The 557023-nt window shown below is 40.5% G+C and overlaps 8 protein-coding genes and 1 long non-coding RNA gene across 23 annotated transcripts; 5 read left to right on the top strand and 4 right to left on the bottom strand.

Annotated features, from left to right (window-relative positions):
• The first annotated feature begins 153618 nt into the window (after nucleotides 1-153618).
• LOC140252140 (uncharacterized) lies at nucleotides 153619-183170 on the top strand. Its single transcript, XR_011903548.1, has 3 exons — nucleotides 153619-153761; nucleotides 182208-182347; nucleotides 182426-183170. It is a non-coding gene; the product is annotated as an uncharacterized lncRNA (long non-coding RNA).
• Nucleotides 183171-186141: 2971 nt separating this feature from the next.
• On the bottom strand, nucleotides 186142-348655 carry FBXW7 (F-box and WD repeat domain containing 7). Of its 2 annotated transcripts, XM_072335694.1 has the most exons (12): nucleotides 348542-348655; nucleotides 281703-282260; nucleotides 215936-216018; nucleotides 212746-212887; nucleotides 206187-206321; nucleotides 201605-201728; nucleotides 199676-199812; nucleotides 197917-198030; nucleotides 194522-194703; nucleotides 193226-193451; nucleotides 189227-189437; nucleotides 186142-188250 (listed from the first exon to the last, which is right to left on the bottom strand). In XM_072335694.1, the coding sequence occupies exons 2-12, from the start codon at nucleotides 282189-282191 to the stop codon at nucleotides 187982-187984; spliced, it is 2112 nt and encodes a 703-aa protein (XP_072191795.1). In that variant the 5' UTR covers nucleotides 282192-282260; nucleotides 348542-348655; the 3' UTR covers nucleotides 186142-187981. The 2 variants fall into 2 exon arrangements, with proteins under 2 accessions (XP_072191795.1, XP_072191796.1); XM_072335695.1 differs by lacking the exons at nucleotides 281703-282260; nucleotides 348542-348655 and adding an exon at nucleotides 218200-218456.
• Nucleotides 348656-364433: 15778 nt separating this feature from the next.
• TMEM154 (transmembrane protein 154) lies at nucleotides 364434-376525 on the bottom strand. Its single transcript, XM_072335941.1, has 6 exons — nucleotides 376378-376525; nucleotides 371520-371846; nucleotides 370460-370487; nucleotides 369616-369701; nucleotides 368468-368528; nucleotides 364434-366322 (listed from the first exon to the last, which is right to left on the bottom strand). The coding sequence occupies exons 1-6, from the start codon at nucleotides 376445-376447 to the stop codon at nucleotides 366307-366309; spliced, it is 588 nt and encodes a 195-aa protein (XP_072192042.1). The 5' UTR covers nucleotides 376448-376525; the 3' UTR covers nucleotides 364434-366306.
• An 11249-nt stretch (nucleotides 376526-387774) lies between these two features.
• Nucleotides 387775-427260, top strand: ARFIP1 (ARF interacting protein 1). 6 transcript variants are annotated; one of them, XM_072336320.1, is made up of 10 exons: nucleotides 387809-387930; nucleotides 391776-391855; nucleotides 394501-394602; nucleotides 403016-403130; nucleotides 405753-405824; nucleotides 407322-407431; nucleotides 412126-412347; nucleotides 415701-415858; nucleotides 419020-419194; nucleotides 425678-427260. In XM_072336320.1, exons 2-10 carry the CDS (start codon nucleotides 391778-391780, stop codon nucleotides 425831-425833), a joined length of 1188 nt encoding a protein of 395 aa, XP_072192421.1. In that variant the 5' UTR covers nucleotides 387809-387930; nucleotides 391776-391777; the 3' UTR covers nucleotides 425834-427260. The 6 variants fall into 6 exon arrangements, with proteins under 6 accessions (XP_072192425.1, XP_072192423.1, XP_072192421.1 ...); XM_072336319.1 differs by having other exon boundaries at nucleotides 405753-405848; XM_072336324.1 differs by lacking the exon at nucleotides 391776-391855 and having other exon boundaries at nucleotides 387775-387930; nucleotides 405753-405848.
• Nucleotides 427261-430264: 3004 nt separating this feature from the next.
• Nucleotides 430265-462884, top strand: FHDC1 (FH2 domain containing 1). Of its 2 annotated transcripts, none has more exons than XM_072336348.1 (12): nucleotides 430265-430356; nucleotides 433286-433829; nucleotides 439308-439369; nucleotides 439958-440060; nucleotides 448289-448374; nucleotides 448460-448560; nucleotides 451177-451247; nucleotides 451352-451459; nucleotides 452336-452406; nucleotides 454665-454782; nucleotides 456577-456741; nucleotides 458844-462884. In XM_072336348.1, the coding sequence occupies exons 2-12, from the start codon at nucleotides 433389-433391 to the stop codon at nucleotides 460887-460889; spliced, it is 3372 nt and encodes a 1123-aa protein (XP_072192449.1). In that variant the 5' UTR covers nucleotides 430265-430356; nucleotides 433286-433388; the 3' UTR covers nucleotides 460890-462884. The 2 variants fall into 2 exon arrangements, with proteins under 2 accessions (XP_072192449.1, XP_072192450.1); XM_072336349.1 differs by lacking the exon at nucleotides 430265-430356 and adding an exon at nucleotides 430508-430635.
• A 38862-nt stretch (nucleotides 462885-501746) lies between these two features.
• On the bottom strand, nucleotides 501747-507590 carry C4H4orf33 (chromosome 4 C4orf33 homolog). Of its 4 annotated transcripts, none has more exons than XM_072334375.1 (6): nucleotides 507517-507590; nucleotides 505256-505445; nucleotides 504682-504742; nucleotides 504438-504489; nucleotides 504143-504342; nucleotides 501747-502538 (listed from the first exon to the last, which is right to left on the bottom strand). In XM_072334375.1, exons 2-6 carry the CDS (start codon nucleotides 505434-505436, stop codon nucleotides 502439-502441), a joined length of 594 nt encoding a protein of 197 aa, XP_072190476.1. In that variant the 5' UTR covers nucleotides 505437-505445; nucleotides 507517-507590; the 3' UTR covers nucleotides 501747-502438. The 4 variants fall into 4 exon arrangements, with proteins under 4 accessions (XP_072190476.1, XP_072190475.1, XP_072190473.1 ...); XM_072334374.1 differs by having other exon boundaries at nucleotides 507357-507555; XM_072334372.1 differs by lacking the exon at nucleotides 507517-507590 and adding an exon at nucleotides 505811-505966 and having other exon boundaries at nucleotides 502313-502538.
• Nucleotides 507591-507592: 2 nt separating this feature from the next.
• On the top strand, nucleotides 507593-528512 carry SCLT1 (sodium channel and clathrin linker 1). 2 transcript variants are annotated; one of them, XM_072334366.1, is made up of 22 exons: nucleotides 507593-507853; nucleotides 508379-508440; nucleotides 508792-508844; nucleotides 509257-509326; nucleotides 509478-509533; nucleotides 509914-510046; nucleotides 510819-510941; nucleotides 513232-513297; nucleotides 513739-513806; nucleotides 514840-514930; nucleotides 515123-515214; nucleotides 515377-515554; nucleotides 518341-518439; nucleotides 520106-520177; nucleotides 521208-521282; nucleotides 521788-521933; nucleotides 523571-523763; nucleotides 525103-525299; nucleotides 525791-525869; nucleotides 526921-527016; nucleotides 527592-527689; nucleotides 527788-528512. In XM_072334366.1, exons 1-21 carry the CDS (start codon nucleotides 507844-507846, stop codon nucleotides 527652-527654), a joined length of 2022 nt encoding a protein of 673 aa, XP_072190467.1. In that variant the 5' UTR covers nucleotides 507593-507843; the 3' UTR covers nucleotides 527655-527689; nucleotides 527788-528512. The 2 variants fall into 2 exon arrangements, with proteins under 2 accessions (XP_072190467.1, XP_072190466.1); XM_072334365.1 differs by lacking the exons at nucleotides 514840-514930; nucleotides 515123-515214 and having other exon boundaries at nucleotides 507594-507853.
• Nucleotides 510781-541223, bottom strand: CDKL2 (cyclin dependent kinase like 2). Of its 4 annotated transcripts, none has more exons than XM_072334368.1 (12): nucleotides 540745-541057; nucleotides 537083-537277; nucleotides 536151-536329; nucleotides 535239-535351; nucleotides 534790-534929; nucleotides 533852-533940; nucleotides 533216-533342; nucleotides 532063-532337; nucleotides 531003-531093; nucleotides 530199-530310; nucleotides 529975-530081; nucleotides 510781-511536 (listed from the first exon to the last, which is right to left on the bottom strand). In XM_072334368.1, the coding sequence occupies exons 1-12, from the start codon at nucleotides 540910-540912 to the stop codon at nucleotides 511495-511497; spliced, it is 1638 nt and encodes a 545-aa protein (XP_072190469.1). In that variant the 5' UTR covers nucleotides 540913-541057; the 3' UTR covers nucleotides 510781-511494. The 4 variants fall into 4 exon arrangements, with proteins under 4 accessions (XP_072190469.1, XP_072190470.1, XP_072190468.1 ...); XM_072334369.1 differs by lacking the exon at nucleotides 510781-511536 and adding an exon at nucleotides 527234-527408 and having other exon boundaries at nucleotides 540745-541046; XM_072334367.1 differs by lacking the exon at nucleotides 510781-511536 and adding an exon at nucleotides 528700-528974 and having other exon boundaries at nucleotides 540745-541046.
• Nucleotides 541224-545494: 4271 nt separating this feature from the next.
• Nucleotides 545495-556784, top strand: SH2D4A (SH2 domain containing 4A). The gene is made up of 9 exons (XM_072334376.1): nucleotides 545495-545783; nucleotides 546576-546735; nucleotides 547385-547544; nucleotides 549997-550062; nucleotides 550439-550577; nucleotides 553079-553295; nucleotides 554259-554389; nucleotides 554846-555066; nucleotides 556584-556784. The coding sequence occupies exons 1-9, from the start codon at nucleotides 545609-545611 to the stop codon at nucleotides 556674-556676; spliced, it is 1362 nt and encodes a 453-aa protein (XP_072190477.1). The 5' UTR covers nucleotides 545495-545608; the 3' UTR covers nucleotides 556677-556784.
• Nucleotides 556785-557023: the final 239 nt, after the last annotated feature.

Here is a 557023-nt window from a genome sequence, read left to right as displayed (position 1 = left end):
GTAAGAGATAACTACATATCACTTGCTGATAACATCAATTTCCATTTCATTTCTGCCCTCAAATTGTATTCATGTGTTTATGCTAAAGCTTGATTCATTTGTTTCTGAAATTAGAGTGCTGTTAAAAAGGTTGGATGATGCTGAGGGCCATGACAAAAACTAGCAGAAAGAAATTGGAGTTTAGAGGAAATGTTTTCCTAGCATCTTTGTTACAGATAGCTTCTATTCTTCATCAAACTAAGGCTGGGAAATAGTGTTAAATCCTACAGTGGTAAGCAGTAAGTGCTGAAGTTTATATATAATAATTTATTCTCAAGAAACTTGTATTTAAAAATGTATTTAAGTGTTTTTTGCAATGCTTCATTTCATTTAATTTTTCACCTTTACGTCAATAAGCTTAGGGGCCAATGCTCTCTCTATGGAGTTATTATTTTTACGCTTTGCTAATAATGCACTGACCATTCAAGTAGCCAGGAATTTAAATAAATTCTGAAAAGAAAAAAAATTCTCTTGCACACAATAGAAAACAAATTTGGATTTTTCTTTCTCTTGCTGTTTTTTTTTATAAAAATGTTATTTGGGTGTGATTTGTACCATTGCTGGTAATGCAGATATACTATTGAGCAACAATTAATCCAGACAGGTGCTGAAGTTATTTTGTGTCTACCTTAGCTTGATGGTCCTTAGTTCACCTGCATAAGTATTTTTAGTGGTGCATAGTTCTTACTGAATAAAAGCACATGTAGGAAGGAAAAAACAAAGACTGAAAGAATATTCAGATATGTAAGTTGCCTTTTCGGACTGAGACTGACATGTTCAGGAAGGGTTGCCTTTGCTCTGTATGCAATTTCCTTCTTGGAAATGCTGTTATAGCTCTTGGTTCCAATGCCTTTGTGTTCTGATGCCCTGTGCATTCATGAGCATGCATGGAACATCATAAATTTCACTGAAGCAGTTTTGCTCACCATCATATCAGACTTCAGGACACATATGGCCTATTTTTATTCACAGAGGGTGTATGAATGAAGGCCAGTCTGTGGCAGCATTCTTATTACAGTAAGGATTTGCTGTTCTTGCCTTTGGCATTGGGGCATGTTATTTTCCTGGATTGCTGGTTTGTTTGTTCATCTTTCTCTTGTGCTATCAGTAATGAATGCTGGTGAGATATGTGACCAGTGGTCTGCTGCCTGGCTTGGCTGTGTTTGTTTTTTGTAGAGTTTTCTTTCTTTGTGAAAGGTTGGGAAGACAGGTTCTGTTGTTGTTATTTTATTTATTAACCATTCATTAAATTTAGTATTCAGTAAATAGTCTAGTAGATGGGATTTAAGGCTTAGATTTTTTTCAGTCAGTCCTTATACTTCTAGGCTAATGTCTCAAGCTCACATCCTTTTTGATAAAACACTAGTATCATGTTATTCTTCAGTAACCAATGTGAAATAAGCTACTTGTTATAGTGTCTATAATAGATGTGTTGGGTTATTGGCTATCACTGCAGCTGGCACGTAGAATAGTCATGAAAAGAATAGAAAATGGAATTCCTATACTTTCACTGGTGAACTGCTTTAATGCAGTGTTCAGTTCTGCTCTAGCTGTGTATATAAACATGTCTTACATGGTTCTTAATCTCTCCCTGTCCTAAATTCAGTGATAATTACAATGGAACTACTGTATTTGAAATGCACAGGGTGTACGGTTTTGAGACTTTGAATGTTGGGCTATTTGCTGTAGCTTGTCAGCAACCCATAAGGCTAGAGGAAGGCAGGAATTCTCTCTAGGTATGGTACAGTCTATGGGACTGTGGTGGGCCCATATCTGTTACATTTGTTGTAGGACTGTTTATGCACACTTAGAGTGTATTTATAGTCCTTGCTTTTTTCCATTCTAAGTCACAGTATAACACCTGCATAAACTATTGCTTGGTGCTTTGGAGAATAAAGTAAGCACAGTTGTTTGTCTGAATGAGAAACTGATATTTCAGAATTAGGACTTTGTTATGCAGTGTAGTGGACTGATTTTGCCAGACCCTCAGAATTAAACAGAGGCAATGCTTTAAACAAGTAAATTTTAGGATTAATTTACCTCGACCATTTTGAAATTGCAGTGGGCAGTATCAGCAAACTTGCGAAAACGTTTGACTCGAGCCAGCTGCCTAGATGGATGAAGTTCATTGTTCTGACTGTTGTATCAGTTTGAGGGAAAGTGCTGATCTTTGTTTCTTTGTTTGGTGTAGAAAAGGAACCTGTTGTTTGAAAAGTTGCTTTGTTTTGCTAGGAGGCAAGTTGGATCTGAAAGATGCTACAGTTTATGCCTCTCAGAATTTCATGACAGTATGGAAGCAGTTATGTTGCTCCTGAGCTGTCAGTAGCTCAGTCTTCTGCTTTGATTAGATCCATGACTAAAAAAATATGACCATAATCTACTGACAGGCTTGAAGGAAACCATAATAAGACTGATAACAATGTGTCAGTTAAGGCAGTAAAATATAATAGCCTCTTAACTATGGTAGACTAAAAATCTGTTCAAACTTACAACTGGTAACTAAAGCCTTTTAAAAACTGCTGTCTACTCTGGTCTTAATAATGCTTATTATGCTGTCAGGAGAAAGAACTAAAATATGCACCTGTTTATGTGAGAGTTCTAGATGTTGACTGTTTTACTGCAGGCATACAGAGTAGTTACAAATAGAGGGCCTTGGGTCTTTGAGTGCAAACATGAATCTGGGCTAGAAGCAAGCACAGAGTGGCTTTGAAATGCTGCAAAATGACAGTTCAGATGTGCTAAGTCCTTTAAGTGGCAACTTCACAGAATACTAGATACCTACAGAGGAAGATGTACTATCTACTTCAGTCTCTACTCCTATTTTCTGTTGTCACCTACAGAGTTTTCAGGGTAAATCAGTGCAAGGTTTTGTAGACCTTATGCAGCTGGAGTTTCTACTTTTTTTTTTGTAATTTCAAGGTATTTCAGATGGTGATATTTTGCCTGATTGTTTAGATTTGGTGGGACAAAGTTCAGTGTTGACTGTAAGGATTGTGACTTTAGCAGTCTGCACATTGGACACAAAGGGTAGCCTGGGGAATATATTCCTTTTAGGTGTCTTTAAAACATAGGTTTGCCATGTGCTTTTCATGGTATCCTGTTGGAACCTCTGAAGTAACAAACTATTGTCATCACAGCTTGTTAGACCATCTGCCAAAATGCTGTGTTATCTTCCTACTCTTTCTAGCGTTCTCTTCAATGAAGTACAGAAGAGTGTAGCTCTTTTATAACTTACAAGGAGCAGTTGCTTTAGGCCCATGTCTATCTTGGTGGCAGTCTTTTCTCAACAGTTGTCCCTCAGCTCAGCAGCCCAACCTGTGTTCAGCATATCTAATTGTTCTTCCAGCCTGTGTTTCATCTTCCAGAACCCCTATTAGCAACCAGCATTCTCCCCTTTTTTATCTATCTATTATTTAATCATAGAAGGCAATCAAAGTGTGACTTACCTTTAACTTAGGTTCAGGGCTGGCTTTTTTCTGATTATTGTTTTGTGCATGTTTGGAAATTGATTCAAAAATGATAAGTGCTGTGGTTTATAGGAGGCATTGTCTTCCTCCCTCTTGACTTCCTTAAAGACTTCCTTAGAGCCTCACCTCTGTGCTTGGGGAGATCATGGAGCAGATTCTCCTGGTTACCATATTAAAGCACAGTCCAACTGTGTTCTGGACTGCATTAAAAAAGGGGCGGCCAGCAGGAAGAGCAGGTGATTGTCCCCCTCTGCTTAACTCTTTTGAGGCCCCATCTGGAGTACTGTGTGGAGCCCCCAGTACAGAAAGGATGTACAGCTCTTAGAACAGTGGGTCCAAAGGTGGGCCACTAAGATGTTCAGAGGGCTGGAACACTTCTCCTATGAGGAAAGGTTGAGGGAACTGGGCTTGTTTAGCTTGCAAAAGAAAAGTCTTTGGGGAGACTTATTGTGGCCTTCCAGTACTTCAAGTAAGCGTGTAAACAGGAGGGGGAATGGCTTTTTACAAGGGTGGCTAGTGATACAACAAGGAGGAATGATTTTAAACTGAGACAGGGGAGGTTTAAGTTAGGTATTGGGAGGAAGTTTTTCACACAGAGGGTGGTGATGCACTGGAACAGGTTGCCCAAGGAGGTTGTGGATGCCCCATCCCTGGAGGCATTCAAGGCCAGGCTGGATGTGGCTCTGGGCAGCCTGGTCTGGTGGTTGGCAACTCTGCTTTATAGCGGGGGGGTTGAAACTAGATGATCATTGTGGTCCTTTTCAACCCAGGCCATTCTATGACCAATGTAAGACTCAGCTGGTTTCTAGACATAAATAACCTGAACACCATATGTGTATGGTATTTAAATATGAATGACAGTAGCGATATTAGTCTCAGGTTAGCTGTAACTTTAAGTCCTTTCAGGGTCTAGGCCACATCTAGCTTTGGGGATGTGAAAACATCCGGCCTCCGTAAGTACTTTTAACCTGTCATTCCTCTGTTGCTGACTACAACATCCTTCTTTGAATATTCTGAGATTATTTTTGTTGTTCTTGTCTCTTGATGTTTACTTCTTATGCTCATCCATGTGATGAGTATCATCACTCTTTTAGAAGAATTGAAAACTGTCAAAAGACTGAAGTTATTAGCAGTTTGGTAAAACTTTGAAGTTGTCATTTACTTTAACATAAAAGACAGTTTTCCAGGAGGGTTTAACGTAGTTTCTCGTCTGTGGGAAAGGAGAGGGCTTGTGAAACTCTTTTGGTGAATATCTTAAAAGTTGAGAAGTGTAAGTCATAGTGGTTGTCTGGTTTTATGTGGATCAAAAGATATCTTGATATTTTTGGCATTTCTATTCAACCCTGCAGTTTGTAGAAGAAATGAGAGAAGTGATGACTGATGGTAGTAAATGAAATAGGTTTGCGCTTACCCTACAAGACCTCACTATTTCTTTTTAGTAGAGAAATCAATCCATAGTAAACTTAGCGTAAAGCCCAGATAAGGATCTTGAATGTAGGAGGCACTACTTTCCAAGCAGCCCTCATATTTTATTATGTTGGCCCATGATATTAGAGGTTGGTGTTTGTGGTATGGCAGTAGAGGCTGAACCTTCCCACCAGTGTTCCATTACACTTTCTTTGCCATGTGACTGATAACAGCAAAAGGGCAGTCTACCAAATTGGTGCCTGGCATGGAAATGCATATGAAGCCATGGTGTGTTACTGAATTCTTGCACAAAGAGAATATTGCACCCACTGACACTGATCAGCACTTGCTGGACAGTGATTGAGAAGGCACAGTGGATGTGAGCACAGTGATGAGGTTGGTGGTGGTGTGTTTCGGCAGCAGTGCAGCAATAGCAGCTGTGAAACAGTGAGTCACCTCTGTTGGCACAGTCATTTTTACCATCATGGCATGCAGGCATTTGTTCATTACTGGTGAGAATGCCTAATGAATGGTGGTAACTGTTGAAAAATTGCTTTGTAGCTGAGAATTTGCTCTATTGAATAGTCTGATTGTGCTCTATCTGTTGTACTTTCCATGGGAATAAATAGGAGGCATTACTTTCAGTGACCTATCTGGGAAGCAGGCAAACGATGCTGTCTTTTTCCTTTTGTTATTCTTTATTAATGCCTTTACAAAACACAGCTGAAATATTGACAAGCCATGTGTGTTATCTGTAGTCCTTGGTTTGGTGAGATTCCTGCATTTTTCTCTGGGTGGTTGCTAGGTTCTCTAGTCAGCCAAGATTTATCAGTCTGTTACTTGAAGTTTGACCTTCTGTTTGACCAATGTCACTTCTTTCCTTGGCTCTGACAACTAGCTCCATCTACCCTGTCACATTATATGTAAGATGTTTGTCTCTTGTTTTCAAAGTTCTTATTCTCTCTCACCTGTCTCATCTCTGGCAATATTTTAATTTTTATTCCTACCTTCAGTTCCCCATTGCTGTCACCTCACTTAAGCTTTTAATGCTTCTCTTTTGTGCTATGATTTATCTGATGTGCAGGCCTCAGGCTGCAAATTGTCCTCCTTCAAAACCCTTCTGAAACATTGGTGACAACAGAAGCTTACCAACAGGGAAGCTGTATTGCAGCAGCTGTGTTGCACTGAAATAACTGTTCTTCATACTGTCCATTATTATCCCTTTTTCTTTCCTCTCTTGTCTCTTTCCTAAGCGGTAATCACATTTTGTGGTTGCATGGGTGTTTTTTCCCACATCTCTTCATCTTTTTCTTTGTTTTTATAGTGCTTAACAGGATGGCTTGAGTTGTGCAGATACCATAGCAACATGAACAATGAGAGAGTTGATATTTATGGCTTTCTTTTCCATCCTTTAAAAAACTTGTTTGCATACTGTTTGCAGGCCTCCCAAATATTGGAGGCTGTGAGAAGCTAATGCTATCTGGGGGTATGTAGTGGGTTGTTTTTTGTGTGGGTTTTATTTTTGTTTGGTTTTTCCCTCTCAGCAATCCTCTAGCTGTAAACTCATGGTTGTAGCGGAGAGGAATAGGTGCATAACTTTCCTCCCTAGTCTCACTGGGAACTTTGCTAAAACCTTGTCTTCAAATGAGGCAAATTGCTGGAAGGACTTAGTACGCACTTTTCACAACTCATGCACAGAAGGAGACAATCATGCATGTCACTTGCATTCCATTCATTCTGGGGGCTTTCATTTACAGGGCACAGTGTGGAATCATAGATTCACTTGGGTTGGAAGAGATCTTAAAGATCGAGTCCAACCATGACCCAACCATACTAACTACCCTCCACTAAATCATGTTTCTGAGCGCCATCCAGAGTTGGTGGATGTGTTTAAAACCACCTCCCAGGGGAACCTATTCCAGTGCTTAACAGCCCTCTCTGTAAATAAGTTTTTCCTCATATCCAGCCTAAACCTCCCCTGGTGCAACCTGAAGCCATTTCCCCTTGTCCTGTCACTAGTGAGAAGAGACCAACCTCAGCCCAGAAAGGTTTTGGGTTTTTGACCTCTGCTCTGTTTGCACGAGGCCTGGCCAGCTGGTAATATGTAAGGTGGTATTCCTAGTCTGCACGAACCCAAGTACCAGAAACAGCTAGTCAGTTTGACCGCTACCTGTTAAGTCCAACATTCTGCATCACAATCTGTAGACAAGAGGAAGCACAAGTGTGTGTTGCAGATACAGATGTGCCACTTAGTGGATCCCCTTGAAATGGAGCACTTCTGGAAAGCAAATGCTGATTAGTCTCATGCTCTTCTTGAATCTCAGCACATTAGATGTGTGTTTATCAGATATTTCGGTTTCATGGCCATGCATTATGAAAGTGCAAATCTATTTGTAGAGCCTTCTTAGATTTTGAATTGGTTTCTATTCCCTCATATGCTGTTCTTTAAATGGGAACGTTTGTGAATAAATGATAGATTTTTCTCAAAGCCTGGGATCATTCAAGTCTTATGTTAAGTAGTTCTTATTTTTTAGCTGGATAGATTGCTGGTGGAGAAAGTAGACTCTTAATATTCTCTCAGTGTTCTTCTACCTCTACTGTGTGTGTTGGCTGCTGCTTTAGATTCTGAATCCATTGGAGCCCTGATGGAGTCTCTGAAAATCATCCCCTGGACTGTGGGCGTGATTGTGATTCAAATGAGCTAATGGTAGTAATAAGATGACTTGATGTATTCTGACTGTATGGAATCCAGCAGACAATAGCTTGATATGCTTCCTATTTTTTTGACTTTTCTCTGAGGAAATTGAATGTTTCAATCTGTAGCAGGATACGTTTTACTATCGGTCTGTGTGAGCAGTATTTCACATGCAGTATCAAAGCATAATATGAACAAATTGTGACGTTGCCACTGTTATGTGGCTTGCAGACTTTGTGCTTTTATGAGCGCTTTTTCCCTCTCCCCTTTCTCCATTCTCTTTCCACCCACCAAGTATTTTCTTCTGTACAGGAGTGATTTCTCTGACTCCTGGTGATTTCTTTTGGATCCAAGCACTGAAATAAACTTCAGTTTTATTTTTTAGACTGTGAGTTTACCTGGGTCTTTTGCACTCAGTGTAGAGTATAGCCTTCAGTGAATGTATTTATGTGTTGAAATAAATGTAAAATAAAATATTGACAATAAAATTAAAAATGTGAATCTTACTTTGGTTGGAATGTGCCATGTCATTATTAATTTCTAGGTTTAATATTTAGCTCACTTAGGGTTGTGTGTGTTTTTTGTTTGTTTGTTTGTTTTTTAAGCAGATGTGAAATACTGTGTATTAGCCCCAAGAAATGTGTACTGCTATCACTGGAACTTTTCTCTGCTTTAAGCTTCTGGTTTGTTCCCCAGACCACCTGGCTGCATCTGTGCTCTTGGAATGGCTTTTCACTGAGCTTTCTGTTACTGCAGTCACAGAACCTCCCTGCATCCTAGCACTCTTGACTCTGCCGTTAGCTACATCTTGGAAAAGCAATAGAAATGTCTTTATCTGTCCTTAAATCCCCTGAAATCAGAAGTCCAAACTGACTTGTCTTATGTTTCAACTGCATTAGATTATTCAAAAACAGGCTAGGAAGGCAGTCTTACAAACAAAATGCAACCTAAGAGAAAAAGATGATAAATTCTTTCCGCTTCCCAATAATATGCCTGTCACAGCAGACACTCTGACTTCATTTTTGAAAGCATATCATAGATGTCTCTGCCTTCTTTTTTGGTTGTTTCTGGAGACAAATGTTGTCAGACATTACTGAAGCTCAGAATTTCCCTTTAATTAATTAAACTTGTTTATTTAGTATTTTCCAGAGGTGTTTGCTTTCAAAGGATATTTGTATATGTCATTGTATCCCTCTGGATTTGTTCGATTTTTTAATTTATCTTATGTGTATAAGCAAAGTTGAAAGTACGTGATATGATGGTTTGCAGTTTGGTCCACAGAGATTTAATTGTGAAATTAGGAATTACTGTAAATGCAGCTCTGTGCCAATTTGTTACTTTATTTCCTCTGCCATTATACTTGTGGAGTGCATGGATAACTGATTTTTTTTGTATTCCTATTGCCTCCTTTATTAGCATTTAGTGGGAGAGGTGGAACACCATAGATTTGATGTTAGCTTAATGATGTTATACTGGGGGGAAGACTGACTCTTTATTTATAGTTTTTATTTACTGGTATTTACTACTAGCCCAGGATACAGAATGTAGAAAAACTTCTGGAATGTGTTCCTGCCGTATTAGGTTGTCTGCCTTTGTGACAGTCTGCCTGTCAGTAACATCATCAACCTGTGCTACGTACCATAGGTTGCGTGTAGCTTGTATGGGGTTTCATGCAGGCAAGTCAATCTTGCTGACTTTTTTTTTTTTTTAAGCTATATCTGCAGTGCCCTTGTAAAATAGTTACATTACTTCAGTGTTTGGTGAATGGTGTATGTTACTGCAAATTGGAATGGCATTCCATACATGTGTGGTGGCAGCTGGAACATGCCACAGCTTTACAGAGGTAAGGTAGTCTGGCATGTACCCTAGAGGAAAAAAAGCTTCAAATCCAAGTGCATTCTAAGGTCATTAATGTGTCACTGGCAGCATTATAGTTAGAGGGAGGCACTTAGTTAACATTAATTGCTCATGGCTCACTGTGTGGCTCAAGGATTTACTGAAAAGCACCTTGTGAAAAATACAGTTTTGAAGGAAATGCATCTTCTCTCATGCACTTAAGCTCAATTTACATATGTTTTTCCATGCATGAGGAAATAACTTTTATTTGCATAACATTTGTGGAATTATAGAGGTATTTAAGTTCAAGGCGTGGCAGGAGAAAGAAACATGGACAAGAGCCAGTTCTCCAGTGTACGTTGTATTTTAGAGGCTTTTTGATAGGAGAGTAGAATGTATTTTGTGCAGAAGAGCAGGTTTATCAAGACTCTGATCTCTTCCTTTCTTAACTCTCCTTCCTCCTTTGTTCCACTCCTTTTTTCAGCTCATTTTTGTAAGGGAGCTTTTTTTTCTCAGACTGCATTTCTTTTTTTTCCTCTTCTTGCAGCTTTTTGGCTACAAAGAGGAAAAAGTGACAGGTTTGAAGTAAAGGTAATGATGGGTAATGGTTTATATTTCTCTGCCAGTACAATCAGAGAAAGGCATTCAAAGCACTTTCATATGATAGCTCTAGTACAAAATAAGATAAGCAGGTTAAGATGAGAATTAATGGTGTAAAGGAAGAATTTTCCTGTTTATTATGAGACTAAAAGATAGTCTAGGATTAGAAATTTGCTTTCTAACACTTAGTGGCCTCTTAATATCTCATCTGATTGTTTTTGGTTTGTTTGTTTGTTTTTTACAGCCCTTTTGCAGTTTTTCTTTTAAATAATCACTTAAAGACAGTAACCTAATAACCCCGTGTATGCTCATATGAAATGTGTATAGAATAAGCAGTTAAAATAACCTTGTCCTCTTCCTCATAGGACCTCACAATGACACCTTGCTTAGCTGAGTGGGTGTGCTTTACTGAATTTTTCCACTGCTGAAGCTTCCCAAAGGCCCTGATGGATTCTATGCTGTTTTGTCAGTATTTCCTGCTATGAGCAGTAGCTTTACATGTATTTGTTTTATTGTAACTTTTAAGTTATGATTCTACTTGGCATCTTCTAAATTGTGTGGGCCTATGAATATGTGGGCTTTTACGTAGCTACTTCCTTGATCTGATTCTTTGCTGTTTCCATTTGTATTAATTTTTTCAACAACACGGTGCTTAAAACAGTGGATTGATTTTTATGTGCCATCCTGATCTATTATATATGTGATTAATGCTTCTGGTTGTGAATTTTCCATGTTTAAACAAAAATTCAATATCTGTTTTTCTAAAGGAAATCTGCATTAAGGAGGGGTTTTTTTGCTTTGGAACAAAATTAGAAGCTCTGTCTAGAAGAGCTGATGGTGATGTGATTAGAGTTGTCTGAAGAGTCCAAAATCCTGAGGCCTTGGTGTGCCTAATTTAGATGAGGGTCTTGCTTTTTGGCCTCACATGAAGACCCAACAGTTGATGTGACTGAGAAGTCTCTTTTTGAGATATTGACTATTAATTGGGTAGACTAGGCTTTTTGGCTTTATCTAGGATTTTTTTTTGTTTTTCCTTTCTTTTTTTTTTTTTTCTTTTTTTTTTTTCGAACTTCAAAAGGCTGTAGTTTTATCCTACTGTACTTGATCTTCAAAGAACTTTCCTGACTTTAGATTTGATACTATGTGATGCCAAACACATTCTGTAAGGTGTTGAGTGCTTCTACTTATTCTTGTGTTTTCACACTAGTTGGTCTTGCTACCTAATTAAACCAGTTCCTTCCAGGATCTCTAGAGTATAAAATTAGTTCACATACAATATACCTTGTAGAATCTAATAAACATCTTTTACCATTTATTATGTCATTTATTTCTTAATATGTTACCATAACCTTCTTCTTTCTGGGTTTGTTAATTTTTTTTTTTTAAATGCAAGTTGGAACAGTTTAACTTTTCCTCCCATAAATTATACTGTTTCTTAATCATGCTATATGATTGTTCTATTTAGTACATATTCCCAGACCAATTATTTTACATTTTTCTACACTGAACTACATTTGCCATCTGCTGGCCTCGTTACCTAAATTATCTAAATCCTTTGGAATTTGATTCTGCTATTCCTCATTATTTGCTCTGACTCTAACTTTAGTATCATTTTAAAACCTGGAGATCTCACTGTGATTGCTATTCTGTAAATTGGTGGCATAAGTAATGATCTGACAAATACAATTAAGTATATGTAATTCTTTTAAGTTTTAAGGTAAATTTTACACTCAAACTGCATTAGGTCACTCTCCGTTTGGTCTTCGAGCTGTATGTTAAAATTTGATTTTTGCAGAGCACTACAATGTATTGCAAGGTACTGAATGCCTTCAATTTCTGTTGGCTCTGTTTTATCTGTAAGAGGCTTATGAACCATTTCAGTTTCCCAAAACATCATGAGGAGAAGGAGTATTTCTTTTGAGGACGCTGAGGCAGAAAAATGTGGCACAGCAAAGGATGTCAAAGAAAGCAGTATCACAAGTAAAGCTCCTGTCTTTGGCTTGATTTGCCAGTCAAAATTATCTGCTATAGGATTGACAATGAAATCTTATGTTTTCCCTCTGACTTGCCAATATTCATGGGAAAGACATGTGCCAGCTATCAGTTTAAAGAATATAAATGTCAAGTAGGTTAACTTCATACTGATGAATGTGTAGTTTTATCCATAGTTCATTATTGATTTGATTTTTGAAAATTAACTTTGTGATAGGTCTCACTGCACTCGACAGTCTTGCAAATTAAATTAACTGAGGACACCTTTTATGGTGTTAAGATATCTTACGAGTTAAGTAATTAATTTTCTAATACACCCTCAAAATTTGCTACTAATCGACAGCTGTGCTTGCAGGAAGGAACACCTCACAAAGCAAACAAAACAAAGGGGGTGGAAAAAACATTGATCCTTAACCCAGAAACTGACTTAAGACTTCCATTTAAAAAAAAAAAAAAAAAAAAAAAAAGTCAAAATCCAAAATTATAGAATCATAGGAAGACTTGTGTTGCAAGGGATCTTCATGGATAATTGAACTACCCCCCACTCAGGGAGGCACACCTCCATTTAGTAATCAGTAAATCAGGCTGTCCAGGGCTCCACAATAATTTGAATATTGCACCTGTAAGAAGCCTTTTTGACAAGTGTTGTGTTCTGTGTGGAATGTGCTTTCAGCCTGGTTCACTGAGAAGAGCAGTTGCCTCCATCCTTACCTTGGCAATGCTGATAAAAGGTGCAAGTATTAGCACATCTTCGTATCGATAGAACTTAACCTGGACTCCCTGAGGACTGTAGGTTCTGCCTAAACATTCTTTTCTGGAAAAGCTGAATTATTTTTATACCAACTCACTGATGGACTTCAACACTGTAGTTTCTGTGCCAAATTGAATGACTACGTTTCTCCTGCTGATTCCTTATGGTTTTCTTGTATATTATGTGTGCATGTGTGTATTTATGGGAGAGTGTGGTGAGTACATGAATACATATCAACATGCAAATACCATGTTCAAAATTGGTTTTGATCGGCTTGCTTACATAATGGTAAGGGGAACTACAAGTATCTTGCTTATTCTTTTGAAGACTTGCAACAAAGTAGCTGTAAATGTCAGTTTAAATTAAGCTGATATGTCTGACTATACTAGAATAACTTGCTTCTCCCTCTTTCTTGTGTTCACTACTGATGGGTGCTGCTGGTTTTTGTTTGTTTGTTTTTTGTTTTTGTTTTTTTTTTTTTTAAAAGAGGTAAGAACAAGGGAAATCCACTTAGGAAAGTGCTTTTGGTTGCCTAGATTTAATAAATGATGGGCTTAAGGCAGAGGCCATTGTCACATAGATCTAAATACACCTTTTAGTTTTTATATATAATTTAGACAAGTTTAGGGTGGTTATAGAGTCACAGAATTGCTCAGGTTGAAAAAGACCTTAAAGATCATCAAGTATAACTGCAAGATAGCCAAACTACCCTAGCTCTACCAACGCTCTGCTGAATCATGTCCCTGAGCACCACATCCAAACAGTTTTTAAACACGTTCAGGGATGGTGATCGAACACCTGACGTTTTCTACTGTGGCATTAGTTGTTTGCTTCTTCCCGTTTCTTACCATGGAAAATCTTTTAAACTTGCTACCCAGTGTATCACAGCTCTTCATAAACTGTGAGGTTGAACAGCAGAAGAGTTAGCTGTTCTTACTAGATGTTACTGTTAAAAGGATGTCTCAAGTACAGTTTTTCTCATTTAAGCAGAAAGCGCTAACATGCAATAGAAGTGCCGCTATAAATGTTTACCCTCATCTTTCTGTTAATGTAGGAAGGTTCTGAAGTTCTATCATTTTAGCAGTGTTGGTTTCCTTATCATTAGCAATGTGTATGGGGAAGCTACCTTCTGTGTAGACTGATGCCCAATGAAAGTTCTTCTAGTCCTAAATCAAAGGACTGTATGCTCTACAGTTTTACTGTGCACTGAAGTACAGGGAAGTATCTGGGGCAACTAGAGTTCAAGGTTCACAATCTGGTTTCATTTCTCCTCTTCTAAGCTGTGTGGTATTCCATACCCCTCCACATCTGCCTTTTTAGTACAAGAGCAATCTGTAGTTTCTGGGGAAACCTGTAGGCACACTGTTACTGTTTTGATAGATGAAGAAAATGCAGCCTAGGTTGGGCTTCACAACTGTCTTTTGATGAACTTTAAGAGATAAAATAGCTTAGTTGAAGGAAAACTTCTACTTTATTTCAGGTTGAGCTTATTCAAATATGGTGTTCTATTTTTTTTTAATGATGGGTGTGTAGGATGATACATTCACTGGATCTTCTCATTGTCTAAAATTCAGTAATATTCTATACATCAGGAAATAAGAAATGGAAAAAGAGGTAATTGAGGAACAAGTTACATAATATATATTTTCTGCATAGGAATCACAGAGAACTTAAAAGGCTTTTATTTGATGGAAATTTCAGTTTCATTCTGAATAAAAGTTTTTGTCATGTTTTATGATATGTAGTCAGTTGAGGGACTCTTAAACTGATTTTATTGTAAAAGCAGTTTTGCGTAAAGTCAGTAATTATACCATGTGTGAAGTCTGGTTTTTGTTTTGGACTTTGTTTTTCTAAATCCTTTTTGCTGCCTAGAACAAAAATAAAGGAAAAGACATTAAACATGTGTAGGAGTTTATTTTCAGTACCATTTTCCTTGTAAATAATAATGTTATTGTTAAACAATGTTTGTTATGCATGACAGCTCTCATGCAGTGTAAGTTTTGTTACAAACTCAAATTTAATGTAGCAGATAGTGTGAGCTTCCAAACTGTCTTATTACAGTTTTGTTTGCTTGTTTTAGATAAAACAACAGGAAAAACAACCAAGACAGCCTCAGGTGCTGTATATGAGGTCAGCTGGGGACACTGTACTCTAGAATACCTGGTGAACTGAAGAAGTGGGACTTACAAGGTGTTCGGCATCTATCTTTGAGTGATGCTGGTTATGGGAAGTGACATTCTGGTTGTTTCCCAATGGGAGCTGAAAGCTGTGATGTTTCACAAGAATAGCTCCCTCCCCTTTCTAAATGCATTTGTTTTCTTGTCTCCCAACAGTAACATTAACTTTTTATAGAGTAATTGTGCTATATGTATGTAAACTCTTGGCCCTAGGGAAATTGAAGCTGGCATTTCAGAGGGAGGACAAGGCATTATAAACTCCTGACTCCCCCACTGCCCAGAGCTATTGCAGCTGAGGTCATCCAGTTAATCAAGCAGTAAGAGCACATCACAACTGAGACAAACAAATCAAGCAAAGGAAGTATCTGATACGAGACAAAACCACTGTAGAAATTAATTTATTTTCTTAAGGCTTCTTTAATTTCATTAACAGTGTTGCTCATTTGTTTTACTTTTTCTTCCTTCAGAAGGCTTCTGTGATTTCTTTATGTGCCTTCCACTGCCAGGAGTAACTGTGTACATTCAGATGGCCATTTTATGTATGATTTTTCTTTGTCAGATCAAAAGACAAACAGATGACATGGACACAGATTAAATGGAAGGGTCTTAGTCTTTTGTACGGGAATTAATTTTAAAAAGAGATATTTGTCTTGAGGACATGCATTTCTTCCTAACAAAGCAAGACCGTTCTTATAATAAAAGGGTTAGATGGGATTTGATTCTATAGCTTGATGTGTGGAAGGTGGGAATCTTTGCTGCTTTTTCCACGTTAGTGAGGTTTCTGGCTAGTTCTTGATAAGGAAATAGATTGCTAGGTCAGCAATTTTCTGCTACTTGTGGCTCTCATCTCTGTGAGATGCTTCAGCATTCATTTCCATTGCTCTGGTGAAGAGCTGTATCTGGCTAGTCTTGCTTAAAATTTACCTCTGAAGGAGCAGAACATTTGGACAGGACTTCTGGTGTTATGATCATGTGTGCACTCACAGGATGAGGTTGATTTTCTTTTTTAAATTTTTATGTAGCATTACTTGAAACTATTTTTTTTTTTAAATACTTTTAGAAGTTTCCAATTACAGTGCAAGTAAATGTTTATTTGCCTGTCTTTTTTATGCTGCTTGAAGTAGAACCAATGACCAGAGTTGCTGTCATGTTTCTCCCATAGCAACTTAGTAATGTTCCATTCAGAGCAGTTAGGGGCAAGTATCTGAGTAGATCAAGTTCTTGCCCTTCTTAATCTTGCTATTACTTTCAAAGTAATGAGTTGGTCACTTCACTGCTACATGCTTTCTCAAGGAAGCTGAGTGAGAGATGTAAAGGAAACCTGCATGTTATGCGAGGGGAAAAAAATAATTGGTAGCATTTTCCACTCCTTCTTTCATAATAGAAGGAAGAACAACTCATCCAATGGTTTCTCAGTACATATTAAAAAAAAAATAATAATAAAGTTGTTACAAGGTTGTGGAAAAGGTTATTTTGTGAACAGCAAGTTGATAAAAGGCCAAAAAACAAGGGTTTGCATCTGTGCCTCTTAGGAAGAAAGAGTTGAGAGAGGGGATCCAAAGGAATCACCATTAGTGACACAGAGCAGGAGGTAATCTTTTAAAAATGGAGTGCAAATGATGCTAAGCCTATTTCATAAGTCAAATGCATGTGCTAAAGGTAAAGAGCCTCCACAAGGGCCTGACAAAGTTGGGGGAGAGGAGGAGGCAGATGAATTTTCAGAATAAGTGGAAGTAATTATTTAAGTTCAAACATTCTCAACTATACAAAACAAACAAACAAAAACCAACAAAAAACCAACCAAACTCAAACCAAGCAATTTCAGCAGAGGGTGAATATTGTGGAGTCAGTTGAGAGATTTGATATTTATTTTTTGCTGAGTGTGCAAAGTAGAATCCAAAGAACCAGAAAAATATAGGGCACTATAACAAGATAGAGACCAGCATATTGGCATGATATAAAGCCCTGTTGTTTTCTTTTTTTTTTTTTTTACACAGCAGGCAGTTAACTTCTGCAACATTTCATAAGGTGCTTAGGCAAGTAAAAAAAAATCATCAGGATTGAAAGGATTAAATGATGTACAGCAAGTCAATAAATAGTCCTGTATCCGCATGCACTCCTAATAAAACACTTTCTGATGCTGGAGGAATATTAGAGGAATGGACTGTAGACAGTGGCAGGCTTGCTTGTTCTTTCTAAATAACATTCCCTAGTATTGCTCTCACAGACAAAATCCTGGGCTCGATCAACTGATGCAGTAATACAAAGGCACAGCAAGAACAGTGGTGCTACTGAGAGATGGAGTGGCTGAGTGCAAATGAGTGTCTGGAGAGCACAAATACTGGATTTGAGAAGCTGGTGGGGAATGAGACTGGACTGTTTTGCAAGTTTTGGTGTAGGAAGGAAGAGCAAAAAGGTGAGCTAAAGATCAACGTAATTAAATGCAAGGTTTTGCACTTGGATCAAAGTAATCCCAGATGCGTATACAAGCTGGTAGGAAAAATTCCTTGAGAGCAGTCCTGTGGAGAAGGACCTGGGGCACCTGGTGGATGAGAAACCGAATGTGAGCCAGTAGTGTGCTTTTGCAGTTTGGAAGGCCAATGGTACCCTGGATGCTATCAGAAGATGGATGGCCAGGAGGGGCAAGGAAGTCCCTCTCTACTCTGCCCTTGTGAGGACCCAGCTGGAGTGCTGCATCCAGATCTGGGATCCTCAGTCTGGGAAAGATGTGCAACTGTTGGAGATGGTCCAGAGGAATGCCATGACAATGATCAGAAGAGTGGAGCTCCTTGCCTATGAGGACAGCCTGAGGGAGCTGGGCTTCTTCAGCCAGAAGAAGAGAAGACTGCAAGGAGACCTCATTGCTGCCTTCCAGTATTTAAGAAGGGATTATAACAAGGAGGGGAATTAACTTTTTATAAGAGTAGACAGCAATAGGACAAGGGGAATGGTTTTAAGCACAAGGGGAAAAGGTTTGGATTAGATGTTATGGGGAAGTTCCTTACAGAGAGAGTGGTGAGGTACTGGAACAGTCTGCTCAGAGAGGCTGCAGATGCTCTGTCCCTGGAGGTGTTCGAGACTGGGTTGGATGGGGCCCTGGGCAGCCTGGTCTAGTACCAGATCTGGAGTTTGGAACCTGGTCTTCCTTGAGGTCCTTTTCACCCAAGCCATTCTATGATTCTGCATGTAGCAGAAGTTGTCCCTGTGTCAAATTCACCCTCCTCAGTAAGCTATACACATAATGAAAAATGCTGGTGCAAAGAATGTGAAGAATGAGGTCCAAAACAGAGAAGGAACAAAATTGTGATGTGGTAGATCTCTAAACAAATTTGCCACTTTTGATATTTCTAGTTGGGAGTACCTTGATTGGCTTTCTTCTTCAAGGCAAGTAATCTTTAGGATCGAATTGCTACTCCTAAGATGTTAGGACTAACATATTATCCGGATGTTTACTGTAGCTTAAAAACATTATTTGTAAGCTCCACTAACTGACAGTTACTGTGTTGTCTGACTAATACAAAGGTGAGGAAATGTGTTATGGGCTCAATTTAATTGGTCTCCCTTGATCTTGTGTGCTTCTTGTCTTATTGTAAATTAGACATGGGACTACAGGATGTTGCTTCTCTTGAAGACCAGAGAGAAACAAGAGCCCAGAGTGGTATATATTTTCTGTGGGTGAGAGCTATTTTGGTCCTCATGGAAATGGTATAAGCAGCAGCTTCTCACTCTGAGCTTCTATAGCTTGACAGGTAGAAAGAAGATCATTAATAATATTTCAAATTCTACCTCACCATATCAGCAGTTCTGAATGGTTGATTTATCTGCTTCCCGAGAGTAGACATTCTTGGAAAAGGAGGTTATACCCATAGAGGCACGCAGAAGACTCCTGTGGGGTCACTAACCTGCAGGCACCATTGCTCAAAGCGAGCAGCTCTGCAGCTCATGTCTTTCTGACCTACCTCTGCAAATGAAGAGTGAGAGTTCATGACACGATCTGTTGCTAGTATTTTCATCTGAACACATGAAGATCTCTGACTTTCTGAAGTTTCTAAGGTGAAAGGCAAGTGAGGAAACCTTGAGCCATTATTTCAAAGAGCAGACAGAACAAAACTGTACATGATGTTCTCTGCAGGACCTTAAATTTGGATGAGCCTGAGTTTCTCACTTGAGTTCTATCAGAGATCGTTGTGGTCATGGTAATATTTTCTAGATGTAGTCTCAATCCAGTGCTCAACACCAGCGCTGGGAATGAGGGAAAGGAGGGTTAGTTCTGAGATCTTGAACTGCGTTCCTCTTATATGTTGGAGGACTTTTGACTTTGCGTTTCAGGCCATAGATTCTCCAGGCCTCCTGGAACAGCACTGGAGAAGAGCTAGAACATGTCTGAGTTTTCACATATCTACAGTATTAAACGCAGTATACCCAGATGCCTAGGAAGGAGATGGATTTTATCATTTTCCAGTGGGTTTAAAACTCCCATGTACTGTACTGTAGCATCTGGGGGCTGCTAAGCAAAGTAGCAGTTGTCACTCTGTTTCCGTTGTAGAGTCTAGCTTTGATTGAATCTAGGTGGTTCAGTGGCTAAAGTCTTAAGACTCTGTCCTTGCACTTCTACCAGTTTTTTTATTTGTGGAGCTTTGTTGGGGTTAATATTGCAGAGGGAGTTTAAAAAAAGAAAAGAAACGTGAAGGTATTAAAGCATAAGTATGGGGATGTTCTATCTGTACCTTCCTTACATGTGGATTTTAACTCTCACAGAAATATGAGATGCTAATAATGAGTCCTATCTTTAAAAAATTACCTAAAATTATATTTTCACTTCATATGTTTGTCTTTTTAATCTGTTTTTTGAGGAAGCTGTGAAGAATTAAATGTTCTTCTCCCTCCTTTCTCTAGCTTACTAAATAGGCTATGGAGAAGATGATGGTATTCTGTGCATTTCTTCAGTACAGCATGGGGCCCACGCTGTACGGTGTGGAGTATTCCTTTTGGAGCAGAGGAGGGAATCTGGAAAAGCTCCTGCAAGGGCAAAGAAAATTAGATCTGCTAAAAGTAGGAGGCTGTGTACGTGGGATTTTTCTTAGCTTTTTTTTTTTTTTTTTTTTTTTTCTTCTGCTAATAGTAGATTCTGTGGGTGTACAACTGCTGACAGCCACATATAAACACTGCTGCAGAATTCTGCTATCCTGCTACAAATTTTGGGCCTGTTGTGCTGTAATTTAGAGCTTCTGTGTTTGTATATCCAATTATAGATCTTATTTTGGTGTTGAACTTTCAGCAGGTGGCTGTAGTAGACACGGATCTGGCTGATTTTTATATATGGAATCATTAAAAGCAAACAGCAGAGACAAAGCTTGGTTGTAAACTGATTGTGATTTATTCCCTTTTTCTTATTAAAGTGAAAAAGCATGCAAATCGTTACAGGCTTGTAATCCTCTGAGCAGAGATTTTTAAATGATATGGAAAGTATTAGTGTTCCACACTTACACTAACATTGCAGATATGCAAGAAATGATAAACAAGAGTTAATTGCATTGTAAGTGTACATAATCTCATGAACTGTTCCTCACTGAAGTCATAATTAACTGTCTGCATGCACAGAACTGTCCAGTGATGTTTCCTAGCAGCACTTATCATCAAGGATTTGGCACTAGGTTAAAATGGTTTACACAGAGCCAGTTAGAAATTGTAATTTTCATCAAACAGTACAGTAGTTTTGTCTGTTCTGATTAAGAACCAAATTTGTTTTCTAGCTTAAGATGTAGTGACAAGTGTCAAAGGAAATTTTTCATTGAATGAGGTATTGAGTCATCAGTACTACTTGTTAGAAACAGATGAAAATCGCAGTCCTAATGTAGCAAAAACAAGATAGGTGTTATTGTTGTGTCCATAATGTGGGATTCTGACAAGTAAATTTGAAAGCTGCTTAATTAGAGTGGTTTGATCTCTTTTTCTGCTCTACCTTTGGGAAAAAGGGAAAAAAAAAGTAAAATAATAATTAAAAAAAAAAGGATCTCCAGTTGTGCATTGCATCTTCCTTTAGCTAAGTAGTCAACAGAATAGAAATAAATTATATTAAACTTTCTAATGCCACATGCTAATTTAGACATGGAATGGAAACTATTATGTAAGTAGTTCAAAGGTAATCTCTCTAGTGATTGTATAAAATTTAGACTTTAACATGAGGATGCTTGTGAAATGCCTTCAGATATCAGCCCACATTACAATCTGCTGTTTTGTTTTGAATGAATGTGTCGTGACTTGAAGTTTAAGTGGTAACTACAGATAAGATTGAACAAAGTACTTTAATGATATCCTTTTTCAAGCTAGCTGCTGGAAATACTTTCATTTAATTTGCTGAAGTCCATTGAGGATATAATTTTATTTTGCTTTACATAAAATTAACAAACTTGTGATGTTCAAAAGCCGGTGCCAAAATCTTAATTGAAACAGACATTTTTTTAACAATCTTAAGCATGTTGCTAGGAAAAGGAGCATCCTGTCTGAAGTAATTTTATCTTTGATCTTTAAATACTGAGACAAATTCAGTTGGAATACTTTGCATGCGCTTCAATTGTTTAAAGTATTTTCTGTGCTACTCTTCTAATATATTATACTGTAATACCATTGTTTTAGAAGAGTGCCCTTGCTAGGTTTTGTCCCAGAGTATTTATTCTCTGTAGAGGGGTGGAGCTGCTTTTTGTTGGTTGTCTACAATTTCAGTAAATCAGATTTGGAATATTTTTCTGTCAGCAGTAGTAAGATCAGTTCTGCTTGAATAACTTAACCTTTATGAAATGCCTGTCTAGCTTCTGGTCTGTAGGAGTGCAAAAGTCTTATGCAGTGCAATTGGTGTGGTTTTACCATGCAGAAATGGACTGTGTAGGAGGACAGGAACTGAAAGATAAAATCCAGAGAGATCAAAAGAAGGATATACATATCATTGTTAATAAGAACTTAGATCTGAAATAGCATCTTTTTGATCCTGCAAAGGGCTGGAGGAAAGCATTGAATTGAGATGGGGAGGTACAGGCTAGCTGAGCTGTCACTGCATTTGTTCTGTTCCTTTCTCTGCCACCCATTGTGGTAGGTGGATGTCAAGAACAAAACACATTTGGACTTGCTCTGCTTCTCAATGCAGGCCATTTATGAGCTTGTTCTGGGGTAAAATTAGTGCCACCTCTCATGCAGCCTTTTGAGGATATGGTGAAAGGGTTTGTACATCTCTATACTCATTCTTGTGAACATGTTCAGAAAGGGAACATGTCCATTCTGGTTTTCTCTGCTGACATTGCTACTTACGTAAGTTGGGCTGAGAAGGAGATTTGTAGCTCTCAGACAAATTTGGTGGTTTTCACTGTTCATACAGAAGTGCCACTACAATTAAATAAATACGTAGGATTTTTGTGTGTGGTAATCAGGTTAAACTCTTTGAAGGGAACTACATCTAAGAAGATGCTGCATTGCTCTAAGTCTGTACAAGCAGTGATATTTCCCAAGTTCATTTTCATTTGATCCTTCATACTGCGCTTCAAATTATTTTTGAAATGAAGAATAAGGATCCACAGCTTTGCACTCCTTACTAGTTCAGCTTCTATGTGCTGTTGCTTCCAAATAACCTGATGGAGTTGACACGTGAACCTAGTTGGCAAGGATGCTAGTGTAGCTATTTCTTGACTATGATACTAAACAGTGAAAGCTGGACATGTAGCAGTAACCTCTGAAAAAAGAATTACCTTGATGAAGCTCCCCCCATGAAAACCCCAGAAGATGGAAACCCTACCTGATAATGTCTTCTGTCAGACTTAAAGCAGGATGAGTGCATGAAAACAGTATGAAAAACCTGTACGGAGCAGATTGCAGTGAGAAAGCATAGGTTCACACCAGGAATGAAGAGTGGCAGGGCTGCTGCTGGCTCCCTAATGGAAGCTGACAGTACAAACCTATCGATGTGAGTGCAGAATTTGTATGTGTTTTGAATATGCATACATTACTGTTAAATGAGGAGTGAGAGGCAGCAGGTAATATTTTGAGGAGTTTGGGGTTTATGTCAAATTGTCTGCAGTGAGGGTCAAACATATTTACTCCTTTTTATAGCTGTGAGAGTTTTAAGTACTGTAATTATTACATGTGTTCTGAATTGGGGGGAGAGGGGGGAAGTGGGATTAGGAAAATAACTTCAGGCAAACAACAAATAGAAAGTAATTTTAAAGGCTTTTTTTTTTTTTTTTTAACATTTTCATAATTTTGAAGACATTCTAGCTGATGAGAGAGCCAGTCTGATCCCTTCATGCTGTCCTGTGTGAAGGCAGGAAAGCCTTAGTTTCATGCTGTGAGCTCAGTACTGAATGAACATTTCCCTCATTGCTCCAGCCTGGGATGGTCTCAGTCAGCACAGAGTAGTGAGAGAGCTGCCCCTGTTGGGGCTGTGAAGCAGTGAGAAATGGCTCTTGTCACTTAGACTGTAGATGGCATGTGGCTGAATTTTGTAGATTTCCCTTGTAGATTGCATGCCAAATCTCAAGAACTCATTATATTGATAGTGTAGGCTAAGGCAAAGAGCATCAACTAAAACCAATAGCTTCATTCTCCAGTTTTCTTCCATCTGGTGAACTGTTTTGTGCAGTAACAGACTTTGATCAATTATGTCCTTATATGTAATGTATGTAGTTCTATTTCTAGCTATACTGTATTCCAGAAGTGTTTCTTCTAGAACTATAGCATACTGGCTTTGGCTTTAAAATTACATCTATTCCTATTTTAAATTGTAGAACTGAGGTTCATTTTAATAAGCTATCATATCTACGCCAACTGATATTCAAGTGCATATTGAAGTTTATCAAGAATATCTTGTTTGCAGCATAGGAAATTGAGCTCTGTCTTTCTATCACTTATGTGCAATCAAATTTTTGACTGCACTGACATTTTAGCCATCTTGTATAATGTGTTCTTTGCTGAATTTTCCACGAGTCATTCTCCACCAGGGTAGTATATCTATGTGTTAAGTTCGGTACATGGGGGCAGGAGTGCAAGCAGCAATTGTCTTCAAAATATGCTATTGGACAACATTGATTTTGTATTTGGGTGTAGTGGGTGTGCTCACCTGGAAATCCAGCTAGGTTTCTAATTACTCGTGAGAAGGCTGATTCTTATGCTAACAAATGTGTTTAGGTACTAAGGTCTTATGCATGTTTTATGCATCCTGTGAACAAAACAAAAAATACATCTACAGGAAATAATGAACTTTCCAGTAAGTAAATTGTGTGTAGTTTGCTAGACCCTATGATTATGTTATTTTTTCAGTTTATGGAAGGCAGAAGTAAACAATAGATTTGTAGTTTGTTTGTCTGCTTGTTTTAAACCAGCTGTACACTTCAAGATTCTGCAGGGCAAGATGAAACAAATGATATGGTTTGGAAACCGTATGGAACCAGGTTGTGCTTGCCTGGCTGGAATCCCGAGCTCCACTTTATTTGGCCTCTGGTTTGCTGTTGAATGACCTCCAGGAGTTTCAGACTTCTGCTGAGGTTTTTTACATTTCACGTAGCCTTTCCAAATAAATATTTCTTGAGGTCTGTGCTGACACAGCTTCTTAGGAATGCTCGTCTACCATAGCTACTCTGGCTGTGAGACTGCACTGGTAGGCCAGTGCCCTGGTTTGTCTCCATTTCAGATGGTCTAGATTTCATTGGTGGATATGTGGAAACTGCTTTATTAGGAGGGGTCAGCTCAACTTAGCATCAAGTTAAAGGGAGGCAAAGTAGTGTTTCCTAAAACAACACCAAAGTTACTGTTCTTGATCATAGAAGTTCAAAGTTATTTGTTCTGAGTACCCAAATAGAGTCCTTTCAGAAAGAGGGTGATGGAGCACTCATGTTTCTCTCTGAAATTCATGAAGAATATCTTCCATTCCATCTTCTGCATTTTTCTTCTCATGATTCCTTTGATCCTTGTTGCAGGGAGTGTTCCTGGTTTTGGAAGTTAATGTCCAGTTGTGCATGTGTGGGAAGAGGGGAATGTTTAATTCATTGCCAAGATATGCTTTTATGAGTGGGAGAGTTTCATTCTGTTTCTAAGAACTGATTGCACATCACATCAAAAAGGACATATGAATGTCCTCAGTAATTGTAATATAATAATTTTGACTCAGTCATTTGTCTTAGAAGTACTAACCAAGAAAAGCAGGAAAAACTGAAGCATGTGCCTTAATTATCACAACATAGCAAAATAGTCTTACATTCTTTCTTTATGATCTATGCTGAGGAAATTTTGACAAGAAATAACAGCAGTCTAGCCTACCAGTGCAGGGTTAGTTGTGCAGTGGTTTTTAAAAAGAAATCCTTAAGAGGTAGTCTCTTCCAAATTGAACTTTAACACAAATTTGAAACTAGAAAAACTTGATAATAGCTGGGAATTTGTAATTTCTTGCTCATACTTTGCATTTTGGGAATGGGCTTGGGTTTGGCTCTACTCACATTACACTACAAAAACCTTGCTGTTTACTGAATTAGAGCTGTGCTTATGCATACTTCTTATAAGTATTTTGTTGCCACAACTTCATCTGGAAGTAATCCAGAGAGACAGTATCATAGGTAGCTGGACTGCTGGAGAAAAGGGAGTGATTTAAGGAGAAGATAAGGGAGCTAACTTAAATGCAAGGCTAAGAAGATAGGGGAAGAACAATCAAACAGAAGCACAGGTGCTATCAGGAGAGATGTTTTTGTTAAAAGGTTCCACGTGTGTAGCTTTTATTCTTGTTTTCAGATGGCTTATGGGTTGTTTTGCAGTGCAGATTTGAAAATATGGCACTTCTAATTTTGGCATTCTTTGTGTTCATGGAACTTATTATCTTACTGACATCTGTACTTCCCGTGTAATACAGCAAATATGATTTAGTATGCTTATAGTATTGGAATGTGAACAGGATAAGTTTCAATTTTACTTTTAAATGATGCTTTTGTTTCTAAAAGTAATGATTTTCACGTGAAAATAAGTACAGCTCAGGGTGAGAAGTTTCTTCCAGTACACCCATTTGATCTCATGCTCTACTGTTCTATAAGGAAGCTATTCTGTTGATTTCATGGGACGTAGAATCTCTCTTATGCTAAAATGTGTATATTATAATGGCTACAAGTGTGATGGCAGTACTGGCAGCAGATTGCAGAAATTATTGCATACTGAAGCTTAATGCAGGCATGGTACCTGTATTGAGCTAAGTCAGTTCAACAAGTCAAGGTCTTTATAAGTTATAGCAAAGGAAATAAAAGTGAGAATGAACATCTGAGTCTATCATTTGCACAGCAAGTAAATTTCCATAAGGAAAACCGTATTTTGAGGAAAAGAAGGGATTATAGGTTGTTAGAAAGAATTTTAGATGGGAGAATTGCTCTCATATTCATTAAATTCAGCAATAAAAACATTCCCCGACATTAGCTGTTTTAATTTCACTTCATGCAATCAAACTGGATTTTGCTTGATACTAATGGTACAGCTTCAATAGCTGGACAGATAACTATTTGTCCAGCCAAATGTAATCTCATCTGTGGTGTTGCCATCTGCTACTATAAATGGGACAGCCATTGTTAGTGTCTTTTGCCAGATGTGGTTTAAATCTGCTTCATTCTCTGGTAATAAAGTGGTTTTGCAGACAAGTGAAGGTGCGTCACACTTAGCTGGTACCAATGAGATGGAGTTTGCAAGGTGCTGCTGTTGGAAAGAAGCTGTAGGAGATGATAACTAGACAATGTGAATTCTGTATATTCATAGAGGAATTATATTTTTGCCTATCAGGATCATAAGTGCTTGTAAAAATTAATTTTAGTGCAGAAACATTTAAAATAACTGAATGGACTTAACTGCTTTTCAAATATTCATTCTCAATATTTGTTGGTGTTTTATCCCTCAACCACAATTATATAAATGCACATGTTTGGAAGTAAAGGAAAAATAATACGTCATAAAAAATTGTGGAATATTCACTGGAAAAGAATTAAATGAATTCTGCATATAGGAATTTTGTATGTTCCAATTTGACTTTTTTATAATTATTATTTCTATAACATATTCAATATGACATTAAAATAATGCTTAATTTTAACTATCTTTAGAGAAAAAACTAACATTTATGATATTAAATAGTGTAACTTTCTGATTAAAAACATAGATTTGACTGACAGTAGACAAACAGTCTCTAGGGGAAAAAAAAACCCTTCTTTTGTGTTCTTATTTTTTTTCCTTCCTTCTCTCAATTTGATTGATATGGAATAACATTGGTTTTCTTTATTTTCACCGCTGTGACTTGCTGGAAGCTCCGCTGTAAGGAGAAAGAAGTTGAAGTTGAATGTTAGGCTGTTTTAGGGTTATGTTATTGTTGGTATAGGATAATATCACAGACTGAGGCATATCCCACATGACACCTGGATTTCTCTCCTTTCTTCCTCAGGAGGATTCTTTCTAGCCCAAAGTTGCATTTGTCTCAGAGAGGCCCTCATTCAGTAAGCACTTCATTGGATTTCCAGGATAATGTGAATTGTCACAGTAGTGTCAGTGCCTTTCCTTCCCTTTTCACCTCTTAATTGCAGCCTTCAAGTGAGAGGTTGGCTAATATCCTATCACTGTAGTTGAAGCACTGTGATTTCTCTTCAGCTAGACTTAAGTGTAGAGAATAGCTTTCTTGTTTAGCCTTCTGTGATAATGAAAGTGATAGGCACACATCTTACTCTTTTCTACTTAGAACAACTGTCTTACATCTATTTTATTTAATTTGCCCCTCATCATTGTAGACTAGTAGCTTAAAAACAGGGACATGCATCTGAATAAAGCAGAATGCTGTATACAGAAAATGTAGATAATGTCACTCTCGTCGTTTCTGTAGTGAGTAGGACTTTCTCTGCAGAGGTTTCAGGAATCTATTAGAAAGAGTAAAGATTGACAGAAGAGAAGGAAACTTGACTGTACAGCTTGAATTTAGAAAGGAGACAGATTTTGCATTATCTGCAGTGAGTGCACAACACTGGGTATCAGATCATAAATTAACAGTAGATTAATCATTAGCACATTGGTTTATTTCCCTAATTAGACACATCTTTATTCCTTTTCTTAGGGAAAATGCAAAGCGATACTGTGAGTTCTAAACAAATTATGTCCATGTAAATAAAATTATAACTCACCCTTCACTCATTTTCTCCCAGGGATTCTGAAATCATAAGTCTTTTCTAAATATGCAACTTTCAAAGAATATTGACGATAATAATTCAATTAAACTAATTGCAAGTTCATCTCTGTTCCATTCATTATGTGGGTAAGTTATAAAACTGCTTGCTTAGTACATGTTGTCTTAATCCCAGTTGTCATCCTGTCTAGTAGTTTGTGGTAGTCTTCTCTGGATAGTCTTCCTTTTAGCTGTTGTTCTGTATATAGTTGGGCACTCTTCAGAAGCTTTTTTTGTATGTATGTACACCTGACCACTATTTCTACCCAGTAGATACTTAGCTTCAGCTTATAAATAAATGCTTGGCCCTTTAGAATAATGATGCAGTGTCTTATGAAAGGTGCTGAATGACTTAACTCTTTATTTAACTGAGGACACAGGAATAGGCCTACATAACCCATTTCAAACTTTCTGAAGATTTACTTTCCTTTGTTTTAATAAAATTTATTTCAATCTAAGAACTGAGCCCCTGGAAAACTACAATGCAGTGAGGGTTTACTATCCATGTTATGATTCTTGTCATTGTAAATGCAAGAATCAGTATATCTAAATTTGAAGAAACACAACTCTGGTGATATGAATTGCAGCTTCAAATGCTGTTTTCTCAAGTAATATGACTTCCCATACAGTAGTTATAATAGACAATGTAAATACAGGGGAAATGATTGTGGGATTTTCTGGTACCAGCAATTATTAATAGAATACTGAGGAATTTGCATTAGTCAGTGCAGTGTTAATGATGTTTCTTTTGGGAGGGACAGTGCATGCTCTTAGTAGCAGTCATCTTCAGCTGTCATCATTTGAACTTAGCAGGCACAGCACTACAAAGTGAAGGCAACAGTGCTTCTGATTTAGGAGATAACAGTATAGGGCTGTCCTGGAGTATCATATTAAACTTTCCTGTAGTGATTTGTGGTACAGAAGAGAGAGGTTTGTTATACCAAAAGGTACAAAAAGTACATTGGTTTGAATAGAGCTGTGGAAAAATAAATCCATTACGTGGACCAAAAAATGCTTTTTATGGTCTGGGAGGGAAAAATAATCTCTGGGAAAATTAGTTTTTCCACAGTATTTGAGATGTTACTAGCAGGTTGGTCTATGCGCTCAAGTTGTGTGTATATATACACACAGCCAGTGCTTTCCAGAAGGTGAATCTTCAGATTTCACAAGGTTAAAGAGCTGTACATGTGAAAGAATGAGTAGCATTCACTTGTTCACTTTGGTAGCAGCAGGTACCATTGTCTCGAAGAGGGGTAGCTTAGAGAGTTTAAGGGTCTGGAAATGGACTGTGACTATCCTTATTTTCAGGTTTCTCAAGTAAATTTAGTCCTAGAAGTAGTCATACATTAACTTGTTAGGAGAGGTAAAATATTTATTTCACTGACCAGTGTGGAATGGATTAATGATGCCAGTCCATTTTTCTTTCATGATTTTCTTTTCTTTTTCATGATTTTCTTCATTTCTTGGTGAAGAAGCATTTGCATTATAAAAACTTATCATCTGAACTGCACTACTTTCTGTCTTGTTTTTAGTTAGCCTCAGTAGAATTACCACGAATAGATTGAACACGGGCTGATGCATCTGGTTACGTCCTGAATGCAACCCATATAGACTAGGGTTCAGAAATGTTGTGTCACTCTGGATGGCAACAATTGTACTGTCTTGCTGCTGAACAAAGTATTTCAGAATTACCAGTGAATCTTATACAAGTCATTGAACGTAACTTTAAGTACTGAATGTAATTGTAAAAAGTTGACTAGTAGTGTGTTGCGCAGCTTACCAACTTTTCAGTTCCAGGTATTTTCAGTTCATGAAAGTACTACTAAATGTAAAAATAAGGAATTAGAGGTATTCAGCTTGCAGCAGTGTGTGTCTTTGGCATACTATGTTAGGGTAAGCAGAACTCTCTTTAATTGAAGCCTATTAGCACATTCATGGAAAAGCCAAGTGTTCTGTTTCTTCTAATTCTTTCAGTCATCAACAACATAGGCATCTGAAAAGTTTTGCTGGCTAAAGAACTGGTGTTGCCTGATGTCAAACTTCTGGAACCTGAGCTTGGAAATGTTTTGGAGGCTGCCCAGTCTATCCACTGTGTCTTTTGCTACTGTGTACCAAAGGTTAATGATGCTCTGGTGGATTCTATGCAGCTCATTTCTCCTCACATGGGTGGCTCATTCTGCTCTCTTTGAAAGTTGTATATTCATTCTTTTCAATCTCTGTAACACTTACGGTGGGTCTTAATGTGATTTAAAAAGAAAAAGGATTAACCAAACCATATAAATTTAAAGGATTTGGATAACACTTGAAAAAGGCAGTATCAGTAATGGAAAATAGTTGATCTGTCTGTAGTTCCACATATATATACTCAAAGAGCTTAGAGAATGAGGTGTCCTAACTTTGTATGACATTAATTTTCTTTTTAACTCCTTTTCACCCAAGACCAGATAAAGAAGGCATTCCAGTATGTGACCTGGAATTACTTCTTTCTTTGCCTGGTTCTTTTATGTCTACACCTGATAATGATTGGAAGGAGCTGCTATTTCTGACAACAGCAGTGAAGTATGTTTTACTTATGTTCTACTGAATAAAGAGAAGGCCATGCAAAGGGCTATCTTGCATTTGAAGATTTAGTGTGTTTGTAAGGACAATATTTCTATTGAGATGTTGCGCTGCAATTCAGGAGATTTGTTTTAGTCCCTGAATGACAGAATTATTGTGTGAATTTTGTCTGTCATGATTTTTCTTGGGGTAAATGACAAAGGAGGACAGTTGCTCATTTTGCTGACATCCAGGTTCCCGGGGGACTGTTGAAATATTAGCTAATATTTAGAAGAACTCTCAGGCACTACAGAAAAATAAGCATAGGTATCTTTTGGAACTCCGATTCTTCCTGTGGCTGTGAAAGTCATCAGTGTTTTTAAAAATCTGTGATGTACCTTCTAATTTCTGTCTCTGATAAACATTTTAGAGTTGTACAACACTGGAATGATAAATATTAAATGCTATAAATATTTGTATAAGGGATGATGATTTGAAGTTGATAACTGTCACATCTTTATTGCCCTTGTGCTTAGCTGTCTTAATTGTGGTGGTGTGGCTTCAGGCTGAATACTCAGATGGAGTTATTCTAGCCTTTGGTTCCTGCATGAAGTCAGCCCTTCCAGTAGGGTTTGTCTTCACAAATATCAAAGTAATTTTAGTGGTAAATTTCAATACTTATAGCACTGAAATATAGGGGCCTGAGATGTTGCAGGCAGAGAAGATTTCTTTGGCTCAAAGATCAAAAGTCTTGGGCTCAAAAGCAAACGACATGCAGAGCCATAAGCACCATTGGCTAGGACAGTATATTCCAGAGAGTACTGAGATCCTGAGAATTAACCTTTTCTATCTGTCTTGCCCATTGAATAATAAATGAGCTGGGTTGAAAAGGATCATATAATGATCATCTAGTTTCAACCCCCCACCATATGCAGGGCCACCAACCACTAGACCAGGCTGCCCAGAGCCACAGCCAGCCTGGCCTTGAGTGCCCCCAAGGGTAGTGCATCCACAACCTCCCTGGACAGCCTGTTCCAATGTGCCACCACCTTCTGTATGAAAAACTTTATCCTAATCTCTAACCTGAACCTCCCCTGTCTTAGTTTAAGACCATTCCCCCTTGTCCTATCACTATCCACCCTTGTAAACAGCCGTTCCCGCGCCTGTTTATATGCTCCCTTCAAGTACTGGAAAACCACAATGAGGTCTCCCTGGAGTCTTCTACAAGCTAAACAAGCCCAGTTCTCTCAACCTTAATGGGTGTTGGGGGTTGACAGCTCCTCCCCTGCTTCTTGCTTCGTGCTCACAGGTAGCACAGTGATCAGACTAAAGAACTTAAAGCTAGCATGACAAAATAGGATTATGAAAATTAGCAATTAGAAAAAGTTGTATGCATCCCAAATTACAAAAGCTACAGATTGTTTTAAAGATAAATGCAGTACTAAATTTGTGTATAATTAAAAAAAGAATAATCAGAAGAACTTTTTCAACTGACAATCTTTAAGAACCTCTTAAACAAAATTCATCATTTCAGTTACTATGAATATTAGTGGAAAAACTTACTTCTACTACAGAGGGGTGCAAGTCTGGCTCTACTTCAGTTACAAAACATGGCAGATTTTTTTTTCTAATTGCCAAAGATTTTCAATAATACAATAGCCATGCATGAACACTCTCCCTTATTTAGTACTATCTCAGATAAAACTCTTGTAGGAATATCCTGTGCTACTTTAGACATAATCCTCCTTGAAATACATATAAGAATTCAGCTCTCATGCTAAGGAAAATGTGTTAATATATAGCTGAGGTACCAGGAATACTAATGATGTTGATTTCTATTTTTCAATTTGGGAGTGCTAGAAGGCAAGTCAACTGAAAAGAACAAAAGATTATCTGGGTTCAAAACAAGCAAATAAAAACATTGGAAATTCAATTAATCCCCTGCCAATTTGTTTGAATAATGCCTAAACTCAGTTAACTTTGACTCTAGAATTTTGAAAGATCTTTCAACTGTTGATGTAATTGAATTTAAGCAATTGAATTTTAAATTACAACTGTTTTTAGTGTATGTAATTGGTAGAATTTGGAAATATAAACCATAGTGGAGAGAGGAAAAAGAGAAACAAACAAAAAACAAGAACATGGATAGTTTTTTGTTGTTGTTGTTGTTTGTTTGTTTGTTTTTCTCCTTTTAATGCAAAACTTGTGGAAAAGTCTATTTTGAATGCTGACATACAGTTCAGATGTGCCTTAAATCATTTTATAGAATCACAGGGTTGGAAAGGACCTACAAGATCATGATCATGTAGTCCAACTGTCCTCCCAATTCCATAGCTACAACAAATCACTAAACCATATCTCGTAGCAAAGGATCATAGTGTGGAGACTTTGTTAGGGCTACAGCTGAATGCTTGTAGAGCTCCATGTACTGCAATATGTATTACTGCTGTGATTTAAATGGAGTATTGAGGCAAGTGTGCTCTGAGGGACAGTATTCTGCTAGCAATGCTATCATTGCAGAGGATGAGGGAAAGAAGTATCACACACACTTGAAAGGTTATCCTTACCTCCTTGACAGAGCCGAAGTTCTGATCTCAGAAGGGGAGAGCCTGCTATGCCACAGAAAGTATTGACAATAGCATACAGTAATAATGATGGTAACAGCTTACCATGGGTGTAATCAATTAAGAAAATAAAAAAAAAAAAAGCCTTAGCACTGCGTCTTAGTTTCCAACAGTGGAAACCTGAGGTAACTTGACCAGCTTCTGTACCTTGCAGCAGAGCTCTGCTGTGACTCTGGATCTCTTGGAAGGAAAAAAATAGGCAGAAGCAGAATATTAGAGAACATAATTGGGATGTAGAAGCAGCTATCCTGGAAGGCTTATTGTCATTAGCAATTGTTTTTTTTTGTTTTGTTTTGTTTTTTTCTGAGAAGTATGCTTCCTCCAGACCATTATTTTTAATATCACCCATCAGTGTTAAGTAGGACCGTTCTTGCCAAAAATCTCTAAACCTTTTCTTAACCTGCTTATAGCTATTTAAAAAGCGTCCTCTGCCAATTGATGAATTCTGTATTGTATGAAAATAAAAAACTTGTTTGGTTTAAGGGTCAGTCTTATGATTTTCTAATTTGTGTGCTATGGGAAATAGTGAGAGATCTTTTCCTAGTTAGTTTTCTATTCTTTTCCTAGTTCTACGTGACTTCATCATGTTCTGTTGGGTTGCCTCTTTTTAGGCAGGGCAACCTTAGTCTCTATTCAGTCTGTACTCATGTAAGAACTATCTTGTCTCTCTCCTAACCTACCCTAGCTCCTCTGTGTGTTTTGCAAAGTGTGCTTTCATTTCATCCCATTTCCACTTCATTCATAAATGTTAAATAGCCTAGGTCCCACAATCAGAGTTCTAGAAGATTCTAGTTAGTTCTATTCAATATGAAAGCTGACAGTTTTTACCTGAAAGTGATTTTCTGCCTTTAAGTAGTTATTCATCCACATAAAGATCTTTCTATATACTTCATCAAGCTTAATTGCTTCAAGTTCTGTTTATAAGAGCACTTTTCATAAGATTTTTGCAGTAGTTCAGTGTACTGTACCAGGCAGATCACTATCAGACATTTGCGCTCAGTGATACAATTGAAAAAGACAAACCAACATATGCAAATAATTCTTGCTTCTTCTGTGGATGCTAATTTTCACAAAGATATATTTGTGGGACTAGCAAACTCGTCAGTATCAAAGTCACAACATGCTGATTTTACTGTTGCCTTTTCTAGGCACTGAAATGGGTAGCATTTTTCAGAAAGATGAAAATGATAGCTTTGAATACCACAAGACCATTATATTAATTCCTCTATTATTATTTCTTTTTCCCATATCCTTTAGACATAGGCTTAGTACCTGAGCACAGTCCCCAGATTCTGAGTAAGGCATATGGATACAAACTCTGTTGTATGAAATCTAGCTTTAGTGGTGGAGGATCAGGAGCTATTGTATTGAACAAAGTGGAAGTTGTTAGTATGTAAGGAAAAGCTATTCTTTCTTGCATAGTGTAAATTCCATGCTGCAAGTCAGTATGTGACATTACTGTTCTAGACCACCAGTGATATGTATGAGTCAACATCTGCCACAGTCATCTACACACTGTGCAAAATATTCTCTCCTGCAATGATTTTCACAGTGGTTGTAAGGGAGAGAATTCTGGACTGGACGCTCAGGGGTGCTTGCAAAGAGAAAAAAAGAAAAAAGAAATTATTAGTACTGCAATGTAATTTATATCCTGCTATTGCACAGGGATGTAAGAAAAATGGTGTGCCCACTCCATCTATTTTTTTCTTCTTTTTTTTTTTTTTTTTCCTCACATGACTTCTATGAGCCCTTATTGAGTAAATAAGGACAGTCCCAAAAATAAAGCTTTACAAAGTGTGATTTTAGTGGTTTCAAATTCTGGCTGGAATTTTGACAGAATGTTTTATTTGCAGGGTCTCTGTGAGTGGATGGTTGTGAATGAATACTAATCCAGAAATTAGTTCTGCTGCTACCTAAAATGTTTCCTTAGAAGACTACTGAGGTACCAATGTATGATGCAAACTAGATCAGTGGCGGTATGGGTGCCAAGCTGTGAGTCAGATACCTTAAGTGGTTGCCCATGAGGCTTTCTGGAAAGTTCCGGGGTTTTCACAGTGGTTCAGAATTCAAGTTACATCACATCTGTGCAAGATTTCTAATACAAGAGAATAAGATGGGATTGGTGATTTTTTTTTTTTTTAATTATTTTTGTAGGAAGGACACAGAAGAAATAGACATACAAGGTCCTGTAAAAGACAGAAATATGGAGTCTTGTTTTGTAGTTTTTTATCCCCTCAAGTGTTCCAAGTCTTGTGCTCAGAAATAGAATAATGAGCTCAATCTTATGTCTTGCTAGAAAGAAAATGGTTATAATATTGGGGGTAATTTTGCTTAGCTGACTGTAAAAGTATCTGAAATTAAATCCTACATTCTTGCTTTTCTATCATCTCCGAAGTGAGAGTAGTTTACTTAGTCAGTCAAGGCTAACTACAGAAAGGGAACAGATTGCAGTTCATAGAAGTACTACCTTCTTTTTATCTGATTTGCTGTTCAAAGTAGGATGGTTGTTTAGAACAAATAGCATATTCCTAGTCTAACAGCGTTCATTAGTTTGCAAATGATTTTTGTATTCCAGAACTTATTTAATTAATTGAAACTTACACCTATTAGTTCTCTTTTAGAGTGATATATTTGTATTAAAATGTCTGTCAATTGTTGTGTGTATGAGTGTTTTTTCTTAATGGTCAGCTTGTGATAGTTAATTGCTCTATAGACGTAGGAACAGTCATAAAAGCAATGTGACTGTATCTAAATACACATATCTTTGATGTCTAGAGTTAGTATGCTTGTAAGATGTCTATGGTACAAAGGAGACTGCTAATCCATGTTCATTCATGAGGCCTAAGGGAGTATGCGGGTTTCTGTGTGGAACATTTCTTCCATTTACTTTTAAGTTGTCTGCATACTTGTGTGCAGCTTAGAGTTCATCAATGTTTGTTGTTATTTTATTATTGTTTTTAATTATGATATACGGTTGCACAATGACTTCTAGATTTTGAAGCTCTTTAAAAGGAAATTATAAATACTGACTCATGTTTTTACATACCTCAGTTTTTCATGTCCTATTTCACATCCCTTGAAAGGATCCAGTTTTCAGAAAGCCCTGACTTTTCTCTGAAAATCATGTTGGACTAACATCGGGTTGCCCCAGCATCCACCATTTTGTAACTGTTGTGAAATATCTGCATTTTATTCTAGGATATTTTAAAATTAATTGGGAGACAAATCACAAAAGTTGTATGTGAATCCAGATTTCAGAGAAACCTAACTTAAGGTTTTTGTTGAGTCTTCTCTTTTGTATTTAACTATTTAATGTCTCACACAGCAAGTTTGAGGAGAATCTATAAGGGACTCATTTTGTAACAAAGCAAATGGACTCCAAGGTGTGCTGACTCCCTGAATCCTTGTTTGTTTTACGGGAAGCTGGAGGATATTTAGCATCCTGCTGGAGATTCATCATTTTCCTATTCAATTAGACTCTATGCTATAGAAGAGAATGTGAGAGATTTAAAAAAGAAAAAAAAGAAAAAAAGTCCATTCATAAAAATGAGAGCAGATGCTGCAGAAAGAGCCTTAGTTGCCCGATATTTCTGAAAGAGGCATTTATTATCAAAGGTAATTCATGATGTCCTACGCTGTATTCATCCTCTTTAAGATAAGATGATTTCCATTTCACAAGAATTAATGCTTTGGCATATGAGAAGCAGTTTTTATTAAAAATCTCATTATGGTGTTATGAAGAATAGGTAATTCCAGAAAGATCAGAAGCTGGTGGTAAGTGTACATCTCTAATGAATTCTATTCAGTTTCCAAAAACATAGCAACTTATATGTCTTAAGTTATAAGCCACTACATTTATTTTTTTATTTTTTTTATTTTTAGTGTAATGGTCTCAGTAGACATTTAAAAATATTAATGGGAATGGAAGAATTATGCAAGGGAAGAGGAAATGATATGAGAAGCTGACAAACTGTGATATGAGTGTACAGGTAGCATTTTATTTCTTAAGAGTCTTTTAAATCCTAGTAGGAATGAGCAGCCAGTGCCTACCAACTTCCCATTTCTCCCTTTAAAATCAGGTAGTTAGCTGTCTTGAGCTTGGAATTCTGTGTGGGCTTATGATACAGAGTTGGGGGTATAGAACCTTTCATAAAATGCTGATAAACATTTACGAAGAGCCAGATGACTTCTAGCATTTTCCCTGAGAGGGAAAATATCCCAGTCCTCCCAGATTTCACCAGAAACTATGGAATTCACTGGAAGAATAAATAAAGTAGGTGTGCATGACACAGAAGGTTAACAGCTAAGTAACTGGAAATTTTTCATGGTGTCAGACCTTTATCTGTTAGTTCTGGGGGAAACCATATATCAAGGGCTAACCTTTTGGTCTTCAAAAGGGGGTCCTTTCAGAATCAAGAAATTTAGAGAAGTCCATTCTGTCTGTCAGCTCTCAGTCCATTTCTGACAGATCCTAAGAGGAAAAGAGAGGTAGTCAGAAACATTATTAAGCCTCTCAGTGTTCAAATGGGAGTGTTTTCCCAAGGCCATAATTCTCTGAGGAGTGGCAGTTCCCTAGCACCTGACCAGTGTTTTACAGTATTTTCATGTAATAATAATGTTCCTTTCTTTGAGTGAACCATTTACTCTGCAGCCTGACCACAGTATCAGAGATCCATGAAAGAATTACAGAGCACTTATATAAATAGTTTTATGAATCCAGCTCTAGCTATCTTACACACCTCCACATTTACTGTAACAAGAAATACATACCTTAGACTTGAAAATTGCTTGCAAGGTGCTGGGGTAACAGAATAAACAAAGATTTAAAAATAAAAAATAATAATAATGAAAGTTGTATGCTGCTCTGGTAAGTGTGAGGCACCTTACATTTGAAAATGAGACTCTTGGGACTGGATTCTCCTCTGATTTAGATCAGCACAGCCTCGTCAATTGACATGAATTTACACAAGTTCTGTAAAAATCTGAATCTAATGAGATATGGTGTAGAATTCAGGCTTAACTTTGAGAAAAGCAGAGGACCTGCAGGTTGTCTGGACGAGTTTGATGCTTTTCTAGATTTGGTCTTTGGCCAGGCATGCTCTGCTGCAACACTGTGACCATTCTGGAAAATGTAACTAGCTCTTAAATAAGTAGGAGATAATCTAGTTTGCCTTTTGGACACTAATTCTGAATGGATACATATAAACTGCAGTTTTCAATTTCCTGTTAGTACTGAAGATTCTTCTTTGAAATCAAGGGTGACAATATGTTCTCAAAATTACTCTCCCTCTGCAGAAGGAAAGCGTTAGTAGCTCTCATAGGATTTTGTTCAGTAGATGTGGCTATAGGCTATCTCATAAATTCTCCAAAATCTCTAAAATATTTGTGTGTTGTGGCTCTTCCAAATACAGAATACCTGGCATGATTCATAATACTCAGAAGCATCACAGAGAGCGCAACTAATGTGTGAGTGTGTGCCTAGTCATCCAGCACCATATGACTCTCGCATGTATTTAAGGGAGTTTTGTATATTGAGTAATATACATCATAGGATTGTAGCAACATTCAGATTTGGAGATCAAATGATCCAACTTCCTGCTCAAAGCAGGGCCAATGGAAGTGTTAGATCAGACTGCCAAAGGTCTTGTTCAGTCAAGTTTCAGGTATCTCCATGAGTGGAGGTTTCTTGCAATGCGATCTAGGGTCTTAGGGACTTCTTGCTGGTATCCCCTCTTGAGCTGAGGATAGTTGTTATCTTCAATTTAAACTTAAGTATTGTAGGACATCCAGCTGCTGCTGTCTGTACTGGCGCTGTCTGATCTCTGGTTTCAGGGGTTTTGCTCTTACAATAGTTTATTTTTGGATTTAGTAAGGAATTTTCGAGACTCTGTTTTTGTTCATTTTTGTTTATAGTTGGTGTGGAGAGATTGAGGGGGAAAAAGAAATAACTGGCACAAATTACAGGATAAATAAAGCAGAGGTGTGATTTGAGGACAGACTTGTTGTGAATCTTCTTGGACTTGAGAAATCTCAGCTGAGCAACAGGATGTTGCAACTTAATTTGTTAAAACCTGCCTCTGCAAGTAAAGAAAATAGAATATTGTATATGCTGTTTGAGTTTGTGTCAGTGTTTCATCAGCTTGTGTGTTGTTAAGCCCTTTTGTGCTGCAAATCAGTTGTGCATTCTTTTGGATTTCATGAACTGACCACAAACTCCTGGGCACACTCTGCAGGCTCACCTTGCATTTGTTTCTGGAAATTCCTTTGAGGATGTTTACCTGATATGGTGCTCTGTGCTGCTCATGTTTTGAACTTTGTATGCTACCATCTGCCACCATACTTGCTTGTAGTCACTAACAGTTTCTTTTGCATGAGTAGGTCTTCCTTACGCTGGCCACAGGTTAATGCAAATAGAGATTCTGGCAGATTCTTCCACGCCTGTCATTGAAGGGTATCAGTCTGTCGATCCAAAATTAAGGTTAAGTTCTAACAAATTCTCTCACAAGAAATTGTTGACAACCCAGGCTGGGATCCAAGGTTCTTGTAAAATCTAAAGCTGTGCAAGTTTTGAATAGATTTGATGCTTTGATGAGAACATTCCAAGCACTTCTGAATATGCCCACACTTTGTATATTTGACACAAAAAAGTTTCTATCTAAACAGTCTTTTCTAAGTCTTAACTAAGCTTGGAAGAGTAACGAGAATTTTTACTGCTGTTACTGTCCTTTTCTTTTTGCAGAAGCAAAACAATTTTCCTTATTAACAGAACATTAATGGTACTCTTATTTTAAAGGGGGAGGCTGGGGGAAGGAAATGTTTGTGAAAGTAGAGAAGAGTATTGCTGATGCTTTTGTTTTCCTCCTAATTGCATACGGAGGGGAAATTCTGCATTAGCGTGAAAATATGTTCCTTTTCACTGCACACTCTTCCTGGTATTTGTGGAGAAATAAAGAGTATTGTTAATACAGTGAAAGCTACATATTATTCTGTGTAGTGGAGGTGTTTCCTAGTTGCCACACATGACAGAAAACTTAGCATTATGTCTCTAAGCAGCTGTTGCAGCCTCTTACAGTTTCTCCATGCCAACCTTCAGCTTTCCATGTGAGAGAGACTGAACAATTTTCATTCTCAGAAAAAAACTGCAGTAAAGATTTTTCATTGTTTAATACTTTAGGCAGAGTGCTGTAGTTAGAAACCTTCACACAGCATATCAAACCTACCTTTCTGAAACCAGGGTATTTAAGAATAAAAGGATGTTCCTTCAAACATCTGACAGTCCCGGTGATGCACCGCTGTGGCCTGCTAACTGGATGTTCTATGGGTTCTGGAGATTTCCTTTCTGTTTCTTTGATATTGCAATCAGTGTACCATTCTTGGATCAATGCATTTTAAAAGGATGCCTAAAACTATTAAGAAACGTTATGAGGAAAAGCTCTCTTGGGGTGAAGAAGAGAATCTGCTCTTCATTTGTAGTCTTCATTTCCCAGTCTTTGCCTCCTTTTTAGGATGTGCTCTGTCTATGTCTTTAAAGCAGATGGTTACTTTGACAGTGAGCTTTTAAGGCATCAGAAATACTCATTACAAACCAGTGGCTTTGCAGCTGTTTCTATGAGCGTTGCGTCCTATACTGAACGTGACATTTTATCCAAAGGTTGTGCATCCACAACCTGCCTGGGCAATCTGTTCCAGTGCGTCACCACCCTCTGTGTGAAAAACTTCCTCCTAATCTCTAACCTAAACCTCCCCTGTCTCAGTTTAAGACCATTTCCTGTTGTCCTATCACTATCCACCCTTGTAAACAGTCATTCCCCCTCCTGTTTATATGCTCCCTTCAAGTACTGGAAGACCACAATGATGTCTCCCTGGAGTCTTCTCTTCCACAAGCTAAACAAGCCCAGATTCCTCAAACTTTCCTCATAGGAGAAGTTCTACAGCCCTCTGATGGGGCCTCACAAAAGCTGAGCAAAGGGGGACAATCACCTCCCTCACCCTGCTGGCCACCCCTTTTTTAATGCAGCCCAGAACACAGTTGGCTTTCTGGACTGCAAGCACACGCTGCTGACGAGTATTCAACTTCTTGTCCACCAGGACCCCCAAGTCCTTTTTCCACAGGGCCACTCTCAAGGGGTTCTTCATCTGGGATAAACACCTGGGGTTGCTCTGACCCAAGTGCAGCACCTTGCACTTGGCTTTGTTGAACCCCATTAGGTTCACATGGGCCCACTTCTCACTGAAGGTGTCCCTGCAGCCTCTGGCTACTGAAACCTCACCGGGTAAAGTCCATACAGGAATGCAGGTTGACTGAGTGCAGGAGAATGCAAGGTTTCTTATACACCCCTGCAGTATTCCAACAAGGCTGCATTTATGATGTCCTGAGTGTGAGGCTCAAACCAGCACAGCTCCCTGCATACTGCAGTAGGATAGAGTAGACTCAACTTGTTAAAATCCACAAAGGTTCCTGTGTGTGCAGGAGCAAGAGGAGGGGAGGAGTATTTCATAGGTGAAGAACATGAATCTGGAAGCATTTTAGAAGTCCGCTTGAGCCCGATTTTGAAGTATGCCTTTTCTGTTTAGTGTTTGGTGAAGTCATTTTTGAGGTAAGGTGGCAAAACCTTGTTTGAACAAACCTTGGTGGAACAACTTTTTCCTTAAAGGTTTCCTATTTTAAAAGCCCTCTAACAGAATCATCTAAAATTTAGATGGAAAATAGTCTCCAGGATGGTCACAGCACTGTTAATGTAACATCCAAACTTAACACAGCAAGCAGAGATTGAATATGGAGAATATTTTTCGATTTTGGTTCTTCTATATTGCTTGGTTGACTCCTTTTATTTTTATTATAACAATTATTATTATTCATTCATGTTTGCTGTCAGGAGCTTTCTGACCAACTGTGTCACAGGAAGGAAAACGTTTTTTGTTTTCCTAGAAAAATTAGGGGGATAACACCTGGTGAGTTTGAAAGAGAAAAAGCTTCTGACTGCAAAGGTCACATGAATTAACAGAAGGACCCTGGGAGCTGTCAGGAAACTTTCAAGGCAGGGCTTGACTAGGCAACAAATCTGATTGTGCTCCTTTCTGATTCTGGAGGAATCAGAACATGCCTGTCATGAGCCCTAGGGGAATTTTGCCTTTGAGTGTGTTTCTCCTTGCCCTAATGCTTCCGTGATGCAAATTAAGATATATAATTGCAATCTCCAACGGTGACAGGATTCCTATGTTTTTGCTTTAATGAAGCTACATGAGAGCTATTTGGCAATATTAGGACTCATTTAAAAAACTGCATTGATGATTAAGTGGCAAATACCACTATATCATTGGGAAATGTCAGCAATAGCTGCTGTTTCTATTGCCTTTAGCACATTCATCAAAGGGATAACAAATATACTTTTTAGAATTTTAATGGAAAAATTGTAGTGCGGTCATGTGGCTTTAAAATTCAAAGGTCTATAAATAATAAATTATTTCAGTGATGGTTACCGTTTCCCTATCTCTAGGGGAAAAAAAAAATAGCTTCTATATGTTGTAGTTTGTTGCTAACAGCATACTTTAATATTTATGAACTGCTAGTATTCTATAAACAGAAATTTGGTCGTTGTCACTGTAATGGTTTGTTATTTATATGCTTCTAAATTTTATAGAAGAATACTATCAGTGTATTGAATGTGAACAAACCAGAAGGATCCTCTTTTACTATTTCACTGAGCACAGACAAGTGAGAGCCATGGCAGTGCCAGCAAGCTATGGCCTGCTTGTGAGCCTTGGCTCAAGAGAGATCAGAGGGATGGGGCTGGCATGTGAGAGCTCAGCCTGCAGCCAGAGTGCATGCTAAAGAAGCAAGGCTTTCTATTCCTGTTTGATTTCTTGCCTCAGAATAAAGAGAGCCATTGTGGCAATAACTAGATTACTTGACTGGGAGATGGATCTTGCTATAGTTGTGGTGCCCCATTTTTTAAGAGGAGTTAACGGGATTTGAATTTTGTGTATACTGCGGGGCATTTTGAGAGGTCTTTGGACATGCTATAAAAAGGCTTTGATTCACTTTCTCTCAAACTCAGTTTATTTGGACACTTCAACATTAATATATATAAACATTTGCGATTTTCTAAACCACTTTAAAACATTTTCAATCTAAGAATGTTGCAGGCATGTGCATTTTCTCCTCAAATTTCAGTTCACCTCTGAGACTTAAGATTTATTTGATGCAACAAAATGGCAACTTAGAGGTGTAAAGTGAACCTTTCACATTTATTGAGGGAGTATTTTAAGCTGTCTCAAGGTGTTTTTGCTGTATTTTGTTGAATTACCAAAGGACTTCTGGGAGTTCTTTGTTGTCAGTGGTAGCTGTGTATATGCCTTTCTGGAACATACCTGAGTCATAAGTATGTATGTTTTCTATATGAAGATCACTTTACTCCAGAAGCGTCCAGCTTAATGTTTTAATCACGTTTGCCTCTGGACAAATGGCTAAATAAGTGTCTCTGTTCTTCCTGTTGATGAAGGAATATGGATTGTCACTTTTAAAGTACAAAATATTGACATGAACTATCTGTGTTGTTACTGAATCTCTATCCTCTTTCTCTCCATCTGTCTAAATGTATCTCTTTGGCTGCCACCTGGGAGGGTGTTTTTACAAAATGTGAGTAATTTGGTAAGACCTTCTGAGCTATGTTCAACAAGACTTGATTTTCAGATGTTTGGCTTGGGGAGCAGATTTCAGGGCATAAAATGAGGTCCTGAAGTCACCTAATAATGGTGCAAAGAGGAACAAGGCCTTTCTCAAAGGTAAAGCAAAGAAACTCACATGCTGCCTAAGGAGCCATCTAGAGAAAAGAATAGAAACAGCTGTGTGGCTCCTATCTTTGTCTTAATCTCCACTTTCCTAAGGATCCTGCCAGCAGCTCCAAGAACATTTTACTGTTATCTACAAACTAGAGTAATATTTTATGAATGGGTACCTCACAGTCACTTGGTCTTGCTTTATTGAAAAGAGTTGAGAAGGGCTGGCATCCTTTGATTTATATATATATATATTTTTTTTTTCTTTCTTTTTCTTTTTTTTTTTTTTTTTTTAACAGAAATTGAAAATCTGCACATAGATACCTGGCTCTATTTTTAGCTACCTGAAAAGCTTTGTACTTCTGGCACTGAATACTAGTCTTCAAAAAGTGAACGTTTCTGTGCAATATAGACAAATAAATGAGGGTTCACTATCCTAAAAGGTGGATATTTAAAAAAGAAGGCCATTCAAAGCTGTTAAAGTAATAGACTTGATTTTCATTTTTTGCTTTATTTCTGTGTTTAATAAAAATATATTTGACATAAAAATCTCTAAGGAATATCCTGCGCTGGGCAAACTGGTTTCTCTCTGAGAATGAGTGAAATGTTCATCTCTTTTCTCCATAGCTTCATGACCTTCATCCTTTTTGTAAATCAGCTTTCACCCTAGTTTACAGTGCATTGGAGTGTAAATAAATTGAATTATGATGCACTGAGTCCACTCCAGTGTATTTTGAATATTCTGTGATTCATACCAAAATATGATTTCCAAGGCTTTAGCCATTAAGACAATGTCTGGTAAAGCATTGTGGATCTTGCAGGGCATGTGTTTTTAAATGTTGATTTCCTTATACATTCAGTAATTCTTCTTCCAAATGCTTCCCTATACTAGAGACAGAAAAAATAGCCCAGAACAAGACAGGTGGAAAAAAATCAGCTTCACTGTAAGAAATATATCTGCAGTGAAAATTTGGTTCATCGTTAGTTAAACCAGTGAGACTGCATCTATGTAAAGCATGATCTTGTTGTGTGATTTGTACTTAGTACTTTATTTTGGTGCAGCTTTCCTCTTTTTTAAATGCAAGCTCCTACTACACTGTGGATATCACATACACTGTTCCCAGTTCATTCAGGCTGAAACTGCTATTCAAAGGCTTTCAGATTTTGCATGAGCATCAGTGGGAGTCAAATATAGAGACAGTTGTTGCTCAGAAGCTGAAGTTTCTCACAATATTTCCATTCTTATGACTTATTTCCTAAAGAGAAGATTTGGGGAATGTCAGGCATTCAGTGTGCTCTGAGAGACAATTGCTACCAGAGGTGTTAAGGCAGACTGTGAGGCAGTGGTAGGAGTTTTAGTATTATTAGCAATAAACACTGCAGTCAGCTTTAATGGAATTAATTATTTGAATGATATTTTCTCCTCATCTAGTACAGAATCCAGATCATAGTTGTGTATGGGGTTCCACTTGGTCACAGCTTTGATGGTAGTAATTGAGTGGTTCTTAATCCTTTTGTTGAGCAGTGACTATAATGCTTTCAAGTGAAGGTGACTTTCCTCTATTAGCATGAAGAATTGTCCACATGTCATTATGTGATCTCTTGTATTTTGTACTTGGCTCTGTAAGAAGAAATTAGGTCTGGCTGAAATGTGTCACAGAGTTATCTAGATCAATCTATGTCTGTGATGGGGGCAGTAGGCCAATGGGCCCTCCCGCCCCCAAAAACATGGAAAGGGAAAAGGGGTAGGGAGATGGGCTCAAGTAAACAAACAGCAGCAGCAAGGATCTAAGGAGGAAAACTTATTTTTACTAACTATGATATCAGAATGTAAGATGACATAAAATAATACAATCTAATTGAAATTGAGGCTAATACATCAAATAAAATAAGAGATGTAATGTATCAGGATCTAAGATACAAAGAGCAGTTCCTAGGATCTTGTCAGGGCTTCTGCATTCACCCTCTTCTGTGGGCTGGAGCTATACCTCTTATGGGCAGCAGCAAGTCTGGGGTACCTCCTATGGCATGACAAGCCAGAGGATACTCCATTTCTGGGATATGTTTTCACATGGGAAAGAGTGATGGTTTTTCTTATAATCAAAATAAATGTTTTAATAATAACATTTTTCCAGAGAATTTAATTCTTAAATTATCTTTCAGAATTAATAAAAATATTGTATTCCTGAATACTTATATGTAAATCTTTTGTTCTCTGTGTTAAAACAAAGCATGAAACAAAGTATTTCCCCTTTTCTCTTTGTATTAAAAAAGACGCACAAGTCAATTACAACTTCTAACAATTTAGCTTCTCACTAGCGACGTTTTCTGATAGCAGAATGTTCAGCTGGATAACATCCAATCAGTCAAGTAACATCATCTGTTTAAGTATCCCAGCCGATAATGGAGAGTCCCCAGACTGAATTCTCTAGAGGCGGACATTCTAGCATTTCTTTTCTACAGTAATTGAAATGATCAGTAGAAATTGAAGTTTTCTTTCATTTTCTTTCTTTCTTTTTTTTTTTTCTTTTTTCTTTCTTTCTTTTTTTTTTTTCTTATGAAAAAGAGATGAATCCCCATATCAGCTTTCACTTCCAGCCTATGAAGCTGAGTTTTGCCAGGTGGGCAGAAAGCTAACTAGTTTCATTCTGGTTATTTTATTTTAATTTATTTTATTTATAACAACAGGAATGCAGTGTTTCATAGTCACAGCATTACTATCATTTCAGCTAGTAGCCTACTACTGAACAGCCATTGAAAACTTTTTTTTTTTTTTTTTCCCTAATATTTGAGAGAGGAAAAAGCGGGAGTTACCATTGAGAGGAAAAACCAATACTGAACTTCCTGGATCTTAAGGGAGTTAATTCAAACTTTTCAAAAATTCTGTTTTGTAATGGCAGTATGGGCCTTTCTATCAATCCTCTTTAAAGCTGGATGGGGACAGACTGCACCATCAGCTTTGCCAGAGGCCCTTAACTAGCCTTGATCTTTATTGCCAGAGGCTCTTAACTATACTTGATCTTTATTTGACAGATAAATGGCTCATACCTTGGTTCTTAATGCTTTGTTTCAGACTTTGAGAGAAGGTGGGAAAGTACAGCATGCTCTCTACTTTGACTAGCATACTTAAGAGATAGCTTTGATCTGATGAGAATATGTAGTGTCAAATCTCTGAAGGACCTTAATAAAGAGAGCTGACATGACTGTGTGTGTATAGTCCTAAATTTCAGAGTCCCAGTAAAAAAGGACTCTGTAATGACACTGAGCAATGCTGACAGCAGGGCTGACCCACCTCTTTAGCCTGGCAACACTGGACCTGCGAAAAATGGCTCTTCTCTGTTTCTACATGTGCAAGATGTCTCAGTTTTGGCCTGATCCAATCCGCTGACCCTGTATGTGATTTGCATCAGTCAAGTAGTTAGAATTACTGATGACTGATCTTATTGACTTAGACAATGGACTGGAAAGAGGATTTTGTCGTTTTTTTTGTTGATTTTTTGTTTTGCTTTGCTTTGTTTATTTTTATTTTTTTTCTAAGTGTCTTTCTTTAGCTTCTGATGGGAAAAGCGCACCTGGCACACCTTCTGACACTCTTCTTTGTTTACATGTAACCTGTTCTGGTGATCCCAAGTGTTTGTTCATAAAGGGCAAATAAATATTATAGCTCATTTTCCATAATAAAATGCCTTTTAAAATATGGAAATTCCTTTCAGCTCAACTTAATGCATCTGTCAGTGTCTGGCTGAGAAGGCTGGAGTTGGATGTAAGATTTCCTCGAGGAGCAGTGACTTCTTTGAGTTTACTGATCCTGTAATTCTTGCAGGTTTGTTGTTACTTGCTCTGTATAGCTGTAACGGAGTTTAAATGTTAGTCACAGAAACAATGCTGTCTAGTTGATGGTTTGTTTTCTACCAGATCCTGTTGATTTTCTTTCTTTTTCCTTTTTTCTTTTTCTTTTTTATTGTGTTTATTTTCTTAAAGGCTCAGCTTCTTCAGAAAGCTGCTGCCAATGATCATGTAAAAGGGGAAGAGGGGAGACTGCAGAGAAAAGCAAGGCTTCACGAATGGCAAAGCTTAAGATCTCCTCTTAAACCCGAGTCATGGTTGACATTATTTAATAGAGCATCTTTTAGCTTTAATGAAAGGCTGCAACATTTGCTTTGCATTGGAGACAGTTCTCTTCCTTTAAGATAGTACTGAGAAATAAATCCTGAAAATCTATTAAAATTGTAGTTGGCTGAAAATACTGATTTAATAACTATTTTTTACTTAATGTTAGACATTGTGTGTTCTAATGTGCCAGCTATTGTTGCCTGTGAAACTGTGATGTCTTATTTAGGGGTACTGTCAGGAAACCTTTTCACTTTATAAGAAATAACATTTGTTTTTGTAAAGTTGGTTTGTTGTAAAAACAAACAAACATATACAACAAACAAAGCCCTCAGCTGAATAAGCTTTGTTTTAGTGGTAATTCAGTGGTACAGAAGGAGTACTGTATTTTTGAGATACGAATCTTTTAGAGCTACCTGAAAGGGTCCTATATTGTAGGCTTTTGCTGATGTAGTGGTAAAGCATGGAAGAGCCTGGGATTGTTTGATTGTTTTTGTGCTTTGTACAGTGGTAAAAGAGAGAGACTGCTTTTGAATGTGTTGGAGTCAGTTGTGGATCAGTAGTACTAAGATGTTGAAGGTTCGGACTGTTCTATCCCATCTCAGGACTTCATAGGAAGAATTTACTTGCTTCCATTTACACACCCTTGAGTGATTATCCTTTATATTTTAAGGCTTTGCTTCACTGTCTTTTCCAGCTGTGAACAATGTTACTATTAATTCTTTTCAAAGACATAGGCTTGTATTTCCCTATGAAACTTCTGAGTCTGAAGGCCAAGGGTTTCCTTTTTAATTAAATGTTCTTACATGTGGTTTGTAGAACTGAAATGGCAAAAAACCTTAAGGTCCACATAACATGTTCAATGTACGTCTAACAGCTGTTCATAGATGAGAGTGATGACAAGCATGTTGTGATTTATGGCCAAAGCTGCACAAAACCTGAATCAATCACTTTTCCTTCTATGTGTTTACAGAGAGATTTCTAGTCTGGCTTCTGCACACTGAATTAAACTTGTTTGTTTGCTTGTTTTGTTCTGGCCTACCATTTAGGCGTTATTTACTGCTTGCTGAAACAGTTTGAGAGAGAGAGAAAAAGGTATTATGGGACATTCCTGTGCATTCTCTCAGTATTTTCTGATGTAGATTCCAGTAGCAGAACCTTCTGTTCATCAGAAGTTATAAGCTATAGCTTTGGGAACAAGATTATGGCCATTCATGATCTCTCTATCTGATATGCTCCATGATACAGTGGAAAATAAAAACCCTATTAAGAATCCTTTGGTAATTTGATTCTGCTGCACCTGTGTGTGTGTGTGTGTGATTTAATTTATTCATTTATTTATTTTTAACATCACATAAGTATCTGAAATATTTGAATAAGTGACCTAGTCATTTGTCATTGTCTTTTTTACTGGGAAGATGCTTAGCTTCTAGTTTGATCATGCAGTCAAAACAATATATATATGTGTATATATATATATATTTGAAATGTTAAATTCAGTGATATTAGAAAGTATTCCTAAATGAGAGTGTTACACTTGAGATGAAACTTCAATTTCTAGGAAAATCCTTGAGCTTCCAAGAAAGAGTTTTCTCCTCTGAAGTCTGTTCAGCTTTTCTCTGTGAAACTGCTAGTGTCAAGCCTTTGAAAATAGGTCTTAAAGATCTCTAGATGGGATATAAATAGAAATGTCTGAAAAGCCTTTGATTAATAGAGAAAGCAGATTTAAGTTGGAATTTAGGTGTGCATCTTGTGTTGCTATCCTAGTTTGGTATTTGATATTGCTATACTTGTTTGGTATTTGGTATTGCTATACTAATGCCAAGCCATTGGTGATAACTGTGTTAGTGTAAACACTTAATTTAGGCAAGGAGAGATTTCCAGCTAGGATTATTTTACACTTAAAATTGAGTAAATTTAACTACTTTAATCAGAAGTTATAAGCAATTAATTAATTGATGATCATTTACCATTTCTGCCTTCATGTTAATCTGCATACACCCAAAAATGAAGGTTTTAAAATAAATGAGTGTGCAAGTGTACTTGCTACAAGGAATGTATAATGGCATCCTGAGAAGAGTTGAGCAAAGTATTGCCCAGCTGCTCAAGACTGGTGAGCCTTCCCCTTTGCTCAGCAATGATGAGGCTGCATCTTTAGTACAGTGTCCAGTTCTCAGCTCCCCAGTACAAGGGAGAGACCTAGGCTTGCTGGAAAGAGCCCAACCAAGGGCTGCCAAAATGATGAAGAATCTGGAACACCTCTCCTGTGAGGAGAGGCTGAGAAAGCCGTTCAGACAAGAGAAACCTCAGGTAGGATCTTGTATACATAAATGTCTGGAGGGAGGATGCAACAAGGACGGAACTAGGTTCTTTTCAGTAGTGCTCAGTGCCAAGACAAGAGGCAGTAGGCACCAGCTGGAACACAGGAAATGTGAACACCGGGCAGCACTTCCATGCAGTGCAGGTGATGGAGCACCGGTGCAGGCTGCCCAGATTGCCAGAGAGGTTGTGAAGTGTCATCCTTAAAAATTTCCAAAAGCCACCTGGATGTGGGCCTGTGCAGCTGCTCCAGATGGCTCTGCTGGAGCTGGGGCTGGGCCTGATGGACCCAGAGGACCCTGCTAATGTCACCATATCTGTGATTCAGTGATACAAGTTGTAGTTACAGGCTAAAGAATTCAATTTTATGTCTAAGCATCACTAGTCTAAATCTCTTCACTCTTTATCAGGACTTTTAAAATTTCCTGAGTACATTTTTGCTTTGTTTTTAATGTCTTACAGTTCTCAGTTCTTAGCTTCTCATTCCCTCTACAAATTGTCATAAACTGCCAATGCATACCACCCCTCTTCTGAGCCTAACCAAATGTTTGTCAAGGTTTAAAAGCTAACCTAATAGATACCCTAACTTGTTTACATTACGTCAGGGCCGCTCCTGGATCCTGCTCCTGTTCTGACCTGAACCAGAAGATGAGAGTAAGCTGTACAGGGAGATTCAAAAGACCCTGGTTAGTCTTTTTGCTGCTAGTGTTAACTTGGGCACTTTAAAGCTTACATGAGCCTGAGGTACATGGCAAAATGGAAATTACCCTACTAGAAGAATAAGATCAAATAATTTGAACTAAAGGTTTTCTTCATCTGAGATTGCTGAAAAGGTCATATGGGAGAGCTAGTTGAGTTTTAAAAGCTTTCTTTTCATGAATCCCAGATGTTTTGAATGTTATAGTCACATTTAGATCAGTCCCCAGGTTTCTCTGAGTGCTCAGCTTAGGAGAAAGTGTTTCCTTTTGAGATGGAGTTGATGTCAATATTTTGAGGATAGTGCTGCTGTCTGTAACAGGCTTGCTACTAAGCATCTAGCTGGCAGACCATCCCTTCTGCCTCATCATAAGTAGCTCTTTTTTAATGGAATGTAGTTAATATCCTTTTCCTAAGTGTTCTAAAACTTTCTGTACAGCAAAGCTTTTCTGTAGAAGGCTTCATGTGCTGACAATTATAAAAAGGACTAGTGTACATAGAATAATTTTATTTTTGTTGAATGGTTGTTTGCTAAAAAATATAGTTTGGAGTTGTTTCAACAGTGTATTTGACCTGGTTTTGTCAAATTTTTCACATTTTTCTGTAAGAGAGGAAGAAGTGAGGTTTCCATTGCCAGTGTTAGGTAGTGTTCTCCATGTACTCCCCCCTCACTGACACTGGGACTGAACTTGGTTGTGACTGTGGAAGTAAGTCAGAAGCAGGAGTGGTACAAGCATCAGTTTTACAGCCTGTGCTAGTTGTGGAGATAAAGCACATGACTGATTGATATGTGTCCTGATCATGTCTGATTGCATGATTTTACTCCCTTTTTATATTCACTTCTTTCCTCTTTTTTTTTTTTTTTTTTTTTTTTTTTTTTTTTTTTCTCCTCACATTTTTTTTTTCCCCCTTTAACACAGTCATCCCCACCAAAATAAACATGTATGCTTTCCCATCTGCCCCTGGTTTTACTAGCTTCACACCTTATTTTGGACATCATTACTCAAATATCTCAAACACCATAGTCTACCAACAGTTCTATTAAGCAAATTGTTCTCTTTTGTTATTGTATAATATTGTATAATATTTCTTACTCGTGGTATTTCTGGAGTTAGTTTTGTGTTAGTGTATCCTTGGGTCAGTATTACAACTGTGATGAAGGCAGGCATTCCTCAACAGCCTAAGTGGACAGTCTCTGAAGAAAGCTCCTAGTGAGAGTGCTGTCCTTTGAATATCTGGCAGGTATAGCATGCAGTGAGAGAAGCTGTTCTGTTTCTTTATCTGTCGTAATCTGTTTGTATTTGTATCTCTCACTGCTGTGGAAAGTGCCCTGTCCCCAGACAGTAAGGTATTTAGAGCCAGTGGGGGCAGCCAGGTTGTTATTCACAGAAGCCAGTGCTCAGTGGAACCCAGCTGGAATCTCCAACAATGAAATGTATGAATAACTGCTTTATATCTTTTCCTACACTGCCTATGAAAAGGAAAATCCATTATATGCACAATCCTAGGTGTCTGTTGCCCACAGTAATTTTCTACTGCTAGAAAGATTCTCCCTACAAAAGAAGAAATTCTAGAGGACAAGATATCAGGGGCTACAAGTTACAAAAATTCAAAGCAGCTGGAATAAACCCAAGAATTTGGACCTAAAATATTTGGTGTTTGTGTAATATTTGGTAATTTATAAGTTCATAACTGCTGAGATCTGAAAATGGAGACAGCAAGAATTTGAATGTGTTTTAGGAGAGTGCAGAAGCGGCAAAATACTGTGCAAAGAAATGCACAAAGATGAGCATCCATCCATCTTTATCTTGAGTGACAAAAGTGTCAACCAGGCTGTAAGTCAATCTCTGTGTTTAGTTCTGGCTTAATACATATATTCAAAGATAATCCGTTCTAGCATAGATAAAGGTGAATCTATCTGTCATTAATCCAAATTACTTTATTCATAGAAGCATACCTTCAGCATGGAAACAGGGAAATGTGAATGCCAATCTCAAACTGTGGTGAATGCAGTTGGGATAATTCACCTATTCCTTTCTAAAAGCATCTGTAATCAGCATTAAGATGAAGGCTGTTCCAGAAGGCAGTTAAGTGCTACCTCAAGCGTTTGGGATTACTCCCTAAACTCTTAACTAGCTAAGCCCTTGAGGGTAAATGCTTTCCAAATGGCCTCTTGCTCACTTCTGGTCTTTCTACTTCCAAGTTTCATGGTTAGCACTGTTAAAAGTGATAGTCATCAGCACAGTGGAACCTTGAATAGACATTCATTATTGGTTAAAAATTTATTTGAACCTAAATTTTTCAAAGTTTTGGACTATTTATGGTTTTTAGATTCTCTCCTTCTAGAATGTTGATAACAAAATGAACACTTTTATTCTTTCTCTTGTAATTTCATAGTGATTAAGGTAAAGCACCCACTTTTTGTCCAGCCCATTTATGCCAAAGAAATTGTGCCAAAATTATAGGAAACAGAAGCTTCTAGATCCTCTTTTAGCTTTGAGGCAAAATAATTAAGACTCCAACTTTCACATTAATTACATTAAGAAACTGTAGGAACTATTGAAATATGAGGAAAAGATTAATGCTGTGGGCACTTCCCTTAGAGTTGATAAGCAAGACAGAACATCGTGAGCACTGGTTTTTCACCAGGTTGGCAGCACTAAAATTCTTGGTACCCCCTAATTTTCTCTGAACACTTAAGGGATAATTAATTCCTTATAAACGCATTTCATCCTGAAATCTTTTGGCATCAATGTAAGAATGTTCCACTGATAAACAAAAAAAAATTCTTATTAATTAATGTTGTTCCCATCTGGAGGCGTGACTCTTTGACCATTTTCAAACTGTAATGTAAAATACGGTTGTTAATGTGGTTTGTTCTGGTCTAATTTTCTTACCTCTTCCAATCTGTTGAAAGTTCTTAGGTAATTCGTGTCTAGAATTTCTCATCAGAAGTTGGCAGTGCATCTTTGCATCTGTGGAATCCGGATAGTGATGATTTTTATTGGTTCTTAAGCTTTCTTCCTCAAAAGTGTATTTCTTGGGAAGTGGTCACAGTGTTGTATGTGTACAATGCAATATGTGTATTTCTTGACAAGTGGTTCCTTGTCTCATAAAGTGATTGTGGTAGCAATGGTAATGGGAGGATGGTTGGACTAGATGATCTTGTAGGTCCTTTCCAACCTTGTGATTCTATGATTGTAAACATTTTCTGTACCCTCTGTCCATTGTTTTGGGTTGTGTCTGCCATTGGTAGGTACCTCAAGTACTTGAGTCAGTTCCACAGAGAATATAAAATATAAAAAACAACAAGGTAAAACAACAAGGTATAAAAAATGAACACAGTAAAATAGTAGTTCAATCATGTAAAGTGGTTTGAAGAAAAGTAAGCAAAACACAGTAAGAACAACAACAAGAAAACAGGAAAAAAAACCACCCCACCAACCAACCAACAATTAAAAAAAGAAAACACCAAAAAACATTTTCTTCCCCAAGCCCAAAATAAACTAATTAGTTTACTGTAATTACTTGGTGCATTGAAAGTTTTTGAGTGCCAAATTATATCCCACTTCAGGCTTACACTGTAACCTAGTTGGAATTTGAGTAAACCATCAATGCTTGAGTTCTCATCTTGAGAGCTCTCATCCTTCCTTTGCAAGAATCTTTACCGCATGCTTTTAGCTAAGGTTCCTTGCGTGTGTAAATCATGATACAACTAAACACTGACATTTCCTTCTGCTGTATGTTGTTGTTCTTGCAATACAAGTGCTAGAGGAATGAAGACTTTTGCTGTTGTCTTGGCTTTCAGCCACTGCAGAACTTCAGAAGATTTTGTCTCACTAAGCTTTTTTTTTTTTTTTTTTTAAGTCATGTCAAAACAGAAGTACATTTTGAGGGCTGCTACTCTTTGAACTGTTCAAGGATCCTATCAGATGTCATTAGAGACAGGAAGAGAGTTCTTTATTTTCTACTTTCCTCCATTTATGATCCCTTAGATAATAAAGATTTGAGTCTGATACAGAGAGTGAGTGACTCATGACTCTCTCCTCTTTCTAAGCCTTTTAAAAAGAGATATATGGAAGAAAAAACTGAATGATGCTTCTGAGAAAGTTTTACAACTGAAATTATTAATTCCTTGAAAACTGACTCTTTATTGTCTTAATAGAACCAACCAATCTTCTTGCATCCTTTTTCTGATCCCCTGTCCCAGCTGATTTCTATCACAAGCAAGTTATTTGTCTCTTCAGAACCCTTCAGGACTCTCCTCTTTGCTGTGTACTGTGTGGGGTTCAGTCTTGAGGCATCCATTGACTAGTGCTACTCATGCTTTTCTGCTGTTCCCTGAGCTATCTCTGATGCTTGGAATATGCTTCCTGTAATTATCCACAAAGCTGCCTCTCATTATCACACTTAAAATCCTGTCTTAAGTTCTCTGTCAGGATGCTCATCAAAAAAAGTAGTGTTTTCATAGTCAACTGAGAGCACTGCTTATTAAATTGATTAGATTCAGAAACTGGGATTCAAAGTTTGCCATTGTTTTAAAAATCAGCTTATTTCCCAGCCAAGACTTGTGCTCGTCTATGGAAAGCTGTTTTAGTTTAGAATTAGGTAACTATGAAATCACCACTAATGAAACTGTTCTGCTGGCCTCATGTGTTTTAGATTGGCTTGACATACGATGCACCAGATTTGTATTTCTCTGATAATGATCTCTGTATGGGAGATTGGTAATCACAGCCTGAACCTCTGATTAATCAGCTGAGGCAAGTATGGGGTCAGCTGTGGGAGCACAGGTGAGAGTGATGTAGCTGTGCTCCCGGAAGGGGTGGAGCTTGACTCCATCCCCTCTGAGACCTCATTTAAGGGCTGACTCCCACTGGAGCAGTATCTCTTGGAGATCGCTCACCAGGGAGGACTGCCTCAGCTGCTTCGGTCAAGGCACCACCGTTGGTGAGTTTTCCCTTTACTCATTCACTTATATACCTTCTGTACATTTTGTTTCCATCTGTACATTTAAAACCAATACATTTGGCGAGCCAGCCAGGAGCCTGCGAATATCGGAAAAAAAAAAAAAATGTCTTTCCTGTGGAATGTGTTTAGTTGGTTCAAGGGGGAGAAGATCACCCCCTTAGGGAAAATCCTCCCTGGACAAATACCAGGGTTTGAGGCATCCCCATATTTTCAATTAGCGACGATTATCGAACAATGGGGGCCCTTACGGGTAACGGGCAATATGTCCCCTTACCATCTAACTGAATACTTTCAGGGGTTGCAAAAAGATATTTTGACAACCAAAGAAAGGCAAATGGCTGCATCCATGGCTGCTTGGCCTTTATTGAATGCTTTAAATCAGGCAGAGGTTAAATCAGATAAGATTGAACATGAAAATCAATTATTAAAAGCCCGCATTGAAAAATTGGAGGGCGAAATTAATCTATTAACGGGGAAAAATTCATCATTTTTTTCAAACACCCCCCAAATTAGATACATTACAATGGATGATAGTAAGGATCCTGAAACATCGGATCAAACTAAGGTCACTAAATCTGACCTAGAAGAGCCACTTAAGACGGACTTATTAGAAGTCCGTCCTATGGTAACCCAAAAAACAAAAAAAGTCCAGGAGCGACCAGCAGGGGTGCCTCCTGATCAATGGACCCCTGCTGACTCCTATTTACACGTAACAGCACGTCCATATACGCCCACCGAACTTATGGATCTAGTACAGCGCTTCAGGCAAAGACCAAGGGAAAGTGTCCCAGCCTGGCTGTTACGATTATGGGACTCGGGAGCAGAAAGTGTAATAGTTAACGGCTCCGAGGTATCTAAACTAGCAACCATAACAGTCCATCCTGCCCTGAGGCAGAGATTGTACTCAGGGTCCCAGTTCCCTGAAGAGAATCATTCGATCGTAGATTGGATAATGGCTGCCTGCCGTATGGTATGGTCAAATAAAACAGACATGCCAATACATACAGGAATGTGGTCTTCTATGGAAGACCTACAAAATTATATCCGGGAACTAGGCATGCGAGAGGCTGTCTATGAAGATGTATCTGTTAGTCCGGACATGGTGAAGTTTTCCGCGGGAATGAGGGACCTAATCTTACAACAGGCTCCCTCACATATGTATGGAACATTGGTTTCTATATTGAATCCTCTAGTGGCCGCAGAGGCAGCAGTCCAACATGCTGCCCAATTGGTAGCGGACCTGGGGGAAACGGAGCGCCTAAGAACCAAGCGCAATATTAGAGTAATTGAAGATCCTGAAGTTTTTCCAATAGCCCGAGCCAGGAGATCGGCTCCACGAACCCCTCGGGCGGGACCCATTAGGGTGTCCCGAAAACAAATGTTTAATGATCTACTCCGAGCAGGTGTTCAATTTGCTAAAATTGATGGGCAGCCCAATCACGTTCTGCTTCAGTTGTGGAAACAGCTGAAGGATGAACAAAAATTTCAAAACCGCCCCAAAAGACCGGGGATAAGGCTTATAGAACGACGACCAACAACAGTTTGGAATCTAGAAGACTTTATCGTGCCAAATAGGAAAAAGAGGCCACCTCAGGTGCCTCGGGTCACAGTACCAGAGGCATCAGAGGTAAAAGACCTGAATCTGGCCCAGTTTATGGCGTGATGAGGGACGTCAGTCACCCTAGGGCCTCTAGACGGGACCGGAGGCCCTATGTGGAATTGACAATATATTGGTCCCGAGAAAATGTGCAGAAGGTTATGGCCCTCGTTGATACGGGGGCGGAAACATCTATAATTTATGGAGATCCAACAAAATTCAGAGGGAACAAAGTAATGATTGGAGGCTTTGGGGGACAGACCGTTCCAGTCACCCAAACGTGGGTAAAATTGGGGGTCGGGCGCCTCCCACCACGGGAGTACAAGGTATCTATTGCCCCAATTCCGGAGTACATATTGGGAATTGATATCTTGTGGGGTCTGGCTCTCCACACAACAGTGGGAGAGTTCCGGTTGCGGCAGAGATGCATTAGTATCCGGGCAATTCAGACAATATTGAGAGGCCATGCAAAACATGAGCCTATTTGTCTGCCCAAGCCACGTCGGATTACTAATGTAAAACAGTACAGACTCCCAGGTGGGCAGGATGAAATAACAAAAACAGTGCAGGAATTAGAAAGAGTGGGTATTATAAGGCCTGCACATAGCCCGTACAACTCCCCAATATGGCCAGTGCGAAAATCGGATGGAACATGGAGGATGACAGTGGATTACAGGGAATTAAACAAGGTCACGCCGCCCGTTCATGCAGCCGTACCCAATATTGCCTCCCTAATGGACACACTAAGTAGAGAAATTAAAACGTATCACTGTGTCCTAGACTTAGCGAATGCATTCTTCAGTATTCCGATTAGTGAAGAATCACAAGACCAGTTTGCATTCACATGGGAAGGCAGGCAGTGGACTTTTCAGGTTCTGCCGCAAGGGTACGTGCATTCACCTACTTTTTGTCATAATTTGGTGGCGCGTGATCTGGCTAAGTGGCAGAAGCCACATAATGTAAATTTATATCATTATATTGATGACCTCCTGTTAACATCCGATTCATTAGAGGCGGTGAGACAAGCAGCAGATTTATTGATAGCTTATCTGCAAAAGAGAGGGTGGGCTATAAACCCACAGAAGGTGCAAGGTCCGGGGTTATCTGTAAAATTCCTGGGAGTAATTTGGTCCGGAAAAACCAAAGTACTACCCAGTGCAGTAGTGGATAAAGTCCAAGCGTTCCCAGTCCCTACAACATCGAAACAGCTACAAGAGTTCTTAGGTATATTAGGGTATTGGCGCTCCTTTATACCTCACTTAGCTCAGTTGTTGAGGCCATTGTATAAGCTTACCAAGAAGGGTCAATCGTGGAACTGGGGGAAGGTAGAACAAGATGCTTTCCAACAGGCAAAGCTGGCAGTTAAACAAGCCCAGGCATTGGGTATATTTGATCCGACCCTCCCAGCTGAACTAGACGTTCATGTTACCCAGGATGGTTTTGGCTGGGGCCTGTGGCAACGCCAGAGTTCTGTTCGAACCCCCATTGGATTCTGGTCTCAGGTTTGGCACGGAGCAGAAGAAAGATACAGCATGATTGAAAAACAGTTATTGGCTGCCTATTCAGCGTTACAAGCGGTAGAGCCAATAACGCAAACAGCAGAGGTTATAGTTAAAACTACATTACCGATCCAGGGGTGGGTAAGAGATCTAACTCACCTTCCTAAGACAGGGGTGGCCCAAGCACAGACGGTAGCACGATGGGTCGCCTATCTAAGTCAAAGAAGCAGCTTGTCTTCGTCTCCACTCAAGGAGGAATTACAGAAGATCTTAGGCCCAGTGACATATCGCAGTGATACGCCGAAAGAACCAATGGTCGCTCCACCAGAGAAGAGCCCTGTTCAGGAAGGAAGATATCCTATTCCTGAAGATGCCTGGTATACGGATGGGTCCAGCAGAGGCAACCCGAGCAAGTGGCGAGCTATAGCATACCATCCCTCTACTGAGACAATCTGGTTTGATGAGGGGGATGGTCAGAGCAGCCAATGGGCAGAATTACGAGCCGTGTGGATGGTTATAACTAAAGAACCTGGTGATGGCATCCTGAACATCTGTACGGATAGCTGGGCCGTGTACCGGGGGCTTACTCTGTGGATTACGCAGTGGGCTACCCAGGAATGGACTATCCACGCCCGACCGATCTGGGGGAAAGACATGTGGGTAGACATTTGGAATACAGTCAAACACAGGACGGTATGTGTCTACCATGTCTCTGGTCATCAACCCCTGCAGTCACCAGGAAACGATGAAGCGGACACACTGGCCCGAGTTCGATGGATTGGGAATTCACAATCCGAAAATATTGCCCGATGGTTACATCAGAAGCTACGGCATGCTGGACAAAAGATAATGTGGGCAGCTGCTAAAGCATGGGGGCTGCCTGTACAGTTATCTGATATCGTCCAAGCATGTCAGGACTGTGACGCTTGCTCGAAGATGAGACCAAGACCGTTGCCTGAAACAACATCCCACATTGCTAGAGGATATAGTCCTCTTCAGAGATGGCAGGTTGATTACATTGGGCCCCTCCCTCGGTCTGAGGGGGCGAGATATGCCCTGACCTGCGTTGATACTGTAAGTGGACTGCTGCAAGCCTATCCCGTACCAAAGGCAAATCAAGCATATACAATTAAGGCACTCACTAAACTAATGTCTGCATATGGGACACCTCAAGTCATCGAGAGCGACCAAGGGACTCACTTTACTGGAGCGATGATACAGCGCTGGGCAGAAGAGAACAACATTGAATGGCGATTCCATCTGCCATATAATCCAACAGGGGCAGGCCTTATTGAACGCTACAATGGTATTCTTAAGGCTGCCCTGAAGACAGACTCCCAGTCCCTGCAGGGGTGGACAAAAAGATTATACGAAACCCTGCGGGACTTGAACGAAAGACCTCGGGATGGCAGACCCAGTGCTCTGAAAATGTTACACACTATATGGGCCTCCCCTCTTAGGATTCAAATTACAGGTGCTGATAATGAGGTAAAACCGCAGGTTGGTAATGACAATAATCTTCTGCTCCCTGCCCCTGAGAATCTAAAACCAGGAATCCATAAGATAAATTGGCCCTGGAAGGTGCAAGTAGGACCTAAGTGGTGTGGCCTACTTGCACCTTGGGGGAGACTATTGGAGGTGGGAGGTTCAGTTACCCCCTCGGTGATAGGTACATGGCCTACTGACATTGTGGTCAATACTCCGGTCTTTATTGCTAAAGGGACACCCATCATGTCCCTATGGCAGATCAGGACTCCTCCTCTGGTGCCAGATATAGTTATACAGCCACAGATATCTGGCCAGAGGGTATGGTATCGGAGGCCGGGACATAATCCGGTGCGAGCAGAAGTATTGACCCAAGACAAGAATACGGCCTGTATCTTGCCCTGGAGGGCAGACCTTCCTCTCCTGGTACCCTTGAAACATCTGTATTACTCTCCCTAAGATTCTAAGCCTCTAGGACCATCAGAGAACAATTTGTGTGGACTGATGAAACGCAAATGGACCTGCACCTCGAGATGGCTTGTCTCCAGTAACATCTATCAAGCACTGGCCCACGGAAGATCGTGAATACCCATCCAATCATCATTTGAATAACATCAGCATTCGGTGCGACGGGAAATTGTATCAGCGTCGCGTTGGGTCTCTGTGATAAGGGAAAACTCACCTAATCATTGGTTCACGCTGTGAAGGGGTGGAGTGTATGGGAGATTGGTAATCACAGCCTGAACCTCTGATTAATCAGCTGAGGCAAGTATGGGGTCAGCTGTGGGAGCACAGGTGAGAGTGATGTAGCTGTGCTCCCGGAAGGGGTGGAGCTTGACTCCATCCCCTCTGAGACCTCATTTAAGGGCTGACTCCCACTGGAGCAGTATCTCTTGGAGATCGCTCACCAGGGAGGACTGCCTCAGCTGCTTCGGTCAAGGCACCACCGTTGGTGAGTTTTCCCTTTACTCATTCACTTATATACCTTCTGTACATTTTGTTTCCATCTGTACATTTAAAACCAATACAGATCTCTTTAGGAGGCATTACCTTCAGAGCAGTTCTTGTATGAAATAGTTCCTCTTAGAAGCAAGCTATATTGCATGTGTGAAATGTTTCTGAAAGATCACAGACCATTGTTGATCCACAATAGAAGCAAGCAGGATAGGAAAAAAAATGTTGCAGAAGTGCTTTCTTTCATAGCTAAGGCTTATTCTTGCTTTCTGTATGATTATAAGTGCAAATTGATACCAGTATGTCTGAAGTATCTTAGAACAGGTTTTCACCCCTGCCTGTAATGCGCATCTTTCAGCACAGGACTTAATATATTTGAGTTGGTGAGAACTTGAATGCCCAATCTGGATTAGATCACAAATCTTTTGAACTACATCACCTGCTCAGGATAACTGATGCAAACTACCCAGCAGCACGAGGCTGCTACTGTTTTATTACACTTCTAGTAAATTAGTTTGTGCACCTTTCTTGGAATTTGGCTGAAATTTGGATGTGAATTTAAGCCATTATATTTCTGAATGGAAAAGCCAACACAGAAATTTATCATTTAAAAAAAGGCACAAAACAAAATCGCAAGCTATTTTGCATTCAGGTCTTTAGCTAGTTCCTATTAATTTTTAGGTAATTCTGAATCTCTGCATAATACAAATTCTGCATTAAATTTCTGCATTAATTTGTGGAGGGCAGTTAAGAACTCGGAGATGTAGACAGTCACCTGAATGCTCAGCAAGTAAGTAAAAAACTTGCGTTTTCTTCAAAATCATGAAGTTAATGTGTTTTGATTCCTGCATTTCCCTTCAATTTCACATTTGCTGTTCTAGTGTGTTAACGTTCTTGTGCCAAAGTCTTAGACTTCTGGTAATGAAGTGCAAAGTAATGTAAAGCTAGCTTGCTAAAGACTGTCTTTTCAACCTCCCTGCATTAGAAACAGCTATGGGAAAATTCCTAAGCACAGAAGTTCCAGCTAACTTAAATACCAGGACCAGTAATTTTGTCTTTAGGCTGTAGTAAACAGGATATATGATATGATTCTGTGCAACAGTATCCTTAGCTATTTAGCCAAAACAGCTAAACACCAGTGCAGCATTCAGTATTTGGATAATATTTCATTAACTTAAAAGTGAATAGGACAGCTAAATATATGGTGAACTGAACTGCCAATTACAACAGATTAATTTAATTTTTATATGTTACCAACTAGCATCATAATTTTTATATGTTACCAACTAGCATCATAAATTAATTCTTTGTGTTTATCTGTCACCATAAAAAATGTCATTAGTCCTTAAAGCATACAACCATTGTAATTTTGGAGGGTGGGGATTTGTTTGTCTTTAATTTGCTAAACCTTCTCCTTGCTAATATTACATCTAAGAAAATGAAAAAGAAGTTTACCTTTTGTGTCTCCTGAAATGTAAGGACTCCAGTTTTCTGTTAGCTAGACTATTGAAAACTTCAGAAATTGTTAGTTTATATGGCCAAATGGTTTCAGTGCTGAAATGTTGGGGTTTGGCATGTGTTAGATGCTGATTGGCATGATCGTGTGTTTGTGCAACACAGCAAATTCTTAAGGTGCAGTGTTTATTAAATGATAGTTTAGCTGAGTTTCTACAGTACTTAGGGAGCCTGTAGAACTAAAGTAGCTATTATATTTATTTGGTTGTTCAGTAGAAGTTTTTCTGGTGTGTGTTCACTATCCTGCCCCCAGGCTTTCATTGCTTTGAAAACAAACAAACAAACAAAAAAAAAAAAACATGAACAACTGAGTATTTACAAAGCTCACCACAAAGCTCACCAGGACTGCTGCTTAATGCAATCAGATTTCCAGATGACAGCTAGCCCTACTTGTTATTATGATTAACATACCTTAACTTCCAAATCTAAGGCTGAGTGAGTAGGTCTGGCAGTGAACAGAAGACACTTACTATGTCTTGAGAGATAATAAGCCTAGAAACCCACAAAAACATAGTCAGAATGGGGCCATGTTTTACGTACCAGCAGAGGTGTTTTTCTTTGGCCCCTTAGGATGTGAGCCATTGCTTTGAGTAGTACTCCAGAGGTGGTAGAGGGACCTTTGCTTCCTGAGTGCTGCAGCGTGAGACCCAGCAGCAATAGGTGTATGAGGGAGTGGGTGTTCAATACCTGTGGACTCCAGAGGTGCCCATTAGTTGCGGCTCCCTGGTCTGGTTAAATCTTGACCTGTAAATAGCTGAGAATTTCCAGAGTACAGTTATGTAACATCCTACTTTTTCTATAGTAGGTGATGTGTCATCTGGCACAGCCTCAGAGTTTATATGCTGTGTGGTAAAGAAAGCAGCAAAATAGTGGGAAAAGTTTGTAAGGGGGTATGCTGCAAGGAATTCCCACAGCAAGTGACTCAGCAAACTCCTGCAGTAGAACTGATAATCTCCTAACATTTTGTTAGAGATCCCATGTGTATTTTTAGGGGAGAGTTTAGCAGAACTGCAGGCTGATGTAACTGGCAGGAGCTTAAGAGAGAAGCACAGATGAAGACAGTGTGATACAAACCCACCTGCAGCTAACCTTATACAAGTTTGTCCCTAGCAATTCCACTTCCCACCAGGCCAGGAGGAGGGAATGCATCACATCTTGGCTCTGGTTGAAATTTGTAAGCGTTCCTTTGGCTGCATGCTGAAGGAACCCATATGTCTGCATAAAAACAATTAGAAGGGAAAAAGAGTAACAATGTTAAGCTTCACAATAAAGTACAATGAAGAACCCTTGGTTGAAGTTAAGAGAGATCAGTTTTGCATTAGCAATTGGGAAGCGCATTTTAACATGAAGGGCAGTTGGATAGGAGCAGAATGCATCCACCTGTATACTATAGTAAACCCAGCAGACATGAAAATATAACAGTGTGGGAAGTATTATCTGGACTCCCTGACATTTGACTCTAAGACTGTATTAGGTAATCCAAAAGATTCCTTCCTTAGCATAGCTGTCTCTTTTATGAAGAAATAGCAGCTTCAGAGTTATGTCTTAATTTAAATGAATTTTCTGTACATGACTACATCTTAAAGCTCATTAGTAGATACAGTTTTGGTAAGGTATTTCAGAAGAGAATATGACAAAAAACATGTATTTTTTAAAGTATAAGTAGCTCTTTTATTTTAGTAAGGAAGTGACTAAGTTCGGTCAGAAGGCAGTCTATACTAAATGGGTGCCACTGCTTGAATTTCATTATGTTTAAAACATATCTAACCACCCCAATGTCTGCTTTGCCTATGTGTGGAGAATATTAAAACACTCTAAGGGTATGAATCGAGTCAGAATAATGAAAGCATGTTAAAGAAGCCCCCTGTATTCTTACCACAGCACTAATAACTTTTTAGAACTGCTTGATAAAAGTGGAGTGGATTTGATACACATCAGCTAATGTCGCTTTTCATCTCTTTTACATCCTTTGGATCTAAGATTTCTTAATAATCACATAAATTTAGCAGAAAAGAGGGTAACTTGCATTTGGAGAGATTTAATTTTTGTCTTCCTCAAAGGGAGAAAGCCAAGGGGTAATATTTAATGGTATTTCTTGACTTAAAGAAATGTTTGCTTTTTACTAAAAGATCTTCTAGCCCAGAGCAAATCGTAACCGTAAGCAGAAACGACAAGTGGTACAGGTCAGTAAGAAAACTTCAGGCATTTTCTTTTAGTAGTGTAATGGTCTACTCCTGTTATTGAAACAAAATGTGATTTTTTTAGAAATAGAACAGGGTCAGGATTTACAAGGAAAAATAATTGTTGGTTGGTGTTTATTTTAATATCATATATTAAGAAGTGTATTTTTAATTGTTTTCTCTCATCAAAGAAGCACACATTTCAAGATGAAATATTGAAATTTGAAAACCAAAGTTGTTGTGAAATGCATTCTGTTACACATTGCTTCTGACTGCTAGAGACTTTAGGAACCACTTGTCTAGCTTCAGTCTTTCATTATATTTTTTCCATCTTTGTGGCCTCTGAATGGTAAAGTGTAGCTGCTAATGTCTTTATACTTCAAAATGGAAGTGCACGTTATTATTTTATGTAAGAGAAGAGCAAAGCCAAGACTGAAATGCCTAGCATGTCCAAAATGAGGTAATCTTAGTAAGGTCTGTGTCAAACATTAACTATCCCTGTAAAAAAAGGGGAGATCTACAACAGGCTGCAATAGGACTACAAAGCTTCCCTATGTAAGAGAAGCAGATCAATTGTAGTTTTTGGGTTGTTTTCTGTTGTTGTTGTAAGTATGAGAGCATTGGGAGGAAGGATAAGCTCTTATTTTCCTTCTGTTTCAGAAGGTCATTATTTCTATATTGTATGTGTGAGTTGTGTAGGGCTGTGATGCTCTCTGTTATACAAATCAAGTGTTCTGCTTATCATATTGAAAATTTGCTTATCAGATAGTAGGTGAGTGCAGTGCATCGTGTTATAGCAGGTACTTCTGGCTGGCATTACCATCCTGAATTCTTGAACCACTTAATACGATGATGTCTAATTGAGCCAGTAATGTTTTTGCTTTTATGATGTCTCTCAGAATAAATCACGAGTAAAGAAACTTAGTAGCTGTATAGTTTTTCTAGATTTGGAGTGGTGACATGTAGCTGTAAATAAACTAAGGTGTTTGGTTGCTTCTGTTCAAGGTAACAATGAGCTCTTTCTCCTTTCTTCTTAAAAATCAGTCTAAGACTTTTATACAAGGATAACAAAGCAGAAAACAGCGAGAACCAAGCTAAGTGTTCCAGTGCACACATGCATTTGTTTGCCTGACGGAGCTACTTGAAACAAAATGGTCATGAAATACTTTCCAGGTTATGAGCGTTCTTTGGTATTCAAGGTTTAACATACTGAGGATGAAAAACCCAGCCTTACACACGCTGAGTGATGATTGTTTGCTGGGGCTGATTATAATAATACTCTTCCATAATAAATGCCAGTGTCAGTATTCTCATCCCACCTACCTTTTCATTTTGAGTCATGATGAATTTTCCCATCTTATTTTCCTGTGCCGGTTGACAGATTTGGGGGCAGATTTAATTAGACTTGCACAGGCTGTTTGAACTCTTCTAAAATGTCTGGTGGTTAATGTTGCAGTACCTTTTGATATTTTAACTGGTGACAAGGGTCACAGGTTGGATTCATATCCAAAGATTTTAATACCCTTTTTTTTAAAGGGTTGCTCTGTGCATAACCTGTGACCCTTTTAACACTCTCTTCATTCTCATTATCTCTCTTCAATAAATTCTGCTCTTTCCTATTACTGGTTTTTTTACTTATTCACACCTTTCAGGGAACTGAGGAAAAGAATATGGTTGTTGTTGTTTTTAATTATTTTATTGTGTATGAGGAAGAAAGTGAGCTGTTTTCCTTTCCTTACGTTTTGTAAAACTAAACATTCTGGGTTAGAACAATAACATAAAAAAAATTCCTCTGCTCAAGAGGAGATCGCTAATAAAATCTGAAAGTTTTTGGTATGCTTCTAATGGGTTATGTCTCAGGTATGAAACAGGATACTGTTGCAGTGTAAGACTTGGATAGACCACAGCCACATAGACAGGCTGTGTGGCTCAGTAAATTGTCCTTGTTTCTTTCCCATGACGATGACCTGCACCGTTCTGTTGCCTCCCAGCTCAGTCTTTCTTATGTTGGCTCCCCTTCTGGAACAGTGCCTAGGGGGGCTGTGGTTCTTACGGCCTTTAAGAATCCTCAGAACTCATCTGGACCCCTGCCTGAGCAACCTGCTCTAACTGAACAGCTTGGAGAGTGTGGTTGGACTAGATGATCTGAATAGGTCCCTTCAAACCTAAACCAGACTGTGCTTCTGTGAACACAAGTGCAAGCAATAATAAGCCTGAGTTCTGGGAGACAATCTTTGGGTTAAAATGACATAGGGCTTTATGGCAGAATAGGTCAGAATGTTTCTTTGAACAACAAGTTTCATCTCTATTTCACTCTTTATACAGTCAATTTGGTAGCCAGTCATTTCTTTTATCCTTCATCCCTTATGTCTTTTCTGCATTCTGATTTTTGTGCCAGAATAAAAAAAAAGACTACTGTGAAAAAAATAGTCCTGGAAAGGAACACCTGCAGTATAAGAAGGTAAAAAAGTGAATGGGGGAAGGGGAAAGTCTGGCACATCTGTTCCCAAGAGCTTTTTCTCACCTTGAGCAGAGCTAATAATAAATATGACAGGCACATTAAAGTATTATTTGTCTTTTGATTTTAATGTAAGGTTAAATGTATCTAAATGCAAATGTTTTTTATCCAAAGACTTTTATGTTTCAGGATAATTCACTGAACTGTGAATTACAGGTTTTAAGACTCTGAATCTTAGGCAAAAAGCAGAAAATCTCCTAATAGACTGTTTCATTTGTACGTCCTGGATCATTTTGTTCAGTGAGTATCACCTCTTTTTAAAGAATGGGAAAACAGAAGCAAACAAATTCAAAGAGGTTGCCTAAATTCTCAGCAGATGTGAAAAGAAGAGCCAAAACCAGAAAAATTATTTCCTACTTCCATTGTGGCTTTTTCCATTTGATGAAAAGGTTTTTCTGGACATTATCATACTTCTTTTCCGAAGTAAACTTGAATTCTCTCTGCCCACATGTGCAAAACTCCAAGAGCTAATATTTCTCCTACGGTTCAGAGCTTCTAACATAAAATAATTTTTTGTTTCTGTGCTTTCATTGCTTGGGACCAAACCACCTTTTTGCTACGGCAATTTAAAGGTGAGTGTTCATAGGAGCTCTTGTGCTGAGGGAAGGTAGAAGGAAGAATCTGTCTGAATTGGAGCTGGGATGATGATGGATTTTTAATCCATTAGATAATTTTGAAATCAATTTCACTTATCTAGGGACTTAAATGAGACCTTTACTGAATTATCCTTTGGCCAATGTTTATATTTTAAGCTTTTCCTTAATAAAACTTGAAGAAAAATTCAAACTAAGTCAATCAGAATAATAAAGACCGCATTTAGAAAATGTTGTTAGAAACAGTTGGGCTTTTATGGCTTTTAAGGTGTTTTTCTCCCTAAAGAATTTGATGACATTGAGATTAAACTGGAAAATGCTTCAGTGTTTCTAAATATTTCCTGGGATGTATTATTATTTTTTTCCTGCTCCCCACACCTTTCCTTGCAAGCTTCTGAAAAACAAGTTCACACAATTTTATTTTACTTACTGGCAAGATTCCTGACGGACTTCAAAAAATTTCACTCCTGCTGCTTTGCCTACTCCTTTACTGTAGATTTTGTCTTCTAGAGAGTGGCTGTGACATCAAGAACAAGCCCCTTACGCTCATCTGTGGAGGTGAAAGAATGTGACTTTTTTTTTTTTTTTTTTCATTCCTTATCTGCCTTTTGGAGCAGGACATGCTTGGCTTCTGCCTTGCCCCTTCTGTGGTTGACTTCTTTCTACCACCTGTCTTTCTCTTTGAGGAACAAGAATGTTGATGCCAATGGTATGACAGTTGTATACTACAAACACAAGAAATTTCTGTGAAGAGGGGAAGTGTCAGTAGCAGTAGCATTGTTTTTCTACAGAGTGAAGAGCTTGTGACTCTCATGTTTTGGAGTCCTGTTTAGAGCAGGCTGGCAGATTTCCCTTTTCTCTCTGCAGGTTATGTCAGCCTCCTGTTCCTTTTGCAGAAGATGGGAACAGTATTGATTTACTGCTCCAAGTGTCTGGGTGTGATTTATGACAACGAACATACTGCACTGTGTTCAGGATGGTTTTTGATATCCTAGGCAAGACAAACGTATGCAGGGATTGAGCAGTTTCAATGAATACTCTTTGTATTCACCCAAAATCTGCTCCTTCAACTTATTCAGAACTGGTAGGGCTCAAACAGATATGAAAATCTAACAATATCGGAATACTGCCTTTCTTAAAAATACAGAAAAGGAAGTTCTAAGCTTTTTCCTGCTTGTTTCTTCCTGTGCTCTCTCTTTTGTGCAGCTTTGTGTGTCTTCCTATGGCAAGTTCCATTTTCACTTCCACCTGGACTTTTCTCTTAATTGGAACACAGCTTTGAAAACTGTTGTTTGAATGGTGTCTGTAACAAGTAGCTGAAGATGGAGGAGGGGGAAGGAAATATTTCTTCCTTTGCTTTCTGAGAGTAATCTCATATTGTGCTGCATAGTGTACATAGAACTCTACAGCCTGAGAGCCTGATGCAGCAAAGAGTACTGCTGTTTTTTGGCAAGAGTGCTGTTCCACTTGGTGTCCACCAGGACTCCTTTTCTGTAGAGCTGCCTCCCATCTGGGTGACCCCCCGCACAGGTTGTACTGGGGTTGTTCACCCCAAGGTGCAGACTTTTGCTATTTCTTGATGAACTTCTTAATGAAACTCTTGTCAGCCCACATCTCCAACCTGTCAAGGACTGTGTGAATGGCAGCATGGCTCACTGGCGAATCAGCCACTCCTCCCAGTTTTACGTCATCTGCAAGTTTATTGAGAGTGCACTTTACTCCATTGTCCACGTAAATCCTACCAACGCTGATACTCGAGCTTTCTTATTTCACCTCTTTCTTTCCTGTATTTCCCACTTCCAGTATTGAATTAGTATTCAAAACCTTACTAGACATTAGTCTGCATGTGCCAAGACCATAAATTAAAATCTGTGGGATAGCATTTTGTCTAATCATGCTTTTTTAAGGCTGATGCTGACAGGGTATGGGATTAGATGGGTAAAAAAAAAAAAAAAAGGGTACAGCATGTTCAGACTAAACATATGTTATGCATTATATCACATTGTCTTAGACCATCTTCAGGCTCTCCCAATAGCTTTAAATAGAACATAAGTGGAAATTATTGCCACCACTCCTTGGCAAACTGTGGTGTGAGAAGTTTGTATATACCCCCACCCTTGGTACTTGTGCATTTTGTTTCTTTTTTCATTTTCATTCGTGTATCAGATGCCTCCTTGTATAAGCCCTGAAAGGAACTATCTTTTTTTTTCTAATTGTACTCACCAGTTGATCTGGAGTAGTAATAATGAAATAGCATTTAATGTGTAACTGGTGTCATAAAGTGAAACCTTTTATCTAATGAGAAAATTTCAATTAAAACACCTCTAAAAGACTGTCTTGATAACTCGAAAATCAAATCTGTAATCTTGCATCCTGACAGTAAATGTCAGTTTTGTTTATGCACTAATTCAGGCAAATGGTAAGTCTTAAGGTATAAAAAATAAAGACAAAAAAGAAAAAGTTCCTAAAGAAATATCATGTCTTTGCAGCATGATCAAAAATATATGATAATATTTCATAGAGTACTGTAGCTGAATACTGAGGCAGTATGATGTTCACCATTGGTGTTCATGCCTTAAGAGTTACAAGATTAAAATGTACCAGATGTCATAAGAAGGACTTACCATGGTTATGTGATAAAAACAAAAAAACGTAGTCATTTGGGTAGTTTGTTTGATTATTTTATTGTATCACATAATACTAGAGTAAAAGTATGGGGAACAAAGATAGCTATCGTTGTTGAACCAGAAGAAGAGGGACAAATGGAGGAAGTAGTTATATAAGAGTATTTAGAAACACTCTCACTTTTCCAGAGATAAAATTAGAAGTGCCAGACAGTCCAATTTTTAACTCTGCTTGTCAACATTCTATGAGGACCACATTTCAAAGGGTCATTTTAATCAAAATGAAAGACAGATCCTATTAGGGCAGCTTTGCTGACAAATAATTAAGATGAATTACCAGCATACACTTGTCCCAGATGCCTTGTTGATGTCAGTTGGTAGGAGGCATGGGAGGGCTTTATAGTCTATGCTTTGCTCTTTAAAAGCCATTTACAACTTAAGTTAGCCATTCTAACTACATGAATATAGTTTAATCCTGAAACTGGCACTAGAAATTATTTTCATATATTCCTGATGCTTCTACATTAAGACAGTTTATATGTAAAAATTAATAGGATCTAGAAGTGTAGATTAGTGTTTCATTATGTGAAACAATTGACTAATTTTGCAAGAACAGACACATTTTCTGTTTGGATCTGGCAGTTGTGTAAACATATAATTTCTAACTTGGCCCCACTGCTAGGCTTTTATTATACTTAACAAAAATAGATCTGTGTTGAACTATTCTTTTGGGCAGTGGCTAGTGGAACTTCTGTCTTGCCCACAAAGACTTTGATGTTTAATGAGTATGCATACTTTTTTGCTCCCCCTAGCCACACAATTCAAGTTTACATAGACTTATATTTTTTTTCAGAAGTCAATGAGTTTTGTAAGAAACTTTGGAAGTTGGGATATTTGGCAGGTAGTAGATGACAAGCTTGCCACTTTCAGATATGATCGCTCTACTGCCATGCCTGACTAAATATTTCATTTCATCTCCACTTAGGAAGAGGGAAAATGGCTGTCTGTGTTGAGAAGGCTTTGGTGTTTCAACTGTTTTACATTTGCCCCTAGCACATACCTTTAGAGATTTATTCAGTAGATAAAATATGAGTTGGCACAAGAGATCTGTACATTAGAAGAAGACTTCAGAGTATTGTGTATGTTTGGGTTTGGTTTTTTTCCCTCCCTGAAAATAGTACAGAATGAGAGCAAATATTTCTGTCATGAATAAAGAGCACAGGATTCTCTTCCATGTTATGGTATGTGAAATGTCAATACTTTTCTCTCTTAAATATGGAGAAATGCAAAGTTTATTAAATTGAAACAGTTGCTAAAAGTGATCGTGAGGTATGATTTATTTCTAAATGTGATGCAGTAGAATTTTTAGGAGTATGTGAAGGAAAGAAATTCTGCGTGGGAGGCATGCTATACAGTGTCATCATCTTTATATTGTGTTTTTCGTTTGCAGATGATTTTTTCAGTGGTACCCCAAGGTCTGTCTGTTAATTTACTGAAAATATTGCTGCATCCCTTGGTATTAATGCTGGTTGATTCTTGCGCTATGCCTTCAAAGCAGGACATGAAGTCTGGCTGCAAGAGCACAGGAGTCTCTGATGCTCTTGGTTTGGAACCAGGGGGGTAGGACTCACCTTTGTTGTTAGTACTTATGTGGTCATATGCCTGCAGAACATGGGTCAAGGGAAGAAGTCAACAGATAAGACCCTCCCTTGAAGCACTTTGCTTACATCTTTCATCTTTTTTCTTTATATGTCTAATTTTCCGCCTAAATAAAAAAAAATAAAAAATTTTGAAAAGGAAAAAAAAAAAAAGTAACGTGGTCTGTCAGGAACTGCTCAGTTGTTTCTGGTAACTCCAACACTATGCTAATCATAACTCTGGCACGGTGTTCCTCCATCTGTGTGGAAGCACAGGATGGGAGGAGGTGGTAGTGATGATGCTAGCGTTAGTGCTACAACATTCACCGTAAGCAAAATTCCTTTGACATACCATAGTGTGTTGTTACTGAGATTAATGTGTACTCTCCAAGGTACAAGCATTGTTAGTGTGTCCTGATGCAAGAAGTGAATGAATGACAGGCAGTATTTTTCTTCCCATTCCTTACCACGGTACCTGACCTCCACTGGGCCTGCTGTTGCTGTACTTTCCATATTTCTGAAAGATTTTCTGAGCTTTTTTTTTTTTTTCCTACAGAATGCAAACTTTTGCCCTTCATAAAGACATGTTGGGGACCATGCTTTTAAAAGCAGAAGCTTTTTAGCTTGTGTTACATTGCCTGTTTCCATCACAGTTGGGGTCCTATTTTTTATTGCTGCTTTGGTGATCACCCTTGGAGAAATTGAAAAACAACAGCAGATAGGAATAAGTAACACAAAGGGTAATAAATTCGGTTACATTGTCTTGTTTCATGGTAAACAGAACTTGACCGTTTTGTGCCCCCTTGTTCAGTGAGGCTGAGTAAAGGACCTTTCTTAAGTTATATGGAAAGGAAATATGCCACGGACAAAGGAGATGGTGGAGTAAGCATTCAGCGTGGTAAGAGATGCTTATACTGCAGTTGAGATGGAATGGAACACAAAGACCAAACATTTGATGATGTGAAAGGCTATGTATGAAGTGCTATTACTGTCACGATGATGACTGAATGCATGTTGAAATTACCTTCACAGGAATAGCAACAGATGGTCTCTGTATCTTCCCCTCCTACTCATCCAAAGCTCTCAAGGCTGCATTCCTAATGAAGCAAAAGCAGGCATCCCACACCCATGCCGGGAGGAATTACTTGTGCTTGCAAACTCTGCTTCAAATTAAATGTTATGGGCATGTGCCCTGTAGTGTCAGGTAGTAAGGAACTGAAAATAGTGATTAATTCAGTTATAATTCTGTCCATCTACCGTAATGCCCTTTACTCAAATTCCGATACTGCAAACAAAAATCTCATTAAGCGCTAATAATGATATTCATAGTTCTTAACTCTTTATGGCACATTATTGTCAATAATTACATACATCCTTAAGCTGGAATCTTTATTTATTAAAAATACATTCTCTTTTATGGACTCCGGTTACTTGAATGTGGAGTGCAAGTAAATTAGGCTGTAGCAGGCAATGCAGCTATAGTTACTACTTCTTCCATTATTGCAAGTTATTATAAGCTTGTATGATTGAAACTGCTGTAGATAAGCATGCAATAATATTTTCACTGTCACCATGATCACTGACTGAGATAAGAGCTTGAAGTTCTATTTTCGTGCAGGATAGAGAAAAACAAGGAGGGGAAAATGGGGGGGAAAGGGCTTCATGTTGTGCAATGATATGCAAGAAAAAAAAATCCATGCTGAAAGCAGGCCCACACATACGTCAATGATGACACACGGTGCTGAGAGGATTTAGTGTTAAAGGGACGCCTGTTAATTTTATTTGCAGCAGAGAAGAGAAAGCATGCCCGCTCAAGATACTTGTTGTATCATTTTTAAATCAAGGCCATCTTTTTCTCGGTGGTAAACGTGAAATGTTTTTAAAGGCCAGACTTAGCATAAAATCCATTGGTTGCCATGGATACCACTTACCACACAGGCCTGCACTCGGTGCTCGACTCTGTGATTTTCTCTATTCAAAGGTTCGGCATTGTCAAAAAGCAAATTAGTTTTCCAGTTGTTTATCGTGAAGTTCATTATGAGAAAGGTAATAAATAATAAGGTATTTTATTCATGTGTGGATAGGTGCCATATGCGAATTAACCAGGGTGCTATTCCTTAAATTTGCTATTTTAAAGTCATTAGAGCAAAATTGGCTATTGTTAAGAAATAAAACAGATTTTGATCGTTCTGCGTATATGAATATGAAGCAAAGCAGGTAGTTGCAAGCCTGATCCCAGCAAAATTACCTGGCAATAAGGCTTTTCACACCTACACAGCACTTAGTAACAAAGCTGTGAAGAAGAAAAGATTAAGCCCTGATAGAGACGAACTTTCTACCTGAGGTGCATGCATTGCTTCTCCCTTTGTCAAAGGAAAGGTGGGTTCAGGACCCAGTGCTCTCTGAATTATTCATGCTGTCTTTTGCATCTCACATCTTTAGGGCTCAGCGCTGGTAGGAGTTGTTATTAGCAGTACCACGAACCTAACGGAGCAATAGCTCCGTGAAAACCTGTTCAGCTGCTACTCCTGAAGTTTTTTCCTAATTACAGCAAATCGTTGTGCTGCAGGGCCTAGCCCACTCACCCCACAGCGAATGCACCAAAGGAGGTGGCACAAGCCCTTCCTTTGGAATGAATCTGAAGCTGAGGCTAGTCAACACCTCCCCAGAGCTGTGTGAGAGTGACAATTTATAAAAGTATCAAGGGAAGCCTTTCACATTGCCGAAGGGTGTTTCAAAGACAAATTGGTGTCAGCAAGTTCTTCCTCACTTTTTTTTTTTTTTTTTTTTCTCTTAACATTTTAGTCTAATTTCCAATTACTTGAGGAATATGAGAGTACATTACCTTCAGCATTTAAGATTTGCTCCTGTCACCTCCTTGGTACACGTTGAGTTCTATTGAGCCAAATTATGAGCTGCTGGAAGTGGTGCAACTTCCCTGGCTTCTGGGAAATTGTAGTGCTGCTTCCAGACTGTGGTCTCACTCCCACTGCGGGCCAGCAGGACTGTAGCAGCACACTAAGAGCACGTCTCAGCCTTAACTCTGGGGTTTTGTATGGAGTTTCTGTGTTAACCTATTCATCTGGATTTTATGTAATGGGTAGTTTTTCTGTAATGGAGGCTTTCTGTAGAGTTTTTGCTATGACTGCTAGAAAAATGAAAGGATATCGGAGACCATAAATTGGTGATTTATGGTGTTCTTTTTTAGAAATTCTAGGTCTCTGGGTAATGTAGTAAAGTTTGCTTATTTGCAAACCTAATTTGTTGCCAGACATTTGTGTTATTTAGAGGATTTCACTTTCATAGTCAAATCACTCTTCTTCTAGATACCAACTCAAGCTCTGATAATTAACATGTTGCAAACATGCAATTAAGGCAAATCAGATTAAAACACATAAGAAAAATGAAAGCATAATTTAATTCCAGCCATTGTCAGCCTCTTGAAGAATTATTATGCAGTTGGCCTCCTCCTGTGCAGCTCTGTTTTAGCAGAGTGTACACTGTTTCGCACTGCATGCAAAGTAACTAAAAAAGAAGTGAGTCTTTAAAAAGGAATGCTCCAGTTTAAACAAGCCGATGGGGGCTACTTAGGCAAAACTATCTGGTGACACTGCGTTTATGGTAATAGAGATAGCTGACTCAAAACAGTGCAGAAAAAGCATGCTTGATAAGCCTACATTGAAAACCGTCCTATTATTATTAATAATAGAATACTTCTCCCCCTTAGAATAAGCTTTTCATTTTTCTTTGTAGTCAGGTTTTTGCCTGAGTTCTCCTGTTAACATCTTGCCTGTGTTTTTCTTTGGATCCCTCTGGCTTCTCCAGACAACTCAGTAGGGATCTGCTTTTCCTTCTGTGTTCTGCCAGAGTTCATTAGGGTGTCATAGACACCCTAATGAATAAAGCAGGATTTTCTACCTACCATATAGAATGGAATAATATTGTCTTTAATCAAAAGTAAGTGTACTAGGAAGCTATTCCTATCTGCTTCAGCTCTCCTTCTCTACTTCTAAAGCAGTGTGACAGGGGACAGTACTATACAAGGCATTGTTTCCAGAACTAGTTTTTCAATTGAATGAAGCATTCTGCAAAGGCACCGTATGTACAGCATGAAAGAAATAATCCCTCTGCTCACAGAACAGGGAGAGGCCATTCAGGATTCCCATACAAAATTGCTAACCTTCCAACGTGACCTGAATCAGATAATAGATTTATTTTTTTCCCATTTATATCAGGCATGCTGTTAAAACTTTTATGGGAATATTCATAGATTCTCATAGAGAGCAATTTGTTTCATGCCCATTTTCTGAAGTTCTCAATCTCGCTGCTTAAGCTGAGAGATTTCTGGGAAAAAGTGTGGGCTTGGTTAAGTAACTATTAACTGTAGTCTCAGAACTGCTTGATTCTGCAGAGCATCAGTGTTGTGATAACAAAGTGGCAGACATCTCAGGGAGTGGCAGGGTGATTTTTTTTCACTACACTTTTAAAAAGTGCAAAGTTGAGTTTGGAAGTTTCAGTTGGCTTTTACCGTGTCCATGCTTTGTAAACCTCTATTGAAACTGAACATTTTTCCCTGTGTAAACACTAAGCGAAGATTTTGTGATTTCCTGTCTTATTTGGAGTGCATACAATTTAAAATTAATCCTCCTGCTCATCTGTAAAAAAAAGGGTTATGAACAATATGATACTATTTTTAGACAAACCTATCTGTATCTAGCTATTAGTTCAGTGCAGTACTTGGGCCTGGGTTTGTACTGAATTCTGCTTGTACCTATTAACAAAAAAAGTGACGTGATGGTTGGGGAAAAGCGTACACATCAAAAATAAATGATGTTTTTTCAACTTTATATATAATATTATCTATAAATATATATATGCCACCATAAATGACATTTCTCACTTATAGTTCCATAATTTGAGTGGGTTTCAATCAGGGAAGATGCTGTATATGCACAAATTTAAGGTATTTCTAGAAAGTAGTCTTCAAACAACTTTCATTTATCCTAAAATGCAAAGTCTTAAATTGCAGTGAGAAAGAATGAGTCTGTAGAGCTTTGTTCTGCTATTATGGATCTCACTACTGATTTCTTCTATGAGAAATTGTAGTCAGAGAGAGGAAAAGGTTGAGAAATGGGCATTGGAAATTTAATGACAGGAAAAATCCTCAAAGATTTATTTGATGGAAAAGTAATATACCAAACCAAGTAGCTGAACTATTCAGCCCAAACTCAAAATAACAAATAACAGAAACTATTCTTTTATCCTCTACTAGATACTCAATTTATTTGGTCCATTTGATCTTCTCTGTCTTAGCATAGCACTTGCTAAACTATCTGTCTAATAACTTCAAATGTAGCTTTAGATAGCTTACTTATTAGTAGAGAGTATTCTGATATGACAATCATTCCTTAATCTACTTGTCATGGTTAATTAGGAAGGCAGAATAAATTGTAGTATCCTTGAGACTCTGTAGTCAACCTGGCACCTTCGTGCCACCATGCAAACGTTTTAATTATGTGACATTTTCAATTAAAACTGCTTACAGATACAGACGTTTACCTGACCCAGTATTGAGCAAGCATTCACATTGCTGGTATACTGTATCATCTATCTGGATAAGACTAATTTAAGAAAACATGCATGTAACAGAAATACTACTACAGAAGATCCTCTGTGGTTAACTGGTTTCCTGCGTGGTGGGTTGTTTGTTTTTTTTTCTTAAAAGGAAGTATTGTGTTCTTCTTTATCATCCCCTCATAGTGACCTTGTGTGTATTAGATTTGGAAAAAGACAGTGTTCATAGTCAGCTTCTTAAATACCGTGCATATGTCTTTCTTACAACACAAATCTAAGTGGGGACTTCGCTAATGAGATAGCAGTACGCTAAATCTTTGCTTGTTCCTCTCGTCTGTGATATTTCTGAGAATCCTTACTGTCAGGACCTTTCTGTCTCTAGTTATCTCAGTGTTTAAATTAACTGTCAAAGGTTGTATGGAAAATGCTGACTGATGCTCTTCGGTGTGCAACCTGGATTGTGTGGGCCTTCTGACTAATATAATATTAATTGGGGACTAATGGTAAGCATTTATGAATGCGCATGAAAATGGGAAGAGGGGTGTTAGGATGGAGATTGAAATACCCAGAGTTATTTCAGAGTTTTCTGTAATATTTTTTTACTATTCTGAGTTGGATTTTGAATCTGAATTTATATCCAATCCTTGGTAACTGCAGTTTGAGCATCAAATATCATTGGCATTTAGGATTAGTTTGTAGAGCAGGTAGGAAAAGAGCCAAAGCTTCAAGGCAGCGAGAGAGGATGGGGATAAAGCTGAGAGAAGCAGGCAAGTTGCCAGCTGTAATTTTTTAAGAACACAAACCTGATCATATGAATTTAAAATTCCTCTTGCAATATTCATTGTTTTCTGTGTAGTCACTCTTTTGCTGTCTTTTTTCTCTCTGTGCTTTGGGATGTGCTGAAGGAATTATCTCCTCAAACTACCAGCCATTAGTGATTTTGTGAGACTCAGAAGTCCCTATCAGTACTGCACCCAAACTTCTAAATAACAAAACATGTTACCTCCCTTGTTGGAGACTGAGAGGGATTGTGTCTTGTCTAGTTAAAAGTGGAAAGCACTTTTCCTGCATTTGGCATCTCCAATACTTTAAATTTTCATCTTCATTAAAAAAAAATATTAATTTTCATCTCAAACTTCCTGGGCAAGGAAGTCTTTTGAAATAGCTTATGAATCATACAAGCTTTACATGCAAAAATCTCGCAATATCTAGTCACCTCTGATCCTGTAGAGCAAAATGATGATTTAATTTATCGAGTATGAAAGTCAAAATATAACTAATCTTTTTCTGTTGTTGTTCTGGAGAGCAGTGGGATACTGAGCCAGGGATTAACTGTCTGCTGTTTTTCTTGTTTCAAGACATCTCTGGATAGATGTTTACTTATTTTTAAATACACAATTTGACTTAATAAATTGAAAAAATGGATGTATGTAATGAAAACAATTTAAAGTGAAAACAGAAGTTGAAGTTTATCAAGAGCACTGAAAAGAGATAGGATAAATTTACTAGCTTCTGTGAGCTGTAATTATTGAAATTCTTTTGCAGCATTTCAAGAGCTATTGCTTATCGTTGATCTGAATTCATACTGTCCCTGATCTCACGGTGCCAAGTAGAGTGAAGAAGGATTGAGATAGATTTACTTTTATCTCCATGTTCACCTGAAGTACGGGACAAGGAAGTACTGAATGTTCATTTGAACATTTACATTAAAATGTACATAAATTTACATTAAAACTGTGGCTACTCAAGAAAGTGACTATGTAGCAACCAGCTGGAATTCAGCTGTGGCGGATGCTCTGCAACAAAGATGGCTGTATTCTGTCCAGAATCCAAAATGCTGTACAGTAGAAGTACACGTTTTCTATTCAAAGCGGATTTTTTTTTTTTCATTTGTATGTCTTGTATTCTTATTTTAATCTAACAGAAATACTTACTTTAGTTTGTATCAGATGTCTAAGCAACTCACTGATTATGGTAATTTTTCCCTGAGAAATTAGTTTATAAGCTTTGTTTTGCATGATGACAGATTGAAAAATCATTCGGATTTGAAATCGCTAATTAATATGACATAATAAATAAAAAGATGCATTGTTTCAGATAGATGTCACCTTTGTTGACAACATATACTACCTCCTTTGTGCCACTGTGTTTGTAGGTTGAGTACTGTATGACCTTGAATGTTGCAGGCTGAAGTGCTGCTGTCTGCAGTATGGAAGAACTGATGCTAGCAAGCACCAAAGTGATTTAATTTCTTTTAATACTTTAAATGAATTATAAAATTACTTTTCTTTCCAGACTGACAAGACAGATTCCAGAGGATAGGCACCGTCCTCTCCCTAATTCTGCAGTCCTTTTGTTTTGGAACAGTTGTCTGTCTATTGAAGTGCATGCTACTTTGCAGAAACTACACACTGAATAAATCCTTTTTTGTAGTAGAGCCAGCTGATTTGTAATGCTGTCTTTTCATACTCATTTCAAATGACTGTTAGGAAAGGGCTCTGCACACCTCCATCTCTGCCATATTCCTTCAGCAGTACTCAACATATCGTTGCTGCTCTGGTGCAGACTTGGGAAGTCAGTTCTGTGTCACAGAAATAAATTAGATACTGCTATTGACTTCAGAGAAGTTTGTTTTATAACCTTGAACATTACAGTGTCTACAGCTGAGAGCTCTAATAACCATTTCTGCTTCTAAAAGTTTTCATCAGTTCTTTCCACAACAACAAGCAATGCAGAGGAAGGCTCTGCATTTGGATGAGCGTGTAGACATGGTTGTACTTGTCTCCACTTAAACATGAGTATGAGGGCAGAGAAATATTTTTCTAATCACAAGTAAGTGTAAATCCTCCCAATGATATTGTTGCTCTCTTAGAAAGTGTATCTTAATTACTGTGCCAGAGAAACCTCAATGATTTTAAAGAAAATGAAGCCTAGCAAATACTCTGCTTACCTCTACAAAGTATGAGAAAAAGAAGACTAAATGATGATTTCACTGTATCAGGAGATGTGATTGTACAGCTAAACCTTAAAATAGCAGCTAATCTAACTCTAGAAGGAGACAGAAACCAATTGATCAGTGTACTGCTTTTAAAAGTAAGTGTTTGAGTTATGAGTAACCATCTGTGTAAGCATAGGTACAGGTTGCTGTTTTAGTGCAGAGTGTGTGTTTGGATGTAGGTCCCATACTGGCAATGGAATAAGCACACTCTTTGCAAGGTAATGGGTCTGCAGAAGGGGAGAGCTAGCCTGGCATCAACAAGAAAGATTTAGTTTCTGCAGAAATGCTGGCTTCTACTAGACAATGTAATCAATGAAAGGATTTAGGAGCAAGATCATATGGAGCTCTTTTGAGCACAGAAAAAGAACATTTATCTGCATTTATGTCCTTTGCTGCAGTTCACATTTTCAGCTGGCTCAGTGTCAATAGCAGCTTTTGATTCTGTTACCTTTATGCAAGGAGAAATCATACCTCGATGACAGATGATACTTGTGGATTTTTCTTTGTCTTTTTTTCACATGCAGTCAGTCAGCAGTGTATTAGCAGATTATTCTCCTGCAATATTGAAAGATACAGGGCAAATGTAACACAGGTAGTTGAGCAGTAGGTATACATTCAATTTACAACCAGCACTGAGTAGTTTATCTAAATTACTTATGACGTTAAGTGGAGGCGAACAAATGCATGGAATGAGCTCAATGTAAGAAAAAAAACCTGCTCTATTTTAATGGCATGGGTACAGTGGAACATGTCAGACTGCTAACCAGTTGTCACATAGTTCTGTCAAAAAGTGGTGCAATTTCAGAAATTGCTTTTAATGGGGAGATGTTTGGTGTTCTCTGGTTTAGTGGGCTAGTCATTCCTTACAGATACTTGGACTAAGTAGATTAGCATGGAAAACATTTTATTCAAATGATATTTTTACTATCACCTATAGATATTGATTCTTTCTACTTTCATGGCCCTCAACTCAAGTCCTTATTGAGGAACTTGAGGGCAAATTAGGCCAAAGCACACACTTGCCGTTCCAGTCATTTCCATTTTTATAATTCAAATACAGATGATTTCTGAAAAAATCAGATCATAGAATCATAGAATTGCTCAGGTTGGAAAAGACCTTAAAGGTCATTGAGTCCAACCACAACCTGACCATACAACCCCAGCTCTAACAACCATCCTCTAAATCATGTCCCTGAGCACCAAATCTAAATGGTTTTTAAACACATTCAGGTCTGGTGACTCAACCAGCTCCCTAGGGAGCTTATCCCAATGCTTAACAACCTTTTCTGTCAATAAGTTTTTCCTGATATCCGATCTGAAACTGCAGCTTCAGGCCATTTCCCCTCATCCTGTTACCTGTCACCAGTGAGAAGTGACCAACCTCTCTTGCTGTAAGCACCTTTCAGGTATTGGAAGAGAGCAATAAGGTCTCCCCTCAGCCTTCTCTTCCCCAGACTAAATAGCCCCAGTTCCTTCAGTCTTTCCTCATAGGGCATTTTCTCCAAGCCCTTCAAAAGCCTTGTTGCCCTTCTTTGGATCTGCTCCAGCACCTCAATGTCCTTTCTGTACTGAGGTGCCCAAAACTGAACACAGTACTTGAGGTGAAGCCTCACCAGTGCCGAGTACAATGGCAGGATTACTTCCCTAGACCTGCTGATACATTTCTGATACAATCCAGGATGCCATTGGCTTTCTTGGGAAGAGTTTGTCTACAATGGATACTGCACCAAGCAAAGGAATTGTGGTGTTCACCTAGTTTCATACAACTGTTCGTGGATGTCACTGCCTGGTGATCTTTCTATGTGCTGTCTGAAATTAAGTCTTGACATATACCAGGGAAACATATAGATAGTCATTTTAATAGTTAAATTCAGATTGCCGTATTGTCACTGATAGTTAAAATGTTGAATCTGTGCAACTTTTTTAGATTACTTGAGGAGAATTGAGTTTGTGGCAGACTTGTGAACATACTTGATGTGATTGGTCCTGTGTTTTGATCCTGAAGAACAAATTTTCACTCCTTTTCTCTCTCTCCCTTACTCCTCATGAAAAAAGAAGTGTGTTATGAAAGAGACCAAGGAAAAGATCATGTGGAATCGTTCTTTGTCCCATTTAGTGGAGCAGAGCTACTGTATCCTTTGTGCTCTGCCATTGTCAAAGGCTAATCCCCTCTCCATAAAAAGCGATCATCTCATTTCTACTATCAGGTAGTAAGGGTTTGTTATGGGGAAAGGAAATAGAAAAAAGTGACCACATGGATTTCCTCCCTTTGTTGTGAAAACTACTGAGTACTTCAAGAGGAGAGCTCAGTCTTTCTGTCTACAGCAATTAATTTGCTTCAGATATTAAATGATATGTGAGAAATTGACAGCTTTTTTAGAATAACAGTGATATGTAAGAAGTGTCTGCTCTCAGACTGGCAGAAGTATAGAGTCTTCCACTGATCATCATAGCAATAAGAATTTTTGTAGTATAGTGGCATGCAGAAGGAGTGTGCTGGCTTGTGATGTGCTTGAGAACTACCCCAAGAATGAAATCTTCAGTGCTGGTTACATGTACTTGCTCAGTGTGATTTTTAACGATCTTTGCTTTCACACATTTCTGCAACAGTGTGAGAATATTCTAGTGGCAGGGATTTTAAAAAGGTTTTTGAAAAAAGAAAAACAACAAAAACCAACAACAACAAGAAAAAAAGAAGCAACTTCAGTATGTCTTAGGAACTTATTTCAAACTGTAAATAACTGTGTCCTTTTGTAGGCATGTATCATGTTGCTTATCCCAATTCTGGGAACAAAACTTCCTATAAATTGTAATCTGTGCCTTTTTTTTTTTTTTTCTTTTTCCTTCTGAATTTGCTTCTCATAGAGTGAGGCAATCATCTTAAGGAAGGCATCTGTGTAATTTTGGTAATGTCTTTATGCTAAGAACAATGCTGGACAGCTTCTATGTATTTCCCTAACGTGCACTGAGAATGCTGCATCCTTTATTCATTTTCAGTGCTGTTTCTCAGACTTCAGCTTCTTCCAACAATGACTGGCTTCATTGCTGATTCATATGGAGATGCGGCAGTCTACTTTGTGATGATGATTTGGAATTGAACTAAAATACAGACCAGACAGAGTTTCCCGTAAGAAAAATAAATAAAACATCTCCCTTTCCAGGCAGTGTAAAAAAAAAAAAATAATAATAATACTAATAATAAAAAATCGATGTAACTCTCTATAAAGTTATCCTAAGGTCCATTCAAGGGAGCAGTTTTGTTTAAAATGCCTAGAATGCATCTCCATTGCCCATGTGATCTGTTCTCAGGTGAAGCTTTGCTTTCCAATGGAAGTCCTAAGCTTAAAGACAGGTCAGGAAATAATTTGTACTCCAGTTCGGTTTGTTAGCATTTGCAGTGTTCATAATCTTACCACAGAACCCAAAAACAAAGGTACAACGTAGGCTTACTGAGTGGCTGTGGGATATGCATGAAGTCCAGATTTCTCTTTTGAAGCTGGAAGCTTCCCCTGCTGGCCCTTACTGAACATGTTTTCCCTTGATCCTGTTTCTGCTCCATATCCAAGCACTAAGTCTAAGAAACCACTGTGGAGAGAATCCAGAGAAATTTGGATGAGTAGCTTTTACCTTTCAATCCTTTTAAAGGTGTTTGAACTTTCTCTTTGATTTGCATAGGATTTGAGAATGGTAGAATTGATCCAGTTCCTGGAGTCACTGTGAAGGCAGTCTGTCAATACACATGATAAAATACAGATTATTCGTGCCTTCATCATTTCCTAGACCTCACACAGGAACTGTGACCCGGTGTACGTATACCTTAAATGAATGCAGAACTGCATTGTCTGCAGAGTTTGGCATGAGACGACTTTAATGTTTTCCACATATGTGTCCTCAGTAATATAGTTTTTCCCTTGTTTTCCAGTGATACCTCTTAGTTTCTAAGGTGCCCACTGCACAGATTACTGGGTAAGTTTATGGATTTACTTTGGTTTCCATGCTGAATCTGTTGGATCATTCTGGACTATATTCAAAAGACACCTGCAAAGACTTTTACCATCTGAACTTCTTAAGTCCCTCTGTTGTTGTGACAGTTTGTCTCCCATAGTGTCTAGATTTTTTCACTTGTAACGATAAACAACTTCAGTTCAAGGCTTCAGCTGGTTCCCTTTGTCAGGTTGAGAGCACTGACGACATGCTTAACCCAGACATTTGTCTATTGTATTTGAAAACTGTTCTGGTAAATTAAATACCAGTAATGCTTCCACCTTTGGCTAAACCAATGTGTTGTAATGTTTCTGCTAACCAGAGTGGTTCTAAGAAGTCTTTTGGGTTAGCTGCACTCTGGCTTTTCTTGTTTATGTTAAACGTAGGACATGACTGTAGTTTTGAGAGCTTGCTTGTTATAGTTTGGCTTTATCAGGCTTGAGATGTCTCTGGCTTGATGGGTGCAGAGAAGTGTGACCAGGGAGAGAAGCATGTAGAGAGTGGTAGTGATCCCCACAAATAAGGCAGGCAGCAGCTGTTGGTCTGGGTTTGTGGGGGGGGAGGTGGCTGTTGTGTGTTGCTGCTTGAATCTGGTTTAATTGTTTAACCCAGTTATGATTGAAACAGTAAACTGGAGCTTTCAGCAATTTGATTCTGGTAAATTATAAAGTTCATTCATGGGTTTTGTTGTGAAACTACCCTTTCATTGTCTGGCTTTCTTCTTGGATGTTGCCAACTGGAAAGAAAAAAAATGCTTTTTGGCAGTTACTACCTTGGCATTAATGGATTATAAGGATATGGTGGCCTCAGTGAAATGAGAGATACTGTTTATTATTGTACAGAGAGTCAGATATTTTGCTACGTTCTTTGTGAACAGACTAACTGAATCCAAGCTGATTTTTTCAAAGAGAATAGAATGATAAATGGGATTAGAGGGATTGAGGGAACCTGTGTAAAGCTAGCCATTGGCAGTTGAGGCTGTGCAGGGAGAAACTTTATCTGTCCTTTAAAATTCTATACCCTTGAAATGGATGGGACTTACTTCATCCACTGGCCTTGGTAGTACAAATGTTGTAATCCTCCATGTGTTCCTGTGATTTCTTGGATTTGAGCAACACTGTCTTCTGAATCCTTTTTGGTTGCCAGCAAGAAGTCAGAATTAAGGACCTGCCCATTCATTGCACTTATCTCCTCTACTCTCTGAAATTATGCCCAAGTCTGGAATTTCTAGTACTCAACCTGTTCCAGAGGAATGTCCTATTGGATTAATGCTCTCTGTGATATAGTTTTCTTCTCTTTCTTCTACCTGAGACCTTATCTCTGCTGTGAAATGGTTTAGGATTTTGTCCCTGGCAACTATGTCGCTAGCTTCTTTACCTGCTGTGGCTGAAGAGGTTTTTTTTTATGTATGTTACAAGCATCCATAGGATTAATGTCCCACAGGTTCAGGGTGTGTGGGAAGGAAATTATACCAGCAGGGGCCAGCGAAGACCTCTAGTCACAGGACCCATCTGCAAAGAATTTCATCGAATATGTCATATATGTTCCTGCCCTCTGCGCAGCAACTCGGGAGGCTTCCTTCTGATTGATAGGGAGGTACCTGTGTCTGGGATCCTTTTGAAGGGCTGTAGCCTTCCATCATGTAACAAAAAAACACTCCAGATTGCTGTCACCTGAAGGCACACCCTGTCTGTTGTCCAGATTGTTGCTGAAGGCATTAGGCAGTGCCAGTCCCATGCTGATTTTTGAGGAGCGCCGCTTACAATCACTGGTCAATAGTGCATTGAACTATTGGCCAGTGCCCCCTGAGATCCAGTCCAGGTGGCTTTGCAGCTGCATTGGGTTCTTCCTTGGCTCTCAGCAGTCAATGCAGCTCCTGGGAGAACAAGCTCTTTCTCTGCAGCTAGTTGAGTTTATGCAGTGGTACCAATGGTTTTCTAGAAGGAATGCACCAGCCTGTTCCTACTTCAGAAGCCTGATTATGGGATGACCTTGTCTATATTATGATTATGATCACTTATTGCATTTTACTTTGGAAAGCAAAATTCACAAACCCAATGATGGGTGAAAGCAAATAAAAGTGTTTATTTAGAAAGCTCAAAAGAGCATAATTGTAAGGCTGGGAGAGATGACTAATCAAAAAAACAATGACAACTGTGACTATATTTGACTCATGTTTAGAACTCCACTTTCAAAACAAAGAGCTCTTTATGAAACCATTTAGATTTATTGGCCATTACCATAATGAGGGAAAAATATTTACCTTTCTGCTATTTTATGTTCCTTAGTTTTAGAAAGATATGTGCCCCTTGAGCTTGGCCGGATGCAATTATTACTTGTCTACAGGTAATTAGGACCGATTTACTGTTATTCTAGCTCTAGGCTAAAGCTTCAAGCAAGCCTGAGATTTAATGTTTTGTTCCCTGTTCCTGGCTGGCCTCAAGTCCAGCCCTAAATTGGTGCAGTTGGGTGTTAATCTTATGAGTTGTTTGTGAGAAGCAGCTGCTGTTGTGTACCTGCCCGTTGCTGAGGCCTCCCTCCTTTCTGATCCTTTTCTTTCTTCTGTACAGGAGATGGCTGGGCCAAGGTCAGAGGAACTTCACTGGGATCTTTTGCTTTTTTCTTGTCTGTATTCTGAGCTGTCCCTGCCCCCAGTGTTCCCATTAGGGTGTGGTAGTTTGATGTTCTTTGACTGATGAATTTGCCTAATAACCACATAACAGTGCAGTCCATTGGGTGAATGCTTTTTTGTGTAAAGCTTTTTGGCTGAGGAGAAATTCATCTCCTGAACTGTTGCAGAGTTCTGCATGTTTTTAGTTTGACCTGCTTTTAAAAGAAAATCTGCTGGGGGAATCTAGCTTGATGACTAATTATCTGTTTGCTAATAATCTTTTAATTTTCTTTCATCAGTTGATTCCTTCCTCATTAAGTTTTCAAACCCTCATCTACTAAGATCTACAAAACTCAATATCTTATTTACAGTTTATCTTTGAATCCCTACAAAACAGCTTTACAGGTAGCTTCTGTTGTATGTCTTAATATTTTGTCTTGGTGAGCTTTTTGTTGTTGTTTCTTTTTCTTTTCTTTCTTTTTTTTTCTTGTGTGAACTTAATTCCGTGCATTGACAGTTACTCGCGGATTTAGTTATCATTTGAAATGCTAGTTTCAAATCTTTTATGATATTAACTTCCACAGTTATCTGAAGAGACAAGGTACCTTGTTGCAGCTTCACTAAAGTACTATTTAAGAACTTTTGAAGGCCATAGTATCAATTTTGGCTTGCACTCTTTTCAGATTCACCAATAAAGTTACTTAATTTAGATGTTATCTTTTTATCTGGCTTGGACACCATTTACACTGATGTGACTTTGTTAACATTATGATATTCTCTCTAATGTTTGTTGTTTTTTTTTTGCTCATTTACATCTCTACAAATATTCTATGAATTTACTTAAGTACATGTCATGAATTCAAGTAGTTGCAAAGTATGCATGGTCATTGCTTGTAGGCAGAGTCTTTCTCCAGAGAAATCTAATGATGCTATCAAAGAAACCCGACAAAAAACAGGCCTTTTGCATATGAAGTTACTTCATACTGATATTTGCTGTCCCAAGCTAACATATCTAAGCCTACATTCATGCTCTTAAATGTTTTCTTGGTACCCATATTCTGTCAACCCTAATTGGTGGATATGTAATTAATTTCCCCCAGTCACTTCCTCATTATTCCTGTATGGACAGAAAGGGTGGAGAGCAGTGCATCAGTCTCTTACAGGAATTTAGAGATGCTTAGCACTTCTACCAGAAGTTGCTCTTTACTGAACAGTGACCTATGTAACTCTAGGAGATTCAGAAAAAAGGCAGCTCTCCCTACTAGAAAATGCTAGTTCATTTTAATATCATTTGTTTTCATCATTTATTGCTTTTTTCTGGGGGGTGAGGGAGAGTAGACAAGAGAGTCCCCTTCATGCAAGCTTTTACTTGCTTAGCATTCATTTATAAGTAAACTATATTGCATGTTATTTTTTATACTATATTCATCACAACAGTATCACTGAGTGCTTTCCAGAATATGCTTTCCAGATTATGCTAGTGATGTGCATGCCATCTGACTCTTTCATCTTCATACAGTGAAAATTCTGAGTGCAGCAGTGAGTTTAGTTTTGGAGGAGTTTGGGTATAGGAGACAATTTTCCTTAGAATTTAATTTTAATTCCTAGTACTTTGGTGACCCTTCAGCAATTCTTCCTGAGTTATTGGACAGTTGATGGCTGCTGCCTTTTGCTGTTAATCCTAGCATCAGGCAGAAGGCAATAGCATTTCAGCATTTATTCTTGCTCCTTTGAAGAGCCTTAAATGACAGCCAACTTCTCTTTACTGAGAAGCAATCAATGAAATGAAGATATGATAAAATTCAGCTTTCCAATGTTAAATAATTCTCCATTCATATGGACTAATAGTTTCCACTAGATTTATAGTCACGCAGCATGACTGGTGTCACACTTGTTTTTATTGTATGTGGAAGGTACCTAACCCAAGATGAGAGGAATCATGACTCAGACAAGCCATTGGCAGGACAAGCTCCACATTTGCATTGCTCAGTTTTGTTAGCAATGATAGTTTAAATGATCAGTGTTGAGCCCATGCATTCTAATTACTTTCTTGCATTTTGAAGGTTGATTCATTGTTTTCAGTAATGGTCTGTCTAGATATATGGATTTGTATCCTGTAGCATGATGAATACTCAGCTATTCTTGTTCTGGTATTGCAGTGGCATTTCTTGCTGATGACAGGAACTCGTCTCTCTCTTCCCACGCAAACAGAGCGCAGAATGGAGCTGTAGTATGGACTCCTTTCAGATGGGCAGAAACAAAATAAGACTCAGAGTAAAGGTTAGCAAGTCATTTCTTATTCCTTTTGTAGCTTTCTTTGGAGTCTGTATATTTGTTACATTTCAGCCCTGTTAATATTTCTACAAAGGACTTCAACAATTTTTGCCTTACTTAGTTTTACTTTGTTACTCAAACCCTCTGGTATTCATTATTGTATGGCTTGGTGCAGAACCAGGTTATGGGTTCCAGGAAGTCCATTTTGCAAACAATTAAGAATTAATTTACGATTTAAAAACAAATATATTTCCCCCATTTTCATGTCTTAAATTAGCCTTAAATTGGAACATCGGGACTGTAATTGCCATGGTTTCTTCCTCAACACCTATTCTAAAGGTCAAAAGTGAATCATCGTCTTCACCAGAGTAGCTTGTGATGCTGGTAAAGCTGGCAATTTGAAGAGAGGCTCTGGCCTCACTACAGATACCTGGCACTGAGGCACAATTTGGTAACTGGAGAGGGAGAAAGAATGGGAAATATGATGAACGAGAGCTCTTTCTATAGTTGGAGATGCCGAAAGGTGCTGTATTTTATTCAAGAATTAGAGACATTATGGGAAGCATAGAACTATAAAGCCAGGTGGAAGGATGCAGTTATGGGTGAGAGTGAGGGAAGTGTAATAGGATGGCAGCATTAGTCAGAAAAGAGAAAAATATATAATTTCCACAGTAAAGAGGAAGAAAAAAGAGATGACATAGATGACAGGTAGATGTAGCATGTTATGCTGAACTATGTAAGTAGTTTAATTGCAAAGTCTGGCTTCCTATTTTTAATATATAGGTGAAAAATATTGGAATTAATTCCTTCTTCAAGGATTGAAGTATATTTATAATTGTAGTAACATAGATGGTTCTGGTTTTATTTTATTATTTTACTTATCTTGTTAATATCCTCAGAAGGGAATTGTGGTAATGTTCTCCCTTTAGTCTTTACAGATGTTTTCTATCATAAAATGCTCTGGAAAACTTGAGCATCTAGGTAGATTATCTTTACTGCTTCAGATAAACCTTTATTAGGCCTCTCTTCCCAAAGAACAAGAGAATACTTTTTGCCCCAGTAAGTGTTTGCTGAGTTTATTCTACACACACTCTATGGTGAAAGGTCCTAATTCACTCATCTCATGATTGAATTCTGCACCCTTTTTTATTACAGTTCATCTACAATCCATGGGATTACAGGACTGAGAGTCCTGAATAGCATATTGTCAGCAATTGAGAATTTACTGTTTTAAGGCTGATAATTACATAAAGATCAACAAAATAGTCTTTGGTGCCTTTACAATACTGCTTGCTTATCACATGGCCTCATATATTTAGTGCTCTTCTAAATACCAAGAGACATTTTTTTTCTTGAAGGGCTTCATCTGACACAATGATTTGCAGTAAGAAAAACTGTATTGACAATTGATACGATATAGAAAGTTGCCAGATTGGTTTTAAATTAAATTTAGAGCTGGAAAGGATTGCAGAAAAGAAGGAAGAATGGTTAAGGGGAAGTAAAAAAAAAAAGAAAAAGAAAAGCAAGAACAAGAGAATCAGAATTTAAAGTCACACAGTCATTTGGGATTTCAGTCACTTTGAGTTACAAAATGTTCTTTTATTCATACTGTTTTAATTGGCACGTTAAATGCTTTAACAAGAACAGTTCATGCGCAAGTCTCTCTTATCTTTGAAAAGATATGTAATGAAAAAGACTGTTGTGAGAATGCAAAATGAACTTTATTAATATGGCATAATGGAAAGCCTTGCAAAACATACAGGTCACCATCTAATTGTCTAGGCAGTGGATTTTCCTCTTTTTACCTTTTAGAAATTATTTTGCTGGTTTATTCATCACTTTTCAGCTTCCTATGTGCAACTTCAAATTCCATTTCCAGGACCCAACTGTGCTGTTTTCCTATTATAAGAAAGGTTTTCAAATCAGTTGATTTATTTCTGGCATTTTTATCCTAATGGATATGAGAATGCGACTCCTAAACATTACTGTCACTTAGCACTGGAAGGGCCTAACACATCAGCCCTGAGGCTAGGCATTCTTCTGTATGCCAACACTTGTGGGAATCACTGTTCATTTTGTCACTGTGCTATATGCTAGAAATACTAACATAATTCACCTGGGTGGTTTTTATAGGAATGCTGTTTCTTGCATGTCAATTCAGTTCGCAAGTTAAAATATGTATTTCACATTGTAAAAAAACCAAAACAACAACAACAAAAAATCCCACTTGTGCATATAACATTCCCTCCTTAGTATTTTTTTTGATCTTTCCCTTCATAATTCTGCTTTCACATTTATGAATTGCAGGTATCTCTAATACTTTCATAGAAAAATCTCCACCTGAAATCTCTGTTCTCCATCTGTCCCATGTGTTTCACAGTTGGCATACTTGAACTGCTGCTTGCTTCATGTCTGTTTAATTATTTAAAGTTCTGAAATACTTCTAATTGTTTATCTTTGGGGAATTGATGCCAACCCGTTATCTAATACCACTGCATAAAAGCTTTTGCAAAATGGAAGGCCTTGTGTTTCCCTTGGTGAATGCGCTCTGATTTCTGTAGCCAAGAGAGTTCTGTAGTTGAAGATTAAATTTAATGTCCTATCCCCAACCTAATTAACTCTGCCTTAGTCTTAGCCAGTTGCAGCATCCTACATTCATGACACCTAAAATCATATGCTTTTAGGCCCCCAAAACTGCAAAAGTTTATCTGAGCAGTCCAGAAAACTCTGTTCAAAACGTGGTAGGACACACTTAAGCAAATTAATCCCTGATGTAATTTCACTATCTCATCTGGAGTTGCAACAGAAGTTGATATAGGCATGTTTTGCTTCCTTTAAAAAAAAAAAAAAAAGTATAAGTGTGTGTTCTCAGCTACCATGATATTAGCAAGAATGATCTCTAGGCTGAAAACTTACAGGCCATGTTGCAAGAGCTTGGATTAATGGACATAATTCATAGAGGAAATAAGGTGTTTTTTTAAATTATCTTACATGATATTTTAATTAAATAAGAAAGCTGAAATGCTGAAAAATAGGAATGTGAATACAGCTTTTAGTATTCCAAGGGCCAGAATATATTGTTTTTTATTGCCGAGATAGTGACTTTGATACTCATGTTCAACAGAATTGAACTAAGGCAGAAAAATCTCAGTGTCCTCATCAGGAACCTGATGGTAAATGAAGGATAATCAGCTTGTGTGAGAGAAAAATGGTCATTTGCTTGAGTATCCCTTTAGTTTTGCAACTTTGACCTTGACAGTAACTGGAAGCAGTTGCTTGCAAGGAGAGAAATATTCTCCCTGTTAGATAAGCAGTTGAAAAGAATTGCTCTATGGTAGATGAAAAATAATCACAATTAGAGAAATGTTTACCAGTCATAGGTGCAGGCAAACTGTTCATAAAAACTTCTGTGGCCACTGTGTTGTAAAATGTTTGAAATTTGTGTGTGGATGCTGCAACTGCAATCATGCCTGGAATTACTTTCAAAGTGAGCAGGGTAGCATAGCATTGTATTTCTGCAATGAATATGGCCAGAACAACCTCCATAAGAATATGGCTGCAACCGTATAAAACATCACTTAAAAATGAGAGAGGTTTTAATGACAAAATGATAAAAAGCTTGTAGGAGAGGGTGGGAAAGCCAGCCCCAGATTGTTAGTATCTTGTCCTTACTGCAGCTTTATGATATATCTTGGTGCAAAGCAGCATCTGTTTTGGAAATAAGGTGCTAAATATTGGTTTGAGAGCAGAGTTACTAATGCCTTGCATTAATACAGGGTTTTTTTGGTGTTTGTTTTTTTTATTTTCTGTTCTGATAAAAATTCATCAAACCTTGCATAGTCTTGTGCTGGATAAACTGGTAAAGGTTGCATTACAAACAGTGTAATAATTAGTCTAGCTTACATGGGCAAACATTTTATTTCCATCCAGCACTGTAAACCTGGTTTTCCTTACCTGTTTATACCAGTGTAGGTTTACGTAGTCACTGAAAGAGGTGCCTATGCTAGGAGTAGCACCTGAGTGCTCAACTGGATCAGGGAGCTTGTTTCACCAAAAATTAATTGCTGTTACTGTTTGAGTTTGGGTTGGTTTTTTTTTCCTTGCTTCTGTGCTGTTTATCAGCCAGTTGTTTTCCAATCCCAAAGTAACTTTGCTGTTGTCAGCGGTGGGAATGTGCAGGCAGGGGAGCTAAAGGCTTTCATTTCCAGCAGCAGCATTAAAAATAGATTAATTTTAACCTATTTTGATGCTGTACCAATTTATACAAAAAAGATATTTTATGTATCTGTCTAATGCAATCTACAAAGGCAGGAGTATCATTTGTTTGATATTTGTCACAACCTTTACTGCATATAGATCAGACGATAGCTGATTTTTCATTGATTTCTAAAGAAGTTGTGATAGTACGTATCTCTGATGCATGGTTAGAAAAATCCATTTACTTTATGTTTTTCAAGAAATTAAAATCAATATGCTATATTCAGTACTAATATGACTACGTGAAATGACATCAATGCATTTTGTTCTATTTGCAAGTACATTAGGAATTTTCAGGAACTTGTGGTTTTTTTATGGAGAATAATATATGAGCTGTGGGGAGTAATGACAGTTTATTCTAAAGATTCTACCATCTTTGGTTTATTTTGCTACCAAGGCCCCAAGATGGAATTAATTTTGTCTAACTTGCACTGGTCCATTTTATTTCTTTCCTGTGCTTTTGCAAATGGAATTGAGACAGATTTCAAGTTCCAAGGCATTTAAAAGTGATAAAATATTTATTAGCAAAACAAACTTCTAAAATCATTACAATTATGATTCTGGACGGAAACCTAAAAAATATTGAAAAAATGCATGACTTGGAGCCAGCTGAGAGTGGCCTTCTGAATAGTATGATGAAGGCAAGTGTTTTAAATGTGCTTTGATCATCTTATAGAAATTTAGATAAGAAAGCATGTATGACATAAGAAATTCAATTTATTTTATGGGCCCCTGATTATCTAACTTCCTTAGTGCTTTTTTTTTTTTTTTTTTTTTTTTTTTTTTTTTTTTTTTTCCCAATAGATTTATCAGGGAGAAAGTTCTTTGAAAGGAGTCTGTATGACTGTTTTTTTGTTTATTTTTGTGAATTTATACTGTATTGCTCCAACGCATCAGGGCTTCATGAAGTTCTTCTATGCACCATCAGGACTGTTTCCTGCCCCTTTTCCTTCTTGATAGCATGGTTGCAGTTAGTGAATGATTTCAGGCTGATTTGTTTTGTGTTGAGTTTTTTTTTTCCTGTTTCCTACATCTTAATCAGCTGGACTGGTTGCAATTACAGAGGTGCTGCAATCAGAATATATGTGAATTGTGTGTGAAATATTCAGAATACATCCTGAACCCTTCGAATACTCAAGCACCTGCTTGGTGTGCTTCTGGCATGCTTTTGTTTGGACTGATTGCCATTGTCTTATTTAGGATCAGCAGGAAATTTACTTTGAGAATGGAATGGCTGTTTTTTGGGGTGGTTTGGACTGCTTGGTTCAATTTCTGCAATACTTCGTAGAATGATCCATGAGCCTCTCTGGATCAGCTTGAGGTGTTATCTAAATAATCCAGTGTCATTTCAGGGACCTCGATCTCTTTCCTCTTCCTATAGCACATTAAATTCCTGTGATTTTTTTTTTGTGTGCCTTACTAAAAGGCATGATTTACAGTACTGTGTAGAACAGATGTTGTGAATATTACATCTGTACTGCGTTAGTGCCTGTCGTTGTGGGAATCTAGCATCAGTGGCCTCAGGGCTCGTTGACATCTCTTGGTACAGAAGACTTGTCTATGCAAAGTTTACATGCTATAGACAGTGAACACCACTGCTTCTCCTTACCCTTGTTCAAGGAAAAAAGAAAAAATTACAGCTAGGCTGTGAATGGATTTTGGAGATCAAAATGTGCTTCTTTCTCCCTCCTCCTTTATCCACATCCTCTGTTATTCCGTCTAACAGCTGTACTGTGGTTCTGGAGTCCTTGGAGAGAAAGGAGTAGAAACCAGGTGATAGTTACAAGCATAGGGTCACACTTCACCTGCCTTTTCTCTTTGATTACTGCATACAGAGAATCCCTACAGAAATCTGTGTAAAGTCATGCTGCCTTAATTGTTGTGGGGGTCCCCATCATGGCCAATAAGAACTGGAAATTTTGAGGGAATCTTGGCTGGGGCTCCCTTCTGAGCTGAGGGTTACCTGGCAATCCTACACAGTGCTTTTAGGAAAGCACACAGAAATGAAGCTACAGAGGAATTTTTCCAAACAGCTTCCAGCAGGTTTAACTGTGATAGCAGATAATCAGTGGCTGTTAAAGTCTGAGAGCAGAAAAACTCTGGCTGAGATTTGACATCTTCTTCTGAATGGAAGCTAAGCAGAGAATACCAGCTTTGATCTTATAAAAATATGGAGGCTGGAGGCTGCCTTTTAACCGAAGACATTCAAACTGTATAATTCCCTGAATACTTGCGTATTAGATACTTGTCACTTTATAAAAAGTGGTAAATAATCCTATTATGTGCTATAGTTGAATTTATAAAGGCTGAGTTAGGGACCTAATTCAAACCTGTTTATTCAGAAAAGCACTAACTGTATTTTGAAGTGAACTCTGCACAAACTGAAATCTGAATCCATAGAAACAGATACTGGATCCTGGAGTGAGCCCATCTTTGTTGAATTGTTCTATATATGTCACATACTCTACCAAATGCACTTCATAATCATTGCTATATTCAGTGCTTATCAGTCAACTTTCCGGTCCTTGAGGGGTTTCCTAAAGGAAATGCATTAACCTTATTTGAGACACTTGTCTTTTCTTAGATATGAATTACAGCAAGAATATTACATTTTGTTGTGGCATAAAGTACTTTGAAGGTTGCCAAATATCCTTTTTCCTTTTTAAAATTTCTAAGCTGTCCTTCCTTTGTGTGCTGTTTTCTGTTGATTGATGGCAGGTAGCATGGGGCTGTTTGCTGATGGAGTCCTTAAATAGAACACCAGACAACTTTGGATATACCTGACATTGGGAGGTAGGGCTTATCAGCAGCTCTGTCTTGTTTTCTGGGAAAAGGGCATAGAAAGTATAGTATAGGAAGTAAAAACATTAGGAAGTCTCATTTTTCACCTGTGTTGCTGTCAACCTGAGCAAATCCTGAACGCAGATGAGAACCCAGTCCCAATGTTTAAACCAATGCAGGCTGTAATTTAAAATCAACTGTATAATTAAAAATGTCTCTGTAATCAAAGGCATTGAGTACATGCAGTATTGATTTTTACCAACTTCACCAGTTCTCAAAACTGATTACAAATTCACAGGAATTTAATCACAGAATTAAAACATTTTGCCTTGGGCCATTCTTTGTACCTTTTTGATAAATCATAAGTTCTCTCCTTAGTTGCATCATGCTTTGTTTTAGTTTTAAATTTGGGTGGACCTTCACGGCTTTTAAATGTCTTCTTAGGATAACATAGCTTCACTGTTTTCTGTTTTCACTTGTTGTCTGCCTTTGCACCTATCATCATCTGTTAACTGTTTTTAGCAGTTGAGAGCAGCACTTGGCTGAAGAATGACAGAATTGTAGGAATCATAGGGGGACCTCTGGAGCTCACCCAGTTCAACCCCCTGCTAAAAATAGCCTGACAGTCCAAGAAAAGCTAAGGGCACAATTAGCAGAGTGAGGAAGTATATTGCATTTCCAAGATTTCCACATACAATATGATGATGGTATGGTCAACTATTTTTACTTGGATTTACTATTTTTACATTCTGCTTTTTACTTTTGTAGGAAGTGAACTTCTTTACAAGTTGTATTTTCTATACTTAATTTTTCACTGAAGAACAGTCATGGTGATTTTCATGACCAGAGGACTTGAAGCTTACAGAAAGAATGGTAAATCCAAAAGGCTATGCACTACATTTTCCATGTTGGAAGATGAGAAAGTCCTATGCTTCAGTTTCTCTGTCAGTGCTACATGTATTGAGGCATAGGTTGAATTATCCTTGCCGTTTAAATTAAAACTAGGTGGCCTAATAAGGGACACTGTAAGTGGTATCATCATGTCAAGCTGCATTGCAGTTCAAAAAGTGATTGATGAGTTCAGAAGTGGAAAAAAAAGAGATTACAGAAGATGAATGGGATCAGAGTGCAAACAAAATACAGACCACCTGCATCTGTTATCTCAGTACCTTTCCTGTGATATCAACACAGGCTATTTAGCAGCAGTGATAACCCTTCACTTACTCTTTGGCCTTGTCCACACCAGTCCAGTATCCTGGCTGTGGTCGGTTCTTTTTACACATTATATTTCTCCTTGCAGGGTGCTTCTATTAATAATTACATTACCAGTTGGGTTCATTGTGAGTGAAAGTACTGTGAAGTCTTCTGCTGTGCTGTACAAAGGTGAGCAGGTTTCAGTGGTGGAGCAGTCCCCAAGGTAGAACTGATTTCCGCATTGTTGTAGCAGAACAGAGCAGTCATTGCTGGGGAGGATCTTTTTTTGTCTGCTTTCTACAGTCAGTTGAACAGAGGTCAGATTTGTTGGAAGCTGCTTAATTGTACAGGCAGCACTGCTCAGACCATGGAGCACAGCTTCATGCTGTTCTCTCAGCTGTCTGCTCCTTCTGCAATGACTGGCTTTCCTTCTTTTCAACTGCTAACATCTCGCTACAGGCCTTCCTGTGAACATGCTGTCTTATGGCTTGAGACCAATGTGTGGGCACTAATCACCATCTGGAGAGAGAATGAGATTCAGGGCCAGCTGAACTTGGCTCTAAGTAGTATTTGAAGTGGGACATGGGAGGCTGTACATGAGGTCACCACTCTTTTATCCTGAAAACCTTCATTATACCACCATTCCTTGGCAGGAGGCAGCTCTAAGTGCCTTTGGAAGCCATGGGAGCTATTCCCTTTCTCTGATGCACTGCTCCTAGCTGAGCAGCCCTTCCTGCACCAGCAGGTTCCTAGGTGGCTATGAAGCAAGCTGGGCTGGGATGGACACAGCCTCTGCATGGAGGAGCATGGTGCCATAAGTTTGTAACGAGCTTTTTCCTCAGTGGTAGAGCTGGTGGGCTATGATTTGTCTCTGCAAGAGGCAGTGTTCCTGATGTGCTTGAGACCATGTCTCCATCCAAAATACACATATCTGCAGAAAGCAGTTTCAAGAAGCATATTGACGGATGGTAGTGTCTTAGTGAGTGCCTTTGAGTGGAATGGTTTATTTGCCTATTGCTATCAGATGGGGATGAGGGCCAGTATCACATATTTGTGATTTTTTGATCCTACTCTGAATGTTTCTATAGCTTAAAAGGGAAAATAAAATTGTATCCACTATCATAGCACTAGTTTCCATTTGTTAAAGGTGTATTTCCTCATCAAGAATAACTTGATAACTTGTGTCTTGGCTTATGATCTGTCTTTATTTTCATTTGCTTAACTGGGTCCAAGAGTATTTGCAGGGGAGAGGAATGCAGCTGATAAGCTCCTTATGGCCCTGATCATTGCTTGGCAGAATTCTCCAGCTGTTATGATGGATGTTTTATGTACATGAAGTAGAGGTGGGTTGTTTTCTCCATAAGATGTATGAGTTTTATTAGAAAATGCACGTCTCATTATGTGAAGTTGTATGCATTTCTGAACAGAAGTGCTTGAATTATATTCGAACAACTCACCATATATTCTGTTCTGATTTCAGTTAAGTTGTGATAATCTACTAGGATGATCTTTGGAGTACCAAAGTTATTGGCGCTATCTATATTTTTCATACAGCTTAGATGTATACCTGGAGAGTCATTTGCTTATGAGAGTTATGAATGTCTTTACCCTTGATAAATTGATCATGAACAGCGGAGGATGAACTGCAAAGGATTTGAACTAATTATGAATGGTTTTATCAGAAGTATGGACAAGAAATGTACTTCTTTTTTTAAAAAAAATTATTATTATTTTCATTCCTATTGCAGAGTGCTTCATTACTGCTGCCCGGGTTCTAAGATATAAGGTGCCTTGCCACTCAAGCAACAGATTGAAATCACTGTATGGAAAGCAAGGTACCTTATGTGACCTCTCATGGAATCCCTAAGAAACAGAAGTTTGGGGTATATTGAAACAGTTCTTTCATAGATTTGATTTCTTAATTTTTGTACAGAAGGTAATATGTTTAATCTGTTATAGGTAGAACTGCAGACAAAATCTTTGGTTATGTGATATAATATTGTCTATAACCTCCAAAGTACCTGAGTGTGTGCAGCACATGAATTGTGATGGTTGATTAGATTTTCTCCTGCATTTACTCCAAATCATGATGTGGAAGAAAAGCTACAAGATATGGAATGAAGTAATAGTGGAGAGCATATTTTCTCTAAAACTTAAAGCCCCTGGAAAAGGCCAAAGCCCTTCTTAGTTTTAACATTATCTATAGCACGTTATGGAACCTATTTTTTGAAGGTGTGTGTTTCAAACACCATTGCTATTTGGTCTTCCTGGAGAATAATGGCTCACTATTGCTGTGGCTTTATTTAATTCAAGTGGTAAAAGCTTGCACTAAAACGTACCTAAAGCTCTCACTGTTATGTATCATTCTTCCTAATGAAATTTGTATTAAAAGCCCAGACACTTTTAACTGTAATTCCCTACATTAAAACAATGCTAATGTTGCAAAAATTAGGCAGCCAAAAGTTAAGAAATAATGCAGTCAGTTTTCTCTGCAATGTTAAATTGATATTCATGTGCATAAACACTGTAATGCACTCTTTTATTACATGTTTTTTTTCCTCAAAGAGGCTCCAACCTCATTAAGTACGTGAAATGGAAGTTGTGTAGTTCATTGTTGCAGAAATTAGTAGGTGTGTGGTAAAACGATGAGGGAATTGTTAGAAGAAAGGAGTAATGCCAAGGACAAAGCAAATAATGCTATTCTTATCCCCTGTAATCTGATCCTGCATCTGCCACAAAATAACCTAGAGAAGTTCCTTAAATTTTGATAAGTAGTCACGTACTGGAGGTCTTGTTTACTATGAACCTAACTCAGTGCTATAAATGTGCTGAGCTCTTGCAACCACTGCTGATGTCTAGTACAGCTTTTCTTTGAAATACAAAAAAAACTTTAAAATCTGTATAATCTGATAAATCAAGTACTGAGTTTCAGTTTAGGCTGTGCATTCTTGTATTTTTTATTTTTACTGTATCACACTTCTCTTCTTTGAAAAATGAGGATGCTAACAAAATAGTCTGGAATAGCTGGGATGATCAGGACACAATACTGTAGAAACAACCAGGAGAAAATGAGTAACTCTGTCTCAGCATGGGGGGAATGTGTTGTGTGTACTGAGTGAGGCCAAGGGCCAAGATCTGAAGGGGGATAACCAAGAAGTTATAATAACTCACTCTCTGAGTTCTGTCCCAAGTCCCAAGTAAGGCAGAAGGCTAGCTGAAAAATTGTATGTGTATATAACTAAGGGTGGTAGCTTAACCTCTCTGTGCAGTGAAACTGAATTAAGACTTTTGTTGTTACCTATTCTGACTCTTGACTTTTCAGCTCGATGGGCTTTTTCACCTTACATGTTTTATTTAGTATTATGGAAATGGTATATATATATAAATAATGATAATGTATGAGTGTGCTTCTGGATATAAAATCCTCTGTATTTGTATGGATAACTTTTACACATATGCAATGCAGGCGTATAGATAGTCTTTCTTCCAAAGGAAGTCCTTATTCAACAGCTCTGTTACTGTTAATAACCGGATTTTGTCCGTGCTGAATGAGCAGCTGCAAAGAACCAGGGTATCGGAGATGATGCTTCCCTCTGGGTTGCTACAATAAACTCTTGTTTTGGTGCTTTGATTTAAAGCACTGAAAATCTCTAAAGGAATGTGTCAGATACTATAGAGTATTCTTTTCCATTTGCAGTACAATGGAGAAAATATTCTCCGTCTCTCCGGAGAGATAAATAGGCAATGGCAATACATTTAACTGTACTTAAAATGAAAGCCTTTTCAAAGGTGTCTATTGAATATTAAGTAGATCCTATTATAATATACCTCAGATCAGAGTATAGGATTTTCCCTAATAATTTGCAAACTACTGCTTATCTTAACTACAGAGGACACTCTATAGTAAGGCTCATTTTGGCTATAGATTTAAGAACCCTACTTCTAATACGGCCTCTAGGATGACTGAGCTGCAAGAGTACTTGCTGAATGATTCATTGAGCAATGTTCTCATCAGCTTCAAAGAAAAATACTTTTTCTTTCTGCTCGCTTAACAGGAGGAGCTGCCGTAAATATAGATATTGACAAGAGGCTAAAGGAATCAAATGGATAGTGTGTGAAGGGAAGAGAAAACACATCCATCCTGTTCATGTAGTAGATAATAAGTAATCTTACTGTAATACTTTTCCAAGTTATAACTGTTTACATTTATATATTCCTCATACCAAGTCTGAGCCCCAAATACATTTTTAATTTATAGGTAATATAGGAATTTTATGTGTAAGTAGGGAAAACATAGCCAAGTCAGGAGTCCCATATGCTCGAAATAGACTATGCAAATGTATCACATACCACCCAAATGAGGGAAGTAAAGCAACTCAGATTTGGAGCTGACACTTTGATAGCAGTGTATGGGGTAGCTGAGAAACGTAAATGAAATGCAAACACCTACATTTTAATGGGACCAGAAAATACACATCTTGTTTTTAAGATTGTTAAATGTTAAAGTTGTCCTTTGCCAACAAGCCGCTGGCATATCACTGATGTTCTATGCTCAGATGCCTCCCAAGTGTATTTATTAGATCAGGTGGCTCCTGCCAGCCATGTAGAATAGAGCTGACATCATGACATCAGTTACAAACAATCTTAAGCAGTATCAACTTTCTATTATGTTTCTGTTGACTCTTGATTCTTTTCCATATTAACTCCTCCTATTTAATGGACGTGAGAAAGCTGCAAGATGTCTGACTCTACCACTGCAACTACTACTAGGATATAAAAGTTCCAGTCTTAGCCAGGGTTGAAGGCAGCTCAGTGTTTTAGGTCTCGGCAACTCCCTATTGTCTAGATTAGACTTTTGCAACGTAGCTGACTGTGTTATTCGCTACTAACCTTCTCTCAGGCACACTAATTTTCATCCTCTTTATCCAGCCTTAGTGACCCCTCTGTGGAAGCTCATCCACTTTATACAGTCCTCCGGTTATTATGCCAGAGGGCAGCAAAGTCAAATGATGTATGTCTGCGGCAGGCATCTAATCAGAGTGATTTGTAGGCACTCTGAGAGGGACCAAAGTCCAACTGGTGCCCCAGTGATAAAAACCCACTGATTAATCCCCAGGCTACACTTTGCTGTGATTTGCCATTTGTGGAGAATAAATAAAGCATGATCCATTTCACGATCAACTGCTGGAAAATAGTTGCTTGTTAAATTCTCTTACAAAAATGAGAAAAAAAGTACTTGTCTTGGATTCTACCCTGGCCTTTTTTTTCTGAACTACAACTGTTAGTTGATAGGTTTGGTGTTCCAGAAGTGTTCCCTAATGAGCAGACTTAATATACTAGATGCTGGGGGACTTAATTATTTATGTATTTTTAATCGGTTTTGCCAGGATGGTATGCCTGTCTATAAATAATTTTAAATACCTGACAAGTGTATCAAAGGACTGGCTGGCAAAGAGAAAGCAGTCTTTCTGAAAACTAAGAAACCTAGCATGTGACCTGCAGCACAAGTAACTGCTTTGTCTGTGAATGTCTGTTTTGGGACCATTTTTTTTTTGAAGTCCTTTTACTGCAGGAGAAGGACAATATTTACTCACAAGCATTTTATTTTATTTATTTATTTGTTTATTTTGCTATTTCACTTATAAGCTTTCTGCAGTATATGTAGGTCTTAAAAATTCCCTTTTGAAATTATGTGCTTTTCCTCACATAGTCCTGCTTTGTATTTCACTATCTAGTTGTATTCCTCTGCTTAAGAATCAGAATTAGTTTTCTCTGCCATAACCATGGATGAAATAGTAGATTGAGGGTAATTTGCATGGGTAATTTGAGACTGGTTTGCAATGCTTTTTCTTAATTATTCTGCTTGAGTAAAGCATCAGATACTGCTTCATAACTGAGAAACATATAGGTTACTCTGAAAGTAATGCCTCCTATTTATTTCCTTGGGAACCGTACATATAAAGTATGCGCAGTAACTCTGTTCCACAGAGCAAATTGTCAGCTACAAAAACACTACTTTTCAACACAATCACCACCATTAGTTATGCATTTTCATCATGGATGGCCTGTATGCCATGCTTGTAAAAATCTGCATAGCCATCTGGAATGTGACTTGCCTTTGTGGTTGCTGTTGCCACAGCTGAAACACACCACTCAGCACCTCACTGTGCTCACATTCACCATTCAGTCTCCACAAACAGTCAGCAAGCCAATGAATGTCAGTGGGTGCCATTTTTTTCTGCATGGAGGAATTAAATGACATCCCTTTGCTTCATTTGCACATCCATGATGTCAGACTGCCTCTCTGCTGCCATCTGTCACATGGCAACAACACATGATGGAATATTGGTGGGAAGGTTCAACCTCTACTGCCAAACCTCCAGCATCCACCTCTGACATTGTGGGCCAATGTAATACAATAGGAGGCATTACATTTGGAACAGCCCTTCTGTATTGTAGATGAAAAGCAGTCCTTTATTTATTATGGCGTTTTTTTGTTTTTTGTTTTGTTGGTTTAATGCAAACAAGTGCTTGCAGAATCTAGTTTGTTATTAAGCTGTCTTCATGGTTCAGTGAGAGTTGACATCCTGCATCTAGGATGCAGACAAGAAATTATGGAGCTTTCTCATATCTTTACAGCTGAACATAAGATCTTTGATGGCAAAGGGAATTGTTTTTTCAAGAATGGTAGAAGTAGGGCTGCAGAAAGGACTTCTCTGCTGGGTTACCATGTGTCAGGGTGACATGAAAGGCAGCACTATGGTTGGAGGAAAGAGTGCAGAAACAGCTTTGTGGCATGAAGCTAGCATAAAGCTTTGTCCTAGGAGACAGATAATATTTACCCTACAAGCAAAAACTGTTCCTCATTGTCCCTGGACAAGGAAACTCCCTAACTGGTGACTAGAAGCTGTGACTGGGGTGCTAAGGAGAGAAAGGTGTTAGAAATAGAAAAAGATATTTTTTCACTAAGTGATTTGCTTGAAAGAAAGACAGAGAAAATGAATTAAAATACTGTTATTCTAAGAACTGTAAGAAAACAAGATTTTCATTTAGTTTACTCTGGGTTTGCTGTTTCTTTTTTTTCCTAACCAGTGCTGTTCCTGAGAAATAAATAGTCTGTAACAATTAGCTATGTTTGACATTCTAGCTTAGTGTTATAGTATGAGAGAACTGCTTAATACAATGCCCAGAACAGATATTTTTTTCCCTCACATTTCTGGTATGTATTCAAGTGAGTTTTCCTCTGTAATTTTATTAAGGACACCCAGGTTTTGAACCAGCTTTTTGTTTCTCTTAACTGCATGCTATGAAAGACACAGCCTAGCCTGGATAGAGTCATTCTTAATTCTAAAGAGGCACTTACTAAAGCAACTGTCTCCAGAAGGGGTGAGCATGTCAGTCTCTAAATCAATCCCAAGGAGCTCCAAATGCTCAAGTTAAAACTAAAGAGTGAAGGTCTCCGAATTAATTTTCATGTCTGAAAAGACACGGCCTTCTGTGTGCCAGGGCAGATTATAGGATCAATTCAGAACTGTGGGGATCCTTTTTTTTTCTCTCCATTTTTATTCTCTGTTCAGTAGATAAAACAGTAGATAATACATCATTCCAAGCTAGCACCTCTGATGCTAATGGTGGCATGTCATTTTAGAGGAAAAGAATGTTTTGTTGACAGTGTGGCTTTTTGCTTTATGATTTGGCATGCTGTATGCAACAAGATGTATGTAGTGATGTCAGCTTTGAAAGTATTACAAGAGCTTTACCTAGGTTTGTGACAGCTGACAGAATTTGTTTGTCATCAGAATAATCCCCACATATTGTCTTTGTTAAGAGCAGCTCAGCACAGTCTTTCATAGATCATCACATACTTTCATATCACTGTGTTAACACGTCTCAGGAAAACTGGAAAATTTAAAACTCTGAACCTCTCCACACATCTGTCCATTCTTTGCTCCAAACAAGTGAAGAATATTAAGGGGGGAACAATTCAGTGGTGTTTTTTTGTTTGGTTTGGATTTTTGTTTGTTTGGTTTTTGAATGATTAATCTGATTTTCAGCTGATTCTTGGGACTGCTTGAGCATCTGTACAAGAAACGATGGTCATGAAAATAGATTTTGTTGAAGCTAAATCCTTTGCTTCAACAAAAGCGAAGGGAAAAAAAAGACTGTATGAGCTTGAGCATTAGTATCTTCTGTCTGCTTTTCCAATTGACTACTGTTATTGTATTTGCTGTCTTGGAAGATTTTCCTCTTCTAATAAGCACAATTTCTGTGGTCTTTCTGGGATGTCCTCAGCCTAAGATTGGACAAGCAGCAAAGATTGTCTTTCAGGAAGAAAAAGGAACTTCATGTTTTCCTAGGGTCTTTGCCATTCAAATCATTGACATGCCAAAATAAGATTATCCATACAGAGAGAACAGGTAAAATTTTTAGCTTTTATCATTTAAGTTCCTATTATTTTTATTTCCCTGCAGAGATGTTGGATGACTCCTGGGTTAGAATACATTAGGTTTTCTCAAGTTTATTGTCTCTATGGTTAGCAGTAGTTAAAAATCCACCAGAACTACTCAGGCTAAGCAATGAAGTTTTAGTGTTCATCTATGATCATTCTGATTTACTAATTGAATTGGCAAAAAATAATTTTCTCAGTTTGGAAACAAATTGATAGCATCACCAAATAAATTTTTTTAAGATATTTTCCTACCTACTAATGGTAAGACTTTGATTTTCTAGTTAGCCTTCTTCTTTCCCTTCATTCCATATGGTTCTGCAGTGACCTTTGAACTTGGCATTAATATTGTTAGTGGGAACAGCCTTTGAATCTCTGAAAACTTTGTCTTGATGTTTGTTCCTGAAAAAGGTTTTCAGTGTAGCTGAGATAGGGGAAGAAATTGAGGTCCTTATCACACATTCCCTGGTACCTTTTGTAAAGACCAAATCAGACTCAGAGATAAGTCTGAATTCTTGGTAAATGTAGTGTCAGAATTTCTTCTAAGTGAATATATTAATCTGCCTATGTTTCCATTTGATTTCTGAGTTGCCCATCCCCCTTTATGAGTGCTTTGCATGCTTGAAATGTGAGGTGTACTTTGTCTTGTTTCTACTAGTGGTGCAAGCTGCTTTAAGAAGATTCGTATTTTTGAGTTTGTTGCCAACTGGTTAAGGAACCATCTGTTCCAGTGTGGAGAGTTTCTCCCTGGATGACCAACTGTGTGAAAAAGCATTATGAGATAGCTGGGAAGAAGTGTCCTGCTCACTCAGACAGAACTGAAGCATTACTGATGGCATCCTTGCAGAATGTGCCTGTAGCTACCATGTGAGCCCTGCTCACACTGTTCTTGCTGGAACTTGGCAATAAGGCTGCTTCCAGGAGGTTGGGTCTTCAGTCTGTTCTTTCCAGGGGCTCTGTCATTGTGTAAGTGTTGGGGTACTGCTTGAAATGAAACAGTTTGTAAAGGCACGTGTAGAGAAACACCTGAAGGAGAAAGATACTGCTTTTTTTGGTGATGTTACGTCTAACTGTATGTTTACTCCTAGCTTTCACTCCCTTTATAGCATTGTGAGCAATGGCTGTAGATAAGCTATCAATACTATGAATGTAAAAGTTCCTGACTTCTGAGGTTTGTGTCTTGGTGCATCTTCAGAAGGGTTACAGACAACATACGTCAGTGAACAAGAGCAGACAAATAATCCATCTTTTTAATAACTAGCTTTGTACCAAAAATGCAATAACTGCAATTTCAGCTTGGTGGGAAGTTTTGTTTTTAATGTCTCTCTTGCTTCAAAGCAAAAGTGAGAACAAAGAATGTTGAATATGAAATGTGTGTGTATGGAATGTATTCCCAAAACAGTTCCGTGACAAATAAGTTAGTTTAATTGTAGTAAAATTTTAATGACATTCTAAATCTGGCTTCATTTTTAATGTCTAATTTGTAAACAGAGCAGTTTGTAGTGGAATAGGTGTATTTTTCTAAAATTAAGTGCTAATTTAAAAAGATGAGTTTAACATTTCTGTAGAAAATGTCTGTGTTAGATAGGAATTTTTGAAAAGCGTCTGCTTCATCCAAGCAAAATTCCTTCTCATAACTTATTCTTGGGATCTTGGGCTCCACTGCATACTGACTGCAAAATGTCAGCAGGTACATGAGGAGCCTGAAATCCCCAGAGCCCCTGGTGGCAGGAACGCACATAAATCACAGTGCTTCTAGGCTGGAGGGGAGGAGAAGCGGCACCACTGGAATTACAAATGACAAATCTTAGCTAGGTAAAGCAAATGACATCCTAGGTTTTCCTATCACTGTAACTGCGCAGAGATGAAAAGAAAGGTTACTTATAGTAGTTGCCCAGCCAGGTAGAATCTTGGGAAAATTTGCATTAATTCAAGTCTATGACTTCCAAATTGGGCTTCTTCTAAATGATACTTTTTATCTTTTTAAGCTGCTGGAGTCTATGTGGCAATTTATCTCTTAACACAAGTAGTTAGCCTTTGACCTTAGAGAAAAACTAGATAGATCTGGTGATCTGATTTAAAACTTAGGCTTCTGAATGCCTCATTTCCTACAAGGAATTCTAGGCAGGTTTTGTTTTTGTTCTTGTTTTGTTTCTTCCAAACTCTACCTGTGAGTGTTCTAATTCTCTTTCTCTCTACATATATATAATTCTGTATGACTTCTTATCTGCGTGAGTGATCTTGAGCACTGCTATGTACAAAGCACAGCAAAACCCTTCTCAGAGATTATGACTTGCAGTACATATTTTCAAGGTACACTAAATGAGAAATGTGCAATATAATGAAAACATGTGCATATTTGAATGAAGACTGAAACTGTTGAAACTGCAGCTGCTGACAGGAAATTGATGTGCCAGTTGGTATTTACCTAGCAGAAATTAGTTCTCTGTGATCAGTTTTAAGAAACTGGACAGAGAATGTAAGTGTTCCTTCAGGGGTTAAAAAAATACTTCCTTTCAAAGATAAGTGTTAAATGTGTTCCATCGCCCCAGTATCTATATTTTCTCATTGTGTTCCTTGTTTCTTTTTTTTCCTTTTTTTTTCTTTTTTTTCTTTTTTTTCTTTTTTTTCTTTTTTCTTTTTTCTTTTTTCTTTTTTTTTTTTTTTTTCCTGAAAAATACCGCTGTAAAACAGACTAGCAAGCTTTCCTGGTCAGCCTCTGAGCTCCTCCTAGAACTCATGTTTTACACTTTGAATGTACCTGGTCACTGACAGAAGCTTTGCAGGAGGAATTTCTCTGCTTAGAACATCCTCCAGTGGGACACCACCAAATGTACCCAGGCCCCACCTTTCATTTGCTGAGCACACAGGCCAGACACCAGTGGAGCATAAAGTTACATCTGAATGAAAAGGTTATTTTCTTTTGCAAGTCACTAACTTTCCTGTAAATCAGACAAGTCCCTAGGGAGCCTGACTGTCATGAGGAGGTTCAGGTGGTTTCACACTCAGATGCTTCAGGGCTGCTTGATCTGTCAGTTTTGCCTACTGTGGGGATATATGAGTAAATTAATATTTATTATTAATAGAGCACTGCAGTGAGCCAGATGCACCACACTTGTTAACTTTGCCACATTGGACTGTGTCTCAAAGTGTTTGAAGTCTGTTTCTAGAAGGGTGAAGATCTGCATGTGACAGATTTTTGGAACAAGAGTGGGTAAATGAAGCTTTTAAATCTGAGTTTTGGATAAGATTTAAGGTAGTATACTAGTAGCATAGAATCCAGGAAAGTGGCCATCTCTCCCATCTACTGAGCAATCAAGCAATAGGTCTGGACCCAATTTTGCACACAGCAAATCCAATGGTCACAGCTTTTCCTAGTTGTGTCCATTCTCTCATACCTGTATAAGAGAGGAGTCAGAAGCTCCATCCATTGTATGTAAATGATAAGAAGAGCCTCATGTTGGTTTGAAAACCAGAGTAGATCTGTTTTTTTTAAGGTCAAGATGACTCTCATAGACTTTCCATACTCCTACCTACTTGTAGAGTCAAGGCAATTCAGTAGTTTATTAAACGACCTCTTGCTTACCCGTCTATCTTCCTAGTAAATTTTTAAGCAGATGGATTGTGTTTTTTTCTCTAGCTGTGGTAAATCTATCAGGGAACTAACCTTGCAATGAATCACTTGTATTTTTCAAACCTATGTGCATGAAATTAAACACCTGCATCCATAACAGTCGCTTCAGGCATTGGAAGGAAAAAATGGGGCCTGCTTTTCAGAGCAATTAATTCAGTGGTGGGACTTGCAAGTATCCGGGTAAAAATTAATTATACTCAGAACTTACAAAATTCAGGATTCTAGGCAAACTTTCAGTAGGCATGCCTGAACGTTTGAGTCACTGTATTTATTTAGTATAAAGATTTTCTTCCTCTCCCTCTAGTTTCCATTTTCTTCAGTTATTTTAGGAATTGCCTTATTTTTTTTACTTCTTTTTTCCTGTCTTTGTGTTAGTAAATCACAGGAGAACAGAGTAATGGAAATATGGCTGGAAGGGTCCTTGAGAGATACGTGTTCCCTCAGTTCTTCACCAATATGAAAGCTGAAGCATATGACAAAGCATAATAGAAGGCACTCCTAGCGTTGTTGGCTTGGGCTGTACTGTTGGATGAAAGCAGTGCTACCAGGAGATAACAACGGGGCACACTCTGAAAAAAAAAAAAAAAAAAAAAAAAAAAAGAGTTGAAGCAGCAGAATATATCTTACCCATACCAAGAAATTCTCAGCATGGCCTCTGACCTAGTTTTCTTGTAGTCCTACCTCAGTTTTAAGGCGCTACTATTAGGAGGTAGTCACAGTGCTCAAGGAGCACACAAAGGGGTAGGGTCTGTACATTGGAAGTGGGGCAGAGAGTGCATGAGGTCAGAGAGAAGGTGGAAATAGTGGAGGCAGGTGGATCAGTGCCAAGTCAGGTAAAGCAAGCTAGCTAGGAGATGCTGCTGGTTACATGGGAGAAGAAACTGGAGCTGACTGCTAGGTTATTATTGTTTTCTATGCTCCATGATAAGATCAGCTCTATCTAAATAATCTTGAATGATGTTTGCCTGTAGAAATAGTGTAATAGTGTAGGCCTTTGGGAACTGTCCAGGCAATGTATTCCTTACTTTTTATTGTCTTTGCTAGTCAGACACTATCTCAGCTCTGCCTGGCTGTTCACAGCCTCTCTCCTCTTCGTGCTCACTACCTTATGAGAGAAGCATTTTAGTAGTTGGAGCACAGCACATTTCAACTTTGTTTGCAGTGTTACCACACTTTACTCAACTCATTCTTGTCTTTGACAGTATCTTTGATGTGTATGGGCATGATAATAGGCCCAGTTGTCTCTGGCATTGTGACAGGTGAACCTATTTTCACTTTTCAAACCATTGCAGGCTTCTAAGGCAGAATTTTCAAGAACATCTAGAATTTTAGAACAGACATCATGACATCATTTTATGAATTGAAAGCAATGAACAGATGAAGTTTTTGTTTTGTTTTGTTTTATAAATATGCTTGCCATAAAGTATCACTAAGTAGATATTCTCACAGCTTATTGATAGTTTGTAGTTACGAGACTTTTCAGCCCTGCTTGTAACCTTCTGAAATTAAAATGCATAAATTTAAGCCACCTCTACTGCACTTAAGGCAGCAATTGAGAGTATTGCTTGCGCACTGTTACTACCCGTTGTTTGAAAGAAGTGGTGGGCTCTCCTTTCGTTTTTTCATTGTAACTAACATGCTGCATAGCTGGTAGCTGAATTCCTTATGCTCAACAGCACTTCTAAGCAATTGGTCAAGGCTGGTAGGGTGAAGGAACTTGTGCAGGTTTGCTTTTGAACTGGTGTATAAACAAGCACTGCCCTGTCTGCCTCCCAAATGGTATTTTTATTTCCTGTACAGTCCAATTATTTTAAAGGCACTTCATTTCATCTCTTCAAATAATAGTAAACATGCTCTTTTTAAACAGGAAAATGTGGTCAAAGCAAATGTTGTAAAGCCTTTTGTGGAAAACAACTGTGAACTCTGTCATGCACTGTTATTACTGTTTGGAAAGTGCTGCTCTCTTAGTTCTGTCACTGACGATAAAAACAAGTGTTTTATGACTTGGTTTTCTTTGTTTGCTTTTTCCTTTTGTTTGTTTCTGCATGTGGGTTTGTTGTTGTTTTTTTTTGTTTGTTTGTTTGTTTGTTTAGATGCAGTGAAGATTGTGAGAAAAATTTGAAAGCAAATGTTTTAGGAAAAACTTAGTATGTGTGGCTGTTAACTGCCTGCAAATGAAATAGAATAAGGCCAATTAGTCTTGGGCACGTGGATCCATTCCAGGACACAAAGAACATGAAACTAAGAACAACTGTGAGAGCAAAGGCATCTAGAGGGGTACACAGTGCAGAGACCCTTCCAGAGTTCTTCTCTACTTCTTAAAGGAGCCCAGAGACCTGGCCTAAAGAAATTCTTCTTGAAGAAGAAATTCTTCACCATCTTCACCTGTTGAATTTCTTCTGGTTATTTTACATTTCTATAGCAAACACGAACAGGTCAACCTGGGGCTGGATGAGAAGGCACACTGAAAAATGTAGCACCTTTTGAACTACAGCTATAACCTGTCAGACACACTGGACAGACTTCTCTTAGGTGAAAAGGAATGAATATTGAGAAACAATTTTGCCATCAGCATGCTTTAGTACCCCCCCCCCCCCTTTTTTTTTTTTTTTTTTTTTGTGTGTGTGTGTGTGTGAGAGAGAGAGAGAGAAAGAGAGGAAATGTGAATTTCTAGACTTGACAAACTGTGGGAGAGGACATCAAACAGTCTGGTACCCCAGGACTCAGAGTCCTCTATAGTTAGTGAATAGGCCTGGGGCTTAGCACAGGAGTGAGATGCTAAGATGGAGAAAAGTAGATGATATGGTTGGGTTTGTCCGTCATGCATGTGTCTGGCTTGTGAAGAAGTTCTTTCTGGGGTTGGGTTCTCCATCTGTAACCAGAAGATTGCTGGTATTTTGCGCTTTCCAGAAATCTGCATCTGTTAACAAAGTAATTTTCTTAGCCATCTGTAGGTTGCATGTGATCTGAAAGCATAAGAATTTGTCCTGGAAACACTGAGCAGGTCTCTTGCACAAGAACAAGCTTCTCATTTCATCGTAGAATGTGTACATATATATATGAAAAATAATGTTGCTTAAATTTGACTTCTTTGTAAGCTGTCAGCCAGGAAACACTGTGTACGAAAAGAATATGACCGTCCTTTTAAGAAGTTTTCAAGTCAGTTATGTAATTTAGCTTTGAGATATTACCATTTCTCATGAAAATTATATGTATTTCTTAGTATTTCCAGGAGCATTAGGTCAGAGCCAGGTCAAATGTGGAGTTCCTCCATCCAATCAAAAACAGATAAAGAATGCTTAAGTACCATTTTCATAAATATCAACAAGAGAAAATTAGATTTTCTTCCAATTAATTCTTTCAGGCTGTACTGGATACATGTATATCTGCTCTATGCATCTGAACTGGAAGACAACACATTAGGGGTTGGTTTCCTAGCCAACCAGTGCTTAACTGTAATTTGTCCTATAATAAAACAGAAGTAAAAGTGAGTGGGTCTGTTTTGTATTTAAAAGAAAGCAAAACAGATGAAAAAACACCTTGTGTACTAAGTGATTAGAAACTCCCTTGGTACTCTTAAATCTTTTAAAACAAGTAAGAGGTACAGCTTTTAGCTGTATACAGATACTGCAACGGCTCTTCTCTTTCCCAGTTGTTTTATTTTGTCATTACCTTGCAACAAGGAAGTGGCAGACTTTTGGATCACACATGAACTCAGTATCAGGCTGTTAAGGTTTTTAGTCCTTTTTCATGGAATTATGACATTGTACAAACCACATGGCTGTGCTGACTTGTCTCCTGCCTGTAGATGACCTCTCCTCTCACCCCAATTAAGAGAGAAGGGAAGAGTGCAATAAATACATCTCAAAAGCATTCAGATGACAGGTGCTGAAGCAACACATTGGAATATGTGGTGGGTTGATTTTTTTTCAGTTGTTTACAGTTTTAGGAGCTAGTATTTGTTTGATTTTCTGCTTGCATTTGTCCAGTCACAGAATAAAGCCAGGCAAGTTGATCACTCCATTTCAGGATAGTTGGTCCATGGCAGCTGACAGAGGTTAGGATTCTTTCCTTGTTCCCATTTTTCTGCCATTCGGTAACTCCTAGACCAACAAAACAGATAGAGATACCTCAGATCTCTCAGCTTCTTTATAATTTAGCATTTTCACCAATCTGAAGCACAAATAAAGATGTCACTCCCACAGGTAAATAACTACTAAGTCTTTGTCTGGTGATTCCTTTGAAATCTCAAAATGTCTTGTGGCATGACTGATAGATTTGATTAAATAGCCCCTATAAGATTGCTATTGCAGAGGAATGACTAAGCCTAAATTATCTGAAAGACAGTGACTCAGGATATAAACAATACAAGAGCAACTGATTCATGAACTGCAGCAGGGTATATCCTGGAGTTCAATGAACGAATGGGCCTATTAGTGACTAAGCTAAGAGAAGCTGAGGTTCTGTTTGCTTTTGACTTCATGACTTCTACCCTCAGTCTCTGCATGTGGCTCAACATTCAAAAATACTTATGAAAGGGAGAGGGTAGAGATGGTGGAGAGGAAGGTAGGAGCAGAGAAGCCAAGGGATTTATGTTTTGTTTACATCTGGAGATTTTCTTGCTGTCCCAAGGGTAATGGCATTCACAGTAAGGGAGGAAGGCCCTCAAGCTCTTATGGGGGAGGAAAATAAATACCAGGGGGAAGACAGGGAAAGAAAAAGCAGAATGTGAAATACAGCCAAAGGAGAAGGAACGTTTTTTAGACAGGAAAAGGAAAGAGAAGAAAAGCAAGGGCAGAGGAAATGAGATGTCCAAATGGTTGTCAGGATTCTTTATTGTCTTTCCCAGACTCTTAGCATTAGTGTGCAGAGGTTCCTATACAGAAAAAATAATCCAGTCAATAGATCTCTGAAAATTGTTCTACAAACATACATGAAAAAAAAAAAAAAAAGAAAAAGAAAAAGAAAAATCCTAAAATTTTCACTTTTGTTGGCACAAAAGAAATTATTGATCAAAATTAGGCAATTCTTCCTCCCTTTTAGTATATGATGATGACAGAACAGGTTGAATAACTTGCTCCCTTGGGAAAACCATGCTATTTCACAATATATAAACTCAAATTTTAGTGACAGACCAGACAGAGGGTTTTTATCTTATTTCCATCATATCTGAAAGAGAGGAGAAAAAGCCAAGTTAAGTCTTTCTTATTGTTTTCCTTAAATAAAATGAAAGGAGGAGGGGAGGGGAGAGAGAGAGAGGGAAAGAGCCCACTACTGAGCAACTAGGTTATCCTTTCCATCAATTCTATGGCAAATAAAAATGATACTCAAAAGGTAAGTAACCTAATGAAACCTTATGTGGTGGTCACGGGGAACTGCTGCCAAAACCGGAGTGAAGTGAGAACAATGGACTGAGTGTTAATGTAAAATATCATTAGGTGTTTCAATGTAACAAGCAGCTGTTTTTTCCCCTGATGCGTAAATTGTAGTTTTGTGGAACATACAGTCCTGGCAAGTGGTTCATCTTTCCTTTGGCACTATGTCCCTTAAATCATGACAAAACTTAATAGTAATGGGAGAGGTATGCTCACTGAGCTCTTTAATGAAAAATGGTAAGTCAGATTCTTCTGTTTGCCTTCAAGTTGGCTATGAATATGTAAAAATGTTGACTGTGCATGAAGTACGAGGAGATTTTCATAATGTGGAACTGTCTCTTTTTATTAGTATTTAAATAAAGATAAAGCTACCAAGCATGACCATGTGCAGATAAAGTGAATAGGGAGAGAGAATCCTTTTTAGTTCTTCCTGACATTCGATTTAGCTGATTATAAGCTGACCAGATATCAAACCCATAAAGCACTCTCTAAAATTAAAACTTCTAATGGCTTCATTAATACTATGCACTTACATCAAACTACAGGCACATGGCTTTAGTGTACTTTGGCATCTTAAGAGGAGTTCTCTGGAGGGCAGTAAAGCAGTGAGCGTGCTTCATACCTGCTGGCATCACTTCTGTATGGGAGCCCTCTGCATCTATGCTCGTCACTTGGAAAGAGGGGGGCTGTCCCCTTTCGTGGTGGTGAGCAAGGCTTCACTTTGCTCATCCTTTTCTAAGAGAAAGGCGCTGCATATAAGTGACAGCAGCAGCCTAAGTTCACAGACTGTTTTCAGCATGAGTAGGCTGCCTTCCACCAGTTTTGCTTCTATAATCAGTGCTGGGAGGCTCATCTTCAAGACAGCAGGCGCTTCCGTGAGCAGTGGTGATCATCTGCTCTTCCAGCTAAGCAGTGTGAAACAGGGAGTCTCTTCTGACCTACCTGTGCAAGGAGGTGGAGCCCCTACCTCAGACTGGGTCTTGAGAAATGACAATAAAATCCAAATATGTCTGAGTGCCTATAGTCTTATTGGTTGCTGATAGGATCAGAGTTATGAACCTGCAATTATGCTCCTCTGGGCACCTCTGCAGAGGAAAAAACAAAAAGAAGTTGAGGTTGAAAGTACTTTGCACTAAATTAGAGAAAATAAAAAAGGGCACTGTCAACATTCAGACTACATTTTAGAAAGTAATGTTTTGAATTATCATATCAATGTTGTGATAGCCACTGGAAAATTTAATTAGTTTGCAGGGTATTTGGAAGTCTCCATGGTTTTCAATGCCGAGACACAAAATAAAGGAACTCTGCTGGGATGAAGCAATGCTGGGTCAGCCAACATCCAGCAGGCCCCAGAGCCGACTGTATCATCTGCCCTGTGGTTTTCCTTTCAAGTGTTTTCAAGTTGAGCATCCAGTAATCGATCTGGGGTGCCAGCTGCATCAAGGCAGGGAGCGTCAACATGCTTCAAACACAGCTCACATGCAGAGCAACAGAGTTTGAAAAACAAGGAAAAGACACAGAATTCAAACTGAAATTTGAATTGGCGAATATCCAAATCTGGTTTTATTTTCTCAGTGTGAGATGCCCTGGCTGGACAATGAGCTCATTGCAATCAGTCACTATCATCATGGCTCCATTTTGCATTTATTAGTAGCTAAGTAGAAATTCTTCTGGGGTTAGATGGGTTGTGGGCATACTCTCTGTTCTTAGATAAACAGAGTGCTCTTTTAGGTCAGTATCATGCTGATAAGGACCCCTCAAGGACTGTAAGCAATTTTAATTATGTCTCTTGCTGGATTTAATTGTCTTGCTTGCTACCACTGACAAGTAGGCAGATTTTTATATATAATTGTCTCCTGATTGAGCACTCAGGGTGTGGTGTCTGTGTTTGTGTGTGTGTTTGCAGCATCTAATTATGTATAGGCCTCCCAGATTTCTGTGCCTAGCAACAGATGTTTTTGGGAACAGATCTTCTGTCCATGGTAGAGTAAGACCAACCTGGGGATGATGTACATAAGTTGGATGTATGAAGTCCATCAGATAAGTGAGATTGTATTCAAGGATGCTGATGGATAAGGCAAATGTCATTATGAAAAATAATTCTTATCATCTCTGAGAGGTCTTGGCAATCAGGAAGTTCCTCTTAAATGGAGAAAGGGAAACGTTAAATCTGTTCTCAAAAGGAGACATAAATGAACATCTGGCAAACTCCCGACTGGCCAGCCAGTTTTCCCTGATAATTATGGAATGAATTCTCATGGACACTAAAGGAAAAGAAGGTGACTGTGAACAGCTAATGCAAATTTTGAAGGGCAAATCATTGGTGATCAACTTTAGTGCCCTCTGTGATAAAATTATTAGCTCTAAAAATAAGGAGAGAGACCTATTTATTGTAGCAAAGCTTTTGACAACATTTGGAATAGTATCCCCCAGACACGTTGGGGAAATGCAGATTAAATGTACAGACTTTAAAATAAAAAATAAAATAAAATAAAATAAAATAAAATAAAATAAAATAAAATAAAATAAAATAAAATAAAATAAAATAAAATAAAATAAAGAAGAAGTGGAAAACAGTCATGAACAAGTAGACACACTGGGCAGAGTAAGTTGGCAAGTTCAGCAGGCAGTGTAGGTACCTGTTGTGTATAAGCATCTGGATATCTTTGTTTCTTGCTTTTTTTCTAAATGAACTTCCTTTTCCATTCCAAACTTCTACTCCTCCTGCCAAGGCTTCAGAGGTCAGCCACATGACAGACTATTGGCAGCCAGGGTGATAACCAGCAGAAAAAAGATCTGGGGAAGGGAAAACCTATTTGCTCATCAAAATTCCTCACCTCAGAGATGAGAAATTAGATGCTTACATATGCAGATGTGTATGCATTTACACGGGGGTCATTTTATTTTGGCTTTAGCATTTGCTGCTCTTGTAAGCTGTGCCCATATGTCTTTCTCAGGCTTACATATTTGGTAAAACTCCTTGCAGGAATGCTCCAGTCTTCAAGTCTTTGGTAACTTAAAAACCTTTTCACTGAAATGTAATGAGATACAGTAATGTTGCAGTTTTTCATGCCCTTTTAATCCCTCAGTTTCCAATCCTTTCCTCATGCTCACTCTCATTTTCCTGATTTGTTGCTGAAAACTTGGTAAAAGCGCAGTTTATTTCTATAACCTGTAGCAGAGTTTGCCATTCTCTTTTGGTTTAGATAGAAGGAAAAAAAAATGTAGTATAAACATAATTTTGTTTTAAAAAGAAAAACAAATGTACCAGCATGTTCTAATGAGAGCTATTAAAATAATTAATCCTATGATGATTGCAGAAGAAAATAAGTAATGAAAGTGAAGCATATAACAACTGGCTTATAAAATGAGCAACCAGCAAAAAAATTGAATGAGTCAAAAGTTTAAACCAGAATGTGACTAAATTTCAGGACAGTGTAGGAGGAAACATAATTGTACTTATTCCATTTACTTCAAGTTTACTTGAACTAATGGTGTCTCCCTGAAACGTGCCTAAGAGTTGTGCACAGACCACAGACTTCCCAAAAGGTATTGCTGTATTTGATGTCAGGGCAAGCATAGGTCGCACTAGGCCTGAGGCAATCACAGCAGCTTTAACAATCAAGTGGAATGGGATAAAATATCTGCATTGCTGCTTTGATTAGATCTCACTACTTATTTTGCTATCGCCCACTGGATGTCTCTGTGTTGCACCACAGAGAGCAAACAATGGGCACAGCCCAAGTGCTAGCAGTTCTTCAGCCTCATGGCTGAACTCTGTCAACTACAGCCTCACTCTGATGCTTCCAGTAAGCTTTTTGCTGTCCTTGTACATACCTTCTGGCATAATTGTCATGCTTTCGGCTTAAAACAGTATCAAACATGAAAGATATTCTTCTGTCAATGCTTATGGTTCAATATTACTAATGTCAGAGATGTCACTATGTTGTCTGATAGCTGTTACAGGCTTCAATATTGCAATGAAAGTGCACTGATCTTGATTTACCTGTGCTGAGAAAACATTTCTGGTAATGCTGTGTGAAATTTCAAAGCTTTTACTGATCAGATAGATATAGTACCTTTGGGAAATATTTAAGCATAAATATTATCACTATTTATTACATACTTTATAAAACAGTTACTTTAGAAATTACTCCAACTCTTATTTTCCATCTGGTGCTGCAGAAGTTCCTGTTTAAGACTGTCTTTGTACCATCAGATAGTAAAATGCTTTGAGGTGCACTTAGGCTGTAATCAGCCAAAACCAATCCGTGGGCCCAGGATGTCCATTTCCTCCTCCCAAATATACTAGTACACAGCATTATACTCAGTGTGTTGCAGAAAATTTCAAATGAATTGTTTACAAAACTCTCTGTGTGCAATTTTCCCAGCAGATATTTTGTGAAAAAGTATAGGATCAGGCCAAATAGTATTTCAAGAGTTACAACCAAAAATTCTTGAGCATCTGAGACTGAGACCCAAACCTTGTTAGTCTGCGAGGGTTCTTGTAACTTAGCCCAAATTTTAAAGCAAGAAAGCTTTAGTTAATCTTACAAAAACCATACTATTAAAAGCAATACTTTCTGTGAGTTAAAAAAGACAACACACTCTAGCAGTGCTATGCTCTATAAATGCTAGTTCTTCAAATTTTTATTCCTGAAGATTGTATTCAGATAATAATTCATATAGCTGTGAAGACTTGCCCTGCTTACTTGGGGTTTTCTTTGAAGTTTTGGAAAGCGCTGATGAGTATGCTTCAATGATTTTTTACTTGCCCTGCCTAGGGCAGCAAACAAACTGCGGCAGGTTTAATCGGAACTAAACCTTGTCTGCGGGCTACAAAACTGAACATGCCGGACAAGTTACAGCAGTGTTAAGGCCTGTTCTTTCAGCTGTTCGAGGGTGTGGTGTCTGGGGAGGGGGAGAGTGTCTATATACATACTTGCACAGGCTGTATAGAGTATCCGTGGTGTGTAGGAGGCCCACAGTCGTCCTGTAGCTGCTTGTCTATGTGACCTTGCTTCCAGAGAGATTTGCTTCTGGGGATCTTCTGCTTAGCAAGATACAGCAGATACTGAAGGGACAAGCACTGGGAGCTCAGCACTAGGCTGTGGCTGAGTTTGACTGCAAACAGTGGGCTGTGAGTAATCCAAACATTTTCAAGCATCATAAAAGGCAAATGCTCACTGGTCTTTAGTGCCTGTTGCCCAGTTGCTTGGCAGAAATCCAGGGAATCTTAGGTCACGGTTTGCCAGGTAAAATGAGAAGCTCTATTTAATTGAAATTGACGTGTTTCTTCCGAAGTGTGGTACTTTCCCTGTTGTTTACATTCAGTCTAATCCTGTGGCAAAATCAGCTCTAGGGTAGGTAGTTACAACCGCGCTGACATGTACATTTCATTTGTTTGTACTGGATCTGCGACCGTGTCTGTACATTTTACCAGTGGCTTCAGAAGATAAGAATAGCTTCAGGAAAGAGTCAGCATGTGGATGAAAGAGTGGAATATGTGCTTTCCATAACTCTATTCCTGACTCATTATTCAAAGCAGAAAGAATCCTTGTGTGGCTTTCACTTTCTAATGTGGTTGACATACCACTCCCACCTTCCAGAAGTCTCAACAGCTCAAACACATAATTTTCTGAAGTATAGGCTGTAAAATTAAAGGTTAGATTTCAGTCCCATGAGTGAACCAAGTTACCTGGCAGTATGAGAAGAATGTGTGCACATTCGTTCAGAAATTAGACACAGAAAAACTCACCTTAAAACAGACTAACAATAAAGTTCAGTTTAAAACTCATTAACAACAGGGATTTTGGAAGCTGATCCTCTAATCTACCCACTGTCCTGCAGCGTACTGTATAGAAGATCAACCAGTGCCCTGGGGAGGCTACCCAGTTAGCATAGATGGATGAAGAAAACATCAACGTGCTAAAACTTTGAGTTTCTTGCCCTTTGTGCCCATTAATGTTTTATCAGCAATCGTTGATTTTGTTGAGTATCCAGGGTAGTGTGTTGGTGTACTGAAACAAAACATTTTACTTACCAAGATGATTTTTTCGTGCAGTACTCTAGAAAATGTTCATTATCCCTGTTGCTTTGTCAGCAGGATACCTAACAGTTTTGATTTTCACATTCCCGTGAGTTTTATCTTCATTCTGTGGCTGTGGAGATGAGGCAGAGGGGTTCTGAAGGTTCAAGATGCTAAGGACGGACATTGTCTAGGGTAGCTACATTTTGCTTTTTAAGAGCTAACAGGCCTTCACTAACATGAAGTTATACTAAAAAAAGTTCGAAGGCTCAAGGAACCGATCCTGAGAATTACATATGGCAAAAACAGGAAAAGCTCAGTATGATGTGGGTTTTTTTTGTGAACGTGTACAGGGAATGAGTGCAAGGAATGGGTCCTGCATCAAAATGGGGCCATCAAGGATAATCAAAAGTCCACTGCTACATTTTGATTACCCATCTGTGTCCACAGTATCTTTGGGAGCCTCTAGCTGTGAGGAGCTCTGGCTCCTAGCAGCACACAAGAAGGATGGCCCTGCCTCCTCCTGAGGGGAGTACAAAGCAGAGAGAGCTGATCCGCTATAAGCAAGAGTTATAGTGGTCACATGCTGCTGTGTGGGATTTGTGAGTGTCTGAATGCTGTTAAGATTTTCTGAGCAGTAGCCTGGTGAATCATAGAATCATGGAGGCATAGAATGGCCTGGGTTGAAAAGAACCACAATGATCATCCAGTTTCAACTCTTCTGCTATGTGCAGGGTCGCCAACCACCAGACCAGGCTGCCCAGAGCCACATCCAGCCTGGCCTTGAATGCTTCCAGGGCTGGGGCATCCACAACCTCCTTGGGCAACCTGTTCCAGTGTTCACCACCCTCTGTGTGAAAAACTTCCTCCTAATACCTAACTTAAACCTCCCCGTCTCAGTTTAAAACCATTTCCCCTTGTGCTATCACTATCCACCCTCAGAAACAGTTATTCTTCCTCCTGTTTATATACTCCTTTCAAATACAGGAAATATTGATGGCTCGCTATTGATAAGTTGTCGGCTTTTATTCCTAATTGATGTGCATCATGTGTATCATTTTAATGGAACATCTGTACTTTTCATTTATGTTTTAATATTTTATTAAGCAACAGAAAGAAAAAAAAAAAAAAAAAAAAAAAAAAAAAAAACAGCCCTGAAATAATCCAGTAAAAACAACAGAAGGACAGAAGGACTTTGGGGAAAGAAGGAAAAAAAAGCTAACAAAGAGGAGGAGCCTTGAGACCCCAGTCCAACCAGTGAATCTGCCAGGCTGCTTTGAAGGTCTCAGATTCTAAGTGCCATTTTGCTGATTCCAACATTAGTTCTGTTGTGCTGCAGAGAGGATGAAGTGAGGCACCTGATTGATGTTTAAGGCCAAATATTGATGTTTAAGGCTATTTGTATATCCAGACTCTTCAAATAGCTTGTTAACTGGACATTACTGGAAATAAAGTAGAAGCACGGGGGCAGTGTAGACCTGGCATCAAAACAAGTAAGCTGTAGTAACTGCAGATCAGAACCTGGCTGTTTTGTTTGACACCAGAGGTCATGGCAGCTTGAGATTGTCCTGAAAACCAAACTTACTGCATCCTATAGTGACAGCAAGACTAGAGAGACCGTGGCTCTGGCTGCAGCCCGCCTCAGCAACTCAGACGATGGGTGTGCTTGAGGAGAATGCAGTCAACCAGCTTATGCTAGAGTCTGAAGCTGCCTGAACAAAGTAGGCAGTGGAAAGACAAACGGAGCTAACTAACACATTCTTTAACAAAACAGAGGCATAACCAGCAGATGTTACAGGAAATTCTGTACCGCACACTTTGCTTTTCTTCTGATTGCAGGGGATTTGCTTCAAAGTTACAAGAGTTAAGTTTCATGAAGAACTTGTGGCCACAATTTCTCCCGTGGTTTTTTCTTGCACAGTGTCCTTGACCTGATTCTCTGTCTGGCTGTTGCCGTGCTACAGCTGATGAGATGAGATTTCAGTGCTGCTGTGCTTTTTACTCATTTTCTGGTGAGAAAAGTTGTGAAGCATCTTTTTGAAAGGTGAAAATGGTTTATTAATGAAGGAATAATAAATGTATGCACAGAGTGCAGCTATGTATCTAAAAATGTTGATGCATCTGTAGATTTATTTTTGCCTGTAAGGCTTTTATTAATCTATTTGTTTTAATATTAGGCAGAAGTAAGAATGTAAGTGATGGTAGAAGCAAAACTTAAATCCACATAAATATATTTTTAAAGAGATTTCTGGTCAGTGAATAAACACTTCTGACTTAAGGTGGATTTAATTAAAATATGAATTACAATAGCTTTCAAGATGATGTTTAAAATAGGAGCATCCATCGATTTTTATTCTTTTTTAAATGCTTGGAACATCTTATATACATACAATATAATAAATGTATAACATCCATCAATCTCTGAAAACAGTTGTTATATTTAACATTAATGGGTACTAGGAATATCGCCCAAACTTATTTGTAATTTAGAAGGCAGATAAACTGTGTTATATATACACATATTTCCATATTTAAAACTAAGTTTATATTCTTGAAAGTATGTATTGATTATTACGATTCCCTGGCCAATGATGAAAAATAGCTTTAGAACATTAATTTAAAAAAAGAAAAAAGAAAAAAAGCACACATAAGAAAAAAAACAAGCTGTTCTATTTCTGAATCCTTGCTTTTAGAAGAGCTTTATATAGACAAATATAGTTACTGTGATGTGTATTTGTTTTCTCTAAGACACCAGTTATATTGTGTTGTTTCCTAGTAGTGATTGGTTGCCTTTAAGTGAGTAATGCTAAGGAACTGGTGCAATTTTGTGTTGCATAAAAAGGGGTATTTTATGAAGACTTGTAAATGAAGACCATGGATTATGTTGTTCTTCTACTCAATCACTTTCTCCCTTTGGTTTTCACTGCCTATTTATAGAAAGCTATTATTTTAGAACTTCTAACCTGCTGTTACTTAGCTGCTCTACCTTTTTCTCTTAAGGTCAATTAGCAAATGTATCAGCCAGGTTGCTTGAACTGTCTCAGTTTGGTCATTATAGTTCGATTTGGGGTAGATAAAACTGAAAATATGAATCTACGTAGGGTTTCTGTATATAGAGAAGTTGTCAACTGACATAAATCATCAAAGCTCTTTTAGAGTCAGTAGAACTATGCCAGCTTGCACTAGCTAAGGAGTTAGTCAGTGAAGTCTGTAGTCCATTTATGAAAAAGCCGCTTTACCTGTTCTTGTGCTACTATCACATAAAAACCAATGTAAAAAATGTTGCCAGTTGGTAACCCCATTTCTTTCTCTTTGTCTGTCTGTGTGACTCTCAAAGTCTTAGGGTATTACATTGCAGAATGAATATTGCAGTGGAGCAATTTAAATTCAGAACAAGGAAATATTTTGAATTCTGGAACTGCTCTTAGTCATGTGAGACAGTTGCAACAAGTGATGTCTCTATGTCTCTTTAACATTTCAGTGCATACCCTGTTCACAGCTGTTGCAAGGTACAAAATACATTGCATCCAGACTTCGCCACCTGTTGCAGGCAGTTTGGAATACAGCAAATTAATGGAGATACAAGAGCACCTTTTACCTACTTGCAGTGATATTATTTGCATTTCATTTAACAGTCGCTTACAGCCTGTCCTTCATGTCACTGTTTTCGAAGATAAACTCTTAGTTTGGTAGCAGTGGGAGTAAGTAAATTGAAAAATCACTTTTTTTTTGCTTCATACTGTTTTCTCAGTCAGTCTTCCATCCCTTTCTCTTTCACAGCTGCATAAGGCTCAGCCCCACCTAAACTCTTTTACTTCTAAACTAGATGTGCACTCTGGCAGCATTCAGGTTCTGTCCCCACTGGCTCCTGGGGAGGGCAGGGGTGCTGGCACTGCCTGCTGCGAACAGTCCTGTGTTCTGGGTGGGAGAGAAGTAGCTTGGTCTTCAAGCCCCGGTGTGTTTGGTGGTTTCCTGTACATTAGATTGTTTACTGCAAAAAGCTGTGGTGAATTGGAAGGGAGTCATACAAAACTAATTTTAGTGAGTCCTTAGATATCCATGTCATGACTGTGAGTTTAATACCTACTCAGGCAGTGTGGATTTGAAATAGAAACCTACAAAAGAAACTTGGGGTCTTTTCCCCTTTAGGAGTTAACATTATAATTTCAGGAGTGAGAAAGTTAATTGTGTTTTTTTGTTGTTTTTTTTTACTTGGAAGATAAATTTACTAATTCAAAGTTTGACCTTTTTGCAGTTTGTGCCATCCAAATCGTTTCTACAGTGAGTGTGAATAGATTGTTGTCTTTGGTGACATTTTTCTCTAAGTTATAATTAGCACTCTAGATGATTTTAAAAAATACATCCTGAATTAACCAGAATGCTACAATTCTACATGCTAAAAAAGCCCTGGACATCAATCTCTAATGCTAAATCTAAGTAAAAAACTAAATGACTTTACATTATAAAAATAATTCCTTAGTGATTCACAGTTTTGACACTGCTTTGCACTTCAGTTGAAGTTGAGCTGTACTTGAATTTCTCATGAAAGACAGTTGACAGAGAAAAGTAGTGTGGTCTCAAAAGTCATTCCTTTACTTTAGGTTGTGTATCATTTCTTGTTGTCTACAAAAACGAAAACTGTCTGTGCTCATGCTGTTCTATCTGTTATGCAGTAATGTTATTGTTGACATGCAAACAGTTGGTAATTCATGGAGTTTATGTGTAGAAACTTTTCCTGTAGATTCTGATTTATAATGTAGCTTGTTAGCCATTCCTGTAGGAGTGACATCTTTGCATGAATGCTGTGCATGTTAATAGAAAGCCTAAACCAGACTTGGGTAAGGATTTTGCAGCAACTCAGCAGCAGACAAGAGCACTGCTCAGAAATCCTGCAGGACAGTGAGGTTGGTGGAAGAGGCTCCCAAACTCTGCATACCATGGCAGGCTTTCAGCTTCAGCACAGTGTACCACTGACCTTTGGCTAGATGCTCAGAACAGTTTGCAGCTTCCACAGCCCCCATAACAGAGAAATCACTGCAATTTCCCAGGACTGCTTTTAAGTCTCAGTAATAGGTCAGTGCAAAAATGAGAATGCAGTCAGGTTATCTTCAAGTTCCCTTGTGATCCCACAAAGGTATATTATGATTATTTAGCAATTCTTGTAGATGGCAAATTTCAACTTTATGTGTATATATATGTGTGTGACTCTGACATCAAATATGGTTATGAAATGATACGCACTTGCTGAACTCTTATTTAAGATTAGTAGACTTAGGATTTCAGTACTGAATAGCATAATTAATTTCTTGATGGTGAATTCTGTGGTCCTTGGCTTTGGTTAAGAATTGTCCTGTTACCAGAAGAGGCAAATGTCAGTGGCAAAGGAACGAGTTGGTGGGATATGGTCTGAGGCCTGTGGAAGGAATAGTGTAGTTCGACACAAATGTGAAGTAAAGCCACTGGTCTGTAAAACTTTTAACTGTTATAGTTAAAAGGTAAAACTGTTATAGTTACAAAAGTGTTGTAGATACCAAGCACATTATGCAGCCTTGCAGTTCACAGTAGGAACCTGCTGTCTTAAAAGCCACATTGCCCAACATAGCAAAGAGTGTATATGAGCTTGCTGGACTTGATGTATATGAATGTACAAGTGCATTGCTGAGCTGGAATGTAGGACCAGCAGGCAGCACCTGGGAAACTGAATCTTCTTTCTAACTCTGGCAGACAATCTCACAGTAGATACGAGTTCACAGGGCTCCATAGGTCACTCCTACATCACCAGACATAATTCTCAACATTTAAGGGAAATTGTTATATTTTAGGAAGTCTAAAAGCTGCAAATGTGAAGTGGCAGAAAGGAACAGAATGAAAAATACTGGTAGTCTTGCAGCTCTACGTGCTGGTAAAATATATATAAAATTAACCCCTCTGTGATCCTAAGAAGCTGATCATGCCCTAAATTACTGATGGGGCAAATAAAACCCTCTTGATCCCTGCTAATCTGACTTGGAGGACAGATGTCCCTTGGATCCTAAATATGGTGAATGGTTTAATCCTTTGTGTGTGAGCAAAACACAGTTCAGCTGAGAATTTTACGTCAGTAGAAACACAGCTGTACTCTGCCTACATCCTGTTTTTGTGGGTTGTTTTTTTATTTTTGCTTGTTTCCAGAAGCCAAATTACAGATTAAGGGAAAAAAAAAAAAAAAAAGAATATTCTTTTCTGCTCCCCACTACTTGGAGATTTGAAGCATAAAGTTAATAAAAATATATTGTAAACACCCAGCAATCCAGTTTGCTCTCAAAACTCTTTGCGTATCCTTAACGACTGGATTTCCTAAGATTCATGCTACAGAATTAATTTCCTGTTTTTATGAGTTCTCTTAAGCTAATTTACAACCCCTTCAGTGTTTGTCTTTCTTTGTGCGTGTCTTGCTCCCATGACTGTGTTGACAAGGCTTTTCCAAATTTCATTCTGAAATAAATAAAGCCTTCGCACTTTCTAGACCAAATTTATTCATGAGCACTTTATTGTACAGAGGACTATGTCAGACCAAATGCTGACAGCTTCTGAGCTGATGTCCTTGGAGGCCAGAGCAACACTGGATCCTCTTCATATGTACATGCACCTGAACTAAATATTTACTTCAGTTATATACAATTTCACAGTAACTAGTCTTTATAATAACAAAATACCTGAAACTTTGTGTAGGAGAATTTTGAATGGACAGTGAATAGGTGCTTCATGGATATAATCCGTCTATTTTCCCAGTGCTCTCCAAGTGCTGGATTGCAATAGTTTCTCTCACCTCAGCATGTTTTCCACAGTGCCACATCATGGCTACGTGTTCTTTCCTTGGACAATATTTGCAAGTAAATGCACTTACTTAATTTTCAACCATTTTAAACCATTTCTGATATATTTTTTAGCATTTCTGACTGTTGTAATTGTTTCTTTTTGTCACTGAAATTGTCCACAGACTTTAATTAAGCCCATGAGCCTAGAGAATTTGACAATTTAATTCTTTTAAATGCAGCCTTATTGCCAGACAGGGTTTCCCTGCAGCCCTCCCAGCTGTCGTTTTTATGGAGGGAACAGCTTTGAGTGTCACACTGTTAACTACATTCAGGTACTTTTATTCAACGGGCAAGGTATTTGCCGATAATTAAAATGAACTAATTTAAATGACCAGCGAATGAAAAACAAATACAAACTAAACCTGCTTTAAGTAAAAACACATTCTTTGCTGTAAAAAACACTAATAATTAATCAAGGTCTGTCATGCTAAAAGTATAATGGATCTCTGTGAACTGTAATTACCACACTTAAAAAGAGTTCTACAATGCGGAATCTTTATTTTTTCCCCACACAGGATAAATATTATATCTCATGATCCAAATCTTTTATGTGTTCTGTAGAATACTTGAAGTGAAACGATGCATCATTTACCACTGAAAACAGAGTAAATGGGTCCCTGAAGGATTTATTTTAAGTCAGATGCATTTGTTGTTCTATATTGATAATCTTTGCACTTCATTATCATATTCAACTCACCATTTATATGCAGATGACACAATCATTTATGATAATAGATTATACTAGAAGAAAGCTTAATATTATCTTCAAGCTGATTTAAATGAGCTTTAAGATCATCTGGCACAATCTAAATTACTATTAAATATTAATGAAACAAAGATCATATTATTTGGCTCAAAACAGAAGTTGGGTAAACTGAACAACTGGCAATCAATGCGACCTTGGAGACAGTTAGGAAATGTCAATTGTGAAGAATATGGATACATCATTTTTCATCGTATGACTAAACTATTGATTAGCTGTGAAGATTTGAAAGAAAGCCAAGAATTTTATTTCTGCTCAGAAAATATGTTGACTTAGGTGAAAAGATTTGTTTTCTTGCATTTTCAGTTTGCATTATGTACTTTGGGTTTTGCTGATTGCTGCATCATGTTTGTTAGGAAAGATAAAGCATCTTTAACTTGGTTATCTAGGCAAATTTGCTTTGAATTATACATTTCATAAACATTACCATCTGTCATTTTATCAACAATTGGCAAAAAACAGAGAACTGTCAACCTTTTATTGGTACATTATTCTTCTACTTCCTCTTTTTCCCTATCCCTGGCATCAGTTAAGTTACAGTCTTCAATCTTACATGTTTTCTGAAATAGAAAAACTAAAAAGAATAGTATCTCTACTTTTTTACCTGAAAATATACAGTGGTGAATTTGATAAAGTGAGTACATTTGGGTGCATTCAGTATTTTGTATGTTTTTTATTTTTATGTAAGTCTGCTCTGGTGAAGTTCTGAGCATGTTCTATTCTAGCAAATGCAGATGAACTCAGTGGCAGTTTATGTCAGTTCCCAAAGTGACTGATAAGGGATGTAGTAGAATGTAGTCTCTGGGATGTAGTTCCCAGAGACTCTCCCATTCTTTGAGACTCAATCTTATAATCCTGAAATGAAAAGGAAAAAGGAAAAAATAACAAAAAAATGACCTCTGTTTTTTTCAGCTTATTAAAAGTGCAGATCATCTCCTGCATTTAAGCAGTTGAAGTACACCTCCTCTTTTATGTAGCAAGATATGTCACACAAATACATCCACTGGCCCAGAAATGCCAGCTCTTTTGGCATTATAATGAATTTTATGCTATAAGACATTGTTTGTAGTTACCCTTTTTCTGTTCTAGGTATAATCAAAAGTAGTGTGGAAATGTTTTCTGTTCAGAGCATCTACTGTTTCCTCTAACATTCACTAGGCTGTGGTGCATCAAGCTAGTCATGATTTTCTTTCAAACTTTGTATTCGGGAAAGGAATCGCAGCCATTTATTTGAACCCCATATGAATCTGTGCTATTTTCCTAGTAAAAGAGGCTTCCACGCTGTGTCAGAAGATGGAGACCTATTCTGACAGTAAAAACAATATGAAGAGAAAGAGGAGGAAGCAGGCATTTGATTTGAATATTTGAATGAGGCTGATTTAGAGGGTCGAGGCAGCTGGGGAACTGTAGTCTGGGACAGAAAACTGAGTTGAAAGGGACCATGAGGGCTAGGGTAATTTGATGGGTCTGGGAAAGTCATCATGGGAATATTTGTGTCATTAGGAGGCTGAAGAATTTCACTGGGTGGAGGGATAAGTATTCTCTGGGAGCACGGGAGTAAGATGTAAAGAGGCAAAACAAGGAAGGAGAAAGCCATGAAGATTATTGTTAGAGGAAATGAGACATGGGGAAGATAAAGTTTCTTGTCAAGATTACCAGAAATTCAGGACTAAAGGAAGAATTTATTAGACAGTGAGCTGGGGCAATTCATGCCGAATAGGATAATCTGATGCACAGGTTGTTAGCTTACCTGGAGCAAAAGGTCTGCAGAAGTTGTAGGTGAAAGAAGGAATAGGGCAGATGTCTTCCCTGTTGTGGACTTGAGAAAGGTTCCTGGAATCTGTCAGAGCAACTGCAGGGAGGATGAGATCTGTGCTTTACTTATATATTTATAGTTGTTTTCTAATTCCAACTTAGAATGTCACATGTTTCCAGCATAAATACCTTCCCAAAGAGATAAAATAAACGGACTACCTTTTATTGAAATAATGAGTTGTATTCAGAATCATCTGTATGACTAATTTCAAAAACTATTTAAATAGATTTGATCCTTGAATTTCTTGATTGGACAACACCATGTTCCCAGCTCACCTAGACCTATCCTAGTCAGACACTTGCATCCATTATCTTGTCCCTTCTTATTTCCAGCTGTCTTTGAAAGGATAAGATGCCAAGAAAAATTCCTGCTATGAACAGTAAAATCATGCTTTTATATCATCAGTGAAAACCTTGTTCCACACTGTAATCACATCAGGAGGAGGCCCTTCTGAGCCTGTGCGTGTTACCCAGTGATAATATGGGGTTCCCAATGAATACAGATATTCTTCAACATGATTAATGTTTCTACTAGCCACTTAACTCTGTGGGTAAGAGCCAACCCTGTGTTGTAGTCACGGGTGCTTGGGAGCACTGTTGCCAGTTCCTTAATGAATGAGTTCTGACTTTTGCTGTTTGGATTTGCCAGCGCCATTGCTGCCAGGTGCAATTTTTCCCTTCATCTCTTGAGCTACCACTGGAGAACAATTATGCTGCATTACATCCTGGGCTCATTCTGCATTTGCACTGCTGCCTTTTCATCCCTTCAGGCTTTGGCCTGCAGGAACATTTTGTCTAGCCTACCTGGGGACAGAAGACTGGATTTTTCTTGCTGAGGGGTTATTTCTGCATTCTCGAGCATTCTCAGGTTGAGCCTGGCACATATATCCTTGCAAATGAGGAGGCAGTCTCTCTACAGCCAGCCTGTTGACCTTTCCCTCTGTAATATCTTACGATAACTGTTCAATATTTCATATGAATATAGAAATGCAAGGAACTTCTGAGGGAGAGAGGAAGAGAGAGAGGAGAACATGTGTCTCTGAATGGAGTTTAACTAGAACTCACATGCTTATTCAAGTCATACATTTTGAGAAGACACTAATGCTGCTTGTACTCCTTGATTGTGGAGAAAATGGAAACTTTTTTCGGACTGAGATGTTTAAAAGAGGCTCCTCAGTTGATGCTTAAGCATCTAAATAGAAGCAGTTTGTTTTTCAGCAGTACTGAGTGTTCTGTTGGTGCCAATGGGGAATAAAATGCTTTGTGCACAGAAGTGCATTATTAGAAAATGTGTACGTTCAGTACTTGTTATTCATAGATAAATATGGTTAGAATTTTCTGGGTCAGCTTGGCCTGGATTATCTTTGGCCTTTGTCTTCAATGTTTTTTATTAGTTCTTTAGTGTTAGAATAATATTTCATATTAGATACTTAGGCCTACTTTTAGGTCTGAATTTATTGTGAGATTGGAGCAAGAATATAAGCGTCTTTATGTATTTCTTTGTATCACTCTTTTATTGCATGCATTCTAGAGAGGAGAGGTTTGCTGCCCTACCACATTCATTCTGCAGCTGACTCAGGCTCCACAGAATCTCTGATTCACGTCTCCTAGTTTTTAATCATAGCAGCCCCTGCAATGCTTTCAAAAGGTTTGCAAGAGTTTAGAAGAGCTCAGGAAATGTAACTGAAAATATTGTAACTTCAGCTATGCAAAGCAACATCTGCATCCAGAAGAACCTTTTGTTTGGTTGCCTTTGTTTTTGTTACATGGATCCTACAGGACCTCAGACTTGCCTTTGCTGACTGCCTTCAGCAATGAAACAATATGGTGTTTTGTTTGGTTTTTTTTCTGTAGATTTGTTTTAATTATCTTTGGAAAGTTGAAGCAACCTGATGTAGGTCCTGGCAAGTATTAGTGCTTAGCTTTTGCCATCCTAAAATTTCAGTCTGGCTCTTGTTAAATCTTCTTTTAGACTCATTAAGATTTTATTTTATTTTATTTTATTTTATTTTATTTTATTTTATTTTATTTTATTTTATTTTATTTTATTTTATTTTATTTTATTTTATTTTATTTTTTTTCCCCAATTTGTTTGAAAAGATTATTTCCAAGTGCAGCCTTCACTCAAATAAATAATTGAATCAGAGAGGTTATTTACCTCTATTAGTACGGCCTGTAGATTAGAGTCTTGGAATATAATCAAATTGTTAATAGTTTAAAAATTACAGTATTCATATGATTATCCAAATATTTTATAAAAGAACCCGGTTAATGTAAAACTGCATCAATGACCAGCTGACCTCTGCTCAGAAGTCTAGGTTATGTTCTAGATATATTCTTGATTCATTGTCATCAAATGCAAAGTTGCGAGAACTTATTTTCTTAATTACATGTTGTAGGCTGCATATATTTTCTATATTCTGTGTAGTGCTAGAAATAATAGAGAAGAAATTTCCCATATTTAATGTGTGTTTAAAAGTGTTGTTAAGTTGCAGAATTATGATAATACTTTGTGTTATGTTTGGAAAATTTGTACTTCTTTTTCTGAAGTGTTTGCTGACAGGCTGAAGATAACCTTCAAAAATCATGAAACTTGCAAAAATGACATGGAAATAACTAGAACTTCATAAGGAGTTAATAAAGCAGATATAAGGATTGTAAAATGTTGTAATAAGATTTATAGTCACTTTTGGAAAGTATTTAAATACACTAACCTTTGTTTTAGAATAGTTTTTTTTTTGTCATTATGTGAATACATATTTGTTTCTAATTGCTTCTTCCGTATAACATTGATTTTATGTGCTTGAGCTCATAATCCTTAACTTGGAAATTCTGCATATTGTGCGCAGTTAAGATATCTTAAATTCAGATGAAAGAACGGTGGTGTGGGCACATAAAACCAATGATTCTGTTTGTATCACTGGGTGTACAGCTGAGCAGTATCTCTGGGAGTGATATCACACTGACAGTGGGGCAAGTGTTCTATCTCAAATCGCTGGGAGTTTCAAACAAGCATTTCTATCAGCAAGTGTAGCCAACAGGCTTGTGTTAATGTAGATTCTTCCACACATAGAAAGAGGACCATTGCAGGAGTGGTCAGACAGCAAAGTTCAGATCTCAAGGCCCTGCTTCTGGCTTAGCATCCAATGAGACTCCTTGTGTGTTATTGGATTATTCAGTACCTCTGTTTTCCATTTATAAAATGAGACTGGTATTTATTTACCTTCTAAAGCACTTTGGGATCCAGAATTGTTTGATATAAATGAGCTGTTTGCAAGCCAATTTCTAGCAACTCTACATTGTACTTCTGACATTGTAGTCACTCTGGCAAGTGAGCAAGGTTAGGATGACCTGAGGTGCCCCTGTCCTACTGCAGTGCCTTGAGGTACCTGCAGAGTACTGAGGGAGCTCAGCATTACTTACAGTCAACAGAAGCTATCTGCTAAAGTCCTGTTTAACTAACTTAGTCTTCTTCTATGACAAGATTACCCACTTAATTGACCAAGGGAAGCCAGATCATGTAATTTTTTTGAACATCAGCAAAGCTTTTGATACTAGCTCTCACAGTATCCTGCTGGACAAAAACATAATGCAATGGGTGAATAGTTGATTGATGGGTCAGGCTTAAAAGGTTCTGGTAAATAGGGTTACACCAAGATGACAGCCAGTCACTAGCAGGCTTCACAGGACTTCGTTAAAGGGCCAGTTCTCTTCAGTGTTTTTATTAATGTTCTGGACTCAGTACTTGAATGCACACTAAGTAAATTTGCTGGTGATACTGGACTGGGAAGAGCTGTGGACTCTCTTGAGGGTACAGAGGCTTTGCAGAAAGATCTTGACAGAATAGAAGTCTAGACAGGCTCCAACTGCTTGAAATTCAACAAGAGCAAGTGCTAGATTTTGCAGCTGGAACGGGGCAGCCAGTCTGTGTACAGACTGGGGGATGAGAGGCCAGAGTGCAGCCCTATAGAAAGGGATCTGGGGGATTCTGGTTGATGGCAAGTTGAATCTGAGTCATCAGTGTGCTCTGACACACAAAAGGGCAAACCATACCCTAGGCTGCATCAAGCCGAGCACTGCCAGTCAGGCAAGGGGAGGGACTGCCCCACTCTGCTTTGCATTATGTAGCCTCAGTGAGCATTGAATGTGTATTTTGGTGCCACAACATAAGGAGAACATAAAACAATCAGAGATCGTCCAAAGGAGAACTAGATGGTTAAGGGCCTAAGGGCAAGAAATCTGAAGAGTAGCTTTGGTCCCTGGATTTCTTCAGCCCAGAGAAGAGGAGACTAAGAGATCCTCATGGTAACTTACAGCCCCTCACAAGGGGAACAGAGGGGCAGCACTGAGCTCTGCTCTCTGGTGACAGCAACAGAACCCAGGGAACAGCATGGAGCAGCATCGTGTGAGAGTCAGATGGGGTGTTAGGAAAATGTTCTTCAGCTGAGGGTACTGGGCATAGAACAGGCTCCTAAGGGCAGATCCTTGGGATCCTCTGATAGAAGGTATTATATAAAGTGATACTGTTAGTATGAAGCCTCACATGATGAATGAGTTGATTTCTAATTCTTCTTTCTGTTTTTCACAAAATAATAATCTCTTCCAATTGAGTTATTAATTAGATTGAATGTTACATTTGCTTCTGTCAGCCTCATTTTAGAAAGTGGCAGTAGAAACGTACAATAACTGGCCAATGTGGTGCCAAAGGGAACATTCCTTTTCCAGACAGTTGTTCAGGAGTGAAGAAAAACAGCAAGAAGTGTTTACATGCACTATGTCATCTGTATGAAAAGCAGGGAAATGCTCTTAAAGAAAAGGTATTAATACAAAGGCATAATTTTCTGGCGGCAGAAAAAAAAACAAAACAAAACAAAACAAAGCAAATGTTTTATGGTCATAAGCAGTGCCTCTGTAAATCTGCACCATCAGGCATGCTGTGGGGTTGGCATGTATACTGGTCTAAAAAAAGCCCAAGACCCTCAGCCTGGAGACTAAGAAGGGGAAATGCAAGCAATGTGTCAAAGAATTTGCCGTCTGTGCCGAGCAGAAACCAGATGTTTTTGCTAGTAATTATTATTATGATAATTCATTTAAGTAGGAATAAAATAGGGCATGATTGTTTACTGCAGCCTGTTCTCCCTAGACAGGCTGGGAAATGAGAAAAAAAGTCTCACAAAATCTCAGTGGTTTTGTTCCTAGTTAAATGAATAATATTTTCATTTAACCAGGAGTAAATATGGCAACCAAAAGCAGTTTTCATACATATTGCACGGTAGCTGTGAAGAGACAACATCCTCTTTTTTTTTTAATTTTAAATCCTTCTTGACAGTCACTGGAGGCTGTTGAGGAACACTAGGGAAGGTCACTTTGAAATATTTTTTTTTGTATACATCTTCCTTCCTCCTGAAACAGAAACAGAATGATGGCAAAACTGGATATTCAAAGGCTAACAAAGAAATGGGAATAATCTTCCTTGGCAAGTGTAGATGGTAGTTTTCAGAAGAATCATGTGCTAGGAATGGATAGTGCAGGAAAGGCTGTTGCGAGTCAGAAGATGAGACTACCACAGGGTTTATGTTGGATTTTGCTGTTGCTTCTCTAACAAGTTCCAATTTCACATGTGTACAAAAATTAAGAATTACTCGGTCCTTCTCTGCTCCTGGCGTTTGATTAGGAACTCTGAGTAAGCAGAGCTCATTCTTTTCCTTCTCCTCACTCACTCCCACAGGATATGACTAACTTCCAGTAGCTTTTTTATGTAGGTTAGGCAAATATAAATCTGGTTGGTCTGTTTAGTCTGAAAAGAAAATGTATAGTTTTCAGCTGCTATCCCATCTACAAGCAGTAAGTTGGAATCTCAGAGAGAGTAAAAGAAGTCCTACAGACAAATTAAAATCTAAACAGAGTCTGGAGGTGTTTAATCGAGCAAGTGCATTGCTGGGAGTCACTCTGACAGTGAGGGTTAATTTATCACCCTGAATCCAATCACTTTATAAAAAGCCAGCGTGGGTTTCATTTACTTTGATGAGGTTTATTGCAAGATTCCACAAAATCAATTTTACTGTGAGCCATATTAAACCCAGGGGAATATAAACACTATATGTACTACACATAACTTTTTGTTATTGCTTACTGGATCACTGGGGAAATTATATGTTTACCATGAAGAAGGGTTATGGCTACGTTCATTGTCTTGGGCAACTCCCAGCCTGCCCATTGTAGTGAAATAAAACAAAAATGGTAGGGTTTGGAATCAGCATTTAACATGTCTTCATATAGCCTGAGGTATAGAAACACTCAGCAGCAGTGACTTGATTTTCCAAAGGGCTTTAAATAACTGCTATGTTATATATGAGATTATCACTCTGTGTTCTTTCTCAAGTGGATGGTAAATGCAGGCACCACATATTCTGCTGGTAGCTGGCCAAGCTCAGGTAACTCTTGCCCCCAGAGCTTCTTGAGATTCAGAGGCAGGACTGACAGGTGATTATCTTTGAAATGGTCAAGAACTGCTGGGTTAGTGACTGAAGAAAATTTGCTCTTCAAAGACTTCTGTTGAGTGTTTACTCTCTTTCTGTCTGCCCTCCTTTCCTAGTTTACATACTTGTTGACTTTTATGTGAATTAAAAAGTAACAGTAAAGTAATTTTGCATAGTTTCCTGCTTTACAGTTTCATACATACCAGTAGGGTCATAAAACCATTATGGTATTTTTTTTCTCCTTGTTAGGCTTTCCAGCTTATAACCTTCTATTTATGATGAAATTACTTAAAATTAAACTGGCATAATCAAGTAAATTTGATATTTTTTACGTACGGAAGCTGAAGTTGTAAGTAAATATTCAGGAGCTATTGATGTCAGAATTCAAGGAAGTATCTTTCAAAATAAGATACGTGTGTATTCCATGTCTAATGAGAATTTTCATCCAATTTTTTTGTTTCAGTGAAGGGCTTTGTGGTCAGGGAGTGAGTGGCTCCTTGTGGCTTTGGTAGATGAAGTGAAGGAGCAGAGCAGGTGCATATAACTATGTATATGTCTTTCTCTTTTAAGAACTAGGATGAGATATCTGAAATGAGCTAAAAGCAGTTAAATGCTTGCTTTTGTCAACTTTTGCATGGAAATAAAGATCACAGCTCCCTTGTAAACTTTTGAGAATTCTTCTCTGTTACTGTTTGTATTTTTATTTGCATATCAAATTTGCTAGTGGTGTAATCCAAAACTCCTGCTCATGTCAAACACCGTGTGAAATGTGTTTGGAGTAAGGAAAGAAATGAAGTGAGATGAAGCTTTCATTTGGAAGCATGAAGTCCATTTTGAATTATAGGTGATTATAGAAATATTATAGTGATCAATGTGAAAAAAAAAAAAAAAAAAAAAAAAGCAAAATATTTATATTAACATTCCTTCTGATACCTATAGATCTCTATGTAAGGTGTATTTAGGTGTTAGTTTCCAAGGAATTGAGCATGTGTGAGAGCTGGAAGGCAATTTAACAGTTTGATTCACAGCGATATTTTTCAGTGAGCTTCTGTCTCCATGTTTGAAACAAAGTTATTCTTTGTAATGATCTATTCTAATAAACTTCCGCATGAAGAAATTTTTAAAAACCAGGTGACACACACATTCAGTAAAAGCAAAATTATCACCTAATTAACACTCTCATTGTCTTGTTGCCAAGTTTCCATTTCCTTGTCTCTTCTTAAGTGTGAGCTCTTGAAGTCTTGGCCCTTTCTTTCATGGGTATGTTACGATTGTATTATTATGCAACTGAGCAAAAGTGTGAAATCATATATTTAAATAAAAATGTTTCATACTTTTGGTTCTTTTGAATGTAGTCACTGAAACTGTGCACCTGTCCTATGAAGAAAGGTTGAGGGAGCTGGGATTGTTCAACCTGGAGAAAGTAAGGCTCCAGAGAGCCTTCCATTGCAGCCTTCCAGTACTTAAAAGGAGGTTATGCATAGGAGAGAGACCAACTTTTTACACAGACAGATGGTGATAGGGCAAGAGGGAATGGTTTTAAATGGAAGAGGGGATATTTACATTAGACATTACAAAGAAAATGTTTACGCTGAGGCTGGTGAGGCACACAAACAGAGGAGTTGTGAACATTCCATCCCTGGAGATGCTCACAGCCGGTTTGGATGGGGCCCTTTGCAGCCTGACCTGGTGGGTGGAAACCCTACCCAAGGCAGGAGGTTGGAACTAGGTGTTCTTTAAGGTCCCTTCCAACCAAAACCATTCAATGATTCTGTGACTTTTATGCAAAAGGGAATTTCAGGAAAAAAGTGTGGACTTGTTTTGGATTTGATTGTGCATATCCCGGGTTGTGTGTATAGCTTTGTGTTCTGAACTTTCTACATCGATTCTAAATAAGATTTAGTTCAGTGGAAGGGAAACTAGGCTGAGATATCAGAAACATTGAATATCTTATCCAAAATATGTACTGAATTCTTTGCATTTGTTGGGGTTTTTCTGTATACTTAGTGCTCAAGTATAAACTAACCTAGAGTTGGTGAATGCAGCAGGAGAAGCTTTCTGAGTCTGGATCTTCACTATGCCCAGCTCAGATATATTTCTGAGAGTACAGCATGCAGCTGCGGGGAAATCAATACTTTCATCAAATGAGCAAAAGCATGAGAGCCTAACACCAAACATGTTCACGATGCTTTGGTTCCAATATCTATATCTGATAATTTCTAATATCTAAAGACTTGTATACCATACACAGCAGTAAAAAAATAAATAAATAAATAAAATATTTATTAAAAGACAAAAAACAAAAAACAAAAACTTTAGGATTTTGAAAATACTTTGCAAAGTATTTTCCTTTTTTTTTTTTTCTTCATTATCTGTGAACTGAGGAACAAAATTGTGCTTCAGTAGCTAAACAAATTATGCAAAATTATACAACATGATTATTCTTTATTCCAAAACCCTGAAGCAAGGACTTTCAGTGGCTTTCTGTCTGCATCAACCTGTGTCATACCCAGATGAGTTCCACAACGGATATGTTCCCCATCTTACTATTTTACTTCTTTTTTTCTTTGCATTTGCCAGTGATTATTAATAACAGAGTCTCAAGAGTTTTATTGTATGAAAGAAAATGGAAGTTACTGCAGTCAGCCTTCTTTCTACTACTACATAAGGCAAGGAAGTTGTTCCCTTTATAATTCTGAATTGATTTAAAACTATAGAATTATATAAAAGGGAATATTGTGGCAAAAAGAAAAATAAATTTTAAAAACTAGCTAAACTCCATTTCATCTGATTCTGGACTGCACCTACTTCTTTATATCTCTGTTTTTTTGTTTTGTTTTTATTTTTTAATACACTGAAGTATATTTTCTTAGAAATATATTTCCCCCTTTTCTATAAAATGTTAACTAGAAAACCACATAGGAAGTGTATGGAAAAGTAGCTACAGTGCACTGGAAAATGAGAGCAGTTTACGGAAAATATTTGAATTATTTCATTATTTAACTAGTTTTAATTAATGATCTTGCCTGCTTCTATCTAACACTAAAGAGCTGGCATCTTGAGATCACATGCATCTGCCCCTGAAGTGGCTGACAAAACAGAAATCTTGTAATTATAACTTAACAAGGATTCTTTGGCACAGCTCACTGGTTCCTGGGATGCAGAGCCTGTGAGTTAATGCCATAATTTTAACTCCAAGTGGCACTGAATCAGGGGGTGTGGGTACATTTCAGTGTAGTCATTAATCTTCAATGTGTTCCAGTAACTACACATCATATATTGGCAATTGCAGAGTGCAGCTTTGATATATATATATATATATATATATTATTATTATTATTTTTTTTAAGATAAAAAGTATATAGTATTTACTATTAATTTAATATTACTAACTCTTCAAGAACGTGACTCATACAAAATCTTCGGTACCTCATCCAAAGTATCTCTGCTTACTCTTAGAAAGATCTAAGGGTTATCTGTACCCCTTTTCTATCCGTCCCATCCCATTACATGTTTTTTGTTAGTGACAGTACGATCCAACATAAGTTGAAATTTATAAGTGTAAAAACATTCACTGACACAGATATTGCTAACATATTAAAATGTTTACTCTTCTGTGTTGTACCTACTGCTGTAGTATCAGTGTTTGTCCCCCTTTAAAGTTCAGTGTGCTTTTACAGATAATACAGCCTGTGACAGAGGTCTCCGTTTTGTGAGGTATTTGAGAATATATTCAATTTAGATATATACTGAAACACTTTCCTTAGCTGTACCTGTAAAGAGTAGATATAAGCTGCAATGTCTCTGGTTTATACTTGCTCTTATTGGTGTTCACTATGGGTAGGCTGCATACCAGTCAATTAAAAATCATGTCATAACTGCAGTAATCATAGAGTTAGTGTCATATTTTGGCAAAACTGCCAATGAATATTTTCTCTTGAGTGAATTGTCTCTTACTGTTAGTGTCTCCTGGCCACCATGAACAGCACTACTCCAGAATTAGTTGGTCTGTGTTATGAGATAGACAATAAATATAAAGAGCAGTCTCATACTGCCTGACAGATTGCGTAAGCATAGCAGTTTAGAATCCAGTACATTTATAGAAAGGAGGAACAGCATGTTTTGTTTTCATTTTTACAAACCTAATCTTATGTTACTGAAAAATGTAGCGCAGTGGACTTTCTCTAAGAACACTCTGATTGTACATTTTTCTGTGCATTATACTGATGTTGTGATTAGTTTAGGCTATGTCATGTTTCAGGGGAAACACAAAAACTGAATCCATTTTTGTTGTTGTTATTTTTACAGCTCGGTGGAAATTGAATATAGCATTCAAAAAGTGTAGGCAAAATTATAAAATTGTATTGATTAATTAGCCTGTGATATGGATCAGAAGAACGTGATATTTACTGTTTACCAGTGTTTCCTTGTACCAGAGAATGAGAGTTTAAACTGAGAAAAGACGATGCTATTATCATGATTTCCTGGGGGGTTTATAGTGTTTTCTCTTTTTTAATACTTTTTAACTCTGAAATATGGAATAGTGATTAATGCCGTAGCTGATACAATATGCAAGATGCAGGATTGTAGAAATAATGCCTCTAGACCCATATTAAATAAATATAAAAAAGCTGGTAGAAAAAATGCTATTTAAATGCTATTTAAATAATTCTAAAAACAGGATATTTTTGAAGAGAGAAACGAAGCAGTTTTTTTTAAGAGGGAGCCTCTGATTTAGGGTGTGTAACAGAAAGTATAAAGGTAGTGTAAGTTTATTGACAAATACTGAATGTTTAATGTGCTTTAAAAAGTGAATTGCAATGTCCTGTCCTTTACCTACTTAAAAAGGTAATATTTGTTTGTTTAAATTAAATAAATCTGTCAGAGAAAGAGAGATTTTTGCAACTTTATTCAGAAGAATTTTATAATAGGAAAGTGAGAATTTTGAACAATAGAATAGTGTATTTTATTTTACTGTTTTATTTTACGGGCTTTTTATAATAGCACTTAAGTGTGAACCAGCTGGAACAGCACACACAGCTGCGGGAAAATAATGCAAATTTTGACCTTCTAGGTTCAATAAGTTGAAGCTTTGTCAACTTCTATGCTAAAAGCTAGCATTTCATTGTAAGCAAACCCTGGAATTAAGGAAACTATGCACTGAGCCTTAAAGTGAAAAAAATAAGCAAATGTTTGGTGTACTTGAAACCTAAGTGTTAAAGTTCATTGACAATTACTGTAGATGAAGAGTCACATTAGAAGTATTGTTGCATGTATTTAATCCACTCCTAAACAGCAAAGATTTCAGGGAACAATGAAGATGGGAATCACAGAGAAAACAGGTTTTGAAAACTGCAGGAGTAGTTTGAATTCTCTTTAATATAGTAGACCCAAGATATTCAGTGGCCTGGAAACTGGATAGAAACCCAGCTCTTGTTGGAAATTCCAACCATTTCCAATGGAAATTCAATATCTTCCTCCTTTGAAAACCCCAGTGTGATTTAAAAAAAAAATAAATAAATAAAATAAATCTTTGATACTGTTATTGATTGTAATATAAACACTTTAACAAGTATACAGTCGGAGAGTGTAACTTAGATAGGGAGAAGTTTGGACATTTGAAGGAGGAAGATTAAATGGACTGAATCAAGCTGTGAAACATGCTCTGTCTGTGGGAGGACAGAATTTGGTGAGAATGAGTTGGCAAGACAGAGGAATATGAAGCGTGATTCTGTCTGCTTGTGTTTTGATTCAACTTTAAACCAGAGCGGGGTAAAAAACTTGAAGAATGCCTGTGACAATGAGGAAAGAATATCTCTTCAAGAAAGAGAAGTTCAGTTTGTTACTGTCACTCACCTTTTTGACCTCATATAGGAATAGGTGGAAAGATAGGAAGGAAGATTATAATCTAGATGGGTTTTATTAACTTCTTTAATAAAGAGGCTCTTAAGAGAGAGATTTGCTAAGACGTACTTGTACCGCAGTTCTTCTGGGTGTCCTAGGGGAATTGAACATGTAATAAAACCCTTTTGAATGTAGATCTTTGTAACTTGGTTTCACTGAAAAGTTACTAACTTCAAACCAAGATCAATGCATTCAGTGATAATTATGCACTAATGATACATTCCAGGGAAGCTGAATGCTCAAGTAGTCATTCCAAGCCTCTTTTTTCTTCTTGAGATAGCAGAACAGGTTTATCTTCAGACTGTATCTTCACATTAACACAAGTTTAAATGACTCCAGTCCACCTTTTCATCAAAATAAGTATTTTATGTATTTGATATATGTAAGATCTTGCCCTGCTGTTTTGAGATGCTGACGTGTAATTTTTAAATAAGCTCTTGGCACAGCCAATTGTAAGGTTTCATGGTATTTGAGGTTTACTGCTGGTGCCATCTAACATTGGTCCAGCCTTTTAACTGGCCAGCTTAATATTTCTTTCATATGAAAATTTTATCTGTAGTGGGGGATTGAACACACACTAAACCAGGTTTCCTCTTTTATTTTTTTTCTTCTGAAGCTATAAAAAGATATTAGTACTGAGCATTGAGGGACATAACAGAGCTGGAGGCTTCCTGTGGTTAAGCACACTTCCTTTTAGGAAGGTGGTAACCCCTGTAGTACACTTGGGATAGCTAAATTCCAGCATTTTAATGTGCACAAGTGCATCTAAGAGGCATTTCATTTCCAGTCTTTAAGGATGAGACAACTCATAGAAGTTTCCAGGTCTATGACTCTCCTTGGTCATTCATTTCATACAGCTGCTTGCTATATAAGATTTGAGCTAAAATTTGTAATAAAAAAAACATAGGTCATGACTTCAGAACATTTAAGTAAGCTTTCTGCCTCTTCATCTCCTGTCAGAATTCAACTCTGCTCTGAGTTTAATGTTGTGCTGGTTTTCTATCAGGAAAGTTGGGAGAACTGGAGATGAGCTATCAGGAATTCTTCAGAGGGATGAAGTGCTTCTACTCAGGGAACTCTTAAGATGAGAACCCTGTAAGTAGCTTTCTGTAGTGAGACTTCACTGTCCCTCATGTGACATTCTGAAGGATAAGGTGTGTTCTGAAATGTAGAAAACTTGATTTCATTTCTTGATGTGTATGTTGTTATGCAAAGAAGATTTTTGTCTTTCAGATACAAAACTCCTAGAGAATTTAAATTAGCTTCAAAATGAAGTGAATCTTGGTTCTGAGGAAAAATAACATAATGATTATTATAACAGTGTTTGTGAAATGCCAAACTTTAACACACAGCAATCAGCCAAAGCTATAAGGCAGTGTCAAACACTGCACACTTAATAATTGTAAATGTTATGTGAGTGCGAGTAGCTTGATTAAATTTATTAGAAATGTGTTACTAGCGTTTTAAGAAATAAGGTATTTATCACAAAATGATGATTTCTTCACTTAAGCTCATTAGGAAATCACACATCAATTCATGCATAATTACAGGGGAATTTCTGCCACTCACTACAAATCATTACCACATTAGCTAAAGTTGACTTAATTTATCTGTGATTTCAAAAAGATGGTATCTAAATAGAAAAATTACGGAGCATGAAGCTATCAACCTTGTCACAAAGGACTTAGACTCCTCTTATTTGTTAGACAAAGATGCACCTTTAAACTCCTTTATATGTAAAGCTCATAATTTTCAATGAGCTCTAAAGCTTTTCTTCCTATGTTGGAATCCCATATTATGGATCCAGTGCCAGGTACTTAATGAATAGTTGATAGTCAAGGCACGTTTGCTTGCGCCAGACATACTCATTGTTTTTAATGATCATTGCAGTTTGAGATTGAATTGAAAGGGTCTGGGGGAGGCTGAGAGATGGGGAAGGAATAAGTTTTGCCTGTGCGGGTGAACAGTCCCACAGCAACAAAGCAGAAAATGAGCATTCTGCCGACGCCGGCAGCACTTACATTGTAGCATTTACATTCCTGCAGTGTTTACTGTGGACACAGTTCTCCTGTGGCCTGTTGTACCTTCCCCGTTTCTCAAACTTTGCAGAAGTTTGAGTTTTACGAGTAACTGATAGTGCCTAAACTAGAAGTGAGGCTGGACATTGGGTGTTTCTTCGGTTTGAAAGATTTCTGTTCAGGAGTTTGCAAAAACTCCTGCAAATGGGCAAATGAGGCTTGGAATAATTGGGCTGTGCGTTCAGCTGTCCAGGAGGCATATAGAAATATAGTTTGAGATTCAGGCCTTTGCAGGGGAGAGAAGTTGCTCTGTGGCTTTGCAGACTTTCATTATGGGAAACATGACTTAGTGCTGTCATTTTCCTATTCTGTATTCAAGTGTTGTATCATTCTTACTGTTGGAAAGTATTTGTGTCACAGTTATTGAGTCTAATTAGCAGGGTTTTTGTCTTTTCTAATCTGGAACATTTGTGTGATATGCCTTACAGTTATACCTCTAATAATTGCACCAGCACCTGTGCGTGGAGAGGGGAAGGAGCAACTGTGGGTGAGGGATGTCAGATTATTTTGAAGTTGGTTTTGCTATCAGGAATGAGGTGCCTAAAAATACACTCTCTGTGTTTTGGCAAAGTGTTGATACTTTGTTTGTTGCAGTCCTTCTGAGGGATTCTTGGGCTTCTTTTCTTTTGGGTCTTTTTGTATAAGCTTGAGCTCTGCAAGCTGAAAGTTATGCCCCTCCTTCCAGATTAGTAGCTCACATTTATAGACTGAAGCATTGTTTCCTGTTTCTTTCTGCATTTATCTCCCTGGCAACATGTGAGACACTTGTGATTTCTTTACTAGTAACTTTCAACTGAATTTATGATCTCCAATACAGTTTCAAGGGCTGTTACCTCCTGAGTAAGCTGTGATGTTGAATTACATGTGGTAAATTAATGATTCTCAGTGGTGTTACTATATTTATGTGCTGCTTTTCACATCTTTAGTTCTATAGTATGTGAGGTTGGAAGAGCTGGCTGTGCCAATGAAATGGCTTGATACTGCCAAAAGGGGTAGTCCTGCTCCCTCCTTCTTTCTGGTTCCAATCTGACCCTCTGCTGAGCTGACTCAGCATACTAAACATACTAAGAAATATCCACTTTTGTTGTTGTCTTTGTTTGTTTTGTTTTCCTTAAGAATAAGCTTTCCTTCCAGGGTTGCAAATTGAAAAGCTCCTTGAGTCGTTTGTGCTTATCGGTGTCCGTAGATTAATAGATTTTCTCAGCTGTCTTAAGGAATCTCACTTATATCATATAGTGTGCATATATATATACACACACATATAGTCACAGTATCTTTTGAATGTTTTAATAATATTTTTTCTATTTTCTCTCCTATCATTATTTCTATTACCATTTTTTATGAAAATGCTAATAGCCATAGAAATGGGTGAATATATATCATAAAAAGCAAATTTACATTTGACAAGAAATCTGAGATAGCTAATGTCACTTCCACTTTTAAGAACTTTAGGATACAAACTAAAAGAGTTTCAAGATTATTCTGTAATTAAACACATCTGAAAAACAGACACTTTGAATACTGAAAAAAGTGGATGGAGTGTGCACTATCATCCTAAACTTATAAGCAAATTTTTATATCACAGTATCGCATTAGAAGTTGCCTCACTGTCTATCCATTTAAAAGCAAGTGTAGGAGAAAGTCATCTTAATTTGTGCAGCTTTTATGCTTTTAGAGTATTTTCTGTCTTTAATCTTGAAACAGACATTTGTGACCAAGTTTGTGATTTGATGTACTGAATGAATTTGGTTCCTAATCTCACTGCATGTAAAAATCACGCTATGGGTAGTACTCATGTTTTCAGCTTTCATTTTGGTGTTTTTGTTTTAAGATTAATCTTGAAGTGAGTGTTGCACCCTAGGTAGAAGGCATTATATTTGATGAAGAATGCCAGCTTTGGCAATGGATGAAAACATTGTGATGATTTAAAAAAAAAAAAAAAAAAAAAAAAAAAAAAAAAGAACAAGAAGGGAGGGAAAAGTCCAAGAAACCCAAGAAACCAATCTGGGTAGTCATTCTACTGTGGTGACAGCAGCAGTTTAGTACATTGTATCAAAATGAATGGGCTTTGCATAATTGATTTCAACACACTAGTAGCCTGAGGTCTAAGCTGCTCAAACCCAGAACTTATTAGCCATGCTAGAAAAATGGAGGAAAGCTGCAGTCTGCTACAGGGGAGGTAGAGAATAGCATTGCTATTACAGTAGAAGCCTTAAAAGTAGGACAGAACTACTAAAGGAAACGCCCTTTTTATATATATTGGAGTTATTCTGTTTGTCTCATTCAAATATCACATTGAGGTATTTTAAAGTCTGTGTGCAACACCAAATACAGAAAATTAAAATCTTACAAGTCTGTAGATTTCATTACCTAATTAGAATGGCATCTCTACACAAGTGCTGTGGGATCTCTTGTAACTGGGATGTATTCTGAATAATTTCAGAAAAGAAAACAGATACAAAAATATAGTTTTAGGACTTAATTTACGTTTTCTTTGTTGCACGTTCACATACTTAACAGATACTAGTTTTACTTAATGTTTTCTTTTGGTGATATTCAACAAGTGTGTTTTCTGGAGTTTTCTAAAGTGGGTGAAGTGCATCACTGTGTAATGGAATGTGAGAACACTAGTAGTTTGATGTAAAGTTGTGTTGAACAAATGAGACACAGTTCTTTTTACTGTCCTGTTTCCGTGAAGCATTTTAGAAGCATGTGTTACTACTACATGTTGTCTGTTTGCTTTGCCTTTTCTGGACTGATACTTGGAAGTGTCTGGAGAGTCTGGATTCACGTGACAGATGCCTGAAAGCATAGTGATATGCTTAATAGAGGAAAAAATAGATCAGCTTTGCTGACTTGGATCAAAGATGGGTAGCTGGAGGTGAAGGACTGGGAAACAAGTTTTGAATGAAATAATGTGTTCAGTATCAGGATTCCTAGACTATTAGACTTCTTTAGAAGACTATGACAAAGCTCTTCATTAGTGTTCGTTACGCTTCATCCAGCAATGTGAAATATTGACAGTGGCTCCTTTAAACGTGAGTGTTTTGCATAGATCAGCATCATGCACCTTAATTATGCCTTTGCTCATATAAGGAGCTAAACGGTATTAAGAAGAATGGTGTACATTTATCAGTAGTGGTAAGGTTTATTCTGAGTGAATCCAGTGCTGCGACTGACTGAATGAGGTTCTGTACTCTATAATTAGCAGATTTCATAACCTATTTTTAAAAAGTTTGACTAAGGAAAGTTTGAGTAAAGAGAATTTCATGTTACTGCAAATGTTTTATTCATTTATTTTCCTATTTGTGCTACTTTCACAGAAACTTCATAACCTTCACAGAGCTGCAGAGGTGGCTGAATTATCCAGTACTGGCTAAACAGAGACTACCTCAACAAATCAACTAGGTGTCTAGTAGTTTTTACTCATAGGTATAGACTTCTTCAGCTTATGAAATCCCTCACGACAGAGTTGTTAATAGACTCAGGTGATCCATTCTAATGGATATATTAATTTATAGGACCAAGTTTTTAAGTATAATTTCTGTGCCAGTAAAGCTATTGCTATTTTTTGGGAGTTGGATCATGATTTTTTTTGAGATTTCTGCTGATGTTGTTGAAGGAGAAGAATATAGGCCAGGTTGTAACAACCTTAAAAATATTCAGATGTCGCTCTCATATCTGACAGGGCCCATCAGCAAAAAGTTGTGTGGCAGTTCAGCTTTGCCTGTCAGAGCAGGTTTGACTGATAGGTGAGGGAAATTCACTCATATTTGTTAATAAAAATAATAATAAATGATAATATGAAGATCCTTTAGATCTAGTTGGAAGTAGCAGCTGACCTGCCGACTCTTTTTTCACTAGTTTGTGAAGAAATTTAAGATAGAGCTAGTATACTTTTTTATATTAAAATAGATATTAGTGGACAAATTGGGTTGGTGTAACAAGCTTTTTCCATCAAAAAAGCTCTGTCAAATGCATCTTTTGTGAAAACCCTAATAACTCCAGTAATTCTTGATGTAGAGTTCTTGATCTGTGGAGTCCTGGGTAGTAAAGCTCGGTATGTAGCACACACAGATAGCTTTTAGAAATGTTTTTACATCTTCTCTCTGAAGCCTACCCTTCATGAGATAGGCTTCAAATAATTGGGTTCAATTCTGAAATACAGAAGGCAGTCCTGAACTGTTTTGAGCACTGTCAAATCTTAGTAACATCAGCAGGAGAGCCAGGAGTTCTCACAGCAAGCACTGAGCAAGAAGGAAACACACTCCTTGTGCAGTTCCTTTCTATTTCAGCAGGCTTGCAACATTTGCCCACATATAGATGTTCTTATTGGCTTGATCTTGGTGAAAGTATCTACTGTATAGCCCTTCTCAAATATTTTGGAGAAACATGGGAGGAGGAGGTTTTTTATATGAATCACATTCTGCACCTTCTTACAAAGCCAGTCATTAAGTCTTAGCACTGGCATTTTTTGGATGGTAATGGAGGATGGGAAAAACGTAACTAAAAAGCTGAGTGCATATATGCGAGTTATGTATGAAGTTAGTATAATCTGGTGCTTTCTGTTATAGAGATCCCATTTTAAATTGTATACAACTTACACTTTAGAAGTATTTGTGGTAAACTTCTTCAGATCAAACATCTGCCTCACGCTGTGTTGTGAGAAAGTTTCAAGTAAGTTGGCTCATTTCTGAGACTGAGCCTAAGGAGTAAAAGTATTTTTCTCATATTGAAATAAATGCCTACCTGTTTTATTTTTGTAGCTCCAGCCTGCGTTTTCAAACAGAGACTTGGGATTTGTCAGGGCATCCATCCAAGTCTACAATTAGCTATGTTAAAGTTGGGCACCTCTGAAAACCTGAACTCTCTCACTCATCAGGCACTCATTGTCAAAGCCTAATGGCTGAGCTGAAGATTCACAGAGGTGTTTAGTCTTCTGATGAACTGTAGGTTTTGGAGGCAAGGGGGCAGATATTTAGGAAGGGGTGGTAAGCCCAAGTGTAATTGTGCACATTGTTCTAAGACTGAAGGTTTTATCTGCAAACAGCACCTTCTGTCCCTTCATGTGTTTTTGATGCTCGCTTAACTGAAGACACTTCATCTTTTCATCCTAAAGCTTTGGTATCTGAACTGGTCATTCCTTGTAATTAATCTTTCCTATTGCAGCAGTGTGTGGTGCTGAGACTGATTTTCCCCTTGCCTTCTCACAGTTCTTGATACTGTAGCCTGAAGGAGAACTGATATGCTAGGAGTATGAGGTTTCAGGCAATAAACAGATTAGGGGCCCAGGGAAGGGGGTAAGCAAGAATGGAGAGGTGGGAGCTGGAAGGAGTGGGTGGAATAGAAAGTAGGAGCAAATTTTGGAAGAATAGAACAGAGAGGAAGGGGGCTGGAGTGTGCAGTACATTGGGAAAGAGCAGGTGGGATGAGGGCAAACAGTTGAAATTAAGCAGGGCCAAGAAGATGGGAGAACAGGACTGAGGAAGATGGATGGAACAAGAGAAAAGGAGAATTGCTACAGTGGGTGGATGTGAATGAAAACAGGGAAAGAAGCTGTGGCCTGGGGTACCACTTTTTTCTCAGAAAGTACAAATTCCAGAATGAAAGAGAACCAGGATTAGGCTTGCTTGAGTTACGTCTGTCATGTGCAGATTAAATATTTGTGTTTGATGATGTGTTTGCAAGTACCCACTTCTGTTAGATTCTGGTCCTGTTTGATTGTGTCTGTTAAATTCTTACGTGTATTTTTGGCATACTAGTGTGTTACTGTCTGAGGATAAAAAAATGTAATTGTTAGTCACCTAATTTCATTAGAATATTACGTTAGTAGTTTTACTGAGTTTCTCTTGTGTTTATTATTTTTGGTATTTAAGTATGAGGCTCTTTGTGTAGACTTTTAGCAGTGAGCCTGCATAGGTGGTTTCATTTCTACTAAACATGATAGCTGCAATAGAAATCTCTTTCTTCTGTGAAATTGTTGTGATTCCGTGTTTTTTTCCTACTGTACCCTAGTTGCAAAGATACTTAAGAGAGGGAAAGTGAGCATTACAAAAACATACATATGGATCCAGATGAAATATTTTATTCCATGATCAGCAGTAAAGCGGTGTGTTAGTAATAAAGCATACCTCTGCCATGGGTCAGAGCTAAACTCAGAGGCAAGGCTCATCCTCCCACACCAATACCAGCATTACTAATTAAATAGCTGCCGTGGAGGGTTGTTTGGGAAAGGAGTGCTTATGTGATTGGAAACAGGGGAATCTTCCTGTTTGAATACAGAAGTAGACCAGTTTCCTCCACCAGCTACTGCTACAGTGTCTTAACTTATTTTTTCTATTAGCATAACTTCCCTCTTACCCATAGCTAACTCCCAGTTAAGGCACCTCATATCCAGCAGGAAAGGAAAAGAAGAGATACTCTGCCCTGAAAGTGGTCTGACAGGATTAGTATGAAAACTATGCAACTGACATTTCACTTCTCCCCACTGAAGCCTCCCTGCTCTCACTCATAATTTTATGTTATTTCCTTAGGCAGTGAGTGGTCTGGGACCTGAAATATTGAGTTTACATCTAACCATGGGGAAGATGTGTGACAGTTGCTTCAAAAACAGCTTGTACTGTGCATCTCCTCACTCAGTCAGCTCTCCTTGGTTTTCTGTCTAGTTTCTTACTGACACTTCTCATTTCAGAAAGCAAACAACCAGCATTCAAAGAGTATCCGTGGCTTTCTGTTGTCTATGGTGTGATAAAAATGGAATAATTTTCCCAGAAAATAAAATTGCTTAACACTGACACGCACATATTTTGCTAAGAATGTTGGAGGTGAGTTTCCCTGGATGTTGGTTGACATTGTTCTTCAGACTTGTTAAGAAATGAAAGATTCCTGGTTGTGGCTTTTCTCTGTAAAACAGTATATTTGCCTCTGCCATAGATGATTTCAACTGGAAATAGTTGGTCTAATTTGTGTATTTTATAAATGAATAATTCTAGCATGCTTTCCTTGAGCTGCCTTTTTTTCAGGTGTTCATACATAAAGCTGTATTAAAGCATCTCAAGAAAGGTAGGCAAAGATGATATTGCCTGTTTTGAGGATGAAAGCCAGGACAGGGAAGCCATGCTGCTATAGGGAGAGAAAAGGAGCAGCACTGATATGAGCCACCCTTTCTTCCTTCTCCAAGTGGCTTCTGCACACGTATTCCAGCTCCTTCTTTTTCTCTTTTCTCTCTCTCTCTCTTTTTTTTTTTTTTTTTCCCTCCTCAGTAGAGCATGGGGAGTTGTCAACACAGCTGTCCTTGCAGAGCTGAAGTAAAGTAGGTGCTAGAACAGTTGTTACACTGCTCCTCCCAGCAGTATGGTACCCTATGGGAATTGCTTGTTTCTTCTGTGACTACAGACAACCCTCCCTAAACAAACCTTCTTACTGCAGTTATAAGAGGGGGGCGGGGGGGAAAGCATTTGATTTAAAGCCATGTAAATTTTGGTGCAGTGGTTTGGCTTAGTTTTGCTATATTTCTATGAATAATCAAACTACTGAAACTACTTGAAAGCCTTTGAAGTAATGGTTCAAGACAGCTAGTAATTGGTGGGTGGTAGACAGGATTTCTTTTTTGCTGCCCAAGTCTCCCTCCTAATTGTTTCTGCCTCTTGTCATCTGTGTTGTTTTATCAATTAGCAGTTGTGGACTAATTAAATAAGACATGCATCGGTTTGCTAGGTAAGGTGGTTTACTTAGTAGCTGTGGAAGCCTCTGTATAGTCTTCATCTCCCAAATCCAATATGCAGTGTTCTGGTGTTTCCAGCATTTGGAGCAGCTGTTGATTCTAAACAGGACCTGTTACCCAGCCCAGCTGTATGCATGCCTAAGTAGGACTACATTGACCTTTTGTGCTCAGAGGTAATGCTGCTGTTTTCAAAGTGAATCTTACCTGTTTATGTTCTGGGTAGTCACGTGTTTCATTCATTTAAGGAAAATGCATTTATGGCTGCCAGGGGGTTGCACTCTTTGAGGAAAGGGGTGAAGAAGAGCTCCTCATTTTGCACTTGCTTATGCTAATTTAAAATAAGAAAATCTCTGAAGCTGATATGAGTGAGTATGAGCAATTTTCTGACCTTCTGCACATTCCACTGCTAGTAGGTAAATCTGCAGAGAATTTCTTGGAAAGATATACCTACTTGTGGATCTTTGACTCCAGATGCTAATTGAGAAAAATACTAATTAAACAATGACTACTCTTCCAAACTACCCCTCTAGAGGGATTTGAAACCCAAAGCTGCATAAAGAACCACAGCACTGATTTCCCTAACAAAAATTTTGCTAAAGCTGCCCTAAGATTCCAGTCCCAACATCTTTATGAAATGTACTTTATTTAAAAAGCAGCTTTGAATAGAAGATACTGAGGATTACATAGTAGTCAGTTACTAATGATACAGAATAATCTGTGTAACTTCATAGAGGTTTGCCTTTCCTAGAGAATGACTTCACATCTTGAAATCAAGTTTAAATAATACAGCTTTCACATATAATGGATGTGGTTTTGGGAAGAACACTGGTGAAAGGTATGGCTTGATTCAAATGGAAATTCTAAACCACCTTCAGCAAAGTGTGGATATAGAATATGAAACCACTTCATCCCTGTGGAACACAGTAAAATGCAAGTCAGCCATTAAATCTCTTAGTTCGTTTATTCCCTTTGCAGATTGTACAGCTATTAAAATTACCGTCTTTAGGGCTAAGTACTGAAGAGACTCAGTGCAAACTCTATTCAATCTTGCATATTGAATTTGGCCATTTCAGGATGAATGGAGGCCATTTATGAGCCTTTGGGGAACAGGTGCAGTCAGTATTCTTTCCCTTCTGTCCACCAAAAAGTTTTTAAAAATCTTTCTGTAAAAAGTAGGGAAAAAAAAAAAGTGAAAGAAGTGCCATGCTAAAGTAGCACGTTTACACATAGCCATGGCTACCTTGTTTAAAGGAATTATCCTTTAAGGATGATGTGATTCCTGGCAGACGACAGGTTATCCTGGTGGATGACAGGTTGGCTGTGAGCCAGCAGTGTGCTCTCATGGCCAAAAAGGCCAATGGCAAGAATGCATTAAACAGAGGTGTGCAGAGGGGTGCATTAAACAGAGTGTGGCCAGCAAGTAGAGGGAGGTGATCCTCCCCCTCTACTCTGCCCTGGAGAGACCTCATCTGGAATACTGTGTCCAGTTCTGGGCTCCCCAGTACAAAAAGGACAGGGATCTCTTGGAAAGAGTCCAGTGGAGTGCCACAAAGTTGGTGAAGGGCTTGGAGCATTTTCCCTGTGAAGAAAGGCTAAGTGACCTGGGACTGTTTAATCTTGAGAAAAGAAGACTGAGTGGGGACCTGATCCAGGTCTAGAAATATCTGAGGTGTGGGGGACAAAGTGGTGAGGCCAGACTCTTTTCAGCAGTGTGTGGAGACAGGACAAGGGGAAATGGCCAGAAGCTGGAGCATAGGAAGTTCTGCACAAATGTGTGCAAGAACTTCTTTACAGTGAGGGTGATGGAGCACTGGAACAGGCTGCCCAGGGGGGCTGTGGAGTCTCCTTCTCTGGAGATATTCAAGACCCGCCTGGATGCCTACCTGTGTGACCTGGTGTAGGGAGCCTGCTTTGGCAGAGGGGTTGGACTCAATGACCTCTGGAGGTCCCTTCCAATCCCTACGATTCTGTGATTAGCTGCAATTAGCCAGTGGTCTACTACACAAAAATTATCTTCTACTATGATGGTTCTCTAACTCAGAACAGTTCGTTGCTAAATACTAATATTTTCCAGAGACTTTTTCCTTATCTGTGCAACCATGTTTCTTTAGCTGAGTGTCTAAATTCAGCACAAGCTGCTTCCTGCCAGGAGTGGGGACTGCAGCATACAGTAGAGAATTGTCTGATGCCATCATGGGATAACAAGGGAAAATTTCTGTTGTCAGAAGCTGCATTGGTGGGTCAGTAATGTTCTAATGCAAAACTGGAGCCTATGAAAATCATGAGGAGTGCAACAGGGAAGGGTTTGTTGCTAGTAAGGGTAGTTTCACTGAAGAAGCACCTATTCCTCTAACCAGCAGTGATAGCAGCAACCTGAATCTCTGGGGTGGCAGCAGCACTCCCAGCCTTTCTTAATGGACTGAGCCAAGAAAAGACTACCTCAAAGGTGACAGTGAACACTTCTGATCAGTCAGAGATATTTCAGATGTATTCACAGTGAACATGTAATTGTTGTATCTGATGGTTTGGTCTTGTGAGCATTATATATTTCTGGGTTTAGCATCTGATATCCACTTTGTCCTGAGGAAGCAGCAGAAGTTTTGATGTAGTTCACACAGCTTGCAAATCCCACCTGGGTTTACAAGAGGAATGTCAGGGCCTGCTCAGAGGTACCCTGCAGACTGTAAGTGCCTGCTTGATAGGGTGTGTGAATAAGTGGAGCTTTGCTGGGTGACATCACTGTTTGCACAGCATGTAGGTGCCCCTATGAGATCTTCAAATGACAGGATAGACCGGGCTATATTGACAATATAGCCAAGTGTCCTAGATTTACCCCCATAGACACTCCCACTGGCAAATAATTCAGCTGAGCAACTGTTTTGGCTGCTAGGAAGCCCTCCAGGCTTTTAACAAACCCTGCCCCTTTATCTGAATCAGCCGAACAAGGTGTTTTGTACCTGTGTGCTAGTACTGGCAGCTGCTAAAATGATCATAAATGTGCTGACAGAACTCTGTCCATACCAGCATTATGTTAGGAAAGGACTGGATATGCTAGTTAGTCAAACATCTTTCTGTAATATTAATAATGTGTGATATTAATACAGTCCAGTAATCTTTTCAGACTGTGTACAGATATATCCTGGCTCGATGATGTGAAGAGTACTTCCTTTTGCCCAAAAAGGATATATGGGTATCTGAGCATTTATTTGTGTAACAGCTTGCTTCTGTACTGATGAGAACATGGAAGATACATTTTTGTGCTAGGGGAAAATAATTTGACAGCTGTTCTGTATGAAGCTAGTTTAGGACCAGACCTGTAATGGCCAGACTAGATTTTCATTATCAGTTGACAATTTTTTGTGTACATCGAACATTTTGGATGAGTTCTTACATATGATTTCAATAAATGTTGGCAAGGACTTAGCAACTGTGCATAGTAGCTATTGCAAGATATGTTTTAATTGATAATATATAGACTTACATAATGCCAGCATCATACCTTCTGTAGGAAAGTCTACATTGTTAGGGACCCAGAGGGTAGTCTGACAGATTGGGTAGAGAAAGTAATGTTGCTAATGTAAAAACGCTATGTAGTTGGGGACTTACAGAGCTGCTACGTACAGAACTTGATGTTTTCCTGTCTTGCATGTTGTTTATTCCCTGTAAATGCTAGTATAAGTGCTAGCAAATCAGAGGGGAAGCATTTTGTACTTGAGTTTGTTCAGGTGTGAAGCAGTGCTTGGAGGGATGAAGCTCTGGAGAATGTAGCCATCAAATTCAATCATTTTCTGTGAGAAGAACAGACGCTGCAGTCTGGAGACAGGCAGTGGTGTGAGCTGCTGTGGTGCAGGTTCATCACAGTTTGCTTCTGCTACTACTTGAAATCCTGACTTAGAGTGACGCCATTTCTCAGTGCTCCTTATCTTATTTGTGCAGTGTTGTTCAAATGGTGTGGTGGGCAAGCATCTTCAGGTGTGGACAAGCATACTCATGTACTCAGGTCTTGCGCCTACAGGGCTTGGAACATAGCCTCTCAGAGAGGAATTAGTCTGGTGAGTAATTGCACCACAGAGTACCAAACATTTCATAGCCATGGAAATCCTTGTATACTGTAGCTGACTGGCTGTGTTCCAGCTCTTACTGTCAGTTTCTTCAAGTTAGCTGTGTTTTAATGCACTATTTTTGCTGGAACCTAGTGATACAACATTTCAATTTAAAGGAATAAGTAGTGTTGGATTTCACACTTCTTTGCCATATCTATTGAAAATATGCCTGACAGCCTTTTTTAGCTATAAAGTGTTAGTAAGGAGCAATTAAACTGAATAAAATGCTTTTTCTGTTTGTACAAAATAAATAATAGATTTCAGTCCTTTCTGGCACAAAGCGCTTTACAAAGTTAGATGCTGGTACTATGCTGCTATGTAGGCAGCCATTATACACCCACAACAGTAGCCCACACAAGCAGCCTCGGGGATTGCAGCTGTCTTTATTAAGAAGAGGAGACTTGCACTGTGCACTCTGTTTTTGTCTACAGAATCTGGCGGAGATATGCTGGAAAGGTTTGAATGTCTTGTGAGAAGGGTGGCACTTGTGATACTGATCAGAGCTTATCTGTAAGGCTGCTTATTTGGGGAAATTGAGCTCAAGACGTAGTGCAGACTGAGTTTATGGTACTGATAGCTGAATCTTGTTGCTGTCTTTCTCACAGAGATCGCTGAATCTTACAACAAATTTGAATAAAGTCATTAGATCCGTACAGAAAGGTTAGAAGAATATATCCGGGATGTGAGCTAAGCAATCATCATAGAAAGGTGACCTAATGTTGTCAGTCTGCTATTTAGCTGTTGTGTTTGGGAACTTTGAAATATAGGCTTACATGTCAGAGGATGTGGATCATCCTCTCTGAAAAAAACTAAGGCCTTGTGTAATTTTCTCGGATTTGATATATAAATAAAGGCATGCAGGAACCAAAATACCTCTTATTTTTCAGTGCTGGAGAGAGAAGGGATAAGGTCACCCCTAACGTACATAGAATCATTAAGGTTGGAAAAGATCACTACGATGTCTAGCACAACCATTACATGGCTATTACTTCAGGCTCTTTGGATCTTTGCATTGATCAGAAATGTCTCAAGCAGAATTCAGGCCTGGAAAGGTCTCTTGCTTTCCCTGATCTAATCTCCCATTTTTTTAATTTATTTTTTTTCTCCCTCTCACAAAAATGCTGCCTGATCTGAAACTTCTTTGCAGGGCATAATTTTCAGTCCTTCTGATTCTAGTAAGCAAACTGGGGAAAGGCTAATAAAGTAATGCTTAATTATGAATGTTAAAAGGTTTTGGTTGTGATGGTCTGTTTTTCTGTTCTGTAGAATCACATTCCTTTGCTAGCAAAGTACAACTCAGAACATGGACCTGTTTGGGGAATGCTTCTTGTGCCTGGTAAAACTAGATGCTAGCAAAATTGTGTAATCCTGGAACTGTTCTGTACTTAGCTGAGACTAATGTTATTAAAAGAAATGGTGGATAAATTAGGAAATGAGCATCCCGTTGCCAGGTCGACCACATTCCTTATTTGTAAGTATCAGTTCATGGATGAGGAGGATAATATGTAATGATGACAGACAAGAGCTGTGAGCTCTACCTAGCACTGTGGGAGGGAAGGCCGTAGAAATGGATGCCTTTAGCAACAGTGACCTAAACCCTTCATTCTGTTATCGCTGTGTTTACATGTCTTTGAGGAAGAGCGAGGATTATCTGAGGGATCAAAAGGCAAAATCCTGTCTCTTAATTAATTGTATTTCAGATTCCTGAGGACACATACAGCATATTTTCTGTGTGTTTTCTCAGATTTCACTGATGGTTGGAGACATTGAATCAGTGATATTACTTCATTTAAACTGCCCTCAACTTCCTTGTTTATAGTAGAAGATTTACTCCCTTTCCAGGTTTTGGTTTTAATCCTGTAAATGCTTTTTTCAGGGATTCAGTGCAAACCTTCTTGTGAAATCTTTGTAAAATAAAAGAAAAAAAAGTTTGTTCTTGTTTATTTGTTTCTGCTTCTGTTTTTGCTGGTGGATTTGTTTTCTAGGATTGTTTTGTTTTGTTTTCCCCATTAGCTGGGTCTGCTCCATGAAGCCAGAGGTTATGTTGTTACAATGAAAGCATGGAGTGGCCAGAGTCTGTTCCTTTTCCCAGGCTGATGGCATTAGAAGTGTAAAGAGCAGTGATTCACCTGTTTGTGTAATAGGTGTTTTAAAGTGAAAGTTTGAGCCAAAAAAAGTAAAAGTTTGCAGCAAATATCCTATAAGGTACTTATTTTGAGAGTATGCACTGTATCATGTTGGCACAGATTTGTATAAAACTTGTTATGGTTCTAGCTCTGGTCTTGTTGCCTGTCACACAAAGGCTGGGAATACTGTAGTGGGAAAAACATGCTCATGTTTGAAGCAATCAGTGCCTGTCTTCTTTTTTCAGCAGATATTCTTGCAGTGAGATTTAAAAGTTAGGCTTCCAAGGCAGAGCCATCTTATTTTCTCAAGTGTTGGGTATCCAGCAGTTCCTGTTTTAATCTGCAGAATTAAATCAAAAATCATGGTGCATACCTAAGGACATTTGTGCAGATAAATCTGCCCAGCTTTGAAAGTCTTGCCCAGTAGGTGCAGCCTGGGTGGTGAAGAAATTTTAGGAGGACAGCTTAGGGTTGCGAGAAGAAACTATTGATATAAAACATTTGCTTTGAAGCTGTCAATAGTTCTATGAAAGTGGCTGCTAATCTTTTCTACTCCAGTGTGTTTCCTTCCCCTTCCCTTGTTTCCTAACACAGTCTTCATTTGACTGTGGGGAAATCAAGCCTACAGTATTGTTTTATCATGTGTTCCCATGTCATTTTCTGTTGTATTTGCTTAAGTCAAAACAGAATTGAAGTACTCTTCTTTCCACCAAAGCTTTCTGTTTTGGTGAGGAGGAAAAGAAAACCAATAACTTGTCTCAAATGTTTAGAAATGTAGTTTCATCATTACAAAAATGCTTTACAAAGCAAAGGGAAGCAGTGGCTTTTGCAGAGACTGTACATGAGGGAACTCGGTGAGCGTATTTTATTGTTTCTGAAATGCAAATTTCTTGCAGGGGAAAAAGGAACACTTCTCTGTACACAAAAGCACTGTCTTTTTCTCTGTTGCCCAGCTCCGAATATAGAAATACTGTATTTGTCTTCTGTTTAGAATAAGCAAATAATAAGTGTTCAAGTGTGTGTTTTTCTTTTATCTAATACGAGTACTTTTTTCCCTCTTTCCATTCAGCTAAGTCATATTCTGTTCTTTATGTGACCTAGAATAGGCTCCCTGTTCTTAATCTTGTTATCTGCTTTCTCAGCATTTATGAAAAGGTTAAGATACAGTAGTTGGCCCCAATGATGGCAGACTCTTTATTTGTAAAACTGCTGCTTTCATTTTCTTCTGAATTCTCCTGTTGTTTTGTGTGCATGCTATGTTAGATATGGGTCTTCTGTTCTTCCACAGATGCAAATAGCATGTTCGTGGAACTGAATATAATGATGATGTATGTAGGCATGATTGAACAGAAGCACTGACCTGTAAAATACGGCATAATGCTATTAATTGGAAAATATGATCTAGTATGTCTTATTAAACATAGAATTATCCATATTCTCTTAGCTGATTTTGTTACAGCAGTGTGCGTATGTGGCGTAATGTTACTGATGCCTCAAGGTTTTTGTTTTGATACCTAGAAGTGTTATTTGGGCTTTGATTGGTTTCTCTGTGTTCTGTCATACCATGTTAAAAAGCTTTGGGTAGAGAATGTCCCCAGTAAAACAAATCAAGTCTGCAGACTCTGCTTTTATTAATTATTTTCCATATTCTCAGTTAGATGGATACTTTTCAGGTTGGTCTTATTCTTATGGAAAATTGTCTTGATAGATGAGTAGCTCAGAGCAACATCTGTAATTTATGGATATAGTAAATGTGGGCAGTCTCTCACTGTCTTTACAGATGTGCTTTAGGGCAAGTGAGATGCTCAGATAATGGAAAGGGGGAGTGTTAATAAATCTCAGTCAGGAAGACAATACTTACATCTTTTCTTTAAAACAAATTCAAAGCCAAATTCTAAATTAACTTTGTAAAGCACCATTGATGCTTTTTCTTCAGTCTGTCGCTATTGTTATATTGAGTGCTAGATAATATGCATGATGTGTAATTTAAAAATACAAGTAATTAGACCGTGAGATGTATTTTCCAAAGCAGAACCAGTAAATCACTCAAGCCCCATAAAAATGTAAAGTGGTGCTTTTGTTTAGTTATTGGAATCATTTACGTTGCTTTTGGTGTTTGTTTCAGAATTAGAGGAACTATTGCTGTATATTGGGCGAACGACTGCTGTAGTAATGATGATACTGTAATCTGTGAGCACTGTAAAGAAAATGAACAACATAGAATTCACTGCTGTGGAACAGACCAGTGATCCGTACAGATTTGTGTCCTGTCTCTGACAGTAGCCAATCTGTGATGATTCAGAAGAAGAAATACACACAGCCAATTGTGTTATAGTGTACCTCAGAGGGAAATTTCTTTCTGGCCCCAGATGGTGCTCAGTTTATGCCTTAAAGCATGAGGATTGATAGCTATTGTAAATTTTACCTTAGCTAGTGTAACCAAATTGGATTGCTCCTTGTTGTCCGTAACCTGCCCTTCACATAGCCTTCCTAGAATTACAGTCCCCTCCATTATTGCTGGATTCATAGCTTTTATGTTTGCTCTTTTATGCAGATGCAGTATTATAGTTCAGAAGCTTGTGCTGTTGTTTTACACGATGTCACAAACCTTTCTGTTTTTCCTTAGTAATAGCCTGGCTCAACACTTTGGGCTAAACTGAACATGACGCTTTCCTGTGGGACAGAGCAGCCACTTCACTCACTCTGGAGCAGAAATTTCTCTGCCAGCTTGATAGCAGGTATCCTAGGCTGAATGCAGGAGCCTTGGTGCAGATTGAGCTGAAGAGTACACCTAGAACTAATGCTTCAAGGCTTTTGTGTCATTGCAATGGTTTGTAAGAGTTGAAACTGAGCTGGGAGTATTACCGTACTCTGCAATCTTGACCTCAGCAGCCTCTGGAAGGAAAATCAGTGTCAATTGTGGTGAACTGTTTTTTTCTGCATCCTGGAAAACTGGTGTTTTTTATCCTTAGATGAAGACATTGAGGTGCAAGGTTCTGCTGTATAGAAGAATGTTGTTTTCTTGCAATGTATATGTGAGTTTTGGTCCAAAACCTATGAAAGTTCTCTAGATTCAGCTATCATACAGGCAGAGACCAAAGTATTTGTATTAAGCCTCAATACATTTCATTTGTTATGCACCCACCTATTAAAGCCCCATAGCATGACAGGTGCTTTCTGACATGTGATACTTTAACAGAATAGTTGTTTATTGCAGACAAATACTGACCTGATTTTAGGCTGGCATTCATACTGCCATACAGTGCGGGCTTTTGAAACTGCTTTCACTGATCCTGTTACCGTTCCAGGTCTTCCTGGGTACAGGCTAGTTTGATGGATAACAGGATTCATGTCCGACTGGTTTGAGCATTGCCACTCAGCCATCTCCCTGTCCAGGGTAAGGAGAATCCACAACAATACTTATGCAGTTACTGTCCTTCTTGTCTTTGCCTCTGCGGGTAAAGATCAGTCTCTGACTTCACAGATAATGTTCAAAAAGCAGCAAGTGGTTATCACAGGAAGCCGATTTTGCTCAGCAGCTTACAGACTTGTCATTAGGAGCTGCCTTTCAGTCTTCAAAATGTGTGTCCCACTGTCGTTTTGCTGCTCCTTGGGAGATAATTAAACAACTCATGTCTCCTGCCAAATGACCAGTCAAGGCCAGGGGATCTGGGATTCCTGAATGACAGCAGAACATCAGAGCAGTCTTGGGAGAAAAAATTCCCTTTCTCACTGAGGGAGAGGAGGCCCAGCCTTGTTTTAGGCTTCTTCAGTATTATTGTTGATGTCTCTTTCAGAGGGTTCATCTAGACGTAAAGTCGGTAGGAAGAAGTAATGCTTTTGTTTGTTGTTAAGTGGTAATGCATCTCATGGCCTATCTGTGAATCTCAGCTGATCAAATCCAATAGAAATTGTCCTTGTCAGACTGCAGGAGCTGGCACATTGCCTCTTCCTTCATACCAGAGTCCAGTTCTACCCACATTGCAGCAGTTGAATGGTCACTTGAAATTGTGACATTTTTTATGTTTAGTGGGAAAGCCTTTCTTAGTACTGCGAAGGCAGGGGCTAGCGGTGATTCACTGTTGCTGCTTTAGCTTAGGAAAAAACTCCAATTGGTCCTTTCAGGCTTACAATGATATGTCCCTTCACTCATTATTTTAGAAACAGGGTTTAGCTGGAGAGGCTTCTTTCTGGTGGAGCTCCTTCTGAAGCCACCTTTCAGTTTACTCCTCTCATTGACTTTTCCCTCAGCCCATACTAGTTCAGCACGGGGCAGCTGGCTGTGGAGCTCGAAATCCAGATGCAGCAGTCTCTGTGTATCAACAACTGTAGAGGGCCAGTGCTCATTTGCATCCATGCCGCTTGACAATGGGAAATTAGTGTTTTCTTGCTGAAGACAAATGAAGTTTTGTATACAAGCAGATATGAACTGCAAAATTAGGCTAGCTTACTCTCAAATCCCATAATTTCTTACATCACAAAACATTTTGTATTAGTGTATAGGTATGGTAATAAAGTAATTACACAGACAGGAAGCTGTATACATTGGGAAAAAAAATTAATTCCATGTGATTTAAAGATTAGATGCACCAATTTAAAGATGAGAAATAAGAGAAAACCATCTCCATGAGTATTCATATATTAGACTAACATCCTGCTCTTTCTCTTTTGCTGTGTTCTGTGATACACTTCACCTTTATTGTAACTGCTATGCATCTCTTCTTATTTTAATTACCTTTTCTTATGTTTCATTACAAGTTTCAAAATTCAGAAATCCTCAGGCCGTCATTTCAAGAAGGAAGCATGCCTTTGTATTGAATGCTGTGGATAAGCATGGGGTGGGTAATGGGAATTCAGGACCTTCTGTAGTGTCTCACAACTCTGCTTGGTGGGGTGTGCTAGACTGTGCTGAAGTCCCTTTAAAACACTGATCTGCCCTTGCTAATTCCTTTCCTACTTCAGGCTAGTAACAAAGAAAGACAAACAAAATCTTTCTTCCTGATCCTGTGCAATCTTTTAGTCCCTGCTGACATTTGATGAGGGTTGCCTTGACCCAGCAGGCCCTTCTGGTCATCAAGGCAAATTCTCGCCTTGGGGTTAGGAAGTTAAGAGGTTAGGAAGTTGCCCTGGGGATTCAGATCAGCCACAGCGTTTGGGTGCTGTCAGTCAGCTGCTGGGTGCCATCTTTCAGCTGTCTGCAGCAGTGGCCTCCTGGCCCACCTGTTGTGCAGCAATCTTGAGGCAATGGCAACTCCCATTACATTTTGGAGAGCTGCATGAGCAATACCTGTAGCTTTTAACTTCAAAATAAAGAGGTGGAGCATAGCATAGATGCCCCAGTGCAAGCAATGCTCAGAAAGTAGGAGGCTGCCTAGTGCAGTGGCACTGAATAAATTAACAAACATTTACAGCATGTGGTTTTTAAAGCAATGTGAAGATCTTTCCCGCTAGGTAAGATAAGGGAAATGCTGCTTTGCATCCTGCCCCAGCCAGAGCTGGGGGAAAGAAAGGAATATTCTTTCTCACAATGAGGTGTATTAACCTCCCTTTGCAGAGATGAAACTCATGCGGTGGCAATGTCTGGATGCTGCAGATTACCCAGGAGAGGCTGCATTGTGCAGGCATCAAGTTTCAGCAGTGTTGGATTTTCTTTGTTGGTTTTGTAACAGCCGTGTTAAATTGATTTACATGAGCCATGGAAGTTGTTCAGTGGGAAGAAGGCTAATTGTCCCTTCGGTCCATTCTCCTGTCCTCGCGTGCAAAAGGGAATCTCAGACCTCCGGGTAATCCCAGAAACACACTCACAGGGAGGTGTGATTTGTGTTTGATGCGCAAAATGGTGACTCACTGTAATCTTCCTTATATGTGCGCTCAAGAGGCCAAACCTCATTTTTGTTTGTCTTGTCCCCAAGTGCTATTGAATAGGCTTATTGTGTGAAATAACCATGAGTGTCAATCTCTGGTATTTCACCTCAGAAATTAATAATACTTTTTTGAGACAGTCTCCCTCAACTGTCAAAGCTGTAATACTGCTGAGCGATGAGGCCTGGAGGGGGTTTGGGGAATGAGCTTCTCTGCATAGGTGCGATCGTGATGTGAGCCCAGACAAACTGAGCTAAATACACATCGGAATTTGCTGTCAATTTTAAATGTTCTTTCAGGAAAACAACTTACTTCTTTCCAAGCAATTTTTTTCCCACAATTTTTAATCCCGCGTGGCAAACCTACATCCGATTAGTTTCTGCCTGCCCTTCAGAAGAAACAAAGCAAACTTACCCATCTCCAGCACAGTCACTTGCGTGCTATTAGAATCAACACAGCTGATAGTTGGCAGCTGATAGACTGTATGAGGTGCTGTATAACTCTGAAGTACTTCTTCTTGAGCAGGAGGCAAGCGTGTCAGTGCTATATTTAGTGTGGAAACACGGGTGGCACAAAGCTATTTTTCTTAAAATTCTTCAGGAAAATATCAAATGTTAATGATCAGATTGCATTGTTAAGATGCTGTTAATTTATTAATTTGTTTTCTGTCATGTTTAAACTGGGCATCCTAATTAGCTAGTTTGGTGTGTGCTGTGCCTAGCTAACTGTACTTCTAAGGGAAGGTCTGTTATACCCGGTCCCGTTAGTGTCTTAGTTTTACAGGAATAAGCATACTTTGGAAAAAATCTCTTCAGACACTATATGAAGAAGTCATTTATTTCATTCTCCTGGAACATTTCTAAAGAACGTCTGCATGTCTTTTGATTCCCTGCTCTGTCTTCATTTATCAGTGTCATTCCCTAGGACACTATGTTGCGGTTCCAGGGAGAAAGTCTGCTAATGCAGTAAAAGCATTAGCACCCACTAATCTCTTCTAAGTTGCTTTACTGCTTTTGATTCCTGAAATGTGATAAAGTAAGTAAAATTGCAGGCTTTGCTGGCTTCTCTGGTATTGGATGGTATTATAATTTCCTTTATTTACAAACAAATGCAGGCTTTCACATTCACATGTATACAATTGACAGTGTCAGCTGGAGCAGCATTACTGTTGCAGTCTGTATTATGAGGGCTGCTCTGAAAGTAGTGCTTCTGATTTTATTCGATTGGCCCATGACATCACAGGTAAATGTTGGTGGTATGGCAGTAGGGGTTGAACCGTCCCACCAGTATTCTGTTACTTCTTGTTGCCATGTGATAGGTGGCAGCATCGGGGCAGTCTGAAAAATGTTGTCTGACATGGAAGTGTGTATGAAGCAAAAGTGCGTCAATGAATTCCTCCATGCAGAAAAAATAGCACCTATTGACATTCATAAACACTTGCTGAACACTGATGTAGAGACCAAACAGCAGATGTGAGCACACTGAGAAGTGGGTGGTGTGTTTCAGTAGTGGTGACAGCAATGGTGGGTCACCTTTACTGGTGCAGATTTCGATGAGTCTGGTTGACAGAAGGACATGTGTACTCTTGTTCATTGGCTATGTTGAAACATAGCATTTTGTAGCTAAGAATTTGCTATATCCAACAGTGTTATTGTGCTCTGTTATTCTATTATTTCCATGGAAATAAATAGGAGACATTATTTTGAAGTGAACTACATATATTGAACACCACAATTAAAATTGTTACTTCACCTTCTAATGGGTAGAAAGCCTTGATAAACACTTTCTTCTTTTGCTCCTTGTCACTGAAACACTAGCAGGTGTCAGTGCATAAAATGCATTTTAATTTTAGGCCTTCTTTGTATTGTTGAATTGCAAGGAGTACTGTGTCTTGTTCACAGCACAGTACATTGGGTTTCTTTTGGTCAGGTGCTCCCATTAGCTGTTCTGCAACCAAACTGTCCTAATACCCGAGAGGCTGCTTCTAATTTACAGCCTAAGGGCCAGCTTATGCCTCTTTCCTTCTTGCATCAGCTTTTTTCCTGTCTAGTGTTCACCCTGCTGTAATTGCAGATAACATTCCAGTTGCCACTCAAGCTAAACATATCCGCTCCTCTAGCATTCCCTTGTAACGTAGGCATGTCTGGACTAGTATGGCATCACTTGTCTGCCTGGTACCTGTTCATGTATCTCTCCACTGTTCATGGAGATGTTATCATGGGCAGTTCTTAAAAGCCCTTGTACAGTGGCATTAATAATTTTCTGTCTGCTTTGGATGCCTTGATTGATGCTTCTTCATATCACATTTGTCTCTTTCATAGCTGAATCGCACAGACCATACATTTTCCACCTTAGTAATTTCTTATTGATGAGCTCTGAGCTTTACTGCAGAACTTTCTTCAGTTAACTCCCAAGCACAGAATCACTATTTTATTTTTTGTGGTCCATGTAGAACTTATTTTGCATTTCAATTGTTCTTGCCACCAAAAACATCCATTTTTTTTGTAGTGGTTATTGCAATCTTCCTCGGTGTTGTAAATGACAGTCCATGTCACAGACTGTCATTATCCTACTTGTTTATGCCAGGCTTATTAATGAAAATGCTAAACTAGGTTTAGTCTTGAAAACTCACAGTAGTTCTGTACCCTGCCATCTGACATTCTTCCCTGCAATACTTCTTTTTGCTGTATTTCCTTTACCAAGCTGCCTACCCACCGTATATTGCTTTCTGAGTTAACAACTGGTTTCTACTGGAAATGCTTTACCTGAAGTCCAGCTACATGAGAATGACTGAGAGTCTTTTGTCTTTGTCTGAAACACTGATTATCTTACTATGACAGCCCAGAGAACTCTTTGACTGGTATCCTATTCTGCCTTTATAACCATGTCACTCATTAACTTTTTACTCCAAATTTATTCAAAATTTCCTGATATTCCTGAGGTTGGACCAATAGGTCTGCACTCATTCATGTGAATCTTCTGTTCTTAATACAAACATTACTTGTACTGTTTTGCAGTCAAATGGTATTGCTTTGAACTGGAGAGTATATTGTAAAAAAGAAAAAATGCTTTCTACCAGATAATAAGTCTGTTGTTTCTGTGAGCCGTCACTATGATGGAGCTGTATAGTTCAGATTGGCTTTATTTTCTGGAGGGAAGTTCTAACTGCAGAGAGATCAGAGCTTAGATGTGTTTCACATGGGTGAGATATCCCCAATTTAGCTTCTAAAATGTATGCATTAGTTTACTTTTCAATGGCTGTTCATGAAAACATATTATCTTGGAATAAGAATGGAAACAAAATGAGTAATACACTGGCTTCCATTAGAAGAAAAAATCAACTATTCTCATTATATTTGAGAAGGGGAAATGACTTCAGATTCTCACTTCTCACCAGCTGAGTTGGTGATAGAAATTGAGAAGCACTGAAATAATTTTCTTAAATGTTTGTTTTCATTTTGATAGGGCTGTCGTTTTGTTGCTTTCTAGCAGTTTTTGAGCAGTCATCAAGTATCCTGAATGTGACGTGATGCAGTACTGTGTGTTGTAGTCTTTTATTAAGATTGGGGGTCTGATGACAAACTCTGCCAGCTATTTATTATTTGCAAATTGTGGTCAGCAAAATGTAGCCCTTATAGGAACCTAATTTAATATCTTTGTGAAATACATATTTATTTATTTGTTTATTTGACTAATAAACTTCTCAGAAAAGCAGAATGTTATCGTATTCACTGAAATTTGGACTTGAAGAACCCAAGTGATGGGGGGGAGCTCTGTTTCATGTTTGTTTGTATCGCAGCACTTGTAAGCTGTTGTCCCCTAGTATTAGGTTGGAGACTGCTGTTATTGCACTGATCCAAAGAGGAGAATGTGTTTTGTTGAGTCATTATTTGACTGTCTGTGCAGGTGTTTGGTAATGTACCGAATCTACTTATGACATCAAGAAAGTTGTTGCCAGATTGTCCCACTTTGTTGGCTGAACTTTCATTGAAAAAAGGGTGTTCTTCAGTTTCACTCCATCTTCCATTTTATTTTTCAGTTTGCTGTATGTGGATTTTGTGCCTGTTAAAAGGACAGTCTGACTCATTGCAGTTGAACAGTGCTCATGAATACAATAAGCAAAATTCATCCCATTTTGGTTCTTGCGCGCTGCATAAACATTCTTGAGCTAGAGAATTTCTACCTCTAAAAAACATGGATTGCTGTGCATGGTGACTATGGAATGATACAAATTTCTAGAAGAAACGTGGAGGTTTTGAATAGAAACACAGTGCGGGTGGAGGGGGGGGGTGGAAAAAGAAAGATCTATAATAACTTTTCGGCTTCCGCTTTGCACTGATGGTAGATAACAAATAGTAACAGAATTCTCCTTGGCTTTGTTGCTACCACAAAATGGAGAGTTTCATGCACGTACTTAATATATTTTTAAATTAAAGAGGCAGTTTGATAAATGGCCAGCCTCATATTGCAGTCACACATGATATGGACAGTGATACTATCATTTCTCTATCAATACTGCAGGGTTTCCATTCGCATCAGATGCTAATGTAAATGTCTTTACATTTTCCGTTTGCTTAGTTATAAAATGATTTGGTTAATGGATTCTTTATTGCACTATGCCTGGTGGCTGTGCAACTAATTTAATCTGGTACCGTATCTACCACTTGCTAAGGTAAGAAGATTGTATAGTGTAGAAAGGTGTAATTTAATAAATTATTTTGAGACCTTGAAAAGCTGTTTTGCCTCCCAGGGGTTTCCAACTCAGCTTAAATATTCACATAGCTTTGCAGTTAAAAGTGTTGACAGGAACATATAGCTTCTCATCTATAGGAGTATTACATTTGAGGAGTAAAAATGTAAAATTAAAAATATAAATAAAAACTATCTAAAACTTATTTTTATTCTGAAAGATTTCCAGTTCCTCTAAGGCAGCATCCAGATACTGATGCTTTTATTCCCCCTCAGAGGAGTCCAGCTAGTATGTTTCTTGGCTTGGACCCATACTTCATTTATGGGTATGCATAAGTTATCTAATTACAAGCAAAATAGAGATGAACTGCCTATAGGCCATGGGATGTGCAAGGAAGGGTTATCACTAAGCATCCCACAAACGTCCTGAACTACAGTACTCTAACAAGAACCTAACTGACTAGATAGGCTTCATCTTGTGATGTTAGACTTCCCTTGCTTCTCTTCGTGCTGAAGAGCAATTGAAGAAGTTTCATTTCCTTTAGGTACTATATTGTTACAAAAAGAAGTCTGGAGTGTAACTGAACAGTGTTGCATATAGGCATGAACTTATCCGTCCAGGTTCGTTCTTCATTTCAAGCAATTTCTAGTAATAGTTACCAGTGCAAAGAAGCAGAGAAGGATTTTCTGTGCAAATTATGTGCTATTAGGTAATAGATTTCATTCAAAAACAATTTATAAGTCTTTTGTCTGAGATAATTTCTGCGTATTATTTTTATTATCATCTTTTCATAAAACTTGTCCAAATGGCCTCTCTGTCTTGCGTAGCCTTCTAATGGCAATATGGTGAGCTGACACTTCTCCCAAATCCCAGGTTCTTTGGCTGTACACCAGCCAGCTGGCATCTGAAACTACCATGTTTCTGACTTGTGACACCTATCAGAGCAGCTGTGCTTGCAGCTTCTCTGTGCTTCAGTTCCTACACTCCTTTGCTATAGTGTAGTCTAGCAGTATTGACATACATGAAAGGAAATCCTGAAATTCCTGTTCTGTAGGAAAGATGGATAATGTAAATTTTCATTCCTTTAGGGAATAAATGTTTACTAGCTATGGTGCAAAGGTTGGCACTGTTTCTGAAGTAGCAACATGAGAATTCCTGCCCAGCTATGCTCGGAAGTCCTTTAGATGACTTTTGGAAGTCCCACACTGAGTCTTTGGCTGCATTCAGAAGGGATCACAGGCGGAGAGCAGCTACTGCCAAGTTTTCTGTGGTAAAAAGGAGAATAATATATTGATGAGTTAAATTTGAACTTTTGCTTCATTTTCCCACTTGTGATCATTATTATTGCCTCCATTGCTAAAATAATTCTCAGAGTTTGGCCTACGGCTACAACTATTCTGTTCCATCTGTTGCAGAGATGCAAATTTAAATGGGCAGACAAATACCAACTCAATCTCTGTATTACTACATCAGGCAAATGTGTGTGTGTATGTGGTTCCTTCCTATAATTATATACATTCAGTGCTTAGGAAGAAGCAGAGTAGCAGGAGATGTAGTGCAGAATAGGCTCTTGAGCCTGCTGATCCTTCATGTGTACCAAATAAACTTTCATTGATTTTACTAATACAGTGCTATAACTGATAGAAAGTGTCTGACTCCCTTTCTGTTCCTTTGGAATAAAGGTAGCATTGGTAGGACCTTGCAACAGAAGAACAGTATGGTGAAAATGATAGGTAGATAAGGCAGTAGCTGTTATTTACCAAGTGAAACAGCAAAAAACAGTGAATGCCTTGTGCTGTTTCCAGCTTAGCAGCTGCAGTACTTCAAGTGTTGTGGCAGTGCAAATGCACTGTTAGCATCAGTTTCAGGGATGTTTTGGATCATGTCTCATGTCAGTGTTCAAAGTAAAACCTGAAGGGACCACTTCCTCCTCATTTCACTTATTTGGGCCCTTTCTTTCTTTGCTGCCCTTACTAATCATTTCTCTAACTCCTCACTCCCTTTTTAAACAAACTGTTGCACCTGCATTGTGTTTTTTTTCCATGCTAAGGACATTGCATTATCTTCCTACAGCACCCTGAGTCTTCTTTACAATGTTATTCTTCTTCTTCAGAAGCAAAACATCATATGCCAATACAATATAATGTAGTTCTGAGGCTATTATTATTATTATTATTATTTTCCCCTATTTTTCTTCCTCTTCCCAGTCTGCATTCCCATCGCTCCACAGGAGCTGCTGACTCTGTTCCCTTCTGTTTTTCTCATCCTAACTCTCAGAATATTGTTGGCTCCATGCTTTACTAAGCCAGGATAGCATCATGAATAGTGCATGCAAAGGTGCAAGTCTGCAGAACAAAGTTATAAAGTATATGCTTCTGTACATAAAATGATGGGGAAATTATCACCAGAGCTAAGAAATTGTATGTTTTCTGAAGAGAGAAAACGACAGTCATTTGTAAAAGACAGATAAACCTAGTGAGTCATATGCAGCATTCTAAAATCTAGGATGTATCATAAGAATAATGTAATATAGAGAACTCAAGATTATTTTTTTTTTCGTCTCCATCTCCAGGGCAATTCAGCTTTACCTGAAATATTGCTTCTAGGTGTTTATTTAACCTTTTCTAAGAGATTTTCTTGATAGAAATTAAGCAGGATCTCTAAGCAGCATATTTAATTCACAGGTAGTTTTCTTTTACCCCTGAGCACAGAGGACATTTTACTTCATCTTGGCAGCGATGCTTCGTGCATATTATTTGCACATTAGCTTCTTCCTCAGATTCTCTCTCCCTGAAATGGAGCACCTCTCATTCTTTGTGTTAGCTCAAAGGGCCTGCTGACTGGACATTTCTCATTCTTGTCTCCTGTAAACTCTAAGTGGTGTGTACTCCATAGGTTTTATGAAATGTAGAGTCCTGAACTCAACAAACTACTTATAGGAGACTTTGATAGAACTTAGCACTATAACGTATTGGTTTTTATTTTTCTTCTTTTAGCTGTGTAATGGTGTTGATTGATGTTTGATTCCTGAGCCATTTTAGTCCCCCAGGTCCTTTTCTGTCTCCCAGCCAGTGATTTTGCATCCAGTATTTGTGAAGTTGATTGTTCTGACCTTCAGCCAGCTGACAAGATCTGAAGTATTATGCTTAGCGTTTGTCTTTACCAAGGCACATCCTATTTATTTCACTGCACTTCTCCATTATTTTTTTTTAGAATTCTTTGGAATTCTAATCCTGTTCTCCAGCACTTTTTGACCTTTCCAACCTGATGTGGTCTGCAAACACAGCAAGAGCTTTGCATCATCCAAGGCGTTGATGAAATGGTTGCATTCTATGAGTCTTGGTAAGACAAGAAGCTAGGGATAGCTGCCTTTGAAACAGTTTTTCAGCTGGTGGTGGCTTTGCGTTACTCATATTCCCCTTGATTTGCTACAAAAATATTGGCTGAGGTGGGTTAGGGCGTCATCAGTAGGTTTTCTAATAATGTTTGTATTGATGTTGTTTGTGGTGACTGTTACAAATCACCTTGCTGTCCAGTCCATACCTGTAGATTAAATCTTTGTTATTCCTAACCTCACCAATTACAGATGGGTGCACTGAAATCTTATTCTCCCTGTTCTTTCTTCTCTGCATAGCTGCCTTTCTGTCTTCAAGTAACACTTTGTCTTCTATAAATTCTTGATGGCTTCTCTCTCACAAGGTTGTTGCCTTTGCTTATAGCTGACTGACCCTTTTTACTTATGTTTGCTTGTAATTACCTGATTGTAGGTGTCAGATAGCATAGAAAGATTTTTCAACCTTTCAGTTAATGTGTTATTTTTAATTATCATTACTGCCCTCCTGCCACCTAACAGAGCTGTTCTTTGATAGTTTTTAAGATGAACTACATTGTCCTTCTCAGCTATTTGTGATGTACCTTTTCTATTTTATTCCAGAGAACTGAAGCCAGGTTCTGACCTAGCCTCAGTGCCTCAGTATCTTTGGCTGTCAGGAGACGTGATCTCCACTCAGAATAAGCCAAGAGCGTTTAAACTGTCTTAAAGTAAATCATTCTAACTGTGCCCCAGGCCACATTTTGGAGGTGAAGCCATCTTTGCTTTTTGCCCTTTAAGGCAAGCTCAGCAGATATCTAGCTCATCTGGGAAATGAGCTCACCAAGTTTACATGAAATATTCTTTGACTTAACTTTCCTTTCCTTCGAATGCAGTTCTTCTTTAATGTGCCTTTAGAAAGTCATCTGTTTTCCTTCCCTTTCCTTCCCTTTACCACACATTAAGAACTAAAAACCTTGCCCCACTGAAATCAGTAGAAACTTCAGTTAGGTCAAGAGTATTTGAAGTACGGTTATGTTGAGTGAGGCTTAAGTAATGCCCTTCATTTTTCTAGGCTCGGTTTTTCTCTCTAACCACTCTTCCACTGAAGCTATATAGAGAATAGGGAGATCAGGGCATATAATCTTGAATTATGTACAGACAAAACCAATGTTATATGAATTTTTATGTTTCTTCTACATAAAACATGGCCACGTTCTCTGGAATCTGTTTCATTGTGTGTTAAATAAATCTGGATAAAGAATGGATTTGTGTCTCAGTGAACAATGGCAGGAAATCATAGTTGAGGTGATGATGCTGAGGTTGGCATTACCTTTTCATGCCTCTGCTTTTCCAGCTGCAAAATGAGGATAACAATAGTAGTATTTCTTTAACGCTCTTGGAGGAGTTTGGCTGAGAACTTCTGGCTATATTCTGTAGGGGGTGCTTTCTTACTTTCCAGAAACCTTTTCAGACTTTTCTTGGGGGGGGGGAGGTTGGGGGAAATAAATAAAAGACATACAACTTTTTGTACAGCTACGTGGAGACTTTAGTCACTAGACCTCTTCCAAAAAGGAGTGATGAGAGGTGATCTGGTTCTTTTTCAGCCCCTGGTATTGCTGCAGAAACTAGAGAAGGTTGTGATTTTTGCCTCCCAGCAGAAAAATCCACCAGTGTTGAGCTACCAGGGAGTGAGGGTAACATGGATGTCATGTGCTTAGAAAGTGCACTTTGTGTGGGGCTGTCCTAATAAAGTGCATATCTTGGAGTCCCAGAAGAGAGCTAAGTGCTATTTAGAATGTAGTTAAATTAATTAAGGGATTAAAGGAGGTTGGTACTTAGAATAGCAGAGAGCTGTTACTAATGACATAGGACAGAGGTTCAAAAAGGAACAGATCTCACTATACCGTTACATAAGAAACAAAGGAAAAGGAAACCAAGTTTGCTTGGAGTGCAGTAGTTCTGCATTTATTTGTAGGGGAGGAAATAAGGAATCTGGGAAAGCTTGTTAGGTTTTTTCAGTGTGTTGATTACCAGGGGGAAGATTTGCTAATTATCAAGAGGGTTTTGTTGCTGAACAACTGAGAATTGTAAATGAGGGTTCAGAAAAGTAGCTGTTACATAATCTATAACAGTGAAACATCCTGAGGTTTTTGTGCGACTCCCTTGGCATGGAGTCAAGTAGGGATAAAGAACTTATGTTTCTTAAAATGACTTTTTCAACGTGCTGAACAGCTCTAGAGTCTCGTGGGTACAGTTTTGCAGACTGACATTCAAGTTGCATTGCAAGCTGCTGTCCCAGTGGAAATGGAAGTAAGCAGACAACTTCCATTAGAGGCCACTGTTGAGATTATTGCAGCGTGTCATAAGTACTGTTTGCATTCCAGAGAGTAATTGCATGTTGCTTGAACATGTCCCACTTTGCTGCATGGGGGAAATAGTCAGTATCGGCTTGTTGGGGGAAGGAAGCAGAAATGCAAACTACAAGTGGGAGAAGCTTTAGACCAGTGCTGCTATCTCTTAGTATATCATCAGTGAGAGACTTCCTTGCTGGCGTCTAATCTTTAAAAGCACGTGCACTTCTATTCTCACTGATTTGCAGCTCTACATGTTTTCCATCTTTTCAAATCAAAATTGTTATTCGGGTATTTTTTCTGATGCACTTTAAAAATAAGATTTTTTCAAACTTCAGCTTCTTGCTTTGGGAAACCATTTCATTGCCTATCAGATTTTACTGTGAAGCGTCTTTGTCCCCACAGTCTGTTTTTTCTTTATTTCTTTCTGCTGTTTAGATTTTTCTCTCTATTTAAACCCACAAAATTCCTGTCTTCACACCCTTCAAATATTTGTAGATCTTATGTAAAGCTTTTCTATCTTCTCTGTGTTTTAGGTCTCTTGGGGTCTTTGGGTGCCTGCCCTGTGAATCCTTGTTTGGTTTTCCCACATTAAGGTGATGGGCACCGAATGAACAGACTTACAGTGGTTCTTTCCTTGCACGTCTCGGTTTATCTTCCACTTCCACCTTCACCTATTCAGCCTAACCTCTCATTTGGAAACATACTGCCAAAGCAGTTGGCAAATTTTTCACCAGCACTGTTCACGGGTACTTTCTGAAAGCTTTTTGTCTTGTTCTAGTACCAAAATGTAGGTTAGCTAATTTAAACCCTTAAAATAGATTAGCATGGATAAACAATTGAAATATTTATTAGGCAGTGGAAGGCTTTTAGGTTAATGGCTGTGCACTGAGAGGCAGTTGTGAGGGTGGGAAGACAGGAAGAGTACCTGGGTAATTTCTGCACCCGTGGACAAGCTGCCATAGCCCCGGGCTGTTGGCATTTGGTATCTTCCAGCTGCTCCGCCTTGCGCTGGAGTACCGACCTCCATGAAGCAGCTGCAGGGCTGATGTGAAGCTGTGGTTGTGTCTCCCTGCCTTTGCCAAGTGTTCTGAGGCAGGAGCAAGTGATCGGCTGCACTGCCTCCTTCAGCACTGCTGCTTGGGAGGTCGAGGGCATGCGCCTTGCACAGCCCTTCCTAATGGTTCTGCTAGCCTCAGCTGCAGTTCGCAGTTCCTCTGCTCTTTCTGTGTAAGGGTGAATGACCCTGCAGATTCACTTCTTCAGCCGCACCTACATCTCTCATAGTGTTGCCAAGGCTCCAGTGGAGTGCTGCAAAAGCTGCTTTGCCATTCATGCTTCCTTTTTGATGGAGTTGTTACTGTGTTCCCAGGTCGCATCTTACCATGTGCACACGTGGCTGTGTAATTCACAGATTGCACATTGCTAGCCCAGGACACTAGATTTTCTCTTCAGATATTGTGATATCTTTTGCACTGCTTTGTTAGCATATGTGTTTCCAGCCTGGGAAGTGGTGATATTCTCCCACTTGCTGATGCTGCAGATTGTTGATATGGCACTGTCCTCAGCAGAAGGCAGCACTGAAGTTCATAGAAGAAGTTCAGCTTTTACGCAGTAATAAGTAAAAGAAAATATGTATATATTTACTGGCATATTATTCTAAGTTTGGTCTTCGCTGGGAGATAAAATGAAGAGAAATGCAAAAGCAAAATTAAGTCATTAATGTACTCTTTGCTTCTAGCTTTCACTTCATTTGATTGTAAATTGTTTGCAGTAAAACTGAGAATTAGTAGCTTGAATAAAGCCCTATAAATTCCTTCAGTATCAGATTTAATTGAGGAGGAATTGGGTCTCTAACCTTCATGGAGTATAACTGTAGCTGGATGCATTCCTAAGGGCTAATTATCCATTCCTCCATATCATTTGCTTGAACTCTCAATTGCTCACTGCTCAGTGCACATTGGGTGGATGCCGGAAAATATCTGAGAACATGTGAGATGGAAATGTGGGCAGGAAGACGCTCTCGCTACCAAACACTGATCTCAAAAGATCTGCCTCCCGCAGCAGGCCTCCAAACTGGAGTGGCTCTCAAAGGCATGCACAGCACTCCGAGGGTACTGCAGAAATGTAATCCTCCTCTGGCAGAAAGAGAGACAAGGGTTGCACTGAGTAGGCTCTTTGCATTTCCTGGGAAGGACAGGCTGAAATAACTATTTCTCCTGAAAGGGAGAAATACCACGTGAGCTTCACGGTCTGTTGTCTCTGCGCCTCTTATCTGGGTGCACGAGAGGAATCTTAAAATGTAGGCAATGTGCATTTGGGCTCGGTGCAAAGTATTGGCACTGTCATTTCATTGCTTTTATGACTGAGATGTGGTTCCTTCCTTTTTATTGCAGCTAAAAGAATGGTAGGTCCTGTGAGGCACTATCTTTTGTCTCACCTAAATTGCTTTTACCTAAACTACCAATCTGTCAGAAAGAACAATTTTTAGGGGTAATATTCTGAATTTTTAGAGAAGAGCTGTGGGGAAAGAGGTCCTTTTATCTTCAGGGAGGCTGTGGGGGGTGGCAGGAGGTGGTTGCAGCCCATCCTTGAGTTCACCATTATGGGAGGAGGGCACTTTCTTCCTGCAGAAAGCTGGAGCTCCAGCTTTGCATAGAGGGCTGGTTCAGGTGTTAGAGAGCAGAAGTTGTTTGGAGCCTCAAAGGTGAGGGGAACTCTTGTCTTTCTGTCAGAGCAGTTTTATTTGTCATGTGCTGCCAGGTAACATGAGCCTCCCGGTGTGTGGGCTCTCTAAGAGCACGATGTGCTGGTATTAGACCCATGGGTTTTTCTTGTCTGATGCACTCCTTCTGTCTGTTGGAAAGCTCCCGTTGCCTTCACTGCTGCTGTAGCTGCTGGTGTGTGCATTGTGCTGGCTGTGCGGGGTGAGGCTGTCAGTGGGGGCAGCTCCTTCCCTCAGGAGATCATGCTGCTCACATGCTGTGCTTCTTGGGCTTTGAACCTCTGCCTAATTCTGACTTATTTTCCCCGATGCAATGATTCTTCTACCCTGAAAGGATAAGCAGCCACACCAATGTATTACCAGCTTTGTTCTAGCCAAGGAGAAACATGGCAGTGTCTGTTCGTTCTGCCTGTTTGTAGAACAGCGGAAACAAAAGCAAAACACTTGAATAAAATGAGCAAGAAGAAAAACGAAGCATATGGTAAATCCTTCTTACCTTTCTACATACGGTCTGTGAGTGCAGTATACATTGAGCTCGTACTGGGTAGGGATGGGCACGCATTCACAAGGAGAGGAGGACACCTGCAATTGGTAACAATGTTATTAGGCTGAAATGAAAGAGGGAGATGAAAGCTGGGTGGATTTGGGTTTGAGTTTTGTTGGTTTGTTGCTGTTGTGGTGTGATTGGTTGGCTGGTTTCACTGCCTCCTGTCCTGCAGAGTCCAGCGTGTCTTATCTGAGCCTTTGTTGCTTCGGACAGTTTGTGTCCTCCTTACCAGTTGTTGGTCTCTTTGGATTAAGTTATGCTGACCTAACATTATGCAGAAGCCAAACCTCAGGGAGGTGCTGCTCGTCCCTGGCTTTTTTCAGCAGGATACACGGCATGTCACAGCTAAATTTCACCAGCAGGGTACCCAGTGCATGGCCACAGCCTGCACTGGCTCTGGAGCTTGTATTGCCTACACTGTCATTGTGTATTAAGAATTAGTGAGTAACGTGTACTAGATTGCTTTAGACGTGCTTTGCATATGATTGCTAACGTGCCCTGACAGACCGCGCTGCCCCAGCTGTGCTGCCGTGCTAACACCGGAAGCAAAATCCGCCACTGCTGTCCAGTTCGGTACATGGCTTCGTCTGCAGCCTCCAGGCCTTATTTCTACACAGCTTCATGAAACAAAGAGGCACCTGTTGGGACGGTAGCTTCTGTGCTTACATGGAGAATAATTACCAAAAGTATTCTCCAAATTCTGCAGACCTACAGAAAAGCATGCGTGTTCCCTACTGAGGAATGCTTTCAAAGATGCCTTTACACATTAGATTTCCAAAGGAGCAAGATAATACATGTTTTTGTTTTAGTGAGAGCTAATGCATTTTGCTTAACAAGGATTGAATTGGGCAATCCTTGTTGCTCAGTTGTTTGTGAAATTAGTGGTGAACCGGGCCGTGCTCAGAGGGCCTGATCCCACTGCTGCCACACCACGCGGGTTGTCTGTGGGCTGTAGAGGGAGGAACATTAGGGTTTTAATGCTGAAGCAGATAAATGGTCTTTTATTTATTTCCAGAGAGCTCTGCGTTTGCTTCCCATCAGTCTTATCTATCTCCTGTGCACCTTACATCTATAGAGTGGTGTGAAAAAGACTCCAGTGTGCCAGCTCAAATGTTGGGTGGAAGCAGGAGGGAGAAGCTGGATGTGACAGCTTTAATGAAGGAGAAGGGCTAGGAGTGGGGGAAGATGAGGAGGAGAGAAAAAAAAAATGTGAAAAAAAGGGACGTGAATGGTAAGGCATGAAAAGAAAAGCACAGGGACAGGACAAAGGAGGAAGTAAAACACTGGGAAACTGAAGTGCAAGTGCCAAAGAAAAGAGAAAATGAAGGAGGAAAGGAGAGGAAAACAGTTTGTTGCAAGATTTTGTTGGTTGTTGTTTTGTTTTTAAGTATGTAAAGCAGAAGGTGTTTCAAGATGTGAACATGTTTGTTTAGAAATGAATGCAAACTTGAAACCTTTATAACATACTTTTTAAATACAAGTTGTAATGCTGGCTTTCTGAACTAAAATTGGACACCTGTGGGCTTAGTGGGGCTGTATCCCATTTATGCACACTAACAGACGGCTACATTAGAGGCCGCCTCACGTCTGGGGGCATTCCTCCATCTTACTGCTCCTCTGCCCCAGGCTCTTCCTATTCTGCCCTCTGGACAAAAGTGAAGCACAGGGAGGTCTGCTACCTGCTGGTAACAGGTGAACCCGGGCAGATCAGTTATCTGCTCTTGAAACGTAATAGCAAATCGTGTGGGATGGAAGAATGGGCACCAGGAACATTGTGCTGCTGTGTTGGTCTGGATGAAATGGGATATCGCAAGTGTGACAGTAGTCAGCAGGATAGTGGAGAGGGCATCCAGGGCATGCCCAAGGCATGTGCTAAATGTGCATTGGTAACACCAGCAGAAAAACATTGGGCAACTTTTCCACTGGGGACAGCAGTATAACATTTGTACAGATCTTGATTGTTCGGGAAAATGTGTATGGTGCTTAATAGAAACATTGACTCCTGTAAGCTGGGAATTGACAGGAGGGATGCCAAAGCAGACAGGTAGCATTAAACAGTCTGAGGGAAAAACTTTGGAGTCCTTCTAGCATGCAGCTCTTCTTTGTTTTTTCACTATAACGTGAGCATTCAAAATCAGCAATTAAATGTGTCAGGAAACCTAAAAGCAAATGGGAGTTTGAAATCAGAGGGAAATGTACTACTCAGATCTTCAGAATATCATGGTAAAGGGAACATACTTTACGTTGCGTATGTGTCTGCAAAGCTGTGGTATTATTAGAAATTCATTTCAAACTGAGAAGCTCAAAATAAAACTCCCATTTAGGAACGCTTCTACTGCTCAGCTTACCACACTGAAATTTACAGCCAACTAATCTGAATGCCTCAATTCCTTAGAAATCTTTCAGCCTCTTGAAGGTGTAAGCATCTTCCCACACTGCCAGATTTGAATATTTAATCTAGAGGCTGAAGTGAGTCAAAACGCAGCTCCTTTGGCAATGGAAACCGCCTTTGAAGTTTTTGGATCTTCTACATTCCTTGTTTCCTGTTTTAAATTAAAAGAACAAAGCGCTCTCGGATAACGCACCGCAAGCACCGTGCGAAACCTGCGCCTCAGCTGGCTGGCGCGGCAAGGCAGGCATTCCCCTGCCCATCAAACAACCCGCCCCGGGCATGAGAAGTTTGTGCAAGTCAGAGCTAATGCGGTGGGTTGTGTTCTTGACTACAGGCCAGCCAGAATGAGCGCTTCATAAAGGGTGCTCACTCCTGTGCTTTGTTGATGAGGATGCTGAAATAGCCCCGTGCCAGCTGTTGTACAACTTGCATTGATGACTTTTTTTTTTTTTTTTTTTCCCCAGAAAAAGCCCCTAATTCATTGCTCCTGCCTTTCTCTGATTTTCATAGGTCGTTTCTGATCCAGCTTGCACAGACCTTCCATGTTTGTTCCCTGTCTGCAGACCATGAGCTCCCTCAGGCTCAAAGCAGCAAGACTCATGATCCCGTTCACACGTGTCTGTTTTGCAGTCATGGAGGCACCCAGCCAGGTGAGGTTTGTGGCACTGAGAGCTTTGTGTTTGAAGAATTAAGGAATAGAAATCAACTTGAAGCTTGTCTGATTGCAGCAGGCCAAGAAGATTATTTTCAGTCTAGTCTCAAGGTGGAAATCTATCCAGCAGTGCTGATGACAAACGTCTCACTCTAGGCTAACGATGCGTTCTCATCTTCATGGACTTCCTTGAAGCATTTAGTGTTAGACGGAGATCATGCTGTTCCTGCTCAAAACATTGCAGAAAGTACAGAGCTGACTTCTGCAGCACAGAGAGATGCAGAGGACAAATTACTCAATTTCTGTTACCGAGATCATTGCTGCTGTGCAGGGCTGGGACAAACCAGCTTGTGAACAGAGATCGGGTGGATGAAGTTGGATCTGAGCAAAGTGGAGGTGAGGACAAAGGAGGAGAGGTGGAGGATGTCTTTGGCCAAGTCTGCTCACCCTCTGTTGCCCTGTACAGCATGTCATTTAAAGACACCACTGGGTTGTTCTGTGCTGCCAGGCTCTTGTGTGGAAAGCTCTGTGATTAATGAGTTCTGCCACCTCTAGTTGGTGGGAGATTCTGTCCTGGCCAGATGATGCTTAGTCATGATTTTGGAGGACTCTCCTGCCCTGCCTAGGCTCGAGCAGAGCAGTGTGTATGTGGGCATAAAGCCATTGGATTGTAGGCAGCTGCAGTCGCAGAGTGCTGCAGCACTTCACCTTAGCAGTGCACGCTGTGGTAGCACAATGCACCATTTCTTTTTTCTGAAGTACTCTGGGGCCACTGGGCCATTTGGCAAAGCTGATCACGGGAGCCTGAAATGGCTGCTGGATTTCTGGGGACAGCTGGTTTTGTCAGCCTGTTGCAGAAGGGGCCTGAAACAGCTTTTCTGTTAGAACAGTTATTCATAAGTTGGAAACGTATCACTGGAAAATGTTTGAATATATGCAGATTTTAGAAGAAAAGTTGAACAACCTTAATATATATCATATATTTATGGTGTACGGTCAAACTTCATCTGAGACTGAACACAGTCACACAGCATGTGTGCCTTTACAGAGTATCAAGGTGAGGGATAAAAGCTTTAGATAAAATACCAGATGGGAAGATAACATTCCCACTTGTATTAAGGATTCAGCGGTCAGTGTAGTTGGATATTGCCCTTCAAGTAATGCCCGGTTGTTTGGTCAGAGTGACTCAAGTCATTTTTCTCGTGACTGTTACCAGTCTGGATTTTCAGCCTATCCATCTCTTTGCAGAATGTCATGATTTCCTTTTCTGAGTGATTCAGGTGCTGACTTCCCGGTAGAACATTTTGGCCAGACAGTGAGAGATGATATTTTAAACTGGATTCCATGAGCAGATCAGAACAAACTCCCCAGAAAGCATGCTGAAAGACAGATGAAGGCATTTGCCCTTTTATCTTTGGCAAAACCTCCATAGTGCTGGCTGGTGGATTCTGTTTTTCTGTTCCTGATGTTTGGATGAGAGCTGGCTGCTTATCAGGAGCCAGGAGTGCTGCAGGAGAGGGTTGTTGGAGGCCTGCTTGGTTAAGGTCTGCATTATGCCCTTGTCAGCCATTAGGGGTGTGAGCAGAAGCCAGGCCGCAGCACCACTCTTGTGGTCCCGAAGACCTGATGTCTACAGGGGTGTAATTTTGAGGGGTTTAATCAGGAGCTGCTGCTGATACCCCAAAGGAGTCCCGCACTGCACTCTGCAGGGGGGCTCACAGAGCTCTGCTACAGACTGGTGTAGAGGCAGGTGTTAAATGTCAGGTTTTAACTCCTGACCAAGTAAATGCACACACAAGACCACAGGAACAGCATCATAGAGGTGGTAGTGCAAGTTCTGACTTAATCATTGCTAGCTAAAATCAAGGCCTAAAACAGAATAATAGCTATTAAAAGAAAACCCATCTTGTAGTGTTGTTGACTTGGCTTCAGACACAGTAGAAAATGAGGAAGCTTTCTGGGGCTAAAGCAGAAAGAAATAAAGGAATTGGTGTTAAAACAAGAGGCTATGGCTCCAGAAACTCTCTTGCAATTATCTCTCCAGGATAGCTGCAGATATCATTATGCTATAATCCACAGTGAATAAGCCTTGAGATTCAACAAGTGCGTGCATACTGAGAGCGTGAAGCAGTTCCAGTCCTCCGCCAGTAGTCACAGATGCTTCTGCTGGATAAAAAATACCCACCCAAAAAATCAATTGCACCAAAGGGAAAAGCCTTTCAAACAGCACTGTGCTGATTCTTGTCTTTAACATGTGACAATCTATCACACCTTGGCTTTGCAGGCAACGTGGGGCTTTTTTTAATTCACATCTGGGATGACGGAAGCTCTGAATGTGGTTTGCTCAACAGGTCCAAGCTGGTCTGCATTGATTTGACCATAAGGTAGCGCTGGAACTGCTCTACTACCTGGAAGACCTCTGAGTTCTGGTTAAGTTCATTTTGATCCTGTTCATATTGGCTGCTTAAAGTGTACTTGCACACAGCTTGAGCCTGCCTGGATGCTGTTCATCCTCTTCAGTCATTTCTCTCTTCTGCCCCGATTTGTATTCCTGCCCTCCAGCGTCACGTTAGTCAGAATCCTCTCGTTCTCCTGCACAGGTAGGTAACTGCCTTTGCTCTTTGAAAATGTTGCAATTTTTACAAATTGTGGAAGAAAATTACACGAAGTTAAAAGCTATTGCTCGGTTCTCTGCAGTAACATTTCGTATTTCCCCGTCATGGTTTTACTTCCACAAGGAGTTCAGTCTAGGCTGATGCCCCATTCCCAGGTGGCTGAGCCCTGCCTGCTCTCTCAGCCTAGCACTTCTCTCAGCCCAAAAGGTGCACACCTGAGCTGCTCCCTGAGGTTCTGGCAATCGTACACTGCCCTTCCAGCTGAGGGGATGAGCTCTTTTGTTGTTTTTACACAAAAACAACTTGGATAATCATAGTTTTGTGTGTCGGTGCTTGCTGCTATTTATTTATTTATTTATTTTTCCTTCAATACCAACTTGGTGAGAAGATATTTACAATCTGTAGCTGCTCAGTGATGCTGTATGGCTTTTTAATCTCTAGAGGCCAGATGGAAGTGTGCTCCTTCATCACTAGTTGTTTTGCATAATGTGGGAATTGGAGCTACATTAGAGTAAGCAGACAGACACTTGATGTGTACTTTTTTTCTCTTTCATGCACGGACTTTCTTCTCTTTTCTTATTTCCCAATGTCAGTTTTCTGTTGGGAAGGTAACTTGTATGCCCCAAATGGGAAACATTTTGGTCCCAGAGAATTAAGAGAGAAAGGGATGCTCAGCTGGGGGGTTTCTGAGAGCTGATGACTTAGCAAGGTTTCTGAACAAGCAGCTACTGGGCTAATCCTGAACGCTGTGGGGTTTGTGTCATCATCTTTGTTTCAAGCTCTCCTGCAATCCTCGCTCTGACTTTAGTTGCATTTGTGGACATATTTTCTGCTGTTCAGACTGCAATCAATTGATTGAAATCCATAAATAACAAACAAGTTTCAATTTAAGATGCAGTACCAGGATTGGGAGTAAGGTTTATGCATGTGAGAAGCTTTTTATAGCTCACTCCCCCCAGAGTCCCATCCTGGCCAGCCCCTGGCAATGGGAAGGCCCTGGTTTTACTGCCAGCTTGTTGGAGGCCAACCCCACACTGCAACAGCAGCAGGGACGCTCACACAGCCGTCTGTGGCAGCGCTGCACCATGAGGCCTGCTGTGGCACTTGGCTGAGCTTTGTCGGTAAGGGATGACGTGGTGTTAGAGTAACCATGAGAAACAGAAAAAGCAAGACAGACTAACATGAAAAAACACATTTTATTGCACTTAAGTTATAAGAAAATAAAATTTCTAAGTGAATCAAACCATAGACACAGTCCCTTTAAACGTCGTTTTCCTCCATCTTGTCAGGTTGTTACATAACTAAAATTAACCAACTGGAATCTGATTGTTTTAAATCAGACTATAAATAAAACAAAACAAAACAAAACAAAAAAGAAAACAACAAAAAAGGAGGAAAAAAGCTCGCCTAGGATACAGTGTTAAACCACTTTCACAGTTCAGCTTGAGTTGTGGCTCTTGGAGAATGAGGCAAACTGTTTGACTCTTTCGTTTCTCATTTTGTTTTGCATGTGACATCTGTACAAAAACGCCGTAAGTTTTTGCTCTGTCAGTTCCTCCCAGCAATAACTGTAACAGTTGCGTGGTTGGTTGGTTGGTTTGTTTTTCCTCAAATACTGTAAAACACGAAGACTGACCAGCAACTTTATTTTCCTTTTTTGTATTTTATCATCTTTTTTAAAAATTTTGTCAGTTTTTTTAGCTTTTTTTTTTTATTATTTTTTTTTTATTTTTTAATGTTCATTCCATTCACCACAGCCCTCACAAAGAAAAAGTTTCCCCACAGAACAGGCTGCAATTAGCTTTGTTCTAAGGAATGTGTTTTCATTTTTGCCCAGAAAAAAAGAAAATAAGCTTTGCACACACACTCAATTCTTTATTTGCAGGCAAACTTCACTCTTTAATTGTCTGAAACTCTTCCACTCTCAGCCTCTTAGAGGCACAGTTGGCTCAAGTTTCAGTGGCAAAAAGTCTTTTTCTGTAACCAAACTAGAGCAAATTTGGAATTCAGTCTGGGACTAAAACGTCACAGCAGGAAAAACAAAATAAAAAAAAATAATTTGCTTTTTTCTTTCTTTTCATTTAGCAGCATAAATAAGTTTGGCCACTGGGAATACAGTACAGGGGTGGGAACACAATCCCGTAATTGAAGACCTACTTCTAGCACCAGCGTTGCGAATTAAATCCGTCAGAGGACTCTCAGAACCCAGGACAACTTGCCACCTCAGAGCAACTTATGCATTGAAGAGTGTAGATGGAAGCAACGGTAAGTAGATTAAACAGAGGCTAATACTGTGATTGACGTTGGCAATGGTTGGCAAAAGAAGAAAAAAAAAAGGAAGAAAAAAAAAGAAAAAAAAGGAAAAGAGAAAGCTCCGATAAAACTGCACAAAACAATTCACAGTACTATTTTAGCTTGTCCACACCAGGAATGGACTCTCCTTGTTTTGCAGTTGGTTTCACTGCGGGCACTCGGCCGGTGGCCGCTCGCGGAGGCTGGGAGGAGCCCTGCTCAGAGCGGGGCCGGGAGAGCGCCTTGCTGAGGGGCCAGGGGGTACCAGCAGGCGTGCATGTGCAGCTTCCTTAAGGGTCTCCATAGTAAAATAACCTGGTAACAAGAACTGTAACTTTTTTCCTTTTTCTTTTTTTTTCTCCAACCCGCAGATCGCTCATGGAAGCGGTTGGAGGAAAGTAAAGAAAGAATTGCACCTGGTTTCATTTCAGAAGTTTTGCAAAGCTGCCCCGGTCGAAGGTGTTGCCATTTTATGTGATGAGACAGCGAATGCCTCTCTTGTCAGTTAGAGTTTGTTATCGTTGTCTTCTCCTTCGTAGTCTGTAGGTCTTTAGGATCTGTTGCCCCAAGCCAACATCCTGCACCACCAAGGACAAGGGATTTTTTTTTTCCTTTTTCTTTTTTTTTTTTTTTTCTTTTTTTTTTCTTCTTTTTTTTTTTTTTTCTCAGGGCGAGGGAAAGGAGAACATCGCCTACACGTTTGGATAAATTCATCTTTCTGCCCTTCACTTCATATCCACGTCAAAGTCCAACACCAGCAGCTTTGTTTCCTCAGTCCCGTTCCGGCTCCCAACGGCACACACCAGCTTTGTGTTGGAAGCTCTGATCCGCCACACGACACCTCCGCTTCCCCCGCTCTCCAATGTAACTAGATTTCGGATAAATTCACCCGTTTTCAAGTCCCAAAGTTTTACAGTCCCATCATCTGAGCTGGTAATTACAAAGTTCTTGTTGAACTGTAAACAGGTCACAGCGCTCTGATGCTTGTTGGGACCTAGAAGAGCAAACCAGAACATTTTTGTTTCTAATGGGAAAGCAGTGACAGACAGCGCTGCATATAATGTAAATACCCATCCACTTGAGCACAGCTGTTTCTCTTAGATGTGTTATCCCTGTTTTTGTGCTTTAAAAGGAACAGAACCTTGCCTTCTGTTTTCAAAACGTGACATTCCCCCAATACTTCTTTGTTACAGTGATCTTGTTTTGTTGCATACGCACAGCGGGACAAGTGCATACTTGGAAATTCATGAGAATGAACTTAGCCGTGCAGAATGAGATGACCACAATGCATGTTTTTCTCCAAGTCCCTTTGAAGTGTTATTATGGGATTACTCTACCGGTAAGTACTGAGGGACATACAGAGACATATAAACTGTTAAAACAGCAGCCTGCTTTTCCAGTGAAGTTTAACTTTCTGCTGCAGCCAGCATTGCTGGATACGATAAATGACTTTTTCTGAAGAGGGAACAAAATAACATGCTGGTGTGCGTGATACGTCAGTGGCAACTGTAAGAATGGAAACCAAAATCTTCCTTCTCACTGAGAAAGTGAAAACATCTTCCACTCTTTTCTTTTGATTTATTGCAATAGACAGTGTGCTTTTGCCTCCCAATCCAATTAATCAGTAGGCTCTGAAACATCCAAGTGACCCCTAAATAATACGTCGACTGGCTGTTTTGAGATGTCATTTCCTACATATTTCTGTGGCTTATTAGGCTAATACACTCACTGCAAATTTCTCTCGGTTCAGGCCATCTGCCTTTCATAATAGGCAAGTGATTTGAATAGATTAGATGAAATTCCTCTAATTCAGAGGAAGATCATACAGCTGTCATCAGAAAAATGATATTTAAGTTGTAAATGGTCCAACGTTTGTTTCTTTGTATGATACTGTTATTAGGTTTTATATAGGATCTACAGCACAGATTACTGCAGGCAGCTTGACTTCTATTATGGTAGTTTAAGCTCACCTTGCAATGTCTGTAAACATTGTCCTGTTTTAATGTCCCAGATTTTGACTGTAGAATCAGCATTCCCAGACACGAGTATATTGTCCTTAAGTTCCATTCCACTTGTCAAAGACTGGTGGCCTGTGAGTGTGTGAATGCAGTTTCCGGTCTCCACATCCCAAACTCGGATGGACGTGTCAAGAGATCCACTCACCACATGGATACCATCGAACTACAAGAAAGGTAAATCTGTTATCAACAATTATATTAGGATCTTACAATGCTCTCTATGAAGGCGGGGCTATTAAGCATTTAATTCACTAAAGTCAGCATTGGATATGAGTAATATATTTGGAAATTGCATTTCAGTCTACGTAGATATATGGCTGTGCTTGATACTGGAGCTGGTGATTCGTGGCAGTGTCATTTCCTGTTGTGAACACAGCCTATGGGGTACTCAGCTGGAAGAGGAGGACACTGAACCACTGGTCTTTCAAATAAAATACAGCTCTTAAAAAGAACAGAATCCTGGCTGCTGCAGCATACAGCAGTAAGAGGCTGTTGTTGTCCTAATAAATAAGTTAACAGCCAAACCTGCTTTTCCACAAGTCAGAGGGACTTTAAGCTGGAGAAAAGAAATAACAGACATATAAAAACAATACAGGGAAATAGAAGGAAAGGAATTGAAAAATGCTGGGTCTAACTTTTTGTAATTGTAATTGTGTGCAGCAAGGAACTTTTTAACTTTCTATTAACTGCTGGGAAAAGTAGATATGCTGACACAGATGTTCAGATTCTGGATTTTCTGGGCATGTACTGAGATACAAAGTAAAAATATGTAGAAGATGAACACACAGAGAAATCAGCTAAGAGATTGGATACTTCTGACCAAGAAATGGAACATGTAGAGGATATGGAGATGAAAAGTAACGTGAGTGAGAGTGACGATGCCATGAATCAGGGTTCTCACAAAAGGAAGGAAAAAGAGGTAGAATAAAAACAGTGGGCTTCAAGGAGGAATGCTTAATAAATTGAGAGTTGGCACCTTCTTAGAGACACAAACTATCCTTGTTTGAAGGAAAGATAGGAAATGCAGTAAATTACCAAGACCTACTTGGTTGAAGTACAGGGAATTGTATAAAAGCAGAAATGAGATCAACAGAAATGTACAAAGGAGTACACTGGGACAAGGTCAGAAAGGCAGAGCACAAAACAAGACAGAACTAACAAAGGCCATTTTGGTTAATAAATAAATAAATAAATAAAAGGAAGGAGAAAAGATTTTTAAAACTTGTTTAAGCTGATTGAGAAGAAAAAGAAACACCAGATGAGGCTATTAAAGGCTATTTAACCTCTTTTTTGCTTCAGTCCTCAGCCATCTGAGTGTAGGCTAACACCAATGACAACTGATACGAGCTTCCACTAGAATGGAGAAAATGCACACACGTACAGCAAAGTTGTTTGAAGACAATCCTAGAGCCATCTGATGTTATTTTGAGATCTCATGGAAGACAGACAAGGCTTCAGATGGCAGGTACAACTTCTCTCCTTATTCAAAGATGGGAGACTGGAGAATTGTGGATCAGTCAGCGTAACTTCAATTTGCAGAATAAACTATCAAATAATACTTGGTGCAGGGACACTATCAGTTCAGTTCACAATGTAGTTCACAGACTAGTTAGACTTATCAGTAAGAGCTCTGGGTGTCTGGCACTTAGTATTTTCATTAGTATTAGTGGGACATTCAAAATGGTAGAACCTGACCCAAAGTGAAGCATGTAAAAGAGAGAATTATGAAGATCTGAGCTTGGCCAAGAATACATAAGGGTAAAACTGCAGCCTGGGATAGCCAGAGCAAACTAACACTATTTGCCCATGTGGGCTTACTGGTATCTAGTAGCAAAGAAAGAACCTGGCTGTCTGACTGCTTCTTTGTGTAAAACCTCTTGCATCTTAGAACAGCTTAAATCTCTACCTGCAGAGATGGCTGAGCAGCACTTTGGTTCAGAAGATTTAGAGAACGACTGGCACGTGCAGAATGCTGACTGGAATACACTGCAGTTCCAGTGAAAATTTACTAAAAAAAGCACACACTGGTATCCAAAATAGAGATATGCTACACAATACACATAAAATAACTTCTCCATTACAGCAGGCACTGCTAAGACTTTGACTAGAATTTTGCATCCCGTTCTCTGCACTATGCTTTCAAAAAAGCATGTGAACTAATTTGACTTTGGATAAATGGATCAGGAATGGTGAGCAGCCAGCACGCTCGCTGCGTGAAACACTACAGAATGTTTTTCTTAAGACTTTTTTCTCCCTCTCCTGTCATTTACGTGTATTCTACTTGCATAAAGTATTCAGAAAGAGAGCCTTAAGGCTGAGTGTCAAGACAAACTACTTCAATATCGCTGCAGTTAAACAGACAGTGATTCGGATCAGCGGCTGTACTGTGTTTTCTGAGGGTCCTGACAATCTGTGGACTATGTCAAAGGCAACTGAGAAAGAGGTGACAAAGAAAAGGCAACCTGATTAGTACTCTTAAGTTGTGGCATTAAAGATCTCTAACAATTGTCTGGGGGGTCGCAAATGGGGAAATACTGAAATGTAAGAGAATCCACTATGGGGCAGGAATGGGGAAGACAGGTGCGCAGTTCAGCCTCATTATTCTATTTATGGGCTGTTTCAGCAGGAGCTCACCTTTCAATTTCAACAAACTGGTATGTCCTAAAGCTCTAAGCACCTGTAGCGTTCTGCCCCTCCAACTTCCACTTACAAGCTATAAATACTACCAGCGTGTTCAACATAACCCAATTACTTGACCCTCTACTACTCCATTAGTAGAGTAAGACGTATATTTGCCAACTGGAACAAGAACCACCAGTGAAGATAACGTGCACTATTCTCAAACTGCTGCAGATGACATAAAACTGTAATATGAGGCAGGTGGTGCAGCATTTTTAACCTGTTTGCTGCTTGTCTCAAATACGCCACAGAGCATCAGTGAAAGAGAAGGGATGGTGATTTTTGATAAATTTTGCTATACATTTTACAATAGAAAACCGTTTGATCTATTATGGTGAAAAGCACCTTTTGATGAAAGCATTTATTAAAAATGTCTGCAGCTTCATTTTCTGTGCCACCAACCAGACTAGTTACACGCTGAATGCAGTTTCCCAGTTGGGAACTGTATTTGTTGTTTATTTCGTTTTTGAGTTCTGCCAGACTGCAGTGAGAACAGGCACAAGCATGACATTAATTTCGTTCTCCTTTCAGTGCCTAGAAATGATGCTTTTGCTCAGTGAATGAACAAGATATCTTTTGGAATAGTAGAGGTAAGAAGAGTCGACATGAGGTCTGTGTATGACTTTGCCAGCATAACTGTGGTGAAGTCAGGTGAGTACAGTGGTCATGCAGTACAGTGGTACCAAGAATGATCTGCATCTACAGCAACACGTCTCTGCTGACAAAGCCTCAGAACTGTAGATTCAGCCTTTGCTCAGAACTAGTAAAAATAAAGACTGAAGTCAGGGCATTCCATTTTAGGTTCATCCTTACTATGAATTACAGTTTGGAACTAGAGGATGTGACTACAAAATAAGGATGAACAGATTTGCTTAATTCAGAACATTAATCCAATGGGGTTTCTGGCACATTTTCAAATACTGTATTAGCTAATGTATTTAAATAGTAACAGTAGAACTTCTTTTGGGGAAACCAATACAACATTTAAAAAACACCTAACAAACAATCCCAAGCTCTACCAAAGTACATAACTTGCCAGGACAGAGATTTGGGCTTTATTGTATTATGGGCTTTAAAAGTGCTCTTCTAAAAAAAATAACACAGCCTCTAAATTAAGGTAACATACGACAAAGATGAAAAAATGGAAAAGGGGAATATCACCTAAGCCCCAGTATTCTCGTGGCCTGTATAATTCTGGAGCAGGTATTTGCAGTTTAATAAAGGAGGTAAAATGCACCATGATCATATAAGCAGCAGATGAAAATCACTTACCTGTAATGAATAGACTCTGTTAGTATGCCCTTGAAGCGTGTGCAGACAGGTCTCAGTCTCTGGATCCCACACTTTGACCATAAAATCATATGCACCACTTACAACCCTTCTTCCGTCATACTGAACGCATCGAACTGCAGCTACGTGGCCCATCAGAACATGTAAACACTGGCCCGTCTCTATGTCCCAGACTCTCAGTGTAGCATCTCGAGAACCACTGACCACTCTGGAGGAACAAGAAAACCCCTCCTATATTTAGCATTGGAAATAAAAGCATTAAAACAATGAGATGGTTATAAATCAGTTACGAGTTTTCATCTGGAACGCTAGATAGCATTTGTCCGCTAGCCACTGAAGATCTGGTTTGACACAGGAGTTTATTAGGGTTGCAAATGACTTGAGTGCGTTTCTTCCTTGCTCTACTCGTCTCTCCAGGATCCATTTGATATAATTAGCAATCTCTATTTAAAAAGCACTTCAGTCCTGAACAGCAAAATGATGCCACGAGAAACTATGTGGACCATTGTATCCATCCATGAAAGCTTATGAATATGCCGAGTTCAAATTAGCACTTTGAGCATCCTGCTTAAATGACTGAATTAACTAATTATAACAATTAAAGAAGATCCTTCTTTAGAAGTTATACTTTTAGCGAAGGAACGATTATTCTGCTTGGTTTCTTTTTTTTCAGTTTATACTTTTAAAAGCCTTTTTAGGCAAGCACAAAAGTGAGAAGGAATTAATATTAATGGCACAGATAAAGAAAAACCTCAGCATTCTTCAAAACAGAAGAAATGTAACCAACGGGCGCTCTGACAGCAGCACCATGCCACAGCCAAGTAGCTCTGCCAATGTTCCTTGAACCGAGACATGAATTTCTACCGCAGAAGTGATGATACAGTAAGTTAAAATTTTGATAAAGTACCGCACCAACAATAGTAAAGTCACTCTGCAGAGTGAGTAAAAGTCTGTAATGTACAAAAAGCTAGGAATAAATTATTTGCTGTGGTAGACTGGATCAGGTTGTAATGAAGAATGAATGTTAGAATAAGGTAAAAGACACCTTTATAAAGATCCTGACTCTCTTAGTTTTCTGTTCTTTAATTAATATCCATATGCCTTTGCTTCAGTTACTCATCTCCTCCCTTAGTCAACTGACGTACTTTAGTTTGGATGCTCCGCCTGTTTTGTATTTCTCTCAGTGTCTGATCAGACACCCCAGTTTAACAAGCGTTTGTGTAAACAGTGTGCAGACTAGAAGCCAGACTGTGGCTGTAGCTCTGGACAAAGTCTTACCTCTTCTCATGGAGGTGCATGCAGCGCACCGTGGAGGTGTGTCCGTACAAAGTATGTATGCATTCTCCAGTCTCAGCGTTCCAGACTTTCAAAGTCCTGTCTGTAGATCCACTGATGATGATGTTGTCCCGCATCTGTGATGACCAGACTCCACCTGTGTGTCCAACTAATGTTCTCAAGCACTGGAAAGAAACGTGTGGCTCAGTTACTGTTTTGACAGACTTTAACAGAAGTTTCAGAAATATTAAACCAAGGAGGTAACAGTAGCTGCTCACAGCAAGAGCCAGAAGGCTCCTGGGGATTACTCTGTGCTTGAACTAAAAATTTACATCTGCTAGGAAGTGCCCATTGAGCGTCTCTCTCCACTGCAGGTACTTGGACTATAAGGAACTTTCCCTATAATCTTGCTTTTGATAGACTGTCTATGCAAAGTTCTGTGTGATGCATTTTGCAGCCTTGAGTCTTCATCTTGGCAGCTGTTTTGAGTCACTGCAGGTTTCCACTATGTTTCTGAAGCATAAACCTTAGAACTGGAGAGGCGTTCGCTTACTGGTTTTACCACCGATCTATAAACTATTCTCTTATTCAATTTTTCTGTTTGTTTATCCAAGAAACAGCACATTCTGTAAGCTACAGCTACAGCATCAACAATGTGAAATCACGTTTCCAACCTTCCGCATCCATCACTGTTGCCCAGGAGAGACTCCCACATTACACACACGTGGCTGGCTTTCTTTGATGCGAGCTGTGTGACATGATTTTCCACCATGTAGGAAGAGTGATTGCTCACACTTTCTTGTTTAAAACCTCACCCACTCTGGAACAGTGTTTTGTCTCCATCTCTGTCTGTATTCCTTACAAGTAATGACTGTATATGCATTTTCATCAAGCAGCAGTAAGTGCTAATTAGTACAGACAAGAACAGATCCTTGCAAGACCCCTCTAGAAAGATATTCCATACAGATTCTGCATTTACATTAATAACATGATCTCGCTAATTACCCACTTTCTAACCCATTTAAATATGTGCCATGTTGATTTTTGCATTGCTCTGTTTTCTTTAGTTGTGTCTCGGGATACTGCCTTGCAGTGCAGACAGCCATCTATTTCAGCACTGTTATTTTTATCGGGCCAACCTGTACCTGCATCACCAAAGTGGTCAAGACAGCCTGATGATCTCTTTTTCTGTAATCTAACACTAAGTGGCATTAATATCTGCAGCCCTTCTCTGTTAAATTACTCCTTTTTACGTAGTCCAGTATTTTTTTTTATCTGAGATAAGGTATCCTAAAAACCCAGTCTTCCAGTTTACTCAGTTTAAATATTGATACATTTTAGCTTTCTTCTGTTGAAAAAAACACCTATTTTACCCTACAAGTAACTTTAGAAACCAATCATAGAATACAGCCAATGCAGCTATCTGAATCAGCTGTAATTAAATACGTCCCAGCTTTGGTGGCTGTTTTTAATGCCCTTTCAAATTTCTGCTGAAATATTCCATCATCGCTGCATGCTGGATTTCCATCATATGAGTTTTCTCCAAACATAAGTACTTTTTCTGCATCAGCAATCAACAGTACACTAATTTCTACCGTAATGTCCTTTCTAACAGACATACAGAATCACAGAATCACAGAAATTTTCAGATTGGAAAAGACCTAGAAGATCATCTAGTCCAACCATTACCAATACTTCCCAGCTAAACCATATTCCTCAATGCAACATCCAAACGTTCCTTGAACACTCCCATGGTCGGTGACTCTACCACCTCCCTGGGCAGTGCATTCCAATGCCTGACTACCCTTTCTGAGAAGAAATACTTCCTACTGAAATTCCTTACTTTTCTGCTGTCCATACATTGCCCATATCTAATTTAATATCTACCTTCTACCATTTTCCTGCAATTCCTGCTTCCTAACTTAATTCACTCCCAGCAATTCCATCTTTTTATCTTCAAAACCGCTTTTCCCTTTTACAGCTCCCCAACTTTTTTTTAAGTATGCTTCCACTGATTTGCTCATATTTTAAGAAATCATCCTTCTCAAGCAGTAAGAACACAGAATCCTTATTCCGGGCTTTACATCTGTCAAGGGGATTATTAAGCCATGTTCATTTGCAAAGACCAGCCTCCAGGGTTCTTTTTATTTTATTAATTCTTCACTACCAGTAAGCGTAAGGGCTAATACAGCCCTCTTTCACTTACAGTATTTACTTCTAAGGTTTAGGGTAAATAGTCACATTAGGATTTGGAATTACCTTCGCAAAAACTACTGAACATCAATTGCTAAGTTATGCTACCACAATCAATTTTATACGTTTAAAAGAACATTTTGCTTTTAAGAGACCTGTATATAGAAAGCAAGTATTTTCCATCTCAGTTTAGCCCGCCTTTTCAGTCAGAATATGAAAAATCTACCAGTGGTTTCTTCATTAGACAGTTTGTTGCAGGAAAGCCAGGAGAGGTAGGGAGAGGCTGCCTATTGCTTTGGATTTCATTCTTTCCCACTGTAGTATTTATAACCTTGTAAAGGCATTATTAGGCAGGCAAAGACAAATCCTTTACACGTTCAACCTGAACACCATCAAGTTAATCTCAAAAACTGTCCTGTGTTCAAATAACTATACTGTTAAAACAATACGAAGTCTAAACAAGCCTAGTTTAGATGGGAAAAAATACTATTGCTCTGTGGCCTTTTCTATAGCTTTATGGAGCTGTGTGCTGAGTAGCTGTGATGTTCTAACATGAGTGAAATGCTCAGTACTGTCTTTTTGATTGCACATATTGTTTTGCTTCTCTAAGCCAAAATTAAATTATTGAAGCTTATTAAATTCCTGCCTGAGCTGGATCTAATTTAATAGGAAATATTTAAACCTAAAGCAAGTTACACTTTTTTTTTTCCTGTGGCTCAGCAGTATAGCAGCTTAGAATGAAAAACAAACCACATCTGAAAACAGAGCCAGTAAAATCAACACACCATTTCAATAACTTAAAAACAACAGAGAGAATGATAGAAGACAAGTGAGATCTAGAGGAGTAAAATGAGGCTAAATTAAGCTTTCAGGAAGATAAAGCAACATATCTGTCCAAATTCTTTAGCATCCATGTCACAAATGACTCCACGAGAATAGAAGAATTGCCAAGAGAACAAGGATATATGCCAGCAGTAGCATGAACAGCATTGTAATTTCACATCAAGGTGACTTTTTTGAACCAGTCTCTGTGCAGGAGGAGATGACCCAAACGTCTACCGTTCGTTTCCCTGAATCTTTCACCAGGCAGCCCCAACACCACGCTGGGTGTGGTCAGGCAGAGCAGTGATACTTTCAACCCGTATCCAAGTGCTAACTGGTAGCCCGTTCCCTAAGGAGTCCATCCACATCATCCAGTTACTCACCTTGCCGGTAACTGCTGACCACACTTTCAATGTGTTGTCATCAGAGCCGCTCACTATTCGGTTCCCGCAGAACTGAAGGCACGTGATCACGTGATCATCGTGGCCTTTGAGCACCTGGCAGTGAAGAACACAAAAACGTGCGCTCACAACTCAACTCGGGAGATTAGACATAGATAAGCAGGAGAAACAAAGTGCCATTCCGAGTCATAAATTATCAAATGCTAGAGTTGCTTCAAAAATAACGCGGCCCCTTAATCCCGCGTGTCAAGTCTCATTTACTGCCAGCTGGGACCAAAGAAGGTATTTTCCTTCTTCTGTGGAATAATGCTGCATTGCCTGTCAAGCGTACTGTGGGGATTTGAAACCTCCTACAAGTACCAGGATAAATGAGTAATAAAAGTAGGAAAAATTAGTTGCTGGACGTTGCTCAATTCCTCTGCAGTTGTTCCATCTCTTTCTCTCTAATTCTCCATTTTTCCCCCCTTAGACTTCCACCTATTAAGGTATGTTTTGAGCTTCACCGATCTTGAACAAAAATGATAGCATTGTATTATTTACTGCACATTTGTATTTCTACGGTCAAGACCAAGCATGCCCATTTTCTTCCTTTCCAACCAAACACTGTCATCTGTTAAATGTGAAGCTGCATCAAGTCAAAAACTATCAACCGTAAGCTAAATTAAGCACAAAAAAAAAGCAATCATTTAAAGGCTGGAAATGTGGATCGGAATGGTACCCTGCAGAAGTAGGATCTTCAATATGTGATTTCAGAAATACTGCAATTCAGTATATTATACTAAAATATGGCACAGTTATCAGAATACAGAGAATGAGAAGGAACAAGGAATGCCTTTATTTAAGATACTTGAGCATTTCTCAAGATGTTCATCGAAACGAAATGGGCATTTGGCTAATGCCTGAGGCTGTAATTTTAATAATAATTCCAAGATAACTTGATGTGGCATATCAAGGCAAGAAACACAGAGCCACTGCTGCAGACATGCATGAGTCACGGCCAAATAAACAGCAGGATATATCCATAGGTTTTTCACAGGGATCTTTTTGTTCTTATTGTTTTGTTGTACAGGAATCAAGACAAGGAAATTGGCTAATAGGATATGAGTATGTATTTTTTCATGGTTGTGACTGCTAGCTCAATACCAGGTTTGATTAGACAGCTGTTAATTTATTTTAAAATGGGCTGTAGGTATTGCTTCATATCTTTCTATTGGAAAAGCCATAATGAGAATCTGAAATCAATATCATTAAATATTTCAATGTTTAAAAAAAAATCTTAACATGGAACAAAATCACCGTCTCCTGTTGCTCAATTTATAAGAGTATCTATAAATAAAGCATGAAATGATCGCTGAATAGTCATGGAATATTTTTGTGTTGGTACGTGGCCCAGCTCCACAAATGCGTGCGTTTGATTTTAAATGTAAGTATTTCCAATCCAGTGTGTGGGATTACCTCCCTCACGAAGGCTGGCACGTGCACAGACATTCACCAGATTCTACAGCATTTTTTAAAACAGCAGCAAAAGAGTTTTGCTGCGTAAACCGTTACATTTCTGTTTGCTAATGTGGTGCTCAGAAATTAACGTAAAAACATGGGAAGCTGACATACATACACACGATTGCCTTTCTGTAACGATGCACTGCTTTTTGTGCATGGCTAGTTTTGACTATATAGTTTGAAATAACCCGAGTGGATCCTGCCGAGTTCATGGCACCCTGCATGCAGCCCAGCAACTCACCTTAGGCGATTTAAGTTCTCCTCGCCGCCAGTTGGTATCAATTCTGTGTTGTCGAATATAGGCGCTCTTCCACGGACTGTGTATAAAGCCTGGTTTTATTACTTTCCTCCTTTTGATATGCAACGGTTCATCAATCCCTAAAATGGATTTAAAGAAAAATAAAAGGGGGGGTGGTGGCAGGAGGGAGTGATGAGTCCACCCCCAATAAAACAGCTTTTCTCCCCCTAAACTTTAGAGTGATCTCCGAAATTAAATACAGCATCAACACAGCAACCTCCTGACACAGAATTCTGCTCATCTTCTCCATGCCAGTATTTGCTTTTTGTGTCAGTGACCCCTCCCTGCTCCTCAGCTCTCTGTACTACCATCTTTCTTGCCTCCCAAGCGTAATCATTACTGTAATCATGTGGTTGAAAATGCTCATTTTCATCACTCCTTGCCAGCAATTTACTTGCTCAGTCCCTTATTCTGAGGCGATGTAGCAGAATATTGCCTTCTCACCTGACTATCATCCACAACCATTCATACTCCCATTCTGAAGCCCTTCAAAAAATCCTCCTGTCTGGTCGTGCATCTTCATTACCTTTAAATACCCCGTGATTCTTGACCTCTTCATTTGTTTTTTTCAAAAAGCTCTGTCCTCGCCTGGCTTCGGTTTAGCTGGTTGCACCCTGTCTGAATTGACATTTAAGAGGCAGTGCTTCATTTCATACTTCTTACTACATTTTGTGTCTTCTTTCTTTCTTTTTTTGGCCAATTCCCTTTCTCACCTATCCATCTTTTCTACACACTTCTCTTTCTCCACTGCATCTCTCTACTAGCCTGACTTATGACTGTTGGCAGTAAATGGATTTCACTCTTCTGCTTTTAGCCTCCTTACCCATGTTTCTATCTGAAAATTTGTAATTAAGTGAGCTTTCATGTTACTGTGCACCTCACCAAGTCTGAACAGTCTACAATCCTGTTTAACCAGTACTCTCGTGCCTGGCCAGATTTATGTTTCACTTCTCGGCTCACACAGACTTAACACCCCTCGCTGTTTTCCTTTTTCCTCATTCTATCCTCTCAATGCATTTTTCACTGAAATTTGTAAGAGGAGAATCTTTAGGTAAGATTTATGAGGTTAGACACCCGATTTCCATTGCAGAAGAACAACTCATTAATTTAGGGGACTTAAAAATAGCTGGCTACATTCACCCTGCCATCATTTTTAAAGCCTCTGCACAGACCACTCCCCACATTCTTGTCTCGGTGCTGAGGCTGACTGGACAGTACCAGCATTTGCCTGTGTCCAGTAAGGACACTGCTCTGAGACTCCCTTTCTGCTTAGCCATGTATTTCTGCTTAACAAGTTTACATTTCCCTTATTTTCACACAGGTGCATATTTCCCAGTGAGTCTTTTCTTACCCATTCATATTAGTGCTGAACTCCCCAGTCTCCTTGACTGGGCAGGAGGCAGGGATATCAACATGGCTTATGGAACGCGTCCCCTTCTCTGAGCAATCCATTTCCACCTTCTTCTCCTACCCTATGAAATTTCTCCATTTTCCCACAACTGACACAAAATCACAGTGCTCTTTCTATCCAACCACTGCAATGCTCATCTCAGCTCTTATTTGCTTTGGTTGTATTTTGAATAAAAACAATCCTTAACCAGAAAAATCAGTGTATTTTAAGAACATACACATGTTACACCTTACGCACAGGATGTTCAAGCTTAAGTCTTGATTCATTTCTAGTGCCCCATAGATTACTTCTGCTTCCTACTTTTAACAAAGATATGCCCCACACAGCTCAACACATCCCTACCAGTAAATTTAAAGTCACCCAAATTCCCTTCATAAAACTTTAAGCTTATTATGTAAACGAGCTGCACTTTTTGACAGCAACGCTTTGACCATTACATTCATCTTTTTGCTCAGCCTTACCTTCCTCTTTGCATTTCTCTCTCCAGAGGAGATTATCTTCAGCCAGAATCCTCCAATAACGGCACGTCTGGGCTGCCTGCAGAAGGTCCCTGGGTTCCAGGAATGACAGCACGTACAGTGCCAGCTGTAAGAAAAGGAAGGGAGGTTTCTAAATTGCTTTTGAAAGGAAAAGTGAAGTAACTCCAAGCATTATCACACATCAGAGGCTGAAATACAGAAAATTGAAACAATGAATTATTAAGTGATCTCAGAAACTTAACAGAGCTACAGCTTGTTCCAGTGGGCACATGAGAAGTACAGCAATCATCTTAAATAACTAAATCCATACAGATCACATCAAAAATGTATATTATTTGCAGGAGACTAGATGTCAGCTGAAATCACTGGCTATTATGCTTTCTTAAAATGTCATCCGTATTACTTTGAACCGTTGCCAGATGTACTAAAATAATTATGCCTGTGATATTTTATCTAGTAAAAGTTGTTCTGAGAGTTTAACCACAAAATACCACCACGCTCACTACGCGAACAAATTAAGGATGCTGGGATGGAAAAACATCACGCCGTAAGCTCAAATAGAGAAAATGTAAATGCTATTTGTCTTCAAGTTCAAAAGTGCTCTGCAGCTGCAGAAAATCCAGCAATCACATCGCTCAAGTTCTGATTGAAATGCGAGCATACACTTAAGTGCTGCTACAGGGAGTTTTATGCACTTGGATGCAAAAGGACTAAAATATGTAACTGATATTACACACTGTATTTGTTACCAGGAAAAACAAACAAACAAGGGAAATCCCAGTATGCTGCGTAAAGTGAACTGAAGTTGAACTTCACTTTTCTGTGTGACAATGTTAAATGTTACTGGGAGAACTCAGATCTCAGCTGAGTTGAGCAAAGCCACATAATGACCATGGTAAGTCCCCCCAAAACTCCAGAAATATCTTCAGATGGCCTGGAGACTTAAACTGGGACAGAGGCATCTAAAACACAAACCAAAATACGGTGATGGATATCTCCTTAAGGGAATCCTGGATGAATGACTACAGCTTTTCTACTGAACAGCAACAATATATTTCTCCAGTCGTGGAAAATGAAAATAGAAGAGGCAGGAAGGTGGCTTCCATGACTAAAGACTCCACAGAAAGAACAACACTGATAAAAAGTGATGCACAGAACTACTTACATTTAGAAATAGTAAGTAAGTAATAGAAATAGTAAGTAAGGTCATTGTCAACACTAGGATGCAAAACTTGTCAAGGAAATCAGATCATCCACAGTCACTACTCCTTGACATACCTTTTTCTGCTTAGCATTTTTGTATTTAATTTTTAACGGGAGTTATGTTGTATATAAATGGAACCTGCCTCTCAAAGAAGCAAAGACTGAAATTCACTAAGGAAGTTATAACTGTAGGCTGTTGACCTCAGCAGATTTTTAACCTTATTATGTGAGAAACGTTTACTTTTATTAATGTAGCCCAGCCAGTAACTGAGCAGGAAATAAAAATTCAGCATGTCAAGCCTCTTGGCATTCTGATTGCAATTACACACCTTGTTGGCAAGTCATCACCTGCAGCTCACATTGAGCATGCAGGACTCCACATTTGCTGGATATGCGCCTTAACTTGCACAGCAGATCCCGCATGCATCCCAGGCTGTAAAGCTGAGGAACGATTATTCTGTCCCTACTCGTTTGTGGAGTCAGAATTTAACGTTTGCTGTAAGGCTCCGTGACACAAAAACAACAACCACACTTGTGTCCTTTTTGACTTTGTCTAAATTCCTGATATGGAACATTATTTACGACACGTGTCCTAAAACACATCAGATAGATGAGCTTGAACGCAGCAAGGCTCAAAACATGAAACAGATCCTTTCATTTTTTGTTGGATGCTCCTTAGCTGACAGAAGAGTTTGTTTAAATATCACTTGTCCTATCTACGGGTATGGACATTTGCTAAGATAGTGTTAATTAAAATCTGTGAGCCAACTGATTTTAAAACAGCTTACATATGGGTGACATTTATTTTAGACTGTATTTGGCTAAATAGTCATCAAGGGTCAACACAGCTCACAGTTGACTTTAGGATTAGCAGTGTACAAAAGATGGAGGCCCTTTGTCTCAGTTCGTGGAGCCGGTTACGAGACAGCTTCAGGTAGCAGAGAGTTGACCTTGACTCAGCCGTACCGAGGCCTGCTCTCTCTTGCAGCATTAAGAATACCCAACCAAATGCTGTATCTCGCTTTCTCTCCTAGTGTACCATGGCACCAATTCTATTCCTTTGGCTGATTTTAGCAGCACTCCTTATCTGTTGATTTCTAGACTTGCCTTTCACAAACAAATAATTTCAATAATTATTTCTAATTGCTCTGTAAGAAAACAAATATTCATTTCAGATTAATTGTTTGACTGCAGGTTTCCTCAGGAGGAAGGCAAACATTTTCTTTGGTTATTCAGATATTAAGCTGTTGTCTTACTATTGCTGAAAACATTTTTGAAGGAGAGGCCTCCTGCCCAAAGCAGCTTCATATTCTGATTAGGTAATAAAATCACTGCAGTACATACAATACTGGAGCTACCTATAGATGTTAATGCAGAGTGACAGCTCAAGAGAGCGTGCTTTCACAGGATGCTGGCGCTGGTAGGGAAGCCTGCTTACAGAATTACTGACCCTACAAAATTATTCTTCTCCCCAAAATTACTCATCACTACCCGCTGAAGCCAGTATCAGGGGACGGAGTCACTGAACAGATCTGACTTAAATAATCTTCAGAATGGAGAGGAGATGGAGTTGGCTTCATGGAGAATTTTGGTTAATTTTGGTGACAGCAACGGGGGATCAGAAGGCAAAAATTGCTTAAACCAGCTTACAGGGCGAAGTCAGCTTTTCATGCAACCAAACACTTGACAACTTTACTGTTTCAAGAAGCAAGAACAACCACTAAAAATAGGAATTAAGCACAAGTATCTTACAGTGGAGTCAAGAAACAAGTAAGAGATAAGGAACGTTACTACTTAGCTGTTTATTTTACAGCTAAATAGCATATCCTTTCTGTGAAGAAACTGCTACAACTAAAATAACAGCAAGATCATTACAGTGCAACTACGTCAAATACTTAAGTTAGTTTGGGCACCAAGTCCGGCAAAGAACGACAATTCATCTGTGACTTCCTGCGATCAATTAGTGCATTTCCAGGCACAGCAGGTGCAGAAGTAACAAAACGTCCTCTGTTGTCTCAAAATCCAACCTCTTGATTCCTTCCTCAGCCTCTGAACTAAGGCTGCTCTGGGCAGCCGCTTTGGGAACACTGCACCACCACAGCGGTCCTATTAAACCTTTCTCTTCCCCAGTGTCCTCTACCTATGTGAAGAAGGCTATCAGTCAGTGCTTATCCACGTGCTTACGTCATGTGTTCCAAGTTAACATTCATCACATAAAGTGCTTCCACTGCTTACAAATGCTAACCAGTAAAACCCGAGGTAAGGCTGTGACATTTCCTAGTCTACGAAGATGTGATGGAAAGAAGGGTCACGCACATCTAAGTATTTTAAAAATAGAATATACATCAGAAAGAAGGTCAAGAACAGGAGATACAGAACAATCTTCACAGTAAATAGGAGCACACTAAATACAGTAACCAAACACCAGCACCAGAATACCTACAAAGAACTTGTTTTCAAATCTGTCAGTAAACAAAGATGTATGAACACCAACCCTCATGAAAACTTTCACGTGGCAAACTCAGCACATAGTAGATACAGCAAAAGAAGATGCACCTCCTCTTCACTCCAGACAGCAAAGCAAGTTCCCATTCACTAAAATCAATATCAGAAGTATAATTTCCAAATGTACTGTAACGCACTTAACGGCTGTAGCACACTAGCTTGATAATCTTTCATCTCAAACCCCATGTTCTACTTGTGAGAATATCAAGAATTACTCTTCTACAGACAACATTTACTTACTTACACAAGCTGAAAATCACACACACTCAAATCTAAGTCTCAGCTCCTCTTTAACCTGATACAACATGATCTGATTTGCAGAAAAGGATTTACTGCAATATATCCAGTTAATTAGGGCTTGGCTTTATCCTTAGTAAGAGGGGCTTTTCTGAGCTTACTTTTGGTGGGGTTTATTGATGTGGACTTTAGGACTTAGTTTGTTTAAAAAAAAAATTAAAAATAATATTCACAAAGAAAGCACATTACTTAAAGCATTAAGTGGTAATGCTTATACTTCCAGAATACTGTGCAGAAAGGTCATGCAGCTGGAGAGGATTCTTTTGTGCGCATTTTCTGAAAGAACTAGTTCTAAATATAAAATTAAAGCCAGCCCAATTAAGATACAGGGATACCTGAAAACTACTGGGATTTTGTTTAAGGAGTCATCCGTATTTCCAGGTATCAGAACTGCAACATAAGGGTGTCTTACTATGAAATAACAGTTACTATGTTATGACAGTATGTCAACTTAGGGACCTTCTTAACATCAGTTTACATCACTATGTTGGAAAAAACTGAATGCCACAATGAGCAAGGAAGTATTTGAAAGGTGGTGACTTGAACCTCTATTTCTCACCTCTTTTGGGAGCAAGGAAATGAAGTCTCTTTGAAACTGGGGTTCTATCACTTGCATCATGTGTTTCACTTGTGTTGGTTCACAACTGTCAATGAGTTCATCTAAAGCAAGTAATTTCTCTGGTCCACTCCAGCTCTGCAAGAAAAAAAAAAACCAACAAGCTTAGCTTATATTAGTAAGTGCCATTGCTTTGCCAAAAATGCAAGTTAAGTTCCCTTGTCGACCTATGCACAAGCATACAAAAAGCCAGCTCAGGTAAATTACACAAAAACGAGAAGTTAATCAACGCAAAGTATTCAAAGTTACTACATTGATTCTTAAGCTAAGAAAGAATTTGTTATACACGCACATATAGATTAGCAATTAAGTCGATAATAATATTTAATAATAATAATTAAAATAATTAAGCTTCTTTTGAAGTTGATGAAATTTATGCACGTGTTACTGACAACAAAGGGCTTGAAACAAAATTTGTTCTTTCTCCATTGTACATTCAAGTGAGGTAACTTTTAACCTTGATGTATCATCTGACAGACCAAAAGCTTGAGATGGAATGAGAGGAAAGGAAAGGAACTTTCTCCAGAAATACACTGCCTGCTTGTTACTATGGTGTGTCCCTGTGTGACAATGCTGTATTTCAGAATCCTGGCTATAAAGCAACACATATTTGTAGGTATCAATTTACACTTGAATAAACAGGGAATTTCGGCTGGTAATTTTCTTACTTCACATTTTGACTAATGGGCACCATAAAATCTGAAGATTTTAATAAGGCGCTCATCTAAGAGCACAGCAGATTAACAGCAGCATCATTGGTAGGAAAACATAGTAACTGAATATACCGCACATCTGAAAAGCGTGCCTCAGACTCATCTCTGCTCATCATAGAGTTTAGATTCGTTATGTGAAAATAATTTAAGGAAAAAATCATTTCTACGGGGAAAAAAAAAAAACCAACAGCCACTGCTAACTGATTTAGCAACAGAATTAGAGCATGAACAACACCTCAGAGAGGAGAAAAAATGAGACGTCAGTTTTTGAGAGCAAATTCACATTCACATTCTTCAGTGTCTTCCAGAGTGACATTTACAAGTAAATTAACGCATGGAAATTATATTGCAGTTATGGTAAGAGCCGAGCTGAAATTAAAAAAAAAACAAAGGGCAAAATACCTTAGAATGAAGATTTCTGTTCTAATCTGCCATGTATCTAAGGGCTCTTATTGCTCACGTTGTAAATTCCTGCTCTCTTGAACTAACAATTAACTCTGGTCTCTGCAATGCAACACTTGCGTGAAGTTTCTTTCAATAGCAACATTTGCTTCACAGAGCAGTTCTCCATACCTCATGCACTGAAGGGCTGTTTACCTCACCAACTTTCCAACTGTTTGTTTCAGTAACCCCAAGCTTAACTGCCTTTAGGTACAACAGTTGGAATCCATCATCTTAGCTGTCAATCGTCTTTGAATTTAGGAGTATTAAAAGAAGAAAGGAAAAATCATACCTGTGCTACTTTCTCATACTCTAAGTTTCCAAGGTCAGTCTGCTCTTAATTTATAAGCAGCTATAATAAATTAAGACAAATCAACCCGAATACCGTTGCATATCGCTGTGGCAAGCATGGATGACAGTTGTGAAGACATTAATAATTTCTCTGTGCACTATCTTAATCTGTAATTCTCCTAAGTTTCTATTTTTAAAATGCAATACAGAGCCAAACACAAAAGAGAACAGAGAAAATACAAGAAGGGGAAAGAGATGCTAATGAATACAAGCAGCACCCGCTTTCATCTGTCCAGTCATCGTTACAGGGTGGCTGCAGGCAGCTACCTAAGGCTGTTCTCGAGCTATCAGCTGCTGAAGTTGTTTGCTCTGGGACATTGCCCCCTGAGTCTCTCACATAACCAAAGAGACCCCCAGCTACAGTCAGCGTGGGGTCTCTGAGGGAAGCGTGGCATGGAAGGTTTTGATGGAGTAAGCGTGCCAGATGAACACAACTGCCTCTGCTAATGAAAACAAACCTATGGAATTGGCCTTTTTGGATTCCAGAGCTTGATCTGTTTGCACAGAATTGCACAAAGCTGCACTGAGTGGAGAGCAGAAAAATAAAGAAGTTTGTGGCTTTGATGAGGAAAACTCAACAAACAAACAAACAAACAACGAATCCAATCATGAATAAATATTTCACAAAGTTTCAAACGTTTTAGATGACTGAAGAGATCTAAGATAGCTGGGCAGCATCCAGATACCTTGTATTTCCACCAGGTGATTCCCTTTCAGAATGAAGATCTTTGTAAAGAATATTCATTATCTTTAAAATGCATTTGTTTAATTCCTTCATGTTCCCCTGGGGCAGGGACTGCTGATCTCAGGGAGCTGAAGACTTGAGGTTCCCAAACAAGGAGTCCCGTCTTTCCCTCGGGTCCCCAGGAGGTCCTGTTCCTTCAGCCCCGGCCTTCTGACTGCTCACATCATCCCTCATTCAGCATGCAGCTACTGCAGCCACAGCACTGCGTACCTTCATCTTTCCCTGTGCTCTTGTGCATAGCCCTCCTTCCTGTCTTTATAAGGCATGCAAAACAGCTTCATATCAACATAAACATCTCTGCTGCTCCTACAACTTCCACCTCATCCTGCCTGTCTGACTCGCCACTCATCCTTTCACCATCTTCTCCTGTTTCTGTGCCTCTGCTGTGAGCTATGCTCTTCTGTCACACAGCCCCAACCTGTTAACTCCAGTTTGCACAATTACAGTTTGCAGCAATTAGATTTTTCTTCTATTATAGGTAACTTAAGGACGCCTATTTTAAACATGTTACGCTGCGGTACAATTTCAGAGTGCTATTCTTTGTGACTGCACTGTGCTAACGGAGGTGTGCTGTTTCACACAGACTTGCAGAAATGGTTGTTGCGTGTCCTGCTGCCACCCAGCTCAGGCTAGTGACTGAGTTCCTGACAGCTCAGAGGAGATCCCGGCCTTGGTACACAGAGCACGTGAGCAAAATCCCCTGGAGGAAAGGCCATACCCAGTGAGCAGCCTGCTACAACAGGGGGTCTGGGAGCAGGAGGTGACTGAAGCTGGGCTGAAGGTTCCCCCAGACTCATCTGCTCCTGGAGGAGCAGTGACAGCTGTGTCCCTGCTGTAGGCTGGCAGTGGCTTCTCCCAGAGCTTCTTCCAATGGGAACCTAGCTTATACATGCCAGAGCTGCTCTGCCGCCTGAACTGAAGGGGTATGAGCAAGGATGACCAGGAGATTGGCTGCAGTCCCCATTTCTGCTCCCAATCAAACTGGTATGGGTGAAACAGCCCAAAGCAGCACGTTGCTGCAGTGTGGGCCCTTCCCATTCTGGACATCACCACCGAGACCTTGAACTTGTAACCATAAAGGAAAAGATGCCGTAATGCTGGCGATGATATCATCTCCACTGCCTGCTTCATGTAAGAGGTGGGCTACTCAGCCCTATGCATTTATGCATTCACAAGTGTCTTTGGAGAGCACAAAGTGAAGAACATAAAGTAATGAGAATTGCAGTGGCTCAGCCAACTCTTTACATAAAGGAAAGAAACAGTATTCTTGCCAGCCAACAATGGCAAGAGGATTTGGGCAGTGTTAAAACCACAGAGAAAGTAATGTTTCCAATCTGAGATAAAATAATAGCCTTCACTAGTTACTCAAAACCATTGCCTGTACTTACTGCCTTTGGAACAACTGCAACATTGCTACGAATGACCCGAGACAGCTCCAGAAAATTCAAATTTTTGGGCAAGTTACCTAACACTGTAAGTATGCAAAGGAGGAATAATGAAGAGAGAAAAACTGAATGTAAGAAGTAAAGCAGTACTGTCACTGACTCAATTTAGCACGCAGCTGATCTTTTCCCTTATCGCAGATGAGTTGGTGACTTAAAAATATTTCCCGTTCCAAATAAAATAAGTTAATTGTAAAAGAAGAAACCTTGTCATGACACATTTGGTCACCAGGTTTTTAAAACTCCTGTAGCAGACATTAAAAAGACCTGAAGCAAAGAGTCAGTGCAAAACAGAAAAATAAATGGGCCTTTAAGAAATTAAATGGCTCAAACCTATCACAACGCTTTTCTGTTTCTGTTTCCAGACTAACATTTCACTGAAATCAATATACAGCTTCATTTTTAAAGGGAAAGTGCAAACAGGCTTCCAACTGTTTCTCCCTTCTGCATTAGTTTTTGTCATTTTCAAAATGAAAGGCTCAGGTCAACTACAGAACATAACAGCAGCAGTAATGTATGAAAATAAATTTTAAAACCCACAAACATAGAGGACATCTTGTTTTCTTAGTATTTGAATTCTTTTGCCTTTAAATTTGACACCCCTACATCCCTTCCCCAAACAAGTAAACAAAAGAGGGGGACTGAAGGCCAATGTACAGGCCAGGGACCTCCAAGTATCTGAGAATTTCTGCCAAAGTTTGGTTCCTGCTTGAAACAGGACATACATCCAGCTAATGTGCCCCTGGAAAATTAGCTTTAAAATTAATTGGAAATATATTTTCACATAAAATATGATAGGATCAATTAACAGGCATTGGAGGCATAAAGTACATAAAGAAGCAAGTCCTCCCATCTCTGTTTCTGAACTGTAAAAGCATGGCGTTGCAAGAGCGATGCTGCCCGTGCCATTTGATTCTTCTCTCTGGGAAGAGCCACCTCCCCTGACTTGGAGACTGTGCTTTCATCATTTCAACAGATAAGACCCACCACCTTCATGAAACTCATGCAGAAAATAAAAACAAGGAAAATGAGGGTGCTTGGCATGCACGTGACTCTGAAGGCTTTCTGTTCCAAAGGACTCCCTTAGTGAATGCAGTACAAACTATCAGTAAGAGCAGCTACTGTCACTGAGTGCTACTTGATGGTCCCTAGTTATTAAAGAGAGGCTTCTTTCTCTCAAGAGTTCAGATCAGAGCTTGCGAATTACTACAGAAAATCCTTACTGTATTTTCACAAACTGAAAATATCTCATTATTTAACTTAATGGGGAGCATCGTTCCTCCACTACAAACCAAAAATAACAAGGCCTCCATTGCAGGCAGACTTCCCGCAGGCTTACAGAGTTTTGGTGAAGTAGCACTGCTCTTACTGCCACGCGTGCATCCCACTCTCAAACATTTCAGCCTTTCATTGTTTTTTTAACAAGTAGCTACTGACAACCACTGATCTTATCTGAGAAAACACGCAGTATGTCCCTATACATAACAAAATAGCTTTCCTTAGCTTAAAAGCTTTATCAGCATATTAAAATACAACACAGAATTACATTAAGTACCATACATACAAACTACCATTCAAATACGATGAAGGGTTAAAAAGACACATTTCTATGGACAGCCTTAAAAAAGACACGCTACTACAATTACGCACAAGCATGAATGACGTGTACAAGAACACCTCAGTTCCAAACTTCCACTGTCTTATGCAGATCATAAACGTGTAAAAATAAAAGAGGGAAAGGAGTTCTCCATTATTATTTTAATGCTCAGCCGTGACAGTGATTGAGATCAATGGTACTGTGTGGCAGCATGAATCAAGCCCAAAGCACACTCCCGCCTGCAAAATTGTATGCTCGCTACTGTATCTACAACATTGTTGTTCTATCTTTGGAAATGTCATCATAATTGAAACTATGCCTGCATTAGTTACTTATTCCTTCTGGAAACATTTTTAGAAGTCACAGTTTATTAATCAAGATTTGAAGACACAATATTTCCGTATTTCCAATCAATGACTGGGAGTCATCTCTCCATAAGAACACACCGCACAGCTGCACAGCAGAGCTCCCTGACACTCTCTGTGCCCTAGGAGCACTGCCCTGCCCCAAGGTGTGTCTGTGTTAACGCACACCAAATTGGCTCAGCTGCTCCCAATGTGGTGTCACCCAGGTGTCAGCTTCCACTGTGCAAATGTCCCTCATGCCACTGGGTTTTGGTTTCTCTGCTTTTTGGTCACATTAAGTTTTAGATGTTGTTGAAGGCTGTTGGAAAGATACAGAAAGTCTCTTTTTACCCTGTCCTCAATGTACGCTTGTGTACCATCTGACACAGTGTTCAGTACTCAAACATCTGAAAAATACACACTAAGTTTCCATTTAACCTATTTTTCCTAAACATTTCTTTCTATTCTTAGAAGACAGCAGACTTGGGATAAATTTAGTGCTATACCTACGCTGAGGCAAACCACACGCTCCCGCCTGCCAGTCTCCCAGTGAAAATGTCTCCAGTTAGCTTGGGGCCACGGAGGCAGCCGTAACATGCTGGACTGAATTTGCAGAAAATGTGAAAGCATCAAACTGTACGGGCTATTTTATTAAGAAACCAGAGAACGCAGTATTTTTTGTGAGTTTCTACAGTAACTAGCTAAAACAGGCAGCTGCATTTCCTTGAAGTTGATGCCCGTTTGTTTTTTCAACAGTACACAAAATCAATGCTGGGAACACTGCAGGATATACAGTGAGGACCGCCTTCACTGAAGCAGCCTTTTGCTTCAGTCATGGAGGTAAGCTGCTTTCTTTAAGTGCAAGTTACCTGAAACATTTTCAGCCATTCCTGAAGGCCCGTGGGTGGCTGCACAGATGTAATGCGGCGGCGCTGCTGCCCCTGGCCATTGGCTGCCCTCAGGTCCCCAAAAGTGGTCGGTGTGGCAGAGCATGGCACCAGCCCTGTGGTACTGGAATACAAAGTGAAAGTTGCATGTAAAACATCGAGGAAAAAAATTAGTGTCTACAGCAGAAAAAGAAAACTAGTACAGAAGTTGCAGCTATTACTTAATTTTACTTACAGCACATTAAACTTCGTGCAATGTCAACAACATGAAAACATTCTGTTGGCTGCCTGAAGCCCCAGTTTCTCTGATGCCTTCTCATCCCTTGCTCCCAAAAATTCATTTCTACCACTACAGCGCTAATCTGCCAGGGCCAAAAAATGGCCGCTCCATCAACTGCCCACCATGTTGTCACAAGGATGCACGGTCACATATATACTCCTTTTCTTGCTTTTCCTCTGGGCTGCATTTGTGCCTTCTGACTGTTCTCAATGTACTGACTGGGCTGCAGGGAGCCAGTTAAGAGTCTCATCTGTTGTAACGTGCTATTGCTGCTTCATCAACAAACAGAAAAACATCTATCGTTAACTCTTAATACATTTTGTTGACAGAGAGCTACAAGTATCAAACCATGGCACTGCCCTTGTGATTGAAGTATGCCTTTGAAGTACTCGTTAGAGTTTTAAAGTTTGTGTGTTGATGGAGGACACGAGAACTAAAGGGGGGCTGAAGTGAAGGGGAACCAAAGGTGCTCCCTGAATTACAGCTTGTTTTTTGCAGACTGACATGTTAAAAAACAGCTCATTCATATGGGATGGGGCTTTATAAAAAAAAAGCTGGGATTAAGCTGCTATTGTAGGAGTCTACTGTAATACAGCTGACTGAGTTATCCTCTTTCTTTTTTTTTTTTTTTACACATAATGTAAAGTACTTTGTTCACAGAACGCCAACATTGTATTCCCTAGCAGGAAACCTGGAACTGCAGGATGGTGCTCTCACAAACATTATGATTCTGAATACAGTTGTGGGACTCCAAAAAAAAAAAAAAGATCCTTTTATTTACGATAAGCCCAACTCTTCAGCAGGTATGAGAGCTCCAGGGCTTTACTGACATTTCACTGGCTACAAGAATAGCTTCCAATGATGCAAAGCAGGTTCATTTTCATATTTATCTCATCATAATCTACACATTTTTCACTCTTGAATCTTCCTTGCTCTGAAGGACAATCATAGCACGGTCGGCTGTTTATCCAAATAGGTAAAGAAAGTAAAGAATGATTTCAATAGACTTGGGGTTTTTTTTGTGGTTGTTTGGTTTGTTTGTTTGTTTTGCTGCTAATTTTATTGAATAATAACACAAAGATAATGTGATATAAAAAATACTGTTTCGGAGATCAGGGATCCTCTTAATGGCACTCATTTACTGGCTTTACCTGGCATATGCAAACAAAGTTCATCAGACCTGCCAAGTTAAAGAGTGTCTGATCCCAGGGAAAATGAAAAAGCAGACACAAGAGCCACATTATTTGCCTAAACATTATTACAGAAAATATAATTGAACAGTTAAAGAGAGAGGATAAGATGTTATTTAAGGGTTCTTTTATGCCAATAATGACTCAAAATCCAATCGATGACAATAGAAAACATCTTTCTAAAACAAAATCTGTATTTACAGCCTACCCATTCTCATCACCTGTACAGAGACAGTGCCAAGGCCTATCATTTCAGCTGCAGAATAAGGCTCTTAGCTTCAGCTTATGGTGTATCTGAACAATTGCATAGCCTTGAGCCTGCCACAGAAGAACAGGTACACTTTAATTTCTTCTGTGGTAAACTGGTTTTCATTCAAAACCAGCTATTCAGAGCAAGACCTAAAAGTGTCTTTTCTTTGACCTAAGATTAAACCGCAAGATTTTTGGTCATACTTTATTTTTTCTGTTTGCTTTCTATCACCTGAAAGGGCCAGCCAGGTTTCTGTGGAAGCTGAGTGAGTGCAGCGGTTCCTTTGAACATGACAGATACACGTGACAAAAAGCGCACTTTCGTTGTTCCTCAACTGTTTGCTTTTACATGAGTGCAGAGAACGATATGCCACGTGAAGAATGGGCGGGTGAACAAAGCGCTTTGCTGTGAGAAGAACGGAAAAGCCTGGAGAACCCACAGCTTGTGAGAGGTAGAGACCGCAGTACGTGCTTCTGGGCAACAAGGCACTGTCTCTCTCTCTCTGCTGCAGTGTTTACGTATCCGAAAAGCAACTAGGGAACCTGTTTCCCCACACTGTCCTAACTTCTCACTCACCAGCTGGCAAACCTCTTCAGGGAAGATATAAAATATAGGTTACTTTTGAGAGATCCATCAGTGTTTGAATGCTACAATAGCATATTGAGCAAAAATAATGTCCCCAGCCACATTTAGGAGGAAAGCATAATGCTTGTAGAGGGGGACGGTGCTTCTTACAGGGGAAAAAAAAATGTGTAAATTCAAAACTAACGGAAAGCAGTGCAGCATGAGAGCACAATTGTTATGGCAACTATGTAGTAGGAGCTGCAGCTGTACCACGTGCATCCAGGGCCTCCTCTGCCAGCCCGCCTCTCCTGTTTGGGTCTGACTGGGGTGAGGGGCACGCCGTGTGCCATGTGGCACCAGGCAGGAGCACAGCAGCACACCAGAGCCCTATGTAATTCCACGCTGTGGACAGCAAGTACACGCGTATTCCCACTAAGATCAGATGGTCTGCTCTGCCTACATATATTTCCATTCTCTCGTTCCCGTTGCCATAGCAAAGTGATACATTTGATCACAGTTTGTAATAGTCTTAAGGTTTAACATTATGTCCCTTTTTAACAGGCTGATTGATTTTATTCCCACAAATGATTCGGCCCTTGAAAAGTCTCTAAGTAAACAGGTACGCTATATTTAGAACTGGACACAAACCTCAGCCAAACAAATGCACAAGTCTAACCAAACAAATGCACGAGTCTGGCTACTTCATTAAAACTCATCTTCAGCGCAGATGATTTAAATTAGCTAAACAACACATGAACATTGATACAACCCCTTCCTCTGCTCTGCAGCGCTTTAACATTAAGAGGAGCAATGACCCAGGCATCGTGACTGGAGAGACGGATACACCCAAGAATCATGAACCAGCAGTCTGTTACTGCATTTAATTACCTTGTGTATTCTGAGACTTTGCAGGGTTTCTTCCCCAGAGAGAAAGAACGGACCTCGGAGCCATGGTCCAACTTTCTCTTCATCTGCAAGGTGAGGGAAAAGAGTAACAAGAGGGGTTTAGTGACATGACAGGCCGTACTTAAGCATACTTCTGTAAAATTAATCTGTTTCTGCTTTGTACTTTAATAGTGGATTTCAACAAAGTTGAAGCTTAGATCATTCAAAGCAATGTTTTAGTTTCTGGCTTTAGCTAACGATACTCGATGCGTATTTTCATACAGTACATGTACACAAAAATGCTGCTTGAGGTCCAAAACCCTTTGGAATTATATTCCTTTAATTCCCACATTTCAAACACTTAAAACAGTGTGTAACTCCGTGTCGCTTTATTTACTGAACCGGTCCCTCTCTGTTCTCCAGGGAGGGGAGGGGAAATCCTAAACCAAACCCCTTCCTTCTCTGTGCACAGATTCACTGCTAAAAGTCACATGCAAATGTTAAATTCTAGCTAAGCTCTAAGCATTATAAAGCAAATATTCATTGTCTGGCCTAAATAAATTCAAATACGTCTTTTCTTTCGTCCACACTGTTATTTTAAAGTTGTAGTATGACAACATTCATGGAACTGCAGTAAAACCGACCCAGAGAGCAACGGGCGTTTTCACCAAAAGGGAAAGGATGAAAAGCAGTAAATCTTGCTCCCGAATGTCACCCGCAATTAAATCTGATCAAAACCAAATAACGAGCAGGGCAGATGCTAACAGGGGAAGCTGGTCTGCAAAAATTACCAGACTGATTGAAACCAACGAAAGCCATATTTATCCAGTCAGACAAACAAGGATTACTTTCCACGTATTTGGGTAATCTTTAACCGCAGGCTCCTGCACCCAGTGAGATGCTGCGATGCTAAACAGTTTCTGTGGGTTTTGTTGCTTTATGTTTTGGAGAAGCGATGCACTGGAGCACTTCAGCCAGCAGAAGGATACTTACTGCTGGTCAGATCTGTCAGCTGCAAAACGCATCAGCTACCTGTGCAACAACTCACACTTCCATTTCAACATTTTCCTTCCCCCCCTTCCCCCAAATGTTGTATTTAAGATACAGGGCTTAAAAGTTATTATCTGATGTACGACACTGATCTGATCTTTCTAAATACTGCGTTACGGTGCATTTATTTAACCATTTTTCACATCAGTCCGCTGCCTACAAGTAAAAGCAAATCAAAATCCAAACAGGATGGTCCACCTTATTTCGCCTTGTGGTTTTGGTTTTTTTTTTTTCTTCTTTTCTTTCCCTAAACAAACAGCCATTGCAGACAGTGCGGCTGGTTACAGACCCGGCAGCCGCACACCGTGTCCCCGCCATGCCCACACGGGACGGCGCATCGATGGCAGCACGGACCAGGACGCCTCGGGCGCTGCCGAACCGCCAGCCTCCCCGCGCTGCTCCTACCCCCAGCGCCTGGGAGGAGCAGACCCGGGCTTCCCCTGGAGACGGGCTGCGAGCATCGTCGCAAAACCAGCGGTACCGTCTTCCATCGCTGTGCCAGGCCAACCGCCGCCAGCGTACGCGAGAGGCTTTTTAGCACGGGCGGACTTTTCAGAAGGGGCTTTTCGCGGGGAAGGAAACTACCTTTCCGACAAGCTCCTAACGCGCTGCCTCTCCGGCTCGCAGCAGAGGGAGACGCAGTTTCCGGGAGCGCACCTCACCAGCACCGAGTACGGAGCCCGCAGCACGGGGAGCGGCTACCCGGACTCAACTCCTTCGCGGTAGCAACGGAAACAACGTGCGATTCTTACGTATGGTTCCACGGCCGTTTGCCTAACGATTTCAACGTTCTCTTTCTCGCCTTATTTTCCGGCATTTTAAGGAACTTTCTCCTCGGGTCCGCCGCACGGGCAGACTTTCGGCATCTCGGGAGGCGCTACGCAAATACGCGTGAAAACCGTCATTTAGCACATGGAGAAGATAAAACTTTCTCCGCAGCCGGGAGCTCCGGCGACAAGACGCGGCCAGGGAAGGCATTGCTGCAACCACCAGAGAGGAACTGCGGAAGGGCTGCGTGTCCCCGCGAGCACGCAGACGGCCGCCGGGAAAGCGCAGGTTCCCTCCGACGCCGTTCGCCGCAATAATTGGGATTGCGGTGCGGGAGGAGGGCGGACCGGCGCGGCGGGCAGCCGGCATGCAGGCAGCGAGCCGCCCGCCCCGCCGCGTCCCTGCGCACTGCAGCCCTCGGGCGGGGACGCGCGGCGCGGGGTACTCACTTTGTAGAAGATCATCTTGAGGGTGCCGTAGAAGCCCATGGTGTCGGCGCGCTTTCCCTTGCGCGTCCGGCGGCCGGGCAGGCGCTGGCAGTACAGCCCCTTCTCCGGCAGGTAGCTCACCGCCTCCCGCCCCGACATGCTCGGCCGCGGAGGCGGCGGCGGCGGCGGGCACTAGGGCGGCTCGGCTCGGCACGGCACCGCTCGGCCCGATGCTGCGCGGCGCGGAGCCGGCTGCCTCCCGTCTCCCCTCCCTCCCTTCCTTCCCCCGGCGCCCGCCCCGTCCCTCCTCCCGCCGTCCCTCCTCCCTTCGCCCGCCCCCGCAGCCGCCTTGCCGCGGCACTGCGGGCCGGGAGCTCCGCGCCCACCGCCCCTCCCCGCGCCGTCGGGGCCTTCCCCCGAGCCCGGCCCCGCGGGGCTCCCGGCGGCGGCGAGCGAGCTCGTTCCCACTAATGATAATGAGCCCGCCGCCCCCGGCTCGGCCGCCGCTCTGACACAGCTGCCTGCCGCGGACACCAATTAGTCCTTCAAAAGTGCGGTTAATTTTAGAATTATTCGAAACGCGCTACAGTTTGCCGGGGGATGGCGGGGGGGGGGGGGGGGGGGGGGGGGGGGAGATAAAAAATGCAGAAATCCCCTCTCCCGGCTTAACAATAGACCCGACTGGCTTTGAGGAGGCCGGAGGTGCACCAGCCGCATCCAACAATTGTGTAACGCGGGCTGAATCGCGAGGGGCCGCGCGGCGCCGAGGCCGCGGAAGGCAGCGGCGGTGCGGCTTCCCAGGGACAGCGCGCCAACCCTGCAGCGCCCCGAGAGGCCCCGGGGTGGGAGGGAGGGAGGGGACGCCCCGCTGCGGGAGCCCTCGGGGAGCACACACCTGTTACCGAACGCTCGCCGCACGGCGCCGCACCTGCGCGCCCCTACGCTTCTACTCAAGGCTAGGGAAGTTCTCGGGCCGCGGGTGGGCTCTCGGCTACCTGCGACCAGCACAGCGGGCGGGCAGCTGGGGGCAGGTGAGTTTCTGAAATGATACATTCCGTGTCGCGCTGGTTCCCCTCGGCCTGGCTGCTGTTGTGCAAAGTTTTCTGTCCGAAGGCTAAAAAGGAAGCGGTGCAGAGCGTCCCTGGAACAGGAACTGAAGGTGCAGCGCTGCCCTGTACTGTCCGTGCTGCAGCTGGGGCTGCTCAGCTGCCTCCTGTGCCAAACACGGAGCCTGAGCCTGCTGGCCTGAGGGTAAACCATCTTCTTCTCCATCACACAGAATATTATGAAAAAAAAAAGTAGAGAAAACCACGTATCTAACAGAGAGGAACTGCCTTCTGCAAGATCCTCCAGCCTACTCATCAGTACTTTAAAAAAACAAATCTCATCTGTACTAAGACTTTATTACAGCTAAGTGTGCTCGCTGGGTGTTGGCACGCAGCACACCAGGCGCTGCTTCTGCAGTCCTACCCATCTCCCGACCGACGCAGTCCTCAGCCCTTTCCATCTCCCAGGGAAAATGGCTCTGCCCATCAAATCTCGGCATTTACGCCATCATCCATTAAACTGCAGTGCTGTATATTTTATGAGAACAAAATGGTCTTGAGTTGACTTCATACTTCAGATATGGAGAGCTGTACACATCCCTAGAGACTATTACCATCTTCCTTTGCTCGCACATCACACGCAAAAGGGAAGGAAAAAGCCATAGGCTGCACATACACATTAAATAATCACAGGAAGCAAATTAATACCCAAATCATCAGAGAACGAAAGAAGAGAGCATCACTGCTCTGGGGATGTGGAAGTACTTCATCCACAGTCACGCCCAACGTGCTGCGCCAGGCTCCTGCCTGCCTCTGTGTGTCCCTGGCCCCACAGCACAGCCAGGACACCCTGCAAGCAGCCTCTTCCCCCACCCCACAAGTGTGACCTAACCTGTAAGAGGGTTCCTCCTTGAAGAGCGTGCTTCAGGATAAGCAATGAGTTGAATGATAATTAGAAATTATTGTTTTTCTCTTATGGCGTATCGTTATTGCTGATTTCTTCTCTTATGAGAAGGATTGGCACTTATTCTCTCATGGTAAGAATCCCACTGACTTAATCGCTCATCTCACCTTGGCCAGGACCACACAGTAACCCCAGCAACCACCTGCCTGTAGTGGAAAGCCTGGTGCATCATACAGCTACGTGCACAGAAGGGTTTGAGTTCTGATGCTAGATAGAGGCAGCCCTGACAGATTTTGACATGTTAATGGTGACTGCCTTTTGTTGAGCAGCCCACCTTTCTCAGAGCAAAAATCAAACACTGCATAAGGATCTCATGGAGTATGTTTCCCTACAGTATCACCACTCTTGACTGTCCACCAACAGCTAATCACCATCTGCCTGGAGGTGATGCTGGCAGCCCCTGGCACAGCAACACTCCAGTTGGGAGCCCACTCCTCCCTAGAGTGCCAACCCACCTCAGCAGAGTTCGGCATTGGGAACACACCATGATGTCAGTCATACGGAACAGCGTAGGAGATGATTGAAGGCCTTGTGTAAGTCAAGGGGAACTGACCCTAGCATGAGGACTGCACAGCGCTGCAGGTCACGCAGCTCCACTCTGCACCACCTTAGAAAACGGAATAGCAGACAACTGAGCCACTGACCCTCAGACACTTCTGGGAACCCAACAGCAAGTAGCAGAGAGGATGCATCCATTTATATCTTTACTGACATTTGCAATAATCTTTACTGCAGGAACTTAATATGCTCCAAGCATACTTAATGGTATCAAGTAAATACTCGTCACAAATTAACATACAGTGAGGATAACTGGACTTTATAAAACAATTTCAGAAAATAAATCAAAAGTTGCTGCATTTCCCTACTTGACTTATGTTCTGCTTCAAAGGCCACTTTTATTTTGTTACAGCTGAGGATAACTTTTCAAGTTCCTAAAACCCCAATCAGCACATAATTTGTGACACTGAGATAAATGCCCACACCAAAACGACATAGTTTCCACGGGACACAAGTCCAGCCTTATTTCCCATCATACTGCCAGCTCCTAATTAATAAATATTCACATCATCCAATTCTTTTCCTGTTGGCAACATTTCTAGCACCTTTACCAGTCTGTCATGTGGCATGCTGTAATTAAGACCGTCTATTACTTCTAATGAAAGACCAGAATGAATTACAGAAATCACCCGCAGAGCTATATAATCCCCAGAAGAACAGAGATTATAGTACAACAAGCCAAAGAGACAACGTTTTTGGATTTGGGGTTGGAGAAACATCTTGGAACGAAGAGGTCTGGCTGTGGCAATGGACAGTTGGCATTTTGAGAAGACGCCGGTGCTTAAACCAGCAAACGCAAAACATGTTTGCATGCATAATTGGCATTTCACATACACATATGTGCCTTCTGCACACAGAATGCACGCAGGAGGAAGTGCGGAGCAATATGGTTTGGTATCTCCATTAATATTGGTAAATGCATCATTCAAGACAGTGCCAGAAGGGATTCTGCATAGCCTGCACATTTAGCAGACATTTAGCAGACTGCCTCCTTTAGAGACATTTCAGAGGGATTTTTGTGTGGTGTCTAATAGGATTGCTTTTTTTTTTCTTCTTCCACCCCGGAAAACCAAATGCCCTAATCAAGACGGGCCAGTGCTTGGCTGCATATGATTTAACCCACTGACAGCAATGAGAACCCAGGAAGGACAGTCAGGCTTAGTTATTTTCCCTTTCTCAGATTTGAAGCAGCCTAGGTTTTAAGCACTTCCCTTCTGCTCCGTAATCGAATTAGGGCAGCTGCAGCACTCGGCACTTTGTCTTCTATATTTGACCTCTCCATCCGACCACATACTTCATTTAATTTGCCAAATGCTCCCATTCAGGCAAGAATCCGGCCCCACGGAGAGGTACTTCTGCCATCTGCTTGAGACATTTAACTGCAGCTCGGGCTCTTACACACGTAGGTGTGCTGCATTAAGCACCCCACTCAGTCAATGCGAAAGGCAGATGCTAGAAGTCTGACTCGTGTGAAATCCTGACAGAGGAAGGGAAAAATCCCATCCTATAGTAAATGTTAAACATGCACAAAGTAATTCCTCTACAAAAGGGCACTGCTATTATTGTCAGATGTTTTTTAAATGCATTATGGGCCAATGGGAACTTGGAAAGCCAATGTTTTTGTGGTTTCACCCAGTTCAGTGAAGGCCAAGCAGACCTTGCAGCTGTTAATGATCTAAGATGCATTAGTGGGCATCCTAAGCGTGGAAAAGGAGCAATTTTAAGGTTAAACTCTGCATCTGTAAGCAGAACAAGATGCTCGCTTTAGGATGTTGATGAGTTCAAGAAAATATGTGGATATCCAGCAAAGTGAAAGGATGCAGCACTGGCTTATAACGTAATTTACCACACTGCTGTCACCAAACATTTGTGTAGAATGTGTAATTACAGTAAGAATGTGACAGCACAGACTTAGAGAAATGAATTTAAGTGTACAAGTTTGTGATCAACAGCCATCATCCTGGGCAAGAAGCAGGAGGAAAATGGACCTCAACTCCCTGAAATGCAGTTTAGATGGAGAAATTTATAATCCATTTACTCATAATTTCAGCAGGAGGCTCAGCGTGGATCATACTCACATGTATGCCTCAACAGAGATACAGGCACATTCAAGCTCATGATCTCATGCCGTGCAAACCCAATCACTAGAATACGGACCAGTAATTCATACTTGCAGAACTGAGGGACTTGAAGTTTGAGAAGAAGCAAGGCAAGCAGCATCAGCACAAAGCCTTCAAAGGCTTACTTAAATGCAGCGGCAAGGACATATTACAAAGTATAATCGGTGTTACTGAATTGTTTTACTAATTGCATAATGTTTCTTGGCAAAGTATTTCTGAAAACTGCTGTCGGACTCAAGTTTTCCATGTTAATATTATTACATTTCTGCACAAAGTAAGGTACCGTAGTTCCTAAAACTGTAAACAGCCTTTACATTTTTGTCTTTTTTCCCTCCAGGGATGGAAAAAGGCATAGATAACAACTGAATATTAGATCAATATTTATTAATAACTCCTGATTTTATGAGAATAGTATGAACTTTATAAATATCACTTTCAAAGGTGTTATATCTTTGGCAGACATTTCCCATAAACCATTCCCTTTTAACATTTGCCTTTAAAAATAATTTAAGTTTTAAATATTCTGTGATAGGATTCAAAAGGCGTACTAGCTAATGGCCACAAAAATAGCTTTGAGAAGGATTTATACATGAAGTGTATGGAATAGACTTCATCATTAGATATTTAGAATAAACTTCAAATTACATTTCAAGATCAATGAGACTGCAAAGACAGGCTTAATGTAATAAAGCATCCCCACGTCTCCAGCAGAGCAGAACTCCCCTCTGAAGGTCATTTGTCCTGTCCTCTGCATTGGCTGGGCACAGAACTTGAAACATCTGCTTAGATTATTGGAAAGGACTACAGCCACAGCTGTCACACATCCATTTACTGAGGGGACATTTGCACATACTGTTTCCTGGTGACAACACCAGCTCAAGATGTTCCAGCATCGCCTGTGCATTCCCCTTCCCGTGTGGCACTCACCCTTGTGTTTCTGCAGGCATGAACATCTGCAAACTGGGTAAGCGAACTCATGCAGACTGAGGAGAACCAGTCAATACACAAGCACAGGGTACAAACTTTGTGAGCCAAATACACCACTGAGAAAAGGCATGTGAAACTGCACCTCGCGTGTCCCATGCTGAGTCCATAAGCCTATTATTTACACCTAGAGGCACTGCTCTCTCTGCTATAGCTGGACATGCATTTAAGCCAGCACGGGCACTTAGAAGGAGCCATCCTCTTGCCTACAGCTGCCCACGTCCTTGGGGGCACCCTCCTGCAGGCAGGCCATTGCAGCAGGCAGTACATGGCTGTGCAGTGAAGCAGGGTGGCAGCTGGTCTGGGACAGCTCTGGGGGCTGTTCTGCCCCAGGAGAGCTACAGCACACATTTGCCCAAATACAGTCCTAGGCGACAAGGTAAGGGACTGCAGTTTAGGCTTTGTCCTCCCAGAAAAGGGGGCTGTGTTGTTACCAGGGAGCAACTCAGTTGCGTTAAAACAACATACTTAAGCCTCTGTCAAATAAAAATGGACACAAAAGCATTAGGGTTTTCCCACAAAACAAGCACAACGAGGTGAACTGCAAGCTGGGGGTAGAATGTCAACCTTCCTTAAACATGTCATGTTAAAACTCCAGGGAGCTAGTCTCATTAGAACTGTGTATTATTTCACCGGAAAGCAAAACAAGACATTTTCTTCCCAAAGCCTTTTCTTTCCTTGTTAAAGAAAAAGATAGATGAAAAAAATATCAGTGGAGCTAGGCTTCACAATGCTTTTAATTCCCTGTGACAGCAACTGCATGCAAGTTACCTACGCAGAAGTCTCGTATGCTTTGTTTTAAAACTGGGAAAACTCTCACATAAAGATTTTTCATAACACAGACTGCAAGGAGCAGAATTAAGGTCGCTAATGCAGCCTGCACTTTCGCATACCCACCTGTTTTCTGCACAGTGGGAACATTATGAGTTTTTTCTTGTGTTTTGCCTCTACAGAGCATTAGCACATTATTCATTTTTCAAAGGAAGAAGGAGGTATTGCACATAATGCGTCCTGCAAAACATTCGCTAATGGCAGCAGATCTCAAGAACCGCATCTTCATTCATTGTACTCCTATTAAAGTTAGCTGTAATCTATTTATTATATCATTAAACTTAATATATTGCAAGATGAATTCTATTTATAGACGCAGTAATAGCTGTGTTAATCACTCAAGTTCACATTGAGCGGGCTGCGCCGCGATGCAGCAGCAGTCATGTCAGTGAGCAGACACAGGTGGCCCCAGCCCAGCCAAGTGACGCTGCTCTGCAGCACTGTGCGGCCCTCACCAGCCCTGCTGGGTCCCACCTGCAGCTGGGATCAGGAGCAGTGCCGCACATGGGCAGCCACCCAGGCCCCAGGCGTGAGGCTTGGGGCACCACGAAGGCAGCAGCCTGTGCCTCACCGAGCGGGCATTTATCTCGTCACTTTCTACAATATCACCCCCGGGCTCCATTTTTAATGATTTTATATGACCATTATAATCATCTCACAGATTCTGCCGCTGCTGAATGCCCCAGATGTAGTCCATAAAGTTAGGAAAACATGTGCCTGAGACATTAAATCCTATCTCCTGTGCACGAAGCGCTGACAAACGTACCACATCCACAATGCTAAAAACAAAAAATAAACACAAAACCAACAGCCGTGAGTTCCTTTTTTTTCAACATTTCAACAGCAGAATGAGGTTGATTTTGTTTGTTTGTATTGATAAGAATGTTTCCAATTAAAGGAGTGTGCATTCCTGCCTTTGAGCAGCAACAGCTCAAGCGCTTTCACCCAAATACAAGCAAGTTGGGAAACCACCTTTGCACAAAGAAGAGGTCAGCCTGGACTTTGGGGGGGTTATCCAAAAAGGTCTGTGCTTTGCACTGAATGCAAACAGAGCACCGGTATCTACTGTTCATTGTCTGATACGTTTCCTATTTTTGTTTTCATGGGAGATAGCTTAATTTTGATTGCCAAGGGAAGCATTTGGCTTATCTGGCATCGTATGAAGAAATCTATTTACAAAACAGTTTCTGACTCTCATCTGAGTTCTGTAAGAGTGATAAGGGGTTAGTGGGGAGTCCCCTTCTACTGACAGAAGAATTTCTAGAATTACAGATCGTACCAGAGGGTTTTAGAAAGATTTTGAAGAATAAACTATTAAAAACATCAAGTTTATTTTGCTGGCTGCATTACCTACAGACAGTATAAAAATTACAAAACCAAGCATTCAGGAGAGCCGGAGACACAGATGTGAGATAACTTTCACTTCTAAGAAGTTGCCTGCTAAGACAGCCCTGGGCATGGTGCATGCTAAATAAGACACAGAATCTGTGGAATAAAGGTGTCTGATTCATTTAAGATACACCGTTACGCACTTGTGCACATGCCGCAAGTGCACAAAGGCAAACCTGCAAGTACTTTTGGCAAGGCATCCTGCAGGATTTTATAATGTAGAAGTGAATGCAGTTCTCCCCCATATTGCCTGGCACCAGTGACTCCCCACTCTCTTTGCAGTGGTGTGGAACAGCATGAGCTCCCACAGCCCGCAGCCAGACCCTGCGTAGCACTGCAGTGGGATGCTGCCTTCCTTGTCAGTTCTGATCGCAGGGCTTTACGCTCATGATTTTCCTATACAGTGCCCAAGTATCATCAAGGGCATGTCAGGGCTGCAGGACATGAAAGATATTTGATTGCCGACAGCCTGAAGCATGCCTGGTACATGTAAATGGTTGCTCTTCTACACACAGCTGTAGCTGTACTGGGAAGCACCACCTGTGTTTAGAAAGGTGTCATGCATATTGCACCTGCTTGAGACAGCACCTCTCCTGTGCACAGCCAGGCAGAAGGAAGGTACCAACACCTTCCTTCAGCCTCTTGACACTTGGCCATGGCAACCTGAGGCCTCCTGGGTTGTTTTCTTGCCCCAAGTGCATTCTTTGGGTTGTGGGAATAGATGGCAAACCCCTGCAGAACAGAAAAGCATGCCAAGCATGCCGGGGTCACACCAGGCTCTTTGAAATCTCCCTAACCCACTGTCATTAACCTTACGCTGTGCCATTTTGCATCAAAAGGGAGCTAGCAGGCTAGGAAACCTGCCCAAGCTAAACAAACTCTTCCTTGAACAGGTGCTTGAAGTCTAGAAACCAGATAGCACACTTGTCTGCCTCTACAAGAAATGCAGCACTGCATAATTAAGGGTAAGCAGTCTCTCATCCAGAAGAGAAGGCTAAGAATCCTTAAACAATCTCTTCTGCACTGAATCTATCGTAACTTAACATTAAGGATAAGTACATCTATAGTCAGGCCCAGAACAAGTATTGATAACAGAATCTCACATAAATGCAAAAGGTATGAAATCAGGTGACATGTTTTGTGGTATTTAAATGATATTTCCAAGAAGTGATATGTAGTTAAAAGTCTAAAAACTACAGCATGTACGAAAAAACGTACACAGCTTGCCATCGTGGTCCAAGCTTCCTTTGGAAAACCATTTTCTTCAGTAAAAGCTAATAGCTTGGGAAAGGCAGCATAATATTTACACTTTAACTTATAAAAGCAACTCAAATAACTTGCTTCTACCACAAACAGAAGTTGCATGCTGCAACCTCTCCATATCTACAGACTTCACATATTACTAGTTCTCTGAAACTTCTGTCAACTTGTCAGGTCAGTGTGATGCAGCCGAAGAGCTCCCACACCAAACCCATTCACTGCAGGATAAACAGCAAGTGGGCCGGCTAAACTGCAAGTTTCAAAAGCCAGGAATTTCTGTATTTATAGACAGGATGAAGTAAATTAGAGATTCCAACAATAGTTGGCTTTCGTTTGCAACCACAAAATTAGATGGCAACCGAGGTTTTAAAAAAGAAATGAAACTAATGAAATAGTACAAAGCAAAATGTCTAGGAATACAGGAACAGCCCAAGTCACCAACGTGACAGGCTGCGGGGGGAAGCTTATTCTTGGCATCTTAATGAAAAGTGCAAAATATTACAAACTGTTATTTGAAATTAGTGCACGAGAAGGATTAAAGATACTGCAACAAAGCCTGTACACAAGCATATCCTACTTCCAATTCCTTCTCTTTTACTGAAAGCAGTTGCTAAAGCAATGTGACTAGCTCTAAGATTGCTCAAGTTATGCTAGAGATGCTCTGACCAAACTCTAGGGATTTTTTGCCCACTTTCCTTTTATTACTGTATTTCATCTCTAATATTTAATCCATGTCAATCTGGTTTATGTATGCCAGCTTTCCTCACAGAGATGGAAAAAGAAACCCTGCTACATATGTCGCATGCCTGCTGATGTTTCAGGAAAAGACAGGATGAAAGTGGAAAACATGTAGGAATATTTGATTTCAAAGAAAAATCTGGGAAGAACTCATTTCCTGCTTGTATAAATACACTTCCCCATTAAAATTTGATAAAAACAGTCTTAATGGAATACTGCAACCTCATTCACGCTTTTGCATAAAGTGATCTAAACTGGCAAGAACAAAGTTTAAATACACTTCTTCCCCACTAACTGTCCACAGCTTTCTTCACGGTCTGCAGGGACCAGTATGACTCATGCCTATGCTGTTCTTCAAACACTCTATTTTAAAATGCAGATTTTTTTCCACTAGTCTATTGTGCTATACAAGTAGCTGCAAACTGCAAGAGACTAAAATTAGAAGACAGACCACTATTGCCAGGGGGATTAGAAACTCTTAGGTTGTGCTGATTCAAAAAGATGAACTGGTTGACCACTACGAGGGACTCTTTTATGTTGGCTTCTGCTACATTTCTGGCAAACTTCACGTGAAGTCTCTTTTGGCTACAAATTATTTGAAGTCTGTGTATTTAGGAACAGAGAATTGTTTCCGGATTTCTGTGTAACACTGCTCTGAGTAACCTTCTTATTTTCTGGAATGCCACCAAAAAACAATCTGAAAACCCAAACCGTACAGTGACATTCTTTTCATGTGCTTTATGAAAAGCCTGCTAACTTTTACTGATTCTGACAAACAAAAACTTTGGTAGAAAGCCGATTTAAGAAACAGTCAGTCTTGAGTTTAGACTGAGCAATCAACCTGCCAAACTGCAGAAGATACTAACCATGCCTGTAATGTAGAGCAGCATTTTAGGTACGGGAGGCTGCTGGGTTAAAAGCTAGAACAATAAGATAACTTTCAACTGAAGACAGAGATGTCAGTCTCCTTATCAGTACGCTCCTTCAAAGAGCCATCTGACATTTTCTTCCTTTTAGACAGACAGCCCTCAGATTTGTGGCAAGATGTGTGGGCTATAGTCAGAATTCACCACATAGCTGCTCTCAAAGAGGTATCTTCCTAACAGAAAATGTGGGTAGGCTTTGTGCTTCTTTGTACAGAAATACTGAGGAGAAAAAAAAAAAAATGCTTAGTACTTGATTTGCCATGTCACAGAAGACATCAAATGTCTCCTACCAGGTGAGAATATCAAGAAGAACATTTACACTGACTGGAATTTGTGCGCTTCCCTGCTAATAACTATTTACATTGCTACATCATGTGCGTCTCGCTGAAGAACAGATTTTTTTCTCTTTCACCAGGTGGACAGCTGGCGGATGAGTTGCATGCTGAAAAGAGCTGGAGAAATGTGTGTAGTGAACTGCAATCGCTGTTCAGTATTATACACTAAATGTCGAAAAGAAGAAGAGGAAGAGTCAGCACAGAGTCTACACTGATCTAAAACACAGGTCAACAGTTCTAAGACACTGAAAATCCAATTCATTTCCCATTTCCAACTTTCAGGGGACATCTATTACAACCTAAAAGGTATGCGATTTGAAGAGCTGTGATCCTAAAGCTGTTCTCCAAGCAGAGGCAAGGTACACCGAGGTTAAAGAGATGGTTGTAGCAAAAGAAATCTCATCTCAGAAGGAAAAAGAGTGAGAAAAACCACCACAGTACCCACCCCCACTCCCCATCCCTATATGTTTTGGTTCTTTTTTATTGCAGCAGAAAGCGGAATTCCAACTTACAAGTTTAGCAGATGCACAAGAAAGATATAAGAAAACCAGGATAGCAGACTGAGCAGTATTCATACAGTCTGTGAGAACAACCAGCAGATTGAATTCAAGCCTCTCTCTTTGAAAGCTACTTTCTTTATCTACATCTGGCAGTTAGTGTTTGTTTAGTTTTTATCTCCATCTATATATACAAACAAGCAAAGTAACTTCAGCTTCTCAGGAGAACTTGTCCTCAAGCATACACAGCACCTACAGAAATAGCAGCCAATGGTTAAAACAGAGTTAATCTTTTCTCTCTGCTAGAGGTATTCTGCCTGCTCCTCTGGAGCTGCATCTGTCATTTGACTTCGCATACTGACGTACAAACAAGCCCCAGCAACCAGCCAGCTGACAGAGTCAAGAAGTGTTTTGAGGGGAGTCTGAAATTAGATGGACAAAGGTTGGGCCCCTGCTATGGATCTGGCTTATGCTCTGTATCAGAAGTCCGAAAAGCGTTTTCTACATCACAGCAAATGTGGTCCTGCCCAACGAAAACCCCAGTCTGAAAGAATTTATCAACTGATTCTTTCCAGACAACACAAGAATGTCAGGAATGCAAATTAGCTTTCTATCTCTGACAGGTCTTTCTAAACCATCTACCAGTTCTTCCAGCTTTTCATCTCCCCAAAACAAAATCACCACCCGCAGAAATACTCTGGAAGAGCATATGGGAAAGAATAAATTTCCTTGTACTCAGATGTTAAGCACTAAGTACACCCCCCTCCCCAAACCAGCATTACAGCCTTCAAAATGTTTTTAACTGAAAGGAAAAAGAGGAGCAGCTTGCAGTGGTTTCCATATAATGCAATTATACAATCCCCTGTCTGTATGGGTGCCAGCAGTGACTTGCATTATTCCTATTGAGGCCTTTGGAATTGAGGTGAGAATATTATCTTGATCTTCATTAAACTAATAACAGAATTGAATATATTTGCTTCTTTGTGTTAAACTAATTTTAGGAACCTCCCATTACATTTGTTAGCACTTTTGGGGGGTGATCTTGAAGCTAGAAAAGAACAGACAGCTCAATGTGTATAATAAGGGCTTGTCAAATAGCATCAATATTCCCCAGTAGTAAGGTCACCAGTTCAAAGAACGACTTTGAGATGCAGGAGAGATTCCATCTTACTGGGACCAAATGGAGTGAGAGGCACAAAGGCTGATGGTTTAACCAAGCTACAGCAGCCAAAGACTAAAACTTGGCTGAGAAGCAGACAGTTTCATGATACCATTTCCACCTTTGCATTGTAAAAAAGGCCCTGGGGTAACAGCTGGAAGCTGCAAGTTTCCTTATCAGCACCTCCTTGCAGACCAGAAAGGGTGACTTTGGACTCTGACAGTAAAAAATTGCAGAGAAAAATCTTTGGGAAGAGGAGGTTATTGTGATTTTCCTAGTTTAAAACCCATTTTCAAAGCTAAGGGAAGGTGACGATGAACAGCAACATGTCTTACAGCAAACAATCCTAGACCAGAGGTCTGCCTACTCTGGAAGTGTTCCCATGTCATCCACCACCTCCTAATGAAAAATGCACATATTTCTACTAGTCATCTTCACTGTAACACAGCAACTCAATGTATCTTTCATAAACCAAGTAGTCAAAAACAACTCTTGGCACAAAAAGACATGAGCATATCCTCTTTTGGAGATAGCTTTACCAGAAGAAGAGAATACAATTCCCTCCTTAACCTAGTTCAATCAGTAAAAGCTAGGTTGGTTTATACAACTATATATAGAAGCAGATCTTTGGCAATAAATGCATTTTTTTGCTTAAACTTGCTAGGAAGTGATGATATGAGCAGCTTAACTGGCAGATCTGAAACAGCAGCAGCAGACTGTTGGCAGGATGCACAACAAATACCTGGAAGTAGCCCGAAGGGTGGCAGTTTATTCAGCCAACATAGCTGGGTTGGAAGAGGATGTTCATAGAACCAACTGGTCAGATTCAAAGGAGCCAAAAAAGACACCTGATTCCCTATTGGTAGGATAAGCAATCAAAGTTAACCGGGAACTTGTGGTACTGCTGAATTTTAACCCAGACCATATAAATCTATGTACATGCTGCCTTAAACACTGAACCTTTTCTCTCCCGAATTGGGTATCTACAAGTGAGTTAACTTTAGAGGTTGGCTTTCTTTGAGAAAAGCCTGACTTATTCCAACATCAAAAGATTCGTAAGAAAGCACAGTTGGGTTGCTATTTATCGTTGCAGTTACAGGACCTTCTCCTGTACTGGCTGTTCCCAATTCATTGGCACATATGAAAATCTACTATGTGTCAGGGCAGACCAAGGCTCCACAAGTGCTTTGCATAGACAGATACACAGGTAGCACTGCTAAAACACATTTCATTTATTCAGTTCAAAAAGCAACTGAGTTGAGTAAACAAGTCTTTGGTCTGATTATTCTTTTATTTTTATTTTTTTTAAAGAGTTCCAACTTCTGTTTCTAGTACCACTGCATGTGACTTTAACCACCAGTTCACAGGACAGATATGCAAGAGAACCATATTTTGTTGAGAATTACATATTAGTAAATACACTCAGGGTCAGCACTTAGCTAACAGCAACCAGCTGCAGTGAAGCCTTGGACTGGTAGTCCCCTGCTTTCAATTTAAGAGGCAGGCTAGAGAAGCAGCACAAGGATTAATACATACTAACAGCTGAAGTACAAGCTTTTCCAGAGACCCTGATACGTGCACTGGCTACCCATATGTTCTGAAACTCAAACCACAACGATTTCCCTACTATTGCTTAGGCCAAGCAAATGAAGCCTGCATTTCCATTCTGCAAGCATAAAATGATACACCAGAGAAACAAAGTCTAGTAACTTCTTATGGATTTGTTTGAGAGGTAGTTTTGGTTTCACCAGATGAAAGTTTTTCCATCAAGATCTGAGTCAATCAACTCAGATATTATTCAGTACAAGCATTTGCACCAACTTTAAATTTGAGAAACAACTGACTTTTGTTATGAAAGATATGCAATCAAAACTCACTGACAAAACACCTACAAGTCTCAAATCAAAGGCAGGCTTTGCACTGCAGCACCAGCTCACAACATCATTTCACTATTGAGCCTTTTCTCCCAGCTACACTGGCAACAGCCAAACCTCCCTAGGACAGGGCAACCCACATACTAAGACATCTGTGTTACTTCAGCATACCCAAGCAGCAGCAGTTCCCACCCTGCCCCAGATGTCAACAGGCTCATCTCAGCTGTTACCCATTGACCCATTCTTCCACAGCCTCCTGTACCAACAGCAAAGCAGCTCTCATGCAAACACCCTTACCCCTACTGCTCAAGTCAAATAAGGCAAGCTGGCAGGGCCTTACTAGTTAAAAACATCCATTTCACTTTGACAAACAACTTTGCCAGCAGATTTGAGAAAGCATTTCCCTAAAACAGAGGAGTTGTGATGAGCTTGCTCAGGCAATAACCTATCAACTTAGGGAGGTGCTTATGAATGACTGCAGTGGTGCAGACTAAGCCATGGATTTTGCAGAGATGCAGCTGAGGGGAGCATCAGTGTTTTCCTTCTACAGTCACACTGTGAGAACAGAGCATCCCACAGTCAGCTGGAAGAAATATTATCTTAAGCTGCTACAGATTCTTGTTAAGAAGAGATCTGTGCTCTTTGCCAACAAAAGTGCTCTTCCCACAGCTTAGCTGAAACCTAATGATGGGTTTGGTTAGTGTAGATATAGCAGGTAAAAAGTGGGACTGAGACATGAGCCCTTGTGGCTACATCAGCAGAACTGTTGTGCAAATGATTCTTTCTATGAAAAGTACCTTTGCCGAACTGATCATACTTGCAGGCTTCTTATGTAATCATACAATTGTTTTGCTCTCATGAAGGCACACTCATTGCCCATGAGTTTGCATGTAAGTAAGTTATGACAGATGACCTCTGAAAATGCAATGAGAAATAATATAGTAGGCTACAACACAGACCGTGCTTTGGTATGAAGATACCAAAAAGACATCAAAACCTTTAAAAAGCCTAGTCAGATTCAGGACATCTACAAGATGACTTAAAGGATGCCTTTAAAGGCTGTATCTGCAAGCTTTTTCAGAAATCCACTCATGCAAAAGTCTGCAGTCCTGGGGGGGAGGGCTGAAATATACTAAAAGGCACAAAGCAAAAGACACAACAAAGAATACATATATATATATATCTTTTTAAACTCTTGTTTGAATACCTGATTTTTGTTTTTTTAATTTAGAATCTAGCTTATTGGCCCATTACAGGCCAATTCTTCTCCCACCTGTTTAACAAGGCCTTAACAATAAACCAATTATTTGTTAAGTTGCTGCAGTCCTGACATGAAAAATTACTTACTTACTAGAACACAGTAGGTTAGTTTGATTAATCCTTTTATCAGTAAAAACATGAGCTTCTTTAAACACTGTTTTTTGGTTTTTTTATTATTATTATTTTCACTTTTTTAATTTGTTTTTTGAGATGGCAAAGCTCCTCTTACTCCATAAAAGATTTCCTTCCACTTTAGCTAGGATCAGTTTCTTGAGCCAAGAGGTGTGCAAAAGGCAACTTATGCAAATATTTTTATATAAAACCTTACAGTATAATAATTGCACTGGTAGCTTTCCCAAAGAAAGTTACTTTACTGATAACTGGAGTTTACAATTTGATGCTAGTGTTTAAGCAATACGTAAGAACTTTGCCATAAAGAAATGTAACATGCATTCAACCTCAACTAAAAACTAGAGACAGCTAACACTTCTTGTGTTTGGAAAAGAAATCAGAAGAAAATGGTGTGAAAATAATTAGCTTTACTTTTGAGTACCGAGAGTAAACAATTCTTAAACTTGCTGTTAACCTACAGAACATGAATTCGAGCACTGTTGTTTCTGTTCCTTTTGTTTCAAAAACAAACTGGGACTTTTCTCACAGAACACCAAAAGCTATAAAAACAAGCAAGAACTGGGAATGCAATGAAGCAAGTAACACCAGTATAAGTCTGAAGTTCAGTATGTGCTTTTTCAACATATCTTTGTGATCCATGCCTAGCAATTTTCTGCTATTTTCTTCAGACTGCATAGAACAGACACTGAAAAGTGATTATATGTCCAAACCTTAATAAAAACTCAAAATCCACTACTCCATTGTATTTGCAATTACGTTTTCCTCCCACTTACAGGATAGGAAAGACTACAGTTTTGTATTCATGGTGTTCCAACCACTATGCTTTAAGTTGTGGCTTGCTGTAAATAAGTTATTTGCCAACTAGAAGTGCATTATATAACCTTATATTTGAATTTTAAAAGAAGACATTTTTGTTAATAAAAAATTGCTTTACCTCAAAAACACTTCTAGAAGATTCATGTTTTTAAACAGTTAGTGGTTTCCACTGCAAAACAGATACGGTGGCCAACAGCTTATGTCACTCATCTCTACAACAAAGACAAAAAAAAAAAAGGCAGCAGACCAGATTCCCTGCTGCAGTTTCAACTCAGCTCAAGTTCAAACAAGAGAAGAAAAGGTCGTTGAGGAAAGAGGTTGCTAAAAAAAAAAAAAAAAAAAAAATCACTTTTTTGGCTTCAAAGCTTCTTCCATTTGGCAGGCCAAGATGCACGCCTCCAGACCCTAATGCCAATAGAGAAAGCAGCCGTACCTGACTGCGGTGGTCCTGCAACACTCCAGAAGGAAGGAACCTCCACCTCCACTTCAGGATCACTGCCTTTGGAGCCAGAAACAAGATGAAAATAACTGCAAGCCAGGACTGCCCCATCACCGGCACCAAAGCGATGTTTACCCTGCTTTCTTAAACCACCACCTTGCAACCGTTTCCACAGTCAGGATAAATTATGTCCTAAGCTACACACTGAAACTCCCTCCCAGATTTTCCATTACATAGATAACACCTTCTGACAAAACAGAACTGAACTATTAATACCAATTTCTCTATATACTTTTGAACGAATCTTCTTTTTTTCAGCATGAACTACTGCCTTGAAACTGGTTATCAAAGAAACAAGCTCCTCAGATGCTTCTCTACTTCTTCTTAATCATATTACTGCCCACAGACAGTTATTGTGGGACTCTTCCCTCTTTACTGTAGAAAGCAGAATCTGATTTTGAACAACCAAAAGCATTGTGAAGATAGTACACAGTCTATGCTGTTCCCCTTGCCAGGGGAACATATCAAACAGAAAACTTCTGTCAAGAAGCACAGCTAAATGTTCATGGCCAATACATGGTATTTAGTCAGCTTTTGTGCACTGACGGCTGCACAGCTGAATAGCAAATCTTACTGCAACCTTCTTGCCAGGAGATTTAGCCCTCCTAAGAGCTGGGCTTTGATGCGTCAGAGAGGAAAGGATAATTCTTGTATTTTCTTGGGAAACAATGCAATTGTGATTGTGAGACATACTTGTCTGAATTAGATGTATAATACCATGTCTCTTAAGAGACGTTCTGAACTTCTAAAGCTTGCCTGCCTGTGATAGGAGCTATTAAGGAGTCTGCTTTAATGGATAAGCAATACGACAACTCCCACAGAGGATCAATTGGTGCTGTGCTGAAGGATTGAAAGTGCAGTGCTACCATTGTGCTTGCCCTCAAAAAGGCAAAAAAAACCCCAAACAAACAAACAAAAAAACCCACCATGGCTCTCATTGAGATGCCTGTCTAATCTTCATTGAGAAATACATGTGTGAAAATCTGGAGTTCTTACATCTCTTCTGAAAGAATGTACTGCAATTATTCATTAACAAGACCCAGTGTAGGCAAAAGAGCTCTTGCCATGCAAATGTCAACCACCATTTTGAACCTGGCTGCAGTGAAAAGTCCCTTGAAGGAACATATCACTGTGGTGAAGCAGAAGCAACAAGCTCACCAAGTTAAGCAGACAGAGATCCACTGCTCCACCAGCCAATATGGCATTCATTTTTGTGTTAGCCCTGATCTGAAAAATGACACATCTGTCCCCAGACTACTGCTGGCTCTGAGACATCTTGTTTTCTCTTAAGTCCTGACAACCTGGGAAACCAAACAATTGTTGCTCCCTCCCTTGAGGTAACCAGTAGCCTGCTGACCGGATTACCAGGGAGCATGGGTACCCATGGACCAAGTGTCAGACCAAAATCCATTATCTGCCTGGTAAGCCAAGCCATCTGATATACATTTGCCATCTGATCAACAGGACATGCTGAAACAGGAAATCTCTACAACCAAGAAGGTGATTCTCCTTTGGAAGCAACTGAAACCACAATGGCTATTACTTATAAATTCCTCAACAGATAATCTTTTCAGCTAACCAAAAGAAATCTATTACCCATAGGCTCAAGGTCTCAGTGAATCAGCACTGCAGCCAACTGTACTTCTACTCTTCTTGGTACTTACTGCTCAAACTACTGTTGACCAGAATAAGTGCTTTCCATTATTTGCAGCTGACATCTGTCGTAATAATTTGCCTGTTTCTCAAATAGTAGATACGTTTGTATTTCTCATATTATCTTCAGATGGAAAAGAGTATTTATTTCATTCAACTTCCTACTTTGAATTAAGGCCAGTTTCAATTTTTTATCTACAATATTCTCAGATGAGAGCAGCCTTGGGGAGAGGACTTGGGGTTGTGCTGGATAAAAAGCTGGACCTGAGTCAGCAGCCTGCTCCTGTAGCCCTGAAGGCCAACTGTATCCTGGGCTGAGCCAAAAGAGAGGTGACCAGGAGGGAGGAGAGAGGTGATTGTCCTCCCTACTCTGCCCTCGTGAGGTCCCATCTGGAGTACTGCATCCAGGCCTCGGACCCCCAGCACAAGAAAGGTGTGGGGCTGTTGGAACAGGTCTAAAGGGGAGCCACTAAGATGATCAGAGGGCTAGAGCACCTCTCCTATGAAGAAAGGTTGAGGAAGCCATACTTAGCTTAGCTTAGAGAAGGCTCCAGGGAGATCACATTGTGGCCTTGAAAGGAACAAATAAGCAGGAGGGGAACCAACTTTTCACATAGCCTGATAGTGACAGAACACGGGAGAATGGCTTTAAACTAAAAGAGGGGAGACTCAGGTTAGATATTAGGAAGAAATGGTTTATGCAGAGAGTGGTGAGGCTGTGCTATGTCCTATCCCTGGAAGCAATCAGGGCAAGGCTGGATGGGACCCTAGGCAACCTTGCCCACAGCATGGAGGTTAGAAACAGATGATCTTTATGGCCTCTTCCAACCATAATCATTCTATGATTCCATGATTCTATGACTGAAAAAAAATAAAATAAAAAAAAAAATCAAAAAATGTAGCACCAATGTAAAATTAGACAAGTGCATATATGTAAGCATATGACATATGTGACAGTGGACTGTCACAAGGCTAGCAAGTACAGTTACTAAATACCTACCCTTCACAACTTTTACGCTGCTACAGGTTTAACTTGCCTGGCGGTATTACCACGTGCTCTACCTCTGAGCGTAATTCTGCTTTAACAATACACGTTAAGGACCAAGATTGTGGCTCATTTCATGATTATTTTAATTTGTCTCTCATTTTTGGAGAAGGTTTCCTAATTGAATTGAATACTAAACATAAAAATGATTCATCACTGAAGAAACACTGAGCTTCTGACTTCAAAGTACAGCTGATAATACAGACTTCGGGAATGGAGAAGTAAAGCTTCTTTTTTGCTGTGTAACCACTAGGCTGATTTGTCCAAATCCCAACATACTGAAGGGCCCATCAGCAGAGTTCTGTGTAGCAGAATATCCACAACAGAACTGTTAAAAGCCTGTGTTCTACTACAGAAACAGACCAAAATGAAAAGCTTCAGCAGGGCATTCTCTGTTGGCAGTTGACTGACAGCTTCAGTTTTGGCCACGGTTTGCAAGCACAAGGAAGCATCCAGTGCAGGAGATCAAGGAGGACCTCAGTATGACAAAGGCAAAGCCATATTGTCTCAAAATGCACTGCAAGTTTCCAGTTATTTCCATTCTCTCTCTGAAAACTTTGATGTGTTCTCATTCAGTTGCTCCAAAGTTTGATTACTCATTACACTCTGATTTCCCCACTGTTTTCCGTTTCCATAGAAAATTACACCATTGTTCTTTCCCTGAAGGCTTTAACAAACTTCTCTGAAGTCAGTATAAAATACCTTTCATGGGACTAGATTCTGGATTGAACGTCATTCTACTCAATCTACAGCATTGTCTCTTGTCTTTCTTTTAGTCTTTAAAGCAGCATCACCTCTGAAGATCCCGCCCACGAGCTTCATCACGGAATCCACATGTAAAGAGTCCAATGGAAAAAAAATCTTTTAATCTGTTCAAAACTGTGCATCTCCTATGAATTCCAACCATCAAGCATTAACCAGGTGCTAAGCACAAGTGATATGCCCATAAATATTATAATAATGCAAAAGAATTTTCTAAACTTTTCAAAATATTTAAGGCAGAAACGTGCATAATACATTCCAAAAGGTGATCTTTAGACAAATTCCAGGACAGAATTTTTCTCTCCCAGGTATCAACCACCTGTGATCACAAATTCAAAGATAATGTCACAGTCCTTAATGAGATTTTTTACTTGTACCACAAGCATCATTGTTTTTATAATTACTGTGAAAAAATTATCTAGACATTTGAATGCTTTTATAGCAAAAACTTAAGGTGCCCATTGGCTAAATATTTCACCTGAACTGCTTTCACACATGAAGAGAATTAAAATTAACAATGAAATTACATCATGCTTATAGACACCCAGACTTAGATGATCAAGTTCCCTATTACCACCTATCCACAGGCTGCAGTAAAGTACACAGTGCTTTCTGTTGTGCAAGAGCAAACCACCAAACTTCTTGCAAAGCTGCCCTTCTTGGCTTAATCCTAAAAAGACTTGAGAAACGAACTTGTAGAATTTTTTGTTCATCTCAGCTCATCAATCCACTTTAGGGGAAGCCTTAAATAGTTTCTGTATAGTAAGTATATCATGGTGCTAGCAAAGTACTCAGCATGGCCAACAAGCACATCTGGACACTACACAGCTTTTGTACCACATACTCCTCCACATTTAGCTGCACCAATGGAAAACACTACGGCTCCTAGTAGAGAACCAAAGGAACAATCCTGGGAGGGTTTTTAAATTCACATTAGGCAGAATTAGCTGGGTTAGCTCAAATCACCCATTTAAATTGGCTAAGCTCTTCCGGCTGATTGCCCTGAAGTCGGTATGGGAATGCTTATGAAGTGCTCTGCCAAGGCCATAGCTGCCACTGACAGGGCAAAGGTGCAGCTATGGGAAGATCAAGGTTTCCAGCAGCAAGGGCTCCTGCCAAGCAAATAATTGTCTACAACCTTCAGCTTGTGACTTTTAATCAAAGTAGTGACAACTTCACAAGTAGTCAGAAGAGGGCACTCAGAGTGACAGAAACACTTACATCCACTCTACGTACACCACACATAGGTGTTTGCTCTGACTGGCTTGGCCAGCTAAAGACTTTTTACCCTCAGGTATTCTACCACCCTTTTGCAGGAGGTCCCTGACCTTACAGTTCCACTGCTCTTTCATCTCCAGCATGCAAAAAAATTACCACGTAGCTTAAATCACTTAATAGCCTTTAAAACTTAACTAACTTTGCCTAAAGCAAATTAGAACATTCACAGGATCCCAGTTGCCAGCAAAGCTTAAGGGAGGGAAGAACTTCTGGAAGAGTTTCAGTGCTGGGAAAAGAGGCATAAAGGAAGAAAGTGGGTGGAAGGCATAGGTGTGCAAATAAAGCCTCCAGCCAGAAAAGCAGGTTTCAGAAGATGGCATCTGCTCATCTGTTCATAACCTCTTTTTTTGCTTTTATATAACAGTGTAGTAAGACAGAGGCACAAAACCAAAATGCCAGTTTTTAAACTAGCAGGACCCACATCCACAAATACAGCCTGCCTCAGTATTACAGGGTTTGGGATAGATTCAGTACCGTTCACTACTCCAAGTAATACTGTTGGGGCAGTGGGGGAAGAGCAAGAGGTTGAGCTGACAAGCTTTTAGGCATGTTTCTGAGGCTTTTCGGTCTGCCTTCAGGTATACATCTGAGATTTCCTGGTGCACACGGAGCAGCAAGGAGAGGAAAGCAGTTCATCTCCAATGGGAGAGAAATGAGTAAAACAAGAGCGAAAAAAATACTCTAAACATGCCATGAAATCAATACCTCTATTGAGTCAATGCTTTGGAAAACTTTTGTAGCTCTTCCTGGAAGGTGAGGACTGAGAAGGTCAGAGACAGCATGGGTACTCTTTGAGAAGTGCTAACCCACTGATGTTTCTGTCCTTCACCAGCTGTCAGAGAGCTCCATCTGTATAAGGTGACTACCTAGTCACTGTGCATCCCAAACGGTTTGGAGCACTGCATGAAATGCAGCAAATTCCAGGAGGGTGGCAGGAATCTGACAATCCTGTTATGAGGGTCATGCTCGCCACCCTTGAAGGGACGTCCTCGCACATACCAATTACTGCGTACTTCAGGCAGCAGAATTATTCACATACATGTTTAAATGCAAAATACGTAAGCTTGCACTTAGCCTCAAAATCTATTGCTCCCTCTCAAGCTGGAAGAACAGCCCACACTCCCAAAAGTTTCTCTGCTCTTCTCAGATAAAGTTATAGAACCAGCTGAAGACACACCAACTCCAGACACAAACTTAATTGTCTTGTGAGATTATCTCAGCTGGTGCACCCCTAACTTTATTGCTTAAACAGAGATGTTAGGAGTTGTCTTTTGGCATGGATTTATATAATTGTACAATCATGAAATCCAGTCACAACATCAAAAGGAAAATTATTTTTTCTTTCATAAAATCTTGGACTTTACTGTTTGGTCACTCGTTTGTTTTGGCAGCAGCCTCGATTGCAAACACTATACACAATCTTATGGTTTAAGAAAACAATAAAGAAAAAAATCAGGAGATACTAAAGGAAACAAACAATAAAGTAGGGGCAGCAGGACAGGATCTAACATTTTTGCAAACAATCCATTTGTCACTTTGATGTACCGGGGTTAATTAATATTCTATAAAGGTCTTCCAAAAGCTGAATACCTCTCAAGTTCTGAATTCATGGGGCTGACCTTAGACTTTCTCAGAATGATTTTTAATGCAGTCTGTTATCAGCAAAACCCGTTTAAACACATGTCCCATCTGCCAGCACCCCATTTGCAAAAGAGCTTCTTATACTTGCAGACAGTAAAGCTTCTGCCTGCCTCCCTCTCTCCTCTAAATACCAGCTGTATGGTAATGAGCACAAACAGCTGAAAAATACTGCACAGTAACAAAGCTGGTACGAATGGGTAGAACAACGCTTCCACTCAATGAAGCAGTTGTAGCATGAATTTAGCAGATTAGCTATTGAACAGAGGTGGGGGGAGGTTTGGAAAAAATGTGAAGGGTCTGCACAGATAGCAAGAAAATGAAAAGAGACCAGAGGGACACAAGCTACCAAAGGAAAGCCTGATTTCTAAAGTACTTTTGTTGAACCGCATGAACCAATTCTTCCAATTTTCTAAGGCTTATTCCTTGCGTACTAATGATATGCCAAACGCTATTCTGATAATTTGCAAGTTCAGTTAGTTTTTAAGGGAGACAACTTGTTAATGAAAGTTTTCCATTCATTAACAAATCTCCTCATGGGTTGGGGGCAGGGGGAAACACGCTCTCCTACTTCAGTTTCTGGTACTTGCAGCATGTGTGACCAACAAGCAGCGTATTATCTATTAACTTTTTGCATAATAGCCCTCTCAGCCTAGCCGTTTTTGAAAAGCAATTTTTTAAAACGCTGACAACATCCACGCCATATTCCAGGCACTGACAAGCTTTTAAAGCCACCGGAATAAAAAACGTTTGCTTTAAGAAAATTTGTGCAGAACTGCACTAATCTGAGCAGCTGACATGCACACGAGGCTTGCAGTCGAGTATTTGTTTACCCGAGGAGCTAATTAGATATACGCTGTTTGCATCAAGGCTAAAAATTGCACATGCACTTTTGCACTTGAAATTGCATACATCTACTTGGCAGAACTGAAAGGAGTACGCAGTTTTGATACATAAAGCTAACAAGAAAATATGCTATCTTTTCCTTGTTTGTGATTTCCCAGTGGTGTCTGGAGTGTTATGACTGCTTTTGAAGAATTGGAGCCTATGCTTTCTAAGAAACATATGAAAAAAGACGGTACATTTGACACTGTTGAAAACAAGAGCTCTAAAGTTTAATACACAGAGCTTTTTAGCTTTTGCTTTTTTTTTTTTTTTAGGTCTTAATTTAAAACCATTACTGTTTTGATCCCTCATCTTCCTAACATTTGCCTCCTGTGGAAGGAAGGTTTGTAAGAGATTGTCATGGTTTTGTGATGTTGCTGTCAATATTCTACATCGTAACATTGTTATGATGTTATGATGACAGCAACATCACAAAACCCTTCATCTTCCTAACATTTGCCTCCTGTTCAAGGAAGGCTTGTAAGATATTCTTACAAGAGTTCATCTAATTAGCAAAAATTAAAACACTGTATTGTTTCCAAAAGTGATAACGAATGAAATTCACCACCTAAGAGAGGAAAAAATGTTTCCTCTAAGGTCATCATGATAGAACTCCCTGAAAAGCACATTCAATCTTTTAACCTTTACACATCACACTTAGGGAGTTAAACAGAACACACATACAACACTGGCTGCTTCTAACTGGTGATCTTAGAATAAACAGAAAAAGAGAAAGCAATTTTCTTGGGGCATGAAAAAGCTTGTCATGCGACTGTACAATGACATTCTCAAATGACATTTTTATTGCTCACGTCTATCACAACCTTGTAATAAATCGAGGGAAAAAAAATCACTACTGAAGTTCACTGGAAGCCTCCAACTAATTTCCAGTATTAATGTAGGTCAAGTCTGTTGAATTTTAGTTAAAGAACACATACTTTGATTTTTTCCTGGAGAATTCATGCACACATTCCAAAGTATTTTTCATATTTCAAGCATCTTAAGGACTTCATAAATATCAAAAGAGAACAGGTAGCATTTCATTATTTTGAACATGTAGACACGACATTAACTAATGATCAGTTAATCTTAAAAACAGTTATCAACAGGAAAAAAAAGATTTTTGGCCTATATATTTATTATCAGTCATTACAATGATTCCCATAATTTCCTGTACTTTAAACTTGCCACAGATATCACTCTTTGTTCTTATTTTTGAATACGATTTCCAAATGGTTTATGATGCATCAAGGATGAAAACTGCTTTAAAACACTAAGCCACCAAAAGTAGATTATTAGGAGAGAAAGTACAATACTTTCTCTATGGAAACACAATCTGCCCAAGTGATGTTGGATCTTTCCAGACATACAGGTTTCTTCAGCTCACCTGGAGGAACTACCATAGTGCTGCATAATTAAATGCTGCATCTAGATGGCATTTGGTGTGCTACAAATCCTGGGGTAGCCTTGCTTGCTGTCTTCAAAACATCCTGAGCCACACAAAATAATCACACGTCTTTTTCAGGCTCTAGTTCTCATCTACAGACTGGGATGCAAAAGCAGATGCAATGAACATAGAAAGCTCGACTTATTCTGGACAACATACAAATGAAAAATGCAAGATTCCATGAAATGTGTTTGCAGTCTTCAAGAATCAGTGAAAAAACTGGATGTTCACAGGAACATATGTGAGGTTGCCAGCAAAAACCCTAATAAATTTCTGAGGTATGATGAAGCATGCAAGAGAATCACCGAACCACTGGAATGGCTACGCTTCACTCATTTCAGAAGTTAAACCTCAAGCACTTAATTGCTGTATGACTGGGACAGAAAACTAACTGTGCTAACCACAGAACACTGCAGTAAGAAGAGACCAGAGTGAATGTTAGCCCTGTTAACAAAACCATGACATCAGAAGTCATCATTGTTTCAGACCATGCTACTCAGAATGATGACCTTTCTTTATGCAATGGTGATTTCAAGAGAGATGCAGTGCCTGCTTCGGATACCAACTTGTTCTGCTGAAGAAGATCTACCAAACATCTTCAGTAGTTCAGTTCTGCAGGGTCTCAAATAATGCAGAAACAACAGTTGCTATTAACAAACAAATGTTCTCAAACTTACTTTAATACCCACAGGAAAAAAAAAAAAAAAGAAAAAAAAGAAAAAACAAAGAAAAAACAAACAAACAAACAAAAACAACACCAAAAACAAACAAACAAAAATGAAGTCAAAGTTCTGTCAATACCCCCTTTGGTTTAAAGCCTAACTGCAGCTTGCCAGCACTTGTAAATACTCTTCACGTGCTCCAAGCACATGGAAAACTCTAGATATTGACAGCTGGGAAAAGAAAAGACCAATTATCTATATTAATAAATATAAATAACATTCAGAAGAAAACAGTGACTCATTATAAACAAGAATGATCTCAACTGTATTGACTTTTCTGGGGTATTTCTTAATCTTGAAAGGATTAAACTGTTTCCCTTAAAAGGAATACAAGTACAAGCAAGAGATAAAATATTTCAAATTGTTATCTTCCAGAAGAGGCTGAAGAGACACGAACGCCGGCAGATTTATAGACAGCACCACACTGCCCCTACACGTCCACCACAAAAACAACACCACAAGCTACAAAAGCAAGAGAACTGACTGAAAGCAAACATGGTAATCACATGAAAATGTGCTTTTCTTTCTTTCATATTTAACAGCTACTCCAAATAAACAATATGGATAAAGGAAGAAAGTTAGAATACAGTAAGACATTTACTGTGGTGGTAAAAGGACTTCTTTACTTTAGACTTCATATTTAGCAATTTCTTTTAAAAACATATATTGATTACACAGTGGATTACAATTCAGTAACAACTGAGTTAAATCTAACATTTATCTGAAAAAAAATAAATGAATACTTAGCCATGACAAAGTTCTCAGTTAAGAACAGAGCAATAAAACTTCCTTTCACATCAGTGGCATCAGAACGGTAACAGAATTTGTTAACAGGTGCCTTTTCATAAGAAGTTTTTCCATGTTTATAAGAGCACATTAACTCTACTTTTAACATGGGCAGGTAGCAAATGGACAAAGGGAAATTGTTTTAAGCTGGAAGAAAGTAGATTTAGACTAGATATCAGGAAGAAATTCTTTACTGTGAGGGTGGTGAGACACTGGAACAGGTTGCCCAGTGAGACTGTGTATGCCCCCTCCCTGGAGGCATTCAAAGCCAGGCTGGATGGGGCTGTGAGCAACCTGGTCTATAGGAAGAATATTTTCCAATAGTATTCTAATAGTTTCTCTTCATATATTTGCTTTTCTGTTAACAACCTTCTTGAAAAGACTATACTTTGAGAAGAGCATAAAACAAAACAAAAAATGGTATACATCATTTCTAGATGTCTTGGTAGGATGGTACTAAAACATTTCCTGTGATAGCTGGGAAATTCCACAGAGTTAATTGGCATGTTCATTTGGTTTGCACGTAGATACCTAATAACCATAAGCATACAATATTTCACAAATAGATGGCACGTTCACACAACTTGAAAGCCTTAATTATTGGAAAGGTGAACTTCATTAATAAATAATTTGATCTTCTAATGCACCAACCCTCAACCACTCCCTTTCATTTTCTTCTCCCTTTCCGATTACTAACTATGTTAGTTTTGGATAACTATCTCACTGATTTTACTTTACAGCTATTTTAAAAAAGCTTAAACCAAACATAAAAGCAAGAAACGCTTTGTCATTTATTTGCTGGTGTGAGTAAATCTGTAGTTTTTTACCTCTTCAATGCGGCAGAGCTATTCAGTTGCAATCTGAATACTAATCCTGAAAAAAATCAGAGCACTCCATCTTCATACTGTTCTTTAACTACATACAAGACAAAATCTTGTGATTTTTTTTCTTTTTCTGAAGAATATTAAGAGAACAACAGAAGGTACTCCTTTTCTGAAGATTAAGGCATGTAAGCAAGACAAAGCATAATAAGCTGGTTTGTATTTCACTGGCTTTGGCTTTCTTGCACTTGAGAATGGTAAGTCTCAAAAGAAATAAATAACTGGAGAGAAGCACGATACAAGTAAATTTACCACAATAATAAACACACGTCTTAAACTTTTTAAATTAATATTGCCTGGTTGCCTGCAGGACTAGATGTTACAGTTAGGATTTCTATCCAGAGATGATATAAGTATTTTCCTGTTTTAGAATAAAGTAAATTCTCCCTTCATGTTAATAACACATAATAGTATATAGAGCATACATTATAAAAACATCACTGCATGTGTTTATACAGTTTGTTCAGATAGGCTAAGTAACGTTTTTTTCACCTCCTGAAATTCAGGGATTACTTTTCTGCAGAAAAACCATGAAATGTAGAAATCTTTAATTAAGATTTCAACATTAAAAAACTGGTCTGCAAAGAAAGGTTACTACAGCAACTTAGGGATCATCCCCATGTTATGAAACCCCACTTTGGACAGGACAAGGACCCGCTGTGCCTTTACACTGCAAAAAAGCAAATATTATAAAACATAACGAACACAAAACCTAGAATGGCAAAATCTGCAATCTTTTCAAATTCATGCTTAAAATATGTCATGTTCTACAAATGCTCACGGTATTTAAGGTTAGCACAGCCTTAAGTAGAAAATGTACCCTGGTAAATCTCTCGCATATGGAACACCTTACATCTGTTCTGCCAACTATGCTCATATGGTAGCTGTTTCAATAAATTGTACACCAGAGTTCTTCCTTTTATGTGCACTCTATTAAATCCACAGGATTTTAGATATGTTATGGTTTACGACAACATGACAAACATCTCCGTGGGTCAGGCCAACAATCCACCCAGCTTAGCAGAGTCTGGTGATAATTTAATTTTCATCACAGACTAACACTATGTCTATTACACTATTCAAGTCACTTGCTCACAAGCACAACTTTTTTAAGCTGGAAGAAGACCGAGTTCGGATTGTCAACAATTAAAAAGAACAGTGCAAAACAGTTCTCTGAGTGACATATCTTGGAAATGCACGCACCAAGAGACTTCAAACTACCAGCACAATTCCCATTCTTCACAGCAAAAGGGCAATCTTTTATTTGTGTGGGGCCGTAAGGTCACATTTTACTGAATTATTATTACCACAGCATTGCATGTTTACACATACTTCAGAATCCAGTTTACAACAGCTTCTAACAGTACTTCTCCATCAGGATCAGGATAGGGCATCTCCTCACTAATGAGCTGTTGCAAGAAACAGTTTCAAATCAAACAAAATCATAAATAATGGCATAGAAGGAAAAGCAAAAAAACATTTTCCATAACCACAAGGAAAACACCCAAGGGTTTTCTTCGGACAATAAGTAAACTAAATTCAAGCTTTCTCTTCTGACTACATGCAAGTAGAAGCAAGAGAATTTAAAAGACAATTGATTTCTGATAAATTATGAAAAATGGTTATTGCAGTGACAAGATCTGGGCCATCATGTATTTTATTTTCTCTTTTGCCTAAACCTACCATTTTACTCCAAAGTATTAACTACCATAATATAAGGGAACTTTCTCTTAAAGATAGTAATCTGAGCTTACATACAACCACATAACATCCTGAATTGGAAGAGACCCACTAATGATCACTGAGCCCATACCCTGAAAACTTGAACTAAGAGTATGACCATGTCCACTTCAAGGGTTTCTTTTCTAGACAAGATGATGCTACTCGGAGCTTCAGTGTCAGGTTAAGTGAAAGCCTTTGAATTAAGAGAAGCGGTTGTATTTGTATCACACTGGTGGCACCTAGAGGTAAGATCTCTGTAACTGCAGCCAACCTAGCTTTGACTCTGAAGACTTAATATGCGATTAAAACAGGAATGAGTGCATATTCAGAACTTACAGTTTGGCTATCCAACACTTAGTGGCAGGTCTTCTTTTTGATGAAATAAATGAACTCTCAAACAAGTCATGATATAGTCATGAGTGTATTCTTGAGAAAAGACCTCACTGTACAACCATGACACCACTTTTTAACAAGTTGACAAATTCTTGTCAACTGGGACTGCCGACCAGGGAATACTATAAAAATACTTCAATACTTCCATGTCCACAAAAAAAATACTTCCATTCTGCTGTTTTGTTTTGAAATAACCATATTTTCAGCAACATATAGCTGCCTGTTACTATAGCTGATTTTTTTTTTTTTCTTTCTATCTTTTGTTAGTCTCACTTTCATAATCTCATTTAATTTGTGGTCAACAACGCAATGCTGTATATATAGCACAAGCCTGGGACTGGCGTGGCAGTGCCTGCCTTTGCCAGGTCAACAAAAACTCTACTATCACTAAATATTGTCTAAGTTTGAAGCATCCACCAGAGAAGCAGACAGTGCCATTTTCCTTCAAGCAACCGCTGTAAAGATACAAACTGCAGCTAACCATTACACAAAGTGCAGCTCAAGTTCCATCCACACTTGCACCAAGTCTCTCAAAACCTACCAAATGCTCCTTCTGTCCACTTCTAATTTTGCTTTTACATGAGAAATGTGCTCAGGTAGTTTTTAGATTTTTATGAAAACAAATATGGCCATAAATCAGAGCTCAAACATTCATAAATTAAGTAAAACATATTTTGCACTTTAAATGTAGCATCTATTTTTCAACTGCTAAATCCACTATTTCTTTTACACTGATAAGTTCCAATTTACTTAGAGTATCAAGTAATTTAATGGGAAAGTAAAATGAAAAGGGAGAAAAATTAAGGTTTGTTTTGCTATGACAATATTAGAAAAGCTGCTAATTATTCTATTTATGAAAACAAGTCACGAAGGTGCACCTAACACAGTGTAGATGCAGCCTTTGAGTTTGATAACAGGTTTTGATACGTCTGTAATCAAGAGAAAGAAATCAGGGCAGAGTCGCACAAAGTAGCACCACTGCTGCTTATTGCAGAGGAGCTGGAAGGATAGTCAACTGACAGTGGAAGAACAGCTCTGGGAAAGCAAACAAACCAACCATTCACCTGTAGCTGAGGATTATTATATTAGATAACAAGGTGCTGTGATTCCTCAAAACCAAATGGAAGAAAGAAAGAAATTACCTACTAGCTTTAATGTTGCATACTATTAAATGAAAACTATATATTGTATTTTTAAAATAACCATTACATTCACAAGAACTGTTAAAGAAATTATGAAGTTCAGAAATGTTTTTAGCATATAGAAGCAGCAACGGACATTGTTTTAGAAATACAAAGATGGTTGCATATGTTAGGCTTCTAATAGGGCAACAGTTTTGTGATCCATGTCATTACATGCTTTGGAATGCCACATGCAATATCTGACAAACTTATTCTTCAAAGACAACCTACATTTTTATGTCCTCCTCTACGGAATGCATACTGGGTGGGTTTTTTTGTTCCTTGAGAGAAAAGTAAAAAGCTTATTGTGATAATGCTGAGATAATTTGAAGATTGGAATGAAATAACATACATACCCCTAAGGTACACACAATGCAGAGGGGCCACATTTAGAAAGAAATTCAATTTGATTATTTGCTTTCATTTTGCTGGCTACTTTGCAAAACTAATTTTCTCTCCCTTAATATCAGCATTTGTTTTAGGAAATGAACTTGGAAACATCTATAAAGTAACACGGTCTCTTTCAAGTCTTGGTGTTTGCATTTAATTCCCTTTCTCCACCCCGTTCTTTTCCTCCCCCAAAATTGTCTCCTAGTAAGACAAAAAATAAAAGACAGCACTTCAGGTTTTCAATAGTTGAGTGAATATTTCACCAGTATAAAGAGCATAGAATAATAGAATATTTCTCCAAATGTCCACAAAATACTCCTCACAATTCTAAAAAGAAGTTTAACTAGTAAAGATAGATTAAAATTTCATATTTGTGCCACGTTACAGGAATAAAAAAAAAAAAAAAAAAAAAAAGATCAAGAACAAAGTTGGTGTCATATACAGCCTTGCTGCACAAATAAATGTCCGGGCTTCACAGTTTGGAAGATATAGACAATCTGAAATTAAAATTAGGGAAAAAGGAAGAGTTTCAATTACTGCTTAGTATACCACCTTATTTCTTAGCTGTTGTCTTACATTTCACCTTACTGAAGTTTGACTTGGGTTAACATAACTACCTTTGTGAAAAGGACTACATTTACCTTCTTCCAAATACACAAATACACAAAAATACTGCACACTATGCATACAAGACAATTGCTGAACTGTACAAAAAGAGACCCATAAAATTTTAGAGATTACATCACGAAGATCACAGTTACCTTTTCATAGAGAAGATAGTTGAAACTAAAGAGTTTCTTTAGCTCAGTAATACTGTTCATACTTAAGCAGAGCAAATGTGAATTATAAATCTTAAAATCATCAAGAAAATATGAAGCCTTAGGGCCAATTATTAAATCACGTCTTAATTTTTGTACCAACATATATACACAAAAGACAGGCAACGCTAAGAGCAAATAAACACAGATGTCTCTTGAAAGATTAGTTTTATTAGTCTTGCAGTGCCTATTATGACTGGGTAACTGTTTTGAATAACCTCAGGGGACAGAAATTGTCTGCTGAAGTCAAAGAATATGCTGAAAATTCAAAGCAATTATGAACATGTATGTTCTACACATCCACTGCCAGACGCTGCCAATGCTACCTATTTCTGCAAATTAGGTCCCCAAAGTCATAAAGGCTCACCAAATTAATGGAGAGGCACAAGTTATAGTTTTTAATACTTCTGCACTTTAGTGCCCAGTTTGCATTAAAACACACATAGCCCTCTGTATCACTGAGAAATCACAGTGTGTGCGCTATTGGGGGGGTGGGGGCAATAAGCAGATTTCCACACCTGTCTCACTCTACTGTTATGTTTTCACAAATACATTATTTCCCTAAAGATGCCTTAGATATCTTCCAGCATTTACCTTCTTCAAGCAGAAAGGAGAGTCACTTCTGACGCAAACTCTACCTAGAATGACAGAAGTTGGGGTCTGCTAAACATGGCCATAAACAGACAAATACACACTATTTCTGGACATCTAAGACATTCACTTGTGTGCCCAAATTAAAATGGGCCAGCACTTCAGAACAGGAAACTATTTCCTCTTGACCCTCTCAGAAGTTTGGATGCTTTCCCAGAAATCTCAAGACTGGCGCAGGGCTTAGTGCTGTGTCTGCAAGACAGCTGCATTCATTTTATATTGGGCACTAAAATGAGAAGACATCTGGATGCAGTCCTCCATGGGAATGCACAGAACAAACCAAGGAAGACATGTTGAGCAGATGTAACAAGATGAGGAGGTGCCAGGTCCAGAAAGTGATCTACATCAATCAGACACTCCAAATTTCACTCAGTATGGCGATAAGACATTCAGATCATTTGGAGAGCTGACTTTGGTTATGCCAGCAGATGTAATGGAAATCCACAGTCATTGGCATTGGGATGTTAGAACCATCTCCTTCTGAGAGGTAACAGCTGTAACTCACTGAAGTCTTCCTCCCACAAAAAAAAAACAAACAGCTTTACATGCAATAAGAGAACAGGAGAAAAGAAACGAGAAGAAATGCGGGGTATTTTTTCTGACAATTAAATGGAACAGTGTCAATACAATTACAACGTACCTCCTCTAATGCATAGGGGAAGTGGAGGTACTTTCTTAAAACATCAACAATCCAAACATAAAACTAACCTACTTCTGCAATTTCAGTCCACATATTACATATGAGCTAGACACCAACTAAAAAGAAAGCTGTGGTTATTATTATAATTCACTTTCTTTCTAAAGCAGAGCAGTACTGTTACAGACTTAGGACCTTAATAATTCTGGAAATTAGTTTCTGCCTTCACATTAATTGCAATTAATGTTAATTTTTTAATAGAACAAAATGACCACAAAAAATAATTCCATTTCAAACATGTTGAGGAAACTAACAATTTCTACCAGAAGCAATTTTCTACCATTAGATAAATCTCAGCCAGCAGTAACACTGATACAACAGACCCTGCCACAGGCTAAAGAGATGAGGTACCCCACTTTCTTTAATTTATATTATTATTTCTTAGTTATGTGTGGTTAAATAATTTTTCTCACTAATGCGAGAGAAGACTACAAATAAGCAGGAAACTTAGATGTCTAGTACATGAAATAAAAAGAACATTATTTTCTTTAAAAGCAAGCAAACAACGAAGATGCACAAGCATCCTTTCTGGATGCTACTCAAGCAAAGAGAATTGTTACCAACTGTGAGAGATTAAGATCTGCATGTAGATAGCAAACCAAGTGTAAGCAGGGGAAATTGATTTACATGTAGAATTTTAATACTTAAATTACTATATTCAAACCTAAATGCTCATGCTCTAAAATTAATTAACCACTTCTACAGCCACTGTATTTTTAAATGTTTTCAACCTGATGGTTTATCTGGGTTTAATTAAGAAATACTAGACTAGCCAGCTACAGATAATTCCTTGTTTCATTCAAGGAGGTGCGTGGGCAGGAAGGGTTTTACCAGAACTGCATGCAGTGTAAGTGGAGAGGCAGAAGAGAGGAACACTGTGGGTGTAAAAAGACAGGATAGAAAAGAGATGCTTTAAAGAAGCTAGGTAGACTGAAAAGGTACTAGGCAGAAGTGGCCTAGATTGATAGCCTGGCGTCTAGAGATTTGGAGGTGGTGAGGCAGAAAAGGCAAGAGACTCTAAGGCCACGAAAAACTTCATGGTAGGAATTAGGTCTGAAATTTCACTGACAACCAACCACAGGAGAAATGCAAGACGGAATGTAGTAGTGCTGCAAATATGTTAAAATCGCAAACATTCTTGCCAGCTGCCGCAGTTATCATGAGAAGTAATCTTGTGTTAAGGGCTATTAATAGCTACATGCTTTGGAAGAGACTGCCATTTGTACTTACAGAACACCGTATCATCCGGATTCATTTTGAGCAACAAAATCTTACTGTTTAAGTATAGCTGTAAGCCCACCTAAGTAGAAAGAATGGAGCTAAAAACATACTGAAAATACCTTCATGGAACCTGCTATGCTGCTTTTATCAATCTTTAGAAAGTAAAATTCTGCTGGGAGAGCATTTTTAGAAGAGCAGTATAGGATCACCTACAGACTGTAGTGATCTGTGTTTTAAGAACAATTTTGTCTTCCCAGAGGCTAACTACACATTTGTATTTCCACTTTGTCTTCTGTCTTTCATTTCTACAAGCAGAGACCTTTTTGCACACAACTTTAAGGGCAATATTCCTGTAACACTAATAGTAGTAGCTGTAAATAGAAGTATGCTTTTCAATTCAGTGACTGTATACGCAAACATAGAGACTGCAGCATCTAAATCACATGGTGTGTTGTGAGACCTTTCCTCCTCAGAGTAGCACACTGCCAACAGTTACCTTCGTGACTCACTATCCGTATTCTGAGCTGAAATATATGATGACTACAGAAACTGGAGTCAAACGCAATTTTGGAAATTCCACAGATAGATGCAAGCATTGAAATTTCTGGTCTCAAATTTGCATGCATTTAATTACAAGATTCCTACAATATATAAAGGTTACTTCGCGTTTCGCAGCTCACAAATACAATTCTATCTTGCATTTGAAAAGCAATACATCTTATACAAGCTCAATAAAGGATCTAAAATAGAGTGGGGAGGAAGTGGCATGGATTACAGATTACAATACAAAATATTTGCTGTCTTTGCCAGAACCACACCATTCCCTGTAAAACAAAGTATTTCCTTACACCACAAAGAAGCTTAACGCATCAGCATTTACTAAGAATCACGGGTTCCTTTTATATTAAGTACAAAATCAGTAGCAGTTGGGTTCAAGACATGTTCCCAGACTCAGATAATTTAGATGGGAAAATAATATACAAAAGAATATGTTTAGACTTTCAGTATAATTTATTAATTTAAACACATTCTTCTCTCGTCCCTTTCTTAATCAGTTTAGAGATCACAAATTTTTTTTGTGATTCTGGATCTATTGCTTTTTTGCCTATGAAAAACAATGTTAATAGTACTAGCAATGTTATTAAAATACATTTTCTGCAATGTCTGTTAAATTTTCTTATTACATACGTAGCCAGCACTTCTCTTTCACAGACCTGTATATTTGCAGCATACTAAACATGTAGCACATAGTTCACAATTATCATCTGAAGCTTTAAGAAAGTTTATTATCCCACCCCGTGGAATGTATGACGGACTACTAACATCACATTCATCTGAGAGGTAACTAAAGTCTTTTTTAAGTGTGATCAGTCTGAGCAATGGTCACATGTATGTTCTGCCACCATCTCAATCCTCTCACCAGGAAGCCCTGCAAACAAGTTAGTTATGCAGAAAATATTTTAAGGAAGAATAAACAAAAAGTACAGTCATCTTCCTTGACTAAAAATGCAGAAAAAGAAAAGACACATTAGCTGTAGTGCATTTCCTTGTCCTTTTCAAGTAACTGAGTAACTTTATATAATACACGAACACAATTTGGAAAGACGCTCTGTTGCTATTCTTCAGCATTTTTCTCTGAAACTACGCACTCAATTTTCATATGAAGTAAAGACAAGTTAAGTATAGTGGGAACTGGGAAGAGTGTAACAGGAGAGAGAATTCAAGGGAAAAGGGGAATCTGTTTTCATCAGAGGATGGGTATCAACAAGAAGCTGTAGGGGGAAAGCAGCATTAAGTCTAAAACCGAAAGAAGGAATCTAGGAATGGGGCAAATGATAAACAGAACTACTTAAAGCAGCAAAACCATCACTCCCTGACAGCTACAGATCATCACAAAGAGAATTAAAAGAAAAAAAAGCAATAGGTGTGATGAGGAAGATGTTAATGCTACAGCCCTGCCTGTGACTCATCTGGGTATCATTCTAGTTCAGTTCAACTTCCACTCCACATCTGGGAAATGCCAGAAGAAAGAATGACAGTTAAAACAGGTTCTTCATGTTTCTACATTATGAGCGAGTCATGATACCACAGAGCATTTTTCCCCCTACAAACATTCCTCTCCCATACCCAAAATAGATATGTTCAGGAAATTAAAACGGCTTCATTTGCTGCAGAAAGACAAGAAATGCCTACTTTGTAATGTAAGAGAATGCAAAAAAAGAAAAAAAAAATAAAAAAAAATCCTAGTTAATTAGGTTTCAAAGCAATGAAATATTTAACTACATATTTTGTAAGTTTTGCTCAGGAATGATCAATAAGGAGAGGCACTGAGGTCACGTTTATGGCAACACTGCTGTCTCCCATTCCCTCTTTTCTTCTGTTGACTCCTGCAGTCTCCACAGCTTGAGAGGGTAAAGCAGACTGTCTTCATGGAGGTGAAGAGCTTTCGCAAAGTCAATACAGAATGTTTAAATAGCTCAGCTCTAATAGCAGTAAAGCTTTCTAAATACATATAAACAATTCAGCAGAATGGAACAGAATTGCCCAGTCAACCTCCATTCCCTCAGCTTCTGAATTTAAGTGGCTGCCTTCAGCATCTTCTGACATACTTTTAGCATATGCACCTGCCTATCAGTCTGTATTAAGTAGACACTGTTCACTGCCTGGGAAATGAAAGTTTTAAATACATCAAAAACACGAAGAAAAACATTTTATGTAATATTAAACAGAAATGAGACTCTTACTGTTGCTTTTTTTTATCTTGGATAGAAATAAGTAGTACAATTTAAAAACAAAAGCTTTTCTTAGAGACAGTACAGTGAGAAAAGATGACTGAGTATTCTGAAAGCCCAGCCTCTGGGAGTGCCTACAATATGTTACAGTGGACATACAAGCCAAACAAAAATTCTCAGAGATTGTTCAGGTATTTTTTTAGGCGGTACAGCAGGCTGCTCTTGATCTGAACAATTTAGCTACAAGTTTTCTTTTTTCCATGAGACACAAGGAACAGCTGTTTGAATGGCAAGCTAAACGCTTCCTCCTACAACTGGCTATCTTAAGAGCTTCTGTTATACCCCACACAGAGGCAGACAGAGTATGCCTTCTGCATGCATGCAGCTCTACAAGGCCAGTAATACTACCAGTAGACAGCACCTGCGGTTTAAAGGTTTAAAAATAAATATAAATATATATATAAGGTGAGTGGGTGGATTTTGATACAGCTTAGAAAATCTCCTGTAAGCATAGGCTGCAAGACCACCAGGCATTTCACCTACGTCATGCTGAACCATCCTCAGTTAACTAGAGCTACCTTGAATTAGCCAGGTAATTCAGGATATGCCTAGTGTTTTTCTACCTCTGTGATTTCCCTTTTAATCCCTCCCAAGTACAGAACTGAGTCAACTGATAGCAATTCCAGTGAAAGGGACAATTGCACAAAGAAGGGAGGAAAAAAAAAAGGGAGGAGAAAGGGAGACTTCAGCCTGCCACCACTCCATACTGAGCAAATAAGCAACAGATGGCATCTCTTTGTGGCTACCACCCCACTAAGGAAGTACTTTCTACTCCTCTTTTGAAAGGGGATGAAGGTCACAGAATCACAGAATTGCTCAGGTTGGAAAAGATGTTGAAGATCATGAAGTGCTGACTGGAGGTGCTTCATATACTTAAAAAAGAAAACAAACCCAACAACAGGAAGTAGCTAATTATTCAAGATTATTTACACGTTAAATCAAGTTTCCCTCCAGTCAGTGTTACACGAGACTTAAGTTTGTTCATTTTACCAAATGGTAAAAAAAACTGCAGAGGGAGAACACTTTTCTTATTTGAGCTTCAAGGGAAAAAACCAGTCTCTTTCTTTTTCATATTATTCAAGACCTGATCTCAAGTGAGTTGAAATGCAGTGTAAGTTAAGGTGGAAGAATACACCACTTCAGAGACGGCTCTATGTTTTTTTTGTCCACTAGGCAATTTCTTATTAACATGCTTCACTCCAGCAAGAAATATGATAGGTTGCAGAAACAAAACAAAACAAACAAAAAAATCAGAATTAGACTTTCCTGAAAGGCTCCAAAGGTGTTTGAAACAATTACTAGCTTATTAGTCAAAGAGAGGAGGGAAAAGAAACTGGAGACTCATTTCAAGTGCTCTACTGCAGTCACAAGTAGACCTAGGCCATGTGTCATGTGTAAAACCAACATTAGTTTTACATAAAGAAAGGTCTACAAGTTGGAATACAAATCAACACGAAAATGCTTTATCCTACATTTATCTCATATGCAAGTTTGTCCTACAGAAGGAAGCATTTCTCTGAGCTAATTAAATGCATGAATTCAATTGGATATATTTCGAAGAGAAAACACGCAGACAAACCTCTCTTGTGAGAGCACAAATGAACCTGGGCTGCTTCCAAGGGTAGGGGCATTTAAAATGGATATTTTTATCACCTTAACTTTTCCAGGTTAGCATAAGGCCGGGTGAAACCCTTCTGTAACAACCCAGAAATACTTTAAGCTGCTTGAAACAGAGAAATGCTGCAAGCGCACACAGCATTCTCACAAACTTTTCAGCTTATTGCCATTTCTTAAAAATATTTATTCAATATAGTGCAATTGTTATATAGCAACTTATAAAAGCAATAAGTACTGGAATTTTCAGGGGGAAAAAATAAACACATGGAAACTGAAGAGGGGGGAGATCTGTTTTTAACATACTCTGAAAGAAATATTAATTAGAACTGTTTGAAAAGAAACATACTTTGATTGTTAGTGGTTTCAGAGAAGTCTGGGGGGAAAATACAGTTAATTTACAGCTTAATTTTTAATTAAATGAAGGCATTTATCATGACAGACAAAATACAGCACTTGGTTTCTGAACATACGTGACACGCATGACTGTCACAAAAGTATGTTCAGTGATCAGCTGCAGTTAAAGCTAAATGATATATGATAGCTGAAGGGTATACTGGTTGAAAGACTTTATTGCTCCTTCACAGCACACAGCAAAATCTGCTTTGCTGCCTACAAAAGACACGTAAGCAGCTAAAGAGGACAAGAGCTGTGTTTACGTTTGACAATCCAGCATCACTGCTTTCAGCAGCAATTTAGGAGGAATGCACACATTTACCATAGAAAGTCATGCGCCAAGTTATTTTCAAGTGCTACAAAAGAATGCTAAGTAATACTATTTTTACCCAGCCTCGGATGAGTGGTATCGCAGATGAGTGTTTTAACTACATGAGCAAATCGACAAAATGCGTACAGGCAAACTGTTAAGTCCTGTGACCATTTATAGTGCACTTCTTGACAGAAGCAGAGGATGCAGAAGCTATGAACTGCCAGCTTTCATTACGGAAGGAGTTTTACTTCCGAGGATCACAGTACACATTTTAAAGATGTTTTGCTCGGTTTAATGTACGGCAAAGGAGGGGAAGAAATGAGTTCAAACCAGGAGAAGGTTGATTATTTTTAAGCCAGCGACTGTGTGGCCCGATCACACACTTGCCTGACAGAAGTCAGTACTGGTATTACATACTGCCTGCTCAGTAATTTGGAAGCGAATTGTAGCTCATGTTCTAAGTTGGTTAGGTTTAGGGCTGAACATTCAATGTTAAGTAATTTAATTGATCACTTCTTAAATAAATGGAATTTTTAAAAAAGAGTCGTATACCAGCAAAGACTGTGTCAGAGCTGTCATAACTCCTAAATATCTTTTTGGTTCTTGCTATGTTTAATATAACTATAAATGCACTAACAGAAGTACTGATCTTGCATGATCAAAATTTGCATGGTACTTTGATATGTAGAAATGACAGAGCAGACCTTTTACACAACCAATTCACATTAGCATGGAAGGAACCCAATATGGTAATAGCTGTGAGTTATATGCAGGCTTTGAGTAGGTTGCAAGGCATGAGAGCAAAGGCGGGGCCTCACAGCCTTTCCACAGCCACTGTCAGACCAAGAACCAGTCACGTCCAAAGACTAGCAAAACTTAAATAGCAGGTAAAAAAGTACTACAGCGTTTACTTATTTCCAGTTTAGTCCTAATGATAAAGGAAAAACAGATGCTGAACATTTCTGAGATCCCTTGTAAAACCTCCACGTCGTTAAACTGGGTGCTCAAATGTGATTTAGGACAACTGAAAGACTGCGGACTTTTTTGAACAGCGGAGTTTCTTTAGAGAACTGCTTTTTAAATGGTATTTTCACTACAGCAAATACACACAAAGCATTAGCATTATTGTGCTAACACCATAACGTTTTAATATTGTCATTGCTTCCTTAAATCAGAGTCATGCAGTACATCCACTGAACTTGAAAAAGTTTTACCCTATATTCCACACTAAGTTTTGAGAAGGACAATGGAACAAAAACTAACCAAACACATTCCTAATGCTTACTTTCAAGCAAACAATATTCAAACCATGTCGAAAACTTGAAAAATCCTGTAAAGAAAGGGTTAACCTCATCACTTCCAACCTCCCTATTTGCTATTCAGTGTAGTAATGCATTTCCCAAAAAGACTTCTTTTCCAAAATGCACACTATACCCTTATAATAATGGTGTATAGACGTGTTCTAGCATTTGCACTGCAGTAGGTGGATATTATGCTGGAGCCTTCAATGCATACCATATACCTTTTACACACAAAAAATAGACATTCAAAGCAGTGTCGTAAGAACTCAAGTTTCCCAAGGCAATCTTGTCAAATTCAGGTTTCATCTATGATTTCACTGCCTGAGTTCACTAAAAGGAATATTTTTAAGGTAAGTCAGAGCATTTGCGAAAGCTGAGTCAGATTTTAAAACCTGACATTAGTAAATGGAATTAATATTTATTCGGTAGCAATAGAAAACTTGGTAGTGTGGGGTAAATGCGTTATAAGGAGTAAATTTATTTGTAATCCTATTCAAATTAGTTTCTAAGAGTAATAAAGATCAAAAAATTAATGACTTGAAAAGAGTACGAGCTTAGCAGTACTCAAACCATGCAACAATCACAGAATCATAGAATCATATCAAAATCATGATAGAGGTTTATTTGAAAACACTTATTGAAAATTACATGAGGGGGGGGAAATAGTCTTAAGAGCCACTTTATTCATATAGCTTCTGAACTTGTAGCATAAGACCCGTGATAGTTTGTCAGGCTAGGATTGTCTATATATAAACTATATCGCAACCTCCACATAGTAACATGCTATTTTTATTTTCTGTAACAGCAAAAATGTTATCTCTGCTACTGAGTTACAAGAGTAATAAAACCAAACTTTAAGAATTATTACTAAAAATGTTTAAATATAAAATAAGTTTAGGGTCTCTGAATTCTCTACTTTAGTATCCAGCTTTGTCAGTACAATTCAGAACAACATCAGATGGATTTTAGTTCTAACCTACCTGCAGCACCTAAAAAAGCAAATACAAGCAAACCACACATTTATGAATACATCTATTTTATATGTATTTTTTCACCTAGGTGATATACATCTCTATGATAATCTCTGCACGTTTCTTTAAATTTCTAAGACAAACAATATATCTGCATTTTAATTAAAATGAAGCAGAAGAATTATTGAAATAAGTGACAAGAGGGCTCTTCTATGATACCCCAGGACAAGGAAATGTGCAGACCAGTACTTCATGGAACGAATACACCACGACAAAGCTCTGAACCACAAGCAAAGTCAGGTTCTAAAGAATTCGGCACTTACCCGTCTACGGCAGAAAGGCAAGCCCTGGGCAATGATGCTGATGCTAAATATCTTCATCACAGTTTGGTGTGGTAGGGGTTCTTTGGCACTTTTAAGATCAACAGGAACCAAGCCATGGTTTATGGCAGTTTTTCCAGGTTTGGACATTTTACTGCTCTTACTTTGTCAAGTCTACTAGTAACACACAAACATTGCTTAAAATAAACCACTGTTCTTCTAAAGTTGCATGACTTCTTTTAAAAGTGTATGCTTCAAAGTGGTGATTCAGCGCTGCACAGCCTGCTGCCTTTGTCTCTCAACCTTCTCCTGCCAAGTGTCCTGACCCGTCTGCTGCTCAGTGAAGTGCGAGCTATCCTAGTATAGACAGGAATTATACTGTGAAGGGGCAGGCAGACTGCTCCTGCCAGTCACACAGCTGGGGGACCTCCCCTGCCATGTCAGGGGAACACTCCTCTGAAAAGGGATCTGCAAATTAGAAATGAAGTTGAAAATTCTAACTGCCGGGAGTTTTAATTGCCACAGACATTTACACATGCACTTTAAAGGAAGAATTACTTTGAAATGATTTATTTTATGAGTTGACGCTGTCCTTTCAGAGTGAGAATCCAAGGAGACTCCAACCTTGTAGCAGCGTCACTGCAAGATCACCTTCACCGCTCTCCAGGTAGACTTCATCTGGAGGCTTTCAATAAAAATTTTGATGAACAGTGACTAAGAAAGTCACCCAGGCCTTGGGTGTTGACACTTGCTGTCTTCCACAATCATGATGTTTTGATAAGTCTCAATGATTAAAAAGGAAACAGAAATAAAAATACAGGAAGAAATGGGACTAACCCAAAGTTAGCATACTGGCTAGAAAATTTCTCTTTTTAATCATAAGGAAGAGTATTCTCTTCCTACTCCTCTCTACTGATGTACAGGTACCCTTGTCTGCATCGCATTCCTCCCTGTTGCTGTGGGGCAGAAGCATCCCAGGGCCTTGGTTCAAGGGACAAGGCGGCACTGAGGTGTTCTTCCCTTCGGTGGCTGGCTGGGATGCAGGGCAGCCCAGGCCCAGCACCACAGCACTATGAAGGAGAAGTGAAGGGTCCTTCCCCTGTGGGGAGAGAAAATCCTTAGCCGCATTCCTCTGAGAGGACAGATCCCTATAGGAGACAGAGACTGCTCTTAGCACAAGCCCAGCTTAGTGCCATTTACTGCAGTAAGTTCTTATTCCACCAAGACAAGCTAGAACAGTCATGCCTTGTTACTTAAACTATGTGCAATTAGTTGTTTGGGGGGGGGGGGTTCTTTTTTTCCGTTGTTTTTTGTTTGTTTGTTTTGTTTTAAATCAAACTAGCTTTCCTACAATGCTGTTACGTTCCCACAACCTCCTCAACCTCTATAATTCAACAAGGTTCTTAAAAATGTATTCAAATTTTGAAAACCTTTTTGAGCAAAACGAGGTAGATAGAGACAAAAGCCTGTGAAAACGTCTTACGAAATTACTGATAAAAGATGTAAAAAGCCATCAAAGCCCTTGTATGAAGTGAGTCAGTGCAGCCCAAAACACTGCAAATAAATGACCATTAAGAAATCCTACATGTCCCTTTATGCACAACCTGGCAAAGATAATTAACTGTATAATTATTGGAAGGGCAAAAGGGGGGAGTATAGTAATGCTTTACTGCTTGAAGCACAACACTGTAACTTAACAAAAGACAGCATTAAAATATGCCTGTTATTAGCATCCCCACTTAGCCCTTTGTTTCCCCCTCAAAAAGCCAACCTGTCATCATGTTTCACTTGCATATAAAGGGCCTTCTCTGACTACACATTTGCTTGTTGAAAGCTTTTTTTTTTTTTAAACAAAAAACCACCTACAAAAGTCCAAAAATGTTTCATTCATTATATAAACACATTACAGAAAGCATTTACTTGAGAAAATGTCTCTCAGACAAGTAACTTTCTCTTTACAGATACTGAATATGGAAATGATGCGATAGAATGGTAGATAGCACAGTACTTTCACGCACGTATTTTTCTTTTTTACTGTTCCTTTCACATGCCATATTAAAGCAAGATTTAGATGTGTATTCCCTTCTGAAGTACCCCCTATGTTTTCTTACTTATTTTTCTTACTTATTTTCCACCCTATAAATGACAAACAGCTGTTCATCATTAGACTATGCTTAACAGCAACATAATCAGATCATACTTTAAAGCATCATTCTGAAGGACTTCTTTTATACAACAAATATTATGCTTTCATTTGGCTAGAAGACTTTAGAAAGGTGTCTTAGGATGTCTGCTGAGCTCAGACAAACAAGCCCCATGTACTGCATACAGAAATACGTGTGTGTGTGTATATGTTATCAGAAATTGCTGAAAAGCTGAGTTTTAAGAGACTGCCTCAATGCATAGTTGCTGAAAGTAAGATCCGGTGGTGTTGCAGACTGTTGTATTTTACTAACAGCCATTCTTGCTTGATATAAGAGTTTCTTAGTTACACCCACTCCCCTCCTTTTCCAGCAGCTCTAAACTGACAGGGAGAACAGGAACAGGACTAGCCCACCTGCAGCTCTGCACATAGCTGCTAGAAGACAAGAATAAAACAAGGCATTCTCCCAGCACCACTTGCAACACACATCTCCAGTCACAGATAACCCTCATACCACTTCAGATCCAATCCTGATTATCAGCCCTTCTTTTGCGTATGGTTTGAGAAAAGTGTCAGCAGTATGTCAGTTTTCCCTCAGTAATGTCCAAGTGTTTGTAAGTGGCTATTCTACAGTAAATCTACAGAGACACATTTCTTGCTTATTCAAAAAAAGTATCACATTCCAGTTCAGCACTGACCACTTAAAGTGGGTAACACCAAAGTGGAATAAAGCTTTGTCACAAGTTACTATGCTACATGTCATACTTTACCATACCAATATGGAAAAGCTTCAGTTTTTGTCTCTGAATGTTTTTCCCTCGTTTTTGTCATTGTCTCCCCCGCCAAATGCTTATACTATCAGACCAGATTTTCCCAGTCCATTCTTGTCTCCACATATCATCACTTCTTGTAAGTCTTACAAGCATAACACATTACTACTGCAAGACAATACCTACAGTCAGTGTTCAAAGGCCCCAAGCTATGCTGGATGGCTAAAAACATTTCATCAGCGAGAGTCCTTAGTCTGAAAATATAACAATCTAATTTAAGCAGTAAGAGAGTGTAACAGGAAGACAAAACTGGAGACCGTTGGCTATCTTAGAAGTGTCAGGAATACACTGCACATACTAGATAGCTCTGCTTTTTGCGGTTATTACATGCATACTTCAAACTTAAGCTTTAACAAAGTAGTTTAAAGAACAATTCTATTGCCTTTATCTTTAGAAGAGTTCATTTTTTGTACAGTGCAAAGTAAGAACATGTGAATTTGACAAATTCTTAACTATGGAAATTCCAGCTTCGCTTCTTTTTAATACATTTCTCTAACATCTTGTTTCTAAGTAAATAGAGGTCTATTTCCAATGACGGTCTTTTAAAGTGTGTGCCTGTCTCTTTAATTAAAGAATACTGTTACAAATTAGATCATTTTATTTAGATGCAGAAATGTGCCTTATAATTTGGGTTTGGAAATATTGGTTTGAGATTGTCATGAACTATTAATTGTAAGCATAAGAACACATAATACTCTTTTTGGCTCCGTGAGTCGAGTGAAGAGACATCTTTGCAAAACGAAGCACTTGTAAATTCAGTATCTTCCGAAGTAATTAAGCATAAGCCTTTGGAAGAGCTTTTTAGGAACCTTTTACCAGAAATCAAATGTTATAAAATTTACATGCTTGTTCATTATACTTAAGTGTGGAAGGGTTAAAGGCACAGCTCTAAGGATTTATCACAACAACGAAAATCAGCTTGCTTACAACCTTTATAGAATCTTCTTTTAGAACTCACAATATTTTAACATTAATTAATATAAACGTCACTAGAAGATGAAACAAACACATAAGACGTTTTAATATGGTGATGTAACAAACAGGCCTAACTAAACTGTTTCTAAGTACACGAAGGCTGAAATGCAGAGAGCAGAATGCCATGCACTTTTTTGACAGTTCTTAACGTTGGTGAGCAGCTGCCCTCAAATGGATAAAGCAGAGCACTGCAATGTTTCAAAAGTTACCTTCTCACAGTAACAGGTATTGAGACAGAACATCAGGATTTACCCTTTGAATGTATTTGATAATGTACTTCCTAAATAATATTTTCAGAAAACTTTGCACAGTTGTAGCATAGATAATGCACTAGGATTTACACTTATACGCAAGTCTTATTCTTCCCCTGATTCTCAACCATGCACAGAAAGAACTATTTTGTGAGCAAAGCAAAACAATCTATGCTACACTGGTAACTATTCTTAAACAGTGACTGTGGTCTCAAGCTTATTTATGTGAAGGACTTTAATAGCAGTACATGAATAGCTCCCAAATGATATATTACATATGAGCCTGCCTTGTACAGGCAAATGAGTAAGCTGCATAGAAACAAGGCACTAACTACCAAACTAACTGCAACTATATTAGTAGCACTATATTCAAAACAAATGTTGCTCAGGAGTCTACCATATCCCAATTTACCCGGTACAAAAATCTGGGTGTGTAGGAAAACAATGACCCAGATCCCTGAAGGAGGAATAGAGGGAATTGGTGGAGGGATCACTTAGACCTATTTATGGTACACAAATACAACAAAATTAGTGATGGCTCTCTGTAGTTCATGAAAAAACAAGCACAGACATGTTGTAACACATGCATTGGAACTGTGTAAGTTGAGATTCATGACAGAGATTGTCACATCAGTTTAAGCAGTGTTTGAACTGCATTAAGGCTTCTCCAAGGCATTACACTCCTACAAAAGTCTTAGTGCACCTACATGGAAGAGAGGCCTTCAGAACAGCATAATTGTAAGAAAGTTGCCTCAAGCTTATGCCTCACTATGAGTTTTGTCTCAAAAATGGCTCCAGTGGTACAAAATGAGGAACAAGTGTCATTTGAACCAGTTCATTTGGTCAGAGCAAAACTCAGTTCCACAAAGTTTCAGCCATACATAACCAGGTGACGGTTACCCTGTAGACTTCTCCTCAGCAGATGTATTAATGAATGTCTCTTCCTTTTCTAGCTACATTCTAGATTCCCCGAAGACTTGTATCATCTTAATTTTTCTCTCTCTTTATTAGATTTCATGAAAATCAGTCAAGAAATCCAAAAGGTCAGGAAGGTAAGACAGAGAAAAGGCTGTCAGATATCTTTACTGCAAAAAGACTTGCTTTCTTGACAAAGCCCAGTAATGCAGCGAAGAACCCAAATTTGCTTAATCTGGACTGACTCAGATAACACTTCTTGATTTTAATTCCGGCTTCAGAATCACATTTAGACTCACCCATCAATCATTACTGTGATGAATGAGGTTGGTATCTAATTAAAAAAATCAAGTTAAAATTTTTTACCATGAAAGACAAGAGGGAGATGCACCTTTCAAACCTGGTAGATGCTGGTACAAGTTACTGAAAAAGAAAAGTTTCAGTAACCATAGATGAGGATGAAGGTAAAGCCGTTGGCTAAATACATTACTCCTCACAAGATAGCATTATCTAAAAAAACTACCAGTAGGCACCAAGAGCGAAGCAGAACACCAAGTACGTCAGCAAAGGCAAAATCAGACAAACAATCTTCTAGACATTCATGACTCAAATCTCATATCTGTTTATGGATCCTGGTAACTAAGCATGAGCACTTATCCAGAAATAAATTTGTACTTAAATTTGACCTACTGTATTTGACTACTCATGTATGGCATCTACCAATACTACACTTGCCTGCTGGAAAACCAGAAGAGTAGATCAGAACATCTAACCATTAGCTAAGGTTCATTAATTTTGGATCATAATGGTGACCACCGATGCAAGTGAGTTTGAAGGACCGTCAGGTTAAGAGACAGAAAAAAAAAAACAAAAAAACACCAGATCTCTGGACCTGTTTGATCCCACAGCTGACCATCTTTAAAGCTGAAATGAGACAAGCAGATTATCCGAAGTAAGAAGAGCAGCCTCCCTGCTTGAGGCTGGAGCTGGAAAGCAGAGATCACCAAGTTGCCTAGTTTCTCACCAGCCCCGTGCAGTATTTCAGTTTATATATTAACTTATGCCCAGTTCAAACACAGATTCATCCTTCTCTACCAGCAAGTACATGCCCCTCTGCGCTCCAAAATGGAGACTCAGATCTGCCATGAACTAAGTTAATACTTTGCCACAAATAAGCTGAGAAAAGACTGTCCATGTGTGAGTGCAAACCCTTATAAAAGTGATACAAATGTACTGGATATGAACAGAGGTTTGGAATTCAAGTGAATACAACATACTACTTTAATTCTGCATTGGATGCCAAGAAAATCATGACCATGGTTTATCTGATGCACAAACACAAAGCTCAAAAAACTCAAGAATACTTCTGAGCCTTGCAGGCAGCAACTGATGAGAAAAAAAACAGAACACAAGCAACCTGACATTTTCAAAGTTTTTAAGTTGAAGGGATAAACACAAGAACAATATAAGTGTGCTGCATTCCAGCAGAACATCACACAGATCTCCAGCCCTGTACAACTGCTCTACTGCAGACCCTAAGTTTCTGGTTTGCTATTTTTCTACATTTCTTGGGGTTGCTTGGGTTTTTTTTTACTCCTATTCTCTGCTGATTCTAGCCCAAGATTATCCAATAATTTCCTTTTTGATAAACTACACAATTCAAAGTTGTTATCACCTCCACTTTATCAGGCTGAACCATGACTTTGTGCACTGGCATTCAGCGTACCAAGCTGAAACATCCTAAAACAAGGAGAAATCTGTATGAGAGGGAATACAGGAACTAGTTCAACTAGTATAAAAAAAACTATTTTGGAAACCATTACAAGGAAAAAAAAAAATCAGAGAAGGAAGGAACGATACTATCTGTAAATTAGTTTAGTGCACAGTGAGCAAGTCACTAATGTTTAGGCACAGTGTTAGACTAACAACTATTTTCTTTAAAAAGTGGTCTTCTCCTCCCTTCCTTGCTCCAGCCATTTGATTCCAATTTCTTTCCTAAACCAGCTACAGCACTTCTCACGTGGTGCTCCAAAGTGACTCCAAGAAATAGGATGGCTCAAACCCCTCAGTCTGTTGTCACTAATTAAATATTCCCTTACCTTGGAAAACCCATGCAGCTCTCAAAGCAGCCACACACATGGTAATACAAACACAAAACAAACAGCAGAAGTATTTGGAAAGGGAGAATAGTCAAGACCTCCATCTTCAGGCAACAGTGAACTATTAGGTCATGTCTCCCTGTTCTTAGATCCCTTAGCATGGATTAACAGTCCTGATGAGACATCAACAGATAAAACCTTTACAGGCATATCAATGAACACAGAATTGAATATCAAAAGAAAGGGAAAGAAGCATGCTGCTACAGGGCTGGCCTCAGTCACTAGTTATCAATGCAAAAGAGCATCTGACCAGAGGAGACCATCTGCACAAGATACCTTTCTGTAAGGTCATTTAGTATTTATGAGCAATATGTAACAATGGCCCTTCTAGTAAACTGCAGATCTGCATGTCAATATGCCAGTACTAATGATACTACTCTATAATTAAAGACATACTTAACCATGTACATTTTTAACTAATTCCTACCACACTTAGACATTCTGTATGTGTATGAAAAACCTGCAATCAGAAAATTGTGTCATTCGGCTTTATTCCAAAACCCTTCTAATGTTATTTAGTGTACTATGATGTCTTGTTGTCATTGTCACCTTTTTTCATTTTTTTTAAACCATCCTTAAAGCAACGTCTTCCTCTCTTCACTAAACATTTCAGAAAAGCATTTCAGGTATGCAACAGAGATCCAGCTTCACCATCTTGCATTTTACAAACATTCCAGAAATGTCTGCGCAATCCTCATTGGCTATAATATGATTTGCTAGTTAAGTACATTTAAGTCTAGTCAGAGTTGTACCAGCTGTTAAGAAGAACTGCTGCAGCTGCTATGCAGGCATTGATTTGCTGACCATTTATTTATGCTTTTGTTACACCTTTAAATAGAGCTGAGACAAGAATTAAAACTACAGCAACAGGTAGAGAAGTCATGCAATATTTAATAGTGGATTAAAATGCAAGTCAAATTCCCAGCTGAGGACAAGCAGGGGAAGGGGAAGCAGGTGTTTTTATAAGTAAGGGGACTGCTTTCACAAGAACATTAACTTCACATATCACAATTTAACTTTTAAAAAAATTTAATAACTATATCACCTTTCCACATAAAGTGAAAGACTTTTGACGAGAAATTACCTATTTGTGTATACTACACACATACATATACACAAATCTAGTATTTAAACGTTCAAAATATGAGTGCTGACTTCTTAAAAGTAGCTAGAAAGCACTGATAAAAAGCAATTTGGAACTTAAAACGTTCTCCCTTCCTACATATTAAACAGGAGAAAGAACATTGCCCAAAACATGAGAAGGCTGCTAAAAATATTTCTGCCATTTAATACTATATGAATATATTTCTTTGTTTCTGCAGTAAACACATCAGATACTGCCTATTTAGCTGTATAAAACTCCACCTTTATAGAGACTGGCAGCTCTCTATATGGCTGTCAGAAAGCTGAGAGATTCAGCTACTGCAGCTAAATAAAAGAAAAATATGGCAAAATAGAAGACACGGCAGTGCAAAGTACTACACTGAACATGTTTGAAACACTACAGATATCACGGTCTATATTTTGATACAAGATTATGTTTTTCTCACTAGAATTGTAAAATACACAGAAATCTAACAAATGCAACAACCAATTGTTATACTGGCATCCATTTGATAGCAACACATTAAGCTATATAATCCTTTTCAGCTGGTTAACAGCATACTGAAAAGGGGTGGGAGGCTATTTATAAAGCTCAAGATATGCAAAGTAAAGAATGTCTAGATTATAGAAAAGAACAGGTACCCAGAGGAAGATGTTGTACTTGGCTTCTATGGATGCCACCTTGATCTTTTATTTGTCTTGGTTGTTTTGGTTTCTTTGGATATATATAATTTTTCTTTTAACCCGTGCCTGTATTTTAATTAACAGGCACTGGCTTTTCTTGGCTTGTTCAAATATCATTATTTAAAATGCATACAGGAATTTAATTTAAAAATTACTTTTTTTCTTTTTTCTTTTTTTTTTTTAATGAACATTGAAACTAAAACCAGAATTGAATTGACTCTTGCTTGATGCTTGTAATCCAAGCTGTCAGCCAAGAACAGAAATGCAGCACAGTAATACCAAAGCATTCATACTGGCACAGCATAGGAAGAGTTTCAACAGCCTCTTAGAATTTTTTTTGTTCCCTCCAGACACACATGCATGCACAGTCTGGTATACTTGCCATAGGACATGCAATACTGGGTGTTTACACCAAAGACAAAAATTGCACAGGCAGATGAGTGCCTCAGGTTAACAACTGAAATAACTTTGCTTTGGATCAAGCCCAGTGTAAAGACAAGCAACAATACTTCATTTGGCAAGAACAGGGGATTCATAATGAAGCATGTTGTCTGATTTCTCTCATTTAGCTGTCACCTGCAGTTTGGTGCCATTTTTAGTTACTCATTTAATTATGTGATTTATTTCCTGTGTTTTAGAAAATCTGACCAAGGAGTCAGAACTTCTGCATTATACTGCTAAAAACTGCACGCATTTTTGTTGACTATTACCTTTTTCTTTTAGTATGCAATATATTTGGGTCAATAATAATCACAATAGCTGCCATCCATTAGGGACACTCCATAATTTAAGCAAGAAGAATAAAGGTGTCCTGCCCACTGCCAAACACAGATAACCAGCAGTTGAATAACAAACATAATATCAGTGTGCTTTGCAATTACAGGAAACATTACTCCAACTTTTAAGTAAAGTAGTAAATGGCTTTTGTTGATGAATAAGATGGAATTTATCCCCACTGGCAATTCGTGGTGGCTGTAGGTACATTTTCCACTTCAGCAGAGGCACCAGGGATTGAACAAATTTATTAAAATTTAATAAGCATTACCAGAGTCATATTTCATGACACAGCTGAAAAACACAGACACTGCCTCCCAAGATCGAATTGCACTGAATATACTAAAATTCACTATTTGCTCCTTTCATTCTATTCAATATATGGTAAGGTAGCAAAGTTAGTTGGAAACATTAGATTTTAGTTAGGACAAGTATGAAAAGGAGAAATATTCTCTACAGAGAAATAGTGGTTTGGACCAGTTTGACTTGGAACACAAGCCTCAGTGCCTCCTTGCTAACTGTGTTGTTCTCAAAACCTCTGCCCCTTTTACCATCTTTTTGTTACAAACATTAAAAAAACTTGTTAGCCAGAAAACAGGAAATGAAGTAAGTACCAAAGAGATGACTGAAAGCAATGCTTTCCACTAGTATTTTCTGTTATTCATCTATACACAGGATATAATGAATTTCACCCTTAAGATGTCAATACCAATTAACTACATATTCCACACTACACTATTCCACTATAAGCTGAATTTGATAAAAGTTAATGCACAGTTCTATATGGGTTTAAAAAAAGGAAACATAAAACACAACTTACAGTAATTTGGTGAAGACCTGAACTTGTTTGTCCAGAGAGAAGGACAAAACTCTGGCAAAATTTCCAGAAAATTGAAATTTATACCATTTTCATTAACCATACAATGGACAAAAAGGAGAAAATGCTTTCAACAAAGTTGACAATTTATAGAACCACCCGTCTTAGGTTTTACAGCTATTTCTTAAAGTATTTTCACCAATAAAGAAAATTGCAATATGAGCGCACAAGCTAAACAAAGCACTACAACAGATTAATGAATCAGCAGAAAAGGCAGGCTATACAGTTAATTACAATTCGAGCATAGCTTCATGCACAGGTCAGAATTAAAAGCCTACCAAAGAAAAGCAGTTAATGCATCAAAAATAACTCTTTATCAACTGATATCAGGTTCTTGTAGTTCAAACATTCTTCTGGGACAGCTTGGAAATTAAGGGTTTTGTTGGTGGTTGTTTTTTTCTTGTTTGAAATCATTTTGCCTATTCAGAAATGATTGAATTACCACAGAAATTGACAGCATAGAGTTTTTCTTCTTGCACTCAAGAATTTATAAAGACCTGCAAATTATTTTATTGTGCACAGTTTGCTGAATACCAACATGTTTGGCAGACAATACAGGCTCCTATGGAAATAAAGGATATATGGCTACTCTAGAGATTACAGTGACAAATGCATCAAGACAAAAATGTTAGCCCTGCAGCAGCTGTTAAAACGTAATACTGGTCCTCTGATTGCTTTCTGTCCCTCCACCCCTCTTCGTTTATTTCAGATCTCATAATTTTAGTAAGTATAAATCATTAGCGAGTACAAGGAAGGTATCCATTCTACCATTTTCAAACAAACTTTAATACCAATTTGGCTACAGATTTGAAGAACATCCTTTAAAATTAAAGGCAAAAAAAATCTTAAAAATAATCAACAAAATTAGAAGTTGGCTCACCAGCAAAAGTTTTACTTTCCTCACACTTGGATTCACCGTTGGAACCAAGTTTATAACCAATAACATCAGCTTTTACAAACAACATTCAAGGCATGAGCATCCACTGATAATAAGTTCAGAAAATGCCTCTGTATCACTAGGAACTAGAGGTATTTGGGCTGAGTATCACACCAGGCAACAGCACCTGCCACATAGTCAAGAACAACATAAGGAACAAATGGCATATTTAAGTGGGGCAGACCTCCCTCTTGAATGTATTGGTATTACAATGTATTTGTTACTCCCCTCAGAGCAGGCACACTAAGCATTCTCAAGCATGCTTTCATGACTTCTGCTCCATATTGTTGTTGCCAGACAATTCATGAGCTCAAATATTACTGAAATTCTTAAAATACACCAGGTATATATTAGAAAGCTCAATTTTATTCTGAGCACTAAGATCCAGAGCAAAATTTATGTGCTTAATTGGTGCTGATTTCAAATTCTACCAAAAAAAAAATTGCCTGAGGAAAGACACTGCTTCAAGTTACTTATTCTAGAGGAACGGGTTTGATTTGTCCTACACAAAGCCATCAAGCAACATGAAAGGACAGTCTGAGTCATACAAGCAAGTTCCTTTGCAGTACTAACAGCGTCCTGCACAGATTCTGAAACTAGAAGACCGTTCAAGTTAATACAACCTCATACTCTTCACCATTTCTGATCAAGCCTAGAGCAAGAGAATGCTTCCCCAAAGGAGACGTGGCTGGCATTTCTTCTGTTGCAGGGAAGGGCTGGAGGTATGCCTGTGTACAAACATACATCCACAAAAGAGGCACATGTATGTTCAGAAGGAGCTACCAAATGTGCTTGGAAAGGACCATACAGAAATAAGGAAGCTGCATGTTCTGAGATGCAGGCTGCATCCTCACTGTGCATCCTTGGGGTACAATACTGCAATTAAGTCAGGTATCAGTACAGCCAAATTGGGCACAAGTATTTTTATTTTCTAGTGTAAATCCCTTCTGAGGTAAATCCCTGATTTGGAACTGGAAGACTGACCTCAATTACTGGTAAAGTGCCAGAAGTATTTTTCAGAAGCAGTGCTGATATTTAAAGTCAAGAAGCATGCTGTAGGTTAGTACAGAAGAGGAAGAATTTTGCTATCTACAGAGACACTGAGAATCTGCATTCCTTAAATACTTAAGAAGCCACATCTTAATGACAGTGCAGAACATTTCCAATTGACTCTGCATGTTTGGAGTTATTCGCAACTAAACTGTGTAGTACATGAACAAGAAAGAAGTCCAAGGTTATAAGTGTTGATTGACATCAATCTCAGAGTGTGACTATTTGTAATGTTCTAACAGCCCAGCAGAATAATACAGCTCCGTAATGCAAGAGACAAAACGTGTTATTTTCAAGAAATCCAAAACTTGATCCAAAATTCTGCACTATCACAATAATGTAAAAGCAGCTTTGACTTGCAGTTTGAAAGACCATTACATTTATCTTAAGTCATTTACTTATCTTAATTCACTGTATTTAATGGCATAGTTCAGAAAAAACAAGGGGACTGAATGGCAAGTTCCTAAGCTTTCAAAGATAGTAAAGATAGGAAGGAGAATCTCACAGAAGTGTGAGGAAAAACTCTATTGCCAACTTCATTTTTTCCTGATGCTCAGAGCGACTCCAAACACAAACTCATTTTAACAGGGTTTTAAATGAATTACTACTCTGTTTAAAACTCTGTAAGGCATTGTGATAATTGTTAGACACCTCAGGAGATGAAAGGCATGAAGAACAGATAGCTTATGTGCAATCCCTGTTAAAGAAGAAAAAAAGGAAAAAAGTGATTTCTTAATAGCATAAACTTTTTCTGTTTCGTGCACTCAGCAGAGGAATATACACCACATCCCTAATACTCAAGCCATTTGGAAATGTTTAATTACTTGTTTTTGAGAAGTATCCCTACATCACTTCGTAGACTGGACACAGATTTCTTCACAAAAACATCAAGTCCTTCTGTTCCAGTTATGTTTATTCTGTAGATTGAAAGAGGGAGAACCTTAGCAAAGAACTTCAGTATGACTCACTATCAGACTGCAGTGCAGCAATAGCAGCACCCTCTGCTGCTCAGAAACAGAAAAATATTAACACACATCGACACAAGACAACCACCCCACCTATAGGCAACACCCAAGCATCCTCTAAATTGAGTGCATTGCCTCTAGGCAAAATAAATACCCACTTTCTGAAAACTGTAACTCTAATTATCTTTTTCTTTCCCCTGTATTTCTAAAAGGCTGGAATTTCTGACAATATGTATAGACTTCCACAGAGATTCTCATTTCAGTTCACGCAGACATGAACTGCCCAGTGCAATCTTCCCTGCAGTAGCCACAGATTTTCCTTCAGCTTTAAAAGTTGATATCATCCTTCCACACAAAACCAGATAATATATTTTATATGTAACCAGCAACTCAGAGTAACAAATTTTCTCCCAGTCTGCATAAAGTAGGAGCCCAAACGCAATTATTTGAGCATAGCTCTGTGTTTGCTGTCCTGTGGCACATGCTCTCCTAGTGCTACTGAAGTCAAGTCAGATCATTTGGTCTCCTCACCACTCTCCTGGGTCAAGAAATAAACACAGAAAGCAGCCTTGAAATAACAGTGATAGACACACACACCATCCAATGAGTTCATGGTCAAACAGGCACTACGTATACGAAACCTGGAATCAGAGGAAACTAATGTAAACATAGCATTTTTTAAAGAAATTTCAACTGCTTCACAGACTTTATCATTGTTGTACATTATATATGAAAGGAATAATCTTATCAGTTTAAGTAAAGTAGCAAATGCTCAAATATGACAACTGCTTAAAAGGTGTGCGGGGAAGGAGGGGGGTGATTTTAGAGCCAACCATACACCTCTTAAGAATTTTTTCACCTGCATTTTAGCTAATTGTTTTCTGGTTCTTGGGAAGCTCTGGTTAACCAGCAAAACCAAAACAGTCGCAAGCCCCCAAACCTGTGACTAGCACTGAACACAACACTAACTCAGAAAATCAGTGCAAGGTTGTGCCTGGCAGAATGTCTGACCCGTTAGGAGGTGCCACACTCACTGATGTGTAATACATCCTGCACAAGCTATAGTTATCAAAGTGAAAGAAATATTTCTGTGCTATGTGCTCATCTACTAAGCTTTGTGGCAGAGGAAAAAAAATGAAATAAACATTTAAGAGGGTTTATCGGGCCTACAAGGACCCCTCTTGAGCAACATCTGCTGTTCAGAACCATTAAGCACAGCCACACACTCCTGCTCCTCTGCTTCTTCACTGAGATTAATTTGGGTCCTTACAGAATACATGAAATTACTTTTAGTACTTTCTTCCTTCAAAACTCTATTTGTGGAAAAAATACAAAATAGCTCCTGGAATCATATCAGGAATTAGGCAGCGTGGTATGAAAATAAGAACTTACACTAAATTCTATGATGGAATTTTCTGCCTAAAGCAAGATGTAGACTTCAAGCTTAAAGACAGTTGCCCCAGCTGGAACAGATATCTCCCAACAACTGCTTCCTAATGTAGGAAATATGATGTTGCAACAGAGGTAATAAATTGCATCTTTTAGGTTCTATGTAATCTTCGTGTATTTTTCCTCTTTTGCCAGAGACTGACTTCAAGCATGCAAGCAGGAGAAAGAAAGGAAACGCATCTTATTACTACAATTTGACCTTGAGCACATAATTGCCTTTGGAGATGACATACTTTTATAACTATTCTGTTTAATTATAAAAACCTGTGACAATATTTGCTGGAATGCAGCTAATCCTTCTCAGGATTTATTTATTCACTGTCAAATGATTTTTTCTAACTGAGGTAGTTTCAATGTGAAACATGATAGAGAATTTCATAGGAAGTGAAACTAATATACCACTGTACATATATACGACAACTTCTTTTTTTTCAACCTTTTACAATGTATGTCAAAAGTAAAACCAAAGCCAAGCATATCTGCAAACTGTTTAGAAACACTTTTTTCCACAATAATGAGGATGCCAGAACTCCTCCAAGTAAGGGGAAGATCAAAACAACAATCTTGATGAAAACTGAAAACAGTGACTAAAAACAACAGATTTAAGTATGCTGAGGATGACAGTGTTAATATTAAAAAAGCTAACAAGGATATAATAATTAAGCAACAAAAAGATAGAATGGAATAAGGTAAAGATGGCATACATATACGTGTGTGTGCATGCGAGTAAAATTGATTGAATTATTTTCAAGAGCTAGAACAACCAAAATATTTTACCAACTTAAAGTAATTCTAGCAATAGATTGAAGGAAATTATAAAAGGAAATTAAGTACAACCTAGATAACCATATGCTAAAATGCAGGCATCTGTCCAAGAGAAATTAATGCAGTGACAGATGCAGCATTAACAGAGTTGATAATAAAGCTGATTTCAATTCTTGCCATAAAGACATGCCAGTTGTCACCTATGGCATATACATCAGTTCAAGTAATAATACAGCTGACATGATTTATTTGTTACAAGTACCATTTTATCAGCATTAACACAATGATACAAACAGATCTAAAGTAAGCAAAACTGTTAATTTACGTGAGTTACTTCTGACTGATGGTGACTACCAAATGTATGTTCCTGCCCTTGCGGTGCTACAAATACCACATCTATTGAAGGACAAAAGCAATTAAGGGAAGTTGCTATAAACTATCCGATGTACTGTAAATGTATGAGTTTGTTCATGTTTCAGTTAAGCATTTATACGGAACTCAAGCAGTAAGTACAAAGTAATAACAAGGCAATGGCAACAGATGACATGACTAGCAGGCAACCAGCAAAGAATGACCATCAACAGCACAATGTATGTGTCACCTATATTGCTTGCCTGTGCTTATTTAATATTTTTATGTAACTGATGTTACAAACAACACTTGATGAAGATTGAGAGGAGTTAAAATTAACAGTTAAGGATCTAATACGGTACACTGGATACAAGAAAACTCTCTTTAACACAATCAAGTGCTGATTCATTTTTCTAGGTACAGAAAACACAGGTCATTCTTACAAAATAGAAAGCTCTCCAAAAAAGGCTTGCATCATATTGAACAAACTGGCCAAGCATGAAATCCTAACACACTGCTGTGGTCAAGGATGATAATGTGATAGTTGTTATACGAACAGGTAAAATAACGAGTATGAATACATTTTAATTAGCATTGTTGCAAGAACTGAAGTTCTAATGTCTACAGTCCAGTTCAATGTTCAAAAATCAGAGCTTTAAGGTAAGTATCATAACGAGGGTAAAATTAGAAAAGCGTGTCTATTGGACTCTGTGCTCCAATAACATACGTTTAGGAAACCTTTTTAGGAGTGAACTTGGTCTCTTTATCTACACAAAAGAAAAACTTGGTAAGCAGCTCTTCAGTTCAACAGGAAACGGTCAGAGGATGAAGGAAAAAGGCAGAGTTTCAGAATAAAGATGCAGACAGATCTACCTTGCTGGGCTGTTTTACTTTACAAATAGCGAGTATTTTCTAAAGGTCTGTTTTAGCTTGCACAGGAGGCAGTACAGAAAGGCTTAATATTTTATGTGGGGAATTGTAACACAATCACAATGACCCTTCTGGATTCCCAAAGTATTACTTATAAAAACTCCTGAACTGTGTGCCCACTCATTTTAAGTCATAACACTTTTAGAACATCTTAGTAGCAGTTACCTCAACCACTGACACAGAACAGTAACACTGAGCAAATACTTACTTCTTTATATATTTATATGTAATCATGCATGATTTAATTATTATGTAATGTATAAATATATAAAAAATATTTTTAACACTTCCAGTTGAGTTTATCAGCTGGAACACAGTGATCTTGCTGGTGTCAAGTGGAAATTTAAGATGATGGGTGGCAAACGCCACTGGGATATAAGAAAATAATCAGCTTAAAAAAAGTAGTTTATGAGAAAATAAGGCATAAAAAGGCAAAACAGAGATATCAAGAAGTTAACATGAGTTCATAAAAGACAGTTCTGAGAGCAGCTGATACTGTTTTATCCAGTGTCAGAATTATACCCTGGTATCTGGCAGTGCTGAAAACACCAATTGCCATCAGCGTTGCTTCATACAATTAGACTAAGCTAGCAGCAGTACTGGATCAGCACTGTGTGCCTCTGAAGAGCTGGGCTTACATCTGACAAAGACTGTAATAAGTCTATCAGGTTTGAGTTTCCTGGGATGAGTCAACCTTCAACAGGTAGAATCAGAAATACTGTTGCTTAATCTGCAAACGCCCCCTTATTCTTCTCAAAATCACCATGCCCATTAGCCACGAACGAATTACCAGTGTAGAACTGGTAGAGCTATATTTCTAAAATGTTTCCTAATACAGAATGTGTTCCTCTGGTTAAATTATGGTTTATTGAAGAATTTGTAAAAATTAATGCTAAAACCATGACCTAAAAGCAGTGCCAGCTCAAGCTGCTTTCTGTGTTCTTCTCTCAGACATGCAATTAAAACTACTGAAAATGAAGTCACACCAGGAGTCAAGAAGAATTTCCAAAGAATGTTTTCTCTGCGTAGCTCCCCAGGCAATTCTTGCAGTAGCACAGCCTGGGGACACAGCACAGACTAAAATGGCAAGCACTGCATGGAAACAAAATGCAAAGCAGCTATCATACAACACAGAAATTACGCACCTATAAAAATGTTTCAGACAAACTCCTCTAAGCAAAATCTCCTTGAAATATCACATCATATCAAATATGCCCTTATGAAAAGCAAAATTTAGAAACTGCATTCAGCACTGGAGATGATAGAAAAAAAAAAAGCTTCGGAACTGATCGTCACTATATTTGCTCTGAGTTTACATGTTTTAAGTGTGATTATTTTCAAAACATGACGAAGTTCCTGATTCAAAGAGCTGAAATACACGTATTTTTGAGCATAAACAGCTCTTAATATTAAGTCTAAATTGGATGGATGCAAGTCGTTGTGCAGTAACAAGTAACACTAGATTATGAAACAACAAAGTATCACAATAAAAACGAAATATAAAAAGCTAACTCTATTATATGAAGTTGGACTGTACCACACTACTTAATTCCAAATTGTGAAGCACTCGCTTCATTAGCTGGAACAGTAGAATTATACAGTTATATTATTTTCTAGAAACCATACGAAAACAAAAATCTAAAAAAAAAATATACTGACCAGCTATACAAAATAAATAAATAAATATATTACTGTAGCTTTCAGATGCAAATATTCAAACTATTTACTTCTTCTAATGTATCTTCAAGACCAATTCCGTATCGATACATTTATCATAAAGCATAAAATGATTTGGGTTGGAAGGGACCTTTAAGACCATGTGATTCCAACCCCCTGCTATAGGCAGGGACACCTCCCATAGACCAGGTTGCTCACAGCCCCATCCAACCTGGCCTTGAATGCTTCTAGGCAGGGGGCATCCACAAATTTGGTGGGCAACCTGTTCCAGTGCCTCACCAACATCACAGTAATGAATTTCTACCTGATATATATATATATATATATCTATTCTAAAGCCTCTTTCAGTTTAATGACACTTCCCCTTATCCTGTCACTATGTGCCCTTATAAGAAGCCCCTCCCCAGCTTTCCTGTAGCTCGCCTTCAGTTACATGAAGGCTGCTACTATAAGATCCCTCTGGAGCCTTCTCCAGACTGAAACACCCCAGCTCTCTCAGCCTGTCCCCAGTTATGCTCATGGTCAAAGAAAACAAAACAGAAAAACTGGCATGCACACTTTTCCAGAGCCACTTGCTTACTCCTCCCTTCTATTATCCTGTACCACTGCTTTCACCATTCTTTCAGATGTTTCTGCTGCTCGAAGTTTATAGAACAAAGTTAGTAAAAAACACTGCAAACAGCAACAAACATTGGAACTGACGTGTTAAGTTAAACTTGTAACAATAAAAATGTTAATAATTAGTTTCAAATGTTGTTACAAATTGGAAGTTTTCAGCAGTCACTGAACATAAGCGCCTTACAAGTATGATAGAATACAGCATTATACAATGACTTTATGACTGAATGACTGGCTCTTCTTTTTTTTTCCCTTAAGATCCATATTTTGTCAATGTAAACAATATGATCTGGCTAGAAAGACCTTAAAGTTTCTGTAACATCCCACCCTAACTTTTCACAACAAACTCTTAGAACCAGATGTCATAGAACACCACATACACACTAACACTTACCTTCCTTCTTGCCTGCTCTGAGAAAGAATACATCACAAATAACCTCTGGAAGGTCTTATTAAACACATGAGTCTGTATATGAAAGTACCCATTCAAAAAGTGTTCTTTTGAAAACAGTCTTCAAAGCTCCAGCGCCTTTAACGGAGTACTTAGCCATGTCAAACACATGCAAATATTTTGTTTATTAACAGTTATAATGCTATAGTTTACCAAGCTTTTATACAGTCCACAAACTCAGCACCTTAGGAAACCAAAAAATCTTTGCTTTATTTTAACTCTTTAGTTTAAATTTAGATATGCAAATTATTTTCCAAAATCCAAAGATAACCATGATAAAAAATAAAAAAAAAAAAACAAAAACAAGAAACAAAAAACAAAAAACAAAACAAAACAAAAAAAAACGTTTCTCACCTTTGTCTTTATGTAGAATGGTGATGACTGGTGAATAGGCAAGTCTATGAGGCTACTGGAATTAGTAACACTGTTACTGTTGGCATGTTCATCTTCTCTACTGCTGTCATCAGATTGATCAAAGTCATCGCTCTCCTGGTCCATTTCCTCCTCCTCTTCCACCTCTTCCTCTTGATCACCAGCATGTTCATCATCATCTTCCTCTTGGTTACAAGTGGATTCTTCATCCACTGCAATAAGTCTATTGTTATTTTCTTCTAACTGTTCTTGCTGGGACTCAGGTCTGTCATCAAACCCAGGTTCTTCTCCTCTTATCTCTCCGTTCCTCCCAATGTGCTGCTCCTCTTGTTGTTGTCTTTGCTGCTGCTCCTCCTCTTCTACAACCCGATTCATCTGCTCCTCATCTACTTGGCTTGAGGAAGCATTAGCTCGAAGAGATCCACCAGTTCGTCGCCTCTTGCTGCCCACAGAGAGCAGTTCCTGATTCATTTCCAAAAGCCAGCTTGCTACTTCTTGGACCTTGGCTAGGCTATCTGAAGATGCAAATGCTTTCACATTCTAAAGAGACAAAAAAAGAAAATGTGGGAAATGTTAAGTTGCATTTTTGATTAAATCAAGAAGCACATAAAATTATTACATTATTCCCAACAATTTCTAATTCCAAGCAGTAGTTTTCATTAGTCTGCACACTCTGTTTTTCCAGTTATGTATCAACTTTGTGTCAAGACAGTCCTTCTACTACCACACAGTCTGATTACGAGCTCCGTAAGCATTAGATTTTTCTAGTTCAGATGTCTTTCAAAACTACTTGCCCTTCTAGAAAATCCACCAGAATCCTTAACATGCAATGGTTAATTTATCAAATCATAAGATATAATTTGTTCAAAACTGGACAATGATCATTTTCAAGTGTCATTATATATTCCACTCTCACTTGATTGCAGACTTGGCAGTTGACTCAGAATTAATGACTTGGTTTTGGTCTTAGATCATTAGACCAGGTCAGGCATAACTGAAAGTTTCCTCATCCACTGTAGAATGGTCTTATCAGTGGCAAGGCTTAAATCAGCCACAAACACACAGCAATCACGAACCCCTGAAGACCAGAAACAGCTTATGCCTTAATAGACTATAATCACTGTAAGCAATGACTCCAAAATTTAACAAGCCACAAGGTAAGGTTTGGTAAGAGCACAGAGATTGCTCAATTCGTGTACACATTAAGGAAACGGAATAAATACTGATGTCAAACATCAAGAGACAATTTCCAATTTATCTACATATCCAACTACACATGCGGATGCATGCAGAACACAAGAACAGAGGGATATAACACCACTTAACTATACACTAAATTTGGCATTCAGTTTTCCAGTTCTATGCTTCCTCCTTCCCAGACACCACTTTATGAATCCAGCTGAACAAGATTCAAGGGCTCTGTCAAGTATGTGATACTAGACATGAGCTCAACTAGCAGCCAGGTTCACAGGCTGCATGTGAAAATACGTACCAAGAGAAAGTAATCAGCTTTTATTTGTAGAACCTCTGTTCTCAAGTGTATGTATAGCACATCACATGCTTGACATGCTGAGTCGTAAGAGATTCAGAAAGTACAACAGCACTGTACAGAAAAGGAGCATGAGTGCCCAGTCTCCCTCCAACCCAATCTACTACTATTCTCCCAGCTGTCAAAGAAGAAGTCTTTGAAGAAGCCCTTCTACCAGTCACACAGCGTTGTTTTTATTTTGGTGTTCTGTTTTTTTTGCTTGTTAAGAAAAAAAAAACAAACAAACATTTAAACATTTAAAAACATCACACTTATTGCTGAGTGGGGAAGAAAGTAAAAGAAACCACAGTTCTATTGTGTTGTAATGCACAAGCCACAGAAGTTTACACGTGCTTTTAAAATCTTGTTTGGAGAAGAACCTATAGATAAAAATCCTGCACACTTGACTCCTCCTCTGCAGGGGAGCAATCCTTAAATCTCAGAAACGTGGCTCTCAAGTTTCTACAGTCTAGCCCAGTGACAATTGCCCCCAATAAATCCCTATGAGCTGAGAAGCTGAAATTCGTGATCCAAGAAATTGCCTGCTAGCAATTAGCTCCCGTACACAAAATAGAAGCTAATAGTAAAAGGCAATTACGCTGCACATGTCAAGGCACAGACACGAATGACTATGCTGAATTCTGCTTTCACCAGCGGAATAAAACTGTTCAGGCACTGGGATATACATGACCCAAAACAGAAGCTGACGACTCTAACGTTGAGGCATCAAAAGAGAACGTGCTTCATTTTCTGTACATACTAAGTAGCACTGGAGAAAGATGTCATCAGGAGAGCACTCTAAGAAAAATGTTTTAATTTTTTCCCCTGAAGCCTTAGCATATTGAAGCTATATTTAATCACTCCATTTCCCAGTCAGTCAAATTTATTTGTGTATACAATCTGAGTTTAGTACAACTTACTTATCAGGCTTACTAGGTAGTTAAGGCATTAAAGTATGCTGTTGTCATATCCAGATTTTCTTACAAAAACTGAAAAGATCTGCATCTTTTGAAACAATAAATCATTTAAAAATCATTTTTTAAAAGATCATACAAGGAATTTAAATCTTCTTAATCAAGCCATTTCAACTTCTACCACAAACAATTCTCTAATTAGAAATCAAGCCCAGGAGTTTTAAACATGTTCCTTAATAACAACAATATAATTTTAAATAAATGCACCAATTATCTGTTCAGGACGTACTTTATAAAGCTGCAAAGGCTGCACTTGTTTCCATAATTTAAAGCTTACTTTCAATTTTTATCAATAAGCAACATGAAAGGCCAGCGTGAAAATAATGAAGTAATAAATACATCCAATTCTGCTAAATGCTTACATGACAAAAATAACAATTGTTACTGTTAATAATACGCCCAAATGATACTACAGCCAATCAAGTGAGAACATGCAATTCTTTTATATATTATTAATTATTCCTCATTTTTTCACAGCGAGCATCAATTCACAAGGTTAGCTTCAGCCATACATTACTTCAGTTCAACTCTATATCTAAATGAACTCAACTTTTTCTTTACCAGAAGCCTGTAGAATACTTTATCAAAAATTAATTACAAGCAGTACTACATCAGAAAGCATCAATACACAAAGAGGTGATACATTTGCTGAAGCACAGGCGGATGTGCATTATCTGAGAGATTTGAAAAATTAAAGCTGCCTTCTGTCACATAAGTGCTTTCAGAACTAACTACAGCCAGCTAATACTCAAGATGCAATCATTTCCAGATAGAAGGTAGATAAGAAACAGTACAGGATTATTATTTCACAGAACTATGTACATTTACAAATCATCTACCAGAGAACTAAGATGTTGTGTTTTCACCTGCTGCAGGGCTGCCTGCACGTGCACTCGGAGCCTCATCTCTGAATCAGCCACTCCCCAGCAGATGGGTAGCTGGAAGCTGTTGCTTTTTCACCCACCTCAGAAAGCAGCAAGGTGTTTACACAGATGCAAAGGTACAGCAGGGCAGTGGCAATGCCTGCGTGTGCATCAACACGCACAACTCAGTTAATTCTGTCAGCAAGCCTAGCATGCAGCTCTCAGGGAAAATCTGGTAACACTTTCGCTGCGTGGAAAAGCAAAATAATATGGAAAAGCATAAGATAAAAAAATCCCCAAGGACAGTGAAAACCCCAGAACAGAGCCAACCATAAATTCAAAGCTGAAGACTGCTTCTCTACCTACGTTCCACCTGAAATGTTGCTAATGCTGAGTCTTCATCTTTAACTGCTACACGAGAACAGAAAATAGATTTTAAAAATAACCCGGAAAGACAGTTGTTCAAACCACCTGTAAGAAACACCAAGCAACATCAGGAGAACACAGGGGACATTCCTCAGGCCAACCTGCCACCACAGTGCCCACCCTGGGCTGAGGCGAAGGACAGTGCTCCCGCTTCTGCTTTCCCACTTAAGCACCTCCGCCCCTCTTGGAAGGGGCAGGAGCTGGTTAACACTTCTACACTTGCAAGAATGGAGCTACAGAAATACCGGGAAAACTCAAAAAGTACTGCTAGTTTTCTATCATTTCATTTGTATCGCTTGAAACTAACTAAAATAAAAAGGGAAAGGTGTAGAGGCAGATGACATTAGGGAGGTAACATGGGATAACCAGCACAGGACTGTTCAGTGGACAAGGAACTGGTTCCAAGATCATACCCAGAGTGGTGGTTAGTGGCTCAATGTCCAGGTACAGATCAGTGATGTCCCTGAGGTGTCAGTACTGAGCTCTTTAATATTATCATCAGTGACAGCAGCGGTGGGATTGAGCAAACCCTGAGCAAGTTTACACATGATGCCAAGCAGTGCGCTACAGCTGACATGTATGGGAGATGGAATGCCATCCAGAGAAACCTAATCAGGCTCCAGCAGTGGGCCCAGGTGAATTAGAGCTGCTCCTCTAATGTCTTCTGTCAAACATACAGCCGACAGCATACCAAATAACAGATTAAACATTCCGTGAATTTAAAAAAAAAAACATACAAACCAAAAAACCAGACACCGCAATTAATGTTTCCTGTTCGAAATTAATTAAGTCCAGCTGCCTCCCGTCTTCTTGTGTTCATTACCTCTCCTCCCAACTTTTTCACTACCTTCTGAAGCTTTTCATCAAGTCTATGAATCCTAACCTCCCCTCCTAAAAGAGGGACCACTGGAAAGTGATTTAAAGCTAAGCTTTCTTTAACTCTGAGCCGGAAAGACTGTGGAAGATCCATCACATAATCCTAGCTCCCTTAGTAGATGCAAGTGAAGTGCATAAAACCGGATAAAACATGAAACAGTGTTCAAAACCCACTAGACAATAACATCACAATGAGTAGATTAGGAAATAAGAGTAATTTCTACATGAAGTCGTGTATATTTACTAGTGCTTCAGCAGAGTACAGGGAAACATCAGAGGTCAGAGATTTGACTTTTCACAGGCAAAGGCTGACAACAGCTTGAGCTACAAGTAGCCAACACACTTACTCTGTAGGTTATGATAAAACATATATGACTGGGTCTTATTATTTTATACAAACTCCAGTATTTTTATACAAAGTAAATCAAGAATCCAGAATTCACTGCATTCTTCTGGTCATCAGCTACACTGATGAGGTTGCAAAGGTTCCAACCTACAAATGTCCAAACCCTCCTATTCAGAAACAAGGAACGTTGTAAAGCATGTTGAAGTGGGTGGATAAAACCCCCTTCAGCCATTATGGTAAATCCTGACCTCTTCAAGGCAGATTCTCTGAATCCTTACAGGCAGCGATAGTGGGCAGAAAAGCAGCAAAATGTGCCATGTTCATGTGCCTTGTTCTGTAACGGCAGGCAGACGCGGATTCACCTGCTTCAAACTACCTGTTTGAAGTTCATGCACATACACTCTATAAAACGTAATAGTAGAAATTCTCTGACAAAATTAATCAACACAAAACAGGAGAACAGGAAACCACTTATCTTTTATATAGAACACTTCTGTGCAACAGAAATTCTTGTATTTGAAGTATTTGGGGGAAAAAATGTGCATATCTCCTGCTTCAAAAAGGAGAAAAATATCATAACAAAATCAATTATTGATTCGTCTTCTACACAAGGTATGTTTTTACCTTAAAACTTGACACTAAAAAAATGAGAATTATTGCAAAATACCATGAAATAAGCATGAGGTGATGATAGGAGGAATATGGACAAGTGATGCACTGAGGTTGCTGCTGAAAGAAATAACCGTACAACACTAAAATTCTAAGTCCTTGTCTTCAAAAGGCATATACATCCCAAACAACACAAACACAGGGTTACAGAAGAAGCAGAGTTCACAGCTGCTTAGCAGGAATCCAGCTCATACACCTTAGCTCCCTGAAAGCTAGGGCCAACAAGATAAGCTAAGATTCCTAAAGTTACTCCCTACTTTTGATTTTGTATTGTTATGATTTTATTAGGAAGAGTGAAGGGATACAATTCACTCTCTGTATACTCACAATATAAAAATCACTTTACATCTATGAAATATACCATGAGAGGCAACAGGAGATAATGCTCAACAGCAACATATACAGAATAGCTACATTAGTAGAGCAGCAGACAGGCTGAAAAGTGCTGAGACTGGAAAAATAGGCAGGCAGATAATTATGCTGCCTTCAAATTCAAAGATGCTGTTGCATGCCTACTTAGGGAAGCCTAGAAATTTAGCAACAGGACCATAACAACTCTTATTTATGCTAACTACAAAGAAAGCATAGAAGTTCTCTCTCCAAAAACTCACCACTAAACATCACACAACAAGTGTGACAGCTTTTACAAGTGCAGCAGGACGGTAAGTAGCCAGTCCCTGTCAGTCTGGGAAACGAAGGGCTTGGCTTAACCCCTTCTGCCCCTCCCCAAAAGAAAGTTCACGGATCTGAGGTTGTTGTGATAGTTTCCAAGTTGACCCCAAACCTCCATAGCTCTCAGCATTGTGTTCACCTCTTCCATGTGCTTCTACCCTCAGACTAGAAGACCTATAATATCCGTATCAAAAGCCCTCAAGGTCAGTTATACAGCTTCACTAATAACACTGCATATGGAGACCTCGGCTGCTTGGAAGAACGAACATTTAGGATGTTTTTATGCAGCTCAAGGTCTTTTCTCTATAAGTAAAAAGGCAGAGAAAGGAAGGTCACACTCCTGTTCTTGTTTTCTAGCAAGAACTCCATTGAAGGCATGCTGAGTGTTACTGTATCATAACAAACACACTAATTAAGCTCTAGCTTCCACCAAAAGCAACCAAACCCAGAACAACTGCCCAACACCATACTACTTTATGTAAACAGGCAAAATGGTTATTGTGCAGAAACAAGTAGTTTGTTTCAAAGTATCTCAACAAACTAGCTGAAACCTGCAAGAAGCAACAATATCCAACCATTCAATGCTGAAATCAGAAAACTCCAAATGGAATTAAATATGAGAACTGCTACTCACTGTAAAAGTTTAGTAGGAAGACAGAAAATTTATCACCAGTAAATCTTAAAATAGAAAAATACTCTGAGTTCAACACACACATTTAAAAGCTGCAGAACACTATGCACAAACGCAGCTGCCATTAGCCTGCCTCTGCCTGGAAACACACGCAGGCAACCTCCCATCTGCTCCAGCAGAGCAGACACAGGTGAAATGCAGATGGAGTGTAGAGTTAGAAAAAGCCTACCAAGCTTAACGCACAGGGCAGTAGCTGGCACAGCCAAAACCACCTTAACATAAATCCCGCTTCAGCAACTGCTACAGTTTGGAAACAAAACGTAGCCACAGGGCAGCAGTGAGTTTCCAACAGAAAAACTTCAGCACTACCTTAGGCTGAACTGCTTTCTGAATCCATTCCATTCTCACAGACTGGTACATAACACGGTGTCGCTGTGCAAAACAGCATCATAAGAGCAATAGACAAATAACTTACAAGCAGAGCTGCTCATTATTAATGCAAAGTATTTGAAGGTAAAAGCAAAACAGCATTTGGCAGCATGAGTGCTGCCATTACGATGCTAGGTCTAAAAACCTCAAAGTGATTTATGGAGTACCCAGCTGACTTCTCTGTCTCTGTTTCTTTCCTGTCCACTAATCATAAAAGTCATTTTGGGTCCATTTCCCCAAATTATGGGTTTTACTGATAGTGAACTGCAATTTTAGCAGATGGCTGGTGTCAGCTTCTGGCAAAATGGTAGCATGATTTCTTGGACAGAATCTCTAATTGAAATGCTGCGGAAGTGCAGCACAAACAGGCAAACACGCAGAACTAAAAAGGTTAATTTGGAACACAGAACAGAAGAGATGGACAAGACAGGCAAAATTCAGTCCAAGTGGGGGGAAAAGACCTTGAAGACAGAAGGCAACAGTTAATTTTAAAATGAATTTAATTAAGTTTATATAGGGGGAAGGAGAAGAAATTGATATTAAGTACTAAATACTTCTGCACCTCTGAACTGTTTGAGATGAACAGCTCTAGTGTATAACGACAGCACACGATGAAAACACACACTTTGCACTGAAAAGCATTCCACTGCTTAAAAAAGAAAGGTAAACACTGTAGGTCAGAAGCTGAGGAAAGCATGAATCAAGGCTGGTGACTAGAATTTAAGAATATCTGCATTTAAACTATTAGAAGTGTTTAAAATTCAATATCTCCCATTTCAAGCAACTTTAACATTTCTATTTGCATTTTTTGTTTTCATTTGCCTACTCATTAAACAAGTTTGAAGGATTATTATCTATAATGTTCAGCTGTTATGTAGCCCTAATTGCTAGGGGAAAAAAATTAAGTAATTCTGTTGGCACTGCTAATGCAGCTGGGAGTAAAAGGCTGCAATATATTACAGACAAATTGTTTGGGTTTTTTTGCTGTTGTTGTTGCTTTTTTTTACTGAAGTTTGATTCAGTAGAGTTATAAATTGAATTTCTGAGATAAGAAAAGGTAGCTGGGGATCAGGTTGGGAAAGAAATTACACTTCATGCAATCAACACAAGATACTAACACCAGTGTGTTTTACCATTTTGAGAGAAAAATACAGATCAGAACCATTCCCATAAGGTTACAGTCAAAGAACAAGTAATATATATTTTATGAAGAATGTCCATCTGCCCACTGTCCCAATTCATACCTTACGAAATGTTCAGCTGTGTGTATTCAATCTGATTTTGTGCAGTACCTGCGTGGCAATACTGGCTCAGTTCTAAATACTCAAGTTTTCAAAGATGAATTCAACATACATATGCTTCGGGCAGAGTTTGTCAGTGAACTCATTAGGTGCCTTTTTATCAACATCTGATACAAAGCCTTTGACCTTTTTTTTTTTTTCCTTTTAATAAAAGCAAGAAATACAATTAATGAAGAACGGCGACATTTACCACACTTGCTGAAATCTGTTAATATGCTGGTTTGTTTGCTTTCTCTGCATCTTTCACAGAATTAAGACTTTAGTAAAACAAGGTCCCATACTACTGGAACACAGCAGAACAATTCCATTCTTGGCATCTCACTTTTATGCAATAAAATAAAATAAAATATAATACAGTTTCCACTCTGCATTGAAAACAGCAAATGCCTTCTCATTAACCTCACATCTCCAGAATGCTGCTGGCCACACACTGGCTACTTTGCGTTATGTTTTCTGCGTCACTGGGAGCCCTTCCGGCAGCAGATCGAAGCTCTAACCTTGCAGAACAACACAGTGCTTGCCTGGTTTGAAGAAGGAAGATAACCCAACCCGTCAAAAAAAAAACCTCTGGCTTCTGCCCAGACAGACACTTAACAGGCTCCGGTGGAAAAATGGAAATGGTTGCACTTACTGTTATTAGTTTAATGCCCTTAAGAAAGCTTTCTGTGAATCTTACTCCAGTCACTGATTAAGAAGCGCGGTTCAGCAACAGAACATTTGGATGAAATAACAGGCAGAGGAGACAGACCCTTTTCTGAGACTAACACCACGTAAGATGCTATTGCCCCTCTGCCACAGAACACTGGTGGTGAAGCCCCATCATCAGCCAACTATCTGAGAGTCCCCAGACCCCCCCCCCCAGACAAAGTCAGGAGAGTCAACAATGTTCACCAGTCAGAGCAAACCGATACCGTGCTGCCAGCCCACAAAAAGAGAGTAACGTGACCTGTTCTGAGGACAGCAGCCTGCACACCCTTCCAGGGCAGGCAGCCCAAGGCCAACGAACATCTACACGACTGCAACATGAACACCTACTAGAAACTTAAATATCTTCAATAAAAGCAAACTGAATTTCATTGCTAGAATTATGGATCTAAGCTCAGCTATTGAGGCTGACAAAAGCCACATATTAAAGGCCTCAGCCAATATACCAGCCCAGCAACTTGCTGTCTTTTGAACTTGACATAGAGAAATTGCTACCTTACTTTGCAGAGGTCAGGAAAACTTTAATTGAAAGCTAGTGATACATTCTCTTTCTTCTCCACATGAATATGGATACATTGGCACAACTAACTCACCCTAGAATATGAGCAAAGTCATGCCAGTAAAAGCTGCTTGGTATTAACTTAGCAGCATCCGCACAGCACGACATGGCAATGAAAGCAGGAAGAGAGAGAAAAGACTTTTGCTGCCCTGACATAAACATGTGCATTTCTTCGTACAATTCTTTTATGCAGACACGCTTGCTTTAAACTCACTTTAGGAAGAATGGATGCATCTGTCAGAGATTACATCAACATAGTGTGGCACAGCTTGAACTGACAACAGCAGCAGCATTCTTCCTGGAGTACAGAAAAGCTTCCTAGCCTCAACATCATCATATGCACAAAGTAGATAAGGGGTAAATCCTACAAAGTTAACGTGGAAGCCAAGTGTCCAAACCAAATTAAACCAAAGTGAAACGAGTTCTCCTTTGAACTGCATTTCATTTCTTCTCTCTTCCGTATTCTCTCCCAAATGCTGACAACTGAAGTCTTCAGTTTTATAGTTTGACTCATTGGCTGTTAACATCACCCATCAACACTTGCAACACCCAGTTAAGTAAACTTTAACAATTCAGAGCCTTTTTCCCCTCTCCTCTTTTTATTTTCTAATCCTTCCTTTTTGACAACACGTATGAATTCAAACGAGGCTAGTCTTCCCACTTGTTAGCAGGTGTCTGAAGAGGTAAAAAGACACTTCAGAATCTTTTCCAAATACAGATTGTTTTAAGTTTAGGATGGACAGTATTCAGAAACAGCATCTTCAACTTCTACCTCTCTTTTTAAATGTGTTTGTGTCACCTGCCTGACAATGCGGAAAAGGAAGGAGTTACCAATTTCAAACAAATGTCTTTAAAGCAGCCACCGTAGGCATGTGTGTGTCTGATAGACTGCCATCTCACCAAAATGCCACCATGACAGGGCTGCACATGTGAGCCACCACATCTCACGCTGATGTGGAAAGGCTGGGATAGTTTATTTGCAACACTGAACCAATCAAAATGGCAGTTGTAAACTAGCAGAAGCACTAATGCCATTGTCTTGACCCACCTTTAATACAGGGCAATCCATCCTCCTGACTTTTCAAGGGTGCTGTCAGTGCAGATGAACACAGGCAAAGAGAACTGTTGTCCTTCCAGGACAGCAGAGTCAAACAGCATCAGCTGTATTGATCACACACAGAGTGTGTTACTCCCAACGCAGACCTGATGTCTGTCCCTGCTGCTATGTCAGGTGTACAGTGTTGCAAAGGTCAGCTGCTAAGCCACACAGTTGCCACTCAGTTCTTAAAGATCAGCACATTTCTGAAGCAAGCTTTGGCCTCCGTGAAGGGTGTCTTGATGTTCGCAGGGAGACTTGTCAGAAAGATGATAGCAGGTGGAAATCTAATGCAGCTGATATGGTACAGTCTGTGAGAGATGACAGAGCGGGTCCAGAGGAGGGCTACTAAGATAATCAGAGGACTGGAGCACCTCTCCTATGAGGTAAGGTTGAGGGAACTGAGCTTGTTTAGCTTGCAGAAGGCTCCAGGAAGACTTCACTGCAGTCTTCCAGTAGCATTTAAAGAGGAGGGGGAATGCCTTTTTACAAGGGAGGCTAGTGATAGGACAAGGGGGAACAGTTTTAAATAAGACAGGGGAGGTTTTGGTTTAGAGATTAGGATAAAGTGTTTCATAGAGGGTGATGACGCACTGGAACAGGTTGCCCAGGGAGGTCATGGATGCCCCATCCCTGGAGGCATTCAAGGCCAGGCAGGATGTGGCTCTGGGCAGCCTGGTCTGGTGGTTGGTGACCCTGCACATAGTAGGGGGTTGTAACTGGATGATCACTGTGGTCCTTTTCAACCCAGGCCTTTCTATGATTCTATGAGAAGACTGTCTCATACATGCCACATACAGTGCCAAAGTGATAGGAAAGGGAGTCTGAAGAATCTAATGCAGAAGAGAAGAGAACAGAACAGAAGAGAAACAGAACAGATCTCAGGATACAAGTAAGAGGTAGGGCACATTTCTACGTTAGTCATTCATTTCCTAACACAGAAAAGTTGCTCAGTAAAAAGACATGTAAAATAAATGACTCAAAATGTTAAGACCAATTTCGAATCATTTCAGAACACTGTTTTATCCCCAGCACGTGTTGTTTTATTTCACTACAACTGTTTCTAATGACATAATTCCAATTTGGAAGACTTGCCAAATAATACTTTGGTTAGCAGTAGCTGTAGCACCAACAAGAACAGGGTGTCTGTACTTGCCCTTAAGGGAAAACCTGGCTGATTAGGGTTTGTCTTATGATATGCACAACTAGAAGACTGTAAATTGCTCCTTACAGTAATCACTGGCACTGCAACAGCCCAAGGCTTTTAGTAATGGTAAGGCTCTCTCACTGAACAGCTCAGCTTCTCAAGAAGTCTAGTCCTAAACTGACAAAAACAGAATGCAGTATAAACCAAGCTGACAACATGAAGCCACCACAGCTTTCAAACCTGTTTCTGTCTTAATTTTTCTTATAAACTACACCTGGTCTTCCACATCCTCAGATGCAAGGCTGATTAACAGATGGCACCACTCTACCCAAAATTCAAAAATCACTTTGTAGCCACCAGAAAATCAGAGCTAGCTATCTGTTCAACAGAAGCTTCATTACACAAAACAATTACAGTCAAATTAAAATATTTATATTTCCATTTCAATCATTTTGACACTTGAGAAATATCCAGCTAACAAATTTTCTTCCTCGAGTAAGAATCCAAGACAGAAACTGGGCTTTGAAATACGCCTGCATTTCCTAGTGACATCACTTGTAGATTTCAAAAACTAGCAAGAAAATATTTCCTACTTTATTAATATGGTGCTAATTCACTGGTGTTCATTCTTATGAAATTCATAGCCGTTCCCAAAGGTATTGCACTTAACATGGGGCAATGACAACAACAGGGGCTACAGATCTGCACTTACTACTTAGACTGAGACAAGAATACATTTCCAAGCTAAGCCATCTTCAAGGGCAGACACAGACCTGAAACCACATGCTCCTTAAGCACTTCAGGTATCTTGATTCAATATGAGAAATAACAACAACTGCACCAAAGGCACCAACTGTTGCAAGAGTAGGTAGTAACTCTTAGAGCTAGCAGAAAGTATCTTGCAAACTCTCTGGAATGCTTAAAGTGCACAAGATTTATTTTGGATTTATTTTGCATTCAATACACATTTCCTGACACACTAAATAAGCTGCTCAAATAAACTTCTAGAAAAAACAGAGGTGTAGGTAGATGCATAAACTCTTCCTGAGGCGTAGCCCAGCCTCTCCCCAACCCGCTTATCACTGTATCCAACCAGATCCCCTGACATACCTGCACACATAAGCATCATTAATCCGCTTGAGTCAGAATGAGCCAGGTTAGCTTAAAAGTTTAAGTTCTTAGCAAAGCAGATTTGTTTTGCCTGAAATAGATTAGAAAGCAACTGCACGAGCAGTATACCACAATGCAATTAGAGACATGCATCCCAGAGTCCCAAGGGAAATGGCTGATGTAGTCACCATGCCACTCTCAATGATACTTGACAAGTCATGGAAGCCAGATGAAGACCCTGGTGACTGGAAAAAAAGGCAATGCCACATTCATTTTTAAGGGTAGAAAGGGGGGACCAAGAGAACTACTGACTTGTCAGCCTCACCTCTCTGCCAGGGAAGATTACTGAACAGCTGTATGGTGCAGTTGACACACCTGAGGGATGGGATGCTGTCCTGAGGGACCTAGACAGTCTCCAGCAGGGAGCCCAGGTAAACCCCATGAGCCTAAGAGCACCCTCTTAGGAAATTCAAGCTCACTTCAAATTTATATTTTGTTCTGTTTCACAGCTCCCCCACATTGATAAGTGCCACTGGAAGTGAACCAAGGATTTCAACTTAAGTCTTATAAAGAACTTGGCATCTACAGCTTATCAAGTTCTAGGGGTAACTTCAAACTCAGAGGCATCAAGTGACCCACACAGATGACATATAGAAACCAACTGCTACCTACCACTTCTCCTTTTTAAGGAAAGAACAAGGTGCAAGTTTGATGAAAATGTCCGGTATTGTCCAGGGAAAAAACTCTAGTTATTTTGATCATAGATGGAGTATTGGGCACACTGAATTATCAGAACATCTCACAACCCTGATCTGTAGGCTCCTTATTTCTTTGGCAGTCAATATCAAAAATGATCATTCTGAGAAAGCTCGTGAGGACAACATTTCAAGGCCAAAAAAAAAGGCCATGCATATACCCAGATGGCAAACACACCACAGAATTCACTATTTGGCCAAGGTACTTGCATCCCAAAATAGTTTTACTTCCTAAGGTTCTTGCAATAACCTCATAAATCTACCAAACAAGTCTACAAATACATTAGAACAATAAGATAGCACCAATCTCTTCAAGAGGGACTTCAAAGAGACAGTCCATGCAAGGCCACATGCATTCCCCAACTGCTGCCTATGACAAAGGGTCTTTTAAAAGATACAGAATGTAGTGGTTTTGCCACAATTACAGTATATACACTCACGTCCGCTTCTGTTCTGCTACCACTTTCTTCTTTACTTCTCCAGAAAGGTCTGAGAAAATAATGTTGCCTAGTACTCATTGTCTAGGAAGAAGGCAAAGTCATCAGTTCACACACAAAAAGACCCTGAGATGCAGACACATAGGCAAGAAAGCTAGACAATTTATATTAATATCCAAAACCAGGGAACTGAAAAACTAACCTTTTGACATTTATTTAAAAAAACCCTTTTTAAAATAACTTTCAGGTTAACAGAACTGTGGTATACCATCCAGGGTACAGCCAAAGGTGCAATGTGCCAAATGTGAGATGTGTAGAGCACTTAAAGCATCGCCCAGATGAACAGACTATCATCAACCAACACTTGCACAAGTTTTGCTTATTTGTTTTAAGCAAAGCAGTGATGTAGGGGAGAGAGCAAAAAGTAAGGTGTTCCATGTACGTGCTGTAAGTTTGATATGTCTGAAAACCTAGTGATTTCTAGCTACCAAACACAGTAGTTGACGCAACTGTTGACACAAAACGCAACTGTTGGGGAGTACAGGGTGTTCTTATCAAATCCTCATCAACAGGCAGCAACAGGAAAGATCACAGCTGAACACAGAGACAGCCACAGAGTGTTCTTGTAATATGCTCTAATGAAGTAGAAGAAATAAGATCCAGGTCGATCTACATCAACTGAGTCTCTTCTAATACCAGCAGAAGCAGTGCCATTCACTACTTCCTAGACAGCTTAACACAAAACCCTATAATATCAACATTTGTATGTCATACATTCATTCATACTTTATAAAGGAGTTGTTACTATAAGTTTACAAAACGTGATGAGATGTCTAAAATATCTGAAGAGAAGTTTTTATTTTGAGAAGTATTTGCAGTTGTTTTTGAGCTGTCATTTGTTTGCTCATGTAATGACCACATGCATACCAACTGTATGCTTCAGCAGTAATAATGAAAGACAGCAGGGGTAGTGAAAGACGGTAATTAAATGGCATGTCAAAGCTCTGCCCTTCTGAGAGAAAACTGGAGGGAAAGTCAAGTCTGACGTATCTTTCTGAGTATTAAAATACCCTGTGAGAGGATCTAGGAAGTTAATCTACCGTTTGTTTATATATTACATTTACCCTTTCCACTTAACAATCCCCCACAGTTGAAATTAAGCAGCCTCTGTACATTTCTGAAAACGGTTCAAGTCTAGGAGCTGTATGAGAAACACAGTAGAGCTTGCTTCCTAATGTGTGCATCACCTGTGAATAGATTCTACTATGTAATGAAAAATCCAAATAGAGATGCTTCAATTTGCTGAAGTACAGATTTGACAAACGCTAACCAGGACATATCACTGCCAATAAACAGGTAACTCTTCAAAGAGAACAAAGCAAGTCTCTCTTGCACAGTGGGGTCCATCATCTGTGCTTTGCAAAAGATAGATTTGCTTACCAGAATTCACAAACCACAGATTAATAGAAGAAGGAATATGGGAAAAAAAAATCAACACATATCTGCTTGCAACACATAGATTTGCTGCTTGCTGGTTCCTCAACTATAGCACAAGGAAATCAGAAGTGCTAACACAGGAAAGTGGGACTCATTAATGACATGACAGAAAAAAGCATATTTTGAATAGAAATCTGAAGGTTAACTCAAAAGCTGTATGTTACAACTGAGATTATTCCAGGCAGGTGTGACAGCTTAAAACTACAAGTGAACTAAGTATATGGAGATAGCAAGGGAAAAAAATAAATATATATGAAGAGTGGAATAAATTATACAATATAAGGCCTCAGACGAATTATAGATAATTCATTACTAGATATAGAGTAAACAGGATCAGATCTGTTCAACGCCTGTAGTAAAGACAGTGTATTATTGATCTACTGTATTATGCAGGACTTGGAAAAAGTTGACGACTCAGGAGTAAGTGCTCCAGCATATCAATTTTTATATTTAGCAACAGCTGAAACAAGCAGAAATGGACACTTCATGACATTAGTACCTGATTGTTTATTTTATGCTTCAAGACAAATTGGCTTCATGCATCTAGAAGAGAACTGCTGTCACGAAGTCAAAAAACTCAACTCCTTAATTTAATAATACTTAAAGCTTCTCCTACAATTGAGATGAAGGGATCCCCAGCAGCACTGTCCTTGCAGCACATCAGTTATATTGTTATAAACAAGACTTTCCTAACAGAAAATCTAACAGTCAAGATGTTAAACCAACCAAAAGAACACCAACCAGACTAATACATAAAATAGCTGCAGTGCTCAGCATGAAGTAGCAAAAGAACTTGAGAGACAGACAATTTATTTATTCGCCACAGCCAACTTTTCATGATCACAGATTTGTACAAAGGCCGCAAAACACGGTCCAAGAATCTTATCAATGCCAACTGCAAGTGAATCTTGATACCATCTGCCACCTACATGTCATCAGGATATCCACCACAGCCATCCTTCTAGAAGCAATAGCGTAAGATTTAAGCATTCAATTACCCAAATTTTTCTTTTCCAAAGAAAGGGCTAAAACAAACTGATAACAGCTATGCAGCAGTGAAATGACAACACCTTTTTATTTCTCAGATACTTCTACAAGCAGGTACTTGTTTTATGTATTTTATTTTCCATAGTTCTTACACCTAGAGTTTTAATTATCTAAGTCAAAGATCAGCTACAGACACTGTGAATGAGGTAGATGCCACTCCAATACAGAGTCCTTGTCCACAGATAAATCACACAAATCCCAGCCCTCAGGAAAGATGGAATGACTGTCTGGCATATTTTTATGGACTGAACATGTGGGGGAAAAAAAAATTAGTGAGAGAAGGTGCTATTGTGTTGATTACATTCACAAATTTAGGTTTCATATGTCTCTACGTTTAATTATAAATTCCTTGAGTAACGTTTAAATAAGAGAAAGAAGAAATTTTACTTTTTGGACTAGCCTACTGTACTTCAGCAACTTAGAAGGATTATGTTACAGCACCATATGAGGTTTGAGTATCAACAGTAATTCATAATCAATATTGCTATAACAGGATTCAACCTGTCATTGAAAGCAAGTTGATCTGAGGCAGTAACAGAAATTTTATTTTCCAAAATCAGGCAACATTTTTCATACTTCTTTTCCTCCTCAGTTTGTGTTGCTTTGAAATAAATAAATGCACTACTTTCTTATTTAACCCTTTCCATACTAACATACAAACAAAGCATGCTTATTAACACATAGCATAAAATACTCATCTTCTCCAAAGGAGCAGGTATGCTTCCAGGTGAAGACAAAGAATTGGAAACATCCAACCTAATCAAGACAGACGTTATGCTACAGATTTCTCAACACATAAAATTACACTGAAGTTTCTTGTTCAAGGTAAGAGCACAGTTGGCACCAACAAGAGAACATTACTAATTGTTCCAGTTCAATCCAAGTACTTTCCTAGAGACAGGCAAATTGGTTCACCCACTTAACTCAAAATTCAATGCATATTAGGAAATACCACAGCAAGCCATCTTACTGTTACCTTTTCAGAGACTACAGACAGGAGCACTGCTACAACAACTTCCAAAGGGAAGAGAAGCTCCTTGGCAGTGCTAAGGTCTAGCCTGCAATAACTGCCATCTTAATTCCATCTCGTCTTCTGTTGTTGCTTCTTTAATCTTAATGATAGCGTCTCTTAATGGTACGTTTTTACTGTGAAGAGGAAGAAGTTTCTCAGCTACTCAGTAATTTCCACACTGATTCTTCATATTTCACTTTTTTTCTACAGACCGCGCAGGAAATTTTAGAAGTGTACTTCCTACATTAGCAGACATAAAAGGACTCACATTAAAGGCTTGTTTCATAAGTAACAAGAACAGGAGGCCACTGGCTTTTAGCACTTCTGTAATCCACTGCAATTACAGGGACAAGAAGTCACCCTGTGTATCAGCACTGAGTGAAAGAGCCTCTACTGACATATGGATATAAAATCCTGTACCCACTTGCTAATGCCAGCACATTCAAGTACATCAGATGACAGCTGAAGTACCTCAGGACAAATTAAGACCTAGTTGTGAAAATCTCCATATACGTTTTGTCCTGAACTCACCTGGATCTGTAGAACAAACTTTGCACTCATATTTCAACACATGCAAATGCCTGAAAAGGTCCTGACTACATTTTTTTTTAAGAGATTAAGAAGGAAAATGACTATTCACTTTTTTTTACAGTTCGCTTTTATGATTATTTTTCCCTATACTTTCAATGCCTAAAAAAAATCAGCTGATCCTTCTCTACTCAAGAAGAGAACTGCCACCCATAGCAAAGCCAATGATAATTAACAGCTATTACAAAACATTAGACTACCCTGCTGAGTCTTGGCTAGCCAGGATCTTTGCACCTCTCTTGAAGAAAACAGTCCCCGTCCTACAGCGAAGGTTCCCCAGACACTTAAAGTGCAAGTCTCCTCGCTTTATTCAGCTATGGTGCAACAATTATGGTACAAGACTGGGATTGGCATTTTTAGAGAAATTATAGTCATGCTAAGAAGAATTTATACCTATAATACATATATCAGTATACATTCCATATATCTGGTCTCTCAGAACAGGGCTTGCGGTTGGCTGGCTGAGGGAAAGCTAGGGACACCTAGCTAGTTGGAGGGGGTGGATTTCCCATTCTACAGGCTCAAACAGCATCCAAAACACTCCAAAACCCAAGTCATATTTGTTACCTTTGACAGCCACTTACTCAATATAACAGCTCAGAACCATCAAGTGTGATTTACAACCTGATTTACAGAAGTATAGGACCACAAGGCATTTGGAAACAGAGTGCTACCAGGAAAAGATTTTCATGTAAACAGTTATCATTATAAAACAGCGAAAGGATTGTTGAACATTGCATAAAGCAATACCTTGACGTCAAGACTGAAACATAAGAATCTATTCATGTTCTTTCATAAATAAAAATGTGTCTTCTGTAAGTTTGTCCAGAGCAGAAGCAACGGTCACCAATCTGGTCAGGAAAGTTGTGGTCTAGGAAAGACCACTCCAAGCTGCTAATAAGAATCAAACCGTGAAGTTGCAACTTCTGCATCTTTTGCAGTATTATTTATTCCCCCCACTGATTTCTGTGGTGAAGCTCAGCCAAAATATTTTAACTACTCGTTCCTCTAAACTAAGAAACGCCAGTAGTATGCAGCTAAGCAAGATGTTTAATGTACTTAAAAACTAGTCTGCGTACAGGGATCACAAGACACATTTTTACAGGAGAAACTACCAATCAACTCATAAGCAAGCTTAAAAAATCTTGGTTACAAAAAATGGATTGCGTGAATATGATATTGGAAAGTCTCCAAATGAATCTGTAAGCATGTATATACTGACAGCCATTGCAGCTTTCCAGTTCTCCAAGATGAAAGCTGACAGAAGATCAGCAAGAGTGCATATATTTAAAACAAATAAATAAAGCCTCAAATGGAACAGGTAGCAACTACTGATGTCAGTAACTTGAATTACCAGGTTACTAATTCATGTTTTGTTTTAAATCCAGCTGGCATGCTACAATAATTCTGATGTATTGCACTAAGTCAGCAACATGATTTTCATGACTTAAGATACCAAATCATCACTGTATTAAAGGTATATTTCTAGGTAGAAAAAAAAACAATTAGTGATCTATCATTCATCAGTAAATTCTCGCTCAAAATTACAGGTTGTCAGAGCATTAAGAGAAAAAAAATAGAGCACTGCTTCCCTAGCTCCTGCAATACCACTCAGTCCAGCATTCCACTTTCAGTCAGTTATTCTTTTCCTTTGTTTATGCCATCTAAAGCTGCTCAAGAAATACTTTGTTGTCACTCAAGATATTGTGAGAAATAACTGTGGCTGTGGGTAGAAAATGCTTCTGTGTATGATATGAATATACCGTAATTTAATGGTATTACTCCTTGTTCTGAATATTGAATACGGGCCTAAACAGCTGGAAGAATGAAAGGTGAAATATGCATTCTTTGAAGAAAGGGGGGGAAAAAAAGGGACAAACTGCCTATTACTGACTACAGTGCACCTGGGGAAGTAAAAACAATGTAAGTGACCAGGCAGGCAGGTGGAGCAAAATAGCTTGGAGGGGGAAAAAAAAGAAAAGAAAAAGCTCAAGCAACAGCTGTATTAGCTGACACACAACCCCCTACAGCTGGCAAAAATGCTACCCGGTACTGGTGAAGATGCGTCAGAAAGGAAACCAAAGGAATAAGGTCCATATTTCCATAAAAGGCTACAGAGACTGTGAGGGGAGGGGAAAAGGAAAATAAAAATAAAAATAAAAAATAAAAAATAAATAAAAAAAAAATAATTAAAAAAAAAAGCTTGAAAAGACAGGGACAAGTCTTTCTGTTGTGTTTTTTTTTTTTCCCCAACTCCAGCTGTGAGAATCTGAGTGAGTCATTATTTCTTTCTGCACATACATTACAACAGTTTGGGTTTGGTTTTTTTTGCCTCTAGGGCCTATATATGCCCACAGAGCACAAACAAGATATACTGACTGAGATTTTTTTATTATTATTGTTATTTTTTTTTTCTCTCTCATTATTCAATGGAAGCACAATAAAATATGCCCTGGGAACATCATATTTCCCAGGTTACTCAATGCTATGGTAGGTATGGTATGACTGCTTTATCTTAGCAACAAACAATGTAACAACGTGAAAACAATTTTGTCTATCATTTGAAGACAGGACTGTGTTTTAATTTTGCTATAGTTAGCTGCATTGAACTTAACAGTGAACTCACAGTCCTGTGAAACCAAGACCACAGCCATATTAGAGTTCAAAGCACTGCTACACCACAACTTCACCTCTTCAATCTTTTTTGGATTTGTTCTGTTGTGTTTTTGTTTTGTAGGGCTTTTGGGCTGTTTTGTGTGCCCACCCAAACAGCTCCTCAGCTCTGTTCTCCGTGTGACAGATGTAACTCTATGTCTTTCCCAGATAAGGAAGATACTGAAGCAGGCCTTGAGTGCTTCAGTCCTTCATGCAAAGGCTGGGCCTGCTCACCAGCAACACTCAGAAAAACCAAACCTTGTTCCCTCATGCTCCGATTATTAGGGAGTATGACTGAGTGCTGGATCTTCAGCCCATGTAGACATCTAATGCACAGCTGCTTCCAACAGCTTTAATTTTAGGAACCTTTTTTGGTGGTTTTTTGTTGTTGTTTGTTTTTACCATGGCTTTATGTTTCTAACACCAGCAGAAAATAACCCCAGCACCTCTGCACATATTACACTTCTCTATTCATACCCAGCCACCTCCATGTATAAAACCAAACAGCTCAGATAATCATCCCTTATTTTTATCAGGTCTTTCTCAGAGCAATAGAAGGCTGGGGAGAAAGGAAAGGAAAAGAAGTTAAAAAAAAAGAACATCATTCAGGAGCTGTTGTCAGCTCCATAGAGATGCCCAGAGAATGGTTCAATGAGATCTGCTGCTCTTAGATGCCGAACTACAAGTACCTCAAGTAAGCAAACAGCCTTAAAAACCACTGAAAACAGTAGTTACACACAGAGATAAAAAACTGTAAGAGAAGGTTCTAACCTTTCATTAGCTCAGACTCATCTGAGTAGTCCCTAAGACACTGAACTCTTACTGACTCAGTGCAAAGGCTATGATCTTGCTTTGATATGCCTCAAAGCCATTTTTACTGCCAGTATTAAGTAGCTGATAAAAACAAGGGATTTAAAATATAAATGCTGACACAACCCTAACTACAGTGTTCTGCACAGCATAGTGCCATAGCTGTAATTGAAAAAGACAGCCTACATCAAATAAAAAGCTTCAGTGCAAATCTTTTTAACAGATCAATACAGTATCAACAGTGACATCTCAGAAGGGAAGATAAAGGTAAAGAGTCTTCTTATGGAATTAAGAAAAATCATATGTGTTAATAAAAAAATAAATCTCTGCAAGTCTCTGGACAGTAAGTTGTTAAGCTTACAATTTAATTCTGTGATTATCTGCAAAGTATAACGTACCAGCATGCAACATGTTTGCTTCTCTATTTTTCTTCCTCTACAGTATCAAAGCAAAGACAGCTCAAGACATATTTAAAAAATAATAATAATTTTTAAAAAAGCTTCTAAAACAAAGAAAAACAGAACATTGTTAGAAAAAATTCTGATGGAAATTTCCAGAATAGAAGCTTTAAAAAGAAAATGTACAAACAACAACAACAACAAAACTTGAACAAGTACAGCATTCAGTTTACAAGGTGCAAGATATTTTTAAGCGACTGAAAGTCTCACAAGAATGATCAGAAAGGTTCATACCAAATCAACCCTGTTCTTCACATATCCCTTCTAACTATTTTTGGGAGCTCTATTTGGGAGCTATTAGTAATAGGTGAACGGTTGGACTGGATGATCTTTTAGGTCTTTTCCAACCTTGGTGATTCTATGATTCTATTTCTTCTAAGTCTGTAAGCCAACAAGAGACAAAATTCATTTGCAGGTACATCGGGAACATGAAGCAACCCATTGTTAAAATGTTGTTTGGAGGGTCTTTCACACCAGCCAAGCCCAGAATGCATGGTTGGTTTAGCTCCAGTGATATTTCTGTTCAAGAGTCTGAACGCCTCCATTTCCATGGAGGCATTTCACTCTCTATGGCTTGCTGCTGTCTTGCATAATTTAACGAGCAAAAAGTAACATTTCTGAGGGGCTACGGAGTGGGAAAGTCATCAAAACTGCATGTAAAAAATAGTTTGATGTAAATTGTCAATATTTAATCTGAACCTCTAGAATTCCATAGTCTTGTACTGTTTACAGGATTGTCTGTGCTGTAGCACTTGTAACACCATTAGTAAAACAGTGATGGTACTCAAACAATGAGTTAGGATAACAGACTACTGGAATCAAGAAGAACTACCAACCTGGTAAACCTTTCTAATTTGGTACCTCAGGGAGATGCCTTCTTCCCTCTTCCCATCCCCCCTTCAATTTAGCTTTGAGCAAGAGGACACTGTTCTTCCTTACGCTGCTGCCCTTCTGACAATGCCAGTATTGATAGCAGAAATACTACTCTACTGCTAAGTGTTGCTGTTTACTGCATTGTCATCATTTTTTCCCATTATACCAGCAGTGAAAAACAGTACCAAAGAAGTTATGCACTGCTGGTTTAGGGCTTATTTGTTTGCTTTTGTATCTAAAAAAGAAAAGTAAAAGAGAAGTCACATGACCTTGAGAAAGACCACTGAAAATGGAAACACTAATACAGGAAGGAATCATTAAAAGCGCTAATGGAGAACAGGGCAGGTGATGCTGGGTGATGGCTCTGTAGCACTGAGCAGTTTGCATCAAAAGGATGAGAGAGATGCTCTGAGAGGCACTGCAGTTCAAGCCTGGGCTGCAGGAGAGGAAACATTCACTGTTCTGCAGCTGACTAGACCACAGGATAACTCCGCTGTCCTGAAGTCTGTTCATTCTTCCTCCCTCCTCCCCATGAAGTTTCTCAGCACATCCCTTGTCTCACGAATACTGTAACTTTCCTCCTTTCAGTTCCTCATCCTCAACTCTATCCCCCCGCCCTTGTTCAAACAGTGTAAGAGAAGGGTTTTTGCTTCCTGATTATTCAGAAGAAACTGTCTGCTGCTATTTAGATATGAACTTATTCCAAGGGTATACACCGCCCATGCTGTCTTCTTTCTGACTGCAGAGGCATCTCTTTGAACCTCACTGGTGGGAAAGCAGAACTATGCAGAGAAGCACCAGGTTAACAAAGAAAGCACAAACCAGCTCATTCAGGAAAACTGCAGGCCACCATACCTAGGAATTTAGCAACTCTTCTCTCTCCTATTATTTTACAGCTACACTAAGCTCTTAATGCAGAAACAAGGCATGCAACAGCCCAGCTGAAGGAGCTACAGGAAATGCAGAGTGTCTCCCCAAAGTGTTTTTTTGGGTCATAAACATGGAAAGCTGGCATCTCCACAAAAACAGACTTGAAGTTTTAGTTCTTAGCTTCCATTGAATATGCTATTTAAGTGTGAAAATCCATTTTATGAAGAGCTTAAGTTTATTACAGGTCTTGACCTAAAAAGGTAAACTTGAGCTGTTTTGTGGTATGTGCCTAAGCAGATATTTTCTTGTAATACTGCTAGCCATTTTAATAAAAGGTTTTGATTTTTGTTTGCTTCTTGCTTTTTTTTCTTTGTTTTCTTTTTTTTTTTTTTTTTTCTTTTTTCCTTTTTTAAGGCCATTAGCTTTCCAGAGATAAATTTAGCCCTGGGGGAGTTGCCAAGTTCCTTTTAGAACCATTAGGACTGCCGTCTAAACTGCAGAATTATGATCAGAAATTTTATTTCTGAGAGAACAAAGCCTGACATTCAGATCCCACGATAAGTTTCTGAAGTCACCATTGTGGAAGGCAGCTGGAAACAGGCTCAAAAGCAAATCCTAACTCTAGCTGCTGTGTTTTCACTTATACATATATACATAACACACACACAAACATATGTTTGCGCACACGCACACTGCCTGTGGCCAACAAAATCAGAACCAGAACTGTTTGTGCAGGTGGCATCAGTACCATTGTAAGGCTAAGTCAGGAGGGAATCAAGGTCTGTGTTCCATCTCCAGAACACAGAAACTATCAGAACTTCTCAAAGAATGGACTGAGGTATTTTAAGTCATACAGTAATTTATTCACTTGATTCTTGCAAGGGTTGGTACATCTCAGAATGGCTTGGGTTGGAAGGCACCTCAAGAATCATGAATCTCCAACTCACCCATCACAGGCAGGGCCATAATTTCCACTTTAAATACTAGACCAGGCTGACCAGGGTCCCATCCAACCTGGCCTTGAACACCTCCCAATCAACCACGTGGCCTCCCAAGTTGGTAAGAAATATTCAAACTCAGGTAATGCCTTCAGCTCCCTAAAAGGCAGTAGGGGTACATACAACTGGTACATATAACTGCCAGCACACACCCTGATCCAGGATTATCACACTGCAGCACAATCAGATAGAACTAGACTTGCCAATAAGGAAAGTAACTAAATAAAAGAAAGTCCTTCCAGGAAATATCATCTTATCATTATTTCTCCAGGAAGAACCTGTGAGAACTCCAATTCATCAAGTAAAATTGCCATTAGCAGCACTGACTCTTACAGAATCAATATAAATCTTTCACTTTTTGTTTTTTTAAATAAAGGAAAGCAGATCATGAGGAGATGCTCTCGGTCAATGCTTTGGGAGATGCTTTAAACGTGCAATAGTTGAATTCTACTACAAGGTGCACAATCAAATTAATTTTGGAAAATGCTAAGGCCTAATCACCAAAGTCAGCTTTCAGCAGTGTGTATGCCATTATGAATAAAGCGGGTTTCCTTCTGACTTTTCTACAGGTTTACCATAGTATCTTGCTAATGTTTCATGCACACAGAGCTTGCAATAAAAAACAGGAGTTGTATAAAATGACTAGTGCCGGCTTTACTAATCAGAGCACAACTGAGGTCCCAGAATCTGAAGCAATGCCACATACACATGGCAGACAAATGCAGTATCCTTATACCAGTTACGGTACTGTACGTGAAGTCCAATACATACATGCGGCACAGCATGACAGTGCTCCCCCATAGCTCCTGCCGGAAGGCCCCCCATGTCTATAGGCAGGCAGCGGGTGCTGGGATACCCCACAGCCTGGGCAGCTGCAGCTATAGATCTGTTCGTAAGTGCTCAGAACACTCAGCCCAGCCTAGCAGTCCTGATACTGCTGCTAAATTAGTGCCATTACTCATTCTGCTCTGCTAGCACAACAGTACTCCAGCAGAACATATTATCACTACTTACTACTATTTCAATAATATATTGCTGTCAACAGAAAGGACTTTTTCTTGCCCTGGCTACAGTTTCATGGAGTTGTTATATTTTGCAGCACTGTTTTGCACACAAAACAGCATTTTCACAACAAGAACCTGTTTTCTGTTTTCTCTGAAAAGCAGTTTCCTCCCAACTGTATTTTCTCAGTGATTTACCAAGACTTGTCTCTTAAGTGACAGGGCATAATTTATTCTGTCATTGTGTTTAGAAGCTACAACAACTTTCTCACAAACACTTTTAGAGAAGATGTTATGGCGGCAGAACTCCCAGGTACTGCACACTAACCTTGAGAAAGATGCATTAAAAGAAGTGGTAGCAAACTACTTAAGCTTATTTCTATCATCAGGTTAACTCTTTTAAAATGAAGTTACTTTCAATCGGCTCACAAGCCAACAGGCATTAGGACATGCAGTTATTGAGGCAATACAAAGAACTGAAACATGCTCAGATCACTGCTGAATCCCCACCCTCAAGCCAAGTCACCAGACTCAACAGTCGCTGATGGACTCCGGCAGGCTTTGCTCAGAGAAGCCTGCTCCCCACAGCCACCTTGGAACAGGACCGCTCAGCTTCCAAAAACATGTTTGGACTCATTCTGCTACTTCAGCACAATTCTTTCAGACTCAAAAGCCCCCCTGTGTGCTGGAGAAAGAGAAACTTTCATTTCCTTCCTCACGTACAAATTGGTAAGATAGCAACCTATTTCTGCAAGGAGACTCACTTCACATCGTTAAAGCACAGCTGAGAAGGTGACCATCAAACTGCACGCTACAAGAGCGGTCAAGAAAATAGGAGAGTGTTCTCATAAGGAAAAACATGCAGCAAATTATATGAACTATCATCAATTTTTTCATTTACCTTCTTTGAAGTGGAAAGCCAAATTACAACTATTGGTTTAAATCATATGTTTCTTGCTCACTGATTGTAATCACGATTGGGTTCAACTGTTACAAATCAAAAATCAGTCCATACATCATTTCTTGAGAGCTTTTCACTCATTTAAGCTTAGTTATTAGGCATTTAAATCATCTATCATACACAGTATACTGACGTCCTGCAGCCTAAGTGGCTGTCCTCTAAGCTTCGGTGCACTCATGTTTTTCTTGTCTGTTTCTTCAGAGTCCATGGGAGACTCCTTTACTTCCTGGTGCATTTTTTTTTTCCTTGCACTTTTCAGTCCAAGAATACATATAACAATTCAAAGCCATTTTACTTGCTTCCATTAAGCTTCCTATCATGTATGATATACCATTAGAAGTGAGAGCACTCCAAAATAAATGTTTATTCTTGCACCGTAGTGGATATAACTTATGAGTGCAGTTTTAAAGTGAAAAGAATTATGTATAAACTATTAGTAACCACTGTCACATACTCCATGCTCGTGCTACTCTCCAATTAACCTGGAGATGAATGCTCTAGTACGTATCTTGCAAGACACAAGCTTAACGAGACATGTTTCAAATTTATCTGCCTAAGACAGCTTGTTCCAAAAGGTTGACCCAATTAAGCTCCCCAGTTTCACTGGATCACAGCTCCAATGACTTCTTCTACAGTAAAATCCATATTCTCATATGGAATCTTTTTTGTTTGGTTTGGCTTCCAAGCAGTCAGCTTTAAATGAAGGGAAGGGAGGGAAAAAGAGATGGAGAGTAAAAAGGAGGAGACAAAGCATGCGCTTCCAAAACATAATATATAACAGAAAATATAACCAACAGAAATCAATGAAGAATTATTGTCTACTCTCCTCTAAACCTCAAACTAAGCTTAGCGTGGAGCAAATTCTCAGGAAATGCATATAACAGTGTGTTCACACGTTTTAAATCAGGGCACAGGATAAGCTGTGGTTCACAAAGTCAGCTAGGAAGCTCCAGCTTTACGTACAAACAATCACAAAGAACCCCAAACCCAAAGAGTCAGTACTAAAAATGTAAATGAATTTTCAGTATTTTTGGGCAATACAGCTATATAAGTTTTTATTCTGACAAATTAATGTTGCATCTCTTAGCATCTAGCAGTTTCAGAGCAACTCAAGGCAGCAATCAAAACATCCATTAGAGTGCTCCACTTCTCAGAACAAGCAAGCAAGTGGTTGTCAGTGCAGCCAGTAAATCACCTGATCCTATTACAAAATCAATTACTGCAGCACATTTCTATTGCTATACAACCTGATAATGGCTAAATGATATTGGATAGCTACTGCAAGGTCAAGAAAACTGCTAAGAATATCTGAAATTTGTCTTTTTTCATGTAAATCCAAATTATGCAGCACCCTTTAATTGGTATATTTAGAATATAAAATATAGTTACCTTCTTTGGCTGATTGAGACATTCAATGGATAGTCTCTGCAACTGCTGTGTTGTATGGCTGAAAGATAGAAGAGTGGAGCAGCAGGTCGAACAGCCCAGCCTCTTCATTAAAGAAGAAATAATGCTGCAGCCACAGCCACACATTGACTTACTCAGACGAGTTTATTCTTCACAGAATTAGGACCGGTACCGTCCCGTACAGACTCAAAATTGGCCAGCTGCCTCATTCTGCAGCCTGCTGGCTGAAATTAGCACTGCTAAGCAGAAAAGCAGCCCATATTTCTCCAAAAAAGATGTCAGGAGTCTCATCAGCAAGTAATACCTTGCCTTTAGAAGATGCATACGTTTTCCCGTTTACAAAGCAAGCTGCTCTAAAGAGGCCAGCTGCCCAGCAGAGGAGTAGATGCAGGGACGGTAATCCCTCCCAACTGCTCACCGACTCTTCGACTCTTCCTGCTGTGGCTCCCGTCACTTCGGTGCCCTTTTAGCCCCCCCAGCATCACAGCCTATCCAGGCCAGGCCCCGGGCAGAGGCGGCCACACCAGCAGCACAGAGCCCCACCCTGCCAGCCCCACGCCCCTCATCACTCCAGCACCCTGCCTCCTGCTCACAGCAGGCTGCTCTCGGAGCTGCCGACCTGCCGCAGCTCCTGTGCCTGGCAAGGATCCTCCAGTCACACGGGGGGACTGATGAGACCTCACTTGTGCTGCACTCAGACAGACTTCTTGCAATGACTGGGGAAGAAAAAAAAGTCAATTGCCACGTCTGTATGCGTGAGATAAATGCTACTCGGGTCTATTAAATCCTGAAATAAGAACGGCTATAGCAAAGCTAGGTGAGTGAGAATAACACTAGGAGAAGTCAACAGTAATAATTTAAACCTAGGATGAAAAAAGCCTAAGAGAATTTCAAGCAGGATGTCAAAAGGCACTGGAACCAACTCTCCAAACGAGTTACAGATAGCTGGTATAAGCAGATTAAGGAAGGTCTGCAAGAAGTCCTCTTTGAGAAGGAAAAAGCAGTACAGAAAGGCAGAACTACATCTGATTACTTACTTGAATTAAAAAGGTCTCCTAACCTTTAGAAATTTGTGTACCCTGGTTAAAAATATACTCAATGCTTCTTCAACACACAAAAATTGCTATTGGAAACATGTCGTCATTACAAGAGATACTAATGCAATAACTATATCCCTTTTGCTTTCTAGATAAAAATCTAAGTGACACTGTAAAAAGCTCATATTAATTGTTTTAATAAATGTATGCAATACTATTTCTGAAAGGATGCCTCACGTTAACACAACTGCTTAACCTGATTATGGGATAATCTGACTTGAAATAATTGTCACTTACGTTTATAGAGCTATCGGTGCTTGTCTCGTTCAACAGCATCCTTTTTATCAAAAGGTTAAGCAAATGCAAGTGACAAGAAAGCAGCTTAAACAAATATATTAACAGAAAACTTCTCATTATCATGCTGCATTCAAAACAGAATCTCTCTTCTGCTCTCTCCCCTCCCCTTTACTTGCTCTCCCTTCTTTCCCCCTCCCTCTCCTTGGTTTAAAGCTGAACTGAGCCTCTCCCTTCACCTTGCTCTGCCCTTTCGATATTCATGTTTCTATTAAATCCATTTCCGGTCTATGTACAAGCATGCACAGCAAATTGCACAATAAAAAAAACCTTCCGTAGATAAAGACTGCAGATGCAAACAAGCAAAATAATGCAGTAACCTTTTACTCGCCTGCTGGAGGTACTGTCTGCTGCATAGAATTTTAAATCCTCATCTGCAGATGCAATTGAGCTGGTATTGCCAAGGACTTTGCTCTTCCTGTGCTGATTCTACACAGCTATTCATCGAAAGAGCACATTATATTGAAAACAAAGTCATCTCAGGTAAAATTACTTCAATGGCTTGAAAGGAACTAACTTTAAAACAAAAAGAAATGATCAGCTATAGCTCTGACCAGTCACATTTCAGAGATGTCAGGCACATTAGTGAAGAAAGTCTCATTGCTGATGCACGCTTGCCAGCAATGTGCAGGATGTGGAAGCAGAGAGAGCTAATGAAAAAAAATTAATGCACAGATTTAAAGTGCAAGGACCTCTCACGTGCAAAACTGCACGTGTCCTGCATGCCACAGGAAACACCTTTTTTTCCACAAGCATTTATTGTTTGTACAACTAAAAAAATGATCGTGAAAAGCAACCCTCACATCCCCTTTACTTCAGTTACGGGTCCGCCAGTAAACTGCAGGCAAGTTCTAACACAAATATCCTCACTACATCTCTATTCCTGATAAACAGAAGCTCCAGCTTCGTCCTTTGGCAGTACGTGCTGAAGGATTGCACAGATACATTTCTTAACAAGAGACACTACAGGAAAGCATCAATATTTTTGGTAATAGTTTTGAGTGTAATAAGGTTAAGAAGCAAAAGGGTACTTCAATGGAATTTGCATTATTCTTAGCAGAAATTAAACACCAGCAGTAAAACCTGCTATTCATTATTTATGAATTTTACCCTTCCTCATGCTGGTTTCTTTAATGTACTATTGATTCCAGGATGCACACAGATAGAGCCACTAACAGACAAGACCGAGTTTTATAGAATAACTATCAGCCAAATTAATATTTCCAGGAATATCAAAGTAATATCATTCCAAGAATTTTTCCTATCTATAAGACAATGTCACTGATGTCCCACTGACTGCGACATAGTTAAAAATTAACTCTTTTCCTCCGCCAAAAGCATCCTATGATGTCATTTAAAATAGGAAGACATAGTGGTAATGCCAGTGCAAAAGCTGTCTACTTTGTTTCTTCTGCTTTCCCAGTATTTGCCATCTGCAAAACTTGCAATACATTTTTACTCTCTAAGGCTTACTTTATCTGAAAATAAAATTGTTTGCCCTCCCACCCCCTTGTTTTTTCTCCCTTTGTTACTTCCTCATTTCCAACTAAAATATTAGATGAATAATGTTCTTCTCCATAATATTCATTAGCAGGAAGAAGCCACGTAGGCAACATCCTTGGAACTGCAAACACTTTTCAGAATACCAGCTATTATTATTATTATTACATAAACCTGCACAGCTTCCACAAACTTGCTGAAACTTGAACTCACAAACACAACGGGATTGTTTACAGTTTTAGAGAAACATTTATAGTATTGACAAAGCTTTCCTGCAATACTCTGTAAGTCACCGACTGTTGCAGAAAAAAAGCCGTGAAGCAGAGATATTTCATGCTAAACTACAACCATATGCAAAATCTCAAGAGGCGAACTGCCAGACGCACTCTTAAGTTAGAGGCTTCGATGAAATAATACTCGTACATAGAGTGTGGAAATGGCTACGAGCAGTGAAAATATGCACTAAAAAAGAACAAACTCAGGCACAGAATATATAGAATCATAGAGTGGCTGGGATTGGGAAGGGACCTCAAAGATCATCAAGTTCCAATCCCCCTACCTGCAGCATCTCCTGTATGAGAAAATGCTGAGATGCCTGGGATTGTTTAGCCTGGAATAGAAGATTCTGAGATTGGAACTTAACAGCGCTTCCAAATTATCTCAAGGGTGGAAATTAAGTGGATAGTGCCAAGCTCTTTCCAGTGGTGCCCAGTGACAGAACAAGAGGCAACAACTGGAACACAGGAAAAACTTCTTTGAGAGTGACAGAGCACTGGAATGAGCTGCCCAGAGAGGCTGGGGGGACAGTTTCCTTCTCTGGAGATAATCAAAACCCACCTGGATGCTTTACTGTGCAACCTACTGCAGGAAACCTGCTTTAGGAGGGGGCTGGAGTAGATGGTCTCCAGAAGTCCCTTCCAACCGCTGTGATTCTGTGATTTGTCTCTTTGTTACATATTTAGGAAAAAAAAAAGCAAAAGAATGCAAGATAAGCTACACATCTGAAGAGTTCAGAGGATGAAGATTTCTTAAGGCTTCCTCATACACTGCAGAAGGTAACCCTTCAAAAGATAGACAAAAACACCAGAGAGCCCTCGCTTGTCACATGGCCTGTCCAGCCCCTTCATTCTGTCTGTTAATTCAGAAAACAAACCCAACGCGCACCAAGTGCCACCCACAAAATATTTTCCAGAACTGTCAAGAAAATGCCATCAAGGAAACAGCTTGCTCATATACTTCTTGAAAGCAAATGGATCTTCTCCAACTTAATTCTTTGAATCACTACTTTTAAAATCATAATAATAATGTTTTCAATACACGCCTAACTTTAATTACAATTAGAACATGTGCCTGTGTAAGATGAAGTCAGTACAAGGTAAGAATTCAGTATTTTTTTTAAAATACTTTAAGTAAAGATGACAGCAGTATGAACCTAATAACATACATTCTGTTAAGTGCCTTTAAAATAAAGAAGTGTCATGAATTGAGTCTAAACTATCTATTTCTTCACAATACCCAAAACTGCTTAACTGGCCTGCCTAAAGGCTGAAGCACTCTTTTGTATAAAAGAGCAATAGGTAAATATGTAAAACATGGCCTCTAACTGAAGGCCTGCTACTAGTAATAAAAAGAAAAACTGCACTAGGAGAAGCTGAAAATTGCTTTAAAAACTACATCTCCCGCAATCTCAAGAAATCCAAGACAATTCCTACTTAAAGATGTGAAAACATTCTTCAGATGCTTGAACTGTCACGTCAAAGATGGCAAATTGAGAGAAAGACTTGAAAATGAAACAAAGAAGTCATCAAGCACACTGTCCCTGCAGCAGGCAGGTTTCAGAGCAGAACAGGAAGAACCTGAGAATTTCCATTTTCAGCAGCGTAGCCCAAGGCAACACAGCAGAAGTGGTTTTCAGATTCATCAGCTTCTCTCAAAGCTCCTTCTAACCAGTCTGGGGGAGGCAAGAGCAGGCAGTGGGCTAACCACACTCAGGCTCACCCTTTCTCTTCCCATGGGGACTACAAAAAACAATTGAAAAAGTGAGAGAGGACTATTTTTGTTCCAGAACTGTACAACTACAGAAAGCCTGTACAGCATAAACACCACTTGTACCTACTAAGACCCCCATCTCCTACCTGACCCTCTTTTCCTGATGCCAAGCTTTCTTATTCGGAAAGCAGAATATACAACCCTGTATTTATCTCCGGAAAGTCTGTGACACTCTTCTGTTCCTAGCCTCCACCAGACAGATAAAAACACAGACCTACTATTTGCAATGTTGGACTCTTATCACACTGAGTGGATCTGCCACCCGCACACACTTAACAGTACAGGCACATGACCCAAGCTCTGGCATCCAAGAGCTCACAAGCACTGTGATGTTGAGAGGTTTGCAATCTGCTTCTCATTCATGTGAGCCAATCAACAATCCATACCACTGCTGTACACATTCCTTAAGAATGCTCATTGCCTGAAACAATGACATATGTAACTAACTGAACTGACATTCCAATATAGATATATTATCATTAGACTCCCAAATTAGAGGCTCCTTTAGCCTGCAGGTGTATGCACATAGTCTTCTCATCAACTCCATACTGTGTTCATGTTCAGTACTCATCTTGCATCTATCCACATATCACTTCTTTACTTGATCAGAAACCAGGATATGACACCAACCAGTTCTATACTGTTTTGCAAGAACCACCCGAATGGCTAACAGACTTCAGATGCTCATTCATTGTATTTTAGACTCATAAACCGAATATTTTTATTTGTCTCAATTTTGGTAGAGTATTCCATGCAGATGAAGTGATATTTAATATTTATTGCATGCTGATACAATGAGGAAAAAGTTTTATCTGTATACAATTGAAGTATTCGCAATGATTATTTGAACATATTCAGACAGAGCCTAACAAAAAGGAGGTGAGAAAAATCAAAGAATGGCCTGGATTGAAAAGGATCTCAAAGATCATCTAATTTCAACCATCCTGTAATGGGCAAGGTTGCCAACAACTAGACCAGGCTGCCCAGAGCCACATCCAGCCTTTGCATAAGTCCAAGATGACATCCATTGCCCTTCCCCTATCCACCAAAGCTGTCACTCCATCACAGAAGGCCACTAGATTGGTCAGGCAAGATCTGCCCTTGGTGAAACCATGCTGGCTGTCTCAGATCACCTCTTCATCTTGTATGTGCCTTAACATGGTAACCAGGAGGATCTGCTCCATGATCTTCCCAGACTCACCAGCCTGTAGTTCCCTGGGTCTTCCTTTCTCCTTTTCTTAAAAATGGGAGTAATGTTTCCCTTTTTCCAGTCTCTGGGGACTTCACCAGCCAGCCACAATTTTTCAAATATGATGGAAAGTGGCTCAGCAACCACAGGACAGAATCTGCTTCTCTCACCCACACCCAGAGGCTCAGAGTCCTAGCAGACAGCGGGAGCCTGACCACCAGTGAAGACTAAGGCAAAGCACTCATTAAGTACCTCCAGCTTTTTCCATGTCTGAGGAAGTCAGTTCTCTGCCTCCAGCTTTTTCCATGTCTGAGGAAGCCAGTTCTCTGCCCTCATTTATCAGAGGGGGAAAGCTCTCCTTGGTCCTTCTCCTCTTGCCTGTGTACTTGTAGAACCCCTCCTTGTTATTTTTCACATCCCTAGCCAAGTTCATCTCCATCTGTGCCTTGGCTTTCCTGATCTTATCTCTACATATGCAGACAACATCCTTATATTCTTCCCAGGCTACACAACCCTGCTTCCACTTCCTGTTCATTTCTCTCTTTTCCCTCAGTTTAAGCTGCAAGTCCTTGCTCAGCCATATTAGTTTCATGGTGACCAAATATATCTCCTTTAAAACCAATTTGTTATGCACTCCAAAATTTATTCACTCTTATCTCTAGGAGTTAGAATGATAGAAAACTGTACTAAACTATCTTACATATCCACTTAAGTAGCACATGTAGGCTAGTCTCCCTGCTCAGTTGGCCATATAATAACCCCACAAACTTCTCCTTGCTCCATAAGCTGAGTTGGTTTTATAAACAAGTAAACAAACAAGCAGCAAGAAAGTAATAAGGAATACACCGCTAGTACTGAGAGTCCCACAGCTAACTTCCTCATACACCACAGAGCTAAGGAAAACCATGCACCTTGAACAATCCCTAGCACCTGCTAAAAGAGAAGAAAGTTTTTTCTGTCTTCCATCTACATGAGAGAATGTTTAGCCTACACAACAAGCACAGTGTAAGAGACAGCAGTCAACGTGGGGCTTGAGAGAAGGGTGCCACCTGCAACAGCAGCAGACGAGCCAGTGGCAAATTTCTGGATGTTTTTTCTAGTGGGCTTAAGGAGAACTGAACTCATCATTTGACCTGGGATCTAAGCCATTTAGGTAAAGTAGTGCTGCTGAGAGACAATATGCCAGGAACAATAAGACTGCGAGCCTACATTTGAGTCACAAATTACAGGCTGCATCAGCCACTCGCACCAAAGGTGCTCTACAGCTAGATACAGGACCCACCTGCATGGGAGTTGCTCCTCTCCTCCAGTCCTCCCGAATACACAGGATAGCCTTCATTGTTTTGTTTTTATTGTTGCAGTTTCCGATGTTGCTTTTTTTGTTTGTTTGTTTTACTCTTGGGCTGTTGTTTCTGCATGTGTTGTTTTTGTTGGGGTCTTTTTGTTTGTTTTAAATACAGCACAGAAATGTAGCAGGAGATTATAAATCACTAATCCTTCAAGTAGATTATGAAATACATTCACATTAATGTACGTGGCCTATTCCTTTTCAGTATGCCAACATTACCTCAAAGTATTAAAAAAGTTTCTGAAGACACCCACGCTGGTCTGTCTCTGACAGTGGGTGATTTTCCCACTCCAGAGCTCTGGGAAGCAATCTGGGATAAACACTCAGCTGACTGCCAATTTGCAATCCAACACTGAAGCAGTTAATACTTTCCTCAGCACAAGCACTAAATACTTCTCTTTCAGAGCTCTTCTTTCAGGCTGTTGGCTGATTTCAGAAGGAAACACTATCAATTTATGCTTGGTACCTTTTCCTAAAGGTGATTTAATTCTGAGTTGCTGCCCTTTTCCAAACAAAGGTGACAAACAGAAGTCCTGGAGCAGTGTAACAAGGGAACTGATGTTTTACAGAAAGGAGGATGCTGTTGTAAAACACAGCAGAAGTAAGTGGTTGATCACTTCACTGCAGATTTCAGAGCCACCCATTTCCATTCATATTGATGGAAGAGAGGAGGACAGCCTACTTCTCTAGACAGTCACCCCAGAACAGAGAAGGTGCTAACTGTCCTCTAGAACCATAGGTTAGTAACCAAAGAATCCCTGCTAAGCCCTTGGAACAGAACACCTTAGACTTGGTGGGGCTGAAACACCTAGCTGCGAGGCAGGCACAGAGCTATCGCATTGCACAGAGCACACAGAAGACAAAGGTTCTCTGGCAATGTAGCAAATTTCCAATGCTAAAATTACCACGTGGACAAGAAAAAAGAAAAAAGAGAAAAAAAGAAATCACTCATAGAAGCAAGACCTGTAATTCTTGTCATTTGGATAATGCCTTTAAAGAATTAATGTACATTCTTAATTTTAAAGCTTGCTTAACCTCATTAACTTATTTACTCTCCTCCATAATCGAGGTCTTCATGGAGCAGCAGACAAAAGTCAATTTTCTGAAATCCAGTTTCTCAGCAGCATGTACTGAAAAGGCCAGGAATCCCCTGAAGCACAACAAAACCAAGCAAGAACTCCCAGATTTCTCCATGTCTGAGCACATAGGAAAGCAGTCCTTCACTTCCTCATTAATAACTGTGAATCTTTCAAATAAGAAACCTTGCAATCCAATTACAAAATTGAAGAGAGAAAGACAAGGAGAGCCTTATAAAGATCAACATTCCCGCTGTATTTCATGTGGTTCTCAAGAACCACAACAACAAGGAAGCTATTCTAATCCTTTCTGTTCTTCAGGCTGCAGGAAACAAGTGGATTGGATTTTGTTATGTTTAAGACATAGAAAACAAAGGTGACTGGCCACTTCACATGGAAACTTACAACTGTAACATAACCATTATTGAATAACACACATCTTTGTGCCCTGTTTCTCCACTCGAGCCTCACCCTCCATCTACAGGCTTATATTAAGGCCAAGGATTTGCTATGGATATTATCTTCCAAAATATTCTATCTCAAGCTCTCATTCACTCTCAAGTACATTTTCATTACCTCGTGAGAGGTCTCAGTACAGATTTCCCTGCACAGCCTTACCCATAGCTAATGTTAACACTGTCCGCATGTGCAAGTCACAGGGAAAAATGCTACCTTTAACACCAGAAGGTTAGCAAAATTTTAAAAGCTCCTTTTAATGCAGATGGACATTCCCATGATAGCTTTGAGGTGAAAAGCTAAGTTGCCTTAGTGGCAGAAGCTGGCACCATTTAATGTGGGAAAAAAAAACATTAGTAGATGTTGACTTCAGGAATCAAAGTAGTATCTTGCCTACCAAGCGTAGGTATCTCTCTTAGCAGAGGTACTTAAGCCAGGATACAGATTTCAAACTCCACACTCCCATACAGAGGAGTAAAGAGGTACAAATGTTCACGCAGTTGGACAGGGAAGAACTGCAAAGCTGATTCGTCTAGAAAATAACCCACAAATACAGAAGGCCACACAAGATCACCTATCCTGACCACTGTGCTACTTCAGTATGATTTTGGTAACAGAACAGAAAGTGAAAAGAAGAATAAAGAGATGAAGGGGACATGAGGAGGCTGAAAATGCTGCAGTTTGAGCCAGCAGGGTTAATGCAAGAACTCGAGCACAACCAAACCCACAGATGCCACATGCAGTGACATCATACTTGTTTGCTGCATTGTTCTTCACTTTCTTGTCTACAAAATGAGACTAATGCTTACTATGGCTTACAACACAGGTACAGTAAACAGGTGAACAACTACATTATCGGCTTGCTGTATATCAGTAACAAGGGGACAGAAAAGGAGGGGTACAATTTTGAAGACAGGACAAGAAAAAGTAGCTGACAAGAAGTTGTTTGTGTTTATTTTTGATCTTTTCCTGTAACTAAAGTAAAGAGGAAATAAAAGCTAAGGGGAGCCAGCTTGCTCAAGAGAAAAGTGCTCAGTACCGAGCACAGAACTGCAGCAATAAACATACTGCATCTTGCTCAGAGGGAGCAGGAGCTCAATGATGTCTAGCACGCCTCTTGAAGACTTTTTTCCAAGCACTCCATGTTCCACCTGTTTAATCATCTTCTGCAGCCTTTGCACTTAACCTCTGTGCAACCCCAAGCCACAACAGGGCAGAAGAGATGAATAGAAACCACTGCTCTAACTGTAAAGGATAATAAGCTGTCGGTGGGACATCACAAACACGCTTTACTATTACAGGGACAGAATTTTACTTCTGAACAATGACTAGTTCTTGTGTTCTATGGCACATATTTTCTTGAACATTAATGAGCTTTAATTAATATGAGAATGTTCAAGCCCTGCTAAGTGATGATGGCATAGCAAGGTCACCTGTGCACACAACCTGGGAGCTAACTTTCACATCCATGGATCTTTCTACAGCCCTAAGCAGCTAGTGGAGATGAAATAAGCCGCCTCAAGTCATGCAAGTTAAAGTGATTAACTCAAAGTAGAAACAGATATACAAGGGTGTTAAATTCATCCAGTTATGTGCCTTTAAACAGCATTTATTGTTGGGAGAAAGTATTCAATTTCTCTCCGTTTCTGAACATTTTTTGGTCCCAAAATAATCTATTAGTCCATACTTCAGAAAACCATTTCTGTACTGCAGAGGTCAAGGAAGAAGTTAACGTGCTCTGCAAAGCCTTGAAAATCATCCGCAAACTAATCAGTAGGACATATTTGAGCACCATATGAAAACCCTTAAGACAGGAAAACATTAATATTACTACTGTCAAAATTTCTAAGCTAAAGAAGAGTACAAAGGAAACTTTAAACAATACGAATATTTCTGTTAAAGCCTCTTCATCTTATGGGATCTTCCAACATCTGACAAGCACCATGTGGGCTGTATGCTGCACCTGCTAGGAAACAACCCAAGCAACCCGTAATCCCCACTCACAGCTTCCTAAGAGCCACAATAGACAATACAAGACCTTAAGAATTATGCATGCAGGATTTCTTGTTAGATCAGCAATTTGTTTTGGTTTTGGAGCCTTTTTTGTCAATGGTGTTGGGTTTTTTCCCCCTTTTTCCCCTTTTGATTTTGTCAATATATATTTAGTTGGACATGAGTGAGATGGAAATAAAGACACCAAAATCTTTCAGTATATACAGCAGCAGGTAACTTTTTTCCTTTTGTGTAGTCACCAAACAACTTTTTATTTCCTCTGAACAAGATGCTTAAGGACACAGGCAAAGTGAATTCCATATTTGCTCATGTTCTGTTTTGTTGGGTGTACTTTTTCCTGCCATAAAACAACTAAATCACCTTCAACTAAATTAAACCAGTGTAACTAATTCATCTTTCACTATTTACAACAAAGAAATCACACACCAGAAAGTGTTTTTTCCTTTTGCCAGTTGGTATAAGGGATATATTAGTATTCTGCCCTCTCCTACACTACATACTCTTGTTTTTCTATTCCATCACAGCTGTGACCCTATTATGAGATTCAGTATCCACTCTTCAGGAGGCCTCATATTCTGTATCTCTCAAACATGAAGTTTGTAAATAGGTAACCTGGAGCCTCTGAAGCACTGTACTATCAAACTAGCAAAAAGACAATTACTGTGCAGGAAAAAAAAACAACATTATCATACACTAATTTGCACCAGAACAGTTTGTGCTGCAGGAGTACTCAGGTTTACACACCATTACAGAAGGTTCAACACGCTGATTTCCATGTCTTAAAGGATTAGAAATATTTTCCGGTATTTTCATAGGTCCAGGGCTTTTTACTATCAACTAAGAGCAATAGAGAGACTTGAACTCCACATAACCAAGTGACAGTTTACCTAAGTCTTCTTGTAGACTTTGCTTGGATGCACACAGTGATGGGACAGAAGCTACAGACACAGCCTGAAACAACAGAAATCCTATGTTCTGAAAATGAAGTTTCACATCACGGCAATCAAATACTGAAGCCAGCCATCTAGAGAAGCTGTGGAGCATCTATCCTCGGAGATACCCAAAATCTCTACCAAAGAAGGTCCTGCTTTGAGTTAGGGGTTGGACTAATGGCCTCCTCTCCAAAATCCCTCCTAATCTAAATCACTTTACAAGCCCACAAAACTGAAAGTAGGATCAGTTATGGCACACTGTGAAACATAGTAATATACAGTACATAAATGGTATACAGACTGATACTTGATTTTTTGCCTGTGAAATTAAGGAAAATGTTGTATAAATAAATACAATTACTTTTCTTGCTTTTAAACATCAGTCAGTAATATTTAGTATCTAAAAGTCCTTTTCGTATTTCTTACAAAAAATTGCTATTGCTTGCTTTTACCACAGAGGATTATTAAGATTATCAAATAAACTATTACTGGTCTTATTATTGCAATGACTGACTGCTGGTCACCAAAATAACAAGCCATAAAAGCTCTAGAAAATGCGTAAATAGCCTTTCTGCCGGAGGGGAAGGAAAGCAGTGATACACACATCACTAGCAATGCTCAAGCCCCCAAGTTTTATTATACTCCAGAGAGCAGAGGCAATGTATATACTCACAGAGCCAGAAGGTTTCTCCTGGTGCTGTGCATGTACACTGAAGAATACGTTAGAATTTCACACAAAGCAAAAATAAAACAGGATGCACGATACTTTTTATACGTTTGATTGGCACTCCAGTACACTGATAGGTGTCAGCGGAAACTGGGCGCTTGACTCTCTGTTCAGGTAGTCCTCCAGCACTCAAGTTTTGGTAGTTACTAGTGATTGTAGAGTCAGATTGTGATCCTACCCATGGAAGATCTCACACACACACACACACACACACACACAAAATTCTTCAGACTTCAGCAATCCCAGGAGGTGTCTAATCCAACCTTCAATTCAAATGACAGCCAATACTGAATTCCAACCAAGACGCTTGGGCTTTTGTCCAGTCAGGTCTTGAAAATCTCCAAGGACATTGATGTTTGCACTTCCTATTACAGGTCTGTCAACCTATATAGGTACTTACCAGTTAAAGACTTAGGAAAAAGGGAATACTGTAAGCAGAACAAGAACAGAACTCAATAAATGCAACTGCCTGTGTAATTAGAAATGCAGCATTTTAGAGTTGCATAGATTGCCATGAAGCCAAAATGAGTTGGTATCAATAGTCATGTCACCTCCTATGCTGACTCCTCAAAGTATTGCCCTACATTCTGGGAATACGTTGATATATGAGAAAACTTAAAATACATATATATAGTTTTAGTGAATACAGCAAGAGCATCTGTAAAGATGTGATAAAAGGATGCTGCAGCAATCACTGTGCCAGATGATGAGAGGTTCAGCTGTGTGGATAGAATTAGAATCTCTCCCATTTTGTGCAGAAGCAATCAGGATGACTGCACTGCACGAGTAAGACAACAACAGCAGTTACTGCATTTGTGGAGATGCTATTTTTCAGACCTGAACTGAGATGAGGTGAAGTAATGCTGAAGGAGGAAGCACACCTTAGCAATGTTCCCGTCTGCTGGGCTGCTACAAACGTACAGTCAAGCTCCTTACAGCTGATTCTATCACTCAGGCACAGTGTCCCCTTCCCACATCTACAAAGGTGGGGACGGGATGAGTGCGTTCCTCGGGACAGCGCTCGATCTTTAAGAGCCTTATCAGCACTCTGGAACTGCGACAGACCTGCCACTGGGGGGAGCTGCGCCCACACGAGATTCCAAATCCTCACCGTTCACCCGGAGAGGGGCGCAGGAAACCAGTCTATGCTGTGCACCAACCCGTGCCCTTCCCGTCCCGCGCCCTGGTACTTCTCAGCCTCCCAGTACAGCTGTTCCCAGCCCTGCTGCCTCCTCACACCTTCCGCGCTCACGTGTGCTGCGACGCGCCGGTGCCGCACCAAAGGAGACGGGGGGGAACGTGTGAGCACCGTCTGCTCAGCAGCGGCCTCTGGCAGTCTTGTCACAAAGCTGGGGCGCCGTCCGTGACAGCACGCGGCGCCGCTGACCTGCGGCAGGGACATGCAGCGGGCAAGGGAAGCCAAACATTCAAGTGGAAGGGAAAACAAGACTTCCCTTCACTGAACATGAAGAGACTGAAACACTCCTGATACGACACAGTTGATTTTGTGTCAAGACAGAGGGTTCTCAATCTCCCAAAGTGCTTTCTAGCCTTAGTTTTACCTTAGTAAGTGCATATGACTAAGTAAGACTAACAGAATTTCTAACACATTACACTAGACCAAGCATCGTGGCACAATCAGCATTTTGGTAAATGCACGAAAGGCCTCAGCAATACTGATAGTGCTCTCTACTGGAGAGGAAGCAGCAAACACTTCAGGTTCAAAGCCACGGTAGCTTCTTCAAACAGAAAAACTCACTTGGTTTTGAAAATCTGATTTAAACAACCACAGTTCACTATAAACATCAATAGCACTATTCAACACTGAAGAGAGAAGAGCAGAGCTAACTTCAGAACTTAGTATTGTCAATATCTACAGGAATGCCTGTTGGGTTTTCTCCTTCACCAGCTCACTACATATAGCAACCTATCAATTCATTTCACTACTGGCACGTGGCAGAACAAGAGGCTGGAAAAGTTATGCAATACTTCAATCTTTTTCTTTTCTTCTCTTTTTTTCTTTAAACCATCCAAAGGTTACAAGGTAAATACCACGCAACTTTAGGACCAGTGGATGATAACTCAAACATCAAAATTACTTTGTGAAGACCCTCTACTGTACTCTTCTATTACCCAAGTCACAGTTGACACTGCTTCAGAAAGATCATAAACACAGTACGTCCTTAACTCTCAATGCAGCAAAGCAAAGCTGCAAGCACAGGCAGCCTCTCTGGCTGCAAAATTTTGTAGCAGGACTTAAAGAAAATTCATGTGCCATAGACTAAAAGAGTGCTTAAAATTCTATCATAAATCACTGCTCTTTAAAGTGCAGTAATTAACAAAAAAAAAAAAAAAAAAAAAAAAAAAAAAAAAGTGGGCTTAAGATCCAAGTTGCTTATTTTTCACATCTTCTGATCACAGAATTGTAGGGGTGGGAAGGGACCTCCAGAGATCATCGAGTCCAACCCCCAAAACTTAAACATACTAAGATCGACATGCAAAACTATCTTCTCAGCAGTACTGGTATACATCCAAAAGGACAGACTGGAAGGGAATGAGCTGTTCTACATGATCGTCAAGATGACCTAGGATTCAGCTGGAGATTTAGAGTTAAATCCAAATTACTAGCAACATCTTTTTTAGTCTCCTAAAAAGAGGAATAAATGAAACTGCTGAACAATTCCTGTGGGTTTTCTGAAATTCTAGATCAAAGTGGATGTTAATTATTAGAGTGGGTAACAAAGACTAGAAAGAGCACACTGATAAACACTTTCCTGATTTCATATGAAGCAGTGGAAGCGCTAAGTCCCAATTAGGCCCTCAGTTATACACATACAGCCATAAAAACTTCAAATCGAAACTCAAAGGGCTTTTTCAATGCAATCCAAGGTAATTATTTATGGTTATATAGGTTTAGTTCTACTGAAGTGAACAAAAGTAGCATCCGCAGGATAAAATGACTTGAGCAATTTCACACTATTGTGAAAAGTACACATGCCACAGCAGAAGTACATACAAAGCTACAGTAAGAAAAACTTAAAGATATGCTTACAAACAGACTAAAATCTAAGCTACAGCAAGTGTGAAAGATGAACAGTTATTCATGTGTTTTAATCACTAACTGCCCAGATGTAAAATGTTATGAAGAAGTGAGGCAAAAAGTACGCCATTAAGTCTGTCCTCTTTGAAAGATGGAGACTATTGAACAGACCTACAAACATCTCAGAGATGCTGACATGATTAGGACAACTCTGGTAGAAACATTAAGAAATAAAACAGCCTATGCATAATCTGTTCACTTACTCTGCATTCTATTGAAAGAATTTTCAATAGCCTCAGGATCAATTAGCCAAGAGGAAAAGCCTAATCAATTCTATGTACTCTTTAAGCAGCTTCACACAAACAAACACAAAACATTAACAGGTGATTAACAGAGCATTTAATTTTGATCTTCTGGTCTCATCAAGAGCTCACACAAGATTTGTCTGAAACTATGATATCTTGGCTGCGAGGAATTATGTATACACATATATGAATGATGTTTTTCATGCATTTTTAAGTTTCTTTTTAAAGAACTGGAGTTGCAAACTTTAAAGGATGCAATCTTCTGTGAATAATTCATGATAATATCAAACAATGTCAACTTGCACAACAATTCCATTTTGCCACTGGAAGAAAGAGTATAAAGAAGAAAAAGTTAATACAAATACCAAGCCACTTATTTTAACAATGCTTTCAGAGACTGTATTGAAGTTATCTTCCCTCAGACTAAAGAAAAACTGCAGCACAGACTTAGTAATAACTCTGCATAGCAATCTTATAGCAGCATACACATTGAACTAGGTATGAAAAGCTAGCCAAGCTTATTCTCTACTACTGTTTTAAGACAGCACTCCCCATACCTATTTTCAAACCACAGCTTAAAAGATTGAAACTCACAGATTAATATAAATGCAGATACCTGGGAAGAAGCAGCTAAATTTATAGTAACTGCAACTTGCAGTATCAAAAGATATAGGATGCCAAATTTTCTACTGCAACTATTGATGAAGACCCTAGCAATCCGTTTCTGATATTAAGAAAGGGTTGCAATTTAATTTCCATTTTGCATAAGATCAAAAAATACAGTATGTCAAAGCACCTCTTTAACAATCTCTGGATTCTTTCGAATTCTTTGAACAGTCAATCTAAACTAACAGTTCTGTTTACTAACCTTATACCAGAAGACAGGATAAATTTCACTTTCTAGCAAGCAGTGTCACTGAGGTGAATATATGTCAAGAAGTTCTCCAGTATATTACAGACTCTTATTCAAGACCAAAAGGCATTCTCAGGCACTGAATATTTTTCTTCATTAATACAAACATGCAGCTAACTGTGAAAGACTCAAATACACTAACTAGTCTTGACCACTGTACTATACCTGTCATTCTTCCATATACGCATAACCAAGTGGATGAAAGACTCAGTCCATTTACTTAGATATACATGACTTCTCATAAATGAGAACTTGAACTGACTTTGAACCTATTCTCAATGAGAATATGTCTTGGGTGCTCATTAATTTGCAAAAAGCCTTACAAAGCACAGTACTCTGGTAAACTGAGATAAATAGCATGTTCAGACTAACATCTAAGTCTGTGTAGGTGTCAAGATGCGCAGGCAATATCGCTAAATTAACCCATAAAAGCTTTCATTTCTGTAGCCATCTAAATATTTTTATGATTTTAGGATTTAAGAAAGAAAATAAATAATGCATTCACTACATTAACATATCTTAACTAGTTAAAGCTCTATCTTTCTAATCCATGCCAAGAATCTCTAATAGTTTGAGGTTTCATTATATTCCTCAAAAAAGAAAAAGAAAGTCTTGCTAGGATGTAACAGTATGTGATGGAAAGTACAGTGATAACAGCAAGGTGGCAAAGACTCTGGATACAGCAAATGAGGACGAGTACAAACACAGCTGCAGTGGACACAAAGGGGGAAAAATAGCTGCTTACCTTTAGAATACCCCAGGTAGGCAGGGATCTCCAGACAGATACCTTCCCCTACACTGCCAACCCTTAAATGAGATCTGGGAAGCAGTGGATCCCGGCTCCACCCCTTCCTGTCACTCAGGTACATTGCATGCACCTGAGCTCCCTTGGGTTGGCTCTGCCTTCCACCACCACCTCCATCACCACTTCAGGCCGTGACTTAGCATTTCCACTACAGTAAGTAAATGCAGTAAGCTACAGTCAAAGAAACAGAAGACTCATGAAGACAACAGGCACCTTTCAGCATAAGAAGTCTCTGAATGACCTAATCTGATTCCCATTAATGAGATATGATTATTATTTCTAACTTAGCTATCAGTTCAAGTTTGGTCCATAGGTTAATGAGAAATAACGGAAGGCTTGTTTGCTTTTATACTTCCAATTCCAATAACAAAATTTTACGTCTGACTTTATAAAAATATCATCGGTCAGAACAAACAGAACAGAATACTTAAATGGAATACAGTATTCTCACCCACCAACCACCACGTTGATGGAGAAGTACAAGAATAAAGGGTAAAAATGAAACTGACTTTAAATAGACTCATTAGTTATTTATATATTTTTAAGAAAAAAGATTGTTGAAATAGAATTGTCCCAGCAAAAAACCTAATTGGAGAAACCACCTTTCAAAAAAAATAGATGCATATCATTCATACGCATTCCCTAGCTTGAAACAAAAGGAAAAAGTAAATACTTTCTAATGTCATACTACTTGTTTGATCCTTCTGCTGGCTGCTGTTCAAGTTATCACAATGGTTACTCAATGAGCTGCAAAATCCAAACTTAGGAGAAACAATATAACCAGCTGCTGAGCGCCAGAAGCAGATCCAGATGCTTTCAAATGCTGTGTCCTCCAAGACATGGGTTGTTCCTGCACCTCTGCCTCAACCATTGCTCATGGACTGCAGTTCTGCCCCCAGAAAGCACAAAAATATCGCGCTCTTTGCAGTGCTAGCAGCAGCATCTGTAACACAGACTATTTTTAGAAGCAACCAGACCACAGTCAGCAAAGACAGGAGAATGAGGAACTACAGGCGAGAACACAGGATTTGCCTACTACCTCCTGCTCTCTAACGTGGAGATGGGTGCCAAGCTCCCTGTGCCATTTGCTAACTCCTAAAACTCGAAAGGAAATGCACTTGGCAGAGCAATTTTTGTCTCTCCCCCCTCACTTTTGTTCAAGATCTCCTAGATGATTACAGCACTTTTTCTGACTTCTGTTGCCAATTCCAAGCAGATATCACTGAAGTGTAATCCATGAAGTGCTGTTTACCAACTTCTCCTTGCAGCCCATAGACTACTGAGCACTTTATAGACAATTTAAGGCTTTGATTGTATCACAGGATGGCAGCTGCCCAAGCCAAAGTTCGGGCCTATAATTCAGAGGTCTTAACATAATTCCTGATCAATACTTCTTTCCAATTCATTTGGCCCATAGGAATGCACATGTGTATCTGAGTACCAAGCGATTCCTAGACTTGTACATCTACCCCTGGAAGCACAGTACCATTATTCACATCTAAATTGTACTCTGAAAAGTAGAGTAAGGCACTAGTTCATAAAAGAAAATTCTAACAAGAGAAACTTTCAAGCATTAAAAATTAATGTCATCTTGTCTGTTTTCTGGAATTAATTTCAGACGCAGGAAACAAGTAGCATTCTCAAATCATGAATGAATATTCTCTTACAGAGAGCAATTTACAAAATCCAGACAGGGCATTTAGCAGTTCTTAGAAGTCAAACCATCTTCAAAAGGAAGCTAAGCACTAACATTATCTTTTCTCAAAATGCCAAGCATTTCGAGAAAACCTTCTCAGAGTTCTCTGCAAACTGTTTGAAAATCATAGGCAAAGCTGTAACATCAGAAGAGAGAAAGGAACAAAAGTCGTTGTACCTGACATTTAAACTGAAAAGTTCCAACAGCTCACTTTCCTGAGATTGAGTCACATAATTGTACCTTTCAAATCCCAGCATAAACAGTTGTTTGAAGATCCTGGCTTTGGTTTCTATGGAGCACCAACAATTGCAGAGGGAGATACATCAAGGTCTTTGTTTATTCTGAAGGAAAGAAAACTGCGCAATTCCAGCAATGATGTATCAGAATGAGAACTTCTAATGATGCGTGTCAGGATACCCTCAGAGGAACCAAAATGTCATGGAACTTTCAGTAAATGTTTATCAATGTCAGTAAGAAAACTGCCCAGAGATGTCATGGATGCCCCATCCCTGGAGGTGCTTAAAGCCAGGCTTGATGGGGCCCTGGGCAATCTGATCCAGTACTTGATCTAGTGGCTGGCAACTCTGCCAGTGGCAGAGGGGTTAGAATATGATAATCCTTGGGGTCCTCTACAACCCAAGCCATTGTACACTTCTATGAAGAACAGATGCACTCCTCCTTTTAGTTTTGTCTTTAAAGAGCTGAAAATTCCCATTCAGAATATGCTACCCTTTCTTCAGCCACGACGACAAACAGCATTCTTTTCAATCTGAAGCGACTTTAATTCAAACATTTTAACATATATGAGTTATGTGGGAGCTTCACCACTAGACATATCTATGCAATGTTTAATTTCAGAAGAGCCTTGCAGGTGTATGTTAGCATGTATTATCAGAAGAGCATTAGCTATACTGCACTAGAATTGTACACTGGAACTGACATAGTACCAAAGCTGAAGGGCCACCAACCATTTAGCAAGTAATATTTAATGCAGCACACAGACCAAATGTATAATTTAAACAGTGACACAGTTATCCCTGTATTTGTGACGGCTGAAGTACATAAGAAAACTTTTAGGGGAGGAGAGATGGATTGTTTGGATTTTTTTTTGTGTAGTGAACCTGCTTTGGCAGGGGGGTTGGACTCGATGATCTCTGGAGGTCCCTTCCAACCCCTACGATTCTGTGTGACTCTGTGATTCTTGGTGTGATCGATTTCCTTGAGGAGCAAGGGAAGAGAAGGGAGGTACTTGCATATCTCTGTTACTGGGAAACTTGAGTGTGCAAGTCTCTCACATGGAAACATGGAGAAACGCAAACATGAAGCTATTCAAGAGCTCTACCTATTTTTAACCATAACCATTGCTCACAGAGCACTATAAAGACATTCTTTTTCTTCTCTCTGCCTTCAGCCCCTCAAATAAATCCCCTTTATTGGATTATGGATTAATGCAGCAACTATAGCAGCAAGCTGTTTCCATGAGAGTGAAAAAAACATAAGATGTGGACCATTAAGCAGAGGAGCTTTTCATTTCAAGTCCGTGGGTCTGTCTTGGGTATTTTGTACATTACAGGAAAACATTATATTTCACTCAGTGGGCTTTGAACAGTACATACAGGACAGATTTAGCACCTGCTAAAACACTCCCACAAGCATTAAAGTAATTAATGTAACTCCCTGTTTCTATTAAAACATCTCACGCCCAGCAAAATTAATAGCAACTTATTTAAGTCGCTGCTCCCACTAAACAATGAACACATATATTAATGGCAGCATTACCTCAAGGATACCATAGAAGTTACGGACAGCCGCTTAAATACAGTGTGCTGAGCTACTGCTGCTGCTTCTTTTCCACAAAGAAACAAACCAATATTATCATCATCATCATGGACTGTGACCCCTCCTTCCCCCCCCCCAAAGTAAAACATGCTCAAGAATGCTGGTCCAACTGCATCAGAACACTCTTAGATGTGGCTAAGCGTTCTTATGTTACAGAAGATGATGCATAAAAAGAGCAATATTATGCTCTTCAATAAAACAGAGAAGTCAGTAGCAGAAGCTAAGAATAGGAAGTGTGGATGGAGCATGGCATGATAGCTGGGAGAACTGTAACTCCATCCCAAAGCACTGATGAAAAAAGGCAGCTACAAATTAAATTAAATTGAGCTTTCTACATCAACAGTTTTGATTGGAACAGTGTTAAAAGCACGGATGCCATGAAGTTAAAAAAAAAAAAACAAAACACCTCCATTATTCAAACTGATACAGCTGAAAAGATCTTGCACAGAAAACCTCAACATCTCAAAAAGGCGAAGAACTCCTGCTCTGGGGGGTCAGTAACCTATGAAATGGAGAAAGACATCTCAAGGAAGATGGGAAAATATTTACCTGTGATGTATCAACGAGTTGAAGAGTTCATCACATTGCACAAAACAAATTCCTTCAGCTCCTGACAGGTGGCAGAATATCATATTTTAAAGATCCCGATTTGTCTTCTGAAGGTTTCCTTAGGTTTACCTAGGCTAAACCAACTACCAAGTTCACCTTGATTCACGGTGTGCCTGCAAGGTCCTTTCCCATTCACAGATGTGAATTCATTCCTAGTGCATAGCCCTCTCTTTACTTCCTAAGAATGCCTGGTGAACTGAAGGGAGTACATACATTCTAGTGCATATGTGAGATACACAGATTTAGTTGATCATACTAGGGAAAAGAGTAAATGTTTACTATAGAATGGTAAAGATTCACTGGTAAGCTTCCCATCACTTGTTCTGCAGGGCCCAGCACTAACTGATGCAGGGTCACTTTCAGAAATTTTGGCTCTGACAATAACTTTGACGGCAATTAGGGGAGAGAATCAGAGTGAAGATTCTTCCATGTTTTCCAGGATAAGCTAGTAATGTCCAATCATTTTCCATACAGATTCCAAGGTAAAATGCTAAGCCACTACTGGGACTTTTCTTGCAGCAAGTTTCTAGATAATATTCAAAGATGTTATTAAAGATGTTATTTCATTCTTCTGAAGAAACAGTCTTCTCAGGTATTCATCTTACTGTTATGTAAGACAAATAAGAAATGCACTTTCCCTGCTGAAGATTCTGCACTGCACACAGGTGCTGATTTTAAAGAAGTCAGATGTGCCTTCTTTCTTCAGTAAACGTAGTTAGTGGGCTAACAAATTTACCGACATGGGTGTTTAGGAACTGATTTCTACTATCTTTCCAGTGAAAACTGCACCACTTTCCATTGACACACACAGCTGGCATCGGTTCTGATCGCACACACAAGTTACGAATGGTCCAGTCATCACAGTATCAACACAATCTCAAAACCAGTTCCCACCAAGAACCTACTCAAACACAAGCTTCCATGTACTAAGAGATGTAGCCTGTAGAAGGAGATACAGAGATTTCACTGAGAGAAGAATATAAGAAATGTAATAGAGGGCAAAACAAATCTAGCACATGCAGAAAGACCACAGAAACAAAGATGAAAAATGAGGGAGGTGGTGAACAGGGCACTTAGGAAAGAAGGCACCACTTGGTGTAGTGACAGTAAAGAATTCTTGTCATTTTCCTCACAGAAAGGGAAAAATGAGAAAACTTCTTTCCCGCTCCAAGTTTCCTTGATGTCAAAATATGCAAGTTTCACATTAACAACCTTCTGATGCCACAAGATTCCAAAGAAAATACACCTTGAGGAAGTAAAAAGTCACTTCCTCTACACAGCACCAAGCTACAGCAGCCAACCAGAGTATAACAAGTCAGCTCCTCTCCAAAACCTCAAAAACAAAATTTAGATACACGTATGCAAGGACCATTTCTTTGTCTGACATAGTCTGCCCCCAAATAAATGGTCATAGGGAAAACTAGCTTCCTGGAGAAAACAAAACAGATGAGGGCATGAATCTGCTTCCTAAAAGTAGGAATTCAAACACCCTATTGCAATACAAATAGAAACCATTGCAAACTAGGCCCAACAGGTCAGAAGCACCAAACATACAACAGGATCCCCACAGCAAAACTCCAAGTGGAACCAAAGTGTTAAATAAATCCCAACGATTTGCCAAACATAGGCGCTCCTGTGCAAACCTGTAAGCCAGAAAGTGTACAAGAACTTGCAGAAAACAATAAATTATTCTTTGAAGTACATTCATTAAAAGGAAAGTTCTTAATCCCTTTAATCGTGATTATAACTTCACGTGGTCCGTAATATAAATACACCCAGCACACCTATCTGAAACCCCAGCTATAACCTGAATGCCGTTCCAGTGACAGGAAGATGTTCACGTTCCACAAGTAAAATGTTTCTAAAGCAATCTGATAAAGTACAGACTTGGGGATGCAACGCCAGCCTGCCTGATTTAGCATCTTCCCATTACCTGGACATCAATTTCAGGAAATAATTGCCTTTAACAGAAGTTTAAAGAACCTAACACATTTCCTCTGTGTCTTATCCATACAGCCAGGAAGAAAAAAAACAAATTCATAGGGACTACTTCAAGAAATAAAATATGGTCACTTAATCAAAGGCCATGGTTAAGTCACATGTTAAACATTTGATCAAACAAACCAAGCAATCAATATTGGAGAGAGGAAAAAAAAAAAAAAAAAAAGAAAAAAAAAAAAAAGAAAATCAAAAGAATATTTCTTCTTGTAAGCTAACACACCTTCCATTCAGGTTTAAACTAATACCTACTTGATATACTTCCTTACAGCTACAATAAAAACTCACTTCACACACAAGTTCCATGAAAAACAGCCTTCACAAAGTCAGTCTCGGGTTTTCTTGTTTCAGGTGGTTCACTGTACTGAGCCACCCCGCGAGGAAAGGAACAGCAGAGGTACACTGTGCTGCCTCTTGATCTTTGTGTTGCTCAATTCAAGTCAGAAAACTGCTTTCCAATTTTTCCCTGCACACTTTTCTTCTCCACAAAAAACTTTTTATTGTGCTTTAACAGAAGGTCAATGGCTATCACTTCTCTACTCCGGCACAATGGTGAATTGAAACAAGAACCCATAGCTGGTTGGGCCGACAAAGCAACCAGTATGTCTAAGCCAATAAAGCGATTTGTTCATTAAAGCTACTAATAAAGCAACCTTTTGTTAGTCTATGAAACATCAGAAACCTCATAGAATTCACTTAACTATGCTTTAAAAAAAAAAAAAAAAAAAAAAAAAAAAAAAAACCTCATACTCAGAAGTTCTAGAAACTGTCAACTTGTCCATTTCCTTACACTGGTGACACAAAACCCGCCACGGTAACTTTTCTAAATGCAGTAACAGCAGCACAAATTTCCATGCCTTTTTCCTCCTACAAACAGAAAAGCTTAGGGTCCCTGGTCAAGGTATTCCCCTTCTACCACAGCACCAAAACCTCCACATTTATAATATTCATGATTTATTTAAAGCTTCCTATGCAACACTGACAACCTACTGTAATCAACACAAGTGTTGTAAGTCTGAACTGAAAAACAGAACCAGACCAGGGACACACTCCGCTTAGATGCAAGGACTCATTTGGATTTCATGAACAAAAGACATGGGAAGAAGCACTTGTGTCCCTGTCTCTCAATTAAACCAAAGTCAAGTTTCAACTTAATTCCATGGTGCTCAGCAACTTTTACTGTTCTCAGTTATCAACTGTAACACAACTACGGCCAAACTTTTTCCAAGCAAGATCCTTAATTTGCCCTAATAAATTTAGCAATACAGCATCAGCAACCCTTTATGAGAATTTCTATTTATGAGAATTCACAATCAATTTCTAAACTTTTTTCATTAACAACTCAACAGCATTAGTTTGCAATGGGCAAAAAAAAAGAAAAAAAGAAAAAAAAAGTTTTCACCTAGTCACCCTCAGCTATGCAAAAAAAAAACAACCAAACAAACAAGATCAATAACGCCTCTGAACTGCTATCCTTAGAATAACTGAAATCAGTTTTTACCAGCAGTGAAATGCACATATTGCAGCAGTATAAAACAATGCAGATGATTAAGCAAAACAAAACCCAGGGGGTTAAAAAAACGTCTGTCCATTCTTGGAGCAGCACAGTGCCTACTGTCCCAGCAGCAAGCCGCTGTAGGAGCAACCTGAAGTCACTCTTGCACTGCCATATCTCACCTACTGTTTGTCAAGCACAACGCCAACTACCAGTTGTAACATACAGGACTACCCAAGTGAGAACAAATGAGCAAGTTTTAAAGTTTCACCTTCTGCAATTTTGCAGGGACAAGATTCCAGTTTGTTACTCTGAATGCAGCATTTGAGTTCTCAGCAAAAGTTTTCGTAACAGAATGATAATAAAACATTTGTCCCCACAGAGTTACGTACAATTAGCCAAGGTTCTGTCCTTGGATGTTCAGAAAAAATTATCTGTATTTATAAAATAAACAAGCACGCTATCTAGAAAAGTGATAGCATCCCTTCCCCCTACACTGTGACTCTCCATAGCAAGCCACAAGATTATATCCTTCTTGTGGAATTAAGTGCTTATTCTAACAATAACACTCCAACAGCTTGTGAAACTTTTCAATTAAACAGTTGTCAAGCAGCCTGATAAGGCACAGAAAGACAATTGATAGCTGAAACCACCACTCAAACAAGTTTTGCAGTTCTCCAAGCTGCTGCCAAACTAAAGGTTCATCAATAGGTAGTCAAGAAGCAAACAAACTACCACTGTACTTCACAACAGAAGTGGACGGGTAGGTAATTTTACATAATTTTAAAATTTCAACCATTAAATTCTTTGCTTAAAGCTCTCGTTGGACTTTGGAGTCTTCTGGGTGCTACTGTGCTGCTGCAGCGCTCTGGCGAGGAGAACAGCAACACAACACTGACCACAAAGGCAGACTGCAGAAGGAGTTACACAACACTTCTGCTACTCTCTCCTTGAAACTAGATTGACACAACTTCTATAAAGTGATTAAAAGTAAGTTTATATAAAATGTCGTCTTAATTATGAATCCCCGTTGTGCTAATTCCCCCAGCCCGTACCTGACCAAGCCTTTCAAAAAAAACTTTTACATTCATATGTTCATTTGGGCTTACAAAAATTCACACAAAAATGAGACCTCCGGAACACAACGTGCCACCTGGTATTTGCCATCAGTTGTACTTTCCAGCCTGCTGAAGTTTCTAAAGTAATCCTCTGTTTCAGATCTGCTCCCGTAACAGTGCAAAGTCAATGGAATTTATGTTCCTAAGTGACCTAAGTGTACTTGACAGTCCTGCTCTTCAGAGATCAACATCATGCTCTTCCAAACAAATAAACGCAAGCTTGGACTAATGAAAAGCTCCTACTACTTTTCATTAGCAATGAAAAACTGACAGTCAGTTTTGTTCTGAGGCAACAAAAGTATGTCACCAAGAATTCCGACAAACATCTGTAACTCACAATGCAGCAAACTTTTATGCTCGCACTCAGCTTTCCACAGCTACTCCTACGACACAATGCAAGTCTACAGTTCAATGACTGCAGATCAGACCTGAATTTAACTCAACTACTTTTACAAAATACTCATGGTACAGCCTATGGCACTGATAAAAAGTTCAACCAGAGTTAAAATACATCACAAGCACCTTCAGGTTTGTTCCTGATAGCAATCAGTCATGATAAAAAAAAATCTAAGCTTGTGATTTAAATCTTTAAGAATTGCTGTTACAATACAAACCATCAACACACTATTAAGACTTCAAGACACAACTTACAAGGGCTGAACAACTGTTTACTTTGACTGGTTCAACTGTTGTAATAATAACATAGGAAATCAATTATTTATCATTTCAGAAATATCTTGCTATGTTTTTTACATATTATAATTTCTATATAACATTATTTCATATATATATATACACACACAGAGAGACATCATCTATACCATCAAGTCGCAAAGGAATTCCTGTGATGTTCTTTACCCAGGAACAGCTATACAGGAATTGCCATTTCCTTGAGGCACGGCCAAGAATCCCTCCTTACTTTGATACCCGTCATTTCCATGGGGCCAAGCAGTTCTTCAGGAAACATCCCCCACAGCTTAAACTTCAGCTCAAGCTGTTGTTCCTAGGACTGACGTCTATCTTAAAGCGCCAGTAAGCAATGGTCCTTTTCAGCAAGAAAATAAAGCGTGAGAAAACAAACGTAGAAGTGTGTCTTTTTGTGGACGTACACTACGTCATCAAAAATGACTTCAATAGAGAAGAGCGTACACGTGAAGTATGGTCTCTTCCAGACCAAAGACCGATTTCAAGGGACTATGATAGAGGCAAGAGATGTGAAGAACAACGCATAGGAGCCAACTGCAACAACCTTAACGACTCCCAATGCAACAGCTAGCACACCTGCAGAATTTGCTGCAGAAGGAAAAACTGGACAAGTTCAAAGAGAAACTGTTCAACCTTTCCTGTAGCAACAGAAACCATCCCTGTCTCCGAGATGTCCCAAGCTGAAAGCAGTTCAAGTACAAAAAGTATCAAACACTATAAAAAAGATTTCTCTATGCGCCTACTTAGGGCTATTTTGGAGATGGGCCACATGGAGTACTGGGGAACTTCTGGGTTCCTACACAAGACTAGAAGGAATTTCAGCGTGATTCAGTATGGCAGTAAACCTCTCAAGCTCACGTTTGTTCCCCATCAGCTGCAGCGCACCTTGATGAGTTTCCTCTCATCTCAATCCAAGCCTTCCTAAATCCTAAATTCAAAAGCTAAAAAAGCCTACCTGAGCAGACATGTTCTTAAACTATCAACATTTAACTGCTTGATTTAGGGCAGTGGAATAGACCTCATAAACTTCTCATTAACACCACATTTAGAGAAAAATCAATTATATTTGGCATTTTCTCATTTTATTTTAAGTGAGGAAAAAGACACCTGTAAATATTACAAAGCTCATATCAACATCAACTTCTAAAAATATCTAGTATTACAGTGTGAGAAATAAAACAATATTTACTAACATTTTAAAGAGATAGTAAATATGATTTAGAGAGAGTTGGACAAACAGGCCTTTCACCCATTACCACGCTAGCTGAAACCACTCTATAAAGAGTATTGTTGTAAAACCTACACTGCTTGATATCAGAGAGTGTACAGAACACAGCTTCTGGAAAGGAAACTGTGTTTCTTAGGCTAGCAAAACTTCACAACAGCAGTGAACTAAGGAGAAATAATGGGAAAAATGACTTTCAAAAACCTCTGAAGTCTCAAAAGGTCGTTAAGGAAAACGATTCTCAGTGTTTGGGGAAAAAGAGTTGGTTTTATTTAGATGTCAGCAAAACGTCATCCAAAGGAAAAGCACTAAGTGGCCTATTACCTTACAGAAAAGCATTAACAGCAAAAAGTCTGTGTTCTGTACTAAAACTACTTCACTTGCTCATGGTCCTGAAAGTATGAAGTGGTAAAATGGCAAAAACTTACTTCAGTCAAAGTTATTAAGGTTAAGAGAAGGAAGTGTACGGTCTTCAGATCATCTAACCAAACTAAAGAAAAAGGGGGATGCAAGACACTGAGCCACTGACAAGGCATTGGATGCCAGGGTGAATATACTACTCATTGACTTGATGAATTTTAGTAAAACGCTCAGCAAATGGCACGTCTGCTCTGGACGGCCCGTTAAAAAGTTCTCCAATCAAAAAAAAAGTTGGATGCAACTGCAAACAGCATTCAAAGTAGAAGCTTTGTTACATAACGCAACGTGAAAAACAGCTCAAAATGCTCATTAAACAAAAACAGTTTCGAAGAAATGTGAAAGTTGAGTAAAGTCAAAAAGCATCATAATGAACAGGTGTGTTAACCCTAAATTAGAGAGGCAAGAAAGAAGTACAATACGGGGGGAAAACTACCAACGTGGGACTTCAACTGCAGTTTTGTAACAAAAACAATTCATTCAGCTAAGTTACAAGCCTAACATTTCACAAGCATCTTAAGACATTGCTATGAAATTCATGACTAATACAAGATGCTTCCATAAAACAGCTGTTTAGACCCAAAATTTTGGCTCAAGGGAAAAAACAAACAGTCAAACTAAAATCACAAGAGATTTTTTAAAAAGGGTTATATTTTACCACACAGCCTAATAAGCCCTAACAACATGAAGACTAATCTTGAAGAAAAATGAGCTAATCCATGTTTTACATGTGAAAACTATTTGGTGGCACTCCAATACCATTCCAAGAAAGAAACTCTGAAAAGAAGTGAAAGAAAAGTTAGGTGAATTCCATCAGGAAATCCTGATTCTCTTCTGCAAGTGGCAGCTAACAGACAAAGCAACACAGAAGTTAAACTCTCCATACTCCATCAGTAGAATTCTTGAAAGCTGGTATTTTTCTCTTTGGCAGCAGCCAGCACGCATACGGAGAGCTCTGCTCTAGTCACAGCACACACAGCTTGTAACCCAGCTAGCAAGCTGCAAAAAGCCTCGTAGGTCATATGGGGAATACAGCAACACTAAGGCAGCAGGATCGGAACGATCTGCGATGGGCAAGGTCACAGAAGCTATTAGAGCAGCAACGAGAGCTCTGTTACTGCAGGGGAGGAGTACAGCAGACCGAGGATACAAATCCATAGGAAACTGGATTCTAATAGCTCTGCGGCTCAGCAATTTGTTTCCCTCGTGTTTTACAGATTTGAATACTAATATTCCTCCACACTGCAGCTTTGATCACTGTGTTAAGTGTCGCCCTACTGAATAAAAGGATTAGTTTGTCCAGATTGGCAAAGCTGTGATCATGATATGAAGAGAACTGCAGGGAAAAAAAACCTTTGAAGATCAAGTGTGCATACTTACTTTTGTAGATTGAGTTGGAGTAGTAGCTGAAGGTGGTTTTTTTTGTCATGCACATACAGTATGAAACGTACAACAAGGCTTCTCCAGATTACTACGTGCTTTATAAACATTGTTAGCTATTTTAATTTCCCTTTCTGCTAAAAGGGGCAATGCCACTTTTCCCTTGCACAAAGGCTAGAAGTCCAGCAGCGGTAGCACTCACGCTGGCTGACAACCAGCTGGATTTGAGAAGCACACAGCACAAACCACAGAAGCCATCAAGGGGCGGGGGTGGCCAGATCTGCCCTTTCGGTTGCAGCACACCTTCCGCACCCACTTCAGCAGATCAAACCACAGATGTGAGATTTCAGGGCACAACGCAGTAGCAAGCCAGTGCCCAGTGGGCTCCCCACCAGCTGCACACTCTCACTGCACCCCATGCCAGCTCCAGCACACATCCCACGTCACACTATCAGTCTTTAGCCCCTCTCTCACTTTATCTTGCACTACCAGTTTTCTGCCATTTCAGTTCCCTGAACTGAATCACCAGAAGTTCAGATTAAACCCAGGACTGAGAGGATGGTGAGTAGGAAAAGCTTTTAGGGACCGTCCTTTCCAACAGCAACCAATCAGGTTAAATACAGCGTAGCGTGACGTGGCAGCCCCCATAAAGGACAAACGAACATAACACCTCAGGACTGCTCAACCTTTGTATGGCTGGGAAAAATATTATGAAGAGGAAATGGTTCCAATTGTAAGTTTTTTTCTGTCTTAGACTTCACCAGGTCGTGCCTCATGTCAGCAATTAATTTTGTTCCCACCACACTGCAGTGTAAACAAACAACAGGAGAGAGAAGGGTCCAAACCTTAACATTTCTTTTGTGCCACCAAGCAAGCCTTTGTTTTTTTCCAGTCATTCCCAGCACCCTTCTGAAAGGTTCCCACAGCCGGTGTAAACAACATGCCAGATGAGCTGGATGACTGTGCCTACCTCCTACATCACCCGCTCACAACCACAGCGTGCAGTCCCCCAGCCTACAGCCTCACAGCCACCCCCGCCCTTCACGCAAGAACCCCTGCCTGTGCTCCTGAGTCACACCGACTGCTACCCAGTGCTCCTGCCAGGCACAGCCCAACGTCAGCGGTGCGTGAGCTGAAGTTTGACCCTCCGTGTTATTTCAAGATCAGCCCACTTCTTTTCTGCTGCATATCGGGAATTACTCGGTTCCAAAATAGTCGGGTATAACAGCATGCAAAGTACAAATAACAAAACAATTTACAAGACTTACCATGGTAATAAGCTATAAAGCTAGGAATTCAACACAAAAACTGAAAAGAAACAGAACATCCTGAGAACAAAGAACTGTGAATGTCAGAGTTGTTTTGCTACAGCCAGCCATGTCTAAGAACCACTCCAGTCTTAGTGCTGTCTCAGGTATGTAAAACTAAGTTAAATATCTAAATGGGCTAAAAGCTGCAACTATGAAGGTAAATGATGAGGTTAATGCAAACACTTCTGTATTCCAAGTTAGAAAACAGCAAGTTCAGACACCTGCCTATTATAGGACCCACGTAAGCTCACTGCCCAACTAAGACGCTCTTTGTAGAATCCACTTCACAAACATCTTCGTCTTCCTGTAGACACAAAGTGAAAGCACAGTTCAAATTTCTGCTGTGTGGCTACAAAGCCTGCATGTTGTTGCCATGTTTTGTGAACAAGCTGCAGCAGCAGCCCTGTCTGCCGCACAGCTGGCAGTGGAAGTCCTGCCAGCTGGGAACTGAGCACGGAGTTGTGGTGCAGCTCCTAACCAGACCTGAGAGGGCACTGTCAGAAGTTGCCACCACAGACAGCAGAGCTAACACGCTGTGACAGCAGACACCTAACTGCACCCTTCTACCAAAGGCTTGTCACACAGGTAAGTATCTGTCCCCTTACTGGGTACACAGAATAGCTTAAACACACAGCAGATCACCAGACAGGGGCAGGAGTTGAAGAAAAGCATCACAGGTTAAACCACCGTCTCCTTCCTCGGGGTGCCTGCAATGCATACAGAGATAAAAGTAATTCCCAAGCAGTGTGCCACAACCGAAATGATTACTTTAAATTCCATCTTGCTAGACTACCCAATAAGGCCTGCTATCTAGGTACTTGGAGAATGGCACTGTTGGTATCATAAGCTTACAGGCAGAAAAGAAAAACAAAATCAAAAACACAGTGACTTTTCCATAGAATGACTAAAAGATGCCCTCATGATATATAAGAACAATTGCAGTCTGCAGAAGAGAAAGAAGATCCCTGTCATGTCAGTCATCCACCCACTCCACAGGGACACCTCAGATCTTAAGACATATTCATCAGTCCTGGCAACAACAGAAGAAACTGCCATGGCAAAACTATGTTCCAAGCTACTTACACAAGGTTAACTCTTGGATCTCAGTTTCGTAGCCCTCTTGCACTGTGTAGAAGCCCAAAAGATCTCTTGCCTTGAGTACCACTGTATGAATTAAAATAACAAAATGCAAACAGCAAGTGAAGTAGGCACACCTGGCAAACTGCACGTTTACTGACCATCTGACTCCAGCTCTGGCCACAGGTAACACCACATTGTGGAGGTGCAGCATTTGGTAAGGCAAGGATGTAGGCATCTGATCTTCCACAGAGAATGAAAAATGTGCCAAGCTACACGGGACCACACTTGCCACAAAAGATAAGTAAATTATTTTCAGACAGACCGGAATCCAAAGGTGTAGGTTTAGTTATCACAATTAAGTGGCTTTGATCTTGAACACTGTAGAAAATATTCTTTAAAAACAAAACAAAACACAGTTTTTATTAAGCGATGATAAAGTGACAAACTCAACAACAGCATGCATCCATAGAAATGCTAGGTTTTACAGTTGCTGGAATAGCTAACGAGAGACTTCTCAAGCATGAACTGCGCCACAACGCTGAAAGGCTTGCACTCGCCAGGGAACACATTGAGCTGCTTACTTTCCTAAAAAGGGAAGCTGGAAAAAAGCTTGAAACCTTTTCTTCTTCATTGGCGTCAGCTTGTGGTGTTTTGGGTTTATCATTCATTCAGTAAGGCAAGCAGCTTGTCCTGAAGTAGCCTGTTCACTTCTGAAAGCACTGAAACTGCTTTCACTCCTGCAGATATATAAGGATATGCATTCTATCCTACAAAGCTTTTCATTTTACATAGAAAAGAACATCCTTTCATACGCTGTTTGCAATCAGGCAGAATTCTGAATGAGCATAAGCAGATCCTGTATGCTACAGAAGACCTAAACGTCCCATTTCACCCTAAAGAAAACATTATTAGATTTTATTCTGCAGAATGCGTGCTTCTAGAGAATTCACCAGTGTCCACAAGAACCCACAGCCAAGGCGTGCATTAAGGACGTTCTTCCAGTTAAAGAGGGCAGAGTTAAGTAGTTACTGTCAACAACACACACCTTGGCTTTGCAGTTCCTGTCCTTCTGAAGTTCTAAGTAATAGCCACAAACTACAACAACACAAAACTAAGCTGACTAACCTTAGCTGCATTAATGAATTGGGGATATTTCATACCCTTTAGAATGCACTCTCAGTACTCCTGGTGTAGTTTGATCCCCACCATCTCTTTCAAATCTCAGCAAATCCCAATAAGAGGAACACACCAGATAAGTCCTCAGTAACTTGTATGTCTGCAAGATCGCCCATTTCCAGCTACCCAGAGCAACACTTCCCCCTCTCAGTACTTCCTTCAGAGAGAGGCATCAACACTGGACCAACAAGTTAGGGAACCAGAATGTAGGAACAAGCTTAATAACGCTAGAATGAGTGCAGATTTCTCATTTTCAAGGACGATCCACACACAGAACCAAGAACCAATGCTCAATCAGCAACCTGGGATACTGCAGTGGCCATGGCCATATAAGCATGCAAGATTCATTGCCAAAGACTGACAAGGAGTTAAGAGGACACAATCCTAATTCCTCATCCCACAGCTCCAACTCTCTCCTCTTCAGGGCACTCTTCCAGGTGCCCAGAGCTCTCAGCTCCACCCCTGGGTGGCTTTCACACCCTGGTGAGGGGATGGGTGTTGTATGAAGAAACTTGCTTCAGCAGCAGGCCCTGCCCTCAGAGGATGAGAGGGTGAGAAGAAAGAACTGCGTCTCCAAACAATCCTTGCTCAAACACCCATAGTTCTAATCCATACTACTGAAATGTTTCCAAGAAAGAAATCACTTGGAAGCATTCAGGTTTTGACCATTTTCAGTTGCCCAACCTCCAAACAGCAGGCTTTACTCAACATCAGCTGCCTTAGAGCTGTCCCTTTGCTGTAAACAGCTACCCAATTTCAAGCCAATAACAAACTAAATTCACCCTAGACCAGACTGGCCACCCCCCACCTATGACTATCACAGGTAATGAAGCTTATATTATATCAAAGACTCATATAATAGTGGCTACAAAGCAGCCTCCTGAGACCAGTCAGAAACAGAACAAATAATTTCTGAAACAAATAAAGACACTTTTTTATTATTTTTTTTTACATCATCATAACAATATATTTGGGTTAATAAATCTGACGAACACTTTTAAAGGCAGAAGTAGAAATTGCCTTTTGTGTTTTTCTTTTCCAAAGAAAATTCCAAAAGCTGAGGTTAAGCGAACTGCATTGCAAAATGCATCATACTGGTACAACTCCAAAGTTAGAGGCAAAACTGGCAATAGCGCATACAGACAGAACATCCCACAGCTCTCCATTCCAGTACCCTGTTCGCAGTTCATCAAGAAAACTCGACAAATTTTGCTGGCTTGGTCAGCAGTGAGTGACCACCACTGACCATCTTGGAGGGACCCAGAAGGGAGCAGAACAGCTGTTTGAGTACAAAGCTTGTTCCCATAGGTAACCTGCACCTGAACATTTACTGCTGAAATCACATCAGTATTCTGCCAGTGAAAAAGCACATATGAAAACTCCTCATCCTTCAATGAGAAGCCAACCACCTCAGCTCATGATGCAAAAATTATCTGAGCTAAACATACCTGTTTTGAACAAGAAGTACTTCACATCTCCTCTTACTTGCCAAGTTGTAGTGCCATGCCCTGTCGCTGATGGTAACGTGTTGAGTTAGTAACAGAGTAAGATACCTGCTCGTACCTTAAGACATGACATTATGGAAAAATGCATCGTTTCACCCTTGTAAAAATGAGCACAACTGTTTCCCAGAGCAGCACATAGAAAAAGAGCTACTGCAGAATCAACAGCTGCCTTTTTTGCAAAGATGAGCAGCCTAGAAGGGAAACCGTGTACAAACCAGACTACGCTCAGAAATCCTTTGTATTCTGATGCTGCTTAATTTTGAAGCACGTGGCCTTCTAACCTAAATTATAATATAATGCCTATTTTTCCAAATCTGAATCATTTTGGTTGAACTCTCAAAAGATAACCGCTATTTCAAAGCTAAGGGAGAAGGGTGAGGGGGATCAGGATTTTTTAAAGCATAAACTTCAGAGATACGGGCTGACAAGTGGAAGTGCTTACTTACATAAAACATATCTCCTCTTCCCTCCAAGCCCCATTCACATGAGAACAAGCCACCACGAGGCTGGATGCCCAGAACGAAGCAGCCAAAGCCACAAGGGGACAGGCACGGGCAGGGTGCCGTGAGGAAAGCAGCCAGCAGCGCACGCTGCTGCTCACACAGGGGTGACCGCAGGGCAGCGGGCCCAGCCAGCCTTCGGTTTAGGCCAGCACAGCTTCCAGCAGCACCAGTGGCTGTGCCACCAAACCGCAACACCAAGAATTTAGTTAACAGTCAGCTGATTTCTAAACTTGCATGTGTCTGAGCCCTCATCAAACAAACATCTCGTGTCTCTGCTGCCACAGCAGAAGCAATCCCAGTAAGCAACCTCAGTCTATCATGCAACTATGAGGAATGTGTTAGTGCAGACCCACCCCCCAGTTTCTGCAAATAACTGAAGTACTTTCTAACACAGAAGAGTATTTGCAGGAGTGACTACAAGCATTTCATGTTATCTCTTTCAGGAATTACCTGATACACACAACTTGCATTAAAGAAAGAAAGCTGAAGATGCTTCAGCTTTTTCGGCTTAACAGCGCTTTCATTTCAAATGTGATGCACGTAAACTCAATATGACTGTGTTCTTAAGAGAAACAGTGAAAAGATTAAACACATTTGCTAAGAGCAGCCTGAACTATACACGGACTACATGACTAACGCTGACTAAAAGATGCTTGGTTTCCTTAAAGAGACAGAACTTGGTTCAGTGACATCACCAGGCCTAAACCACCACACACGTTCCAATCCTGAGAGCTCAGAGAAGAAATCCTACTGAAGTTCTTCTTCAAAGTAGAGCATGCATACACAGGGGGAAGAAAGAAGCTGATCGGACATACAGTCTGAAGATAAAAATGACATCTTTTTCTAAAGCCCCTCTAAAAAGTTGATATAGATCAAACTCATGCACCTTCTGAAAAGGAATATCTCTGCTACCAAACAGATGCTAGTGCTGTAGTAAAATATTGCTCACCTTGAACAAAAGAATTGCTCTGATTATACGTAAGCTGGAATAGGAAAAGTTACCTAAACCCCCCAGAAAATCATTTTAATAGCACGAGGCCATATATTCTCTTGAGATATGCGTGTGCCTGGAACCCCCACAGGAACACTCTGGGGCTGCCAACAGGCAGAACGGGGCTGTTATTAGAAACAGGACAGTAGAGCAGCAAAGGGCAAATTTAAGTCTGAAACCAAGAAGTGACATAAAAGCAAACAATCTCCACAATGGAGCAGGGGGAGATGTGGTGTCTTTTGACTCCTACGGGCAGTGAGTGGACAAAAGCACCAACCATCCCTACAGCACCGCGACTTGAAGGAAAACTCCTTTCCCAAACTCTGGCTCCTGGGACAAGAAAAGCAAAACTTCATCTAAATGGAGACTTCATTTCCCACACACACACACAGGCACGCACCTTTTTAAGACCACAATGACAACAAGGAGCTTAAGACAGGGAGATATCTTGGTCTAAAATAGACTCTTCCCATCTGCCAGAAAGTTACGTCTCAAAGAGAAGCAGACACACGTGTGGGGCGCTGCCTACCTTTGCATTCCCTTCTGCTTCCCAGGCTGGAGAGGGGAACCAGAGCCAATGGCAAACACACAGCGAGCAGTTTGGGCAGAACTGGCTTCTGCACCTGTGCCTGAACGCTGCCTGGGCAAACAAACAGCACCTGAGCTGCTCTCCCAGGTGGGACAGTGGTGTACGAGAGTAAACTCAGGAGTAACAAAACTCAGAACAGATGGACAGAGCTTGCTTTCTCCAGTGAATAACTACAGTGTTATCTTCTCCGTTTAAGCACAAGACAGTCCACTACGACAATTCAGATTTTGTTTCTTTTTTTATTGTTTTGGGGTGGTTTTATGTTTGTTTGGTTTGGGGTTTGTTGTTGCTTTTTCTTTGTTTTTCTCAGAGGAAAGTTATAGTCTGTAAAAATGCAAAAAAAAAAGAAAGAAAGAAAAAAGGAGAAACCCACAAAACCATCCCCATAGAACGGGACGGCCCCAGAAGCCGTTCCCCAGCCTCACGGGCAGATCCGGCTGGGTAGCGGGAGCGCTTGTAGAGAAGTTCTCCACAAAGCACCAACTTCGGGCTTTAAAAGTGCACGAGAACGCGGGTCGCAAAGCCAGCTGCGGCGCTCGGTGCGGCGCCCCACACGAGCTGGCCGCGCGCGGGGCGGCGGTGCACGGCGTGCCGCAGGACCCCCCTTCCCGCGCACACGAGGCGGGCCCACCGCGGGGCCCGGCCCCGCTCCCGCCGGCCACGTTCTTTGTTCGGCGTCCCGCGCCGCGCCGCCGGACACAAAGAACGGCGCTGAGGTGCCCCCCCTCCCGGGTACTCACTTGTCGGGACGGGCTCCGGCGGGCTGTTCTTCGGATGCCTCCGTGCGCGCCCAGCCGCCCGCCCGCCCGGCGGCAGGGAGGGGAGCGGCTGCCGCCCCCCGCCCCGGGGCTGCCGGCGCCGCGGGGCCCCGGGCGGCTTCTCGGGGGCGGCCGCGTCCAGCCCCGCTGCGGCGGGGCGCTGTTGGGGCCGGGCCCCGGGCTGGCTGGGCAGCAGCGGCGCCGCCCCTCCTCACATGGGGCCGCCGCCGCCCCTCGCTGCCCCCCGGGCCGGGCGCTGCGCCGCCGCCGCGGCCGGCCGGGAGGCGAGTGGCTGGGGCCGCCGCTGGCCCGCTCCCCCTCTCATGCACTCCGGGCCCGGCAGCAGCGGCGGGGGGGCCGCTAGAGGCCCAGCCGGGCGGCGGGGCGCGGCGCCGCGGCCGCTGCGCTCTGCGGCATGTGGGGGCGGCGCGGGGGGCGCCCCGGGGTCCGCTGCTCGAGGTGGCGGAGGCGAGAGGGGGCGGGGAGAGCGAGCGGGCGGGCGGGCGAGAGAGAGAGAGGGAGAGAGAGGGAGGGAGAGAGCGAACGAGCGAGCAGCGCGGCGGCGCGCGCGGATGACAGCCGTAACCCGGCAACAGGCCCCGCCCTCTCCCCGTGGCGGCGCGGGGCGATGACGCGAGCGGAGGGCAAGGTGGAGCCGAGCAGGTAGCTCCGCGGCGGCACGGTTCAGCCCGGGACAAGGAGGCGGCGCCGCGCCGGGACGGAGGGCCGACGGCGGCTGCGCGAGGGCTGGCCCCGCCCCCTTCCCGCCGCGCGGGGCGGAGCGACGGAGAGCAAGGAGCGCGGTGGGCGGGGAGGGCGCGAAGCCCTTGCCCGCGCGCACGTGCGCGTGCCCCCGCCCCGCCGCCGGGGAGGGGCGCGCGTTGGCGCTGCTATGGAGACGGCCCGGCGGCCTCCGAGGCGCCGTCGCGGGACGTGGGGTCGTGCGCCTGGGCGCAGCCGGTCGTGCCGCTCCGCGGTCTTTCCGTAGGGAAGCTGCACCTCCGGAGCCGTCGGGAAGCGGGGCGGTCAGGTGCAGCCCTCCCAGGCACGCCGCGCTGGCACTAGACTCCTGCGGTTGCTCGCCCGCCTCCCAAGCGGTCTCCCCTTCGCCGGAGGCCCCGGCTGGAGGCGGCTGCGGAGAGGAGCAGCTGAGCTGTCCCCAACATCGCCTTCTGCTGCTCGGGGCTCCGTCACGGCTGTGGGTGCTTCGGCGTGTCTCACACCGAGTTCTCATCAGGGCAATGCTTGCACATACCCTGCTCCCTCAATCTCAAACCCAAATAGCAATTACAGCAGTGCCTGCCATCTGTGACAGGGCGGTCGTTATATGGGACCTTAACGAGTTCACTTAGTCTGCGTTATGGAAGGTAGCAAAAAAGAATAGCATGTAATAACTGCTCCTTAGGAGTGCGAAGTGGCCGCGCACCAGAAAGGCTCACGGGATATGGGGAAAATAAAAAATAAAATAAAAAAGCACTCGGTCACGTTGTTATCCTAAAACACAGAAGAGCAAAATCCATATCGGCTGTGTTACTCACCCCTGGCATTCCCCGCCCTCTGCGTGCTGATGTGTGCCATGTCAGCCTGTCCCCAGGGCTGTGCAGGCAGACGCCGCTCTGCCCTCTGAGGCAGCCAGGCCAGAGGCTATCTCACCACGCTAAATGGCTTCCAATTGCCAGCTATCTTCTTCCCATCTGCTCCTCCGCTTCAGCAGCTGCTTCTGACTCCCCATCATCTTGTGCTGGATGTTTCTTTATCCCTTGCCATAACCTTGTTTACCTGATTCTTCTCTTCCTGTGTATCACAAACAGATGGCTGAGCTTATCCGAGTCTCCAAACTCCTCTCTCGTTTTTCTTTCCTCCTCATTTTAAAGCTGTTACCAGTCACGCTAGCGATGCTCTCAGTGCTGACTTCGGGCGCGGTGCCAAGGATGGGATGCTGGCAGAATTTCAATCGGCGGAGCAGGGGGCTGAGAGCCACGGCATCTCCAGAGCGGATCAAGAGGGACGCAGCACTTCGGGATCAGCAAAGGCGGGAGCTGCTGCCAGCGCCAGGAACGGCTCTGCTGCCTTTTGGGCCCCTGGCTGTAAGAGAAACATCAAGGTCTGGGAGCTTGTCTAGAGAAGGGCAACAAACCTGTGAGGGGTCTGGAGCACAAATCTTACGAGGAGCGGCTGAGGGAACTGGGATTGTTAGGTCTGAAGAAGAGGAAGCTCAAGGGAGACCTCATCACTCTCTGTCACTACCTGAAAGGAGGTTGTGCTGATGTGGGGTTCAGCCTCTTCTCCAGGGTAACAGTGATAGGGTGAGAGAACAGCCTTAAGTTGCATCGGGGAGGTTCGAGCTTGATATTAAGAAAAAATTATTCTCAGAAAGAGTGGTGAGGCACTGGAACAGGCTGCCCAGGGAGCTGGTGGAGTCACTATCCCTGGAGGCATACAAGAACCACGTGGATGAGGCAGTGAGGGAGCTGGTCAGTGGGTACTGTGGTGGTGGGCTGACATTTGGCCTAGGTGAACTTAGAGCTCTTTTCCAACCCTCACGGTTCTATGATTCTTACCCCTTTGTCACAAAGCCTCCCTTGTTCTCTTGGCTTTGTTGCAGTGTTCTCCCTCTGCCCTTCAAATAACAAGTTTATGCCTAGAATTAAATGCATCCAGGACACCAATAGTGAATTACAAGGGAGGGAAAGGCCTGCAGGAGGGGAGCAAAGGAAGAAGTTGGCCATCTGATCATCACAGATGCCTTGCTGAAGAAACAGAAGAATGCTACTCTGCCAGCAGTGATGATGGAGATGAGACTGGATTTAATGAAAATGTTAGGATTTTTTATTAGTCGCAGATTAGAGTGGTTCGGCACCCGGTCTTTAATTGAAATGTTGTCACGATTGACTCTATTTCAAAAGTAAGGATAAAAATAGCAATTGTACTGCAGATCAATGATCCAGCATAACTAAACAGGGAGATTGATTCTGTTGTGTGCCAGACTCCAGTGCCGTCACACATACAGTTTCAATGGAATGTATTTTTAAAATAAAATGCTGAACAGTTTTGAGCTGAGCTGTATTGTCTCTAACACGTAGTCCAGTGAGAACACTAATCTTTCCAGAGGTTACTACCATACATGTAGTAATGATGGAGCTACAGACGCACTGTATGAAGACTCAGGCCAGAAGCTGTCTACCTGCTGAATGTCAGTATGTTTTCTTCCTGTAATGTTGTTAATCTTGATGGACTACCATCTGTACAAAGAGGTTGAAATTAAGCTTAATGGCAAGACTACAGCCTATCTTTTTATTATTATTATGCTTAAAAGGCACTTAAGAAAAATTTCACTGAAATAAATCAAAAATTCCACATGAACCTGGTAACTGAAAATATTACATGCTAAAAGGCACAGGGGGAAAAAATGAGATGATGATCTGAAAACACAGAGTTAACCAGGAGAGGCAGAGCATACATCTTAGTAACAAATCTACAAGAAAATTACTGAAGAGCAAAGCCAACCCTGTATTATACTGTTTCAGCTCTAAAATGGCACAAATAGTAAGGTGAAATAACAAAATTCAAGTACTGTAACAGCTGTAATAGCCTGATGCTCAACAGTGCTTCTCAGTAGCAGATCTGGGAGTAGAAGTCTGAGAAACAGAAGAAGTTTCCAAGATAAATAAGGCCATTTTTCACGGATGTAGCCAAATAACAGGAGCCTGTTTCCTGAGCCACCTCACTGCTCAGGCAAAGGGAGACTGCATTTACTGTAACCAACAGCAGTGAAAGTTGAGGAAATAGCTGTGCAGAGCCAGGCTCAGATTATAAGTAAAGATGGTAAGTAAAGATAGAAGATGCTGTGATGGTACCAGTGCAGAGATCTGATAGCACAGATGATCACATCAGCAGGGAATTTCAGTCCCAAACCAAAGGTCTTGGTGACAACACCATTCTTTGGTGCAGACATCTGTTCATAAACTTCACAGAGTAGCAGTAGTACTGTATCACAGAGGGTTGGTGAATTCTTATCCTGACACAGAAGATGGTCTCATTTTGGATACACACTGAGCTGATAAAGTATAAGACCTTTCTTTCCCCCTTCATTCTGTTTCTCCATATCCACTTCTGTTGTAAGTACTGTGATGGTTTAACGGGAGTAACCCACAAAATAAAAGGAAGATGAGATCAGTAAGAAAGCCAGCTGAGGACTGTTTGTATAAATACACTAGTTTTAATGATGGGATTAATTGCTTTTACATGTCAGGCCAAAGCTCCATGCAAGTATAACTCCAGATAAAACAGGTCTGGCATAAGTGTGCTACATATTGATGTTTTGCTTGGCTTGTATTACAAGAGTGTTGCTGGGGTCTTTCTTTACTGCTGCACTATGCATGTCAAACTGTATGAAACATCATTAGAGAAAAACACTGGGGTTTGTGAAATGTTTATAACAGAGCCTCAGTTTAACTTGAGCTATATAACAGGTTCAGATCTCCAATCTGAAACCTGGATGTAACTCCATCCCTACTGCTGACACACCCGATGATGTGCTCAATTTCTGCACATTCTCCAAATTCACAACAGAACAGAAAGTTTGTCAGGCCCAGCGCAGTCACTACAACACAGGCAAAACAGCACTGGAGTTCTGTTTAAATTGACTGCACCCTGGAGAATTCAGGACAGAAATAGCAAAGGTGTTGCAGATCAATGCGCTTGCAAAACTATACTGAGCAGCCTGCTCAGTTGCTCACCGCTAGCAAGCCTTTTCTTGCTGCTAGTAGGTTTGAAATTAGTAACAATAAAGAACACTCAGATATCTCCCTGAGAGCAGCTACTCCCAGAAAAGCCACAGAGGGAGCACAGAACATTCCCATGGGAGAGCATCCATTCCATGCCTCTGACATGTACTAGCTGACAAAATGGTAGCCTATTTATAGTGTTTGTCTAAGGACGTACTTGAAAGCGTTAGCACCTTTCTTTATAACCTATATTTAGCAGTCATAGTTCAACTGTCCTGCTAAGCAAAGCTAGTTTGGTGGGAGCATATCCTAATAAGGTATTCCCCAGCACTGAAAATAACTGAATCGCCATTGTTATATTTAAATGATTTATGGTACCATTAAACAGCAGTTCATTGGAAACTTCAGCAGAAACTTGTTTTCAGCAACAATAATGTTTTCTGTGACAGATCGATCTTCGTGTTGAATAACCTGAAGCCATAACAGAGCCAGAATTGTCACATACTTCATTTCTTGCCTCCATCACCAGAGGTAGCTTCCCAGACTTTAAGATTTGTGTTTTGACTGCTTTTGAATGCTTAGACTTCATCTTTATTTCAGATACAATCTGACACTGCCCTGCTCTCCAATGCAATTGACATTTTGTTCAGCCACATTACTTTGGCCATCAACAGTTCCTCCCTAAAACTACATGTTACAAAGCTGGTATTCTGTACATCTGCTCCTGAGGAAAAAATAATAATAATAATCTTTGCACAAATATGAAAAAGACAACTGTAGGAAGAAAAAGACTCCTGTACTCTGTTAAGTAGGAGAACCAACCACTGACTGTGCAAAAGGCAACACAACATTCTGATCAGTTAAAGTTTCTACTTTGGATTTCAATTACGTGGCTATAAGACAGCACACCGATGTTTTAGGCAAGTCAGCATCTCGTCCTCCAACATAATGAAGTCAGTGGAAAAGAAGTGAAGGCATTTTCCCAAAGCATACCTAAGAGAGAGACAGCTCTCGATTTATTTGAATTAGGCTATCAGCACTACCGTAGTGGTAACAGCATCTCATCAAAATCTAGGCTTTGGGGCTTTGCTAAGATTACAGCTTACAATCAACGTTACTGCCAAGTGAATCTAAGCCTAGAACTATATTTCAATTAATTAGCATACTTTTTGGTTAGTAACTTGTTCCCTGTGTTGTTCTTTTACTTGGTGGTATGTCCTTACTCTCCTGTATCTAAGCAAATGAAACCTTCCTGTGACTGAGTAAATATAATTGAGTTTCTGCAGGTACAATCCAGAGTAAACAATTTAACTCGATTTCAGCAGTAGTGTTTTAATAAGAGAGAAAGGCTGAGGGGCAGGGGGGAGAAGAGGGGGCAGGAGGGGGGAAAGGAACAACTTTTAGGAAATTGTGTACTAAGAAATCAAGATGTTGCTCTTACACGGATTTGTACAATGCAACCTGAAAGCTATATAGATTCAGCAAGCCTTGTGAGAAAAGAGTAACACTACCAAGTCTTAGCAGTGCAATCCCAAATAATAACTGTGGTTTGACAGATGTGCTTCTACCATTTCCTGATCAGTTTCAGCCTTGATCTCAGCAGTCAAGGCCCCTTGGAATGGAAAGATAGCAAAGTTTAACATTTTGTACTTAGTGCTCTTTGAGATAATTTGTCAATAAATGAGCCATGATTTAATAGGAAACTATTAAATTATACGATGAAAAATAAATTCTGCTTAGCAGGTTTAAAGCACAGTGCTACGCCCTTGGCATCCTTTAGAAAATGTGTTTGCTCATCAGCTAAGTCCACATCACTTTAAGTCCAAGAGCAGTGAGAAACAGAAAGATTCAGTGCCATACAGGAGCACTAAACATTGAAAGCGTTTTGAAAGTGTCTGTCTGAGAGCCTTCACATCACAGGAAAAATTCCCAATCTTCCTTTTCAAATCCAGAACAAACAGATGCTATCTGAGGAGCCAGACTGACTGCTGCGGGCTGGTTCTTACTTCACCCTGTACTGCTACTGTAGGCAGGTGACATAACATTCACCAGCACTGTAAGAGCTAAGTAGACTCCCTGAGAAGACCCTTAGTTCTGCAGGTCACCACCGCGCTTTTGTTCAGTGCAAGCTATATCTTACAACATAAAGTGCTTTAAAAGCTTTAATTAAAGAAGCCAGTGTGATAGCAGTTGTTTGTAGAATTGAGAAGCAGTCCCTGCTGCTTGAAAGAGACCCAGGATGTTCCAAAGCCATTTTCAGGAATGCTCAGGATTTATGTATATTTGGACCTTCTCACTGGTCTCATCATGATAAAAGTAAAATGCATTCATAAAGAAAAAATGAACCGGTTTATAGAAATCCAACTTTTAGCCAAACTACCCTTAAACGTGGTTCTCATTAGCAAGGTTTTACCACAGCTTTCTCGACTAGTAGCTGCTATTCCTTTGGGTAAAATTAACTGTTGTAATCAGAGACTGTTAACCATTACCGAGATTAAATAGCTTGTCATTCAGATTTATGTAATTGGGAGAGGGAATAAGGAAGAATTCCCTTCTAGCACTTGTGGGTCAAATATTTATTGTAGCTCAGCTATTATAATGGGTTTGAACCTTGTAATAAGCTTAGAAAAAAAGCAAGATAACATAATATGTCTTCTGAAGCTCCAGTCAGGTCAGCTTCTTCGCTGTTTTCATTAAGCAACGCAATGAGGCTACACATGTTATTTTGCAGGAATTACCCCTTAGCAGAAGCAGTGCCAGGAAACAACTAAAGAGACAAAAATCCCTCAGCCAGAAAGCCTCCTTAATTATCATCCTCAGTGCTACTCAGAGGGCTACCACGTAATAAAACTTACCCTAATTCAGCAGGAAACCGCAAGACCCACATTATTTGTAGAAAAGACGAGTAGAGTTATAATGCGAGATCAGCTGCATGAATATTAACAGTGCTGGGAGCCACGAGAGAAGCTGTTCTCAGACTTTGCAGACTTGTTCAGCACTGCGCTTATCAGGCCTCCCTGGAGCATGCCTAAATGATGCAAAACTGAAAACAGTTGATAGAGCTGAGCAAGAGTTCACACCAGTTTCAGGCACTGCTGGCACTGCACCTGTGCCTGATTTAGCAGCAGATTTTATTATTATCATTATTGTTATTATTTGTGGAGGGGGATGAAACATTAAGAAAAAAAGCAGCATGCTTGGGCTCAGTCTGCAGCCAGGTGCACCTCAGCATTGCTCCCTTCATAGAAAGCCTGCCTTGCAGTGTGGACAACCCCTTGATCTGTGGTGTTTGTGCTGCTGCACACATGCAGCTCCCAGCTGCTTCTAGACAAGGTGTGGCCTTCTGGTTTGGTGCTTCTGCCACCAATAAAAAGAGCCATCGTTTGCTCTGGTCTTCCTAGGGAACTGTTCTGAAGGGTAAAGTATTACTGGGTGTAGTGGAAACGCTAAGTCATGACCTGAACCAGTGATCGAGCACTGGTGGGAAGGCAGAGCCAACCCAAGGGAGCTCAGATATGTGAATATTTTCCTGCTGGTCACTTGGGTTTTAAGCACTGCTGATTGCCATGTGCACTTGGCATTCAGGCTGAGCCTCTGAGTGTGGCAGAGGTCTGTGCCATCACATTCAAATCTGTTCTATCTAATTTGGATCTGAGTTTGTTTTGCCTCCTCTTCTGTTTCAGAGTGCATATTCCATATGTAGAGCTAGGTGCTTTTTCATTATGCTGTTAGGAAAGTCACTATCTTCTGAAGCCTGCTGAGCTATATACTTGTTTCAGAAATATTCCATGTTTCTGCTTAGCTCTGAAATCCATCCTTAGAAGTTTATCTACATCAACAAAACCTGAAGAATTCACTTTCCCCATCTTATTTCTCTATTTAGTAAAATGAATCAGGTGATCCAAGTGAATAACACACTAAGGGTTAAAAACAATTTCTACAGTGTGGCTGCGGAGCTCAACTTTGGCGTGCATTGGAAGAACTATGAATGTTTTTGTGTTTAAATTGGCATTGTAAAAACAGTCCCTTCTTAAAACCCAGTTCTTTAAGAAACACTGTCTGAAATGTACCGAATAAGCGGGAATTTCTAGCTAAGTACCTGAAATTTGTAGTCAGATTATTAACTCTGATGCTTTGCTATAACTGCAGGAACCAAGGAGGAATTTTTATTGCTATGTAGCTGTAAAACCTAATGTAGGAGGTTTTGCTCTTCATGTGTTCAGTAGTTGTCATGGGCTGCAACAAGATAATGAACTTGAAAAAAAATAAAATACTTAATGGCATATTTTTCTACTTTTTTTTTCTAATAATCTCTTTTTACTTAAAATTCATCATCTTGTTTATTTTTTATATATATACAAAAAGTAATTACAGTATTTGAAGTACATCTGACAATTCTAGTATCAGAAGCATAGCAGAGTTGTGCTAGAGGTTTTTACCAGTGAAGTCCTAAATTCTGTTTCAGAGTAGCTCCCAAAAATTAGAATTTTGTTATTTAAACATGATTCCTAATGGCCATAACTACTAGACTCTGTTTAAGGGAAAACCAGAACTGAAATATCAAAGATTTCTGCTTTTCAGGTTAAATCGGGGGAGAAATTCATGCTAAGCACTGAATACTCAAAGCCTCACTCACTGCTTTCTCATCAGCCAGTCTCAGTCTAGTGCCTATAAAGGTGCTGAAATTTCATCTACTCACCTTCACATTGCCCTTCACCACGGCCAAATAGTGGTCACTTGCATGGGCAGTCCTCTATTATATGTGTGTGTGTATGTATGTGTATATGTGTATCAGCCCCAGGAGCGTTTAGACACAGCTTTAGGAGTGGGTTAATGTGTTGAGGTTTTTATTGATGGTAAATGTTGCTACAATGCAGTTATTTTGTACTGTAGCCTTCAAGCAATGGTGCCACAGCTTTCTGTTTCTGGCTGCTTGTGTTCTATGCCTTGAGATAGACATGGGAAGGAAAGCAAGGCTGGTGACTTAAGGGCTTCAGGACTATCTTCAGAGGCCCCCAAAGCCTGTAGGAGTCAGGCTGTTTGTAGTAGGACCAAGGAGAAACCAAAAAGGCTAGAACACTGAGCAACAGGGATCCTAGCAGGTAGCTCACAAGTGCTCCACTGTGATGATCAGCTTTATAGTGTGAGCAGTGGTCACAGTGAAGTATTGTTTTCATTCATCTGTTACTACTGCTAGTTGCCGGATGGTTTTTGAACATAGGTATGTTAAAATGTTTCACTGTGACTACCGTAACAAAAGGAGGAGAAAAGACACATACAGGCATTTAGGCATATATCCAGAATCAATTGCACTCCTATTTGCACCGCTTGAAGAGGTTCTGTGCAGGCTAAAGGATATCTGTAGCAAAATACTGCAGCAAATTGCAGGTAAGGTTCTCTGATCCCTGAAGTTACTTACAGTGAGCTTTGTAGTTCTGACTTGAATGAAGTTACACTGATTTACATCAGTTGGAGAGTCTCTCTATGCTTTTTTCAGCCTTATCTACTTGACAACTTGTCCATAGTCTTGTGTGGCTTGGTTGTTTTCTGTTCTTAGGCTGGAGTCTTGTGCTTTAGTGGGTGTCATGGTAACTGAGGAATAGCTGCTGGCAGTGGGCTATCAGGAAAACCTGGAGCTGCTGGAGCTGCAAATTACTAGGGGAAAAAAATGCTTTGAGCTGACCTTTGTGGCTTTTTGTGGAGTAGCATTACAGCAGTAAACTAAGCAGACAGCTGGAGTGTCTAATAGCAACAGGATGGTTCAGCTGGGTGCTTTAACAAGCAACAGGATATGGATTCAAACTGGGACTGTTCTCCCCTCCTGCATATGTGGGGAGGCTTGACGTGCCTTCCTCCATTGGGGAGGTGCTTTGGTTCACATTTTGGGGGGAGTTATCTGTTGTCCCCAGCAGAAACAACCACAGCACCATGCTTTTCCACCTGGACTAGGTAGGTGCTGAGAAAAACAGCGAGACCTTTCTGTTGGAACCCCCATCTGTAAGACATGCAGACTGGGTGTCAAGGAACAAGATGGTTTCGTGGTAATGTGTAGTTAAATAAAGATTCTTATAGATAAGAGAATAAAAGCAATTCTGTTTGTTGAATGTTTGCTTTATAGTCAAGTTTGAAGCACAAATGCTTTACAAAGTAAAAGCACTGTAAGCAAACTTGCATATTAATCTGGAAGGTTAAATGTTTATTGCTGGAAGAATCACTGGGGGTGAGTGATGTTTGAAGCAAGATCATGCAGGAGGGCACCTCTGTAGAATCAAGGACAACTGAGTTGTGTTAAGGAGGGCAAAGAACTATGAGGAAAATAAACAAGGCAGAATTGTGTACAAGGAAAGAACAAAACCATAAATTTCGGGTCCAAGGTAAGACAAGGCTAATGAGGTGGTGAGCTACGGGGAATAAGATGCCTGAATTTCCCAAGACCTCTTTGTTCTAGCTTACTTTAACAGCTGATAGTTAATGACAGAGGGGAGAAATGAATTGCTGAGGTGTCAGGAAAATTTATTTAGAGAGAAATAACAATATCATAAATTTCTCTTGTCGTTTAATAGGTTATCAGTGGCAAGGAACTGGTTGGGATCTTCATAGGCAGTGAGTGATGGCTTGTGTACACTTGAATCATTTTGTGATTAAAAAGGGCTTTCTTATACCTTTATGGGAGTAATAGAAAGATTCCTGTAGGGATGAATGGTAGTTGGACAGGGTCCAAAACCATCACATGCCTCTTTGTAGTAACTGCATAAACAGAGGATGAGTAGATATTTCCAACTCTTCTGCTCTTGTCTATGATCTGTCTAGTCAGATAATTGTAAATCAAAGATAGGAAACTTCCCCTTTAATGCATTGGAGGCTTTGGCATAAAGTGGTATAAACAAGTTCTGAGGTCTAGTGTATGGGAGCGTTAAGCCTAATTATTGGTCTTTGATCAAGTTTTATTTATTGAGGGAGCAGCTGAGGGACTGTGTTTTGTGACATGTATAGCCATAAATAATAAGTCTTATGTGACTGTCCCTGTGTTCACAGAAGTGCAATCTGTATGAAATAAATAAAAGGGAGCTGGCTTAATCTCACGTCTTATTGAATCTGCGTGCCCTCCCCCAGGTCTCAGCGCTTCCTGTGCTCCTGTACTGTGTAAGAATAGTGCCTTGATCTGTGCCTCCTGCTGGTGTTTGCTTTCAGCTCACCAACCTGGCTCAGCTGAGGTAACAGGGATCTGTGCTTTTTAGAATATGGCCTTGTGCAAGTTGACCAGTGCTACTGTTACTGTTACTTCCTCCAAAGCTTGTTCTGATGTTAAGAACTGCAGAAGGATCACCTTTGAGTTGCTGGAGAGCTAGCAGTATGTTTAAGTCAAAGCAAGGAGACCTTTCATTGTCCACATGTCCTGTAAAATTTCTGTGACCCCAAGTAATGCGCTGCTACACAAATGGCTGTTTTTCCTATGAGTCTGTAGGCTTCTTATTCCATACCCTCCTTAGCTGATGCTACTCTGCTACCCCTTTTCTCAGCATATGGTGACAGCTGCTGCTCTGCAACCAGGGATGCTCTGTGAATGCATCCACATGTCACAGCCATTCCAGCACAGGGTGAGCCACCTTTAGTGAGATTAGCAGGCTACAGTTTCCACAAACCCTCCTTTCCATCCTTGCTATTTGTGGGTAAAGCATTAAACCGTGGGACAGCTCTGTAGCACTGGTCAGTGCTGAGCTATCTCGGAGGGTGGTGATCAGATAGCTGAGGTAAATGCTGCTCCCAAAAATGTTGGGCTCCCCTTTGCTGCAAGGGGAGTGACAGTGTTCAGCCATCCAGGGTGCCTTGCTTCCGTCCTGTGAGTCATGGTTTGACATGCAACGTGCTTTGTGGGTAAAAAGCCTGAAGCAGATTTGAGAAGTATCACTTCTGCAACTGCAGGTGGGGATTCCCTCCTGGGGGTGGCAGTCAGAGCATCACTTGGAACAAGGCCTGGATGTGTTTAATGCGGTGCAGAGATGTGCTGTAGGGGAAGGTGCTGCCAGGAGAGTCCCTACCAGCCGGCTGGAACTGAAAATGCTCATTTGTCGGTAGTAGGAAGGTTTCACAGCAAGCCTCCCAGCCACCTGCTGGTGGAAGCAAGTGATCTTGTTTATTGTAACGCTGTGCTTAAATGTATACACATATGTGGATTATGTGACTGGGGGTTTGGATGTTACTCTTCTGAGTACAACTTACTTTTAAGAGTTTACTAGATCTTTGGCCTGCAGTGCTGGTTGCCATATTCCAAAAGAAAAATGCAAACGGGACAAAGGCATTTTTATTATTTTAGTCCAGGAAGTATATAAGCTTGTTTGGAGGTTGAACTTGATGCTCTCTAGAGATCCCTTCCAACCCCTACAGTTCTGTGGTTCTGTGATTACTCTTATAGCTACACTCTGACTGTACAGTCAACTGAATGGTAGAAGTTAGGAATTATGGTAAACTAAGAGGTGTGGTGTGGATAAGTTACTGCTGGCACCTTATACACTGCCCACGTCCCTTTGCCACTGAATTTAAGATGGTACGGATTTGTTTACTATTTGGAGTTACTGTCAAAGAAAGTGTCTCAGTAAAGAGCTCAGCTAATTGAGTGCAGAAAACCAATGAAAGCAAGCTAATAAATTTAAAGAAGTGAGAGGTGAAGGTAGATCCACTTAGAATTGAGTAAAGAATTAACAGAATTGCTGCTTCTACTGTGGAGAATCATGCTGGTTTTGATGACTTGTTCTCCAAATCCCAGTGACGTCAGTAGAACATAATCCATTTGCTCCATATTTCAGATTGTAAAAGAGAATGGAAGCCAGATTAGAAGAAGTGAATCCCAGGTATACATGTGAAACCTGTCAAATCGGTTTCACAGCAAAGCATAAGGCAAATGTTCAATATCTGCAGCCTGTTAGAGAAATGTACACATCCCTTTCTGTTTGTGAAGAGAATAAAAGCGGATACGATGCTGCCTTCCTAGCAGTGAGGGGGCAGCCTGGAAAAACACCTTTGTGTCTCCATCTTCACGGTGGGTATTGCTTCCCAAATGTGGGCTCCACATCTAGTCTTGGTTTTAGTTTTCAGTGTTGATATATTTTTTTCAGGGTGGGTACTTTCGTAGCAGGTTTTCTTCCCTTCATTTTAAGGAACGTGGGTCTTAAATATTAGTCTCCCCTGTGAATTGAAGTGAGAATAAGTAAAATGCCTCTTGATTTGTGGGGAAGTTCACTGAGTCCTCAGGACTTGATGCTTCTGTTCTGTATAGAAAAGTACTTTTACTTCAAAGCATCTTTCTAAAATAGGTGACTTCCATTTTCATTCACCTTTGTGTTTTTGCTGAAGCTGAAAACCACAGAAACTTCTGTATTTAGAAGTGACTGCTCCTGAGAAAACCATCCTTCTCATCAAACAGCACCTAGACAAAAGCTGGCCTCTTGATCTCTTTTCACTGAAGTTATCTGAGCAGGAGTCACAGTTAGATTTTTGTTGTTCCCTTATATTTGAATGCTACATCACACCTAATCTCTTCAAAATTGAAGGACGAGTGGGGGGAGGGGGAAGGGGAATCTCACTTGTGTGAGATCCTCTTGGTGTACATCAGATAGCTTTCTGTGTGTCTCAGTGTGCAATTCTAGCTTCTCTGGTCACTGACCCAGTCTGAAATATTTGCGTTCTCCTACAGGTCTTTATGTGGATAATTTTAAGTGTCCTGTAACCATGTGCTACCTATATGATCCTCAGCCTCTAGCTGTGTGGGTGTGATGCTGCAAACCAGTGCAGCTGCATGGAGGTGAGGTATAGTTTGCTTTCAAAGCAATGCTTGCTTATTATCTTTCTTCTTGCTAGTGCCTTACTTCAGGTACACACTTAGCCCTTGTTAGCAGAAAAAGACAGTTTTCCCATGAGCAGACAATATGAGCAGCACTGACTGTACAAAATACCCTGCTGGTGACTGTTTGTGTGGTCACATGAGCTGACTGACCTCTGTTGCATGTCAGCGTGTGGGAGAGCAGCTGGTGCTGCTCTTTGCTCCCATCAAACAGAGCTGCTGCTGTTCTTTTTTACTAATATGAAAGCACCACCTGAGCCCTCCCTTAAACTTTTAGCAGAGGTACACAGGATGCGTTTCCCCTGATGTTGATAGTGATGTGAGTGCAAGGGGATTGGCAGCCATCCCATCTCTCCTTCCCAAGCTAGCTCCCCCAACCCCTGCTGGCTCCATTTTAGGAAGCAGGTGTGGTGCTACTGATGGGGGTACAGTGGGGCAAGGACCTGGGGATGGAGCAGCAGCTCTGTGTAACCCCCAAGGGACTACAAATGCACCCCAAACTCTGCAGCCAACTCTTCTTCCCCTTCTTTCTAGACAAGGGGGATCAGTGCCCTAGAATACAGGTTTTAAAAGTCTGTGCCTGTGCTCAAGATGCTTCTTGCTAATGGGGTCTTTTAAATGAGATGGAAATAAGTTGTCTGATCATTGCTATGGTACTCTTCTACTGAAATATCCCACTGGGGAGGCTTGATAACCTGCATCCAGAATCGGCTGGGAAAGCATCCAGACCCTTATTGTGTACTTTGAAATGGTCAGAAAGTTCCAGAAGAGAAGAAATTTTGGCGTGCCTGTTTTTAGAAAGGATAAGCGGTCCAGCCTGGATCATTGCAGAGCTATCACCTTGAAATTAGTTCTGGGCAAAATTGATTTTTAAAGCTTGATGTAAAAATTGCTTAATGATGAACTTAATAAGGATTAATGCTTATTAACATGAGTTTAGCCGGAGGGAGCACTTCTGACTTCTGTGAACTTGCATCTTTTAAGACAAACTGAATCTCTGAGAAAATTATTTCAAATGGTTCCTCATTTTGACCACTGAGGATTAGTGTTAGTCTAAAACCAACAACAAAACAGTCTGTTGTGCCGTCACAGGCAGAGCTGGTGTGTGATTCATGGTTGTAAACACGCTAGGACTGTCTGAAGGATTGTGTCATGGCTGAGTTACTCCATACAATCTCACTTTAAGGGGTACAGTCTGTTTGGGAAATCCAAAATTAAAAAGCAATTAACAATAGACTCCATTTGTCACTGTTGCTAATTGCTGTAGCAGCAGTGCCTATGAACCAGCAGCCGGTAAAGAGCAATGGTCTCAAAAAAACATTTGTCATTTATTTGTGTGGGTTTTTTTTTTCCCCATAAGCCCTGAAAGAGAACATTCTCACTTCTGGACACGTTCTGGTTACTGCTTTACAAACAGCAGGAAGCCTCAGTGTACCATCTTTGTTCTATCAGAAAGAAGCTGCTGGCAAAGCTGCTTCTGGGAAAACATCCCCTTCCACTTTTTGATTGTCTTTATTTCAATCTTCCAATTTCCCCCTGCGACTGTATCATTTTAATTAGATATTCCAGGGAGTGATTTGTACTGTCAGAAACTTGTGGAAATATTTGAGGGAACGTTTCACACTCCTCTTTCACAACATTGTTTTTTTCCAACATTAAAAATCATCCAAGCAGGGAATACTGATTTAGCATCACTCATATAAGATCCACTCTTTGCAATCAATTATTTTGGATCAATGAAGAAATATTTCCTCTCTGAGGAAATTACTAGTTAACTGGTATCCAGTAATGAATAAAACCAAGGAAGTTGTTAGCTGTGAACACGGTGACACATTCTTATTCACAAAGTTGAGCCCTCCTCTGTCAGCTGTTAGTGAACATTAACTCTCCTCCCAGGAGCCTGGTGGCTTTCTTCACTTGCTGTCTTAAAGCAAGGTAGCCATGAAAGCATAGTACTGAAATATTTGCAGGCGAATTAAAACTGGTAAAACATCTTTTGAGTGAGAAGCATATTTAAATACAGTCTGATGACAAGTAGAATATAACAGGGCAGGATCTAAAGTATGGTGAGATGCAAGTTTTAAATACACTAGGGGGAAGCTTTGTATAGACAAGTATCCAGTCAGATGTGTTGAGTATTTAAATCACATCCATGACATGCTGCCTAAAATCAATGGGTGTGATACCGTAAATGTCTTCCAAACCTGAGGCATCTCAGCAGCCTGACTTTCCGATGTCACCGAAGGAAGGGGAGCAGGTATGTGAAGAGGCCAATGTCTTTCAGGTGTTCTAAGTTCAATATTCAAAAATCCAAAGCTGAAACCTTACTGCACCTGAAACCCTTGGACCTTGGTTAGGAATAATAATTTTATCTACCAAATGTGTTTGGTATAGCAATGAACTGTTCAATTTTCGTGTCTGTTCTGATGAAAAGAAGCGTTTCAAGCTGTGTCTGTAGCAGGCTGATGTTGATGAGCTGCACAGCGGGGGGTGAAGGGATGGGTGGGTGCTCATCTGCAGTTAACTGTCAGGCACATTTACAGTGTCCTTAATTTGAAGACCAAAACTTGCTGGGCTTCAGGCTGCTTCCTGGTGGATTCTGTGGGAGGGCTTTCCAGCTGCTGTCTGTCAGTCCTGCTCTTCTACTGCAGTAGCAGAAGTCCTGTGTAAATTTGTGCACCATTACCAAAAACCAAATTGCAAGATGAACAAAGCGTGAATATAAGGTCAGCAGCCTGAGTCAAACCAACTTAAACCAGCACAATCCAGAATGGTGGGTACTGTTCATGTATGTATATAAAACAAACCAGAAACAAACCAGCTTGCTAAACTTGGAATGTATGTGTTTTTGCTGGCTGCACTATGCAGAACTGTAGAGCTGTGTGGAAGCAAGGACAGCCTTTGGAAACTTCAGGGTGGGAGAAAGGAAGCTTCTCTTCACTCGTGCTGAATCTTGCTGCATTAGGAATTAAGTCAGCTCCTTAGCCTTACTGTAGCACTCTTCCTTTATTTTTCCAACTGGTTATATTTCTCTTCTGAAGATTGTAAGTAGAAGGACACAACAAAAGCATTTGCTTCTCCAGTCTCTTGTGGTGAATTGTGTTTGAATCCAGTTCGTCCACAAGCTGGGCTCTGTTAGCTTGAGTGCTGCTCCCTTTGAGGAGTTCTCTGCTGCCATAGCTTCATGATTCTCCATCACTGGGCATACATGAAAGAGAAAAAAACACTAGCATCATACTGCTTGGCTACTTCTCTCCTTCATATGAGAAAGAGCTGGTCCAGCTTCTGCTGGCTTGAGGCTCTCCTGCCACCAGGCATGGACTGAGAAATCAAATACCTTTTCCTAGACGTGGAGATTCCTAGACATGGAGACATTTTACATCTTGATTATTAATTTTAATGTTAAAACTGATAGGTGAATTTTCATTTTGATCCCTTGTTTTCTGCCTAGATAGCTTGCTCCCTGGCACTTTATTAACAATGTTTTATATGCACCAGAATAATAATATATATATATAAAAAAAAAAAAAAAAAGCAACTTGTGTTTAAAGAACCACAATATTAATTATTATCTTAATATTTTGCTTTATTTTTTAATGTTTTATTAAGCTTCATATAGAGGGATCTGTTATGTCCCAGCCTGAACTGATTCCTGAGTAAGTGGTGAAGGAGGTGGCTGGCCCAGGAAGCATAGGTGCAAGCAAATCACCTGTGCTTCCTACATGTCGCTCAGTCCACCCCTCCCTGGGCTCATTTAAGGGCTAGCATCTGAAGGGAGAACTTCTCATGGATGAGGGCTGCTTCCTGAGAAGGAGAGTTGTATAGCCAGAGACCCTCATCAGCTGTTCAGTGAGTCAAGTTTGTCCTTTATATGAGTATTGATGTTCCTAATTATACTTTGCCTTACATTGCAAAGAACTTATCAGAAACAGTTTTACTGCTTCTAAGGACCAACACTGTACTACAACCGGGGAAGAGTGAATTTCCACTTGTCCAGATTTGATTCTCCTTGAACCTCACTTCATTAGTTACCCCTGTGGATGCAATAAAGTGTGTGTGAGAGGGGCTTTGTTTAATCTAACTCAGCAATCCTGAAAGATAGGAGTTGTGCCTCTCTCTACCGGGGGAGCGAAGGTGCACAAGCCTTTGCCTGCCTCCTGTATGCATGGAAACCCTGGACATGATTTTATAACTAGGCTTCAAAGGCAAGATTTGTTTATACAAAACATATCAATATACATATGTATTTGTAACTCAGTGAGCTTATGTGTGGAGCAGATGAGCACCACCTTGAAGGGAGTTGGGGCTACAATCTCTTGCCCCTGGCGCACAACTTCACAGCCTTACTGCTCATAAATAAGATTTTGCAATGTAATAGCTTTGTGTTGTTTTACTTTGTGGCCTTCACTTTCCTTGCTCAAGAGATGCTGAAATAGGTATTTATCTGCACATACTTTTTGGGCATTATCTGGTCAGGAAAAAGTAACTGTTTTTGCCTAATAATAAAAGAACTGTTGGAAGGCACCTCTAGAGATCTAGACCAACTCCCTGCTGAACTGATTTACCTGGAGTAGGTTACAAATGTTCAGCCACAGAAATGAATGGGAACCAAGAAATGGTACCACTTCAACTGTGTTTTTACTTTCAAATGATGCATGTTCCAAAATTTCATATAAGATGAACTTAGGAAAAGTAGTTGATTAAGATAAACCATTAATTGCTGCGTTCTTTAAAATTCTATATTCAAAAAGTAGTTTTGGAACAACATTCATTCTGAAAACATCAAAATGTCATTAATGCAATGTTTTGTCTTGGATGCTTTCAAAACGTTGCCTTACTTAAATCATCACTCAAAACAATTGAGCCTTCACAGAAGCTCCCAAGCACCTTGCATCAAGAGGGAAACTAATGCCCAGACAACTGTGCTATGTCAGGCACTGAGAAGTTTCCTGCACCAAATCTGAGTGATTAAAAAAAGGACTAGAACTAAACTAACACCATTTGGGAAGAAAATTGGGAAGCTGATCTGAGTATTGATGTTGGCACCTCAGGCATTTGCAACAACAGCCTGATCAGCGAGGGAAGCTCTGTCTGTGCCATCTGCTTGTCTGTCCCACACAGGCTTGCTGCTGCAGGGTTACTTAGGGGTTTACAGGCAGCCACTGGTTTAAAATTAAAGAAGCATCAAACCACTTGAGCTGGAGCCAAAGCCCTCATGCATAAAACACTCTAAATCTGCCCACTAGTTGATCTACTTATTATTATATAGTTTAGAAATGAGGTTATCTTGAAATGACTGGCATTGACTGCATTTCTTCAAAAAATACAATGAATTCCAAGTACCTCGGATTGGCCACTGATTCTTTTTCTTCTTCTCTTACAGTAGGTAAACATTCACAGTCAGCTGGAAAAGGATAAGAAGCAAGATGATAACTACTATTGGCCGTTAGTCTATGTTTATTTCAGAATCGTGTCAACAAATTTGTACAGTGGCTCTGGTGTATAAATTTGCTCTTCTGCACCCTTCTATCTGTAAAATCTCCATGTCCCAAGCAGCATAAATGATATGTTTTAAATCCCCTTTGACAGTCATTATGGTAATTTATTAGTTAGAAATAAAAAAAACCCACACAATGGTTGCTCCCTTCTGTCTAGAGAATTAAAAGTTATTCTGCAGCGCTGCTTCCCCATGTGCTGTACTTAAAGCCTTTGTTCTACTGCTGTTTCTTAGAATGTGTTTTCTGCTGGAGTTTATAGACTAAGAAGGTCAAAGCCCCATCATGTGGCTGGAGCACTGTACTAATGCAAAGACATGCTCCAGAGGGTTCTGTGTCCTGAAAAGCAAAACAGCTTGAGGAGGTCAGACAAATGGACTGCTTGCATGAAAGGCAAGGGACCAAGAATGAGGAAATATCCAGGTTTTAGCATTTCCTAGCCAGTGGGAATCCGTTAAAGCAGATGCTTGAAAGTGTTAGCTTGAGGGAGTAGAATGTGCTACTGATGAGAGATACAGAAAGTACAAACTGCTGGCAGATTTGCTGGAGAGGTTGCAGAAGATGGGGAGCAGTGGCAAAGAGTAGCTTGCTCTTCATGCGGTGGGGGTGATAGAAGAAACAACACCAAGAAAGGAGGGATGCAGTCATAAGATAATTGCAGCAGTTTTAAGTAAGCAATTACTGAGTTAAAATGTGACTTTAAAAATATAAATTCTGTTCACAGCTACACTTGTGTTTACAAGTGCCTGCTGTAAACTCAAAACATTTATGATATTCCCTCATATGTTAAATATCTCCCACACAAACTGAAATACTCCTCTGAACAATCCCATCCTGACATTTGTGCTACTATTTCTGTAGCAGAGTCAAGAACATGACTAAAAATTCTTTAGGGAAATCAGTGACACAAATACAATGCCTTGCATCGCTTTTCTGTGTGTGGAGTTATGTCAGCTAAAAAGAGAGGAATGATGGAGTAGAGAGGTTACCATGTACCATTTTTGTTCATGCTGTTCATCCACTTATCGAGCTCTTCCATTTCTATCTCCATAACAGAGGGTGTGTCCTCTTCGAAAATAGGGCTTGAGAGGAGAGGAAAAAAGGCATTACACAAAAGCTTGAATCAACAAACAGTGATAAGGCCTCATTATTCCAGGCATATGTAGGCACTGTGAAAAGCATCCTAAGTGAATGACCCTGAAGAGGTCAGCCCGAAGGGTGTATGAAGGCAATGGTAGCAAGCAGAAGTCAATAGCTGGGCTTTACACGGCACGGCACACTGGGATAGCAGTGCAGAGGATGGTCTGGGGACTAGGTGGTGTGGTATGGGGTGCCTGGGAGCAGAGGGCTAGCATGGATATCCTAGACCCCTTCCATCTGTGAATAGCAAATTGGCAAAACAAATGTGTTCATCTGTGGAATATATGCTAAGTGTCCTATTATCACTGCTGCTCCAGTGATTGAGTTTTGTTGTAGCTTTGAATAGCAGTGATAGGGACTTAAAAGGGAAAAGCCCTAGCTATCCTAATTCTGAATTTATTTAAATGTCTCCACTCAGTCTTCTCTTTACTGATAGTTCCTGGAGTCACCTGGTTGAAGAATTATTTTTAGCAAATTATTTTTTCCTCCACTAATCCAGTTTTGTATCTTCCAGCACTGATTAGCAAGGCAGAGCTTGATAAAAGTTATCACTTGAGTCAGAGCTGTGCAGCTCTTAACTGTGTTTTGTTGGTTTTTTTTCTAGCACAGCCAAGAAGTGGGAAGACACTCTTGAAAAAACAGGGGTGAACAACACAGAGCTTATACTAAATGGGAGAAGAGTGATATGCACAAACTTTACCTTTTCACATTTTCACTCCCCAGCTCATCTGGAAAAGAAAAACAGTTTGTGTTCTGAGTTACCTTGTTTGTATATATGCTGTATTATCGGATAGTCTTCAACAGGCTCATTTCAGATGAGTTCTGTTTACAAAGGGTGTGACTGTTCCCTTTTAGAAGAAAGACAGAACAACCCACCCTGTTTGCCTGCAGTTTTCACAGTAGCCCATTTTTAATCCTGGGCACACTGATGAAGCTCATCATGAGCCCAGCCTGGCTGAGAGTGGGTGGATATCCATGTTGTGGTGGACATGAGTACACAAACACCCAGTTCACTAGCAAGGTATGCTTGTACACTACTTTAAACCAACTGACCTTTAATCAAACATGGCCTGTGGGTGCCAACACCAGCGCCAGCATTACTCCCCACGACCCTGGATCCATCCACTCCTTCCTCAACTCAAAATCCCACCTCCAAGCAATAGGAGCTGTGTGAGAGATCATGAGATGGTCTCTGGTCCTACTGGAGACCAGAAATGGGTAACAAGGTGCCTGTCTGGGAACTGAGTTTGCTAGGGGTGTGGGCTGACATAAGGCAGGTACAGCCTGAAATTGCCATGTCTGTTCCTGAAACACTGCTTCCCTTACTGGGGCCAGCTGGCTCATGTGGTTGGCACCCTCCAGAGTCCCTTACAAACATCCCTGGAAATGGTCATGCCTGTTCTTATTTTACCGAAGTGCCCAACCATCTCACCCTGCAGGCAGTATAAGGTGGGAGTAGTGCTTGATCCACCTTGTTTGTAGTTGTTGAGCACAAAGATAAAGTTGCACAGCTGTGGCCCCATTCTGCTGTGGGTATTGTGAGGTGCTGCAGCTCAGCACCGTGGCTCCATGGGCTGAGAAGCAACTACAGCTCCCAACATGGGGCTGCTGCATGGCTCTCCTTTTCTGCACAGGAGACATGGAACTAAAAACAGAGACAACCATCCTAACTGGAGCAACCTGACACTTGAAATAATTTGTTAAATGATGTCAAGCGTGTGGTAAATATAGCCTCCCAATGCCCAAGAAGAGAAGTTTACCTTGCTTGGATTTTTTCCTGTTATGGAATATTATAAAAATGATGACCAGCAAGACCAGCAGGGCCAGCACCACTGCAGGCACAGCATACACTAGGACAGATGGCTCTTCCGTCTCTAGGCTCCCGTTACTGCTCGTGTCGCTCAGTTCAGGGCTGGGTGTACTTTCTATTTCCAGGCTGACTTCAGTGGACCCTGCAGTGACCAGCACTGGCTGGGGGCTGCTCACAGTGGCAGGGGACGTGGGAGGTGCAGAGGGAGGAGGTGGCACTGTAGCAGTGGGTAGTGCTGCTGTTCCGTATCCAGAGCCATCCTCGTCATTTTCAGAGCCTGCCAAACACAGGGGGACAAGTTAACATTTTGTGGGTTTCATCAATGTTATCAGTGAGTCAAATCACGCAACTCTGGTATTCATTCAAAGCCTTAAGAAAGATAATCAATGAATGCAAGCACACACACCTGAATTGTTGGCCTCTGGATGCTAAACTAGATGGCAAGTCTACCACGTCCACCTCAATGTGGTTCTTCAGCTGACTTGTTCAGGGACATTGATTTTTATCTTACCCCCTGTTTTCGGCAGGTTGCCATCATGGCGCAGCATTTATGCCATAAAGAAGGATGGAATGGCATGACCTCTGCAGTGATATGATTGTCTCTGCTGTTGTCAAGTGCTGGGCAGATAGAGTTTCCACTTGAGTTAGCCAGAGCTTCAGGTTTTTAGCTCCTCGTTGCTGGCATTTCAAATCTCACAGGACTGGATCCGAAAGCACTTAGCATTTAAAATGCTTTGGTAAACACATTAATCTTCATAATGGCCCTGAGAGATGAGCAGTTATCATCTCCATTTTACAAATGAGAAATCAGAAGGACAGAATGCTGTCCTTCCCAGGGACACTGAGAAAGAGAGGAAAACTGAGGTAAGAGCGCTATCTCTTGCTTCACCCACCCTGCAACATCCTCACCGGCCAGGTCTGTCTCAAGGAGGAGCTGAGCATCCCATGGGACTGTGTGCCAGGAACCCCAGTTTCAAATGAATGCAATGCTCTGAGTGAGACAGCAGCAATCTATCTGCCTCTTTATGCCAGTTGTCATGCAGGCATCTGATTGTTTCATTCTCTCCTTAAAGCTAGGAAAGAATGTTAATACTTACTAAATAACACGTAGTACTTCAGTAAGGTATTTGGCTACTATGAAGGCCCCTAACCTGTTTCACTGCAGCACAACAAGGTGAATGTTAGCTCTTTGGTGGCAAAAGGCTTCAAGTCAGTAGCCTCCATGCCGTGTTCTTCCCTATTCAGCCAAGAGCAAAGCACAGCCTCTGCCTCCCTGCAGGCAGTGACTCCTTATGCATGTGCTCCTGTGATCTGCTGGCTCTCATTAATCCTCTCATTACAGAGGATGGGAAGAAGAGAGCCTCTCCATTACTCTTTTTAGCAACCTGACTTCTCTCTAGAGGTAGTTCATAGTCCCAGCGTTTGCAGCTCCTCCATTTATACCACATATGTTTACCTCCATCACTGTATGTGGCCAAGAGTGCTGCCGGCAGGGCAGACACACCGCTGTGTGCATTCCTGCAACCACAATTTTCTCTCTGCTGTGGCCATCCCTCTGACACCTGTCAGCTGCCTGGGCTGGTAGATGTACAAGGACAAGCATCTTGCTAAAAATAGTGCAGAGGGGAAAGGGCGTGGGGGAAATTGTTTGTTTTTCATTTACTAGTAGAGCTAAGATGGATTTTTCAAATGTCTGAAGCATGAGGTGACTCTAAAGCAAAAGCAAACAGTCACATCTCATTAAATGCAACACCAGGCTTACAGCTGCGGCATGTGCTGTGTTTGATTTCCAAGACAGACATTTTCAATGTCTCCACTACTTTTTATTTGCCTATATTTGAACTGCAGAGCAGATTTCAAGCTATCTATCTTTGCATGAAATAGAATTACTTTATTTAGTCTCTGGATAAAGAAAATGGCAAATCACAGGGAAGAGTGACCTTGTCGCCACGTATTCTTGTTCACTTTACATCATTCCAGGGACAAAACAGCCTCTTTTTTTTGGACAAGATTTCCTCTCGCTAGGGCATTTTCTTCAAGCAATTAGGCTGTCTTTCAGCATCAGGGCGGCCGATTGCACAAGTTTCCTGCAAGCACCGTGCTCACTTCCCTTGTTCCCCCTGTAGCTGTGGCAAATCCCATGCTACCCTGCTGCCTGCCACTCTGGTCCCCAGCATGGGGATACTATGTTTGTGCTTCCGAGCCTGCCTTTCAGGGCATGCAAAGGGAGCTGAATGTCCCAAGCAGCTTTTATACCAGGACCTGAACAGCTCCACAAACAGCATTTCTGCTGTAGCTGCATTTCTTCCCCTGAGGTTTGCGTCGAGGCACTTGGAGGTGGCAGTGGGAGCTGTCGACAAAGCAGGCAGGCAGACAGGTTTCTGGTTGTGGCTGGATGAGAGGCAAAATAAAACACTTGCAGTCAGCGCACTGATTTCTGCTGGTGAGGCCCTGATCCGCCTGCTCTCATTGAGCCTGTGGGCTGCAATCTTTGAGGGGAGTTTTCCAACTTACACTACGGCTCCTACTTGCAGAAGAAAAAGGGCTGAGAAGAGCAGGTCTAAATCAGTGGAACAGTCAGGCTTAGTAATGTGAGAATTGTTGGTTTCTCCATACTTTCCTCTAAGTTATACAAACACAGTGGCAGGAAGACTCGGGAGAGGGAGGCAAATCCAGCAGAGGCCTGGAGGCCCTGCAGAGCAAGGAAGCCCTCCACTCACAGCACCACTCCCAACCTTTGCCCCTCCTGGCAATGCACTCCCACGGCTCCATGCCATGCGCGTGGCGGCTTGGCTGTGCCTGACTCACCCCTCGCCCTGTGCTGATCTGAGCACAGCCGCTCCCTGCCATGCCCAGGGCCTGCCCAGGCTGCATGCTACAGCAGGTCGCTACCGGCACAGCCGCAGGCCCTGCAAGGCACCAGGAACATCTCAAGGCGGCTGCTCTGTCAGTTCTGTTAGAGAGGGGTGCTTGGAAAGTGCTGTCTGGGCGTTACCTGGAGCAGGTAGCCAGTGTTGGAGCTCCTTTCTAGGCAACAGAAAGCTGTGCTCCCACTCCACCTAAATGCTCTTTTAATGGCCAGTGTTGCCTGTTTGGTCCTGTGCTTGGAGCTGTACTGCAAGCTTGTAGCCTCGTCCATCACCCTGAAAGCTACAGCTTTTCCAAACCAAACTGTGTTTTTAGTTACAGTTTGATCCCATGCCCTTCCAGCTCCACACCAGTCACATGCAACCCTGCTACATCCAGACACGTGGGTGCACACCTCTCAGTGCTCCTTGCTCTCATCAGGGCTCTGAAATTAATGATTCAGGGGCTCAGCAGCGATCATGAAGTCTCTCAGGGCACTATAGCCTGGGGTCACTGACTGAAATTTAATGTAATTTCCCCCTGGATGGAGGCAGCACTGGTACCTGGGCACGCTCACTGTGCTACTCACTGTGCTCTCAGGAATTGCAGGGTGACCAGGACAAAGCTGTCTGTGTATCACAATCCAAATGGCAAGGCAGGGGTTTTACAAGGCTCCAGTGCGGTGTGGGAACAGGGTTTATAAGACTGCCATCTGTCTGTGCTGCGAGGTCTAATCACACTCCCATCACCTGCTGTGGAAGCGCTTTCTAGATAGCACAGGTGAGACAGCAGGGATCCCTGAGCCATGTCTGGGGCTGGAGGAGATAGGAGGAAAGCACCCAGAAAACTGCTGCCCTGTCAGTCTGTGAGCAGAAAATGGTGAGCATGCAGGATGCCCTGGGGGAGCTGGCCACAGCAGAACTCTCCGAGCCCAGCTGTGGCTTGTATAAGTACCTGTAGAAACTCAGATCCCTCCGAGTCTGTTCCTCTTGTCTCTGTTTCACTGAGACCTCTGCTCTGCTCCGTTCCTGATGGGATTTTTCTTCCCATGGATGCTTTGATCCTGAGGCACGTGCAAAGCCTGCAGCACATTTTCCTGACAAGCCTGCAGCACGGCGGGGCTGCCTTTAACGCAGGCAAGACCAAACCATTTTGTAACAACTCTTACCTCATTCTTACAGCTAAGCACGATTGCTAACCGCGATAAGGTCTGCAGCATGCCTGGAACCTGCAGCCCGATTATACAGCCTGGAATAGTACCGACTTTCAGGAAAAATAAAATGAACAACCAAAATACAACACACCTATTTCTCCCTGCCCGCAGCTTTAACACACTCCTGATCCACAACAAGGCAGCGGGCAGTGGCTGGCATGATGCCGGGAGGTACGCCGTCCCCACGGAGCAGCCCCACACCTCAAGCTGTGAGCTGCACGCCCATAGAAGGAGCCCTGAGCACTCAGCCATGGGCAGCCCTGCCCTCGGAGCTCCTGAGCACTCAGCAAGGCAGGCTGCCAAATATTGATCTCAGCACTGGCTGTTCTTTTGGGTTTCGGATTATCAGTGCTGGAGAAATCAGCAGCTGGCTTTTGAGTGGAAGGAGAGCTTGAGCTTGGTCTTCAGCTTTACTATTGCATACAGTGGACAGTCTGGGTGTGGGATTAGGAAGGTACAAGAAATGGTTAACATCAGACCCCAAAGTAGCAATGAGCAAGACTGGAGACGGCAGTTCCCACACACCTAGCCTGACATTTCGGATTACATCTCCATTACACAGCCTTACATCTAAGGAGATGCAATAAGAAGACACCACCAGGAAGGAGCCAGGCAAGCGGAGGTGGCACGCAGCTGCCGGCAGCAGCCAGCAAGCTCCCGCAGGTCCCCTCTCCCTGAAGCCAGCCAACAGCTGTGACTCCCCAAGACCCCACCAGCTCCCGGGGTCCCCATGCCAGGGGCCACTCACCATCTTGAGTTGAGCCGTGCCGGACCAGGAGCAGGGTGCTGAGCAGAGGCACCCATCCAGGCGCCAGCATGCTGCCTCGGCCTGCGCAGCTCTCTGCTGGCTTCGGCAGAGCATTTACATTTCCTGTTTCCTGCCCCCGGTGCCTCCGAGTTGTGCTTCTTTGGGAGATGGGCTCCGTTTGATTGTTTTTAGGAAGTGATGTAATGCCGTCCGGGCCTGTCAAGCAGGCAAGGATTGCAAAAGCAAGAGGAGGCTGCTCCTCCAGCTGAGGCACCTGTGTGGGCTTCCCGCCCTCTCTGCTCCCGCCTGCTGGGACGGTCCTGACACCAACCACTGCCTTCAGCACAGCGGGGCTGAGCGGCATCCACACCTTGCATGGCCTGGGCACAAACACCACGTGTCTATCTTAGGCTGGGTGGCTTCAGGTTGTCTTTTGGGGCAACTGAGCCAGTGCACCACAGTAACACCACACTGTTTCCAAGCCCCACTTGTCCCATTCAATGCAATGCTAATTTGCCATCCCAAATGGCGGCCTCCAAAGCTGAGCTGCCTCCAAGAAATGGGTGAAAAAATGCCGGCCCACCTAGCATCCAGTATTTTGGAATAGTTTTGGCAAAGAGAAGCATAAAAGCTCCTTGTTCAGAGCAGGTGCTCAGCTGGAAAGCGCTCAGTGAGGGCAGCAGGTGACAAGGGGACAGAGGGACCTCAGTCACACCTGCCCACATGCAGAAGGGTTGGATCATAGGTTTGTTCGCTCCACTGCAAAAGCAGCTATGAGATCTAAAATTCACCTGTCTGCATCCAGCAGAGTCCACAGTCCAACTTTTGCTCTGGAGCATCACAGATTTGAGCCAGTTTAGATCCCTGCTGAAGCTCTTTCCAGTACTAAACTTAGGAAGAAGAGATGCATGCTGCCTGTGAAGCAGCTTCATGGCATCTCCCCCAGACATCAGTCTCTGTCAAAATCTAGTTTCTGGTGAATTACTGGAAGTTGGCAGTGGTGAATCTTTCTATTCAGGCTGGTAGAAGAAGCTGAAGTGACTAATTGCTGCTCCGGTTCTGCAGCTAATAACTTTTCTTAACACATTGATGCTTTTATAGGTCATCAGTCATGGTTTCTTAGCTCAAGTAGCAAAGAAATAGGTCAGCAATTCATTTAATGGCCAGCTTGTTAATAGATTTAAAACGCTCGAATGACCAAGCTAACTAACAATTGGAACTGGTCGCATATTACTGGCAGTGTACCTTTATGCGCCGCTTAAGACAGAGAAGGAAAAAAGCAAATCTACAGCACTGCAGCTGCAAGAAGATAAAGAGGAGCTCTGACAGCACCAAGTGGCTGATAACCATTTCTGAGACACTTCCTTTACTACCTGATAATCCTTCCCAGACAGATGCTTCTGAGGTGAGGCGTGAGCATGCATTTAAGATTTTCTTGTTAAAACATTGCATAAGTTCCAAGTGTTAGTAATAGTGAGTAATTAATATGGCTGCTTTCAATTATTGCTCATCCACATTGCAGCAGTGCCTGGCATTCCTAGTCCTGGGCCAGATCTTTTCCACACCAAAAGTATCAGCAGACAAAAACCTTTTCCCAAAGAGCTGGCTGATTTAATGTACAATTGCATTATCCACCTTTCATTTCTTTCCCTAGTTTGCCACTCTCAGTCTTCCTAATGCCACGTGGGCTGCAAACATTTTTCTCTCTGCTTACCATGTGCTGCATATCTGTCTGTGTACGTTCTGTAGGTGTAGCCCAGCTCACTCATCCCTTACTAAAACCTGAGATAGACTGGAAGGGAAAAGAGGAAAGGACTTATTTACTGCTCTTTTTTCCCCTTATATTTCTACTACACAAGACAGTCTCCCTTCCTCTTTTCCCTTGAAGTCTTTCCAGATAGGTTAAAGCATTTCCCACTTGGATCCCCACCAATCATTTTTGACACACGTTCAGTTGAAAACTCGTGGCTGCCCCTCGAGAGCAAGATAACCACCCACTGGTGTGTACCTAATTAATGATTTATAAGGCAAATTAAAGTTCAGAAAACGTGACTTCATGCCACATCACATTTTAATTAAGACTTCAGAGCAATACAAAGGCAACTTGGCATGGATTTAACTATTTCAATGCACGAAATGCAGCTGCTCCTGCAGAGCCAGTCCCAGGTAGGAGTGCTCCTAGCAGCCACTTGCACAATTTCAGCTATTTATTTATTTATTTATTTAGAGCCCTTTTTGTACCTTGTGATCATGCTTTCTTGATTGCATTAGTGAATACAAAGGGAGGGTGTCCAAATTCAACCTGCTTTGAAACCGGAGGTTTTCCTACCTGCAGCTGCACAAGAGCAGTGACCACCTCACTGCAAAACAAATACGTGCATTTGGAAACTGTGGTGGCTGCAGCCACAGGGGGTCTTTGTGTGAGAGTCGGGTGGTGCCTGGTAATTTTATAGCCCTTTGTGTACTGAGTGGGATTCACGATCCACCTTAGCAAAAAGAAATGAGAGACAAATGTAAACTTCCTGTGTGGATGTGGATGTCATCCAGCTGGAAACATCTGTGCATGTTTTAGGTACTGTTGGTAGTTGGGCTGTTTGCTAATCCCTTTTTAATCAGAGAAATGTTTGCATCACTGTGATTCCAGGGACGCCAGCGCCACAACTTAAGAAAAACAGCAGTGTTTTGCAACGCTGTGGCCACCTGACTCACGCTCTTCTTGTTCCTCTTTCCTATGAGAGCCCCATTAGCACCACAGCAGCTGAACCTTTGAGAGCAGCGAGGCGCATTGCCGTTTGGTGATAGAGCTTAAATTAAAAACTTGTGCTGCTGCAGCGTGTCTGCTGCAGAAGGCAGCAGCTGATGGGTCTGCTCTGAAGCACAGACAGGGCCAGTGCCTGTCAAGTTCTGCCGGTCTGCTAGTTAGCGTCTTATTCCTGCCCCTGAGAGCTGTTGGGAAATGACAGATAACATTTTCCCACAGGTCACCATGAAAGAATGGGAAATTGCACTGCATCGCAATTTGCTGGGGCATTAACAGACATGCAAAAGGCCCCCAGGGGACAGAATGGTGAGCAAAGCCCATGGCAGCCCCCAGAGTCATCCTCAGTGCTGGCTGTGCCCATGCTTCTGAGGGCGGCAGGGGTAGGTGGAAGCTGCCAAAACACAGTTGCCACAATCAGGTCACGCATGGATAAGAACCTCATGTGGGTCTGTGCAGCAAGTAAAGCTCTCTGTCCAGCAACCATCCTCAGCTCTTGGGCAAGTGGTGTTTTATTTCAGAGATTCTCAGGAAGAAAATTTACACTTTTCTAAGAGCAGTGCCACCAATGCAAGCTAGAACAGTGCCTAAATGATGACATACTGGCCTTAACTGAAACAGCACAGCTGAAATTGGAGGGTAATAAAAGTACTAAATGCAGTATGTGCCATTTTTACAACCTCTGAACAACTGCTTGTGTACATTTCTGCCCAGCTTTATTGCCTTTTTCTTAGTTTTCCACCTCCACACATCACAGACCATAAAACTGTGGCTAAAATATTTTGGAGACTTCAATAGGAGCAGAAAGAAAATATACAATTGTACTTGAGCACATGCGGATGTTTGTTTCTAAGTTCCTTTTCAACAGAATGAGAGCTTCTAAGGAGCAGTGATAGCGCCTCCAAATTCACCTGAAGTTAGCACTGAAAGATCACTGGTAGCCAATGCTCTGTGAGGTCTCAGAGAAGAAATGCCAGCCTGCACATTACAAGGCCAGGAATCGATTTTCAGGTAATTCCAACAGTGCAGCCCTTTGACAGAAATGTAGAGGTCATTCACCTCCTCCTGGTCAGAAGGCCAGAAGCAGGGTGTGACCGAAAGAAAGTGGTTTGTAAAGGGTCTGGGTTTTCTTCCTGATCCTTTCTGTATTAATAACAGTTTTGGTTACTTGCAGAGCAGCACAGGGGAGTGCTGGTCAGAGGCTGGCTCAATTCTTTGGAAACAGTCATGCAAATGTCATTCTGCAATGCTGAGTTGGAGTCTGAGACCGACGGACCTACCTAGATATGATTTTTCTCCTGGGTTGCCACGTATCCCAAACTCACACTCTAAGTGTGCGCAGTGTAAGCAATCCAAGATTAGTTGAAGCAGCGGGAGGTCCATGGGGGCACGGCAGCTGTGCTGAAGGAGAGGACCCTTCTGCTCCCCATCAGGGTTTGGGAGGACATCTGAACAGAAGGAGGCTGGCTTGGAGGCCTCACTGTGGGATGGGGACAGTGCTAAAGTGTTGCTGCAGCAGCAGATCTGTCTGTAACTTGAAGTGCTGGGAATAAAGTCTTTCTGAAAGAAGCTGTATAGGCACAGGGGAGACCAAGGGCAAGGTACAGGGAGAGATGGAGGGTGGATGTGCTTTCAGCAACTCAAGCAGGGGAAGAGACAGGAGGGCACTGAATTATCTGCATGGCACGTCGGCCTTACAGAGGTGCCTAGTAATTAGCTGCCACTTTCAAGTCAATGCTTGATTAAAATTTATCTTGAAAAAATATGCAGTGCTTTATAGAAATGGAAACATTTCTTTTAGTCTGGTAATAAAAAATGGAGCTGATGAAAGGGAGTACTGAAAAACAACTGTAAATCTGCCTCAGGTATAGTCATCAGTGCATTCAGCAAAATGAAGGGTGGAGAAAAGAGATACTTGAGGAAAAGCAAAGTATGTTTTTAAACCCATTCTTGTTTTTATTTCTAGGGTGCTTCAGACTGACAGCACGTTTCTTCTTAGCTGTGCGGGAAGCATAAGAAAAGAAGAAAATCACATCTGTGCAGTAGTGTTCTGCCATAAAAAAATGCAACAGCACACCCAAACTGCAACACGAGCTCTAACAATTTTCCAGCCACTCCTTAAATCTGCAGATGAACTTTGATGTCCTAAAATAATGCTGCTTAAATGTTGCTTGAGACTTTTTTAGGCTGTAGCAGCTGTCATTTGATCCTCCCGTCTAAGTCCCTCTCTGTATCTTTGAAGCAAAATATTCTCTACATTTTCCTTTGCGTATTTCCACTGTAATTACTGATCTTCACTTCTCAAATAGCTAATATAGGGTCCAGACTATAAAGGAACAATAAAGAATGGCTTTTTTAAAGGTGTTCACATACCTAAGGATGCAAATAAGTGCTAACCACATTCCAGAGTATGGGTATCTGATCTGGGACAAGTTTGGTTCTCAGAGACTTTGCAAAAGTGCATGTTCCTAGCCAGCCATTTAAATGCCTTTACAGGATCCAGTTCCACCAGCCCAGCTCTGTGCCAGAGCAATCTTCTAAAGTCATGGAGGCAGCCTCTGGCCTTGCTTTAGATGAGCTCTGAAGAATTTGGACATGTATTTGAGAGCTCAAACAGTCCCACTGGAGTCAAAGAGGCAGTGTCCATCACAGAAGCAGACACATAATGTTAAAGAAGAATGTGAAATTCCACACATGAATTGAATCTGTGTACACAAAGCGGAGGCAAAATGCAGGTTGTCAGGCTGTCTGTCAGCCTACATTCCATCCATGTTGTTCTTTGATGTTAGGTCCTCACACATAAAAGTGTCGGGATTCCTGATTTTACCAAAACATGGGTAGCTGTCTATATCCTCTTCTTGCTTGAGTTTGGCACGGGAGAAGTCTGTTCCCAAAGCACTGGGTGGGCTGCAATGTGCATATTCACCCTTCAGTCCTATATGCAGTGCTCTGAAGACTAAGGTACCACAGAACTGCAATTTTTGTACTTATCTGTGCCCATGTGTGAGGGAAGCAACATTATAATTCAGCAAGAATGAACCCCCCAGCTTTAGCAGGGGGTTGGACTCGATGATCTCTAAAGATCCCTTCCAACCCCAGCAGTTCTGTGATTCTATGTACCTTGCCCTAGGAGCCAGCGTCCTAGCAAGGTGCTGGCTCATGACATGGCTATAACTCCCTAATGCTGTCTGGGGAATGAGAGCTGGCCCACAGGGTGCAGCATGGCCTTCCAGCTCAGCAGGCATTGTAATACATGAGGAAATGCTAGCAGAGCTCCCACAAAAGAGGTGGCTCAAAAGGATCATGCTGCCTTCTGTGCTGAGTGCACAGCGCAAGCCTCTGAGACGAGGTGAAAGGATGAAGAAGTCCTAAGGAAGTTTTAAATTCATAAAGCTCCCTAATCTCTATTCTGAATAATCCCTTAGGAAGATTACGTTCATTTAAATTTCATATAATCTCAATGCCCAAGATGATATCTGCCTTCCTTGTACTAGCACTCAAGAGATCATTGCTAGGAATGCAGCAGTTAAATGGGAAAGCAGGTTTGAAACTGCACATGTGAGTCACAGTTAGGTGCAGACCATGATATTGGGTTAATTAGGCAATGACTAAGTTCTCTTACTCCCCCAAAGTCTGTGGTTGCTATTAAGCCATCAATATTTAAGATGCAGCTTCAGGCTGATTTTCAAGCCCCCCGGGCAGCCAGCTTGCCCAGTACAGCTGCAAGCAGAGAAAGCCAAGCCATTGTCACTCTATCAGATTCTGATGGATCTTCGAAGGCACAGCTTGGCTCTGGGATAGGACAGGTAATCCCCTTTGGGATTGCTCCTTGCCTTCACTACGTTGGCTTTACCCTCTGCAGCTCCACTGTACTGGGTCTCAGCTGCCCACTTCCACTTGCCACGAGGCTGTGGCACACCACATGGCCAAATTCAGGAACCGATGAAAGCCACACCAGTTTTCAAGCCCATCCAACTCTTCTTGCATAGAGCTGCACTGAAATACCTCTCCTACGCAGGAAACTTGCTTCAGCTCTGCTTTGTCTCTAAGCAAATTTCTCTTTGCTTACTGAACATATACGAGCCCTGGGCAGTCAAAACTTGTGTCAATTAATTTTGAAGTGGAGCTGAGGTATAGGTGCTCATTTCTTGCCATCCTAAATCGAGACATCCTGCATTGCTTATCTGTTTGTTTGTTTTTGTGGCTAATTTGCATACGGATGTGGTCTTTGAATATTAATTTTGAATAAAGAGTTCTGCTCAGCCCAAGTAATGAGTTCTCCTTGATCTTCTGCAAAGGGATTTCAATGGACCAAGAGCTCGCCTTTTGGCTCCTTCTTTTTGTGATCCATACGATTTCACCTGAGAATCCCAGGCCAAATGGACAGGCTACAGAGCCAAACAGGGCACAAGGATCTAGAAACTCGTAAAGAACTGCTGGAACAGAGTCAAAGAAATCAAACAAAAAATGTCAGTTCAGACAAAAACATGGATAGCAAATGGCTGAGCTGCTTGCCTCAGTCTGGCTTTATTTGTTTGTTTGTTTCTTTGTTTATTGCAAAATTAGCTATGTGAACAGCAAAATCATTCTTTGTGCAGCTTTTGTTCCTGGGTTTAATTTTTTACAAATGTAAAAGACGAATCATCCCCCTGCAACAAAAATTGGAGAGGAAAAAATCTGAAGAAAAAAGTGAATTAAGGGAAAGTGACATTCTTGGATTAATACATGACCTTTGAACCAAGTATCACGAAGACATGCAAGTAAAAATATAAAGTACAAAGTCAAGAACTGGATAACTGTGGAGAACTGGTTGTCTCCACAAAATGTTACATATTTGGTTTTAGAGAAGAGAAATGGATGTCAGATCACTGAAAGGAAGGAAAAGGGGACTGAAATGCTGTAAAAAAAACCTTAGACGAAGCCAGTAAACAAGAAGGGAGGAAAGATCTAAGGAACTGAGGTAGGAAGAGTGATACTTAGAAATGGAAATAGAAAAGTGGCTGGTGGCAAGAATTCTGTGCAGGTATATAAGGGCTACAGATAAAACAGAAATGGAAGGGTTCAGATGAAGATATTAAATGTCAAACTGAGACTCTGAGGAGTACAGATCAGAAGGGACCACTAATAGAAGGAAAAAACGGAGATACATGAAAGCAGAGGAACATGTGCTTTGTCTATTTCTAAACCAATTTCTATTTGTAGGCCTATTTCTAAAGCTTTAAGGAGAGCTGGATGAAAATACTAGCAAATCAGGGGAGAAAAAGTAGTATGGACATGCTGAACATTCTGAACTAAATGGAGCAAGGATTTGGGAAGGCATATAAATACAGCAACACAGAAATTGGGGCCTGAGATCACAAGTGTGTGTACCTGGAGAGTGACAGCAGCTAGCTGACACATGAGGTGCTTCAAACATTGCCTGCAAGAGGCAGTACCAGGAAGGTGCTCAGAGGTGTCTCATTTCCCTTGGTGATCTTTAGTAACAAGGCTAAGAAACTAGGCAGGAAATGGGATGGTGTGAAGGCAGTGGTAGACATGGCTTTCAAGGGAAGTACTGAGAAATATAGCATGGCATTTTAAACACTGTTGGAAATTGTCTTCTCACCGAAACAGGCAGAGAAGTCAGGATGGCATTCATTCACTGGACTGGCTGCTGAAATCTGTAATTCACACTCTTCTGCAGCTCCCAGTGAGCAGAGGTGACACTGTTGTAAAAAAGCTGTCAGGTCACTGCTTGTTCCACTGCCCTGCCCTCACACCAAAGTGGTGTGGCTTTAGCTAAAGGCCACAGTCGCAGCTGTAAGACAGAAAATGCATCTCAGGAGAGTGGGCTGGCCTAGAAGGAATGGCAATGGACTACACAAGAACTATAGTCTGTACAAAGCTGTAGAAGAACAGTGTACAGAACAAGGCTGCCATGCACTGGGCTGTTCTCAGCTGTGGCAATGATTTTTCTATCATTAATGAAGGGATTGATGAAAAGTAGGCTGTTGCTCCATAGATGGCAAATATTTCATGGACGGTTGGACCGAATGATCTTGGAGGTCTTTTCCAAACTCGGTGATTCTGTAATTTCAATTAGAAGAGATTTTTTTGCTCATGTACTGATGAATTTTGGTTCAGGTTTTCAAAAACGGAAACTGCAAGACAAGCATATTAAAACATCTACATGCAAATACTGACTTCCTTGTTTAAATATAAAAGATTATCTCTGGCGGTACCACCATTCAGTTCCCAATAAGAATTTATTCAAAATTTCAAAAGCACACCCAATTTGCACATTACTTATTTCAAGAGAGACTCAGAAGATGGTTTTGATTATATCAAACTTAGTTCCCTTTTATTTTTCTTCCCCCCTTTTTTTTTTCTCTTAATATTTTGGCCTTATTTGAAAGTTACTTATGTTCTTATGGTTTAATATTTTCAGTTCATATTGCATGAAGGAACTTTGGGTTCCTGCAAATGACCTCTTTGCCAAAGCACAGCATTATTACCTTACTATAGCGTGAAGTAGAAAAGTGTTCAGGAAAAAGCTGTCTGAAAAGAACACCTGAAGTTTTAGAGAACCTGCTTTTTGTAGACAAGGCTCTTATCTCTAAATGTTGCACTAAAACAATATTCCACCTCACTCTCTAACAGATATGACCACAGCCATATGAAGCTAATAGTATCTTGAAGGTTTATCCAGACATGGTAGAAAAATCTCTTGCTCAGACTGTGTGCTCATTCTAAAACTACCAATGTCTGCATAGCTTACCACTTCCCTTTTCACTGTTAGCATGTAGGACGAAAGGAGTCATCGCTTCCCCTGTTAACAAACACCTGCAATGGGAACAAGCTTCAAAATCAACATTCTCTGTTCAAGAATAAATTGACTGCAATCTGAGTATCAAGGGATATTTGGTCTCCTAAATAATTTAGAAACTGTGGTGTTCAGGTACAAAGGGCTTCCCTAAAGAAATGATTGTAGTGACTGCATTTTAGCTTGCTGTCTTAAAATGAAATAGAAGATCAGGAGAAAGTCACATACATCCTAAAGATCTGTGATCTTGATGAGTTGTACATTGTTTAAAGCAAGCTCTACAATTTATCTGCAAAGTTCAGACTGAATTACTAAATTCTTCCTGTTGTTCTCCTTTGTGGGTGTTGCAACACCCAGTTATTGCTTTCCTCCATCATCAGCTGATGATGGTATCTCTGACCTCTTGACTTGCTAATCCTCACCAAGCAAAGGCTGCAGCTCTTGTAAACTGAATCCACTTACTGAGATGTCAGGCTTTTTCATACAGATCAACACTTCACACTGAGTGCTCTCAGAAGGAAACAGAGAGCCTCCTTATCTGCACTCCAGGCCTATGAGGTCTGCAGAGTTGAATAGGAAACGACATACAAAACTACTAAAGAGAAACGTTTTGTAGAATCACAGAATGGCTTGGGTTGGAAGGGACATCAAAGCCCACCCAGTCTCATGCCCTTTCCATGGGTAGGGCTGTTCCTCACCAGCTCAGGCTGCTCAGGGCCCCATCCTTGAGAGCCTTGAGAGCCTCCAGGGATGGGACACCCCTAAACTTCTCCCTAAACTTGCCTTTAGCAGGAGAAATTATACAGTTTGAGATTTTTGGCTACAGTGTGATTATATTATGTTGAAACACATACATGAAGAAATGCAAGTGCACTGTGATTTACCAAACTTCAAACCTGATTAATGCCAACAGCACCTGTGTTAATGATATCTTCAACAGTCAACTGTGTCGGTGGACTGAACCCCATAGAAAAGCCTCCAAGTTATGTAGGGCTGCACAAGTATGAAGACTAGCTTAGGTGTTTGATCATCAAGTATAGTAAATACAGTAACAGTTAAATACATCTTGAATGCAGATACTGAAGCTGACTTTTTTCCCCATTATTGAGTGCAGTAATACATGGCACTGTATAGAAGGGCCTGTATCAAATCTAAGCATCAAAAAGGCTGAGAGGGAGAAGAACAGCTTTCCCTGTTGACCCCTTCAAAGAACAAGCAGAGGTGTATTTGTCTTTTGGTGCTTTGATAAATGCTTGTGCCACTGGTGCATATCCACAAGTGAACAGCTTTAAGAACAAAAAGCTGCTAAATGTCTGCTGCTCGTCACTCCAGAATAAATCAGGCTAGAATTCCTGAACAGAGACAAGGCGAATTCATTTTAAAAAGCCCACAGTTCTCAGAACTCGGGCGTGCATTTTTCCTGTTACTCAGTGCTTTTAAGTATCAAAAGCATCAAGCTCATTTATTGCTGTGACACTGTAGGTGAAAGCAAAGACAACAGGGAGATTAGCGAGGTGAGGGAGCGCTCATCTCTTTCTAAGAAGGAATTCTCAGTAGGCACCAGCTTGCTCTCCGGGCACCAAACAACTCAATGAACTGCTTCTGCCCTGCTGTACCTCCTACAGTTACCACATTCAAGATTCAAGTAATTTCTTCTTTCCCCCAACCACCACAGTTTATGACTTTTGGCCGAAAACTTCAGCTCACGGTCCTTTTTCATCATTTTAAATGATTCCCCCCCCCGCCGTTGCTCTGGAGACGGCGTGGCTCGTGAGCGACCATAGACACGCCCGCCGCAGCCTAGAGAGGCACTACCCATGGCCTGTTCCTCCGCCGGGCCGCCGTATTTCCGGCCAGGTACTTCCGGTTGCTGCTGATCCCGGAGGAGGAGGGAGGCAGCCACAGCGGGGGCTGTGCCGCCCGGCCCAGCGCGGCCTCCTCCGCTCTCCTCCGCCCCGTGACGCCCCCGGGGTGGCAGCGGCGCCGCCGGCAGGTGAGGGCCAGGCCGGACCGGGGCCGTGACGGGCTCTGGGCCTCGTTTTGGGGCAGGGCCGGGCCGCGCCCGCCGGCCTACGCATCTCACTGCTGTCCCTGCGGGAGGGCCGCCGCGCCCGCGGCCTCTTCCTGGCCACTCCGCAGGGCCTGGGTGCGTGGTGCAGGCCCGGAGGTGGCGGCGGTCGGGCGGACTGCCTGCCTCCACAGTGCTGGCGGGGCAGCGTGCGGGGCCGTGCCTGGGACAGGTGGGGTTCAGAAGGGAGCTGGGAGCCTCGCAGGAGAAGAGAGTGCTGGGTGCTGCGTGCACGTCGTGCTCCTTGGACGTGTTCTGCGCCCAGGCAGTTGGGGCTGCAAGTGTGCCCGTGTGTCCCTTACAGCTGACTGGCTGTTCTCGAGTCACTGGCAAAACATGGGAAGAGTATGGTGTTGTCTGACGAGCGGGTGTTGCACCGTGTGTTGTGCACAAGCTGTACGTAGTTCTGATGGTGCTCGGGTTATGTCTCTGAGGTTCTGTTTTTCCATAGCCTTCATTGCCTTCTCTGACTTCGGTGCAGTGTCATTGTCTGACATGTTCTTTCTGTGCTTGGTGATACTGCTAACAAGGATCTGTCATCAGCTTTATCCCTGTGTCCATGTGCTAAGAGAGGTAACAGAAATGTTCTTCTGCCATGCTGGGAACTGTGATGTGTGGTCAGAGCAACTCCAAATTGAGTAGCTGTCTGATTCATTTATATATCTCTTATATACGTGTGCATATGCAGCTAGAATGTGAGACACTGATTACTGCAGAGGAATATTAGATAAGAAGAATGGGACTTTGAGACATTATGTTGATCAGAGGGTTCTCTCTGTTTTGATATAAGTTCAGACCATCATAGGAACCCATGCCTTAGCTGATCTGGAGTGGAGCACAGCCTGACCTAGAGCAGGCAGTGTGTAAGCTGCTTGCAGTCCCCAGTCTGCATCTCCACAGTGTTCTGTAACTCTCAGGTATCACTAGCTCTTGGAGGAGGAGCAGAAGTGGGACTGTGGGAGTGAAAGGGGGAAACTGTGTTATGGTTGCAGCAGAAAGTGTTTACTGCATTCGTAATTCTTTAAAATAAACTAAACTAACTAATCTTGACAAGAATTAGTGGTGATATTCTTAGTTGTGAATTGAAAGTAAGGCAATATGCTTGGCTTTTTTATTTTTCATCTGTCCTTGCATTTTCTGTAGTGTTTCAGAAACTTATTCCACTAGATGCAGAGCCAGTAATAAGACAGTAAGTGCAGCAAGCTTTATTGGGATAGAAGGCATCTTGCTTTCATCTTACTGGCAATTCATTTATTAATAAATAAATGTAAGTGAAGGAGCCAATGCATCCAGCTTAGGAAAGCAAATGTAATTGTTGAGAATCCTGTGGTGCTCATTTCTGAGACCATAGGAGTTACTAATTAAGTAACATAAACTGCATTAAGAATAATGTCCTTTTTCAAATTTGGTCTATTGCTGATAACATGCTTTGTTAATACTCACACTTAATCCATAATTGTGCTCCTATAACTGCTAATTATAATTGGTTACATGCTCTGAAGGATGCCTGGGGTGTTGGTTTTAAGCTCTCCTGTTGTTAACTTTTCCCAGTTGAAGAAATGATATGTTAAGATTTCGGTTTTGTGCCATTCTGGGATGCTCAGTGTGGTTGCTGGAATTCCAAAGCACGTGTTTAGTGCACATGTTGTGCCTGTGTCTTGGGCTTGTTACTGCCACCCAGTCTCTTTCAAGGCAAACAATGCTCATCTTTCAGTGCTCTCCATAGCTACAGGGACAACTTCCGCCAGCAGAGAGAGGTGATGCAAATTGCTGTTTGCTTTGGGCAGGCTCATTCACTTACTTGGAACTAGGGGTTTTAATTTGCTTCTTGCAAAGCAAGTTTTTCATTTCTTGTAATTTTTGAAGTAAATGTTTAAAATTTAAACCTGAGTTTTGTTTGTGCAGTCTTGGACTCTGGTGGGTGATGTGAGTATTATGGCTTTGAGTTGTTTTTTTCCTCACAGCTCTGCGCTCTGTGTTTGCAAGCTGCTCTCACTGTTTGCCTCCTGTTATTGCAGAGTCGAGGTGAGCAGCTCAGTGATGTTTGCAGCAACACTTGGCTGTGAATGAAACCTCACACAGAAAAGTGATAAACGGACAGAATCATACGTTGCTCTGATAGAGGGAGTCAGAAGGGTTCTGTGCATAACCGAAAACTCCAGCTATTTCAGTAACTTTTTGGTCATATATGGACAAAAAAAGAGAAAGATTTGAGTATGTATTAGCTATAGGTCAGAGGAGAGGGAATGTGGACAGTTTGGATGACTGTGCTTTACATCTTCTAGCTCTGCTGAGGGGGTTCTGGCACATTTCATGGCTCAGTCATCTGAACTCTTCTTTCTGCCTAAGCAGTGAGATAGCAGACACTTTTTATGCTACTCTGAGCATGATGGTAAAAGATGGCTTGCTGTGTTGTGCAAGTTCTGAGTGCTTCCAGGAAAGCAATGCTACATAAATTGGGGGAAGGAGTGTAGCACAGCAAATGAATTTAAAAAACTTTAAATATCTTTTTGTTTTTACACAGTATCTCTGCATGGATTTGTGAGGTTTATGCCCCCAGGTTACATTCTTGAGATTATCGAGACTTTTCTTGCTACATATCACATTCAATCATCTTAAATAGCCAGCTCTGCTCTATGGCTTTTCATACGAGCAATTTAGTTTCTTCCTGATTGATTTGATAGGAAGCTTGTATTAGTATGTAGGAGGGAAATCCAGCCTCATTCAGTGGTAGCCCTGAGTGAATTGCAGCCTTTCTGGAGTTCTCTTATTTAATCTTCTTGTTTTTACAAAGTCAAGTGTGAGGTTATCCAGTGTAACAGGAGCTAGATGGCTCAGTTTCTCAGCCTCTTTGTCCTTATTTTAGTTCCCCTGTCACATAGGATGCTTACCTTGCAAATTATTTGTCATAATTAGTATGTTTTACACCTTGGAAAACTGAAATAGGATATGAATAGTGATCATTTGCAGGTTTTTTTGGTCTGGTGCATGACTAAATCCGTACAGAGTGGTGCAAAGCTCACTAAACTTCAGTCATGTGGGATTATAGTGAGTACTGACAGTCTGTTTAATTTATAATGACAGGTTGTCTCCTCCTTGCAAAGCACTGAGGGAGTTGTGGTATCACCTGTCCTTCCTAGCCATGTGAAACCAAATTTGGGTCACGTACGTAAAATAAGCAAGAAACGTAGATGCCTTTCAAAATCGTGCTACTCACTGAGCTGGTTTCTGGTGTATGTGTTCAGTGTTACTGGATTTCTTTCTCTCTGTAGGTGAGGTGTTTCTTTTAAACAGGATAATACAATTGTGATGTCTCCTCCCAAATTAGTAAGCTGTTTGGTCTGTTATGCCTAGATTCCAGTGATTTAAGATCAACATAAACTCACATAGTGTAGGTATGCCTCGTGTCTTAGCAAAATCTAACAAAACAGTGTGCTTTGTAATGGTAGGATGCAATTGGTGTATTGTTGCAGATGAAAGTAAATATTAGCTGAAAAACTTTGGCTTGCTGGGTTTTAGGTTGCAAGCTCAGTGTTCTGTGCAGGGAAGATGTCTTTGGTCGTGGGTGCTTATACTGGCTAGACTATAGTCATTGTCTTAGTTGGACTTCAGTGACCTACAGACCTGGTCCACCTCAAAGAAGGAGGTTTCTTTTTGCTTTCGCATAGCTTGCAGAAGTTACTTCTTCAAGTTTGCTTCAATTTCTTGAAGGCTCAACGTGCAGCTCCTTTCATGTCAGTTAACACGTGGCAACCCTATTGTATTTTCAGGTATGTCAGAACACAGGAATGAATCCACTGCACTTGATGAAATTCATCCAGCTGGAGAAGAGGTCCAGTCTGACTCTGAGGTGACTGAATGATACCTGTGTTAGTCTCCTATCTGCCCATCCCAGCAATGGTTTTGGGCTGCTAGGAAAGGTTGATTCATGTGGCACAGGGAAGTTATTGTGGGGATACAAGTTTGTGAGTAATCTTGAATGAGAGGGTTTGATTTTGAGGCAGTGGAGGAAGTACAGCTAACTGACAAGAAAGGATTACTGCAAGCAGCAGTCTGACACTGTGTTGCAGGGTTTGCTTCACCAGCTGAATAGGTTTAGGCAGCATATAGTATAAAATGTGTAAGTGCAGCAAAAAGAAAGGATTAGTACTTCAAGGCAGGAGTTCTTGTGCAACATTGCTATGACAAGGCATTGTGTTTGCTGCTGGAGCAGAGGATCTGGGCTGCTTTAGCTTTCTTTTTCTTGGGATCAGCTACAGTTTGCACCTCCATTGGGAACAAACTGTTGAAGTTTCCAATTGTCTATAGACAGTTTGGGAAGCTGCTTCACAAAAATAGAGGGTAGATGTTTCCTTGGCTGCTCTAGAGTAAGAATAGTAAATACTAGTTATTTCATTCGTTTATTCATCAGGACAAATGTAGGAACCTCACTAGATATACTTAAGACTCTTCCCGCATACCGTTAAATTTCTGAGGATGCAGTTATATTATTTACAGCTTAAATGGGCTGTGGGCTACCCTTGCTGAAGGGACACTTTGTTCAGTAATCATACTCATTGTTTTAATAGAAATACTATTTTGAGTATGGTTTCATCTTCTCACTGATCAGTAAGCTTACTGTGACTGAGGTTGCAGGAAGTTGCATTCATAAGGGGAATGATCTCTGGTTGTGGCAATAACCTATACGTAGAGCACGTGTTTTGAGATACTGTTCTCCTGTAGCTGTTCACTTGGGCTGTGGCAGAAAGCAATTCTTCAGATTCTCTGTACTTTCTTATTCCATTATTGCCTCCTTTGTTTTGTAGCTACAAGTATTGGAACTGCGCAACTGGTGCTCCAAAATCACATCAGTTTTGGAGAACTGATGGGAGTGGAAAAATTCCTCACCCCCTTTTTGAGCATAGGTCACTTTCTTTCAACGTGGGTTGTTTCCACAGTCTTGTTTGCTGAACAAACACACATGAACAAACACAAAGAAGTAGGGGAATAAGGAAAGCTGGTGTCACAGCAAAGAATTAGGGGTAACAGGCACAAAAAAGGGAGTCCTCAGAACCTCCATCTAAATCAGTGAGGGAAATAATCACATTCCACCCCACAGCTGTAGTCAGTTTGACTTAGCTTTTGTGAAGTGGTGGCATGGTCACCTTTTGCTTTCATGTTATAATTAGTACATTTAGCATAAGTTACTGCTACTGATGATGTACTAATTTATATGTTTTGGGTGGTCAGAGCTGGACCACTCGTTTTAGCACGTTAGGCTTTCGTGAATGCTCATGTTAGGGTTAGAATCACAGCTTTGCTATTGGTGATCATTCAAGAGGAGTTTCTCACATGTGACATGGTTCATCTCTTCTGTATCACAATGAACAGTGATTAGAGTGCTTGTCCATTGTTTCAGATATGTTTGAGTGGCTGGTAGAGGTTGTCACATTGTAATAATTTTCTCACCAATGTGAGATTCATTCTGACGGGGGTGGGCCATAAACTTGATATAGAATTGTTGTAACTATATGATGCAACTGGAGCTGATAAAGTCGCATCCCATAGTTTTAGTAAATTTGTAGACATGCACTCAAGTATTTGTGTCTACAGCAAAGGTGTCTACAGATACAACATCACAAAAGCTTTTCATGCGAACATCCTTCATAAGTGGTTTTAGAGGTTGCATCAGGATATGTTTCAATAACAGGTGATTTGTTTACGTCCAAGACTAATGTCTTGTGCTTTGACGATGTTACTCTTAGTAATGAATGCTGTCTGTTTCTTCTGAGAGTCTTTTCTAGATTTTACTCTGGGTTATTATTTGAATGCCGTGGTTACACTGCTGCTTCTGCTCTTCATAAAACAGCAGCATCTTGTGCCTAACTTCGGCTCTGGAATTGCGTTGGAGCTTTCAAGTTCTGGTTTTTGCGTTTCACTGTAGATTTACTGCCGTTGGCCGAGTCAGAGTTGTATGACAACAGTTGGGTCAGAAGGTGGCGCTACATTATGAGAAAAGGGAAAAGCAAGTTAAACAACTTGAAGGCTTGGAACCATCACTTGTATTTTTCTTACAAACAAGTACATTTATTGCTTTTTTAATTTTTTTTCCTCCTACCTAATACTTCTTGTTTATTGTTAACCAGTACAGCTTCATTTATCCAAGCTTGCCTGTGTTGTAGTTGGAGCAGCATTAACTACTCCAAGAATCAAGTGTGCGTATGGGAAAATTAGGTTTGTGCGTGGCCCTACATCTTGTTTGTCTATGCCTCACCTCTCCCATCACACCCTGGTGTTTCTTATTAGATCTTGAAGCTTTGTGCTGCTTCTGAGATGTGCTAGTATACTGATGTGATTTGGGTTTGTGATGAAATGAATGTACGCAGACCTGGTATATCAGAGCATTACCAAAAAGGAAATGTCAGCTGTTACAAGATGTAAACATCGAATATTCTAGTATAAATCACTCAGTGTATTGTGGAGCCAACACTAACCTTTTTCTTCTGGTAACAATAGGAAGGTGCAATGGCTCAAGAGTCTCCCAAAAATTCAGCAGCCGAAATTCCTGTGACGAGCAATGGACAGCTGGAAGATTCTCATGAGCACAGCTTTAACAGGGTAAGAGCTTTTCCTTAGTGTCTAACAAGGTACTGTTATCAGAAATGCTGAAGTTAGAATGCAGTGCATAGCATACTTCACCTGACGTAGTTTTCTCAAGTTTTTTGATATTTTACATTATTAAATGTTAATCTTGTTGGCAAGAATAATAAAGAAGTTCTGCCAGGAGTGCATACGGGTCACATGCAAAGTCAGGAGTATGTACTTGTATGTTATTGACTCTTAAGTCCTGAGGATATTGATTTTCAATCCTTGACAGTTTTACTAAAACAGAAAAGCAAGCACCTTTAAAATACTGAAGTCCTGTGAAGTCCTAAAATAATTTTTATAAGCAAGTCTCATATTGTCCAAGGCAAACTACTTCTAAGAGAGGTTAAGTTAGGAGGTAACACAACTGAAAGTAAAGATGGTCACTTTCTCATGTGAAGCTGTAAATAGGGGAGAAGTAATTTTTGCATACTTAACCTCGAAAATTACTGCTGTATTGTTGTTATTAGATGGTAAGTATTACATTTTGTCGTAGTTGTAGCATGTGGAAAAATTTTACCTCATAATCTGTCTGTGTGATCTGTGTTATCCTTATTGTATTCTACTGTTTGTTGTTTTGTTTCACTGCCCAGCAGAGGGTGCTGTGCTACAGCTTAGGGAATTTGGTGTTGGTCCTGTTTGCATTCGTTTTGTTTTTCAGTTGTAGATCTGAATAATTAACTTATCTTCATATTTGCTATCTGTCAATACATAGATTTTGAGGAAATCTCTAAGCTCTAACAATTCTGTACTGACCTGCAATACGGAATTATTTCTAAGAGAAATGCTGAACGCAGTTTGGACTTTTTGTTCTGTCCTATTGAACTACTGATTAGAGGGCAGGAAAAATAATTCCTTAAGTTTAAGAAGAAGTCGCATGTGCAACTGGAGCATACTTCCTGATCACGTGTAATTAAACAAAGTTAAAACTAAATTTTGATTAGAATCTGCCGATGTTCTACGTGGGACAGCTGAAATACACCTTGAAGTGTTAGTAGATATAGGTTCACTTGGGAATAGAGAAGCAGATGTACTGTTTTTAAGCTTCACAACTTTGATACTGATAAGATTTGACTGCTGTCTCAAAGCTATCTGTCCTTTACCTCATAATGGCTTCTTAGGAGTCACGTGTTCAATAATTTTTTAGTACTTATAGTAAATGGAAATTGTACTCTTACTGACTTGGTCACAGCATTTGTTCATTCCAAATATAATTCCCATTTTCTGTGGAAAGTTGAGATGTTAGAGGAGTTTTTGTCTATGGCTGCATAGTATAGTTGAGGTAGATTCTTGCAGGCGTGTTATGCATTTTTGTGGCTTGGAGTTAAATCTGTTCTGAAACTCCTACTAAACTAAAAAATGGATCAAGTATTTGGTTGAGTCAAAGAAGATTTACACTGTACAAATTTGAGTGTGTTTTCTGCTCTAGTTTTTTCAATACGTTTTCATATTTACATATTTTTTCATACTGGAATCAGTGGAGATGTCTTGTACAAGTTAACACCTGCATGCATGACCTAAACTCAGAATATGTGATAACTGGGGCTGCTTATAAGCAAAACAAAGAAAACAATCTTCTTGAAATTAGTACCTATCTGTTTACTGATCTCTTAGTTTCAAATTCTAATATTAAGCTTCCATTCATCTTTGTGTTTATTATTTTTGATGATTAATGCTACACTTTCTTTTTTTTGTTGCCAGTTTTTTCAGTAATTTTTTGGTGCTAACCTAAGGCAATATTCTGCACCACAGTATTTCTATGCCAAGTTTTCAGGGGTCTTTTTCGTGTTAACCTGTAGAAAGGACAGGCCAAGCACTTGCTTTTTAGGAGGTCAGTTAAGAATGGAGCAACGTGCCGTTATCATGAAGTTGTGCCCTTAGCGCAGTGCTCATTAAGTGTGTGACCACAGTGGATTTTGGCCACTCAAACTCAACTGTACATTGTACAATTCAGATGTAAATAAAAAACCCCATATTTTATCCTGTATTTCTATTTGCTCTTCTACTGCTGCTTTGCCATGAACACTTGACTAGCTTTGATTTTATGTTTTTTTGGTAGATTGAGTCAAGCTGTAGCTATACCGTGTGCTTTTCAGGGTTCTGTGCTTATAAAGATTGACTTTAGACTCACAGCCTTTTTAGCAACATCATCAGACCTCATCCGTAAGCCACTCGGGCATGACACTTTTGACTCAGTGTGGTATTTGTACGTACTGAAGCGTGACAGATATTTCATTTTGCTAGACAACATAATACAAATGTATTTATTTTGAAGTGGCAAGAAGAGTTGCTTGTTCTTTGGAAGAAAAATGTGACTAGTTGTGCAGAACATCAGACAGAACAGATTGTTGTAGTGACATTGCAGGAAGAAGCATATTAGTCCCATTCTTGTGGAAATGTTAAAGCACTACTTGATGCTTCTTCAGTAAATTGTAGCTTCCATATGTTTAAGAATCAAAAGAATATTTGCAAGGTAATTTGAGTGTTTGCTTAACTGTAAAAATCTCATTCAGAAATATGCTGCTGCATACCCTATCTAGTTTGTAATAGTAAGGGGTGCCTAAGGAATTCTGACAAGTTTTGTCCTGCCTCTATGGTAAATGGGATTTTTTTTCTAACTAATAAAGCTTGTAACTTCAGTTGTCATTGGATAAAATGTCTAATGTTTCATTACGGGAAGGTTTGATCTTGTGCTTTTCAGCTCTCCAAGCTCTACTGAACTTTAGTTAAGCTTTAAAGACGAGACATGATGTTTAGAAGTGTTTGCTGATATTTGGGTGTTTTTTAGTCTGTGTTAATAACAGAGAACTTCAGTGATTACTAATTAAGCATGTTTTTCTTGCTACAAGAAAACTCAAAAAAAACCCAAACAAACAACTTGTTGGTTGCTATTTTTCAATGATTTAATTTCACTTATCCGTGACTTGTAGAACGAAGTTTTCTTCCCATGGAATTTTAATTGCAGTTAGAATAGTAGTGACTTTAATGTTGCTGAGGGGATAAGGAGTGAGAAAGTATATTATTCCTTATTGAATAACATGCTATGTGATGTGGAAGCTGCATAGGAATAGCCTAAAAAGCCCTGTTCATTTGGTCTGCCTGTAAAGGTATTCAAACAGCCATAAGCTACTTATTATGCTTGTATGAGATCTGTAGTTCTGAAGTCTGCATCTCTGAAATTTTCATCTCAGTATTTCTTTTTGCTTTCTGTGTTGCAGATCTCTTCTTCTGTCTCTTTTTCCCCTCCTACGGGGACAAAACATTGTTAAATATGTATATAATACTTGTAATTAACTTTGGGAAGAAAAATAAAACTTAATTGTTAGTCTTCCATCTGTTATATTTCAAGTACAAAATAAACTTTGGGATTCAGTGAATCTGAGTGCAAATATTCAGTATCTTGTTCTGTAATTTTATTAGGTTTCCAGGTAATGCAAATAGCTAAGGTTAATTCATTTTGTCTTTTCTCATCCAACACTCTCCCAGCCCCCCTCTCATGTTCTACCTAAAGCATTCTAGTTCTGTTTCTTAGGTTTTGCTGTATTGACTGGTGTCTCTAGAACTTAACTAATGCAATTATAGTTTAATTCACACTGGTTTTAGTACTCAGATCTACATGTCAGTTATAGAAAACTGCTTTTGAAATGAAACCAGTTCAGTCTGCTTGTTTGTTGCCAAGCAGTCTGCTTCATACTGTCTTAACAGTAATTATGAATGTGAACGATGTGAGTACAAGTGAAATAAATATAAAAGCAGATTGTAATATGGCATTAGGTAAGCCGAAAGGATTGTGACAGGCAAAACTTACCTTCTGTGTCAAGAGGAATCTACATGTAAGAGAATAGAAGAAATATCAGTCCACGTTTCCAGCTTCTTTAAAGTAGAACAAAGTATTACACATAAAAGTAAATGCCAGGAGAGCTGTAATTCCTATTGATATATGAAGATCTAGGGGATTCTTGGAAGATAGAAATTGAGTGATGTAGTGAGACAAGGGGTAGAGGAAAATGTAGGATAAGGAGCCTTGCTAGCACATCCATTAGGGCTGTAAGTGAGAGTTCAGAGCCATGCATCTTACTAGATGGATGTTTTGTCTACTCACTGAAGTTTAAATTAAAATAATCTTTAAAACTTTAAACTGAAGTTTACTTTATGACACATTACAAGTCTTTCCCAAAGGTAAATTTAATGTTTTATTAAAAACATCATTGATAATTTGAAAAATAAATGAGCATACAATGGTTCCTAGTTCTGGTTGCTTAACTTTGAATGGGCTTCTCAGATTAGCAAGTTAATGTGTTGGTCTTTTTAGAAATTGCAAGTAATAAGGGTACCTAAAGCGATGAATTCTGAAAGCATTGTTAGTGGTAAGCCAACAATGATACTTGGTCTTCTGTTAATAATGACTGATATCATTGTGCATGCCATTTGTGCCGCAGAAATTCTACCTGGTGGAGAAACAATACTGTTTTGATATCTTTCTCACTTCGTTTTGATTTTGCATGTAGAACATGGATGGGAAATGTCTTTTTGAAAATAAGTCCTGTAGCTCAGACAACATCTCCTTCCTTCCACACATTCTCTGTGATTTCTTTGATGTGTCTGCTGTATCAAAAGAACTGGTACAAGTTCATGCTAGTTGACCTGTATAATGAATTGAAGAATATCACTGTTGGATACAATTAAATAAGGCTACTCTCATTATAATAGCATAGTATAGTGATTTGAACTAGAAGTGGAGTTTTAACCAGAGATTAATGTAGTTTAAATGCTTTGTGGGTTTGCACTGACCAAACTAGACCATACGTTCACTCCTTTCAGCCATTACCATGCTGAATGGCTGAGAATGGAGTAGTTAATTCAACCTCTTGACTTCTTGGGAATATTCTAAGTTGTAGTTTTTATACTTCTAATTGTGGGTTGCAATTGCAGAGCTAGAGTATAATTGCATAAACAAATGCAGTGCTTCCTTCATCATTCTAAATTATAAAGAATTAAATCATCTCTTTCTGTGGCAATGATAATACAGTTCAGACTTGGAGTTTTGAAATGTATTGGTGAATCTTGAAGTCTAGTGACATTCAGAAGAATGTGTGAAATCACAAACTTGAAAGAAGGTTTTATGATCATCAAAATCTTCCTAATAGCTGGGAGAACAATAATTAGTCAAAACATGTTTACCTTACTGTTGAAGGAGAATCTGACTTCACTTCCTATGTTGTAACAGCAAATGTTAATGGGAAAGAGAGAGCTATTTACATTGCATACATTTACATCTTACTTTTCCAAAATATCTGTAAGCACTGTCACAGCTTCTCTTAAATGTGAAGTCTACCCAGGTAATTTTTTCCTTGCTCTAAGATGCTTCTAAATTATCCTTGAAATGATAAATTGCTTCATGAGAAGCAGATGTTTGGGTAGCCTTTTGTTTGTCTTCGTCCTTATAAAGAAGCACGGTCAGTTGCAAGAATCATATGCTAAACTGACGTTTACATGCAGAAACATGTCTCTACTGAACAAAATAAGCTGACATGTTTGTAAACAGCAAAGAGGTAGTGGATTGGTAATCACTGATGACATTGCGTAAACATCTTTCTTCAGCAAGGTGTATTTCAGCTGGTTGGCATAGGTATTAAAAGCAGGCATGAATGCAGTTCTTCACACTGAACTTCACCTTTTTTGACAGTTAAAGAAAAAATACCTTTGAACAAATGTTTGTGCATGTGTATGTACATGCATATACAGGCATATACATGTGTATAAAGAAACATGCCTAATATACCCACTGTTGTATATCATCATAGTATCATAGTATCGTGTGAGTTGGAAGGGACCTTAGAGATCATCGAGTCCAACTCCTGGGATTCGAGCCCTTCTGTGTAGCAGAGCAGCATTTCTGCCACTTGCGCCACAGGGGGGATTTGAACCCCGGGCCTCTGGTGCTGCAAGCAGCAATTCTACCACTGCGCCACTGCCACTTAATATATTTTCATGAACTGAATATTATTTTTTTATGTTGGAGAAGGATGTTTTGTAGTATTCTGAATGATTTATTTAACTGCAGTTTGTTCAGGCTGTGTTTAGCTTCGAATTAAAATTGGATAGTAGGTTTAAAAGCACTATGGTTGCTTAAGCTTAGATGTAAACTTCTGTATTTACAAAATAGGCGTTCTGTGTTTTATCTCGAAATTCAGATGATGGCTTGGATTCCTATTTTGAACATGCTTAAGCAGGTTGGCTGTCTACATTTCTTTGGCTTCAGATTTAAATATTTTTGTAAACTATACAACACATCAGGGTGCCCTTGGGGGGGAAAAAAAAGTGATGCTGTGCTCTGTTTTCTTAAATCAGCGCATCTTCCTCTCTGCTATTTGCTTATCCTTCTGCAAGCTTTTCTGCTTTCTTGTGGCTCCTGCTGGCTTGCAACATTTTGAGTTAAATGGGCTGTGAATACCAGCTGAACTAAGTTGAAGCAAAGCTTTCCATCATACCACCAACTATGTGTACTTAAATGGAGGTACCAGTGTAAGTGAACTGCAAAGACAAAGTATATATCAGGTATTGAGATCTGTTTTATTTGTGAGATCAGGTTCTGTGTAGCTACTGTATGTTTTTTGTGGTATGTGTTCTTTCCCATTTTCTTTTTGTTATTATGCTTCAGGTACAGAAACGCAGCATAATTTTTATTAAATAGCCTGTTGTATGAGTACAACTATAGGAATTGGTTACTCCAATTGCAGTAACATCCTTGGTTTCCCACATCAACAATATTTCTACTACATTGGAATTCACACTTGTAGCTTTTGCTTTTTCTTCCCCCAGGAGTTTGTCTTAAACTGAAGACAAATCAGTCTGTGGAGACATGATCCAAAGCCGCTTCTTGACATTCTGAGCCTCTAGGCTGTATCATTCTTAGGCAATAGCTTATATCTTATTTGTGGACTCAATGACTGCAGTATTACATGAAGCATACAGTGGGTTTTAAAGATGGTATTTTGTTTATAATCTTCTAATTGCAAGCATCATGACTAGTTACTGTATGTATCCAAGCAATGATATTTTTTAGAGCTGTGTATAGTTTTTGTCTACATATTTCACTATTGCATTCTGAAATATTGCATTATTGTATGTTCTATCTTTTCTTGCAAGGGGGTGTAAAAGCATATTTAACTCCAGAAAATGCCCATTTTCTGTCTCCTTGATGTGTAGTTGGTTTTGTTTTTTGTAAGTGCATTTTACCCTTTTTCTTTTGTTTCTGTAGTTGCTTTTCATTCACTTTTTACCATTAAGAATTAGTACCTTACATTGCTTTGAATGCCTGTACCTATTTTTTTAAGCACTGAGTATATTCCATAACAGTAGGAGTTTGAAGTTGAGATAGAATATGGCCAGAGCTTAAAGGGTTCCAGTGAATGGAGCTACGTCTGGTGAATGGTCACCAGTGCTGTTTCCCAGAGCTCAGATAGCACCCTCAATAACAAAATACTTTACCTTTTGCTTAGCTTTGAAGTGCCCTGAAGGCAGCTGGACTTTGTGTCTTAAGGCGTCTTCCAACCAAACTGTTCTATTGTCTTTTATCTTTTTAGAAGAATCTTAATTTCTGCCTCAGGACGGGTGTAGCCATCAAAACTTACAGGGAATTTCAGACTATTTAAAATTGATTAATTTTACAAGCAAAGAGAAGTAGGCAGCAAGGAGCATTTGTGATACAGAAAGGTGCTCAGAAGGAAGTTGTTGGAAGGAGGATGGCATCCTGGATGTTTCTGCTATGTCAGAGTTTGAAGAGATTTCATGTGCTGCTTATAGGGATTAAGGATTCTGTGATATTTAAAGATATTTCTTGCCTAGAGTTAAATAACTTGTGTCTTTGATAGTTGTTTTAAAGCTTTTGATTGTAAAACATAGTCTGTCCTTAGTCTTAGATCATTCTGTACCTCTATCAGTTTAATGGAAAGCATAATTAAATTGTTGTGGTTGTCTGGACCACAGACAGCTTCAGACCACTTAGCAGGGTGATGTAGGCCACACTTTTGGTAACTGCCACTCAAAAGGATGCATTCTGGTTGTGTTTCAATCCTAAATTCTGTTGTAACAGCTTCACATTTTCTGTAACTCTTTTTTTCTTCTTGCAAATGTCAGAAGGAAAACACATTAAATTAACCAACCAGTGTGTCTAAAATATATGCACAAGCTATGATGAGTGTTTTTAATTCAGGTTTTATTTTGCATCATAGCAGAGTGCTGTGACAATGACAAAAATGTTCCAGGCTAGAAGCAAACCCATCTGAGGACTGCTAAAACTACATTATAGTACCTTGCAGTTGCTTTTATGTTGTTTTGGTTTTTTTTTAACATTAGTATTCCATTCTATTCAAATATTTCTAAGGACTTGAAACGTTCATTACCAGCTGGACTTGGACTCTCTGAAACCAAAATAACGTCTCATGACTTTGACAGCACCAAAGAGGGAGTTGTTGAGGCAGGACCATTTCCAGGGAAAGGTAACTTACTTTTTAATCTTTCTCAGTTTATAATTCTCAGGTATATTTTATATGCCCAGAAATAACATTCTGTAACTGCTGTGAGCATTTTTATGCAGGTGTATAGACTGAGGTGTATGCCTGTGATAGCCTTATTTGTCTTTGGTAGCTGGGGTGTTAAAACAGAACTGCTGCACTTGTAGTATCTGTCAAGGGACTAATAAAAGCTTAGTGTTAAATTGGCTCACACTTGCAGGAAGGGAAGTAGTTTCCTTGAGCACCTTGAAACTGTCAAACTGAACACTTTAACAATTACACCACTTTGAAAGTCTGTTTAAGTGTCTGTACTACAAGTGTTGTACCAATTTGAAACATAACTTTTCTTTATACACTGTTCACTTACCTGGAGCAGTTGAATTAGTGAAATTCTTCTCTGCTCCCCAGTCTTTCCTTCTTTAATGTAATAGTGCGTGTAATTTAACGTATTGCTGGGAGTGATAACACCTTGGGTCTCTTCAAGTACTACATAATTAAAATACTTTCTCATATTTTTTTCAGCACAGATTCACAGTCATTTAGAGCAGGAGGACTTTAGTTGATGTTCTTTAGAACATGTTAAGTCAATTAACATTAACCTTACAAGTCAATTAAATATTAATTGGTGTTAAACAGTATGAAAAAAATGATAAACAAGTAATGTTGTTGTTTGCCGCCTGTCTAAAAACAGTAGTGCAGTGATACAGTATGTGAAAGTGATGTTTTAATGAATTACGTAGCTAGGCCAATTTCTGAATTTGAAAGGTTTGAAATGATCTCAAAGGAGCAGCTGTAAAAATAAGTCTCTTTGTAGTCACAGATTTAATTTGCGTTTTGCTTCATTTCCTGTTTTGTAAAACGTGCTTATGAAAACAGTGATTTACATGCTGTACTTTACATATATTACAAAGTAAATGCTGTGGTTTCTTTAGGACTGAAATAAGCAAACTACCTAGCTAAAAACTGGGCAGATGGCAAGCGACTCATCATTCTGGCCTTACTGCGTTCTATTTGCAACATAGCTCTTGCAAGTGCAAAGTACGTTAGACTATAAGAAAAACAATATCTTAGATGTTTGAAATCAGAATGTTATGTACACAAATAATGAGCCCTGAACATGTAATTCTGCTTTCAGATTATTTCTAATGTTCTATCCATATCAGACAGAGATATCTAACAGAAGCTTAGACTCTATAAAACTAGAGACAAAAATAGAATGATAACCCTGCTTTTAAATATTATTTATTCTGTGTAGGTGTCTTTATTAAGGCGTCATTTTTAAAGGCAGAACACAGGGAAGAAATTCTAGGATCCAAGATGTGCTGAGTATTGAAGCACGCATGGGGCTGCATTAATAGTGTCAAGTGCTAGGGATTTTTCTTTTTAACTGCTTGCCTTTGTTTGCTTGCTGAAGTGATTTAATCTTCAGGTCTGTAGTAGGATCTTGTAGCCTAACTTTTATGCCTGGATGGATCCACTTGCAGCTCTTATGTAACGTACCACAATTGAAGGTCACAACAGCAGTGTCTTTCAATCTCATTGTTTCTGTGTAACGTTTAAATGTTTTTATATCCCATGTATTAAGATGTTTTGTACCCCATGTTGATAGTGCAGTAGAATGCGTTTAAAAGGCAAAAGCTGTTTGTTGATTTAGTTACTTCCACTGGCATTTCTGCAGTTAGTGCTAGCTAAGTTCTAGTGCAAAGTGCTGAAGTTTAGACTATGTTTTTTAAACCCCCCTTTCCCCATCACACAGTGGTCACTGTCAACCCTATAAAGAATCTCAGATTTTCTCAGCAGAAGTGATAGGAGCTCCCCCTGATCCGCTGATGTCTTGTGACTGCAGAAGAAAAGCCATCTCCTTCTACTTTTTGTTCAACCTTTGAAAATTCTGTGAGATTGTCACTCTGCATTTTATGTTATACAAAAGAGTTGCAAAACTCACAGAAACCTAAAACAACTTAGGGAGCACACACAGTACAAGTCACTTGAAGGTGTGCTTGTAAAAGGAGAACAAGCAAGTACTGTAAAATTCCTCTTTTTGGGAGGGAAGTTACTCGCCTTAACAGATAATGATTCTTGTAATCATCAGGACAGGATATTGCTGAGTTCTGTGGGTGTGTATTAAGTTTAAAAGGAAAATAAAAAGGCAGGTTTAGGAGTAGATGTTGATGAAGTCTAGTTGAAATTGGCCCAGATTTCAGAGCCTGCTTTGCCCCTTGGTGCTGTGAGTATCTGTGAAACCTACCTAAAAATGAAAACGTGCCCTCATGCACAGCAGCCGTGTATAACGTTGTGTCTTGGAGTTTTCTGTTGATAGTACGGATGTTACTTACAAAGCTGCCAGTTGTATTTGGTTATTCTTTTTAAAGAAAGAAAAATTGGCATCATCACTTAGAAAATAAAATTAAATCACGAAAACTTGGAGTAGTTCACATGAACAGCTGCACCTTTTCAAAAGCATTTGTGCATCTGTGAATGCTTCTATTTAATGTGTTGCTAAAACAAATATTTCTTTGCTTTGAAAACCTATCTGTGTAAAAGTGCATGTTACCTCCTAAGGGAAAATAGTGGATTTTCATGGTTAAATGTGTGTCCCCTTTCCAGGTTCCTCAGCATCACCCAAATCAACTGTTATATCTGCCAGCAGTGCAGCAGCTAGCAGACTGGCTGGACAAGGTTGTGATTTAATTATTCCCACAGGTATCACAGCACTGAACGGATAACGCCCTTGTCTCTGCTGACACTGTACTAACTCCCCCATCTCTTCAGTCATTTGATTTACTGTTACTTGGAAGCATAATTTCTAGGGGCTTTTGGTGATCCTGGTTTCTGGATTTTAACTGTTCACTCAGTAATCTCTGCTTCCCTTTCTGTTTGCCACTTTTTGCACTGTAACATTAAAAACAAATTACTACTAACAAACAGTAACTACAGTGTGAGTAACCAAGTTCTTTTATTTTGGTTAAAGCTGAAACTCGTGGCATTCTTTTTTCACCAAATGTTCATATTTTCCTGTAAAACAGAGGATGAGGTGGCGATTTGGAATTTCTAACACCCAAGCTTGGCTTTGCCATTTGACTCATTTTGTGCCTATGGGCAAATTACTTAATATCTCTGTCTGTTTCCTTCTTTGCAAAAGGAGAAAACGCATTCTGTTACCTCATAAGGGTGTTGAGAGGATTAATTACTTAATGTTTGCACAGCATTTTGAAGACGTAAAGGGCACAGCGGTGCTTGATGTTGAAGGAGTATCTTGAGGCATCTTTGTAGATGTTTTTTCCAGTCACTTATTTACATAAATAACCAGCAGGGCTAAGGTGACTGTAAGAAACCATCAGGACTATTCAAAGCGTGCGAGAGCAGTAATACTTAAAATTGTTTACAAATATATTTAAAAAGCTGCTTTTAAAATGATAGAAGTTGGCAGTTCTTACAGTTTAGTATGCTAGGAAATGGTTTTTCAAAAATAAAACATAGCATCTGTGATGTCCCGTACTAGCTTGAAGGTACTAAGTATAGACATTGAATACATGCTCATGGACCCTAAATATTTTGATGCAGATGTTTTTTTATTGCTGTTTTCACCCTGTTGGTGCATGGAATTAAGTGTTCCTAAACCAATAAGCTAAAAAAAACAACAACCCTGAAATACATAAATAAGCTCTGCTTCCTTAACAATAGCTAAATGTGTCTTCTGGTAAGGATAACATTCATTAGAAAGAAAATCTGTTTTGTTATTTCTTTCAGTTTTATTCTGTGGCAATAATTTTTATAAGCTGATAACATTCATTTGGTGGTTTGCAGGATATAAACAAACTTTAGATTTGCTAAATCCAGGAGAATGTTCAACTTCTGGAAAGTTAAAAACGCAGATAAAGTAATGAACAGGTATCTAAAACTGTTTTGAGGTTGGTTAGTAAACTCCATGCTTTCAGGTAAGCTCCCTTCAGCTTATCACCAAGTAAAAGTACTGAGATGCACATGCTCTGTATGCTTTTTTAATGATTCTTTCTTGGATTCATCTTGAAAATGTATGTATTTATCAATGTGCTTACTTTCACCTCATTCTCCTTTTGCATGTGCAGTTGCACAAATCTTAGATACTCCTGCTATTAATCCCTTAAGCAAAACAAAAAACAAAGGCCTTAATTACTTGCTTTGTGCCTAACATAGGGGGTAGAGCTCAGCAGAAGAGTGGACCTGTTGTGTTAGCAGATGAAGTAAAGAATCCAGCAATGGAGAAGTTGGAATTGGTGAGAAAATGGAGCCTAAATACTTACAAGGTACGTGGACTTAAATTTGTGTGTCTATATATATTCTAAAGATGAGTTTGCAATTAAATCAGACTACAGGTTTTGAAGAATCGCACTGTGGTATGAAAGGAAGTCATCTGTCGTTTCAGTGAGCATAAACGAGAATGTGTATGGAAGGCTTAGTTCTCTTTGTAAGCCTGGATAAAGATACTGATATAACAAGGAAAAGAACATCATGTGTCTGATGCCCCATTCAAAATAGAGAACACGCAGATTTCAATATGTAATGCTTATGATTAAGCCATCTTGCTAATCTGATTGCTAATACAATGGAATTTTAGCTGATGGAAAATGTAGATTCACCTGACAAGGTATAAAGTTATTGACTGCAATTCTGATATTTGTTTTATATTCGTTCTATTGTTTTTCCCTGAATTCTAATTGTTGTTTCAAGTTTGTGTGTTGTACTTTTGTATGGCACTTGTGAAAGTGCTTAAAGCACACCGGTTTGCCAGAAGTGACTCTTCTTAAAATAGCCACACAGTAAGGAGCAGTTGCCAGGAAATACATTACAGTCAGCAGCTAAGGCTAATTTTGAAAAATAGCTTTCCATTGTGGATACAACTCAAATGGGAGAGATGGGGACAGCTAGATGTGCATCGGTGGGAGGTACATCAGGCCATAAAGAGGTAAAGAATCTGTTTTAAAATATTCTTCTTGTAGAACATTAGTTCCAAATCCCTTCAGTGCCTTGAATCCTGGTAAGGGCATTCTCCCCAGTGAGGATGTTGGTGTAGTTAATGTGGGCATTGCACTCACTAGAAAGGGTTTATGCTGATTGTTGTGTTAGAATCAGAAATGTGACCCTTTGTATGTACAAAAAGCATATTTTACTTGGTTAAGGACAGTATTTCAATTTGTGGACGTACAAGCTTGATTTGCTTCTCTTCAGAAAGGAGAAATGAGATGATATTTACTTTTCATTTTTTTACTAGCTGTCTCATAATAGCTAAAAGAACATTGGTCTTCAGTGAATCTTTCTCAATGACTAGAAGTCTGAAATCTTTAGAAGCACAGATCATTAATGTCTAATCATAATTTTTTTTCAAATCTATCTTTCTTCCTAAGGACTTTTTGCTTTTTGCACTTTTTGCTTTAGGTTTCTTTTTCCAGGTGTTCTTACCAATTATAGCCAGTTTTCACTCTTATTGCGAGCATCACTCCTTGCCTGCTTTGGCAGTTACATTCAGAAATCATACCTATCTTGGAAATGATGATTAAGTATGCCCCTGTATGTGTTTTGTATACCTTACAATTTTATCTCTTGTGCGTCTCTGTGAATGAGAACAGTGATAAGAGGAGGATGTAAGCTGTGTTTAAGCAACTGCTTCCCACTAGAAAATCACAGGAGCTGACACTACTGGCCTAGCCTAACGATGAATTTTCAATGACTGCTTAGGTTTCTCCCTAACCTCTCCGTGAAGAGCTGCTTCTGAGAGTCAGTCCTGAAACAGTTTGAGAGCTTGTTGATTAAAATTAGGGACCAGACCAATAAAGGGCATCTGGTGATTGGGATCCACTACAAGCCAACTGATCAAGGGGAGGCTGTTGACAAGGCCTTCTTACATCAGCTGCCGGAGGCATCATGTTTGCAGGCTTTCATCCTGATGGGGGATTTCAGCCTCCCAAATATCTGCTGGGGAAAACAACATCGTGACCTGAAAGCAATCCAAGACACTCCTGTTGTCCACTGATGACAACTTTCTGGTTCGGATACTGGATGGACTTACCTGAAATAAAGCATTTCTGGAGCTGGTCCTCGCCAACACGGAAGAGATCATTAGTGGGGTTAAGATCAGAAGCAGCGTGGGCTGCAGTAAATATGCCCTGGTCATGTTTGTGGTGGCAAGAAACATGGGTCTGGCAAAGACTGGAGTCAGGATCCTGAATTTCAAGAGAGCGAACTTGAAACTGTTTATGGAATTGGATGAGATCCCCCAGGAAACTGTCTTTAGGGACAGAGAAACAGAACAGAGCTGGCAGCACTTTACGGATGCCTTTCTGAGAGCACAAGAGCTCTCCATTCCCCAGAATAAAATCAGACAGAAATTGGGCTTATCCAGCTTGGAGAAGAGAAGGGTCTCAGGAGATCTCAGTGTGGCCTTCTAGTACTTGAAGGGAGCTTATTAGCAGCAGAGGGGCTGTCTTTTTACATGGTCCGATGGGATCGTTGGCAGCCCTGCCCGTGTAAGGGGGGATTGGAACCAGTTGATCTTTAAGTTTCAACTGTGAAGTCATTCTGTGAGTCTTCCCAATCTTCTCCCTAGTTATCATGAGTTAGGCTCAGAAGGAGTTGCTTATTTCCCATGATCTAATGGCAAGAGCTTTTTCTTTTTTTTTTTTTCCTTTGTGTAGTCTTTGGGTGAGAGAAGTTTTTTCAGTTAAGTGTTAATATGGATGCAAGTTGCAGTTCTTTGCTTTCAGTAGTTCTAATAAGTAAACTTACCTAATTTTTCAGACAACTTCTTAGGGAAGAACATACTAAATCTATTTTCTAAACCTCTGTAATAGTGGTCTGCTAATTAGAAGTGTCCAATAATGTCTTTGTTCATTCTTTAATGTGCACAGTTTAAAATAACTTCCTTCAAATTTACTTCTGCTGATCTTTTATTTGACAGAATTGATTTTCTTAATATGCTTTGGATGCCTTCTCACTTTTTAATTAGTGTAATATTATGCTGGACAGTGTTTTTGTAGGTACTTTTTTAGAACAAAGCAAAATGGAATTAATCTGAAATATTCCATTTGCTAGAGAGGGAGTATAGGAAATTGTTTATACCAGGCTACTTGTAACTAGAGTAAATGCAAATAGTAGCTAGGTGCGTCTTCATAGCTGCTCTTGTTCAGTGTTCAACTTTAGCTTTAACAGAATAGGTGGAATAAATATTTCAGATGACTAATTCTCACTAGAACTGTTGTCTTTTCAGATAGGAAAATATTCCTGTGTAATTTCTTTTTGCCCCCCCCCCCCAAAAAAAAAAAAAAAGAAAGAAAGAAAAATTTACTTTTTTAAGTTCAATTTTTTTCTTGGATTTCCATAGGTATGTGAGAATCAGCTTTTTTCTTTCTTTTTTTTTTTTTTTCTTGGAAAATAGCCAGCACTTATTTAATTTTATTTTTTGTTAAATACTTCATGAGGTTACTGAACTTGTTGCTAAGCTTTCTAATTTCTGTTGCAAACCTTGGTGTTTCTGTTGTATTCAATGATGATATGAATCATTCTCTTCAAAATTTCTGAATCTCGACAGAAAAATCTCCTAGGTTAGCTGTGTTCTTTCTCATTAATTGATTGGATCTAGTGAGATAGTTCAAATGCTCTGTACCTTCTAACCCAAAATTTATCAGTTATGGCCAGCTTGTTCAGTTAAACCTTCTTGAGTCTTTCTTTTATTTGTCTGTTAATTATAAAAAGTACTGAGAAGTTCTAACAGGTATTATTATAAGTCTGTCTGTCCCCTTTGGAAGTAAGTAAAGACTGGACTAAACCAAATTCTTTGAATTTGGAGACCCTGGAAAATCCAGTGCTGTAATGTGTTTTGGGAATGTGAATTAAGATAGGGTTGGTCTTTGTCTATGAGCAAAACTGAAATTTTGTGCTGAGGTGAAGTTGTACCTTGACTATTACTGAGCTTCATTGTAATCCTGTTTCTAGCAGTCATTCTTCAAACGTATAATTTAGTTTTTGTCTTCACAGATTAACTTGAGTTTAATGATAGCAGCAAATAATCCCTGCTTTGCAGAGGGAAATTGCATGGCTCTGCCACATTTCTGCTTTGCAAATCACTTTCATGCATCAGTCAAGGGAAGCCCAGATGGTGTGTCTTGGGAGCCTTGCTCTCAATGTTGGCCTCTGGCAGAAGAGTCACAGACAATTGGAATGTGGTAGCGATCTAAGCTGTCACAGCCATTGGCTGGTTGGTTCAGCCTTGTAAGGGCAAGACTTGCTGCTCACTGCATAAAGAAACTGCGAAGATGCCTCAGAGTGTTTCTTTTCAGACACAAGTAGAATTCCTAACAGTCAGCTCCATTTGACAGGTGTGTTAATAGTGAGAAATGCATTTTTATGTTTTACATATTAGTGAAAGTTGTAAGTCAGCTTTAAAAAACATGCTGAAGGCTGCCCTTCCATCCATCTTCTCCTCCTTCCTCTGAAAAAATAAAAAAGAGATTAAAAAATTTAGATATTCCCAGGGCCTCAATGGAAATTCCAAAAAATAACAGGGGTTATCTGGAATAGGATGGTTGGTAGACAAAGTCTAAAAGATCACGGAGCAGAAATTGTTATGCAGAACTGGTAATGTTTTCATTAATTGCCTTGAATGTTGTGGGCTAAATAATTGCTTCTTTTAACTTAATAAGATTCACTGAACCTAAAAAGAGATAAGCATTCTTTTACTTGAGAAACAATTAGTTACGCTCTTGATTTGCTAACTTGAATATTCATATTAGTAGGAGTTGAGACTTGTCCAACTGTTCTTGCTGAGTCCTGATGAACTTCTAAAGAGCGTGTTGGGTTTTTTTTTCAGTTTGTTGTGCAAACTTATATTGGGAGGGGTGGTTGTGAAAGAATTGTGTGTAATTATCTGTCCCTTGAAGCTGAAAATGGGTGTATGCTGTGATGTCTTGGATATATTTGATTCTTCATAATTTAAATTTTTTTCCAGTGTACACGTCAGATCATCTCTGAAAAACTGGGTCGTGGCTCAAGAACAGTAGATCTGGAATTGGAAGCTCAAATAGATATATTGAGAGATAACAAAAAAAAGTATGAAAATATCTTGAGACTGGCACAGACTCTGTCAACACAGCTCTTCCAGATGGTACATACCCAAAGGCAACTTGGAGACGCTTTTGCTGACCTGAGTTTGAAATCATTGGAACTTCATGTAAGACTTTTATGGTGTTTTAAAAAAATATACATGTAATGAAATGACAGAGATGAAGATAAGCCTAATTGACTTGTGCAGGGTGTATGGTAGTTAGCAGCCAGTCCTATAAACATTTGTTAACAACATTACGTGTTCTTTTTGTTTAAAAGCATCTGTAATTCATTCAAAACTGTAGGATATCACTGGAGTTATTGTAGTTCTTAAGTGTTTTTAAGTGTTTGCCTTTAGCTGATGGTTGGACTCGGCAACTGACAACCTTGCTTTGTATAGAAAATGCATTTTACTATCCCTTTTCTAATGAGATGTCAGAGTGTTCTGGAGCATTTATTCATGTCAATTACAGGATGTCTTTGGGGAAATATGCCCGGCAGTGGGTAGAGTAGGGCACATTACTTCACTTCCATGTTTAATGTGAGTAAATGATTTTTCTGTAGTAGAGTCATGCACTGAGATTTCATCTTGTAGTCTTTTTTTTTAATCATAATTATGCTGCTAATAGGACTAATTTTCCCTTCTATGTTTGGAGTTTCTGAGCAAGGGAGGCAATCTTCAGATATCTGCGTTTGGGTTGTTCTTAGAAGTTAACAAATTTATGCAACACTGGCACTTTATTACTGATCACAAAACTCTTATAAAGAAAGAGAGAAGGTAGATGTTGCATACAAAAAAGAAGTTAGTTTGCTTCTGTGCAAATCCTTCTGTACTTCCAGTGTTAAATCGATTTGATATTCTTCCTGATCTCTTGGGAAGCCAGTATCAAGGGGCTTAATGATTCCCTAGAGCGTGTCTGATGAAAAAGCCCAAATTCAGTTTGTTGTTATTAAATGTAACACTTATGTTTATTTTTCCCTTTTCATGATCGCTTATTCTAATTGAGACTTAGGGAAAATGACGGAGTTAATGTTTGTGTAGAAGAACTTGAACCAATAACTAGCTAAAAAAAAATAGACTTGCACTGGAGTACAGAAAATTATAATATTATAGGCTAACAGATGAAAATCTCAAAATATGCCACTTCTAGAAGGTAAGAAATTGAATCTCCTAAGAGGAGAAGTTTTGAGTTATCAGTTGACTCTTAACTCAGCTATGGGTGTGTGGTTTGTGGCAGAAGTTAGTGATTGTTATGAAGTGCATGCTGAAGCTGGATGTTTCTTTTAAATCCTGGATTAAATCTGGAATCAACGCTCTTGTTTAATGACCGATTTTTCCATGAATAGCTTGTATTTCTAGTGGAAATACAGTTCCTCTAGGTTCTTTCAGCATCTCTTACTGGTCTTGGAATTTGTTTCAGTCACTCGTCTCTCATGTAGATTATTGAATGGGGCTGTTCATGAAAATCAAATAAAGGTTTCTGCTGCTGTAATAAAAGTTATCTAACCTTTGCCTCTTGGAGACTTGCCTGGTGTTTGTCTGTTTCCTCTTTGTGTTTTCCCTTTGTTTAATCTGTACTGTATTCCCATCTGTAGCCTGGCCTATTCTTGAATGTTTGGATAACATTGACTCTGAAACTTGTGCAGGACTAAAAGCAGAACTTCTGAACAGTTCAGTGTTTAATTTGATAAGTAAAATAATAATAACATGTTAAAGGTAGGGTTTTTTTATGCACGTTAACAAAATGAGATCTTAATATGGTATCTACAGAGGCATTGCTTAAATATGTTTTGCTGTTTCTCTTTTGGATACAAAGTTAACTCATGGTTCCAGGCTCATATGCCTCTAATTATATAGAGTGGTGAATTCCAATTGTAATTGACCTGTGCATAGAGCATGAACTGAGTATATAAACTCCCATACAGAAAGGATTTCCTGTCTTTCATAAGAGGTATCTGCAGAGGTCATGGACAAAACTCAAGTTTTATATGAAACTCTGAACCAGTAGAAAGACAGCTTTGGTGACTAGCATGTATGTTTTAACACTGTAGACCACTGCTGTCCCATCCTTCTTACCGTCCTGCTTTGAACTGGTAGTTTTGCTCAGTTGTCTGCAGTAATCTGGGTCACAGGACCAGCTGGAAGGCTAATTGTGGTCTTGTCTGTAGGAGGGAAAGATAGCACTGAATACTGCCAGCGGGGCAGTCCTACTTCTGCTTTTGTCTTTGCATATATGCTCTTATTCTCTGTGCTAGTGCTTATGTTGCTGTCTAGTTAGCAACATCAGAACAAAACCAGATGAAAAATAGTTTTTCTTGATATCAACAAGATCTGTAGTGATCTGACTGCCTACCCACAGCAGTGTGTAAAAGAAAGACTGAGATATTCTAGCAGCATTTTTAGGCCCTTAGCTCATGAAAATTTGCCTTAAGTTCTCTTTGTATTTTCTCCATTACGCTACTTGTTTCCACTACATCTCATTTTCTACTTTTTCTAGAGACTTCTCTTGCCATTGTCCATTAGCCTTTCTGTCATTAAGTCATTCATGTTTACATGAAATACCATTTGGCTTCGGTGTTTCATCTAGACAGATGAGAAGAAACTGGGAGAGTGCAGCACTTCTGACTCAGCTATTGGCAGGGTGCAAGGCTAAAAAGACCAATTTCCAAATATGTTCCTAGTGTTTTATAATCCTTACAACCAGAAATTGTACTATTTTGTGAGAACTCCCATCTGCAGTATATGAAGATGCCATATGGATGACATAAGTAATTGGATTTATTTGGCATCCATGGATTAGAAAACTGTTGAAGCCTTGGTCAGTGCTGTCAAAAAAAGGCAGTAACAATCATGTATTCAAATGTGACCAAAATACCTTGGAAATACTTTCTCCCTGATCACTTTAAATTTTGTGGCTAATGCACAATTTTATTTGCTAACTGTTACAATGCTCTGCTTTTTTGGTCATTTACAGCCTATTAAAATGTGGTAAGACTTCTTAAATTCAGTGCTCTTTTCCAGAATCTGTGAAGAGTAAAAATCACCAGCTAATTAATGCTGTGTGCCCTTGTGAGTTATTTTACTGTATTTAATATAGTGGTATTCCTGTTGGCAATAAAGAATTACTGAGTCAATCACATGAGAGATAATGGATTAAAACAGTGCTGAATGACAATGTGAAACTTACATTAGCACTTTTAAGTAGCATTTAAGATTTTGGAATTGAAGGGAAAAATCATTCTGAAATAGCATTTTTTAACATCATATGATATCAAAACTGTAACCAGTACTTTCCTGATGTTAGATTTAATAAAAACTGTAAACTGAATATTGTATGAAATCTTGCATGTTTAATCATAACTATCTGAACAGAAATGGCAGAATTTGTGTGTCTGTGTTTTTGTCTTTTATATAGTTGCTGATGAATGTTATGATTTGAAATGATGTGCAGTTTTGTTTTCTCTGCTCTCTGTTTATAGGAGGAGTTTGGCTACAATGCAGATACGCAGAAACTTCTAGCTAAAAATGGAGAGACTCTTCTCGGGGCTATTAACTTTTTTATTGCCAGTGTGAATACATTGGTGAATAAAACAATTGAGGATACGTTATTGACTGTGAAACAATATGAAAGTGCCAGGTAGCTATTCTATGTCTAGCTATTTTCATTACAAATTAATATTCAGGGGGGAAAAAAAAGCTTTCTATCAGTTTAGTTCTTGTATTTGAGCGACTAATATGTCAGCTATGAACCTTGTCAGAATAACACAATTCTCATATAACTGGGTTTTAAAGTTAACCACCTCACTACACACATCTTCAAGTGTTTTGTAAATGTTCTGTTGTAGGCGTAATTTTACTTCATACCTTTATATCTCTGACATGTTAGTAGCTGTTATTTCCCCGTCTGCTAGCTTAAGGTGATTATCTGTGCCAAGCAACAGTTCAAGATTAACCTTTGTATCTAGCTATATTTTAATTAGTGAAATCACCTTTGAACGAAAGACAATTTATACTGAGCTTCTTTTGATGCCCAGTGCATGTAACTCACACTTCGGTTTTCATGTAGAAGTTGCAAGTTTGGTCTAGAAAGGGGAGAAAAAAGAGGCATTTCTTAATATGCAAATAATATCTAGTTATAGATAATGAGTTTCCCGTCCTGGAGTTTACTGTACTCTGGATGCAGTGCAGATCTTTAAACAAGGCTTCCTTCTTCTGTGTGGTTGGAGTTGTGATCTTTGGTGCTTTGTTCATGTTCAGGTTCATGAAAGAGGATAGTGTCTTTCTTCTTCTGAAAGATGTAGTTGATGCATATCTATTTTTGCTATTTTTAAGTCAGAAATTGCTGGTTTCTTGAGTTCTGAAGGTTTTTTCCTGCCTTTTTTTCATTGCTGTTCTAATGCTTAAGCATTTTTATAAGCAAAGTAGCAAGTTATTGCTTTTATATTTAGTGTAACTTGCAGAAGGCCTGAAAAGTGTAATTAACCTCAGCGTAAATAACTAAACTAAAATAAAAATCAGTCCATACGTTTTTGAGGCTTTCTATTGGAATGCTATACAAAATAAATCTACGATTGGTCTTGTCAGTTAGTCTAAACGTATGGTTCTTCCCTCCCGACATACCCTTGTGATTTTTTCTTTTCATTCATTAAAGAAAGTATTTTTTTGCTTTGATAAAGCAAATATATATATATATATATATATATCAGGTGTGTGTGTATATATACATATGTTTATAACCAGTCTTTGCAGTGAAAAAATAGTTCACATTTATTTCTGTGCCTCATCTTTCCTCTCTCCAGTTGGACTTCAGTATTCATCAGTTTCCCACCCTTCTGTCAGTTCTTTATTCATCTGTTTCCTTTTTGGAGCTATGTCATAAACTCTTTAAATATTAAAGCCTGAATCTCAGTGGCAGTGAGAATCAGGAAGAGCCCCGTGAATTCGGTAATTACTGTTATCTCGGAAAATATTATATAATCCTTTGGAGTGCTTGTGCCACCAGCCCAGAAGTCATTTGTATTAACAGTTTTTAGTTCCGTTACTTCCAGTTTCAGAATTGTGTATGTGAGAGAGAGTATTTACAAAGCCAGAAATAGGTTGATTTGTTCCCTTAAAATTGGCATCCATCACATGTTGATACAGTGCATTCCATTATTTTAAAACTAAAAGAAAACTATGGAAGGAAGAGTGTCACATTGGGCAGGGCTGTCCATGACCCTGACTGATTTCTGGCTATTGTCAGTTGCTGTACCTGGTCAAGTGCTACACAACAGTGAAGGCACTGAACAAAGGAGCTCTACTGTACAGCAGGAGAAGGGGAACAAGAAAAGAGAATCATTGTTACTGTGTTTCTGTCTCATCTATCTATACTAATGTTTTCAAATATAGAAATAGTTTATCTGGCAAGGATCCATTGTTCAGTAGGCTTTTATGTAACAATGGATAGCAGAAGAGAAATTTAGTGATATCCTTACACTAATATTCCACAGGTGCTTTTCCCACTTAAAAATTGCTTTACACTTATGAATAGAAAACTTAACATCAAATAATTCTGTTAATGGAAGTTTACTTGTTGCTTCTAAATGGAATAAAATAAAACTTTAAAGTACTCTATAGGGCTGCTTTGATATATTTTTTTCCCATTACAACAGGAAAGAAGGTATGACTACAAATGTCTTTATGTGATAAGAGGTACCATCTAACATGGGAGGATATCAAGGAGGTTTAGCTTATTTATTTACTTATTTAGAAAGATATGAAAACTAGATGGGTCAGTTAAAATGTTAACAAGCAAACACCTATGCCATGAGTTCCATTTTTACTAGCAGTGCCTAGGACAGAATTTCATATTTTATGCTTTTTATTGTTGGTATATGTTTGCTTCTTAATTTCTGCTGACTTTGGTAGATAATAGTAAATTAGAAAACACTTTTTTACCTAGTTCTGTTCATTCTGCATTCATTGCAGAATTAGCTTAAGTGTTTGCTTGAGTAACTCAGGTGTTTATTGTTAAGACTCAGCTCTCTCAGTGGCTGTGTTGATCCAGTGTATCTGATTTCCTATGTAAATTAGATGGACCGTCAAGAGGGTATGAATAACATCTTTTCTTCCAGCCTTTTTATTCTCAGGGCAGACAACTTCCACAAACAGTTCTGGGGTAGTGACTGTTATTGGAACATGCTTTAAAATCTTTGTGGCACAGTAAGTGAGTCACTGCTCACTTAAAAGAGATGTCCAGCTCTTAGTGCTTCTCTTGCTGCAAACTGTTAATGAGCTGATTCAGCAACAGAAAAGTGACAAAAGACTAGTTCTGACTAGATAACTGAGTTAATAAGTTGACATGTTCCAGGAAGTAACCTGACCTGAGGCCAGCACAAAGCAGGAGCAGGCTGCCCAAAGAGGTGGTGGATGCCCTGTCCCTGAAGATGTTTAGGGCCAGGTTGTATGGGGCCCTGGGCAGACTGATCTAGTGGCTGGCAACCCTTCCTGCAGCAGAGGAGTTGGAGCTTGGTGATCCTTGAGGTCTCCAGCCATTATATGATTCTATGAAAACAGGGAGCATGTGGCTGAGACAGGAACAGAAGGGCAAGAATATATGTTGAGGTGTTTTTCTATAATGTATGTATAGCTGTGGTTTTTTTTCTTCCTCCTATTTATCAACAAAATTGTCAAGTTTCATCACTTTGCTTCCCATACTTGACCGTTTTGATAATTTCCTCTTGTAATTGGCCCTATATGTGAAGTATGTTTTGAGGCACTTTGCCTTTAGATTTTTTCCTGCACCTCTTTTCTTCACAGGATTGAATATGATGCTTATCGAACAGACCTGGAAGAGCTGAATCTTGGTCCTCGTGATGCAAGCACTCTACCAAAGATTGAGCAATCACAACAGATGTTTCAAGTACATAAAGAGAAATATGACAAAATGCGTAATGATGTATCTATCAAATTGAAATTTCTGGAAGAAAATAAGGTAAGCTACAACTTCTTCTGGTATTACTTTTTGTCCTGGAAGTCTCTGCTTTGCTAAAAATGCTCTAACTATTTCATTTTAAAATACATCTTAGTTTAGAAGTAGAGCAAGCAAAGAAAATAACCTAAATTTTCAGAATTAGCGTATCACTGAAGAATGTACTTCTGGAGGAGGCAACTTGAAAAGGCCTTCTTAAATAGCTACAATTACAGATGACAAACCTTATGGCTCTAAGTTTCTTGTTGATATGGGAGACTTACTGTGTATTGACATAGGAAGAAAAATGCAATATTTAATAGTTAATAAAGGCATATAACCCTCAATTTAAGATTACAGTAATATATACATATAACAGTGCTGTACTGAGGGATATGCACTAAGAAATTAAAAAGAGCTGTGAAGAGGTTTCTTCGAAATGAAACTTCCTTTAATTTAAAAAACAAACAAACAAAAAACTTGAATTGAAAATTGCAGCTTTCTGCAGTTAATGCCCTTACAGTTTCTTAATTCTAAACTGGGCTTTTGAACTGTAGGCTTGAAGTTGTTGTCCTCAAAGGTGTGCATTCCATCTGTGCCATTTCATCTCTGCCCTCCTAATGACAGGATTCTTACCCCTCTTACTATGCTTGCCAGAGAAAAATACAGTTGTCATACAGGACATACTGTTAAACTTTGCTTTCTTTGATAACAGTGTCCTTCTAAATTGTTTCTGATTAAATTTTGAAAAGGATGGTCTTTCAAGATGTGAATTTTGTTCATTAATTAGATTGTTTAAGGTGAAATTAGGGTGAGACTAGCTTCTTAGTGACAGTCTTGGATTAGATCGGGCATCCTCTTAACAGTTGCAGCCTACAAATTTTTTTGCTGAAAGACTGTTTTTTCCATCCTACTGCTTTTTTTCCCCTCCAGATGAACACAGAGGGGACTGCTGCAGGCTTAAGCCTTTTTATCACTAGTTAACTCTCCTGTTTTGACATCGGAGATGTCAAAATATTTTCTAAAGGGAGCGTGTAACCTTGTTCCCAAATAAGACATAGGAAGGACTTTCTGTACTTTCAAATATTGGCTTATATAATTCTTTACTAAGAGTTTTACTGAAGTAAATTCCCTTTTGCTGTTTTCTACTTATTTTGTAGAATCCTATATAAACTATATAGGCTTAACCTTTATCCTAAATCTGTAACGTTTTTTTTGTTTGTTTGTTTTTTCTAACTTGCATCCATCTCTGTTCTTCTGTTGCCCAGAATGCTTCCTGGTTTCCTGGGGTTCTGTGGGAGGCAGAGTGATATGTTTCTTCCCAGTCTGACATCTTTATTCCTTTGTCCATTGTCAGCCATCTTTTTTCAGTGTCATAGGATCATAGAATCCAACTCGGGTTGGAAAAGACCACATAGTGAAGCTCCTGTCAGACCTCATACTGGTCCTGCAGCTAGTATTAGTAAATAGAAATGCACAACTGATTAACCAGATAATTATCATACCTATTATAGACGCCACTTCTAATTTTTAGGCATATATGAAGTATATGTGACTGCTCTTAAGGTGATTACATTTTATGTTGTAAGGATTATTAACTTTTATAATCAGTAAGTATTAAGTCTAACAGAAATTAACATCCAATTCTTACAATCAGAGGTGTTCTAGTTCTTCCAAAGGTGTGCGATGGCAATTGCTATGATGCCTCATGCTGCATTTATAGGTATTTAAATTACGTGCCTGACTGCAAGGAGGAGAAAGAAGAGCCTGATAGGTAGAGTTTTCTGTGTTTGTAATACAGCTGCTTCTGCTGGTGGTGTGGTGCGCGCACTTTTCAGGAGATGGCTGAAACTGAAGACCATGTAGGATGTAGAACTTCCAAGGGGGAGAGCGATTTTAATACTGCCAAGCTCTTAACAGTGGTCTCAGGGAGGGAATTAGTGGTTATTCTGATACTACATCCCTACTAACATGAACTTCCCAAGTATTTTTTGTGATTATCCATGGAGCCAGATTTTATTAGTGCCCATTTAATAGAATGAGAGGTCAAAATAAAAGAAGATCTGACAGACAAAATACTGTTTTACTTGGGCTTTCACAAAGAAACTGCATTTGTAGACTGTTTTAGATGTTTCAGATTTATTATACCAACTCAAATATAGTTATTTGAGTAGCTACATCAAACAAGGCACGGCCTTAATTTTACAATATACTAGAACATGCAAATCTCTAGTCATTATTATTAATACATTTTGTCAAGGTTCTGAATCTAGAGATAGGTTGATATTTGTTCAGTGTCTAATTAGTGTCTAATTGTTTTGTTTGTTTTTTTTTTGTAATAATGGTATGAAGTTGTTGATTTTAAAGCCTTTGGGCTTGTGGTTGTCTGATACAGGATGTAGGACAGTGTAGTCTCCAACTTAGCTGTCATCACTTCTTTGTTGAAAACACAATTATGGAACGAAACCTCGCTATAGCAAAGTCATGAAATGTTTTTTAGGGTTTAATTTTGATTAGATAAATTATCTCATGGTTCTCTCCTGATAAATGCATATATTTTGAGTCTGAACAATAGTAATTTGGAAAAAGAAAATAAAAAATGACATAGAATTTATTTGTCGTTCGTCAAAACAGAATCCTAGGGTTTTTTTTTGTAAATATGCCTCCACTGGTTGCACGCAGCTATATTTGTACTCAAAAGTTTTATCCCGTATTTGCTGAAGCAAGACAGGTGAAGAGAGCAGGGAAACTGGGAGGTGATTCGAGCTGTCACTGCAGAGTGAAATCTGCTTCATGGGGTCTTGTGCTCCAATTGAAGCAATGCAGTCCAAACATAACAGAACAGCCATTATATGGCTGGCCCTAGATTTTGAGGGGGGAAATATGGAGCTACATGCTTGTAGCTCTTTTGTGTATATATACTCTTGGGTTCATATGTTCATATTTCATTGAGATTTCAGAAAATTCAGAGAATTCCATTACAGCTGGGATTGCAAACTGTCTATAAAATAAGCTTATACAAAATCCCTGTTCATTTTCATTTAGCATTTGATCTTGAAGTTAACGTTGATTTTTATTTTATTTTTTAATGTTGCTGCAAAGATATCTTGGTGCTGTTCCCAGCTGGCAAACTTCTGAAGGTGTCTGTGCCACTGGGCAGAGTGTAAGAACAGCTGCAGTCAAAAATCTCTGGTTTGCAACTGATATTTTTTTTCTAATCTTTAGATAAAGATTGCCCTGTTGGCTTAAGGAATTGGCAGTGAAAATTTTTGGAAAGGCATTTACTTTTTGAAAAAAGAAAACTGTCATTTGTGTATGCACACGAGAAAGGGCAGACACCATTGTGTATGGAAATAAACTGAATACGCCTCTGTGAGCTGGATTATGATAATTGTAAGGAGATGCAAGCAGACAAAGATGAGAATGGAGGCAGTCTTTTTAGTGACCAAGATCACAGAAGCAGCCTATTTATTTGTTTTTTAGCTATTGTGCTACAGAAAATAAGGTGCTGAGAGGGAAGCACATATATGGGGAAGAAGACAATGTAAAAAATGTAAAAGTTGCATTCTATTCTTAGACTATATCCCTGTTTATTCAAAAAGTTCAGTTTTACTTTGAGACTCAAGTTTGCCAAGTGTGTTCTGGAGCACTTACTTTGTGAGTAAATATGCATAAAGTTAATTAAGAAGGAATAATAATTGAGGTGAATGTTTGACTGAAAAGGCACGATGGCCTGTTGACAGACATGTTAAGCACACATTGGAACCAGTATTTTAGCAATTAGAATTGTTCCCTGGAGTGGGTGCTACAACTTAGTGCTTAACATTTGGCCTTTAGTGCTGCAGTCTAACAGTGACTTGTGAGATTGAAAGAAAGTGGTCTATTCTCCCTGTGTATGCCTCTTCCTCCACCGCGCTTTCTCTGTGCATACAAAAGTGTTTTTGCAGCTTAGATCCAGGTTAAAGCAAATACAGTGTTGTCTGGTTAGTTTGAATCCAGATCTGCTCCCTAATCCAACTGAGTGCATGACCACCTGAATATTTTGCCAACACAGGGCTAAGATGAAAAATAGTGTGGAAGTAGGAATTGGTGGGAATGGGGAAGGCTGAAATTTTTTCAGAGGAAACCTGGCCAGACTTGAACTTGAATTTAAGTGAATGCTCGTAATTCTAGTTCTCAGCTATGATTCCAGGTTTCGTTTCAGAGAACATCTGGTGATTTGATATGTTACAGCTTCCTCTCTTATCTTAACAGGCTGCTGCTGCATTGTAGAGCTTAAAGAAGGAAGGGAGTTGGGTATATACTTCTTAGTAGCGTGACAGGTTTTGCTCCTGTTTGGTTTGTTGGCATTTGTTGGGTTTTTTTGTTTGTTTGTTTTTAGAAATGTAATGGAGATGCTACAGTTGAGTGGCAACTACCAGTATGATAACAATCACCAGATTTACACGCCAGTAATCTGGCTTGGGGACAGGATTTCACTGAACTAGTTTGCTTTGATAGTTCAAAAACATGTCTTTGTCAACCTGAATAGTTTCTTCTCTGTCATTTCATGTTCATGTGCTTGTGTGCTGCTTGAGCTTAGGCCTAGCTGACTTCATAGAAGTATTAGAAGACTTCAGGGAAGTTCACAGAAATTCAGTGTTAAAATCAACTCTAGCAAAGTAGCATATTTGTTTGGTCTTAAATTGATTAAATTTGGGGAGAGAAAGCTCAAGTCAGCATTTTTAATTCATGTGCTACTAAGACGTCATGTTGCTATTGCACCTTCTTACAGGTTTCATTTTTTGATGGAGTTTATCTAATAGTGTTTTACAACTAGGGACCTTGAGTATTTTCTCAAAGTATTTTTTTAATTTTACAAAGCAGGCTACACTGTTCTGTGCCATATTATTTCAAAAGCCTTCGACACTGTCTCCCACAGTGTTCTCCTGGAGAAGCTGACAGCCCATGGCTTGGGCTTACTCCTCTTTGCTGGCTGAAGGGCCAGGCCCAGATAATGGTGGTGAATGGAGTTAAATCCAGCTGGTAGCTGGTCATGAGTGGTGTTCTCCCAGGGTCAGTTCTGGGGCCTGTCCTCTTCACCATCTTTATGGCCTGGATACGGGCATTGAGTGCACCCTCAGTAAGTTTGCAGATGACACTGAGATGGCAGGAGATGCTGATCTGCCTGTGGGTAGCAAGGCAGGGATCTGGACAGGCTGGATCACTGGGCTGAAGCCAGTGGGATGAGGTTCAACAAGACCAAATGCTGGGTCCTGCACTTTGGCCACAACAACCCCATGCAACGCTACAGGCTTGGGGCAGAGTGGCTGGAAAACTGGAAAACATTTCATTGTTCTCTTCCATGTTAGCAAAGTGGGCTCAAAGTCTTGTAGGCTAGGAATGGGCACAGGGCCACCAGCTTAAGCAGTGAGGTTCTTTGATGCAAGAGCAGCGCTGTGCTGGGCTGAGAATACAAGGTAGGAAAAAAAATCAAACAAGTTTTGGCTTGTTTGGGAAATGCTGAAAAGATGCCTTTTCATCATACTAGTCATTATTCATGTATTGGGATTTGCTGATGTGCTACAGTGGAAACTTTCACATTTGTTTGATTTAGACTTGATCAGCTAGCTTGACATCGTAGTCTAGATGAGAAATGGTTATGCCCTCCATCTGCTCTTGTGCTCTTCTGCCTGCACTGTTATTGCTGTGAGCAGCTTTGTGTCTCACAACTACTTTACGCATTATAATCAAAATATTGACCAAGTGCTGTAAATAGTCCTGCATTACAGGAGGTGGGCAAGAAGCTGATGTTGGTGGTATGGCAGTTGAAGTTGAACCTTCCTGCCAGTATTCCCTTACATGTTGTTGCTGTGAGACAGGTGGCAGCAGAGGGGCAGTTTGACAAAATGGTATCTGACATGGAAATGCATATGGTACGAAGATGTGGCATTGCATTCCTGGAAAAAATGACTCTCATTGAAATTCATTGACACTTGCTGAGCGTCTATGGAAACCAGACAGTGGATGTGAGCACAGTGAGGCGGTGGGTGGTGAGTTTCAGCAGTGGTGACAGCAATGTGGAAGTCAAGCCATGTTCCAGACAGCCGTGCAGATTTTTATGAGTGCGGCATGCAGGCTCTTGTTCATTGCTGTTGAAAATACGTTGCTAATAGTGGTGACCACGTTGAAAAACAGTTTTGTAGCTGAGAATTTGCTCTATCAAACAGTGTTATTGTGCTCTTTGTATCTGTTGTAGTTGCCATGGAAATAAACAACAGACATTATGCTCAGGCAGACATATGTATGTTGAGTTGGTATTGACTGTTAAGTATGCTTTATGAAAATACTGGATCACTTTAATGTTACATAATTTTTATTTGCATTTTGTATATGTATTTTTAAACTCACATTAAATAACTGTGTGTGAAGTCTGAGCATTTCCAATAAGCCTATTTTGTAGTGATGGATATATATACATATGGCGTCTGAATGTTCATCTTAATGAATCTCTGCCCTTTCTTGCAGGTGAAGGTCTTGCACAATCAGCTTGTCCTGTTCCACAATGCTATTGCAGCGTACTTCGCTGGGAATCAAAAGCAGCTTGAACAGACACTTAAACAGTTTCACATCAAATTGAAAACTCCTGGAGCAGATGCTCCATCCTGGCTTGAAGAACAGTAATCAAAGAAGAGGACCCAATGTTAACCTAAAATCTTTAAATCTAATAAGAATTAAGGGTTGGGGTTGGAGGACTGTTCTAGTGATTCTTGCACAGAGAGCTTTAATTTTTTTTTTCCCTTTAGTGACACTGTAAAACTGAATTTGTTGGGGAAATGGGTAACAACATAATTTCTATCATTTCAAATACAGAGCACTCTTTTTGTATGTTGAAGCCTGGTGGTTACTTCTGTAGCTGGGATGGGGGTGGGGGGGAAGAAAACAACTATATAGATTTGCACTGACAAATTATGTTTGTGATTTCTGGTCATTTTGGTGGCTAGTTAAAATATTTCCAAATGGAGATTTACGTGATTTGTACCAACATCTGGTATTTTATAGACAAATAGAGAAAACATCTTTAATCATTTTCATATGACTTTTAAAAAGGAGAGAGTTAAAAGAATATTTTGCAAATTAATAATATAAGGCTTGTATGCAGTACATGTGTATAAGGCAGCAGTAGCGGTTGGCTCTGACTAGTGGAATTGCAGCAGATGCCTTTTTAAAAGATGTACCTTTCCATTGTAGAGTTAAAAAACAACAACACTAAAGCAAGAATCACAGTCAGTCTGAGGCTTCTAAGCACACATCTTTGCTTTGCACCAAGTGGTTTGCTGAGAGAAGCCGACCATACGATGTACTAATTTCATTTAAAATGTTACTTTATGGGAAAAGAAAAAACAACCATACTAGCCTTAAATCACAGGTATGTGCCTTTTTATAAGATAATATTTTCAACCAGTGTACATAATCCAAAACCCCTTTCATGTAACGGTTTGTCAGTTCCCAACATGGGAAAGGAGACTGTATAAATGCTGTTTGTTTGTACACTCAGAGCAAGTAAAAGCTTTAGTTGACCTTCATGGACAGATACAGTTTTGAGTGAGGAAATTGGGCCAGTATGATTTTTCTGTTTAATTGAAAAGCGTACTTGAGTAACGCGAGCATTGTGGAGGATACTTCTTTTTAATTTCTCCATCTGTAGTGTAGTCCTTCTTCAAATGTAAAATCCTGTCAGTTTTATCATATCCATTTTAAATTCAGTTTATTGGAGTCCTCGTTTGCACATGTTACACTGCTTTGTGTTCTATGAAGTAAAACTGAGATACTTCAGATATGTTATTTACAACTGTGTGGATTGTATGATTTATGTACTGTACGTTCAAATGCCTTTCAGCTGACATTCTTAAAGTTTTCAGTGCTTAACAGAATTGTAATGTAACTGTAAATCAAACTTTTTAATCATTCCTCATTAAATCCTTGGCCTGACAGTCTCCTTTATGTTTTGATTCTGTCAGAATCTCTTGTAATAGTTAATTTACGTTCCCCAGAATGTATATCCTATGTGAATTTTGTATTCATATTAAAGATGTTTGCAGCCAAACTTCTTTGACTTGTGATGGTTAAGAGCGCAACCCAGCTTCTGCAGCGAGAGCTCTGTGTTTGAGTTAGCAGGAGTTTGTTGGGTAGGGATGTAAGCCAGAAGTAGGTTATAACAGTGATAATTGTTCTTTTGTTTCAGAATGGTTTAACAGCATGCAAGGTGAAGTTGAATGCAAACCCAAGGAAACAAATCCTTCACTATTCTTGATTTTAAAACTTAGAAAGATACCTTCATCTTATTTTACAGATTAAATGAAGGTGCTGGTTTCTAGTTACTCTGAATCTTGGCATGTGTACGGTATGGTGGTACAAGTAAGAAGGAAACTGCATGATAGTGCAGTTGAGATGGAAAGTGCAGATAGTTGCATCGTTGATTGGGTAAAGAACGCAAACCTATTGATTACAATTGAAATACCAGCACTCGGAACACTGCAGGAAAGACGTATATAGGGGGATATACAGGAATCATGTGCTTTTGGTTTCTTTGAAAGATCCATACTCCTTGCCTGTGCAGAAGGAACTGATCTGTTGGAAACGGTCAGAGTAAGCATGAATCTGAAATTCCCTTACGCAGGAAGGAACCTGGTGACATTGCACAACTCTAAAACTTTTACGGTGGCTTAAAACTGCTGGAGTCTCTTCACCTGGAAGAAAAGGCTGGAAAACAGAGATGACTCACTAAATCAGTGTAGTGTTTAACACCAGAGATAACAAGGAATTATTTCCATTTTGCTCACTAAAGCAATTTTTAATTGATGGCCTCAGAGAGGAGAATCTTGTGTTCAGCTGGTGGATAAGGTACGAGCAACTTCCTTTTGTAGTACGTGAATGGAGGCAGGCAAAGTTCAAATATATCATTATTTTGTATGAGTTCTACAAACTTTTTCTACTCTAATGAGCAAGTAAAATGCTCTTTAGCACACTTAATGCTTTGTCAAGCCCTTACAAAGACTTCTGACTGCAAAGTTTATCTATAGTTATGTTTAAAGAGAAGTCTGTGCAGGTAGAGTACAGTAATACTACTACCATTAAAGTAACAGCTTGATTCCAATCTTTTTAACAGATTCTTCCAACAACCTTATCTCTGTTCTGTCTCTGCTTCAAAAAATGATCAAAGAAATATAAAAACAAGGCTAAACATTCCCCTCACTTTTTCTGTTTTGAACTGAACTGGAGGCATGTTCATTATGTATTCTCTGCTTATCTGCCCGAGCTCCTTATTGTGGTGTTAGAACAAGGATAAAGTATCATTATTCAGCATTCCGTATCTGCAATCTTCAGGTTTTTGTCTGGTTATCTTTTTCATGCTGCATACTTGATGAGGAGGTTGCACTAGTCACTGTTTTCTTCATTAGTTGTTAATCTTTTCATGCTCTGTGATCACCCCTACCCTAAATTTATCCTGCTACTGGGAGGAAAGTCTTGTGAAATTGACTTTTTTTTCCTGTGAGCTGCACAGAGGTGGCTTGCCTGTTTTTACTTTTCCCTGTTCATCTTGTTACTTGTCTTTGTAGGTGTAGATCACGGCTGCCGGTGTGGCTGTGATAACATATCTGAAGTGCAGGGATCTGACAGAGAACAGAATAAACCTGAAACAAACATTTTGTTGGGGTTTTTCTTACTGTTGATGGCAGTGTAAGTACGTTGGCTCAGTCAGGAACAGTTCTGCTATCAGCAGTGCTCCTAGTTAATGGTATGCGACAAATGGTTATGTCCTACTGTGCTAATTAAAATAATAATTACACACCTTACTGCCTTTTAAAGAATATTGAAGGCTGTAAATTCAAGTACTTGGGAATTAAATAGGACTAAAAACAAGCACTGCCTGTTCAGTCTTGATTTGCTTTTCTTACCTACAAGTATGCATCATGCTGGTTTTTTGTGATAGTGGTAATTAATTGCAGGGCTTTGTTTCAAGAGGTTAACTTATCGAGGTCATTAATTTTGCAACCAAATAGAATATGGTTTCAATGCATCTGAAGTGTGGCAATTAGCTTTCTCTCCTGCTTTTGTCCAGGCAGAATAGAACTGAGGGCTTGTGGAGGAGGTAGGTACCTCATTTGTTCAGCGGTATGAATTCTGTTCTTACAGCTTGATCAGTTTAATCACAAAATCCATCTCCAGCCTACATCATCAGAAGCACTTTACCATCTAAAGCAGCACAGGCCTTACACATTTACTCCTTCAACGACGCACTGAAGTACCTAAGACATCCTGAGAACTGTCTCCAGTATTCTGCTTAACAGGTAATTTTAAAATACTGACACTGGGACTTGTGTTTGGAGCGTGCCAGCCCATCTCAGTGCTATCTGTTCCAGGGAGGTGCATTTGGTGCTTATTATAGGTGGGGCTCTTTGGTCTACCTGTTATTAAAGTTGCCCAATGCTTCCTACTGTTCTCAGCTGCTTGTGACTCTGAATTTTAGCCATGTGGGCGAAACTTTTGCAGGCTGTGTGTTTACATTTTTCTTTGGGGGGGGGGAGGGGGGGAGAGGTGATTTTAAACGTGAATTGCTCATGTTGTGTTTTAGAAAAGCTGTGGAAAAATATCCCACAGGATGAAGGAAAGTTTAGGATTTAACTGCATATCTGGTCAAGCTGCCATGCCCTGCTGGCGAGGCCTTGAGTTCTCGAGGAAGGTCAGTGCTGCCTTTGAGAGGGGCAGCAGCTCACCCTGCCAAGCGGGGCTGGGCTTCGTGTCTGAAGGCTGCGAGGGGGGCCCGCAGCGGTGACGGCAGCTCTCACTCGCCTCCTCCTGCCGCCATCGGCGGCACCAGCGTTCAAGAAAGACGGTACAGCCGCACTGGATGTGCTTTTGTCCTCTCGCCGCTCCCGGCTCCGCTCCCCGGCCCTGCCGGTGCTCCTACGCGCCCCGGAGCCCGGCGCTTCCCGCCGTGTGCGGATGGCAGCGGCCCGGCCCGCCAGCGGTGCCCGCTCTCCCTCAGCCCGGAGGGACGCGGCGCACCGGCCGCGCTGTCACCTGCCGCGGCCCCGCCCGCGCCGCGCCTGCGCGCAACCCCGCCCGCTGCCCTCGGCTGCGATCCGGCGGCGCGATGCGAGGAGACGGCGGCGGGCCCGGCTGCGTGCTGCCGCCCGGCGGAGGTGAGCGGGCCGGGGCCGCGCGGCGGAGCGGGGTTTCCGCGCTGTCTCCCCTCGCTGGGGTTCCGGGGCTGCGGAGCGGGGGCGGCTGCTGAGCGGGGCGGGGTGCTGGGTGCCGGCGGGCGGCGCTGCGCGGCCGCGGGGGTGAGGGCGGCGCCGGGCCCGGCCGTTGGGGCAGAGCGCGAGGGAGCGGCGGGCGCGGGGCGCCTCGGGGGTGCCGCAGCCGTCCTACGTCCTTCCGTCCGAGCGGATCTCCGCGCCGCTCCGGCATCTCGGCACCGGGTAAGGGCGTCCTCGGGCTGCGGAGTTCCGCGCGCGGTCTCGGCCCCCTCCTAGGAATAGGGTGAGCGAAGCGGCCGGGAGCGGGAATTAATCCTTTTTAATACCAATGAAGAGGAGCTGGAGCCGCGCCCCCTGACTAAAGCCCTGAGGTGGGGGGGCCCTTCCCGGCCCGGAGGCCGTTCGGCCCCACGGAGCCGCGTGCCGCGCTCGGGCTGTGCCGGGGCGGCGGTGCGTCCCGCGGTGTCCCGCGGTGCCGGGCGCCCCTCAGCCCCACCTGCGCGCCGCTGCCTTCTTCCTAAGAAACGAATCGCTTCGGTTTTCTGATCCGGAGAGAAAGTTGTTCCCACAGCGCGGCTCTGAAACGCGTTTTCGAGTTAGATGAGGTTGCTTAAAACGGTGGAGCGTAATGCTGCTTTTATGCTAAATACGGGCACCACCACTGAGGCGTGCTCTGGCCCCTCGGGTTGCTTTGGATAGCAAACCCAGGGTAGGGAAACGTATTTGAGACATCTGAAACGGTTGGTCTCCGGTGCCTTTCTTCCCTTCGGTCTGAAGGGCGCGGAGAGGACCCTCGGGAGACAGCTTTGTAGGGCTCCGTGCCCGCCGTGGCTGGCACCTGCAGCCCGCCGTCCTGCTACCGCGTCTCTGCCTGGAGGCCCGGCGGGGTGCTGCTGTCTGTGCCGTGCCTCCGGAGCTGCCTTCCCTCTGCTGCGTCCCCTTCCCTGCTCCTGTCTGGCAGCTGTCTCAGCTAAAGCGGAGCAAGTCTCGGTGGCTTGAAGACAGCTTTCCTGCTCTATCAGCCTTCGCATCTAGGTCGGGATGTTTTCCTGCCTGCTGTATTCTGCTCCTTGCACTAGGAGTGTCCCTCGTTAACTCCGCAGCGCTCGGATTGAGATCGGTCCCTTCCCACGGGGCTGCTTCTGCATGGGCGCTGGGGCTGGTGATTCACCCCACCGGCCTGACTTCCTCGGGGTTGGAGCCCTTTCTCCTCAAGATTTGTTGGAAATTTCCAAATCAGGCTCCCACACGTTGCCCGGGGGCATGGCAGGTCTGCCTGTCTGGCTCTTTATTTTTCCTTTTAAATACGTGGGAACTGGAGTTAGAAATTAATAACTGTTGAATGCAGCTTTATGGCAGCGGAAGACGGTGGATACGTGTTGCGTCCCGAGGTGAATGAAGAGAAGTTTTTTCCAAGTTGAGTATTTCTTTAAATTAATGCAACGGTTAATTGCTCCCAGTGGTTAATTTCTCTCCGGCACTTTGCACCTGCGTTTTCATGCCTCTATGCCTCTGTGATGATGAAGCTGGGAGGAGAGGAATGAGCAGGGAGCTCTGTAATAGCAGCTGGATATTAATGCTGATTTGAATTTGAAACCCTCTATCCTGCTCTGCTTTCTTTGTGGCTCTTCCCCTTTTTACCCTGCCATTAAAATGCTTTCCATCATTCCTATGGCTTAAGCGACGCGCAGCTTCCATGTGAGGAGAAAAAAAGAGGAGAAAATCTGAGGCGAGAAAGAGGAGTCCGATGGGTTTTTGAGGAGAAAAGGTGAAGGGGATCGTTTTGTGTCAATTTCCATTGGCTTCAGAGAAGCTGTGAGTTGCTGAGACCTTGCAGATCAAGAGAGAATTTGCCCCGAGGGCTGTTTCTGTACCTGGCTCTGTTTGTTCATGAGCACCCTAATGATGGATCTCTGGCAGAAATAGCAAAGGTTTTTCGTCACCTTTATCGGATGTCAATTTGATCGGGACTGCCATTAGCTGCTCATGAGCACCACTGAGCAGACACGTAGCCAAACCGCTGCCAGACCTCTGTGCTGGTGCCAGGGCATGACTTCAGCTCTTTCTGGCGAGTATTCCTGCCACTGCTTTGTGCTCAGCCGGCGACTTGCCTTGATCAGGTCTATCTCGGTTTCCATTGTGAGACATCTTCTTGCTTTGCTTTGGTTCGTTTATTAGTAAATCCCCAAATGTGTTTGAGGTAACTTGCATGTTTTCATATAACATTCTTTGTTAGTCTGCGTATGAAATATTGTCATTTTTCTCTGAAAGGCGTAAGGGAAGAGAAGCTGACAGGTGCAGCTTGTCCAGATTCTGCCTTTTACAGAAGTTGAATTCTTTCTTACTGGAGAGTTTAGTGCCATGGGCAGTATCTTTGGTGGGTGGCAGTGTGAGAAAACCGCTCAGAGTGGTTGTAATTCCTGCTCAGCTGCTTCAGTGGGAACCTAGAGGTGTAAAATCCTTACAGCTGTGGAAAGTTCTATCTGGTGCTGGGCAGTTCTCTCTCTGCTTACTGCACTCGCTCTGCTAAACCTGGGTGCTGAAGTCACTGATGAGGGGCGGCTTCATAGTATCATAGTATCATAGTATCATAGTATCATAGTATTGTGCGAGTTGGAAGGGACCTTAGAGATCATCGAGTCCAACTCCCGGGATTCGAGCCCTCTGTGTAGCAGAGCGGCACTTCTACCCCCTGCTCCACAGGGGGGGATTCGAACCCGGGCCCCCTGGTGTTGCAAACGGGAATTCTACCGCTGCGCCACCGGAGGCACACTTCATCAAGCTGGTGGCTGTCCTGCCCAGATTGCAGGTTGTTTGCAGTGCAGCGGGCAGTATGCAGTCACTGACCCGAGTTCCCTGTTTGTTGCTGCAGGCTGTGAAGATGCTCCGCTGGCAGAGTAGCGCATGAAGCAGCGTGACCCATGCTCCAGGCAGCCCCACGGAAGTAGCGCACTCTCCTCCCGGAGAGGCCTAACATGCATGTTATGAATTGTCTCTCCCTGGCCAATGACAAGGAGAATGGAGCTCTCTCGGTGGCAGCAGGATTGATGAGTGAGGACCCGCCAACCTCCTCCCCGCCACCCCTGCCGCCATGCCCCCCAGCAGGGGCACCCCCTGCTCCACCGCTGCCCCCGCCGCCCCCCCCACTGCCAGGGCCCAGCCTGCCGCCGCACCTGCAGCTGACCAACGGGCATGACGGCCACAGCAGGAAGAAACGGATGCGGAGTTTCTTCTGGAAAACCATTCCTGAGGAACAGGTCCGGGGCAAAAACAATATCTGGACAATTGCTGCGAGGCCGCAGTACCAGATCGACACCAAGACGATCGAGGAGCTTTTTGGGCAGCAGGAGGAAACCAAGCCGCCAGACCCAAGGAGCCGGTCGTTAAAAGCTTCTTTTAAAGAGACTAAGGAGGAGGTAAGAACCAAAGAACATCTTTTGCACAGTGATATATATAACGCTATACCTGGTGTGAATTCTGTCTGGCCTTTCTGTGTAGTTCTTCTTACTGCAACTGTGCTGTGGTTTGAAGGGAAGGGGAATAACAGGGAGGATCAACTCTGTTCTTGTGGCGCAGATGTGTTTTTCAGAGTGCTAGCTGCATTTTTTCATTGTAACTGGGTAAGTGCTACTGTCAGGTCTCCTGTTCACTTAAACGGAAGTGAAAGGAGCTGAAGGTGCTTATATTGACTATTTTTGGGAGAGCTGTTGAGCTTTTGCTGTGATGTGTGTATCTCTTTGGCTCTTCATAGAATCATTGAGGTTGGAGGAGACCTCTTAGATCATTTGGTCCAACCCTCAGCCCATCACCGTCATGCCCACTAACCATGTCCTTCAGTGCCACTGAGGGCACTTCCACAATGGCTGCTGCACAGTCAAATGCTAAAGTATGAGGCGGGAGGGAGGAGAGTCTGATGGCAAGGGTTAATGTTATGTGTACTGTATATGTCAAGAGGGGAAGTACCAGAATCACAGTGAGGAAATAAAATGTAATGCAGTGGTTAAGGGAATTTGCTATCTAATTGGGATAATTGTAAAGTTTCAACTTTCATAAATGTAGCCTTCTTGGTAGCGAATGCCTTATTGCATCTACTGTGCTTTTTTAGGTCTCAGAAGTAACCTTCTTGACTTTGCAGCACGACCAGAAAATTGTCACTGTTTTCTGGATCTGATAAGGGCTGTGTTCCCAGTGCTTGCTGTTCAGAGGCTCCGCAGTGTGCTGAAAAGTGACTTCTCTAACTCCCAAATCCCGACTTAGGGGCAGCCTCTTTGTGAAGGCTGAGCCGGATTGTCTCAAGTGATCTTTCTGCAAAGTAATTGGGGGATAGAAATGTAGATTTAATCACAGATGTGTTTCTCTATGCATGTTTGCTCGTAAACAGAGAGCAGAGGGCACAGGGCTAATAGGCATGACTGTTTTTAGTGGAAAAAACTAGGGCCTGGAAGCGGATGGTATCTTGCAGAGTTTGGAAGATGGCAAAATAATAAGTAAGGGTTAGGTGAGAACCTGGTGTGCTGATGGTGTTCCTGTTGTACACAGATGACAATAGGAAATTTAAGCAGGCATGTGTACTGTGGCCTCTGCAACCCTGACATCAGGAAGAGGTAATTGTGGCCATCACCAGAGGTAGTCATTAGCCCGCGTGCTGTGCTCAAGATGTGTGCATCTTGGATTCAGACTGTGGTGAGTGGACTTCCTGCACTGCGTTGTGGATGTATATCCATCCATGTGTGCTTGCTGTGAAGCATCTGCCCCCATTCAGGATTGGCATGTGCTGAAGATCTGTATTAGAAATGATAATAAATTTCATTAACTGAACGTGGCTTCTGGTGTACAGTAGCTGCTTCTGGGCAGAGAAAACCCCAGCGTGCTCCAGAACAATGTATGTGCTTTCCAAGGTGCTTTCCCAGACCCCCACCTTGTTACAAGTTAATACTGTTCTGCACGCCTCCAGAGCTGATGCAGTGGACCCGGGCATGCATGTGGCTTGATGCCTGCCTTGCCTGTTGCAGGGTTGCTGCTGGCAGATGGCAGGCAGTGAGGCAGCGGATTTGCCTCTCGGCGCTGATTGCGCTGCTGAAGTGACAAAGTGCTCAGCTCCCTTGTCAAGCATGCCACAACAGCGTGTCTGACAGCGATGAGCAATGCCTCGAGTGTTAATGGGCTTTGCAGTGCTAGCAGCTTAGTAAGGAGGGAAGGAGATAATCCTGAAGAGCCATGTGTCACTGCAAGTGTGGAAGCACAGCTATGCAACAGCTTGCGTGCTTCGTGTTACTGCAGCTATCATTCAGCACCATTATGGAGATTGGAGCAGTGACGCTGCCTGTGATTTCTGTCATCTGGTAGTGCTATGCCGGTGACCCTGGGCTCACTGGGAAGCTGGGAAGGAGCTGAGGTGCATGTGACATCAGTGTGATCTTGTGGGCAGAGCGTTAAAGTAGAAGGTGGTGGTTCTGCTCTGGGTCATGTCACTGGCCTAACAAGGGAAGGTGGGAAAGGTGTTTTATGTCTCAACACCTCTCATTGTTCTGTGTAAAACACAGTTGATTTTAAAGAGTGCTTTATGGTCTAACAACAAGAAATGTTCTTCAGAGATCAAGAAGGGGTATCTTTAAACTAAGAGAGGGGAAGTTTAGATTAAATTTTAGAAGAAAGTTCTTCAGAGGATGGTGAGGCGCTGGCACAGCTGCCCAGAGAAGCTGTAGTGTCCTGTTGCTGGAGATGCTCAAGGCCAGGTTGGGTGGGGCCTGAGCTGGTGGAGGGCACTCCTGCCCGTGGCCGGGGTTGGGGCTGATTGGTTGTGATTAGTCTAGTTACTATAGTATGTCAGCAGCAAATGTTCACATGCCTAAACTGAAGAGTTCTTGGTTCCAAACCTGAAGAAAACAGCGTCTGTCCAGCATGATGCACCTGTGCATGGGCAGAGCCTTTGCTCCCCTGGCTCCTTGCTCTCTGTACAGCAGCGTCCCTTCAGAGGGAGCAGTGAAGATGGACTCTGCAGCCAGTGCTGAGGGTTCCCCTGGAGACAGAGAGGATACGGGTGTTGTGCCTCCTGCAGAGAAGTCACACAACTGTAGGCGGTTTTGGAAGAATCCCCCTCTTGTTGGAGCTTACAGAACTGCATGCCCTTTTAGTTCCTCACTCCCCAGCACTTTACACAGGCCGATGAGGTACCTAGTTCAGGTTTTGGAATCCCAGTTCTGGAGGCTCAGTACTAAACATCATCATTATAACAGAAGCCTCTTTGAGATTTGAGACTAACTCCTACAACACATGCTTTCCTTTCCATAAACAAGCCTTCCCCAAACCCTTAGGAGATTAATTAACATGTTTCCCTAACTAAGAGCTTAATTTGCCCCTATGGTTTCACGTAATTTGAGTCTGAAAAACAGGTGATGTAGAATTAGGTTTACACACCAACTGCAAATTACTTTCCCCACGGTTGGGAGTGGTGCAGCACGTGCTCTCCCGTGCTGCTGCCAGCCTGGCAGTGGGGGGCAGGAGGGCTGGTGGTCCCTAGCAAGCTGCACTGCCCTGTGCCAGCCCTCAGCTCTGGTCTTCTCATCTGTGTGCTGCCTTTGGGCCCCCTGTGGGCAGGTTTAAGTTTGCTACTTGGTACAGTGCTTTTGGGGATTTTTGTTTGTTTTCTGCTGGAACAGTTTTCTGCTATTTTAGTGTGATTTGATGGCTTGCAGGAGGGTCCAGTGAACTGCAGAGCCTGGGTGCTGGCACCACAACTGAAGGTGCATATGAACAGGAGATAGGAGTAGACTTTTTCAGAAGCTCAGGTCATGTTTGAAGGGTAAAAAGCACTTGAGAGGAAGCAGTGTGCAGGCAGCTGTCTGCAAGGACAAGCTGAAATGGAAGTTCAGTGGGGAAGCTTCTAAATCTGATGGTCAACGTAGTGCTACTGAATGTGAAGTGGAGAGTGCTGTGTTTTTGTGCACAGACAGGAGCATGTATTTACGGTGTACCTGCTGAGTTCCCCCTCACATCGTCCTCATGTTCCAATCTGGAAACTTCTGGAAGACAGTGAAGTAATGTCAGCTTTTTCAAACACTTTTGATAATCTTAAAGTGGACACCACGTAAGGAATTAGTAAAAAATGAGCCATACATTTATTGATTGTGTGCTTGAACTAGAAAGTATGAGAAGCTAGAGTACATACCCAGAGCAAAAAGGCTGACAGGTCCTTGTGCTTACGGTAAAGACAGTTCTGACATGTTGTGCTGATAAGGCAAATGCAGCTGTATATGTTAGCATCTGTTCTTTATCTTCAAGGGAAGGCATGAAAAAATTCTCTAGTTTGATTTGAGGTTGTCCCATACACCTGAGCAGTGTAAAAAGCAGAAGTTTTCCCAGGAAATGGTTAGTGTGGTGGTTAGTGACTGCAAGTACGTACAGAAGATTAATTCTGAATATGCTTAAAAAGCAAAAAGCAAGCCCAGAGCTAAAATGACGGTGGCAGAACTTGCAGGCTTAAACTAGTACCGGGAAATCAGAGCATTTGCAGCGAGCAGAGCAATTAGAGGCTGGGGCTGCAGAGGTCACTGAGAGGTCCCTGCATTTGAAAAAAGATTAGAATACTGCGAGGGAAGAGATAGCTGAACCTGCCCTATGTAAGGGGCTTTCCTTAATGATCTGGGGGCCTCTCAGCTCCCAAGATAAGAAGAGAGTAAACCACAATCTGTCCTCTTATCTTTGCAAATGCTAAAATTGAAGAGTTTCAGGCTGGCAGTTAGCTAATTGAAACTGTTCAAGTCGAAATCATCTAATGAAATGCTCTTGTGTTTCCTGTGTTTTCCAGTTTCAAGAGAGAGGAAATTCCAACATTTTGGAAAACTTTTGAATTAGGTTTACTTACTTGCAGCAGCTAAGGAGGCTGTTTCTTAGATGTACTCCATAGTAAGTTCAGGGATAGCACACAAACGATACCTACATTTTCACTGACACCGGCTGGCTGCGAGCGGGTTCAGTTCCTTGACATTGCCGGCTTTTAATTTACAGACTTATTTCTAAGCCTTACCCTGTCACAGAGGTCAAAGCACCTTTCTGCTTGTCAAAACCTCAAACATCCTGTGAGCCCACCAACAGTCTCGAACATCTTTGTGTACCGAGTTGATTTATTGTAGCAGTTGGGTGGTACTGTCAACACAAAACAATGCTCTCATCCTCCTAAACCTCAGGACTTTTGTAGCTGTTGCCACAAAATAGCTGTGGCCGTGTTAACCTTAAGGACATGATTCTTTAGAAGTTGCTTACTTCTCAGGTTTTTACATGTATGCTGTTAGAGTAAGAAAAAGTCTTTTTCTCTGGTGAATCTCTAGTGTGGGCTTCTGGTTTCATTTTGGGTAAAGCAAACAGATTCAAATGTTACCTGTCGGAGGTTTTGATTCAGGATTGAATGATTTCTTTTTCTGTTTGCTCTACGTGACTGTTCGTGTGAATGAAATCAGGGGGAGTAGAGAAAGTCCATCCTCATATTTGTTGCATAATCTCTGAAACACAAGGATTTGGAAATGTGATGCCAGCTGGCTGCAGGGCCTTCAAATTCAGTACAAGCTATTACCTGATAAGCACTGTTTCTTAGATGCAACATTATGAAATAAGCAGGAATGGGTTTTGCTTTGTAATGAAATAGAATTTGGTTCCTTCCTTCTGTAAATGTTACATTTTGCTTGAGAAAAGGTATTGTGGGTGGGCAGTGTATTTCCCAGGTAAAAAAACTGGTTCTGTAGTACATGGCTTTTGTTGCTTAGAAATTACTCTGTTGTCATTTTGCTTATGATTTGCTGATAACCATGTGCAATTATCTGTTGCATTTTAAGGAGTGACACCTGCATTGCATGCCCTTCTCTTAGGTATTGGTTGATTAATCTCTTTTTCTCTCCCAGGTTTCCATTTTGGATGCAAAACGAAGTATGAACATTGGGATATTTCTCAAACAATTCAAAAAGTAAGGTTTGGTTTTTTTCCTTGCTGCTAGTGCAAACTTATGTGGAATTCTGTGTAGCTGTCATCAATTGTACAGTATATTGTGCTCTGTTCTTACAGAGTTAGCAGTTCTGTGTAATTTGTGTGCTAGTATGTTTAGCTTTGGGTGCATTTATGATTTAGCCCCAAACACTCAGAATTTGCTGTTGTTAACCAGTTGAAGTGAGGTTTCAGGTGCAGTTAAGTGAAACCCATGTATATCTCCTGTAATACTGCATGAAAGCTTCTTTTCATTGCCTTTATTTCATTATAAAGAGTTAATAAAAAGGGGTCTGTCCTGGTTTTGACTGGGACAGAGTTAAAAGAGAGGTGAGGATTTTTTTATTTTTTTTAAGTGTTAGCTGTTTCAATGCTATCTTTATTCACTGTTGTTACCCTTTACTAAAGGCATTGCTGAAAGCAGTGTTAGAATACTACTACTGTGAACACCATTACTGATAACCTCATTATAATCCCTTTGAGTAGCACAGGCATGGATTGTTTTTTTCAATTTATGTGCCTGTTTGCCCTACAAGTGTTAGAAATGTGAATGCTTGATTGTTTTTTCAAGGTCTGCTGAATCCATCATTGAAGATATTTATCATGGAAGAAGTGAGCCCTATGCTTCTGAATTGCTGAATGAATTCCTTAAATTATTACCAGAAGCAGAGGAGGTAAATAATAGTTTTACATGAAGCTTATTTTCTTTGCAGAGTTCTATGCCTTGCATTCCAACATGACGTGTTTTATTTTAATGTAAAGTCATCTCGAGTTCAGGTGTAGGAAACCATCAAGCACCAAGGGTTAATCTTCATTTTACACTTGGTATTGAAGTTATAGCATAGTTGTTCCCTTCACATCTAGTAACTTCTACTTTTGAGGTGCTGCTTAAAGAAAGTACTGCTGAGGTATTTCTGTTTCTCCGATGTCTCTTGTGAGCTTGTGTTCCTTAAATAATTTACCAAGAATTGGAACGCTCCTGGATGCAGAGTAGAAGGCTCAGAATCAAAGTATATCCTAATGCAAACAAATTAAGCTTCACTTCTTTGGCATCTGCCTTATGGTTCCCTGTTGCAGTGCCTACGAGCTGAGAATTGGCAGCCCCCTGCTGTTCTCTCTTCTGGTTTGCTGCTTGTTTAGTGCATCCGTGATCTGTTGGCTCTTTGGCCTGGATCATTGGGTTCCAACAAGTGCAGAAAGGCTTCTCTTCTGTGCAGCACCCACAGAACTTGCTAACATTGCCTTGTGCTCCAAGGGAGACCTGGTAGCAGACACAGAATCACCAGCAGCACCTTCTGCTCTGCTCTGTCCCTAGGCCATGATACTGCACAGATACAAGTGTTGATTTCTCCCCTCCCAGTCCCACCCTTCAAGCCCATTCAGATGACTAAGGAGGTGAAGCCCTGCTTAATGATGCACGGTTCCTTGTCTGCTCATGTATTTACACTGACCCATTAGTACGTACTTGAGAGAAATGTATGCCACAGATTTGAAAAAATTAACATTAGAATTGCTTGAATGCTTCACATCAAAGCAGTGACTGAAACCCGGGAAATTGCTAGTTAACGTCCACACGTAGATCAGCCTCAGTGCACACACACTTTACCACTTCAAGGTCATACAGTCCAAGCTGTGTTTCCCCTGTGAAGCAGCAAATTTCAGCTCCAGTCTGACACGCAACCTGTCTAGTGTATTGCCCTAAATTGAGCTGGTTTTGCAAGGAATCTCATAAGGAAGAAAGAAGTGTTATGTTGTTCTCTTAATGTTTTTTGTTTTGTTTTGTTAAGTATGAATGTAATCTGAAAAAAAGTGTGAAAGTGATTTTGGGAGTTCAAAGTTTTCACCCTCTCCCCTTTGTTTGAATTTCAGTGCGTATTCCTATATTTAAACAGTTTATCTTCTTCCTCTTAAAGAGGCAGGCAGAGGAAAACAGTGGAGCTTAAGAGAAAGTGTCTCCTAGTTAACTGTGTTTTGAGCAAAATAGACTGGAAGGAGGTATATTTTATTCTTCTTTTCCTCTTGCTGGTTTAGAGTTGGGTATTATTTTAACACAAGTAGAAAATGTATTGAAGAGTGTGCTCCGATGTGATATAAGTGTTGTATTTCCTATCAGGTGATTTGACAACGAGCCTACCCGTCAAGATAGTGGGCCCAGAGCACTTAAGAAGTGCTTTTACAGAGACGCTTGATAAATGAATAGATTTTGTGGTGTAGGGGAGTATGAGAAATCACGGGGCATTAAGTGTTAGATTTATTGCTGTTCTGGAGGGCTGAGAAAAAGTTTGTTCCCTGTGTGCAAATATTTGTACTGTATTTAATTAGTTCCATGCTTCAGAGGTCTCTTTGCTCCCTGTCAGGAAAAGGAAAGACCCCCCTTCCCCATTGTTATTTTCCCTGCAATTGTTTCACTGGGAGCTTTCACTGCCTTGTGAAGCACCACAGCTAGAGCCGGAGCAGGGCAGGGAGATGTCGTGTGATGAACTATTGCTGCTGTTGGAATGGAAAGATGTTTAGGTGCAACGGCAGTTGCTTGAAGAGCAAGCGGTCCCAGTAGCTTGTTTACTACTTGTGGGTTCTGGAGTGTTATAAAAATCAGTTATAAAAATCCTTCCCTTTAGGTGCCTTAGAGCTTTGGTTGTTTTATTCTTCCTAATCTGAATCCTGGAATACTATTTCATGGTTTATTAGGGGAAAGGCAGCAGAATGTTACATACAAGGAAATAATCCCAAATCACTTGAGATATTAGATGAAAGGGTGCTATTTGTTCTGGTGTTCCCTATCTGGTTTAATAGTTCCCCAGTTCTTTTTAATCTAGCAGTCATACCAGGTGACGTAGCTTTGGCACAGCGTTGTCATTGTTGTCCTGCTGCTGGCATGTCCTGCAGAGGGTTGCACCTGTTCTCAGCCAGGTGTCTCTGGGATTACCCGTGAATACTTCCCATTCTTTTAAAGACCTGCTCTATTGTTGAAGGAGTTGAGAATTACTATGAGCAGAGCCTGGGCAGACAGATAGCTTTAATTCATTTACAAGTTCTAAACCTGTCTTGATGTCCCTTGGATGTCCTTCTGCAGTTTCCCTTTGCATACTCTTCCTTTCAGCAGCTCAGCTATTTACACTCACGTTTCCCAGCAGCACGGTTGTGTTGCAGGTTGAAATGAGGTCCAAGTACCCTCTGCCACGCATATGCTCCACCCTGATAGCTGTGTGTTTGGAACTGACTTCTTTCTTTTATATGTTACTATAAACCTTTGGTCTGACAAAGTGAAAGCAGAGAGGGAGGAGCACCATTCCTGGTCATAGCTGGAGGCAGAGCAACTCTGGATGTCTCATTCCTTCATTTTGACCAACCTTTACAGTTTATCTGGTGTGGATAAACACGGCTTTATACTCTAATCTAATCTTATCTGGAGGTGTTATGCTATGAAGTCACTGAAGTCACGTTACCTCAATGTTATCCCAGTCACTTGTTTGGCGTATATGACCCATTTTACACCGTTTCAGTTCATATTATCTCAACTGAGACAGACATTCCAGTGTCTTTGAGATGAAACAGCCTTTTGAAAATGGGAGCTAAATACTCAGGCAAACAAATAGCCTTACCATCTGCTGTCTTCAAGATAATTCTTTTTGCAGTATTGTACTATGGCAACTCTTTACATGTAGAAATAGGTGTCAGTACTAGGAATTTGCCGTTCTTTTCTTAGCTATGCAAACTATTGGGAGGTTGTGTGTATGTGGCAAATAGAGGCTCTTTGCTGGATGTCTTTGTCCATTATTAAAATATTGGCGGTGCTGTGAAGCCCTTCTGTCACACTGAAAATGCTGAAGTATTTTCAAATGTTTAACTTGAAAAACTTGACAAGTTGTTGAAGCTGGTCGTGTTCTGTTTGGGGCTGTGATGGCACCAGAACAGCTGTAGTAGAGTGGATTTTAAAAAAAAGAGCAGGGAAAGGTCTAAATGTTTCTTGATCTGCTCGCTGTTGTTGTGGAAGCCTTGGTAGAAATCCTGCTGTTTGTGCCTTACCGTGATTAGCAGTTTTGTAAGAGGAGGAAATGCCTATTTGGAATCTCCTCTGCTTAACCCCTTTTGCAGCTCCTGCTGTTTTTCAAGGAGCCTATGTCATGGCTGAAGCAACAGCATTCTTTGATGTGTTACTTCTGAATAGGTTCCTAGATGTGTCTCTTAATTACCTCCTGCTAGAACAGCTGACAGCTGTCACTTATTGGCATCCTTTCCAAAGCAGAGAAGCTTTTAGCTGCTTCTGTGTGCACATCATTGCACTGTTCAGCAGGCCCAGACTGGAAAAAGTTGAGGGAGTCCAGTACTTAATAAGCTAGAACAGCCAGAATTAGTATTTTAAATCTCCAGCATGTTATACTGCTCATCAGCTCAGCCACAATGCACGCCCAGGTTATCAGCACTTCCTCCACAATGTTTCAAGACTGTCCTTTGCTCTTATATTCCATTTTAAAACCCGAGTCACCTGTCACCTGCTCTGCTGGACTGGTTTCTGCCTATCAGCTCTACGCTGTTCACGCCATGTTTGTATAATAACTGTCTCCTCCTTCTTTCTACAGCCAGTGCTGTATATGGCTTCATATATAACCTTCAGAGCTTTTATTCCTGCTTCCTTTTTTCACCCTTTATGTTAACTATGGGATTTTCTCCGTTTGTGTTTACCGTTAGATGATAGAGGTCTGCCACTACCTAGGCATAAGCCTAATGGTATCACACCACCTAATATGTGAGCTGATTTCCCATGTGCCCTTGTATTTTAATTTCTCTGATTCATTGTGGAGTTTTGGTGTTTTTCACTTGCATTTTTCTCTACTGCCCATGACTATTTGCAGTCATATGGAAGAAATACAAAACAAAACAAAAGGCACCACACACAAAACCAACAACAGGGAACATGTTTACTCCTCAAGACCATTGCACTTGCCTTTATTTATTTTTAATATGGGGAATCATTCTCTTACTTGGTTGGCATGTGGGGAGATACTTAGTTATGGGCAGATATGGGGATGAGTGGTGTACTAGTTTATACTCTTCTTCAGAGATATTGGGTCTCTGGTTAGCAGTGCAACATATCTGTTTTTTGCCAAAAAGTTAAATCCTGCCACTTGTAAATGAGTACTGCTGGTAGCTGAAAAATGTCTGAGAGCCTGAGAGACAGGAGTGCAGTAGCTTTCCTATCTGTGAGGAGCGATGAGACATTTGCAATGGACATATTTACTCCAATTACTAATCAATTAAAAGGTTGGGCTTTCAGTGTTTCATAACTGTTTTTAGAATGAGGCGAATTACTTACGTGAGAACCTCCTGTATCTAAAATCTGGCTTAATGTGCACGGGCATGCATGGACAGTGTGATTGCTTATTCCATATACAAATATAATGAAAAAATAAATTAGTAGCTCTGTGCCCAATTTGAGTAATACAGAGCTGAGCATACGATATAATTAGGCTGTCCTGCATGTATGCATTACACTGCTGTATCTTATTACGTGGTTGCTACTGTTGTGGAAAAGATTTTGTTATGCTTGGTGAGAGGAGGTCAAGGCTAGAAATGTATGAGTTATTCATTGCAATTTTAAAATAAACCACATTTTTTTTAAGCTCTTTTGTGTTCTTGGGCTAATTATAAACCTGTTTTATCTTTTAGCATGATTAATGACAGCATTGTTGTCAATACCCTTGGTTTCTTTGCACACAGTTGTGGTTGGTATCCACTTGTAGGAGACATTGGGGAATCTTGGTTCTCTTTAGGAAGACTTATAGAGCGTGTCTGCAGGGAGAAGAGGCAGGTCCCTTGGGCTTTTGTGCAGCCTCCCTTGGAAGATGAAGGGCAGCTATCCAAAATGAGTTTGAGTCATTTTTAGCTTTGGGGTTCAAGAAGTTGTTTGTTTGGTTTTATAGGTAGCGTCAGTTAAGTCAAGTAACTGTTTATTTTCTGCTTTCTGATGGAAGAGTTGGAAGAACTAATCTTTGTCAATTGTGAAATCTATAGTAGGGAGGAAATGCACACAAATGTTAGGATGAGAAGGAATGGCCTTAAGTTGTGCATCAGCAGAGGTTCAGGTTGGGTATTAGAAAAAAAAAATCTTTTAGAGCAGTGAGACACTCTCACAGGCTGCCCGTGCAGGTGGGGGAGCCACCATCCCCAGAGGTGTTCAAACCATGTGAATGTGGCACTGAGGGATGTGGTCAGTGGGTATGGCGGGGATAGGTTGGTGGTTGGACTGGTTGATCTTAGAGGGCTCATCCAACCTTAATGATTCTGAAAAAGTTTGCCTACCTGACCTTAGCCATTCCCCCTAAGTATTCACAGTTTTAAGATGGAGTTAACATAGGATTCAGTGTCACATCCAGACAATTTAAACGCAATAAAGACCTTATAAATCACCTAAATCAGCTGCCTATTATTGTTATTATTTTTATTTTAATTGCAGATCAGAAGGCATCTGGGTAAATGTCTTTTGTTTTGCTTATATCAGAAAATTCCCCTGGGTGGATTCCAGGGATTAGACTCCTTCGTGTTTCTCCAGGCAGTTTTCCTATTGCGGATTGGTAGAAAGGGAATTTCATCCAGTATCCATTAAACACTTCACTGTTCAAATCTCAGGAAACATTTCACGTAGATAACATTGGTAGCTACTTATTGTCAGAAGTACGTACTGTCAAAATGTAAATGTATTACAGGTAGCATGAGTTAATATTTGTGTGAATATTTCAGGATTTATTTATTTATTTACTACTTCTGCATTTAAAGCTTAAAATTCTATCTTTTTGTAACTGACTGCGGTTACCTGATCTTGATCTTGGTGATTTGCGGGCAATGTTGCGCTTCTTTTCTCTTTTCTCCCTGAAACCAAAATGCTTGCGTCATTTGAAGGCAAAGTTTAGTATTTGCAACAACCTCAATTAAAATTAGATAATTTTCAGGTTTTGTTGTTGAGGAGGTAGACCATTATTTTTGGGAAGGTTAAAGAGCCACATGCAAAGCTCAGGATATCTACTATTTTCCCCCCTACTTCATAATAGGGAGAAAAAGTGTTGGTCTTGTTTCTTGCTTGATTTAACACCTTAGAAATATCAAGGATGTCAGGTCTGGTCTTTCCTGTTTTTTGTTGGCAGGCTTCTTGAGTGCCTCTGTTAAATAGGACTTTTCTCAGGCTTCAAATAAATGGCGTGCAGTTTATCTTTAGAAGGAGCTTTTGTCCGAGTATCTTGAGTTAAATGGCAGGTTAGGAAATCAAGTTAGATAGCCTGAACAAAAATTGCTCTTTTGATTAGAGTTTTTCTTTTCTGTCACAAATGTTTTGGGGTTTTGTTTTTTTTTTTTTTTCATTTGTTTTAAGGTATGTTAAGGAAGTTTTATTATTTATTTCCAATTTTTGTCTTGTCTTTGCTAATATGCTCTCTAAAATTCTATTATTTGCGTGGTATGGAAAAAGAATGTAATTAAAGCAGAACAAAGTGATTTACAAATCCTTTTATTCCACTATTCCAGAACTCATCTTACATTTCTGAGTTAGTATAGCACGTTGTCTTCCATTATAAATCGGTATTAAAAATAAATAAGTAAATAACACTAAAAACAGAAAAATAAGTGATTAATTTGGAGCCTGATGTTTAAAAAAACTTGTGTGTGTCTTGCTAAATCCGAGCAGCTTGAAAACTGTTGATGTCCTGAGGTAGTGTTCTCTTCCCATGGTACCTGAATATGCTTCCTAAAACTGAAGCCCATCTAGATGGGCCTTAGGTGTAATACCATAAAGGAGAAGGATGATAAGCTAGTCTGTTGATCAGTGGAAATGTACAACTGACAGTGGATGCGAAGTTGGTAAGATGAAGAAATAGCATAACTGCGAGTGAGCTCTGCCTTTGGATATGATTTCTGTGTTGGGAAACGTGGAAGAAATCCCAGTTATGCTTAAATATATGTGCATATATTTTCCATTTCTTCTGTATAAACAAATACTAAGTCTGTGGGCAGATCAGTGGCTTGCAGATCATGCAAATATATGGATTTTGGTGGAGCTGGGAGGGAAGATTGACAAAATGAATGCACCGATATTTCCTTAACATGTAAATGTTGTTCTCAAAGAACTGACCACAAAGAACTTCAAAATGCAGCCTTGCATTTGTTGTTAAAATATTTCATGGGAATGGAAAAAAAACAAACAAACAAAAAAAAAAAACAACACCAAACCCGAAAAACTCAAGAGCATAAATTTTTATCCTTAAAGGGAGTTTTGGAGATGGTTGAATCAAGTATCCCGGAGAAAGCTGCATTGTGCCAGAGAGAGTTAGGCTGTCTGTCCTTTGCTGAAAATGCTGAACACAGTTTACTTTAAAATACAGCCAGTATTTCAGGTTATGCCCAAGTGTATATCATAGTTGTTGGAGAGCTGAGAATCATTTTTCAGATCATCACTTAAGCAGCTGTTTTCTGCCAGAACAAAAACTCAGCTAGAGAATGGCAAAAGGACCAGTGAGAAAGAAAAGAACCAAGTCTCTTGAGGACACTGGCAAGCAGAGTGTCCTAAACATAGTGAGGAGGCCAGTCATTCTTTTTTACACTGAGTGAACATGAGTATGAGGGAATAGCTGGGGATGTGGACGAGTTACAGAGTGATGGCACCACATTTATTCCATCAGATTATGTGGGTAGATTTTAGGAGAAGAGTGATGTTACTGATTTTATTTTTTTTTTTCCTGATTACCATGTGTGCAAATTACAGGACTTTGGGCAGTGAAGTCATTGAGTCATTGAGAGCTGAGCACTCTCTCAGCTCTTGCTAAATTTACTGTTTTTCTGGGTGTTTCCTTCCAGAATCAAGTTAATCTTGATCTTCCGTAAGACTTTTTGCTAATGTCTTTTTTCTCTTTTCTAGGTAAAGAAATTAAAAGCCTTTGATGGAGATGTATCAAAACTGTCTCAAGCCGATTCCTTCATGTATTTACTAATCCAGGTGCCAAAGTAAGGAGACAGTAGATTTATTCTGTTCATGATGTACTCTCTTTTGGCTGTCAGTTCTCTAAACCTGTTTGTTTGTGTGCTCCAGCTATGCTCTTAGGATTGAAGCCATGGTGTTAGAGAGGGAGTTCTCACCCTCCTGTGCTTCTCTACAGGATGACATGAAAATTATAAGACAGGCAACAAAAGGTAATTAAGCATGTTGGGACACGTATAATACTCTTGTTTTTGTTAGCATGTTAATTAGTCTGTATTATGAAGACGAGAGCTTGAATTTCAGGTACCTTGGCTATTAAAAAGAAGCTAACTCCCCTCTGACAAACACTGTCGGGGTGTGCCTGGTGAATCTTTGCTTCCAAAATAAAAAATCTGGAGGCCTTGGATGCACTAGTTCATGACCAAAGACTGCTAACAGTGTATCCCATACCAACAGAACCCAAGGTGTCGGTGGCTAAAGTAGGACAAGCCATTGTCTTTTGACTGCACTTTGCTCATTCATGCATCACCGACGCTGTGGTTGACTCTAGTCATTATGCTTCTTCTCTCACGTTCAGAGATCTATAGAGAGAATCACCATGTAGTTTTGAAATTTATATGCAGTTGCCTTTTGAGACTGCAGTATTGATCGGCTAAAATGTTTACTGCAGAGACTTAATTCTGTTGCTGTTCCCTTGCTTTCTGTTTTTGTTGAATTCATGTTCTCCACATTTCACAAGCTTTGAAATGCTCCAATTGGTTATTCCTAAGGTAATCTGGTATCATCTTCTCTGCATGAAAATTGCTCATTTTCTAGTTTAATTTATTAGTAATGCTGACCTTTTCAGACACCTTGAGTTACCTATTTGTCCTTTTCCTCTGTGTGAAAGTCCCACTTCCTGCTGGTATATTCAGTGACATTATCTAAACTACTCCTAGTAGGGCAGAAAGGCACGGAAGTATTCAACTATGAGCACTAGTGCTTAGGGTAGTCATTTCTAGTGACAGAAAAGGAGAAAAAAATCTGTTGTGTTCTTCCCAACAGTTAGGATTGGACTGGTCCTTCCTGTCTCAGGAAAACATCCCTTACCTTAAGCTGAGGCTTGAGTTTGGCCTTTTATTGGGAGCTCAATGAAATTGTTATGCTTTGTTTTGAGCAACAGACACATGTGATGGAATATGTTATGTATTAAAGCAGCCGCACCCTATTGTCCTTCATGTCCTTCACCCAGGACATTTGGGAACTGATGAATTCCTTCCCTCCAGACGAGACACTTTGGTCTCCAACTCCTTCATCAGGCCAGTCATGCAAATCTGACTGAGCTTCCCTGTTTTGAGTCCACTCGGACTCATGTGCGCTTCTCCATTTGGTCTTTGCACTTCAGGGTTAGTTGATAGCCTGAAGTTGTTTAGGAATTCTGTCTACTTTTCTATTCCTATCTACCAGGTTTCTTTCCTTGTAATTAAGCCAAGAGAACATTTACTTAAACTCTAACGCTGATAATCACTAGGGGTTAGAATGGTCTAAATAGCTTGGTGGATTCTCATCTAGCCTGCAAATGGATGCATCCCATAATGACACTAAGCAGGCACTCACTATGCAGAGTCTTTAGATATTGCTTTCTCTTATTTGCCTTATGAAATTTGGCGTTCCCTTTTGTATTCTCTCCTCCTTCTTCCCCCCTGCTCTCTCACCTATGTGTTGTTAGATCAGAGACTGTGTAATTAGTTACATGTTTTTAGCCTGCTAATTCTGAAATCCAAAGATACAAGGGCTGTCTGCCTCCAAAATGATAGATTAGTGTACTATGTTAAGCACTTAAATGTGGGGTAAAGGAGTTGTAGAATGTGAACTTTGTGGTAAAATACTTTTTTAAAATGTATGAACTGCGATCAAGAGGATTCTATGTTCTATTATGTTAATCAGTGTAAAATATATTTATTACATTAAAAACAGCTCACATTATTTTTCTTGCCGTACAGTGACTTACAAATTTGCAGGTACTTAGTTTACTGTGCCATTTGTGTAGTGCTCATTTGTTAACTCTTAACAGTTTTGGATTTCTGTATCTTACTTCTAAGGTGCTGCCCTCAGCAGGTGTGTTGTTTTCTGTTCCTGTGTGTGGGAGATGAGAAGGTGCATGAATTCAGATTGTGCACTACTGTGCATTTTGCAAAAACGGCATGTGTGCAAAGCAGGCCTCTGATAGAGAGCCTTTAAGTGTCACTTTTATTCCGTTTGACTCTGCTTCACACAGAATATAACTTTGTGCTGAGTCATCACTGATGCCACTGAAGCGAAATAAACGTCACTCCAAGTTGGTGATCACATAGAAATAAGGTGGTGATTCATAGTGGCAGCAGGGTACACGTTGAAAACTTAAACGTTACCTGATGTCTTTTGAGACCTGACCGGTGAGTCTCCTAAAAGGAATAATGGTTCCTAACCCAATCCTGACAGATGGCAAACAGATCCTGTAGGGTGCAGAACATTTGCCTTGCACTAAGTTTAGTAGGAGGTAAGGATACTTGTATAAGATACTTTGCACGTTTCAGGATTAGACCCTGAATGTTTTGTGAGCTGCCATGAGTTGCCTTGGAAATAGTACACTTGCAAAGCTGAAGTCTGAACATGTACACGAGGTTTGCCAACTGTTGTTGTAACTCTGAATTATTGAGTCCTTTTTTTTTTTTTTTTTCCAATTTTCAGTTCACTATGGATTCCTGTTAAAATAAAAATGCTCATCTTTGAAAGCTTGAGGAGTTTGGCAACTGTGCGTGTATTTCTAAACAAACAGTTGTTAGACAGCAATTTTCTATTCCTTACAGAGTTAATGACTTGTGAGGAGCTGCATTCCATATTGCACTTGGTCCTTCAGGCTGGGAATATTATGAATGCGGTAAGTGACATCCAGAATGGAGATGGCTGATTGACCAGACTTCCTTGTTAGTATTGCAGTTCATTTGTTTCACACACTGCTACTGTTTGCTCATTTCTTTTTAGGGAGGATATGCTGGCAATGCTGTTGGATTTAAGCTGTCATCACTGCTCAAGCTGGCAGATACAAAAGCCAACAAACCTGGGATGAGTCTGCTGCATTTTGTTGCGCTGGTATATAAAAGCTATTTTGTTGGTATAAGTTAACTGATAGAAATCTAGAGCCATAGATAATCAAGAACAGAAGGAGACATGTGTCTCCATAAAGTGGCCTAAGACTTTGATTCTAATCTTTGCGTTTCAACTCCTGGCACAAAATTCACTATTTTCCCTATGTCTGGCAATCCTATCCATTGGAAATCCATGGCAAACTCAATTTCCTAATCTCACGTAGAACCTTATATATGTCTAACTTCACCACTGTAGTTGTTCTCTTACTGTCCTGAATTTTTCTGCTGTAGAAGTGGCTTCTTTTGACAAATAGTCACATTCTTCTTGCTGAACCATTTCAGCAGCATGTTTCCTTGTTGTTGTTTGCTGTTTTTTTTCAGCTCTTGGTGGCCAACAAGTGCCTTTTAAGCTTCTGTGGACTTCTTTTAATTTGTTTTCAAACTTCCTGATTTTAAGATTTAAATGTTTCCATATGTGACTTTGATCAACTGTATACAAACTGATTTAAGAGATTACTAGTCAGGTAACAATGGAGTATTAACTGGTGTTTGTATCTGCTCAAACAGTGGGCATCAGTAAATTGTCCTTTCTCTAGCATTCCCTATCAGTATACCTGTCTTTTGTGTTCATTGGCAGAAGCAGCTATTGCTGTGCATTGCAAAATGGAATTGTTTGTTTCTAGTTCTCATCCCTGCCTTTACTTTGAAGAAGTATTTTCTGCTGGATTGTGTTAGGATTTAACTGGAAGAAAGAGTATGGGAGAGAAACCTTTAAGTGCACTCCCAGAGGCTTTGGAACTGCTGGACTTTGAGGTGTTTCTTTGTGGCAGTGGAATGTTAATAGCTTGTGTGTGTTTTGGCTTTGTTCTGTTTGTTTCAGGAAGCCCAAAAGAAAGATGCTGCTCTTCTCAACTTCTCAGAGAAAATTAGGGATGTTCACGAGGCCGCCAGGTAGGTCAAAAGAAAGCTGAAAACTTATGGTTAAACTGTGACTTGGAACTCTGGTTTGTGAAGCAATTAGGTTTATTCAAAAAAGTCTTGGCACAAAACCTGAGATCTTTACAAATGTTTACTGTAGCTTTGAGGGCTTTATTTCCATTTGCTAGCAGAAGTATGCCTGCAATGTGCCTTCAGGTATAATGTTTTTTTCTGACATGATCTCTGTAGGTGTTTTGTAGTTTTGTCTCTGTCAAATAATATGCGCATATATGCTTTTTAGAGATTTGAATGATGCTGTTTTTTCTTAAACCAGTTTTCATCTGTCTCTGAGCAGACTACAGCATTCTTGCAAGTCTGGTTCCTGATACAGGTGCTGGACTTGGCTTCTTTTAGAAATTTTTATATTTGGTTCGCTTCTCCATTTTGGTCTTGGGTGGAAAATCTGGAGGGTTTGAGGCTTGGTATTTTCATGTCATTGTCTCTAGCTGCATAATGTTAACCTAATTCATACCTAGATTACTGTACTCACTTTTGTGAGATTTTGTGATCTAAAGCATAAAACTGGAAGCTAGTGATCCTAGAGTTCTGCTCCCAGTTCACTACTTCCTTCCTCCTTGACCTTTGGGCAGTCTGTTTACATTGTTGTCTGAGCTGTAAAATTGCTTCAGTCTCTTATATCTGATGCAAAATTAAGTCATGTCTGCAAAGAACTCTGAAATCTTCTGAGGAAAGGAGTGGCCATGGAGTTAATCGGAAAAATTTTTGATGGACCACCTGTGTGGCTCTCTGCCATCCAACCCACACACCTTCTTGGCAGTCTGCCCTATGGCCTGCTGAGGAATGTAGCTTCCCTCAGCATCCAAGCCCCCTGGCAAACTGCAGGGGAGCGGGCAGAATCTGAAAACTGATGGTACTTTTCTAGCCATTTTGTTCTTTGATCACATTTGTTAATGTTGAAAATGTTCTGTGGTAACTCATGATGAAATCTGTTCAGGGAACGCACTCTACACGAAAGTTAAACAAAACGTGTGTCTTACCATTGGGTGTGAGGAAGTTCTTTCATTATTAGAGACACAACTGTCATGTATAAGTTCCTCATAAATCCTTCCAATCTGAGCGTGTTAAAACAACCACCATTATGTACTTCTTTTTTTGTCTTACCTTCTTCCCTTGTAGTCCTTTATCCTCCTTCTAAAGCAGAATTGTCTACGCCTTTTCTCATTTGCAAAAACACGCAAGATTTTCCCAGCACAGGGAGCTTACCTGAAGTAAACCACCAGCATTCTGTTCATTTATGCATGCTGTCACCGTGGTCTCACTATGTGCGCTTCAGGTGGTCAGCTGCAAATTTTTCAGTCTCTGTGTTGTGGAGTGTGGCTGCTGGTGGATTGAAAGTAGTTAGGAACACATGTATAGCTGTTGTATTTTTTACCATTTTGGAAGGAGTAGTGGGTCAGCTCCTAGACAAAGCTCAGTTATCTTGTGAAACAAATGCCATAGGCTTAGAGGTGTTGATTCTCAAAATGACTGAGGGATTTGGGTGGGAGCTCTCATCATACAGAAAACGAGTCTCCCAGGATACAGCTCAGATTACATCAAATGAGAGCTCTGTCCTGTGGTCTTAGATTTGTTGAGTTACCTGTGCCCAAAAACAGGAGCAGCTCCAGTGCTGGTATGTGGTAGAAAGATGAAATGTTACAACTACTGGGTTGAGACCATGGGCTGCATTGCTGTGACAACTTAGAAGGAAGTAATGTGCAATTTCATGGTGCCAAATGCTGTTGCCAAAATGGGCAGTCCTGGTTGGCAGTGTGACTCCTTGTTGCGCTAGCTTTGGCACTTGAATGGTCATGTAGTCAGATGGACTAAGGAAATGACCCATCTGGAAGGAAATGTATTTATTCTTTTGTCAGATTAATTTTCTGTGCTCAGATATGACTGCCATCTAGAAAATAAGTGTCCAAGGAGGGGAAAAAAGAACACTTGGCAGAGTGGTATTGCCCTTTCAGGCAGTACAGCTGGGTAGGACTGGCTGGAATTAATTGTGAAACCACACCCCATGGGAATCTTTTAAAGTTGCAAATAAGAAGAAATGAGCTTATCTCTCTCCTAACTTTCGATTTATACTTTAGAAAGATTTTCTGAACAGGTAGGTCTTGTTTGATAGCCAGGTTGCACTTCACGTGGAACATCAGTTTTGAAGCATATTGTGGCTAACCTAGGGGCAACTCCTTCTCCTCAATAAGCATTCTCTGTATATGTATTCTTAGGTTATCTGTTGATAACGTCGAAGCAGAGCTCCACTCACTCTCTTTCAAGACAATATCTGTCAAAGACAGCGTTCGACGAGACCCGAAACTCTTTTACCAGATGGAAAACTTTCTGCAGGTTTGTAGGTTAACTGTGTTGATGTGTTACTGTCGCCTGAATACAGGAGCATTCCTCAGCTCAAAGTAGTTTGTGTAGACATGTCAATAAACAGTAGCATTGTTTTAATATGTCTACCATATCAGTGGTACAAAGGTGTTCCAACTACATGGTGTTTGTCAAGTAAGAGCATTGGAAGGATTATGTTTTTACTGGGAGGGATATGGAGTGTACATTGCCCAAGGCTTGTTGGGCAAGTGTGTTTAAATGCCTGTGAAATGCCTGACAAAGATCAGTAGTTAAAATATAAGACAATTTGGGTTGGTCTCTACTTTTCTTCTTTACGTGCAGATAACTATATTTTGGGCAGCTGTGATGATATACTGGTCCATGTGAGTTTTTGCTGAGAATAATGAACTAAAGAGGGATTCTTAGAAGCTTGAATGCTAAAAGCTTGTTTTCTGTACTGGTTTACCCATTGCACAGAGCATATTATTCTAAGCCATACCATCACTGCTTGGTAGATTCTGCCTTTTTAGTATCTCAATGACTTCATAGACATGAGTGTGTGTGGCACTTAACTTTGAAGCAAAGTTGTAGGTATTTTCCAAATAGATGGTGATGCCTGGAGAAATGCGTATTACACTTCAATGAAATTATTTTTGTTTTATGCTATAGAACATTATTAAAAGTTAAAAAAAAAACAAAACAAAACAAAAAACTAATGACAGATATTGATCTGGAACTTAACCCACACTGATTCTCAACTTGCAAGTATAGTTAACAGTCAGTGTAGTTTTTCAGATGTGAAGGTGATGAAAAAAGGGGCGGGTTAGGATTGAAATAGCTGTCCTCATTCACTCTGAGTCGTTGGCTTTAATCCATTGCACCCAGACTCTTTAATGTTATGTTCTGACATGTTTGGCTTTTATTTATTTATTTATTTCATTTTTAATTTAATAGCTGTTTTTATGTAACACTACAACCTTGTTTAGGCCACATTCCAAAAAATGTTGAGAAAAAAAAAGTAATCATTTTAGAAATGCATACCTTACATAAAGACTTCCGGTTTTTGTTTTTTAAATTATAAGTCATAACCAAGCTGATTAAAAGTCAGCTTTCATTATCTCATCCTCATGAATAAATTACCGAAATATGTGGGAGGAACTTATTTTCTATGTATGCTCTTGTCAGTTGTCCAGTTTATCTTCAATCCATTATTTTTTTTTTCCCTAAATGCTAACAAGTCAGATTTGTTCCTACCCTACTGGCATATTTGCCAAGTAATTTCCTGGCAGCAAGTTGTGTTCAGTGGTCACCCGTGCCCCCAGCTGCCTAGACACAATCCAGTGCTGCAGCATAAAAAACCTTTAAGGGGTCACAAATTAGACAGTGTCAGAAAACTGCTTTGTCTGGAAATTAACTTTCTCCAGCAGGTTATTTTGGGGTCCCATCTGTTCTCAGATGTATCACGTAAGGACGGCAGTGAATGGCTGGTGCTGCAGATCAGGGAGACAAAAAATTCAGTGGTTGTTCCTTTAAGCAGTTCTGCTCAAACTTCTGTACCTTTGCCCAGTTTGTATCCTAGAACTTGCATGTTGATTGATCCGTTTTCCTTGACCTTCTTTCCTCATTTTTGCTGAAATAACTGGAAGTTTCCTCTGATTAGTAGAAGTTCTTCCTCAGAGTCTTAATTTTCAGGCCTCTGTAACAAATCTGTAACAACAATTTTACGAATCTCATAAGCTCCTAATGTATACATCTCCTGTTGTTACTTAACTTTTTCTGTTTGCCATTGTATATTCTTTGCTACAGTTTGCTGTGAGACATCTAAAGGAGCTAGAACACCAGAAACGAGAATTAGAAAAGGAAGGAAATGCTCTCATTGACTTTTTCTGTGAGGACAAAGAAACTATGAAGTTGGATGAATGTTTCCAGATATTTAGGGACTTCTGCTTAAGATTCAACAAGGCTGTTAAGGTAAGCACTGTTAAGCTTGCCGCAAGGCTGTTGAGTCTGGAATGAAATTCTCACTCTTTGGAAATAAATACTGGTTCACATGAATTAATAGTTTTCTGTGTAAGGGATGCTTTTTATATCTTGTGGTGTTTGATGTATTTGTAAAAATGGTGACAGCGGTGGCTACTTTATTCTTTTAAATGCTTTCAATCTTAATCACACATTGCATATGGGCAGCCAATGGATGGCTGTTACTTCAAGGCCCGATGGGGACTGCTCTTCTTATCTATGTAGACAGTAGTCAGAAATGATAAATTACTCTCTTATTTGTAAATACTGAAAAGATTTTCTTGCTGAGTGTTTTGTGAGGATTAACCTAAAAAATAAATGGAATGATTAAAGACTGCAGTTCTGAGAAATAAATGTAGTGTGCGGACAGCAGAGCTAGCAGTCAAAAAAGATGGTTTATACTGCAATGGCCAACTATGCATATCTCACATGTTGAAAATGCTTTTTATTTTTGCAATTTTAGAACATGCTCACGAGTCCTTAAAATAGGTTTATCATTTGAATAAAACCTCCATAAACATATTTTGGGTGAGGCTAAAATGTTCTGTGTCTAACACAGAACGTGAACGTAGCATCTACAACAATTTTTAACTATTTTGCTGTACAATGGGGTATTTGAAGTTAAGCTTTAGCATTAGTCAAGAGATAATCCTGTAATCCCATACCTGTGAAAGAAGTCTCCTGCCACATTTTTCCTGAAATGCAAGTTTTTTTCTTTATCCTTTCTTAGCTGTTGAGTTTCTGAGGTCTCTACCACATCTTATCTTTCACAGCCCTGTGTCCTCTCAGATCCTCTTTAAGAGGTATAGATTAACCCATTCATCAAAAAGAGCTTCAGCATTTGACTTTTGTTTACTGAGAGCTTTCAGGCAACTATTTATAGTTGTTCAGTTCTTCTGTTGTCACAACAATGGGAAAATCAAACTAAACAGTGCTTCAGTTCAATATAGGTGTGTGGGTTTTTTTTTTTAACAGCCATGTAGGCTTTCTGAGAACAAAATTAACATGCTGAAAAACTGTAATTTCTCTATGAAGACTAGCCCTTCCTCTTCTTTTGCTGCAGCTGTACTGGCTGAAGAAAACCAGGTTCTTCCTTCCTGTTGAACTTTCCAGGTTATTTTCTCAAGTTTAACCTAGATTAAATCTGAAGTCTAGAGGTGTCAGTTAAAATGTTGATGTTCACAGTAAACCACTGCTCATGATTTTAGCAGAAAGGTGTTACTATGTTGTTTTTCAAACACAAACTGCCTCTTTCTGTGTCTTTCCAAACCACAGCCCCTCAGCCTAGCTACCAAAATCTCCAGCCTGCCTGGGGCAACTTCTGTGCAGTAGTTGTCGATTTTTGAAGCCAGCAGAGAACAAGAGATCCAAAACAGGACTGAGGTGTTTATTAAGTGACATCAGTTGATGTCTAAGTAATGATCACGAGACACTGTATGAGTTTTTTCATCTGCTTTTGTATGCAAGTCATGTCTTCTCATAAAGTTTCCAATCTGTTATGTTCAAGTTGGGGGTAAACAGCAACCCTTGGAAACTTCACTTGCTGCTTCAATAACAGTTGTTGTAGTATAGGAGGATGGAAAGAACGCAGTGGCTTACATGATTGTCAGACAAATTTGTTTTAAAATAAGAGTATAATGCTCAGCTGGAAGTTTACTCACCAGATAAAACTGCTCTCTCTAAACCTATTGAGCGTAGACTTGAAGGTCTCCATATACAGCCACAATTCTTTGCTTGGACTTATAGTCCGGTTGGGTCTGATAGATCACGCTTTCAGGCTCTGTGGGGACTTGTGCATTTTCTTCATATGTTAATTGGACTGATGTGCCTCCAGCATTAGTTATGCAGGGAACTACAGTCCATATGGTTAATGATTGCAGACTGTGGTTGCCATGGTGAATTTTTGTGTGTATGTATTGGGGGTGGAGAGAGAGTGATAGCAGGAGGAACTAACTTTGATAGGATGAAATAAAGGGAAAGATAAAGCCGTCTAACTTGTTTTCATGCATAGAATGCCATCCTCTGTAACATGGATTTATGCATTTCCTTGTCAGGAAAACAGGGAACGAGAGATTCAGGAACTTCATCATCTGCAAAGGCGAAAGGAGCTGGAGGAGAAACGTCGATCCTGGGCTGCTGGAGAGCTTGGAAGTTTTGGACGGAGCAGCAGTGAAAATGATGTGGAAATGTTGGCCAAAAAAGGACTCCAAGAGTTTCTTCCCTTCTTGCAACAGAGACCTCAAAGCCCTTCATACCGAAACCCCAATTCCAAACGCTCTCGACTTTCTCTGGGGATTACTGCAGACAGAGAGCTGCAGAGTTTCCTGGAAATTTCGAAAGAAGAGGATCCCAATAAATTTAACAGCCTTCCCCGTGCAAACACCCGACCAGTAAGATCCAATGTAGCCTGGACTGAATCCGAAGAAACTAGAGATCCCAATTTAAATAACTTGCACTTACACCAACAGTCTGAAACCAAAGGGAAAAGTAGTGGTCTGCTGCAGTTACGTCCAACACAGTCCAGTCACTTTGGTGGCTCAACCAGTACAGGTGCCCATTATCCCCAGCGAAGCACCAACTGCAACATGCATGCTCCCAATACCTCTTGTGAGGAGTCTGCTGATATAAATGCTCTGGCCCTTGCAATTGAGGAGCATGAACTTGTTAAAGGATTAAGGAAGTTTGATATTCAAGGAGCAAAGCCAGCAGAGGATACGCCTCTAATATATTTAGAGGATGTTGGTGGAACAGATGCGGAGACTCTCGATGATCTAAGCTTGCATTCCCTTAGCACTGCTGATGATGATCTGCCTCCAGCTTGCAGAAGCTCCAGAGAGGCCCACAACCATAAAGGCAAGGCAGTGGGTTGCAAGAGTGAAACTTCAGAGCCTGGCAGCAGCAGCCCTGTATCAATGGACACGAGTGTTTCAGGAAGTAGGGAAGATGGACCAATGTTCTACGTGTCAGATACTACCACTGACTGTTCTTTGACGCTGGACTCTGAAGAGGGGAATGACTGTAAATCAGCAGGCAATGATGTAAGAAGTGAGGCTGGCAAAACACGCTCTTCTGTTAATGGTGCTCAGTACAGGCCTAGAACACTGTTCCCAAACCTAAATTCAGCTTCTGCCAAGGATCTGCCTCTTCACGCTTCCACAAATGATAAGGATGATGCCAACAGCAAACACACGCTTTCTAAAGAAAAGTCTGTAAAAAATAAAGACCCAGTAGGACCAAAGAGAAACTCTCTAAAAGACAGATCTCCAAGTTCCTCAAAATCCAGTGGTACTCGCCCTAGCCACACAGCTTCTTCCAGACCTGTTAGAACTTTGAATGCCTCTGAGAACGAAAGTATGAGGAAAGTGGTGCCTATTTCTCGGTCAAACAAAGCACCAAGCAGTGTGAAAAAGCCAGAAGCCAAGCCGGCGCTTCGTGAGACTAGTACAGTGGAAAGCCGCCTGTCTCGTCGCAGCTCTGTCCGAGGCACTACAGACACACTGCCAAGAAGTCCTTACAGGCACAGCATGTCAGTAGAAGAACCAAGGTTACAGAGGGGGACTGTCACCTCAAGCAGTGCTCATTTTGAGAGGGACAGAGTTGCTCTCAAGAAGCCGGTCTCTAAACCTGCTAGGAATACTGCAAAATCGAAGATGGATGAGACAAAGATGTGTCGCTCCAGCGTAAAACCCCAGACCCCTGTAGATGACACCAAAGTTAGCCCTGTCAGTGCTCCCAAAACACCATCCAGTGTCCCCAGCTTTGCAAGGAATACAGTCGCTTCTTCTTCAAAGCGTGCAAAAGTGGATCTCTCCACCTCGTCCAAACCTCCAAGCATCACCAGGTCTGTGTCCCAGAGGCTGCCTAAAATGAAGCCAGCAGCAACCTCTGATGATCTGAGTCCAAAGGAGAATGGAGGGAGTACTTTAAAGAGAGCAAATAGTGCCAGAGTGTTTGGAAAGAGCATCCTTCAGGGAGACACTGTCAGCACAAAAGCAGAGCCTTCACCAAAGGAGCAGGGGGCAGTGGAAAAGTCCTCTCTTAAACTGAAAGATTCAAACCGGACCACAATAGGTAAAATACTAAAGCCGTTACTGAAGTAAGGAGAGGTTTTTTGAGTCTTGGAATATCTCTTGCACTGGATGTCTCTGTTGTGGAATTCCTTAAAACATTAGCATTGCTGATAAGCGGCATCACGTGCTCTTTTATGTACCACGCACCAATGGAAAAGGGCAACTGGTTGTGTTCTGGTCTAAATCCTGTTAAGAATTTGGATGTCTTTGAAGCCACTGTGATGGAATAAGAGTGTAACAGCAAGTCTTGGAGTATTTGCAATATGGAAGGTCACCAAAAGCCAAAACGTTTGAAGAAGTTAAGCTATGAGATGAAGTGCTTCATGATAGAAAACATGGATAAAGGCCAGTTTTTGTGTACATGAAATTTTTCCTGAGACTCAAGTGTTGGTTGGTTTCTTACTCACTGTCAAAGAGAATCCTGTGGAACAGTACTGAAAATGAATGTAGGTGATTGTGCTTTACATTGTTTCTACTGCCTTGGATTCAGGAACTCTTTTTTGCCTGTTGCAAAGTCCATTGCTGGCAATTGGACGGACTGGGAACTGCTGGCCAAAAAAATAGTAAAACAGGACATTTGCTGTTTGTGGCTGTCTTTACCTAACTGAAGAATTTTTAGCATGTTTTATGAATGTGTACGTGTGTCTGGAGAAAACTTCCTGCTGGCCAGGAGGCTTATTCTCCAGGAATGTGGCAGCATTGTCTTGCATGCACAAGTAGATAGGGCTGGTGCTGCACGGCTGGAGGCCGTGCCCGTTGGAAGGGCCACCAGTAATCACTGGGATGATGACTACTTCTCATCTGACTTGTTCCAGTCACAAGCAAACTCACCAGCTTTTGGTCATACAGAAGTGCCATATATTTATGATACATATCAAGGATGTTTGCAGTTCAGCTCTTGAAGGCTGCATTGTAGTGCTGAGCACTTTCTTACTATTCCATGTTTCCACTGGTTTATGTACTACCAAATTACTTGAATGTTGCAATGGCTCTGATTGAGCCATCGGTTTCCCTGCCTCCTCTCCTTGTCAACGTGAATATTTAGCATGAAACACGGAGCTTACGCATGACAATGTTTTTGTAGACTTCCTTCGTTGCTTCAAATGTGGTTTTTAATGTTTAAATACTCCAAAGGATGACTTAAACTAGTATTTGATAAGCTTTTTACAAATAAAAACACCTCCTTTTTCCTGCAGATACGAATTTTCATGTCTTGCTAGTCTAAGGTACGGAGAATGAGGGAGAACTTGTTCAGCGTGCCATGCATCTTCCTAAGGGAAATGTTTGTAGGTGGGGAAACTGATCACTGTTCTCCTGAGCATCCTATTTAAAGAGTTGCCTTTCCACTCACTTACAGATGAAGCCTCATTTAATAATAAAAACAAGAATGAAATAAAAAGGAAATCTCTTCAGACAAATGGCATTGACTTAGGGTAGATCTGCTTCTCTACTCTATCCCTCAGTGCTGGAAGTGTATAGCTCAGTGAGAATGAGCTGTTTAATTGCTCATGTGCATCTCAAGGGCTAGTATCAGGGACAGCTACCTTTGTCTTTTGAACTTGGCGAGGGGCCCTTAGTGTTTCCTGATGTCTTACTGCAGACATTGTACCCAAACACCACGAAGTATTACATAGGGCCTCTTGTTTGAGTCTGTCCCACAGGGAGAATTTATATAGCCCACTTTTCGGCAAGGGTGAATTTTTGCTCGAAACCCTGTATAAGCTTTTTGAATGCTGCCTCCCTTGTGGGTTACATGAAAGGAAAGCATCTTCCTTCTCCTTATTTGTATCTGTGTGTATGTATGCACATCTGCAAGAGCAGATGGTTGACTCTTCTCCTTTATTAAGAAAAAAAAAAAAAAAGCAACCAAACTTTTATTGGTAGCGAGCTTGAAAAATAATTTAAATGTGTTTTGGTATATGTAAATTTCTATAAATCTGTGTAAAAGAAAACTGAATGTATTTAATGGAGCATTTATACATTTCGGAGTAACTTGGTAGTTTAATAAAGTTCCCATTTACTGGGTATGGGCTTCATCGTTCTCTTTCCTGTTGTACTTTTGGCTTTGGTCCTGGAGATCCCCAGCAACTGGAGACTGACCTCAGGTACCTGTGGGAAAGTGCCCAAAGAAAGCAGCAGAAATTCTGGCATTTGAAATAGGAGGCTTGTTTTTGTACTCGGATGTGCAATTCCTCTTGAGTTTCTGGATGTTCCTGAGGCAGGGCTTTCTGCGCAGGCCCAGGTATAATGCGAAAGGTATTGGGTGGTGGATGCAGCGCCTCGTGTTCACGTTGTGTGCTGTGGCCAAGACAAATGTTCATGGCAATAACAAGTCTGGATCTGTCACTATCTTCATGCCTTTTAGCTTAGCGCACTTTATTGGGAAATCCCAGTTTACAGCTCCCAGGGCTTTGCAAATAAAGAACAGCCTGTTTTGCAGGAGCAGGTGGTGATTTCTGCACTGTAATTTTGAAGTTTTACCTTCCGTCCCATTCTCCTGTGATTTTTCCCTGCTTCATTGCATAAGATTAAAAAAAAAAGGAGCAAAGAAAAGCAGCCAGTCTCCTTGTCCTCAGGGAGCACTTCCTCCCCTCTGCAATGGGAATGGCTTTTTGGACTGGAATTACTGCTATTTGCAAACTCGTTCAGCCCCTGACTTTTCTCGTTGGGTGAGTGCAGCTCTCCCGCACGGAGCAGCGCACACCTGCTGTCTGCCAGTGCTGAGTGACGGCTGCTGATGGAATCTACGTGGGAAAGCCCTTCGCCATCAAAAGGTGTGTCTCAAAAGTTGTTTTTTAACTTTTTAAACTTCATTTTGATTTCAAAAGGGTTTATGATTGCCAATTCATTATTTAAACTACCAGCTGTCAGAGGCAGCGGTGCCCCGTAGGTTTAATTTCCCATGTCATGAGATTTTCCCCAATGCTAACAGGCTGTGGGACTGCAGGCGGGTTTGAAGAAAGACACGAGAGCTTTTTTCTGGCTTTGTTGTGCTGAGCAGCGGGTGCTTGTGATCATCATCAGAGGCGAGTCCGACTCCTTTGATGGCTTTCAGGGTGACGGTGAAGTCGGGGAGCCCGGGGGGACATGAGGGCATCTGGGGCTGTGGAGCTGCTGGAGATTGCAAGATAGAGGAGCGAGCTGTGGGAGGAGGAGAGATGCTGATTCATACTTGGAGGAATTTAATATTCACATCTCATGTGGGAACTGCATACAAATGAGGGGCTCACTGCATCCCTCGTTACAACAGCTCATTAAATTATCAGGAGAGACAGAAAGAGTTCCCATCACGCCTCCCACAGTGTACAAGTCCGGACTATGTCATTCAAAATAACCCACCGGTATCTCTCTCATCTTAGGCTCTGGTTGTGTGGACGGATGCATAGTACTGCCCGTTGGCGCTGACCTAGCCAGGTATGAGCCGGCTCTAGGCCGGGAGCGCATCGCAGCACAAGCTGCTTGGCCGCTGACCCTGAGCTGTCCTGGCCTGGCTGGAACCGCTTCCCCACGTGCCGGGGAGAGCTGCCCTCCAGAAGGTATCCCTGCTGCTGCTGTGAGAACACAGTTCCAGCAAGAGGGGCCCAGCTAAACACAGCTCCTTTCAGATTCGGCCATTCAGTGTTTTCCATTAGCTTGATACATGCTGTTTACATCCTACTGCCGCCGGTGCCAGAGATAACTGCCTTGGGAACAGTTCCCTGCAGGTATTGTTAGCAGCTGCTGGAAACAAAGGCGTTTGTTTTAGCCATGTCACTATCTAAACAGCCAGAAATAGACTGCTTTTTTTTATTGCTGGTAAGCCAGTAAAAATCAGTCTGGTTCTCCTGGCCAAAAGATGCCTCCTGGAAATCTTGCATGCTGTGAGGGCCGGCATCTGCACAAACAGCCCAGCAACAGCAAAGAGCGTGATGCTGAGGCAAAGAATGTGTGAAGGGCTCTCGTGGCAACCAAGCATTTCTCCTCCACGTGTCATCACCACCGGCATCCGCTTCTTGCACTCGGACAGAATTGCTTCCAGCCAACACCATGTGGTTCCTTGCCGCATAGTTGGCTTCTGTCTCTTTCCAGGCTGAAAGCTGAGACTGCCGAACACGCGCTGTCTCAGCGAGAAACTTAACTCTGGTTTTAAAAACAAATCAAAAAAATCCATCCAGCTGCTGGTCCCCTTCCGTTCTGCACTGAGTCACAGGGAGCATGGAGGCCGTGCTCTTACACTGATACCAGAGATGGTGGTCAGGTTTGTAGCTGTTGAGCAAGTGCTTGGTTGGTGGCCTAGTCTGGAGGGAGGGGAGAGACTGGGACATTGCAGGGAGCATTTGCCCCATCTGAAGCAGGGATGCTGGACAGACAGGCTGCCTTTGAACAGTGATGTGTCTCCTGCTTTTGATCGTGTTTGAACAATAGCCCTTTCTTTTCTCTGTTTCATCCTTACTTCTTTGGTAGGATGGAGGGTGGCAGACTTTGATGCCACCTCTTGGGCCAAGCAGAGGAGAGAGATGAACTTGCAGCTGCATTGTTCTGGTTGCTTCTTTCTCCTGATTCTTCTCTAGGGCTTCGGGGTAAAAATGAATGGATTGCCTGTGTGCACTTTGGATAGTTTCTTCCAAAAAAGTAAACTTTTCCATCTTTTTGGTGATCTAGAACAAGTTTGGTAAGGAATTGAATATACTTCTAAAATGGACACATGCATGAGTAGTAGTTCTGAATCACTGTCTGGTAACTGGCGTGCTGCCTGTGGAAATGAGGGGAAGATGTAAGAGGGAAAACGTGATGATTACAAATGAGCAGGCAGAGCTGAGACAAGTTTTCAAGAAGAATGTGGAGCTTTTTTCTGTATCATTACCATCCTTACGCTTCCCTGGGCGTCGGCTGTTCCTGGCTGACCCAGCTACAAGCACAGCCTCCTGGAGAAGCCAGGGGTCCCCAGCAGCTGGCCCTGCTCCATCACTGCAGAGAACACTGTAAGCACTGTTGGACCAGCTTCAGCTTCAGCTGAGCAAGGACACGTTGCGAGCTCCACATTTTTGTTCCCAGTGTTTCTCGTGCAGCATTTAAACTGATTCAAACCTATTCCCTGTGTGAATCTTCAATTTCCCATTTCAGGATGAAGGATGATTGTAAATGTGGTTTTGATTTTTTTTTCCCCCCCACCCTTTTACAGCTGTATTTGCCCCTTTACATCCCATGACTGTTTCCTCCCACTCCTATTTCCTCTGTTACAGTTTTCCATCCTGCTCTATTAAATTTTCCAGCTTCTACTAATAACTCATCTCCCCTCTTTATCTCCCTTTCACACTCTGGTATTTCTGTACTCCTCAGCTCACTCCATTCTGCGCTCTCTGTGTCTCTGCAGGCTTTGGTGGCTGTTCTGTTCCTTTGCTTTTTTTTTCTCCCTGTCTGCCATGGGTCGCCCTTCTCCAAACAACTGTCTGCAAAGCCTGCAAGCTGACGCTTTTCATTGCTGCTTTCAGTAAGCGGTGGGAATAGGGCAACAGAAATTGACTCCGTTTCTCACTTTTACAACTCTGTATTTTGTAGCTCTGCTTTGTCCTTGTGAGCAAATTGCTGGAGGTTGCTGTCCCCAAGCAGAGGGATCGTCTCAAATCATCTAATAGAAACACAGAGGTTGGAAAACACCACCGAGATCACCCAGTCCAACCACCAACCCGCCCCCACCATGCCCACTGACCACATCCCTCAGTGCCACATCCACATGGTTCTGGAACACCTTCAGTGATGGTGACAACTCCACCTCCCTGGGCAGCCCATGCCAGTGCCTGCCACTCTGTGAAGAAGTTTTTCCTAATAATCCAGCTTCCTTCCTAATGCCCAATAACTCATCTTTTCAGTGCTAATGCTGCACCCCACTGTATTGAGCAGCCCATGGGGACATGGAGAAATTTTGCCCAACTAAAGCTGTGGGTGATTTAGCTCCATGGTTTCAGTCTGTAAAGTCTTAATCAAAAAGACAGCAGCAGCTCAGCTCAAAAAGCCGCTAGGCTCAGGGATGCCTCACCCACCTGTGATCTTGGTGCCATGAACAAAAGGTTTGTGCAGCCATTTGGGTGCTGTTTCGATTTTGCTAAGCAAAATAATTGCTTCATATCTCAGCCTAGCATGTAGGTATTCATGGTAATAGCTGAGGCTACAGCATCTTTGTTTTTCTCTTATATGGTGAGGACCAAGACCTCTTTGTAAGAGCAGATTGCTCTCAGAAGCCCAGATACGGCTCTTGGAGAGTATGTGCTCAGTTTTCCTTCTGGTGCAAGTGACTAATCGCTGCACCACACGGAGAGCACTGGGTGCTTGCACGCTGTAGTTGGAGAGCACAGGCACAGCTATTTGCACTGAGATCTTTTTACTCATGTGTACTGTGTGCCAGCCCAGTATTGCTCACCCCAGGGCAGGCTTTGAGGGCAGTGCCCCCAGCGACCCAGAGGGAGCTGGGGAAGGAGGCAGATGTGCCTCAGCCCCAGGGCAGCATCTGCTACAGCTGAATGTTTCTGACAGGCGTTTGCTTACCCTGCTCTTAAAGGGCTTACCAATAATAATAAGGTAAATGCTCCCAATGATTTTCTTGTGTACTCCAGAATGAGATGTCTGTTTATGAGGATAAGGCAAAATAGCTCATCTCCTGACAAATGTGGCATTTCAGTTGCATATCTTTCCTTAAAACATGGTTTTGATAATGAACTCAGTGTATCCACCCTTAGAACCACCATGTTTATCCCGAATAATGCAGATGCTTAAACATAAATGCATAAAGCAGCAGCTCACTGGTAACCCTAGGAATCTACCCAGTATCTTTTCATTGCAGGAAAATACTGTCTGTGCTCCTCAGAAGGACTTGATGAGATCTGTTGCCAGAGATTTGTCACTCGGTGGATGGAGTGTGGGATGGAACATCGCAACTCCTGATGGTGTCTTTGTAACTGCCCCAAGGCATGAGACCACTCATGCAGCAAGGGGAGGGAGCAGGATCAGAGCTCAGGATGGTCCACAGGTGGACCAAGGCAGCATAGATCAATGCTCAAGCAAGGCCACCAGGTTCATGCCAGCACCCAGAGACCAAGGCACCGGTGTCCCCAGCCCACATGCAGTGACATCCAAAAGAGCATGGGATGTGGCAGAAGTCACCCATCATAGATGGGCATGTGGGAGTGCAGCAAGAGATGTTTTGTAATCATAAAAGCAACCAACGGAATTGTAAAGGCTGCAAAGCAGAGACTGGTGAGAATGTGTAGCTCCAACATTCAGCATGAACTGGCAAAGCAGGCATGTGAGTAATCATAGAGGGCCATTGTGCGACTGAGTCCAAACTGTTGTTTGATGAAATTACTTCTCTGAATAAATCTTACTTAACCTACAGTAAATATCTTTGAATGAAATGTCCAGCCTTAATATACAACATTTTAAATGACAGAGAATTTATCCCAACCTTTGGCAAATAGTTCAAACAGATTATCAAGCTTTCTGTTTAGAACCGTCTTAGTGTTTCTAGCACAAATTAATCGGGGTGGAGTGTCTAATTGCTGGTAACTGGATCTGTTATGGCTCCGTGTGCCAAGCTGGCAGCTCCTGTTACCAGATTCCTGCTTCTCAGAGGCAGCTCTTGCAGGGAGAGAGCTGTGATTCCGCAATGGGACCAGTGCTGGAACTGGGGAGGCTCCCCCAGGCCTCTGGCTGTGCCAGCCTTGCTCTCAGTGTGACGTGATGGCTCTGGGCTGTGGAGGAGGTCTGGGTGCTAGCTGAAGGGCTGCTGCTGTCCTTCTGGCCTGGGATGACCCAAATCTGCTCCTACAACCTGTTGGACAGGAGCTTGCTGGGGCACAGGGAAACTCCATGAGGTTGGACTGGACTTTATTGCTGTGGTTTCTCAGGCTGCTCTTGGGGACCAACATTTTTTCTGTCAGAGAGAAAGCATGCCTGACAGAGGGAGTTGTTTCGGAATTAAATGATGTCTGTGTTTAAACATTTGTTTTTAATTAGGCATCTTCTCTATGGCCAATTACAAAGCCTGAAGCCACTGGGCATCACCAGAACCATCCCTTGTCAAAGCTGCCATACTTGCTGCTCCTTGCTCTCTGGGGAGAGGTGTTCACACAGACAGACCCCATCTGCTCACCCCTCTGTTGCCTCCTGCAGCCATCCTGCAGCTCTACTCCTTTCTCCTGCTGACCCTTAAGCTATTTTCAGTAAACCTCTTTCTTTTTCCAGTGGGGGCATTCTGTAATTAAGGAGGCAGTGATAACATCTAGAGATTATTTACTGATGTCCTTTAAAAAGGGAGCTCTGAGCCTGTCCCCTCTCCTCCCCTCCTTGCCTTAAGCAGAGCTTAGCGTGGAACCTGGAGCTACGCTGATGTGTGTGCTGATTAGATGCCTCTTCTCAGTTCAACTTGTTTGTCCTTACTGACTGTTTCCTATGTGTTAAGGCCTTTTGGAAAGATGACATTTTCCCTCCCAGCCTTCTCCCATTTTTGAGTACGCGTCCCCACTTGCTGCACTGGGTGCCCCAGAAAGGAGAGACAACTCCATTGAGCGCAATGCCTTTGCTGTGGTGCCTGCGGGGAGCTGCCACACAGATGGCTTCATCCCTCCTCTCCTTTATTGATGTTGTTACACAGCCCTGCACTACGGCAACTGGAGCAGGAGGGAGGAGGGACCCAAGATGGCTGCTTGGGCTGGGGGTGTTGATCCAGCGCGGGTGAGTCACAGGGCTGTGCTTCACCTCAGCCACCTCCGGCTGCTCCGATGTGAGTCACCACAGCCTGAGAAGACTTGCAGCACTTCCTGGGCTATGGGGAGGAGGGCATCAGATGACACCACCACCTACCACAGGGATGGAGTCACGTTGAGCTCCACTTTGGGAGCAGGAGCTCCCAGGAAGGGCTCTCAGGTGGCCCAGCTGGGCACGTGTTTTGGTGTTAAGGGACCTACAGGGCAAAGATGCTTCCCACAGGGGAGCAAGGAGGGATGGCAAGGTGTACACGCATTACTCTGTCACAGCAAAAGCTGAGAGATGAGGAGGGGGGAATGCAGGAGAGGGTTCAGGGAGGAGTTAGTTCTAAGAATTTCTTTTAGTGTCTCTTCTTCTCCTTCTTTGCATTCGTGACTCTCCCAGCAGTGCTGTCTTCCCTGTCTGATCACGGATGGGAAGTCCCATGGTGTCACCTTTGTACACTGTGTCCTGCTGCCAGTGGATCCCAGTTCCCACACTGCTGGCTCAAACCAGCGGGCCGAACCCAGCTGAAGGAGCCACTCAACTCCAGCTGCAATCAAGTTCTTTTGCCTCTTCCATCAAATCAGCCTTTCCAAGGGATCTGCCATTGTTTCAAAGAGTTCACCCAATTCTGAGAAGGTGTCAAGGGGTATTTTCCAAACTCAAAGGTAAAAAATAGAAACCTTTTTTTTCCTCCTTCAAAGACTAATACCAAAGTATTGCAGAACTCAGGAAAATTGCTACTACGTATTTAAGACATGTTGCCTTTTAAAATTAAAACAGATGCAAAGAAGTGGTAAAGTTTTGTCTTGAAGTGTTATAGGCGGTGACCAAAAATCATCACATACTGTGGTAAGAGGGGCTGATGGGGTGGATTTTGCTAAAGTTGGAGGTATGAGTGACAACAGAGTGACTCCAAGCAGCAATTATGTCCCTGTCACACAGAGATAGGCGGCTGGAGCTCAGGCTTCAGAATAAAGAGGAGGAAGCTTCACCCCAGGGATCCCAGGATTTGGGGGCGCCCTCTCTTGGCTTGGCATATTTTCTTCCTTCCCTTCATCTTCCTGGTCTGGCTTTAATGTTTGCCCATTCTGGGGCAGCGCCATGTTTCAACTGAGAAGTGTGACTGGCTGGTACGAAGGGGCAAAGTGTCACTGCACACATGCACTGGAATCACTGCAGAAACCTTCAGGTCAGGCAGAAAACCTCACAGGAGCAGTCCCTCATCTTTTCCAGAGGAGTCACTTCACTGGATGGTGCATGAATGCATCAGAACATGTCACCAGGTGGATGCATCATGTTCTGGGCACATTCTGCATGACCAGTATGTCCTTGCTGTGTCTAAGATTATAAAGATGTGCACTGCAGCTGCAATGTCATGAGGCAGCCAATGCTAGTGCAGGTGGGATAAGCTGTGGATGCTCTCCACAGATGCATCTGGAGCTGCTTGCAGAACATGGCTCATCTTGCTCCGAGATGCCCTAAAAGCCTCTTGTGCACATCGGGCCACCCCAGAAGTGCAGTTGTTTTTCTGCTACACTGCCTGAGTGTGGATGTGGGAGAACCATGGGCTACAATCTGTGAATCTCGGTTGTAAGTGGCCAAGGTCTTTGGAGCAGTTCTCCAGGGAAGCGGCTGAAAAGCAAGGGCATTTGGAAATGCTCTGAGTATGGAGGAAACCTGATGGTTTTTTGCTCCAGAATAGGCAGGGCAGCTCAGGTCCTCATTTTCTGGAGGCCAGGATTGTGCTGGGTGTCTCGCCGGCCCCTGGGGTACTTGGCTCATGTACCCCCAGATAGGCATTTGGCCCAGTGTGCCAAGCACCACGGCATCTTGTTTTCATGAATGGAAAAGCTCAGTGTGCCCCATTCTTTCCACCTGTCTTTTATCAGTTTACTCTTCATAAAAGGATTATGCTAATGCGTGTCTTGGCCTCATCCCAGTGGCGCCTCATATCAGCGGGGAGCACCCAGCAGCAGCAGCCAGGCCTTCCTGTTTCAGGACAGATATTTGGGGCTGTGTAAGTTGCACACCCTAAATTTAACTGTTTGGTTACAGGAAGACACACAGTTGGACTGGTGTCCTAATGACCGTGACTTCAGTGAAATGGCTGAGGTTGGACTAGGTCCAGCCCCAGCTCCAGAAAGGCCACCCTGAGCAGCTCCCCAGGCACACGTCCTGGTGGCTTTGGGAGATCTCCAAGGAGGAGACTCCATAGCCTTTCTGGGCAGCATGTATCAGTTCTTCTATTTGGGACTGTAGGGATGCTTAGAAATAGGACTCTGATGCTTTATAAAGAGGAAGTCGGCTCTCCTGCCTGGCACTGGGAATTAATCTCTTTATTCATTTAATTTGTCAAAGAAAGAAAGGAAAACTGGTCCAAGTAGAACATAGAGGGCAAGAGACTGATGTGATGAGCAGAGCCATGGGCACTGAAGCACAGTGACCAACTGTCAGGAACAAGTGCTCACTGCTGCCTTGCAGGAGGAGCTTCTCTAGGAGCAGCCGAGCTGGGACATGCAGTGTGTAAGGGTTGAACCATGTGTCATTACTCAGAGAAGCAAGACAAATGAGAAATCAATTGAACATCAAACCATGGCTGCTGATTGTCTATGTTGAAAATAAATGATTCATCGAGTGCTTTAATTGATTCATATATGCGGCAGGGAGTTCCAGTCTTGATTTATGGACCTTTCCACCAGTCAGGCAGGAAAGTCTTGCTCCCACTCACTTTATTTGTGCAACAAACATCCTTTTCTCTTGGCATGGGTTAAGCCAACCCTTTTTTCTCCCTGATTGTTTGCTTTGAAGTGATTGGTCACTTGGCTTGTTCAAGCAGTGCTACTGCTATCTGAACCAGGTAACTGATTTGGATTTTATATCAGGGGTGTCCAGAAGGCATCAGCATAGCCCTAAGCAAAATGCTGGGCTCTGTGGCCCAAAGAGCTGCAGCTTACAGTGCACTATGTCCACAGATCAATGTGACTGCTTGAATGAGACTTCACTTTCTCCCTGCTGTTCTCCTACCTAAGGAGGAGGTGCTGGAGATCTGCCTTTGTCTTCTCACAGATGTCCCACAGGTTGTCAGGACATCGGGGTAGCCAAGGGGTGTTGGCTGTGGGTGAGGAGGTGGATGATGGCTTGCCTAATCTGTCGGTGGCACTGCAGTGGAGCAGGGAGAGAAAGGCTCCATCAGAACTGGTACTGGGAGAATGACATGAGGAGGGAAAAAGGCCTTGGAAAGCTGTCTCAGGGTTTGTCAGGAAGCTAAAGGCAGACTCTTATTAGCCATGCATGCCCCGGTTGTGCAAAGGGGAGCAGCCAGCGAACAAGCCCCTTCACCATCCAAGCTGTGTGATGGTAGCATTTGCTGTTGGGCTGCATGTTTTCTTCTAGGTTTGTTTGCCTGTCCTGTAGGCTGGGGGCAAAGAAACAGAGCAAGTTATCTGAAAGGAGCTATAATAAAATACTGCAGAGTGTCCAGGCAGGCTGTGGAGATGGTGAAGGGTCTGTAGCATGAGAAGTATGAGAAGAGGCTGAGGCCTCAGTTTGCTCTGCGCAGAGCAGAGGAGTGAGGGGAGGCCTGATGGCAGATGCAGCTCTTCACAGGGAGCAGAGGGGCAGCACTGAGCTCTGCTCTGTGTGACAGCGACAGGGTCTGAGGGAACGGTGTGGAGCTGTGCCAGGGGAGGGGCAGGTTGGGTGTTAGGAAAAGGCTCTTCAACAGAGGGTGGTGGGCATGGTCCCAAACTGCCAGAACTCAAGGAGCATTTGAACAATGCTCTCAGACACAGGGTTTTGATTTTGGATGGACTCACAGATCTCTGTGGGTCCCTTCTGACTCAGAATGTTCCATGATTCCATTATGCTCCAGTCAAATGGCACCAAGCTCCTCTTCTGCCACAAACCACAGGAGATGCTGCAACTGGATAGGTTGAAATGGTGTGAGAAACAAAATCAACCCCACAGCTGCAATCTCTTGCAATGGTTTGCCTCCAGCTTGTAACCCAGTAACCCAGGGGTTGATTAAGGATGGAGTCTGAGCAGCCTTTGGCTTGGTACAGCCCACAGCTGCTGCACTGCTGTGGGATAAACTGGACTGCAGGATCTGTCTAGCTAGGAAATGCTTTTCACCAGGCTGTTTCTCAGGTGGATCTTTTTCTTTTTTCACCTACTTCTTTACACTAATGTCGGGGCTGGTGCAGTGGGAGCAGATGGGCTTCTACTTTTCTGTATCAGTTCTGCTGAATTCCACATCATAGCTACTGAGGCTTGCACTGGCAGTAGCTACACTAGCCTGGCGGAAAGCATGCCCAGCCTCTATAAACACTGGGTGTCTTCATGATTTGATCAACTAGCATTTTTGCCTCAGTCTGTTTGGCAGTGAGACAGCGAACAGTGCTGCCACACACGTTTGTCTTTTTTGGGTGATATATTTTTATACTGTGTCAGAAAGAGTTTGCGCCTTATGTCAATCTGCTTGACTCTTGGTTAGGATGGAGTCCCCACAAATGAGAAAAAATAAACTTGGAAACCTCCCTGGGTCTGCACCACAGCTGTCTCAAGGCCTCACGAGCCTAAGCTTCCCACAACCCCACAGCATAGCATGAGCAAGTTATCTGAGTTGCTTTTTCCCTACCAAATTCCTGGGGTTTGCAACAAAGGGTTTGCAAAGCCTGCCAGGGATGGGTCCCACAGCTTTGTTTCTTGGCCGGAGGATCAGTGTGGGGATGCACTGGTGGAAATGGTCTGTGTGCACACAGTTTCTCCAATGACAGGAGATGCATTGAAGCTGGTTGTTCCTTCCCTTGGTATGCAGCTTGCCTGGCTCTGCAGCATTTCATTGGAGATAGTATGGATTGGGTATGGAAGAGGAAGTGGGACTAAGGGTTGAGAGCTTTGACTGAAGTTCTGAATAAGCTGCCTAAGAAAACAGAGAAATTGTGAAAAGTAAGAAGAAAAGAGATATGCTGATGGTTCTGGGCAGTTGCACATGTGGTTGTTACAGATAAGGACCAGATCCTCGTAGAGAAGAATGCTGGGTGTGCTTCTTCTGTTCTTTACTGGTTCAAAGGCAGCAGTGTAAACCTGGGGAGGGCTCCTTGTTCCCCATATGAAGGACATAGGTGAGTCGAGCATTGCTCTGTAAGCGTTGCTTCAGCGCTGGTTCTGCAAAGAGGCTGAAGGAACTCATTATTCATGATTTTATCTTACTACCTGAAATACATAAATAGCCTGAAGGTTCCTCTGATGGACTTCTTCCAGCTCTTTGATGTGCCAAAGATAATTTCTAACATACTCCCTCAACCTGTCCCCCCTCCCTAGCTCGGGTTTAATGTTTCTACTTGTTATGTTTACCTGTCTGTACTAGGCTGCAAGCTCTGCAAGGCAGGGGCCTTGCCATCTTTCATGTTGAAGGAGTTGTAACATCAACAACTATAAAACAGGATACAAATTATCAAAGCAACAAAAAATGAGGCATCTCAGCTCTCGGGCACCTTCTGCACTGAGAAGCTTGCACCAAGCCTCATGGTGCTCTGGATTTTGGGTCTGCGGGACTGCAGCATAGAGAGTGGATGGGTGCATCCCCAGACCTGTCCCTGGACTGCAATAGAATATATGCAAGAGATGTGTAAAGCTGAGTCATGTGTGCTGCCTGCTCTAAGCCCTTGCAGATGGGACATGTCCCTGAGCGTCCCTCTGATCCAGCAGCATGCCAGGGAGCCTCTAGTGCACTGGTAACCAGGTCCTGCTCACCTTCCCATTCTGAGATCCTCTTGCAGCCTCAGGATGTGTCACTGTTGCTGCGATAACCTCCTGTTGTGCTGGGGGTGGTGCCTCTGTGGTGGCAGCCGGGGAGCAGGCTTTGATCCCGTGCATACACGCTTCTTTTGGGATCCCAGCCTCTGTGTCTCCCTTGCCCAGGGCTGCGGAAAGCCCTCAGAACCTGTTCACATGCAGAGCAGCACCCTTGGGTGCTCACACTCATGCTGGCCTTTTGCTAGGATTCAGGAGTGCTCTCATCTCTGGCTCCTTCTTCGCCCATCTGCTTCTGCAGACTCTTCCACACTTCCTTCAAACAAAGCTATTATTCCACTGACCCAGGCCTGCTGTTCACTGATGAATTGGATGCTGTTCACTGCAGCTTAAAATACTCTTTGCTGCTCTTAATGCTTTCCATTCATTTTCTATGGCGATCAGATTCATGGCAGCAGCTACGCAGCTTTCATTGATACTCGATGCAGCAGCTATACCCTCAGCAAAGGCTTTTTTGTGCATCAGGCTCCAAACCTTTCAAGCAAGCTATGGTGAAAAGCCATAATGTCCCTTTTCTGCCATGCCCCAAGCCACCTGCAGCTTGTGAAAGAGCACATTGTTTCTGCAATTAAGGAAACAACACAGGCAGTGTCTCTGCTGCCTGTGGGAGAGGGCTCTGGGTAATCCCTCCTTGCTCTGCCCCCAGCTTTCATCCCACCCCCCATCCTGTCTGAGGCCCAATTTCAGCTCCATTGCTGTTTCATTCCAAATGAGGGTGACTTTGCAGGATACAATATTGGTCCAGCAGCTAAATGAACCTCCTGATATTGTGTTACCCAGTGCTGGGTACCACAGGCAGCTCCTAGGTGTGAGGGTTTTCAAGGAACAGCCACAATTTTCTTCTTGCTCTATCTGGAAGATTTTGCATCTCTAGGTGACCAGTGTGGAGAGGGAGGTGTTGGGTTGTTGTGTTTTTCTTTCTTTTTTCCTTTTCTTTTCTTTTTTTTTTTTTTTTTTTTTTTTTTTCCCCCAAAAAAAGCACTGTGTAGGGGGAAGATGCTGCACTACCTTTTGCTCAGATAAAAGAAGCCTGACAGCTTAGCACTGCTCAGAGACAGGAAAATTGCTTTGTCTGGTGAATATTCTAAAGACGTGAAATAACAAGACATGATCAAAATCCTCTGCACAACAGAAGAGCTACCTAACTCTTGCAGAGCCAACAATTCCTTTGTTTCACTCAGCTTTTGGAGAACAATGTGAGAGAAGGAGCAGCAGAGATTTGTGACTGCTTTCTGCTAATGAAACAGGAGGTTTGGGCTGCAGTTTGTGCTGGCAGCCTCAGGAAAAGTCCCTGCCCCAGCAGAGAAGTTGGGGTTTACCATGGGCAGGTCCTTGCTGGCACTAACCTGGTTCACCTGCTGGAGAAAGGAGCTGTCAGCGGCAGCTTGGCGCTGTCGGGAGCCACCCAGCTGCAGCACGGGCACGTTGGCGTGGTGCAGTGCCAGCTCTGTGCTTATGCCACTTCTTTTCTGTACATGGAGCAACGTCATCCAGGGAGCAGTAGTGCTGCCTAAGGGAAATGAACAGTGCTGAACCAAGGGTGGATAACACGCTGAGCTAGCAAAAGGCCAGAGGTAGCACTGCTCAGCCAGGGGCTGCAGCTGCAGATCCCACTGTTTGGGCCATCCCTCATATACGGCTCATGGTGAAGCCAGGCACAGGGATTGAGCCGCCTGTTTGCCTTGTGGGAGAAGTCCCAGGCTGCAGTTAGCTTTGCATATTTGATCCTGTCTGAGGTCATTTCTTCTCCTAGCTGCAATATTTCGATTGCGAATGCCCTCAAGCATTTAATTGATGTAACACCTCTAATTGCCCAATGAACATATTGCCTCCATTGTCCCTGTGATCCTAGCCACAAACGTTGGGGCAGGAACCTATCATTTGCTGGCTTACAGATGGAGATGCTGGTAAACAACAGCGTTCTGTGGGTGTCAATGGGAGGTGATCCCATCCAGAGCCAGCACGGGGCTGCCCGTGTGGGAAGCAGGTCAGCACGCTGGGGTAGCCACAGCCAGCTTCATTGCTCAACAATATTTTTATGTTATTTTTCCAGGGTGCCCTACAGCCAGTCTTGCCACTGAGCAGCCATGGGATGGTGGCTGTGTTGCACTCCTGGTGATCCCACTGTTTGCTGGGGGAAATGCAGGGAGGCAGGAATGTATGTAGGTGCACGATGCTGCCTCTACGATAGGAGAACCCATCCATCAATGTCAGCCTGGAAAAGAGAGGGCTGAGGGCTATGGCAGGAGCCTAGGGCATGATGAATAGCAGGAAGAATGGGAGCTGTTGCTCATGAGATGTAAGGGATGTTAAATGAAGTCACAGACCAGATATTTTTAAGGCATTGAGGAGGAAGTCTTTTTCACATGGACATAATTAATTGGCAGAACTCATTGCCACGGGATGCTTCAGGTGCCGAAACCATACATTGGTTCAAAAGCAATTAGGCAAATTAATGGGACAGCAACCAGCAGAGGCCTAGTGGGGCTGGTACTGTAGATGCTGCCTGTGGCTTAGGAAACTGCTCTCCCCCCGTGACCTGAGCTGTAGCCCAGACTCAGTGTGTCTTCTCCCAGGTTTCTCAATGCGGGATTTGCAATACCCCAAGCACAGGGAATTTTTCCCCAGTGCAGAAAGAAATCCTCAGGTCCCCAACACTGCCACGTACTTTGCAGGGAGTTGGAGAAGGGGCCTCAGCACACGTGCCTCCACTTTACTCTGTATTCTGCTGGATGAGCAATCCCAAAGGCACTTTCCCTGTGATTTGCACAGTTCCAGCTAACTGTGGGTTGTACAGATGCCATGAGGTGCAGGTACGCTGCCCAGGAACTGCAGGGAAAAAACCCCTGTGTATATGCAGGAGGAAAGAGAGGGGTAGTCTGCAGGCTGTGATTAAAGCTCAGTGCATTTGCACTTTAAATACTCCAGTGCTCAGTCAGTTTAGATAGCTTAATCTTTGAGAATTAGATAGCTTAATCAGACAGAAATAGAAACAGCACAAAGAAGGTTCTGTAAAACCCCAGGGCTCTGGGTAGAGGTGCTCCAAGTTTGACTTCATTTTTGTTTAATGCAGCAGTTTGCTAGGTGCTTTTTAGACAAAGTGCCGGAAAGAGATTTCATGTGAGGCGATATGTAAAGCAAGAACTGTGATTTGTTTATTATATTAAAGAACACAGGCAGAGCTTTAGGATAAAAGAGTGTAAAATAAAATGACATGGGAAGCCAAACGGCAGCACTTTTTGCCTGGCAGAGTAGTGGGACGTGGACTGTGCCAGGTTGCCTTCTCTGCACCACCCTAGGCTTGGAAGGGGTGCTCACTTTGACTTGGGATTGTAAGGACACTGGCTGCCTCATAAGGAAAGTCAGCTGATGAAGTCTGCAGAGAAAAAACAGACAATGATATAAATGACATTCAGCTTTGCTTGTTGAGTTTCACCATACCTCATATTTTCTTCCCAAGAAGATGTTTTACTTTGTTTTGTTTTGTTATGTTATGTTTTGTTTTCCCGGCTGAGAATATCTTCAGAACTACTCCAAGGCTGTTTACTGTAAAGCAAAAAATCACCTTTGGAAACCAGTGGTGGAAAATAACACGGGTGACAGCAGTGCATACCTGTGACACAGCATTCCTGGGCCTCCGTGGAAATTCAACAGCCCTGCTGTATAATCAAGTCTCCTACTCCCAGTCAGCCTATCTTGATCACTTGGAAAATCTGTATTCACCCATGAAAAATGTACTCGCCCCAAGGTGTGCAGGCGTGGGATTATTTACCCACGGTTGTTAAGGGCAGTGAGTGCCTGGCAAAGCCAATCTGTGTGAGGTGGGCAGTGTAGCTTTTGTTGAAACCCTCCATCCTTCCCTGTAATGATGCTTGAAGAACACTGTAGAAGCACTCGTTTTGAGCAGCCTGTCCCTCCCTGTTGCTTCCTTGTTTGTATCTGCAAATCCCCAGAGCTCCTCAGATGCAGCAGTGTATCATCAGCCCCCAGCCTTGTGCATGGAGCTGATGTTGTGTTTTATGGTTCAAAACAAAGAGAAAACCTCTGTAGTTACAGTCCCCAGTAAGCTTGCTCAAGGTAGCAAGGAGGAAGAGGATAATCTATTCAGGTCATTAAGATGTGAGCAGAATTCAACCTGTCCTAATTAACCCTGTTTGGAATTTGGCATGTATGTAATTCATTTTACAAACCAGTCCTGACTGAAACTGGTATTACAGTCCTGCCTCTAAGCATCTGCTTTTGCATTTGGTATTTGGAGGCAGTTTACGTAAATGTGTGGCTTTCATCTGTGCTCCCACCCCAGCTGTCTCACAGCAGTGTGGGGCTGTGTTCCCCCTGCCCACTTTCTGTTAGGGACAGGCTCAGTGAGGGCACCAGGACTACCAGCATCGTGGCACATGCTCTGCAGTGGGCACTGATCCCTCCAAGGCCTCAGAGACCCGCGTGCCAGCCTGGGAGTGATACTGGTAATTGCCTCAAGGAGCTGACAGAGAACCAGCTCTGTTTGTACAAGGGTTTGTTTGGTTTTCTTACAAGTGATGTTGAACAACTGAGCTGTTCCCAGAACATGCTGCCTAAGCTGACCTTACTCCTTCAGCCACAAGCGTACCTGTGGCTCACTTTTTGCTCTCTAGCTCCTTATGAATGCTGGTAGGAATGGTTTGTGGAAGGGCATGTGGCTTCTGGCAGCAGTATATCATGCTGCGGGACCTACCATAACTGCCTCTCATCTTGTTTTGGGGTCTTTGGACATGGTAAGGGCAGGCACCCCAGGAGATTCCCAGCCAGGAAAGAGAATTAGCACCTGCTGGGAACATCTGCACTGAGAGGCTCCAGTCTGAGGCCTGGAGCTGAAGCACATGGCAGAGGAATATGATCAAATGAGAGGAAGGCTGGTGATAACTGAGCACATTTTCCAACACTTTGAGCAACTGCATTGATCTCAGCTCAAAGCTGAAGTTTTGGCTGTAAACAATGAATGACAGAGGCCAGGCTTTTAAATGGCCTCTCTGATGTCCTGGGAGGACACAGGGCTGCTTTGTAAGTGCAGGAGCCAGTCCTGGTAAGTGACAAGGCAGAGAGGAGGGGAAAAACACGGCACCATTGTGTTCGATGCTGAAATGATGGTGAACTGTATCAAGAGGCTGGTGTGCAAGGGCCGTGGGAGGCAGACAAGTCCCAGCAGACCTGGGGCACCACCTGGGGTGTGAGCAGCAGTGCAAGGTGAGCCCAGGGCTGAGAGCCTCCATGTGCTTAGAAGGACAGCCCTGAGGGCTTTCATACTGCCATGACACCAAAGGGCTTCCACCTGCCTCAGTGGAGTACCATGGCTTGAGCCAAAGGGTGAACTGCCCTCAGCTAGGGGTGTTGTCTTAGTTTGACTAAAGCTCAGTAATAGAAGAAAAGGTTTTGTGTGTGTGTTTTCATTTTGTTTGTTTGTTTTCCCCTAAATTTAAACCGTGGTAGGTAGTTTGCTTTCTGAAGTTAAATTGTCAAGATGCATTTTAATAAAACTATTTCTGTTCATTGCAGTGGCAAGACTCTGGAAACTGACCACTGTGTGTCTCCTCACAACTGTTCACCAGAGAAGGGCACAGAGGGCCCAGCTCTTCTGAAATGATGCCCCTAGAGCTCCGGCCCCTCAGGTGAGTCCAGCTGCGCTCCTTGATGCTCCTTGAAAGTCCTAAGATGGTCACCTCAGCCCCCAGTGCCTGCAGGTAGCAAGGCTCACCAATACTTGTGCTTGCTAACACAGCTACCAAATGTCATCTGTCCCAGGGAGCTAAGCTGCACGACAATTATGACTCACTGGAGGCACAGCTTGACCATCAACACTTTGTGAGCCTTCCACACCCTTTCCTGCAGGCTTTGACTTGCTTGGACTGAAGAGCATCTTGGAGTTTTTCCTTTGACAGAAAGTAGCCCTCTGACAGTTTACATATGAGGGACAAACCTGTGACTGTACCGCTGGCTTTGCAGGATGTACCATTAATGCGTGCTAATGGTGCTTTGCCTGAAGGCGTTTGCACTCAGAGAACTGGGATGCAGAAATCGTTCATTCTGTAACAACTGAAAACTGAGGTTGTAACAACATGAGGCACACGTGGAATTATATGGTATCTCAGAAGGTACATCTATTTGACAATGTGAATACAAAACCAGGCTGCTTTTGGGGTAGTACTTTTAGGCTTAGACAGCAAAAAATGTATCTGCAGATTTATCTAATGATTTAAGAGACGTCTTTTTCCCCCCTCACATGAACACGTGATTTGTGCAAGTGCATTGCAAAGCTTAAGACCTGACTGTTTTCACACTAGTTTCTCTGAAGCTTATATCCAGTCTCTGTGTACAGCTCTCACTGTAATGCAAATTTAGTTAATCCCTGTTCCCATTTCAACAACTAACCTAAACAGTGTTTAAAGTTACAAGCTGTGGCTATATTCACATTCACCTCCCTGCACACCACAGTCTATAGTTTACTAGTTGATGTCATTCAATTTTAACCTGACAATCTGCATCCTGGCGATTTTTTGGTGTTGCAATTAATTGATTTGCTAATGCCTTTCTTCTACCTTTCCCTCCTTCATTTCCACATTTCTTTGTCTCCTCTGCTTACGGTGTCTTTAAGAAGTTGTAAACAGATCTTCTTCCACCATATTTGTTTAGATATGGACATGGTTACGCGTAAACTAGTTTACAAAATAAACGGAATGGTTTGAACAACCTTTATGGTGGGGTAATGGGGTAATCCTTTTTGTTGTGGGCAGCTGAGTACACCAAGCTCTGCTGGCTCCAAAAAGATGGATCACTGCAAGAGGTCTGGGTGAACAAGAGCTGCTACTGGTTCCTCTTGCAGGCGGGGAGTCCCAGGGCTGTGCTTTCCCATAGCTTTGGTTTTCAGCCTCTTGTCACCACACCCACATAAGAATACAGTGACAGCCATTTTGCTACCGCAGGTGCCCACAATTAAATAATTTCCCTGAACTTTCTGCCGTGTGGCCTGCAGGACTGGGTTCTTGCTTTACTCCCTGTATTCCTCTCCACTGTTGTACCCCTCACCAAGGAAGACAAGATAGCTGTGTGTCCAGTGTGCTGCCACTGGACCATCTGGAAGGCAGGACCGTCCTCTCTGAGCAACCACAAAGGCTGGAGGGGCAGCCACGGGAAGCAAGTAACTCCTTCCTTGGTCATCTGCCAGCTCCTGGGAGGCTGTAAACAAGCACAGGGTTTCACTGAAGACTCAAAAGCTGCCAGGTTCCCTGTCCCCTGCATAACCAAAAGTAGCTATTGCAGCTGAGGCCCTTCCAGCCTAAAACAAGCATGGAACGCAGAAGCCCCTCCTTTCATTTCCCGAACACATTTCTGGCTGCCAAATCTACCCGGGCTGACATCATCCTCTGCTAAGGCTGAATCAGTGTGGTTGGGGAGTAGGGTTTTGCAACCTCTTAATGACAATTCGCCACAGCTTGTCCCTGTATCAACTGGCCGGGGAAACAACATTAGTGCCCGGTAAGCAAGAAACGTGTTTAAACCTGTGGTTTAGGCAATGCAGCTGATGCTGCAGCTGCGCACGTAGCCAGAGAGTAATTGTAATGCCACCTAGTGGCATCGCCTTTGGAAAGACAGCCGTGGTTGTGGGTGGGTGCTGGTGGGTGTCCACCAGGCTTATTTAATTACAGTTTTCTCCTTTTGGATGTGTAATATATACTGGTGCAGATTGCTATGTGTTATGAGTAAACAAAATGGTGCTGAAGTGTTGAAAGGAAGCAGAAAAGCAGAATTTAGGGACAAAGCTCCTCTGCGCAGCTCCCCTTTCCTCTCGTAACTGCTATCTCTGCCTTCTTTCAGGGGATGTTTTGCTCAGGTGCTGCATCTCAGTCCCGGGCCACTGTTAGGTGTCCTTCATGAGGCAGGTCCATAAGCCTAACATAGGCTGCTCGGTGCTCCTAAAACTGTAAATAGTAGTGAGATGTGATGAACTCAAGGAACCATTACTCTAAGTAGCAGTTTAAGTCTGTAGTTTCTCTGGGGAGTGCTTGAGTTGGCTTTCAGCCTCGGGCCTGTGAAAAGACCCAGCCAAGAAGCCTGGAAGTAGTCACAAAATGCTTTTTATTCCTGGCCAGGGATTTGTTTGTCTTCAGTGAACCTTGGAGTCCGTTTAAATCCAGGATCCAGAATGGATAAGATTCATGTCAATCTGTTGGCAGACTGCAACTCTTCTTTGAATTTTTGTATTTCTCATGGCAATTTATGTAGGAGAACCAGAAAGCAAGTGACTCAAAGCACTGGAGGAGAGATAATGCCAAAATCAGCAGGACTGTGAAAAGCCTATTTGCATTTTTTTCCCCAGGGATGCTCGTTTTTAATATAGAGAGGTGTGAAAAGTGAGGATGTTTGCTTATAGAGAAATGGGCTTTATTAATGACATCCTCAAGTAAGAATTTCTTGGACATACCTCTCAGTCTGGAGATCAGCACGTATAGCAGCAATTTGCATTCTGTGCCTTGCTGAGGAGAGGCATAATTTGAGTGGCTTCTTGAGTGCTCCAGATCAACAAATCCGTAGGAAAGTACTGCTCAGCTTTCACATGCAGCAGTACCTTTCAACTTCAAAGTGCTTTACACACATTAACTCATCTGAGATGCGTTCTGTCATGAAACTGTTATGCTTTTGTTTTTTTGTACCATGCTGTTATTATACATATTAACCCAGTGCCTAGAGGCCCAACTGAGATCAGGGCTCTGTTGCGCACAGACAGAATTAAAAAGCCAGCTTCTATCCAGATGAGTTCACAATCTACAAAAGAAGCAATGGGTGGGAAAGGAAAGAGAGGCACAGGGAAGTATGCCTTATGTCACTCAGCTGGAGCTTGTGGAGCACAGGTTTTCTGAGTCTGAGGCAGGCACGCAATCCTTTGGCTTCGCTGCCTCCTGTTAACGTCTAAGTTGGTAAGAAAGCGCGCCAGCCATTTTGTCTCCAGAACAGGCTAAACAGACAAAAATGTCCATATTATTCTTTCACTAATATTTTGCTTGGGTTGTTTTCTTCTGGTTTCTTAACCCAAACTAAGAGTTATTCTCATTGAAATCACATCATGTGTGAAAAAAAACCAACCGCAGTTATAGTGACCATAATCTGTGACCTCATCTGCAGAACTCACACACCTAATTTATAGGCTTGGGTACACTGAAGCGGAGATTATGTCAAGTCTGACATTTCTCTGCTCTAGTTTACCATAGCCCTTACACTGCAGTAACTTGAGAACTTGGGCACAGAGCAAATGGGTAGTTTTGTTAAATGTGGAATGCTGCTAGAAAAAAAAACTTTCCAAGAAGCTTTGATGGTTCTTTTGTTCAATGGTTGGATGATGCGAAAGAAGAAAAGAAAAGCAATTGTTATTCTTACTTGCACTACTTATTATAAAAAAATATGCCCATGCTAGTGAGAAACAGTGCCACATATCTGCAGTGTAAGTAAAGTGCTGGATGGCTGTGCAGCCTAAGTCATCTTTGGAAAACAAAGAGAAAATAAATAAAAGGAAAAGAAGACCAATGGAAGGTGCAAATACAAATCAGTTAGTTACAACCAATGTGTTGCAAATAATTTCTCAATAGATAATGGGTAATAGAACATATATGCGAATATCTAGTATTCAACTGCATGCCAGGTTTGGAGCCTTGCTACCAGGACCATGGGAGCAGCAGGGTTACCATTAGCTTCCTACATGTTTATTCTATGGAAAATCATCTGCTGGGATCAGGCAGAATCCTGTAAGTTCATCACGGAATGGTGACATTCCTGGACAATGCAACACCAACTTCTGTTTCTCTAGGGGATCTCTGGAGGATGGCTCTGAGGCAGTGTGGAAAAGCTGCCACTTCCTGTACTGAAGTAGACACCTTCCCCTTAGAATAATTCCCAGTGTGTTTTACAGAGTAACGTCTTAATTTCAATTCCACAGGTAGCTGATTTGGTTTCTATTTTATCCTGCTCTCTTCAGCCTTGTACAGGAAGAGTATAAGTCCTTTTGGAGCAGAAACTTGTTCTGTTTTTACGTGCCTAACATAAAAATGCAGCCATCTCAAGGGGCCCTAGGCACTGTCCTACTGAACATGCTGAATAAACTGTATCATCGTCTCCTTTAAAAGTGTGGGAGAAATAATGCTAGCAGACCTTTTTCTTCTTCCACTGGCTTTTAAAAGTGTGCTTTGGATGTTCGTGACAAATTCAGACATGTGCCACAGAACATGCCCATGCAATCTGTCCCAATGAAAATACCCACTCCCACGGAAATGGCTGATACCATTTCTCAGAAGTCATATTCCAGTTTGATACTTCATTCCCCCTGTGGGCTACATGTCCCTCTGACCAGATTGACACTGGTTTGTCCATAGCGGTCAGGAACAGACAAACAGCAAATCCCCAAATTCTCTAAATTTTGGAAGAGCGAATAAATCCTTGTAAAGGTACAGCTTCATCTGCACTGTAATTTGTCATCTTTCAACGTCTTGTCTGTGCTTTTTAATTACTGCAACCCTTCCATCATTTTTTTTTAATTTTAGAAAAGCCAATTATGACAATCTCGATTGCCTAATAGTTGTAGTAAAATGCGCACATGCGAGTAAGGATGATTGTTCTTTCTTGTTTGTTTTTGTTCTATTCACCTTTCAGATTTCTAAGTTATATAATTGTTCCCTTTGGCTTGTGATCAAGGTTTGAGATTAACTATGGCTCTGCTGTTGTGCGCTCTGAGGAGCTGACATATGGCTAATCTACTTGACAGGCTCTGGCTCCTCATTTCTTCAGAGTGCAGTGATGGAGGATTGTGGTGTTAAAATGGCACTGCCAGCCATGTGTATTAAGTAAAATCAATGCCCTGATCTCCATCTCTAATACAGAATCTAGAAGAACGTTCAGCACTGGAATATAGTGCTACTCTTTACTTAAGTGTAAAGATGTGACTTGGTTGTGACCACAAGTATTTGCAGGAACGTGGGCCTAGGTCTGCCCACTCAGCCCACCTAGAAAGGTTTTGTGTGGGTACAAACTATGTTTGCCTACTGACAGCCATTTGCAAGGGAGAGAGTGAATAAACAGCTCCTTTGCTAGCAGTCTCTGGCAGTGATCACGGATGCCGTTAAGTAGTAGAAAAATGGCTTATTAAAAAGTTTACCACAGGTGGTGGATTAGGGCAGAGCGTTCTGGAACACATATTTATGCTCCCCTCCACAGAGGGAAGAGGCTTACAAAGTTCAAAAGACAAATACTTAACAGCTATGCTATGAAAAATGCTACGTTCTGCATTTGGAAAGAGGATTATAGAAAGCACAAGTCTTAGAGAAGGTCTGGGGAAACCAAGAGTACAATTAGGCTACCAGATCACTTTGCAGGTAACCAAAAAGACCATCTCTGTCATCATAAAAATTACAGGCTATAGAAACCTTTTGGTTTCAACTGGGAAACACTGCACTGCTGTATTCCCTGTGGATAATGATCTGTTCATCGTTATCAAAACAAGACCAGAGAGAACCTGTAACTTAGGAGGACAGGAGTGTACAGAGGTGGGAAGAACCATGGAGATGAAGGAAGGGTTTGGAGTGCTGGTGCTGCAGGTGGGAAAGCAGCACGAGGACTGATGGTGGAAGGGCAGAAAACTGGAGTCAGCCCAGACTCAGCCTGAATTATGCGCTTTAGGCACAATTAGAGTTTATGGCTTAGTTCCTACATATGTTGAGATTCAAGATAAAGGATTTGAACATTACATCAAAAAAGGAAAAAAAAAAAAAAGTGTTAAACTATTACAAGCAGCACGTCTGTGATATTTAAAACAAGATGCTTTTAGTTAGCTCTTTACATCAGTTAAGTGGTTGGTGGAGGCAATACAGCCAAAGGCAGCTGAGGAGATCATTGTGCCTGTTTGTTGCGCCCACCCCGGTGCGGTCCTACCACTAAGCTTTGCCAGGAGCTCTTGGAATAAAACTGCATTTTTAACCATTGTGTAGCAAATTTTCAGGCCCAGATCTCACAGCTGGGGGCAGAGGAGGGGCTGCCTCTGTCTTTGTTGTTGGTGGTGGTTTGGTTTGGGTTGGGCTTTTTTTTTTGGTCCGTGTTGGGTTGGGTTGATCTAAAAACATTGGTGCTAGGTGGATTTTCTCTCTGTTTAAGGGAAGGGGAGCACCTGTGGGAATTCGGTTTAGCAGCGGGCAAATGGGTGGCAGATGGCGTTAGCTGAGCTCGTCAAAAAGCACCTGTGTGCTGCTGCTCGTTGAAGGGAAGGACAGGCTGCGCTTAGGGGTCGTGCGTGGTCTCCTGTGCGGCGCTGCTGTTGGGCTGCAACCTCCCGGGGTTGACTGGGCTCCCTCGGTGGCAGTGGCCTGAGGCGCCCGCTGGGTGGCGCCAGAGGTCTCCATCGGTCCCCGTGGGATGGCCGGCCGTTTTCCTGCTACGCGGCTGCGTTCTGGCGCCTTGCTTTGCGATGTGGGTCGTCTCTGTGCTGTGCGATGAAAACCGAGTTAACAGCTGTAACGGAGAGCGGCAATCTAACCCTGCACCTGCTTCACGCGCGGAGTGGGGGAGGAGAGTGTATTTCTACGAAGAGCTGAGAGAGCCCGTTATTTGGTCTGTGTGAAGATGCACTGGTTGTTTTGCAGGGGATAGAAAACCAATAAAGCAGCTTGTGCATAAAGAATGTACAGGGTGTGTTCCTGTAGGTTTTCTCAGCCACTCAGGCAGTGCTAATGGGCAAGTTACAGGAGAGAATGATGCAATAAAGTGTCTCGTTTTAGTGTGATCCTGGGATTTCTGCTTAGGTTATGAAAGAGTCTATAGAAAAATAGAATCATCTGTTCCGCTGATTGCAAGAGGCAGGGAGTGTGGAACATGTGTATGGGCCTGGAGCAAGCTGTGCATCGTTTAGCAGCAGAAGAGATGAGGTCAGTCTGAGAGCAGATAGAAGCACTTGGAATGTACTGCAGCTATTCATACCTTGTCAGTGGATGTGAGCAATGCATGCTTTACACATTTTTAGGTAACAGCTTGAAAATGTTGGGTCTTCTTCATTCATTAGACAGGTCAAAAATGGCCATGCCTGTTCATTACATCTCTTAAAGGTGCGTGGAGTGTGTGTAAGGAAACCTGTGAGTTCGTAGTGGGAGATGAGTTTTAGCTGGATATGGTTGTTGATAGAAGACTTGGATATCAGTACCAAGGGACATGGTTGCAGGCATGGTGGTGATGGGCTGAGGGTTGGACTGGGTGATCTTACTGGTCTTGTCCAACCTTAGCGATTCCATAGTGAAAAGGATCACAAGGTCTTCCCCCAAGTACTTTGTTACTCAGGTTAATCACTTTGCAGATTAAAAAATCTGCTTGAATTTGCTTGGCTTGAACAGTTGGGGTTTTGTGTGTTTCTCTGCTTTATTATGGAGCTCACAAAATAAATAAATAAATAAATCACCATTTTCTCCTTGCGAAGGGCTTCTGTGATGTTATCACAACATCTCATCTCATTTCTGGTAGCCTGAACAGATGAAGTTCCGTGGGCCTTTTCTGCCGAGCATTTTCTTGAAGTCCTTTTCATGGCTCTTCCTGCATCTTCCCCAGTTCTTAGTCAAATATTTGGGAAATGAGCTCCTCCTCCAGTGCTACTCCCTTTCTCTGTTCTGCAGCACGGTAGAACTATGTCACTCGTGTTGCTTTCAACAGAAATGTCTGTAAATCTGTTAATTTTGCCTAACCCCAAAATCTTTACAGAGCCTTTATGGGCTATATACCCAGAATGAAACCCTGCACAACTCCCTGAGAAACTTTCACACCTGATCATATTTCTCCACTATCTTTGTAAGCTCTGCCAGCAAGTGAGGTTTTTAATCCATTTGTTGTACTTTAATTTGTGTATTTTAAATAGAGTATCATGAAAAGTTGTGTCAAGTACTCTGTGAAAGGTGTTAGGTTTTCTCAATTACAATTAGCAATCCATACAGAAGTCTCAGTGAATGAAATCAGGTTTACTAGTCAGGTCTGTTTTCTACTTATTATTGCGTACGTTCCCTTCCTTTCATTCTTTACTGATTGCATTGCATGGCTTTGTCACTCTCTTGTCTTATACCAAGGGTAATTACCAAGGTCAACAGATTTTCCTTTTCAGTGAGTACTGGCACAATGCTCCAGTCATCTGGCATGTTCCCAGTTTTTCTGAAGGCAAATATCTTCTCAGTGTGTTTAGAAGAGGTAAGATATTAGATAATACTGCCCTTCCTAAGTCTCACGAGCCGCTTAACGCCAAAGATCTGGCTAAACAAAAGGCAGTCATGATACTGATGCTGTTCTGTCAAATATCCTTGTCGTCCTCATGACTGACTCATTTACTGCGAGATGATTCAGAAATGTTGTTAGGATTCATATTTGAAATGTATCTATTTTTCCCCAGACTTTTCATCCTTGTAGCTCCATCTGGTAAGTCACTCACATCATTCATGAAGTAGTAGGATTCTTGTCTGCTTTCCTGAATCTGGGGTTAGACTCTGCTCTGGAATACAAGCTCTGGAGCACAAGAAAGTAATAATTATTAGAAGAAACGATTTCTACTCAGAGGCCAGTTCTTCACTAACATAAATCTATCATTTACTTCAGTGTATAGTAGTTGGAGATCAAATCAGTCTGTTTCCTTAAGGTAGTGAAGCAACAGCTGTATTTCTGGCTTCCATGCTGGGAGTTAGTGGCTTAGGTAATTGGGTTCGTTGTTATTTGGACCATAATCAGTGTGCATTCGTTCTCTGTACAGCCAGTATATAAAATCTGGAAAAGCTGCACACAATGCATACTCAATCAGTGTAAATCACTTAGCAGCCCACAAAATGGATGCTTGGCTACTGGACTGAAAAATGCACTTGGTAATAGTGGCAGATGAGTCATGAACAAGTTTTCCATTTATGTATAAATGATTATATCCACAAGAGGCTGAAAACAGAACAGACCGGCTTCCCAGACAGAGGAGGGGAAGATGGAGTACTGTTGCAATATTTTCTTGTATTTTGAATACCTTCCTTCAGTGCCAAGGTGGCATTTTGCGACAGTTACTGATTACTATTGACACAGCCCCATTCTTATCACCCAAAGGACTGGGCAATTCTGTTCCTTTGGCTGAAGGCTTATACTGTCGGTGAAAATGTGTTAAATAAATAGATAAAGTAAAATATTGTACTGAAAGTAAGTTTGGATATTTGAGCAGGGTTTAATGGTTGCAGAATCCTCCCTGCCTGAATTGGAAACTAGGGAATCTTCAGTTTGCTTGAAGAGCAGTATGTCGTTGTGGAAGTCAGAGCCTCAGCTAGTAATTCAACAGAGATTTCCTGGGATTAAACCCGTCAATTAGGGTATGGCCCTTGTTTAGATCACTGACATCAGAGTAGGGGTGTGTTGGCTGAGTATCAGCCGCTGTAAGGAATGCAGATGATGAGCTTTCTCCTTGCCAATGAATGTCAAATCCCTAAACATTTTCACTCAGTTAGTATGTATTTGCCAGTCAGCAAAACTCTCTGAGCAGCTAAGCATAGATTTGAGCTCAGTTTCTTTTCTTTCTTGAATAATGCATGTGTAGTGAGCTAGGACTGTCCATTTCCATTGCATACCTTTCTGTTTGCATTTTGAACTCACAGTATTATGAATCAGTTTGAAATGAGAACTAGCCCTTCTTAAGTGAAGAACTCTTCCTACTGTTAATTATCTTAGCTGGATTCTGCCTAGATTCTCACAAAATCATCTTCTCATCTGCTTTGTTCCATTCACTCTCTGGTGTTAGTCTTGTTTGTGCGCTCATGTCACAGGTTAAACAGATGCATCTTTGTGAGCACAACCTTTAGCTGGCTTGTTGCAGAGGAAAGAATGCTGTGGGACTAACACACTGATTTATAGTGTTTGTCTGGGTTGTCTCATTAAGCAGCATCTGGGTCTGCAGGTCCTAAATGGTTAATTTTTGTAATGACACTTTATAGGAGGTTTCTTTGGCAGATATTTTTATTTGTGTGTTTGTTTTTACTTTTTGGATGTAGCAGAAATACTAAGTCACAGCCATGTCTAAGTAGTATGTACTAAATGACTGAATGTGAACCAGTGATGGAGCACCTGTTGGAGGGCAGGGCCAACCCAGGGGAGCTCAGGTGCATGCAATGTACCTGAGTGAGCAGAAGAAGATCTTCCCAGATCTCATTTAAGGGTTGGCAGTGGAGACAAGGGAATCTCACTGGAGATCCCTGTGTACTTGAGGCCTTCTAAAGGTAAACAGCTTCTTTCCTTTATTTGTGCATCCACAGCTAGTGAGGGGTCTGGAGCACAAGTCTTATGAGGAGTGACTGAGGGAGCTGGGTTTGTTTAGTCTGGAGAAGAGGAGGCTGAGGGGAGGCTTCATCATGCCCTACAATTTCCTGAAGGGAGGATGTGATGAGCAGGTGTTGGTCTCTCCTAGCAGGCAACAAACAGGACCTGAGGAAATGGCCACAAATTATTGCAGGGGAGATTCAGTTTAGGATTAAGGAAAAGCTTTTTTGTTCAATGAGTGGTCTGGCACTGGAATGGCTTGCCTGGGGAGGAGGTGGAGTCATCATCCCTGGTGGTGCTCAAGGGGCATCTGGATGAGATGCTACAAGATATGGTTTGGTATCTTACTGGGTAGTAATGGTAATATGTAGATGATTGGACTAGATGATCTTATAGGTCCTTTCCAGCTATATGATTTTATGACTTGAGCAAATCTGTCCTTGCTATAGCCTGGGAACTTGCTGCTCTGCTGTCATTGCTGTGCTTTGTATCACGTTACACTGGGACACTGTGGTAACTCTAAAACAAAAAGTACTGTAATCAGAGGTTTTGAGTTATCATTGAAGATCCTGAAAAACTATAGATGTGGATCAGTTTCACTGAAATGAAAGCAACAGTTCTTCTGTATTTTAAAATGAGTACTATGGTACTTCGCTCTTGTTTTCAGTTGAAGCTCTCCAGGTGTTCTATAATAAGAGTTTGGTGGGCAAATGCCTGCTGTTTGGGGGGAAAAAATCCTGTTCCCCCAGAGAAATATAGTCATGATAAGCTGCTACTGTAACACTGCCACAAGTAGGTGAAGCACTCTACAAAGATTTGATCTCCCTACATTCATAGCTCCAGCTCTGAGTAAGATAAAGAATAACAGTTCCTCACAGATGCAAAAGAAGAAGGAGGATTAAAAGGGCATGGATTATGGATCAAGGCTATAAGGACATGTAAATGAGAACGTGAGAACCACCTCTAGGCCATGGATTCTTTTCTTGCAATTTATCTTTCCACCCTGATTTACAGATGGATGGGCCTTCCAGCACACACTTCTATTGATTTCTTTGTTATATGCATCAGAGCCCTTACCTCAGGTCAGGATGGTGTGAAGCTACCTGCTGGAGAGGAGGAAAAAAAAAAAAAAAGAACCTTGCTTGAAAGGGCTGACAGGTGGCTTGTGTGAATCACAGCCTCTAGATGAACTAGTTTTTAGTGCTGCTGCATAACGTCTTGTTTATACGGACAGAATTGAGGCAGTGAGCAGACTAAACTTTGCCCTTGGAAAACATGTAAGGCTTGTCCCCATGATGTGGCGTATACCTGGCTGCTCAGAAAAGTTATCATGGGGTATTTCTGTGTACTGGGCTGGTTGTGAAAGCAGTTTGCAATGAGGTAGCTTTGCCTGTCTTGCTTTGCACAGCAACTTTAAAGTGTTGAATGAGAACAAACCTGAAAGTCATCTTTAGGGATCTAAGGATGTTTGAAAGAAAAACAAACAACAACAAAGGGAAAAGAAAAACTGTAAAGCCCACTGAAAATGGAGAAAAATATCTCTAGTTAGGTAGTTGATTATGTTTGCAACCAGGCTGTGTTTCTTCATTCTGTTCCTAGGTATAACAATAAAAAGAAAAGTCATTTTGCAATGAAGCCAAAAAAACAGATCTGCTCAGGAGTTTCTCTTCAAACTTCAATAGTGACAGAAAGCATGGAAGGGTAGTTGATGAACCATCATGTGGATGTTTACAGAGCTGTTGAGATATGTGACTGAAGACTGTTCAACCCTGGAGCTGCAGCGCTTTTGTGAGGAAGAAGCTGACAGGTCAGTGGGAGATAACCTTCTAAATTTCTTTTCCTGTTGCTGTAAACTGCTTTCAGGCATGGTAGTAAACTGCAAATTATCTCGCTGCAGTTCTTGGATAGTAAAATAAAATCTCTCTTCCTTGTTTGTTTGTTTTTCCTCCTGTGTCTTATTTGCTAATAATAACATGGACATATAGAGGAACAAAAAATTGTGTATTAAATATGTTGTAAGTCATGAGATTTACCTTTTAAATGTTCATTCTGAAGTTTTGGTGTTGAGCAATTACCGTGTTCGTATTGACTGATTTGTTGTTTTGAGCCTGTGTTTGAGAATCCTGTCAGCCACTGACAGGGACTTGAATATCTAAATGTCAGCATGGGCTTTCAGGTATTGCATGCTATATGAAGGGTGTTTACAGCTTTTCTCCTCTGAAGGTAATAAAGCCTTTGAAGTAACACATTGTATGGGGCCTTAAAATAAGAGGTAATAGTGTGAAAGGCTGTTCTACTTCCTGTGAACATGGAAGGAGGTAGCAGAGAACAAGAGAGAATACTGTATCTCTGCAAGAGATGTAGCTGATAAGGCCTCAGTGTTCGCAGCAGTCTGGTACTGGATATGTACTAGTTAAGTAAGGAAGAGGTTTGAAATTTTATTGTAAGCAACAATGTCTTTCTAATAGTGAGCAGATCTTAAAAATATCATTGGCTTAGAAACATACAAGATGTATACAAAGATACTTTGGATAGTGATTTGTACTCTTACAGTTTCAGTATGTGCTACTGCATGGAGGATTTACGTTAATGTCTCTTATATGTTTTACTAAAAATCCTTGGGTTTTTTGCTAATTTCTTGTCAGAATTAAGAGATGGTGTGGAGGCTCACATATCATCTTTGTAAATAAGCCCAACAGGATGTAGCATGAAAGGTGTAAAGTATGTTTAAACTTGCACACAACTAATGTTGCATAATTGTGGAAGTGACTTTTTTTAGTCACTCTCCAGTAAATATTCAACCACAGTATGTTTATGGAGTAGTACTCCGTATTTCTATCAGAGATAGAAAGAGGGCAATTATCTTTTGAAGTGAATTGTTAGATGAATAAATGAGCTGACATTAAAATCTTAACTCTTTACTCCTGGATCAAACTAAAACATTAGACTTTCATGCAGAGCTATTATTTCTTTGAATTGCAGAATGAAGTCTCCACCTACATCTTAATTTTAAAAGTTTTCTTTCTATTTTCTGGAAACTGTGAACAAAAATGGTGGAAGAAAGGTGTGTGTGTATGTGTGTGGCTAAAGTGAGTGAGCAAAGGTCAGTAGAACTGAGCAAAGAAGAGACTTCCTTAAAAATTAAGCATATAACTGAAAAGTAAGGGAAGAAATGGGTTGAGTTGAATGGAAGCAAAGATGTGTAGGGAGAGATTCTCCTCAAATGTGGTCAATAAAATGTTATGAACTTTATAAAATACTTTGAGGAAAAGGCAGGGTAGTACAAGTATGACTGCATAGCAACTACTTGGGAAATGGTGTAGCTACTTCAACTAAAACAAGGTGAAGAAAATGGAACGCTCTCCAAACTTTACATTGATTTTGATTCATTCACTAAAGCTACGAAGGGGGTTTTGAATTTATTTATTTAATATTTTCATCTCTGCAAAAGTCTGAAACTTATTAGATTATTTTAAAACAGAAGTAAAATTACAATAAATAAACTGGTAGGCTACAGCTATGTTGCAGTGGTCTTTTAAAAAGGAAAAATAGGTGTGCTATGTGAATGCTTACATCTTTTCATTTGGCATGCAAAGACAAAAACAAATGCGAAGTGCTAAGCCGTATTGCCAAGGTGGAGGGAGATGTGGTGCTTCAGTATTGTGGTGTACAGTCTGTACTCATTGCTTGTCTTTGTCCTCCTCAGGACACCAGAATTCTAAGCAACATTGCTGTGTTTAAACAGGAGCACAGAAGAGAGAACCTGGGGGAGGGAGGGCTGGGGGGGGGGGAGGGGGGCAGGGGGGGGGGAGGGGGAAGAAAAATACATATGTGAAATGTATGTAATGAAAAAGGTCTCACTAAGCTGAGAGTAGAAAGAAGAAAAATGCAAAACTGCAAAGAACTGAGGATTATGAAGAGCCTGAGGCAAAACATAAGCCCTGGCAGCAAGGGAAAAGAAGTTCTTTGGAAGAAGAAAAAAGTAGGTTTTCAAATGGAATGCAAAATATGTATGTTTTGGAGTTAATTTTGACTCTCATCCTTTTGAACATCTGTTGATCTGGGATTATACTAAAATCCTTGCATTTTATTTTCCTGGGCAGAAAAATCACAGAGAAGTTTAAAATGCTATATATTGTTAGTGGCCTTTTCTGCCAAAGGTCTCAGATTTTTGTGACCACCACTGGGTGATGTGGGGAACCACCCAGAGAACCTAACACTCAAGGACTTGAAGCTCCCTGAAGATAGGTATGCTTGCAGTATGTCAGAGAGGAAAGATGCTCCAGGTGGCTTGAGCTAGGCCAAAGGTAGTTCATATTGCACTGTGGTTGACCTAACACCGGGCTCAGTGTGTTAGTTTTTGTATCTCTTCAAACAATGTTTGTCCCTGTTCTTGAAAGCTAAAACCCACTGTCCTGTTAGCTTGTTTTTAAATGTTTATTTTGAAACACTTAGGATGAAAAGGAAAAAGGATCAGAAAGCAAAAGTGAAGATAAGGTGACTTAAAAAATAGACCCTCTGTAAAGAACCTTGGCTGGATTTTTGAACACCCAGGCTGTTATTCCATTGTAGTGTTCTCTCAGTAGCTCCCATTGGCTCATTTGTCTTTGTTTAGTGGAGGTTACCTCACTCTCATCTGTTCTGGTGTGACTGGATTCAAAACTAAATCTGGGAAATGGTGTCCATTTAAACAATGAAATAAAATACATTTACTATTCAGCAGCAACAATCTATTTTGCAGCACTGTCTTAGAGTGCAGTCATGCAAGCAGGTGAATTATGCGGGATGTTAATTTCTGCCAAAGGGCTGTGTCTGTGGGGGCAGAGCTAGGCACCTGCTATTCTAGATATCCTTTTGGAGGTGACAGGGGATGACAGTCTGAAGATACAGAATCTCTTTAGAATTAAAAGAGCAGTATTGTCATTTCTGCAGGCTCCTCCGTGAGTATTTTCTACCATTACAATGAAGGAGCTAGTCTCTCCCTTAGGTACTTGTTTAAATTTCAGTGTTTGCTAGAAGTGTGTTTTGCACGTTTGCTTCCATGTACTACATATCATGAATTATTTGAACAAGTTATACCTAAACCTAAAGTTTTTCACAGTGGAAGTAAGGAAACAAAAATGGATGGATCTTATCCTTTTAGCACCTGATCCAAAGACCTTTTAAAAGTTGCAGAAAGTCATAGTTGATTTCAGTGAATGTTGAATCAAGCTCTAAACCAGGAACTCATGTTTGTTGATGCGGTCTTTTAAATACTCTAATCAAATGGATAAAAACCTTTTGCAGTGGGTTTCACCCATTGTGTGGCTCAGCCTGATTCCTTATTCTACTTTCATCTTAGCTACTACTGCTTTTCATGCGTAGCTTTGGAACAGTCTGAAGCAACATAAAATCCCTCATCCCTCTGTGCTTTGTGTATACTTTTGACAACAGGCATACTTCAGCTAGCACTGAAATCTAAGTAGGAATGTTCTGTGGTTTGCTTGGGTTTTTTTGTTGCTGTTGTTCCGTGTGGGAGGATAATGTTTTGTTGATTTTTAAGACATTTCTGTAATTTTAGAGACTTCTTAGTGGTATGTGTGATGTTCAAAAGCAGCTGGATTCTTTTATCTCACAACTTTCCAAATGGAGTTTATTCCACAAACCCTTCAGCATTTTTAATATCTCTTTAGATATTTACTTGTGCTGTCATCTTGTTTTCCGGGTATTTTTGGTGTAGAATAAAAGCGTGAAAACATATGCATAAAGCAGGTGGTCTTAATACGTTTCAAAAAGAAGCCCATGTTTTTGAAGAAAAATGGGGTAACAAAGGCATAACAAAACTCAGACCTGTGGGGCATCTAGGATCGAATGTAGATTATTAGTTTCATGCTCTAGCATGCAAAGGAATCTCAGAATTCACTCTAGGCTGTAATTGAATACATGGAAATAATTTCTGTGAAAACAAAAAAATCATGAAATATTGGCTATGTTCTAACACTGTGCACCACCGGGGGCACACGATATCATGCATATATTCTTTTAAGAAGGGAATGTTGGTTAAATTTTCATTTGGATGTTAGTGGAGTTGAATATTTAATCTTTGAGTACTGAAGTTGCCTCTTGTCAGTCAGCCTTTGTAAGAAAGGGTATATATGTAAGCAGTGGATTCAAGATAATGTGTCTGTTTGAATCCCATTTGGAGAGGGTAACCTCATCTGGGTTGCAGAAAAATACCAAGTTCAGAGAGAGATTTCAAATTTCCTTCTTGGCATTCCCCATTAGATAAGTTAGACAGTTCTCTGCTAATGTGATGGCTTTTACGAGCATCATTCCTATGAACTGCTTAAGCACAAGGCTTCTGAGAAAGGGGATGGGACTATGGGAGGGAAGAAAGTGCAGTATCAAAAGCAATACAAATCTGATAAATGGTCAGTATCCTGGAATTATATGTAGTAAAAGGAATTGTCTGTGTAAAAGCCTAGATTAGTTGAGGTAGAATGTGAAGTAGAGATTTATCTGGAATAAGGAATGTAATATTGTACAAATGTTTCTACTGACACTTCTCTAAACCTTCAAGTAAGACTATTTGTAATATTGCATTACTTATTTATTTATTTATTTATTGTAGAGCTGATGTAATGACATGGGAAATGTTTTGAGCAATATATAATAAATACAGCTGGTATGCTATTTTAGATAACTTCTGTAGCTCTGCCTTCTCAGCTGTCATGTTCAGTGGCATGTTCCAAAAAATATCCAGGTCATAACAGCTCAATTACATGTTTTCTGAGCCTATTCTCTGGGAGACTATTATTGCACATCCTGAGCTGTCAGGAGAGACTTGTACTCCTGAAATGAGCTAACTTTGTGCTGGAAGGAAACTAACAGCAAGTTCACGAGTTACAGCTGCATCTCTGCATGCCTGAGTCCTGCTGTCTTCTGTTATTTAACTGCCTTCTCAGCAGTATCTCAGCCAAGTCACTTAGTGAGATCAGAAATCTAGCTTGAAATCCCCAGGTAGCTAAAGGAAGAATTTAGGATAAGAAATGCGAGTGCTGTAATGTTCATTCTTAGGCAGTCTTAATGGAGGTATACTGGTAGTAGTGAGATACTGACTTCAGAGTCTAGTGCTCATACACCCTATTATATGCTTGAGGAGGCAACAAGTGACCATGAATTGAGTATTTTCAAAGGTAAGTGGAAATGCATCCAAGTTCCTGCTGCTTCCATGCAGAGCTGACAAGATGTTACTTAACTTGGTCTAAAAGTCATATAGCTAAGCCAGCTATTACTGTACTTAAGCTGATAATTCATGCTGGGGGAATGGATACAGCTGTGAGAATTAGTAGAGCTTTCTCATTTTATGTCAAATGTTTACCTTAAAGAAGTTATTAGCTTCATTTCTTCACTATCTTTTGTTATAATATTCATTTCTCGGTTTGTCACTCTTTCTGTCTTTGTGCAATGTACTCTTTGAAGTTCAAGGTTTTACACAGCAAAATGTCAGAACTACACTGATTTCAGTGTCAGCTTAGCTCTTTCTAACCTGATCGTGGAGTCTTTTTTAATTGCTTTTCTTTTGAGTATGCTGTATTTACTAGGGCTCTAGATAAATGTTTCAGTAGACATTGTCTGGTTATTATATAATTTGTACATAGAACTAATTCAGAGGGCATAAAAATATTTTCTAATTTGTATTGATGTTGTTGTTGTTAAATTTTAGAAGGTAAAAGTTTGTTTCTAATATTCTGTGTTTGGTATGTCCTCTGGACAAAACATGAGAGCTAGGGTTCACAGTTCTGATAGGCCCGACTCCTGTGTCATATTTGACTAGGTATGTAATAAATCATGAAAATATCAGTCATATAGGAGTGAAGAACGTGATGGTGAAGTTTCTTAAATTCAGTTTAAGTTAACGACATGCTCCAAAATTCCTTTGTTTTTGTCTATAAAGGAGAGAAATCTTCCATTACTTTTGCATCTTCATTGAACACTTGGGTTTCACAGCCCAAAGGGGCTAGCTCATAACGTGTGCACAGTCTCTGAAAAAAATAGTTATCTATCCGCTTGATTGTCGAAGTAGGTGTGTACTGTATAGGTCACTTTGGGTGTTCAGTGCAATTCATGGAACGGTTTTCTTTTTCTTTTAACTTGCAAGTTAAAAAAAAAAACAAAAACAAAACAAACAAACAAAAAAAAACATTCCAGTTAGAGAAATCCCTTTGCAGGGGGCTTGGCTTAGAGAGTGTTGAGCCACTTGTGTCATCAGCTGCTTTTTTGTGAAACCCTGGACTTGGCTCTTAAATAGCTGCTTGAAGAAGCAACATCCCAATTTATACCTTGCCTTCAGGCAGCATGAATTGTCCTTGTGCCCAAGGCAGGAACATAAAGGCTGTGTGGTTCAAAGCACTGCTTCCTTCCTATGTTGCCTATCTACAGTGAATACCCCTTTGCACAGTGCAGTGCAGGAGGATCGTATTTAAGCTTTTGGGAAATGTTCTGTAGGTAGGCTGTTCTCTCTTGTTCACCTTTTGAGTATGTACATAGGAGAAAAATCAGTGCCCGTGTGTGTGAATGTGTTATGCTAATAGAAGTTGTCAGATTGACAGATCTGAAGAGACAGTGATCCACTGAGTTACAACACAGATTTTCCACAGGTCAGGGCAAAAAGAAAAGGGACCACTGCCTACCTTCCTTGCCTGTGGCAGAGGGAATTACAGTGGATAAGCAGCCTTCAGGCCTATGCTGTTTTAAATCTGTGTATAGCAGAGTCCAGTAGTTTCTTTGATTTCTTTCTCTCCTATTCTGTACACCTGGCCTTTCAGCTGGCTGGGAATGCTGAAGGAAACAGGCATCAGCGCTATACAGATATTTGTACTGGTTCTGCTGCGTTCCCATGCTGGGAAGATGATCCCTTGACCTCTACAGGCAAACTGTAAGCATTCTCCTTACTGGAATCACTGTCTTACGGACTAAGGTGTCTGCATTGTAGCATTGCCTTGGTAGTGTGGGAAATGCACAGTCTAGCTAATCGCCTTCTTTTAAGGCACATATGGGAGACGTGTAAAATAAATTGCAGCCACCAGGTGGCCCACACAGATTCCTCTCTCTAGCTCACTTCTCTCCATATAGATGCTACTGCTCCTTCATCCACAACAGAGAAGCTTTTAAATAGTTCAGTTTCCTTCCTTTTTGCCTATGCAGTTGGGTCGGAGGTTTAAGAAAGCAGCAGTTTGAGCTCATAGAATAAAAAGTCCTGAACTGAGCATGCAGCGTGCTGTGCTCTGTTAGCCTGTGTCTCCTAGCCTAAAGCCCTTCACTGTTTGCCCTGGTTTCTGGCTTACTCTAGTGCAGAGCATCTAGACCCTTGCTTTCTACAGCCTGTGCCCCCCTACATGAACCACATAGTTCACGACCTCTCCAGATTTTTCCCATAAATCCTCTTCCCAATGAAGAGTTACGTTTTCCCCAGGCATCCCAGATCCTCCCTCTTCTCCTGCATTTCTTCACTCTGTGCCAATAAAAATGCTTATTCTGCCTGCCTCGCAGCCTTTAAAAGCTCCCCCAAAGCCTTCTGCTTCCTATCATAGTCTCCTCCTGCCCTCAGTCCTTCCCACTACTTTCCAGTGTTTGCACATGAAGAAACAGGTAGCTGTTTCTTCTCCCCTAGAATTTCAAGTTCCTCAGTGCAGGGATCTCAACATACTTCCCTCTTTCCCTTTGTTCTTAAAAACAGGGTAAGTGAGGTGTATTCTATGCTGTAAGAATGGGTGGCTTCAGGCAAGGTGTTGGAGGAAGTGTTTGGTGGTGGTCTCTACACGCTCATTTCTTTGTACTACTGGTCACAGGTTAACATTTCTGTTTCTTGGATGATCAGTGTTTTCAAACAAAAAGGATTTGGGTGCATTACTTTTGGTTCAGAACTTTCTATGGGTATGCCACGTGAAAAAGTATTACATAGGTGGTTCCTGGTCACTTGCTTTTGAAAGGAAGCTTACTTATATAAATGCCAGTTTGTGGGGGAAAAAAAAAGAAGTAATACTGAGACATGATGGTTTAGTAAATGGTTTAATACAATTCATACATAGCTTTATGTGATTTGTAATATGACAGATAATTGTTCTTTAAAAATGGGTTATTGTCAGTGCCAAAATCTGTTATTATAATTCATTAACAGCAAGTGAACTGAAGCTCGACCTTAAACTTCTCCAAAGGTAGAGTTGTCTCAGTTCATCTGACTTATGATTTTACAGTCTGTACGGTGTATGCCAGCTTGTTTGCACCAGAAGATTCATCTAGAACTTAAACGACGTGGATTTCAAATCAGTCCCAAAGTCCTGGACCAAGTAGTTTGCCATTAGAATGAAAGGTGAGCATCATAACCTGTGTGTCACTGACTGAGCAGGGGCAATTTTCCTTACTTTAACAAACATACAGTGTAATTTAAAAATCTGAGAAAACTGGTTGGACAGACTAGAGCTGCAGTCTTTGTACCTACAAGTTACCCCATCCACCTAATCTCCATGACTATCAAGTACTTATCTGCTGAGCCTTCAAAAACTGTCAGAGACCCCTGATTAAGTAAAAAGATCCCCCCGAAAAGAACTACTAGCAAAATATTTATCTTGTTAGTTCTAATGCAGAAACAACATTCCATTCCTACAATTTCTGCCCAATATAACTTGTTCTCATACACCTGCATCCAAACTTAATGCTATCAAAAACATAAGCCTCAATCCAGTTTGCTATTTGCTGTGAGACTTCCATATATCTGATTCAGGCTGCTTCCAGTCTTCTCCCATTAGTTCTTTCAGGTTGAGTTCTTGGAAAAATTCCAGGCGATGACTATAGACAGAGGAGGAAGAAAAAGCATTAAGTTCCATAGTACCATCTTAGAACATTTTCTTAGAACACATTCTTTCCCCGTGTTTTCTGGGGATGTAAACACCGTTTCTGAAAATCTTATACTGTAAAGAATGCAAAATCCTGAGCTACAAACAAGAACCACAGTATGAAGTTGTATGGGAAATTGGTAATCACAGCCTGAACCTCTGATTAATCAGCTGACGCAAGTGTTGGATCAGCTGCGGGAGCACAGGTGAGAGTGATGTAGCTGTGCTCCTGGAAGGGGTGGAGCTCGACTCCGCCTCCTCTAGACTTCATTTAAGGGATGACCACCACTAAGGCATCATCTCTTGGAGATTGCTCCCCGGTGGAGATTGCCTCAGCATTTCCCAACAAAGGCATCCATATTGGTGAGTCTTTCCTTATAAATAACCTTTTGAATATCTGTTACCATCATTCCACCTTACAGAAGTGAAATTAAAATGGAGAGTTCAGAAGTGTGCTCTTACGTTGACCAAAAATGCAGTCAAAGCAAAACCAAAATGATCACCGGCTTTACAACGTATCTGCACTCCAGCCACATATTATTTACAACTTTTGACTAATTGGAAAGTCATATCACAAGGATATCCTCTCCTTACAGAAAACAGGAAGACAGAACAGGATAATGAAGCTAAGTTTTTCCCATAATATCACATCTCACTTTTAAACATTATGAACTGGTTCTTGCTAAGAATTTCTACTTTACATTGCCAAACAGAATCAACTGAATGAAGATGGAGGTTAATTTCTTATTAATACTTAAACAGCTGCCAAAATAGAACACCTGATACCATGATTTAAGTAAATGAAATTATCTAAATAGGTGGTGTCCATCTAACATGTGAAGACCAACTAAGAGCAATTAAAGCAGCATGGAGTGACCTCTTCACATAAATACTATTCATCTCTGAAAAGGTCAGGATTTTTATGAAGAGGTACTCTTAAATAAATAAATATCTCCCCCTTCTTGACAAATATTACAGGCATTCTGCAATTTACTTGCTATCACTATGTTGAGTAACAAGTTTTCATGAGAACTACAGCAGTCTTCTAGAGCTAGTTCATTTACACAAACTGCCCACAAGTAACAGCCTCTATTAAGCTGTTTCAGACTCAGTAAGAAAATAAACAAGCCCACTCACAGTGCAATATAAACATACTCTAGTTCCGCTATAGATAATGGGCATCCTTTCATTACACTTCTCAATTTCATCTGCCCTTTCTAATTTTTCCTGGATATTACTCTGGTACAATTAACATTAAATGGCACTTCAAGAGGTGATAAAGGCAAGGAAAAAACAGAACAAGCCATCTATGATTTAGCTAAGGAAGGTGATAACAGTTGCAAGTTATGTTGAATGCATCATCTGCTGCACACCTAGGGGATAACGGAAATCAAGCACTAACTTGATTACAGCTATCTGGCAGTTCTTTACACCAAGTACAGCGGACCTGGGGCTAAACAGTATAATTAAAATATCAGTGGCACTCAGATTGGCATCTTCTACAAGTATTCCAAAAAGAGTGGAAATATATTACAGAAAAACTAATTTTATGCTTACAAATCTGGTTTCTGTCCTTCCTGAAGTTTGTGTTGAGGCACAGGATAAAGTGCTTCGTATTTTCTGTGTTCTCCTGAGCCATGGATTGCAAACGCATTGAACTTGTTAGTGCCCGGTGGAAAATAATTCCAAGGAAGATGAGCTCTACCCTTCCATTTGGTTTCCGTCCTGGTCACATCAAATTCTAAGGGAAGTTCTTCCTGTTACACATGAGGGAGGAATATTTATCTTTTAATCTACCAACGGGTGTCTAAAAACAATTAGGTTCTGTACCTTATGAATGCCCTTTACTTACTTTCCACACTCTTCTTTTTCCAGAAAGCAGCAACAGCAAGTGTTGTCCGTGACTGTCAAAAATCAGAGCCACAATTTTCATAACTCAGTGTCAAGTTACTCATGTATTTATCTGCCACAAGAATACACATCCTCCATATCAAAGCCATTTCTGTATACACTCCTTGCCTCATGCACACATTTACAAGCATTAGAACCAGAAATGCAAATCAGCATTCATGACTTTTTAAGCAAGCTATACTTACGGACAGAGTTCAACTTCTAGATACTGCTCACTGCTGTCACTCAAGAAAAATGCTTCTACAACTTAAAAAGAGACAAGCTGTCAATATTTTACACTACTCAGTTGTTTTGTTATATTCCAAGACTTTCACAGTCAATTGTTTTCACAGTGGTTTTTGGCCTGTGCCATCGCTGAGTTTGACTAACTTTGTGCAGGCAACTGATGCTTTCTAATTCAAGAGCTGTGCAGTAATCCCAACCTCAAGATCTTTCTAAAATGCTATCAACATGACGACAGTACAGTTCTATTTATTAACCGTTTACCTTACTGTCAATTGTGTGATGAAAACTAGAGTTTCTCTCTTGATTCAACTTTATAGTTGAATACACCACGATGCTCATGGTTACATAAGGGGCTTTCTTAACCATGATGGTGGTTACAACCACGTTTTTTGCCAGCTGTCTTTTCCAGAGTGCTCCGGATGAAGCTCTCAAATTAAACTTTCGAAAATAACCAGAGAAACTTAAAGACCAAGTATATTAATTACAGATGAACATCAGTGACTTCACTGATCAGATACTTGCAGCAGAAGTTACCTTCATAGTCCCACAGTTTTCTAAAGGGTTTCCCCGGAGCTCCAAGTGGCGCTGGAGGATCATTGAAGAAGGGAGCACTAACTTGCATTATCAGTCCCATGTCATAAGGCTTCAGTGCAATTGTTACTGGGTCATGGCTCACGGGTAAACCATCCCACGTGTGCTCAATTTGTAACTCCATCTTAATACTCTGCATAAGATAAATAAGAAGTTCCTATCACTGTTCTAAAAGCATTATTTCACAGAATCATTGAGGTTGGAAAGGACCTCTGGAGATCATCCAGTCCAATCCCCTGTTAACTGGGCTCCCTTCAGCACGTTGCACAGGAAAGCATCCAGGCAGGCAGAAGTAAAGGACTGTACGAGATTAGCTGGACTCTTTACTCTAGGCCTGACCAACATTAGTATAGTGAAAGAAATCCCTGCCTCCTCCCTAATAGTATTTGCCTCTTGTACAACAAAAGCAGCTTCCACAGGTCAGCTCTGTAATTTAGAGTATTTCCCAGCACCCTGCTGTTACATGGCCACTACAGAATACAGCTACAGCCTGCTTACCCCCAACTCTGACCACATCTACACACACATCCATAACTTCAGGCAGATGATTTGGAAAGTGAGAACCACTGGTACAGCAAGAACTCACAGTATTCTGCATGAGCAAGTTACAGCAAAAAAATTAATGAAGGCTTATCAGTCATTTTGTCAGTAACACAACAGCCACATCTGTTACTGCAGGATAATTTTCAACATAAGCTTGGATAGCCAGTGCCAGGACAGGAACCTCAGAAATAAAGCATTTTTAATACTGATGTGATTTATGGTGTCAGCCACCTCACTGCAAATGCGCTACCTCCGAGGTTCACTTTTGCTCACTTCACTTTCGAGCAAACTCAGTCAAGTCAAGTTTTTGGACAATGAAAGAGCTAAAATATTTTAGCTTTATAAAGCAGATACAAGAATGCTTTTCAAACACTTTTAGGCTTCCATGGTTACAAATCTGTTCTAGAAGTCTTGCCAAGTTCAAGGTATTTCGCTGCCTAGCTAAACACTTGCCAAGACCACCAAATACAGGTCAACAGATCAACGAAGCAGTCACCACTACATGCTGTCAGATGAATTTGTAGTACAAGAAACAGACTGATATCTCCAGTGAATCTGAAAAGAAAAACAGTAAAAAATTCTCCGAAGCATTGCTTGGTGGTCATTGCAAGCATTAATGGATTAAGGAAAATTATGGGCACATCTTTTTGGAGAGCAGCATTCTGTTGAGCATCTGTTGTTACACAGAAACAACTGTACTGATCTTAAACTTTAATCTATTTAAGAAGCAAAACTATCAGGAGAGCACAGTTTCCAACAAGCTTAAGGCCCCACTGTCAGTATTCAGAGCTATGCTCTACTTCCACAAGAGTGACCCTTGATTTGTTCCTTTCCTCCCAGACGTGAGGGAACCAGCAGTACACAGCCCAACTAAGAACAGCACACGTTGTTAAGACCTACAAGCTGACGGCTGCTGGCTCAGCAGCTGCACCATAACCACCACCTTGTCTAGAGGTGAACATTAATTTGGGTCATTTAATATCTACCCAGATTCCACTCCTTGAGTCTTGTAGAAATACCATAACCACATTCTGGAGGTGTTATGCAGACCTTACAGGACGGCGATAGGACAAGGGGGAATGATTTTAAGCTCAAGGAGGGAAGGTTTAATTGGATGTCGGGGAAGTAGTGAAAAAGATGAGGTAAATGGATATAAGAACCCAAGATGGTGATGTGAAAAGTATGACAAAGTCTGCAGAAAATTAAAAGCAATGCAGTAAGTAATCAGTTGACTTAAGACACCCAGTAAAAAGGCAAATATTGGACTATTGGTTCTGACAAGGTTTTATGTAAATAAAGTGAAAATCAATTAAGCTTTTATGATACGCTCTATGAGACGCTGGACCAATATCGGATGTGCTACAAGTCATCTTGGGTCGCTCTAGAGACTGCGGATGCCTCAAGTATCATTTACACCCTTTGCACCTCAAGCAGCGAGTTTACAGAAGCAGGATGATGCACGCCGAAGGGAAACGACCAGCATACAAAGTGAGGAAGGCACCTCGATGTTTTAACGTCATTCTCAAGGCAGAAGAATGAAGAAACTTGTCTAAAACTTGCTTCCTCGGCCCCACCTACAGCCCCAACCCCGCAGCCTCCTCGCAGTTCACACCGGCCGCCCGGCACCGACACACGCCCACCGCGACTCCCGCGCCACGAACCCCGACACGGCCGCGGTCCGGAAGCTTTAAGCCCGGCACGGCGCCGCCCTCCTCCCGCCCACGTGAGCGGCGCTGTGTGTTGTGCGCTGCGCTCGGCCGCTCGCTGGGGGAGGAGCCGCTGCCGACCGTTTCCCGGTCGCGTGGCGGTGGGGGCGAGAAAAGCGGGCTGCGGTTACCGGCCCGCAGTGCCCGTCGCTTTGTTTCGGGCGGAAGGAGGGGTGGGCAGAGGAGTGGTTACCCTTTGCCCTCCCCGTAGCAGCCCTCGCCCACCGGGGATGTCTTTGGCGGAGCGGGAGGGCGGCGAAGCTTTGGCGTGACGACGCGGCCATGGAGCTCGGTAGCGGGGGAGAGCTGGGTGAAGGCTGGGCGGGCGGCCTCGGGGCTGTGCCCGGCCCTTGTGGGGGGGGGACAGCTTTAACCGCGGCTTAAACCGAGTGCGTCTTTGAAGGCAAAGGAAAACCATTCCTTATAGTGCGCATAGTAAGCAGGGAGTTGGTGCGTTGCCGTGGAATCGCGGAATGGCTTGGGTTGGAACTGAAAGCCCAGCCAGCCCCTACACCGTGCCGTGGGCAGGGCTGCCCCCCAGCTCAGCTGCACAGGGCCTCATCCCGCCTGGCATGGAGCGCCTCCAGGGATGGGGCAGCGCAGCTTCTATGGGCAGCCGTGCCGCTGCCTCACTGCCCTCTGAGTGAGCGTGCGTTTACTGACTGTATCGTTACCTTACTCTTGTGTGTCGCTGCTTGCTTTGTAGTCACGTCACTCTTAAGTGGAGCTCAGGGCAAACTTGCATCTTTCTGAGTGCCGGCCAACTTCACCAAGCTCACAGTTCGCACTGCATGATCCTCTAACCTGTATTTTTCAGATCAGAAGCTAGATGTATTTGAGCAGGACGAAGCAGATGATGTTTTGTGTAGCGCTGCTGAGGTATGTGAACTGAGGAGTGAAAGTCAGATAAAAAATAACATTTGAGGTATGCATCTTTGTGTACATCTCTGTGTGAAATCTCTGTGTTTCGGTGTGCTCTTGCCTGGCTCCAAGCCCCTCACCAAACTGTCTGATAGACATCTCCAGGAAAAATAAGTAATGAAAATTTCTTTCAAATCTGGCCAATGTTCAAGGACTGCAATACCAACCTGAAAACCATTACTGGGCTGTCTGTGTATTCTTTTCCACATTGACAGAATAAACAGCTTTGTTTTGCATACATTAGTATAAAAAAAAACAACCCACATGCAGTCACGTACTGGTACTAACATACAAAATAATCGGTTACAGAAAAACATCGCTGGAGGTGATGGCGTATCCAGATCCAGGATGATGGACCAAAGGTAACATCCCAATTGAGTGGGGATACTGCTGCAAAGGGAGATTTTATTACTTGAAAACAAATAAGTGTATGAGCAGGACTGTGTTTGTTTGTTTAACTTTTTACATCACCCTGTAGGTTACTGTGCTGTTGTACTGAAAGCAGTAAGAAAGCCCACTTTCTAATCTTCCTGGATTGTGATTGTGTATGAAATATAAATGTATTAAAGCTCATCTAGAAAGCTTAATGATCATACTGTAAAGGTAGTGATGAAAGTTGTTCGCTTGGTGGTGGTGAATGTTGGGCTTGGAAAGAAAGAGCAGTGATGGTTTTGTTCTGTTCTCCAGATCATGAATTCTGTAAAGCTGGTTAATTGTCAGAATAACATTTCAGCATTTACAGATGGATTCTAAGCATGTTTTTCCATGTTTCAGCTTGATAACAAAAAGCGTAGAGTATGAAAAGTGCTTGGAAGAAATGAGGGAGCAGCTGCAGATTTATCAGGTGTGTTTCTGGCATCCTGTGACTTTTCTTGCAAAACAAAGTCTTAATGTCATCGATGGCATCGTGCTGAACTAACCTTGTCAATGTTTTCAGTATTGCTTATTGAAACAGTAAGTTGCCGCTGTTTGCCACGTAGCTGTTTTTTTATTAGGTGCAGATGAGTGAAATGAGACAGAAGTTTGAACAAGTCACCGTGGAAAACAAAAGGTAAATAAGTGCACTGAACTACCGCTGCTGTTTTTCGTGTGGGGTTTTTTTCTGTCTTTTAAACCTTAAACTCTTTTTCCTAAGGCTTGGAAATGTTCGAATCTGCATAATAGTTGAAGATTTCATACTTGTGCTTAATTGTTACTCTAGGTGTTTAATATAGATTACAGCACCAAATTCAGGAGGCTTAGCCATATCTCTGCAAAAGAACTTGGTATTAAACTGTTTATAACCCTTTTTGTAGAACATATCTTGCTCAATAGATTTAAACGTGAGCCAGGGATGTATGGTACATACAAATCAAAGGCACGGTACCTCAGTTAGTTTAAAAACATTGCATTAAATAAATACTTTGCTGAACTTAGTCCTTTGCATTTCAGGCTGCATGCAGAGTTGAAAGAGGCTCTTGAGATGCAGCTGGATGCTCTTCCTTTCGTGCCTCTGGGAACTGCTATTCCTGCAGATGAAGAAATACTGAGAAACCTTCAGGAGCAACTACAGCTGACAAACCAAGTGTGTGAGATGAAACACTTGTACTTTTCTTTTTCTTCTGCCCCTTGGCAGATTAGGGAAGGACAGTTTATTTCTTGGTTCAGAATTTGTTTATAACAGTTCCTGACAGCATTTTGAGGCCTTCCTGATGGTGTGGATCTAAAGGAAACCTCAAGCACACCCGTACTTATATTTTCAACTTCAAAACCTGAAGGAAGTCCCTCTCTAGTTTCATACACGTAGGAAGTTTTTATGTTAATTTGTGCCTCTGATTTTTACCTTGTTGAATTTCTGTCTAGGACATGAAGCAAATGTTTTGTTGGGTTGAAGTTATTGTGGTAGGCTGGCTTTCATTTTTTAATTAACGCATAACATGAAACAAGGGGCAAGTATATGTGGAATATAGAAAATAACAGTTACGTCTGAATAGGTCAGCAAAATGGCCTGGGTGTATTACAAAGATGTTTCAGTTCATTTGCAGTGGACTAAGGTGAGGTTAAATGGACTCCTGAATTTTGGTATTTGAGTATTTTATGTGCTGTATTCCTAAAGTAAATAACTACAAGAGTTTGACAGCTTCGGAAGTTGAGTGGAGTTTTACTTCTGGTAAGAGCTATTAAATAGTGCCAAACTTGCAGTTCTTGTCTAGATGGAATGTGAAGTTGTAAACATCTGGGGTTTTTTTGTGCCTGTTTTGTGCAGCTGTGATGTGTGCAGAGAAGAATACCAAAAATGCATTTCAATAGAAATGTTCTGTAAATAGCTTAGAGACTTTTATTCTTGAACTGTTTAGGAAAAAGAACAAGCAATAGAGCTCTGGCAGACGGTATCACAGGAGCTTGATCAACTCCAGCAGCAGTACCAGGAACACATGACTCAAACACAGATTCACATGGCTGAAAGACTGAAACAGCAAGTAACTTTCATTTACAGTTTTGTTAATTTTGGAATGTGTTCATATAATGTAGAGATTCTGCATCTGTATGTAGCCAGACTGAAGTGCAGTGCTTCTACCGGTATTATAGAATCAACATAAAGTCATAGGATGGATTGGGTTGGAATGGACATCAAGGATCATTATGTTCCAACCCTCTGCCACAGGCAGGGTTGCCAACCACTGGATCAAGTACTAGACCAGGCTGCCCAGGGCCCCATCCAACCTGGCCTTGAACACCTCCAGGAGCATCCACAGCCTCCCTGAGCAGCCTGTGCCAGCACATCACCACTCTCTCTGTAAAGAACTTCCCCTTGACATTCTCATCTAAATCTTCCCTCCTTGAGTTTAAAACCATTTCCCCTTTTCCTGTTACTTATTTACCCATGTAAAAAGTTGATTTCCTCCTGCTTATAAGGTCACTTTAAATACTGAAAGGCCATAATGATGTCTCCCCGCAGCCTTCTCTTCTCCAGTCTGAACAAGTCCAGCTCCTTCAGTCCATCTTCATGGGAGAGGTTCTCCAGCCCTCTGATCATCTTCGTGGCCCTCCTCTGGTCCCTTTGTTGATTGTTTTCTGTAATAGTTGTTAACAAAAGTTGGGTGGTCAGATATAGTCAGTGATTCAACAGTTAAATACACAGTTGGGATTGGAAAGTTTCTTTCAACTATACAGACAGTAAAATGTTAGGAAGTGCACTGCGTGAGTTTTGGTGCACATAGAGAATTATACAAGATAGACAAATATAAATAATCATCTTAGACAAATACAAATAATCATCTTACTATTGTTCAATTCAAATATAAGTAGTTTCACTTACCTTTTGTCATTCAATAAAGAAGCTGAATAAGCAGCTGAAAAATCAAGGTTGCTAATAGTCTCATGTTAGTGTTTAGCATCCCATTTCTCCAGCTGCTCCTTGGGAACATCTTTAAGCTATTTGTTAGTGTGTCAGCTTGCTAAGCTAACTGGTTAGGCTTCAGGAAATTTTCTTTCAGAAATGATAGGTTAGACTGTAAGAAACTGTTTTGCTCTGAGCTATTAAAGAGTGCTTGGTATTCAAAGAACTCAAAGTTGATGGGTACATGTAGCTCACTACAGCTATATTCAAAGATCTATAAAAGTTGTGTTCCATTTTCAAGTACGTTGACTTGTGGGTGCAATTATCTCTCACTTGTGTAGCAGGAATTTGTTACTGATATATTTTTTTTAGCCCATCTAAGCAATACGTTCCTTTCTACAGCTGCTGTGTTCTCTCAGGTGTTGTGGTTATTGCAAGTAACAGTTATGAGGATGTAGTCATGAGGAGTTTCTTTGTTGCTCCAATTTCTTATTTCTGTTACTGCTGTTGGATTTTTTCACGGTTGCTCACTGGTTAAGTCGTAGCTGCTGAAGATGTAAGGGGCTGTAAGAGTCCGCTTTGGATGACTAAATTCTTAGTGAATTTTAATGCAGTTTTCTCAAGAATGAGATTGAACAGCCTTCTATTCTTAATAGCACTTCTTGTCTGCTGTAGACTTTTCAGCTGAAAGAGCATTATTTTACATTTTGCTTTTAACAGAGGAGCAGGAAATAGCTATCAGAGGTAGACTGAGTAGAATCGCAATCTACCAGAAAGCGAAGATGAGCTGAGATCCTTTTTTATTCTGCCCAACCTCTGCAGTGGGGTTAGTTGTTGGAAAAGGTTACCTGCGTGCATTTGACCATGAAACTGTGGTACAACACAACACAATTAGTGTATATTCCAGCTCAGGGACTTAACTCTTGGCTATGCTCTGAAGATGCTTAGTATGCTGCTGATGACTATTTTGTGTTATTCGAGTTTCCCTGGGAAGACAGGGCTAGAATTGCAGTTTTCTGTACGGACGGTAGATGTCCTATAAGGCAAAGAGCAAATAAAGCCTCTTCATGCAGGCAGACTCATGTTATTCTTAGTGGATGCATTTCTGCTACCATGTTAGCAAATACACTTACAGTACCACCACCATCTGTATGGCTCCGTAGAGGCACAACTTTCATGTTCTGGTATTAATTGACTGGGTTTTGTGAATTTGTAACTAAATAAAATTCAGACACGTTTTGCATTAGTAAATGTAATTTACCAGATGACCAGGCCAAAAGCTAGAAGTAATCTGATTAAAACTTTAAAAAGCTTGTTGGATCTCCTGCATCACTCATTAGTTTTTTGCAAATGCTTTCAGTTGACCATGGCTGTGATAATTAAATGTCCTTCGTTGGTAATGATTCTAAGAAGTTGAATTCTTTTTTTAGGATCAACTGGCTAACTTTCACCAGCTAACTTCACAACTGCATGCAGCCAATGAGAAAACAGAATTGGTAAGTAAAACCTAAGCAATGACCTAGTGATTTTTTTCTTATAAATCCTACTGGAGCATTAAGGTACAAATGAAAAGAAAAATATCCTTCCAGCACATCTCACGTCATGTCATGTCACGTAAAGATGTCGTGGAATAAAGGTGTCCTTTCTTGAACCAAAAAACTGAATAATGAAAAGTGGGAAGAGCAAGATGAACTAGTCAGGTGTTTTATCAGGGTTAAAAGAACTGTGTTCCCTGCCTGTGTTGAGGTTTGAGTTTTTCAGCATACTTAGAAATGTTCTGGAAATGAAATCTAGTAAAGAGGTGACAGTGCTTCCCTCATGTTAACGTATTTAAGGTAATGGAAACTGAAATAAGCTGTGGAGATCTGCAGAAAAATCTCCTGATGTTTAATATGAGTGAATGTTTGATATTCTACAAATCTCTCCTTGTCTTACAGAGCAATCAGTTTCTGCAAACTGTAGCAGAGCAGAACGTGGAACTAGAGCAGCTACAGAAACAACTGAGGTATAAACCAGGCAATATTTTCTATAGGCTTTCCTACCTTAAGTTTCTATCATAAGCCTGTTTCGTCTTGGAAGCTTTGATGGTGATAGTTGAAATGGTTTCAGGTAATGGCTTCTTAATGGTTTGCTATAAACGTGCATCAGTAGTGGTAAGGTACAATATCTCTAGTTATTTCTAGTCCCTGAGATAGGTAGCACTATATATTTGATTTAAAAGGAACAAAGTGTTCAGTGCCACAGCAAAACAAGGGTTTTTGTTGGAGTGCAGTTTGTACAGATGTATTTCTGAGGGGGAATTGTTTGTAACCTCAGTTGCCTTAGCTAAGTGTATCTTGGGGAAGGAAGGTGTGATAGGAATAAGGAACCATGATGAAGATTAAGGTGGTATTCTGGGTATTTGAAAATGAAGTATTTTCCAACTCTGACATCACATGGAAGCTGCTTGTGTGTGCTGCTGTCTTTAGAAGAGAGCACCATGTCCCTGCATTTTTGAACACCTCTTGCACAAGGTAGCGTTGAAATTTTTACAGACAAATGGGATACCGAAACAGATCAAGTCTTGTATTCATATGCATTATGTTTATGTTGAGCGATGTTTTCACATAGGTGTAATATACTCTTGCTTTTTATGCTGTTAAATAGTATTTTTCATTGTTGTAAGGAATTTTCCTTGAAGTTGATTTTTAAAAGCTGGTTTCCTTCATGACTTGGTTGTGCTCCAGTTTGCATTAGTTTGTTTGCTGTTTTTTAATGGTATCGTGTACTCATTGGTCTTTAAACTTATCCTAATCCAAAGCCTGGATAATTGGGTTACACCCCTGGTGGAGGGCAGTATATTTCTTTCTGTTCCCAAGACAGAGGAGCAGGAGTGTTGTCTCACTGTTCCACATAATAAGAGGAAAACCTCTTGCACTGTATCCAAGAAGTTATATGAAATCTGACTGCCCTTCACAGCCATTTCAACAAAGTTGTAAGACTCTGATTTTCCCCTGTAATAATCCAAGTGTAATTCACAGTCTGTTTTCTTTATATAGGCAAGCTAAAATAGATAGGTGGACAGCAAGTGCTAAGGTTGATGAAATGATCAGATTGACAAAGACGCTTCAAGGCCAATTGGAGAGAAAGGTATTTTAGAGAAAGGGGTAATTTTCTGTTGCAACTGAATGACTAGACAGTTATCTAATTGCTGATATTAATTTAATCTCAAGTTGTTCTCTAATTTATTATATACTTAATTAAATTTAGTTTATTTTATATATCTTTGTTTTTATAAATGAAACTCAGATGTTGCCTGGAAAACATGTATATTCCTTCTAGGAAGAAGATGTGGTATCTGCCCAGCAAAGAGAAGCAGCATCTGACAAACTCTTGCAACAAATGCAGTCTAGTATAAAACAATTAGAAACAAGGTAAAGACGTATTGTTGGATGTTACTAATGGGATATGTATTAAAAAAGCCAAACAAACAGGAACACAGTTTTGGCAACTTAGTGTCTATGAGCTTAGTTTGAAAGAAGTGCTTTAATCAAGCTTCGTATTGTTAATTATGTAAAATTATTCATTTGTTTTAGATTACATGTTACTGTCCAAGATGCTGAAGAGTTGAGAACTGAAAGAACAGCCCTGGAGGAGCAAATCAGAATGCTTCAGACAAGGTGTGCTAAATTGGAAAGGGAAAAGTATGAGGCAGTTACAAAAGTCCAAGACTGTGTACAGCTGTTAGAAGAAGCTAACCTACAAAAAAGTCAGGTAAGTCACAGGTGAAGGCATTTCTTAGATATTAGGAAACTTACATCACCTGGAGTTACAAAGTGCCCACTTGTGTATTGGTAGAGGTATACACACGTATGAAACTGAATTTCTTTTGACTGTTGTACTAAAATGAGTAATGCAGAAGAGAGCGAAGTTACAATTTGACCATACATCACTTAGTTTTATCATATAGCATCTTATTGAATGTTTAAAAGCAAATTGTGCTGTCAGAATAAAAAGGAAGGCCCTATTATGAATTTATAACTTAGTAATGGTTAGGAAAGGGAAGCTTAAACTAGAAGGACTTTTCAATGGTAAGACAGGTCCAGGAGAGTGAGCATTGTGTTCAACTCTTCGTTATTCTAAGGAACTGTGGAAAAGTGATAGTGTAATAAGTCAGCAAATCTACAGTCAGAAGAAAATCCTCCAGAGGGTTTGAGAGTGTATGTTAGATAGCAGATGAAATTCAAATATGCTGTATGAGCTGCTGAACTTACTGTTTTACGGTAATACAATGGTCTTATGAATACATTAACGTGGTCCTCAGTGGTATTCAGTAGAAGTAATAAAGTGTTTGTGATGAGACTTTAAAAAAAAAACAAACAAAACCGTAACCTTTTACAAGTGAACTTTAACATGAAGTTTTGATAGGCACATTTCATATAAGACAGGACAACTAGAAAAGTGCAGGTGTCAACAAGAGACAGAGGAAAGACAGTAACTCATATGGTTTTAAAGAGTATCTGATTAAACTGTTAGGGGATAATGTTTATGCCAAAAGTGTAGATGCAAAAATATCAAAATCAAAATAGAAGAATCCAACAAGACTTCCTGAAGGTAGGGTCTAATTCAGCAGGTTTGAAAGTATCTATTGACTCACACACACAAAAAAATAAAGCTTCCCTTTTTTCCCAGTTGTTCACTTTTCCAAAGTATCTGCTGTTTGCCCCTAGAGGAGACAGGGACTGGTAAACTTGTGTCTAATATGGACACCTCTGTGTTTTTGTGTTAAGCTTCAGCTGTAATCTGTTTTCCAGCTATCTGATGAATTCTGTTTGCTAGCAGGACAGAGCTTCAGTGTGTCCAACAGTCTTTATCCATCAGTAAATTAACTCTAGAGAATTTAACGCCTGTGGGAACAAATAAGGAACCTCAGAATTTATTCTGCTCAAGCTAGCATGTTGAACAGTTGAGCAGTTAAGGAGACAAACATTCCCTTTTAGCCTGAAGTTGCTTTTCAAACATGAGGAATATCCTTATAAGCTAAAATAACTTAATCCCTTTGGAATACAAGAGTTTGCAGTCTTTTTTGCTCATGCTGATTTCATTTCTCTGACAAAGGAGAAGGCCCTGTCTGGAAGGAGGGTCTGAAACTTGAAAGAGTTCCTGCTACTTTCTGACCTGTTTCTGGAAGGGATCAAAATCTTGACAAAACTTTGGGGTTCATGCACTGCCATGTAACCTGTGTGATAATTCTTGTTACACAAAAGAGGATTCTTTTCTATTACAGACATTCTGCATATACAGTTATAGTATTCACGATACTCTCTGGCATCTTTCTGGCATGCTACTACTTCCTTTCCAGATTTGTTCTTGGACTTCTGCATCTCATTTGCTTTATATCCTTATCTTCACCAACAACTCCCTTCATATATAAGGCTCTGTTCAAAATGGGGATTAGAAGTTGTTTTATGTCCTCCAGCTCTTGCTGGCCACCTTTGAACTTGTTAGGTCCTTTTTCCTAGTAAGATAGTTTTACCCTTACAAGCATCTCCCTAAAGCCCTAATTTCCCAAGATGAATCCAAGGTAATTCTTTTTTCCACAGTTTAAAAATCAGACAATTTATTGCTCTGGCTAAAGCATCCTTTGTTTTGCGGACTGGGTATTTTATGAATGAATAAAAAAAAACAAAGCCTAATATATACGCAATTAGTTTACTAAACTGTGGCCTCTCTGGTCTCTAAGAGATAATGTAAGGGACTAACAGGTTGTCACAGTAACGCTTCTTTTTTCATGTTAATATTGTAAAGCACCTAAGCTAAGCTTACAAAATGAGATAAGAAGAATTCTAAGAGTACTTTGAGAAACAAAGCACGAGCTGAATGGGAGCAGTAACAGAGAATGTGACACATGAAACATCATGTCGTGACTGGAGTGAGTTACCTTCTACAGACTGAAATCATATCATCTATTAGTGACCTTTTTTATGTTTTTCTTCTTTTATCCATCTACGTGACATCTGTTCTGTGTGTGCCACCAAGGACTTTTCATCTCTTCCACCAAGAGCTCTCTATTACTTCCTTTAATCTTTCCAGACCTGCACCTCCTATTTAACAGCAGTGCTTTTCCTTCATCCTCCCTTGGCAGGGTTTCTTGCTGCACTTCTGTAATTCCCACCATCTTTTCATGCAAAAGAGCTGTTTGGTTCACTGTTATCCACTGTGAAAGAGTTTACATATGCAGTCCTTGGCTGCTTATGAATCTTTAGCTGTAGTTAGTTTTCTGGGAGGTAACTGATTTAGTCTATTGACCATAAAAAAAAAAAGTGCTCGGCTCTATGTAAGAAAGTGTGTGCTTCTACACATGCACTCTAATTCTCAACAGAGATCTTTGAGTCATTTCTGTTCTTCCTTTCTTGTTGGGTGTCAGCTGCTGTAAAGTGCAAGGCAGAAAGTTCTTTTGAACACTGCTTATGTGTGGTTTCATTTCTCACTGCTAGATATGCTGTCACAACTGAAGGATTAGCAGTTATATATATATATATAATTTTAATTTTTTTTAGGCACTGTTTAAGAAGAAACAAAAGGAAGAGGAGATCAGAAAGATGAAAGATGAGATATTTCAGCTCACAGAAGATACTGCTGCAAGAATTAGAAAGGCAGTAAGTTATGATGTTTAGAAAGAACCAACTATGAACTTAAAGTTAAAAATTAAATCATTCTGTATTATACATGGTCACATCAGCAGTTTTCTTTTAAGTCATTTGATAATGTAAGTAGTAAGGGCATATAATACTGACAGTGTTGTGCTCTTTGGCCTTATTATCTAGATAGGTACTCTTCCAACCCACACTCTTAACTCCTGAACCAGAAGTATTGCTATCTGTGCAGTTACTGGTATAAAGAAGGTGAAGATGTGGCACTTAAGAAATTCTGCTCAGTAGCATGTGGCCTCTATCTTAGAACTTACTAATACTTTTTGTATACATTCAGGGGATAAGAATTGCTGAGTTGTTAAATCAGATTTTTGTCATCTCAGTGCTTCAAAATATGCCTCAATTTAGACAGATAAGACTCTTCCATGAAGTACAGCTAATTATAAAAAAAAAAACAAACAGTATCACAGCACATTTAAAAAGAGCAGAAACTACAACATTTTATAGTTACATGTTTTTTGTAATGTTCACTCTTCTCACTAGTGGCTGAAAATTAGGAGCTCTTTGATAAGACTATTCACAAATGAATTTGCTCTCTGTAATGTCCCGTCTGCAGTTACAGTACAGCTAATCTTATTTCCCTGGAGATTCTTAAGTTATCCACGTGTTAGATGGACTTGCTTTATTTTAAGGCAAACTCCAGAGGAAGTAAGAGTCTTCTCATATACATGTGTTGGCAGTGTCTTTTGCTGCAAGTAGAAAACACTGTAAATCAGTTACCTGGCTTGTAATTTTTCAGTGGTGTAATTGATTTTGCCTCCTTTCACTTCCTTCATTGTAATACAAGCCTGTTATGAGAGGATTCCTATTAAATAAGGATTTTAATTATTTTATACATTCTTGAAGCCTTTAAAATGAGGATGAAGATCATTTGTTCCTTGCACTTAGTGATTATCCAAAAAAAAACCCTACATTTAGAATTGTGTGGATTACTTATTTCATGTAATCCCAGCGAAAGAGAATATTTCAAAAGCATAAAAAGTAACATTTTAAGCACTGTCATGTTTCTCTAAGAGTAACAAATGTTTCTTTTTATATATGATCAGTTACACAAGTTTCAGATAGCTCGCTCCTAGCAGACAGCAGCTTTCTGGCAGTCTCTGTTCGTTCTTGTAAGACCTTGTTGCAATGTTTTTTCTGCTTTTTTTTTTTTTTTTCCTAAATACTCTCAGTTAAAATAATATGGATAATAAAGATTCCTTTAACATTCGTGTAGTACCATTTGTCAATTATTATAGTCTCCTGTTTTTATATACAAGCACCACATACATACAAAGTGTATTTGAGGTAATAACCTCAAGGTGTATTGGAAAGGTTTAGATTGTGTATCAGGAAGTAGCTCTTCATGGAGATAGTAGTTAATCATTGGAACAGGCTGCCCAGGGAGGAGGCAGAGCCGCCGTTCCTGGAAGTATTTGAGAGATGTATGGATGTGGTGCTTATGGACACTGTTTAGTGGTGGACTTGTAGTGTCAGGTGGATGGCTGTGACTGATGATCTTAAAGGTCTTTTCCAATCTAAATGATTCTGTGATTTTAATATGATGTAAAAACAGCATGGGAAAACAGTTGGCAATATTTATTATTTAGTTTTGCTTTGTTTTTGATCACAGGTAGACTCTGCGAAGAAACAGTACAACGTGCAGATCTCTCAGTTAACAGAAGAACTTTTAGCTCTTCATATGGTATGAATTTGACTTTTGAGAATATTTGCGCTATCAGAACATCTGAGACTTATTTGTTTATCAAGTTCAATATTTAATTGAATATAAAAGTAAATCAAGTAAAATATTATTAGCAGTTTGGTGAAGAGGAGGCTCTTAGTTTTAGACAAAGAGGTCAGCCCTTTTGATACACTTCCTTCTAGACTAGTGTTTCTTTTTATTATTGAATGGAAGTTACTAATGATTAGTTGTAAATAAGTAATCAGAACTTAGTTCTTTAATAGTTTCAAAATGTTTTTACGTGCATACTTGGGTCAATAATGGTGGCTTGAGATACTTTTATCTTGGCCCATTTGAGAGGTTTTAGTAAAATTGCTTTTTTTATGGTGTTGTCTGGAAAGAGTTGTGTATAGATTTTTATTATGGCCAGGTGAAATGTTTGTAACTGCGCAAGAAACTTTCATTTAAGCCCCAGCAATCTAACAGTTTGTGTGCATATATGGTGTACTAATAGGCACTGATACTGTGTAGCCCTGGTGTTTCAGTCACACTTAAAAAATACAATTATGTGAATAGCAACTTTCCTACAAAACATAATTCTGATCTCTTCTACCCATCTGGATTTGCCGTAAAGCTAAGGCAAAGAAATGAGGGCAAATACGCAGGCATATGGAATAGAACTGATTCTGTTTTTCCTTCTCTGCAAATATATAAACAGTGAGCTAGATCCTATCCTGGGTCTCTTGTGCTGCCAGGGAAAGGAGCTAGATTTTACTGTACCTGTTTAGGTCCAGTAGGATCTACCATAGGACCTCATATAGGTCCAATATATACTACTGTAGCTCTGGATCTGGAGCTTAGTACTTCTGTACTGGTAGCGAGGAAACTGGTACATAGAGCATCTTCACATCTCTCTTGTACGGCTTTGTTTGCATAGGGAACAACAAGCAGCAACAGTAGATGGTAATGTAATGTGTGGAATTTTTATCATGAGTTATTTATACATATAAAATACGAATGAGAGGTTTATTTAAATGACTGTTTGAAATAGGAATGTGGTGAAAAGCAAGGTCAAATAGAACGAGCCATTAGAGAAAAGCGAGCAGTGGAAGAAGAACTTGAAAAGGTAAGGCAACTGTGTGCTTTCTACATCATGTTTAACATCTATCCTCAGTATGAAAATGTCTTTTTATTTTTCCCACCACCTATGTTTTTTCCTAACACTAGAATGAAGGATTATGCTGTGATCTTTGATTTCCTTATTTGCTGAGTTGATTTTTGTACCATTAAACATGCATGTCAGTATTTTAAGTTTTAAGCCGGAAAATTAAACTTATAATAATAAACTGAAAAGGGCATTCTTTGAGAAGTGTAAAAAGAGGCGTTTGACTGATCTAAAAGCACATTGGTATGTGTTCCAACTTAAGCTTAAGCACGTTATGCTGAAAACTAAATGAATGCAAGATCTTGGAATGCCTTTTTAGAAGAAACACCTAAATTCAATGATAGTCAGTTTTGTTTTAAATCCCTGGAAATAACGACACAGTGAGGAGTAGCCTCTTTAACCATTACTGCTGTGTCAGCAAGTAGTGAAAGGTAAAGATGATCTGGCAAGAAATCGTATTCTTAAGATTTGCAGAGACTACGGAGGACATGAATCTGACAATAGAAAACTAGAACAACTGCATCAGAAATATCTACTTGCAGAGACTACAAAATGTGACCTTCAGCTGAGTCTGCAGACAACACAGCATAAACTGAAGCTGCTGGAAATGAAGTAAGTAGTGAACTATAAATCACTTATAGAAGTATTTAAGGGGGACAGCTGGCCACAGAATGAAAATGAGAACTGCATTAATTACATGGTTTGAAATCTTGCCATGTCTAAATACTGTTTGTAGGAGAGGTTACTCTCTGAAATACGCAGGCAGAAATCTTTACTCTGTAAAGTCACCTACAGTGCGGTATCTCCTAGTATACACATAACACTCCATGTTCACATGGCATACTGAACTTCAGGTCTGTGCTCAGAGATAGTAGATGTTATTACAGTTTCAGTAATATAATGATAGAAAGTACAATGAGATACACATCTTTAGATCAGGTTGTTTTCAGAATGAAAAGGCTAGGGTTTTTTTAGCAGCTTATGCCATTTATGTATTCAAATTGTAAACCCTATATTTTGTACAGAACAATCATTTATGAATCTGGAATTGTTTTTCAAATGAAAAGCTGCTCTTTCACATTGCTATTTTACTGAGATGGATAGAATGTTGGGTTTCTTTATGGATTCCTTAGGCTTGTTAAAGTACTTCACTGACTTGTGCATAGTCCTGCAGAAGCAGCAGGGGAACATGTGTATTGAGTCACACCAAAGATCTGTCCCAAATATATGAGGGCTGCTCCAAAAGTAATGCCTCATATTTCACTGTGTAGACCCATGAAGTCAGTGGTGTCTGTTGGCAGTAGAGGCTGAACCTTTCCACCAGTATTTTCCTACATGTCGTTGCCACGCTGTAGATGGCAGCAGAGGGGCAGTCTGGCAACATGGCATCTGATGTGGAAATGTAGATTAAGCATAAGTGTTACTGAATTCCTCCATGTGGGAAAAAATGACACCCCTTGACACTCATTAACACACGCTGAATATTTATGGAGCCCAAACAGTGGATGTGAGCACAGTGAGGCATTTCAGCAACAGCAATAACAAGAATGGGTCACCTTCACAGGTATAGACTTCTATAAGCATGGCATGCAGACACTTGTTCATAGCTGTCAAGAATACACAGCTAAGGGTGGTGCCGATGTTGAAAAATCAAGCATATTTTTAGCTACAGAACACTATCAAACTATGTTAGTGTTCTCTTTGTATCTATTGTTGTATCCATGGAAATGAACAGGGCACAGTACTTTTAGAGCAGCCTACATATATATCTTCTCCAGTACTGTCCAAAAAAGTAATCTATGGAAAAACTGAATGCTGGAGCAAGCTGACAGTGATGCATCATTGTCATGTTCTTCCAGCATTCCAGTAGTGATACACTGCTTTAAAAACATCCAGAGGTGGCATCATGTGTTTATTTTTTTTTTAATTATTGCTTTTACTGTTACATGGATTACTTTGAATCTCTGTAAAATCTTCTCATCTGCAACAAAGTGTGGCAATGAGTTCTATGCCTGAAATACAACCATATGAAAAACTTACTTCCTCTGTTTTCAGTTTGCATCTATTACCATTAAAGAAAACAATCACAAGGCAATATCATATTAGACTAATTGATCTACTAAGATTTTTTTTTGCTGTCTACAGATACAGTCTTCCCTATCTCCAAACCATCAGAGCTTCAGCAAAATGACAGTAGGAAAATGTAAAATTGACTTAAATCTTCTTTAAAGTCATAAATTCTCTTTCAGCTTTGAGGAAGAGAAATGTAATTACCAGAAAAATATCTCTACCTTGCAAAGTATTCTGGATTCAGAAAGAGAAAAGAGTGGCTCTATTGGTGAACAAAGGTTAAAGCTTCAGCAAGAGAATGAACAATTGCAAAAAGAAATTGAAAGCTTGAAAAAACTGGCCACAGAGGCACAGCAAAAAGCCAAAATAAAGGTATGGTTTTGTAACACTATATTGCAATGGAAAGTACAGCAATGATAGCAGGGTAGCAAAGTCCTAGGCTACAGCAAGTGATGATATGCTCAAATGCAGCAGACACAGACACAGAAACAAAGGAAAAACTGTGCTTACCCTTGAAAGGCCTCAGGAAGGTAGGGATATCCAGCAAGATACCCTTACCTCCACTGCCAGCCCTTAAATGAAGTTTGGGAAGGATCCTGGCTCTACCACTTCAGGGCACTCAGGTACAGTGCATACACCTGAGCTCCCCTGGGTTGGCCCTGCCTTCCACCAGATGTTCAGTCACTGTTTCAAGCTGTGTGTTAACATTTCTGCTACAGGTTTATATGCTGTTTATAATTTAGGGTTGATGTTTGCTCGATAAGGCAGCATTTCTAAGAATATTCCAAATATTTGGAAGTTTAAATTGGGGTTGAGAGTTTCAGTGATGCTTGCTCTTTTTCCTTTATACATAATCTTGTTTTAATATCATGTGTCCTCAAGATTTATTTAGTAGCTCAGTCTCTTCTAATTATGCTTGATAAGATCTCAAATATTCTTATTTTGTAGGATGAATAGTCCAAATAGTAAACAATTTTCTTCAACTGATTTAACTTTAGTTCTAGATTTTCATTTATCTACTGTCAGTATTAGGAATCCCTGTACAACTTTCAGTACAGCATTCCTCTACTTACATATATACCGCATTATCAGAGCATGTGTAGCTAACAAATAATACAGTACCGTGGTTGTCAAAGCCTAGTTCTTTATTTTCTGGACAAAGAATTTTTTTTCAGTGTGAATAGTTGCAAAGGAAGGTATTTAGTTGGAAGATGGATCTTCTTTTTGAAGGGTTCCATTAAATGCACCTGAACAGGCTGCAGGGGCTATAATGTAATAATAGTGAACTGTAGTAGATTCAGGCACCTTTGCCTCCTGAAAGGAATAATAGCTTTTATCCTTTATGTGCTTTCTAAATACATATAGCAACACAGATTTCAGAAACAGTTTTACTATGAATGAGAAGCACCTCATCCAGTTAACTCTTTATACATCAAAATAAGTCATGTGAAACAAGAAATCTTGTTCCAACTCTAGAACCCTCCATTCAAGCTTAACAAATAGATAGCAGTTAAAAAGCACATACCAGAACTTGCATGCCCTTAATCAGACAGGATACAATTAGTCACTGATAAGATTTGTTGCTTGCCTCCATTTTCCTCTGATGCACAAAGGATTTAAGATGCAATTAAGAAAGTCCTAACAAATATTTAGTTCAAGTGTTTTAAAAAAAACAACTTGATTGTATCCTATTGGTATTTTTTTTATGTAGGTAAGCACTATGGAGCATGAGCATGCTGTGAAAGAACAGGGATATGAAGTTCGTCTGAAGGAAATGGAAGACATCAGTCGAAAGTCTACTGCTGAACTTAGACATCTGTTGGTAGCTCAGCAAAAAGCAACAAAGAGATGGAAAGAGGAAACAAAAGTTCTTACTGAAACTACGGAAGCTAGGATCAATAAGATAAAGTAAGGGTTACTTTGTTGTTGTTCTGGCTGCTGTTACAGTAGCAGTTACCGTTTAGTACAGGGATATATCCATGGTAGAAAGGAAAGGAGACCCGACCATAGAATAGATGATGTACCTCTAGCAAACAGAAGAAACAGTGTTCTCTTTAGAACTCTGACCTGACTCCTAGTGAAGCTAGCAGCTAATAACTGACATTAAAATTTTGCATCTTGTTAACCTGTGTGAATTCTGTAATAACAAAAAGGAAATTTGAATAACTTCTTCCCATTTTTTTTTCTTGCAGTTTAGCAAAACATAGCTTTGTATTATGACAACTCCAATCTTTATTCAGAACAGTCTTTATCAAAGTAAGCATGAAAGAAGTCTCCAGCCCTTATAAGTTGGAAGCAATGCTTGTAGAAGCACATGGTTAAAAGTTGTGGGGTTGTTTTTATTTTTTTAGATTTAACTTTTAGATTAAATATTTTCTTTTCCTTTTCCTTATTAATAGGAGTGATCTGAGTCAACAAAAACTTCGTAATCAGGAGCTTATTGCTCAGCTGGAAAAGGCAAACGATAAAGTAATAGAGGTAAGAGTGACGGGACAATTGCTTTCAGTTAGAAGCTGATGTAGATGCACTAGGATGTTAACAGAAGCCCATTAAGATATGTTTCTGGTTTAAAAAAAAAAAACTTTATAAAGAAGGATTTTTGACAGAGGAGTAGACATAGCATGAAAACACAACTGCTTTCAGATGACCGTCATATTCAAATAGCAAAAAGACATTAAGTTTACTGTCAAACTATTAGAAAAGTGAGTTGAGAGTTCGTCTTATGTGGTTACTAATCGGGCTATTTTAGGCAGTTTAGGGAGTGTTTGCAAAAACATGCCTTCAGACACATGCATACCTCTAAAAAGGAGGTGCTGTGTTATGTATATATGTAGAAATCAAGTTTTTCAGCATACACAGAGTTTACACTGCATGTGTACATATCTATATAGATAAAAGCAATGTCTGTTAAAGTTAAGAGCATTGTTGTTTTGGAAAATGTATTTTTCAGTAATTAATGGTTACTTCAGAAAACAGCTATCCTTCCAGACTGCCTCATAAATCAGGGATGATATCCAATCCTGTCTAGGACAGATCCTTGTGTTGCTTTTTGTACTGCTATACTGTATTATTTGCAGGAGAAAAACCAGGATGATGTGAGAACAGGCTTCTGAAAATAACATTAAAGAATGGTAAAAACTTTTTATGTAGTGTTTGATGAAGAGAAGCTATCTGTAACAAGATCAGATCATTTGTATCCGGTATACTTTTCTCTCCTTTGAATATAGCTAAAAGATTAGTAGTGTAATAGTATATAAGTTAAATTATCTGCATAAAAATATCATCCTTTATGGATCTTACTTCAGGAAGGTGAAACTTCCACTGAAGATGACTGTGACTGGAGAAGTCATACGATTCATATTTGAGCTAGAAATTCTTTATAAAGTGTCAGCACTGTGCTTTCAGTCTTACTGTAGGTGGTAAACAGCTCTGCTTCTAAAGGTCCTCTTGCTTTCAGCTTTTTGCCATGCTATGGATGGATCCACAAAAGAGAACTTTATATTTGTAACAAGATACTTCATTTACACAGGATGAAAAATTAATGATGGAATATCAAAAACATATCAATAGGCTTCAAACGCGACTAAGCCAGGCAGAACAGAGGGCAGCTACAGCATCACAAAAGGTACAAAACCTTAAGAAAAAATGTTATCAAAGTGCGTAGAAAAATCCCATTGAATATTAGAAAAGTACTCTTTGTTTTATTCCTGAGGCAGAAGCAAAACTGAGGCTGAAGTAGGGTTCTCATATTGACAGATGACTTACTCAGTGCTGCATTACTGTACATTGTAGCTTGGGCAGCATATTGATATGAAAGACAATTATGAAAACAGAGAACTATTAAAATTACCAGTCCTCAGCTCAAAGAGGACTTAGTTTATTAATAATAGTAATTCAATTAAAAATATATTACAAATACAGAATAATGTTTGCAGTTTTAAAATGTGCGTATTCTCTGAAAATGTCTTCAAAGTATTCCTGCAGTCTACTCTGTTATCACCTGGAAATCTTGGGGATCTGAAATAAGATGCAAGAATTAATTGCCTGCAGAACTCATTGTAAATTCTGCTATTTACCCCAAACTTCCACTTATCTCAGCTTTTCCCTCTTCTTCATGACATTTTCTGTATTGAAGCTGTACAGTTTTTTAGATCTTAGGAGAAAAAAAATAAGAAACGATCTGCTTGTTTTAAATTACAGCTCAGCACATTAACTACATGGAAGAAAAAGGCTACTTCTCTGAAGGAACTAGAAAATATTTAAGTTGATGTATTAACAGTATCCACACCGCATTGGAGGTAAGAAAATAGACGGAGAAGCTTTGAACTGGAGCATTAAAATCAAATGCATAGCAAGGTTTGTAAAACTTCATATGTATATTTTGTGTTTCACTCAGGTAACAAAGGCTGGCTGAAGATACTGTCCAAGAAGAATGCAAACCGATAGAATTCAAGTCCTTTGGTGTAGCAGATGAAACAATCTGAAACAGTGCCGTGGTGTGTTATCAGTGTTAGTCTTAGCAAGTATTCTTTATTATGTCCAACTGTGACAAAATCGTTTACAGGGAATAGAGTCCGTTCCACTGAAATTCTGAAACAACTTTGTTCACATACAGCTGATATTTCTTTTCATTTTGTAGCACAGTAACTTGGGAATAATTTCTAGGTCTTACACGAATTATAGTAAGACAGTAATAAATGACATCATGAATGTCAAATAGTTTTTATGATATGTGCTGCAACTGGGAAATGCCTCTACAACCTTCCATTTTTAAGAGTTTGGTTCAGTTTGCTACATCTCTGGGCAACAGTTGAAGTGTTGCTACAGCTGTTCTTACAGCTAGTTTTTAAGGACCCTCACCTTTCTTCAGTTCTGCTCCTCCCCTCTTCCCATTACTGTTCTACAATTGTTCCTTGCTTTGTCACTTGGAACTTCAGTTCTCAGTTACTTCAAATTGCACATAGCTGGTCATCCAGCTTTTATGAGTTTTGGAATTCTACAAATGCCAGTATGTGAGAATTCTTGATAGAGAAGAAACTTCATACAAAGTAATCTAAAATTATAGCTGAATTCTGGTTTTTCTATTTCATCTTATATAATAAACATTTTGTATGTGTAACTAATCTTGACATGTTTTTGACTAAAGTTACCTTCTTGTCATTTCTTTTAAATATGAAAAATATAATTTTGTTTTAGGACTCTTAATTCAGTTGATAGATAATGCTTACCCGACATTCAAGTCCCACACATGCAAGGGAAATATATCATCCTTAGTAGATTTCTATAAAACAGTTATCCTACACGTTGGCCCTCTCATACTAATATAATAATATATACCTAAGCTGTGCCATTTTATAGGAAATTCAAGCAAGAATTGCATTACTTGACATCTTTCAGAGAAAGAAGAAAAATTTAAAAGAAACTATTAAAAGAGAGAGGTCCTAGGTCTGGTGTCAGAGAAGGTGAAAAGCTGCAGATTCTAATGATTCTATATCCATGCGGCGGCCAGTAATGAGCACTGCCCCTGTCCCACTGTCCCACTGTCATGGGACCGGCGCTCTTGAACATCTTTATCGATGACATCTATGATGGAATTAAATACACCCTCAGCAAGTTTGCTGATGACACCAAGCTGAATGGTGCGATTGACATAAGGTAAGAAAGGGATGCCATTCAGAGGGAGCTCAGCAGTCTCAAAAGATGGGCCTGGGTGAATCTAATGAGGTTCAACATAACAAAGAGCAAGGTTTTGCACTTGAGCTGGAGGAATTGCAGGCATATACACAGACTGGGAGCAGCAATCCTTGAGAATGGCCCTGCAGAGAAGGACCTGGGGGTCCTGGTGGGTGAAAAATTTCACATGAGGCAGCAGTGTGCTCTTGCAGCTCAGAAAGCAAATAGAATCCTGGGCTCCATCAGAAGTAGGGTGGCCAGGGGGACAGGGAGGTGATTGTCCTTCCTGAGGTAGGCCCCATCTGAAGTACTGCATCCAGATCTGGGGCCCCCAGTACAAGAAAGACAGGGAGCTGTTAGAGTGGGCCCAGAGGAGGGCTACAAAAATGATCAAAATGACAAAAATGGAGCACCTCCCCTAAAAAGACAAGCTGAGGAAGCTGGGCCTGTTCAACATGGAAAAGAGAAGTCTGCGGGGTGACCTCATTGCAGCCTTCCAGTACCTAAAGGGAGCCTATAAAGCCTATAAACAGGAGGGGAGTCAACTCTTTACAAGGGTAGATAATGGCAGGAAAAGGGAAATAGTTTTGAGAAAGGAAAGATTTAGGTTGGGTATCAGGGAAGTTCTTTGTCCAAGTGAGGAATAAAGGATCATCTTGCCCACTGTCAGTAAGATCACCCCAGAGATCTCCATCCCAAACATTTCATTTCCTAATATGTACGGTCTCATGGGCCTTCACAAGAATCATTTCAACCCTGTCTTCTAATTTTTGTCTACTCAAACAGCTTGAGAAACAAAGGCAAGTTTTGCTTCTGTTAAGAGCCAAGCAAAAATATTGTAGGTCATGCGGTTCAGAGTACTGAACCAAAGAGACACTAAACAGCACAAACTATTTTATTGCTTTGTTACCTGCTGCGAGGCCAGACTTGTGTTATGAAGGTCAATAGCAGCAAGGGAGGGGACCCGGGACTCTGAAACAGTTTTATGTTCCTTTTTGAGATATCTGGGATGCCATCCTGCAAAATGCAACCAATGCATGTAAGGTTAAAGAAGCAAGATCTGACTGCTGCAGTGCACACTGCTTCCTGCCACTTAGCATCCAGGTTTAATTTAGAGGACATTAAAGCTCATACCTTCCACTCCTTTCAGTTCAGGGAGATGATTTAGTTCTGGCAAATGCACATCTGTCTTAGAGAATTCCCATTTTTTCTTGTTGGCCTGAAGGATGTTCTTTTCATTAGAGACCTCACGTAGACAGAGAAAAAACAAAGCTATTTTCAAGACTAAATCATATAGTTAAAGAAATCCATTCTGCTTAAATAGTTCACACATTACATACAACTGAACAAACACAGCAGAACAAACAAACAATAAGTACAACTAAAAAAGCAACGCTAATCATCTAAATGAAACTGCTTTCAAAGAGACAAAATACAACAGGAGAACGGCTCAGATTAGTTCTCTGTAAAAAGTCAAATATTGCTCTGACTTGGAAAAAACTATTTTCTAGATAATGCATGCAGTGGGGAACTTTGTATTTCACTTGTTTTCATTATCAACTTTATATGTATTTATGATGTGACAAAAGGAGACCCCAACAATGTTAAATCAAAATCCTAAACCTTGCTTCAACAGTGCAGCACAAATGGTCCATTTCCTGGACAGGCAAGACGTGGTGGATATACTCCATGTCTCACAAGTAACCTTGCTCCCTTCATGTAAAATCTTTGTCTTTCAACATAAAATGTTTCATATAGGAAAATAGTAACAAAGGATAAGGGATAACTAGGAAAAAAAAAAAAAAAAAAGGCTGAAGAAAATACTTTTTCCAGTTAGGAGTTATGGTGAAGACTGCAGCAAAAGAGATTACTGACAATAAAGCACAGATTTAATAATTCATTTTTTGCTTAGTCAAGGGGGAAGGGCATAAAACTTACCGAAGTCAAGCTTACACTGTAATGGCCTGCTGGAGAATGCTTCATTTGCTTTAAAAATGGTTTCAAGTAATTCTTACTCCTTTCATCAACTCTGTAATTACAAATGGCAATTATAAATACAAACAAGCATCAGACACCCAGAAACAGTCATTAGAAGGCCCACAGGGATCTTCTTCCTAGCTAGCTTCCTAGCTACAAGAAGGAGCAGGGAAGTGATTGTCCCCCTGTACTCAGCACTGGTGAGGCTGCACCTTGAGTTTTGAGGCCTCTCACTACAAGAAAGACATCCCAGGCCCTGGAGCATGTTCAGAGAAGGGCAATGGAGGTGGTGAGGAGTCTGGAGAAGTCTCTTGAGGAGCAGCAGAACAAACTGGAATTGTTAGTCTAGAGAAGAGAAGGCTCAGGGGAGATCTTATTGCTCTCTACAACTGTCTGAAAGGAGGTTGTGGCGAGGTGGGGATCAGCCTCTTCTCCTGTGTAACTAGCAATAGGGGAATGTCTTCAAGCTGCACCAGGGGTGGATGTCAGGAAAAAATTCTCCTCTGAAAAAGTGGTCAGGTGCTGGAACAGGCTGCCAAGGAAGGTGGTTGAGCCACCATCCCTGGAGGTGTTCAAGAAATGTTTAAATGTTGGATTACAGGATGCACTTTAGTGGAGAAATATTGGGGTAGGTGGATGTTTGGACTGGATGATATTGAAGGTCTTTTGCAACCTTGGTGATTCTACAATAGCACTGCAGGCACAGCTAACACAGAATTTTTGTCCAAAGGATAAGCCACAAGTTGAAGAAACACCTGCATTGCAGCTGTTGGCAGATTGCTGTTGTCCCATAGGGCTTTGCCAAATGCAGAAACACATAGACTCTCTGCATGGACCCTTAGAGCTGCTTGAGGTGAAACCAAGCTTTCAAACCCATGTACATACCATCCTTCACCCAAAAGCTGCTCCTCACTGCATCCTGCCCCAAATCCACATCACCACCCTGCAGTTCCCTCAGCACATTATTGTTTCTCAGCAACAAGATCAAAAGTAACATGTTTTTCTAGCTCTGTCCAAGTACCTGTAGTTACAGTTCCCAGGCACAGGCACCATCACAGACACGGTGGGAGAAACATTCTGGTTAATGGGAGGAATAACAATGCCTGCATTCTTGATGTAGTCCAAGTTGCTACTGGAATCTTTCAGGTTGGTTTGAGAGCATATTTTGAATGGGTTGATTGCACTGTCATAGAGGGAGCTCAGGTTGGAAGTTCGCTCTGCTTTCTCTCCATCAGGTTTAGAACACTTCACCTTGAACATCTTCACATTTCTGCTCTTTGAGTCAGTGTTGAAATCCTGTTTGGGAAGATGAGCATCATGTTTCTCTTAGAGTTACATTCAAAAAATAACTTAGAGCTGTACATGGAGGAAACAATTCAAAAGCCTAAGCCTGCACAACTCTGTAAGGATCTGATGGAGATGGAGTTGGTTTAAGTAGTGTGATAGAAAACCTGTCTTCCATTAAAGATGAAAAGAGGAAACTTGTCAGGGATCCAGCACTCTCTGTAAATAAGTCACCCTGAACTTGGAGCTGGAAGCGATGGAGGAAGAACAGCCATATCATGTGTCACTTCTAAAGAAATAGGAACCAAGCCCAGTGTCACCTCAGTGCAACTCTGAAGCCTCCAGTCCTTCACATCTGGTTGAAAGCAAAATATGCAGTTTTGGAGACAAAACTCTAACACGGGTAAGCAGCTGCACAGAACCATGTTTTGCTGATTCAACATGACTTGCACTTCCAAACTGGTTTTCCTTACGGTTCTCTATTTGCAAGTAACTGCATTGTAATGTGCTTTATTGACAAGGAAGGCTCAAATAGCCACCTGCAGACTGTCCAGCCAGGCACCAGAGCAACTTGTAGCAGCCAGTCAGAATCAAAGGCATAGAAAATCTACATACCAGCCTGCTTGTTGTACTGCAGTGAGCATCAGAGCTGAAGGGCACAGGCCCCATGCCCTGCTTAAACTCACAGAGAGGTGAGGAGCTTCTCTGGCACAACTTTTATCTAGCCATTTTTTTAAAAAAAAATTATTTATTTATTTTTTTAATGAAATATAAAACTGTGTCTATATTTTTGCTAAGCAATTAAACTACATCACAGACTTATGTAATCATTTTAAAAGATGAAAAAAATACAGGTTTGGAGAGTGAAAAGGAAATAAAAATTGACTAACCTGTACGCCAAGCATCTTTCTTTCTTCTACAGCATCATCTTTATCCTTTCTGCTGATTTTTGATTTGTTTTGTAATTGATGGTCTCTGGCTTCTTTGTGAATCCTTAATTTAAGGTCCTGAGAAAATCTACTTAACATATCATAATGGGAAAGGAAAAAGGAAAAGGCTTCTGTTAGTCTAAGTAACAGTATCAGTGTTCAGCCCAAGCTGCAATAACCTTCCAAATAATGAAACAAACAATGCACTTGTATGCAATGAGAAGCCAATAAAGTAAATGTTCTCCATTAAAATAAAATCTTACATATGCACACTTTTGTTTTCACAGCAATAAAGGTGGTTGTATCCCAGTCTGATGTATACGTACACACTGAATACAGTGCAAGACAATACTAGTCAATATGCTGTGACATGAGGCACAAACTGACAAATTCATGTCATGAAAATGGAATATGGTAAACGTGCTACTGCAGTGTGTTCCCATCTAACTGTCCCCCCCATTTTTGGGAAGGCTCAAACCAAACAAAGCTAGGACACTCAAACCACCTGCTTTGCAAACCCGGCACACAATCTTAAAGCTCAGTTGCTTAAATTCCTTTTAATCTTGTCCCGTTTTGAGTAAGAAATGTACCATTCACCTTTCAGCAAATCCATCCTTGTTAAAGAAATCGCTCTGCAAGAGTTCAGCGCAGGATGGTCTTTTGTCTGGGTCAATCTGCAAACACTTCTGTTAAACCAACACAAACAGTAGAAGGCAGAAATGAAACAAAGGCTTCAGCATTCCCAGATAATGTCAAGAAAAACAGCTGCAAAGCTTCTATAGCCTGCTACAATGGAGATGGTCCTGAGAAATGTACCTTTTTCCACACAAAAAAATAAATATTTGCTGCTATATCCACTGAAATCAATAACACAAAAACAAATAGCCTACCTGCCAAACAAATAATCCACCTCCCAGCAAACTTCTCATTTTCAATTCTAGTCATTTGGCTAAGGCTTTAGAAGCTGGTTTGATTGCAGGACATTTAAAATACATTCAAGTGTCTCATAGGTTATTTTAGTTACCCAGCATATTCCAGACAATTGTCTGAAAGCAGGAAAATTCTTCAGAATCAGACACAAGGCTGCATGCTTCCTAGCTCCCACTCAAGTGCATGTCTGGGTGCCATATCACCCAGTCCTATCTGCTTGCAGTGCTTCCACCAGGAGGTGGAGAGAGGATTGGCAGTATTGGCTGTATCACACAGCTGTGTTAGCAAGGAAACAGTAAGGGGCCACTTATTATCTATAGCACGCTACAAGTCCTCCTCCTCAGAGGAAGTGCAGCAGCCCCTGTGGAGCTGTAGATGACTAGCTCAGCCTTCGCCATTACCCAGGAGAGAAGCTGTTCTCACAGAACTACCAGCCCAAGCAGCTGATTATTGCATAGGTTGTTAAGTCAGCCTAACAGCGCTAGCTCTTTTTGCAGGCTGCATTCAGTTCCCCATGGCAAGTGACAAGTGTCTAACAAAGGCACAAAATTCTAAGGAGAACCACTCACCTCTCCATGAAAGTTCCAAAATGATCTGCTACTTACCTTGGCTAAATCTAGCACCGAAGCAGAGAGCTTAGGATATCGTCTGTCCAGAGATTCAACTTCTTTCACTTCAGGCAACCTCATGCCAGCAAAGAGGGGATTTTTACAGAATAACTCCTGGTGTCTTGGAATTAAATTACCTGGAATCACACAACCAAAGCAGCCAAATGGAAGAAATGCCATCCTGAGAATGCTCAAGAGGATGAGATACTGAGTTAAAAGAATTATAAGGGATACAATCTGGGTGATTCTTTCCATTCAAGAACCATGAATACACTCTGTAGTAACAAAGCTCCTAGCTTTCCCCCTTTGTAAAACGTACTAAGAAATCATGCTCTCAGAAACACTTCAGCACACATCTATGTCTTCACATCTTTCTTCCCCCATCAAGACTTATTTAACCACTTAATTAGCAGACAGGCACTGAGAGTCTGACAGACTGTTCTCACCCAGGCATCTGGTGATATGGTAGAGCTGGTCAATGTCTGAATCTCCAGGGAACAGGGGCTCTCCTGTGAGCATTTCTGTTACCAGACAGCCAATAGCCCAGATATCCACAGCCCTGGAAGAAAAACATCCCAGATCAGCACAGCTATCTTGATAGCTTGCTCAGATCTTGAAGGCTGAGCATCCAGCAAGTTACAAGCCCTGTGGGCAGCTCTGACCCCATACACAGCAAGACAGCTGTTTTCCAAGCTTGCACGTGCTCTGATGAATACCAAGGATTCAGCTCTTGAAGAAGGCAAACACTAACAGGAGTCTGACTAATCTGAAATTCAGTTCTAAACCCCAATGCTTTCAAATTTCTAATGCTGACTAATACATTAGAAAAATCTTGTCCTTTGGAGAACACAAAACTTTTCTTTCTGCAGGCACTTGCTCTTCTGAAGGATTTGCTAAAAATGGACTTTAGGTAACACAGGACATTTATAAGCATACAGGGATGTACAAACCTGTGAATGGCAGTTTAATTTCTGACGTCGTTTTGCAGCACTAGAGATTCCAGTAAGAAAAACTCATGCATCACACCTCCTCCTTCCTGAAATACTTTTCTCAGCATGTCTGGAGTGATTTCTCTGCCTCCAAGCCAGGACCAGCTGCACAGGGGGGAAATGCCTCCTCCAATACTAGCACTGGCAACCAAAAAGCTCCTGTAGACAACAGACTAGGGATGCTGGTGGCTCAGTCTCTTTCTGCTCTTCTGAGCCAGAAAAACCTAACACTGGCAGTAGTTAGCTCCACAGAGACAGGGAGAAGAGGAAGGCTCAGACCTTCACAAATAATTAACAAGTATGAGACCCTCAAAAAACAGAGCACCCCCACAAACCCCAAACCCTTCTGCAGCCCAGCCAGTCTCCTACCTGCCATATTTCGTGTCTCCCACCAGCAGCTCTGGAGCTCTGTACCATCGAGTTGCCACATAGTCCGTGTAAACTTCCCCAGAAGCTGCCAGTGTGCGAGCAAAACCAAAGTCACAGAGTTTTACCACGCCTGACTGGGAGACCAGTATGTTCTCTGGTTTAATATCCCGATGTATTATCTGCACAGAGAAAAAAAACAAGTAATTTTCCCACAAGCAACCAGCCAGCCCACCAGAAATAGAAGCTTTCTTATATTCAGGTAAAAAAAATTGCAGGCATGGGAAATACATGAAGTCTACATAAGACAGCTATGTCACACAGACAAGGACAAAGTGCCAACCCAAGGGCACAAAAACTTCAGTTTTTGCACAGAGGTGTTAATTTCATGTATTTCTCTCATATATTTACCATCGATATTTTACAGAGTTTATTATCCTTAAGAACTGGCCCTGATCACAAATTAAAAAGCTGTAAGTGTTGCAAAGGCAACAAGCACATCCCGCAATTAAACGTGAAGAGTATTTTAGGAATACTTGAGACAGTTTCCCCAGTATTGAAAGAAATATATATGGATAGTTACATGGTCATGACTAAAAAGCAAGCCCGTATATTTATACAGACGCTATCAGAAACAAGCTTTTGAAAGAGAAACCATCTCCCTCTGTCAGAAGAAAGTCAGTGAGGTGATTTTGATTCCTTGGACTTCTGCATCCTCTCTCAGATGAACTCTCACAGCGGTCACAGACAGACCAATGCATGAACTGGTACCAGGCTATGGCATTTTGTGTGAAACTCAGTCAGGCCCTTCTGCTCTACTTCCTTCTTCCAGCCAAAACTTTATTTCTCTAAGTTTTCCTAAGCCTCACAAACGCACATCCCTGTATCCATCCATTCGAGGTTAACTGCAGAGCTGATTTCTCAGGCATACTTACGTTCTGGCTGTGACAAAACGCTATTCCTCTCAAAATCTGAAATAAGTATTTCCGAACCCTGTTGTAGTCTAGTCCATGTGGAAATGCCTCAAGATCATCAAGCACCGTGTGATCCACAAATTCAAACACCAGATACCACCGTTTCTTCTTTTTATACACTTCCAGCAGGCTCACAAGATTCTCATGCCTCAGTTGCTGTTACGAAACAGGAAACATTTTGTGAGAGCATGAAAGCATTTAATGGGTAAACTAAGACCAGATGCCCTTAACTGCAGCCCAGCCAGTGCCAAGTGCTCTTCTTGCGGTAGCACCCACAGTCCTTTGTTCCTAAAACTAATTCACTGATCTTTCCATAACTCTTTCCCTCCCCCCCCTTTTTTTAAAGTAACCTGAAAGATTTCCACCACCTCATATATGCATAGACATTTTTTTGGTCCACAGAAATAACTCAAATACCAGATAAGACATTTCACTTGCAAAAAGCAATAAACACAGCTTGCTCCTTTCACACTGGACTGTATCTGTGACTCAACTTTCTTTACAGGATGTCCTCCTGAAGGTAACCCTGCACTATGCTGCCACTTCTCTCAGAGCAGAGCACAGTGCAACTCTAGCTGCCCCTTCCAGATATATTTCAAAGGCCTGCAGAAGACAGTGGTCACCATTTGTTTGATAAAACTTTGTGCTACTCCAGCACAAATTCATCTTTACCCCATTTTTTCCAAGAGGTTTTGCTCTTCCTTACTTTCTCTTCTAGCTCCTTGTTTCTACAATCTCTTCCATTCTCACTTCAGTGAAAAAACAAAAGCAGCTGCACTGCCTCTGTTCTACTTAGCTGCCAGTTCATCGCCACTTAAAATCTCATTATCTTATATTTTCTAAGAAAGCTATTCAAAGGCTTTTCTTTTAAGCTCCCACAGTACCCACAGCATTTCTGTCGGCGCTGTCTGCTTGTGCACATTACAGCAGAATGCGCCAGAATACAAGTACGTTGAATGGATAAAAGGAAAGTCCAGCATTCCTCGAGCCCTCAGTTAACAATTAAAGACCAATTAAACCTAGTGGATTCTGAGCAAAAGGTGACAGGCCGAAGATTTGAAGGTTTTATTGTAAAAGGATTTTTAAGAGCATGTGTATATTGTTGTGCAGGAGGGGAAGAAGGAAATGAGAAAAAGATTCTAAAGAGAAAATAAAGCAGCTCTGTTTTCTAGTTGCTTTGTTATCTCATTTTGATCAGGCCAAATTCCATCTCCAGTCTGTTACACAATTGTAACACCAAAACAGCCCCTGCTACAGTATGGAGTTGTTTATCAGCTTGGAGACTAGCAGGGAAATGCCACTGTCACAGGAGGCTGCCTGAAGGCAGCACCCCTCAGGGAGTGTGCCCAAGGGAGACACAATAAGACTGCAGAGCACGGGTACTTGTATGGCAAGTGCTCAGCTGACAGAGAAGTGCAGCCAAACTGCAGCAGAGAGCTGGTGGGCAGAAGGCTCAGAGACCCTGATTTATGAGGTCTGAAAAACAAAGATGATCAATTAGAAATCTGAGAGAAGGACACAGTATTCTCTTAACTTTATGGTCAGAACAACACCAGAAGTCGCTCATTACAGTTCATACCTCACAGCTTGGTACCTCTGTCTGAGTGAGCTTTCAACTGCCCAAACACCAGAACGGAGAGGAAAAATGAGAAAAGGGGTTCACAGGGAACACACAAGTTAAGAAGCTACAAGATTAAATTCCTACGTAGTTATCCTTGTTGCGTGAGGTTATTTGTTGAGCTAAACATGGAAATGTTCCCTTGCTAGGTTTCCATTTACCCAGGAAAACAAGTTAATTTCCAGTGCACCTGGGAGGCAGTATGTGCTCTGACTCAGTAACTAAGCAAGGCTTGTCAGCAGATCATGTATAATCCAGGCACACACAGACTGGCTTTAAATGTGTTTGAGGGAACAGTGCTTATAGCTGCTGGCTGCATTGAGCTCCAGAACATACCTTCCTATTAACCTTAAATGCTCTTGTAGTGGAGGGAAAGATCACTTTTTTTTCCCCTCTGCCTAACACAGGGAATACAGTCTAACAGACTTGGCTAGAGCTGCTTGTGGAAGCCAACCGCAGTGGAGGAGGTGCACATTACCACCCCACCAGCTGGGGAAAGGCCCAGAAACACCCCAACTACACTCTCCTTTGCTCCTTCAGAAGACAGAACAGCCACCACCTAAAACTTTCACATGTGCCCATGGACAGACACACGTGCACAGAGGCAGGTACACTCTGAACACAACACTTTAAGACACCGAGGAATCTAACAGCTCTTTATGGCAAAGCTGTACGTATCTCTGTGGAGCTCAAGGAAGAAGAAAAATGCTGCTGCTACTGCTAGAGGTTACAGTGGAGAATGCAAGACTGAAAGGAGTCAAAAAAGCAAGCAGAAGCATGGATGCGTGTCCTGGCGCAGAATCTAACCCTGCACTCTTATCTCATGCAGGAGCTCATTAGAAAAACACAGCAAAATAATCTTGCAGTGAAGCAACAGGAACACGCAAAAGTCTCCTATAAAAAACAGAGCCAAGAGAGGGAGCAGGAGACCACTTGACAAAGCACTGAAGAGCACACACACAAGCTTCATCCACCTGAAGCTCCCAGATATTTTTCCAGCATACCTCCAGCCTGCAAAGAACCCTTAATGACCTAACCACGCAGTGAGACTGCACAGCCTGCCACCACGTAGTGCCACTGACAAGAAGCCACCAGGCAGAAGCACAACTGGACATGTAGGTGAGCACAGAACACCTACAGCTGATGACACTCAAATAGCAGGAGCCATAATGTCAGCTGGCTGCAGCCTAACCATAAGCTTCAGTGAGTGGGGAGCTTGCCCTCCCCCAGCCACTTGCAGGTAGTTCAAGCCTGCCAAGAAAGCACCACAAAAAACCAGCATATTGCTAGCAGCAAATGGTGCTGGGATCCAGTCTGCTTAGGCCTGCTGTCACCTGGTCAGGTCACTGCTTACCCACAGGTTATATAAACAACATAATCAAGAGCAGCAAGGTGCTGCCTGAGGTACATGAGGCAGAGCTCCCACCAGGAGGGAACGAAGACCTTGTAACTCACTTCTTTGTGTTTTTACCTGCTGAATGTGGGGCACGTAAATGTGCTTCTAAGGGCCAGCAGCACTTAGCAAGAGGGGCAGCAGCTGTGCGAGGCTGCAGCTGTAGGCCAAGGGAACCTACTGCATCTTAGCTGCCTGTGGGAACACAGAAATGGATCAAGTCTCCTATGGTTTGGGCATTGTTATTCATGCTGAGGTACAGAGTAACCCTTTTAAAATAGCTTTCAAAACTGACCCAGTGTGAAATTCACACTCGGCCTGTACCTTTTCCCTAAACATTGCACTGTAAAGGACACCGCAGCAGGCTCAGCAGGCAGTGCTCTCCCCAGAGCCTGCCAGTCTCTATGGGAAGGTTTGAAGCCCCTCCATCAGTTCTGAGCCACTGCCACATTCATCACACAAACACTCTGATCACAGACACACGGCTGTACACTCTGCTAAGAGGAGACATTTGCCTTCCTGATTCAGGATTCAGTCATTACAGTGAACACTGACACAAAGCTGTCCCAGACGGACCTGCCCTAAAGCGCAGCCTCCCCTCGGCCCACTCACCTTCAGCAGTTTGATCTCCCGCACGGCGATCTTCCTCACTGCCGCGTTATCCTCGCTCTCCAGGAACTTTTTGACAGCCACCACCTGCCCGCTCTCCTTATTCCTGCACCTGCTCACCACCCCGTAGCTGCCCTCCCCGATGAGGCCCAGCACCTGGTACTTCTCCATCACCTGCAGGAGAAGCTCGACCAGGCCGCAGCCGGGGGGGGCGACGAGCCCGGGCCGAAGGGCCACCGTCACCGGGGCAACGGCAGCCGCCCGCTGTAACGCCCACGGGTGGAGACGAGCGCCCAGCCGCGGGGTCACCGCTGCTTCGTGTGCCCGCCCCGGGGCGGGGCCTCCGCGGCCAGACACCGCCTTACCGCTGCGGCGGGGAGCGGGTGGAAGCGGCGGTACCGCTCGGGTTGTTTGTCGGCTGTGGGGAGCTGATTTTGCTCTGGAAACACGGCTGGTGCGTGCGTATTGCCGACAGCTGGGGAAGGCTGTACGCGGAATGGCTTGGGATGGAAGGCACCTTAAAGCACATCCAGCTCCAGCCCTCTGCCATGGGCAGGGTTGCCGCCCGCTAGGTCGGGTTGCCCAGGATCCCATCCAGCTTGGCTTTGAACGCCTCCAGGGATGGGGCACCACGGCCCCTGTGGGCGGCTTTGCCACTGCCTCACTGCCATCTGAGCAAATAATTTCCTCCTGACACCTACCCTAAGTTCCCCCTCTCTTAGCTTAAAGCCATGTCCGCTTTGGAAATGGTCTTGTTCTTCTCTGCTTTTCATCTGGCTTTTTCATGTCCTCAAAGCCGCTACTGTGGGGACTTAAATACACTAATTCACATCTTCAGATTTCAGATCTCTGCTTTGGTGCTTTGAAAAAGCTAAAGCAACAACAACAAAGGCAAAAAGCCCTTTTCAGGCATAAAACATTTCAACTATTTGTCCCATCAAGTGAAGTAGTGTGAAGTGTTTCCCGATGTGCTTCACAATAGTTTTTGACCTTGTCATGCCTTGAATTAGAAGTTAATCTTCAACTGGATAATGATTCTCGAGATTATCATCTCTTCACCATCCCCAAATAGTGTGAGGAGGGGCAGGAGATGCAAGGAAGAGGGAGGAGAAATCTAAGTGGCAATTGACATAAACTAACAAAACCAAAATGTAACAAAGCAACCAGCAGTGACAACTTTTCCTGCAGTTTCTTTTTCTCTCCCAGTGCCCGCATTTCTTGGGTCCCTTCTGATTTAATGTCCCTGTCACGCTTTCAGTAGAGATGCACATAGTATCTCTACTGCATTTTGAAGAAGCTGCCTCCCAGAAGATCAGGACCACTATACAAGATGCCCACTATTTTTTCTTATGCCCTCCTATGTATTGATATGAAGAATGTCAAATGCATGCCTATGTATTATTTCCTGTTGCTTTTTCTGCAGAACCTTTCCCTGTGCTGGCTGCAGCAATAGTGAGGAGCAGGATGAGATTTGTCAGAAGGGGGTGTCCCATGAGCCCATTGCATGGGGTGTGATCTGTAAGCGGGAACATGTATCAGCCTTTCTCTAGGTGCCTGCATATTTATGCATGTTCAAATACTTACATTTCCCCTATTAATGGTAGATGATTTACAGGAGCACAGAGATGGCTCCCCAACAGGCAGTTTATGAGCTGTATGACCTCGGTTTTTTAAGGGTTGCCCTTGAGCAGCAAAGGTTTCCACTACTTTCAATGGCCGTTCAGCATGAGAGTCTAGGTAAGATCTGGCTGCACAGGAGAGAATTTCCAGGTTACCTCAGGCAAACCTTGAGGCATTAGAGGGGAAAAATGCCTTCCCTTCACATGGGTGGTGCCAAACATCTGAACTCTTCATCAATCTGTCTAAGCCTCACAGGAGAAAAAATAAAAGTGGTACAAAGACTGGCAATCATGAGTGAGGGGCTATCTCACAAATGCTCAGGGGAGATAACCCAGTCAGGCAGGGAAGCAGGTTTGACACAGAACGCAATGAGCCTTCAAAGGGAGACCACCAGGGTTAGGGTCACCTGAAGAACCACACAGCAGTACTGGGAGAGAAAGGGAAAGAAACTCCACAACCTGTGCAGCTCTGCTCTCTGCAGATTTTAACTCTGCAATATAAACTGTACTGACCCCAGTCAAATACCTCCTGTGCAGCCAAGTGGTGAGAAGGGCAAACACAAGTGACGTGAATTCAAGTTTCCTGTTGCTGCAAGGGCAGCAGCCAGATGGGGAATCTTCCAGTCAGTTCCAGCCACTCTTGCCAGCAACAGACACACACAGCCTCCACTCAGTCATAAGGATGTCCTTATGGGATGATTTCTGGCCATTCTCTTCTCCAAGCACCCAGGTTTCACTGAACAGTTTTCAGGGAAGAGTATTTCTGCTGACACAGAGCTAGAAAACAGAGATGCTGGGAGACCTTGCCAGATGGCTGACTTTTTTTTCCCCCCTCTGGGTACAATATTGAATGCCCTCTATTTAGCAAACCATTCAGCATTTGGCCCACACAAACCTCAAATGATACCTTCTCACCTGAAGGCAATAAAAAGCATTTTACCTCCCTTCATGCAACAAGACTGTTACTTTAAAAGCCTCTTCAATTTTAAACATAGTAATTAACTGGCCCAGTCATCAAATTCAGACTATGCTCAGAGCTATTATCTGCTTCAGCTCCTCTTTCCAATCCATGAAGGACCTAACACTAGCCATTCCTCTAAACAAAAAAAAGCACCTTGGACTTAACACAGAAGGACTGTTTTGTTGCTTAGAATCAGAGCAACATCAGGTACCCTCTGAAGGCAGGGCTTTTTTGGAACCCCAAACTTTGCACACTCCAAATTGTACTCAGCTGAAATGGTCTTTTAAAAACAAACAAACCAACTAAAACTGAAAGTTTAAGTGTTCCACTTCTGACGAAGGGTACTTTCCGACACTGATCTGTTTGCAAAAAGCTCTTCTGGATCCTGCTAAGAAGCAGGAGGCAGTGAAGCTTCAGCAGCAGCCCCTCAGTTTTACAGTTCAACACCGTTCAGGTTTCCTGAGGGATCAGGGACTGCTCACCAATACCTCCTCCCCATAAAAACTATTCCTTCTCTACAGCTGTTGTCTCTATGGCGCTTGGACAGCCCAAGTTCCTTTCTTTAACTGCTGGAACAATTCCCACTGACTGGCTGCAAAAGCTTGCTTGATGCTGGCATGGGGGTAAGATAGGAAAAGGTAGAACACTACTACACAAGAACAAATACAGCAAATACTGCCCTGTCAGCTGGACTTTATAGAAGCTATTGCTTTGCTGCTCCATTTCAACTAATTAAATGCACTGTGTTCACACTCCTTTGGAAAACTTCAGTATTATGTTTCTGTTCCACCTCCTTCTCTATTCTCTTATTCCTTTAATTAAACAAAACAAACAGATTGCAAGTAGTCATGCTCTGAAGCTGAAGGTGCTCCCAGCATCTTTTTCTTTTCCTGAGTCAGACCAAAGGGATCTCTAGGGATCTAGTCCCCTTAATTAATTTGACTCTCATATTTAATACACAGTGCTGCTTCACTTCAGTATAAGTCATTTTGTTATTCGTGTTCTTTGCACCCCATCAACCACCTTCTTCCCACCTACTGTGCTACACCCTGTGTGCTTGTTCCTGAGACTCCCAGCATCTGCGCAGAAGCACATGAATAATCCTGCTAGGTTTTTTTCCCTCCTCCTCCCACAGCAACACCAGAGTTGTACAACAGTGTCACTGCACATGCTGTCAACCAGCCTCCTGGTCTCCCTGAGATTATCCAGATAAGATATAGAGAATAGTTTCAAGGTCCTTAGTTCACATTTTGATTTCCTCACTCCCCAGCCAGCAGTGCTCCTGTAAGACCTCGCACAACTTGTTCAGGAAAAAAAAGGAAAAAAAAAAAAATAATAAAAAAAAATCTGTTGTAATTGTAAATATTTGGGCACAAAGCATAGCTATGTAGGTGTTAAGTACATCAGCATTCACCAGATGTGACCAGGCATCCTGGGCAAGAACAGAAGCACTGCTTTTCCCTGTCTGCTTCATACTGTCAGATGGGGATGTGCTGTGTCAGGTTCACCATGTGTGAAAAGTGCCTCAGCAAGAAATATCAGACACGGAGCTGTCTCAAGCTCATGAGCTGCTGAGATGTAAGTCGTTTGGCTTTGAAGAAACCAGCTATGCTGCTTGCACTCACTTGCCTTGCTGTGATGTTGCCTTTGAAGGATGGGAGCACCCCAAAATACCAACCAGGCAACTCCTGCTCCTACCTCAAATGCAGCGCCTAAAGCCCTCCCAGCCTTTCCTTGGTAAAATGAGGCTGGCCAGACTTGTTAACATCACACCGCCCCATCTCAAAGTTTTCCTTTTCAAAGGAGGAGCCGTCTACTCACGGGTTCATTGATTCTCTGCCCAGCAGGAATGTTTGCTCAGGCACGGACAAGCCACACCTCTGATGACTGTAACAGGCAGAGCTCTCTCTGTTTTGATAGTCTATCAGCTGGGTTTATCAAGGTATATAAACAAAAACTCCCCTTTTCAGAACTTCCCCCACTTCTGGCCAGCTGTCCCTGCAGAACATGCGGGGGCTGAGTCTGAGCTGAGCTCACCTGTTATTTCAAGAGATTTTAATAGCAGGTTTTCAGCTACTTATTTACTTTTTTTTGGTCTGTGCAGGAAGTCTGAGCTAAAAAAAAAAAAAAAAAAAAAAAAAGATAGAATATAATTACCCTGGCACGCCTGCATTCCTGCTCCAGGCTCAGGAGGGAAGGGAGTCTTTCTTGTCAGCGCAGGCACGTTCAAGCCAGGAAGAGAACCGGAGATCACTGCCACCAACGTGTGTAACTGAAACCCACAGCCATGCTGAAACAGATATTATCGGAGATGTACATCGATCCTGACCTGCTGGCAGAACTCAGTGAGGAGCAGAAGCAGATCCTCTTCTTCAAGATGAGGCAGGAGCAGATCAGACGGTGGAAAGAAAGAGAAGCTGCTGCAGACAAGGTTTCAGCAAAGAAGCCACTGCCAAAAAAAGGTAAGAGCTTCCTGCTCTGGCCCAGATCTGACCAAGTCTACCGTGCCCTAGAAACGGGAGGTAACGTGTCTCTAGAGCAATTTCTTCTCCCCAGGACACATGGTAATTGCATTTCCATACTGTAATTAAGCCCACCTCTGATGGGGTAGGTTTGGCCTGGCGCACAGTGATTTTATTCTCTGGCTCAGATGTACTGTCGTTATCCAAGTTTCTAAAATCCCTTTCTGAGAAGGCATAGCTTACTTATCCCCCAGAGCAAGAGATTCACACCCTACTCAGTTGTGGTCTCTGAATCTACCTATAAAATAGCCTTGGACTTGAATGCCTCTCCTGGGGTATCAGTAATATACAGGAGTTTGGTGAATGCTTTTAGCTGGGCTGAGGCACCAGATTGGTGCCTTTAAACCCAAAGTCCCCTTGACTTTATTAGGATTACATAGCACACTCTCTTCTAGGACTACAGTGCTGTTCTCTCAGCTCTTACCTACCTGCTGTTTGCAGATAGCTCACCCCTCACCCATCTCTGGGCCAGGGGGTTGGGGAGGGCAGTAGGGCAAGAAATTGGAGAAAGGAAACAGTGGCACCCCTTGCTTCTAAAATCAGAAATGCCTTATTCACTGACCTGGCTACAGTACTATGAAGTGAAATGGGAGGTGCGTCCTGTGTCCCAGCTGATCTTTTCCCATGTACAGTTGCTTCTGGAAGGGTACTGCCAACAGCAGCAGCCAAGGGACACAGGTACTGCACACAGCTGCTGAGCAACTGTTCTCAAAAAAGCCACTTCTTTTCCAGCCAGCACGAAGTCAGTACAATGGAAGCTAGGTGCTGACAACGATGTCTGGGTGTGGGTGATGGGTGAGCATCCTTCAGATAAATCATATGCAGCCATCTGTGAAGAGATCCAGGCACAAAGGGCAAAGCGGTTAGCGAACGAGCAAGGCAAGGAGACCAGGTAAGCACCCTTCACTTGGAGAACTTGGGGGGTGGACAGGGAGGAGAAGACGTTCCTAGAAAGCTGAGGCTGGAGTCTTCTCCGGGGACTCTCTCCTCTGCTCTATAAGTTGTCCTCCTTATGAGGAAGCAAGTGGACAAATCCAGCATTGCCACAGGGAAGTAGCACTCATCTCTTTGTAAAACCTCTTCCCTTTGATTTAAATCTTGGGGCTGGGCTGGGTGCGGCCATCACTGTCACACTCTACTTGTAGACTAAAGGCACAGGCTTTCTGCAGGTACGCAAAATGCCAGCAGAGACCAGCTTCAGCTTGAGGCCTACCCCAGCTCCTCAGTGTCCCAGGATATCCCTGCTGTGCAGTAACCTCAGCATATCACAGGAAATGGTAACTGTTTCTGCAGCAGGCCACGTGTTTGGATTGCACTGATTCACCAACAGGTGCCTGCCTGCCTACAGCAGGCCAACAGTTACTCACAATGAATAACTAATTTAATTGTTCCATCTGCCTGATTTGGAGATATGACAGCTGCATACAGGCACACACTACTCCACCACAGCACTACTTTGCTCATGTGTAATTTCCTGTCAGATGTTTAGAGAGCAGAAAGTCATTCCCTGGTATTCCTAAGAACTGTCCCTTGTGTTTCAGAGAGACAGACTGTGCTGTAACACAGTCTCTGCAACCACAGCCAGAAGTCCTGGGTGAGACAGAAGTTCAGGGAAACAATAAAAACACTGTAGAGGAACAGAAAGAAGAGGCAAGAAAAGGCACTGCTGGTACAATTGGGAAAAGCCAGGAGCTCAAAAAGGTAGTTTTCCCCTTTTTTCCATACTAATCATAACCACTTGCTTTGAGATCTAGGAAGTGCAGCAAATCCTGGTTGCTATAAATAGAAATCTGAGAGAGAAGCCAGCTGACTATTAAGGTTTTTCATCTGTACTTTCAGGACAAGCCATACTGCTACATCCTTCCTTAGGACTTAGAAGGTCCAAGTGCTATTGTTAGCTGGGACAGATCTGTTCTGCACCACCAGACAAGTTACTCTCAATTCCTTTGCTTCCTATTCTCCATGGGTATAGTGAGAATCACACCACTTTCCTTCCTTCTCTGTGGCAGATTGGACTGCTTTTCAGAGCCAAAAGAGGAAAGCCATGGCCCTCAAATAGCTCATCTACTTTCACAAAAGATGAATGTAGTTCTGCCAGTATTCTCTAACGTACAGTATCCTCAAGTTCCCTCTTTTGTCTTTTTCTTTTTTCATTTGTCTCCTAGAAAAGATGATAGTTGATAAACTTTACAGCACAGGGCAACTCCAAATGCAGTAACTACAGTGACAGCATCTCCATCTTTACTGAGGTGTTTCATTACAGAAATATTATTCTCCATTAATAAATATAGTTGCCCTGTTTAACTAGCTACAAAAAGCCATTTACGGAGAACTGAGATTAAAAAACAAACAAAATAACAATTAAAATAGCTACCAATGCAATCAAAGTTGAACTGAAAAGTCCTGCCAGCTCAATGGGAGAGGTCCAATCTCATCCTGTGAGTTTTCGTTCTGCCTTTTGCTGCTAAATTCTATGAGTGTATATTCCTCTATTATACAGATATGCCATATTTCAGCATAAAAGCATTACAACTAAAGGCTGGGTTTGGGCTAAATGCCTCTCCCACTGCTGCCAATATGCTGAAAGAAATTTGGTGGCTGAGTGGCTGTTTCCTTTATCAGATGGTTCTGAATCACACAAGGTTTTTCTCAGCATTGTTTGCTGAAGTTGAGCAACTATGTGGGAGATCTTTATTTTTTCCCCCTCCCTTTTTTAAAGAAAGCTATTAGTCAATATTAACAACAACAAAAACAAAACCCAAACCCATCACCAAATCAGCCAACTAAAAATCCCTCTACCAAAAATACAAAACCCTTTCCAACTTTTGCAGATGGAAACAGAGGAGTTTTGCATACTTTGCTTTGTTTTCTGTCACTGTATTGTAAATAAGTTATTTTCCCAGGTTTCTGATGTTTTTGCTGGTCAAGGGGAGGATACAGACTGCAGACCCAAACGATGCATTTTGTAAGCGTGGAGAGGAAGGGGAGCTTTCTCTCACCTCCCTTGTTACACTGCTTTTTCTGTACCTTAGGGATCTGAGCACTGTGCTTTGCTGCATGGGCTATGGGGTTTGATCTAAGAAAACAAGCTGCTTCACTCAAAGTTTAAGTTCCTAGTTCTCTGTTTAGGAGATAGAAATTGAAAATCCAGGTTCATATTAAATATTAGCCCAACAGGTGATGGAGAAAGCAAAGTGTGTCCTTGGAAAGCAGTGTAGTACAGCTAACTTATTACTCACTGTGCTGTGGGAGGCAGTTTGGGTCAAACAGGGGGGTGGGTGGATGTTTGCTCAAAGACAAGCCTCACCTTTTCCTAAAAGACAGGTTGCAGCTGCCAGCATAGCCAGACTGGTTTTAGGAAAGAGAAAACACAAGACACACAGCTAGTTGGGTCAGTCTGACAGGCAGTGGTTTGCAGCAGTCAGCCACAGTAGCAACTGAGAAAAAGCAGGTGAAGCACTAGGTGGCAGGTTCTGCTAGGGCTTGATTTATGGAGATGGAAAGAAGGCAAGCTTCCCTTCTTTCTGCTCCCTGGGACCACTTGTGAGTATCACTTAGCTTGACTTAGCTGGAAAGTTGGAAGGATCATGAGGCCCTGCTTTCACAGTCTGTATTCGTACTGAAAATCAAGATCAAGAGAGCTTTTGCCCTTCTGCTCCACCTATTTTTATCAGAGAAAACTGGCAAAATTTGTTAACATAGAAGTCACGTTACTCCTTCTGCCTTGTACTCCTAGAATCCAGCAACTTGCATATGCAGGAGATTAGACTGAGGTGTACCTGAAGTTGCAGGCACAAGTGAGATTCACTCTGGAAATGCTTTACTGGTGCACATCTCCAAGGGCAAAATACTCCCATGATTCTTGTGTAAAGGAGAGAGTAGCTGCTTCTTGCCATCAGCTCTGAAAATGCAGAATGTTCCTGCCTGCCTTACTGGGCTTGCCAGGGAGTGCTGTGAGAAAAGAGCAGCCTGCAAAGCACAAAGCATGGCACTTCCACACAAAGAGCATTCCAGCTATGGCAGCCCAGCACTGCTATGTGGTACCCACAATCTCCACCTGCAGTCATGGAGGTTTTTGTCAAGGACACATTCCAAAAAAGAGTAAAGTTCCAAATTCTGCATTTATTTCTCACCGCTCTTTTCCTCTGTCCAGAGGGAAGCCCGGGATGTTCACCAGATGCTGGCAGACTGTCAGATGAGGAAGAGTGGCTTCTCACAGGTAAGCTGCAACCTAGGATGTTCCTGACTTTGTGTTGGACACAGACATTATCTTTAAGTCCCAGTCAGCCTCAGAGACTCATCTGAACCAAGTTCACCTCTTTGCCCAGTTCTGCCCAGTACTGCCATACTCTACTAATACGGTGTCAGAACAAAGCAGGCCAGACCGGCAGACTGGGGAGTAGTATGGGAAGATGTTCCACGTTATCTCTGTTTTGTCCTTTTTTCTCTGTCATAACCTACAGGAAAGGAAGAGGTTCTTTGAAATCAAAGGGATTCACAACTGACAGTGGAATCCCCAGTTTTTCAAAACTAGCTAAAAAGCAGGACTAAAACTAGTCTGGGACAAAGCACTGAACATACCTTTTCTTTCACAGATGAAGGGAGGACACAGGAGAAATTCAGGAGAAGAGACTACAGTCCAGCTGAAGGCAATACCACAAAGCCACGCATGCTCAGAGAGTCAGAAGACGTCGCAGAAATCTGATGAGAATGAGCCTGAGTGGCAAGAATCCTGTAAGATCTTAGGATGATCTTTTGTAAGAACTTTTCCTATAGGGCTTGAGAAATGTTAGGGCTCTGGGTGGTCACCTCAGTCACTCTGCAAAACTGGAACTCAGTATTTCTCAGTTAGTAGGTAGAGAGTACTGCCAAAAATACAGAGCTTCATTATCAGAAAAACTTCCAAGTCCACACAGTATTGAAACTAGAGCTGGGCAGTGAGATGGCAAATTTATCCTACAGAAAATTCTCTACTTGTAAATATTTCCCATTTTCAGTCTTTTCTATATTTTTGTTAAAGAGCTTTTGTTTTTAATTGAAAGCTGATAGATTTAAATATAAAACAATGTCAAGCAGAATGAGTCCTGCTGGCATTTGACAGCCCTCAGATACCATATGAAAATAATGACCCACATGAGCATAGCCAGGATAATTCATTTTAAACTAGAAGTAGGTCTTTGGCAGAAATTTGCAGTAGATGTTGCTCATGTGGAAAAGAAAAATAGGTAGTGAGGACAAACTAAAAAGGGTAATTTTAAAAGCACCTAGTTGATAGCAAACTTTTCAAACTTCAGAAATGAGCGGGGAGGGCTTTTGCCACTCAGTATATTTAGTTCTGTGCAGAAGATCAGCGCAAGGCCTGAGTAAGGCTCCTTCTTGCACAACAGAACTGCACTGTGGTAAGGTAAGCTGATCTGAGACCTCAGAAATAATGTGAAACATGAAAGAAAGATATTGCATAAAACACAAACAAGGGGCCACTCCAAATCTCCCTGCTTCCTACCTTCCCTTCCTTGAGGTAGGACTTGATCTTGAAGGTCTTTTCCAACCTAAGCAATTCTATGATTCCCTGCATGGCACAGTCCTCTCATCTGGTTCCATTTCACACCCAAAGAAATCTCATTGATCCAGAACGCTGCCACACCTTGCCAATGTAAAGAATTCAAACAACAGGATCAGAAATGACAAAACAGTGTGAGACTTACATTAACATCTACCACTGCTGCCAAGTATGTCCTGAACTCTCACTTAAGCTATTATGATGACTACATTTCCTTCTAGGATCTCTCATGTAACCACATCACTCAAAGGTAATTTTTCAGTATGGCCTGAGTTGAAAAGATATTTCAAACTTGACTCCTTTTGAGGGAACCTTGCTGTGCAGCTTTCTCAGAGACTGGGACAAAGGGTCACATGCTTAGTACACAGAAAATATTGAGATACACCCTGACACTCTGCTTGCCTTTGTCTCCATCCAGGTTCAAGTTCTGCTCCTCACATCTTCCTTTTCTGGGGAGAAAGAAAATTGAAGTCAAACTTGATGCTTTCTTTTTTTTCCTAGTTTTTCCCCCACTGTTCAGTAGATGGCAATGCTGTACTATCTTTTGTCTCCACTTTAGGCAAAGGCTTTATTTTTTTTTCTAATTAAAAAATTGAATTTGATTACAAAAGCACAGAGAGCACTAAGCAGAGCTCAGGCTGGAGAGCTGGTTACTCAGCAAAAACAAACAGAATAATATCCAGCTAAGTTCTCTACTCCACAAAACAGTTACAGCAAGACTCCCTTCTCTTTGCAAAGCCCATCAGGATTTTCAGATCCTTTAGAGGATTCATTTGTGGTCATTTCAGCAATTTTTTTTTGCCTCCCCGGTCTCCTGGAAATAGAAACAAATGTTTCTGTTCATGTATTGCTGTGGCTTTTCCAACATTATTTTACCACATGCAGTATAAGATCTCTCTTACTCCTGATCTCATCAAAATTACAAGGACTGTTTCAGTACACAAATTAAAATGAAAGGCCGAAGGTCCCCTTGCTTCTCCCATTCTCCTTTCTCCCACCCCTCCATCTTTTCAAGAAAGAAAGAAAGAAAGACATAATGGTGCCATTTGTAATGGAGTGGGGATTTTAATTCAACAAAGTAACTGCTTTCCCCCCATCCCCCCATTTCATTCCAAAAAGTCTGTGGGTCAGCGAAAACATTTACTTATCTGATTGAATAACTGTTCCTTCTTGCTCAGGTCTCCACTCACACAAAAGGCATCACAGAAATTTATGTCTGAACCAAGAGTCACATGAAACAAAACCAAGTCATTTCTAAGTACAAAGATAGAACCCAGATTTTTATCTGTTGAAGGGATAAGAATTGGGCTCTTTTAAAATAGTAGATGCCCAAAAGTGGTGGGAGAGAGGTAACAAATGTTGTCACAGATAAGTGCATCTTTCATTCAGTGGCCAGAGTAGCTGAACCACTCAAGTCTTACAAGGAAGATAAACTACTTCCAATACAAGCAACCTAAGATGCCTGCTTGGAAATAGAGGAGAGGAAGTACCTTAGTTCCAGAGCTCTCTCCCTCCATGGTAACACCGTTTGTTCCGAGTGCTGGGACACAGAGAGAACCTAAATGCTCCAAAATGTGTTATTCCTCAGCTTCAGCAATCAGAGAGATGGCTAAGCAGCAACAAGCTCAGAACTTGCCTGCTTGTTTGCTCCAGTATGACTCCTTTTCTGTTCCAGTGCGGAAATCCAAGGCAGCAGATGAGAAGAGACGCTCCCTTGCACGACAGGCCAGAGATGACTACAGGAGGCTTTCACTGCAGGGAGCCCACAGAGGGAAGCAGGCAGACATATCCAAGAATGCCACAGCAGGAGATCGGCGACCGCTCCAATACCCTCCTCTCCCACCCAAGCCTAAACTTCTACCTCCTGTGATGGCGAATGGCAGAGCAGTTAGGTGAGAAAAATGCACACTGTTGAAGGGAGGGATTCTTCTGCTCTGGCAAGGGCTGGTTGAGATGAGGAATGCCTGTTCTCTTCATATAGAGGAAACACTCTACTGGGAAAAATAAGAAGGCTAAACCATATTCCAGCGTAGGGTATGAAGACTGTGGCAGAGCTGCTGATTAGCGTGATAAGCTGTATTTGTTCATCCCTGGAGATTAATCCCATAATACTGGGATTCTCACTGACATTAATGTTCACTAAAATAAGCTCCCACACCAGAAACTCAATTTCAGTGACATCCACACAGTTCTGTTCAGTCTTCCAGTGGTTTTCAGTGACTTCAGTTCACCTAATATACCATTTCTCCTCAGACAAGGCCAGTATCTGTCATGTTGCAACATAAAAAGACAGGCGGTAGCCTGCTGCAAAGGAATCAGTTTCCACAGGAAATATTGGAAATTCAGGTTTGGACCACTAAAAACAAAGACAATGGCACATTTACTGAGTACCAGCATCATAAAAGTTGCATTGCTTGCTTTTGCCCAACTGAGAGAAATGCCCCTAAATCATAAGAGCTGCTAACCTCAGGTTCAACACCTCAACCATCTCAGCTGCTCCTGGTCACCATTCTCTTAGCTCTACCTTTCTTAGCCACTTCTCCAAATACCCAGCCTCCTTATACTGAGCTTGTAGAGGTACAAGGCACTTTTCCAACAATCAAGTTCCCTTTTTGCCATGTGTGAAAGTCAGATTCAGTGACAAGTTTATATAACAGAACATCCTAAGCCTAGAATATGTAGTACACCTTCATTGCTAGGTGTCCACTGAAAACCATACAATTTTGTTCAAAGCTGCATTACTGTAAGCCTTCTGTTTAGAATTGTTCCTAACATGCTGAACAAAAAGCAATTCTTGCCAGGATCCAAAAGCTGTCATTTGAACTCGATACACAGATCATGGTCTTTTGTAACAGGAAAGAGGGAATCCAGAGGACAATCTCCAATTCAGCTGAAGAAAGCATCATCAGGTGGTTCAAAGAGGAGCAGTTCCCCCTTCGAGCTGGCTATCAGAAAACTACAGACACGATAGCACCTTGGTTTCATGGTGAGTCCTGAGCACTTTTGCCCCAACCCAACCTTTTAAGGAGTTGTTTCTACTAATAGGGCTGCTACAACAGGCTGATCCCAGGAACTTCTTGAAGGTAGCTAGCAAAGTTTTCAATTTTTGATATGTACAAAAGTATGAATTTCTCTAATTGTGACAAAGATCAAGCTAAAGTCTTAGAGTGGAAGCCAGATCTTGACTTCTCATAGCTAGCTGATAAGCCTAATATGCTGGATGTAGAACAGTTAGCACAAAGTACAGTTAACATGACACCATGGTCTGCTACCAGCAATGGGAGTACCTTTCTTGTAATAGTGGGCCAGAAAACAAACAGGGAATTAGAAGCACTGTGAATTAGTTTTAGAACAGTAAAAAGGTGTTTATTGGGAGAACTGCTCCATCTGCTCCTGAACAAATGCTTTTCTCACTTCAGTTCTGTGTTGTGGCTTTGAACAGGCATCCTAACCTCTAGAAAAGCAGAGGAGCTTCTGAGTAAAACAGTGCCGGGGAGTTTTCTGGTCCGTGTCAGTGAGAAAATCAAAGGCTACGTGCTTTCCTATCGCTCTGCAGAGGGATGTAAACATTTCCTTATTGATGCCTCCAGTGACTCCTACAGCTTCCTTGGAGTGGACCAGCTACAACATTCAACATTGGCCGACCTTGTTGACTACCACAAGGTGAAGTTCCAGCAATGCACTCATTAACTACTTTTTACGTATTTGCCTCAGTGCATTTCAAAATAAGAAGCATCAGATTCAGTTGTTATAACGTAGTTAACTAGTCCCATTTTAGCTACTACTGGGTATTCTACATGATGTTCCAGAAGGGTATGTGAGACCAGTGGGGACAACCACATACATCTCAGATGTCTTAGACCTTAACTACTCCCCCTCAAGCAGGCAGAACACCTTGTATGGGGCTCAAGTTACTGCACCTTATTTAGCAGAACTGCTGATAAGGCAATAGATGACAGCATTTGGACTTTTTATGATTTTCTCTGTGGTTGTGGAGTCCCAGCAAGTTCAATAAATAGAAAATAGTTCACCTCCAGCTTTAGAAAGAAAGAGAACAAGGTATATTTATAATTTCAAAGCAGGCAAGGTATTGATATGGAGCAGAGGTAGCAAATAATGGAAGGGAAGGAAGAAGGCTGTCAAGCCCTTACAACAATAACACCAAGCGTTTGCTAGCACTGACTGCAGTTGCATAGGCTCCAAGGTCCAGATTGTGGACCTTACTGTAAGATCTGTCCAGGGAGAGGACAACGTTTTTGCCATAAAGGTTCACATAAAATTTATGCTTCTTTTAAGTAAGAACCTAGCATAATTTAGACACGATTAAACTAAACTGGTAGGTGAAAAAATATCTACACTCATTTGTTATGTGAAAATCTATCTGGGCTGCTTCAACCTGCTTCTTATGTAGGTTTCACAGTCCAGGTTGAACCTATTGAAAGCAGGAGCTAGACAACTTACTGGAACCAGAGCTGTAAGATTTAAAGCCTGGCTGTAGATGTCTGTATTAAAGATAGAGTCACACCCACAGTCTGCAAAGAATCCTACGGACTCTACTGCACTACAGCAGATGTGTGTGGGTGCAGGGCAAACCTACCCGGCTAACATGCTCCAGTGGGTTCTACTCATCACCCACTGGATGACCATGAAAGAAGGCAAGTTCCCACCACGTATCTGCTGCTGAGATTGAGAACAGGATGGGAAACAGAAACGGTTTCCAGGGAATTCTCATTAGAAATAGGCTTGCCAAAGCAGAAGGCACATGCTCACTGCAGGTCCACTCCCATCCCTCTCACAAACACAACTCCCACTTGTGGGCAACCCCACCCATGCTAGTGCAAGTGCAGCAAGCTTGCAGTCCCACTAACTTGTATGCCACACAATCCTCACTCCAGAAATTCCTAGGCAGGACAGCATTTCACACTGTAGAAGCTGCTTACAAGATAAGCACAGCTGTTTCCAAGACCTACCGGAATCATGTCACCGGATTACCATAACAAGCACACTTTCTTGAAGGCAGAAGCCAGCCATGCAGATCTGCATCCTGAATTCCCAGGGCTCTGAGACATATCACACAGTGAGACTAATAGGTTCACACAGTCATGGAGTGCCAATATATTGTGATATTCCAGGTAAACTGACCTGTTTGAAAAGTGTTTAATTGTGTTTTCTGTCAACAGGATGAACCCATCACTTCTATGGGAAAGGAGCTATTGCTTTACCCATGCGGTCAAGAGGACCATAAACCAGATTACATCCCCCTTTTCGAGTGAGCCTCCCAGTCTCAATACGTAGCCCCATGCCGTTTTCACCAAGACTGGATTTCAAATTGGAAGCTACTGATGCTTACCTGAAACTTGCCATAAGTGCCTCTATTTCAAATCCTTCACAACAAAGCAGTGGAAGAATAAGTGCTGTCACAGGCTTGTTGTCTCACCAGAGAGAAAGGAAGCACCAGCCCTGCAAGCTACAAAACACCCAGATACACCATGCACATTGTTCTGGATTAGACAATGAAGTATCAGTTGAACAGAGATTTTGCAGATTTCCTCAGGGATACCTATGTTCAAGCTGGGTTTTGCTCCTGAATGCAAGGTTGCCTGCTGTCTGGGAAACAGAT

This window comes from Excalfactoria chinensis, chromosome 4, assembly GCF_039878825.1.
Source record: "Excalfactoria chinensis isolate bCotChi1 chromosome 4, bCotChi1.hap2, whole genome shotgun sequence".
In the NCBI taxonomy this organism is placed as follows: domain Eukaryota; kingdom Metazoa; phylum Chordata; class Aves; order Galliformes; family Phasianidae; genus Excalfactoria; species Excalfactoria chinensis.
This window is presented reverse-complemented; position numbering and strand designations above follow the sequence as displayed.

Bases quoted from the DNA above. Each gene is read 5' to 3' on its own strand.
- FBXW7 (XM_072335694.1), bottom strand. From the start codon at position 282,191: ATGAATCAGGAACTGCTCTCTGTGGGCAGCAAGAGGCGACGAACTGGT. The intron at 206,322-212,745 runs GTAACTTGCACT...TTTTTCTTGCAG, and splicing joins AATGGCTGAAAATGTTTCAG to AGCTGGAGTGGACCAGAGAA. The intron at 199,813-201,604 runs GTAAGGCTGAGC...AATCCATTTTAG, and splicing joins AGAGAAATGCAAAGAGGAAG to GGATTGATGAACCGTTGCAT.
- TMEM154 (XM_072335941.1), bottom strand. From the start codon at position 376,447: ATGCTGGCGCCTGGATGGGTGCCTCTGCTCAGCACCCTGCTCCTGGTC. The intron at 371,847-376,377 runs GTGAGTGGCCCC...TGTGTTTGGCAG, and splicing joins GCACGGCTCAACTCAAGATG to GCTCTGAAAATGACGAGGAT. The intron at 368,529-369,615 runs GTACATGGTAAC...ATCCTTTTCCAG, and splicing joins GAACAGCATGAACAAAAATG to CTGACTGTGAATGTTTACCT.
- ARFIP1 (XM_072336319.1), top strand. From the start codon at position 391,778: ATGTCAGAACACAGGAATGAATCCACTGCACTTGATGAAATTCATCCA. The intron at 405,849-407,321 runs GTATCACAGCAC...TGCCTAACATAG, and splicing joins TGATTTAATTATTCCCACAG to GGGGTAGAGCTCAGCAGAAG. The intron at 412,348-415,700 runs GTAAGACTTTTA...CTCTGTTTATAG, and splicing joins TGAAATCATTGGAACTTCAT to GAGGAGTTTGGCTACAATGC.
- FHDC1 (XM_072336348.1), top strand. From the start codon at position 433,389: ATGCATGTTATGAATTGTCTCTCCCTGGCCAATGACAAGGAGAATGGA. The intron at 433,830-439,307 runs GTAAGAACCAAA...TTTCTCTCCCAG, and splicing joins TTAAAGAGACTAAGGAGGAG to GTTTCCATTTTGGATGCAAA. The intron at 439,370-439,957 runs GTAAGGTTTGGT...TGTTTTTTCAAG, and splicing joins TTTCTCAAACAATTCAAAAA to GTCTGCTGAATCCATCATTG.
- C4H4orf33 (XM_072334372.1), bottom strand. The intron at 504,490-504,681 runs GTAAGTATAGCT...GATTTTTGACAG, and splicing joins CTAGAAGTTGAACTCTGTCC to TCACGGACAACACTTGCTGT. The intron at 502,539-504,142 runs GTAAGCATAAAA...CTCTGTCTATAG, and splicing joins GAAGGACAGAAACCAGATTT to TCATCGCCTGGAATTTTTCC.
- SCLT1 (XM_072334366.1), top strand. The intron at 509,327-509,477 runs GTGTGTTTCTGG...TTTTTTTATTAG, and splicing joins AGCAGCTGCAGATTTATCAG to GTGCAGATGAGTGAAATGAG. The intron at 525,300-525,790 runs GTAAGGGTTACT...CCTTATTAATAG, and splicing joins GCTAGGATCAATAAGATAAA to GAGTGATCTGAGTCAACAAA.
- CDKL2 (XM_072334371.1), bottom strand. From the start codon at position 540,912: ATGGAGAAGTACCAGGTGCTGGGCCTCATCGGGGAGGGCAGCTACGGG. The intron at 536,330-537,082 runs GTAAGTATGCCT...TTCTCTGTGCAG, and splicing joins CGTTTTGTCACAGCCAGAAC to ATAATACATCGGGATATTAA. The intron at 530,311-531,002 runs GTAAGTTTTATG...TGTCTACGTGAG, and splicing joins ACAGTGTAAGCTTGACTTCG to GTCTCTAATGAAAAGAACAT.
- SH2D4A (XM_072334376.1), top strand. From the start codon at position 545,609: ATGCTGAAACAGATATTATCGGAGATGTACATCGATCCTGACCTGCTG. The intron at 546,736-547,384 runs GTAAGCACCCTT...CTTGTGTTTCAG, and splicing joins GAGCAAGGCAAGGAGACCAG to AGAGACAGACTGTGCTGTAA. The intron at 554,390-554,845 runs GTGAGTCCTGAG...GGCTTTGAACAG, and splicing joins GATAGCACCTTGGTTTCATG to GCATCCTAACCTCTAGAAAA.